Raw genomic sequence first — 485717 nt, 5'->3', positions numbered from 1 at the left:
AAAGACCAGGGGTAAAATCAACTAAGCCCACTGAGACTGTGGGGGGATAGAGAGAAGAGAGGGAAACAAAAGTAACAATATAGCTGAGCCCTAATCCCTGCCGTGGGGCTGCAATGGTTTAATTCCTGCGTCAAGGTGGCAGCAAGCTGTGGCTGTGTTGAGATAAAACACTTGCACTGGCTCCAACTGGTCCTGGCTCTGGCAGGCAGTGGTGGGGCTAAGGTCAAACCCTAGCTGGCCTCCACTTTGGTAAGCCAAAAACAACCAGCCCCTCAAAACCACGTGGATCTGTGCCTGCTTATCTTTGTGATGCTCCTTCGGAGATCCAGCAGTGTTGAATTTCCTTCTGAGTATCTCTCCTCAGCTGATTTTTGTGGAGTTCCTCTGGCATGTGTTACTCAGTCGCCATCTTCCCAGAAGTTCCTGACTTTGATATTTTATAAGAGAGAGTTTTATATAAAGGATAAATGTACATTGAGAACGCATCCCAACCCTGTCCAGTCCAATCCTGAATGCAGGAGGAAAACTGAATCAGTGAGTGTGTAAGCATCCCAGCGCTGGCAGGGCTGCGTCAGTGTAGGTCCATGCGACTTCTCCTCAAGTATGTCTCACAGAAAGTGAGCCTTGCCAGCTGAAGCAGGGAACTAGCTAAGGCAGCTGCGCCCTGGTCTGACCATCAGAGAGCAAGAGACCAGAAAGCTAGGCTCGCCAAGCTATTCATCTCTCCGCCCTTCAATTAATCCCTCAAGTGTTCGTTGGCCAGGTTGGCACAATACACCTAACGATCACAGAGACACATTTATTAAGTCTTAAATAAGACAGAGACAATTCATCCAAGTAGGGGAGACCATTTGCACAAGGCCTCCGTGGTGTCCAAGGCCTTAAAGAAAACTAGCCACTTAAATAGGATGTGGAGTACAAGGGGAACTGTCCCAAAAGCATGATAGGCTGCACATCAACACATCACAGTTGCAGGGGGACCACGGCAGACGCTGTTGTGGGGCAGGAGTAGGACCCGCACATTAACACATTGCAGACGGATCCCGAGTTTACTCGTGTTTTTCGAACCATCTGTTACGACGGATCATGAGATAACTCTCTTTTTGTGAATGATTTGTTTTGTAATAATGTTACTAAGGATTGGTGTGAAATTGATATTCCACCACGTTTGGAAATGTTTAAAGGTCATCCTGAGGCTATTGCATTTCCAGCTCAGTGTGACTCTAGCCTCTTTGACTAGCCAAATGTGTGTTGATGACTTGTTTGAATTGTTTGACAAGGAATTCTGCACTTATGACCAAACCTCAGTGAGATGTAAAACGTCACCTAAATCGTTTAAGTGGTCTCCCGTTACACAAAAAGACATGAAGAGATTCTTAGCCCTAATTCTTCTAATGGGACAAACAAGAAAAGATAGCTGGAAAGATTATTGGTCAAGAGATCCTCTAATAGCTACCCCAATATTTTCGCAGACAATGAGCTGTAATAGATTTGAACAAATATGGACATTCTGGCACTTTAATGATAACACGAAAATGGACAATAACTCTGGAAGACTCTTTAAAATTCAACCTGTGCTGGATTATTTTCTCAATAAATTCAAGACACTTTACAGACCAAAGCAATAGTTGTCATTGGACGAGGGGATGATTCCGTGGAGAGGACGCCTGAGGTTTCAAACATACAACCCAGCAAAGATGACAAAGTCTGATTTACTTGTTAGGATGGTGTGCGAGAGTGACACAGGCTATATCTGCAATGTGGAAATTTATACTGGTAAAGGGAAGAAATTGGAAGAAACTGGTCTCTCAGTTCTTGGCCCTTATCTTGGTAGGTGGCACCATATCTACCCGGATAATTACTATAACAGTACCTCTACTGCTGATTTGCTACTGAAAAGCAAAACTAGAGTCTGTGGTACTATTAGAGTGAACAGAGGTTTACCGCTAACCCTAAAAGCCAAAGCATCAAGAATGAAGAAAGGTGACACAGTTTTCTGTAGAAAAGGTGACATTCTTCTCCTCATATGGAAAGACAAGTGAGATGTCAGAATGAGATCAACAATTCATGACGCTCTGTCTCAACTACAAGAAAGAACAATAGAAACTGTGGAGAGGATGCATTGAAACCTGTGTGTATACATCGATATAATGCCCACATGAAGAAAGTTGATCATGCAGATCAGTACCACTTGTATTATCCTATTCTAAGGAAAACAATGAAATGGACCCAAAAAAGTCATCCTTTATCTCATTAACTGTGGACTTTTCAATTGCTATAGAATTTACAATGCTCTGAATCCAGAGGAAAAAACTGAAGTACAAGCAGTTTCTCCTTTCAGTGGCAAAATACTGGATTACTGACCATGAAAATGAAGGCTCTCCAGAACCAGAGAGACATATGTCCAGCCCAACCCCCAGTAGAGCAGGGAGAGCACCATGTAAAGATCCACCAGGAAGGCTGTCAGGTGCCATGAAGCAGCATGAGCCTGTGTTCATTTCAGTCAATGAAAAAAAGAAGTTTCCTACCAGAGCCTGTAGAGTTTGCGCTGCCCATGGAAAAAGAAGTGAAGCGAAGGTCAGGGACAAGATGGTGCCCCCGGTGCAGGTCTCGCCGCTCATCAAGCTCACCCGCTACTCCGCCCTGTTCCTCGGCGTGGCCTACGGTGCCAAGCGCTACAGTTACCTGAAGCCTCAGGCGGAGGAGGAGAGGAGGATCGCGGCGGCCGAGGAGAAGAAGAAGCAGGATGAGCTGAAGCGCATCGCCAGGGAACTGGCAGAAGCCCAAGATGACAGCATCTTGAAGTGAGCTGCCCGTGGCCGGCGCCCTGAAGCAGCGGTGGACAAATAAAGCATGTGTTGTGGGACCGAAAAAAAAAGAAAAAGAAATGAAACCAGGCATATTTGCAAATTTTGTAAGGTACCGCTTCATAGAGAAAAACGTTATACAAAGTACCATACATTAAAAAAATACTAGGAACCTTTGTTTATATATAGGTCCTATGCTAACTACAATATATGAAATAATTGTAACTGTTTAGAATAAGGTCTCCACAACTAATCAAACCACAGGGCTAGGAGATCAGTTTTTCACAGGGTTTCAGGGATAAGACTTGCACACTGTCTTTGTTTCTCAATGTAGTTGTATAGTGTAGTTGTAGAGTATAGTAACAATAGTAGACTGTATAACAAAGGAACATATCAGCAAATGAACACTGGGGAACAAAGGATGTATTTTTTGTTTGATATACTGTATTTACTTTTACTGGTTTTCAAAGTAATATGGATTATGTTGATTGTTTTTACTAGAAGTTTATAATTTCATGAAGATTATAGTTCATAAAAGTAATAATGTTCCACATACATTGCAAAATATTGTTTCATAATGTGAGACAACGTTTTATATTCAAAAACTGAAAGTTATATATAAATAAATATGATAAAAAGTTGATGAGATGTAGATTCATTTATGGTTTAATGCAAAAAAAAACCCTAACAGTCGCAAAAATACACAGCCACTTGGGTAAGTTGGTAAAAAATATCCTTAATGTGTTAAGCTAGATAGAAGAGTTTACAAGACTGGCTCAGGAGCTCTCGAGCCAAGGAAGTCAGGATATGTCAGGATTATGTGCTCCTAGTATCTGAATTCCCATAAAAAAAACACAGAGCCAAGTGCCCTCCCTGGACCGACTAGGGGAGCTGTAGTTCTACTGGGCAAACACTTTTCACATTGCTGGTCATGGCCAGAAAGAATTCAGTGGGGAAAAAAAATTTTTTTTAAGAATTCAGTGGAGGCTTAAATCATATGGAGATTTGATTCATATGGAGATCGGTGGGTTTAGAGCTTTCGCTGTAATCCAGGCTTTCTGCACATTTAGTGCCCAGAATTTAAGCTCAAATACAGGCTCTGCCTTTCATAACAGAGGCTTTCCTCAAATGCCTGGAACCAAAAAGCCAGACACAAGCATGCACCTTGTCTGAGCAGCCTCCTTAGAGGGGGTTGCCAAAGTTTCAAATACAAATGTTCACTCCATTTCCCTGGGTCAGCGGAACGTGTCCTGTCTGTCATCTGTACCTGGATCCCCAGGGTATTTAAGTTGCCAAGGTTTCAGCGTCTAAGTAGAATGATTTCACTGTACCTCTATGATCCCAAATCCAAAGGGATCCTGAACACTATCCTGCAATTCTACTCGCTTCGCAGAGGCAATATGGTCTATATTTTCTTTTCTCAACCTTTATACCCCTCTCCACTTCCTCTCACCTGGTGACCTTCACCTCATACTTCGTTGAGAAAGCAGCAGCCATCAGATATTCCCACCCTTGCCTGAAGCGTGCCCATTGTACCCACCTTGCCTTCCTTGCTGTTCGGATGAACAAAGAACTTCACCTGTGCCATCCTTTCCACCTCCCCAAGGTGCCGTCTCCTCTGCATTGATGCTTTCTCCTTGCCTACTGGATAACTTCATCAGCATTTGTCTTTTGCTCGTTGAGCGTTGTCAGGAAGGTTGTCCTACAGGGTTGTCCTATAAGCGTTGTCTGTCCTATAAGCTCAGAACATGTGGGAGCTGAGCCGCAGAGAGAGGAACCAGAAACATGCGACCATGAAGCAGCTCCACAAGTCAGCTTTTTATATTTTCCTCTCCAGAGAGAATCAGTCATAGTTATTCCTTTGAGTGCTGTTCTGCAGCCTTGAGGGTTGGAAGGGGAGGGCTGGAGGAATGCCAGAAGTCAGGGAGTCCACCTGTCTTCTTTCACATCTCACACATGCAGGCTGTCCAGGCAGCCCTGATTTCATCCCAAGTCAGCCCGGAGGGAGCAGAGATCAGAGTCATTTCAGACTTGGGGCAGGTACGGTTTGTTCCAAGGCCAGCTGTGGAGGAGCAGCAAAAGCAGAACTCCAAGAGGCCCTCACTTCCTATTTATCCTCCCAAATCAAATTCCTAAGAGATCTTTTTTTCTGTGTTAGCCCTGTCTTGGGGATAGGCCAATAAGTGTATCTTGTTTGGATTGGATCTGTCATTGTATTTATGTTCGTCTCCATTCTTGACTCAGCATGCTTGTCTGGATAGCTGGCGGACCCTGCTTAGGGCCTGACATAAAAAATAAGACCAGTTCTATTTCTGCCAATAGGAGTCTTTAGAGTAAAGCTTAAAACATCATACGTATTTCCTGGGTTCTGCTCGGGAGCTTGCAACAGTCCACCTTCCAGAATGTCAGGGGTGCTATTCGCCTGCTTCCATTGGCAGGAAGCCTGGTGGGACTGGGAGCAAGTGTTGGGCTACTATGCAAAAGTTTGGAGGTACAAACCCACAAGCCATTCTTCAGGAGAAGGATGAGGTTGTCTTCTTCCGTAAGGATTTATAGTCTCAGAGACTCTATATAGGGTCGACTGGGAGTCAGAATTGAGTCAATAGCAATGGGTGGATTATACCCAAACAACATTCCACAAAAAGTGTGTGTCACCTCCTGTCCCCCCTTTGTATTTGGGGGCCTGGGCCCACCCAGGATAGCCTGAATAAATGTATTGTACTCTGTGTGTCTTCAGGCATAGTCTTATTTTCACTATAAATTTTCAAGTTAAAGAATAAAGGTTTCATGCATTGAGCTTCTGAGTCTGCTGGACACAGTTTTAAGCTAGCATATATGGCTGGAGGCACCCTGGTGGTGTAGTGGGTTGTGTGCTGGACTGCTAATGCAAGGGCCAGAGTTTGAAACCACCAACTGCTCCACTGGAGAACGATGAGACTTTCTACTCCTACAGAGAAGGGACAGTCTCAGAAACTCACAGGAGCAGTTCTACCCTGTCCTATAGGGTGACTGAGTCGGAAGCAACTTGATGGCAGTGAGTTCTGGTTCATCTGACTCTGGCCTGAAATACAGGCACACCTTGTTTTACTGCACTTAGCTTTACTGTGATGATTCCTTGATATTGTGCTTTTGCAAATTGAAGGTTTGTGGCAACCCTGCATCCAGCAAATCTACTGGCACCATTTTATCAGCAATATATATCTCTGCCTGTCACACTTGGAAACACAATGTTTCAAACGTATACATAATGCAGTTGCACATTTATTGACTACCGTATAGTGCAAGCATAACTTGTGTGTGCACTGGGAAGCCAAGAATTTCGTGTCGCTCACGCTCTTGTGTTCGCATTTTTGCGGTGGTCTGGAACTGAACCCACAATCTCTTTAAGGTATGCCTGCACAGTGGAGAGGATAGTGCTGAAAGGGAAACAAATGAATAATTGAAGTGGCATGAAGTCTGTCTACAGAGCAGCAGCCACTTAGGGGAAATCAGCACATTACTGGAAGCACTTGCGCAGCCTGAGTTCTTGTGGTTTTAGAAAAAGTGGGGATGAGACAGCAAAGCCAGAGCACCTTAGATGGCCAAGGCCCATGAGCCATATCCAGGCCTCTCCAGACTCCATCACCCCTCACTTTTATCTCTTCAGTCTCCTCCTTCATGTCTCCACCAAAAACACCCACTGCCATTGAGTCAATTCCTACTCAGAGGGACTCTAGGGCAGAGTAGACCTGCTCCTTAGCATTCCTGAGACTAAGTCTTTATGGAGTCAGCCAGCCTCATCTTTCCACCATGGCGCAGCTGGTGGGCTTGAACCACTGACTTTGCAGTTAGTAGCCCAATGCTTTAGTCACTACACCACTAGGACTCCTTCCTATCTCCAGAGGACCCTATTTTGCTAAGCTCCACTAGCCGCCGGTGACTCAGTGCCTTCTTTCTCAAGGTCTTGGCTTGCATGCTGGAGGAGGATGCGTATTGTTGCAGTAAACCTTGCCAGGCTGCTGCCAGGAAAAGCTGGGGAGGAGGGGAGAGAGGAGGAGTTGGTTAATCTAAAAGTCAAGGAGAGTTTGTTTTCAAGAGTTGGCAGCAAAAGGAAAGCAAACCACTGAACTCTCAGGCCTGATTCTCAGAAAAGCAGCTTTCAAAAGCGCTGCTTCTCAGGAAGCCAAGGAGAGGCAGTAGGTGTCGGAGACTGCCTCCTCATCCAGAGTAGGAAGTAAGAGCCCTAGTCCCCTTGGGGTGGTGGAGAGATGGGATTCTTCCCTGGAAGTAAGGGGGTTTTGTCTGGCAAATCTTAGCTTCCCCCCCCCCTCAAAAATGCCGAAATCATCTTTGCAAGATGCAATACTCAGTACTTTTCACTCTGGCTCGGGGCAAGCAGAGAGAATTCTAAACATTTTGAGCCATTGCCTCCATTTCTCAAGGCCTAGAATACACAACAAACCCACCTCGGGAGAAGTACCATCAGAAAGCCCTTTAGAAGCCAGCATGGCAAGCCTTGGTCTCATGTTGTCAGCAGTGACCAGGGTCTGGAGAAGGATATCCTGCTGGACAAAGCAGAGGGTCAGTGAAGAGGAGGCAGGCCCTGGACAAATGGATTGGCACAGTGGCTGCACAAAGGGCTCAAACATCACAATCCTAAGGGTAGGGGGAAGGTGGGGAGAGGAGGGGAGGAAGAGGGAACCGATTGAAATGATCGACACATGACCACACACCCCCTCCAGGGGGATGAACAGAAACCATGGGGGGAGGGAGACAGCGGTCAGGATAAGATATGAAAATATTAATAATCTATCATTTATCAAGGAGTCAATGAGAGTGGAGGGAGGGAAAAAAAGAGGAGCTGATGCAAGGACTCAATAGAAAGTAAATGTCTAGAAAAGAACGATGGGAACGTATGTATGAGAGGTTGAAAACAGAGGACGGGGCTGTGCACTGGCCAGAGGAAGGCTGGGGCAGCACAGAGGTCCCTCCTGTCGGTCCCAGGTCTTTCGGAACCAAGATGAGAAGATGGAGAGAGAGACACAGAACAAAGATAGAGTATAGCCTGGAATATGAAGTTGAGAAAGATTTTATTGAGGCAGGGAAAGAACTACTGGGAGGGAAGGTAGAGCAGAAAAGGATGGGGCATTTTGAGCCCCCGGGCAGGTTCCGAGACTCAACGAGTTAGGACAGGGAAATCGCGTCTGGCAGAGAGGCGGTGGGACACATACAGGGCTTGAGCCAAGGACGGATGTGCTGGTAAGGGGAAGGAAGGCCTTCTGGTGCTGCAGTTGCAGGGTCTGAGTCAGGATGTGGTCTGTGAGTAAATCATCCCAGAACAGAGGGAAGGGGCTATACAGATCCCACCCGGGAGAAATAAGTTCCTTGGAATGCTGGAGGCAGGGACTACACCATCCAGCTCTGGCCTTGGCCGCACAGTCCAGCAGGCTATCTTTCTGGAAAGCTAGGGGAGGTGGCTGCATGGTCCGGACCCGGCCCAAACAATGTAAATATGCTTGATACAATTGATGTATGGATTGTTATGAGTTGTAAGAGCCCCCAATAAAACGATCATTTAATGAAAAAATTTTAAAACATCACAATTGTGAAAATGATCCAGGACCAGGCCTGGATTCCTTCCTTTGTTCTAAGAGTCACTAAGAGAGCGGACTTGACTGCACCTCACAGCAGCAGAGTACATCTTGAAGGAACCAGAGTTCAGTCACGGTGTTCTTTGGTGCTCTCAAGCAGAGTTGGTTTGTCTAAGGAGCTACACGACCCCATCCTGACACCATTCCAACCCGGGGCTGTTGAGGTCAGACTGCCCAGACTCCCATTTCATCAGGTTCATTTTGATGCCAGCTTTTGACTAGAACTATGCCCTTTGATCTCCGGAGCAACTGAAGACCAACACCTACTGATACAAGTAGTCTCTGGTGTGGCGGAAAAGCGGTGTAGCACTATGGGATTGTGTCTCGCGGAACCTGGAGCAGAGCCTGCAATACTCGGGTGTAGTAGGTATGTGTCAGCAGTTTGAAAGCACCAGGCACTCGGGAGAAAGAAGAGGCTTGCTACACCCATGAAAAATCTTTCCTCTGGTGGGGACCCAAAGCCCATCTGTAGGCAATTGGACATCCCCTTACAGAAGGGTAGCAAGGAAGAGACGAGCCAGTCAGGGTGCAGTGTAGCAACGATAAAACATACACCTTTCCTCTAGTTCCTAAATGTTTCCTCCATGCCTCCCACCACCACGATCCGAATCTTACCTTACAAATCTGACTAGACCAGAGGATGTACACTGGTACAGATAGGAACTGGAAACACAGGGAGTCCAGGGCCAATGATCCCCTCAGGTCCAATGGTCAGAGTGGCAATTCCAGGTGGGTGAAGTGAGTGGGGTGGAAAGGGGGAACCCATTACAAGGATCCACATATAACCTCCTTCCTGGGGGTTGGACAACAGAAGTGTGAAGGGAGACATCTGAGAGGGTGAGATATGACAAAATTATAATTTATAAATTACCAAGGGTTCGTGAGGGAGGGGTGAGCAGGAAGAGGAAATGAGCTGATACCAAGGGCTCAAGCAGAAAGCAATTTTTTGAGGATGTACAAATGTGCTTTACACAATGGATATATGTATGTATGGTGATGAGTTATACGAGCCCCCAATGATTTTTTTTAAAAAACCCAGTAACTTCTGAGATAATCTGCTGGGCCAATTAAATTCAAAGCAGAGAGATAAGCTCACAAGGTAATGTTGACAGATTTTTGGAGGGATTTCAAAAGTTTGTGCTCTTAATAAATTTTCCCCAAGCTAGAAGATGATCATGAAGCTTTAAAATTGAAAACTGCACTGGTGAGAAAAAGGCCAGGAAGGTTACACCAAGGAACTGTTTCCCACCATTGACCATGCATTGAGCATTTCATGTGTAATCTGTGCAATTACTTACATATAACTTATCTTTTTACTGACAAAGTGACATTTAGGTGATGGAATCAGATCAGGATTCAGGTAGAAATGACTCACTCCACGTAAGTCTTGTTCTGCATCAAGTGTCCTCATTTTTCGCATTTCACTGAAGACTGGTCTCATGGTCTGGAAACAGGCTACAAACCACCAGTACCTGGGAGTCAATGCCCTCCCTGTACACCAAATACTGTTTTACATGTCTGCACACTGGAGTAAATACTCAAGAAAAAACAAACCCTTTATGAAACTTGAAACTAAGTTTAGGAATTGCAATTGGTGATGGTGAAATGGCAGCTTTCCACAAACCCTAGAACCTCAAAGCATATTAATGTATAATCCAAGTTCTAACAAATAGAATTTGCTTTTGGGATATAGCTCAGCCATAAAATAAAACAGGCTTTAAATAAGTGGAAGACTGAACAAACACCTTACAAGTAACAAAGGTAACACAAGCAATGCCTGTATCATTTGGGTTTAACACAACTGGCAATGTTTTCCCTTTCATTCTCCTTGGTTCTAAGTCAACATTGCATTGATAGCTATGTGCTTGGCAAGGAAAATAGATTTATATTAGTTTTAACTATAACACTATAAACAAAAAAATGCTTAAGGAACCAGACAACAAACTGATGTGATGGTATCTTCTTAATGTAAACCAACTCTTCTCTCACCCCCCCCAATCCTAATGCCATTGAGTCTATTCCAATTTACAATATAGGGTTTCTGAGATGCTTACCCACAGGAGCTCTAGTGGCATTAAGTGGTTCATACTGGTTTGAGAGCAGCATGGTCAACAATTTGAAACCAGCATCAGCTACCTAAGACTGGACTTCCTACTCCCACTCTCAGCAGCCCACAGGATCAATCAGCCTGGACTATGGCAAAGATCCTTACCCAAGCTTTTTTCCTGAGACCAGTGGGTTTGAATCACTGACTTGGCCATTAATAGCCAATGCACCTCTCAGGGTCCCCTTTTCCATCAGGTCTAGGTAACTTTCTTCCACATTAGTTTAAGTTGTTTTAAGTAAAGCTAGGGTCACAAACTTGTTTATTCAGTGTCGAGAAGTTTTATGCCAAGTGGCCAATCAACTTTCAAGTTATCAAAATTGTTTTGCAAAGCATATATACTGACTCGTGTTTCACAACTAGACAGCAAACTTATGCACAAGAGGGCTTCAAAAGTTTATGGAAAACCCGGTGTTCCAATAACACTTTCAAATACCCTTTTAAATCCTATGATCCAATGTACCACATCTTCACTTTTAAGCTATTTAATGATTACCCAGATGTTATGAGGCTTTTAAGTGTAGTTTGAATGAGAACTTACCCAGCTTTACTAATACAACTCATTATTCAGCAGAGCCTGCTAAAAAATGCTGTTTGAGATCAGACACCATTACCTTTGTATTTTACCTCGAATGTCTACTGTATAATCACCTTAATATGCAGTCCCCCGTCTAACTTTGCTTTTTGGCGATTTCCTCCATGCAGAGTAAAAGCATTAACTCACCAGTGTTAAATGTTACCTCCAATGCCCATCTTACCAAATTCAGTTTACACAAGACCATTTTTTAGTAAACCTAGAATAGCAAACACTGCTTGCTTCTTCATATTACACATACCTCTGGGTAATTCTTAACACTATGAAAAAAAATCAAATGACCCGTGGTTTACAATGTTCTCAAAACATTGATTGCTCTTGTAGCCAGGTCATTATTTGTACCCACACATCACTTCATAATTTCATACAACAGACACCAATTATGCTACCATGCAACAAAACCTTTATTAACATTTTGAACATGTTCAGCTATTACTGAAACTGGTTAATTTCTAAACTTATATTGGGGCAACTGGCTATAGTGCAGAGTAATGCCATTATAGGGCACTTGAATGCACACTGAAGAATTAAGAATTAACAGCCACCCCTGAGGCGCAGGACAAGGTGCAGGGTCGACTCTTTCTGGATGTTGTAATCAGAAAGGGTGCGGCCATCTTCCAGCTGCTTGCCAGCAAAGATGAGCCTCTGCTGGTCAGGGGGGATGCCCTCCTTATCCTGGATCTTGGCCTTCACGTTCTCGATGGTATCACTGGGCTCCACCTCCAGGGTGATGGTCTTGCCGGTGAGGGTCTTCACGAAGATCTGCATGCCACCCCTGAGACGAAGGACAAGGTGCAGGGTCGACTCTTTCTGGATATTGTAATCAGAAAGGGTGCGGCCATCTTCCAGCTGCTTGCCTGCAAAGATGAGCCTCTGCTGGTCAGGGGGGATCCCCTCCTTATCCTGGATCTTGGCCTTCACGTTCTCGATGGTATCACTGGGCTCCACCTCCAGGGTGATGGTCTTGCCGGTGAGGGTCTTCACGAAGATCTGCATGCCACCCCTGAGGCGCAGGACAAGGTGCAGGGTCGACTCTTTCTGGATGTTGTAATCAGAAAGGGTGCGGCCATCTTCCAGCTGCTTGCCAGCAAAGATGAGCCTCTGCTGGTCAGGGGGGATGCCCTCCTTATCCTGGATCTTGGCCTTCACATTCTCGATGGTATCGCTGGGCTCCACCTCCAGGGTGATGGTTTTCCCAGTCAGGGTCTTCACGAAGATCTGCATCTTTACCTAGAATTTAAAAGCAATACATAAAAGTTACTTCAGAATCTCTACATTCACGCCTTTTATTGTCTTTATACTCTATACTTCTCCTCCAAGTGCCTTAATATACATCCACCACACTACATAGGCTTTTCTAGTCTAGGCTGAAATTACGGTAGTCATGTTAAACTCTCGTCAGGACTTCCGGTTTTTATTTATCCATTAATAAAAACATTTCAAGGGTCAACATTTCTACTCTAACCTTCCGGATCCTTGGAAAACTATCCCCCCGTCAGAAATTTTCACATCACCAGCCAGGTTGGGAGGAACAAACTAACGACAAAAAGGCCCAAAGAGCCAGATAGAGCCAAATCCTTGTTCAAGTCGGTGATGGGAGGCATTTTCCTCACCGACCCTCAAAACTTAAGGTTCTCTTCAGCCATACATTACCTCTTTTCCATCACCCCCCTCAGAAACAGGCACGAGCCCATCCGTTAGGCATCCGTTAGTCTCCCCCGCGCGCACGCGCGCCGGCCGCCCCCCACACATAAACAAGGCCCGCTCTTCCGGCAAAGCCCGGCGCCGCGTCACCTCACCTTCCCCTCCCCCCACCCGCCCAACGGCCGAGGAGACGTCTCGCCCGCCTGGGTCTCCTCACGACCACCCCCCAATCCTCGAGGCCCGCGCGGGGTGTACCTGTTAGTGGAGTCGGAAAAGAACCGAATCAAACCCAGGAACGCAAAAGCCAACAGCCACTCAGCAGCACCAGTCGCCTCTGAATGCGGCGGGTGGGCGGAGCAGATATTTATACAACGTCTGTGGCAGGACCTATCGCTCCCTACGTAGGCGGTGTCTTCATGCGCCGCTGAAAGTAGTTCGCAGAGCCCCGCCTCCCACGACCCAACGAAGTGCTTCAATTAAAAAACAAATTTCTTGGGGCCGGCAAAAATAGGTCCTAGGAAACCTCCCCCCTTCTTCTAGAGGCGAATTTTTCCTTTATTTTAGAAGAAAAGTATGAAAATTACCAGGCGGATGAATTCGAGTTACAAGGTCCTTCCTCGAAAGCTCTGGAAACTTCCTTGCGTAACGAGCGCTGATTGGTGAAGCGTGGGACTACAAGGCCGGCGCTGATTGGTGGGGACGCGATGGTTTGGTTGTTGCCGGGGTCCCGGCAGGGTTGGTTTAGGGCCGAGGTTGCTTAGTAACTGTGTGCGCGTGCGCCACAGAGGCGCACCGGCTTAAAAGCCGGGGCCTCGGCCCAAAGGAGTTAAGCTGTTTCACTCCAAATTCTCAACGGCCCAAACTGAATTTCCGAACTTTCGGCGGGGCGGGATCGGGATAAACAGGGAGTTTCTACGGGTTTTTTCCCCTGGCTTTGGTTTGGGGTGTCCAGGCTAGCCCGGGTTTCCGGTGAAGCAGCACGTCCATACACATCACTTCCCCATTATTTGTTGTTTTTTTTATCAGCATTGTGGGATTTTAGAATGACTGCCTGCTTGGTGTTACCGACCCTCCTCAAACCCCCGAAGAGCTGTAAATCCAGACATAGTGATGAGATCCTCTGTGGGTTTCCTGCCTTTGATTTGAGGAAACTTCTCATTTTGATGCCCTGGTAGCTAGGTTTCCGTTTGGCTCTGGGCGGTACTTTTTATACGCACGTTGTTGTCCCATTTCCGAGAGAAAACACGCACTTTATGGAGCTGAAACCCCACGTCAGGGCCTGGGAAATAATCTCCAAGCAAGTAATTTATTTCTTTCGCATTAAAATGCTTGTTTTTCATTAGACATTAAAAGTGTGGACGGCTGGTTTCTCTTTAATGGGTGTGCGGGTCGACCAGCAGGGACCGTGAGTAAGATCAGGAATGTTTGGGTCTCAGTGCCACCCAGCCCTGCCTGAGTCATGGCAGAGGCGATGTAAATAAGCCCCGAAAATGGCCCTGATGCCAGCCTTGAGTTCTGTTTCACCTGGAGTCTTAATTCATAGTGTATACAACAGAACTGCCCCCACAGGACACTGTAGGCTGTAATCTTTTGTCAGCAGCAGATCTAAAGAAATAAACATTTTAAGATCGTTTTGGAAACTCGTTAATGGGGCACAGCTTGTTTCTGTAACAAATGCTGTTGGCAAAATTGGATGACCATCAGCAGAAAATTGATCAGAGGATCCCTATCTCATGCCATATAAAAAAAAACTGAAAATGGATAAAAACCTAAAGGATCAAAGAAAAACTAGGGGCCCCAAAACATGGCATAAATGCAATATCAAACAGAACTAAAAACAGAAGCAGCAGAAGATAAACTAGATGACTGAGACATTTTAAAAGTTAGGCCAATTAGACACATTTCACCAAAAGAATAAAAAGAACATAGAACCTAAGAAATGACATAGCGAATAAGGGATTAATCTCTGATTTTATAGAAAATTTCAACAGCTCAACAACAGGATAATTTAAAAGTGGGCAGAAGACATGAACAGATATTTGACCAAAGACATTCATACAATCGACACAGAGGAAGAAATACTGGCAATCATTAAACCAAAAACCTTGTGCTCACCCCCACCCCCCAAAAAACCCTTATGCTGTCGAATTGATTATGACTCATAGCAAACGAGTAAGGACAGAGTAGCAGAAGATTGGGTTCCAAGGTTGTAAATCTTCAGGGAAGCCGCCTGCCTCATCTTGTTCAGGGCAGTGCACAGTCAACCTTTTAGTTAGCAAACCAATACTTAACCCACTGAACCAATCTGGCTCCTGTATTATCCGTTAGAGGGATTCACCATGGTTAATAAATGCTTGTTCAGTGAATGGTAAGCAATTTCTCCCTTTGTTTAACTTAGGGGGGGAAAATCCCTTAACTTTGTGACAGCCTTAGGCACTAAAACAAAGCAAAAACGAAAGCACTGTATTTAATATCGTGGGCAGATGGTTTGGGGCAAAATAGTTCTCTGAAAGAAATAAAGGGGATTGGTTCTTAGATTCAAAGTGATTTTAGCCAAAATGTCTTAGAATATCAAGATAGTATGAGCCCCAATAAAAAGATGTATTAATTTTTTAAAAAAGAACATCAAGATAAAAACAATCCACAATTATTTTCTTGACATTATTGGCTATCTGCAAAACCTGGAGATCACCTATGGTTTGTCACTTCCTTTGTATTTCACATTTCCTATTTAGTCTAACAGCATTAAGATGACAGTTCTTCACGTATTACAAGCAAGTTAGAAACTTTGGTATTGAAGTTCTCTGAGTGTAGAACAAAATCCTACAATGTGTTCATTTTGAACCTCGATTTTTCAGAACTTTGTTCATTTAGAAATAACTTTTAAAATGTTTTCAGAACTTTGTCTTTTTAGAAATAACTATTTTGAAATGTTTTATTAAGAAATATCTTACATACAACAAAATTGGAGACAATCTAATGAATACTATGTACCCACCACCCAAATCTATTAAATCCATTAATTTGGCAACTTAAAAATTTTTTAGTTTTGAAATAATTATAGAGTCACAGCATTGTAAAAATCATACACAGAGGTGTCCTTGTACTCAGTTCCTCCAAAAGCTACTGTACAATATTAAAAAATATTTTTTATTTTTTAGTACATGTGCTGCTGAAGCGAGCACTAAAATAATATTATTGTAAAATGTTAAAGTTAACATTGGTAGAGTCCACAGGCCGGTTTAACTAGATTGAACCAATTTTACATTGTGTGTGTGTGTACTAATTCATAATTTTATAACAAAGATAAATTCTTGTTATCACTACTACACTCAAGATACAGAGCTGTTCCATCACCAAAACAAACTTCTTATGATCACACACATCTGCCTCCTTAACTCAACTGCTGGCAACCACTAATTTGCCCTACATTTCTATGGTTTTGTCATTTTGAGAATGTCATATAAGCAAAATTATGCAGTATGTAACTTTTTTAGATAAACCTTTTTCACTCAGTATCATTCTCTTGGGATTTATCTAAGTTGTCTATAGAAAATTTATTCCTTTTTTTTTAGTTTATTCCTTTTTTATTGCTGAGTATTGTCCTGTGGTAAGGACAATCCACAGTTTGTTTTTCCATTCACCTGGGTTGTTTGCAATATTTTTGGCTATGACAAAGTGATATTCACATGTGTACACTTTTTTGTGTGGAAATTTTAATTTCTCTGTGATACATGCTCGGTATACAATTGCGGGGGAACATGGTGAGTGTAAGATAATACACTGCCACTTACAACCACCACCCCCACCAAAGAGTAGCTGCTGAGGCTGCTTATGCACAACCCGACACCGGGGATTTAGTTACATGGTTTGGAGATTTAGAGTCATGGCTTTGTGGGCCATCCTAAGTTTAATGGTTCTGTTCCACCTCCTAATTCATTGGGTAGTGCCTGGGGTCTTTAAAGCTTGCAAGATCCAAAGCACATTAATTAGTCTCTCTTCTCCCGGAGTAGAAGAAGAAGGATAGTCAGGAACAGGAGGATAAAATGGAGCTCAAAGTCACGAACCATGTCTCTTCTGCTATGAGATCAGAAGAATAGGATGGTGCCCAGCTACTATTACTGAATACTTTGACTATTTGAATATTTGCTTCTGTAGAAGAATCCTGATCAAAGGTGGGGGGGGGGGGCGGGTGTGTGTGTGTGAATGTTGAACAGGATTTCTGATTCTCATGGAATTCAAATTTTCTGAAACCATGGAGGATAGATGAATCTTCCAAACTACTTCCTTAAAAACAATCTTTCACCAAACATGTTTGTTTTCTTAAAACCAAACAATATAATTTAACCTAACGAGTAAAGAAATCTGCCTTAAACATTATGCTCTTTTGTCTATATAGAACCAACTTGACAACGACACGTGGAAAGAAAGTTGTAAGGGCAGTGGGTTCATGTTAATGAGGGAGAGAGAACACAAAATTAGATTGAGAACATCGTTGCCCAACTTCAAAAAGATAAGGGCACTGAAGGATACATGTAGAAACGAGGATTGATTTTATGTTTTTGCTTTGTTTATTCTCAATAACAGCAAAAAAAAATTCTTTTAAAAAGAGAAACTGCATGCCGGAATCCCGCCCAGGAGGAACAACACGGCAGCGCCGTGGAGCCTCGCTTGGCCTCCTGTAACAGGTGGACCGGGGTCCGGTGCGGAGCACCCCTAGTCCGGGGAAACGGGGCGCAGCCGCCCCCTCGCCCTTCGCGCATCGCACGTTCGGGGAGCCTGGTGCTAAACCATTCTTAGACGACCTGCTTCTGGCTTGAGGTTTCGTACGTGGCGGAGCAGCTCCCTCGCTGCGATCTATTGAAAGTCAGCCCTCGACACAAGGATTTGTATTTTATTTGTTAATTTATTAAATTTTTTCAAAATTAAAAAATTTTTAAATAAAAGGAGAAATTGCTTAGGAAGCACCGAGTTTTCTGTTAATAGTGGTGAGATAATGTGGGAAAGGATAGTGGTGGTGGTTTCACACAGCCATGATGAATGTAATCAAATGGTACTAAATTAGCAAGGTGAAAATTGGTGATTTAGCAAAAGTTTTATATATATATATATATATATTTACCACAATAAAAATGATAAATACCTCAAGGAGATATACCTTGAAGAGCACTTTTATTTCTACAAAGAACATGTTTATTGAATGGGAAGGTGGATAAATTCTCACCAAACTCACTGCCATCAAGTTAGTATCAATTCATAGAGACCCTATAGGACACAGTAGAATTGTCCCTGTGGATTTCAAAGACTGTAACTCTTTGTGGGAGTAGAAAGCCCTGTCTTTCTCCTGACGAGAAGGTCGATATTTATTAACTCCAGAACTTTAAACCCTTTTCTAATAGCCAAGAGATAATGTACATTCCCTAACTGTGATTATTTTTAAAATACTAAAATAACTTTAAAAATCATTTACATTCCCCTTGAAAGAAATCAAAATTTAAAAGAGAGACGCAATTGTATCGAGTTTATCAATAACCCTTTAAGAAGCTAAGGAGCATGGCGTTTGAAATCAGGCACACGTACATCAAATGTCACCTGTTTCACACCAGCCTGTGGCTCTGTGTATTTCACTTAACACTTTCAGTATTTATATCAGTAAAGAAACCGGTGAACTAGGTGTCATCCTACCTTGTCAAAAGATGATAAACCTTAAATTTAGGCAAGTTTCTTGGCTCTTGCAGTGGTTTGGATTCTATCCCCTAAAAGATATGTCTAAGGTCATGTAGTGGTTTGAATTCTGTCCCCCCAAAATATGCGCAAGTTCTAACCCTTGGTTCCTGTGGATGTGACCATATTGGAAATAAGGTTTTTGCAGATGTTATGATGTTGAGGATCTCAATATGAGATTGTTCCTGAAACAGAACAGGCCCTAAAGCCAACAAATGCTGTACGCATAAGAAGAGGTACATTTGGCCTACACAGGGAAAGAGGCCATGTGCAAACAGAGGTAGATTGGAGTTATACGGTCACAAGCCAAAGAATACCAGGAGGCACCACATGCTATAAGAGACAAGGAAGACTTTTCCTAAGCCCTTGGGAGAGCATACAGTACTACTGACACCGTGATTTCAGAGCTGTGACCTCCAGAACCTTGAAAGAAATTGTTGCTCCAAGCTGCCATGTTTGTGGTACCGTGTTACAACACCCAGTTGCCATCCCATCAACTCTGACACACCCCATGTGTGTCAGAGTAGGGTTGTCAATGACCAATTTTCCAGAAGTAAATTGTCACGTCTCTTCTCAAGGCACACCTCAGTTGACTCCAAGGGACAACCTTTACGTCAGCAGGCAAACCCATTAGGTGTTGGCACCACTGGTTGGTTACAGCACCCACAAGGAACTTCTGTGTTGAAATGCTATGTTCATTCCTTTGTCTTTGCTTTTGTGCTCTGTTTCCTTTGCTTTTTAAGACTCTGGAAATCATTTTTTTTTGCCTCCATACCTTTTTAGAAATTCCCAAGCCCAGTGGTTCCTCAATGGGGTAGTGAACTGTGCACTGAGCAGCCAATCACAAAATCTGCATTGAAGTTCAAACTCAACAGCCAATCCTCATGTCTCAGAAATCCAAAGTGACAGCTCTACCCTGTCTTATAGGTCACTATGAGTTGGAATCAATTTGGTGGCAGCGAGAGATAATGACCCAATAAACTTAAGTTTCTAGATAAATTTCCAAACCTGATAGAAAGTTATATTCAGTATCCAGAAATGATTAGGCAATCGTTGCTCTTATTTGCTTGAGTAAGTAAATTGATTTCACATCATTTATTTACACTTTAAGGAGTTATTCTTCCTTTCTTTGATTCTCCCTATCCTTAACTACTCAATTTGCTTTTTAAAGGAATTAACATTCTGGGATTTCAATGACCTCTTAAACTTTCATATATCTAATATTTGCTGTAAAGTCTAAGAACAGAAGAGCTAGACAAAAGATGTGAATGGTCTAATAAGTTAATATATTATTTTTGTTGGTTCTGTTGCATTTGAATATGGGTCAGATGTATGTACAATAGACAATGCTGCACAGTCCTGTGCATTCATCACAGTCGACGTTATGTTTGCAGCCATTGTGTCAACCCATCTGGTGATGGTCTTCCTTTTTCTGCTGACCCTCTCCTGAGCATGATGACCTCCTCCAGGGACTGGCCATCCTGATGAAATGTTCCAAGCACATGAGGTAAACTTTGCCACTCTGGCTTTTAAGGAACATTCTGGTTTTACTTCTTCCAAGACAGATTTGTTTGTTCTTCTGACCACACATGGACAATTTCTATTCTTTACTAGCACCATAATTCAAATGCATCACTTCTTCCTTGGTCTGCAGAGGTAAGGAGGGAAAAGAAATAGTTAGTTCTTTGGAGGCTGTAGGAGGGTGACCAGAAAGCTTTTAAGAAATTATTATTTAGAAACCCAGTTACTGGTATGAATAGGACTTTCCAGACAGGAAGGAGCAAGAATGACAATGAGAGGGCAGGGTGGAATAAGGATATAGAAGGTAGTGTTGCATTGTTGGGCGTTAGGGTAGCTCCATGTGAGTCTGTGGTTTGGGAAATAAAGCAAGAGAAACAGGCAAGACTCAACACTCTGCCTGCCATATTAGCCATCTGTAGTTCTTAGGAAATGCAAACTCAAGATCTTTGCACTCAATGTTTCCTTAACCTAGAACTCTGCTCATGGCCACTTCTGACTCATGATTCAAACAGCATAATATCATTGCTTCAGAGAGGCCTTCTCTAACATCTGCCTGTAACTCAATCTCAGCAATCTGGTTATTTCTTAGCATTTATCCAATCAGAATCCCATTGCTTAGTTGGTTGTTTGTGTCTTCAGTAAATTTCATGATAGCACAGGCCATCTATCTGTTTTATCACCATATTCCCACAGTTAGCGACCTGGTGCAGTGCTTAGTACCTTATCCCAAACTAAACAAACCAGTTGTCGTTGAATTGAATCAATTCCACTTTCTGAAGTCTCCACGTGTTTCAGAGTGGAACAACACTCCCTAGGGGTGTCAATGGGTGTAGCTCACCAGGCATTTCTTTTGCAGTGGACTTGAGCCACCACCCTTTTGGGGAGTAGCCGAATGCTAAAGGACCATTATCAGTACTTAGTAAATATTTGTATCATCACTTCAAAAATATTGTCGAGAGAATGATGAGTAATGAAGGAACTGCCTTGCTGTATGAAGGCCCTTAGACTTCATCCTGTAGGTGTGTTGAATGGCAATGATATAATCAGCTACCTATTTTAGAATGATCATTTGGTGATGTCATATTACATGACTAGGAGGTGGATGAACTTAAAGATGAGCAGTTCAGAGATTTATCAGCCGTTGTCCAAGCAGGATATGACGAGTATCAATAAGTAGCCCAAATCAACAAGCATCAACATCCTCAAGGAAAGCAGGAGGAAAGAGCTGATAAAATAGCACCAGAGCATTGTTTGCTTGTATGTATCCTTGCTCCGTTAAAGCTCCAAGATGGCTGACTTAAATATGGATAGTATGGAGGCATAGCTTGGGGACACTGCAAGTTCAGTCCCAGACCACCACAATAAGGCAGCTATCCCGATAAAGCAAGTTACATAGATGTTTTGGTTTCCTAGTACATATAAAAGTTATGTTTACATTGGAAAAATTATTGATATTATCAACACAACTGCCTTATACCCAGGGGGATGATTGACAATGGTTTACTTCTTTGTTTCTCTGGGTTTTTGTTTTTCTGCATTTGTTTGTTGGTTGGTTGGTTGGGTTGTTGCTGCTGCTGCTGTTCTTGGTCTTAGGGGTTTTGTTTTTTGTCATAATACGAGCGCCAAAGTAAACAGATTGAATATGGTGAAAATTGTTTGTATAACTCTTCTTGATATGATTGAATTGTATGACACATGGATGAAGTGCTAATAAAACTGTTTTTACAGAGGACAGCACTGAAGCTGCAGCTCAGGCAGAGGGACATGTCTGATCAGAGCACACGGGAGCAAATGAAGGGGGAGGAAGAGAGAGTGGAGCACATCCTGGCTGACCAAGCCTTGAGAATGATATTCCTGCTCGGAGCAGCCAGTCTACAGAGAGGACCACATGTCTGGCCCCACTATGAGACATGACATCCCTTACTGACCCATAGCCCTACAGGGGACAACACTGGAAACACAGTGTGGTAATTCCTCCCAATCTGACCCCACCACACTGAAGCAAAACACTAAGGGCATACAAAATAACAGCAAGGGGAACAGAACAATGAAGTCCCCAGGGAATACCAAAAACAGACTTTGGTACCAGGGCTTGACACCCCATGAGACTCAATTGGAAAACACTCGTAAAGGCCAACAAACAGTCCTTGAACTTACTACAAGCTTTTCTTTTTTGATGTTGTTGTATTATGGTTGGTTTTCTTTGGTCATTGGCTTTTTGTTGTTTTATTTTATTGCTTAGTTTTGCTCTGTCTTGTTTTTGTGCATGCTATTATCTCAGCAGGTCTGTCTAAATAAGATAGGCTGGATGAACAATCTGGAGGAGAAAACAATGGAACCAACAGTTCTGGGGGACATGGGAGAGGGGGAGGTGGTGGGAAAGGAAGTGGTGTTAATAAACCCAGAGACAAGGGAACAAGTGATCCAAATCGTTGGCGAGGAGGGTGTAGGAGGCCTGGTACTGTGTGATCAAGGGTAATGTAACCGAGAGGAATTACTGAAACTCATATGACAGCTGAACATGATAGCGGGACAATAGGAAAGTAAAAGGAAATAGAGGAAAGACCTAGGAAGCAAAGGACATTTATAGAGGTCTAAATAAAGGCATGTACATATGTAAATTTATTTATATATGAGGATGGGGAAATAGATCTATGTCCATATATTTATAGGTTTAGTATTAAGGTAGCAGATGGACACTGGGCCCTCACTCAAGTACTCCCTCAATGCAAGAACACTTTGTTCTATTAAACTGGCATTCCATGATGCTCACCTTCTCGACACGATTGCTGAAGACAAAGCGAGTGCAAAAGCAAATGTGGTGAAGAAAGCTGATGGTGCCTGGCTATCAAAAGATAGTGTCTGTGGTCTTAAAGACTGGAAGGTAAACTAGCAGCCATCTAGCTCAGAACCAAAAAGCCTACATGGAAGAAGCACACTAGCCTTTGTGCTCACGAGATGTCGAAGGGATCAGGTATCAGGCATCAAAGAACAAAAAATCATATCATTGTGGATGAAGGGGAGTGTGGAGTGAGACCCAAAGCCCATCTGTAGACAACTGGACATCCCCTTATGAAAGGGTCTCAGGGAGGAGATGAGTTAGTCAGGGTGCAGTGTAGCAAGGATGAAACCTTTTAGTTCCTAAATGCTTCCTCCTCACACACACCCCACCTGCACTATCATGATCCCAATCTACCTTACAAATCTGGCTAGACTAGAGGATGTATACTGGTACAGATAAGAACTGGAAACACAGGGAATCCAGGACAGATGATCCCTTCAGGACCAGTGCTGAGAGTCGAGATACCAGGAGGTGGAGTGAGAGTAGGGTAGAAAGGGGTAACTGATTACAAGAATCTATGTATAACCTCCTCCCTGGGGGATGAACAACAGAGAAGTGGGCGAGGGGAGATGTAGGACAGTGTAAGATATGACAAAATAATAATTTATGAATGGTGAAGGGTTCATGAGGGAGAGGGAGCGGGGAGGGAGGGGGAAAATGAGCTGATATTAAGGGCTCAAGTAGAAGGCAAATGTTTTAAGAATGATGATGGCAACAAATGTACAAATGTGCTTAAACAACGGATGTTTGTATGGATTGTGATAAGAGTTGTATGAGCCCCCAGTAAAATGATTTTTTTAAAACCTGAAAAATACTGTTTTTAAAAAGTTATATATACTCTATTGTAGTTTACTAAGGAGAAAGACAAGACTTTCTACTCCTGTAAAGAGTTACTGTCTCCATAACCCACCCACAGGGCAGTTCTAGCATATCCCAGGGAGTCGCTTTGAGTCAGAATTGACTCAATGGCAGTAAATCATAAGGCACCAACATTATGAAAATGTTTGAAATATGAGAATTACCATAATGTGACACAAAGCACTAAGTGACCAAATGCTATTGGAAAAAATAGTACATTTAGATTTGCTTGATGCGAGGTTGCCACAAATCTCCAATCTGTGAAAAATGCAGTATCTGCAAAGTTCAATTAAGCAAAGTACAGCAAAACAAATTTTGCCGATAATAACATTAAGATAAGTGAAAAGCCAAAATGAAGTTAAGCATGAGATTAGCATACAAAATGCTGGCTTTGACGTCTTTCCTTTTGTTAGTGGTGGATATTTTTGTTTTTTTGCCCCAGCCAATGCAAAAAGAGAGAGGCATAATAAGTTAAATGAATCAGAAGTCCACGTGATAAAAAGAAAACCATATGTTATTAATGTTGAGACTAGAGAAAAAATGCACTACAAGAAGTATGTAAAGAAAAGTTTATTTAATGTAACCTAATATGATATTGTCCAGTACATCCCCTTACAGAAGGGTCACAAGGAAGAGATGATCCAGTCAGAGTGCAGTATAGCACCGAGGAAACATACAACTTTCCTCTAGTTCTTTAATGCTTCCTCCCACCACTATCATGATCCCAAATCTACCTTACAAAGCCGGCTAGATCAGAGCATGTCACTGGTACAGATAAGAGCTGGAAACACAGGACAGATGAACCCCTCAGGACCAATAATGAGAGTAGTGATATCAGGAGGGGAAGGGTAAGGTGGGGTACAAAGGGGGAACTGACCACAGATGATCTACATATCACCCCCTCCCAGGGGAATTGACACCAGAAAAGTTGGTGAAGGGAGACACTGGACAGTGTAAGACATGAAAAAATAATAATTTATAAATTATCAAGGGTTCATGAGGGAGGGATGGTAGGGTAAAGAGGGGGAAGAAAATGAACTGATATCAAGGGCTCAAGTAGAAAGAAAATGTTTTTAAAATGATGGTAACAAATGTAAAAATTGCTTGACACACTGGATGCATGTATGTATTGTGATAAGGGCTGTATGAGCCACCAATTAGATTATTAAAATAAATACATAAATAAAATGTAATCACATATATATATTCCAGTACACTATCCCTTACAATATTTGCAATTAAATGCTTGTGTGATTTCTTATAATATATGTTTACATAGAAAACAAAAGCAACAGAATAATAAATCCAATGACTCACTAGAAATTTTCAAATATTAACCATACTTTATATTATTATTTTCCTCTTTCAGTTTTATTTTGCTTTTGTTTTTATTGTTTCTGTTAGGGTTTCCCAGTTTATGAAGCACAAGAAGGAGTGGATGTATAAAGACAATAACTGATGCAATGGTTTATGGTGGCAGGGAAGAGCATTGGGGAGCAATCCATGAATGGATATATACAACTCTTTTTTAAAGCGACTTAACTGAGAGACCCTCCTGCCCTCTCAGCCCACGCTGTGCATGGACCTGGTTGGTGAGATCATGGCCATTCAAGAAACCAAAAATTTTGTCTTCGATGGTTTTCTCTTCTTCTGCTCCACCTTTTTTCTGCCCCCGACCTGAGCCTGTTTCTTGGGGCATTGTGGAGACAGGTGGCATGACCAGACTTAAGTACAGCTGGACATGTCAGGGACTCTGGACCCGAGGCAGGAGGAGTAGGTAGACCCCGGCAAGACTCTATGTCTTTGTGACAGTAGATAGCCTTATCATTCTCCCATGAAGGGAAACACTGATTTTGTGATTGGAGGCCTGATAATAACCCACTACACCACCAAGGCTCCTGTGGTAGTTACATAATCTGGTGTCAATTTGATAGGGGTGGAGTCTGGCCTGTCCATCAAGAGGCCTCTGTGTGGGCATGGCTTTCTCCTGAGAATTCTGGGAATTCCTGCCTTCCTCCTTGGAAGTGGAGGACACATCTCTCTGCTCCCTTCCTGAGAGCTACTCTACTGATAAGATGCACGGCGCTATGCCCTGGGAGCTGCAGAAGACACAGGGACCTACCCTGATGTAACCAGACCTCTGGAGGTGGAGTAACCACGTAGAAACACTTGCCAGCGCTGAGATGCTTACAACGCCACTGGATCCACAAGACTTCCAATCCACTGGCCTGTGATCCTCCTGCATTCAGCATTATTGCATGTGTTTCATGAGTCTGAAGAGGACTTTATAGATTGGTATCCGACATATGGGCTAATATTGGACTTATGAACCTGATCTGGACTGGGATGTTTTCTCAATATTCAATTTATACACACACACACACATATATATATACACATGTATACACATATATATACAACTTAACTATAGAAGAGTGCGATATGTGAATATTATATCAAGAAAACTACCACACAAAAAAAGAAACCAAAGTTGACCAATGGGTACTATGGGTGAAGGAGGAAGGATTTTTGCTTAGGGGCATTGAATTCATGTTAATAGTGGTGGAATAATTTGGAAAAGGGTATCAATAATGGCTGTGCAACACGAAGAGTATAATCAATGGCACTGAACTGTACATGTAGAAGTTGAATTGGAAATGTTTTGTTGTGTTTATTTTGCCACAATTGAAAGAAAAATTACACTAATAACTAAGTACAAGGAAGAAGAAAAGGTTCTAAAATTGATTGTGGTAATGATAGTACAACTCTTCTTGATATGATTGTTTGAACTATTGAATTGTATGTTATGTGTATGAAGTGCTAATAAAACTATTTTATTAAAAATATTAACCACAAAGGAAAAATACATTTGAATTCATAAAACTTAAGTGTTTACTCACATGTTACTTCAAAAGATAATATTAACATAATGAAAGGTAAGGTATATATTGAGAGAAAATATTTGTGAAGCATTTATTGAAAATGTGTAGAATGTGTAGAGAATTTGGAGGCACAGGGAATTCAGGGTGGTTGATACCTTCAGGACCAGGGGTGTGAGGGGCGATACTAGGAGGGTAGAGGGTGAGTGGGTTGGAAAGAGGGAACCGATTACAAGGATCTACGAGTGACCTCCTCCCTGGGGGACGGACAACAGATAAGGGGTGAAGGGAGACGTTGGACAGGACAAGATATGACAAAACAATGATTTATAAATTATCAAAGGCTCATGAGGGAGGGGGGAGCAGGGAGGGAGGGGAAAAAGAGGACCTGATGCAAAGGGCTTAAGTGGAGAGCAAATGCTTTGAAAATGATGAGGGGAAAGAATGTACAGATGTGCTTTATACAATTGATGTATGTGTATGGATTGTGATAAGAGTGGTATGAGGCCCTAATAAAACGTTTTAAAGAAAAAAAGAATGTAGAGAATTTTTATAACTCAACTATGTTGTTGTTGTTGTTGTTGTTGTTGTTGTTAGGTGTCATTGAGTCATTTGCCCCTCATAGTGACACTATGTACAACCGAATGAGACCCTGGCTAGTGCCGTGCAGCCTCACACTCATTGCTGCTTGTGAGCCCATGGTTACAGCCACTGTGTCAATTCGTCTTGTTGGAAGTCTTACTCTTTTTTATTGACCCTCCACTTTACCAAGCACGATGTCCTGCTCCAGAGATTAGTCCCTCCTTATAACATGTCCAAAATACGCGAGATGAAATATCACATCCTCAACCTTCTACGGAACATTCTGGCTGCGCTTTTCCTAGATAGATTGGTTTGTCCTTCTGGCAGTCCGAGGGACTTTACAAAAAATTTATTACGAATTGGGATTTAATACTTATGTAATTCCATAATTCAATCACATCAAGTAGAATTGTACAATTGCTACCACAATCAGTTTTCAGACATCCTTTTTCTTCATGGACTCCTTGACATGGTCTCCCTTTTACTCTCTCTCCCACTATTAACACCCCCACCCCCAAAACCCTTATTCTACTTGCTGTCCCTCTAGGTTAATTCAGGGTTTCATATACCAAAAAATAGAAAAGCATATAACACAGCTTTAAGAGGGTGACCTCCTCCTGAGCCTCTCTGTACACAGTTTCCCAGCCTCATCTTCCTCCTGTCCAGCTGCTGTGGCCTCCAAAGGCACAGCTGGGTGCTCCTTAATTCCATTAATATCACGTGAACGCTCCTGGTCCATCTGCCTGGCACAGGGCCTCCTGTCCTCTAGTGGCCATTGTAGATTCTGCACACAACCAGGAGCTTAATGGCAGAATTCTGTCTGTAGTCTGTCATTTCAAATACAGACAAATCATATCTGAAAAATACAAATGCAAAAAATAATAATACAAATGCACATGAGGGCACAAGTTGTTTACTTCATTATATTTCTATATTATATTGTTTTTATATTTGTGATCCACGTGAGTTTTTATACAGGATAGAAGTTGTTTCGGGTTTTATAGTTAACTGAACACGGAACTGCAACCCACCCCCATGTGGTGACCTGTGAAGGTGGGGGGCGGGGAGAGAGAGAGAGAGAGAGAGAAGAGAGAGAGAGGGAGGGAGAGAGAGAGGGAGGGAGAGAGAGAGAGAGAGAGAGAGAGAGAGAGAGAGAGAGAGAGAGAGAGAGAGAGAGAGAGAGAGAGAGAGAGAGAGAGAGAGAGAGAGAGAGAGAGAGAGAGACGCATACGCGCTGGTCCTGGTTGACCCGATTAGCTGAATGAAGCTCACCTGGCCTAGATTGGGCCAATCCAGGTGTACTGTCCACCTAGGTGTACCGCCCCCCTCCTGGCTCAGAGCTTCAATTGGCTCATGCCCTGTAGCCTTTATCCCATAAAGCTTATCGGCTTCCAACCGCCTGTAGGCAGGGGCCCCTAGGCTTGGAGAGGATCAACCCCTTTTATCTTGCTCCCTACAGAAGAAATACCCGAACAGAGGTGAGGAACCAGCATGGGGAGCCAAGAGCGGGAAATCACAGGAGAGTGAGCGGCTAAAGCCACACGCAGGAGGAATCTCACCCTCGTGAAACGTGTGTGGGAACCAGAAGAGGAGCTGAGGCCTGCATGTGTCCAGCTTTTATCCCCTCCTGTCCCCACTGGCTGGAGAGGCAGGGTTAAGGATACTGGCTGATCTTATTGACTGTGTTTAAGTGCACATGTGTGATGTCAGGCCGCTTGTGCCTAGTCTGTGCGCCCAGATGGGCCTAGGTGACTTGGTCTGACCATGCCCAGTTCTGGACTTTCCCATGGATGTCTAATTAGTGTGCCTGTTTCTTTCCGACCCCCTAATTGAGTCCTGGGCATCTAATTTCTGTTTAGCCCAGGCATTCGGTGGAACAACCGTCCTTTGTCCCTAATCTAGTGACCTGTCAATATTAGCCCCAAACCGGAAGCATTCTGCATGTCCTTTGACAGTAGAAAGAGTAAATAAAATATGATATACAATGGAATACTGCAAAGTACATCTAAATTGGGGTGATGCTTCCTTGCCTGGCCTTATCAGACCGGTACACCTGATGCCTCTGAATAGGGATGCTTCCGTCTGGCTATTTAGCCTAATGGCCTTGCAGCCTCCTTCCTGAGTCAGGACATCCCTACTGATTAAGTTTAAAAGGAATTTTAACTACAAGGAGGGAAGTGTTATATTTTGGATTTTCACAAACCAAATATTTAATTTGTTATATTTCTAATATTTTTACTAACAGCAGATTAACTCTTTCACCCTTTCACCCTTGTCCTGTTTGCTCCAATTGAGCTTAATTAATAACCACCACGAACAGGACAGGTAACTGAGTGAATCAGAGGGCCAGTCCCAGAAGATACTTTCACAGTAACCTGCACTGGATTTCAAGATTTATAAATTGTTATACTCAGTTGTTTTCTTACAAATGTTAACTATAGATAACATACAGGTGGGGGTTCACATAGAAATAAATATGTGGGGTACCATCCCCATAATCGATGGATCTAAGGGGGAGTTGTATAATTGAGGGGTAAATTAAAGAGACATTAGACAAGATAAGGCATGCAAGCTCTCACCTCCGGACTGCATCAAAGAAAGATTATATTTCCAACTGAGGTTTATATACTCTAAAGGTCATGCAAGCCGGCCTAATTACAGGTAAACCATGTGTAACGAAGCAGGCTGCTCTCTAACCTAAAGGTCCCAGAATACACTGGAAGAGTGACCTAACACCAGTGGGGAGTGGGGGCATGGAAGGGGGAGTGGCGGTCTTCACATGTCTGCCTCTATAGTTAAAGCTGACTGACAGATAGCAATCAGCCATGTGCTTGTGAGTTAACTTCTTTTTTTTTAAAGAACAGTTTTATTGGCATATGATTCAAGTACCATATAATTCAGTGGTTTAATCCTATTAAAAAGAGAGGTGCAATCATCACCAAAATCAATTTTAGAACATTTTTTTCTTTCTTGTACCCCTTGGTGTTAGCTTCCTGTTACCTCCAACCTCCTAGCTATAACCCACAGTAATAACAGTAAAAAACGAAAACAGGAAACTCTCAATCCAAAAGAAAGCAGTAGATCATAGAAAGAGCAAATTTGTAAATGGCCCAAAAGGGAAAATGTGTTAAAATGTAACCAAACTATATCACATCACGCTTGGTAAAGTAGGAGGGTAGCAAGAAAAGAGAAAGATCTTAGACAGGATGGGTTGACGCAGTGGCTGCATGGATGGGCTCAGAGGAATAGTGGCGGCGGCGGCAGCAAAGAAACAGGCAGCATTTTGTTCTGTGGGCGAGTCACTATGCATCTACTCGAAGGCACCTAACAAGACCGTATCTGCAGTAATCCACTTTCCAATGTACTCTGCGCTAACTTTAAGGCAGCACTGTAATGGGAGTGTAATAGTTAGCCTAAGTAAAGCCATTTATACGAATCAGATCTTCTGCACCAGTCCTAAAATGCAACCACAGGCCCCCCCCAAAAAACAAAAACCCCAAGAAACAAATAGCCCCTTGTTCTTAAAATCAGCAAAAGACTATCCTGGACCAGGAAATTGTGCAACTGCAAAGTCTGCTTCTGTACCAGCTTACTCAGTTGCGCTGCTTAACAGCAAGTTCTGCTTCTGTACCAGATCGCTTGCACAGCTCAGCAGTTTAATGAAACCTTATAAAAACCCAAGTCTGTAAGCAGGGGGACCGGCGAGCCAAGTATTTTCTTTTTTCTTTCGGGCTGCTGGTCCCTGTGCAAATTCTTCTTCTTTTTTTGTTAATAAACTTTTCTATTTCTTTCAATCTCACGTCTCAGTTGTTCTTGTCCGGCTCATGTACAACAGGAGGATATAGTGAGGAACAATATTGGTATGAAAATGTGATTGGGACTCATCTCCAACTCACAAGGGTGAAGGCCTCCCTCCACCCCAGAAACCCAGCCTGCCAGGCTTCTTATGAATTTCCCACAGAAATTCTAGAGAGGGAAATTTATTACCCATGTGACAAATGCTAGTTAGGCTGGCTGGCTCCCCCAACATATCCAGGGCTACTTCTAAATGTTTGTACCCAGAAGGCCAGAGATTAGTTAGCATATGAAGACACTCTCAGCACTGCTCTTGAGAAACCTAATACAATTGTTAGCCTGAATAGGCTAATTTACATTACAGTGGTTTATGGCTCATAGTTTATGACCCTCAAAGTAGTATGGAAAGTAGTATGCAAACTTTGTCTTTGTAGACTTTGTTATGCTAATTGACCCTGATGCCCCTCAGGACTGTGGTCATAATCCTCCATGCCCAGTGAGTTGTTTCCTCAAGGTGTTTGGTTATGGCCAAGGAGTTTACCTACTTCTGCCTGCTGTTCGCTTTCCTACAATGTTAGCTCTCTCGTGGGAGAAATATACCTTGGTTGTTGGCTTCCCGTGAGAAAGAATTGACGCTGAAGCCTGGTTTGTGATCCAAGTGAGTTTTATAAAGTATAGAAGCAGTTTCAGGTTTTACAAACCACACAGAGTCCACGGCACTATTGCGCAGGATGCGGCATAGCCGCGATGGACTGTGCAGCCCGGCTGCGCTGAACTGTGTAGCATCCGCTGGGAGAGAGTGCCAGAGTAAACTTCTGGCTTTTCAGGGCCTTCCGCTAGGAGGCGTGGTTGATGGTACTGGTTGACCCCATTGCTTAAATCAAATTCACCTGGCCTAGATGGGCCAATCCAGGTGTACCGCCCACGTAGGTGTACCAACCCATTCCTGGGCCGGGAGTTTGAACCTAACAGATATTTAGAGCGCATACAAATATGTACGTAGAAATATCTGCTAAACCTATATATATGATCGTGAGTGTAATCCCTTTTACTTACTCATACCTGTTCATCTTGCCTGTCTGTGGATCCACTTGTAAATTTTTTTTATTTCTGATAATGTAGGATCATGTGTAGTCTATATCATATCTTTATTGTCTGTAACCCTGGTGAACCTCTCCATGTCTTCCATAGGTAGCCGGATAGGGGTTGTTCCTCTGCATGCTTAGGGGGCCCCCTACAGGAAGTTGGAAGCCCTTAAAGTGTAAGGGGCATGTGCCAATTCAGGCCTTGAGCCAGGGGAGCAGTAAATACACGTAGGTGGGTCCCAATCTAAGACAGGTGGGCTTAATCCAGCCAATGGGATCAACCAGCATCATCAACCCCGCCTCCCAGTGGAAGGCCCTAAAAAGGCTGGAATTTCAAGACCACCACCCTCTTTTCCAGCTGTTCTGCTCCCTCTGACCATGGTGTCTGTCTTTCTCTCCCTCCCACCCCCACTTTCAGGCCACCACCTGGGTGTGCAGTGCTTGTGTTCTGTCTACCGTAACATTTGAAACTGCTTCTGTCCTTTAGAAAAACCCACTTGGATCACAAACCAGGCTTCGGTGTGACTTCTTTCTCATGCGAAGCCAAGAATTGAGGCATTTCTCAACTGAGAAATCTAACAGATCCATATTATGAGGTGTTTTGTGAATTCTTCATTATTCTTTAACAGTGCATATGACTCCATTATGTGTGATTTTTCTCTGCCACCGAGTCGATTCTGACTTTAATGGATGGAGCAAAGCTTTCGGATCTTCACTTCGTGATGTGACATGACTCAAAATGAGAAGCAGCAGCTGAAAATATCCATGAACAATCAACATGAAATGTACAAAGTCTGAATCTAGAAAACAACCGAAGTCATCAAAAATAAAATGGAACACAAAAAGATTTATGTCCTAGACATTAACATTAATGAGCTATTATATATGTAATGAGCTGGTATTAGACATTTTGAATTTGACAATCATGTTTATTTTCTAGGAAAAACAAATTCAGGAAAAATGGCATTCTTAGATTTCTTGAGTGGGAAGTACCTTGGTTCTTGGCTTTGCACAATAAAGAATTGACGCCGAAGCCTGGTTTGTGATCTAAGTGGGCTTTTATAAAGGACGTAAAAAATTTCCGGTTTTACAGTCTCAAAAGAGTACACAGTGTTTCGGGAAAGGGAGCCAAAACTGCATAACCACACTGGAGCTCAACACTGAACATGCGCAACCTCGTGGGACTGCTCACCCACACGCGGTGATCTAAGGCCACAGAGACTGCAGCATGGCTGAGCAGGCGCAGAAACAAGTCCAAGGGGAGAGGGCAGAAGGCCAAAGAGCCAAAAGAAAGGGAGGCAGAAGGCCAGCTGTCCCACCGCTAAGGGACTTCGGATTGGGGGGCATGGTCGAAGGTATTGGTTGACCCCATTGACTGAATCAAGCCCACCTGGGCCTAGTTTGGGCCTCCGAGGTGTACCGCCCACCTGGCTTGGGCTTCAATTGGAGCATGCCAAGTCACAGTTTATATGGCTGGCTAAGGCTCGCCTGATTCTCTTCCAACCTTCTTTAAGGGGCCTTGTGCAGGCATGGGGAGGGGCAACCCCTCTGTTCCTGTCTTTTGCTGCCTAACAGCATCACATTCATCATCCAAAGAACATTTCATCAGTGAAATACCTCATAACATGGATGAACTGAGTAGAATTAGTCAATCATAAAAGAACAGATATTGTATGTGTGTTATAAAATTGCAAGAAAAGTTTTTCATAGGAAAAGTAAGCCTCTTTGATGGTTACCAAAGGGGGGAGGGGAAGCGAGGGATGGAAAGTCACTGACTAAAGGGCAGGTAAGTGGTCATTTGGGTGAAAAGAAAGGCAACAGACAGTAAGAGGGATGTTTGCAAACAGGAATGGAAGCAGGGCAAAACATTGGGATGTTTGCAAGAGTTGAAAGCAACAGAGGCATATACTGTTGTACACACAATCCTGCAATAGTGGTGATCTACAAGTAGATGCATGGAGAAACACGCAGACTGAACAGATAAGGGAGAGAGAGTGGTAGGACACCCAAGACTAGATACAGATCTGACAGAGGATATTTGTATATGTATATCTACCTTTGTTGTAAATATATTCATCCATGACTCTGATGGAGCATTCAAGGCACAAAGTTATGAAGACTTGTTAGATGTAACCCTATACTTTGAGGGAATGGGCCCAGGGGCCTGAAAACTCAAGGCCATGGTCTCAGGGGACACCAAGGTGATTCAGCATAACTTGTCTGACAGCCTAAGTTGGTGAGTAGCTGCTGTTGTTATGGGGCCATGGAGTCCGTTGCCACCCATGGCGACCCTATGTACGATGGGATGAAACTGTTCCTTGTCCTTTGCCATCCTCACAATCGTTATGTTTGAGCCTATTGTGCCACTGGAGCAACCCAGCTTGTCCAAGGCCTTCCCCTTTCCACTGTCCCTCTACTGTTCCAAATAGAATGTCCTTCCCCAGGGACTGGTTGCTCCTACAAGATGTCCAAAGTATGTAAAACGAAGTTTCACTGTCCTTGCCTCTAAGGAGCATTCTGGCTCGAACAACTTCTGAGACATCTGTTCATGAGCAGTTCCTGGGGGCTTAAAATTCATGAGTAGCTATAGAAGGGGCAATTACTTCGATAATGATGAAAATTGAGGTATATGGAAGCATTTAGTCCAGTGGACTAGTGGACCACACAAACATCAGCCTTCCCGACCCTGAGCTACCACCACCATCTGCTCTGAAATGATCACATTAAAAGATCCTAGGGCGGGGGAGGAAGGGGCTAAGGGGGAGCTGATATCAGAGAGTTCAAGAAGAAAGACAAATGTTTTGAAACTGATGGTGGCAGCAATTGTACAATTATGTTTGATCTAACTGAATTATGGATTGTTGTAATATCTGTTAGAGCTCCCCCCAAAATTGAAAGGTAGAGCTGGATTAGGGCTAAGTGGGGGTTCATCCATCAAATGCCTACACTAAATGAAAATCAGCTGTCCATGCCACAAGAAAGGGGTTGCAAAGAAACCAGGCACACTAACTAGACCCCTATGGGAAAACACCTAACCACCAGCAATATTACATCACATAGGTGTGCTTAAATTCAGCCAATAAGATTGGCCAATGCCCTCAACCACAGCCTCCCAAGTCAGTGGGGATAGGGCTAAATAGCAGACTTAGAGCAGGTCACCTCTTCTCCCAGGTGCCCACTGCAAGGCAAAGGTGGGGTCCTCCTGTGTGAGCAACTGTGCACCTGCTAAGGGCTCCACTCTTGGCTCTGGGATTTCCTGCTTCTGTCCCGGTGTGTTGGACAGGGTTCTCAAGAGAGACAAGACCAGATTGCTAGTAATTATATATAAATATATTTATAAAGATAGATATATAATACAAGAAATGAACCGTTAAATTATATGCAGATAGATAATACAAGAAATTAACAGTTAAATTATAAAGCAGTGAGACACTAGCAGTCCTTTAAGGCTTGAGAGCCGCAAGTTGCCAGTCCCTTTCTGTATATATATATATATATATATATATATATATATATATATATATATATATATATATATAGGCTATATGTACAGCAAGGCAGGTCACCAACTGTCGTCAACTGTGGGTCCCCAGCTCCAGAGACGAACATTCCAATCGTGTGGGATTAAAGGGACCTCAGTTTACAGCGACACAGTTCACAGGCTAGGCATCCCCCAGGTAGTGTACCCCTTTAAATTGAGGCACAGAACAAGCAAGGCGAGACTCACCGAGCCATTTATCCCTCTGCCCTTCAGGTAATCCTACTTGTGTTTATCGGCCAGGCTGGCACAATAAACTATCGCACCCGGTCTTCTTTTCACATGGTTTTTCGCACTCCCCTGAAGCGGCCATCTTCAGTCTTGGACTCCTGTGGTCCCCACATGGCCTTGAATAGCTTCCAGAGATCACGTGTACTTTTTGAGGCTGTAACACCTGGAACTTCCCTTACCCTCATACAAATTACTTGGGTTTACAAAAGTGCTTCTGCTGAATGAATTCTTTCAGTGTTGAGAAGCAAGAACCAAGGTAAACCACTCCAGAAACCTAACAAAATGATTAATATAAAAAAAGAAGATCTAGAAGAAAAATGTGGAATGAAACCCAAAATCATAAAAGAAAACAGGTTTACTGGTCAGATAGAGAATGGTGGAACTTGCAAGACTATAAGCTTTCATGTCTGGAACTTTGCTCCCCTCCATATTAAATAAGAAACCATTTAAGATCAAAGAGCATGATTGTACAACTCTTCATAATATGATTAAACTTTTGAATTGTCTATGTGCATTAGGTCCCATTTAAAAAAAAATCGGATGTGTGGAGGGGGGAGTGCAATTGGGGGAGATCATGAGACGTTGGAGGAGGGAGGGAGCATTCGAGCTGATTGTGATGATGCATCTCTGTCTCTTTTTACAAGCAGATTAACTATGAAAGTATGCTCTGTGAATATTATACCTCGAAAACTACTACAAAGAAAAAAACAAAACGACTTATGGGTACGATGGGTAGAGGAGGAAGAGTTTTTGCTTCGGGGGTATTGAGTTTATTTTAATGGTGGTGGAACAACTTGGAAACGGACAACAATGATTTACAACATGAAGAGTATAATTATTGGCACAGAATTATACATGTAGGAGTTGTGGAATTGGTGAATGTTTTGTTGTGTATATTTTTGCCACAATTAAAAAAATACACTAATGAGTACAAGGAGAAGAAAATGTTCTAAAATTGATTGTAGTACAGATTGTACAACTCCTTTTGATATGGTTGAATGATATGTGGATGAAGTGCCAATAAAACTGTTAGAAAAACAAAAAAAACTTTTTAAAAAAATCAAAGGGCAATATTCATCAAAGGATAACGTACGGATGGCTAAGAAAGAAGCAGGAGTGGAAACAAGAAATGCCAAAAAAGCAAGATAAGTTATGTTACACTGAGAGGATTGTAATGGATGGACTGAAGCAAAATGTCTGTGAAATGTTGAATATAACACTGATGATCTGCTCTGTAAACCACTTAACTCACAATAACAAGTTGTAAAGAAGAATATCTTAGGATCTATCTTGAAGTGCAATGCTGCGTGATAGGATAATATCTGTCCATCTATTAGCTAAAGATTAGCTAATGCAATTTTCATTCAAATTTACAAACCAACCACTAAAGCCAAAGAGGAAAGCATAGAATTCTACAAGTCTCTTCAATCTGGAATTGATCAAACAAGCAATCAAGAGGCATTGATAAATGATTACTAATTGGAATGTGAAAGTTGGAAACAAAGAAGGATCAGTTGTTAGAAAATATGGAGTTGGTGAGTGATATAAAGATGGAGATCACATGATAAAATTTTGTAAGACCACCAACTTCTATATCAATGGTGATGCTACACGTGGACTTCAGCAGATGGAATGTGCAGGAGTCAAAATGACTACATCTGAGGAAAATGGCCATGGAGAAGCCAGAGTGGACTGTAGAATAGATAATCAATTGCTCAACCGCAAGTTGAGGTTGAAGATGAAGAAAACTAAAACAAGTCCCTGAGAGCCCAAATTTGATCTTGAACATATCCCACGTGGAATTTAGAGGCCAATGCAAGAGTAGATTTGACACACTGAACATTAGTGACCTAAGACCAGACCAGTTGTGGGATAACAAGAAGAACATAAAAGCAAATTGTCATTTAAAAAATGGGAACAATCTGCTCATAATTGAGGGATGTGAATAACTTTGTTATCAGAGTATTCTAAACTTGATATGGCAGATGTAATTAGGTTAAAATTTATACTTGATCATTTGCTCTCCCTTTAACCCCTTTTTAACTTGTTCTGGTTTTTAATATTTACTGCTTTTTTCCAGAATGAAGTTTTTTCTCTGGTTTATTTTAATATTATTGGTCTTTACTTTCATATATATATACACTGTTATTTATTTTTAAAAAACATTTTATTAGGGGCTCATACAACTGTTATCACAATTCATACAGATATATACATCAATTGTATAAAACACATCCATACATTCTTTGCCCTAATCATTTTCAAAGCATTTGCTCTCCACTTAAACCCTTTGCATCAGGTCCTCTTCCCCCCCCTTTCCTCCCTGCTTCCCCCTCCCTCATGAGCCCTTGATAATTTATAGATTGTTATTTTGTCATATCTTGCCCTATCCGGAGTCTCCCTTCACCCCCGTCTCTGCCGTCTGTCTCCCAGGGAGGAGGTCACATGTGGATCCTTGTAATCGGTTCCCCCTTTCCAACCCACTCACCCTCTACTCTCCCAGTATCGCCCCTCACACCCCTGGTCCTGAAGGTATCATCCACTCTGGATTCCCTGTGCCTCCAGCTCCCATATGTACCAGTGTACAACCTCTGCTCTATCCAGTCCTGCAAGGTAGAATTTGGATCATGGTAGTTGGGGGGAAGAAGCATGCAGAATCTGGGGGAAAGCTGTGTTCTTCATCGGTATTACATCGCACCCTGATTGACCCATCTCCTCTCCTAAACCCCTCTGTGAGGGGATCTCCAGTGGCCGACAAATGGGCTTTGGGTCTCTACTCTGCACTTCCCCCTTCATTCACTATGGTATATATATATATATATATATATATATATATATATATATATATATATATATATTTGCATGATGCCTTATACCTGTTCCCTTTGGCACCTCGTGATCGCACCAGCTGGTGTGCTTCTTCCATGTGGGCTTTGTTGCTTCTGAGCTAGATGGCCGCTTGTTCACCTTCAAGCTTTTAAGACCCCAGACACTATCTCTTTTGATAGTCGGGCACCATCAGCTTTCTTCACCACATTTGTTTATGCACCCGTTTGTCTTCGGCGATCGTATCATGGAGGTGTGCAGTCAGTGATATGATTTTTTGTTCTTTGATGCCTGATAACTGATCCCTCGGGACCACGTGATCACACAGGCTGGTGTGTTCTTCCATGTGTGCTTTGTTGCTTCTGAGCTAGATGGCTGCTTGTTTATCTTCATACACTGTTATTTTTGTATGTTTTCCAGTATATGAAATCCAGGATAGACAAATAGAAACAGTAATTGGTGTAATGACTTATTGGGTTGCAGGGGTGAATGGTGTGGGGTAGGAGGGCAATGTGGAATAAATATGAATGCAAGAAGGAAGACGTGTTCAAGAATGGATTGTAGTGATGTTTATAAGACTCTGAATATGAATAAACTATGGAAGTATATGATTTACGAATTATATCTCAATAAAACTTTTTTAAATTAAAAGCTTTTTTAAAGATCATTTTATTGGGGACTCTTACAACTCTTGTTTCAATCCATTCATTGATTACATCATTTATTTCTAGACATTTGGTTTCTATTGAGCCCTTGGTATCAGTTCATTTTTTTCCCTTCCTCTCCTGCCCCATACCCCCTTGGTAGATTACAAATTATTATTATTTTCATATCTTACACCGACTGCTGTCTCCTTCCCCCGTGTTTTCTGTTGTTCTTCCCCCTGGAGATGGGTGTATGGTTATGAGTCCATCACTGCAAATTAAAACTTTTTTTAAAAATGGGAAGGAAAGAAAAGTCCATTGTGGATGTCACAAGAGAAACTAGAGCTTGCATTTAAACATAGGTAGCTAAAACACATGGAAGAAATTATGACATAAAAGAGATAAACAGAAATTTTCAAAAGGTAGTTTGAGAAGACAAAGTATTACAATTAAACATGCACAGATTTGGAATTAGAAAATCAAAAGGGAAGAACATGTGCAGCATATATGAAAAAAGCTGAAAAAACAAAATTTAGTCTTGAGGTTTCTATGGGCAAAAATATTGAATGATGCAAATATTATTTAACATTATCATTCATATGATCTGAAAGCAACATTTTGCTGACGACTATTTGACAACCATTGCAGCAGTCCGTCAACAGGGAGCTTCCAGAACTCCAGTCAGATTGAGAAGAGGACATAGAATCACTGCTGACATCTGATAGACTCTGCCTAATACAGAGACTACCAGGAAGATGTTTCTGTGTGCTTCATGGACTACACAAAAACATCTCCCTGTGTGGATCATAGCAAACTCGGGGTAACATTGCCACGAATGGGAATTCAATAACACTTCACTGTGCTCATTCGGAACCTTTACATGGACCAAGTGGTTCGAACAGAGCAAGGGGATATTGTATGGCTAAAAAAAAATCAGGGGAGGTGCGTGTCGGGGTTGTTTCTTTTTACTATTATTTAATCAATCTGTATGCTGAACAAATAATCTGAGAAGCTAAAGAGGAACAGCGTGTCAGGATTGGAGGAAGACTGTGAGACACGGACACCACAAAGTTCCTTCCTTGCTGAAAGGGAAGCAGACTTGAGACATGAATAGAGATCTAAGATTACGACCTTCCTTCCGTGTGGATTACATCTCTACGCAAAGTAAACTGCAATCCTCACAACACGACCAATTAGCAACCACATGACAAACAGATTTAAAAAAAAGAAGAAAGAAGATATAATCAGGAATTTCATTTTCCTTGGATCCATAATCGATATTCATGGAAACTGTAGTCAAGAAACCAAAAGTTGTGTTGGGCAAGTCTGCTGCAAGAGGCCCCTTGAAAGTGTTAAAAAACAAAGCCGTTACTTTTAGGTATTTTTAATCACTTTGTATGCACGTGGAAGCTAGACAATGAATAATGAAGACCAAAAAAGAATCGAGGCATTTGAAACATGGTGTTGTCAAAGAATATTGAAAGTCCCGTGAACAGCCAAAAGAATAAACAAACATCTCTTGATAGAGATGCAGCCTGAGGGGCAAGGATGGTGAGACTTTGCTTCGCATTCTTTGGACATGTCAGGGGAGACCAGTCCCGGGAGAAGGACATCGTGCTAATAGTAGAAGGTCAGTGAACAAGAGGAAGACCATTAGTGAGATGAAGTCACAAAATGACGCCAACAGAGCAGCAATGAGGAGGGTGCAGGACTGGGCAGTGTTTCATTCTGTTGTACATAAGGTCTCCGTGTTTTAGTGCCAACCCCAGGTTACCTAACAACAACAACAACAATCTGTTCTATTTTACATATGATACTAAAGAGAGCTCCAAGGACTAGTATACAACTAGAAGTAATAATTCTACTCTAATTTGCCTCCACTTAGAAAAAAAACAAATGTCCATCAACAGGAGATAAAACTAATGTAGTCATGTAAGTGAATATTGCATTCCTTCCTTCCAGGGGCATGCAGTTAATTTCAACCCTGTAGGACAGATTAGGAAAGCTCGTTGGCATTCTCAGACTGTGAACCTTTGCACGGGCAGATAACCTCAGCTGTGTCCCAAGACAGCTGGTGGACTTGAACTGCTGTCCCTGAGGTTAGCAGTCCGACATTTAACCCACGACACTAGTAGGGCTCCTGGAATATTACATAGAAATAATTTTTAAAACTATTGATGCATACAAAAGCACGGATCATTCTCAAGATATTATCTTCAGTGAAAAATGGCAGACACAAGAGTAAACTTACTCTTCTCTCAAGAACCAGCAAAATTAATCTATGGTGATAGAAGTCAATATCTGGGATGGAGACTATTGATAGGAAGGGGTATGAGAAACTCTCTCCTGCTAAAAATGTTTTATTCCAGTTGGTGGTCGTCACGTACGCTGCCTGCTGAAGAAGTATGCATTTCACTATGGTGGTGTCGTGGTTAAGTGTTGCTTTGCTAATTGCAAGGGGAAAGATGAATTTTTTACCCTTCTAAAGATTTGGTCTTGGAAACCCACAGGCGCTTTCTACCCTATCTTGTAGGGTAGCTCTGAGAAGGAATTAATTTTATGGCAGTGAGCTTGGTCTGGAGAAATATGCTTCAAAGAGAGAGAGAAGAAATTGAAATGACAAGTCACCTAGAGAATTTCGAGAGAACACTTCATATGAAGCCCTAATGGGTACAGCTAAAGCACACTCAGAGAAAAATCTACGGTCATGAACATGTTGAATAACTTATTAATTTTGTTGTTGGGAATGTAGGCAGAACATACAGTTTAACACTTTCTCCTTCTCAAGTCAGTGGACATTTCATGCAGCCTTTGAGTTATGCGACCATTCCTACCCTCCTCCTTTGAGTGGTTCCTCTCCCGTTAACGTAAACTCACTGCCCTCTAAGGTTCCTGTCGAATATTTCAAGTTGCTTCTCTCAGTTTGATCCTCTACAGGTAGATTGTAAAAGAACATAATGCTTAAGGCAGACATTCCTAACGAGTGAAGCTAAACTAAGGTTTGGTTTTTAAAAAGCTACAGGAGATACTTTTGGTTTAAGATCTAAAGATTATTTTCAGGGCAGTGTTTTCAGCAGTTTATTTGGCTTCTGTGGCTCCAGAAAGTTTGGAGTCCGTAAGAATTGGAAATTGTTCTGCATTTTCCCCTTTGATCAAGATTCTTCTATAAACTCTTTGACCAAAATAGTCAATAATAGTAGTAGGACACCATCTAGTTCTGATCTCATGGCAAAGGAGGCACTTGTTACGGAGGCAATTGGACATACCTCCTATCTTCTCATATTCCTGACTCTCTTACTCTGCTGCTTCAGGTAAATAAAAACCAACTGTTTTCAGACGTTAGGCACTACAGAATGCAGTAGGAGGTAGACCAGAAGTACTAAACTAGTTATTCAGCCAGTTAACTGGGATGTCCCATGATACCCTGACCCTAGACCCTCAAACTAAGAGGTGTTCTGTTGCATTAGCAGCCCGCCAGGTTCGTTTTCTTTTTTGTCTTGGTTGTAAATATACCTATGACACACTTTTGCTAATTCAACTTTTTACAGGTGTACAACTTACTGACAGCCATTATATTAATGGGATGATAGTCCTACCTTTAATCAGTGTGATTTTTCCATGCTCATCAACCAAAACTCCTTAAGCAATACCTCCTCTTTCCCCTCCCTCCGCCCCTTGTAACCACTAATAAACTTTGATCAATAAACATTTGCTTATTCTTTTCTTCTCCTAAAAGCGAGGTCATACACCAAAGAACAAAAACCATCATTGTGTGATCACCTTCCTCACATAAACACTGAAGATGAATGTGTGCATAAGTAAGTGTGGTGAAGAAGGCTGATGGTGTATTGAGAGATACACATGTAATCTCCTCTCTGGGGGATGGGCAACAGGAAAGTGGGTGAGGGGAGACGCCGGGCAGTGTAAGATAAGATAAAATAATAATTTATGAATTATTAAGGGTTCATGAGGGAGTGGGGAGCGGGGAGGGAGGAGGAGGGAAAAAAAGAAAATGAGCTGATTCCAGGAACCCAAGTAGAAGGAGAATTTTGAGAATCATGAGAGCAACGAATGTATAAGGGTGCTTTACTCAATTGATGTATGTATGGATTGTGATTAAGAGTTGTATGAGCCCCAATAAAATGATTTATTATAAAAAAAGCAGGGTCATAAATATACATAATATCATTTATTACACTGAATGCTTTGGTACTCCATTTGTGAATGATTTAGCATGTCTTCAAGCCCATCCTATTGCAGATAGGACTATAATCAATAATTAATATTTTAATATTTCAAAAATACTGAAATCAAAATATGTATTTAAATAAATAAGACAAACAAAAGAGGGGTATGATAAAGCTGAATTTAAAGTAGTAAATAGCAGAAAGGCATCAAATAAAATGTTATTTCTTCCTTTTTTCTTTTTGTTATTTCTCTTAAGATACGAATAAGATAGAAAATTAACAGGTTCAGGGAACAGCTCAATTCCATGATTCTCGCGGTTTTTGCCTGCAAACTTTCAGCAAAACCTTAATGAAGGGGGTTTGGGGAAGGGTTCATTTAACTAAAACAAACGAACCAAAAATATCTTGTTAGCGACTCATATCCTCAAGAAAACGGTTTTGTACCCTAGCAAGAGAGACCAATGTGGAGATCTACGATTTGGGCTGCTGTTTATCCAGCAGGTAGGTAGGTGCATGCATCTGGAAGATGAAGTTCTTCCAAGCCGCCTACTCGGGTGTGGCTGGGAATTCAGGTATGGCCCAGGGCCGCCCAGGTCAGCAAAGGACAGACAGGCTTGGCAGATGGAAGACATCCTGGGGATCCTGGAGCTGAGGCCGGCAGAGCAGGCTCGTTAGGCTCGGGTCCTAAGGGCACGCGCGCAGGTGTCGGGACCGGGCGGGAGAGCGCCACGGCCCGACCCAGGCGACCCAGCGCAGCGCCTTCTGGGCGGGGGCGCGCGCGGGCGGCGGGGGCGCGCGGGCGGCGGGCGCGCGCGCGGGCGGCGCGGCCTGTGCGCGGGGCGGCGGGAGCCATGCGGCGGGCGAGGAGCGGCGTGGCGGCCAAGCCGCACGGGCAGAAGCGGCCCGCAGCCTCGGCGTCCGCTGCCTCGGTCCCCAGCGCCAGCCGCGCCCGGCGCCCCGCAGGCCAGGCCGGCGGCGGGGGAGGTCGGGCGGCCGGGCGACAGCGCGCGACCAAGGGGCAGCCCCGACACTTGTCGCCGCGGGCCCACGAGGCGGGCCCCGAGGAACCGCCGCCGGAGCCGGCCTTGCTCTCGCCGCCGCCGCCGCCGCCGCCGCCGACCCCGGCGACCCCGGCGGCCGCGCTGGACCTGGGCGACCAGAGGGAGCGCTGGGAGACGTTCCAGAAGCGGCAGCGCCTCACCTGTGAGGGCGCCGCCAAGCTCCTGCTGGACACCTTGTGAGTGCGGGGGTCCCGGCCGCGGCGGCCGCCTGGCCCCCGGCTTCCCCTCCGAGCTGTGCTCCCTCACAGCCGGGGCGCGTCCCCCGCCCGCGCCCGGGCTCCGTTCCTAATTCCAACGGCTGCGCGGGGGCCGTGCGCGGCGGGTCGAAAGTGGGGTCCGTCCTGCAGGCTGGGCCGCGGCCCCGGAGCGGGCTGAGGGGAGCGGGCAGCGGGCAGCCCGGGACACCGAGAACCTTCTGGGGAGGCCCGTGGTGCCGCAGACAGTGCCTCTTGGCCTGCAGCCCCAAGGGTGCTGGGTGCTCGGCCTTCCCAGGGCGGGAAACGAAGATCAAATAAATGCCTTTTATCTCCTTTTGATATCAGCACAAGCTTTTTTGTTTTCTTTTGTTTTTCTGGGGTGGAGCAAATCGGAAAGGTAGAGTTTCGAACCCACAGAAAGGAGAGACTCCTTTATTGTCCTGACTCACTCCCTGAAGGGGAGCGGGGGTTGGGGCGAGGTGTATTGATCGGGGAGAGAAAGGTAGTGAAGGTCCGCTTTGGATGTGGGAGAGCGGGTGGGTCCCCCCGGAGGAAGGAGGCCTTTATGTTTCACAGCTGATGATCCAGGGCCTCGGGCGCCACCAGTCGTGCTTCTGAAGATCCGCCACCTGCTTAGACGTCTCCTGGGTTTCAGAAGGTGTCCACGATATTCTTCTCGATTAGCTCTTGACTCGGGCAAAGGCGGCTTTTCCCACATCCCCGAATGTGACAGCATTTGGGTCCCTACCCTGTAGATTAATTGTGCCACACAAGACACCTTAATAATATAACGAAATGTCTGTTATTATATGCATTGAAAAGAGCAGTCAAAACATAGGTGGGGGGAACCCCTCACAATTGCATAACCACCTGAGAATCGACACCTTTACTTTTGAACAAAAATGTTTCATTGCCCTTGTCCAGAAGAAATTCTCTTAAATTGGGATGAGTCTTCTCAGAGATAGAAACATTTGATTTTTCTGTGTGCTTGACTTTTTGCTTCTATCATATTGGAAATTAGGCTGATCATTTTATGTTCATCAGACACCTGCTAGAAAGATCCTCAGAAGTATAAAACTCAAGTTTAAGGTAAAAATTATTTCAAATCTATACAGGGTCCAAAATGAGATTTTAAGATGTTGACATAACAAGATGAGGTATTTCTCATTTGTCATATTGGTATGAATATGCACTCACATATTTTTTAAGTCATAAATCCACTAAATGAGTTTATACATAAAACATCGCACCATATCTTGTTGGGCTGCCTTTGGCAAGGTTAGCACTTTGAACCCATTAGGCGTTCCTTGGAAGAAGAAAAAGGCTTTTTGCTCCTAGAAATCTTTATAGCCTCAGTAACCCAAAGGGGCAGTTGTCTGTTCTGTAGGATCACTGCGAGTCATGAATGACTCGATGGCAGTTTGGTTGGTATACATAATGGGTTTTTAAAAATTATTATTGTATGTGTGCAGTGTACAGTTAATATAAACCCCCAAAACAAAACAACCTACTACCATCAAAATTCACTGCCAGCAAGTCGAGAGTGATTCTGACTCAGAGTGACCCTATAGGACAGGAGAAGTGTCCCCCATGGGTTTCGGAGGCTGCAGAAAACCTCGTATTTCTCCCTTGGTATGGCTGGTGAATTTGGAGTGCTGAATTTGCAGCCAGCAGCCCACGATGGTCAGGACTCCAATATAGTCATACAAGGCTTTGTAAATCTTACAGGGGCAGACAGCCTCATCCTTCTCCCATGGATGGCTCAGGTGCTGGGTTTGAATGCTCACCTTGAGCTCCCAAGGTAGACTTCTGGTTATGATTACATGTCATGTCTATGAAAAATGCTAGAGAGAAATGCAGTAAAATCATAAGAACCCTGGTTCCTTTCTCTGGAGACTTTTTCCTAAACCACCAGGCTCAGCCAGGGACTCTGTCTTACCTTTTCATTACCAGTTTTACCAGGCCTACCCCGGCCACAATTAGTTACCATTTGGGAAGTTTGTGTGGTGGCTAGTCAAGGTTAGTAAGAGCAGGGCTGGTGTGTACTGCCTGGCTCGTAGACACTCTCACTCATTGGACAATGTTTGCAGAGTGGGATTAGGACGCTTCCTCAACAGAACATCTGCCAGATGTTTGCAATGCTTTATTTTGTAGGAGCGAAATTTAAAAAGTAGAAAGCAAAGAGCTCACAGAGGAGGGCATTGAATCTTTTTGAAAATTAACAGTCCTTCCGTAAAAGCAGAAATGCATCTGATTGTCATGCTTTTTTTTTTTTTTAAAAAGCTCTTCCTATCTTGCTTCTTCCAACAATGATAGCGGAGAGAATAGCGAGGATAGCTAGGACTTGAGCTGTGGAACAAAGGCCCTGCTGGTTTCTCAGACGCTTGTCTTTGTGGGTTGTGTTTCATTTAGTGAATACCAGGGCCTGGTGAAGCACACCGGCGGGTGCCACTGTGGAGCAGTTCGCTTTGAGGTCTGGGCCTCGGCCGACTTGCACATCTTTGACTGCAAGTGAGTATTTTCTCCTGCCAACTTGGATTTTGAGTTAAAATGGAATGCCGTGTTACGATAGCATAGCTGAAACAACTTTGGCCTTGAGTTAATAATTGTTGAAGTCAGGTCATGGGCACATAAGGGTTCATTGTTCTTCCTTTTTTGAAAAAGTGGGGGCGGGGAGAGCACTCCAAAGAACCCAGCCTGCTGTGCATGTGCTTGTGTACGGGTGAGTGAGAGCTGATGGGGGGAGGGAGGGAAGGGGGTGAGCTACCTGCTCCAGCTGACACAACAGCGTCCTCGAGGCTTGTGGCTGAGGCTGCTGCTGGGAGGATGGGGGGGGGGGTCTGGCTGAGAACGGGATAAAACGTGGCAGGTAGGAGCTCAGAGTGTGAGAAGGAAGTATGTATCCGGCCTATGTGTTTTCTGTGCTCTCAGCCCTCTCCTTTGTTCCTCAAGATCCGGCAGATGGTGCTGCACCCATCTGTGGAGGGCTTGCCCCTTGGTACCTTCCGTAGAACAAAGACGACAGGTCCTGACTTCTGAAACAGGAGCTGGCGTAGAATTAATTTTTCCACCATAGCCAGTCTGAATTATAGACCTGAATTATATAGGGATTATGAATAAACACCATGAAATTATTCAAATGGAGAAGTGACAACAGATTCTAGTTTGGGGAAAAAGCATCTTGGACTAATTTGTTAAAAGACTCTGAATTAGAATTTGAAAAGAGGAAGCCCCTCTCCAAACCAAACCCACTGCCTTTTGATTCAGTTTGACTCCAACTCATGGTGACCGGTTAGGATAGTCAGTGGTTCCATAATGCTTCCACGGCTTTAACTCTTTCCAGAAACAGACTGCTTCATCTTGATTTTCATGGAGCGCCTGGGAGATTTGAACCACCAACCTTTTTGTTAACAGCCTGATACTTAACTCACTGCGTCACCAGGGTTCCTTGAAAAGAGGAACTTAGCTGTGATTTTGATAACTTGTTCTGCTTGGGGGTAGGCTTTCTAGAGATGAAGAAAGACGTTGAGATTTCTCTGTTCATTTTCGGTGTGGATATCTAAGAGGCACGCGGGAGCCCTCATGGTGTAGTGGTTATGTGTGGACTGTTAGCTGCAAGACCAGCAGTTTGAAACCACCCGCCACTCCAAGGGCAAAAGACAAGGCTTTCCGTTCTCATAAAGAGTTAAAGAGCCTCAGAAACTCACAGGGCAGTTCTCCATTGCCCTTTAGGGTCACTATGAGTCACACTGAATTCAGTGGCAGTGAGTTTGGTTTGGGTTTGGATCTAAGAGGCATGAGAGTAGCAGTGACTGAAATTTGTTTTCGGAGCATCTCGGGTTGGCCTCAAAGTTCCCTCTTCCCTGGTGGGTGCTGAAAGGGCTTTACCTTTTGGGTCACCTGGTTCTTAGAACACACCACGGCTGGGTCTCTTGGGCACAAGAAAATGCAGAAGGCTGTCACTCATGATCTGGGATTGTCTCCGTCTCTTTGTAGCTGCAGCATTTGCAAGAAGAAGCAGAATAGACACTTCATTGTCCCGGCTTCTCGCTTCAAGCTCCTGAAGGTTAGTGTCTCCGGGTTAAAATGTGCAGGTACCTTTGTGAGGCTCCGTGAGCCCTGGATTGCTGCTCTCTGTACAGGGTGGGGACAGGATTGGATGCATTTTTTATATTATCAAAACATTTTAAAAGACAATAAAATCACCCAAATATTATTAACCAAAGGTAACTACTGTTAATATTTTGGTATGTGTATGTATAGATTATTTTCTACACAGATAAATACATTTAAGCATCTAATATATTTTTATTAAAGTAAAAGTTTACCATTCTCCCTATTTTTATAACCTACTTTCATCATTTCCCAATGAAAAAGCACTTAAAATATTTTTTAACTTGAATTTTATTGTTTTGGGGATATTTTTCTAGTTGATCCAAAACTATATATATAGAGAAAAGTCATTCGTCTACTCCTTCAGCCACCTCCCAATCATTTTACATCTGTGTGTTATCATTTCGGTTTCTCTACGCCTCACTCATCAATCTTATTATCTGACTCTCACATTTATGACATTAGTAAAAATCTGTCCAACAGTTATGTACATTAATATTGTGAATGCTGAGGTGTGAGGTGAGAGTAAAACTGCCTACAATGGCTAAGATTTGTTTTTTTTAATTTAGTAAATCATTTTATTGTGGGCTCTTACATATCTTATAACAATCCATACATCCATTATATCAAGCAGACATGTACAATTCTTGGCATCAACAATTTCTAAACATTATCTTTCTTCTTGAGCCCTTTAATATCTTGCACCACCCATTCTATCCCCACACCTACTATCCTGGTATTCATCACCCTTGAGGGGGATTATTATTATTCATGGCTGTCGGTTCCCTCTTTCTCTTCCATCCCTTCTCCTACCCTCCTGGAATCACTACTCCCATTACGGTTTCTGAGGAGAGTTGTCTATTCTGAGTTCCATGTATTGAAAACTCGTGTCTGTGCCACTTTAAGTACACTGGGCTAGTGGGGACTTGTGAGGTAGGACTGAGCTCATAATAGTGGGAGGAGGAAGGATTAAAGAGCTAGAGGAGTGTTATGTGTTTCGTTGGTGATAAACTGACCCCTGAATGTATTTTCTCTTCCGTGCAGCCCCTCTGCGTGGGAATGTCCAGTAATCTACAGCTGGGCTCTGGGTCTCTGACCCCTCTCCATCACTTCCATGAGATTGTTTATTTTTGAACTTTTGATGCCTGTTGCCATTGATGCCTCATGACCACACAGGCTGGAGTGCTTCTTCCTTGTGTGCTTTGTTGTTAACCTGTTAGATGGCTGCTTCTTGGGCTTCAAGCTTTTAAGACCCCAGATGCTATATCTTTTCATCACTGGGGACCATCTGCTTTTTCCCCCACATTTGCTTATGCCCCCAGTTTGTCTTCAGTGGTCGTGTCGGGGCAGTGAGCATTGCCCAGTGCCATATTATTAGAACAAAGTCTTCTTGTGTTGAGGGAAGCCTTACGTGGAACCCTAGAGTCTGTCCACTCCCTCAGTGTATTGCCAGATAAATATATGTACCTAGTATAGTTCCCCTATTTCTATGCTTTAATGTATTTACATATGTACACGTCTATGTTTATACCTCTATAAATGGTTTTGCTTCCTGGTTCTTTATTTCCTTTTACCTTCCTCTTGTGCCACTGTCATGCTCACCCCTCGTTTGCCTCTCAGTAATTCCTCTTGACCAGGTTATGGCTGTTCCAACTCCACCAGGAGCTCTACACTCCCCTTGAATGGCTAAGGTTTTGTGTCAGCTTGCCTGGGCCATGACTCTCAGTAGTGTGACATGTAATTTGGTGGTTTTGTAAAGATGTGATTTGGTATTCTATCATGATGTAACTATCCTCTATGAGCTTTTGTGACCATCCTTAATTTCTCCAGAATGTTGACTTTTTTGTTTGTTAATAACAACCTGGTCTTTGGAACCTGACACTGTTGATAAGTGAGGAATGTTGTTGTTAAGTGCCCTTGAATTGGTTCTGACCCATCGTGACCGAAAGCACAGCAGAATGAAACCCTGCCCGGTCCTGCGCCGTCCTCACATTTGTTCACTGTGCCTGAGCCTGGTTGCCGCACTGTGTCAGTCAATCTTGTTGATGGCCTTTCTCTCTTTTACCGCCCTTCCACTTCACCAAGCATGGCGTCCTTCTCTGGGGACTAGTATCTCCTGACAACACGGCCAAAACATGTAAGACGAAGTCTTGCCATCTGTCCTGGATTCCCTGTGTTTCCAGTTGCTATCTGTACCAATGTACATCCTCTGGTCTAGCCAGATTTGTAAGGTAGAATTAGGATCAGGCTAGTGCGGGGGAGGAAGCATTTAAGAACTAGAGGAAAGGTATATGTTTCATCGTTGCTACCCTTCACCCTGACTGGCTCATCTTCTCCCTACAACCCTTCAGTAACAGGGTGTCCAGTTGGCTACTGATGGACTTTGAGTCTCCACTCTGCACTCACCCACATTTATAATGATATGATTTTTGGTTCCTTGATGCTTGATACCTGATCCCTTCGACACCTCATGGTCAGACAGGCTAGTGTGCTTCTTCCATGTGAGCTTTGATGCTTCTCCGCTAGATGGCAGCTTATTTATCTTCAAGCCATTAAGACCCCAGATGCTATATCTTTTGATAGCCGAGCACTATTAGCTTTCTTCACCACATTTGCTTATGCACCCATTTGTCTTCAGTGATCATATCAGGAAGGTGGGAACCCACTGATATGATTTTTAGTTCTTCAATGTCTGATAACTGGTCCCTTCTACACCTCGTGGTCAGACAGGCTGGTGTGCTTCTTCCATGTGGGCTTTGATGCTTCTTAGCTAGATGGCCACTTGTTTATCTTCAAGTCTTTAAGACCCCAGATGCTATATCTTTTGATAGTCGGGCACCATCAGCTTTCTTCACCACATTTGCTTATGCACACATTTTTCTTCAGTGATTGTGTCTGGAAGGTGTGCATCCTGGAATGCCAATTTGATAGAACAATGTGTTCTTGTATTGAGTAAGTGCTTGAGTGGAGGCCCAATGTCCATCTGCTGCCTTAGTACTAAACCTATAAATATATGCACATAGATCTGTTTCCCCACACTCATATATATTTACATGTGTACATTCCAGTCTTTAGATCTCTGTAAATACCCTTTGTCGCCTAGTTATTTCCTCTATTTCCTTTTATTTTCCTCTTGTCCCACTATCATGCTCAGCCTTCATTTGGGTTTCAGTATTTTTCTCGGTTACCTTGCCCTTGCTGAATCCCTACCAGGCCTCTCACACCCTCCTTGCCACTGATTTTGGATCACTTATTGCTCCCCTATCCGTGGGTTGGTCAGCACCATCTCCTTACCCCCATCTCTCCCTCTCCCATGTCCCCCCAGTACCATTGGTCCCGTCGTTTTCTCCTCCAGACTATTCATCCAGTCTATCCTATCTAAATAGATCTGTAGAGATAATAATGTGCACCAAAAATCAAGCCATCGCAAGATAGGCGATGAGTGAGAGCACAGCAATGACAACAAAAAAGAAAACCAATTACCCATTGAAGAATAAATTAATTAAAAGATAAAAATTTAAGAAGAAAGAAAAACCTGTAAATAGATCAAGGTCTGATTTTTTATCTCTAGGCATGTCCCTCAGTCAGGTCCAATGGGGTACCATGCTTTGGCCCCAGAGTCTGTCCTTTGTACTCCCTCGGGTGCTCGGACTCCCTGCTCTGCTCCCATGGTTGTTCTGCCGCACGCTTTTAGTGGTTTGCCTCAGTGTCACAGGGTCAGTCTCGGCTAGTCCTGACACTGAGTCTCCAGTGTTGTCCCCCTTAGGACCCTGGGCCATCAAGGGATGGCATGTCTGCAGTGACATCAGCCATATTGTCCCCTCTGTCCATTGGCTGTTCAGAGCGGGGCTATCGTCCTCCAGGCCTGATGGGCCAGGATGTGCTCCACTCTTCCTCCCCTTTCTTTTGCTCGCATTTGCTCTCATCAAACATGTTCCTCTCCCCTAGCTGCAGCTTCAGTGCCCCTGAATTTGGTCTGGCTCCTGCCATACCAGCTGGACTTCACCCCTGGAGTGTTTGTATACAGTAGTTTTTTCCCTGTGCCCCTTTTGCACTTACCTTTCTGTTCTCTCTTTTTTATATATATAGAAACTTACCTCAGCGGACTCATGTTATACTTTTCCTTTTGTGCTTGGCTTACTTCACTTAGCATAATTTCCTCCAGTTCTTCCCATGCGGGGATATGCTTCATGCGTTCATCACTGCTTTTTAGCGATGCATAGCACTCCGTTGTATGTATGTACCACAGTTTTTTAATCCACTCGTCAGTTGATGGGAATTTGGGTTTCTTCCAACTCCTTGCTATTGTGAACTGTGCCTTGATGAACATTGGAGCACAGATGTCTGGCCGTGGTTTGTTTCTTGCCTCTTCTGGGTATATGCCCAGTAGGGGGATTGTTGGGTCATATGGTAACTCAAATTCCAAATCTATTCCCATAGTGGCTGTACATACCTACAGATCCACCAGCAGTGGATGAGAGTTTCTATCTCACCACAGCCCCTCCAACACTTGTTGCTTTCTGATTTTTTGAATTAGGCTATCTATTAGGTTGTTAGGTGGTATCTCATAGTTTATGGTAATTTCAATACTCCTCTCCAGCACCACAATTCCAATACATTGCTGCTGGTTTGGTTTTTTAAAATAATTTTATTAGGGGCTCATACAACTCTCATCACCATCCACACAGATCCATTGTGTCAGGCACATTTGTACATTTGTTCCAAACATCAATTTCAAAACATTTTCTTTCTACTTAGTCCCTTGGTATCAGCTCCTCACTTTTTCCCTTCCCTCCTCCACCTTTCCTCCCATATGAACCCTTGATAATATAGACCTTATTATTATTTTGTCATGTTTTACACTGACTGATGTTTCCCTTCACCCACTTTCCTGTTGTCTGTCCCCCGGGGAGTGGGTTATATGTAGGTCCGTGTGGCCGGTTCCCAGCACTGCTGTCTCTGTGGGTGGTTGCATCCGCAGCATATTTCGGCATGAATGTACCTGGGCAGATTCCTATTTTAGGACATCCAGCGAGAGTCCATTTTCCCCAGTGATAAACAACACTGTATTGAACATCTTCGGTAATTGAGAAATGATTTCTTTAGAATCATTTCTCTTAGAAATAAAATCTTTCGGTCAAAGAACACATACTTTAAAAAACAAAAAGACGACTTTGGTAAATGCCATCACTGATGTGTGTCAGGGTGAGGCTTGAATGCCATCCTTGTTACCATGTCTGCCTTGCAGCCTGACAACTGTATCCTTCCAGCAGTCAGTTGGTGTACTTGTCTGTTTCCATATCTGTCTCCACTACGAGACTGTCGGAGCCTCCTAGGGAAGTGTCCCATTTCGATGCCTGACCCAGCTCCCGGAATTGTCGGGCTTGGTACTGAGTACTGAGTGGGCACCCAAGTGAGGGTCTGCAAGGAAGGATGAACTGAATGATGCCTGTGTGAGTCCTGGTATTTCTGAGCTAATCCCACACATTCATTTAATTTACCTCCTCTTTGCACCTTGGCTTTTGGAACATGTCAATTGTGTGGTGTGGGAGGTGAGGTGAGGAGTCTGTTTGGTGAGGGAGTTAGGGAAGGGGGGCAACATACTTACCCATTTTCTTTCTGGTACACACACAGGAAAGCAGTATGCTGTCCTGCCTGCTAGAGGTTGTGGTCCCAGTTCAGCTTTGCTCCTAAGTTCTCAGGACAAATTGTTCATGAAAACATCACCAGGCCAGTCTCCAAACAGATGTTGCATTTCTCCTCCTCACCCCTTCTCCTGGGCCTATCAGCACATATTTCTGGTGTTCTAGAGCATTCTCTTTCTCAGCCCCAGAACATTGAAGGAACAATTTTCTGTTTGCTCGTTAAAAATTAAGCTCAAAACTTTTACTCGTTCAGGAAGTAATTATGGGCCCCTGGGTGACATAGAGGAGCCTGGTGGCGTAAGGCATGTGGTTATGTGTGGGGCTGCTAACTTGAAGGTCTGCGGTTTGAAACCACCAGCTGCTCCATGGGAGAAAGAGAACGCTTACGGCTGCAGCCAAGAGTTACCGTCTCAGAAACCCGCAGGGGAAGTTCCATCCTGTCCTGGAGGGTCGCTCTGCGGTGGCATTGACTTGATGGCAGTGAGTTTGTTTCTTGGGTGCTGTAAACAGTTGACGCATTTGGCTTTTAACTGAATGGCTGGAGGCTTCGAATCCATTCGGAGGTGCCTGGAAAGAAAGCCGTGCTGATCCACTTCTCAAAAATCAGCCATCGGAGAGATACCCTTTGGAGCAGAGTTCTGCTGACACACACCGAAGTTGTCTTGTGTCAGTCTACTGCACAGCAACTGGTTGCTGTTTGGCCGTCACTGTTCCAGGTGCTGAAGTACAGCAGTCAACATGACTGGCAAGGCTGTTTGTGCTCCTGGCACGTACATGCTACCAAGGGGGAAAATAGTTACCTAAATAAGAAAAAAAAAATTCCAAGAGTCTAAGTACTACATGGAGAATCCAAATAACGGCTGTGTGATTGAAAAAAAACTAGCTGGCTGGCTACTTCAGATTGGCCAGGGAAGATCTGTCTGGTGATTCGATCTGAATGATGAAGATGGTCTGGATATGGACAGACTTCAGACAAAGGGAGTGTGCTGGCGAGGGCCAGCGTAAAGAACGCAAGAGCATGAGGTTAGAATGTTTGAGGAGCTAAAACTGGCCCCTGTGGGTGGGTGAGGAAGGCCTGGTAGCGCAGTAGGTTACATGTGAGGCTGCTAACCCAGAGGTAAGTGGTTTGAAGGATGCGGTCATCTGCTTCCTACAGCTTTACAGCCTTGGAAACACTATGGGGCAGTTTTACTCTGTCCTGTAGGGTCCTTATGAGTCGGAATCAACTCCAAGGCAGTGTTTTGTTTTTGTTGGGAGCAGGTGAGAGGAGACTAAGATGGAGTTTCAGAGACAGGCAAGACAAGATCAGGAAATCAGCTTCATTCTACAGAGGGTTGTAAGCAGGGTGGGAACAAGACCCGATTCCACTTTGACTCAGACGACTATGTAGAGATTGTCAGGAGGGAACTGCAGACAGGCTGTTAGAAGGTTGTCATGGTAGACTAGGGACCAGATGATGGGAGCTTGGATTAGGATGGTAGTCATGGAGATGGAAAGAACAGATCATTGGAATAGATCTTAGAGAGCAGTAGTTCTCAAACTTTAGTGTGGTCACTCCCACCACAGGTCACTAGGTCTTACTCCTGGTCCTAGAGGTCATAATTGGGGGTCCAAGTATGTGAATTTCTAACAAAATCTCATAGGTACCCTGGTGGTCCAGTGATGAAGTGCTCAATTGCTAACCAGAAGACTGGGACCTACCAGGCCTTGAACAGTGACATTTGGAGACAGGGAGAGCCAGTGCCTAGGGTGGGCTGTGTTCCATTGAGGCCCCAGGAGGCATGCATTTTCACTGCCTGACACCAAGAGTGCGTGCTGTCTTGCCATGGGTCTAGGAAAGTTGTTCTGTGTGTAGTTGATCTCAGGGAAGTCGTGAGGTGTTACTGGTAAGATTGACTTTTCACCAGACTGTAATAGTCCCTGTCCTCAAAAAGCCCCCTACCTTTTGTGGGAGAGAGATTGTGTTCCTACAGTACTAAAAGGAGGATGACTCTACCCCGTTACGTCTTTAACATGATTTTTTTTTTAATGACATCTTAAGAACTTTAGTAAAAAGTGTATTTGTCTATTTTCCCTCAGGGAACCGAGAGCATGACCACATACACGTTCAACACGCACAAAGCCCAGCACACCTTCTGTAAGAGATGCGGTGTCCAGAGTTTCTACACTCCCCGCTCCAACCCTGGAGGCTATGGTAAGTCCGCCGTGGGCACAGAGAAGCTCTGCAGCTGCTCTGGGTTGCAGATGCTGGTTGGCAGGATACGGACAGACGGGTGGCAAGCCTACCACTTAGCTGGCCATTTCCACATGCATGCTGTGGGTTCCCAAGTTGAGTGAAGACGACTCCTCAGCTGATGGAATGGATGAGGGCCTCTGGTCAAACTTGGCTCTTTGGTAAAGCCGGTGTTGCAGAACAGCCGGTCCTGATTCTTGCTGGTGTTACAGGAGCCACATGTGGCTGTGGGTGATAGAGAAGTGTACAGAGTGTCATCATGAGATGTCGATGGGATCAGGGATCAGGCATCAAAGACCCAGAATAAAAAATCTTGTCAATGTGAAGGAGGGGGAGCACAGAGTGGAGACCCAAAGCCCACCTGTAGACAGTTGGGCATCCCCTTACAAGAAGGGTCACAAGGGAGAGACGAGCCAGTCAGCGTGCAGTATAGCACTGATGAAACACACAACTTTCCATTAGTTCCTTAATGCTTCCCGCCCAACCCCCTCTATCATGACCCCAGTTCTACCATAAAAATCCAGCTAGACCAGAGCCTGTACACTAGTACAGATAAGAGCTCTCTGTGCAAGGAATCCATGACAGATAAACTTCTCAGGATTAATAATGAGAGTAGTGATACTAGGAGGGTAGGGGAAGGGGGTGGGGAATAAGGGGGAACCGATTAATGATCGACATATAACCCCCCCCCCAGATGACAGACAACAGAAAAGTAGGTGAAGGGAGATGTCAGACAGTGTAAGATATGAGAAAATAATAATTTATAAATTATCAAGGGCTCATGAGGGAGGGGGAACAGAGAGGGAGGGGAAAATGAGCTGATACCAAGGGCTCAAGTAGAAAGAAAATGTTTTGAAAATGATAATGGCAGCGTATGTACAAATGTGCTTGACACGATGGATGGATGGATGGATGGATGGATGGATGGATGGATGGATGGATGGATGGATGGATGGATGGATGGTGATAAGAGCTGTAAGAGCCCCCAATAAAATGATTTCTTAAAAAAAGTGTAGAGAACAATGATAGGTTGTAAGCTTGCATTTGAAAAAACAAAGCATGAACAATGCCTAGACAGGTGTTCAGAATTTCTCTGAATTGAGTGGAAAGTAGCTGTTGAGGTTGTTCGAGGAAGCCAGTTCCCCGCATCCTCCAGGGCTGTGGTCCGGGCAGCGTTGACTGGTGGGGAGGGTGTCTCATCACCTTTGCCCTTCGCGGCCCCCTTGCTTTAGCTGCTTGTGTTTCGTCATCTGCCTACCTTGTGGCCCAGGAAAAGATTAGGAAAAAGAATCAAATCCTGTACAAAACAAGGAGGGAGGTAGTTGATTCTTAGAAAGTTATCTGTGTAAACATGGAAATTGTTATTTATCTAACTCACAGCCTGTGAATTCTTCAGACTGCCAGTTAGAGATTGCACTTGCCTTGAACTTGTTATTGTACTCCTCCTACTACCTGCTGCTGCATCACAGCTTGTCCCACCTTGGCTATCCTTGGCTCAAGAAGTCTGGTCTCTATCTGATAGATGACAGGAAGCCAGAGAGCTTAAGTTGTAAGCTGTAGTGCATCGTGGTAGGTAGTTGAAGGGTGATTGTAGTGGGCAGTTTGTCTGCAAGCTCCTACAGCAGCTGGTCTCACTCATACTTGGGCCTCCTGTCTCTGTGCCACCTCTCTCTAGGAATCGCTCCACATTGCCTGGACGAGGGCACTGTGCGGAGCGTGGTCATCGAGGAGTTCAATGGCAGTGACTGGGAGAAAGCCATGAAGGAACACAAAACCATCAAGAACATGTCTAAAGAGTGAGCAGAATTCTGAGTCTCACTTCCTGAAAAGGAGGAACGATTGGGGCTGGCAACTCCACTGTCCCTGCTGCACCTCAGAGGTGCTCGTGAATGTGGCTGACTGAGACTGTGGTTCTGTGGCCGGCAGCCATCTCCATCTCTGCCGTTTGCTCTGGCTCCCAGTTCCTTTAGGCAGCTCTTTGTCCTCCCTTAACCCAAATTTTGATGTAGCCTAGTTGACACCCTCTGTCTCTTCTCAACTTTTGTGTGATCTTTTAGAAATAAATATTTTTAACATCAAACCTCTGTGCACTTTGATTTTGTTTCTGAGGTGAATCAATTCATGATGAGCATCAAGAGGAAACCTCAGGAGGGAGAGAAGACAAATGGACAGTTTAAAAAAATCTCAGATTTTGAGTGATTATAACCCACGTGAGTTGTAAACATAAGGAGCAATCGGAGTTCAGAGGGGAGAAGAAGCCCTGAATAGGGTATAATTTGAGTTAATTTTTTTTTAACTTTTAGTATTTCATTGTATATTTTAATGAAGAACCTACACAGCAAAGCCTATTCCCATTCCGCCATTTTTACTCACCATGTTCAGTGACGGGCTGCCTCTTCCCCTTGTGTCCCTGTGGCTCATTGCTTTACTCCAATTAGGTAGCTTAGGTTCACTTCTCCCCCTGCTCCTCTGTGCAGACGCATTGCCACCGAGGGATTCCCACTCACAGGGACCCTAGAGGGCAGAGCAGAACTGCCACTGTGGGTTTCTGAGACTCTGTTTTTAGGAGAGTAGAAAGCCTTTTCTTCCATAAAGTGCCTGGTGGCTTCAACCTGCGTCTGACCTTGCTGTTAGCACCTCCACGGTATAAGCTCCCAAAAGGAACTGGCCTACTGCCCCTTTTCAGGAAAAAATTACTTTTAATACTCGAGCTACACTCCAGATTCAGTGTAGGTGTCTGCTTCTGAAGCTCCCCTGGATTTTTCCAGCACCCTCCCCTCAGGGGAGTAACTTGTCCATGATTCTCAGACAGATGTTCCTTTACAAAGAGTTCACTACTCAAGGAAGACATCCCTTACTTGTTAAGCGAACTTATTACTTAGTTAACAGGTGACTTCAGAATAACTTTCACAAAACCCGCCTTTCATTACCAAATGCATAATGGTATGCGTGGTAATCTGTTCTTTATTTTCGGATGGCTCATCGATCAGTCATTTGTAGGACAGCCTCTCACTTCAAACTCCTTACCCGGCAGTCAGTTCCAGCTCTCAGGGACCCGGACATGAAGAAGTGAAGAGCAGACAGAGGTGATAAGAATGGTAAATTCCTGGGTTTCGTTGACTTGTTCTGTGTGATCACCACCTTTGCAGAGTCATCAACAGCTGTCAGGCTCAGGTTGGAAGGAACTGGGCAACCCCAGGAAATGGGATTTTCAGACCCAAAGCATCAGGTATTCCTTTTTTTAAAAAAATCATTTTATTGGGGGCTCATACAACTCTTATCACAATCCATCCATACATCAATTGGGTAAAGCACATTTGTACATTTATTGCCCCCATCATTCTCAAAACATTTGCTCTCCACTTAAGCCCTTGGCATCAGCTCCTAATTTTTCCCCCTCCCTCCCCCCACCCCTCCCTTATGAACCCTTGTTAATTTATTACTTTGTCATATCTTACACTCTCTGACGTCTCTCTTCACCTGATTTTCTGTTGTCTGTCCTCCAGGGAAGAGGTTATATGTAGATACCTGTAATCGGTTCCCCCTTTCCACCCCACCTTCCCTCCACCCTCCCAGTATTGCCACTCTTAGAACTGGTCCAGAAGGTATCATCCGTCCTAGATTCTCTGTGTTTCCAGTTCCTTTCTGTACTATTGTACATCCTCTGGTCTAGCCAGATGTGTAAGGTAGAATTGGGAGCATGATAGTAGGGTGGGAGGAAGTTTAGGAACTAGAGGAAAGTTGTATGTTTCATCATTGCTACACTGCACCCTGACTGGTTCTTCTCCCTGATACCTTTCTGTAAGGTGATGTCCAGTTGCCTACAGATGGATCTTGGGTCCCCAATCTGCACTCCCCCTCATTCACAATGATTTTATTTTTTGTTCTTTGATGCCTGATACCTGATGCCTTTGACACCTCGTGATCACACAGGCTGGTGTGCTTCTTCCATATGGGCTTTGTTGCTTCTGAGGTAGATGGCCGCTTGTTTACCTTTAAGCCTTTAAGACCCAGACACTATATCTTTTGATAGCTGGGCACCATCAGCTTTCTTCACCACTTTTGCTTATGCACCCATTGGTCTTCAGCAGTCATATTGGGAAGATGAGCTCACAATGGTATGATTTTTTGTTCTTTGATATCTGATACCTGATCTCTTCAATACCTCATGATCACACAGGATGGTGTGCTTCTCCCATGTAGGCTTTGTTGCTTCTTAGCTAAATGACCACTTTTTTTACCTTCAAGCCTTTAAGACCCCAGATGTTATATCTTTTGATAGCCGGACACCATCAGCTTTCTTCACCACATTTGCTTATGGACCCGCTTTGTCTTCAGCAATCATGTCAGGAAGGTGAGCATCATAGAATGCCAATTTAATAGAACAAAGTATTCTTACATTGAGGGAGTACTTGAGTGGAGACTCAATGTCCATCTGCTATCTTAATACTAAACCTGTGAATATATGCACATAGGGCTATTTCCACATCCTAATATGTAAATATATTTACATATGTTCATTCCTCTATTTAGACCTGTATAAATGCCCTTTACTTCCTAGTTCTTTCTTCTATTTTCTTTTACTTTCCTCTTGTCCCATAACATGCTCAACCTTCATTTGGTTTACAGTAATTCCTATTGGTTACATTACCCTTGGTCATGCCGTACCAGGTCTCCCACACCCTCCTCACCACCGATTTGGATCACTTGTTCCCTTGTCCCTGGTTTGTTAACACCATTACCTTTCCCCCACCTCCCGCTCTCCCGTGTCCCCCTGGACCTGTTGGTCCTATTATTTTCTCCTCCAGATTGTTCATCCAGCCTATCTTATTTAGACAGACCTGTGAAGATAATAACATGCACAAAAACATGACAGCAAAACAAAGCAACAAGAGAAAAACAACACCAACAAGCCAATGACAAAAAACAAAACACAGCAACAGGAAAGAAAAGCTTATAGTTAGTTTGAGGACTGTTTGTTGGCCTCTAGGAGTGTTTTCCAGTGGAGTCTGTTGAGGCGCCAAGCCCTGGCCCCACAGTCTATTTTTGATATTCCCTGGGGATTTGGTTGCTCTGTTCTCCTTGCTGTTCTGTTGCACACCCTTAGTGTTTTGCCTCAGTGTGGTGGGATCAGATCAGGTGTGGTTCTCACACCGAGGCTCCAGTGTTGCCCCCTGTAGAGCTGTGTGTCAGTGAGGGATGTCATGTCTCATAGTTGGGCCGGCTCTATGGTCTTCTCTGTGGATTGGCTGCTCTGGGTGGGAATATCATTGTCAAGGCTTGGTGGGTCAGGATGTGCTCCACTCTCACTTCCTCCCCCTTTATTTGCTCCCATGTGCTCTGATCAGACACGTCCCTCTCCCTGAGCTGCAGCTTCAGGGCTGTCCTCTGAAGTGAATTCTTTTGGGGGGAAGTGGCTACCTTGATACTTCATTTAAGGACTTTCTTTGGAGCTATACCTCACATAGCATCCAGCCTGCCACAACCACAGAGTGCATTTTAGAACATTTCTATCAGCTCAAACCCCTTATCCTTTGTCAGCTCCCTAATCCTCACTCTTTAGCCTTTGCCCCAAGTAACTGTTACTCTCTTTCCTGTCTCTAGCTCTCCAATTCGGAACTAGCAACTGAATGGAATCATTGTGTGTGTGTAGTCTTTTTTTTTTTTAATTTTTTTTTATTTTAACAATTTATTGGGGCTGATACAATTCTTTTCACAGTTCATACATATACATACATCAATTGTATAAAGCACATCTGTACAGTCTTTGCCCTAATCATTTTTTCTCTTTTCTTCTTTTACATTTTATTAGGGACTCAAACAACTCTTACCACAATCCATACATATACATACATCAATTGTATAAAGCACATCCATACATTCCCTGCCCCAATCATTCTCAAGGCATTTGCTCTCCACTTAAGCCCCTTGCATCAGGTCCTCTTTTTTTCCCCCCCCCTCCCTCCCCATTCCCCCCTCCCTCATATGCCCTTGGTAATTTATACATCGTTGTTTTGTCATATCTTGCCCTATCCGGAGTCTCCCTTCCCCCCTTCTCTGCTGTCCCTCTCCCAGGGAAGAGGTCACATGTGGATCCTTGTAATCAGTTCCCCCTTTCCAACCCACTCACCCTCCACTCTCCCAGCATCGTCCCTCACACCCTTGGTCCTGAAGGTATCATCCACCCTGGATTCCCTGTACCTCCAACCCTCATATGTACCAGTGTACAGCCTCTGTCCTATCCAGCCCTGCAAGGTAGAATTCGGATCATGGTAGTTGGGGGGAGGAAGCATCCAGGATCTGGGGGAAAGCTGTGTTCTTCATCGATACTACCTCACACCCTAATTAACCCATCTCCTCTCCTAAACCCCTCTATGAGGGGATCTCCATTGGCCGACACTTGGGCCTTGGGTCTCCACTCTGCACTTCCCCCTTCATTTAATATGATATATATATACATATATACACATACATATATACATATACACATATATACACATCCATACACATGTGTGTGTGTAGTCTTTTGTGATTACTTCTCATGTGTTGTTGTTAGGTGCCATCAAGTAGGCTCCAGCTTAGCAACCCTTTGTTCAACAGCACAAACCACTGCCTGGTCCTGTGTTACCCTCCTAATTGTCATACTTGAAACCATTGTTGCAGGTCCTGAGTCAGCCCACCTCATGGAGGGTCTTCCTTCCCCCCCATCCTCCACTTTATCACGCATCAGGTCCTTTTCCAGGGAAGGGTCTCGCCTCACGACAGGTCCAAAGTTTGTGGAACAAAGTCTCACCATCCTTGATTCTAAGCATTCAAGCGGTTAATTCTTTCAAGACAGATTTGTTTATTCTTCTGGCTTTCCATGGTACTTTCAATAATTACTGCTACCATAATTCATATGTGTGGTAGTTACAAAATTTCGTGTCAATTTGAGGGTAGTAAGAGTGAAGGGGTGGAGTCTAACCTGTTAATCAGGTCACAGCGTGATGCCTCCCTGTGGGCGTGGCCTTCTAATGAGGCTTCTGGGAACTTCCTCATTTCCTCCCTGGAGGCGGGGCACACTCTGTTTCACATTCCTTTGGACAGCCACATGGAGCCACACAGATGGCAGCTGGAGTCTTGGAGATGTACCTGCTGCTACTGGATCTACAAGACTTCACCCACCTGCCTGTGATCTTCCTCCATTCAACATCATTGTGAGTGACTACATGAGTCTGAAGAGGAATTTATGGACTAATATTGGACTTACTGGTTAATATTGGACTTGTGGACTTGATCTGGACTAGACTGGGTAGGATGTTGTCTATTTTTAAAAAATCATTTTGTTGGGGGCTCTTATAGCTCTTTTCACAATCTATCCATCCACTGCGTCAACCACATTTGTACATATGTTGCCATCATCATTTTCAAAACATTTTCTTTCTCCTGGAGTCCTGGAGCTCCTCATTTCCGCCCCTGCCCTAAAGCGCTCTCTCTCCTACCTACACATGAATGTCTCTAGATTTGTTTCTCTAGTCAACCCAGACTAACACCGTGTGTATGAGTTTCCTAGTCTTTCTTTGTCATTGTCCAGCTTTCTCATACATATAGGGCAACTCACAAACCCCTAATCTCGGGTGAGGTGTACCACACCCTTCAAGGTGACACCTTTGTTCTTTAATACTCATGTAGGTCTTTTTTTTTGAACGTTTTATTAGGGGCTCATACAACTCTTAACACAATCCATACATATACATACATCAATTGTATAAAGCACATCCATACATTCTTTGCCCCAATCATTCTCAAAGCATTTGCTCTCCACTTAAGCCCTTTGCATCAGGTCCTCTTTTTTCCCCCCTCCCTCATGTGCCCTTGGTAATTTATACATTGTTATTTATACATTTATACATTGTCATATCTTGCCCTATCCGGAGTCTCCCTTCCCCACCTTCTCTGCCTTCCCTCTTCCAGGGAGGAGGTCACATGTGGATCCTTGTAATCAGTTCCCCTTTTCCAACATGTAGGTCTTTTGCAACAGATTTTCCCAATGCAATATATCATTTAATTTCTTGACTGCTGTTTCTATGAGCACTGTTTGTGTGTGGATCTAAGTGAAATGAAATCTTTGACAATGTCAGTCTTTTCTCCATTGATCATGATTTCTATTGGTCCAATAATGAGGATATTTTCTTCTTTACATTGAGTAGTAATTGATACCGTAGTCTTTGATCTTCATCATTAAGTGTTTCAAGTCTTCTTGGATTTCAGCAAGGCAGGTTATGTCATCTGCATATCACAGGTTGTCAATGAGGCTTCCTTTTCTCCTGATGCCATGTTCTTCATAAAGTGCAGTTTCTCAGAGTATCTGCTCTATCCAATGCCTAAGGAGACTGCAGAAGAACTGATGCATCTGACTTATGGAGCTGACGAAGCATATTGAAAGTATTGTGGAGTTCCAGAAGAAGAAACCAATCTGTCTTGAACGAAGTGCATCCAGAATACTCCTTAGAATCGAGGATGGTGCCTGTACTTTGGACATGTTGTCAGGAGAGACTAGTCCCTGGAAAAGGACATCATGTTTGAAGTAGAGAAAAAGAGGAAGATCTTCCACAAGAAACAAAGGGAGATCCCGTGTGATGGATTAATACAGTAGCTGCAACAATGGGTTCAACAAGGGCAGTCATTGTGAGAATGGCAGTATTCTGTTAGGTTATACGTAGGGTTATGGGGTCAGAGCTGACTTACTGGCCCGTAACAATGTTTGGCTGAAAGTTTTGCCATGGGGTTGAGTTCTGTTTCAGGGAGGGTATCTAAGGGCTATAGTCTCAGGGTTTTGCCATCTATCAGGCCAGTAATACTGGTCTCTTTTATCTTCCATTTGCTTTCCTACCCCTGCTCTGCGTGATTCTCTACCTAGGTGTACTCTTATGGATGATTTGTTGTTACTGTTATTCTAGGACTGTGTGTGCAGTACTATTTACCTTTGTTGCCTTTACTCTAGCCTCCTCCCAGCACCCACCTTTGCCTTCATCATTTTGGTCAACCTCCCTTTTATTATATACTGCCTTTCTCTTCCACCAAGACACTATGTCTCTCCCCTCTACTTGATGTTGTGCCTTAAAGACTGTTTCAGTGTGTAGACCTTTTCATGACTTTTTTTACAGTAGTGGTCTCATACAACATTTGTCCTTTTGTGGGTGAATTATTTCATTCAGCACAAAGTCCTCTAGGTTCACCCAGGTTATGAGTGAATAATCCATGGATTTATCACTGATCTTTAATGTATAGTATTCCTTTGTGTGCATGTACCATACTTTGTTTATCCATTCTTCTGCTGACAGCATTCAGCTCGTATCCATCGTTTCACTATTGTGATGAACATGAACACTGCTGACTCACAGTGATCCTCTATGGGTTTCAGAGGCTGTAACTGTTTATGGGAGTAGAAAACCCAATCTTTCTCCCTCAGTACTACTGGTGGTTTTGAACTACCAACCGTGCAGATGGCAGCCCACTGTGTAACCAGGGCTCCAAGTGGGTGTGCATCTGTGTTCCAATTCATATCTCTCTAGGCCATGTACTTAGTAGGGGAATTGCTGGATCATGAGTTCAGGAAGAACTATGCCACTTTACAGAGATTGTACCATTTTATACTCCCACCAGCAATGTATAAAGGCTTCTGTCTCTACACAATTACCAGCAGTTGTTTTTCTTTTAAACCTTAGTAGGAATTTTACAAGGTAACAGGTAAGTCATCCATCACAGGTCACTGATAGCTGATGTGGGTGCTGGTGCGATCAGATCTTGAATGAGCAGAATGACCTGTTTTCCTGCTTTGATCAGAAGGCTGCTCACAATAATGGAACAAGGCCACACAGTGCTGGCTGAGTTTAACACTTTTGTTTGCTGTTTTTATCTCTTATCTCATTTTTGTTTCTTATCTCACTGCTGTTTGATCTGAGAGATCCTTTTCTTTGAGGTGCTAGCTTCCACTTGAGTTCTGGGGTCTTTGTTGTAGAGGGCCTAGGCAGTGGATTTGTGCAGTCCACCAGCTTAGATCTTTATCCTATGTTATCAACATTGCTAAATGTACAATTTAAAAGCTTAAGTACATAAGTACACTCACAATATTGGTTATCCATCATCACTTTTTTTCTTTTTTTGGCTATCAAGAAATTGACTTGTTTTTTTTAAAAAAATCCAAATGCTGGCTTGTTCAGAAAAAAAATTTAATGGGTTTATTTAAAATTGTTATAACAGTTGAACTGGTAAAACATGTTCACTGAAACATTTTGACTTGCATTAATGCTTTATGTCTTCTATTATATTAAGGGAAAAACTGCCAATACATGAGTTCTGCCCCTTATTTTTCCATTCCCAATAATAAATTTAGGTACTTTTTGACCCCATAGGAAAATAAAATAAAAAACTAATGCTCAGAACTACCAATAACAGGAAGAAGAGTTTTCTGGGGTTTTTTTTAAGAATAAAATGTTTTCCATCATAGTGAAAACATGTTCTTCATATATGTGGCCTGCTAGCTGGATGTCTTCTAGCATAATTGTTACACGTTTGGCATGGGTAGCACACAGGTTGGTGTCTTCAAAAAGGCCAACCAGATGGGCCTCACTTGCCTCCTGCAAAGCACCAATAGCTGCGCTCTGGTTGCACAGCTCGGTTGCGAAGTCCTGAGTTACTTCTCACCAGAGGCTGGAGGGGAAGCTAGGGAATCAGCAGTTGGGTAGACTTCTGGTAACAGAACTGCCACAGGATCTGGTGGGTAACAGTGAGGTTTCTTCACCCTCCAGGAGAGGGCACACTCTTGCGAGCTGCTTTTGTAGCCAGCTGTGTCCTTGGTTTGTGGCAGCCTGCTCTGTCGGAGCCCTGGTATCAACAGCTGGCCCCCTGAGGGCTGGAGCGTCACCACTATTTTGAGAGCTGCTTCATTACCTTACTCTGTGCCCATTAAACAATAACTTACTTCTCTTTGCCCCCAGACTATCAACCTCCATTCTTTCTTTCTGCATGGATTTGCTTTTCCAGCTACTTTGTGTAAGTGGAATTATAAAATATTTGCTCTTTTGCCTCTGGCTTATCCCACTTTGCATAATGTCTTCAAAGTTCATCCATGTTGAAGGGTGTACCAGAGCTTCATTCCTTTCAATGGTTTGAATAATATCTTCTTCTAAATATATATATATATATATGGAACCCCTGGGTGGTGCCAATGAGCTGACTGAAAGGTGGGTGGTTTGAGTCTATCCAGAGGCTGACTAAGAATGTTCTGACGATCTACTCCCAAAAATTCAGCCTCGAAGATCCTGTGAATGAGGAGCAAGCCAGGAGTGACCCTCTGCTAGTTGGGATTCCTGCTCTAGCAAACCCTTTCAAGGATAAGAAAATGTGCATCATCTCATAGTGCAGTGGTTCTCAACCTTCCTAATGCTGCCACCCTTTCATACAGTTCCTCAAGTTGTAGTGACCCCCCAAACGTAAAATTATTTTCATTGCTACTTCATAACTAATTCTTCTACTGTTATGAATCATTATATATATATCTGATATGCAGGCTATATTTTCATTGCTACAATTTGAATATAAAGTATAGTGATTAATCACAAAAACATTATGTAATTACATATTGTGAAATATTTATTTCTAATTATAACTAAATGAAATTTTGTTTTGAAGCATGGTGTAACATGGGTAACAGTCTTAATATAACAACAGTAAACTACATTGCTACATTTTGCGACAGTACGCATAAAAAGCCAATGAAGGTTGAGATAGCTTCTTTCTCACCAGATCAGAAATTCTCAGGGCAGTCTGCACAATGAAAATCATCTTCCTCAACAAGTCTACTTCTTTATTTAGACTTGATAAAAAACAAGCTGGAAAATCCTGTTCACAAAGATATGCTGTTGGAAATGTGTTCGACACAATGGATAGATGTATGGATTGTGATAAGAGTTGTACGAGCCTCCAATAAAATGATTTAAGAAAAACCAAAATAAAAAAAGCTTATGTTGGAAGTGGAAGAAGGCGCAACGCAATCTCAGACAGAACAGGATATGACTGCAAACACTAACTGGCACTGTAGAGAAATCAGTTCTTGCTGCATTGCTGTTAATAAGTTCAATGAACTCTTGTGCTGTCTCAGAAACATCTTCAACTTTGTGAATGGGCTACAGGCAAGTCCAAATGGGGTGTCAGATAGATTTGGAAAGTATGACGAAATTTCGTCTGCAAGCATGTACAAGTGTTCTTTCACAGAAATTATCATCTTAGTCCTTTTGTCTGGTTCAATGTCATGTTTCTCAAAGAAAGCAGATAAGGTAGGCAACATGTAAATTTTATTTTCATCCATTTTTTTTTTTGCCAAAGCTGAAGTTTCACTTGGAATGATTGGATCTTTTCGGACAAATTGAGGCATGTTACATTTGGTCCTTGCAGTGATAAATTTAACTGCAACTTCAAGATGACAAAGATGTCAGCCAAGTAGGCTATTTTCTGCAGTTCACTTTTATGGCTGAAAAGTGCTTTGAACTTTGTTCTTGCTTTCTGATTAAAAAACGTTTTGAGTTCATCACGAAGCTTAAAAACACATTTTAAAACTTTCCTCTCAACAACCATCTCACTTCAGTGTGAAATAGCAGAGCATTATTCAGTGCATCCAACTTGTTGCACAGTTGTGGAAACAGTCAACTGTTTAAAGCGCTCGCCTTTACAAAATCAACAACTTAAGATGCTTTTCCTTACTTCTTGTAACTCTTGTGGCAGCGTCTTCATTGCTAATATTTGCCGATGAATCATACAGTGAGTACCGATGACTTTTGGTGGCTCATTCAGTACCAAACGTTGAAATCCAGATCCACATCCTAGCATAGCTGGAGCACCATCTGTGCAAACACCACACACCTTTTTCCAAGAGAAAAAGGTTTTCAGAAATGCTTTCAGAAATGAACCAACTGTGTCAAATACCTCACGTGTAGTAGTTGTCATTTCAAGAGGTTTGCAAAAAAGACATCTTTAAAGTCGCCATCATTAATACACTTCATGTAAACCAGGAACTGTGAACAGTTTGCAACGTCTATATATTCATCAAGCTGGATGCTAAATATTGGAAGTGGAGCAGATTTAATTTCCTGGATTACCTGATCAAGACTATCTGCAGACATGTCATCTATTCTTCAGACAGTGTCGTTAGATAAGGAAATTGCTCTCAGTTTCGTAACAAATTCGTCTCTGATCATAACTTGAACAATGTCTTTGGCTGCTGGCAACAATAAATCCTCAGCAATGGTGTGAGGTCTCATAGCTCTGGTGATTCTGAGTGCCACTGCCACCAAATATGAGGCTTCAATGGCTGCTATGTTTTGTTTGTGGTACTTGCCACCAGCGTCAAGTCTGGCTTTCTTGAGTCCATTAGTTTTGCTTCTAAAATAGTTGGTATCCTTGCAGGCAAAGCTCGGATGCTTGCTATTTCAGCTTCGTAGATTTGGCTGATAGAACTTCACAGCAAATAGCACATTGTGATTTTTCCAATTCCTGCTGTAATTATTGAGGTAAAACCATACTGTAAAATATCCTCACTATATTTTCTTAACGTTCTTCTCTACACGATCCATCATCATGGGATGGTTTGCTAATGAAAATAATATATAACAATAGCTTTAATAATACAAAAGATGATACATGGCATAGTTAAGTCAATACAGTTCATTAAGGTTTCCTATGATTTACCATTCTGTTGTTTTTTTTACATACCTGTTACTATCACAAGGGGGCAGTATTCACATAAACCACAGCTGAACATAAAAAGACTAACCAGCATCCAGATTATGTTCCCTATTTGCAGTAGTTGATGATTTTACCGTACATGATTTTACATTTACCCAGTAATCATAATTCACAAAGTGTCGTTTTACCTCCAATGTTGCTGCTTTCAACAGAGTAGCTGTTCTCTACACGTGTGACTGGTCCCCATAAGTACAGTATGCTGCCAACTCTGTCACATACACCTGTATTTGTACAGGGTGTATTCGATGGGGTTGGTGTGAGGACGTCATCACGCTGGGTACTCATATGTGGGCATATCTGCATGTGGTGGACCCACCTGGAGATGGATAGAGGAGCAGTGTCCCAGTTCCGAAGACCATCACAAATATGTGTTTTCCAGTGGTCTTATGATGCGACCCCTGTGAAAGGGTCATTTGACCCCCAAAGGGGTCGTGACCCACAGGTTGAGAACCACTGTCATAGTGGATGAGGGAAGTCATTCATCACCTCTTCTCAACCAAGCAGGTTAGTAGTGGCTCCTTGGAGAGATTCACCTTCAGCTTATTTGGTGTAATGACTGCTAATATGGAAAATGCTCTTCCTTCAGAATCATGGACTCTGAAGCCTTTATTCTCCAAACTGCCCCTTCTCTAAAATACTCCCTGCTAATTTGATAGAGGATAGCTGCCTTATTTGGTGTCATCGTGGGTTAGTGTTTGAGGAGATAGTCTTTTTTAAAACACAGGGACATCAAGATACATGCCATTCTACCTGTCAAGTCCTAAATCACTTAAGCACCTGTCCAGATTAAAATGCCAAGAATTACTTAAATACTAGGAAAAAGAAAGAAAGAGCACCCTAAGGGGTAGAGTTCTGCTCTGTTATATGAGGATCGTCATGAACTGGATGGAGTAAACTCAACGGTTTCTGGTTGACATATATACACTATATTGTGATTAGCCATTAGGCTGTTGATGGGCATTTGGGTTGTTTCAACCTTTTGGCTATTGTGAGTGATGCTGTAATGAATATCGGTGTAAAATTACCTGTTGGAGTCCCAGCTTTCAATTTTCTGGTTATGTACTAAACCAGTGGTTCTCAACCTTCCTAATGCTGCAACCCTTTAATACCGTTCCTCTCGTTGTGGTGACACCCAACCATAACATTATTTTCTTTTTTTTTAAATTTTAAACGTCTTATTAGGGGCTCATACAACTCTTATCACAATCCATACATATACATACATCAATTGTATAAAGCACATCCATACATTCCCTGCCCCAATCATTCTCAAAGCATTTGCTCTCCACTTAAGCCCTTTGCATCAGGTCCTCTTTTTTTTATTCCCCTCCCTCCCTGCTCCCCCCTCCCTCATGTGCCCTTGGTAATTTATACATCGTTATTTTGTCATATCTTGCCCTATCCGGAGTCTCCCTCACCCCCCTTCTCTGCCGTCCCTCCCCCAGGGAGGAGGTCACATGTGGATCCTTGTAATCAGTTCCCCCTTTCCAACCCACTCACCCTCCACTCTCCCAGCATCGTCCCTCACACCCTTGGTCCTGAAGGTATCATCCACCCTGGATTCCCTGTGCCTCCAGCTCTCATATGTACCAGTGTACAACCTCTGCCCTATCCAGCCCTGCAAGGTAGAATTCGGATCATGGTAGTTGCGGGGAGGAAGCATCCAGGATCTGGGGGAAAGCTGTGTTCTTCATTGGTACTACCTCGCACCCTGACTGACCCATCTCTTCTCCTAAACCCCTCTATGAAGGGATCTCCAGTGGCCAACACTTGGGCCTTGGGTCTCCACTCTGCACTTCCCCCTTCATTCAATATGGTATATATATATATATACACACACACACACACACAAACATATATACACATATATATATATATTTTTTTGCATGATGCTTTATACCTGGTCCCTTGGGCACCTCGTGATCGCACTGGCTGGTGTGCTTCTTCCATGTGGGCTTTTTTGCTTCTGAACTAGATGGCTGCTTGTTCACCTTCAAGCCTTTAGGACCCCAGACACTATTTCTTTTGATAGCCAGGCACCATCCGCTTTCTTCGCCACATTTGCTTATGCACCCATTTGTCTTCAGCGATCCTATCATGGAGGTGTGCAGCCAATGATATGATGATTTTTTGTTATTTGATGCCTGATAACTGATCCCTTTGGGACCACTTGATCACCCAGGCTGGTGTGTTCTTCCATGTGGGCTTTGTTGCTTCTGAGCTAGATGGCCGCTTGTTTATCTTCAAGCCTCTAAGACCCCAGTCACTATCTCTTTTGATAGCCGGGCACCATCAGCTTTCTTCACCACATTTACTTGTTCACCCACTTTGGCTTCAGCAGTTGTTTCGGGAGAGTGAGCATCATAGAGTGCCAATTTAATAAATGAAATTATTCATGCATTGAGGGAGTGCTTGAGTAGAGGCCCAAGGTCCTTCAGCCACCTTAATATTAAACCTATAAATGTAGACACTTAGATCTATTTCCCCATCCTCATATATATTTGCATGTACATGTCTTTGTCTAGACCTCCATAAACATAACATTATTTTCGTTGCTATTTCATAACTGTTATTTTGCTAGTGTTATGAATCGGGCAACCCCTGTGAAAGGGTCATTTGACCCCCAAAGGGTTTGTGACCCACAGGTTGAGAACCACTGTACTAAGCTATACCATTTTACGGTCCCACCAGCAGTGGATAAAACCAAAAAACCCAACTCACAGCCATGGATAAGGGCTCCTACTTTCGCACACTTCATCAAAACTGTTGTGTTCTGTTTTAGAATTATAGCCATCCCAGTGGGTATCAAGTGATATCTTTTGGTAGTTTTTGATTTGTGTTTCCCTAGTGGTGTTGAGCATCTTTGCATGTGTTTGTTGGCATTTGTTGTCATTCTTTGATGAGATGTCTATTCAAGTCCTTTGCCCATTGAAAATAAAATTGTTCTTCTTGAAAGGGTTCTTTGTATATCCTTGATTAACTTAACTCACTGCATTTGAGTCAATTCCAACTCGTAGTGACCCTATATGACAGGGTAGAACTCTGGTCTTTGCTTTACAGGAACAGAAAATGTTATCCTTCTCCTGCAGAGTGGCTGATGATTTTGAATTGTTGACATTGCAGTTAGCAGCTTCAGTCACCACCAGGACTGCCTATGTCCTGGATAGTAAACCCTTAGCTGACACCATGAGTCAGAACGGACAAGAATTAGTTCTAGTTTGGAACCCACCTGGGTCAGGGACCTTACAAAATCAATAAATGTCTATAATTATATTTCTAACATTTTATAGTTATTAGGTAATATTTTCTACTTTCAAAGTAAATTCTGGTCAAGTAAAATGTCATTAATAAGATGTGCTTCGATTGTATATAATCTGCTTGTCTATTGGTGACAATTCCCGGCCCAGACCTTAATCTTACATGTGGGTGTGGATGGAGATTTGGAAATGACATCTAGTGATCAAAACTGGCACTTGTTCAGTTTAATGACAAGCATTTTGTAATGTTGCAAGGACTCGACACAAGAGGCACCTAAAGCTCTCCAGTGGAGGCAGCCCACTACCATGCTTAGATGAGTGGGCCTTAGGGTCCAACTCCTGTTCAAACCTTGCCTTATCTCCCTTTCTTCTACCCCTGCCTCGTTTTGTGCTGATCCCACTCTTGCAGTTGGCCCTGAGCATTGAGCTGTGCTGCACAGGTTTCCTCATTCCCTCCTAGACTCAGCCGAGAAGGCAAAGCAGCTGCCTGCCATGGGGAATCCCACCTCTGGGGTGTGATGCACATATCTGATGCAGAATCATTGGAGGATCGAAAGATGCCACTTTTCATTGATCTTGCAGGAAAGCAACCCTGCATTTTATACAATTAAACGGTTTAAAAGCTATGACGTTTTGATGTCCATATTTTGATACCAACTCCCCTACATAACAACAACAAAAGCAAATTCATTGACTCGAGTCTGAGTCATGGTTACTCAGTAGACCAGAACAGCATTGTGCCGCTGTGTCTTTGAGGCTGTAAATCTTTATGGGAGTAGAATGCCTCATCTTTCTCCCGTGGAGTGGCTGGTGGGTTTGAATCACTGACCTTGCATGTAAATGACCAAACACATGTAAACCACTCTGCCACTGAGGCTTAAATTTAGTAAGACCTTAAATCCTTCTAAATTTTCACTTTATTGACATGGAATTTCAAATAATGTTTTATGGTGTTTTCCAATCTCTTTCACTTTTTGTAGCTACATATCCTTTCTTTCCCCAACAACCACTTTGGTTTTCTATTTTCCTTAATTATACTTGTCAAGTGTTGGCTTAGTTATATTTTTCAAAGAAAACATCCTTTTAATTATTTTTTGTGTCATTTATCTTTTTTGAAAATAAACCATTTTATTGGGGCTCATACAACTCTTATCACAATCCATACATACATCAATTGAGTAAAGCACCCTTATACATTCGTTGCCCTCATCATTCTCAAAATTCGCCTTCCACTTGGGTTCCTGGAATCAGCTCATTTTCCTTTCCCCCCCCTCCCTCTCCCTTGTCATTTATCTTTTATGTGCATTAAATCTCTTACTTTCTTAATTTGAATCATGCAGTTCAATTACTTTTTAATCTTTTCAAAAAATAAAAGTATATAAAGCTGTAAATTACTTGGATAAAGTCCCACATCATTTTTATTACTTTTTGGCTTATTTGTAATAAATTTTTTATGTCTTCTCTGATCTAGGGACCATAAAAGAGAAACTTTGTTGTTATTACTTGGTTAAACATAGATGTTTTGTTCTTACTGCTGAGAATACACAAATCTGTGTACATAACCACTGGGCCATCAAGCCTCCCCTTAGAATCGATGGACACCAGCCTATTTGGTAGCTTTAAAAAAAAAAATCCAAGCTAGGGAGGACTTGGTGGGGGGAGAGGCAGGAGGCTGCTGTGCTAGGGGGTGATTTAAGCTGAGCTAATAGTAAACATAGGAGCCCTGGTGGCCTAGTGGCTATGCATTGGGTTGTTAGCCATAAGTTCAGCAGTTTGAAGCTCTGTGGGAGAAAGATGAATCTTTCTATTCCCATAAAGAGTTACAGTCTTAGAAACTCACAGAGGGCAGTTTTACCCTGCCCTATGGTGTCTCTATGAATTGGTATTAACTCAGTAGGCATTAGTGAGTCTGTCTTTTATGTGAGATCGTGTATTTTTTTATGTAGGGATCTTTTCTTTTGTGATTTACCCCTTTACTTGCTATTCCGTGTATTAATTTAGCTCCTGCTGAGAAGCATCCTTTTGGTGCGTGTTGTGTATGTGAGTCAGTACCTGAGTTTTTATTCTTGTTTTGTCTTTTCTGCTACATGGCACTTCAGCAGGAGTTGAAATTCCCTTGGAGCCTCCTCAGGTGTATTCTTTGCAGCCGTTAATGGTGTTTGTGTTTTCTAGGGGCTGTCAACACTGCTGGGCAGTGATATAGTGAGTAGGGGTAGGCCACACAGTGACTGCTCTGCTGGGTCCCTTGTGGGCACTGGCAAACCATCTCTCTCTACCAAAGCCAGAGCTGGGCATTTGTAGGTCTCTGATTCTTAGTTCCCCCCATCCCCAACCAGGGGCCTCATCAAACGCCAGACAAGTAGATACAGCCTCAAGGTAGTTGTAGTTGGTTTTTGTTTGGTGAATTTGTTGTTGTTGTGTTTCTTCAAGTATCTATGGAATGATGATCTTACTCCAGGCATCAGGCTTGCTGTACAATTTTGTGGTTACTAACGAGACAAGGGCATTTGGCTGAGGGGACAAGTGCATGCTCCTCTCCCGAGGCTGTTTGAGCCCTGGGGAAAGAGTGTCTACCTGGAAGAAGGACTGTTAATAAACAATCTAGTGAATAAGAAACACTGTAAATCTAGTTGTCAGGAGGCAGAAGTTATATCTATCCTAGATTTCCAACTTCTCCAGGCTTCTGGGCCAGTGATCACTGAGGCCAGCCACTCCCCATCCTTCAGTACTCTTCTCTCCACCCACTACCATCTCTCAGGACTCATGAGCTGTACTTACAGTTACTTGAGAGACAATTCAGAACAAGGTGCAATTGGTCAATCAGGCCAGTTTTCTCCAAGGATTTCCCTTGGGGCCAAAATGTTTCCTGCTTGGTCAGGACCATGGATAGTGTTTTCCAGTCCTAGCAGACCTCTGAACTCTGCATGGGCCTTTCATCCACACCTGGTTCAGCTCACAGCCAATGTAGCAACTTGATCAATTCGCTCAGTTTCTCTCTGCAGTCAAGCTTCCCTGGCTAACGCCTAGCTCAAGGCTAGCAGAGCAGCTTTGGTATCATTCAGTTCCCCTGTGGCTGCATCTCTGCCAACCCAGCTTTTAGCCAGCATCAGTCTCAATCAGGAACTTTCCAAAAGCGTTGAGATCTGGCCTTTTATCAATCGCGATTCTCATCAATTACAAGGTAGGGCATCCCTCATTAGACCAGAGTTCCACCAGTCCTCAATTACTCATGTGATGTCATCAACTCTGGTTTTGCTAATTACCAGACAATGATCAAATTATCGAGTTGTTTACAGATTACCCAGGACATGTCAGTCAACCCAGAAATCCCATGGGCACAACTAACAAACCCTCTGGGGAAACCACCTGTCCCCTTAAGTTCTCTTTCAGGCAAAGGGACAAATCCCCCAAGTTGTTTCTCCCAAAGAACCAAAGCAAAAGGTTGCATGAAGGAACTTACTTCACCACAGGCTGCCTTTTGATCACTTGCACAGAGACATTTATTTTATTCTTTTACAAGTGCTTCCGCACTGCTGTGACCTACCTGGCACAAGAGCATGACTGCAGAGGGGGTGGCAGCCCTCCTTACTCCCCCTCTGCACTGCAGCTCCTTTAGCGACCCTCTGGCACCAAGGAGCACCTAGTTTTGCCCATGCTCTTGCAAGACCTTGGAGTGGAATCTGCAGCAGCAGCTGCACACTCTTCCACAGCTGGCTTGACTTGCTTAGTTGAGATGGGGAGAGGGGTAGTTGGGAGCTGGCCCTTAAGTGGTACCAACCATAATCAGGCACCAGACATTAAGTAAAAATGTAATAAAATAATTTATTTTAAATCTCCCGTGGCAACGACATGGTGACATCAGAGGTCCTCTAGCCTCACAAAAAGGCAATCAAATCAACATTATAAGCATTGGTACAACATTCTCACGAGGTCGAGCTTAGATATTCTCTTTAACTTCTACAAATTGTAATATCAGCTGTCTATTCCATGACACTCTCTACTGGGTTCAATAATTTGTTGAAATTGCCACTTGGAACTCACAGACCACACTCACCGTTCAAGAGCTTACGAAGGCTGCAATGCGGGGCCGGGGACTTGTTCCATCACGACAACGCACCGCCTTTTTTGATGGCAGTAAGAGCTGTCCCATGAGAACTTCATTGGGAAACTTCACCCTAACCACCCCAATGCCCTGACCTTGCCCCTTCAGACTTCTTTGTTGCTCAAATTCAAAGAACATTTCAAAGGAACGCGATCCGAATCCCTCAAGAATGCCCAAAGTGCCATTGTGATGTGGTGTCAATTGAGTAGCACAGGAAACTTCGTGGCAAGGTTGGGTGGAAACACCTGCTGCGGAAATATGCAGGCTTAGAGAGAGGGTATGTCGGGAAACAATAGCTTCACAGTTTTAATATTTTTGTTTCAGAAAGGGTTCTATAATTTCATAGGAATATATTCTGTCTTACCTGTTTGTGTGTGTACGTATGATTTATTTTTTGTATTTGTGTATATTTTGTAAAAGTATGCTAGCAAAACTGTAACACTTTAAAAATGTGGCTATATGTTATTTTAAATTTTTTATTATTAATTGGGAATTAATATATCCAATCATTCCACAGTTCAATCATGTCAAGCAGAGTTGTACAACTGCTACCACAATCAGTTTCCAAGCATTCTTTTTCTTCCTGGACTCCTTGACATCGTCTCCCTTTTACGCCCTACCACCAGTGTGCCCCATCCCCCGAAACACTTATTCTACTTGCTGTCTCTAGGTTCATCAATCCTGGGTTTCACATACTGAGCAACAGAAAAACATACAACACAATTTCAAGAAGGTGACATCCAATGACATAATACATCTGAGATACACCCTACTATGAACAAACAAACAAAACAAAAATACAGAAAATATTGACAAGATCAGGTCCACCATGCCTCAGAGGGGGGATCAGCTGACAAAGTTTTAACTTTTCATGTCATAGCTATGCCTCTGATCTTCTGGCCTCCTCTCTCCAATGCACTCTGTTTAGTGACTACTTACTCCCCTCCCTCAATTGTGGACAGGGGGAGTTCTCCAGGGACTGAGTTTCTATGTAGCTCCACAAATGAATCTTGGGTTCCCACTGTCAACCCTTGCCTTCTGCAAACCGGATTCTCACATTTTAGCCTCTGGTACTTCAGATTATATGATTTACAATCCTTTGGTGACTGATGATGGTGTGCTTCTTCCATGTGGATTTAGTTGACATCTCACCGAGATGGATGCTTCTTTGGAGACAAGCCTTTAAGACCCCAGACACTATTTTATCTGATAGTGGGCACCATCTAATTTCTTTGCCACCTTTTGCTAAAGCACCCGCATTTTCTGTGTTCCCTCCCAGGGGGCAAGTATTAAGCAGGGCCATGATGGAAGAACTAATTGTTCTTAAGTTGGAGCTAGGATTTAGTGTGAGCATAAAACCCATTCCTGGAACTATGTTTTTTTTTTATTATTACTTGGGAGTTAATACCTATGTCATATCATTCCACAGTTCAATCAGTATGTTAATCATTTTGATCATTAGTATGAGGCACCTTAAAAAGCTCAAGGAAAGCGCGAGTTCTGAAAGAGAACTGTGCGTGGATTTAAGAACATTGCACCCAAATAAACTCTGACTTGTCATAACATGTCTGAACAGATATAGCTTGACGTATGAAGAAGGAAAAGGTATCAGTTTGAAAACCGCCCCTATGATGAAAGGAACATGAATTCTGCGGAAGCTGAAGCAAGAGTAAGCGTCACATTTGTTTTATGCTGAAGCATGGGTGGGAGAATGGCTACACCACTGAAGCTTTATGGAAAGTTTTTGGGGACAATACCTCAAAGGAATCAGCAACTTATGAAGGGGGATCACTGTTTCAGCAAGGGATGGGATGATGAAGATGAAGCACACAGTGGTGGACCGTGCATGTCAATTTTCAAGGAAACAATCTTGTTTGCGCCCTAGCTTAAGAAAAGTGTCAATTAACAGCAGAAATAATAACCAACATCAGAGACATCTCAATTGGTCCAGCTTACACAAGTCTGACTGAAAAATTAAAGTAAAACTTGTGCTCTATGGGTGCTAAACTGTTAGCCCAGATCAGCTGCAGCAAGAGCAGAATTATCTACGGAAAATTTTAACACGTGAGATCAAGATCCTACAGCATTTCCTGGAGGAACTGTAACTGGAGGTGAAACATGGCTTTACCAGTAAATCCTGACAACACAGCACAATCAAAGCAATGGCTACCACGAGGAGGCAGTGGTCCTGTGAAAGCAAATGTGGACTGGCCAAGAGCAAAGGTGATGACAGCAGCTTTCTGGGATGATCAAGTAATCCTGCAGGTGAACTTTCCGGTGGGCCAAAGGGCGACAATATTTGCTTATTTTGAGAGTGTTGTGAGAAAGGTGGCCAAAGCTTTAGTAGAAAACACGCAGCAAAGCTTCACCAGAAACAGCTCCTGTTCATTTCTCTCCAAGCAATTTTATGAGAGTCTTGATGGGAAATCAATAGGCATCCACTTTACAGTCCTGATATGGCTCCTTCTGACATCTTTGTATTTCCTAATCTTAAGAGTTTAAAGGAACTCATTTCTCTTCAGTTAATAATGTGAAAAGGACTCACATGGCGAAATGCCCAGGACCCTCATATTGTTAGGAATGGTGTCATTGCTTACAAGTCTCTTGAACTTGAAGCTTATGTTTAGAAATATAATTTACATATTATCCTTTAATTCCATTTCCCATGAACTTTTTGAAGACCTCATATGATTTCCCCCATTTTTCTATTATGAAGGATACTACAGTGATCTTTGTATATGTATTTTTGCATGTTTAAATATTTACTTTAGTGAGTTTTAAAAGCTCTTAATAGATATATTGAGAAACGGTTTCCAGGAAGGGTGGGTCCGTGCCTGGTGATCCCAGGAGCAGGTATGAGTCATCTTGTCTTACTCTAACCCTGTTAGTGGCCATACTTTATGCAAAGAAAACATTTAGAGCTAAGGACACATTTTAAGTGGATAAATAACAATCATTAACATTTTTTATTCTATCTTCAGGATATAATAGCTTTGTCAGTCTCATTTAGCCCATAGGAAGCTTTCTAGATAATTCTTAGCAAAGTGGAGCACATTTGGTGGCTAGAGACAATAAGGAGGTCTCTGACCTGTTGCTATGGAGTAGCGTTTCCCAGAGTGCCCTATTAGTGCTCTGGGGGAGGGGCTTCTGAATGATTTGGGGGAAGGTGCTGCAAAAGTTTACACCGACATTTTATGTTGGATTACGGGCTATCCTGCACAATGTTTTCATTGCCAAGGGGGCACTGAGTCATTTTTTTTTTCCTGAAAAGGGGGAGGTAGGCCACCTATGGCTGAGAAAGGTTAAGCACTTTGCTTAAGCACCTGGCTGTAAATCCACGTGCCTTGTTTAGAGGGCCTGTGCTCCTCATCACTGAAGTTCACTATCCCACCATTTCCCTAGACCAGTGGCTCTCAACCTTCCTAAGGCCGCGACCCTTTCACACAGTTCCTCAAGTTGTGGTGACCCCAACCATACAATTATTTGCATTGCTACTTCATAACTGTACTTTTGCTACTGTTATGAACCGGGCGGTCCCTGTGAAAGGGTTATTCAACTCCCAAAGGGGTCGCGACCCACCGGTTGAGACCCGCTGCCTTAAGCTGTTGAGTAAACTGAGTTAGACCTGAGAGGCCTTTTGTTTGTAGATTCATATTTTAAGGTTCTAGAGTGTTTTTTGTTTGTTTATTTTAAAGTGCCGGGCTTCTCCCTATTTCCTACTTCCCAAAAAGATGAAGTTGGAATTTCTGAATGTAAGCTGCTTGAAGGCAGGCCCATATTATAATAATCTCTTCATAAAAAACAAAACCAACAACAAAACTTCATGAACCAGTGTTCACCAGAGTAGGTGACAATGGTGAGTTGATAGATTATTGCGGTGTTAAAAATAATATAAGTGTTCCCCAGATCCAAGGTTTGATAAATAAACCACATGGATAAATCAAAGAGATTATGGTTAAGACAAATGTGCAACCCTCATCCTCCAGGACCCTGAGAGAAGAAAACTAGATGCCTCTTAACTACCACGACCAACCACTCTGAAAGGGATCACATTAGAACGGTGGTTCCCAACCTGCCTCATGCCACGGCCCTTTCATACAGTTCCTCATGTTGTGGTGACCCCAAGCATAAAATTATTCTCGTTACTACTTCATAACTGTAATTTTGCTACTGTTATGAATAGGGCAATCCCTGTGAAAGGGTCGTTTGACTTCCAAAGGGGTCATGAGCCACAGGTTGAGAACTCCTGCATTCGGAGGTCCTGAGATGACTGGGAGAACATGTGGAATAGAACTCCAAGTCACGAAAGAGAGCAGGGGTGCTAGTCAGACGGGCAGGTGGGACCTCCGAGGCTATGACCCTGAGCACACTTTAGACTTGGAGGTGAACTCAGCCCATGGCTCAATTTTCAGCCAAACAATAATAATTAAAAACAACCAAACCTACAGTCACCAAGTAGATTCTGAATCAAACCCAAACAATAATGAGGTCTATTAGGTGAGCAATAATTTAGAGAGCTATGCACTCCTTAGATGAATGAACCATTTGAGGTCAAACGGTCCTGGTGCTGAAGGAGAGAGCTCAGAAGGCAGGATGGGACAGGAATGAAGGAGAATGGAACTGGGAAGCACAAAGAGGACCCGGGAAAAGTGATAGCACATTGTCAGGATTATAGTCAGTGACATGCAAAATATACATGAACTGTTGAACGGAAAACTAATTTGCTCTGTAAACCTTCACCCACTTCACAATAAAGCATTAAAAACATTATGTGGATGAAGGGTGACAAAGGACCGTGTAAGATTCAAAATAACAATGATAATACATAATTAAGGATTCACAAGGGTGGGAGGGTGAGGAAGGAAAGAGGAAAAGGAGCTGATACTAAGGGCTCCAGTAGAAAGAAGATGTTTTGGAAATGATGATGGCAACATCTATACAAGTGTGTTTGATACAATTGAATTACAGATTGTTATAACATCTGTAAGAGGCCTCAATAAAATAATTAATTTTACAAGAGGAAAAATTATGGTTAACTAATGCAGTGTACACATGGTGTGTGTGGGTGGAGGTCGTGGTGAATGAGCCCTGGCCTCTGCAGATAATGTAACAACCCTAAGTCACAGCTGTACAGTGTTTTCAGACACTTTCTCCATTTATCTATAACCAAAGCTGCTCTTAAGTGACAGGATTGCTATGAGTCTGAAAGGCAGTGGGTTATTAAGTGCTAACAATGTGTCAGGCTCTGTACTAGGTGTCTGACATACATTGGGTCATTATGTAATTTTTCTTTTCACAAGATCTTGACAAGCAAGCAGAGTTGCTATTATTTTTTCCAGAGGTAGTCTGGGCAGTCTGCTGGCCAGTGTAGGTCCCAGTGGATAGGGATTGAACAGAGCAGCCCTCCGGGAAGGCCTGCTAGGCTGTGCTCTCCTGCTACTCTGGGCGATAAAATCAGATCCCCAGGATTCCTTTTCCTCTTTGTGCTTGCATCTCAGATCTCTTCAAGCCTTCAGAAGAAGTGTAGTGAGTTGATTCTCATATACCGGGAGAAGAAAATATAGAGGTGGCGGAACCAGAGGAGCTGGCTGCGGTGGCAGGACATGGCTCTCTAGAGGAATCAAAGAGAAGGACCAGTTAAGGATACTTGTATGAAAACTGGGTCTGTTCCTTTTAATTCATTCGTCATCTTAAATCCTTCCGCTCTCTAGAATCCTTTAAGCTATGGAGTTATCAGTCTTCTTCTGATAACACACGAACCTCCCCAGATTAGCCTTCAAACACTGCTCTCTTTGCCTTGGTCCCAATGCTGGCCTTCTGGTAACAGGAGGTGATGACAGTGGTGGCTGGACCAGGAAACTGGCAGAGCAATTTTCATGTCCTATCTCAATTTTAACAACCCTTAGTTGTTAAATAGTACTTAGTCACCTAAGTACTATTATTATTGTTGCTTAAAAAAAATAAACAGGATGAGGAAACACATGGATTTCAAGCAGTTAGTTGATGGTTTGGCAGGAGAGCTGAGATGTGAATAGAGAGTCATGTTTGGCTCTAGCACCTCCATTCTTAATTGCTGTGCTTTACCACTTCCCATGCCATAAACCGGGACATTTTATGGGAAGCACACTAGAATTGTACTCCCAAAGCCCTCCGAATTAGGTCAGCTGATGAGGCGCAGTCATGGCGGGAAGAGGGAAGAGATAAAGAAGCATAGGCCACAAGGCTTGGCTTCTTCTCTCCACCTAGTGGGGATGTATGACACTTCCTTATTTAGATCTAGTGTAGTTCAGTTTCATTTAGACAAAATAGGTCATATTCACTGGCACAACTAGAGATAACATATGTAAAGAGCTCTTGCCTATATTCTGTAAATACCATAATTAAAACTTCCTCTCGTCTGCAAGCTCACACAAAAAACTCGTGATCACTATAAAAATCTATGTGCTTATCATGGTGCAAGCACACAGTAATAACTAAGCTTTAATGATATAAGGAATTGGTGCAGAAATATTAAATAGAATCCAGTCAAGCAAAAAAATGATACATATTGTTTAAATGGAAAATATAACTTAATTTAAAAAGGAAATTTATTATCAGAAATAAACAAAAAATGGGGTAAGAATTTACAAGATAGTGTTAAATACATAAAGACCATAATAAAAAACAAACTGTTTACTTTTAAAAACCTTGGGGAAAGGGATTGAACCTTGTAGTTCAGACAACTCTTGTATCTACTAGCAGCCGCCGGCAAGTCACGGCATTCCCCAATCAAGCCGCCCACGCCCCTTATTTCTTCAAGCTCTTTAATTTGTTAGTGATTTTTAGCACTCATGCAAGGACCTGGACATTTGTATCAGTTACATATTTAATTCAATCCAGTTCCTTAACAAACTGTATTTCTCTATGCTTCCCCCCAACCAGTTTCCAAGGGAATCACAAAAATATCAAAATTGCGTGTATAGTTTTCTCTTTGAGTTGATTCTGACTCATAGTGGCCCTGTGTGACAGAGTAGACTGCCCCTGTGGGCTTCCAACACTGTAAATCTTTATGGGAGTAGAAACTCTCATCTTTCTCCCATGGAGTGGCTGGTAGATTTGAATTGCTGACCTTGCGGTTAGCAGCCCAAGGTATAACTCACTATACCACCAGGGCTTCATTGCCTTTTACTTAGAATCATTTTATTGGGTGCTCTAACAGCTCTTATAACATTCGATACTTCATTATCTTTATTATTATTATTGAGCTTATCTCAGTATACAGTTCATGGATATAACTCCTACTATATTGTTCCCTGGATCTCCAAGATTTAATAAAGGGAGTTCCTAAAAGAACTTCATGTCCTTTTAAAAAAAATCATTTTATTAGGGGCTCATACAACTCTTATCACAATCCATATATACATCCATTGTGTCAAGCACATCTGTACATTCACTGCCCTTATCATTCTCAAAACATTTGCTTTCCACTTAACCCCTTGGCACCAGCTCATTGTTTCCCCTCCCGCGTGCTCCCCCCTCCCTCATGAACCCTTGATAATTTATAAATTATTATTTTGTCATATCTTGACCTGTACGACGTCTCCCTTCACCCCCTTTTCTATTGTTCATCCCCCAGACAGGAGGTGACATGTAGATCCTTGTAATTGGTTCCCCCTTTCCAACTTACCCTCCCTCTATGCTCCCAGTATTGCCCACTGTGTTTCCATTTCCTATCTGTACCAGTGTACATCCTCTGGTCTAGTCAGACTTGCAAGGTAGAATTCGGATCATGATAGTTAGGGGGGGGGGGGGGAAGAGCATTTAGGAACTAGAGGAAATTTGTATTTTTCATCATTGCTACATCGCACCCTGTCTGGCTCATCTCCTCCCCGAGACCCCTCTGCAAGGGTATCTCCAGTGGCCTACAAATGGGCTTTGGGTCTCCTCTCCACACTCCCCGCCCCCATTCACTATTGTAATATTTTTTGTTCTGCTGATGTCTAATACCTGATCCCTTCGACATCTCATAATCACACAGGCTGGTGTGCTTCTTCCATGTGGACTTTGTTGCTTCTGAGCTAGATGGCCACTTGTTTACCTTCAAGCCTTTAAGACCCCAGACACTATATCTTTTGATAGCCGGGCACCATCAGCTTTCTTCGCCACATTTGCTTATGCACCCATTTGTCTTCAGCGATCTCATCATGGAGGTGACCACACAATGAAATGACTTTTTGTTCTTTGATGCCTAATAACTGATCCCTTTGGCACCTCGTGGTCACACAGGCTGGTGTGCTTCTTCCATGTGGACTTTGTTGCTTCTAAGTTAGATGGCCGCTTGTTTACCTACTTTATTATTTTTTCATTTCATTTTCCACAACAGTTTTCAAAGCCTCCTCATCTTTAATGGGAGCCCCAAAAGAGAATGGAAGGGATTTTTTAAAGGGATATTTGAAGATTTTTCAGAATTGCTGAAAAATGTGGGTCTTCAGTTTGAAAATATTGAGCAGAATAAATATAAACGTACCTACATATGGAGTATATTGTGGAACCCAGACATAGAGAGAGAATTTTAAAAGTTAATATGAAAGACATATTTACATGAGTAAGATTCTACTTAGAAAAGGTGCTCTGGTGGCGTAGTGAGTTACACCTTGGCCTGCTAACTGCAAGGTCAGCAGTATGAAACCATCAGTTGCTCCATGGAAGAAAGATGAGATTTTCTATTTCTATAAAGACTTACAATCATGGAAACCCACAGGGGAAGTTTTACTCTGTCCTATTGGGTCATTATGAGTTCACACTGACCCAAGGGCAGTGAGTTTGAGTTTTTGGTTTGTTTTAAGATTATAATGACAGTATGCTCTCATCAGCAAGAGATGCTACCAAAGGACAAGGAATGATATTACCAAACACGCTGAGAGAAACATAATTTAACAACTGAGCTTCTCTATCCAGCCACACTTACTCAAAAGAGGCTTTTCCAACATTCAAAGGGTGAGTAAATGACTCGCCTTTCATAGGCCCTCACTGAAAGCATTAGTAAAGAATATGCACGAGCAAAATGGAAAGCGAAGCTCAGGTAATGTGGGGGCTGTAAGAAGCAACAAATGGCCAGCCATCCAAGCACAGGTGAGGAATAGCATTCTGAACTACAACAATGAGGACAGGGAAGAGGTTGGCCAGTTTGGCATTAAAGCATGCTAAATTTCTTGTGTTAGGAAGAACAAAGACTGAATAAGTCTATGATTATAATTTTATAATGATAAATGACATAAAGATTTTAGGGATAGCCACATAAATTCTATCTATTTATCTTGCAGGTAGAAAAGGAGAGAAACAGACTAGAAAAAATGTTGAACAATAGAAGGCAGGAAAATGGGGTGGGAGTTGAGGGGAGGAGAATGTTAAATAGAATTCACAAAATAAGTAGAAGTAAGTCCAAATATATCAGTAATTTTAAATAAAAATGAATTATCAACTATACCTATGGTAAGCAAGATTTAAAGAAAAATTCCATAGCACGAGTTAGAGAAAAATTCCAATTACATACTGCTTAAAGACAGCTTAAAATCACAGTAAAAGACTGAAACTAAACTGATAAAAAAGCATAAGCCATACAGATACTAATCAGAAGCAAGTTACTACAACAATGTTAATATTAAAAAAGACTTTAAAGCGAAAACCATTAAGAAAGACATTACAAAAAAAAAAGAAAGACATTACAAGATTATAACAAGAATACTCTCCTTTAGAAGACATAGCAATCTTGAGTTTTATACATTTAAAAAATAAAAAATTGATAATAGACAAATCCAGACCCAGGATGGATTTTAACATATTTGTATCAGAAAATAATAGATAAAAAAGTCCAAAGATTACTAAGGATACACAAATTTTGACCAACTTAAGTACTTAGCTTGACCTACAAAATGATATCTAGAACGCTGGAAGCAATATATTGTAAACACACATTCTTTTTCGGTACTTGCTGGCACCTACAAAAATTGATTATGAACACTAAGAAAATTTCAACAAAAATTTAAAAATCAGTATTACATAAATCATATTCATTGAAAACAAAACAATTAAATTTAAAAACAATGATCAAACTATTTTATATTCACTCATTCTAAAATATACCCTAAAGAACCTCATGGATTAGAGAAGAAACTCAAAATGCAAATTATAAATTGCACATGGAACAGTAGAATCACATATTAAAACTTGTGAGCTACCATGAAAGAGAAATAAATGTGCTTTGAGGGAAATTGTAGCAAACATTTTTTTCTAAATTTGAAAATGAAAATAAAAGTTTGTTGTCAGAAAACAAAAGTAAGCTGTCAAGAAAAATTTTAAAAGAACAAAGTAACCATAAATAAGTTATATGAAACTCAACAGGAGAATAAGTCCATTATTATGTTGTTGTTCCTCTTTTTTTGCTTGGAAATAATATGGATTTACCCCTCCTCCATGTACAGGTTATTTTTTTCAGACACGTCCATACCCACATCAATTAGAGTTTGTAGAAAATAAACTTAACACATATCTTGTCAACAATATATTTCTACCATCTTTAAAAACAATCACCTTTTTATTTTTCCTTGTTAGTAGAAGAATAGCTTCAAGTTTTATATTTTGGATAAAATCAAGAAACAATCCATACATCAATTGTATCAATCACATTTGTGCATACGTTGCCATCACCATTTTCAAAGCATTTTCTTTCTACTTGAATCTTTGGCACACAACATCCTTCTCAGGCCACCCCACAGGACTCGGTGTAGAAACCCTAAGTGAAGTGGCTCTTCTTCATATTCACCTGTAGCCCTTGGGCTTAAGGCTGAACTCCCCTGCGATCTGAAGAAACAAATGACTACCACCCCAGGCTGTGCAAATAGTGGTTGTTGGACTTTGGTTTGGATCTCTTGCTTAGAGGTGTTTGTTGAACGGTGGCCCAAGACCACCCACTTTTAGTAATGTTACAGCCCTCCTTGCTTTACTGTGACATGTATTCATCATCGCATGTCTCTGTTTCACTTTAGAGGCCTCATTATCATTTTGTGATCCCCCTGGGGCAAACGGTAATTCTATTGATAGTGCCATGAATTTACCCAATGGTATAGAATGTAACATACTGTCGAGAAAAGGAATTATGTAAGCATCGGCCAATTACTTGTACACATTGAACTCTTAAGTGACTATTTACATTAATAATGGGGCTTAGTGATGGGGCAAAACTTCCAGTAACATTCATTCACAAAGGCAGAACTATAGAGACAGTTCTACCCTATCCTACCAATGAATTTGAAGTAGAGATATGAAGTAAAGCTATGAAATTCTTATGAAGCTAAAAATTTGAAGTAGAGAACTCTGGATAATCTTGACAAGAATGGGAATTCCAGAACATTTCATTGTGCTTGTACAGAGCTTGTACATGAATCAAGAGGAAGTTGTGTGAATGGAACAAGGGAATATGGCATGGTTTAAAATCGGGAAATGTGTGTGACAGTTGTATCCTCTCACCACACTTATTCATTCTGTATGCTGGGCAAATAATCAGAGAAACTGATTTATATGAAGAAGAATACAGCATCGGGATTGGAGGGCTTATTAACAACCTGTGACATGCAGATGACTCAACCTTGCTGGCTGAAATTGAGGAAGACCTGAAGCACTTGCTCAGGAAGCTCAAGGCTTGAAGCCTTCAGGATGGATTACAACTCAATGTAAAGAAGACCAAAATCCTCACAAGTGGACCAATAGGTAACATCATGATGAATGGAGAAAAGGTAGAGTCGTTAAAGATTTTGTCTTGCTTGGATCCACAGTCAATGCTCATGGAAGCAGAGTCAAGAGATCAAAGGACACATTGCATTGTATAAATCTGCTGGACAAAAGCTCTTTAGAGTGTTGAAAAGCATACATGTTACTTTGAGGTCTAAGGTGCACCTGACTCAAGTCATGGTATTTTCAATCAGCACACATGCATGTGAAAGTTGGACATTAAATACGGAAGAGTGATGAAGAATCCCTGCGTTTGAATGGTGATGCTGGGAAGAGCGGTGAAGGTTGCCATGACTGCTGAAAGGACAAATCTATCTGTTGTGGAAGAAGGACGGATGGTGAGACTTCGTCTTATGTACTTTGGACATGTCAAGAGAGACCAGTCCATGGAGAAGGACATCAATTTTCGTAAAGGAGAGGGGCAGTGAAAACAGAGAAAGGCCTTCAAGGGGGTGGACTGACACCAGGATTGCAACAATGGGATCAAGCATAGGAATGATCGTGAGGATGGCCCAGGACTGGGCAGTGTTTCCTTCTGTTGTGCAAAAGGTCACTATGGGTCAGAACCAATGTAACAGCATAACAACAACAAAGTGCCTCTTAGTAAATATGCTTATAATAGAAAATTCAGAAAATAAAAGCACGCCAAAACAATAAATAAATAAAAATAAATTCAGTACCTCTTGCGTTTCTCAAGGAGCCCTGATGGCACAGTGGCTTTATGCTGGGCGATCCGAAAGGTCACCAGTTTCAAACCACCAGCCATTCCTTGGGAGAAGATGAGCCTTTCCACTCCCATGAAGAGGAACAGTATTGGAAAGTCACAGGGGTAGTTGTACCCTATCCTATGGTACAGGGCTACCATGAGTCGGAATTGAGTTTGGTTTGGATTCGAGTTTCTAATAGAATGACTCTTTCCAGCTTTACTCACAACCACCCTTCTCTCTAGGGTCCGTGTCCAAACGGTCGCGCCGTGAAGACCCCCTGGAGGAGTACTACTCCGTATGCAGGAGGTTGCCAAGAGTTGGCCGGGACACAATCGCAACTAACAACAAAAGCAACACTTCTGGAAACAAATTGGAGCAGTTTCCTCAACTTACCTCCTCCCCAACTATACTAGTACTCATCCACCTGCACCACTGAATGAATCTCTGAGTTTTCTCTAGGAGGCCTCACTAGACCCAGCTATTGATTGGGATGCATGTAGGCTTCTATGGCGAGCCTCCGCTACTCCTTGGAGAAGCCCCCTGGCTGGTCTGAATTCCTCTTAGACTTCAGCTGGTAAATCTCCACATGTAAAAGTGAAATGAAAATGTCCAATAATGATAGATGTATTCCATATTTTTATGGTATAATTATATAACCTACCATACAATAGAACATTAGGCAATTACTAAGATTCTCTTTGTAGAATCCTTAATGTCAATGACATAGGAGAAAATACTCATTATAGATTGCTAACACAGCTTTTAAATAGCAATGACTGTGTAATCCCATTATATCTATTGTTTGGAAACTGATTGTGGTAGCAATTGTACAATACTGTTTGACATGATTAAACTATGGAATGATATATGTATCAACTCCCAATTAATAATAAATTAAAAAACAAAATATATCTATAAAAAACAAAACAAAAATATAAGTATATTTGTATGTATGTATGTTTGAGTAGAAAGCTATAGCCCAATAGGTTAATTAACTACTTCTGAGTATTGGGATTGCATATAACTTTAATTTTCTTTTTGATGTTCATATATTTCCATGTTTTCTATAATGAGTATGTATATTTACTGTTTTTAGCGTGTAAAATTGTTATTGTTAAGTAATTTTATCTGTTGTTGAAAAATACACAGCAGAACAGACAATAACTGATGTATAATTTACATATACTAAAATGCATCCATTTAAAGTATATACTTCAATGGGTTTTTGGTAAATGTATACACATATCATGTAACCACCATTTAGCTCAAAATAACATCTATCAGGAAGGTAGGAGAAAGGAAGAGGGGTGCGGAAACCAACCCAGGGACAAGGGAACAGTGAACTAAAATCAATGGAGAGAAGGGTATAGGATGTAGCAGAGAGGAATTACTAAACCCAAACGAAGGCTGAACATGATGGTGGGACAAGATGAAAGTAAAGGAAATAAAGGAAAGAACCAGGAGGCAAAGGACATTTATAGAGGTCTAAATATAGGCATGTACATATGTAAATACATACATAATGAGAGGGGATTAGAACTATGTACTCATATCTATGTGTTAAGAATTAAGGTTGCAGATGGACATTGGGCCTCAACTCAAGTACTCCCTGAACACAAGAACACTTTGTTCTAACAATCCGGAATTCTGCAATGCTCACCTTCCCAATTATCGCTGAAGACAAAATGGGTGCATACGCAAATGTGGTGAAGAAAGCTGATGGTGCCTGGCTATCAAAAGATATAGCATCTGGGGTTTTAAAGGCTTGAAGATAAACAAGCGGCCATTTAGCAGAGAAGAAACAAAGCCCACATGGAAAAAGCACACCAGCCTGTGTGATCATGAGGTGTCGATGGGATCAGGTATCTAAGACCCAGAATAAAATCATACCCAATGTGAATGTGTGGGGGGGGTGAGGCATGGAGTGGAGACCCAATGCCCATCTATAGACAACTGGGGTCACAAGGAAGAGATGAGCCAGTCAGGGTTCAGTATAGCACCGATGAAACAAACAACTTTCTTCTAGTTCTTTGGTGCTTCCTTCCCCCCCACTGTCATGACCTCAATTCTACCTTACAAATTGAATTAGACGAGAGCATGCACACTGCTACAAATAAGAGCCCGCAGGGAATCCAGGATAGATAAACCCCTCAGGGTCAACAAGGAAAGTAGAGATACCAGGAGGATTAGGGGAGGGTCGGGGGGAAAGAGGGGGTATCAATCACAAGGATTAATCTAGAACCCCCTCCCAGGGGGATGAACAATGGAAAAGTGGATGAGGGGTGATGGAGGATGATGTAAGATATGAAAATAATAATCTATAATTTATTAAGGGTTCATGAGGGAGGGTGGGTGGGGGAAGGAGGGAGGGGGAAGAAATGGGGAGCTGATATCATGAGATCAAGTGGGAAGAGAATGCTTTGAAAATGATGATGGCAACATGTGTACAAATGTGCTTGACACATGGGTGAATGTATGGATTGTGATGAGATGTAAGAGCCACCCCCCACCCCCTATCGTGATCCCAATTCTACCTAACAAATCTGGCTAGACCAGAGGATGTACACTGGTACAGATAGGAACTGGAAACACAGGGAATCCAGGATGGATGATCCCTTCTGGACCAGTGGTGAAGAGTGGTGATACTGGGAGGGTGGAGGGTGGGTGGGTTGGAACGGGGGAACCAATTACAAGGATTTACATATAACCTCCTCCCTGGGGGACGGACAACAGAAAAAATGGGTGAAGGGAGACATCGGACAGTGTAAGATATGACAAAATAATAATTTATAAATTATCAAGGGTTCATAAGGGAGGGGGAAGCAGGGAGGGAGGGGGAAAAATGAGGAGCTGATGCCAGGGGCTTAAGTGGAGCGCAAATGTTTTGAGAATGATGAGGGCAATGAATGTACAAATGTGCTTTACACAATTGATGTATTGTGTATGGATTGTGCTAAAAGTTGTATGAGCCCCTAATAAAATGATTAAAAAAATAACATCTATCATCCCTTTCCAGTCAATCCTGCCAGCCCCAGACAATCACTGAATAATTTTCTGTCATGTTATGTAAAAATTTCCTCTTATAATCTGATGTAAATGGAGTCATACAGGATATTCTCTTTTGTGTCTGCTTTCTTTCACATATACTAATACTTTAGAGATTTATTCCATTTATTGAGTGTATCAGTAATTCATTCTTTTATATTATGGAGTATTTTTGTTTATTTAAAATCAACAGATAACCTTTTACTTTGCCCTTATCCCTACTCAACTCATCATACAACTTCACTATCATCATTTTAAAATTAACATTTAATAGTGTTTTCAGTGAAAATTTACACAACAAATTAGGTTCCCATTACTAATTACTGTACAAATTTTTCAGTGACATTAGTTACCTGTTCCACAATGTATCACCAACCTCGTTAATTCCATCCTGGATATTTTGTGTCTCGCTGTCTGGCTTCCCTGTGTCCTCCCTCTTTGATCTGTGCTTTAGATGAACTGTGGACCATCGCTCTCATATAGATGCTTTTGCAAAGGCGTGCAGTACTTACTGGAAATACCCTTTATAAACCAAACTGCTATGTAGCCAAAATAGTTTTGATTCAAGGTTTGTGGTGCTTCCCAAGGCAATAGTCTTGGGGACTCTTCTAGTCTCAACCAGGCCAGTAAGTGTGGCTATAAGACCTGAGTTCTGTTTAGATTTCTCTTCCTTTCTATCTGGATATATCTGCTTTGTTATGTTAATAGCAGATGAAAATGGAATGTTAATGGTAGCTGGGCACCATATATATTTTTTCTGGTCTCAGGGTAGGTGTTTGTTAGTTTTGTAGACTAGGTTTTTCCGAAGTTGTTGATTGTCTTTCTCTATTACTCCAAATTAGAATAAACTGATCATTGTACCTGAGATAGTGACTCACAAATTTTTAAAACCTTAGACATGACTAACTGAATTAGGATATAGAACCTAAATTTGATTAACTATATTATGCCAATTGACTGAGTTATCCCACAAGATTCTGGTCCTAAGGCTTCAAATCCAGCAAAGCAATTCTGTGAGTGTTTGGTAAAGTCTAAGAAGTGTCCATAACTGTTGTCCATGTGTGTGTGTTTCGATTAATATTAATTAATACGGCTACTTCAGCCATAATCCTGTATGTGACATATAAGAATTCTGGATTTCATTGGCCTGTGGCTCCATTTTGCAGGACAGTATCTGTGAGCAAACAGGGACGGTATGAGGTTGAGCTCTGACTTTAGTGGAGGGTATGAGTCGGTGGTCCTCCACACTCTTTGTTTAATGGTCATCTTAGTTATTATTTTCAATGAACTTAAGAAATTATATACTATCGGTGAGATGAGAAAGAAAGCATTTTTGGAATGGCCTGGGGGAAAGCCTGGCTGAGTAGGATTAGTAGGAAGCCAATGCCTACTGGCAACACCTTGCCAAACGCCCTTGGTCATACAGGCACAAATAAGATACAGTCTAAAGGCGGAGAACAGATTATTACATTTGGGTGAAATCTGACTGTACCATGTAACTTCAACCAGAAAACCTTTCCCTGCATGGGTCTGGTAAGAAGGTGGGTGAAGATACTGAAGGATTTGCCTGTGAGTAATTGTGAACAGGACTGAGTATAAAATGAGCCCACAGAGAGGCTGAGGGTGTGAGCTCCTCACTAACAAGAACCAGGAAGGGATTGTCTCCTCTGGCCTCAACATGTGATTTATCTCCTGCCTGACTTTTGGACTTTGGACTGAACAACACCCACCCATGAAACATTTCTTCAAACTTCCATGAGTTCTGTGGGACACTGTAGCGATTTGCATATAAATAAGCACACATGGAATCCAGGAACAGGTGTGGGAATAGTGATTTCTGATAGGGGAAAGGGGGGGTGCAAGGGGGAACCGATCGCAACGATTGACACATAAGCATACACCCCTCTTCAGTGGGAAGAACAACAGGAAACAGGGGAAGGCAGACAGCGGTCGGCATGAGATATGAAAATAAATAATAATTTATAATCTATCAAGGGGTTACGGGGGGGAGGGAGGGAAAATGAGGAGGTGATACCAAGGGTTCAACAGGAAGTAAATGTCTAGAAAAGAATGAAGGCAACATATGTACAAACATGCCTGATGCAATCGATGTATGCATTGCAACAAGAGGTTTAAGAAACCCCAATAAAATGATCTTTTAATAATAATTTTTAAAGTATATAAACCTCAAGGACAGTGACTGCGCCCCCTGGGAAAAGCCCTTAGTGTCTCTGCTGAGGTGGAGTCTTTTTTTTTTCCCCCAGTGGTAGAGTCTTGAGGAGCCCAGGAATTTGAGGCACAAACCTCAAGTCAGGGTGTGCAGGAATTCACAATCCTTACCTTGGCCTGTGCTACCTCTTTGTTACTAAGCACGAAGAGGACATTCTGGGTCTGAAGCCAAGAGATGGGCAGATCAAGGAGGGAGATGTACTTGCGTACCACATTCACAGTCTGAAGCAGGAGCACAGAACATCCTGGTTGGGGGGAAGGAGAGAAGAGTCGAGTTGCTTCGAGGCAGGTTTTCCCCTGAGTACCTACCCTGCCCGCGTGGCTCAAAGTAGTGGCTATGGAATTGCCAGATGACTCCGTGGAACCAAAACTGCTCTTTTCCCATGATTCTGGCAGGTGGGAGGGTGAAAGGACCATAGAAGACCTGACTAGCGATGCCTTACCTTTATGTCCCCCCAGCAAGAGAAGGTTGGCTGTTAGAGGTTTAGATCTGGCTACTTCAAGGTTTAAGGGAAAGGTGATGGAGACGCAAACGTCGTTTGCTATTGCTTTGTCACTAAAGAACTGACAGACTTGCGAACATCTCTAACTTCTCCAAGTCTTGGCTTTCTCAGGGCCCAGCTGCCTTTCCCCTCACTCACCTCAGGTTCATTCTGATTCTTACACAGGGATAGCAATCACCAGTCTTTTGCAAAAGGGGCAGGTCTTACCTTTAGGTAACTTCCCTTCTGAGTGTAGGGTCCTGGGGGAGCGAAAGAAGAACAAGAATGTAAGTGAGTAAAAATCACCTTATTCCTTTGTGGTGAACATTAACAAGAGTCTTGCAAAGAAATGCTGGGGTGGGGGTGGGGTGGGCAGGGGGATGCAGACAGGGGACTTGACAGCACTTCCTAGTAGGCTTTTCTAGGTAGTTTTTTGGGTTGGTTTTTTTTGCATAAATTACTGTGTACACAGAACTGTGGCTACAGCTGAAGAGGCCAGAGTGAACACTTTGTTCAAGGAGACAAAGAGTGGCCAGAGAGGTCAAGGGGAGGAGGACAAAAGAAGTCAAAGCTGCATTAACGAGGGACGGCAGGGTCAAATGCCATAGAAAGGTCCAAGCCTCACAGGGGTTGAAATAAGCCTAAGGGATCCAGCAGCCATAAGGTCTCTGGCGACTGCAGAGAACAATTTCATTGGACTACCGGGAATTGAAGGAAGACCGCCTAGAGCAGTGGTTCTCAACCTTCCTAATGCCGTGACCCTTTAGTACAGTTAATCATGTGGTAGTGACCCCTAGCCATAAAATTATTTTTGTTGCTACTTCATCACTGTATTTTTGCTACTGTTATGAATCGGGTGACCCTTGTGAAAGGGTCATAGGGTCATTTGACCCCCAAAGGGGTTGCGACCCACAGGTTGAGAACCGCTGGTCTAGCGGGAAAGGAGAAGGGAGGGCAGGGGGGAATAAACGGAACACGATCATCTACCATGAATGTATGCAGTTGAGGAGCGGGGGCCCTTGAGGAGGATTTGAAACAATCTGGAGAAAAGGATAGGTCATCACCATAAGGCATTCTCTGCGACTGGGGGTGGTCCAGGCTGAAGAGGGCATGCTGTTAGAACGAGCTCAGGGAGCTCACAAATGGTGATCAGGCCCAAGAAGGCACAAGGGAAGCAGTAGCTCACGAGACAAACCTTGTCCTCTTCCAATTTCTGCTCAGTTGAATAAGAAGCTTGGTCTGGTACTTAAGATGAGCTCAGAGAGGTGGTCATGGGCACCAGATTGGTCCTGAGCACCAAGTGGAATGGAGCTTCATGGCTTGGAAATAAAATTCCAGCCTTTGAGTTGCCTCTTCCAGGACATGTTCCTCCAAGTCGGGTGGCTGCACTGTTGGCAAGTGCTTCCTCTGGTTCTGTGTATGCTTGCCTTGGTTCTCCTGGCAGAGACTCCTGGGAACTTGCACATGAAGCCTAAGCCACCGTGTACCACCACAAGAGAATATAAGAAGGACCAGATGGCATGTGGGAAGGAAAGGATGAACGTACTTTTTATTGCTTTCCTCAAACTTGTTGTGGGGTTGATTTCGACTCATAGCGACTCTTGGAGTTTACAGCTGAGAAACTTCATGTTATCATCTTATTTCTTTAAAACAACCTGGCAGATTAGGTGTGAATATTCTCACATGACAAAACTAAACTGCAAAGAGCTCATGAGATTTCAGTGTCACACAGTTGACTTACTATTGGAGCAGCAGTCAGGTGCCATTCGGAGTGCTAGGAAAGGAGATGGGACATCAAATTCTAGTTCTGCTTTGTGTCTCAGGAGCTCTGTGCTTCTGGGTAAATCACACTTGATTTCTGACTGCACGTTCACCAAGGACTCTAGGAAGTTCTGAGTTTGAAATCTTCACTTCTCCATGGCATTTGCTGACCTGTTCCTAGTTTCCCAGTTGCGGCTCACAGATGGATTTCAGGTGCTAGGTAAAGCTGCCAATCGCTCTGGGAATGATGGGGAATCATTGCATTTCTGCACAGAGTGAGCTGGAAGAAGCCCATTTTCAAATATGAGGAGGGCAGACTTGGATGAGGCTAAGAAAAATGGAAATATCTATGGGAGTCGGAGGAAAGATAAAGAAGATGCTCAGTGAGAGAAGGGGACTTCGGAGGCTGAGGGCCTAGCAGGGGTCAGGAGAGAGTGGATAGAGGGTGAAAGGGGAAGAGTAGAAGGCAGACACGGAGGGAAGGGAGAAAGGAGGGCACAGAAGTAACTAGTACTGTAGGGATGGCAGTAGGGCCATTTCAAAGTAGCACGGACAATACGTTGAATAGATCTTGGGTATATCAATATATATTATGTACATATGTCCTTCTCCAAAGAAAGACTTGAGACAGTGTATAAAATATATACACACAATAGGAGCGAATAAGGGAGAGAAGATGCAAAGAGGGGTAATTAATTTGCAGAACCTTGTGTTGTTGGGTGCCATTAGGTCAATTTCCAACTCATAGCAACACAACGTGACAGAGTGGCACCGTTCTATAGCGCTTGCTTGGCTGTAAGTCTTACGGAAACAGACAGTCAGGTCTTTCTCCTGTAGAGTTGCTGGATGGGTTCTAACCACCAACTTTTGGTTAGCAGCTGAACCCTTAACTGTTGTGCCGCAAGGACTCCTGGTACATATATGTCCTTGAACATCTTGTATTATAAACCAACGACCACACCAAACCACCCCAGCATCAAGTCAATTCTGATTCAGAGACTCTATCTTGGGTTTCTGAGTCTGTAATCCATACAGGAACAGCTAGTCTCATCTTTCTCTCCCAGAGTAGATGGTGGATTTGAACTGCCAACCTTACAGATAGCAGCCTCATGCCTAACCCACAGTGCCACCGGGGCTCGTAATATGTATGACAAGGGGCTGAAAATTTTCCCTAATCCTATTCTATCCCCAAAACAATGAGGGAAATAACATCAATTGACCCATTTGCAGTTTCCATGGAGTGAAAAAGAGTCTGTGTAAGAGATAAACATTCCCACTAATAAGACTTGAAACTAATTTCTCCCAGAGAGCACATATAGCTAACAACAGCTTTAATAATTCAATATACATTTCATGGGGACCAGACAATCAGCAAGAAAGTGTTTTAGAAACCTCATCCCCTAAGCAGTGGACAGACCTTCTGCCACCTTTCACCCAGAGAATCATACCTCATGGCCACATGAAGAGCAATGTGATTGACATGACCACTTACTCCCCTGGCATCGAAAGTCACCACCTGTAGAGAAATACGGGAGTTTCACTCATGCCTGTCTGAACACTTCCTCCGCGGCTGCTGCTACAAATAAAGAAGGACTTGCCGTTGAGAGGGGAAAGAGCCTCAATATCACACTGACTGTCTTCCTTCCCTTCCGCAAGAGGGTGAACTCTGGATTGACTTCTGAGTCATTCACTAGTGAGCGATTCTCGGTTTGGCGGGCTGTTCAGGGACAGTGTGTTCTTGTTCCAGAGGGGCAGAGTGTGATTCAGCCATGTTACAAACCTGGGTGGAGAATATCTTTGTTGCTAATCTCCTTCGCCACTAGCACATGCAGTTTTCCTGGATGGCTGCTACATGAACTTGGTTCTCATACATGTGCCTGATTTATTCGGTCTCTTTCACAAGCCATACAGTGGGTGCAAAGGCTTCGAGACACAATGACCTCATGTCCCTGGAGTTGAGATCATGGGAAAAGTGTGTTCACTGCTTCTGTTTCCATTTTCTCAGACATATTAGTATTTGTTTGTTAACTCCCAGCCCAGCCTAGATCCCAACATTTCCTTTCTGTACAGATGAATTAAAAAAATCAAAGGGCAGTTTGAATAGTAAAAATGATGATGCTAGTAATCATTGTACTCAAGAAAACGTGCAGCAGTGGTTGGTCAGGGGTGATGGGAAGAGGCAAGCTGACCCTAGGGAAGAAGGGTGATCAGGAAAGGACCTGGGGGTGGGACTAAAATAGGCTAGGCTAGGAAGACAGTCACTGGTCGCCTTTCTGTCTTCAATCACAGCACGTGCTAACTTCATGTAGAGAAAACTGTGCAGCGACGGAGTTCATGCCTACTCCTAGACACCCTGGAGGACACAGCGACCTGGCTCCTTAGACGAGGGTTTCCCAAAGTGGGCAAGACCACCCTCTGGGGGGAGGGCTGCAAAGTCAGAGACCTACACTTTATCCCAGGCTATAGAACTAAAGGTTTTAATTGCCAGGGGGCACTGAGTAACGTTTTTGTTGTTGAAAAGGTCAAATAAATTGGGAACTTATACTGTTCATCTTTACAGGCGCTAGAGCTTCCTCTTTTTCCATGAGCAGCACGTGGGAGTGAACTGCTGACTGCAGGCTTGCTGCCCACATGCTCCTTTCACTGCTCCCATGGGCACCTCTGCACAACCAACAGGGTTGCTGTTGAGTCAGCATCGACTCAATGGCAGTGAGGTTTATTGTTGTTTTTGGTTCCAACTCATGGTGAGCCCCATGTATTAGAAAGAAGAACTTCTCTGTTGGGTTTTCTTGGCTATAGTCTCTACACAGGCTGATCGCCAGGCCTTTCTTCCATGGTGTCACCAATAGAAGCTGTGTTTAGGCATTCCCACTTAGAATGTTGGCCCCAGGAGGCAGCAAGCCCATAATGACTATATTGAATTTAAGGATAAAGGGAATAAAATGTTATGGAAGACCAATTTCAACCTAAGATGAAATAAAAAGGATATGAAAATAGTTCTGAGAATTTAGGCATTAAAAAAATATATTTCCTAGCTCCGTTCACAGTAAGGCCTAGAAAAGTTGACTGATCTAAGAGCAATGAGGATCTTTAGTACTCACAATATGACCATAAAAAAATAATTTCTGTTTTGTATCACTATGTGGAGACAGATATTTCAGTGTGCCCAACTTTTCCCCTTCCCACATGTACAGTGCAACCTTGAAAACCATGACCTTATGTTCATTGAACTGTGCAATAGACATGCCTTCCTACTGTTCAGCATTTTACATGTCTGTACATAGGAGTTTTTATCACCATGGTGAGAGAAAGGAAGAAATGGGCACTAGTTAAGTCCAATTCTGCAAATAAACCTGGCTTAACTTTGATAGACAATATATATACAAATACAAATATATATAATTTTTCACTAGAAGAAACCACAGCTGCTTGGAGAAATGGCTGACTCCAAAATGAGATAAGAAATATTCAAGGATCTACAATATAACCTCCTCCCTGGGGGAATGGACAACAGGAAAGTGGGTGAAGGGAGACATTGGACAGTGTAAGACATGACAAAATAATAATTTATAAATTATCAAGGGTTCATGAGGGAGGGAGAGCAGGGAGGGAGGGGAAAAATGAGGAGCTGATACCAAGGGCTCAAGTAGAAAATAAATGTTTTGAGAATGATGATGGCAACAAATGTACAAATATGCTTGACACAATGGATGTATGTATAGATTGTGGTAAGAGTTGTACGAGATCTCTATAAAATGATTTAAAAAAAAGAAGAACCTTTGACATCTTCTCATGCCTGATAATAGGAAGGAGACTATAAAAATTTACTATAGTAATGTCACAATTACTTAGGAGCCAGCTGTAAAAGGTATCTTCTGGTCAATTATGAAACAACTTGAGTATTCATAAGAATAATAAATGCAGCTGATGAAATATCTCAAACATTGTTGAAATACTACGAAACACCAATAGCAACATAATTTCCTAGCCCTCGTAACTCATCACTGTGAAGGATGACAGAGAATGAAGTCGTCCTTTTGGAAGAATCAGACATTTACTCTTCCTAATACAAACTGCCAACAGCTTGGATTAGTTTAAGGGGAAGTTTCACCTTCTACAATGAGCCTGCTGGCATAGTGGTCAGCAGTTTGAAACCACAGTTGCTCCAGGGAGAAAGATGAGGCGCTTTACCCCTGCAGAGTTGCAGCCTCAAAAACGCATGGAGGCAGTTCGATCCTGGCCTAGAGGGTACTGCTGAGTCAGCGCTAACCCTATGGCAGTTGAGTGTGGCGTTTGGTTCTTGGTTCTCCTTAAGGATAATAGTCCAGCTGATAGACGATGACAGAATTGCTATAACTCTAATGAATTAATGGATTCACCAAAGACTGCTAACATTACAAGAAGACAGAAGGCAAAACACCACAAGCTTGTCAAGAAAAAAATATCAAACAAGTAAATTGCAAGATGGTGAGGGAAAAAAAAAGCTGTGTGCTTGTGTGTTTGGCTGGGAGTGGGGGTAAACAGCGCTATCAACTAATTCTGATAGAAACAAACTGAAGAAAAAGAAAAAAGTCAAACATGTATTATGTAAGAACTGGAAATATGAACTGATTACAAGGATCCACATGTGACCTCCTCCCTGGGAGAGGGACGGCAGAGAAGGGGGGGAAGGGAGACTCTGGATAGGGCAAGATATGACAAAATAACGATGTATAAATTACCAAGGGCACATGAGGGAGGGGAGAGCGGGGAGGGAGGGGAAAAAAAAAGAGGACCTGATGCAAAGGGCTTAAGTGGAGAGCAAATGCTTTGAGAATGATTGGGGCAGGGAATGTGCAGATGTGCTTTATACAATTGATGTATGTATATGTATGGATTGTGATAAGAGTTGTATGAGTCCCTAATAAAATGTTAAAAAAAGAACTGGAACTATGAAACACTGATTATATTAATAAGTTATTAATTTTCTTCGAGATTACAATGTTATAGTTATGTAAAAAGTAAATACTTAAGAAGTATTCACTAATATATATAAATATGAAATATGATGCTTGGGAGTTGTTTCAAAATAATATAAGCAGTAAACAAGCTACACATGTGTTTAGATGAAAATAAGTTAAGCATTATTAAGGCTGAGCAACTGGGACCCAAAGGTTCATTGTATTATTCTCTCTTATTTTGCATATGTTCAAATGCTCCATAAAGTATTTTTAAGAAGGTTAAAGCCTTATCCCCTTTGGATTTTACTCATCTATGCCTAAGGTAGAAGAGTGGGAGACTCTGTCTCCTCTTATCTCTGACACTAATTCATTACATCACCCGGAGTAGGTCACAGAACTTTACTATTAGAAATTATTCCAGTTTTCGGTGTCTTGGTTTCTTCACCAGAGAGATCAGGATAGTAATACCTGCCTTACTACCTGCGTTGCTTTGCTCACTAGATTGAGGTGAAGATAAAATGAAAGTGTTTAAAAACAGTAAAACATTAAATACTAAAATGTCTCAACTCAAAGTTTATTGCCATTCAGGTAAACGCATGATAGTTGGGGCAGGTAGCAACTGTGGCTAGTTTATCACTAAAAGGAATGTTCTAGATTATTCCCTTGTATAATCGATCTAGCACCAGAGCCCGTTCACTCAGAAGGAGGGATAAGAATCAGGATCAGCAAAATGCCGGTATCTGTGAGGTAAAGCTCTAACATACCTCCCCTCTGATGTCACCATTTTAACACTTGCTGAAGGAACCCTGGTGGCTTAGTGGGTTACACCTTGGGCTGCTAATCAACCAGCCAGCAGTTCAAAACCATCAGCTTCTCCAAAGAAGGAAGATGAGGCTTTCTAGTCTCGTAACATTTTTCAGTCTTAGAAACCCCAAAGGGCAGTTCTACTCAGCCCTATAGGGTACTTATCAGTGAGAATAAATTCAATGGCAGTGAGAGCGCTTGCTGTTCCCCACACAGTATCCTCTATTTCTCTGCTTGGCTCCATTCATTCATTACAATGGACACACTGATCTCACATGACGGTTGCTATGGGGTTTATTAGGGAAAGAACATGGTCAGGGGCCCTCGTGTTGTAGTAACACATTAGGCTGCTAACTGCAAGTTCAGCAGTCTGAAACCACCAGCCATTCCACAGTAGAAAGATGGGGCTTTCTATTCCCATAAAGAATTAGAGTCTCAGAAACCCACAAAGGCAGTTGTACCCTGTCCTATATGGTCGCTGTGAACCATTACTGACTAGGTGGGAGTGAGTTTTTTGAATAGGCTACAACTAAGATCAGGACCAACTTTGTCAAGCTCCCAACCAAGAGAGTTTGCAGTTTTCTTGTTTAATTACAACTCAGTTTATGTATTTGTTATTTTGCTCTGCCCTCTGGTCCTTGTCTTGGCCCCTGGGCCTTGCGTCTACTGCTACACCTTCCAAGGCCATTGCCCTATTTGGGCAAATGTTATGAAGCTCTTTTGGCTCTGTTGACAAGTGCCCAGAGGCACTGTGAACTAACTGCCAGCCAGATCCCCTTGGAAACCACTCTTTTCTTTTTAATCATTTTATTGGGGCTCATACAACTCTTATCACAATCCATCCATCCATCCATTGTGACAAGCATATTTGTACATTTGTTGCCATCATCATTCTCAAAACATTTGCTTTCTTCTGTTGTCCACCCCCCAGGGAGGGTGTTATATGTGTGATCGGTTCCACCTTTCTACCCTACCTTCTCTCCAACCTCCTGGTATCGCCACTCTCACCACTGGTCCTGAAGTGATCACTTCCTGGATTCCCTGTGTTTGCAGTTCCTATCTGTACTAGTGTACATCCTCTGGTCTAGCCAGATTTGTAAGATAGAATTGCCATCATGATAGGGGGAAGGAAGCATTTAAGAACTAGAGGAGTTTTATGTTTCATTGTTGCTACACTGCACCCTGACTGGCTTGTCTCCTCCCTATGATCCTTCTGTAAAGGGATGTCCATTTGCCCACTTCCCCTCATTCACAATCATATGACTTTTTGTTCTTTGATGCCTGATACGTGATCCCTTCGACACCTCATGATCTCCCAGGCTGGTGTGCGTCCTCCATGTGGGCAGAAGCCACTCTTGATTGAACCTTGTTCTCTGAGTCACACTGAAACTAAGACTTGTCCCTGGTTAGGATTAGTTCCATAAAATCATTTCATTAGTTCAGACCTTACTTAAAAGGCTGATGGGTAGATCAGTTCTTTGAGCAAGCTGATCTCTGTGTAACACACGTGGCATCCTTTGAGATGCAAGCTTGCTGAGGTAAATTTTTCCACTTAATGTGGACAATACTGAATCACGTGAGGTCCCAACTCCAGCAGCTGTTGCATCAATGGTAACTTGCACTTTTCTTCCACTGGTTTCTGGGTTTCAGCCAGTTTGTTCACGCTTCAAGAATGATGTTCTTTCCTCTCCTGACTCATGTTTGAGGTCTTCTCCACCTTTCTTAAAACACTTGATCCAGCCCCCAGCTGTTGTTTTATGTAGGGACAGCATTCCTGTAAACTTGCTGCAAAGTTTCAATTACTTGGGAAGATGTCCATTTTAAGTTTTGTTATAAATTTAATATTAGCCTGAGTCTCCAAATTGTTTTTTTTCCATGGTACAAAGAGTATCCTTTTGCTTGAAGGTACCTTAGTAGGACTAAAACAAGTATACTAATAAAGAACCTATCTGCAGCCATCCACCGATTACAGAGGCATGTTTGAATATACTCTGGAATAAATACATGCATGAACCCTAGTGGCAATACTTTTTGACTTACTCTTATGTATATGCAAACTCTTTATGAATGCAAGGCACAGCCCAGGTAACAGGACTACAAAGTGATTAATGCCCTCTGGTTACTCATTCTACTGGGTGTTTCTACACACTTTATTTGCAGTAAATTGACCAGTCCCTGCAAGTGTGCAAAATAGACCAATCACACGGCAGTCTGTGACCCACAATTCTTTTTGTCAGAATTAGAATCACAAAGTCAGAAAAGCAATATACACAGAAACTCAGTGTATTGGAACAAGGGGATTCAAGGCCACATGTTGTCAGCTCTATCACTGAAATTCTCAAAGTCTGTTTCTTTCTTAATCTACATCTATTCATAGTCCCCTCTCTTTTTTGGTACCCTGGTGGCACTGTCAAGTAAGGGATGAACTGCTAACTACAAGGTTGATGGTTCAAACCCACCTGCTGCTCTGCAGAAGAAAGTTGAGGCTATCTGATCCTGTAAAGATTTAGTCTCAGAAACTCTTTATAAGGTGGCTCTGAGCTGGAATGGACTTGATGGTAGTGGACTTGTTTTTCTTTTTTGTTGGATTAAGGGGTGAGCTGGATTCTGCTCAGCTCCTCGGACTGCAGACTTGTACATGATAAAAGTGGGGTCTGTAATTCTTCACAGAATTACATATATTTTTTTCCTTTAAGTTGAAAAAATCTGTTCAAAGGAAATCTAATCTAATGAGGCTGGTTTCTCTAAGATAGTGGCTCTCAACTGAAGGTGATTTTGCCCCAGAGAACATTTATCAATGTTTACAGAATTTTTATTTTGATGACTGGTGTGGTGTGTGTGTACACATGCCACACTGGCATCTAATGGGTAGGTAACAGATTGATCTCGCCCAAAATGTCAGTAGAACCACCATTGAGAAATCCTGTTTTGAGGGAGCAGGGAATAGAAGTGTTTGGCTTTATTGCTGTAGTCCTAGTTCACAGAATATAGTGGATATCATATAGTAAATATTCATATATAATAGTTGAATAATAGGCTGAAGTAGGGGTTAGCCTGCCCAGAGAAGACACTACCAAGCTTCTGGGCAGCTTTTTACAGAGGTACATTTTTCTTTTTTTTTTTTCAGAGGTACATTTTTCAAAGCACCTTCTTCCCATGTAGGAACTATTATTTTCCTTTGGCCAAGCTCTGCACTTCTCCTATTCTGGCTACGGTTCTGTATTGGCGCTTTCCCTTTTCTCATCATGCATTTGGCATTTAGGTCTGAAGGAGGAACCTAGGGCCCTCCTCAGAATCCTGAACTACACACGGGATTCTGCCACCTAGTGACTTCTCACCTGCTTTGTATCAATCAATCTCTAATCCCAGGCCTCAGGGGCTGTGTGAAAGTACAGATCAGTGAGTCATTTACCTGCAGGCTATCTTACAGAGAACTCAAAATAAACCCACCTTTAAATTGTTGCCCTTTAGCCTTTTACTTAGATCAATACAGCCGGTGCTGGCCACACGGCATGTTCCTAGACTTTCTTGGGGCACGGCAGCACAGGTGAGTGATTATTCCCACACTACCATGATAACGCGAGCGCTTCCTGATGAAGAGCAAGGTGTGTCAAAAGTAAATTGTTAACAAAGGTGTCTTAAAATGATTTCCCTGTTTACAGAAATTAGTTAATTCAAGGTTATCCTGATGATAAAGGTCATCTGATGCTCTTGAATGAACTTAAGCAGCTCAGCACACAGGAAACATCTCCACCCAGGGAAAGTGACAGTAGATAGTTGCAGCAGTTTTGTGACAAGCACTGTCTTGGGGCCCTGCTCTAGTAAAGAGGGATGTGGTGCAATCCTTGCCCGCATGGAGCTTGTATTACAGGTTGGAAGACAAAGGCTTTAAATGATACAGAGCAACATGTGCCATGTTATCAGTGCAGACCGGAACTACTGCAGGAATTCCAACCAGGGCTGATAGAGTCAGGGAAGGCTTCTTGGAGAAGGGCCACAAATCACTTTTCTGGGACACAAACTTGGGAGAGTCTCCTGATGGCCTGCCAAAATGTCTCTGTACCTCAGGATGTTCAGATCACACAAAGCTTAATATGTTTCTAGGCTAGGAGGATTTGTATTCAAAAAATCATTTTATTGGGGGGCTCTTAAAGCTCAGAACATTCCTTACATCAATTATTTCAGTCATATTTGTACATATGTTGCCATCATCATTTTTCTAAACATTTACTTTCTACTTGAGCCCTTGATATCAGCTTCTCTTTTTTCCCCCCTTCCACCTTCGTGACCCCTTGATAACTTAAAAATTATTATTGTTTTCATGTCTTACACTGACGGTCGTCTCCCTTCACCCACGTTTCTGTTGTTTATCCCTCTGGGGTGGATTATGCATCAATTATTTTGATCAGTTCCCTCTTTCTCCCCTCCTCTCACCTTCTCACTACCCTCCTGGTATCACTATTCTCAATTCTGTTCCCAAGGGGTTTATCTTACCTGGATCCCAGGATCCTGAGTCCTAATCTGTACCAGTGTACATGCTCCTGTCTAGTCAAAACTGAAGGGCAGGTGTGGGGTCATGATAGTGGGGGGTGAAGAAGCCTCAAAGAACCAGAGGAATATTGTTTGTTTCATTGGTGCTATACTGTACCTTGGTTGACTCATCCGTTCCTTGTGACCCTTTTGTGAGGTGATGTCCACAGATGGGTTTGAGGTCTCTGCTCTGCCCCTCATTCTCAACAATATGTTTGTTTGTTTATTCTGGGTCTCCTGGTATCTGTTACCTGATTCCATTGACACCTCATGATAGCAGAGACTGGTGTGCTTCTTCCAGGTGGACTTGTTGCTTCTCTGCTTGATACCTACTTGTTTATCTTCAAGCCTTTAAAACCCCAGACGCTGTATCTTTTGATAGCTGGGCAACATCAGCTTTCCTCACCACATTTTCATATGCACTCTTTATGTCTTTAGCGATCATGTTGGGAGGGTGAGCATCACAGAATGCCAGGTTGTTAGTAAAAAGTGTTCTTGCATTGAAGGAGGGCTTTATCAGAGACCCAAAGTCCATCCACTCCCTCAGTGTATTACCATATAAACATATGTCCCTAAGCCAATGACACTATTTAAAAAAATCTTTCTGAGCCATAGAGTCTTCTTTGTGTTTTATCGGTTTATTAGGGGCTCATACAACTCTTATCACACTCCATACATACATCGATTTGGTAAAGCACATTTGTACACTCACTGCCCTCATCATTCTCAAAACATTTGCTCTCCACCTAAGCCCCTGGCATCAGCTCCTCATTTTTTACCCTCCCTCCCCCCTCTTCCCTCCCTCATGAACCCTTGATAATTTATAAATTATTTTGTCATATCTTTCCCTATCCGATGTCTCTCTTCACCCACATTTCTGCTGTCCATCCCCCAAGGAGAAGGTTATATGTAGATACTTGTAATCGGTTCCCCCTTTCCAACCTACCCTCTCTCCACCCTCCCAGTATCGCCACTCACACCACTGGTCCTGAAGGGATCATCCACCCTTGATTCCCTGTGTTTCCAGTTCCTATCTGTACCAGTGTACATCCTCTGATCTAGCCAGATTTGTAAGGTAGAATTGGGATGATGATAGTGGAGGAGTGGGGAAGCATTTAGGAACTAGAGGAAAGTTGTATGTTTCATCGTTGCTACATCGCACCCTGAATGGCTTGGCTCCACCCCGAGACTCTCCTGTAAGGGGATATTCCAGGGGCCTACTAATGGGCTTTGGGTCTCCATTCTGCTCTCTCCCCATCATTCACAATGATATGATTTTTTGTTCTGATGATGCCTAATACCTGATCCCTTTGACACCTCATGATTACACAGGCTGGTATGCTTCTTCCATGTCTTGTTATTAAAATCTACAATACTCTGCTAGCTTCCAAAAAGAAAAAAAAAAATAATTGCTCACTGAGGAGGTGGGCAAAAGACCCGAACAGAAGTTTCATGGGCAGAAATATGAATGGCCAACAAACATATGAGAAAATGTTCCCAATCTTTAGCCATAGAGAAATGCAAATTAAAACACAAGTGAGGTACCACCTGACACCCTCAAAGATAGCCGAATTAAAAAAAATCAGAAAGCAACAAGTGTTGGAGGGGCAGTAGGGAGACAGGAACTCTCATGCACTGCTGGTGGGCCTGTAAGTATGTACAGCCACTATGGAAATCGACCTGGCGATATCTGAAACAGATGGAAATCAAGTTATCATATGACCCAGCAATCCCCCCCTACTGGGCAAATACCCAGAAGAGGCAAGAAACAAACAAATCTTTGCTCCAATATTCATTGCGGCACAGTTCACAATTGCAAGGAGTTGGAAACAACCCAAATTTCCATCAACTGACGAATGGATTAAAAAGCTGTGTACATATATATAATGGAGTACTACTCATCGCTAAAAAACAGTGATGAACCTATGAAGCACATCACTGCATGGGAAGAACTGGAGGAAATCATGCTAAGTGAAGTAAGCCAAGCACAAAAGGACAAGTACAACGAGTCTGTTGAGGTAAGCTTTAAAAAAAAATGCAAAAGAGGCATGGGGAGAGGCATGGGGGGAAAAAGCTACTGCATACAAACATTCCTTGGGTGAGGACCAGGTAGTATGGCAGGGACCAGACCAAATCCAGGGATACATACGGTAGCCAACTAAAAAGGAGAGGGGGAAAAGAAAAAAAAAAAAAAAGAAAGAAATGGGTAGCGGGAGCACAGGGGACTAATCCATTCAAAGGGAGGGTATTGTTTATATTTCCACAGGGAAAGAGGGACCAGACTTCAACCCAGTGCTCCAAGATGTGAATGCAACATTCCGGCGAGGAGTAGGGAACCAGTGGAGAGTTCTGAGGGGCTGGCCCCAATCCCAAATACTACGTGGACACCTGCCCCTCCCCCAGAAGAATGTATTTCAAAGGACAGCACTGAATATGTTGATCAGAACACAAGGGAGCAGATGAAGGGGGAGGAGGAGAGAGTGGAGCACATTCTGGCCCACCAGGCCTTGAGGATGATGTTCCAAATTAGAGCAGCCAGCACACAGGGAGGATCACATGCCAGTCCCACTATGAAACATGACGTCCCTCACTGACCCAAAGGCCTACAGGGGACAACATCCGAGACACAGTGTGGGAATTGCACCCAATCTGATCCCTCCACACCGAGGCAAAACGCTAAGGGGGTGCAACAGAACAGCAAGGGAACAGAACGGCGAGGTCCCCAGGGAATGCTGAAGGTGGACTCTGGGGCAAGGGCTTGGTGCCCCAACAGAATGGACTGGAAAACACTCCTAAAGGCCAACAAACAGTCCTTGAATTAACTACAAGCTTTTCTTTCTTGTTTTGTTTTGTGTCATTTGTTTATTGTTTTGTTGTATATTGTTGCTTGGTTTTGCTCTGTCTTGTTTTTGTGCATGTTATTATCTCCGCAGGTCTGTCTAAATGAGACAGGCTGGATGAACAATCTGGAGGAGAAAACAACGGGACCGACAGTTTGAGGGGAACATGGGAGAGAGAGAGGTGGAGGGAAAGGTAGTGGTGTTAACAAACCCAGGGACAAGGGAACAACAAGTGATCCAAACTGGTGATGAGAGGGGTGTAGGAAGCCTGGTAGGGCGTGATCAAGGGTAATGTAACCAGGATGAATTACTAAAACCCAAATGAAGACTGAGCATGATAGTGGGACAAGAGGAAAGTAAAAGGAAATAGAGGAAAGAACTAAGAGGCAAAGAGCATTTATAGAGGTCTAAATAAAGGTATGTGCATATGTAAATATATTTATATATGAGGATGGGGAAATGGATCTATGTACATATATTTATAGGTTTAGTATTAAGGTAGCAGATGGACATTGGGCCTCCACTCAAGTACTCCCTCAATGCAAGAATACTTTTTTCTATTAAATTGGTATTCTATGATGCTCACCTTCCTGACACAGTTATCAGACATCAAAGAACGAAAAAATCATATCATTGTGTGCTCACCTCCCTAATATGATCGCTGAAGACAAATGGGTGCATAAACAAATGTGGCAAAGAAAGCTGATGGTGCCTAAATATCAAAAAACAAGCGGCCATCTTAGCTGAGAAGCAACAAAGCCCACATGGAAGAAGCGCACCAGCCTGTGCAATGCCGCCATTTTTATGATTTTATATATTTACATAAGTGCACACCTATGCTTATACCTGTATTCATAGCTTTGCTTCCTTGCTCTTTCCTGTTTCCGCTTACCTTCCTCCTCCCCCACCATCATGCCTGCCTTTCTTTTCTGCCTCTTAATAACTCCTCTCAGCTAGATTGCTGCTGTTCTAACACCACAGGAATCTCTGCGTCCTCCTTGATGTTACTTTTAATTTCCTAGTTATTCCCCTGTCATTGTTTGCTCACTGATCCTTCCTGCACCTCCTCCTTCCTGCAGGTCCCTTCAGAATTGTCAGTCCTGTTGCTTCTCAGGTTTGTTTCCCATGCCTATCTGATATTGGTAGGCAAAACAATAATAACAGAGACAAAAGAAGAATAAAACAAAAGAGTGAATGAAAAGAAAAAACACCCTCAATAAAAATATTAATTAATTAAAAAAAAAGAAACAAAAAAAGACTACCAACTTCCCCCCACCAAAAACCAAGTATACATAATTCCAGGTCTATCCGCTGACCTTTATGACTATCTTCCCACTGGTCCTGGGAGGTTCCAGCAACTGTCCCTCCTAGCCTGAAATCTAGTTTGGGGCCTTCTCATGGGTTTTGTGTCTTTGCTTTGCTCCTGTTGCTGGTCTGTTATGTTCCCTTCTGGGTTTGCCCCACTGCGGGGGTGGTAAAGCCAAACACTCCCCACCGTGTGGTCTCAATATTATCCTCTGACTTAGTAGGACTATTTGTATTTTAATGAGTATTTAAAACAAAAACAGTACCACAGAGTCTTCCCAACCATGAATTCCAGTGTGAACAGCTTGTCTAGGAGGGCTAAAAATTAGGTGATGGAGTTTAATTTGGTGAAAGGGTCCAAGAGGCAGGGAGCCAACCAGAACAAACAAACAAAACAAAACTTTACTAAATGAATGGAGTTTACATGGTGGAGTTTTAGGTATTAATCCTTGAAGGTTTAAAAAAAAACTTTATTGAGAGACAGACAGCTTCTTGGCAGCCTTAAATCCCACCATTGGACAAGATAGGCCTGTAGTTCCTAGCAGAGCTGCAACTGATGAAGCTAGGCATGCCTGCATTTGCAGGTAAAGGCAAATCTTCACTATTGCCCCATAGTTTTCCCCTGGAGAAATGATGCTGTCCTGATTGTGACTAACATTTTCTCACTGTGGTGGGCATGAATATTTTAAAATCATTTTATTCAGGGCTTGTACAGCTCTTTTTAAAAAATCATTTTATTTGGGGTTTGTACAAGTCTCATCACAATCTATACATCCATCCATGTATGTATGTGTCAAGCACAAATGTGTCAAGCACATCTGTACATTTGTTGCTATCATCATTCTCAAAACATTTTCTACTTGAGCCCTTAGTATCAGCTCCTGATTTTTCCCAGCTCTTACAGCTCTTATAACAATCCATACATCGTGTCAAGCTCATTTGTACATATGCTGCCATCATCATCTTTTCCAAAACATTCTCTTTATTTCTACTTGAGGCCTTGGTATCAGCTCCTCATTTTTTTGATCCTTTCCCCACTCTCATGAACCCTTGATAATTTATAAACTATTATAATTTTCCTATTTTATACCATCTGCTGTCTCCCTTCATCCATGTTGCTGTTGTTTGTCACCCTGGGGTGGGGATGTTATACACTGATCATTGCAATGGGTTCCCCTTATTTCCCCCCACCTTCCCCCTACCCTATGGTATCACTACTTCCATTACTGTTCTGGAGGGGTTCATCTGTCCTGCATTCCATGTGTTGAGAGCTCTTATCTGTACTAGTGCACATCCTCTGGTCTAGCCAGATTTGTAATGTAGAATTGCCATCATGATAGTGGTGGAGAAGAAGCATTAAAGAATTAGAGGGAAACAAACAAACAAATAATTAGAAGAAAGTTGTATGTTTCATTGGTGCTATACTGCACCCTGGATGGCTCCTCCCTGCCTTGTGACTCTTCTATTAAGGGATGTCCTATTGTCTCCAGATGGGCTTTGGGTCTCTACTCGACATCGCCTTGTTTGCATTAGTATGATTTTTTTGTTCTGGGTCTTCTGATGCCTGGTAACTGATCCTATTGACACCTCATGATCATATAGGCTGACATGCTTCTTCCACGTGGGCTTTGTTGCTTCCGAGCCCGGTGGCTGCGTTTTTATCTTCAAGCCTTTAAGACCTCAGATGCTGTATCTTTTAATAGGAGGGCACCACCAGCTGTCTTTTCTTTTTCTTTTAAACGTTTAATTAGGGGCTCATACAACTCTTCTCACAATCCATACATACATCAATTGTGTAAAGCACATCTGTACATTCGTTGCCCTCATCATTTTCAAAACATTTGCTCTCCACCTAAGCTCTTGGCATCAGGTCCTCTTTTTTCCCCCCTCCCTCTCCACTCCCCCCTCCCTCATGAGCCCTTGATACTTTATAAATTATTATTTTGCCTTATCTTGTCCTGTCTGACATCTCCCTTCACCGCCTTTTCTGTTGTCTGTCCCCCAGGGAGGAGGTCACATGTAGATTCTTGTAATCGGTTCTCCTTTCCAACCCACTCTCCCTCTACCCTCCCAATATTGCCACTCACACCCCTGGTTTTGAAGGTATCATCCAACCTGGATTCCCTGTGCCTCCAGCTCCTATCTGCACAGTGTACATCCTCTGGTCTAGCCAGACTTGCAAGGTAGAATTTGGATCATGATAGTAGGAGGGAGGGGGGAAGGAAGCATTTAGGTACTAGAGGAAAGCTGTATTGTTCATCGGTGCTATCTGACACCCTGACTAACTCATCTCCTCCCCTAATTCCTCTACAAATGGGCTTTGGGTCTCCACTCTATATTTCCCCCTTCATTCACTATGGTAAGATTCTTTTGTTCTGATGATACCTTATACCTGATCCTTTTGACACCTCGTGATCGCACATGCTGGTGTGCTTCTTCCATGTGGGTTTTGTTGCTTCTGAGCTAGATGGCCACTTGTTTACCTTCAAGCTTTTAAGACCCCGGATGCTATACCTTTTGATAGCCGGGCACCATCAGCTTCCTTCGCCACATTTGCTTATATACCCGTTTGTCCTCAGTGACGTATCATGGAGGTGTGCACCCAATGATATGCTGTTTTGTTCTTTGATGCCTGATAACTGACCCCTTTGGAACCTCGTGATCAGACAGGCTGGTGTGTTCTTCCATGTGAGTTTTGTTGCTTCTGAGCTAAATGGCCGCTTGTTTATCTTCAAGCCTTTAAGACCCCAGACACTGTATATTTTGATAGCTGGGCACCATCAGCTTTCTTCACATTTGTTTATTCACCCGCTTTGTATTCAGCAGTTGTGTTGGGAGGGTGAGCATGATAGAATGCCAATTTAATAGAAGATAGTATTCTTGCATTGAGGGTGTACTTGAGTGGAGGCCCAATGTCTTTCCGCCATCCTAATACTAAACCTATAAATATAGGCACATAGATCTATTTCCCCATCCTCATATATAAGTATATTTGCAATATGTACATGCCTTCATCTAGACCTCTATAAATGACCTTTGCCTCCCAGCTCTTTCCTCTATTCCCCTCGCCATCAGCTTTCTTCACTACATTTGCTTATGGACCCATTTTGTCTTCAGTAATATTATTGGGAGAGTGAGCCTCACAGAATGCCAGGTTATTAGAACAAAGTGTTCTTGTGTTGAGGGAATACTTGAGTAGAGGCCCAATGTCTGTCTGCTACCTTAATACTCAACATACATACATACATATATATACATATACATACACAAACACACAGATCTATGTCACTATTGTTAAATATATATATTTACATGTGTACATGCCTGTATTTATACTCTATAAATGTCTTTGGTCTCCTAGTTCTTTCCTCTATTTCCTTTTACTTTCCTCTCGTCCCACCATCATGTTTGACCTTCATTTAACTTTTAGTAATTCCTCTTGGCTACATTGTACTTGGTCAAACCCCAAGCCTTCTATGTCCTCCTTGCCTTTGATTTTAGATGACTTGTTGTTCCCGTCACCGCTTCCTTTCACCACCTCCCCCTCTCCCATGTCCCCCCAGAGCCCGGGCCCATTGTTTTCTCCTCAGGATTGTTTATCCTGCCTATCTTATATAGATAGACATAAGAAAAAAGCCTATAAATAGTTCCAGGTCTGTTTGTTGAGTCCGAGAAGGTTCTGGTGTTGTCCCCTCTAGTGCTATGGGTCAGTGAGGGGACGTCATGTCTCATGGTGGGTCTGGCCCAATGGTCCTCTTTGTGCACTGGCTGTTCCAAGCAAGAATATCATCCTTGGGGCTTGGTGGGCCAGAATGTGGGACACTCTCTCTCCTTCCCTCTTAGTTTGCTCCTGTGTATTGTGAGCAGACCTACTCCTTGTCCCTCTCCCAAGGCTGTATCTTCAGTGCTGTCCTCTGTAGTGCATTCTTCTGGGGAGGGGGGGGTCCATGTAGCTGGGATAGGGGCCGCAGACCTCTCTGTTGGTTCACTGCCTCATACTGGTACGCAGTGAGCATAAATTTATTCCCAGGTGTTACTTGGAAAGGAAAATGGAGGGTTACAATCCTAGATTTCTCACTTTCCTACTTGGACAAGCTACGGAGCCTCAGGAAACCTCAGTTTCCTCAATGTAAAGCATGTGCTATAACAACATCTAACCCTAAAGTTTAAATGACACTCTCAATGTGAAAAAGCTTGGTAAAGGGAAAAATTCTGTACAAGTGAGAGTCATAATAGAGTCTCCTGGTGACCTGAGCTTTTCGGTGGCAGGACTGAGGTAGAGGAATAAGGAGGGTTAAAGAGGGTATAATTTAGAAAAATCCTGAGCCTATACCTGAACACTGATAAACTAGATATTCAATCTCAAAAGTGATCAGGACAGCCACAGCAAAGGTTGCAGAAACCAACGAGCACACTGGAACGCACACCTTCCTTCCACAGAGGGCGATCCCTTACCAGGTTGATGCCATTAGCTTCTATGTGCCTGAGGAGGATGCTGGCCACATGCTCTGTGTCCCATTGCACTCCTGGGTCATCTGGGAAAGCTCTGAAAAGGAGAAGCACACATGAACACTTTTTATAACCCCCAACAGTTTTATTGTCTTATAATTCACATACCATAGGATTCAAGAGTTCAATCACATCAAGAAGAGTTGTATAATCATCACCACAATCAGTTTTAGGCCATTCCTTCATTCTTGTACGTATCATTATTAGCTCCCCATTTCCTCCTAACCTCCCCTACCATACTTCTAAGGACCCATTAATCCAGTTACTGTCTGCGGCAGTTACATAATTTCCTGTCAACTTGAGTGACGGGTGAGTCTGGCCTGTCAATCAGGTCATAGCCAATGATGTCTATGTGGGCATGGCCTTCTCCTCAGGGTTCTGGCAACTCCTCTCTTCCTCCCTGGAGGCAAGGCACACCCTTTCTCTGCTTTCCAGTCCTAATGACAAGCTATCTGGAGACACACTGATGGCAGCCAGATCCCTGGGAGATGCTTCCACCACCACTGGGGCCACAAGATTTTCTACTCACAGGATTGTGATCTTCCTGCATTCGGCATCATTGTATGTGCTCTGAGTCTGAAGAGGAATCCATGGGCTAATATTGAACTTATGGGCTAATTTGGAACTTATGGACTTGATCTGGACAGGGTTTGGGTGTTTTATTGATACATAATCATGTCTTGATATAAAATTCTCTTTTGCATACATGAGTGTCAATTAATTTGTTTCTCTAGTCAACCCAGACTAACACACTGTCTCTATAGATATACCTACTCTGGATTTTATACACAGGACAAAAACATATTAAAAAACAAACATTAAAAACTAGAACAAATTTAAATGATCATAAGGGAGATCAATTGATAAGGTGTTAAATTTTAGCCTAAGTGCATCTGCAAGAATCTACTTTCCAACCAGACTTTAACCCGGTGCTCCAGATGTGAATACAACATAACGGCATGAAGCAGGGAACCAGTAGAGAGGTCTGAGGGGCTGGCCCCAATCCCAGCTACATGGACAGCTGCCCCTCCCCCCAGAAGAATTTACTTCAGAGGACAGCACTGAAGCTACAACTCAGGGAGAGGGACATGTCTGATGTCATGGGAACAAATGAAGGGGGAGGAAGAGAGAGTGGAGCACATCCTGGCCCAACAAGCCTTAGGATGATATCCCTGTTCAGAGCAGCCAATGCACTGAGAGGACTATATGGTTGGCCCCACTTTGAGACATGACATCCCTCACTGACCCATGGCCCTACAGGGGACAACATTGGAGACAGTGCGGAAATTGCGCCCAATATGACCCCACCACTCTGAGGCAAAATACTAAGGGCATGCAACAGAACAGCAAGGCAAGCAAAGCAAGGAAGTCCCCAGGGAATATAAAAAATAGACTTTGGGGCCTGGGTGTGACACCCCATCATACTCCATCAGAAAACACTCAAGATCAACAAACAGACCCTAAACTATTTACAGGTTTTTCCTTTTTTGTCATTAGTTTTTGTTGTTGTTTTCTTTTGTTGCTTTGTTTTGCTCTGTCTTGTTTTTGTGCATATTATTTTCTCTGTAGGTCTTCTAGATAAGATAAGGGGGATAAATAATCTGGAGGAAAAACCAACAGACCAATGGTTCTGGGGACACATGGTAGAGGGGGAGGTGGAGGAAAGGAAGTGGTGTTAACAGACCCAGGGACAAAGGAACAACAAGTGATCCAAAATCGGCGGCGAGGAGGATTTAAGAGGCTTGGTAGGGCTTGATCAGGGGCAATGTAACCGAGAGGAATTACTGAAACCCAAATGAAGGTTGAGTATGATGGTGGGACAGAAGGAAAATAAAGGGACATAGAAGAAAGAACTAGGAGGCAAAGGGCATTTATAGAGGTCTAAATACAGGCATGTACATGTGTAAATATATTTATATATGATGATTGGGAAATAGATATATGTGCATATATTCATAGGTTTAGTATTAAGGTAGCAGATGGACATTGGGCCTCCACTCAAGTACTCCCTCAACACAAGAGCACTTTGTCCTATTAAACTGGCATTCCATGATGTTCACATTCCCAACACGATCACTGAAGACAAAGTGGGTGCACAAGCAAAACTGATGGTGCCCAGCTATCAAAAGATATAGTGTCTGGAGTCTTAAAGGCTTGAAAACAAACAAGCGGCCATCTAGTTCAGAAGCAACAAAGCCAACATGGAAGAATCACATCAGCCTGTGTGATCATGAGGTGTCGATGGGATCAGGTATCAGGCATCAAAGAACAAAAAATCCTATCATTGTGAATGAGGGGCAGTGCAGAGTGGAGCCCCAAAGCCCATCTGTAGGTAATGGGACACCCCCTTACAGAAGGTCTCAGGGAGGAGACAAACCAGTCAGGGTGTAGTGTAGCAATGATGAAACAAACAACTTTCCTCTAGTTCTTAAATGCTTTCTTCCCCCCAAAATCATGATCCCAATTCTACCTCACAAATCTGGCTAGACCAAAGGATGTACACTGGTACAGATAGGAACTGAAACACAGGGAATCCAGGACAGATGAACCCTTCAGGACTAGTGGGGAGAGTGGCGATACAGGGAGGGTGGAGGAAAGGTGGGGTAGAAAGGGGGAACCGATCACAAGGATTTACCTATAACCCCCTCCCTGGTGGACGGACAACAGAAAAGTGGGTGAAGGGAGACCTCAGACAGTGTAAGACATGAGAAAAATACTAATAATTTATAAATTATCAAGGGTTTGTGAGGTGGGAGGCGAGGAGGGAGGGGAAAAATTAGGAGCTGATACCAAGGGTTCAAGTAGAAAGCAAATGTTTTGAGAATGATGATGGCAACAAATGTACAAATGTACTTGACACAATGGATGGATGCATGGATTATGATAGGAGTTGTATGAGCCACCAATAAAATGATTAAATAGAAGAAGAATCCACTTTCCAGTGACTCTGCATGTTAACAAGGCTGTTCACATTCCTGGTCCATGGTCAGAGGGGATTCACCAGGGGTTTAATCCACATATATTTCCCCTTCACTTTAAAAAAGAAACCGAAAAAGCTTTAAAATGGGTCAAAATGGAGATCAAATTATAATTACATTTTGACCTAACTATATCTGCCATAATCCAGTAATCGATTTTACAATGCTCTCTGATAACAGGGCTTTTCACATCCTCCAGCTATGATTGGAGGGAATTCGCCTGAGGCTTAATTAATGTGCAGACCCTGAAAGTGGATTTTGGGCTTCCACTATCATCCACAGCCTTCTGCAAACCAGGTGTTCACATTCTAAGCTCTGATACTAGTCCCTCTTTTAGATTTGGATTATATTATTGACAATCCTTGGATCACACAGGCTGGTGTGCTTCTTCGATGTGGACTTAGTTGATGCCTTCCTTAGGTGGCTGCTTGCTTGAAAACAAGCCTTTAAGACCCTAGTGGATAATCTTCCTGATAGTTGACATCATCTAGTTTCTTTACCACACTTTGCTATAGCACCCATATCTTCAGTGAGCTCTTCATGAGGGTGAGCATCAAGCTGGGACATGTCATAAGAGTTAATTGTTCTTAGATTGGGATGAACACCTTTTCTAATCACGTTCAAAATTCTCCCTGAGTTCTAGAAGGTCTTTTCCCAGTATGGGGAGGGTGTTCTTACCTTTAAAGTACTTAGATTTCAGATAAAGAGAAAAGATATATAAACATGGAACCACTAGAAATCAATACACAATTCCATAGGGTATACTTGGACAGCTTTGTGGTACACTTGCTGCTGAGGGAGAAGAAACAGATATCAGCATGACAAAGTCATCTACAACTTGGGGGATCTAGATGTATTAACAACTAATTGGATGCAAGGCAGAATGATATTATTGAGCAACTGAAGTATGTCATGCTACTGTGACTGAACAAGGTAAGTGTGTACCTCATTACGAAGGCAGCCTACCCTAAAGAAGATTGATGAAAGAGCCCCCTTGGTCCAGCTCATATTGAATGAACACAGCCTCTGTGCCGGCATGTCCAAGCATCAGCAAGACACCTGCTGTGGCAATGCAGCCGGTGCCTTTGGCATCTAGGATGAGGACACTTGGTATTTGGTCAGGATCCTGATCTTTGATAAGACCTGTACTGTGGCTGAGTATGGGGCATATGTGAAAGAATCCTCCATCCTGGACTGGGTTCAGAAATCATAACAGAACTAATGCAAGGCAGGCAGGAAGACCTTGACTGAGAGCAGATTTTGTTCAGGAAGAGGGCAAACGGGATGGGAGTGGATGGAAGGAAACCTTGTCTGAAGCTGAGGGAAGCCCATTCAGGGCTGCTGAGTTATTTAATTAACAGCTTTCTTTTGGAATGAATGAATAAAACAGTGTTTTACTTGAAAGTATGAAAGTTATTACTAAATTTAACCCCATGGAAATCTCTTTAAGACCCCTTTCTGAGTGCTGGTAAGTGGCATGCTTGCCAAGTTGTTAGCATTGGATCTGATTTGATTTTAGTTAGACAGTTTCCCCACCCCTCACCCCACTCAATTAGGGATGGGGCTACATTACATTGTGGATCTCAGGAGCAAAGGTTTTGCCATCTGCAACATCATGTGTCTCCAGCTGGTCACCCCACCGACTGACCTCTTTCTCCCACTTGCTGAAGGCCTTCTGGTCCCACATCAGCTGGTGTGAAGTCAAGGTTTGTATCAAGGCTCGGTATTGTTCATAGTCTTATAGATTGACACCCACCTTGCTTTCTGCTCATGTTCTGTAGTAACACCAAAAATGCTGCTTGAGAGGACATGGGCTCTCTTTGCTCCCCACTGTGCAGGTTCCTAAAACTTCTCTATGACCAACACTCCCCCTGTCCCCTCCCTCCAAATACCTTGTTACTATCTCATCGATTCCAATTCACAGCAATCCTATAGGACAGAGTAGAACTGTCCCAGGGGGTTTCAGAGGCTGTAATCATTACAGATGCACAATGCCATACCGTTCTCCCACATAGCACCTGGCAGGTTCAAACTGAGCACTTAGCCACTGAGCCACCAGGTCTCCTTCTCTTTAAGGACAGAGACTGTTAGATACCTCAATACTGTAGGCAAGGGAGAGTCATTGTGGTTTTTTGAACAGGAAAACAACCTAGGCCTCAACATGAAATAATACAGCTTCCCTCCCAACCCCTTCCTTTACCAAACTCATAGGTTGCTTTCTTTTTTTTTTTTTCATCCCACTCCCTACAGGATGCTTTCTAAAGAAAGTTTTACACCTTTCAAAGCACTATCAATTATTTAGTTTGTCCCAATTTTTATATCTCCATTAGATTATAACTAACATGCATCCTTATAAATAACTCTTGGTATGTCTCTTGGTGTGTCATGCTCTCTTTTCAGGAGACTGCCAGCCTATGGAGTTCATCTCATTCAACTCTCTCAGCTCATAAATGACACAACTCAAGCTCTGAAAGACTGGCAAAGTCACAACTTGTAAGTAGACTTACTGAATTCAGAAAAAAAAACCAAGTCTTTCTTTCCACGTCATCACTCTACCCTTCAAATCAGTAGTTGGTGTTTTCTGCTAGGAAGCCAGAAAAGGAGGACTGTTGGGTCTGAAGGCAGAACTTCCAAGGTCATTCACAAAGGAAGTCTGTAGGACTTTGCAAAACTGTAAACTCGTCACTGGGTGCAAACAAACTTGACTGCTAGTTGGAAGACTGGAGGTTTAAGTCCACCCAGAAGTACCTGGCAAGGAAAGCCTCGTGCTCTATTTCCAATAATATCAGTCACTGCAAACCCTAAGGAACATGGTAGTATTCTGACACATATGAGGTCCCCATGAGTCTCAGTTTACTTGCAGGCAACTGGTGATTAACATTGAAAGCAGGCAATGTACAAAGGAAGAAATCCCAATTACTACCATATATTATTCATAGAATAAAATAAATGCAAAAGTTGGGATACAAAAATTAAAATGAGCCAGCTTCCCTTCTTCAGAAGGGAAAAGATTGGCATGAGTTTAAATAAACAAATCTCACTAAGAAGGCAATTTGGCAGTTTGTGATTATTCATGCCCTTTTGACTCAGTACTTCTAGAAATTTACTCTAAGGGACTATTGTGGAGTAACCAAAGGCTCAGGCAGACCCATTACTTTCTTTGTAATTACAGTGCAAAGAGGTATACTTGACAGCTTTCCAGTTCTACTGCTCTGCCACCATGGAGCAATTTGTCTGACTTCCGAGTTGTGGTTTATGAAAAATGATAAAGATAATACAGAGTTTTCATAGCATGCTCAAAATAAAAGCAAACAAAACATAGATATATACTGAACTTTTCAATTTTGCCTCTGAAGTGTGAGACTCAGACAATAGAGGAATACAAGTACATTAAAATAAGGACTTTGATCCTTAAAACAAAATAAGTTTGCAAAAGAATTTCTAAATAAGGGGGTTGTGAATATATTCATAGCTTTGCCTATATTCCCCAGAAAGCAGAGCTGAGGAGGAAACCACAAATGTGTCTGAGAGGGAGGGAAGTGGAGAAGAGCCAACACAGGAAAGCCTCACTTATGGGTATTGGCTGCACGATTCTATGGGACTATCTGATACGTTGTATGAACAGAACCTCAAAACTGTTCATCTGTCCAGGAGGAGAAAGAAGAAAGTTCTTATCTACTGACTCATCATCAGTCACCCACAATCCCTCAAAGAGCCACTCTATAGGGTTAACACTCTCCAGTATGTCAGGGTTTATGCACTCTTGGCCACCTTACATTCTGAGCAGAGTAAGCTTGGGGCAGAGAGTAAGAGGTGCAGAGTGGTCCTCAGGGGAAGATCTGCCAGATAGGTCTAGCTTGGGGTTGGTAGGAGTCTGCACAGACCTGGAGGCACAGCAGGAGCTGAACCAAGAGAGTTGTGAGGTGCCCAACCACCAAGGCTGGAATCATAACTGAAAATTATCATTCCTAAGTGCACATCAAGCACTGTGCTAAGTTTCTGGGATATAAACATGAACACAAGTCATAGAAATTGGTTATTATGTTGAAAGTAGGCAATTTACAAAGGAAGAAATGCAAATTGCCAACATATTGGTTCTGCTTCTCAGAATCAAAGAAATGCAAAATTAAAACATGCTGGCTCTGCAGACATGGGCACAGGGAAAGGCATAGGGCCTAGAGTAGCTGAGGGTTGGGATGTTGTAAGATAAGAGTTTCCCAGGGAAGGAGGCAGGAATTCCAGGCATAGTAGCAGTATGGCTTGTTTTAAAAGGATCAAATCTCAAACTCACTCACTGCTTACAACTTAAAGCAATCCCATAAGACAGGGCAAAATTGCCCTTTTGAATTTCTGAGGTGATAACTCTTTACCAGAGTGGACAATGTCATTTCTTCCACGGAGCAACTGGTGGGTTCAAACTGACCTTGTGATTATCAACCTAATGTGTAACCAATTATGTCACCAGTGTTCTTCATGGTTTGTTGAGGGCACAATTAGTCATTGGTTTGAAGTGCATGAAACACCTCATGGAGATGACAGGGCTGAGTTTAGCTTTAAGGACTCTGGGGAGAGAAATATTGGCATTGTGGAGGCTATTTGATACACAGAGGAAGGCAATTCTTGTCAATCTTTTGGTGTAATATATACAATCCTGAGAACCTCTTTCCTGAGTTTATTTGGTAAACAGTGTTAATACTTAAATCAAGCAGCGTCTCTCTATTTGTTAGAGTTCTTACAGAACAATGTATTTTTTCCTACTGGCCATGTATTTTCAAACCTCGACCTTTCCTCTGCATCTCCCCTTCCCCCACTAAAAATTTAGGAGAGATGGGGGAATATGGCCACCCACTAACCAGCACAGGAAGATCTGCTCCGCAACTACTGGAGAAGTCCCACCAGGAGGGACATCCTACACTTACTGAGCATAGTCAAATAAGGGATGAAATTAAGAAATTATTTGAAACAAATGAGAACAATAATACAACATACCCAAACCTTTGAGACATAGCAGAAATAGTTATCAAAGTGCAATTTATAACAATTACAAATATGAAAAAGAGGAGCAATTGAAAACATTAACAAGATAAGAATTTGTTTTTTTGAAATGAAAATTGAAAAACAAAATTGAAAAACCAAGAGAAGGTGCAAATAACTAGAATTAGAGATGCAAAGGGCAAGATGACAACAGATACAAGTGAGAGAATAATAATACATTACTATGAAAGACTACGCTCCAAAAAGTTCGATAATCTAGAAGAGATGGAGAAATACTTATAAATATACCATCTATTCAAATGAATGCAGATCGATGTAAAAATGCAAACAGACCATAACAAAAAAGAAATAGAGAATATCACTGAGAAACTTCCAACCAATAAAAGTCCAGGACCAGATGGCATCACAGGAAAACCCTACTAAGGATTCAAGAAAGATCTATCATCAATTCTAAGTAGACTATTCCAAAATATAAAAAGGGGACACACCAACAAACTTCCAAATTCATTCTATGAATTAAGTATAACCCTGATTCCTAAACCCCACAAAAGACAGAAAACTACAGACCAATATCCCTCATGAACATAGATGCAAAAATTCTCATCAAGATTCTGACCAACAGAATCCAACAACATATTAAAAATATCATCATAACCAAGTGAGATTCATACTTGGGATACAAGCAGGGTTCAACATTTAAACAACAACCAAAGTAATCTTCTACATAAACAAGGCAAAGAATAAGAACTACAGGATCAATATATGCAGAAAACACATTTGAAAATATCTAATACCCATTTCTGATGACAAAGATTCAGTTAAATAAGGACAGAAGGGAAATTCCTCAGCATAATAAAAGTCACACATGAAAATCGAACTATCAACATCATGCTCAGTGGGAAAAACTGAAAACATTTCCCTTGAAAATGAGAAGTAGGCCAGGATGCCCCCTTTCACCAATCTTATTCAACATTGTGTGGGAAGTCTTAGCACCATTAGACAACAGAAAGAAATTAAGGGAGTACAATTGGGCAAAGAATAAGTGAAGCTGAGAGGACGGGAGAAAGGGGAACCAATCGCAGTGATCCACACATACCATACACCGCTCTACAAGGGGAAGAACAACAGAAAACATGGGGGAAGGGAAACAGCGGTCGATGTGAGAGATGAAAAAATAACAATGTACAGTCTATCAGGGGGCTATGAGGGTGGGGAGGAAGGGGAGAGACAGAGCTGATACCAAGGGTTCAACAGAAAATAAATGTCTAGAAACGAATGAGGGCAACATATGTACAAACATGCCTGATTCTATTGATGCATGGATTGTAAAAGAGTTGGACGAGTCCCCAATAAATGATTAAAAAAAGAAGTGAAGCCCTCGCTATTTGCAGATGATATAATTTTATGTATAGCGAACCCCAAGGACTCCACAAAAAGACTGCTGCAAAGAATTGAAGGATTTGGCAAAGTAGCCAGATATAAGTTTAATAAGCAGAAATCAGTCGGATTCCTATATATCAGTGATGGGAGTTCCAAAAAGGATATCAAGAAAACAGTACCATTTATATTAGCGACACAAAAGATAAAGTACCTAGGAATAGACCTAACCAAAGAACAAAAGACCTGTACAAAGAAAACCACAGAACATTATTACAAGAAAACAAAGGAAACCTACACAATTGGAAGATTATCCTATGTTCATGGGTAGGAGACTTAATATTATGAAAATATCAATACTTCTTAAAGTACCATATATACTCCAGCATAAGCTGACCTGACTTTCTGCCGAGGCACCAAATTTTACCACAAAAACTGCATTAAACGTGTTGAAAAACTTGGCTTTTACTCGAGTATATATGGCCATCTATAAATACAATGCAATTCTGATCCAAATTCCAGCTTCATTTTTAAAAAGAAACAGAAAAACTAATTACCAACTTCATATGGAGATGGAAGAGCAAAGAACTCAAAAGTTGGCCTTGTCCTCCCTGACCTCAAATTACCTCCTACTGCACAGCCTGATACTTGGACAATGGCAGAGACATAGACCCACGGAATGGGATAGAGATCTGGAAACAAAGATATCTACCTACAGGTGACTTTTTTTTCTTTTTTTTTTTACAAAAGATCAAAAATATTAAATGGGAAAGGGATAGCTACACTGCTTGAAACAAATAGTGATGGATTTCTTTTTGAAACTGATGGCGGTAGAAATTATACAATTATGCTTGATCTAATTATGGGCTGTTATTATATCTGTAAGAGCTTCTAATAAAATGATTTTTTAAAAATTGGGATTTCTAGCTGCAGAAGAATGAAACAGAACCCATACCTCACCCCATGCACCCAAACCAACTCAAGATGGATTAGAGACCTAAATGTAAACCCCAGAGCTATAAGGATCATCAATGAGTAGATTGGGACACACTCATGCCTACTGCAGAGCCTACTAAATCTAGTAAAGGGAGCACACACAGAGGAAGACAAAATAGATGACTGGGTTGGTTAAAAATAAAACACTTCTGCACATCAAAAGGCTTCACAAAAGAATAAAACGAGAGCCCATGGATTGGGAACATTTTTTTTTCTTAGCAAAGACACAATGGACAAGGGGCTAATTACTAAAATCTGTAGAATTCTGCAACAGTTCAATAGAAAAAAAAATAATTCAATTAAAAGGTGGGCAGAGGACACGAATAGAAAATTCATAAAGAATGGCATTCAAATGGCTACCAAATCAATGAGGAAACGCTCAGGATCACTAGCCATCTGGGGAATGCAATTCAAAACAACTATACAGCCTAATTAAAACAAACAAACAAACAAATAGAGAACAACACACGCTGGAGAGAGGGTTCAGAGATTGGAACTCTTATACACTACTGGTGGTGGAGAACAACATGGCACTACATAAAACAACTGGGAATAGAAATACCCTAAGACCCAGCAATATTCTTGCTAGGCACACAAGGGGATACCCTCTGCACCCCCCCCAAAAAAAAAACCAGAAAAAAGCTCCAATGGGCGGTATTTTCTTTCTTTTTTGGTGGGGGCGAAATTTTCATAGTACAGATGTTTCCTACTAGGCGAGCATTGAGAAACTCACTGAGTTAGTGCACCCAGTTGTATCACCTGGGAAGGTTCTCCCGTCACAGTGAATTTTTTCTTAAAAGCAGTTTTGCTTGAAACTTGTTTTCTGTGATAGCCGATTTAAGAGAATCCCAGGTGGCTGTGAAATTTTGTTTCCTGCTGGGACAAATGCCACAGAAACTGTTGTCATATTGAACCGAGCTTACAAGGACAGCGGTCTGAGAAAAACTCAAGTGTCTAAGTGGTTTTCTCATTTCAAAAAAGGTTCAATGTCTATTGATGACAAATCTAGTTCTCAATGACTGTCAACTTCCTGAAAGGATGAAAATGTCAACAGAATTCGTGCACTTATGCTCGACGGTGGGCCTTTGAAGAGATGGGGAAGTTATCTGGACTAACTTGAAACTCAGTTCAGTGAATTTTAACTGAAGATTTGGGAACGAGAAGGGCCGCTGTGAAATTGGTGCCTTGGGTTCCGACTGACTAGGAAACAAGAGTGTCGAGTGGAAGCATGCCTGCTTAAGAACAACTCTGAAGCAACCCAGACTTTTTCTCCAAGGTGACGAGACATGGTGCTATTCTTACGGCCTTGAAGGTAAACATCAATCAAGCCACTGGAAGATTCCATCGTCACCTCACCCCCCCCAAAACCTGTTAAGTGAAATCAAAGTTTTGCTCACTAACCCCATTTGTATAAATAGTGTCTAGTCACTTAAGAATTTAATTTATACAATTCAACAATTCATGTATTGTAGAATGAAGCCAGCCAATACTTTCATAATTTTTCTTTATCAACAGTGTCTTAAATTCTATACTATTAGCTAAATTAATGACTACCAATATAATTGCCTTATACCTCAAGAGGATGATTTATAATGCTCTATATCATTAAATGATAATGATATCTCCAAAGTGAACTGGAAGCATGTATAAACCATAGACATAAGAATGGATTTGGGGCTTGCACTTAATTCTAGAACAATTAGTTCTTATGACATGGCCCTACTTGACATTCATCCTCATGAAGAGATCACTGAGTGCAACAGCAAACTGTGGTGAAGAAACTAGATGGTGCCCAGATATCAGAAACAATAGCATCTGGGTGTTAAAGGTTTGTCTTCAGACAAGCAGCCATGTAAGGGAGGCATCAACTAAGTCCACATGGAAGAAGCACAGTAGCCTGTGTGATTCAAGGATTGTAAATAATATATTGCAAATCTGAAGGAGTTGGAATGGTACCAAAGCTTAACTTGTGATCAGCTGGTTTGCAGAAAGCTACAGATGACAAGGGAAGCCCAAAATCCATTTGCTTGCTATCAGACAGAGACAATTGTAAAGTCATTTTGGCCGATGTAATTAAAACACAATACCTTATCATTTGCTCTTCCTTTAGACCCATTTTAAAGTTGTTTAAGCGTTAATATTTTTTGCTTTCTTTTTGAGGCTTTTCTATGTTTTGTCTAGTCATTATTGTTGGGTTTTTTTTGCTTGTTTGCTTCCTGTTTGTATTTTGTATGATCATCTGTATATGAAATCTAGGATAGATAAATCTATAATTAGCTAGGGGCATGGCAGGGGAGAATGGGGGAGAAAAGGGGAGCTACAATGATTATAAGGAGAAAATGTTCTGAAATTGAGTGTGGTGATAATCTTCATATAATTAAGTAATTAAATTGTATGGTATGTTAAGTGTATGCCAATAACAATATTTAAAATTTTTCTTATGTTTTCAGTGAAAGTTTACACAAGAGTTTAGGTTCCCCTTGACCAATTTCTACAAAAGTGGTTCAGTGACATTGGTTACATTTTTTACAATGTGGGAACATTCTCATTATTTCCATTTTAGTTGTTCTGTTTTTCCTACACATTCTAATGACTCATGCTAGCTGGCACCTTTTAGAATCCTGTCCAGAGTCAGAAATGCTTCATGGGAACCTCCTGTGAAAGCTGCCAATTCCTTTGGCCACCAGGCTTTGGCAAGGAAAGCTGGTGGGTGAAGGTACTCCTCCCTTCCCCCAGGGCAAAGGCAGACTACACAGTCTTTGCTGCCGGAACTCCACCAGGATTGGGTAATAGCTTACCTCTTTTGAAATCCGAGTGCCACTTTTGCACACTGCACTCTGAACTTTAATACAGAGAAGGCTCACGCTCCCTTATTTGGTCTGGTGGCTTGTGCAGCCCAAGCAGGAAGGTTCAGCCTGCCCAGCCCCCACCCACCTCCAGCACATTTCTAAACTGAAAGACTTCCTTTGTCATCCAAAGCAGGCAAAGGTCAGTAGTTTTAATACTGGGACAAGCAGAGAGGGTGGAAGATTACCTGGGGTCGGTTCTGTTCAGGGGCCTGTGACTATGAATACCGTGGCCCAAAGGGCCAATCTGGGATGTAACTTAAGGGCTCACAGTTCTTGGGAACGAGTTGGTGCGTGGCTGCTGAAGCGCAACGGAAGCCAATAAATTGACTATGAATGAAGGAGGTCTTCGCTGAAGGAAGGTTTGAGATCTGACAAATGAAAGTAAGGCAACTCTGGGAGTGTCTCTGGGTCACTCATGACTCACAGAAAGGAAAAGAAACGAAGGGGGAAGGAATGAGTAGAAGGGAAAAGGAGAATATGATCTAAGATAAAGAAAAAAGCGAGTGTATATGTATATGTGTGTGTATATAAACATATATATATCAATTAAGATTAAGTGTTTGCTCTACAAAGTGCCAGTTCCATAACCAGCTTAAGAGCCCGAATGTCCCAGGTGACACTTGTCTTCCTAGGGCAGCGGTTCTCAACCTGTGGGTCGCGACTCCCTTGGGGGTCGAACAACCCTTTCACAGGGATCGCCCGATTCATAACAGTAGCAAAATTACTGTTATGAGGTAGCAATGAAAATAATGTTATGGTTGGGGGAGGGGGGGTCACCACAACATGAGGAACTGTAATGAAAGGGTGGCGGCATTAGAAGACTGAGAACCACTGCCCTAAGTCTACATAAACCCCTCACCTTAGCCCGAGTTCATTTATTTTATTTTCTCAGAAGGAAATAAAAATTCTGCTCGCTCTTCATTCCCCGACAAAGCAGCTTAGCACTTGCTGGTCTCCAAACCTCATGTCCTTTTCCTATTCGCTCACAAAGAAACTAGTGCCAGAAAAGGGCTGTAAGGTGTCTGAACATATCACAAAAAGTCGCCTAAGCAGAGGATAAAACCAACGGGGGCAGTATTTGAACACTGTTAATATTCTTTTGAAGCAAGAACAAAGGGGCAGTAGCATAACCTTTTGACAAATTTCTGTCTTTTGGTGTCTGAAATTTCTGCCTTGCTGCCAATTTTAAAGAACCAAACTGAGGGTTACTTCAGAGAAGGGGTCATCCTGATTTTGGCATGTTCCTAAAACATCATCATATGTAGAAACAAGACAAGATGGAAAGGTAGAGAGAAGGGATACCGCATGCCCCTGTGTTACCCAGGGCCTCACTCACAGTAAGCCACAGACTTCCTGGTTGCTAAGCACCCGCTGGAATTCTAAAGGCAGCAAGAGAACTCTGGACTCTGGGGAAGCTTTGAAGTGAACATGTCACTTTATCATTTAGATTTCACAGAGCTTTGTGCAAGATGATATAAGGGATACAAATGGGCAGAAAGATGAAACAAGTGTTCAAATAATGAAATCCAGAGGGGGGGGATAGCATTGTAAGAAAGAAGCCTAAATGCTCTGGGTTCAGAGAAGAAAATACAATGTTCTATTGTGTGGATCCCAGATGGTTTCAGAAAGGAATCACTTGTGATAGATTAGGGTGAACAGATCTTCCAATAGGGGCTAACCTGGACCGACGACTGCATCGCTAGCATTAGAAAACAAGAAGTTCCGTTTGGCTGGGGCACAGAGCGTCTGCCATACTATAGAAGACTGATGTATAACGAGGAGTTACTGGGAGATTTCCAGTGAGGAGTGGCCAGATAAGGCATGTTTCAGGTATTCATGCAGTAGCCAAGAGCTATCGCTAAAGTAGAATCAATCATACTTAGCAGCTGATTGGATGGTCTGAACAAGGAAGTAAACGGCACTAAAGTGATCCCAGTTTTAAACACGAATGACCCTATTTTCGCAAAACTGCATCCCTTTAAAGTCAAGTGCTGTCTTGGTTTGCAGAAGGCTATGGATGGCGGTGAAAACCCAAAATCGATTTGCAGAGCCCCTATTTTTAAGTCTCCCCTTAACCTCCGCAGTCCATTGACCAGGGATATGAATAGTCTTGTCTTCAGGTCAGAGCACTGGAAAACCAAACTCACTGCCTTTGAGTCGATGCTGACTCATAGCAACTGTGGGATACAGATAGATTTCTCCCAAGTTGTCTCCCCCAAATATATACCAAACCTAAGACACTGCCTGCTACAAATGGTAAATGGCTCTACACTTGGAGGTCAACGAAAGCAGGCCAGAGGCTCTTCTCCCTAAGGGTTTTCAGCCATCTAAAGAAGTGGTTCTCAATCTGTGGGTCTTGACCGCTTTGGGGGTCGCTTAAGATCAACATAAAACACATAAATATTTCACAATATATAATTACATATTGTTTTGTGATTAATAACTATGCTTTAATTATGTTCAATTTGTAACAATGAAAATACATCCTGGATATCAGATATTTATATTACGATTCATAACAGTAGCAAAATTACAGTTATGAAGTAGCAACGAAAATAATTTTATGGTTGGGGTGTCACCACAACATGAGGAACTATATTAAAGGGTCATGGCATTAGGAAGGTTGAGAACCACTGATCTAAAGCAATCAGACAGTCCAGTCTGTCCCACCCTAAGTAGGACCCGCTCCCTTCTGATAAGGTAGTGGTTTGTTCCCTCGAAGGAGAGGACAAAGTCAAGGTAGCTTGTATTGCCTGTGACACAACCCCTTCCTGTTTCTTATGTGGTCTTCTGTAATCAAGGGGGCTTACATGTCTCCAAAGATATATAAGCCTTGGTTGGAAATAAATCTTTCTCCTGCCCTCCTCTCCTCCTGCATCCCATGTGGACTACCAAGAAGGGCTGAGGTGAGCATGCTAAAATGAAATGTGTCTGCCTCCTTTATTTTACCTCCTCTTCTATCTCTCTTATTCTCTATGACTTTACCATAACCTTTATATATCATAACTGTATGATTATGCTTATCAGACCCATGATAGTGTGAGGGGCTGGTTTCCCCCACTAGCAACCATATAGAAGAGAGTAGAACTACCCATCCCTCTAACTCTTCAAGGGAGTAGAAAGTCCCATGTTTCCACCACGGAGCAGCTGGTAGTTTTCAGACTGTTGACCTTGTGGATTGCAGTTCAATGTATTACCACTGTGCCACCAAGGCTCCTCATGCTACAGATATAGTTAGGTTAAAACTTAACATCTTACCATTTGTTTTCCCTTTTGATCTATTTTAAGCAACTTGCTTTAATTTGTTCTAATAGAAGGTAGAACATACAAAACATGACTCTAGGAAAATTGGAAGTCATTAAAAAAGAAATAGAATGTACAAAGATTGGTACTCTAGGCATTAGTGAACTCTAGGTATTAGGAAAGTGGACGGGGACTAGTCAATGTGAATCTCATAATCATACGGCTATCTATGCTGTGAATGACAACTGTCGGAGAATGGTGTCACATTCATAGCTAAAAAGAAGAGTTCAAGATATATCCTGAAATATAATACTGTCATTAATAAGATAATATTCATTCAGGAAGATCAGTTAAGATAAGTATACTCAAACTTATATACATATCATGAATCTCAAAGATGAAACATTGACATTTTACCAATATCTATATCCTAAAAATGATTAACCATGAAATCACATAGCATTAATAAAAATTGGTGATTGCCAGGAAAGGAAGGGAGGGAGCAGATCTCAACCTGGCACCAAGCCTTGAAGGCAACATATTGGCATGAGGCAGCAAACTAATCGAGAGGTCTGCGCAGCTGGCCCCAATTTCAGCTACGTTGACCCCCTTTCCCAGAAGATTGCTCTATAGAGGACAGCACTAAAGATACAGCCTGGGGAGAGGGGTGGGTCTGACCAGACAACACTGAAGCAAACTAAGAGGAGGAGGAGGAGGAGGAGGAGGAGGAGGAGGAGGAGGAGGAGGAGGAGGAGGAGGAGGAGAAGAGAACAAACCACATCCTGGTCCACCAGGCCCCTAGGACAATATTCCTGCTCCAAGCAGCCAATGCACAGAGAGGACCATAGGGTTGGACCTACCACAAGACACAAGTCCCCTTACTGACCCATAGTGCTATGGAACAGCACTGGAAACACAGTGTGGGCATTGTGCCCTGTCTGACACCCCCCACCAGTACCACCACGGGGCAACACTACGGAGCATAACAGAGCAGCAAGGGGAGCAAAACAACAAAGTTCCTGAGGAATCCTGAAGATAGACTTTGTGGGGCAGGGCTTGGCACCTCATCAGATTCAATCAGAAAACATTCCTAAGGTCAGCAGACAAACCTGGAACTATTTATAGGCTTTTCTCCATTCTTTGTTTTTCATGTGTATGTATAAAAGATAGGCAGGGTAAACAAACCCGAGGTGAAAACAATTGGACCAATGGTTCCAGAGGGACATGGGAGAGGAGGATGTGGGGGAAATGAAGGAGGGAGCCAATAAACCCAGGGACAAGGAAATAACACGTAATCTAAAATCAATGGTGAGGAGGATGCAGAATGCCTGGTGGGGTTTGATTAAGCACAATGTAGCTGAGAGGAATTACTGAGAACCAAACGGAGGTTAAACACTGATAGTGAAACAGGAGGAAAGTAAAAGGAAAGACTAGGAGACAAAAGACATTTATGGAGATATAAGTATAGACACATACACATGTAAATATATTAGTATATAAGATAGGGATATAGGTCTATGTACATATATTTATATGTTAAGTATTAAGGTAGCATATGGACATTGGGCCTCTACTCAAGTACTCCCTCAACACAAGAACACTTTGTTTTAATAATCTGGCATTCTGAGATGCTCAACTTCCCAATAATATTGCTGAAGACAAAATGGTTGCATAAACTAATGTGGCGAAGAAAGCTGATGGTGCCCGGCTATCAAAGATAAAGTGTTTGGGGTCTGAAAGGCTTGAAGATAAAAAAGTAGCCATCTAGCTGAGAAACAATAAAGTCCACATGGAAGAAGCACACCAGCCTGTGTTTCAGGCATCAAAGACCCAGAGCAAAAAAAATCATATCAATGCAAATGAGGGGGAGTGTAGAGTGTCTGGGGTCGTAAAGACTTGATGACAAATAAGCAGCCATTTAGCAGGGAATCAACAAAACGCACATGGAGAAAGCACACCAGCCTGTGTGATCATGAGGTGTCAACAGGCATCAGAAGACCCAAAACAAACAATCAAAATGATGCAACAGAGGCGGGGAGGAGTGGAGACCCAAAGCCCATCTATAAACAATAGGACAGCCCCTCATAGAAGGGTCACAGGAAGGGACAAGTCAGTCAACCGCGGTGCAGTACAGCACCAATGAAACACACAACATTCTTCTAGTTCTGCAATGCTTCCCTCCACCCCACACTATCATGACCTTACAAATCTAGCTAGACTGGAGCATGTACACTGGTACAAATAAGAGCTCTCAACACATGGAATCCAGGACAGATAAACCCCTCAAGTACAGTAATGGGAGTAGTGATAATATGAGGGTAGGGGGAAGGTGGGGAGAGAAAGGGTAGAAAGGGGAACCAATTGCAATGGTTGACTTATAATACCCCCTCCTCACTGAGATGGACAAAAAACAGAAATGTGGGTGAAGGGAGACAGCGGACAGTGTAATATATGAAAATAATGTATAGTTCATCAAGGGGTCAGGAGGGTGGGAAAAAAAGAAGAGCTGATACCAAGGGCTCAAGTAGAAAGAAAATGTTTTGAAAGTGATGATGGCAACATACGTACAAATGTGTTTGATAAAATTGATGTATGGATTGTTATAAAACCTGTAAGAGCCCCAAATAAAATGATTTATATTTAAAAAATCGGTGATTGCCACAACAAAAATCTTGAAAATGAAGAACCAGTAGTTAGAAAATGACCTCAGTCGTAGAAATGATGCCCGATATTGTATGACAGAATTTTGCAAAGACCAACAACTTATTCATTGCAATACCTTTTTATGAACATAAATGGCTGACAATACCTGTAGATCTTGCCAAATGAAATACAAAGGAAACAAATCAATATTCTTTGTAAACAATATAGTCCAAATGCATCAACTTTTCTTCAGTCTTTCTTAGTTAATGTACAACTTTCACATGCATATGAGTTTGTCATGATCCAAATAACCTCAACTCCATAGCCTCAATTCACATGCATATGAGACAATACCTTGTCTTGGTTCAGGCACCAAAGTAATAACCTTGCTTTTCAACACGTTAAATATGTCTTGTGCAGCAGATTTACCTAATGCAATGCATCAATTAATCTTCTCTTGCTTACATGAGCATGGATTGTGGATCCAAGCAAGAGGAAATCCTTCACAACTTCATTTGTTCTTCCATTTATCATGGTCCAATTGGGAGGATTTTTGTTTTCTTTACATGGGGTTGTAATCTATACTGAAGACTACAATCCTTGATCTTTCATCAGAAAGTTCTTCACATTCTTCTCCCATTCAGCAAGCAAGATTGTGGCATCTTTATATTGCAAGTTGTTAATAAGCCTTCCTCCAATCCTGATGCTGCATTTTTCTTCGTACAATACAACATACAGATTGAGTAAGTATGGTAAGAGAAGACAACCCTGATACAAACCTGTCTTGACTTTAAAACATGTAGTATTCCTTTGTTCTGTCCATACAACTGCCTCTTGGTCCATGTATAGGTTCTGTGTAAGTACAATGAAGAGTTCTGGGGTTCCACTCTTCTCAAGGTTATCCATAGTCTAGCCTTTGCATAGTCAAGGAAACTCAAGCAGACATCTTTCTGGTATTCTCTGCTTTCAGCTAAAGTCATCTGACATCAGAAACGTTATCCCTTGCTCCACATCCTCTTCTGAGCCCAGCCTGATCTTCTGGCAGTTCCCTGTCAATGCACTACTGCAACTGTAGTTGGATGATCTTTAGCAAAATTTTACTTGCATGTGATATGTCAATGATATTGTTCTACACTTTGCACATTCTGTTGGGTTACCTTTCTGCGGAGTGGGTCCAAAAATGGATTTCTTCCAGTCAGTTAGCCAAGCAGCTTGGTGAAACATTTGTTAGTATTCTATCAATTCCAGGAACCTTGTATTTAGCTAGTGTTTCAGTGCAGCTTGGACTTCTTCCTTCAACACTATTGGTTCTTGCTCATATGCTACCTCCTGAAATGGTATAGTGTTGACTAGTTCTTTTCTCAACAGAGACTCTGGATTTTTTCCATTTTTAAAATGCTCCCTATGTTATTCAATATTTCGCCCAAGAATTCCATATTGCAACTCAAGGCTTACATTTTTTCCTTGCATTCTTTCAGTGTAGTATTTGCTGACCGTGTTCTTTCTTTTTGGCTTTCTAACTTAAAAGACTTTGCATATTTCATTATAATATTGTACTTTGTCTTCTCAAGCTCCCTTTGAAACTTTCTAACCAGATCTTTGGCGTTTATCATTTCTTCCATTTGCCTTAGCTACTCTGTGATTAAGAGCAAGTTTCAGAGTCTCTTCTGACATCCATTTTTTCTTTTTTTTTTCGAGGTGTCAACAAAGGGGAGCTGCTCTTTATTCCAGAACTAGGCCTTTGACACTGGCTAGCATAGCGTGGTGCTCATCTGGGAGAGGCATGCATGTGTGATGCATTGCTTATTCAAGTGCCCCCCCCCCCCCCAGCTGAGTGGCTTTAAAATGGAGCTATTATCTAAGCACCCTTGGTGCTAACCAAGAATGCCTCAGTTAAAGAAAATGTCAGAAAAGGTTTAAAGACAGAACGCTGAAGATCTACAGAGAAAAGACTAGCAGGAAGAGCAGTCAGCAACTACACTGATACAGAGGGGTTGAGGACTGTCTGTTTTGACTTGCTCTGGATAGTACATAAACACTTATCAGACACCACCAACATGCCAAAGACTAAGGTGGGTGATGAAACTGCACATGTGGAACACAGGACTTTAAAGTTTATAAAAACAACTTTCATAAGCAATATCCTGATGTTTAAATTAATAATGAGCAATATGCAGGATGTGTTCCCCTTTTTAATAAGAATTAGCAGCTATGAGAAGGGGAGTGTAGAGGTCATGGTGAGGCTAATGGCTGGGCAAGAGCAACTAATGGGTAATGACTGGCTGCTAAGGGTACCTGAAGTCAGTGTCTAGAATGACTCAGGGTTTACAACTAATCGGGGGGTTCCTGAGGCAATCCTGACAGACCAGCCGGTGAACTAAGATGAGGCTTAAAAACTGATCCAAGAATTCTGATGTAAGAGGAGGTAAATCTTACTCTAACTCGATAACATTAATAATAATAATAATAATAATAATAAGCACTAATTCATAACTCCAAGTCTGAACCTAACTGTTCTGTGGGCCTGCAAGAACGTTTGGGACAAGGTAAAATGCCCGCAGCCACTCTTCTGAAGCAGCACAAACTTCTAGTTTGGCAGGAATTTCAACTAAGAATGGGATTCCAGGTGACCTCCTTGGCCTGCCAGAGGGGGATGACCTTTACTGGGCACCCTATTTAAATTCATCCCCATGCCCGTCTTCCTTTCCCTTCCCTTTTTTCCTTAATTTTTACTTTACTATTTCTTTTTCTCTATTTTCTCCCTGTCATATTTTATTTCTTTTTCTCTTCCCTTTCTTCTTAAGACACTGATTTCCTTTTTCATATGGTTGTTTGCTTCTTTTCTTTGTAGTCTTTATTTTCTGTTAGTATTGTCTGCTTTTCTTCCTATTGCTTTCTCCCCACCTGTCTTGTCCCACCTGGTGGGAACAATAACCATGCACACATTGCCAGGTAATACTTGTACCACCTGCAGTCAAGGGTTACTATCCACTCCTGTGCTACCTACCCGATCAGTAATGGGGCCAGCACTAGCTAAACCCACCTTCAACTATGGTATATAAACAGTGAAGAGAGAACTGTGCACACATTCCCATACTTTATTGTCTATCATACCTGCCAGGAGGCAGAAAAGTAGTCACAGAGAAAACTGTTCAAGAACAGTTGGAAACAATGCGAATGAGGGTGTCAGAGTAGAGACCCAAAGCCGATCTGTAGACAATTGGACATCCCCTCACAGAAGGGTCACAAGGAAGGGACGAGCCAGTAAGGGCGCAGTATAGCACTGAGAAAACACTTAGCAATCCTCTAATTCTTTCATGCTTCCTCTCCCTGCCCAATCATGATCCCAGTTCTACCTTAAAAATCTGGCTAGACCAGAGCATGTATATAGGTGTAGATAATAGCTATCAACATACAGAATCCAGGACAAATAAACCCCTCAGGTACAGTAATGGGAGCAGCACTACCATGAGGGTAGGGGGAAAGTGGGGGGACAAGAGGAAGAAAGGGGGAACCAATTACAACGATTGACATATAACCCCTACACACACACACACACATACACACACACACACACACACCAGGGGGAGGAACAAAAGAAACATAGGTGAAGGGAGAGAGAGGATGGTGTAAGATATGAAAATAATAATAATTTATAATTTATCAAGGGATCATGAAGGTGGGAGGGTAGAGGAGGGAGAGAAAAAGTGAGGAGCTGTTATCAAGGGCTCAATTAGAAAGAAAATGTTTTGAAAATGATGATGGCAACATATATGAAAATGTGCTTGATAAAATTGATGAATGGATTGTTATAAGAGCTGTAAGACCCCAATAAAATGATTAAAAAAGAATGGAAATAATGAAAATGCTTACACATGGGGGAAAAGTCACCAATGTCACAGAACAGTTTATATAAAAGTTCTTAAATGGCAACCTAATTTGCTTAGTAAGCTTTCACCTAAAACCCAATAATATATTTTTAAAAACCTCCAAAAACAGTTGGATAAAAACTTCTCTAATACCATAAGAGATGCATTCAAGATGAATGATCCCCAACAGGGTAGATCACCATGGAAAATCCCCCAGAAATAATCATAATCAAAATCAAAGGTAAAAAAAAGAATCCTGAGAGCAGCTAATTAAAAAAATTACTTACAAAGGAGAATCAATAAGACTAGCTTCATTTTTCTTTTTTGTTCCATTTCAACACCATATTTTATCTTACTATCTTTATAATAAACCATTTTATTGGGAAGACTAACTTCTGACTTCTCGCAAAAATTATGCAGGAAAGTAGGGAATGGGATGGTGTATATAAAAGTCTGAAAGAAAAAATTACCAAGAATCATATACCTAGTAAAATATTCTCTGAAGTACGATAGTGAAATTGGGACTTTTCAGATCAACAGATATGGAAGGAATTCATAAAAGTTACAGCAATCTTACTAGAAATGCTAAAGGGAGTTCTTCAGAGAAAGAACCAATAAAGACAAACAGCTCTGAGATGAACACACATGACAACACCACCCCTGAGTCAACCTAGATTCAGAAGTATCCAAAGTAAAGGACACCTACAAGACTGAAAATAGGGAATCAGAGCTATCAATTTGTAAAAGAAAACATGTGCAAAGAAAAAGGAGGGAATAGTTTTTATTTTTAAAAAAGAGGGACTAAAATAGTAGTTGCAAACTTTCCAAGTGAAGAGGAAGTCAAGTAGGTCTCAAGATAAAGCAGACTAGTACTCTAAATTTAGGGAAAATAATAAATAATAAGGTAATCTCAAGGAACACTTGTTTAAGCAGAAACTATATCCAGGTATATAGTAGCATCTACAGGGGGCAAAGGTAGGTAAACTTCTTAGCCATACCCAAACACCTTGAGAGACTGAGTCACCGAGTTTAAGGAGTTAGGACCAGAGTTTCTGGGGACATTGAGGTCAACTCATAAAGGCAATGCTCAAAAAAGAAAGACAATGCTCTACATCAGTGTTTCCTCAAGTGGGCAATATCACCCCTGAAGGAACTGTGACAATCCAGGGGCGGCAAAAGCAGACACCTACAGTCTATCCTGGATTATGGGCTATAGTACAAATGTTTTTAATTGTGAAGGGATGCTATTTTTTTTTCTGAAAAGGGCATAGTGTAGGCCAAATAAGTTTGAGAATTTATAATCTCCATCTACTTTGATTATAGTGTTTGTCTTAACATTTTGTGAGCAGCTATCTTAGATACATTACTGGTCTCTTCCCTTCTGGAGCAAACAAGTGTGAAGAAAATAAAAGATTCAAGGAAATAACTAGTCCGATGGATTAATGCAGTATACAAGTCACAGCCTGAGACCAGAAGAACTAGATGATGCCTAGCTGCCACTACAGAACCACTATTGACTGCTGTGTTTGGGAACCATAGTAGAAGGTCCTGGGCAGAATGAGCGACAAAATGTACAGCAAAATCCAAAATCATAAGACAAACTTTTGATAGCGTCTCGGGTCTTAAAGGCTTGCAGGTAAACAAGCGGCCATCTAGCTATAAAGCAACAAAGCCCACATGGAAGAAGCACACCAGCCTGTGTGATCATGAGATGTTGAAGGGATCAGGTATCAGGCATCAAAGAACAAAAAATCATAACACTGTAAATGAGGGGGAGTGCAGAGTGGAGAACCAAAGCCCATCTGTAGGTAACAGGAATTCCCTTACAGAAGGGTCACGGGGAGGAGATGAGTCAGTCAGTATGCAGCGTAGCAACAATGAAACATACAACTTTCCTCTAATTCTTTTTTTTAATCATTTTATTGGGGGCTCATACAATTCTTATCACAATCCATACATACATCCATGTGTCAAGGACATATGTACATTTGTTGCCATCATCATTCTCAAAACATTTGCCTTCTACTTGAGTCCTTAATGTCTGATGCTCATTTTCTCCCTCCCTCCCTCCTCCCCCCTACTTCATGAACCCTTCATCATTAATAAATTATTATTATTTTCTCATATATTACACTGTCTGACGTCTCCCCCCGCCTTCTTCTCTGTTGTCCATCCCCCAGGGAGGAGGCTATACGTAGATTCTTGTAATCAGTTCCCCCTTTCTACCCTACATTCTCTCCACCCTATAGGCATCGCCACTCTCACCACTGGTCCTGGAGGAGTCACCTGTCCTGGATTCCCTGTGTTTCCAGTTGCTATCTGTACCAATGTATATCCTCTGGTCTAGTCAGATTTGTAAGGTAGAATTGGGATCATGCTAGTGGGGGGGGGGTCTTCCTCTAATTCTTTCTTTTTTTAATTTAACAAAACCATTTTATTGGGACTCTTATAACAATCCATATAACATATACATACATCCATTGTGCCCAGCACATTTGTATATATATTGCCATCATCATTTCCAAACATTTTCTTTCTACTTGAGCTCTTGGTATTAGCTCCTCATTCTTTTCCCTCCACCCATCAGCCTTGATAATTTTTAAATTATTATTTTTTCCATGTCTTTTTTTTTCTTTCTCTCTCTCTCTTTTAAAATTTAATAAATCTTTTTATGCGGGCTCATACAACTGTTATCACAATCCATGCATACATCAATTGAGTAAAGCACCCTTATATCTCTAATTCTTAATTGCTTTTTCACCACCACTATCATGATCCCAATTCTACCTTACAAATCCGACTAGACAAAAGGATGTACACTGGTACAGATAGAAACCGGAAACACAGGGAATCCAGGACAGATGATCCCTACAAGACCAGTGGTGAGAGTGGAGATACCGGGAGGGTGGAAGGAAGGTGGGATAGAAAGGGGGAACCGATTACCAGGATCTACATATAACCTCCTCTCTGGCGGATGGACAACAAAACAGTGAGTGAAGGGAGACGTTGAACAGTGTAGGATATGAGAAAATAACAATAATTTATAAATTATCAAGGGTTCATGAGGGAGGGGAGCAGGGAGGGAGGGGGAAAATGAGGAGCTGATGCCAGGGGCTTAAGTGGAGAGCAAATGTTTTGAGAATGATGAGGGCAACGAATGTACAAATGTGCTTGACACAATTGATATATGTGTGGATTGTAACAGGAGTTGTATGAGTCCCTAATAAAATGATTTTTTTAAAAAAAGAGTTGTTTCAGCCTCCAATAAAATAATTTAAAAAAAAGACGGACTTACAGGTCTGATAGGAACCGACGGAATCTGAGGCCCTGACACCTTTCAAATCTATGATTGAACCCATTCCTATAAAATGAATATCAATATCGGTGAGAATGTGCTCCACGGAAGAAAAAGGGTGAACAGAAACTGGGGAGGAGAAGAGTGCTGTCACACTGAGGGGATGACGACTAACACCACAAAACAAAGCCTAAACTGTGGAATGGGAAAATCATGTCCTCTGTAAGCGGCCACCCAAATCACAACAAATGTAAAAGAAGAAAAAATATGTCAGCTGTGTAGTTCTGCTGTAATATTTCCTCAGTGAAGTCCACACATTCCTGATAGTCAGTGGTTTAATTATCAGCAGTGCATAGCTTCTCAGGAAAATTCATGGATATTTCATTGACAGTTCAAAATGACTTTAATGCTTGTATTTATATGTGTAAGAGTACGTATCTATTCTCAAAGTACTTGATATTGCTTGCTCTTTCACATTGTTCCCCAAACTGTACATAAACTAAACATGAAGAGAAAATTAAATAATACAGACACATACCTCATTCAGAGTTAAGAAGGGTTGCTCCATGCTAATGTGAGTTAAACATCAGTTCTAATGCTCTTGGTTTTATTAAGGCTAATCTATTTGTATGAACCTTCTCCTGCGCAACCAGTAGAAAATGCCCAGCCAGGCCCACTTGGTAAGGACTATCTCTAGGAACAGGAACGCCTAGAACTTCCAGTATCCTCTCTTTTTCGGTGTTCGTGGGCTGGCTGACAACAGCAGCCACTGAGCAGCCTATATGTCTGAGCCGGCTGAGCACTGTGAAAATATAACATCTGCTGTAGAACCTCCTCCCAAAGAGGATTTGCACATTCTCAGGTTTCATAGATGATGATGCGTAGTTGAAGACAGATTGTGTAGTTCAACATGATTTCTAGACACTGGATTTAGCTGATGGCAGATAAATGAAACTTCAAGAGACTGAAACTAAGTTGGAATCTCCCTTTTCCAGTCTGAAACTCTTGTGTAAGCTATAAATCCTAGATATACAGATGAAAACTTCCTCTTTTTGCCTGCTTATGCATGAAGGTAGATGATTCTTCGGATTAACGATGACTTCTCACCAGAAGTGATTCTATAGAATCAATCAACTTGCAAATGTGAAAGAGGCAGCAGAGGAAAACAAAATACTTTTTCTTCTTGAGATTGCTAGATTGTAAACTCCATGGAAGCCTAGCCAAAATACAAATTAATATAATATTTGAAGTGAAAAAAACGAGAGAGAGAAAGAAAGTATTAGGATATATTTTAGATTGAGTATCCAAAGTGCCCAGAATGAAAACCTTTTTTAAAATTAAGTGTGGTACTTAATCCACATATCGCACAATTTAATAGTTCAATCAAAAGAGTTGTACATCATTTCAACAATGAATTTTAGAATATTTTATGCCCCCTGCATGGTTAAATAACTTTTAAAATGAGTTGTGTAATTGCCATCAGTTCTAGAGAGTGCTCCCTCCCTTTTCCCACAATGTTTGCTCCCCCAACCTCTTTGCCCTCCCTATCTTCCCCTCCCGCCCCTTTCTCCCTTATAAACCCTTGCTTTAGTTCTTATCTCTGTGCTTCTACTCCTTTTGTGCTTCCCAACTGGAAAACCCAACAGAAACAGTGAAAAACAAAAAAATAAGTGTTAAGGATAAAATAATAATAATACAGAGATAAAAATACAAATAGGGGGTAAGAAAGAAAATACCACTGTAATAGTTAAATAATTTAATGTCAACTTGATAAATAAGTGAGGAATCTAATCTGTCAATCAGGTAACAGCCTGATGATGTCTACTTGTGGGCATGGCCTTTTCAAGAGGATCCTGGGAACTTCCTCTCTCTCTGCCTTAATCTTCCTGTTGATAAGCCACATGGAGACTTGCTGAGACCTGTGAAGAGCACATGTTCTCTGCTTCACCTTCCTGTTGAAGAGCCACACTTGGAGAGCTGGGGGAGCCACGCAGAGACCTGCACCAGCACTGAGATGCTTCCACTACCATTGGATCCACAAGACTTTGCACCCACTGACCTGTGATCTTCCTGTATTTTGCATCATTGCATGTGGCTACAAGAGTTTGGAGAAGGATTTTTGGACTAGTATTAGACTTATGGACTTGATCTGGATTAGGCTGGGATGTTTTTCTTAATATACAATTACTCTTTGATATAAAGTTCTTTCTTATACATATATGAGTGTCTCTGGATTTGTTTCTTTAGTCAATTCAGCTTAACACTGTGAATATTTAAAAAGCCAGGGGAGAAATTCTAGTCAGGGAACAAGGAATAAATACTTGTACCTAGAAGAATCTTGTGGGAATCTGCCAGCAGCGTACCTAGGCTAGATACTCTGCAGATAGGTTTTGGGCTCCCACTGTCCTCCAGAGTGAATCTTTGAGCAACTGTGTGCATATCAAGTTCCACTCTTTTCCTTCCACATCTCCCATTATGTTTAATTTTTAAAAAGTTTTATTGGTCATCAGCCTATCATACAATTCAATAATTCAATCATATCACCATAATGTTTCCAAGTGCAGGTGATTGGGCTGCTGCCCTGTTTTGCCCATCTGTTCTTCTATTGAAAGTGGAGGCCTTCTTCTTACTTAGGACTCCATGAGGTTATGGTAAGATATAAGTGACATGGTAAAGGCTAGGAACTTGATCCTGCTATTCTTTTCTAGTCTCTGGCCATGACCTAGCTCTGAACAAGAAAGGCAACCTAGAACACCAAGTCATGTATTGTTTAATCACCTCAAATGTATATGGAAGATGGACACTACATAAGGAAGAATGAAGAAGAATGGATGCTTTTGGACTACGGTATTGGTGAAGAATATTGACTATTTGATAGACTTGGAAAAGAATGAATAAATCAATAAAAAGAAAAAGGAAGAAAAGACTAAAGTGCACATCAGAAGAGAGCGGGGCTTTGTACTCCCTTAAAGAGTTACAGGGCAGGTTCTACTGTCCTAAAGGGCTGCTACGAGTCAGCATCAATTGGATGACAGTGAGTTTGGTTTTTCGTTATCATCAATAGTGCACACAAGTAAAATTTTGCTGATGATTATTCAATTGGTTGTAATAACATCAACATGAAACTGCCAGAAATTTAAGCTGGATTCAGAAGAGAACACGTAATGAGGGATATCACTGCTGATGTCAGGAGCATGTTGGCTGAAAGCAGAGAATACCAGAACAAAAAAATGTTTGATTGTGTTTTATTGACTGTGCAAAGGCATCCAAGTATGAGGATCATAACAAATGATGGGCAACACTACAAAAGAAGTGAAATTCCACAACACTTAATTGTGTTCACATGAACCTGTACCCAGACCAAGAAGAGGGTGTTGTTAGATTAGAACAGGAGGATTGGCGTGGTTTACGTTCAAGAGAGGCGAACATCAGCGTTGCATCCTTTCCTCACACCTAGTCAATCCATATTCTGAACAAATCATCGGAGAAATTTAATTATATGAAGAAGAATGCGATATCAGGACTACAGGAAGGTTAATTAACAACCTGTGATATGCAGATAACACAGCTTCCCTGGCTGAAAATAAAGAAGACTAGAAGTACTTGCTGAGGAAGATCAAAGACTACAGCCTTCAGTATAGATTACACCTCAATAAAATTCCAAACCAAACCAAACCAAATGTACCAAGTCACCGAGTTGATTCCAACTCATAGCAGTCCTGCAGGATACAGTAGAACTTTTTCTTTCCTTTTTTTTCTTTTTATGGTTTTTGAGCTTATAAATCTTTATGGGAACAGACAGGCTCATCTTTTTCTTGCAGAGTAGCAGATGGTTTTGAACCACTGATCTTGCAGTTAGCAGCTCATCACTTAATCCACTGTGTCACCAGGGCTCCAGGTGTGAATAATACAAAATATCCTGGTGTGAATAATACAAAAGTACTCACAATTGGACCAATAAAAAGCATCATGATAAACCAAGAAAAGATTTGGATCCACAATCGCCATGGAATCACCAGGCAAGGTATGAAATGATGTATTGCATTGGGAAAATCTGCTGCAAAAGACCTCATCAAACTGCTCAAGAACAAAGACATCACTTTGAGGACTAAGGTGCACCTTACCCAAGCTATGATATTTTTAATAGCCTCATATACATGCAAAAGCTGGACAATAGGAGGAAGACAAACAAGAATTAATATTGTTGAATTATGAAAAATATTGATGAGGGGAGTGTGGAGTGGAAACCCAAAGCCCATCTGTAGGCAATTGGACATCCCCTTATGGAACAGTCGCGGGGAGGAGACAAGCCAGTTAGGGTGCAGTGTGGCAATGATGAAACATACAACTTTCCTCTAGATCCTAAATGCTTCCTCCCACCCCACCCCATCATAATCCCAATTCTACCTTACAAATCTGGCTAGACCAGAGGATGTACACTGGTACAGATAGGAATGGGAAACACAGGGAATACAGGACAGACGATCCCTTCAGGACCAGTGGTAGGAGTGGTGATACCGGGAGGATAGAGGGAGGGAGGCATGGAAAGGAGAAACCGATTACCAGGATCTACATATAACCTCCCCCTTGGGGGACAGACAACAGAAAAGTGGGTGAAAAGAGACATCAGACAGTGCAAGATATGACAGAATAATAATTTATAAATTATCAAGGGTTCGTGAGGAAGGTGGGAGCAGGGAAGGAGGGGCAAAATGAGGAGCTGATGCCAGGGGCTTGAGTGGAGAGCAAATATTTTGAGAATGATGAGGGTACTGAATGTACAAATGTGCTTGACACAATTGATGCATGTATGGATTGTGATAAGAATTGTAAGAGCCCCTAATAAAATGATAAAAAAAGAAAAATATTGAACACACCACACACTGCTAGAAGAACAACAACAACAAAAAAATCTCCCTTGGAAGAGGTACAATTGGAATTTTCTTTGAAGTGAGAATGGTGAGGCACACACTTTGGGCATGCTGTCAGGTGGGTCGAGTCCCTGGGGATATCATAGTTGCTCAATTAGCAGAGAGTCAGTGAAAAAGCGGAAGCCCTTCAGTGAGCTGGATCGACTCTGGCTACAACAACAGCCTCCAATACAGGAAAGATTGTGAAAATGGCACCCTTGGGCAGTGTTTCATTCTGTTATATATATATATATATATATATATGGTTGTCATGAGAGGTAATGTACCAAACAATGGCAACAACTATGCCTTAGGACTGGGATTTAAGCAAGTTAACAGTGTCAGATACATAATAAGGATCTAATATATATACCAGCTACTTTTATTATCATTCAGTTGACAACATTTCACTTAAAAGGGGAAAAGGAAGTGGCAACAGAAAGGAAATGGCTTGGAAGAATGAGACTGCTTCATTTCACACTACTTCCTGTCAAACTGTGGGGGAAATTTCCATTTCCCCCAATAGTCATAGCATGTACTTTGAGTCTCTAAATTGCTTGGATTTTCTAGCTATAGGGTTCTTCTCTTGTTTCTTTTACCAGCCTCTCTTTTATTCATCCTCAACTCAGTTCAAATATCCTCTTCTCAAGGGAAAATCCCCCCAAGACCCAGGCTAGCACCTCTCGTGAGGTTCTTCTCTGTACCTTTCCTTGTAAGCAGAGGCATGGCATGCTGGATGTTCATGTCCTCATTGCTTCAGTAGACTCGGAGCTCCTTGAGGGCTGAGCCTGTCTTGCTACCCACTTGAGCCCTTCTCCCTGCCATCAGCACATGCTGGGAGGAGAGCTCAACAGAGCAGAACCTGTCCCAACGGGAAAGTTTGGGACTTCTTTATCACGACTGCTTGTGCATAAACCTTGCGGTACCTCAAGTTGTACCCATTGGGCTGGCTCTCAGTGATGGTCTTGATGCTGAACTTGGCAGTCAAAGGCTAATTATCAAGTTAGAAGCAATATATTTAGGTAATTTTTAAGGGTTGCAGGTCAAAGAACCCATTAAATGACTAGTTAAAAAGCAATTAAATATGAATTGCTGTTTGAATAAAATCAGTGGGCAAATGATGACCTGGGTTTTCACTACCCCTTTAAAAGAAAAGCAAGGGACCGATACTGAGCAATTACACTCCTCAGTTACTACACTAGGCACCTCAGGTTCATTACTTAATTTAGTCAAAATGAGAGGCCTATGAGATGGAGATCACTCCTGATTTGTAGATACAGAGCCATGGTTTCTAACACTGTCAGTACCTAGCACAATTAGTAAGGGTAGAGTCCCAGGTTATATCTTTGAGATAATGAAAGTTATATAGAACAGCACCGAAGAGTTTTGTATAGATACATAATAGCAAACTGTAAACTAAACCATCTGGAGTTCCTTTATCTCGATAGTTTTCCAAACATACACATTAATTTCTCATCAAGATAAGAAGAATCCTCTCTTCCCCAGTTCCCCACAGCTTCCATTCCTCATGGTGAATATTAAGGAGAAGTTGCATAGGGTTGAGAGGATTCCCAACAGGAAATTTCGGACTTTTACTTCAAAAGTATAGTCTATGATACCATAACGGGCCTGCAGAGCAATCCTTGGGTACCAAAGCTTAGAAAAAAAGCTCTTCGTTTGCTGGTTCTGTTAGCTTTAGAGAGTTCTTTTAGAAATTCTTTTTGGTTTATAAAGAATAAAGCATGTCATATTCCTACATCTATCATATTAAATGGAAAAAAATGGTTGTTTTTTTAAAAACCTCACCAATTCTGTAGAGGATAGAGCACTTGGAAAGTGGTCTATGTGAATTATTTTGTGACTGGAATTTGCTAATTTTATACCTTTTTGCATCACCTCCAATCATTCTAAGAATGGAAATTCCAGAACACTTAACCGTGCATACAGACCAAGAGGCTTTTAAAAAAAGTAACGAGGGGCTACGGCATGGTTTAACATTAGGAGAGGTATCCCTCAGTTGTATTCTTTCATCCTACTCATTCAATCTGAATTTCGAGCAAGCAGTCCCAGAAGCTGGACTAGCTGAATAAGAAGGCAGGATGAGGGTTAGAGAAGGCTCGTTAACAACCTGCACTCTGTACAGAACACGACCTTGCTTACTGAAAGTCAAAAGGACTTGAAGTACTTACCGATGAAGACCAAAGACGACAGCCTTCCGTGTGGATTACAAAACAACAGGAAATAAAAATCCTCACAACTGGATCATCAGACAACATCATGGTAAATGGAGAAAAGATGAAAGCTGTCAAGTATTTCATTTTACTTGTATCCACAATCAACACGCATGGCAGCAGCAGTCAAGAAATCAAATGACACGCTACTTTGGGAAAGTCTGTCGCACAGAGCCCTTCAAAGTGCTCCAGAGCAAAGCTGTCCCTGTGAGGATTAAGGTGCACTTGACCCAAGTCACGGTGTGTTTAACTGCCTCATATACAAGGGGCTACCCCCACCCCCCAAAAAGGATTTTTACCCCAAAGTTATGTGTTTACATTTTTTTACAAAACAACCCATCACCTTCAAAGTACTCTCCATTTCACTTATACATTTGTCAAATCTGCGATTCCATTCTTGGAAACATTTTTCACACTCATCTGCTTGGATGGCTGGCAGCACCTCCCTTGTTTTTTTCTTTACCTCTTCTACACTGTCAAATCACCATCTTCTCAAGTCCCTCTTTATTCGCAGAAACAAAAAGAGGTGTCACAGAGCAAGGTCAGGTGAGTAAGGTGCATTGGGCAAGAGAGGCATTCTGGTTTGTTTTTTTGCCAAAAACTGGCGCAATGAGATGGCTGTGTGAGCGGGTGCATTGTTCTGGTGGCAAAACCAGTCTGCCACCCATCAGGCCTTTTTTTGGTCACACACTGCTATGCAATCTTTTCAGAACCTCTCAATAGAAAGCTCAATGAACAGTTACACCTGGTGGAACAAACTCCAAATGTACTACCCCCCTCACATAAAAAAAACAAATGAACATAGTTTTTTTTGAGGGGTACCCCCTCATACATGTGAAAGCAATGAGTTGGGAGGAGAGCAGAAGAATTGATCTAATGCTAGTGAAGAATACTGAAAGTCCCTTGGACTGATAGAAGAAGAAAGAAATCTGTCTGGGGTTAGTATTGCCAGAATCTTCCTTAAACACGGTCTCATGTACTTTGACATGTTATTAGGAGAAAACAGTACCTGGGGAAGGACATGCTTGGTAAAAGGGAGAGTCAAAAAAAGAGAGGAAGATCCTCGATGGGACACACCGACCCAGTGGCTGCAACAACTAAATAACGACAACTGTAAGAATGGTGCCGGGCTGGGCAGTGCTCTGGTCTGTTGCACACAGGATCACCATGAGTCAGAATGGACTCGACAGGCACCTAGAAATAACAGCAGCACCCTTAAAGTAACCCTTAATAACCTTACCTCATACTTTTATTCTTAAAGTAACACTTTATTCCCAACTGTCCAAGAACATTTCCTTTCTGTTACTTCGTATTCATACAGTATCAATTCCATCCCCCCTGGGAGTAGGAGGGATAAAGCATACCACATCTCTGCTGCTAGTTGGCTGGTTTCTCACCAAAGTCTTTACTTTCTTAGAAGAACTAATCTTAGTGTTATATAAATTGACCTGAAATCAATAAACACACATATGCATATATGTATATACACACACACACGACTAAGTATGTCAGTTCATTCACACTGTCATGTGTAAATGGTTAGGCAAATTTTCAAGAAATTTGAAAAATGTGTTTGTGTGACTGAGTTGACTTCTAGCAAGGTCGTCAAGTATTTTCATTGGTTATATAAATTATTATGAGGTATTCCCTGGAATAATGAATGAAATAAGCAAGGGATAGAGTGGACTGAATCCCACTTTCATTGTTAACTGTGTGGGAAGGATCATTATGAATACAATTCCTAGTGTAGAGTGGACCCAGTCGTCATCTTTCCACTTCTCCACCCTCCTCACCCTCATCACAAGTCACTCATGTGGCGCTCTCTCACGTTCCTTCCCTCTCTTTCTCTCTGCCCTCTAGGCCCAGAGCTGGGTCCGAGCTCACACAGTAGAAGGACACCTTCCTTTGGACAGCCAAATCAGCAGAAGCCAGTCCTGCGGGCTCCCACTATCCTGTGGGTTTATTAATTTGCTGGAATGGGTTACAGATTTTCATGGATAGCATACCACATATTTACTACAATTATGTAATAATAATCATAATAATAAACACAAAAAGAGGAGACAGATCGGGTGGGAGGGGTCACGGGCATAGCTTCCATGTCCTAAAGAGGATGCACTGGTGTCTTCCATGCAAAGCCACCATTCAGGAACCTCCTCTGAGTCCAATGGCTCTTATCAGTATCAAGTGGCTATGAGAGATTGCATCATTCCCACTGAGGTTTAGTCAATACTGACGTCCCTCTGGGTCTGGCCAGGTCCCATTTATTAGCCCCAGGTGTTTTGGTGTGAAAGAACCAAGAACTAAGGTAAGTCCATTATCTCACAAATATCATGCAATCTGTAATTGTATGTAAATATATACCTGTAAAGTATAAAAGATAGAGGAGGTTCTATATTAAATATCTAACAATGGTTCTTTCTGAAGAGAGAAATAAGATGTAAGGCAGAAGGAAGCGAGACGTTAATTTTTTTCACTTCTAGAGTAACTCAAGTCATAGTGTTTTCAATCTCCTCATATGCCTGGGAATGATATGAATCTCTCTAGTCCATAAATTAGTCAAGTAAGCTAGAATGTCAGTTTTGAGAAACTAGTTTTCTCTAACCATGATAGTTTTACTAAACCAATAAAAGTAGCCCCACATCATTCTAATTCTAATTCATAAGCAGTTGCAAATTTTCTCACCCATGAACTCTGGTCCATTCCACAAATGACTATGAATTACTTCTCGGAACTCGGCTTGCTGAGGAAACAATCTGAAAGACCCAGCAAATAACCTTTCTTCTTGACAGTAACATTAGCTGTCTGCAGGCTGACAGTTTAGAGAATTTGTTGCTTCAAAGTCAAAACTTTGGTCCTCAGAACAATCTCTGTAAAAGCCGAATTGATTTTGGTTAAGAAAGGTTGCCTTGCTTCTGAGTTTTCTTTACACCCTTATGTAGCTTTCTGATGAGGGGCTGGTGGTCACAATGCATATATTCTAAAGTAATAGTCATTAACCAGGAGAGCTTGGTAAAATGGGAAGTGCTGAAAATTTTTAGATTTATAAGGGTACTTCAAAAAGTTTATGGGAAGCCCAAACACATTTATCACTACTGACCACGCTAAAAGGGATCATATTAAAACAGTGGTTCTCAACCTCCCTTATGCCGCGACCCTTTAATACAACACAGTTCCTCAAGTTGTGGTGACCCCCCCAACCATAAAATTATTTTCGTTGCTACTTCATAACTGTCATTTTGCTTCTGTGATGAATTGGGCGACCCCTATGAGAGGGTCATTCGACCCCCAAACGTGACCCATAGGTTGCGAAACGCTGGATTAGAAGGCCTAGAGTAGAGGGGATAAAAACGTCCAACAAAAGTCAAAATGATAAAAAAGACCAGGCTTCCTGGTCAGCTCGAGTCTGGTGGAAGCCCAGACACCGAGACCCTCAGCTACTCTTCAGGCCTAATGAACAGACGCTCTCCTGCGGCTCAGTTTCTGGCCACAGGGCTTTACGATCAACAACGCCACCACTAAGGAGGCGTGCCCATTGGTAACAGAAGGAGAGCATTTGTAGAAGAACAAAGTCCAGAAGGCAGCAGGGAGAGTTAATAGAGAGGGACAGAAATGAAAAACAAAAGGGATGAAACAAGTGGTATTATATTGTGGGGTCGGCAATCAATGATAGGAAAGAAAATATGCATGAACATGGAAAACTGATTTGCTCTGTAAATTTTCACCCAATATATAACAAAAACTTTTAAAAGGGAGGGGAGTGGGAGTTTGTGGGCAAAATCTATTAGTTTTTACTTCCCATTTTCCAAAACCTTTGTGAAAGTCCGTCCTATTGCTGAGCAGAGCATGCGAATCTCTATTTATAGAAGAGCATTTAACACGTCCTGCTCTGACAGTGAGAAAGGCCTGGAAACCCTAGACTTAGGAGCTTCAGAAAGAAGCATCATTTCACTCCATCAGTTTACATATAAGCAACCAGAAACCCACAGAGGAAAAAGTAATTGTGAAGAATACATAGCTACTATCTTGGACCTGAGTTTTATGACTCTTGGACCAGAGTTCTTGTCATGATACTGTACTGATTTTCTTTTCTCTGATATTCCCCCCACCCCACATCCATCCTTTATCAACTGCTAGTAGTAATCATCTCAAAATACAAATATAGACTTTAGATATAGTGTTAGTGATATTTTTACTTCACTCATCTATATAAAAGGACATTATAAAAACCAAATGAATATTAAAAACATCAACTTTAATGAAACAATAAAATTGCTACAGCTCAAACACACAAACCAGGAAACATATCTAAGACAGTGTACTTTAGACTTTCAACAGGAAATAAAGTTCACACAAAATCAAACATCACTATCCTGAGAAGCATCTAATGATCTCTGATGAATACCATGAGAACTATGGGGACAACAAATGTTCAAAGCGAAGTGTATTTTGAAGGAGAATCGTGTCAATAAACCATCTCTAACCGTCATCAAACCTCGTTCACCAGAAGGGTGCCAAGAAGAGAACAAGAGAATATACTGAAACCAACATGATGGTACATTTGCCATCAGTAGAGAAGAGTGGATGACCCTGTGTTCAAGGCAGCAAGATTCAAAAGCTTTACATGGCTCCAGCTTTACACCTGTGTCCTCCTCTGCCTTTCTGAAAGTATTTTCCTATAGGTGATTAGTCTCACTCACCCAGAAGAACCAACCAACAAGAGAACAAAGCAAGAAAAGAACATTTATCTGCTTTGTTTATCCATTTATGCTCTACGCATGGCAGCTCTAAAAATCAAATTAAAAGGAGAAAAGGAGGAAGAAAGGAAGGAAAGAAGGAAGGATGAAAGGAGACAAGAAGGCAAACAAAAGGTAGATGAAGACAACTCAGCATTTGTTAATGGCGGTTTTTCTACTCTGTAATTAATTGTAAGACATTTTCTTGGGGAAGGAAAATTGGAATGCGTCTCCCTTTTTTTAAAATTGAAAATTTTTGTGAAATTACGTTCGATTACTACTTGTAATCAACTTGATCCCTGAATTTGAAATCATTGAACAATTTGGAATGAAAAACTATAATGTAAGATGATTTTACATTAAATAAGTTCTTTTTTACAACTTAAAAAAAAAAAAGATAACTTCAAAATTCCCTCCACGGTTAAAAAAAAATGTTTTTGGAAGCCTAATAGCTGAAGAAAAGGAATGAGGCTTAGGGAGATATTTAAGGGTTCATTAAATAAAATTTAAACATTCATTAAATAAAAGTTAGCACACCTTGGCAGGAGTGGTGGTTAGTAGGTGCCACTAAGTCATAACAACCTTATGAGCAACACAACAAAAGTTGCTTGTTCTTGTGTTTCACGGAGGAAGTAAGATACAAAATACTGCAGCTATTAAATACAAAGCCAGAAGAATCTGTCCAAAATTTAAAAGAACACTTATACTAAGGGGGAATCATTAGGGAAGTGGCGTTAAGTATATACAGATGTATTCAACAGTCACCACTATCTAGTTTCCTATGCTTTGACTATCCAAACAGAAACTCTAGGACATTTAAACAATACCTTCCCTATTCTCCTTGCCCCTAGCCCTTGGTGATCTTGATTCTATCATCTATCTCTCTGAATTTAGTGATTTGAAACACCTCATATAATTAGAGACATATACTCTATTTCTCACCCCCTCCCACCCCTCTTCTTTTCACATGGCACAATGTCTTCAGACTCATCCATGTTGTAGCATGTAGCAGAACATCATTCGTTTAGAGGCACATAATAGTCCACTGTTCATGTCCCATCTTGTTTATCCATTTATCTGTTGGTGGGTGGGTAATTTTTACTTCCTTTTTGTTTTTAAAATATAAAAGTAATTATTTAAAAAATTCATATGCACAAAAGTCTGACCATTTTGCAGCTGTTTTCAATGTCTTTTCATTAAATGTATATAGTCTATGGAGGTCTAGACAAAGACATGTACATGCAAATATATATAGGAGGATGGGGAAATAGATCTATGTGTCTATATTTATAGGTTAAGTACTAAGGTGGCGGAAGGACCCTGGGCCTCTACTCAAACACTCCCTCAATGCATGAATACTTTCTTTTATTAAATTGGAACTCTATGATGCTCACTCTCCCAACACAACTGCTGGAGCCAAAGTGGGTGAACAAGTAAATGTGGTGAAGAAAGCTGATGGTGCCCGGCTATCAAAAGAGATAGTGACTGGGGTCTTAAAGGCTTGAAGATAAACAAGCGGCCATCTAGCTCAGAAGCAACAAAGTCCACATGGAAGAACACACCAGCCTGTGTGATCGAGGGGTCCTGAAGGGATCAGTTATCAGGCATCAAAGAACAAAAAATCTTATCATTGACTGCACACCTCCATGATAGGATCGCTGAAGACAAATGGGTGCATAAGCAAATGTGGTGAAGAAAGCTGATGATGCCCGGCTATCAAAAGAGATAGTGTCTGGGGTCTTAAAGGCTTGAAGGTGAACAAGCGGCCAACTAGCTCAGAAGCAAAAAAGCCCACATGGAAGAAGCACACCGGCCAGTGCGATCACGAGGTGCCAAGGGACCAGGTATAAGGCATCATGCAAAAAAAAAAAAAAAGACATATGTGTGTATATGTATATATATATGTGTGTGTGTGTATATATATATATATATATATACATATATATATCATATTGAATGAAGGGGGAAGTGCAGAGTGGAGACCCAAGGCCCAAGTGTTGGCCAATGGAGATCCCCTCATAGAGGGGTTTAGGAGAGGAGATGGGTTAATTAGGGTGCGAGGTAGTACCGATGAAGAACACAGCTTTCCCCCAGATCCTGGATGCTTCCTCCTCCCAACTACCATGAATCGAATTCTACCTTGCAGGGCTGGATAGGACAGAGGCTGTACACTGGTACATATGAGGGCTGGAGGCACAGGGAATCCAAGGTGGATGATACCTTCAGGACCAAGGGTGTGAGGGGCGATGCTGGGAGAGTGGGTTGGAAAGGGGGAACTGATTACAAGGATCCACATGTGACCTCCTCCCTGGGAGATGGACGGCAGAGAAGGGGGGTAGGGAGACTCCGGATAGGGCAAGATATGACAAAATAACAATGTATAAATTACCAAGGGCACATGAGGGAGAGGGGAGTGGGGAGGGAGGGGAATAAAAAAAAGAGGACCTGATGCAAGGGGCTTAAGTGGAGAGCAAATGCTTTGAGAATGATTGGGGCAGGGAATGTATGGACGTGCTTTAAACAATTGATGTATGTATATGTATGGATTGTGATAGAGTTGTATGAGACCCTAATAAAATGTAAAAGAAGAAGAGAAAAAAAAGAAAATGATTAGGGCAAAGAATGTACAGATGTGCTTTATACAATTGATGTATGTACATGTATGGACTGTGATAAGAGTTGTATGAGCCCCTAATAAATTGTTTAAAATAATAAAAATAAATGTATATAGTCACATATGAGAATACATTTGGAAATGATATATTTACAAAAATCTAATAAATGCTTACCATTAATGCATGTTCATATTCATTGCCCAAATTAGAAAATATAAAGAACCATCAAGGATAAACTTCATTTTGCTTTTAATATTTTCCTATGAACATTTTCCTGGGTTACTAAATATGCATGGAAAACTTTGATGGCATAGCACTCTACGTTAAAAAAGCAAGGATGTTACTTTGAGGACTAAGGTGCGCCTGATCTAAGCAGTGGTATTTCCATGGATGCAAACGTTGGTCACTGAATAAGCAAGATCAAAGGAAAACTGATGTGTTTGATTTATGTTGCTGGTGAAGAATATTACAAGTACTATGAACTGCCAAAAGAACAAACAAACGTGTCTTGGTAGAAGTAAAGCCGGAATGCTCCTTAGAAGCAAGGGTGGCCAGACTTTGTCTCACTTGAGTTGGACATTTTATTGGGAGAGCTTAGTCCCTGGAAAAGGAGAGGGACAGTGGAAAAGAGGAAGACCCGGGACAAGATGGATTGTTTGAAACAGTAGCTAGAACAATGGGTTCAATCAGAGCAGTAACTGTGAGCATGGCCCAGGTCCAGGTAGAGCATTGTTCTGTTATACAGAGGGTTGCAATGTGTCAGAAACGGACTCGACTCCCATCTAATAACAGCAATAGTATTCTGCACTATGGTTACGTAGTAATAATGCTAGTTATTCAGATTACCAACCAATTCTTTTGTTATTAATAGTGCTGCAATGAATCCTATTTTTTGGTATTTGCAACCTCTTCCAACAAGAAATAGTGACAAGTGCATGTCTGTTGAGACAGTCCTCTTTGCTCTGATGTATCGTCTACGCTGGCCCCCAGTCATGACACGGGAAGGTCTAGCTGCACCTCAAGTCCCAGACGAAGACTTGTGGGTTTTCATAAAATATCATCTGCAAGCTTCACTTCATTTTCCTTCTTTGGTTTATTTTTCTAGGAAAGAGTCTTGCCCTCTGTACTCTTGGACAAGACTGGAACCCTGACTTGTCCTTGCCAACAGGGACTGGAAGTGTGCCCTGAACCACAGCCCAGTTTCTTCTTTGTACATTTGGAGAAAAGGGTCGCAGGAGGTTTTATTTGAATCATTTGCGGTGAGAGGCTGCTTGGTCAGGCCCACTTTGGCAGAAGTGGTTTTCTTGGTTTCTGTAACAGCAGAGAGGCCCTGACTCCTGGGGCTGAGAAGCAGAGGAGGTCTAATTGTTAACAAGACTCCAACAGTTCCACATTCTACTTTGTGTCTTTTCTCTCACTGCATGGTATGCATGGATTTATTGGAAAAATTTCAGGATCTGCTAGTATGCAGGCTCATTTGTGTTTCCTGGAAGGCATTAGATTCTATTCCCCTGTTCAGCTAATATGAGTGTTTGGCTTTTTAATGCCAAACTGATGACAAGCACTGGAAGAAATGATTTTTTTTTATTGTGCCGAGACTTCAGGACTACAGAGTCAATGCTTATAGGATGCAAAATCACTAATTGTAGAAAAATCTTTCTAAACCTAAACACTCATTTGGAACTCTCCAAAAGATAAAAAATAAGCATGTGAAGCAGGGATCCGGCCAGGTTTAGTTAATAAAATAAACTGAAAAAAATTTCATTTACATCTCAGACATTCGTTTATTACATTCTGTTTCTGGGTAATTGAAGGGAAAGCTGAGGAAATGAGTCGGACATCATGCACATCACTGAAGTTCTCAGAGGCCGTATTTATATGTTGGCAACAGGAAGAAAGTTTATGGTATAACTAGAATCATTCAATTAGTCAACAAACATAGAGGTTGGGCATAGAGGAACAGTGGTCTAGAGTACACAACTTGTGTGTATGCTAAATATAATGGGGCAATGAGAACATAAGGACGGTATCTGAGAAAACCTGAGTCAGAAATAGTGCCACAGAATCTAAGAAAACCCTTGAGCTTTGGTTTGATGGCCGAAGAGGACTTAGTGAGACAGACAAAATAAAGAAAAAGTGGGTAATGAGACATGTTAGTGGGAGGGAAGAGCACAAGCAAAGGCATGGTGTATATCAGCACAGCTTAAATATGAGACTGGAGATGCAGAGGGCAGACATAGAGCTGGGTAACAGCAGTCCTATCATTTTTATGTTATGGGGTTAGAGAAGATATGTGCATAAGCATGTGTTGGAAGATAAGGTTGAGCAGGTAGGCAGGGACATAGACAGGCTGTCAGGGTAGTCCCACAGATCCTTTTTACAAAAACAAAGTGTGTGTGTGTGTGTGTGTGTGTGTGTGTGCGGGCGCATATGCGTGCATATGTGTGTGCCAACTGGGAATGGTAGGTCAGTCCAGAGTCAAGTCATAAATGACTTTGAGAGCTTGTAAGTTTGCCAAGCAATAGATCATTGTGTTGCAAAGCACTTTACTAGACCAAGATTATAATTAGTTTTATTCTGTCAAAATCAGGCCTCTATTCAACCCACATCATTTCCAGTCAAAGCACTTAGAAACAGTGTCTTGTCTGTTCCTGATACCCACTAACAACTGAGAGATATGCATTCTATTATCACTTGACTCATTAAATCAGAACCTGTACATGCTAAGGAACTGGGTAAAGTTGCCAAGAGTAGTAATTTAATTGTCTACTGGAAGAGATTAATTATCAGAGAAGGGGTTTACTTTGCTAAGGTTTTTGGCTAAATAGTTCACTAAGGTCAAGCAGCGAAGTTCATTCAGAATCACGGGAAGAGCTGACCATACCCAATGACCATATCTGACCTTTGCTGATTTACCACACTGTCTTTCACGTACAGTAACTAACTGGAGACTTACATTCCTGCAAAAAGGAATGCGTTCCTCCTTCCATTCCTCATTCGTGCCCCACGAGGAAATGCTCAATGTCTGTAGGTGCTCTTCATTCTCACATTCCTATTATGATTTCATAACCTTCCCGAATCTGGCAGTACCAGCAAAAACATGAATATTTTATTTCAATAGTTTGTGAAAATCGTGAAGGTCCTGGTCTTCAAACTGATTGCAGGTGAGGCCACTCCACAGCACGGGAGGCTTCTCTGTTCCAGGAAAGGAGCCCCTGTTGTGCAGGGCTCCTTAGCTCTTCTGCGTTCACTACTGAAAACAGTGGCAGACTAAGAAGGCATTGCAGAGCTAGCCCCTATCCACAGTGAGCAACAGCACGGAGGTGGTGGTCTAGCTGGCTGCTTGGCAATTGGCAGGATGCTCAGGCTCTATCCTGTCCTTTGAGGACTCTCTCTGGTTTTGAAGCCTAGTGCTGTCATCCAGTTAAGAAATGTCTAATATCAGACAATTCTTTTCACTTCTCTGAACTTAGTTTCTCTATACGAAGGTCAATAAAAGATAACATAACCTATCTTGTAGAGTTAACCTAAGAATTAAATGAGATGACTTTTATAAAGATCTTTATCAGGCATAGTATTGGTATAAAATGCAATAAATGAAGGATATGCTCTGAGGCCAGAGTGCCACAATTAAATCCTAGCTCTACCATGAATGAACTGGATGACCTAAGGCAAACTGCTCAACTTTCCAATATGCTTCGATTTCCTTATCTGTCATGTGGGAAAAAAAACAACTAGATTATTTTGAGGATGTTTTCTTTGTACTGATAATAATGTCTTAAGACATATTTACAATTACTACTAGGAGTATGCCTCTGTGGTAGTTAGATGATTTTATGTCATCTAGTCATTCCTGGCTGGAGGTGGAGACAAGCCTGTCAATCGGGTCATAGCCTGATGCTATCTCTTTGGGGGTGTGGCCTCCCCCCTGCCACTTTCTCTTCATCTTCCTGTTTGCTGCCTACCCTGAGAGCTGATACAGTCCTGCCAGGTTTCCACTGACCTTGGATCCACATGACTCTGTACCCAAGAGCCTGTGATCTTCCTGCCGTCTGCATCCTTACATGTGGTTGTGCAAATCTGAAGAGATTTAGGGACTACTATTGGCGTTATGGGCCTGCGTTGGATTGGGCTAGGATGCTTTCTTGATATGAAGTTCTTTCATCTACATGTATGCGTGTCACTGGATCCGTTTCTCTAGTCAACGCTGCCTAACACTTCCTCTTCCCTCCAGTCCTTTCATTAGTACCTTTGACTCATTTGAATAACCTACAGTAAGATGTCAATACTCTCTTTTTTGGATGGTGAGACAACGTGAGCTGGGAGTTACAAATCCAAGATTTCCTTGAATCTTCAAACTAGTTTCTTGTCTTTATTTTAAACAAATTTACTATGCAGCATTTCACCAGTAGAGGACTGTTGATGAAGCAGAATGATCTGCACAGGATATATAAAAAATGTAATAATCCAGAACAGATGATAAAATCTTGATGATCAACTTGACATTACTGGCTTGGCTTATGGTCTCAACTTGTATTTGGGCCTGAAAAAAAGAAAACAATTTGCATTGCTGGACCAAACCCATGCCACAGACACGAGTCTGTGTTTAAATGCAAAGGCCCGAATAGAAGCTTATTAATGTTAATGAGAACATGCTTCAGAAGATATATGCACAGTGTAAAGGAGCAGAATGACTTTCACAAACTGAATTAAAACCATACACCTGTGTTAATCCAGGTAGACTAGGGAAACAAATTCATGGACACTGATATGTGTATAAGAAAAAGGTTTACAACCAAGAGCAACTGAATATTGAGAAAACATCCCAGCCAAGTCCAGATCAAGTTCAAGTCGATGTTAGGCCATATGTCTGATATTAATCTATAAAGTCCTCTTCAGGCTCACAAAACACATGCAATGATGCCCAAAGCCAGAAGATCACGGGCCAGTGGGTTGGAAATCTTGCGGATTCAGTGGTGTTTTAAGCATCTCAGCACTGGCAGGGGTCTCCACGTGGCTTTTCCAGTTCCCAGGGCACAGGGTCGATCAGTGTAGTGGCATGTGTCTTGTCAGTAGAACATCTCTCAGGGAGTGAGCTGAGAGAGAGTGTCTCCTGCCTTCAAGGAGGAAATACAGTGTTTCCCAGAATCCTCAGGAGAAGGCCATGGCCACACAGAGGACTCACTAGCTATATCTTGATTGACAGGCAAGACTCCACCCCTACACTCATAATCCTCAAATTGACAGCAGATTATGTAACTACCAGAACACCTTTACAGATAAGGAAATGAGGACCCTAACAAGTAAGTAAGTAACTGAATTAGATTACACAGGTAGTCACTGATAAAGTTGGGGTTTCAATCCAGGCAGTCTGGCTCTCATTTGGTGCTCTTTAAAGCATTAAATCAGCTGGCATAAAGAGAGAAGTTCTCCCATTTCTCTCCCAATAGTTTACTCTGAACCAAGTAAAATTGAAAATAAAAGTGAATATTTTACTTATCTTTTTGTATAGCATTGAAAGAATTTGAGTTTTTCCCTAATTGGGCACAATACACATCAATTTCCTACAATAAATAGTTCCTAACATGAAAAAGAATGCCTTTCTTAACCAGCAGTCAAATCAGTTGATTGTTGCCTTAGATATTTAGTGGAGTTATAACAGATATATGAGTACTACAAGAGGGTGGTTTTAACAAACAGAAACTTATTATCGGGTATCCAGGAGGTTAGGTATCTGAATGGCTGTTGTAGAAGTCCCTGTCAAACACCAATAAGAAATAATAGAATACTATGGTAACGAACAGGGGCCCTGGTGGTATCGTGGGATACATGAACTGCAGGTCAGCAGTTAGAAACCACCAGCCTCTCTGAGGGTGATGAGGCTTTCAACTGCCGTAACATAACGGAAACGCACAGGGACAGTGCTACTCTGTCTTCGAGATCGCTACGAATCAGCAGGAGTTGGAAACGACTCGATGACAGTGAGGGTTTGTTTTTTAATAGCAGTGAACACTCTGGTGCCCTGACAATGGTCCCTGAATACTAGTCTCTACTCAGAAAACCTAAGGCTTCTTGGAGGAATGGCTGGTTCTAGGACTGCAGTAGGAAAGTGTAGAAGATGGTATGGGAAATACTATTCTCAAAAGCAAGGCAACCATAAATGACAAAGGGGTCATATGAAAAGAATGTATGAATTAACATGAAAAGGTTTTCGCAGGCCAAAGATGAGATGATTTGAACACCAAATAAAATAATGACTCAAATGGAAACACTGAATATAGACAAACATCGAACTTCCTCATGAAATTTTTAAGAAAACTCCACCTACTACTCCAAGAAATAAATGACATGTGGATGACCATTGAAAGTCACTATGGCATCTCTATGAGGAGCCCTAGTGGTGTAGTGGCTATGCACTGAGCTGCGATCCACATGGTTGACAGTTCTAAACCACCACCAGCTCCGTGGGAGAAAGACTGGGCTTTTCCTTCCATCAACAGTTAGTCTGAGAAACCCAATGGGGGGTGACTTTGAATCAGCACTGGCTCTGTGGCAGTGAGATGGCGTCAACAACTAGTGGAGAAAATGGCAACTGGAGGGAGAGAATTATCATTTACCTTGTTTTCTTGGTTCAAATTGTACACCAGGCAAGTAAATAGCAATTTTACTTTAAGATGAAGCATTGAATGTGTGAATTAGAAAGTTGTCATTTTGTAACTTCTAGTTAATTGATTCTGCTAATCATGAAAACATTACATGAAAAGCTAATGGGTATTTTTAAAAAGAAGGAACGTAAAAAAAAAAAAAGAAGGAACAAACATCGGAGAGTGTAAGATATGACAAAATAATAATAATTTCCGAATTCTACCTTGCAGGCCTGGATAGGACAGAGGCTGTACACTGGTACATATGAGGGCTGGAGGTACAGGGAATCCAGGGTGGATGATACCTTCAGGACCAAGGGTGTGAGGGACGATGCTGGGAGAGTGGAGGGTGAGTGGGTTGGAAAGGGGGAACTGATTACAAGGATCCACATGTGACCTCTTCCCTGGGAGAGGGACAGCAGAGAAGGGGGGAAGGGAGACTCCGGATAGGGCAAGATATGACAAAATAACGAGGTATAAATTACCAAGGGCACATGAGGGAGGGGGGAAAAGGGAGGGAGGGGAAAAAAAAAGAGGACTTGATGCAAGGGGCTTAAGTGGAGAGCAAATGCCTTGAGAATGACTGGGGCAGGGAATGTATGGATGTGCTTTATACAATTGATGTATGTATATGTATGGATGGTGATAAGAGTTATATGAGTCCCTAATAAAATGTAAAAAAAGAAAAGAGGAGAAAAAAAGAAAATGATTAGGGCAAAGAATGTACAGATGTGCTTTATACAATTGATGTATGTATATGTATGAACTGTGATAAGAATTGTATGAGCCCCAATAAATTGTTAAAATAAAAAAAAATTTATAAATTATCAAGGGTTCATGAGGGAGGGGAAGTAGGAAGGGAGGGGAAAAATGAGGAGCTGATACCAAGGGCTTACATAAGCGAATGTTTTGAGGATGATGAGGGCAACAAATGTACAAATACACTTGACATACAATGGATGCGTATATGGATTATGATAAGAGTTGTAAGAACCCCCAATAAAATGATTAAAAAGAAGAAGGAAAAAGCCACTGTCCCCTGAATTCACTGGTCAGTCTGAGAACCATGATATGTGACACACCAGATAACGTGTGTCTCCTGCTGGGATGCAATTTGATGTGCGTGGCAGGCACACTCGGTGAGCATTCTTGTTGACCAAGGTCAGACTTCAAATCTAGCCAAGTTTACACTTCATTTCTAGTTTACAAGAAATGTAGAGAGGCGAGATAAACAATCTGGTGGAGAAAAAAACAAGACCGACGGTTGGGGGGACAAAGGGGAAGGGGGATGTGGGGGAAAGGAACTGGTGTTTACAAACCCAGGGTAAAGGGAAGGACAAGTGATCTAAAATCAGTGGCGAGGAGTTGTAATAAGAAGCCTGTTAGGGCTTGATCAAGGGCAATGTAATGAGGGGAATTACTGAAACCCAAATGAAGGCTGAGCGTAACAGTGGGACAAGAGGAGAGTAAAAATAAACAGGAAAGAACTAGGAGGCAAAAGGTATGTAGAGAGGTCTAATTACAGGCATGTACATATGTAAATATATTTATATATGATGATGGGGAAATAGATCTAGGTGATATTTATAGGCTTAGTATTAAGGTAGCAGATGGACATTGGGCCTCCACTCAAGTACTCCCTCAGTGCAGGAACACTTTGTTCTATTAAACTGGTATTCCATGATGCTCACCTCCTGACAATCGCTGAAGACCAATGGGTGCATAAGCAAAAGTGGTGAAGAAAGTTGATGGTGCCTGGCTATCAAAAGACATAGTGTCTAGGGTCTTAAAGGCTTGAAGGTAAAGAAGCGGTCATCTAGCTCAGAAGCAGCAAAGCCCACATGGAAGAAGCACATCAGACTGTGTGATCACAAGGTGTCGAAGGGATCAGGTATCAGGCATCAAAGAACAAAAGATCATATCATTGTGAATGAGGGGGAGTGCAGATTGGGGACCCAAGATTCATCTGTAGGCAACTGGGCATCCTCTTACAGAAAGGCCCCAGGGAGGAGATGAACCAGTCAGGGTGCAGTGTAGCAACAATGAAATATACAACTTTCTTCTAGTTCTTAAATGCTTTCTTCCCCGCCTTTCCCTCCCCCCGCCCCCACACACACTATCATGATGGCAATTCTACCTTACAAATCTGGCTAGACCAGAGGATGTACACTGGTACAGATAGGAACTGGAAACACAGGGAATCCAGGACAGATGACTCCTGCAGGATCAGTGGTGAGAGTGGCGCTACTGGGAGGGTGGAAGGAAGATGGGGTACAAAGAGGGAACCGATCAGAAGGATCTACATATAACCTCTTCCCTGGGGGATGGACAATAGAAAAGTGGGTGAAAGGAGAGGTCAGGCAGTGTAAGATATAACAAAAAAATTATAAATTTTCAAGGATTCATGAGGGAGGGCGGGTGAGGAGGAAAGGGGAAAAATGATGAGCTGATACCAAGGGCTCAAGAAGAAAGCAAATGTTTTGAAAATGATGAGGGCAATAAATGTACAAACGTGCTTGACATAATGGATGCATGTATGGATTGTGATGAGTTGTATGAGCCCCCAATAAAATGATTAAAAAAATTATGAAAAAAAAATTATGTTCGTTGCTACTTCATAACTGCAATTTTGCTACTGCTATCAATTGTCATCTAAGTATCTGATATGCAGGATATGTTTTCATTGTTAAAAATTGAACATAATTAAAGCATAGTGATTAATCACAAAACAATTTAATTATATATTGTCAAATATTTCTTTTTTATTTATTTTTTTATTTTAACAATTTATTGGGACTGATACAATTCTTTTCACAGTTCATACATATACATACATCAATTGTATAAAGCACATCTGTACTCTCAAATATTTCTAATTACAAATAAATGAAATTTTGTCTTGAAGCATGGTGTAGTCTTCAGCAGGGGTGAAGCATGGGTAACAGTCTTCACGCCGAGTACTCATATATGGGCGTATCTGCATGTGGTTGGACCTGCCTGGAGACAGAGGAGGGGTGTCTCCACTCTTAAGACCCTCAGAAATACATATTTTCCGATGGTGTTAGGCGACCCTGTGCAAGGGTTTGAGAATTCCCTATCCCATGAAGCAAGTAAGGCTGAGGGCTTTTGAGCAGGCACTGGCTTTCAAAGCGGGATGCCTCTGGTTACTTAGTTGAGGAAGTTGGGCTTGCTGATCCATGAAAATAGAGCTGAGTCCCTTTGGGCTGAGGTTTACTGCATTGGGGGTGCAACTGGCCACATCATTCATGAAAGAACTTTGTAACTTTGAAACAAGTCCTGTACAACATGTATCCTGAGCATTTCTCACTGGAATTGCAAATTGTTAAAATTTTTAATAAACCCTTTAATCATGATTTGTGTCTAAGTTCTGTGTAGCCATTGCAATGAATATTAGAACCCAGAGAAGCGAAAACAGAGAACATTAATTAGGATAAAACACAGTAGATTAAGCATTGCGCTGTTAGCTGCAAGGCTGGCTGTTCAAAGTCACCAGCTTTTCTGTGGGAGAAAGATAAATTTGTCTGTTCCAGCAAAGATATAGTTTTTGAAACTATAAGGAACAGTTCTACTCTGGAACAGTTCAACCCCTATAGAGTTGCTAAGTGTTGGCAGTAGGTTATAGATGAAAGAACTTAGACAATACCATGAGGAAGCATTCAGAGAAATTCAGAATGAAAAAAAAATTAAAAAAAAAAAGAAATTCAGAATGTTCTAAACTGCAACTACTAGTAAATATTCAGTGGCATATTTGAGAGAGAGGAATTAAATGCAGAATATCAACCAACTACAATGTTTACACCTTGATTTAAACAAAACAACTACAAAAAAGTAACTTTGAATTAAAGGAAAAATGTTCAATTAACTGAGTGTTGGTTAATTACCAAGGAATTAATGGGGCTATATGAAAAAATGTCAATTATCTTTAAAAATATTATTAAGAGTTAATACATATATCATACCATAGTTCAATCACGTTAAGCAGAATTTCAATTATCTTAAGAGAAGCAAATAAATATAAGTTTATAGGGGTAAAGTAACTAGATGACTGGAGTTTCCTTTAGGGACCTTTACATGCACACATATAAATTCATAACAAAGTAAGTGGAAATAGATGGAACAAATATAACAAAGTCCTGTAAACTGTTAAGCTTATGAAATAGACATATGAGAGTTCTTGATGCCATTTCTCTAGAATTTTATGTAGTTTTGAACGTCTTTTATAATTATTTTTTTAAACAATAAAGAAAAAAGGCTATCTTAAGGCACAAAACTTGAACCAAAATTGTCAGTTTATGTAAAAGTAAATGTGAAAGAAACTATTTTAAGTAGACTTAAGTAGATTTCCAGAATAAGATTTTCATGCCTAACTCCATTAGTTTGTTGGGTCTTTTGACTGCACTGTTGTACATTTATTGCTAATGAATTTCTGCACTCTTTAAAGAGAAATTACCTGTTGTCAATAATCTTTACACTGGAGGATGGAATACCCAAAACGTCACAGCTCTGCAAAAGTTCTTTCTTCCGAATGTCTCCTTGATTGTAGTAATTTCCTGAGGATAACGAATACATATTGATAAATGCCTTTAGTGGAAAAGGCATATCTGTTCACTCATACTTATTTAATCTTGTTTCATAAAAGGTTTAAGCTGAACTTGTTATGATTAAAATGTGAAAAAAAAAACATTAAGAATTTCGCCCTGCAAGGTAACCTAGAAAAATTACTGAAACCCAAATGAAGGCTGAGCATGATAGTGGGACAAGAGTAAAGTAAAAGGAAATAGAGGAAAGAACTAGGAGGCAAAGGGCATTTATAGAGGTCCAAAGACTGGAATGTACATATGTAAATATATTTATATGAGTGTAGGGAAACAGATCTATGTGCATATATTTACAGGTTTAGTACTAAGGCAGTAGATGGACATTGGGCCTCCACTCAAGCACTTACTCAATGCAAGAACACTTTGTTCTATTAAATTGGCATTCCAGGATGCACACCTTCTCGACACGATTGCTGAAGAAAATGTGTGCATAAGCAAATGTGGTGAAGAAAACTGATGGTGCCTAGCTATCAAAAGATATAGTGTCTGGGGTCTTAAAGGCTTGAAGATAAACAAGCGGCCATCTAGCTAAGAAGCATCAAAGCTCATATGGCAGAAGCAAACCAGCCTGTCTGACCACAAGGTGCAGAAGGGACCAGTTATCAGACATCAAAGAACTAAAAATCATATCAATGGGTGCCCACCTCCCTGATATGATCAATGAAGACAAACATGTGCATAAGCAAATGTGGTGAAAAAGCTGATAGTGCCCAGCCATCAAAAGATATAGCGTCTGGGGTCTAAAAGGCTCAAAGATAAACAAGTGGCCATCTAGTTCAGAAGCATCAAAGCCCACATGAAAGAAACACACCCACCTGTGTGACCATGAGCTGTTGAAGGGATCAGGTATCAAGTATCAAGGAACAAAAAATCATATCATTGAAAATGTGGGTGAGTACAGAGTGGAGACTCAAAGCCCAATGGTAGCCAACCGGATACCCCTTACTGAAGGGTTGTGGGGAGGAGATGAACCAGGCAGGGTGCAGGGTAGCAACGATAAAACATATAACTTTCCTCTACTTCTTAAATACTTCCTCCCCACCTCCCCACTGTCATGATCCCAATTCTACCTTACAAATCTGGCTAGACCAGAGGATGTACATAGGCACAGATAGCAACTGGAAACCAGGGAATCCAGGACAGATGACTCCTTCAGGACCAGTAGTGAGAGTGATGATGCCTGGAAGGTGGAGAACATGTGGAGTAGAAAGGGGGAACTGATTACAAGAATCTAAGTATAGCCTCCTCCCTGGGGGAGGGACAGTAGAGAAGGCGGGGGGAGACGCTGGACAGTGTAATATGTGACAAAATAATAATTATGAATGATGAAGGGTTCATGAGGTAGGGGGGAGTGGGGAGGGAGGGGGAAAATGAACAGCAGATATTAAGGGCTCAAGTAGAAGGCAAATGTTTTTAGAATGATGGCAATAAATGTACATATGTTCTTGACACAATGGATGTATGTATGGATTGTGATAAGAATTGTACGAGCCCCCAATAAAATGATTAAAAAAAAAAAGAATTTTGCACTGAGTGAGATCCTGTGTCAACCCAGGAACCGCAAGTCTTCTGGCAAGATGAGTGATAAGCCAGATTTATCCCAAGTGGAAAAGTTTGAAAGTCAAAACTGAAGAAATATAATATTGAAGCAAAAAAAATTCTCATCCCTTGAAGGAAGCTATCCAACAGGAGAATGTGTTCAAATATCATAAAATGGGGATGTTCTCCCAGTAGCAAATTTCAACATAGCTTGAGTGTTGTCTTAGTTTTATAGGCTTCATTTCGTATACCTTTGTGTTTTTAGGGATTTTAAGAATCTTCCGAGATCTTCTATACTCTGGCCAAGGGGCAGAGGTAGCCAATGGTCTATCATCTGTGTCTGAAAATTTCCCCTTGGAGTGTACATCTCACAGGGCTGGTGCTATCAGTGATCTGTCAATGTAAGATCTTTGTGTGTGGTTCTGACATCCCGACAAGAAAAGCCACTTTTAACCTTCTCCAAAGGGTACCTTCATTAATCAAAAATCTTCATGAAATTGCATGCTTTTCCTGCTTCTCACAATTTACTTTCATTGCTAATGTGGCAAAATAAATATAATTATTAAAAACAATACATTAGTTACTTAACAACTACGCCAGCCCAATATTTAGAATAAGGCCATTTACAACTCCCCTATATGTACATTTATATGTATCTACATATACACATATACATGGGTTAAAAAAACTATTGCTACTAGGGTTCCATTTCATATATGCATGAGTTTATTCTAAACAATATTCATTTAAATTAATTTTTGTAACCAGTGGATGACTGCAATCAACTTTTCAGTAATATATACACTTGGCTTAGTCTTCTTGGAATGTCTTTAAAAACAAAGAATACTATTTGTATCACATGGGGAAAATTTTTGAAGCCAGTGCACTGCCCCTCACTGAAAGGTCTACAGGTTGAATCTACCAATGGGTCTGCAGAAGAAAAGACCTGGTAATCTGCTCCTGTGAAGATTTCACCCTGGAAGCCCTATGGGCCAATTGTACTCTCTCCTAAAGGATTACTTGAGTTGTAATCTACTTGACACATATTGACTCTATTGTTAGCTTTGAACTAGTTTGAATCCAGATAGAAGACAGTCATTATATTGTACATAAGAAAGGAACTGGCCCTAAAAATTGTCCAAAACACCTTTAATTTGCATTGTCCTCATCACAACTGTTGGAGTTTTCTTTTAAATTGGCTAGAAACAAGTCAATTTTATGATGGATATTGTAGTATTACCTCAAATTCATACATACCACTAACTCCCACTTGACATATCTTTGGTGATAAACAGAGTCAAACATATATTAGCAATCCAATTCCTAGAATCAGAGTTGGGCATATCAATCTGTGACTATGGCTGTTAGAAACCACATAAAATTGAGGGTACTGCCCTTACTGAAGGGTTGCAGGGAGGAGACGAATCAATCAGGGCGCAGGGTAGCAACGATGAAACCTGCAACTTTTCTCTAGTTCTTAAATGTTTCCTCCCCCCACTACTATGATCCCAAGTCTACCTTACAAATCTGGCTGGACCAGAGGATGTACACTGGTACAGATAGCAACTGGAAACACAGGGAATCCAGGACAGGTGCTCCCTTTAGGACCAGTGGGGAGAGTGGCGATACCAGGAGGGTGGAGGAAGGTGGGGTAGAAAGGGGGAAGCGATTACAAGGATCTACATATAACTTCCACCCTGGGGGATGGACAGAAGAAAAGTGGGTGAAGGGAGACGTTTGACAGTGTAAGATATGACAAAATAATAATTTATGAATTATGAAGGGTTCATTGGGGGATGGGGAGGGAGAGGGAAAACGAGGAGCTGATATTAAGCGCTCAAGTAGAAAGCAAATGTTTTGAGAATGAAGAGGGCAACAAATGTACAAATGTGCTTGACACAATGGAAGTATGTATGCATTGTAATAAGAATTATACGAGCCCTCAATAAAATGATATTTTTAAAAATTGAGGTTAGGGAGCTGGTTTTATTGCTTTGTATTTGAAGAATTTAGGACGTTAGGGAACCAAAGTCTTATCTAATACCAATTTCAAAATTTCATGGTTTGCCAAGCATATAGGCAATTCAACAGAAAATATGTCTGAGGTTGTTTGGCAGCTCTTCACTCACACAGTGTAGAACAGTATCCACGAATATTAGAAAATTTACATATTAAAAAATTTTTATAATGTGAATGTTATCTCAGTGGTGCATATATATGTATAATTTTGAGCACACAGACAATAAGGCAAACCGTATTTCTACTAGGGTTCCTGTTCACATACTTAAGAGTTTATTCTAAGCAAAGTATGTTCACACATGTCTCTGTGATCAGTAGTTGGTTGCAGGCAAGTTCACTCAATAATACACTCATTTTACTCTTCTTAGGAAGCTGTTTTTATAAAAGGTCCAACCAAAGCATTGGCTTCTGAGATCTACTGAGCCAGTTAAATTCAAAGCAGAGAGGTCACTGTGGAGGGATGTGTTCTTTGGATTCCAAAAGAGTAATCTTGATGGAGTTCTTCAAAGACACAAGGCCCTCGGAAAACGAGACTGGAGAGAAGGTGGCCAGGAAAGTGGTGCTGGGAATTTTCTCCCCATCACGACAGTGCTCCTGTTCATTCTTCAAGGGTAGCAAGATCTGTCTATGAGAATTTCATTGGGGAACCTTCGCCTATTCACCTCACTAGTCTTACTATTCATCTCACTAGTCTGCTTCAGACTTTTTGTTCCCCAAAGTAAAAATAAAAAGATTAAAAAGGGCTCAATATGGGTTCCTTAAGGTTGCCCAAACAGCTGTTTTGGTGGGCAGGACTTCAAGAATGTAGAATTCCTTGGGTACAGGTCACAGATGGAAACACTACCTTCAGACATGTATAGACATAGATAAAAGATGGATTGAGAAGTAATAGCGTCACCACTTGACACTGTTGTTTAAAACAGATTTCTATGATTTTGTAGTAATATTTTATATTTACACACATATACTTGCACACACGAGGGATCTTCAAGAAGTTCCCAGAAAATGTGTATTATGAAAAAAATATGCCTGGATTTCAATTTTTTTGGTATAAGTAAACTCATGGTAGTTTATGTTATCTTACGAAGAAATAGCTTGAGGCATTAAGAAGAGTAAAACATCAGTTTGAAAGTGCCCTTATTAAGGCAACACGAATTGTGTCAAAATTGAAGCAAAAGGGGGACGGACAGCGGAGAAGTGGGTGAAGGGAGATGTCGGATGGTGTAAGATATGACAAAATAATAATACTTTATAAATTATCAAGGGTTCATGGGGGAGGGGGAAGAGGGGAGGGAAGGGAAAAAATGAGGAGTTGATTGATATCAAGGGCTCAAGTAGAAAGCAAATGTTTTGAGAATGATGATGGCAACATATGTACAAATTTGCTTGACAATTGATGTATGTATGTATGGATTGTGAGATGTATGAGCCCCTAATAAAAAAAAAATGGAAGCAAGAGCAAACATCAAGTTTATGGTGAAGCTTGGGTAGATGAATGGTGAAATCACTGATGCCTTACAAAGATTTTGTGACAATGCTTCAAACCAATCAGCACTTTACAAATGGATAACTTGTTTTAAGAAGTGTTGAGATAATAGGGTAGATGAAGTCCAAAGCAGCAGACAATCCACATCAATTTGCAAGGAAACCATTCATTTTGTTCATACCCTAATTGAAAAGGGCTGCTAATTAAGAGCAGACACAATAATCAACACCATAGACATCTCAATTAGTTCATCTTCTACAATTCTGACTGAAAAAATTAAAGTTATGCAATTTGCTACTTAATGGGTGCTTGAACTGTTTCTCCCAGACCATTTGCAGATAAGAAACAGAGCTTTCAATGGAAATTTTAAACAAGTGGTGTGTTAGTCTCAGTTGACTACAGAAACAAATCCGGAGAGATTCATATGTAAGAGAGAGTTTTATATTCAAGAGTAAGTGTATATTAAGAAAACATCCTGGCCCAGTCCATACCAAATCCACAAGTTCAATATTAGCCCCTAAGTCTGCTATTAGTTCATATGTCTGATACTAGTCCATAAATTCTTCTACAAACTCATGCAGCACATGCAATGATGCCACCATAAGCAGGCCAGTGGGTGAAAAGTCTTGTGGAAGCATCTCAATGCTGGCCTGACTCTCCAAGGCTCGAGGGCTCTGGCTGCCATCAGCATAGCTTCATGTGGCTTGTCAACAGAATGTGAAGCAGAGAGTGTTCCACCTGCAGGGAGGAAGACAGGAATTCCCAGAAGGCCATGTCCATACAGAGGCCTCATTGGTTACGACCTGTGTGTTAGTCAGGGTGCTTTAGAGAAACAAATCCACAGAAACTCATATGTATAAGAGATAGTTTTATATAAAGGGTAAGTGCACATCAAGAAAACATCCCAACCCAGTGCTGCCCAAGCCCACAAGTCCAACATTAGCCCGTATATCCAACACCATCTCACAAAACACACGCAATGATGCTGATCGCAGGAGGAAGGCCCAATCAGCGAGTGTGTAAGCATCTCAGCGCTGGCAGGAGTCTCCACACGGCTGCTCCAGCACCCAGGGCTGCATCTGGTTAACTCCATGCAGCTTCTCCTCGGGATGTCTTGCAGGAAGTGAGCCTTGCCAGCTGAAGCAGGGAACTGGCAGCTGCACCCTGATTTGACCATCATAAAGCAAGAGACCCAAGAACTAGAAAGCGAGGCTCACTGAGCCATTTATCCCATTTATCCCTTCGCCCTTCAATTAACCCCACATGTTTATCAGCCAGGTTGGCAGAATAAACTACCTCAACCTGATTGACAGGCTAGACTCCACCCCTTCACTCACGTAACTGCCACAAGTAGGATCAAGATCCTAAGGCACATGATGAAGACCTGTGAAACACAGCTTTACCCTTATGATCTTGAAGACAAAGCACAATCAAAGCAATAGCTGCCAAGAGGTGGAAGTGGTTCTATGAAAGCATATTTGTACTGGCCAAGGGTAAAGGTCATGGCAGTACTTTCTTATAATGCTCAAGGCATTTTGCATATTGATTTTCTGGAGGGCCAAAAATTTTATCTGCTTAGGAGAGAGTTCATTGGGAAAATCAGTCAAAGCTTTGGCAGAAAAATGCCTGGGAAAGTTTTTTTTTTTTTTATAGGATTTTCTTTATTTTATCTTTGGTTTTTGTTTTTGTTTTAACAATTTATTGGGGCTGATACAATTCTTTTCACAGTTCATACATATACATACATCAATTGTATAAAGCACATCTGTACAGTCTTTGCCCTAATCATTTTTTTGCCTGGGAAAGTTTTATTACAAAGTCCTCTTCCACTTCCACAGTATTCCAAGTCATTTTACTCATCAAACAAGGACAATTTTGTGTTTCAATGGAAAATCATTAGGTCCACTTTATATTCCTGATTTGGCTCCTTCTGAGTCCTATATTAAAGACAGGGCTCTGGTGGTGCAATGGGTTACATGTTGGGCTGCTTAGAAGTTCAGCAATTCAAGCCCATCAGCTGGGCCTTCTGGGAAACCCTAAGATGTTCAACTCTGTTGTGCAGTGTCACTAGGAGTCGTAACCAACTTGATGGCAGTGGGTTTGGTTTTTGGAATCTTCAATTTAAAGGGCACCCATTTTCTTCAGTTAATGTAAAACAGACTGCATTGACATGGTTAAATTCCAAAGACACCCATCCACCCCACACCCCAGTATTTTAGGGATGGACTAAATCGGGGTCCTCAAACTATGGCCTGCAGGCCACATGTTGCCTGCTGAGGACATTTATCCGGCCTGCCGGGTGTTTTTGCCCCATTCTGTTTTTTACTTCAAAATAAAATATGTGCAGTGTGCATAGGAATTTGTTCATAGTTTTTAAAACTATAGCCCGGCCCTGCAACTGGTCTGTGGGACAGTGAACTGGCCCCCTATTAAAAAAGTTAGAGGACCCCTGGACTAAATGTCTGCTTATCACCAATTAAAATTTTGTCTTGAGCTTGATGGAGTTTAAGTCAAGAAATAAAGTTTGTATTTTTGATTCTACTTATTTTTACAAGATGATTTTGACATGTCCTCATGCATATACACAAGCACACACACAAAGGAACTTAAAAATTTTATGGAAAATTTTCAATTTCAACTTCCATGAACTTTTTGAAACCCATAAATATATATACATATATATAAATAATGGGAGTATATGCTCTATTTTTTTGGGGTAACCAATAAGAAACTGTTACCAAAAAATTTTGGAGAATGCAGAAAATAATGGGATGTAGATTCCTGCGATGATTATGATGTGTCAATTTGGCTAGATCAGAATTATGAGTGGTTTGGCCGTTTATGTAGTAATTCGATCACCTATGAGCAATCAATTGAAAGAGTTTCCTCAGGGATGCAGCCTGCATTATGAGAGGGCTTCAAAACATACATTATCTTTTTTTTCATTATCTTTTAATACCATTTAAAATGATATTAAATAATGGAATATCATTTTAAATGATGTTAAATAATTCCATTATCTTTTAATATAATTTTCCATGAAAAATTGTTTTAAATTTTTGATGAAATTTTAAAAAATAAATAATTTTATTGGGGCTCATACAACTCTTATCACAATCCATACATACATCGATTGAGTAAAGCACCTTACACATTCGTTGCCCTTGTCATTCTCAAAATTTCTGATGAAATTTTTGAGGCTTCCTTGTATATAGACAATCGGGCAAAGCTATCTTTCTTTTTGCTCAATTTGGATCCTGCGTCTGGATTCGTTTGACCTCCAGTTCTTTGGACTTGGAATCTGCTGTTATACTTGTTGATCTTTAGTCTCCACACCTTGTGGGCCAGCAGAGTGCGCCTCTCTCCAATCTTTTTACCAGTTCTGATGCCAACTGTCCTCTGTTGGTATCTAAATCTCTATTGGGCTGGGAAATTTGTTACAATGGCCACATAGAGCTCACAGACGGTACTTAAAATTATGGGGTTTATTAGGGAACTAACTGGTTCACAAATGACTTGGATATAGTTCTTTCATCAGGATAGCTTCTTCTAAGCATTTTGTGGCCCCATTGGCCCAGGAATGCTTGGGTTCATGTTATGAAGCTTTTTAGCTCTACCAGTAAGTGCCCAGAGGTATCCCACTCTGCCTCTATGCCTCCTGATGGAAGGCACTCACTTATCTTTCTTGCTCTCTGGGCCAGGAAGCTCACAGCACTGTCTCCTGGTTCTGCTGTCCTTGTTGCTATTATGCCTGTTGCTGCTTTTTTGCTCTCTCTAAAAATCTCTGGTGTTATAATTTTCTGTTACCTTGGCCTAAGAGGTTCCCAATGCAGGGTCCCTGGGTCCAAAGGGTATGCCCCATTCCTGGCTCTTCTTTCTTGTTGGTCATAAAGCCTCCTTTCTGCTTCTGAGATTACTCATTTTAAGCCCATTGGTATAGTAAAACTGACCAGTTCCTTCATTAGGGTTCCAGGCATTTTATTTGCATGGTCTCAACCAATCTTTGTGTGGGAGTGGGAGTTACAAGACCATCTCTAGAAAGGCCATAGAAATTATCCACCACACTTCACTGTACAGTAACAAAAAGTTTGAAATATTGTGACAATTACCACAGTGTGTGTGCATAGGTGAATAGATTTGTTTGAAGCAGAGCAGAAAACCTTTAATTCTGTTTAAAAAACCCCAAAATAACCCACACCATGTGAAGCCAATTAAATGAGGTATGCCTGTAGAGAAAAAGAACTGGAAAGAAACACAACAAGATGGAAGAAGACATTCTTGGCAATTTTAAAAAGCAGCTTTATTGATACATAATTTTACATACCATAAAATCCACCCATTGTGTATGTACAGCTTAAGTACTTAATTTATACAGTTGTGCAATCATCATTGTAATCTAGCATTACGGGGAATTTTTGATTTCTCACTTGGTGCTTTCTGTATTTTAAGAGAAGATTTATTCTTTGAAAATTACTTTCATTGACTATTGGGTGGAGTTGAACTGGGTTACCACTAAAACTACATCTGACTCCTCACCTTAAAGAAAGGTGGTACAATGGGCTACACGTTGGGTTGCTTACCACAAGTTCAGCAATTCAAGCCCATCAGCTGGCCCTCTGTGAAACCCTTAAGGAGTTCTATTCTGTTCTGCACGAGGAGTCGTAACCAACTTGATGGCAGTGGGTTTGATTTTTGGAATCTTCAAAATAATTTAAAGGGCACCCCTTTTTCTTCAGTTAGCAATTTAAAAGAAACTGCATTGACATGGTTAAATTCCCAGGAACACCCTGCCCCACCCAGTCCTTTAGGGATGGGCTAAATGTCTGGTCATCACCAATTAAAAATTTGTCTTGAGCTTGATGGAGTTTAGGTCAAGAAATAAAGTTTGTATTTTTGATTCTATCTTCTCAATTTTCCAAGATGATTTTGACATGTCCTCAAACACACACACACAAAGGAACTTAAAAATTTCAATTCCATTTTCCCATGAATTTTTGGAAGCCCTTTTATGTATACAAATAATGGGACGACATTTTCTTTCTCTTTATATATATTTTAACCAATAAGTAAAGCATTAAGAACCGAGCATACACGATACAGTATCGAGTCTGTTCAGTGTATTGAAAATAGTAAATTGTTATTCTTGGTCCTTCTGCAAATAAAAAGCTCTCATAAATATCGAGTACGGTCTCAGCTTTTAACAAAAACGTCGGTATGGAATGCAACTAATTCTGAGGTGCGCCTCAATCCTTGACCTGCACACCAGCTCTGGTCTCCGGCCTTCGGGACCCTGATTCTCTGCCAGGTACCTACAGAAGGGACCTTATTCACTTCGCTCGCTATCCTCGAAAACCAGTAGGGTGACTTAAGCAGGCTGGCTCCCAAAACGGTTACCGACCAGCCCCTAGCGACCCCACCAGCCCCTCCTACCTGTGGTGAGGCAGAGCAGGAACATCCGGTGCCCCAGGCCGGCCAAGCCCAGCACGGTGGGAGCAAAGAACATGGCTTCGTCGTCTGGGTGCGCGATGACGAGGAGAGTTCGGCCCTTGGCTCTTAGCCGGCCTGTCTGGTCCCCGCTCTTCCTTTCCAAGGAGCTCCATGCCCAAAGAAAGCCGCCTGCCAAGACTGCAGCCGCCGAACACAAGAGGACCACTACGTCCATGCTCGTTACGTGACTGCGCCTGCGCGACAGGGGACTCTTCCCCCCCCCCCTTGGCCCGCACTCCGGCGGGAAAACGGCACCCGGACGAGTTGCGTTCCGCAGTGCCAGCCGTTCCGCCGGCCGGCGCAGGTCGCCGAGAGACCAGCTTTCTCCGGTGGCTGTTCGAGTGGTGCCACACCGAAATCTTCCGACGCTGCATTTATTGGGTTCTCTCCATTTTTCCGCAGCACTTTACGATGTTTTCTTGTTTCCGGCTCAACTTTGTAGCTGAACTGCATGCCGCCCAGTTTTCTACTCTTGTTTGACGAGTGTCTGCCGTTGAGTGAATTCCAATGGGCGACCTTATGTGAGAGTGAAAATACCTCTATGCTCACTTCCATCGAGTCAATACTGACTCCACGCGATCCTGTGGGTCAGGGTAGACCTTGCCCTGGGACTATCCGAGACCGTATTGCGCGTACATACCCTCGTCTTTCCCCCAGCCGAGCAGAAGTGGTGGTTTCAAACTGCAGACCTTGCAGGCGCAGGGCGCCAGGTCTTTTTCCCCACTGACTTCCCTAATGCTTGGCCATTGCATCACCAGAACGCCTTGCAATACAGAAGGGAACCGTTATAACCCCCCACATCTTTTAGTAAGAGTTTCCCCCTTCCTGTAAATACTAATTTCATGGAACCCATTTCTTAGAATCCAGGCCTCTCACGTAATTAATATGGCTAGGCGGACCTTTTAAAAAAAATCCGGACGAACGTATTCCCCAAGTCAGAAACACCAAGTTTGTTTGTCTTTTTAACTTTGGGGCGTGGCAGCTTTTCCAAAGGAAAATATGCTGTGGCGAGGAACTAACTAGATAGTTCACACATGGAGGAAAGGCGGGCGATCCCAGGCTCCACGAGTTATTTCAAATGAAGGAGCGACTGCGTTTCAACTAGGCCTTTCCCTGGGGTCTGGGTGCGGGGCGGCGCCGGAGACCATGGCGGGTAGGCCGGTCAGCAGGCTCCTCGCTTGGCTCCGGAGGTCGCCGCAGGCCCGACGCGCGGCGCGCGGGTCGCCAGGACCGAGGCGAGGCCTGGAGACCCTCCTTTTCCCACGGCCTGGGACGCTCGCGGTGGACGCGCGGGTCAGAGCGCTCCAAGGCAGCCGCCTGGGGCGCCCCGAGGACGGCGTCGTCCCCGCCGGTCTCCGCTCGGAGGGCCCGCCGCAGGTCCGAGGGGAGAGGTGCAGGGACCAGCGCGCCCCGACCTCGGAAGCTCGCCCGATGTGGGAGCCGCGGCGGGCCAGCGGAGGGAGTTGGTCGGCCGCCCCCCCCCCGAAGGAGGCGGGGCCGGGGCGGGGCCGGGGCGGGGCCTCCTGAGCGGCGACCGCCCGGGCGGGGGGTTGAGGGGAGGGAGAGGGCTTGAGTCAAGATGGCGGCCAAGGTGGCGGAACAGCAGCAGCGGCAGCAGCAGCGGCGGCGGCGGTGGTGGCGGCTGGAGTGAGCGGCCGGCCCGGCGGCGCCGAGCGAGCTCCCGGGGGTGAGGACGCGCGCCCAGGCCGCGTCGTGCTCCTCAGGCCGGCGGCGCGCCCCCTCGCACACCCCGTCAGCTCCGGGTGCGTAGGCCCCGGCGCCGGTAGCCGGGCCTCCGTTTCCCGGCTCGCCCAGAGGCTTCCGAGGGCTCGCCGCGCCCCCGCCCTTGGGACGGCTTCTCGGCGGGGCGAGAGGCGCCGCGGTCCCGGCCAGGTGGGGACTCGCCCCGGGCGCGCCGTCTTGGGGGGCCGGCGGGGCGCCCCGGGGAGCTAGGGCTGGGCGGGTGACGGCTTGTGGAGTTTGCAGGAAGAACCGGCTGCGTCCGGGCCGGGTGGCAGAGGGTGCCCCGTGCGTTGGCTGAGGCGCCGCCTGGAAGGCCGACTGGCAAGAGAGGAGGGCTGGGTGTCCCCGGGTGGGGCCTGGGCTTCATCCGAGGTGGCCGTGGTGGCCGTTTGGGGAGTGTGGAGGGATTTGGGAGGGTGACAGCGATGAGACGAGAGCGTGAAGAGCCGATTCGTTTACCTCTGTCATCCGCTCTGGGTCTGAGGGCGAGCGATGGGTAGTGGTGGGGATGGCAAAGATTGAGAGCTCTCTCGCTTTCACTGCTTGTTCCTGGGATCTTAAGGTGTGAAGTCAAGGAGTGCACCCCATTTGAGGCGCTGGGGGGGGGGGACTTGAGAAACTACAATTTGAGGAATCAGTGGTAAAGGAGACTGAATTCTTTGAATTATCTGCTGTAGCTGTGCACGAGTATTAGAAGCTTTACAAGGCGTGGGGATAAGCGATATTTGTTCCAAGTGTTTGCTTAGGATGGGTCCGTTTTCTGTGTTGTTGCATGCCACAGTGTAGCTTCAATGTAGGTAACCGCGGAGACCAGTGGTGTGGGTGGTTTTAATCTTTGGGATTAGTCTATTTATTTGCCCGTATCAGACTTGCTCCCCTCGTTATGTTGGAGTGTACATTCCTTTTGTGCACCCTGGTGTGGCAAAGAAGGGAAGCAGACATGGGCAGTGTGCAAAGAACAACAGGCCTGGGATTTAAAAATGCCTAAAAACATTCATTCATTTGTTTCTTCAGCATACTCTTGAAGAGACAGCTGCAGATACATGTGATTGCCTGGTCGATAATTGAAGAGTTGATGGCATTGTGTAGTTTTAAATATATATATATGCATATACATATTTTGGAAAATTTTTATGTGCCCTTTCATAAGATGATTTACTGGATGGAACTTATATTTCTCTAGACCGAGTAGCAGACCAATTTTAGAATCCTAAGCAGACATAGTAAAGGATTATGAAAGAAGTAACCACACGTTGCTAGTGCAGACAAGAGATACTGTATCTTATTTTCTCATCCTGCTAAAAGATTGAAATGTATAGGGCACAGTTGCTTTACCCTGCTTTAAACATCTGTTAATGAGAAGCAAGGTTGCTATTTATACTATATTACAGAATCTATTTGACAAGGGCTGGCAAACAAATACATGTCTATATGTAAATAGATATATTAGGAGGTAGTTACTTGCAATACCCAAATATACTTTTTTTTATAAATGGCACATTATAATTTAAGCTTCTTCGGAGAGAAAATATTAGAGGATGGGTCCTGTTGTGGAAGATGACCAGACTTTTGTGTTTCAGTTTCCTCATCTATATAACATAGGAAAACAACTGGTCTCTAGGGTTGGTTGGTGTGAGCCTAAAGGGAGCCCGTAGATGTGAATTTACTTTAAACAGTGTGAAAGGTTGTATGTCGGTAAGGTAATAACAGCTCTTGCTGCACACTCCTGTGGTTCTTTGTCTGCACATCTCTCATGGCCCTTACACTTTTATTATAGGTATTTATGTAGCTGTTTTATCTCCTCTTGAGGGCAGGGTGAGTCCATTTTTGATTTTATCTTTATATTTAGGGTACTTAAATTGTTTTTTCCTGTGTATAATACTGACACTGCAAATATTTTTGAGTGAATAAGATTCTAAGTAGAAAAATATGTTTACATTACAACTTATCAGAATGCACCTGCTATTTGATGTGACATCTATTTTTATATAGCTGTTATTCTCTTCTTGGCCTCTGGAGGAACATCTATAATATTTATATTTTTAACTGGATGTCTTATTCGATTTCCTCGTATAATACAACTTACATGTTTCGTGTGTCCTTCTAAAAAAAGATATGAATTCTGAAAATTAATTTGTAGATTTTTACAATTAATTGGGTAAATATTTGTCCCAGGATAAGGCAAGTTTACATCAGTCAAAACATTTTCTCAAAATTTATGAAATGATGACAAGTTTCTTGCCAGTTCTTTCTGTTGTAAGGAGTCTTGGTGATACTGCTGAAACAAGGTGAGCGTTTCAAACTCATTACCTGCTCCCCAGGAGAAAGACGAGGCTGTCTGCTTACGTAGTTTCATAAACCTATGGAGCCAGGTCTACCCTGTCCAATAGGGTTGCTATGATTTGGAACTGTGGTCATGGCTAGATGGTGATGGTGTGGAAGGCAAAGGTCTTTTGATGTAGGTAAATGTCAGACTTGGTTATTCAGGGTTTTTTGTTTAATCGTTTTTTTGGGGGGTTGGCACGCATATACATCTGCTTTGTATTTTGTAACATGTGTCAGTTTAGCTTTAAATTTTGTTGATCCTTGGAAATCATTGAAGCCTCACATACCTAGTTACTTCTGTCCTTTTACTTTTGGAGATTGGATTTTATTTGAATAAAATATAAAGTAAGTTGTAGAGGTTGTTCAGAATTTATTATATACTGACTCATTTGTAGATTAGAAAGCCATATAGTTAAATTCATTCACTTGTGAGGTGCTTTTTATGTTCAGAGTACATTTTTAAGTGCTTTAAAGATAGATGCCGTTGTGGAGCATATTGATTTTTGTGCAGAAATAAATTCCCGGTATTTTTTAGATTGCCTGATGTTTTGTCCTTTTTAGGTTTAAATATGCAAAAATTAAGTTTAGATAGATGTCAAAGACAACTTTTTTGTTTCTTTTCTATCAAGACTCTGGGCTCTTGGAAAACTATGAAAAGCTTCTCTAATATAGTAATAACTACTTATATATGCAGAACATCTGTTTTTATTTTGGTGTTCTGTGGTGGTGGTTTTCCGCTGGCATTTTCACTGTTCTACCATTCTTTCTACCCTAGGAACTTGTGTGGTTAAACTATTACTTGGAGAGTCTTCAGATACAGCCCCTTCCCCGTCCCCCAGTTGCTTTTGAAAATCTAAGGCTGTACAGAACTCGCTGCGTATCCCTTTGGAGTTCTTCAGTTTGCTGTGCCTGTGTGTGCTGCTGTTCATTTTACTTAGTAATGATCTCAAAACACAAATCTAAATTTAGTAAAATAAAATGCTAATGACTTAGAGTTATACAATACAGCCAGAATAAGCCTAAGAAGGCAGGAGGGAGAGACACCCTTTCATGTAGTTTTCACATGCTATCCAGAGGGACCCATCCTTGGAAAAGGATATCATGCTTGGTAGCTTAGTAGAGGGTCAGCAAAAAAGAAGACAACCCTAAGTGAGATGGATTGACATACTGGCTGCACCAATAGGCTCAAATGCAGCAATGAGGTAGGACCTGGCAGTTTCATTTTGTTGTACGTGGGGCCACTGTGTTGGAACAATTAATGACACCTAAAAACAGAATACAGAATGATATAGCTTACTTTACAAGTGGATGAGCCTTGGCTACCTGCCGTGAAAGGAACAATAGTGGTGCAGTGGGTTAAGCACCAGGCTACCAAATTCAAACCCACCAGCCACTCTTTGGGAGACAGATGAGGCTATCTGCTCCCATAAAGTCTTGGAAACCGTAAGGAACAATTTTGCCCTGTCCTACAAGGTTGCTCTGAGTCCGAATTGACTCAATGGGAATGGGTTTGGCTCTTTCTGTTTTCAGAAGTGAATTTATCTGCCTACAGTGTTTCAATTAACCAGTAGCAGAATCCAAGTTTTCTGCCTCATGTGTAGCGTTGATCCCACTACAGCATATCATCCCTGAAGTGGGTCAGGGAGATGGTTGACATTGGGTTAAAACCATTTTTATAGTGATAGTGATAGTAATACTGCTCCATATCTGTCAGTGAAATGGTGGTCACTGGAAAGGACATAGTTTGCTTACTTTTGATTCTGTTTTGAGGAATGTCTTCTTAAACTAAAACGTCTTTAAAACATTTTTAGGAAAAATTTTTAATCATTTTATTGGGGACTCGTACAGCTCTTATCCCAATCCATATATCTATCCATGTGTCAAGCATGTTTGTACATTTGTTGCCATCATCATTCTCAAAACATTTGCTTTCTGCTTGAGCCCGTGGTATCAGCTCCTCATTTTTTTTTCAAACTAAAACATCTTAAAGATTATCTGGACAAAAGTGACTTTTCACAGAATTAAGTATTACAGTGGACATTTCTTTTTAACAGTGACAGGTCAAATTATATACTGGCTGTTGCTTGCCTCACCTAATCTCAAACTTCTTTTTTAATGTACAAAGGAATTTCAATTTTCTTATATACTTGGGTATAAGCTGAGTTTTTCAGCATATTTTTAATGTAGTTTTTTTGGGTAAAATTAGGTGCCTCAGCTAATATTCGGGCCGGCTTATACTCAAGTATATAGGTACAAAAATAGCATAGATATGAACTCTATTCATAATACTATATTGAAAAGGTCCTTTAAAATATTAGTTATCTGTAGATACTGATGCCATAAAATTTATTTTAAAGAAACCTATTATTTTCGGGTTGCTTCTGACTAATGACCATAAAGGACAGACTAGAACTAGAGCCACTCTGTGGAGTACCCAAGATTGTAAATCTTTACGGAAGCCAACTGGCACATCTTCCTCAGGAGTGGATGATGGATTATGACAGCCATTTGGCGCGTCGTTAAGCACTTAACCGCTTCAACACTAGGATTCCTTATTTTAAAGGGAAAGGGTTGTTATTCTCCTTAAAAATTATAGTGAAAAATATGTGGCAAAACAGTTGCCATTTTAACATTTACAATTTATATGTTCGATTCAGATTAAGTTCATTATGTTGTACAACCCTCACCCGCGTCCGTTTCTAGATTCTCCCATTACATTGTAAAAGTCATTGCTTTCCTAACCAAAGGTGCTCTCTGATCTCTTCCCTCCTGTTCTGGTAACTAACCACTCAAAATCCTCGGTCTCTATAGTCTTGCTTATTCTAGACACATAAATGGAATCATACTAATTACTATTTTTTTGTGTGACCGACTTATTTCACTCTATATTATTATCTGTTTATTCATCTTGTAGTGTGTTCTGGAACTTCATTTCTGTTTATGACTAATATTCCATTGTATTTATATGTACGAGGTAGGGTTTTTACAAAAACCTCATGGACAATGGAATTAAAAGATAATTTCTTTGCTAGAGGGTAGACATGTATTAACCTGGGTGAAGGGGAAGACAATATACAAAAAAAAAGGGAGGTAGGTAAAAATGATGGACGCAAGGGTAGATATTGGGAAGAATGTTTTGGCTCCCTCCCCCACAGTCATAATGGATTTTTCCCCTTGACTTTTAATCTGTTAATTTATTATTTATTTATTTTAAACTTGGCACTTTTCACATAAATACTGAGATGTCAGATTTCTTAATCCATTTATCTATTAAAATTATTGTATAAAATTTTTGCCATTTTCACAGTTCAGTGATACTAAATTACATTTATCATGTTGTGTGGTCATCACCATGATCTGTATTTCCAAAGGCTTCTTTATCACCCCAAATAGAAAAAAAAATGTACAGGTGTCCAGCAATAACTGTCTCTTTTATACCTCCCTGAGCTCTTGGTAGCCACTGATACATTTTTCTCTCTGAATTTGCATTTAAGATCATGCAATATTTGTCCTTCTCTGTCTGACTTCGACGTTATTTAGTCTAATGTTTTCTAGGTTTATCCATGTCACAGCATATATTAGAACTTCGTTTATTTTGATGATGGAGTAATGTTCCATTGTGTAGATATACCGTAGTTCATTCATTCATCTGTTGATGGATGCTTGAATTTAGGCTATTATGAATAGTGCTGTAATAAACAATGGTGTGCAAGTGTTAGTGTGAGTCGCTGCTTTGGAGTCTTTGGGGTACGTACCTAGTAGTAGAGATGCTGGGTGATATAGTAATTCTGTTTTCACTTTTTGAGGAACTGTCAAACTTTCCACAGTGGCTGCCTCGTTTTACATTTCAACCAGCAGTGTGAGTTGGTTCCAATTTCTCCACATCCTCATTCATACTTGTTATTTGCTGTTTTTCTGATAATGTAGTGGGTTAAAAGTGATGGTTTTTTATTTGTATGTGACTTTTTGTTGTTGAGTTATGGGACCTCTAGGAGTTCTTTATATAATTTAAAATTAGAAATTTATAATGTAGATTTTATTTTCAATTTCTTGATGAAGTCCCTTGACACCCACAAGTTTTGATGAAATTCAGTTTTTCTACTTTTTTCATTTGTGCTCCTGCTTTGGTGGCATACCTAAAAGGAATGCCTATTTTATGTTGTATTAAGACTTGTATTTTGCTGATAGTATGTCTTTTTGAAGTAGTCTACTGTACCTTATCTTTCAAACTCTATCACATAAATTTTGCCTGTTTTTCAGGCATGTAACCACCTATCACTTTAAGAGATTTCACTCATATTGTCTTTTCTAATGATGAATCTTTTTTTTAAGGATCATTTTATTGGGGCTTTTACAGCATCCATAACAATCTGTATATCAATTGTGTCAAGCATATTTGTACATATATTGCCATCATTTTCTAAACATTCACTTTCTATTTGAGCCTCTGGTATCAGCTCTACTTTTTTCCCTCCCTCCCCATCAGCCTTGTGACCCCTTGATAAATTATAAATTATTTTCATATCTTTTACTGACCATTGTCTTCCTTCACCCATATTTCTTTTGTGGGGGTGGTTCTGTGTCGATCATTGCGATCTGTTCTACCTTTGGCCCCTCACCTTCCCCTAAGATGTATGTTTTTTGTTTCGGAAATTCTTAATGCTTTTTCTGTGCTAATATTACAACATTTTGGTTATTTATGTAAATACCCCTACTGGTGCATAGCCCTTTTTTGAGCTTGACTTTTTGAATTATTTTTTAATCCTCTTCCCTATTCTCAGAATAACATTCTGTACTCAGGAAGTGTGTAGTTGATAGTTGTTAAGAGAACAAAGATCTTGGTTGTTGTTGTAGAAGATAACTGATATACCTACAGCACTTGATGCTGAATAGTTTTGGGGAACTGAAAAACAGTCGAAAGTTCTTAATAACTAAAATGTCTGCAATCAGTGAATTATCACAGTATTTTATTAATAATAATTAAAAAAAAAGATTCTTTCATTTCATTGAAATTTTGGGAGGAAAAGAAGCAGCTTATGGCCTGTGCTCTGTTCTCCTAACTGCATGCTTGCTTAGCAGTAGCCTTCTGCAGTCACCTTCTGTCTCAGGCCTTTCTGAATGTAGCCACCACTAGCCGCCACTGGCTCTGCACAGGGCCCCTTCTAGGTTTCTTGCCATCTTCAGTGTTACGGTCATTGGCTGGCATGGTAGTTATTTTAGGACATTTCCACCTCCTGTCTCTGCTGCTTCTTTCCTTCCCTTTCAAACACTACCACAGTGCAGCTGTTTAATATAAGCAGACTTCTTGCCCACAAACTAGGCAATTTCCATAAGTCACGTAATCCTATTGGATGGTTTTACACATGATTATTTGCATAGCAAATTGACCAATCCCTAAACAGTGTGTAAAACAGGGCCAGGCAGAAAATATAAAACTGTCAAGTTGTTTGCAGAGTACTTCAGGAAATGTCAGTTCACCAACAAACCCTCGGGGGTAGAAAACTACCTGGGAGTTCCAGAGTTCCACCACACTCTTCCCCTTGCTTTTCCAAGGAACTCAGGTCAACAGTTTAGTGGGGGGGAGAGGAATCTCCTAAGTGCCACCCTCCCCCACAAAGAACCAAGGCAAAAGTCCACATAAAAGAGCTTATTTCACCACGTGGGGTACAAGAACGTGAAGACTTTTACCAGTATATCTTTTTCTGTATTAAAAAGAAACAAAAAACAAGATGCCAGATTTTAATTTAATACTTTTGTGCTTTCTTTTTTCCCCTTTCCTTTACCCTTCTAAATATAAAATTTAATTCTTGGTTTCATTGAGAAGTTATTTTTGGTATGAAAAATGAGGTAGAGGGTACCCTTTAGGGTACCTGCATGCATTTGGGGGGAAAGATAGGCCTTTCTTTCCTGTAAAGAATTCGTCTTGGAATCTCACCAGGGCAGGTCTACCCTGCCCTATATGGTCACTGTGAGTTGGCATCAACCCAGTGAGCTTGGTTTTTGGTTTTGTGTGCATGTTTTCTCCCCAAAACCAATTGTGTTAGCACCTTTTAGTGGAGTAATCAATCTTTAGCTCTATTGATTTGAGTTATAATTTTATCACTTACTGTTTGGGAATGTTTCTGATGTGTCTGATATTTTTTTTGCTTGCACAGTATTTCAAAGTCATTACCATTCTCTTTAAATCTTTGTAGTTTTATAATTTTAAGATTGGTAGGGGTATTCACCTGTTCATTGCTCTGTTTTTTTTCTTCCTTCAGACTTTTCCTCAAAATTCAAGTCCATCTTTTCTTCTGCATAAACTTCAAAATCATTTTGTGAATCTCAAAAAGTAAACCTTATTGAAACTAAAAATATCTTGAATGCTCTTTGTGAATTTTGAAATTAGAGGTTAATTTTGGACAAATTGATCTTTGTATGCTCTGTCTTTGTGTTGAAGTGGACTTTTATGTTTCTCAGTAGACTTTTTGTTTAAAACTTCAAGTAAGCACTGTACATTTTCTTGTCGTTTCATTTTTACTCAACCACTTATGGTAGGGAATCAAATGAGGCATTTTTAGTCTAGCAGGGAAGACAAAATATAAACAAATGAATCAAACAGTCTATTGAGAGTAACTGGTGGGAACTTTAAATAGAATCATCAGGAAAGACTTCTGAGGAGATGACAGCAATGCTTAGCTCTTGGGTTTAAAGAGCTAGCCACCTTACAAAAGCCCTGTGGCAAGGAATGGTTTCAAGGCACATGTAGAAACTCAAAGGAAGCACCCATTTCTGGCATCTGGAGAAAAAATAGGAAGAGAGCAAGCTAGATCCAGAAGGGCTTTCTCGGTTTTAGTAAGTTATCTGGATTTTATTTGAAGTGTATACAAAATCTACGTGAAGTTATAGAGGAGTGATATGTTCTGATCTGTGGTTTACAAAGAACATTGTATTTTTTGGGTAGAGAAATGATTGAAATGAGAAATCCAGTTAGGAGGTTGTTGCTACAGTCTAGGGACGAGATGGAAGTGGTGGTGGAGTTAGAGAACATTTGGGTATGTTTTGAAGGAAGTGTAACTAGGATTTAAAGTCAAGTGCATTTTTATTACTTTATATGTACTGTAGAAATAGCATCAGTTCATTACTCTTATTTTGCTAAATAACCTGTAGAGCAGTGGTTCTCAATCTTCCTAATGCTGCGACCCTTTAATACACTTCCTCATGTTGTGACGACCCCCCCCAACCATAAAATTTTTTTAATTGCTGCTTCATAACTGTAATTTTACTACTGTGATGAATCGGGTGACCCCTGTGAAAGGGTCATTTGATCCCCAGAGGGGTTGCGACCCACAGGTTGAGAACCACTGCTGTAGGGGGTCAAGGAGGGAAAGAGCAAAACATGATCATTAAGATACCTCTCTGAGTAAAAAAAAAAAAATTACCTTAGCCTCCCCAAAGCCTTAATTAGAGAGTAATGGAACCAGACTTGTAGGTGAACTCAGGAATGTAAATCTCTTTATTTTTTTCAGTACATAATAAGGACTCCAGAATGGTTAACATTTTTTCTGATCTCAACATTTTTCTTTTTTGTTAGTGGAGAAGAGAACTGGCAAACAGGCATCCCCTATGGTTTTGAAAATATTTGTTTTTGTAGTTGAACAAGTGAGTATTGTTCCATGTAGAGAATTAGTTCAGTGAAACTATACTTCAAAAGTTCTCAATTAAGTTGCTATTTAATATTGCTGGGAAACATCTCCTTTCTCTTCAAGAAACCTAAACCTTTACAGAATATCTGTAAGCACAAGTTAACCAAATGAGTATGTCTTGATTAATGTTTTCCTTTTATTACCATATTTTATGGTAGGTAGGATCGTTTAATTAAAAGGTCTTTAACTCTCATTCATCTTTCTTCTAAGATGTCAAAAGAGGCTACAAATGAAATATCTTGTTAATGGCATTCCCCACAGTGACTACTTTTCTTTAAAAAAAAAAAAAGGTTTCTTTGGTTTATTTTACCAAAGTGGAATGTTTTTTCCACTTTCGTACTTCTCTCTAGTCTTTCAAGACAGTAAGTCAAAAACTGCTCCTTGGGTTTCAGTTTATACATGCTCTGGTTTATCCCCACTGCTTCTAAGTGTGTGCCTACAATGTGTGGGTGGTTCCAGACAAGTTTTCTCAGTTAAACACTTGACTTAGTCTCATTATAGTGCTTCAAAAAGAAGGCCCAATCGAAGCAGTAGCTTCTGAGGGTACATGCTGCCAGTTCAATTCAAGGTCAGTTCAGAGAGGGCAGATTCTAAAGGTGTCACAAACAGGTACACACACAAGTACACAAACAGGATATTTACACTTGCCAACCAATTGCCATTGAACTGATTCCAACTCCTGGGGATCCCATGGGTTTTGGAGTAGAACTGCATGCCACTGTTTCCAAAGTCTGAGTTTTTTCTTTCTTTTTTAAAAAAATCATTTTATTGGGGGCTTGTATAACTATCACAATCCATCCATCTATCCATTGTGTCAAGCACATTTGTGTATTTGTTGCCCTCATCATTCTCAAAACATTTGCTTTCTAATTGAGCCCTTGTTATCAGCTCCTCATTTTCCCCTCCCTTCCCCTCCTCCTTCCCTCACGAACCCTTTATAATTTATAAATTATTATTATTTTGTCATATCTTCACTGTCCGATGTCTCCCTTCACCCACTTTTCTCTTGTCCATCCCCCAGGGAGGGAGTTTTATGTAGATCTTTGTAATCCGTTCCCCCTTTCTACTCCACGTTCCTTCCACCCTCCAGGTATCACCACTAGTCTGAGATTATTTGAATTAGATTTGTCAGGCTTTTCTTCTGAGGCACCTGCAAGTGGATTTGAACCACTTAGCTAAGTGTATATAACCTTTTGAACCACTCAGGGACTATATATGTATGCACACACACATATACATACAGGCACATATGTATGTTATATGCCTCCATTATTCCATCCCATTGAAGGTTTCACTTTTACCTGATCTTCTACCAAACAGTGTCCTTTTTTCCCATTTAAATAATTTTATTGGGGGCTTGTACAGCTCTTACCACAATCCATCCATCCATCTATTGTGTCAAACACATTTGTACATGCGTTGCCATCATCATTTTCAAAACATTTTCTTCCTACTTGAGCCCTTGGTATCAGCTCATTTGTCCCACCGACCCCCCCCCCACGGACCCTTGATAATTTATAAAATATTATTTTTTGTCACCTTTTCTAGCCACTAGTCTTTCATGATCATTATTATGTCCAAAGTAAGTCAAAGTCTATGAGCCAGATGCAGGGTCCAGACCTATCAAAAAGCATGCTAAGTGTCACATATTTGCATGCTCCTACCCAATCATTTGTGGGGGGTAGATGTGTGTGTGTGGGGTCTGGGGGAACTGCTAAAGACTGTCAAACGAAGATCCATACCAAGTAATTTCACTTACTGTAATAAATACCCTTGTTGAAAGAGTTGACTGTACCTGGATGTGTTATTTTTGAACTCTATTCACTTAATATGTCTATTGTACAGTATCAGGCAATTTTGATTACTGTAGCTGTATATTGTGTTTTGAAATCAGAAAGTGTGAATTCTCTAATACCTTCACCCCTTTTCAGAATTAACTTTAGTTATTGGGGCCCCTTTTCCATGTAAATTTGAGGATTGGTTTTCCTATTTTGTAAAGAAAGTTGTAATTTTGATCAGGATCATGTTCAGTTTATATTTCACTTTTATGCTTAGTTATTGTTTTAAGAACAGTTTGACCAATTCCCTTTCTTTCTTAGACTCTGTCCTTATGTCTGAGGGTGAAAGATGAGGCTTTCTATTCCTGTGAAGAGTTACAGTCTTAGAAACTCATAGGGGCAGTTCTACCCCGTCCTATAGGGTCTCTGTAAGTCAGAATTGACTTGATGGCAATGAGTTTATTTTTTGGTCCTTATATGAGACATATTTCTAACCCAGCTGCTCTTATTAAATATGTGGAATTTATGTTTAATATAATTTTCAGCCATGTAGGTTTCAAGTTTCTTCTTTTGGTACATCTAATTTAGTTTATCTTTTGATTTTTATCTTATAGTAAGATACAGATAACTTTTTTTAATTAAATACTTTTATTGGGGTTGCTTACCTCTCATCACAATCCATACATTCAACCATTGTGTCAAGCACATTTGTACATATGATGGCCATCATTTTCAGAACATTTTCTTTCTACTTGAGCCCTTGATATCAGCTCCTCATTCTTCCCTTCTCCCCCACCCTCTCTCATGAACCCTTGATAAGTTATAGATTATTATTTTCATATCTTATATCGTCTTCTGTCGTCCTTGACCCATTTTTCTGTTGTTCATCCCCCTGGGAGGGAGTTATATGTTAATCCTTGTGATCAATTCCTTCTTAACCCCCTACATTCCCCTTAACCTGCTGGTATCTCTATTCTCATTGTTTGTCCTGAGGGGTTTATCTATCCTGGATTCCCTGTGTTGTGGGCTCTTATCTGTAGCAGTGTGCATATTCTGGTCTATCTGATTTGTAACGTAGAATTGAGGTCATGATAGTGGGGGAAAGAAAGCATTAAAGACCTAGAGGAAAGTTGTGTGCTTCATCCGTGCTATATTGCTCCCTGACCTGGCTTGTCTCTTCCTTGTGACCCTTCTGTGAGGGGATGTCCAATTGTCTCCTAATGTGCTTTGGGTGTCTACTCCAAGCCTTCACCCCTCCCCATTCACATTGGGTATGATTTTGTTTTGGGTCTTAGATGCCTTCCCTGATCCCATCGACACCTCATGATCATCCAGGCTCCTGTGCTTCTTCCATGTGGGCTTTGTTGCTTCTCAGCTAGATGGCGGTTTATCTTCAAGTCTTTAAGACCCCAGACGCTATAAACGCTATAACAGATAACTTTTTGCAAGGGATCTTGCTTCCATAACTTTGCCCTAAGTAGGTTCCAATGTAAGTCAAATATGTATTTCTTTTATAAATTTTCAGAATTATTGCTTTTTATTATCAATATCTTTATTTACTTTTATTTTCTAATCTTTAATTTTTTATCAGTATCTTTATAAATCCATTTTTTTCTGGGAACATTGCACCAACATATAAGCATGTATGGAGCAGAGCAGTGACTGCTGGGTAACGACACAATATAAAGAGTTATAAATGCAGCTTTAGGGTCAGGCAGATCTGCATTTATTGGCTGCTTTATCACCCTGAACCTCTGGGTGTCCATTTCCTCGCTTGTCAAATGAAGGTGACAGTACTTGTCTCGGGATTCTTCTGAAGAGTAAGTTGAAAAATGAATGGGGAGTAGTGAGCATGATGTCTGGCAAATATTAAGTACCCTCTCGGGAGAATAGTATTATCATCTGCTAAGTGTTAAGAGGGTGGCAGAGTAGGGAATATCTGAACTCTTCAAAGTCCTGCACACAGTGCACATATTCACCACTGTCAGACTTATGCAGACACTTTGTGTTCCTAGACTCTATTAAGAACAAGAGACTTGAAATAGGTATAATTATGTGCTTTCATGCCACAAAGTTACCCGAGCTTAAATATCCTGTAGGTTACCAAGGACGCACATACACAGGACCTACCCAGATCACCCTGAATGAACATTTAACCGGATTATAAATCCAAATTTTATTTATGTTTAGGGGTTAGAAACATCATGTGTAAACATATATTTTGATATATACTTTAGAAATACAAAAGTTAAAAATCTTACTCATACTTGAAGAAGATTTGGATAATGTTGGCATTTTGTCAGTTTCAGTATATAACACCTTTATGGGAGGCTTTTTTAGCTTTAAATGTTCTATTGGCATAATTCACACATCATACAATTCATTAGTTTAAACATATTAAAACGAGTTGTACAATCATCACCACAATCCATTTTAGAACATTTTCTTCTTAGTTCCTCATTCTCCCCCAACTTTGCCTGCCACAATCCCAAGAAACTATTAATCCAGTTACTTTCTCTATAGCCTATCCTAGATTTCACATAAAAAACCATAAAAATTAATAATAAAACAGGAAATAATAAGATAAAATGGAAAAAACTCCATTGAAAAGATAACAGAAAATGGTAAGAACTAGAACAAATTTAAAATGGGTCAAAAGGGAGAACAAATGATAAGGTATTTAAGTTTTGGGGGGGGGTTGGGTATAAAAATTTATTACACATCCATTAGTAAATGCACACAGATGGGCTAGGACACGATGGTACTGGGTTGAGGACAGTTAGCTCTTTGGAACGTGAACAGGTTTGGATGGCTCAGAGCCTCGTGCCACGCTGATGGGTCAGCGAGATTAGGAGGGCACATGCCGAACACCCAGGGATGTGCCTGCCCTCACTGCCGCCCCTGTCGGATTCAGGCTTCAGAGGACATCACGCCCAGAAGCAAGCAGCTGAAGAATAGAGCGGTCCAGGCTTGTCTCTGCAGAATTGACTGCAACACCATTGTAAGCAACAGCTTTAATTGAATGATTTCCATCAACTCCACATGAAGTTTCTAGCCGTCACAATTCCATAAAGTACAAAATATGAAGTTCCAGGACGTGGAGACCGAAGGAGCCCCAAGGGTGGAAACTTCCGGGTTGCTCCGGGAGCAGGGAATGGGGAAGGTCTTTTTCATTTTTTGTTTTTTTTTAACTGAGCCCCTCATGTCAATGTACAAAAGAATTATTCTGATTGATATTAAAGTGTACTGAAACAAAGTGGACTAAAAAGCAAGTACTGTTCTATATGGGGGGAGGGCGGCCGAGAGACTGAGTCCTTCCAAGCTTGAGGGGGGAAGCTGGTGGAAGCTTCTGTGGCCATGACCCCAGCAGTTGTCACTCGGCTGCTCCATTTTTACTTTTGGTGGTCTCAGGAAGGTTCGGTTTTTCTTCTCTTTCTTCCCCTTTGTGTTTGCTTGGAAATTTCGCCAACTGTCCACTCGGCCATCTCGACTTTCCTCAAAGTTTTTCTGCCACTTCCTTTCTCATTTGGCTTTTTCTTGAGCTTCAATCTCTTCTGCCCTTTGCGTTTCCTTTCATGCATCTCTTTGGCCTCTCTTTCCTTTTAATTTACAGTTCAGCAAAGAGTTTCATGGTCTGTTTATATACTGCTTGTTTAAGCAGCTCAGGGGTCATTGCGTTTCCCTTCCTTCTTCAGTTGCTTTTTTCGCTCTTTCACAGTGTGTTCCAAGTATTCTTTTCTTGCCTGAATTACATCAGGGCCCTCTTCTTTTGTTCCTGATCCAGTAGCAACTTGTAAGCTTTGTCCACAGCTTCAAAAGCCTTTTGTACTCTGTCAGCATCATCTTGGTTTTTGTCAGGATTCACGAATATCGACAACTGCTGAAATCTCTTTTTTATATCTTCATCTTTCACTTCAGGATCTATCTGAAGAACCTCAAATGGGTTCAAATTGAAATAGGAGGAGCCAGGACGGGTCAGTCTTTCAATCTGATTTTTGGATGTTAAAACTGAGTCTCTCTTCTCTTTTTGTTTGACCTCACTCTAAAAGGTCATAAATGCCCCTGCTGCCCACCGGCTAGCTCTCTCCAGAAGCCGACATTTCCCCAGCGTGGCTGTGGCCTCAGTGGTGCCCGCTGCGCTCGATAAGGTGTTAAATTTTAACCTAATTATATCTGTTACTCCACTTACTTTTTAAAAAACATATTTTTTAGGGATTCATACAGCTCTTATCACAATCCATACATACATCAATTGTGTAAAGCACATCTGTACATTCTTTGCACTCATCATTTTCAAAGCATTTGCTCTCCACTTAAGCCCTTTGCATCAGGTCCTGCCTTCCCCCCACCCCCTCCCTGCTCCCCCTACTCGTCTTTTCTGATAGCATGACTGTTCTTCACGTCCCTGGTCAATGGTCAGAGGGGATTAAATGGAGGCTTAAAAGCCAAGTGGGGACCCTGCAAATGGATTTTGGGCTTTCACTGTCATCCACAGCCTACTGCAAATTTGGTCTCAGAATTAAGCTCTAATACCGTTCCTAATCTTGGATTTTATTATTTACCAATTTTTGATCACAGAGGGTGATATGCTTCTTCCATGTGGACTTAGCTGTCACCTCACTTAGATGGCTGCTTGTTTTAAGACAAGCCTTTTAGACCCCAGATAGTATTCTTTCTGAAGGCTGGCACTGTCCAATTTCTTCACCATCATTTGCTGTAGCACCCATATCTTTAGTGAACTCTTCATGAGGACAATTACTGAGCGGGGCACGTCATACTTAGAGTAGGGCTATGTTCTTAGACTAGGGTTGTGATTAAGTGAGAGCTCAAAATCCATTCATGTAGCTATTTATATATGTCTCTGGTTCACTTTAGAGACACCATTAGCCTTTTATTGGGGAACAATAAGGCCCCTGATCAATTGAAAACTCTAAATCTCTGACAATTTTGACAGTGAATCATAAAATTGAGCATGTGAGTTGAATTCCTGAGAATGATAACACCAGCAAATTGCAAGCTGCAACATTTTATGTAGTACATATCACTAATGATACTATGTACAAAAAATGAAACGAATGAAACCAGGTTAGACGGTTGTAAGTGTGGTTCATCATAACCTGAATATATTGTAAGCTGTGGGCTACCTGCACTTGCAATTATTTGATAACTTGACATTGTGAACTTGATAGAATTGCAAACAATACTAACAGGGCCTCAATAGTCCACTACCATTTGGGATTATTATGGGACATTTCTGGAGAGAATTCACCTAAAATTTGTAGTCTGGCAGCTAGAATCCTGGGCTAGGAGGTGTTGTAGAAAGGGCCACTTACTTGGGAACTGTACTGTGCCCAATGCTTCATAGATATCATTTGAGGCAGAATTATTTAGTAACGACTATTCAGATTTTGTAAGTAAATATTTAATAAAGTAGCATTTCCCCTTATAACACTTACCTTAAAATATCCTTAATCCATTGAAAATTGACTTATAAATCTAAAACTATAGATTTTATTTTACAATTTTTACAAAATGTTTCTCAAACTTTTTTTTTTCATGAACAATTTCCACTTTATTTCCTTTCAGATTTGTTTTTCTTCAGCTTCTAATCTTTACATGGGCTTTGGAGGAGGTCGTGAGGCAGCACCTGCAGGTCTAAATTGAGGTGGGGGGGTTCAGTCCTTCCGGGCTTCACATGACCGGTTCCTGACCACCTTGCTGTGGATGGCACAACTCACACAGTTATGCAGCTTCAAGCACAGCATGGGAAGCACGTATGCGTCGAAGACACTTGCTTCGGAAATGTCTCCACTGTGTTTCTTATGACGAACTTCTTAATGGCCTTGTCTTTGGGCACACAGCAGGTGCAGTTTGGGCAGTGAAAGGGCTGCACATGGCCGTGGTCTTTCTTGACTTTTCTTTGTCATTTCGGAAGCGAGGACGTGAGAGACTCTCAAACATTTATAGAAAGAAGGAAAGCAGTTGCTGAGCAGCTGTTGTGTGCCAGGTCCTGTGCTAAAAAGTTATATACAAGTTTTTACTTTATATAGCTACTTGTATTATTTGTGATGTGCTAAAGAACTTTTTAAGTGTAGACGAAGGTACCATTGAGTTTCTGAGGTTGTAAATCTTTATGGAAGTAGATGGCCTTGTTCTCCTGCACGGAGGCTGGTGTGTTTGAACCCCTGCTCTGGTTTGGAGCCTAATGCTTAGCCTGCTGCACCACCAGGGCTTTTCCGTGTGGCTATGCCACACAAAATCCACAAACTCACAATTGTGTTAATTCTGACCTAGAGTGACCGTCCTGTAGGATTCCCACGTCTAAATCTATATGGGATTAGACAGCCTCATCTTTCTCTTGCTATGAAGCTATAGTTATAATTTACTAGAAGTATACCTGGTAATTTAGTTCTTATTAATTTCTTCTCTTTCCTCCCCATTTTAGGTGGTTTCCTAGAAACATGACTGATTGTTGGACTTGAACTCACGTCCCAGTGAGGACTTCTTTACTGATAATGTCAAGTTCAGGTTATCCTCCCAACCAAGGAGCATTCAGCACAGAGCAAAGTCGTTATCCTCCCCACTCTGTCCAGTACACCTTTCCCAGCACTCGTCACCAGCAGGTAAGGAACAAACGCTATGCAAACTGCGTACACATGTGACTTTTTAAAATACATTTGTTGTTCAGAAAACAAATGTGGTTTTATTTATTTATTGTTTATGGTGAGAATTATTCTCAAAGATGGGGAATCAAAAGTTGAGAATTAGTTTTCTGTCTCTTAACTTTATGACAGATTTTAGGGGTTAACCATATCTCTACTTTTAATTATAGGAGTTACTGATATAGACAGATATCAGTTGCTTTGGTTTTCTAGGTTAGTAACCTCTTTATGGTCCCAACTTTTGGTTGAATATTAAGCTTGAGAGCTGATGTTGAGTGATGGCTGGGACAAGGACTTTAACAACTTTGTAGGGGCTTTGATGGTAGGAAGATGGGAAAAGGTTTTATGATTTATTTACCTTGTGAAAATTAATACTTAAGGTCAAATTGTGAGTTCAGAGTGGGGCAGGGATATAAAAGATTTTGAGAAGAAACAAGGGAAGGATGAAATACTCATCTCATCTTTGAAGATATGGGTGCTGTAGCAAATTATGACCAAGAAATTAGATGGTGCCTGGCTATCAGAATATAGTGTTTGGAGCCTTAAAGGCTTGACTTTAACCAAGCAGGCATCTAAATGAGACATCAACTAAGTCCACATAGTATAAGCACACCAGCCTGTGTGATCCAATGATCGTAAATAATAAAAGCAAATCCAATTGAGGGACTGGTATCAGTGCTTAAATTTAGACATCCTGTTTGCAGAAGGCAATGGATGACAGCAGAAGCCCATAATCTGTATGCAGGGTCCACACATGGATTGAGCTTCTGGTGAATCCTTCCTGATCATAGTTGAAGGATATGACCAGCCTTGTTATCTGACAGCATTATCAAGTTGATTATGACACATACAGTTAGGTTCAAATATATTATTTCATTTTATCTCCCTTTTGACCCATTTAAAAGTTGCTTCAGTTAAAAAGAAAAATTCAAGGGGAAATACATGAGAATTAAGTCTTTGGTGAATCCCATCTGACTGCAGATCAGGGATGTAAATAGCCTTGTTCTCATGCAGAATGCATTGGAAAGTGGATTATTACAGATGCAATAGAATTAAAATCTAGCACCTTGTTTTATTTTCCTTTTATCCATTTTAAATGTGTTATAGTTTTTAATATTTTCTGCTTTCTTTTTGGTTGAGTTTTTCTGTTTTACTTTTTCTGGGTATGGGTGGGTGGGTGATAATGTTGTTCTGTAGATGAAATCCAGGAATGGTAAATTTTTGTAGATAATAACTAGATTAATGGTTTCTTGGGGGTATGCAAGGAAGCTGGGGGAAATGGGGAGATAATAATAGTAACAATGAATACAAAGAAGAAAATGTCCGAAAACTGATTGTGGTCATGATTGTACAACTCTTAATATAGAATTATATGCTAATAAAACGGTTAAAGAAAAAGACAAATACTTATCTCAAAGAAAAGATTTTACCAGCAAAATATAATTGAGATACTCCTGGGTTCTAATGAGCATTCTTTTGATGTGTCATAGACCTGTGTATATCCTGAGGCTTCCTTACCTTGTTCTTATCTTATAGACACTCAGTATTTTACCATGAAGTATATTAGCTTAGGAATTGTGTTCTCCTTTGTTGTCTTACAGAGCTTGTGTAGAATTGATAATGTTTTTCGCTCAATGTTTGATAGACTTTATTAGCTGAGCCATTTGTTGCTAGAATTTTCTTTGTGGAAAAAATTTAAATTATGATCTCAACTTCCTCAAGTTATTGTTAACTGTTGTTGAGTTGACCTGGACTCATGCTGACCCCATGCACAATGGGATTGGAGCATTGTGACCTATGTAATTTTTTTGGGAAGTAGGTTGTCAGGCCTTTCTCCCTACTCTATCTTAGCCTGGATACTCCACTGACACCTGCTCAACATCATAGCAACATGCAAGCCTCCACTGACAGATGAATGATGGCAGTGTTTATGACATATTGGCTCAGAATTCAACTTAGATCTCTTACTTGAAAGTCAGGAATTCTAATTAACTGCGTCTCTCACTTGCCATCAAATCGATGCTGGACTCATTGTGACTCTGTGGGTTTCCAGAATGGTGATTCTTTAAGGGAGTAGAAAATCCCGTCTTTCTCCCACAGTAAACTGTTGTTATTATCCTTTTAATGGCTAGTGGTCTATGAAAATTTTGAGCCAGAGTAATGTTGTTGTTCAAAGTATTTATTGTTGTATTTATTTGTTTAATTGCCTGTATGATCTGTTGTGATATCCCCTCTTTTGTTCCTGATATGATAGCATTAAAAAAAACAAACATTATCAGTCTAGCCAATGCTTTAATTTTTTTCCTTCATCTTCACCCCTTTTCTTTTTTGTATGCAACTCATTTTTGCTCTTCATTCTTCTTTTCCTGCTACACGCTGACTTCCGACACTATTTCTTTGTATTTATTCAAGTTTTTTCCCCCGACACACTTTTTTGTGTGCCTTTTTTACAATGGTTTCCTTTGTTTGCCTGAAAATGTTTTTATTTCAGTTTTATATGTGAAGGATATTTTCACTGGATGTAGATAGACTATGTTGACAGTTATTTTTCTCTTAACACTTTAAAATGATTTTATTTCATAGTATTCTGGCTTGCATGTTTTCTGAGTAGAAGTCTATGGTCATTTGTTTCTATATATGTAAACTGTCACTCCCCACCCCCCAAACTGGTTTTCAGGATGTATCTTTGGTGTGCTTTTTGAAAGTATGTTGTCCTAGGCATTCTTAGTTTTGTTTGGAGTTTTCATGAAATTTGGAAAATTCTTTGGACAAAATTTTCTTTAAAAATTTTTTAATTCCTTCGCCCCCCGCTCATTTCTTCCGGGATTCATTTTTTTTTCTCTTTTCAGTACATTAAAAAAAATCATTTTATTGGGGCTTCATACAACTCTTATAACAATCCATACATACATCACTTGTATAAAGCACATTTATACATTTGTTACATTCATCATTCTCAAATCTTGTGGCATTCTAATTAGTCATATTTCATATTATTTCCAAGGCCACTAACCTTCATCATTTTTCTTTTTTTAGTCCATTTGCTTAATTTTGCTATGTACTTATGTTCAGGGATCTTTTTTTTTAATCGTTTTATTAGGGGCTCATACAACCCTAATCACAATCCATACATACACCAATTGTGTAAAGCACATTTGTACATTCATTGCCCTCATCATTTTCAAAACATTTGCTCTCCACTTAAGCCCCTGGCATCAGCTCATTTTTCTCCTCCCTCCCTACTCCCCCCTCCCTCCCTCATGAACCTTTGATAATTTATAAATTATTGTTTTGTCATATCTTGCCCTGTCCGACATCTCCCTTCACCCACTTTTCTGTTGTCCGTCCCCTGGGAGAAGGTCACATGTAGATCCTTGTAATTGGTTCCCTCTTTCCAACCCACTCTTCCTCTACCCTCCCAGTATCTCCACTCACACTACTGGTCCTGAAGGGATCATCTGCCCTGGATTTCCTGTTTTACAGTTCCTATCTGCACCAGTGTACATCCTCTGGTCTAGCCAGACTTACAAGGTAGAATTCGGATCATGATAGTGGGGGTGGGGGTGGTGGGGATGGAGGAAGTGGCCTACAAATGGGCTTTGGGTCTCCACTCTGCATTCCCCCCCTCATTTACTATGGTAATATTTTTTGTTCTGATGATGCCTTATACCTGAGCCTTTCTACACCTTGTGATTGCACAGGCTCATGTGCTTCTTCCGTGTGGGCTTTGGTGCTTCTGAGCTAGATGGCTGTTTGTTTATCTTCAAGCCTTTAAGACCACAGATGCTATATCTTTTGATAACCGGACACCATCAGCTTTCTTTGCCACATTTGCTTAATCACCTATTTGTCTTCAGTGATTCTATCATGGAATTGTACACCCAATGATATGATTTCTTTTTGTTCTTTGATACCTTATAACTGACCCCTTTAGCACCTCGTGATCACACAGGTTGGTGTGTTTCTTCCATGTGGGCTTTGTTGCTTCTGAGCTAGATGGCCACTTGTTTACCTTCAAGTCTTTAAGACCCTAGATGCTATGCTTTTTGATACCCAGGCACCATCAGCTTTCTTTACCACATTTGCTTGTTCACCCACTTTGTCTTCAGCGGTTGAGTCAGGAAGGTGAGCATCATAGAATGCCAATTTGATAGAAGAAAATATTCTTGCGTTGAGGGAATACTTGAGTGGAGGCCCAATGTCTTTCTGCGACCTTAATACTAAACCTATAAATATAGGCACATAGATCTATTTCCCCATTCTCATATGTAAATATATTTGCATATATACATGTCTTTATCTAGACCTCTAGAAATGCTTTTTGCCTCCCAGCTCTTTCCTCTTATTTCCCTTGACTTTCTTCCTGTCCCACTATTATCATGCTCAGTCCCCACCAGGGTTTCAGCAATTGCTCTTTGTAACATTACCCTTGTCATGCTCTACCAGGCCTTCCATACCCTCCTCACTACCAATTTGGATTACTTGTTGTTCTCTTATCCCTGGGTTTATTAACACCACTACCTTTCCCCTCACCTCCGCCTATCCCATGTCCCCTTGGAATTGTTGGTCCCGTTGTTTTCTCCTCCAGATTGTTCATCCAGTCTATCTTATTTAGACAGACCTGTGGAGCTAATAACATGCACAAAAACAAGACAGCACAACCAAGTAACAATATACAACAAGATAACAACAACAAACCACTGACAAAGAACAAAAAAAAATACACAAGAAAGAAAAGCTTGTTGTTAGTTGAAGGATTGTTTGTTGGCCTTTAGTAGTGTTTTGCAGTCCAGTCTGTTAGGGCACCATGCCCTGGCCCCAAAGTCTACCTTCAGCATTCCCTGGGGACCTTGCCGCTCAATTCCCTTGCTGTTCCGCTACACTCCCCTAGTGCTTTGTCTCCGTGTGGTAGTATCTGATCGGGTACAATTTCCACACTGTGTCTCTGGTGCTGTCCTCCATAGGGCCATGGGTCAGTGAGGGGCTTCATGTCTTATAGTGGGGCTGGCCATGTGGTCCTCTCGGTGGTCTGGCTGCTCCAATTGGGGTCATCGTCGTCAAGGCCTGGTGGGCCAGTATGTGCTTCACTCTCTCCTACTCCCTCTTCATCTGCTCTCGTGCTCCAATCAGATATGTCTCTCTCCCGGAGCTGCAGATTTAATGCCTTTGAAATAAGTTCTTCTGGGGGGAGGGGAGGGCATCCACTTAGTATTTGGTACTGGGGCCAGCCTCCCAGACCTCCCCATTGATTCCCTACTCTGCTGGAATGTTGCATTCACACCTTGGGCACTGGGTTGAAGTCTGGTCCTTCTTTCCCTGTGGAAATATAAACAGTACCCTCCCCTTGGTTGGGTTAGCATCTTGTGCCCCCGCTACCTATTTCTTCCTTACTATCATTTTTTTCCCTTTCCCCAGCTCCTCCCCAGTTGTCTACCATGTGCATCCCTGTGTTTGATGTGGTCTCTTGCCATACTACACGGTCCTCACCCCAAGAATGCTTGTGTAAAGTAGCTTTTTCCCTTTGCCTCTTTTGCATTTTACTTTAGCACTTACCTCAGCAGACTCATGTTGTACTTGTCCTTTTGTACCTGACTTACTTCGCTTAGCATGATTTCCTCTAGTTCTTCCCATGCCGCGATGTGCTTCATATGTTCATTACTGCTTTTTAGCAATGCGTAGTACTCCATTGTATGTATATACCACAGTTTTTTAATTCAATCGTCTGTTGATGGAAAATTGGGTTGCTTCCAACTCCTTGCAATTGTGAACTGTGCCACAATGAGCATTGGAGCACAGCTATATGGCCTTGGTTTGTTTCTTGCCTCTTCTGGGTATATGTCCAGTAGGGGGGTTGCTGGGTCGTATGGTAACTCTATTTACATCTGTTTTAGGTATCGCCAGATCGATTTCCATAGTGGTCGTACATACTTACAAGACCACAAGCAGTGGATGAGGGTTCCTGTTTCACCACAGCCCCTCCAACATTTGTTGCTTTCTGATTTTTTTCAATTGGGCTACCTTGGAAGATGGTAGGTGGTACCTCATTGTTGTTTTAATTTGCATTTCTCTTATGGCTAAAGATCAGGAACATTTTCTCATATGTTTACTGGCCATTCGGATTTCTGCCTCTGTGAAACTTCTGTTCAAGTCCTTTGCCCACCTCTCAAGTGGGCAGTTAGTTTTTTTCTTTTTGAAAGCTAGCAGAGTATTGTAGATTTTAGTAAAAAGACCTTTGTCTGTTGTGTCATTGCTAAAGATGTTTTCCCAGTCCATGGACTCTCTTATTACTCTCTTGGTGAATTCTTTTGATGTAAACAGGTGTTTTATCTTCAGTTTATCCCGTTTGTCAATTTGTGCCTCCTCTGTGTTTGTGTCCTTCCCTATTTCTGATAGTCTATGTATTCCCTGTGCCAAAGTTCTCAAGTTGGTCCCAATTCCCTCATTGATGGCCCTAATAGTTTGGGCTTTAGCTTCAAGGTCTGTGATCCACTTTGAGTTTATTCTTGTTCATGGAGTGAGTGAGATATGGGTCTTGCTTTATTTTTCTGCAGGTAAATATTCATTTTTTCCAGCACCACTTGTTGAAGAGGGCATCTGCTTCTCATCCGATATTTTGGGGGCCCTTATCAAAGATGAGTTGTCAGTATGCTGATGATTTTATTTCTGGGTTTCAGTTCTTTTCCATTGGTCTCAGTATCTGTTATTGTACCAATACCATGTGGTTTTGAGAACTGTGGCTATATAGTATGTGCTAAAGTCAGGTAAAGCAAGCTCTTCCACTGTGTCCTTCTTCTTGAGTAATTCTCTGCTAATTTTGGTCTTCCCTCTCCATATGAAGTTGGTAATCAGTTTTTCCATTCTTTGAAGAAAGACGAGGTTAAATGTATCGGGATTGCCTTTGGCAGAACTGACACCTTGATTATATTGAGTCTTCCAATCCACAAGCATGGGATATTTTTCCATTCTTTGAGGTTGCTCTTGGTTTCTTGTAATAGTGTTATGTAGTTTTTCTCCATATAAATCTTTTGTTCTTTTAGTCAAGTATAATCCCTAGATATTTCAATTTGTATTTGGCTATTGTGAATGGTACCACCTCTTTGATCTCCTATTCTGTGGTCTTATCCGATGTGTATAACAGTCCGATGGACTTCCGTTTGTTCATCTTGTATCCTGCCACTCTGCCAAACTCCTCTATTGCTTCCAGTACTCCCCTTGTGGAACTTTTGGGATTTTCCATATATAAAATCATATCATCTAAAAATAACAATAGTTTCACCTCTTCCTTCCCCAGACGAATACCTTTGATGTCTCTTCTTTGCCTTATGCTGTTAGTGAAAACCTTAAATATGATGTTAAATATGAGTGGGTACAAGGGACATCCTTGTCTGGTCCCCTTTTTTCAGTGGGATTGTGTTAGTCTTTTCTCCATTGACTACAACGTTGGCTGTTGGTTTTTCATATATAGCTTGTATTGTCTTGAGGAACTTTCCTTCCATACCTGTCTTCTCAAGGGTCAAACAGGAATTGGTGTTGGATGTTATCGAATGCTTTTTCTGCATCTGTCGATATTATGTGGTTGTTACAGTTTTTCATGTCAACGTGACGAATAATATTAATGGTCTTTCATATGTTGAACCATCCCTGCATCCCTGGTATCAATGCCACTTGTTCATGGTAAATTATTTGTTTTATATACTTTTGTATTCTGTTGGCTAGTATTTTGTTAAGGATTTTTACATTGATGTTCATTAGGGGTTTTGGTCTGTAGTTCTCGATTCTTGTGGCGTCCTTGCCTGGTTTTGGTATCAGAGTTATACTAGCTTCATAGAAGGAGTCTGTGAGTTTTTGTAGGATTGGTGTTAGTTCTTCCCTAAATGTTTGGTAGAATTCTTCATTGAAGCCATCTGGTCCAGGGAATTTTTTTGTTGGTAATCCCTTGATAACCTTGTCTATTTCTTCTGTTGCTATGGGTCTGTTGAGAATCTTGATGTCCACCGAGGATAGCCTAGGGAGGGATTGTTTTTCCAAGAATTTGTCCGTATCTTCCAAATTGTTGAATTCATTGGAGTACAATCCTTCGTAGTACTATGTAACTATCTTTTTGATTTCATTATGGTCTGTTGTAATTTCCCCCCTTTCATCCCTTATTCTTGCTATTGAAATTTGTTCGCTCCATTCTTTGGTTAGGTTGGCCAGTGGTCTATCGATTCTGTTTGTCATTTCAAAGAACCAACTTTTAGCAGTATTAATTTTTTTCCATAGTTTTCTTATTTTCCCTCTCCTGAGTCTCAGCCCTGATTTTTATTATTTCTTTTCTTTTGCTATTAGTAGGATTGTCCTGCTGACTCTGCTCTAGTTGTTGTAAATTTTGTGCCAGCATATCAATCATGAGTCTCTCTTCCTTTCTCAGGTGTGCATGTATTGCTATGAAACTTCCTCTGATGACTGCCATTGCTGTGTCCCATAAGTTTTGGTATGTCGTGTGTTCATTCTCGTTGGTTTCTAGAGATTTCCTAATATCAGCTCTGATCTGCGCCAGTACGCACTCCTTTTGCAGTAGAGAGTTATTCATCCTCCAATTGTTTGCTCTTGTTTTCTTTGTCTTTAGTTGATTTTCACCCTTATGACACAGTGGTCAGAGAGAGGGGTCCGTATGATGTCAGTGTGCTTAACTTTATCTTTGAATATGTGCCATTTGGGCTTGAAGAGAATGTTAATTTATGTTGTATTTGGATGAAAAGCTCTGTAATTATCAGGTCAAATTGTCTAATTGTGGTGTTTAGATCTCTAGCCTCCTTGTTGAATTTCTTTCTTTGTGATCTGTCTTTCTCAGAGAGTGCTGTGTTTAAGTCACCCACTACAATTGTTGAGTCTGTGATTTCTTTTTTAATTTTTTGGAGTGTTTGGTTGATGTATTCAGTGGGTCTCTCATTTGTGGAATATATGTTTACAATCCTTAGTGATTCTTTGTCTACCATTCTCTTGAGCATTATATAGTGCCCCTCTGTATCTCTTTTTATGGTTTGCACTTTGAGGTCAATTTTATCCGAGTTTAGGATTGCAACCCCTGCTTTTTTTGAATTGCTGTTTACTTGGTATGACATTCTCCAGCCTTTGATTCTCAGCCTATTTTTGTCTGTAGCCTTGAGATGTGTCGCCTGTAGGCAGCAGATCGATGGGTTGTGTTTTCTAAGCCACTCGGCTATTTTCTGTATCTTAATTCCTGAGTTTAAGCCATTGATATTCTTGGTTATTATCTCCATCTGCGGACTTTGTGATGTCATCTTATACCTTTTGTGTTGGGAGTTGTCCTACTTTCCTTTCTCATTAGTGTGTTGTGCATATGTGTATGTGTATCGTTCTTGACGTTTTTCCATCCTTAAGCCAATGCTATCTTGGGATCTCTTTTCTCTTTGTTGCCCTCATGGTGAAGTTGTTCTATGTGGCGGTCTCTTATTTAATTTTGGTGAGTGTTGTTCTTCTGCTCATACTGAGTCGGCAAGGATCTTTTGTAGAGCTGGGTTTCTTCTAATGTATTCTTTGAGTTTTTCCTTGTCTGGGAATACTCTTACTTCTCCATCTATCTTGATTGATAATTTGGCTGAGTAGAGTATTCTTGGGTTTGCATTGTTTTCCTTCAATTTTTGGTATATGTTACTCCACTCTCTCCTCTTCTTCATAGTTTCTGCTGATAATTCTGAGCTATTCTTATTTGGGAACCTTTATATGTAATTGCTAGCTGCTCTCATGATTTTCTCTTTTTCCTCAAAGTTGGATAATTTAACTATTATGTGCTTTGGTGACTTCTTGGGATTTAGTGTAGCTGGTGTTCTTTCAGCCTCCTGAATGGTTGCCTGGTTTCCATTCATTAAACTGGGTAAGCTTTCCTCCAAGAGTTATCTCACTCTTGTTGCAGATGACTTCTTTGTTGTGTCTTCCTCTGGTAAGCCAATACTTCTAATGTTGTTCTGCTTCATAGCATCAGACATAACTCTTAGATTTTCTTCAGCTTCTTTGAAGATTTTTGTTCGTGTTTGTTAACGTTTGCTTGTCTGTCCTCCAAGCCACTGATGCAATTCTCTACTTCCTCCAGTCGATTCTCGAGGTCTGTGTTTTTGCTGCTGGTTTTTGTTATATCCTCCCTAAGCTCCTGTATTTCCCTTTGATGTATGGCCTTTTCTCCTGTATCATTTCATCCTTTTTCTGTATTGTTTCCCTCATATCCTGTATGACTCCAAGCAGCTTTCTGAAAATTTCCTTGTGTGTAGCTCAATGTCAGCTTCTTCTATGCATGTCGTTATGTTCGGGACATCATCTGCCATTGCCTTTTGTTTCTTCTGATTTTTCTTTGAGGTCATTGGGGTTGATGGCTGTTTGCGTTGCGTTGTTTTAGAGGAGCCAGGTGCCATTTTCCAGGGAGTCGAAGAGCGCTGGCTCTCTCTGGGAGATTTGTAGGAATGTTTCTTCAAACTGCCTACAGCTAATTTCACTATGGAGTTAATTTACGACTTTATCCTCCTGTGGCTTTTCTCAGGGGAGTGCCCCAGAAGGCTGGTGGTTTGCCTGATTTGGTGTTGTGGAGGTTGGGCAGAAGTTCCTGCAGCAACTTGGAATGTTGACTACTGTTGGCTGAGCTGCCTTATGCCCCAGATACACAGGCAGGAATTACCCAGTAAGAATTTGGGCAGAGTATTCCCTGGAGAGAAAGCATGGCTTTCCCGACCTCAGACTAGCTACACAGGGTAGAGTTCACCTGTCTGTGTCTGGTTGTAGGCATTAATGTCATAGGCTAAGGGAGTGGTCTGGAGGTTAGCAGTGGAGTGTGAGAGAACAGGAAAGACAAAGAGACGGGGGAAAAAAAAGAAGACAGCATAGACTGTTTGGGGCATATAGAGAAGAGGGAAATGAAAGCAACAATGTAGCTGAGCCCTGATCCCTGCCTGCAAGGGTTTAGTTGCTGCCCCAAGGTGGTGCCTGCAAGCTGTGGTTGAGCTGAGGGTAGAAGTCCCTGAGCAGCCTTCCAAGACCGTGGGGGGTCAGAGAGGAGAGATGAAAACAAAAGCAACAATATAGCTGAACCCTGATCCCTGCCCATGGAGCTGCAAGGGTCCAGTCCCTGCCCCTAGGCAGGCTGGGGCAAACTGGCCGTGTTGAGACCCATCCTTCCTACGGGCTCCAAATGGTCCCAGCTCTGGCAGAGACAGTGGTGGGACCAAGGTCAAGCCCCTGCCGGCTTCCACTGAGGTAAGCTCAAAGCCCCCAGCCCCTGAAAACCCCATGGGTCTGTGCCTACTTATCTTTATGATGCTCCTGCTGTGTTTCAGCTGTGTGTGTTAAAGTTCCCTCTAAGCCACTCTCCTGGGCTGGATTCTGTGGAGTCCCTCTGGTATGTGTCCCTCTGTTGCCTTCTTCCTGGAAGTCCCAGAGATCTTTTCTTCTGTAGTTTTCTTTTTTTTAAAATCATTTCATTAGGGGCTAATACAACTCTTATCACAATCCATACATACATCAATTGTGTCAAGCACGTTTGTACATATGTTGCCATCATCATTCTCAAAACATTTGCTTTCTACTTGAGCCCTTAGTATCAGCTCCTCATTTTTCCCCTCCCTACCTGCTCTCCCTTCCCCCATTCTTCTGTAGTTTTCAACTTTTGATTTTACCCAGAGAAATTTTCATTGCCAGCAATTGACATTTTTATTCCCTAAAGTACTGTTCGTTCCCTTTTTAGATCTTGAATGAACTCAGTATATTAATGTTTTATTATAATTCCTGGAAATATGTGCAATACTTATAGCATGTTTTAATTTTATATTTATCCCAATGTTTTAGTAATTTAAAAAATTGCCGTTTTATCTTCATACATTTTTTACTAGAATATGAGCATTGTGATTTTTATACTTTTGTTGTATTCCATTAAAAAGAGATTCCTTCGGATAGGCAATTTTATAACTGTTGAGGGTTGTTTTTTCCGCTTATAGGGCAAATTGTAATCTTTAGGTCTAATTTAGTCCCTACTGTTGTCAGATGCCATTAAGTTGATTTCAACTTGTATCAATCCTATGTGGCAGAGTAGAACTACTTCATGTTGTTGTTGTTAGGTGTCCTTTAGTCGGTTCTGACTCATAACAACCCTATTTGCCAAAAATTGAAATCCTGCCTAGTCTTGAGCTATCCCCGCAATTGTTCTAATGTTAACACCCATTGTTGCAGCCACTGTGTCCGTTTATCATTGAGGCCCTCTTCTTTTTCACTGCCCCTGTGCTTTACCAAGTCTTGACATCCTTTTCCAGGGACTGGTTTCTCCTGATAGCATGTCTAAACTACGTGAGACAAAGTCTTGCCATCCTTTCCTCCAAGGAATGCTCTGGTTGTACTCTAAGACAGATTGGCTTGTCCTTTAAGCAGTTCAATGTTTTAGCAGTTCAATATTTTTTCTCCAGTGCTATTGAATTTTCTTTAGGCTTCCTGATTCAGTACCCAACTTTCACATGCATGTGAAGCAATTGCAAATGCCATAACTTGGGCCAGGTACAGCTCAAAGTAACATACTTGCTTTTCAGCACTCTCAAGAGCCCTTTGTAGTAGATTCCTCCAATGCAACTCTTCTTTTGATCTCTTAATTATTATTATTGATAATTTTCTTGTGGGGGGACACTTCCAAATCTTGTAACAACCCATCATCATTCAATTCTATTAAGCACACTTACTTGTACATATGTTGCCATCAACATCTTCACGGCTGCATCTATCAGCATTGTGCGTGGATCTAAGCTAGATGAAATCCTTGACAACTTTAATCTTTTCACTCTTTGTCACAGTGTTACCTATTGGTCAAGTTGTAAGGGTTTTATTTGAATTACATTTGAGTTGTAATTCCCACTAAAGGCTACAATTCTTGATCTTCATTAGCAAGTGCTTCAAGTCCTCCTCCTTAACTTTCAGCATGCAAGGTTGCGTCAGCTGGGTGTACAAGTTGCTGATAAACCTTGCTCCAATCCTGATGCCACATTAGCCTTCGTATAATCCAGTTTCTCTGAAGATTTGCTCAGCATAAAGATTGAAGAAGTATGGTAAGAGGATACAACCTGATGTACACCTCCCTGATTTTAAACCATTCTGTATTCCCTTGTTCTATCCCACAGGGCTTTCTAATATCTAAAAGAGCATATTACCTGGTCTTTTATTTTGAAGAGTTGCTGGGTTCAAACTGCCGACTTTTCTGTTAGCAGCCAAGCGTTTAATTGTGCCACGATGATACTTGTTGAATACCCTGTATATTCAGTGGCGTCTCTTCACTCTCATTGGAAGAAATATGAATGAGTTCCAGCCCTGTGTGAGTTCTGAGAATTGACCTGTTTTATTGTGCCACCTAATTGTTTTTTCATCAGAAGTTCTTGGTCCAGCCCTGTGACATTTAAATTTTGGAATTGAGCCAAAGGTGTTAGGGAACCCAAATTTGGATTTCACACAAGCTTTCTAAGGATCTCTGGTTGCATAGTGGGTTTAGCATTGGGCTGCTAACCTGAAGAGGGATGTTTCAAAGCAACCAGATGCTTTGTGGATGAAAGATGAAGCTGTCTCCGCTCCTAAAGATACAAAGTCTCAGAAACCCGATAGGGCAGTTCTTTTCTATCCTGTAGGGTGATTATTAGTTGGAATTGAGTTGATGATAATGAGTTTGGTTTGTGTGGCTTGTATAGTTGGCATTTATTCATTCGTTCGTTCGTTCATTCATTTTATTTATTTCCTATTTGGAAGTCCCAGAAATCTACCTGGCCGTACCAGACTTACATGCTTGGTTCTTTAGTTAACTAAGATTGTGCCGCAGTGTTTGGATTCGCTTCCCAGGACTCCGGGATGATAGTTCCTCCGTTGTGGGAGGCCTGGAGTATGGAGACGCTCACTTTATTTCTCTCTGAGATATGGTCTTATTTCTGTCCTGCCTTTTTTCCATTATCTGAAAATAACTCCTTTATTTTCTCAAATAATCTTAAGTGTTTTTTTCAGGAAAGTAAGGGATAGTTTTTCCTGTTACTTGCTGTAAGCTGAAGTACACTGCTATTTATTTTATTTTACTCCTTACACCTGGATTAATTAATTTTTTTCCTGAATACATCTTCAGTCAGATAGGGTCTGTTGTTAACAAATGTGCTGTGTTCTTTTACTTTGAAAAGTTTGTCATCCTAAAACTTGCTCTGACTTCAAAGTTGTATTTCTCTTAGATTGGAATATGTTTTTTCTCTGTTCCCTTTTATTCAGTCTTGCTGATAAAAACTTTTTGTTATGATACCTGCTACTTTGTAGGAAACCTGATATTTATATGTAAAATTTTCTTTAATGTTTTATCTGCATTTTTCCTATCTTAATATTTTGATGCTAGTGTTGATTAATTATATTCTGTTTTTCTTTTTTTAAATCATTTTATTAGGGACTCATACAACTCCTCACAATCCATACATACATTGATTGTGTAAAGCATATTTGTACATTCATTGCCCCCATCATTCTTAAAACATTTGCTCTCCTCTTAAGCCCCTGGCATCAGCTCATTTTTTCCCCTCCTTCCCCACTCCCCACTCCCTCATGAACCCTTGATAATTTATAAATTATTATTATTTTGTCATATCTTACCCTGTCCTACGTCTCCCTTCACCCACTTTTCTGTTGTCCGTTCCCCCAGGGAGGAGGTTATGTATTCTGTTTTTATTTTACACCTTTTCACTCTGAGTACTTGTCTTTTCTCCATTAAAAGTTTTCTATTCTTTCTTAGAATGTAGCATTTTACGTGTGCCTCATGGATGTTAGAACTTTACTGACTCCCCTTTCAACTTTACTTCTGTAGTTTCTGTATCTTTATGCTTTACTTGTTCTGTGAAAATGCCTCAGCTCTTCTTAGCTTTCATTTATCCTTCAGCTTTGTTTTATTCTATTGTTTAGTTTTCAGTGATCAAAGTTACACTTTTAAAATTCTTTTTGAGGCTATTTAAATGTATTATTGAATTCATAAGAATCAACACAAAGTTATTTCTCTGTAATGAAGGTTAAATGCATCTCAGATTTCCACCTTCCTCATGATGCTGTACCACTCTGTCATCTCGGGTACCACGCTTCCTCCCCTTAGCTCTTCTCTCTCTTTTGGACTCTGCTATTTGCTGCAACCAAAGACAGATATCCCAAACTGTATTTACAGCTATGTGGTTTACCAGGGAAGTACAGGCTACAGCTTGGATCAAGGTCAACTCTGAAGCACAACACTCTACAATGCAGGATTAGTGTCAGGAAACACACAGACAAGGTCTGGAAGGAGCCTCCCTTAAGTGAAGAGCACATTCTCCCCTTCAATGTAGGAGAAACTCACTCTTGACTGTGCAAGCAAGCCTCTCAGGACAACCCTTCCTCTCAGTTGTGATCACTGCCCTTTGACGATGTATATCTATGGTAGCTAGGAGTTGGAATCTACTCAGTGGTAATGAGTTTCAGGGGGTTTTATTGGTTTGTTTATACCCTGCTTTGCCTGGGTGTGCCCCTCAGCTATACCACTGTTTTGTTTAACCGTCTTCTATCTATCTTAAGTATTATGGCCCCGACCTATATAACAACACTTTTAGCTCCACCTACACGTCTTCTGTTTGAAAGAACGTGGCCCCACCCCCTCCGTTTCTTTGTCTTTTGCCCCTATCTCAGTGGGATTGGCTCCTTATATGGGCCAAGTGGTTTAGTCCGGTTTCTCTTGATTATCAAGCCACTGTTTGCGTAACTTACCAGTTCACTTGGTCGACTAAATAAATTGACCAATCCCCTTCTGTATTATAAGTGGCTCCATTTGTTTGCCGAATAACTGATGTTCCTGCTTGTAGGGACTGTCTTCTTCCTGGGCAAAAGTAACAAGTTTCTGCAGAGAACTTGGACAACAGTGTCAACTCCTCAGGATTTGGGGGGAAATCTAAGTGGTTTTGTCATCCCTTTCCCACCAAGGCAAAGGCCACATAAAGCAACTCTCTATTACAGTATTGTTAATACTTATTATTATTTTATTCATTTCTAGTTTCAGGGAATCTTTCACTTGTTTTCTTAGATGTATGTTATTTATTTTTGTGGGTAGTTTGGTTATATTTTCAACTTTGTGAGAGTTCTTCTTAGACAATTACTTATGGAGAAGGGCTCCATATTCCCCACCTACTCATAGTTCAGCCTGGACAATTCAATTTTATCAGCGCATGATATTTTTTCTTTTTAGGGAAAGGGAGTTAGATTTTTTTGTCATCTAAATTTTCTTTTGATGTTGAGAATATAATACAGCAAAAATAAAAAATAAAAAAACAACAACAAAAAAAACAACCCCCCACCAGTTCCATAGTCTTCATGTGCAATATAGTGATACTGAGTGCATTCATTGAGTTGTATAACTATTCATACTTTTCTGAGCTGTTTCTCCCTCATTAATATAAACTCATTGTCCTGAAAGGTTCCTAGCTAATCTTTCTAGTTGCTGTTTTCAGTTTGATCCCATGGACATTTTTCTTTTTTAAAAATCATTTTATTAGGGGCTCATACAACTCTTATCACAATCCATACCTCAATTGTGTAAAGCACATTTATACATTCATTGCCCTCATCATTCTGAAAACATTTGCTTTCCACTTAAGCCCCTGGCATCAGCTCCTCATTTTTTCCCCTCCGTCCCCGTTTCCCCCTCCCTCATGGACCCTTGATAATTTACAAATATGTATTTTGTCATATCTTACACTGTCCAACGTCTCCCTTCACCCCCTTTTCAGTTTTCCGTCCCCCAGGGAGGAGGTCACATGTAGATCCTTGGGATTATGATATTGGGGGAGGAGGAAGCATTTAGGAACTAGAGGAAAGTTGTATGTTTGATCGTTGCTACATCAGACCCTGACTGGCTTGTCTCCTCCCTGAGACCCTTCTGTAAGGGGATGTCCAATTGCCTACAAATGGGCTTTGGGTCTCCACTCCACACTCCCCCCTCATTCACAATGATATGATTTTTTGTTCTGCTGATGCCTGGTACCTGATGCCTTCGACACCTTGTGATCGCACAGACTGATGTGCTTCTTCCATGCAGGCTTTGTTGCTTCTGAGCTAGATGACCGCTTGTTTACCTTCAAGCCTTTAAAGACCCCAGATGCTTTATCTATTGATAGCCGGGCAACATCAGCTTTCTTCACCATATTTACTTATTCACCTGCTTTGTCTTCAGCGATTGTGTTAGGAAGGTGAGCATCGTAATAGAATGCCAGTTTAATAGAACAAAGTATTTTTGCATTGAGGGTGTACTTGAGTGGAGGCTCAACATAATACTCATGGCAGATCTGTTTTTACTAGTTAGGCTAAATCATGGTTTGATTTTAAAATGACTTTAGGAAATATTTTTGGTAGGGTTTAGAGATAATTTCAGGGTTTAGAGGGCAGTACTTTCAGGGGTTCATCCAGACATTATGGCTCCAGAAAGTAAGAATTTGAAATCATTTTCTGTATTTCCTTCCACTCTGATCAGGAGTCTTCTGTGGAATCTTTGATCAAAATGTTCAGTAATGGTAGCCAGCCACCATCTAGTTCCTCTGGTCTCATGGCAAAGGAGGTAATTGTTCATGGAGAGAGTCTTACATTCCATCTCCTCCTATTCCTGACTTTCCTTCCTCTGTTACTCCTAGTGAATAGAGGTTAATTTTAAATAGATGGTCACTCACAGCTTTGGGCCCCAGGCACTGTACAACAAACTGGGGAGATAAAAACTCCAAAAGCAGTATTATGCCACTTTACTGAGATGTCCATGAACCTATGTCCCTGAACCTCCAAATCAAGAATAAAATCCTATGAAATACTTGATTATATATAGCCTGAGTAGCTAATCTTATTTTGTAAGTTTGTTGTTATTACAACAATATCAGACAACTTAATAAACAAAACAAAAAAACTTTATTGTGAATTAGCTGAAGGTTTATGGAATAGAGCAGTTTAATAATTCATGCACATTTTGTTTCACGTCATTGACAAATTCCCACAAGATAATATTATGTATCCCATTTTTTTCTCCTTGGTTTTCTTATTTTCAGTCTTCTTTCTTTCCAAACTGTTCTGAACATTGTCCTTGCATAAAAGTTGACCTTCAGATCACAAGTGGTTGATTATTTTTAGGTGTATGTAGCCCCCTAGTGTTAATTATGACCTATTTGTTGTTTAGTTGGTAAGATAGCTTATTGTGCCAGCCTGGCCGATAAACACAAGTGGGATTAATTGAAGGGTGGAGAGATAAGTGGCTGAGTGAGCCCCGCCTTTCTTGTCTCTCGCTCTTTAATCATTGTAACAGTGTGCAGCTGCCTTGCTTGTTCTGTGCCTCAATTTAAAGGGCACACTACCTATGGGACATCAAGTCTGTGGACTGTGTCGCTGTAAGTTGAGGTCCCTTTAAGACCTCTCGAATGAAATTTACATCTCTGCAGCTGAGGACTGACAGTTGGTGACCTGGCTGACTGTTGGTGACCTGCCTTGCTGTTTGCTGCCTGTGCTGGGATAGCCTATCTCTCTTCACCTGGCAACCCTCAAGACTTGAAGGACTGCTAGTGTCTCACAATTCTCTCACGGGAGTGAGTCGCACTGAGCCATTTGTACTGCTTTATAAATTTTAACTGTTCATTTCTTGTATTATATATCTATCTTGTAATTTAATTGTTCATTTCTTGTGTTATATATCTATATAAATATATATATATATATATATAATTATCAGCAACCTAGTTTTATCTCTCTAGAGAACCCTGTCTAACACAGTTGGAAATTTAGCTTTAGGGTTGAGTTCATTTCCAGAGCTGAAGGATGGCTACGTGTCATAGCCATAAGAGGTTGTACCAGTCTCCATTTAAAAAAGAAATATGGAACGCTTCATGAATTTGTGTGTCATCCTTGCGCAGGGGCCATGCTAATCTTCTCTGTGTCATTCCAATTTCAGTGTATGTGCTGCCAAAGCGAGCACTGCACCAGTCACCATTTAAGCAGGAAACCTGTTGTTGTTTTTTTTCATTAATTTTTCAAATGATTTTGAATTTTCTTTTATATTTAATTTCCTTTTGAATTTGAGGGTGTTTTTTTTTTCTCTCACATTTTTCTCTATCGATCCAGGACCTTTTAATGCAATCTCTCTCAGAGAAGTTGGTAGTGATAATCAGGTACTCAAGTTCTTCTGGTCTCGGGGTCATGGAGATTGATGTCCACATGGTCTGTTAGTTCATTGGACTCATTGGTTCTATGTTGTGGCAGTCACCTAATCTGGGTGTCAGCTGAAGGATTAAGAGTGTAGGGGTAGAGTCCAGATTGTCATTCTGGAGGTAGCCAATGAGGCTTTTGTGTGGGCATGGCCTTCTGGGAATTCTGGGAAATCTGGTACTTCTTCCTTGGAGGCAGAAGACACCACTCTCTCTCTGCTATTCCCTGGAAGACATTGCAGAAGACAAGTCACATGGATGTAACTAGACCTTGGAAGCCGGAGAAGCTACAGAGAGACCCCTGCCCACACTGAGGTTCTTTCAGTGCCTCTGGACCCAAAGACTTTCTACACACTGTCTTGCATTTGGCTTCATTACATGTGTTTTGTGAGTCTGAAGAAGACTTTATAGATTGGTATCAGACATATGGGCTAATGTCACACTTATGGTCTTGGCCTGGCCTGGGCTGGGATGTTTTCTCTGTGTTCAATTCCTCTTGTATATAAATCTCTTTCATATACACATATGTGTGTCCATGGATTTGTTTCTCTCGTCCACCCAGACTGACACACATGTGTATTTAAATTATCTTCACTCTTCTTTCTTCCGGACTGGGAGAAATCAGTAGTTGCATCTTAGATGGCCGTTCAAGAGCTTTTAAGATCCTAGGCACTACTCAACAAAGAAGGATGTAGAAGATTGTCTTTGTGAACATTTTATCACGAAATCTTTTGCTAGTTCACGTGTTTAAAGGTGTACAACTAACTTATCGACAGTTACAGTAACCCCTGCACAATTCTAGACTTAATGTGATTTTATTCCCCTCCCTTTTCTTGGTAAACACCGATAAACTTAGGTGTTTCTGCATTTGCCTCTCTATAAGTGCTTTTTCTCTTTTATAGAAAACAATTAAAGCAAATATAGAGAGGCATATGTAGGACAACGCACTACAATATTCGGCCTTTTAAAATTGGGTAATTTCACTCAGCATTTGTTCAAGCGTCATTCATATTATATTATATTATATTTCTTTTACTGAGTTAGCTCACTGTTTGTATGCACCTCATTTTATTCATCCATTTGTTGAGGTCATTTATGATTTTTTTTAAAAACTTACTGTAATGTAACATAAAATCAACCACTATAAACTATGCAGTGGCTTTTAGTATATTTACTGTTATGCAATCATCACAATCTAATTCTAGAACATTTCTGTTACACCTAAAAGAAATCCTATACCGACTACTAGTTAGTTTCACTTTCCTCTCCTCCCTACTCCCAACCCCCTGTAAGCCAGCAATTTACTTTGTGTCTCTGCATTTGTGTCACCTGGACATTTCATATAAATGGAATCATACAGTATGTGGTGGCCTTCTATTTCTGGCTTCTTTTACTTAATGTAATGTGTTTTAGATTCATTGAAATTGTACATGTATCAAGACTTCATTCCTCATTTATGAGTGGGTAATAGTCCATTAAGGAGCCCTGGTGTGCAGTGATTAACACTTGCTCACCGAAAGGTTGGTAGCTTGAAACCTGGTTCCCTTGGCCCTTCATATTCACACATGTTGGTGTGCTGCTTCTATGTGGCTTTGTTGCTTCTAGGCTAGATGGCCGCTTGTTTACTTCCAAGCCTTTAAGTCCCCAGATGCTGTATCTCTCGATAACTGAGCACCATCAACCTTCTTCACACTTACTCATGCACACATTTGTCTTCAGCGTTTATGTGGGGATGGTGATCACACAATGATGGTTTTTGTTCTTTAGTGTCTGCTATCTGATCCCTTCAACACCTCGTGTTCACTTAGGCTTGTGTGCTTCTTCTCTGTGGGCTTTGTTGCTTCCGAGCTAGGTGGCCGCTTGTTTGCCTTCAAGCCTTTAAGACCCCAGAGGCTACATCTTTTTGATAGCCGGGCACCATCAGCTTTCTTCACCACGTTTGCTTATGCACACGTCTGTCAGCGATCATGTCGGGAAGGTGGGTATCATGGAATGACCGTTTAGCTGAGCAAGGTGCTCTTGTATTGAGGGAATGCGCATGAGGAGGCCCAATGTCCACCTGCTACCCTACTACTAAACCTATAAATATATGTACATAGGTCAATTTCCCCTATAATAAATATATTTACATGTGTACATGTCTATGTTTAGACTTCTTTATATGCCCTTTGCCTCCTACTCCTTTCCTCTATGTTCTTATGCTTTCTTCCTGTCCCACTACCATGTTCAGCCTTCATTCTGGTTTCAGTAATTCCTCTTAGTTACCTTGCCCTTGGTCACTCCCTACCAGTCCTCCCATCCACTCCCTCCACTGGTTTTGAACCACTCGTTGTTCCCTTGTCCCTGTGTTGGCCAATACCTCCTCCCTTCCCCTACCTCCCACGCTCTCATGTCCCTCCTGGACCGTTGGTCCCGTTATTTTCTTCTCATATTGTTTGTCCAGCCTATCTTATCTAGGTGGACCTGCAGATATAGTAATATGAGCATAAAAATGCAGATGGCTTTGACAGCATCAAAGTGACACATAAGAACATGGCGTCGACGGCAGCAACACCGACAAACTAACAAACAAAAAAGTCACTAACATACAAAATTTTAAAGAAGAACAAAAAAGAACAAAACGAAACAAAAAGCAAAAAAAAAAAAAATAGCCTGTTAGTCCGAGGTCTGTTTGTTGACCTTTAGAAGTATTTCCAGGACGAGTCTGATGGGGTGCCACGTCTTGGCCTCAAAGTCCATACTTTATACTCCCTCGGTACCTCCTTGCTTTGCTTCCCCCGCCACTCCATTGCACGCGCCCAGTGTTTTGCCTGAGGGTGGTGGGGTTAGCTCATTCGCACATCCCCCACTGTGTCTCAGGTGCTGTCTTGTGTAGGGCTATGGGTCAGTGCAGGATATTTCTATTTTTTGAGTGTAATGAGTTCAGCTGCTATGAATGTTGGTAAGTTTTGGTGTTAGCCTTTTTTCTTGTTCTTGTGGGTTTATCCATAGTTGTAGAGTTGCTGGATTATTTAATAATTCAATGTTTAATGATCTGTTTATAATTGAGATAGTATAATAGATTTATTTGAAAAGAGGTTCTTTTTTTCTTCAAAATTTTATTTAAATCATTTTATTGGGGGCTAGTAAAATTCTTATCACAATCCATAAATACATCCATTGTGGTAAGTACATCTGTTGCCATCATCATTCTCAAAACATTTGCCTTTTACTTGTGCCCTTAATATCGGCTGCTCGAAAAGAGGTTCTTGCAGAAACAAATCTACAAAAGAAAAGCAGAAAAAGAAACATGAAAACACACCCATCTAGTAAGTGGGAAAAGCTATTACTTTTACAGAGCAGTATAGTGCATTGATTGTCTGGAACGTAGAGTCTTCCTTTGTAAACATACATTGGTTTACCTAGGCAGTTTCTGTGACCCCCTTCAGCTTTCCCTTTCAAATTTCAGTTTGGAAAGCTTTTTCCTATTTAATATTAAATATATAAGTTTGAGATTTTACTTATGTGTGTAGTATGTATAGCTTAGGGTTTTTATACTGTTTGAGGAATGAATCAAATGTGAATGACTTGAACTGGAATTTCATTTTAAATTATTTTGATAATAAAATGTTCATCATTATAGTTTTATTTCTTTTTTTAACATTTTATTACGGCCTCATACAACTCTTATCACAATCCATACATATACATACATCAATTGTATAAAGCACTACTGTACATTCTTTGCCCTAATCATTTTCTTTTTATTTTCCTTTTCTTTTTTTACGTTTTATTAGGGGGTCATACAACTCTTATCACAATCCATGCATATACATACATCAATTGTATAAAGCACATCCCTACATTCTTTGCCCTAATCACTCTCAAAGCATTTGCTCTCCACTTAAGCCCTCTGCATCAGGTCCTCATTTTTTTCCCCTCCCTCCCCGCTCCCCCCTCCCTCATGAGCTCTTGATAATCCACAGATTGTTATTTTGTCATATCTTGCCCTATCCGGAGTCTCCCTTCCCCCCCTTCTCTGCCGTCCATCTCCCAGGGAGGAGGTCACATGTGGATCCTTGTAATCAGTTCCCCCTTTTCAACCCACTTACCCTCCACTCTCCCAGCATCGTCCCTCACACCCCTGGTCCTGAAGCTATCGTCCACCCTGGATTCCCTGTGCCTCCAGCTCCCATGTGCACCAGTGTACAACCTCTGCCCTATCCAGTCCTGCAAGGTAGAATTCGGATCATGGTAGTTGGGGGGAGGAAACATCCAGGATCTGGGGGAAAGCTGTGTTCTTCATCGGTACTACATTGCACCCTGACTGACCCATCTCCTCTCCTGAACCCCTCTCTGAGGGGATCTCCAGTGGTCGACACTTGGGCCTCGGGTCTCCACTCTGCACTTCCCCTTTCATTCACTATGGTGTATATATATATATCCATATATATACACACACATACATATATACACATACATACACACATGCATATATATATATATATATTCTTCTTTTTTTTTTTTTTTGCATGATGCCTTATACCTGGTCCCTTTGGCACCTCGTGATCACGCCGGCTGGTGTGATTCTTCCATGTGGGCTTTATTGCTTCTGAGCTAGATGGCCACTTGTTCACCTTCAAGCCTTTAAGACCCCAGACACTATCTCTTTCGATAGCCAGGCACCATCAGCTTTCTTCGCCACATTTGCTTATGCACCCGTTTGTCTTCGGCGATCGTATCATGGAGGTGTGCAGCCAATGATATGATTTTTTTGTTCTTTGATGCCTGATAACTGATCCCTTCAGGACCACTCGATCACACAGGTTGGTGTGTTCTTCCATGTGAGCTTTGTTGCTTCTGAGCTAGATGGCCGCTTGTTTATCTTCAAGCCTTTAAGACCCCAGTCACTATCTCTTTTGATAGCCGGGCACCATCAGCTTTCTTCACCACATTTACTTGTTCACCCGCTTTGGCTTCAGCAGTTGTGTCGGGAGAGTGAGCATCATAGAGTGCAGATTTAGTAAAAGAAGGTATTTATGCATTGAGGGAGTGCTTGAGTAGAGGCCCAAGGTCCTTCCGCCACCTTAATACTAAACCTATAAATATAGACACATAGATCTATTTCCCCATCCTCCTATATATATTTGCATGTACATGTCTTTGTCTAGACCTCCATAAATGCCCCTTGACTCTCAGCTTCTTCCTCCATCTCCCTTGACTTTCCTCCTGCCCACTACCATGCTCCGTCCCTACCTGGGCTAGAGTATACCTCTTCTCTACGCAACCTTACCCTTGATCATTCCCCACCAGGCCTGCCACTCCCCCCTCACTACCATTTTGGGTCCCATGTTTTTCCCTTGTCCCTGTGTTTGTTAACACCACTTCCTTACCCCCTCCCCCTCCCCCACTCCAAGTCCCCCCGGAACTGTCGGTCCCATTGTTTTTCCTCCAGATAGTTCATCCAGCCTGTCCTATTCAGACAGACCTGTGGAGACACTAACATGCACGAAAACAAGATAGAAGAAAACAAAGCAACAGTATACAACCAGAAAACAAGACAACAAAAACAAACCACTGACAAAGAATAAAACAAAACACTTCACAAAAGAAAAGCTTGTAGTTAGTTCAAGGATCGTTTGCTGGCCCTTAGGAGCGTTTTCCAGTCCAGTCTGTTGGGGCACCACGCCCTGGCCCCAAAGTCCACTTTCAGCATTCCCTGGGGACCTTGCCACTCCATTCTCTTGCTGTTCCGCTGCACTCACCCAGTGCTTTGCCTCAGTGTCGTGGGATCAGGTCAGGTGCAATTCCCACACTGTGTCTCCGGTGCTGTCCCCTGTATTGCCCTTAGGAGGAAGAGTTATTTCAATGAAGGACTAAAATCATTAGTGTTTCTTTTTATACCTTGAGACCAATAACTATTGTGTGTATGTGTGGGGGGAGACTTCAAAAGTTCATGGGTAAATCCTTTTATCTTTTAATTCAGTTTCTCCATGACCTTTTTGAAGCCTTCTTGTATCTTGTGCATCTATACTTGCTTTTATTTCATGCTGATATTTTTAATAATCTGTGCTCCTGTTAAATCCAGGAATTTGCCGTCCCTGATTATCGTTCTTCTCATCTTGAAGTTAATCAGGCATCACAACTCTTGCAGCAGCAACAGCAGCAGCAACACCTTCGTAGACGACCTTCATTACTTTCAGAGTTTCACCCAGGTTCGGACAGGTAATCAGGCTTCTTTAATGTTTTCATCTAGGTCTATACCTATAAAGTTTATACATATTGGTGTGTGTGCTTGTTCAGGCAATATATAAGTTGTTTTACTAATCAAGCTAATATTTATAGTATTTTGAACTCTCTTATATTGATATTCTTTCATAGTTATTATAGTAGTTATAACTTAACGTTTGTTCACTATTTTCAGAGGTACTAGTATGTAGTAGAAAGTTCTGTAGACTTAGATTTGCATCCTGCATCTGTGACTTAGACCAGGCTACATAAACCAGTTCTCTCATCTTAGAAGGCATATTAATATCAGTTGGGAGCTTTAAAAAGTTGATGCCCACGTGCCCTCTCAGAGTAATTTAGTCAGTATCTGAAAATGTGCCCAGGTATTAGTATGTAAGCTAACATTTCCAAGATGATTTTCATTTAACTTAACTTGAATTCCTGAAGGTAGGATTTCTCATGAATATGTTCTGATTTGAAAACTTTTAGATAGGAAGGGTGGTAAATGGTTTGCTCGAGTCTCCCTATTATATCGTTCTGCTTTCTCTGTGGCTACAAGAATGGCTGTCACAGCGTGCTGTGTACACAAATGATGACCTAAGTCTTACAAGTCTTTGTGCTAGAATGGGCCATGAGTTATAAGAGGCTGTTGCAACCTAACCACATTTTCCCGTCCTTGCCCCACGACCCTACTCCTTACAGCCTCAGGTAGCATAGACAGCATATAGAAAGCCTTACTCAGTCTTTCTAGTTGCAGCTCAGAGGAGCCAAACACCAGACAAAGTGAGAATGATCTATCTGTTCCATAGTTCACAGCAAAAAGATGGTGTAGACATGACTGCCTAGTGTGTTAGGCTGGGTTGAGTAGAGGAACAAATCCAGTGATGCTCATGTGTGAAAGAAATAACTTTATATCAAGAAGTAATTATATATCACAGAAACGTCCCAGCCCAGTCCAGCTCAAGTCCATAAGTTTGATAATAGTCCTTAAGTCCCTCTTGAGACTTAAACGTACTCACAAGCAATGAAGCTGAATGGAGGAACATCACTGACCAGTGGCTGCAAAGTCTTGTGGATCCAGTGGTGGTGGAGACATCCCCAGGGTTCTGGCAGCTCTCATAGTGGCTCTGCGGCATGAAGACGAAGGCAGAGGGGAGATTCCTAGCTCCTTCCTTATGAGAAGGCCATGCCCACAGGAGTCATCATCAGGCCGTGACCTGATTGACAGGCTAAACTCCACCCCTACAGTTTTATATATCTTCAAGTTGACATGAAAGTATGTAACTACCATACATACAATAACCTAAGTAAGAAGGTATGGAGTGACCTATGAAAAGGAAACATTTTCCTAGAAAGGAAAATGAATGAAAGCCACAATGTGCCAACAATGAAGACCTGTGTGTGTTCAAAAACATAAACCAAGAACCTGCCCTCTAAGTGCTGTACATTACAAAAGTAATGTAGTACTCGTAACAACATGGTGCAACACATGGGTTCAAAGGAAAGGTTGGAGATTCGAGTTGATCCCAAGCCCACCATTATACATTTAGTATATGAAATGGAAAGGAACAAGAGTGATTTAGATATGGCTAAAGGTCAAATCTTTATCTTAAAAGAAAGTCTTGAATCAATCTGAGTGAATGAGAGGGAAAGAACAAACATTAAAGGAATTAGGAAGTTGTTAAATATGGAGGACAAATAAAGGTGATTCAACATTTAAGAACCATATTCCTTAGGTAGAGAACATTGATAAATTAACAAATAATATTCATGAAAAACTTTTTTAATCATGAAAACTTCTTCCTAACAATGAAAGTAGAACTCTAGACTGATATGAATCTATGCACATTTTTATAGGTTTATTATTAAGGTTGCAGATGGACTTTGGGCCTCCACTCAAGTAGTCCCTAAATGTAAGAATCCTTGTCCTATTAAACTGGTATTCCATGATGCTTCCCTTCCCAACATGATCACTGAAGACAAAGTGGGTGCATGAGCAAATGTGGTGAAGAAAGCTGATGGAGCCCAGCTAGCGAAAGATCTAGTGTCAAGGGTTTTAAAGACTTGAAGGTAAACAAGCGGCCATCTAGCTCAGAAGCAACAAAGTCCACAAGGTAGAAGCACACCAGCCTGTGTGATCACGAGGTGCCAAAGGGATCAGTTATCAGGCATCAAAGAACAAAAAATCATATCATGTGCTCACCTCCTTGATATGATCGCTGAAGACAAATGGGTGCATAAGCAAATGTGGTGAAGAAAGCTGATGGTGCCCAGCTATCAAAAGATATAGCATCTGGGGTCTTAAAGGCTTGAAGGTAAACAAGCGGCCATCTAGCTCAGAAGCAACAAAGCCCACATGGAAGAAGCACACCAGCCTGTGTGATCATGAAGTGTCGAAGGGATCAGGTATCAGGCTTCAAAGAACAAAAATGAAATCATTGTGAATGAGGGGAGTGCAGAGTGGAGACCCAAGACCCATCTGTAGGCAGCAAGACATGCCCTTACAGAAGGGTAATGGAGAGGAGATGAGCCAGTCAGGGCGCAGTGTAGCAACGATGAAACATACAACTTTCCTCTAGTTCCTAAATGCTTCCTCCATGCCCCTCTCCCCCAACTATCATGACCCCATGATACACCGTACAGATAGACTTTACAAATCTGGCTAGGCCAGAGTATGTACATATGTGCAGATGGGAACTGGAAACACTGGGAATCCAGGACAGATGACCCCTTCATAACCAGTGTTGAGAGTGGTGATACTGGGAGGGTGGAGCAATGTTTGGATGGAAAAAGGGAACCTATTACAAGGATCTACATATAACCCCTTCCCTGGGGGATGAACAACAAAAAGTGGGTGAAGGGAGACGTCGGATGTGTAAAATGTGACAAAATAATAATAATTTGTAAATTTATCAGGGGCTCATGAGGAAGGGGGGGAACGGGGATGGAGGGGAAAAATAAGCTGATACCAAGGGCTCAAGCAGAAAGCAGATGTTTTGAGAATGATGATGGCAACAAATGTATAAATGTGTTTCACACAATGTATATATGTGTGGATTGTGAAAAGAGTTATCTGAGCATCCAATAACATGATTTAAAAAAGAAGAAAAATCATTATAAGGAGCAAGAAGTTCTGAAGAAAGGCCAAAAATTATGTAGGACACTATCACGAGGAACAACCAATGTCTCACTGAGATTCCAGAACAGGAAGAAACAAAAAGATTCCTTTTGGATGAAAAACGCCACTAATACTTTTTCATGAACCTGAAAGAACATTAACAATACAGACCCTACAAAAGAAAGTCATCATGATATATTGTAGTCAAATTTTTCATTATCAAGGACACAGAATCCTGAGAGCAGGTTGGGATGAAAGAAGAGTTGCCTTCAATTGGAAACCAGTAAGAATAAGCTGGAATTTTCACGGTAAACCATGTGGGCAAAGAATGCAATGGAAGAACATATATGAAACTCTAAAAGAAAAGAATTTCCAACCAAGTTTATTATGTCCAGCAGAATTATCTCGGAAGTATGAGGGAAGCCCAAAATTTATTTATACCCCCCCCCCCCATGGATTAAACTTCCTTTTAATCCCCTTGCACAATTGCCCAAGGATCTGAATATTCTGGTCCTCAGATAAGTTTATTGGAAAGTGGATTACTGCAGATATAGTTAGGTTAACATTTAATACTTGGGTGGAGGGAAGGTGGGGTTGAAGGGGAACCGATTATAAGGATCTACATATAACCTCCCTGGAAGACGGACAACAGAAAAGTGGGTGAAGGGAGACGTTGAGCAGTGTAAGACATGACAAAATAATAATTTATAAATTATCACGGGTTCATGAGGAAGGGGGTAGCTGGGAGGGAGGGTAAAAAATGAGGAGGTAATACCAAGGGCTTAAGTGGAAAGCAAGTATTTTGAGAATCATGAAGGCAATGAATATACAAATGTGCTTGACACAATTGATGTATGTATGGATTGTGATAAGATTTGTATGAACCCCCCATAAAATGATTTTTAAAAATTTAATACCTTATCAGTAGCTTTCTCTTTCAATAGTGTCTTAATTTGTTCTGTTTTCTATTATATTCTGCTTTTATTTGGATTGCTATTATTCTACCATTTATTTTGTTGCCAATTCTTTCTATTGTCTTTCCATTCTGATTCATTTATTTCTTCTCTAACTTAGATTACTTATTTTAATCTGCTGGCTGAAGGTTTATTTTGCTGTCTTATTCAAATTGTAGATGTGTTGATTTTGTTATTATTTTTTGATGAGTCCACTGATTGTTGTAAATGGTCCTTTGAATACTGCTTTATTTGTGTCCCCCCATAGCTTGTGCTGTTGTGTGTTTAACCTCTCATTTGTTTCTAGAAACATTTAAATTTAATTCCTTATCTTCAGTTACCTAGTTGCTTTTTAAAAAATACATTGTACTGGGGGCTTGTACAACTCATCACAATCCATACATACATCGATTGTGTCTAACACATTTGTACATTTGTTGCCATCATCATCCTCAAAACATTTGCTTTCTAATTGAGCCCTTGGTATCAACTCATTTTTCCTCATCCCTCCTTCTCCTCCCTCCCTCATGAACCCTTGATAATTTATAAATTATTATTATTGTGCCATAACTTTCACTGTCCAACGTCTCTCTTTACCCACCCTTACATTGTTGTCCACCCAGTAGTTAGTTTTTAATTAGGGTTTTATTCAATTTTATGCATTTTATTTTTCCTCCTTGATCTTTCTGTTGTTAACTTCCAATTGTATGGCATTGTGCTAGGAGTAGATGGTTAATATCTTGATGTTTTAAAATTTGCGGAGGCATACTTTGTAGTTTGATATATGGTCTATCCTAGAGAGTGTTTCATGTGTACTGGGATAGAATGTATTATACTGTTTTGGGTTAATGTGTTCTGTGAATGTCAAAGAAGTCAGGTTGATTATGTTATTCGGTTTTCTATGTCTTTGTTGAGTTTTTTTTCTAATCTGACTTTCTTTGAGAATGGTTTATTGAAGTCTCCTTTATTGTTGTGTTGCCTCTTTCTCTCTTCAGATCTATTCACTTACTACTGCGCTTGAGTTGATACCAACTCATAGCTACCCTGTAGACCAGGGTAGAACTTCCCCTGTGAGTGTCCAAGCCTGTAACTCTTTACAGGGCCTGAAAGCTTCATCGTCCTTCTGCAGAGCAGGTGGTGGTTTCTAGCTACTGACCTTTGATTAACAGCCCAGCTGGTAACCACTACAATACTATGGCTCCTTGTCAAATCTATTAGAGTTTGGCTAATATAGTTTGATGGTTGTCATTGGGTCTGCACATACTTGTTATGTGTCTTTGTTTAATTTACCTTTCTCTCTCATGTTCTCCTTCTCTCTCTCATGTTGGATTTTTTCCATAAAGTCGACTTCTTGGTGGTGTTGGCTTATATGTAGATCTCAGGTTGACGTTTGCTTTTGTTGTTGACTCTGCCCCGTAGTATATGTTATACGAATGTTCATGTCTTCAATTAGACATCCTTTTGCAGAAGGGTTACAAAGAAGGGATGAGTGAGTCAGCAAGGGTGCAGTATAGCACCGATGAAATAGACAACATTTATCTAGTTCTTTAACGCTTCTTCCTCCCTACTATCATGACCCCAGTTCTACCTTACATTTAAGCTTTTGAATCTCCCTTAAATTATACTTCTTTAAAAAGTCACTGCCATCTAGTTGATTTAGAGTCATTGTGACCCTGTAAGAAAGACAGGGTAGGATGCTTGCCTTTCTCCTGAATGGTGGTTTTAAACAGTTGACCTTGTGGTTAGCAGCCCATTGTGTTGCCACTGTACCACTAGGGCTTTATACTTAGGTTTATATTATTCTGGAGAGTCTGTGTGTGTTTGTTTATGTATTTGTGTTGCAGGTGGACATGTGGGGTGGAAGTAAGGAGTCACTGTGAAAATAAGTGTATTTTAAAAAATTTATTTCAAAGTCCAAGCATGAATATTAACAGATGAGTTGTAGATAAATTTCAAGTGTTTATTTGTATGCATTAGGCCTCAAGAACGGAGAACTGCATATGAACAATTTCACCCAGGCCCGTCCCAGGTGGATCATGATTCATTGGAATCAAAGCGCCCACGATTGGAGCAGGTTTCTGATCCCCATTTTCAGCGTGTCAGTGCTGCCGTCTTACCTTTGGTGCACACACTGCCAGAAGGGTTGAGAGCTTCTGACGCGAAGAAGGTAAATATTTGTTCTCTTACTTGTGGAGTTCCAGGGTTGTTTTTTTAAAATTGTTTTATTAGGGGCTCATACAGCTCTTATCATAATCCATACATACATCAATTGTGTCAAGCACATCTGTACATTCATTGCCTTCATCATTCTCAAAACATTTGCTCAAAAAAAAAAAAAAAAAAAAAAACATTTGCTCTCCACCTAAGCCCCTGGCATCAGGTCCTCATTTTTCCCCTCCCTCCCCGCTACTCCTCCCTCCTGAGCCCTTGGTAATTTATAAATTATTATTTTGTCATATCTTGCCCTGTCCGACATCTCCCTTTACCCACTTTTCTGTTGTCCGTCCCCCAGGGAGGAAGTTACATGTGGATGCTTGTAATCAGTTCCCTCTTTCCAACCCACTCTCCCTCTACCCTCCCAGTATCACCACTCACACCACTGGCCCCGAAGAGATCATCTGCCCTGGATTCCCTGTTTTTCCAGTTCCTATTTGTACCAGTGTACATCCTCTGGTCTAGCCAGACTTGCAAGGTAGAATTCGGATCATGACAGTGGGGCGGGGGAGAAGCATTTAGGGAGTTGTAGGTTTGTAATGTTTATTCAGACACATTCTGTCAATGAGGTTGGTCTATAAAGCTAAGTGCTATGGTATAGTAAAAAAAGTGTTAAAACTAAAAAGCACAGATACAGCTTATTTTTACAAAATTTACTCCATATTTTTATAAAGTAAGTTCTTCTCACTCTTTGGTATATGAGAGTAGTCTGAGGCCTCAAGCATTTGATACTAAGTTGTTGGATTTTAAAGTGTAGCCAGAGATACTCATGTTTCTCTATTAAATTTTAATTAAGGTTTTTAAATTTTTAACTAAGTCACTTAAATTCAGTTGTAGTTTATTAACTTGCTACCTAACTGATAGAAAACACATTTTTCATAGGAAATATATATGTGTGTACATATATATGTATTTTATGTAAATAATATACCTATTTACTTTATAAATATTGAGTAATATATTTTACCTGTGATTTAATTTAGAGATAACTATTTATAATTTTCTGTATCTAGTGTAATTTCAAACAATGTATTAAGACTTTAAGAGTTCTTATAAGATTGACCTTTCCTTCCGTGTGTTTATTAACAATTGTTTTTCTTATTTTGTGATAATTGGTTTTAGAGGTGTATATTATACTGGTATATTTTGCTTTGGTTTTCTTTCTGTGCTTCCCTGTCTTTCTAATTGCTTATTAAGTAGTCCAGGTGTCACTGTTGGGTAAGTGTTGGATTGCTACCCACAAGGCTGGCAGTTAAAGCCTACCAACTGTTGCCCAGGAATAAGCTGAGGCGGTTTGTTTCCGTAAAGGTTTGCAAAGCCCTAAAAAAGATCACTAAGGGTTAGAATTAACTTGATGGAAGTGGGTTTGTTTGTTGTTGGTGGTGGTGATATGTTGCTTATTATTAAATTTTCAAATTATCAATACCTGGTACTATTTAATTTGATTTTGTAAGAGGAGTTTTAGTTTTATAAAACTACCGTGTATACTCGAATATAAGCTGACCCAATATAAGGCGAGGTACCTAATTATTACCTGGGAAACCAGAAAAACTGATTGACTCAAGTATAAGCCTAGGGTGGATAATGCAGAAGCTATTGGTGAGTTTCAATAATCAAAACAAATGAAAATAAAATTACTACTGATTTTTAGACATCAGTGGGGTAATGTATTTAAATATTTATTTTAAATAAAAAACATAAATAAAAGGACATCATTTAACATTAGTAAACCAACACAGTAAGTGAAAAATAGGTTCAACAAAAACAATAAGGGATCAACAATGATACCTTAAGAGTACCATTCCCTGAGCTCAATCAGCAACCAAGCTAAAATGTAAAGAGTTAAAATCCTTCAAAACTGGATTCCTCATCATCATCCGTATCCCAATGCAGAGCTTCAGCTGGTGTGAGGTCATCATAGATGCTCTCCTCACTGAGTTTGCCGTCATCACCATCACTGCTGTCATTTTCTTACAAAGCACAGTCTTCACTGCCATCCATAGCATTACTAATACTACATTTCTGGAAGGCACATCACACCATGTCTTCTGGAATGTCTTCCCATGCATCTTCAACCTACTTTGCTGTTACCGCTAACTCTATGTCAGGCTTCATGAGATTTCCTCCTTTTGCTAGTCGGGCTTGACTAGATGACATCCATTCATGCCACATCCTTCGCATATGGTTTTTAAAAGGCTTACTCAAAGTTACACGTCATAGGATGGCTCTGATTGGTTAGATGTGAGTAAACAAACATTCAAAGCCCTGCAGTGTTAGAGGGTCTCTGAATGAACAGCTGAGAAATGGCAATCACCCGTGAGATAACAATGGTCCATAACAATGGTCATTCCTCCTTTTACCTAGGGTGGTACCACTGACCCTGGAATAAGCCAAACCCCAGTTTTCAGCACATTTTTTGTGCTGAAAAACTCAGCTTATACATGAGTATATACGGTACTTTACTTTGAAGGAAGTTTTAAAAAAATGAACTTATACAAACCCTTCGAACATTAAAATATTAGCTCTTTTACTTTTATGTTATGTTGCAGTATCTTAGTTCAACTTACTTGTTCTTCAGCACAGAAAAGCATAAATATTTTTGTTATCAAAATTTTTTTCCAGTCAAGACTTGCTCTTACGGTTGTATATTTTTGTGGTTATCACCGTTATTTCAGATAAATAAGTTCTTCTATCTTTCCTTTTTATTGAAAATGAGAGATAATATGGCTACCACTTGTTTTAAATAGTTCATCCAAAGGGCTGTGTGTGGGTGCAGAGAAATATAGCATACTGTAAATCTAGAGGAAAGATAAATAAATGTCCATTGTATTGTTCTATTCTGTAAATTTAATATTTTTCAAAATAAACATTGGATGGGTAAAAGCTATTAATTATCTACCCCAAATTAGCTAAGCTTTGGGGAGTTTTCACACCCATCTTACCATGGGAAATACCTGTATTATTCTGTTGGTATATAAGAACTATTCTGCTGAAATTTACCAAAAGAAACAAAGAAAATGCAATGAATTAAATGTCTTCTTACAAGGCTGAGTAAATGACTCGAGATGTGGTTATAGCCATGGACTATTTGAATACAAAGGATCGCAGTAGTTCATTCGTTAGAATATAGTATGTTGAGATTGTTGTTTGGCTGAGTTCCACCTCATTCAATTTTATCTTAAAGCTTTCCTATGTGACATTTTGTTTTGTTGGCTGTCATTTTAATAGGAGCAGATTGCCAAGTTTTTCTCCTGCAGAGATGCGGAGTGCCAGTGCATTTGACCCACTAACCCTTTGTTCAGCAGCTAAGTGCTTAAGCGTTGCACCACCAGGGCTTCTTTTATTACCATCATTGTCATTGAGTTGATCTTGACTCATAGTGACTCTATAGTATAGAGGATAGCTAAATTTCTCTTACATGTAGTGGCTTGCTTTAATTGCTGACTTCTGGTTAGCAGTGCAGTGCTTAAACTATAGCGCCACCAGATCATCCTCTATTTGCATTATAATATAACCTACTACCTTTGATAGATTAGTAAACAGATGTTCAGAACAAGTTAGTGGCTCAGTTACATGCCTTCCAAGTTGGAATGAAAACCTCTATCTCCTAGTTCTTAGTATTGCCTTTTTATTTTCTAAAGTGTAAATCACTTTTTTTTAAAGAAGTAGTGACTTTAAAAGAATTACTCTGCTATGTGTTTTTCCAACCAGCAGTTTTATTGGCCCATAACTTACATATATCATACAGTTCAATAGTTCAATTGTTTATGTCAAGGAGAGTTGTACAGTCATCACCACATCAATTTTAGAGGCCCCCCTCCCATGGTTAAATAACAAACAAAATCACCCTAAGGTGGTAAGGTTAAAAACACAATAATAATACAGACACAAATACAAAAGTAATGTGTAAGAAGGAAAAGATTCCCAACAACATTGAAGAAATCAGAGAAGAAATTTTTGTCATGGAACCAGCAATAGGTACTTGAACCCAGAACAGTTTCAGTTTGTGCCAGTAGGGTGGTCAACTGGCCGAGTTTCGAGTTTGATCCAGCATAATAATCAAGATTACAGTGATCTCTGCCTGATAGTAAGGCTGTTCGAGACTAGTCTATGACTAGATTGGATCTGCCAGTGGCTTAGTCTGACTACTCTTTTGATGGATTTTGGGCTCTTACCATCCCCCTTAGCCCTCCATAAATTGGGTGTTCATAATTTTTGCTCTGATGCTTTTATCCTCACCATACTAGAATTTTTTAATGATCATCTTTGGATCACACAAGCTGTTGTGTTTCTTCCGTGTGTAGTTGACTCCTCGCTTAGATGGCTGCTTGTTAAGACTCCAGATATTATGTGTGTTTTTAATGCTGGTAAATTCAAGTATATTGTTTATAGAGGGATTAGAAAAATTTGTATGAAAGGTTACCTAGATTTTAACTCATTCTTTTAAATAATTATGTTTATTTTTCCTTAAGTGTGTATATTTTAATGTGCTCATATTCTGCAGGTTATTTAATCTAATTTTATTTTTGCTCGAATATATCATGAGTTGCTTTGTGTTTAATATGCATACAACTGCATTTTTAATGCTTATTAAGTATTTGCTATGTCGATATGAGATAATTTACTCAATTGTCACATTTTTAGTTCTCTTGATTTATTATTGTGAACAATGTTGTGATGTATGTTTTTTTAAACTGATTCTTTGTGTACATACTTAATTCTTTCCTTAGAGTAAACTTTATTAGTATCCTTAATTACAGAACAGAGTTAGCATCTTTCGCAGGTGTTCAGTGGATATTTCCAGATGGCCCTGCAAAAGAGTAGATCAATATTTATCTCTCATGTCTGAGTTTCTTTGTCCCATTGCTGTTTTTAAAAATTAATGTTTCAAAAAAATTTGATGAAGTTTATAGAAGATTTTTTTGCTTGTTAGTGGAATTAAAAAATTAATTCATTGGGAATTTATCTTCCTAAATTAAAAAAAATTTCCCCTTCTGTTGTCCATTTTTCTGTTAGTACTTTTTGATTTTATATTGAGGTGTTAGACTGTATACCTTCAAAATTTTTTCCCCATTTATCATTGGCTTTTAATTTTGTTGTTAATGGTTTTGATAAATAAAAGATGATAGTTTTTATTTTAAAATCATTTTATTGGGGGCTCATACAGCTCTTATCACATTCCATACATACATCTATTGAGTCAAGCACATTTTTACATTTGTTATCATCATCCTTTTCAAAACATTTAATTTCTACTTGAGCCCTTTATTATTTGGCTCTCCTTTTTTGTTTTTCATTTTTAGTGCTTCAGACCCTTTTTAAAAAAAATTTGGACCTTTCTGAGCTCAAGAGAACATAAATTTTGATTTTGAAGCTTTTTTTGATTTGCTAGTAATCTCTAAATGTTTTCTGTTATTTGGCTTTGAATTTGATATAAGATTTGAGCTAGGATTATAACTTTTCTTTCTCAAAAATAGCTATCAGCTGTCACAACACAAGCTTGTAACTTAGTGAAGGCACATCTATTTTATTCAACTTCTGTTCTTAGTAGGCACTCAAGTAATCTGTTAATGTTGTTGTTAAATGTTTTAACAAGAAAGAGAACAGTGGAAAATAATGATTTGTCACAGTTGTTCTTGGAGGATCTACCAGTATCAATTGGACAGCATTTTCAAAATCTACTAATTAAAAATATGGCCTTTCCTGCTTTTATACCTGTCTCGTAAGCTCGCTCTGTGTCCCTCTTGCTGCCATCGAGTCGATGTGTGACTCCCAATGACCTTATAGGACAGGGCGGACCTGCCCCTGGGGAGTTCCGAGACTTCCACCCTTGACAGGAGTAGAAAGCCTCATCTTTTTCCTTGATTCATATATCTGTAGGAGGGAAATGATACTAATATAAATGGAAGCCAGTAGTTTGCAAATGATGTCTTCTGCATGTTAATGTTTCAAAGCTTTCAGGAAGAAGTTGTCTCATCAGTAAATGAAGAACCTTATCTATTAAGACCTTAAAACTTAAAATTCTGTGGAAGTGACTTAATTTAGTGTAAGTAGTTGTAGTTGGACATTTAGAGAATGAAACTGTTGTGCTTTTCCAGAGTTAGATTAAAGTTATCAGTAAATCTATGGGTGTTAAACAACCATAAAGACATTTTCTCTCTTTTTTCTTTATTTTTTAAAAGGTTGACTAAGAAGGTTATATCTGAATATGAATAAAGATTTTCTTTTCTCTGGATGACACTTACCACCTTGTATTGCAAACAGATGACTACAAGGATTTTCTTAAGGAGAGAAATAAGAATTACAGATAATAAGGCTGCCAAAGATTAATTGTAAACAGTACAAATGGCAGTAGAGATGTAACTGTATTCATTAGAATTGTTACTGTTTTTGTTTATACTCTTCTTGTAAAGTTGCACAGGTTTTAAGTAATGGCATAATCCTGATTTCCCCGGAAGTCCTGTTAAATTAGTGCTCAGTATTACAGAATATGAGGGTTTTTTAGTTATGTAGATGTGTTTTAGTTGAAATCTTTTTACCATACTCTTTTGGAGACACTGTCCATGAATCTCTTATATGTGTTCTTGGTTCTGAACTACTGATTTTCAATACTTAATCAATATTTAATATATTTTATGGTTCTATAATCCTATGAACCTGTGCTCCTTTTCAGCTTCATATAGCCTAAAGAAAATTTGTATCTTAATCTGCTTTATAGTACTGGCTAGGCCTTTATTTCAGATGGCTCATTAGTAGATTATGTGTGTTTCAGGGATGGTTACTTTTATGGGGAAGGATTTCTTAACTTACCGGTAGTTCTCTGTGGATTTGAAAGAGGAATCGGATGTTACGTTTGACATAAAGAGATGGTTGTATATGCTGCAATGTAGACACATATAACTTTCCCTTTGTTGAAGGAAGGCCTAGAGAGAGACAAAAGTTCCTCTGGACATTTCTGATTTTCTTTTATGTGCCTGTGGTTTGCAAATGTGCCTGGGCCACTTTAGGGATATCATTATCCTTTTATTGAGAAACATTACAAATCACTCCCCTTTCCTGATTTCTGTAACTCAGTTTTGGCCCTGGGAAAGTTCAAACACTCTTGACCACATCCCGCCTTTTAAGTTCAATGGATTGTAGGTTTTATGTATCTGCAGCAATGAAAGGGTTTAAAACATTTTGTGGAAGAAAGGAGTTAAAAGACAATGGAATTTTCTAAGAATATTTGGAAATTGCCTCATATTTCCTAGACTTTTTAAAGCACCATTAAAAGGAAATGACTGAGAAATATTTTTCCACAGCATTCTTACAATAAAGGTTGATCAGATACCTAAATGACTTTACTATGTATAACTTTTAATACTTCCAAATTAATGAATGATATGAATAAACTATAAAAGTGATGTATACATCTGGCTTGAAGTGAATGTGTTTGACAATTGCTATTACAGGGCTACTCTGTGAAGAAATACGTGGTGTCCAGTAGAGGAAAATCAAAGCATCCTAATGCTGCCGTGCTTAAGTGCTCTGCTGCTAACAAAAGAGTTGGCATTTTGGACCCACCCGCTGTTGCGTGGCAGTAAAAGATTCTGTGATCGGTTTCTGTAAAAATCACAGCCACGCGAACTGTACAGAACAGGTCCTGTATGGTTGCTAGGACTTGGGATTCACTCCATGGCACAACCACATAGACAAAACAAATCTATTAATTTAATTATGTTTTAAATTTTGCTTTTTAAATGAAGAGAATCTTGATTCTAACACTTATTAGCAAGGAATAAATTGTTCTTGCTTTTCTTCTCAAGGATCCTGCATTTGGAGGCAAGCATGAAGCTCCATCCTCTCCACTCCCTGGGCAACCATGTGGAGATGATCAAAATGCTTCGCCTTCCAAACTCTCAAAGGAAGAGTTAATACAGAGTATGGATCGTGTGGATCGAGAAATTGCAAAAGTAGAGCAACAGATTCTCAAGTTGAAAAAGAAGCAAGTAAGTTTTACTTTATTGTTTACTACAATCTAAGACTGCATATATTGACTCTCCACATTTTCAAACTTTATGTAAAGGGAAGCATACCATCTTGACTTAAAAATAGTTTTATTGGCATATAATTCATATATCATACAATTCAGTAGTTCAGTTAGATGCTCATCACCACAATAATTTTAGAGCATTTTTCTTCTTTCTTGTATCCCTTGTTGTTAGCTTCCCATTTCTCTTCAACCTTCCCTACCATGTCTCCAAGAAACATTAATCCATTTACTGTCTCTGTAGTTACCTATCCTGGATTTCACACACATAAGAACATTACATCCCCTCAAACCCCCCGGCCCTCCGACAAACCAACCAAACAAAGCTAACTATAATAACAAAGTAAAACCTCAATAGAAAGTAACGTACAAAATATTTAAAAATTGAAAAATTTAATGGGTGAGATGGGAGATCAAATGATAACATGCTAAATATTAACCTAACTGCATCTGTAGTAATTGACTTTACAATGCTCTCTATGTGATTACAAAGTTATTCACATCCCTTGACTATGGTGAGAGGAGATTTTCTGTTTCTGGAGGGTTAATCCATATGTGGAATCTGCGAATGGATTTTGGGCTTCCACTATCATCCATAACCTTCTGCAAACCAGGTTCAGAATTAACCCCTGATACCATTCCCTCCTTTGGGTTTGGGCTTTATTATTGATAATCATTTGGGTCACACAGGCTGGAATACTTCTTCCATGTGGATTTAATGGTTGATCTCTCACTTAGATGGCTGTACAGCATGGCTTTTAATTTTGCTTTTAGGTTTGTTAGTTTCCTTCATTCATTGACTTGCCTGATTATCGGTAGGATAATTTGTTTATCCTTACGATAGCGTGTAATTTGATTTCTCTTTGAGTCAGTTATATTTTATGTTACTTGTATGTTTCCCATTTTGCTTATGTATTTATCTGCAGATGGATACTCTTCTTGTTTATGTTTTTTCACTCTTGTCAGTATTCTGCAATTAACATTGGTGTACAAGATTTGTGTCCCTGCTTTCAAGTCTTTTGGGTATGTGGGTGTATGTAAGAAAGTAGGGTTCTAGTTCATACTTTAATAGGTTTATTCCAAACAAAACATTTATAAACATCTGGTCATTGATGGCTGCAGATAAGTTGACTCAGTAATATGCTTGTGTTAATCTTATTAGTATGCCTTCAAGAAAGGTTCTGTTAAAATAATGACTTTCAACAGGATTTACTGGGCCAGTTAATTCAAGGCATATATGTCATATCAGAAAGTTATGACAACTGGGTTTTTTTTTTATTCCAAAGACATTTTTTTTTTCCTTCCGGCAGCCGCTTTCTCGTAGAACCCTCCAAAGACAGATTCTTTGTAAATTTTTTTCAAGGACCAACTTGAAGGCATGTGATGCAGACATTTTAAAAAGTTGAAAACTGCACTGGTGAGAAAGAGGCCTAGCAAGCAGCACTGAGGCATTTGTTACATCACGACAGTGCACTTTTGTGTTGTTCATGGCAGTGAGGGCTGTTCTGTAAGGATTATGTTGGAAAATCTTACCTCATCCACCTTAGCCTTGCTCTTGCCCTTCCAGACTTCTTTTAGTTCCTCAAACTCAAAGAACATTTTCTTTTTTAAAAAATCATTTTATTGGAGGCTCATAGCAATCCATGCATCCATTGTGTCAAGCACATTCGTACATATGTTACCATCATCCTTTTCAAAACATTTTCTTTTTTACTTGGGCCCTTGTCAAAGATCGTTTTCAAAGGAACATGATTTCAGATGCTTGAGAATACCAAAACTACATTCTGACGAGATGTAAACCAAGAGTGCAGAATTCTCTGGAGAAGGGCTCTCTCTTTCACTACCATTGAGTTGATTCCAACTCAGAGTGAGCCAATAGGATGAAGTAGAACTGCCCTTTGGGAATTATAAGGACTGTGAATCTTAATGGAAATGGAACCAGAAAGCTTAATTTTTCTCCCACAGAGTAACTGGTGGGCTTGAACCACTGAAGGTTAGCATCCCAGCCCAATGTGTAACCAACGGTACCACCAGAACTCCTCTGGTAAAGGTTTCGGGAGAGAATGTGTAGACTTAGATGGGCTATATGTTTAGAAACAATAGCTTCACATTTTGGTATTACTGTTGAATGAAGGTTTCTATGATTCTGTGTAGTAGTACTTTTTGGCTTCCCTCAAATACCTATGGGTGGATTTGCTGTATTTTATGATTGCTTTGTGTTTACCTTTTTGAGTTTGTGTGACTATTTTCCATGTGACTTCCCCACTGTAGATTCATACCAGAAATGGGAAAGGTTTTAGTTTTCAACACCCCTTTCAACATTTATTCTTTGTAGGTGTTTTTTGGGGGGTGTGGGGGAGTGGTTGAGAATAATTGTAGTGGAGTGAAGTGGTGTGTCATTCTAGCTTAGATTTGCCATTTCCCTAATGACTAATCATGTTGAAGATTTTTTTATGTGGCTATAATCCATCTGTTTATCTTCTTTGTAAAATGTTTTTTTTAAAACTTTTTATTAGGGACTCATGCAACTCTTTTTGCATAAGTGTAAAAATGTTTATCCAACTCTTTTGCCCATTTTTAAATTGAGTTTGTCTTTTTTTTAACTTGCACATCTATTTTATTTCCATTAGAGAAATATTATCTCTATAAAATTTTGGTCCACTTTCTTCTTTGTTTCTGCCATTCAACTTGGATACTTTAAATTTTATTCAAGTAAAAGCAGAATCATGGATCTGACACGAGGGTAATACCTCACTGTATTAGTAAGACTTAATTGGATTAGATATGCTCTATTATTTACCCACCGGGGTAGCATCTTTTCTACATATTGTTTCCTGTCACTTTGATTTATCTGAGTAACTGTGTAATGAGTGAACCTTCGTCCACATTTATTATAAATAAATGTGAGTTATAACACCAACAATTAAATTCTTCTGATCTTCAACACATGTTCAACTCACCCCTTACAGAGAATTTCCACACACACAAAATCATCAGATTATTTTGGTCAAGCTTTCACATCAAGCATTGATTACAAAAATTAAGTGCTAATTTTAAGATATTTTGAAAACCCCAGACGCTCCACAACACTGGTCCCATTTATAGTCATGCTGATGAGATTGGTCCTAGGATCACTATGGCTTCAATTTCAACCCGGCCCCTTTGGGCAAAGCAGCAACTTGGTAAACAGCTCGAGCGGGAAAACTACTCTTGAAATACTGCTTATAGATGTCATTGATAGTGGCGAAGTCATTTATGTCAGCCAGCAGCACACTTGTCTTGGCCACATTCGTGAAGTCATATCCTGCAGCTTTCAGGATTTCACCCATTTTTGTAAGAGCCTGCTTGGTTTCTTCTACCCCCCTCCTGGCACAAGCTGTCTGTTTGACGGGTTCAGACCCACCTGTCCCAAAATGTACATGGTCCTGTCGACCAACAGGACTTGACTGTTGGGACCAATGGCCCCTGGGGCTTTGGTGGTGCTGATCACCTTTCTGATTAAGGACGACATGGCAAACCTTTTTGCCCAGCGGAACCTAAAAAGAGCAAGCACCTATGGCAACCTCAGTCCTTCTCTTGGAACTAACTAATCCCTTGTCTTTTTGTTTTTGACTTATAGAAGTATTTTATGTTTTCTACATATTAAACCTTTTCGGATACATTTCCCTAATAATTTCTCTCATCTGTGGCTCATCTGTTTGCTGATAAAGCCTTTTGATGCAAAAAGTTTTTTTGTTAAGATCATTTTATTGGAGGCTCTTACAGCAATATAACAATCCATACATCAATTGTATCAAACATATTTCTACATATGTTGCCATCATTATTTTCGAAACATTTACTTTCTATTTGAACCCTTGGTATCAGCTTATTTTTTAACCCTTCCTCTCCCCCTGCCACCTCATGACCCTGACCGTTGTCTCCCTTCACCCATGATTTTTGTAGTTCATCCCCTTCAGGGGTGTGGTGTGTGGTGTGGTGGGGTGTGTGTGTGTGTGTGTGTGTGTGTGTGTGTGTGTGTGGTGTTATGTGTTGATCATTGTGATCGGTTTCCCCTTCTCTCCCCACCTTCCCCCTACCCTCCTGGTATCGCTACTTCCATTTCTGTTCCTAAGGTATTTATTTGACCTGGATTCTAAGTGTTGTGAGCTCTTACGTGTAGCAGTGTACATGCTCCAGTCTAGCCTGAAGTGAAAGGCAGGACTGTAGTCATTATAGTGAGGGGTGAGGGAGCCTCAAGAAACCAGAGGAATATTGTGTTTCATCAATGCTATTCTGTGCCCTGGTTGACTCATTCCCTTCCTGTGACCCTTCTGTGAGGGATGTCTTATTGTCTACAGATGGGTCTTGAGTCTCTGCTCCCATCCCTCTCTTTGTCAACAATAGATTTTTTTAGTTAGTTAATTAGTTAGTTTGGGGTCTTAGATGCCTGTTACTGGATCCTGTTGACACCTCGTGATCGCACAGGCTGGTGTGCTTCTTCCATGCGGGCTTGTTGCTTCTTTGCTAGATGGCCACTTGTTTAACTTCAAGCCTCTAAGACCCCAGACACTATATCTTTTGATAGTCAGGCACCATCAGTTTTCTTCACCACATTTGCTTGTACATTTATTTTGTCTTGAGCAATTGTGCCAGGAGGGTGAGCATCACAGAATGCCAGGTTGTTAGAACAAAGTGTTCTTGTGTTGAGGGAGGGCTTGAGCAGAGCCCCAAAGTCTGTCCACTACCTCAGTGTATTATGCAAAAAGTTTTACATTAATGAGAACCCATTTATTCCTATTTTTCTTTTCAGAATACATTGTCAAGGACAAATCTTGGCTAAAAAGATATATAAGAAGACTTTTTTTTTTTTATGAGATCGGAGATCAACAATCAGAAGCCAATATGAAAACATAAAAAGATAGGGAATCAAGAATACTAGAAATGGAACAAAAGAAGACTATAAGAGAAAATACTGGCACATTGTGATAAATGTTACTAATGCCACAGAAATCATGAAAAGGGAACCTAACTTACTGTATACGCTTTCACCAAACCCTTAGTAAAGTATTCAAACAGATACCAAGGATTTGAAGCTTTACCATTGTGTTTTCTTCCAGGGCTTTCACTCTACATTTTAGTAAATACTCCATTTTGAGTTAATAATTTTGCAAGTCATGAAGTGTGTATCCAGCTTTATTCTTTTGCATGTATAGATCCAGCTGTCTTAGCATTATTTATTGAACAGACGATCTTTTTTCCCTATTGAATGGATTTAGCATCCTTGTGAAAAACTAGTTCATCATATATATATGTGTATATATATGTATGTGTGTGTGTGTGTATATATATATATATATATATATATATATATATATATATATATATAGAGAGAGAGAGAGAGAGAGAGAGAGAGAGAGAGAGAGAGAGAGAGAGAGAGAGAGTGTTTATTTCTGGACTCAGTTCTGTTCCGTTAACCTAGTTACTAATTATTATAGATCAAGAAGTGTGAGATTTCCTGTGTTCTTTCTGAAGCTTGCCTTGTCTATTTTAGACCTCTTGCAGGTCTTCATGAAATTAAAGATTGATGTATTTTATGGAAAAGGCTAGTGGTAGTTTGATAGGGCTGCATTGCATTGATAGTTGGCCTTAGATAGTATTAACATTATAGCACTATTCAGTCTTTCAATCCATGCCTCCCTTCCCCCAGTACTAATCATGGTTTTCAGTGAACAAATAATTTACCTCCCTGGTTATGTTTATTTGTAGATATTTTACTGTTTTTGATGCTGTTGTGAAAAATGGATTGTTTTCTTAATTTGCTTTTCAGCTTATTGATATGTATAGAAACATGATTTTATGTATTGGTCTTCAACTTTGTAGATTTTTACCAGCTCTATTAACTTTCTTTGAATTTTTTTGCATATAGAAGTGTGAAGAGAGCTATTTTTACTTATTTCTTAGTGGTTATCATGAATATTAAGTTATTGTATAACAGGTATAAGATTTCTATTTATTACAATGAATAAGATAGGGGAAATAGAAAATGGTGGAAGTTAACAATACAGTGCATGTACTTTATGCCAGTGATTTATATCTTAAAAATGTTTAAAGTTGTATATTTCATGTAAGGAATAGTTTATCTGAATAAATGATACATTTTTTAAAAAGCATAGAGAAGAAGCTGTTGGACAGACAGTAGATTACTGATTGCTTATTGCTGGTAGGGATCAGAGCACTGAAGTAGATGGAAGTGTTGAAAATTTTGTAGAATTTACTGTGGTGCTGGTTGCCCATGTACCGTATGTATATATACTAACAACCATCGAATCACACAGTCTAAATGTATGAATTGAATGCCATGTGAATTATATTTTAGTAAAGTGAGTTATTTTCCTTTTAAAGAAATAATTGGATAAAGAAAGCAATGTATCTCAGATTTAAATCTGCAAACTAGACCCTTAACATTCTTAAAAGAAAATATCGGAATGAGGATGTGGGACATAGTTTTTAACTATGAGTTGTTAGGTATGACAACAAAAGCATAAGTAGTAAAATACAAAATACAAGAGGGCTTCAAAAGTGAAATGAAAGATAATATAATTTCTCCATGAATTTTTTAAACACCCCGGTAGATAAATAGGGCCCCATAAAATTATATGTGATATGACATATTATATATATCTTTATTATCAAATAGACATTCACTTGGAACATATCCTTTTGTGATCTTAAATGTAAAGGAAAGACAAGAAAGAGAGGAGAAAGATGCGGGGAGAAAATCCATTCAGATGGGAATCTTAAAATGTCTATAATAATGTTTTTGAAAAATAAAGAGTTCATCTGGTAAGTCCATTGCTCTTCAGGAAGGACCAAGTCAATGTCTTATAAAATAGGAATGCATCCATTTCCCCCCTTTTTTTGCCTCTATTCATGAGAGTTTATTTAGACTTAAACTTCCTTGGTACAGATGTGCTAATCCTGTAAAATAAAATAATGGAATACATACAGGCTTTAGTTTGCCAAATTACTGTTCACCAGTCTTATATTAATTAACACCATGTTTAAAAAATATTATTAGTTGGGAGTTGATACACATATATCATCCATTTCACTCTTAAAGCTGTCCTTCACCATCTGCTCTGGTTAAAGCTCTTTTCTAGTTCCTGCTGAAATCTTGCCTTTTGGGGCTCAGTTAATTTTTACCTGTTTGATAAATAGTGCCCATATAGGAACAAAATAAAGAAGATTAAATGGTTAAAGAGACTGAAAGAAATAAAGGGATAGTGGGCAGAAAACAAGTAAGAGGAGGGATTGGAAGAGATTGAAAGTGTTTCCAGAAGGAAAGCAGGAGCTGTGTCTGTTTCAAAGGCTTATACAGAACAGGCTTCTTGAATAAGGAGCTTGGGTCCCATGCTGCATCATTGATGTGTCTGATTACCTGTGTGATCTGTAGCACCTTCTTCATTTTGCTCATCAGAGAACTTTATCAACAAAGTAAACGTGGGGAGAAATTTTGGGGAGCTATTTATTCACTAAAGAGCAAATACCCAAGTGTTTTATAAACTTTACAACTTAATAAGGAAAAGACAACCCAATTTAAAAATGGGCAGGACTTCAGCAGACATTTCACCAAAGAGGGTATTCAATAGTCAATAAACACTTGAAAAGGTACTCAGTGTCATTAGCCATTTGTTGTTTTTCTTTCTTCTATTTTTAAAAAATCATTTCATTGGGGGCTCTCACAGCTCTTACCGCAATCCCTACATCCATCCATTGTGTCAAGCACATTTGTACATGTGTTGCTATCATCATTTTCTTTACTAGAGCTCTTTATATCAGCTCCTCATTTCCCCCTCTTCCCATGAACACCCCCCCCCAATGTCTTACACCGACCACTGTCTCCCTTTACCCATTTTTCTGTTGTCCATCCCCCTAGGAAGGGGTTATATATAGATAATTGATTTTTTTATTGATGCTTGCCATCAAGTCAGTTTGGATTCATGGTGTCCTGTCTGCACAGAGTAGAATTGCTCCACAGGATTTTCAAGACTCTGTTATGGCCCTTCAGAAACTTATATCAGGCTTGTCTTCTGAAATGCTTCTGGGTGGGTTCAAACATCCAGTCTTTCAACTAGTAGTAGTCTTACAGTTAACCATTTGACCACCCAGGGACTTGATCCAAATAATGAGATAGCCATCTCTCATCAAAATGAGGATGATCATAAAACCAGAAAAAAAACGTCAAATCCCACTGCCTTCAAGGTGATTCCAAATTACAGTGATCCTGTAGGATGGAGCAGAACTGTTTTATAGTTTCTTTAGACTGTAAATCTTTTTGGGAAGCAGAGAGACTGATGAGTTTGAATTGCCATCCTCTTGACCAGCACCCCCAATCCTTAACCCTGTGTGGCTCCAGCGTCAATAGGTATTGGTGAAAATAGTGAAGAATCTGGAACCATCATCCGTTGCTTGTGGAAATATAAAATAGAATAGCTTCTGTGAAAAATAGCATGGTAGTTACTTAAATAGGTGAACATAGAATTTACATACACCCAGCAAACCTCAATTCTAATCCTAGGTATCCACCCTGAGGAAATGAAAACAATAATCATTGTAGTTTTCACAGTAAGCAAAATATGGGAACCACCAAAAAAAATGTTCATTAACAGATGAGTGGGTAACAATGTGGTACATTCATACAATAGGATATTATGCATATAAAGAAATGAAGTCTTTGTAAATATAAATGTTAAAAAAATCACTTTTATACTCAACAACTCAAATATTTTGTCTCAGTGTGTACACTGCAATTCCTTCAGTGCACCACCTTTCATTCTACCTCCTCTCTGTTTCTTGTTTCCATTCCTCCTTTTCTAACCCAATGAAAATGTCCTTGGATAAATGCTGTCCTTTTTTCTTGAATTGGTTTTTTTAAATTTAAAATAAATCATGTTATTGGGGATACTTACAACTCTTATACCAATTCATACAGCAATGGTATCAATCACAATTGTCCATGTGTTGCCATCATCAATTTAAAAACATTTTCTTTCTGCTCCAGCCCTTGATATCAGCTCCTCATTTTTTCCCCTCCTTCCCCCACCTTCCAGATTTGTTTCTTTTTAATCTTTCTATTTTAATAGTCTTTTCCAGGGCAACATAGGTACTAAGAACAAACTGATTTCTTGAGAATTGTAATTTCTTTCCCTATACTAATTTCAGAGATTCTAAAAGAAGATTCCAAAGCAGGCTTGGAAGGGCATCAAGAAGAATTCATTCCCATAAAACTGATCTGACATCTACAACTCTCTTTCTTTTGCTTATACAAACAAGAAGCTGCAATACTCCTTCTTACGTATTTTCAAAGTGCAAATTGTCGTGGATGCATCTGGGAAGATTTTTATCCTTTCATTTGGGTGTGGCTTAATAAGTGTTGTGCCTTTGAATTGATTCCAACTCATGTTGATTCCATGTATTGTAGAGTAGAACTGCTCCACAGGGATTTCTTTGTCATTATTTTTTTTAAGTTACTATTTTTATTGTTGAAAATATACACAGCAAAACATTTACCAATTTCTGCATATACAATTCAGTGACACTGATTACATTCTTCAAATTGTGCAGTCATTCTCACGTTTTAAATGACCTATTCCTACCCCGTTGCATAGATGAGCTGTGACCCCGCCCACACCCCAAGCTTCTTACCTATCCTTTTGAGTTGCCGTTGTTAGTTTGTTCTCAAACAGACAGTTGTTTGGAAGAGCACACAGTACTTTAGGCAACGATTCTTTACTAACTAAGCCAAGCTGTTCTTTGGCTTAAGGAAGAATACAGGTGGTATTTTTGGTTTAAGAATTTAAGCTTAAAGATTATCCTCAAAGAAGTTGTTTGGCCATTTATTCAGCCTCTGGCTCCAGAAAGAATCTGAATTAGAACTCTTTGGATTTCATGAGAAATTGAAATCTGCTCTGTATTTTTCTCCTTTGGATCAAGATTTTTCTGAGGAATCTTTGCTAAAACATTTAGTAATGATTTGACTGTAATTGTAATGGAACTAATTTCAGGCTATTACAGGGTGGGTTATCTACCATGGGTTATCTGTTACCCTTATTATCTAAGGCAGTAAGCATCTTGACAGTTGACTGATAGTGAACTTACGCTGTTTTTATACATGTGGATAAAATAGCATGTACTAGTTGTTAGACACTGACTTGACTCTGCAAAGGCTTTTGACTATGTGAATCATAACAAATTAAGAATAGGCAAAGAATAGGAAGTCCAGAACTCTTAACTGTGGTCATGTAGCGCCTTGACCAAGAGCCATTTATTTGACCAAAACAAGGGGTGACTGTGATTTCAAATCAGGAAATATGTGTGTCAGGGTTATATCCTTTACCATACTCAGTCTATATGCTGAGCAAATAATCTCAGAAGCTGGACAGTCTGAAGAACTACGTAGCATCAGGATTGGAGAACGATTTCATTAATAATTTGCACGATATGCAGATAATACACCTTGCTTATTATAAGAGAACTTGACACATTTAACTGACGAAGATCAAAGAATACAACAGTCAACATATAACTAAAATTCCTCACAACTGGCCCAATAAGCATCAGTGTGATAAGTGGGGGGAAAACTGAAATAGTCAAATGTTTCATTACACTTACGTCCACAATCAATGGCCATGGAAGCAGCAATTAAGGAATCTAACAATGTATATTACACTGGACAGATCTGCTGCACAAGACCTCTATGAAGTTTTAAAATGCAAAGATGCCACTTTGAGGACTAAGGTGCACCTGACCTAAGTCATCTGCAGCTGAAGAATTGATGCATTTGAGTTATGATTTTGGTAAAGAATGTTGAATATATCATGTGCTGACAGAAGAATGACCGCTTTAGAAAATGTACAACCAGTGTGCTGCTTGGAAGTGTGAGGATGGCAAGACTTCATCTCTCATACCTTGGACAGTTATTATGAGGGAGCACCTCTAGTATAAGAACATCGTGCTTGATGTAAAGCAAGAACAACAACAACAACAACAAAACGACACTAGCAGGATGGATTGACATAGTAGCAACAGCCATAAACAAAGAGGGCATAGTTGTGAAGATGGTGCAGCACTGAACAGTGTTTTCTCTGTTGTAATAGGCATCCGTGAGTTGGAACTGACCCAATGGCCCTTAACAACAGCAGGTATTGGGTTTGCTACTGAAAAAAGCAGCCAGCAAAGCAAACAAAATCCTTGCCTTCTTTAAAGTAGCAATAAGTGAGCATTACTGAAAATTTATAGTTGTAATATTTGCCTGTCACAATATTAACGCATGAAAAGGCAGTATTATGATTTTCATTGTATATATGAGCATTTTAGAAACTCATTCAAGATTAAGCTTAAGGAACTAAAAAAGGTCCTTAGATCCTATCACCCTCTGGCTTAAACCTGGATTCACTAATATAGCTAGCCGCCTTGCTTTATAATTCTGTCCACCAGCAATCCATCTTTATGTAGTATTGCTAGTACCTCTTGGATGGAAGAGGGGTGTTACAAATAATTAAGAAGATAGGGCACTGTGCTGATTTAAGCATTAGCCTGCAACCATTGTCTACCATATTTCTATGCTGTAATATAACAAGTTATTTTGATACAAATCTATCTATGAAGTAACACCATCTGTTTAATTCCTTGCATTTTTAGTTTAACAGAATTAGAACATAAATTGGAGTATAGAAAGGGTGTTTTACTGTACATCATATGAAGGCCTTCCAAAGTGGGAAGTTTACATTATCTTCTATTCCATTTTACACGAGCTTTTAGAAGCTCCTCTGTGTGCATACCCGGGGAAGCACTCAGGAGCCCTGGTGGCACAATAGTTCAGTGCACCACTACTGTTTGAAAGGTTGGCTTAGACTCACCCAACAGCTCCTTTGGTGTAAAGACCTGATCTGCTTCTATAGATAAAAGCCAGGAGGTTTCTGGGGCTGTTCTACTCTGTCGTACAGTGTTGCTTTGAGTTGAATTTAATCAGTGGTACACAAAAACACTCATAAATTTGCGTTGTTTAGTTATTAGCAAAAAGAAGCCATATTGGTTTTCTTAGAACCCCTGGTTCATTATATTGTAGTAGATTATTAAGTGGTCAGGCTATGGAAACAGTAAGACATTTCTCAGTGACTTATTTCTGGCGATTAATTATTTGTGGAGGTGACCCGCAGTGCAAGCCTGACCTGACTCTTTCCCTCTTGGTCTCTTAGCAACAGCTTGAGGAAGAAGCAGCTAAACCTCCAGAGCCCGAAAAGCCTGTGTCCCCTCCTCCAGTGGAGCAGAAACACCGCAGTATTGTTCAAATTATTTATGATGAGAATCGGGTAAGCTCATGCCATTTTCTTGTGACTTTTTTGGTCATAAATAGTTTGATTATAAATTAGTTGTATAAAAATCTGAATTTTTGTTTTAATATTCATGAATTTGGTTGTCTGAAGCCTAGTGTTTTTTCCTTACAGATATAAAGAAAGTCAACAGTTATGTTGTAAATCATTAGATCTTTTTATTGGTTATGAGAGTATACTATTATCAGTTAAGTCACTTCTGTTATATCAATAACTGCTAAGATTAGGTAGTACATAATATAAAATAGCCGTTCTCTAGTTTTTTAGTGTATAAGGGTCATTCAACACCAAGTACTGGTAATAAGTTGAGATAGGTAACTGAGTATGGAAATAAACTTTACTATCTTCAGAATTGAAAGCTGGGATTTCAGAGGTACTATGGTTTGAACCACAGAGTCCCGGTGGAGTAGTGGTTTTGCATTGGGCTGCTAACCATAAGGCCATCAGTTCAAAATCACCAGCCAGCTAAGAGTTACAGACTCGGAAAATCACAGGGGAAGTTCTACCCTGCCCCATAAGGTCACTGTGACTCAGAATTGACACAATGGCAGTGTGTTTGGTTTTTTGCTTTTTGGTCATTTGAACCTTTAGTAATAACAGTCTGAGGCCATTTCTGTTTCGGCCGACTTTGTATCTTTAGGTTCATTAAAACAAAATCTTCTTTTAAAGAAAATAAAAACGGAAAACTTTCTGGTTTCATGCCCTTAATATTTAAGAAAGTCTGGCCTTAATTCTTTTAATACTTTGGTATTTTTTAAAAAAACAGACCTTGGTTTATGAACTATTAATTGAAAAGGAAATAAATTATACTTCAATCTAAAGAAAATTTCCAACAGCTGCCTAACATTAAACCTGTAGAATTTGTCTTCCTAGTTACCTCAAGTGTTTGTTTAGATTATGTGACTTATTTTTAGAGATAATTTGAGACATCAAACAGTAAGGCTCTATCAATAGCTCTTTTATAATTTATTTCTATGTTGCTGTTTTAATATAAGTATCACTTGAAACCTTATAATAAAAATGAAAGGTATAGGAAATGATAGTTACAAAAGTTTTCACAATTCTACATGAATTTTTCAAAATAACTTTTATACACTACTGATCATTTTCACAGTGATCTCATTGCTTTATAAGACTCTCAGTCTTGTAATTTAAACTTCTATTAGGCTCTATTACTGGTTTTCATATATCCACAACCAATAAAATATAAATATGCTTTAAGTTCTATGGGAGAGATTAGGTTTGTTAGCTAAAGGTGACCACAAGGCAAAAATTGCTTTCTTTCCTCCCAACCTATTATTTTGTAGTAGTGAACAGATTTATCAGAATCTGTGTATCTTATTATCTATAAACTTTATGGTAGTCCAGATAATAAAGGATGTTGGCTTTAGGAAAGGCAACTGTGAATAATAAATATTTTGAAAAGTGATCTGGGATTTAAAGCTATACCTATATTTATGTGTGTTAATATAGATAATCATCAGATATACCAAGATAAGTCAAAAAGTATTGCTGATAGGATTTCAATTTGTACATACACAGACTTGTTCCAAACAATTGTGTTTAGACATGGTATTGGATGGCTGCAGATACGTTTTCTCAGTAATGCACTTGTCTTAGTCTTGTTAAGCATGCCTCCAAACACACAAAAAATTCCAGTCAAAACAATGACTTTCAAGGGGTCTGCTGGGCTAAGTAATTCAAAACACAGAGACCACTTCATAAGGTTATGGCAAGTGCTTTTGGATTCCCTCGAACTGATCTTGATAGATTTTCTCGATGGGCACAGGACAATCATTTTTGTGTTTTATGAAGGCATTTTAAGAAAACTGGAAAAGTGCATTGGTGGAAAAAAATGTTGATAAGATGGTACTGAAGAATTTTTCCCCCTGACATGACAATGCAGCTTTCTTCCAAAGGATAAAAGTCTGTCCTATAAAACTTTTCATGGGAAACTATCCCTTCCCATCTGACAGCTTTCTTCTTGTTCCTTCACACTTTCTTTTGTTCCTAACACCCTTCATCCCCCAAAAGAGGCCCTTGATTGAGTCCCTGGAGGATAGGAAACTGCTGTTTTAACATGTAAAGCTAGTAGGAGACTTCTTCAGAGAAGAATTAGACCAATGGAAACACTTAAGGTGTTTGTCAAACAATAGCTTCCCATATGGATAGTTTCGTTAAATAAAGGTTTCTATGACTTTGTAGCAATAGTTTTAATCTGTCCTCTAATACTTCAGTGGTAAGTGCCAAGGTCAGGTAAAATTATGGATAATTAACCCTATTTTTTGGGTTAGTTTATAATTAGTCTAATTTACTGAACGGTGAAAACAGTTGACATTAAGTTCAATCCCAGTGGGGGTTAGTGAAGAGTAGAGTTGGTAACAGAGTAGTTGCTTTTCAAAGAGTGTTTCAAAATAAAATACCGACTCTTTTCTTTTGCATTGATTTTCACCTATATTTAATTCAATGATATTTATTAATGTATTCAGTTACTTAACGAGCCTCTGTCTTATGGCCTACTACACAATTCCGGTATTTTGTAGATGCATCATTAAGATGTAAGGACAGAAAACTATGGAACTGTATTTGATTGAAAATTCATAATTTGTGTTTAATTTTCATTTATGCATTTTTTCATTAATTAGTGTAGGGAATGTTTCTTGATACTTGTCAACAAAATGGAAAACTCCTTTCAGACCTTTTGTTCTCATTTTATCATTCAGTGTGTTGGGAACTCCGCCCACCCACCCCACCTCCGCAAAACAAACAAACAAACAAACCCAAACCCCCCAAAGCAATAAATAGCAAATTTGAAATCTGACCTTCTTACAGTGAATATTGTTTATAATTTTTACAATAATTAGAAATCTTTTCTACACATTACTATCATTGCTATTGTTGTATTTGTATAGTCATAGAACTGTATAAAAAGTTCCTAAGATGTTAAGAATTCGCACAGATGAGGTTAGAACATAGGCTTTCTCACTGCTAATTCTCAGTGCTTTTTCTGCCAGATCAGGCTGCCTTTTCAAGGCCTTCATTGCTTCTTTAGCCCTTTTAAAAGACTTCCCTTCTATGTTGGGCACTACAGGGTGGGATAATGATCTCCGTTTCTTACTTCAGGCTAGACTCTGAGGGAATTAAGCAGAATGTGGTATAAGAGACACATATACAGGGCATCTTTTTTTATTTAGAAGGGTAATAGGAAGATTAAAATTGTACAAAAGTGACTATTAATTTTAAAGTTGGCTTCCTTAATGAAATACTGATTTACATCAGATTTTAAATTCAGACTAAGGTTTTCATAGCCCTCTAAATTGAATTCCATAAATATTTGTAAATGCTTTAATTTCAAAATGCTTTATGTACAGTGTAGCAATAAGTTTTCATAAATACCTTATTTGGTCTCTCTCTGTCTCTCTTTGTCTGTCTCTCTTTCTCTCTCATATCCATCCATCATCCCCTCTCTTCACAAAGGAAGAGGGCCTGTGCGGAGAGGAGGGTGGGAAGGGAGGGTGTACGTTTGAATCCTCATCCTCATCTCCCCATCTGTGTTGTGGCAGTGAGTAATAAAACCTACGCGGGACAAAGACAAACAAATACCTTGTTTGTATTTTGACTGGATGAGTTGCAGGTGATAAGACACTAGAAGAAATAAGAGGTTGGTAGTAGAGAGCATACTTACCTATGCCTATAACCTAGGAATTATTGAGTTCTTTCTCTGTACTCCAGTCTTTAAGGTAATTAGCAAAAGCTTTAGTCCTACCTCCTAAATGTTGGTTGGATCAGTTTCTCTTTCGCTCTCTGCCGTCACTGAGGCTCTTGTCTCAGTGTTTTTCTCTTTAAACTGTTTTTATATCTGAGTCCCCAATGTGATTTTCCAAATGAAGATTTTGATGACTTCCTACGAAAGTCCTAACTTCCAAACATTGTACATCCAATTTTTACATATGTATCTATCTGGCCCTTGCCTCATACCGTTGTTATTGGTTTGGTTTTTTTTTCATTTCGCTCTCATGTCTTGCAAAATCAGACTTTGAATGTTCCAATTGAAGTTTTTAAAGTACCTTACCTCCTGCCTGTGTTTTCAGGTGTGCCAGTCTCATTCTTGTGGGTTTAGCATTCTCGTCCTTCAAGCTCCAGCTCAAGCATCATTTTCTCTATGACGTCTCATCCTCCTCTACCAGGAAGGATTATTTTATTATTTTTTATTCTAGCTGGTAGCTAACATATGATATTTTCAGCAAATGTTGGAGGGATTACTTCTATCTATAGACTTAGAGTAAAGGTTATATTATAAAAATATGAAACTTTAAAATTTTTCCCTTTATAAAACTTAGTAGGTTAATCTGTTCTTTGTAATTAAGTCAACATGAAGACACATTGAATAAAACTTTACAAAGCTTAAATGTTAGAACCTGCAATTCTAAGTACCACGTTTCAGAATCAACTCGGGGGGAGGGGTGCTTTTCTCTTTAGGATGCTAGCAAATATTGGCTTGAATCTCATCTTACTCCCTCGATATTATTTGGTTTCTATTCTGTTTAACCCACTGTTCTTGGCATAGACTCTAATCTGTTGTTGGCCCCAGGTCATAGCAACCCTGTGTTTGGAATGACTTAAAACACTTAAAAATTGGTGAATGTAGGGATGGTTTTTGGTTCATGAACCGGAGAGAGAATATCTAGATATTTCCAAATTTTATCTGTTATGATAATGTACTGGAAAGTAATAAATATGAATTTTGTAATCATTATATTTTGGCTTCTTAAGATTAATCGTTACTTTAATAACTGGGGAATAGGGAGGCAGTGTACTGGCATCTAATGGCAGTCTGCTGGCAAGAATACTGTTAAATAGCCTGCGGTGCCCACTGTAGCCCCTTATGACAAAGTGGCACCTCACCTAAAATGATAATAGTAGCAAGGTTTATAAACACTGCCTTGCATCTGTGAATATAAATAGGATTTATTAAGTAAATACACTTGTTTTTATATTTGCAGTGGTTGAATTTTTATTCTTAATGTTTAAAGTTTCTTGGTATGTAGTATTAAGGTATTTTGTGTCTCCTGCACTAATTTACATGGTTCTCTTTTATATAATGGATGCAAAATGAATGTCTGACTGATTATAATTGATGAAATGGATCAGAAGGAGATGTTTACTTATATGTATCTCTTTCTTAACCCTTGGGACATACTAATTAATACCCATTCCCATTCGAGGGTAGGGGAAGTCTGTCACATCAGAACTCCTGGAGAGGTTCCCAAGCGACAAACAATTGAGGTGGGCGTCCTTGTTGCAAGCAGTGAGCTATTGTTACTATTGGGAGTATGCTGAAAGCAAGAGATTTGAGAAAGACCGACACATTCACTAGTTATGTAATCTAATGTGAATACACCTTTAGTATGTGTTGTATTATATTTCATTTGGCCATTAAAAGATTTCCAATAAATAGCACTTTGGTCTAGATCAGGGGTGTCAAATTGGCGGCACGCAGGCCACATGTGGCCCCAGAGATAATTTTTTATGGCCCGCGACGTTCTGAAATAAAATGAAAATAGAAAAAATTGTAATGAAGAAAATAGCGCTTAGGGGAGATCGAAGTACCATACACACAATTCCCTTGTTAACCCTTTAACTACCGAAGACGAGCATACACGTGGCCCAGGGCCTTCCTGGGGGTCTGTGGACGTGTATAAACACGCTGACTTTGTTCCGGCGGCGTTTGGAAGGGATATGTCTGCCACTCTCATGTGTACAGATCCCAATAGTGAAAAGGTTAAAAGGAGCACTCTGGGATGTGCTGTTATGAATCATACCTGGCGGCAGCTCTAGTTAACATTTTTTAGAGGAAAGTCATTACGATTGTACTTCATGTTTGTCAGCTGTCCAACATTATGTGTTTTTTATTAGTTACTTTGTTATATTTTCCGGTCACAACATAAGAGTTAAATGAAAACTAGTAGGAGGAAAGCACTGACAAGTTTTGGGTATAAACGAATAATTTTAGTGTTATAAATACATTAAATAAAATAAATGTCTAAATAAAAGAAATTATATAGTGTTTTAATTAACCTATCCATATTCCTGAATCCTCACTTCAAAATATAAATTTAACAAAATTTGTAAATGTGATGTGGCCCACGTGACTCTTGCCTGTTGCACCAGATGGCCCGTGTTTTAATTGAGTTTGCCCCTGGTCTATATGATTTTATTTTGCAAATGGCATTTGAGAATGGGCTACTTGTGATATTTTAAATTATTTACTTTTCATTAAAGAAATTGTGAGTTAAATTATTTAGACTGTTTGGAGATTTCAGATCTCTACTACCTCTCCCAAATACCACATTCTCCCCAGATTCTTACTATGCTTGCTCTTAAGAACGTACTATTCTTTCATTATCTTCTATCCAAATGGTAGACACTTATTTGGTAAGGAAAGATACGAAAATAGATAGTATTTCAGTCTATCATATAAGAGAAGTATATTTATAAATAAAGATAAGCATTAAATAGGTGCTGCTTTTGCACGTAGGTAATGCAGTTTTTAATTATACAATGCAACACTATCTTTATCTCTAGAAAAAAGCAGAAGAAGCTCATAAAATTTTTGAAGGTCTTGGCCCAAAAGTTGAACTGGTAAGTAAGAAAGTTTACTCTTCATTTCCAGTGTTTTTATTTATTTATTTTTAAGTTTGTTTGCTTTTTCTTGTGATAGATTGGAATGTGATCCATTCATTTTGGGCTGAGAAGGATGTACTTGGGAAATAAATTTGTTACACAATTTAAAATAATGCTACATGAACATGGTTACCTTTTGCAGAAGCATCAAACTGAGTATGCTTTGCTTATGAAACTTCTTAACTACTTTAGGTAGAGGTATAATTAGGATGATTATAGGGTATTATCTTTCTTCTCTTTTGAACTTAAAAATTTATCTATAAATACTATTGTGAGATACAGTGGCTTGCATTCTTACAGGAATGGTGTAATTATGAGAGGAATAGGAATAGGGTGAATCGAGGAAATCCAGATGTCTTGGAGGTTTGGGGGAAAGATAGATATTGTGTAGGTTTAATAGCCCTCCAGCTAGACTTACATTAAAATAGAAAAAATTCATTGTTTCTTTATGTTATAACAACATTTTAAATATAAATATTTTGTTTATTTTATAGCCACTGTATAACCAGCCATCAGATACCAAGGTGTACCATGAGAACATCAAGACGTAAGTATTTATCACCTTGGAGTTCTTCAGTTCAAGACCATATATTCTATAAAGAGATCATTTTTATGTTACCACTGACTTATTATAATATAGTGTAGGTGTTTTAGATTTATGTAATTTGCTGTCGTTTTACTATATGTTATCTTCCTCTGGCTTCTTGGGGGTTGGGAGCTTTGAGATTCCGAGGCCAAAAAATGAAATAAATTATTGCATAACACTAGCTGGTTTTATCATCTGCTAGTAAAAAAGGTGAATACTTAACATTGAAATGGCTTACCTTGAGGCTTGAATTTTTTGCCTCCTGTTTTGTCTTTTTTTCAGTGGAGTACCTGCAAGGCGCATGATGAAGTAAGATAATGAAGCTTTTTCATTTAAGACTAGTGATGACACCGTCCCCCACCAAGCCACATCTGCCATTGCAAAGTAGAAGTGCCACGGATCATTTTATCATTACTCACAGCCCTATTCTAGGGAACTCCCTTCTATGCCTCTTGCTAACGACGGTATTTGTAGACCCTTTGCCATTTGCTGTCCTGCTGCCTTGGAGGTGCTCAGTCACCTCACACGGGTGAGGAGGCGGCTCCCGAAAGCAGTGCTCAGCCTTGCTCAGCCTGGTACCAGGCCTTTATGGATGCAGATTATGGAATAAGGAAATAAATGAAAAGAAAACCTAATTTCTTGATTTGATTTGAAGTAAGAAAGGAAGCTAGATAGGTTTTTTTGTTGTTGTTTTTTAATTATACTTTTAGAGAATTTTAGGTGATTTACTCTTAGTTTGTGACAAAAAATGTTATATTTCTACTTTATATGTTTTGTTAAGTATATCAAAACATTAATACAGTTACTAATGAGCACATTATATATATTTCCTTTAAAAACTTCTTATTGAAAGTGTGTGCAGTAGTTGACTACTTTGCAGAACTGGTGGCAAATAAAATTTGCATGGTAGTATGCATGAAAGACACTGAAATTTGAATAGTTTTAACTTTCCTTTAGTGGTTTGTAATGAAGTCGTATGCTTAATGAATTTTTCTGCGCGATGCTACTTTAATGGTCTTGGCAACCCTTAGAAGTAGGTTGGGCAACATTTGCCTTATTTTGGAAGTGTTTTGCTCTCTTAGCATTTGCAAAAGAGAATTGCAGATAAGCTCTTCTGGGCTACATGATTTCTCTTTTCTTTTAACTGTGCTTCAGTTATGTTTGTATTATGTCCTTTTTCTTCAAAATAAGCTGGAGAACAGCTCTTTGATTTAGTTCATGTTATCTACCTTGCTTACTACAATGCTCAGTGCACTATGAATAACTTCCTCATTTAAATTCCTGGGAAATGTTAAAAATTGTATTTATTGATTGTTACTTGTTTGAATAGCACGTAATTACAGTGAGAGGAAATGGAAAATATAACAATGATCCCATTAAGTGTCACCCTTTGCAATATCATTTCCTCAGCTACATGCATCTGTATGATTCAGTAACTGCTCTTTCACCAACATCATTTGCTTTGTATGAAGTAGCAAATGTATCTATTGATAATTCTTTTCATCTCTTGGCTACTTTTCTTAAATAGCCAGCTCCTGTTAGTCCATGCATATTTGAATGGAGCCAGTGTCACTGTTAGCCCATTGTGGCAGATAATTCAAAAATTATTTCTACTTGTCTTCGCTTTGTATTTATAGTTGAATAATCAGCTTGAAATATTTTCTGGAAATAGGCGGGGTATAAATATCTATATTTGAACCTGCATGTCATTGTGTTTTGAAGGTCATCTTATTTCCGATTTTTAAAATGAAACATAAGCTGTACGAGAAATCTGCCTGTCTTGACACGTTGCCTCCTTAGTTGCCTTGCTTCTTAGAGTGGATTGTATCATGTTTATGACTGAAGAAGATCTTCTGTTTAAAGCAGAAGCCCCTTCTCTTTAAATATGGTGGGACACATTCTCCTCATAAAAGGAGGAGGTCTGCACTTGACCTGAGGGAGGGAGGTAATGTTAAAGCTTTTCCTGCTCAGCCTACCCTTCTTCAGGAGTATACAACAAAGATGTTTGTGTCACTGGAGTTCTTAAGAAGAGTCAGTAACTGTGTAATTATAGTTTGTAAATAATATTTGTCTCGTAATTGGATGTAATAATTGGAAATGAACTATTTGTATAAAAACTTTAGTAGTAGAGGGCTTTTAGTCAGTTCTAATTATCACAAAAGTCTTATTTTACAGGGTGAAAAATTAGACCTAATCTTGATAATATAATTTTTTAGTGATCTTTGCTTGTTTCTCAGTGACTCTGGAAAAAAAAAAGCAATGCATGATTAAATTGTGCTTTTTCTTAATGTCATGCAACCATATTTTTCTCTTCTAGAAACCAGGTGATGAGGAAAAAACTCATTTTATTTTTTAAAAGAAGAAATCATGCAAGAAAACAAAGGGTGAGGTCCTATCCTTGTTAACTGAAATTTTTGCAACTTTCCCATTCATGATCACTTCGGTATCCGCTTTCCATTATTAATAAGAATGGTTCTTGATTCTACTCAAGAGGGAAAAATGCTGATTTTTTTAAAAAGTAACCTAGATGTGACTTAAATGTAAATCTAATTGCAGCAACACTTTACCATCATAATTCACACTTAATATCATTATCAAATTAACCACACTGGTCATCTGTGTGTAACATTTCCATTAGCCTAAATAAAAAGAAAATGGTGAGTAGTTAAAAGCTAAACAGATGTATATTTCATCTCTTAATCCCTAAACACTGGTGGGTAAGTTATGATCTTGCTATTCTTTCTTTGTAGCAACCATGTCAGATAAGGGTCAGCCTTTTCAAATTCAGGTAGTTTTACATAAGACTTTACAGTCCAAAAGTTTTATAATTATAATCTGTAGAAATGAAGTTATAGCAAACACAATACCAGTTTTCTTACTCAAAATGTGTTCTAACTAACTTTGCAGTAATAAGTTAATACATTTGATTTTATAGGTTAATGATGTTTTGTAGATTTGCCTCAAAAATGGACTTTGTACCTTATATTAAATATAATGACCAGTCCTGTAGGTTAAACACAAAGCCCAAGAGTCTATTACTAATATTTGGTGTAAAGTTTCTAATTTTCTAACTTACCAGTCCTTCAGATTTCGTATTAAATTACTAGGATTGAACTTACTTGCCAAAAATAATACAATGGTCACGTAAGAAATTAGGTTATGTTTTCTATCCAGTGATGTTGTAACTGTTGTAATTGTGAAGTTTGTGATCTGATGTTGCAGACATAAGAAAGCAAACTTTTCATCCTGCAGAAAAGTGGTTTTGTCCTTCTCTCTATTAAAGTGTACGTGATTACTTCTTTGTTAAATAAGTATTGATATAGCCGTTTCATTCTGTCTATGTATCATTTTACAGAGGTGAGCAAAATAGCAATGTGGTTCTAATTGTTAGTGAATTTAAGGTTTAACTTGGGACTGATAGGTCAGCAAGCTGTGATAGCATGGTGACAATGTTGTGGGAAAGTACATACAAATAACTGTGAGAGCATCTAAGTTGGGCACCTATGCAAAGAAGACAGATTGAGAAGTTTCACAGGAGTGAAACGAGTACTCTGTGGAAAGTTGAACGAGCAGTGAGAAGCCCTTACGTGAAGGTCTGAGCCAGGCATGGCAACTTGAAAAGTAGCTGGGGCTGGAGTGTGAGGAGAAGTGAGACTGTACAGGAGCCATGCAAGTCTGTGCAGCCCTGGAGGTCACCTAGGGGATTCGTTTAGGTCTTGAGGCCACCTTTTAAGCTTTTAAACTGAAAAAGGATTTTTGTCTGTTGGCTCAGGTTTGTATTTTAAATATTTGCCATTTGTTCACAACAGTAAGAACTAATGGGAGGCATTAAGAATTATGGGGTTTATTCTTTTAATCTAGGTGAGGGATGGTGTTGGCTTGTACGAAAGAAATAGTCGAAATGGAGAGAAGGTGAAGTACACAAAGACAAAGGTACCCTAGTGGCACAATGATTAAGTGCTTGACTCCAAACCAAAAATTGACAGCTTTAAGCCACCAGCTGCTCTATGGGAGAAGGAGGTGCCAGGCTTCTTCCATACAAAATTTCATTCCAAAATATTAGGACAGAGTACGACTGCCTGTAGGGTTTCTAAGTGTATAACCTTTATAGAAGTAGAGTCCCACATCTGTTTCCTGCAGAGCACCTGGTGAGTTCAAATCACAGACAGAGCTTTTGGTTAGCTTGGAGGAGTGCTATATCCACGAAGTCATTGTCACTTTGTAGAAATCTTACGGAAGCAGTCCTCTTCTGCCCTGTAGTGTCACTGTGATTTAGAATCATCTTGACAACAATGACGTGTTTTTGTTTGCTTTGTTTTTGTTTAAGAATAGTTTAAAAGAGTATTAATTAGTAGGGAGTGTGGAAGACTATAGTGGAAAGGACTTTGGAGCACAAAAGGAAGAAACGTTTTAAAGCATTAATATTGTTTCCTTTAAAAGCTCTTCTAAAATTAGTCATAAATACTTTTATAACTAGCTCAACAATACCAAAGTGCATGGAGAAAAAGCCAGTCGTCTTCTTTCTGATGCTGTTTTTCTGAGATGTTCACTGTTATCTCTTTGTTGCGTCCTCTCACATTTTTCTCTCTGCGATGTCAGACATGCATGTGGGTTTTAGACCCGTAATAAAGACTGTTTCTCTTTATAAAAATGAAATCACATTTGTCGTTGATTCCTGATTTCATATATGTCACTAGATTTCCTTTAATTATAAAGTATATTCAGTTTCTGCCCTTTTTGTATTTTTAGAAAGTTTTATTATATAACATACTTAATAGTAAAAAACAAAACAACTAGCAAGCAGTCGAAACCTTCAGCTATAGAGGAAAAGTTAACACCGTGTTAGTCTTCTCTCTGACAGGGAGGAAGGATAGCAGCAGAATGTCATCAGTGCTTGTCTTTGAGCAGTTGGGATTATGAACTATTTATATCTTTCATTTCTAGTTGCCCATTTTTTTTAACTTGCAACTGAGACATATTGTTATCAGGAAAATAAATTGATCAACTACTAGTACTAGTAGTAACTGATAAGTTAGTTGAATAATTTAGTCTCTAATATTAAAAACACAAAAGCCTGCCAAAATGTTACATATATTGTTGATATGTAAGAAAACGATTCCCTTTCTCTTTCTCTCTCAGCTCAAGGACATCCTTGCATTTGTAACTGAGTCATCGACTAAATGTACTTCTGACTTAGCTTTAAGAAGTAGCATTTATCGTAAAAGTTTTAGGTTTGTCAGAATAAAAGAGTTTAGTTTATTTTAATTATTATAAATTTGCTACGGGTATTTAATAGGAACAAAAAATCTGCCAGCGTTATGATCAGCTCATGGAAGCTTGGGAGAAAAAAGTGGACAGAATAGAAAATAATCCTCGGAGGAAAGCTAAAGAAAGCAAAACAAGGGAGTACTATGAAAAGCAGTTTCCAGAAATTCGAAAACAAAGAGAACAGCAAGAGAGATTTCAACGGTAAGTAGCCATGTTTTTCTTTAAATCACACTTTTGTTCTTGCAGTAAATAGAGCCACCAGGATCTGATCATTAAGAAAAGCTCTTAAAGAAATTTTATTTTGACTATAAAACTTGATTATCAGACTTTAGAATGCTATATTTTAGTGAATCATCTTAATTTCTATGGTATTGAATCGTAGTCTGAATGAATGTTTTTTGAAATCATTCATCAATTCTTGAAAACATCCATCCTTTTTTGAAATTATAATCATAAGACAAGATCTAAAGATCTTAAAATTTCCATTTATTATCAACATAACAAATAATAAACTGATCATCGATAAGAAACTTTTTGACACAGATAAGTAATTTCTGATTTATTTTTCCTTTTAGGGGACAGGTTTTTTACAAAGGTTTTTAAACCTAGTGTTTTCTTCATTTATTAGTCATGTAAACATCTTTAATCTCAATTGAGTTTTTGTGAGATGTAATGATTGTATTTCTCCCCCTCCCCCCTTAAAATATCTAATATATTTTTATAATTTTGCTTTCCTATTCTTTGGAAGGCAGACAAAGACTAATATTTGAAACTGAAAGCGAATTGCTAAGTCGTTTTCCAAAGTTTTTCATACATAAATTTACCATATGTAAATGGAACATGTAACCTATAAATTTTAATTTGAGTATTGAAATCAATTTCATTCAAAATTATTACATAAAATGTCACTCAGTAGAATTTTAGACTTTCTTTGGTTAGTCTCCCCCCCTCCAAAAAAAAAAATCCTATCCAGAAAAGTAATCTATTGTTTAGTGTTTTGTAATATGTCTCCTTTTAAAAGGCATGAAATGTATTTGTGATTTCTCCTTCATGCTTAGAGTGGGGCAGAGGGGAGCCGGCCTCTCAGCCACCGTTGCCAGGAGCGAGCACGAGATCTCTGAAATTATTGATGGGCTCTCTGAGCAGGAGGTAAGACAGTTACTTTGTTTCAATCAAAATCATGAATTTCAGGCATTTTAACTTAAGGAGGTAAGGATTGGTTTGTATGTAACTGAGAAAACACTAGCTACTGGAATTTGGGCAATTCCAAACCATGGAAAAGTTTGCATTTTTTTCTCAAAACTATTTTATTGAGAGCTAATGAAGATATCATTCATAGTTCAGTCACATCAAATAGTATTGTACAATTACTACTACAGTCAGTTTCAAAATCACTGAAAGTTTTAAAATAAGGCAGTGACTCAATCATACTGACATTTCACCATAATGGTATTAGCATCAAGATGCAGGGAAAGAAGTTGTTAGAATAAAAATGACACCGTGAGCCACAGCTACTATGGTAGAACTGTAGAGAGGACAGGACCAAGCAATGGATTGAATGTGGGAGTGAAGAAGAGGAGGAATGAAAGTGACTATGGTCAGAGGACTAAGCTAGGGGGAAAACCCTAAAACAATAGTTAATGGGGATTCAAGGATTCTAAAATTGGAGTAGTGGATTTGAACAAAAAGGTTTATCCACAATCTAGCTCTATAATTTATTCAGTGAATACTTTTTAGTTATATAATTGATGGTGTTAGATGCTGTGATATAATATCATCATTAAACGATGTGCTTTTTTTTTTGAAGTGGTTTAATGCCCTATTTAAATTCCTGGCTTAAATTTTGTTCTAAGTAAATTAAATAGCATTTCCTTTGTTTCAGAATAATGAGAAACAAATGCGACAGCTCTCTGTTATCCCACCCATGATGTTTGATGCAGAGCAAAGACGAGTCAAGTTTATCAACATGAATGGACTTATGGAAGACCCAATGAAGGTCTATAAAGATAGGCAGTTTATGAATGTTTGGACTGACCACGAGAAGGAGATCTTTAAAGACAAGTAATTTATATTAATTTTTTTTTCTAATAGAGTATTACTTGTGTTAGGAAAAAAAATGGCATTTACTTAAACTTTTAACTATTTCCACAAAAGTTTGGTCCTATTTTGGCACTTAAATGGCTACTGTAGAAAATAGGGAATATAATTTTAATGTGATCTCATATTGATAGGAGGGAATCCAGGTAACATATAAAATCTAAACTATTGTTTAGTATGGTGAACACTTACTGGTTTAAGGTTTGAAGCTGATCTCTCAGAGTAGTAGTTCCAGGTGTTCATCCAGCCTCAGTGACTACACACAGTATGAAATCCATGAGCATTTGAAATGTTCTGGGTTCCTCCTCCCCCACCCCTCTGATCAGGATTATTCTTTGATCACAGTGTTCAGTAATGGTAGCCATGCACCACCTCATTCTTCCAGTCTAATGATAGAGGAAGCAGTTGTTCCTGGAGGAAATTGACCACACATCTAGTTCTTCTTGCTATTTTGCCTCTTGTTTCAGGTGAATAGAGACCATTTGTTATGCCTTGGATACACATTTATGGCATTTTTAAGACTCCAAGCAGTACATAAGAACTAGGAGGCAGGACAGAAGCACCAAGCACATTATTAGACTAATTAATTGGCATGTCCCAAGAAATCATGCCCTTAAACCTACTACTTCATGTAGTTGAACAGCTTATTGATAGTAATTAAAATAATTGACTCTACCACCATATCCTTAAACATTGTCATTGTAAACTAGAACTCTGTACTCTATGAGCAATAATTCACCTTCCCTCTTCACTTCAATTCAGCATGAACTTCTGTACTCTATATCTATGACAGGCTGACTACCTCAGTACCTGGTGGGTCCCAGGAGTCAATGTCCTTTAGAGATACCCAGTGATTTTGCAGTTCCTTAAGTGTACAAGAATTAATCTTAATAATATTTTTATTCATAAACAGCTTTTTTACATTTCTTTTTATAGTAGTATTTAATAATATATATGTGTTTACCCTCAGGTTTATTCAGCACCCAAAAAACTTTGGACTAATTGCATCCTACTTGGAAAGGAAGGTGAGAAATTACTTGCTTTGAGAATATTTATAAGTTTGAGATGGTTGCTACTTTGTAAGTTGTATTCAGTAATACAAATTAAACGTTTGTTCAGTAGCACAAACAAGACTTTTGCAAAGAACTCTCTAGATACAGAAAAAATTCTCTCTACATTGACATATGGTATTTAAAATTAAGTAGAATAGAAATCCTAAGCATAGAAAACAGAACTCATGAGGGTGGGAGAGGGAGGGAAAAAAGAGGAGCTGATACCCAGGACTCAAGCAGAAAGAAAATGTTTTGACTCAGAAGCAACAAAGCCCACATGGAAGAAGCACACCAGCCTGTGCGATCACGAGGTGTCAAAGGGATCAGGTATAAGGCATCATCAGAAAAAAAAAATCTTATCAAGGCGAATGAAGGGGGAAGTGCAGAGTGGAGACCCACAGCCCATTTGTCGGCCGCTGGAGATCTGCTCGCAGAGGGGTCTAGGGGAGGAGATGAGTAGTCAGGGTGCAATGTAGCACCGATGAAGAATACAGCTTTCCTACAGTTCCTAAGTGCTTCCTTCCCCCCCAACTACCATGAACCGAATTCTACCTTGCAAGTCTGGATAGAGCAGAGGATGTACACTGGTGCAGATAGGAGCTGGAAAGAGGGAATCCATGGTGGATGATACCTTCAGGAACAGGAGTGTGAGTGGCGATACTGGGAGGGTAGAGGGAGAGGGTTGGAAAGAGGGAACCGATTACAAGGATCTGCATGTGACCTCCTCCCTGGGGGACAGACAACAGAAAAAGGAGTGAAGGGAGACGCCAGACAGGGCAAGATAGGACAAAATAATAATTTATAAATTATCGAGGGCGCATGAGGGAGTGGGGAGCAAGGAGGGAGGGGAAAAAAAGGACTTGATGCAAAGGGCTTAAGTGGAGAGCAAATGCTTTGAAAATGATGAGGGCAAAGAATGTACGGATTGTGATAAGAGTTGTATAAGTCCCTAATAAAATGTTTTCAAAAATGTTTTGAAAATGATGATGGCAACGTATGTACACATATGTTTGATACAATTGATGCTTGGATCGTTATAAGAGTTGTAAGAGCCCCCAATAAAATGATCTTTTAATTTAAAAAAATTTAAAATTTTATCTCATTACATCCTCAAACATACTTTTTTCCCCCTTATAGAGTGTTTCTGATTGTGTTTTGTATTACTACTTAACCAAGAAAAATGAAAACTATAAAGCCCTAGTAAGAAGGAATTATGGAAAACGCAGAGGAAGAAACCAGGTGTGTTTCATTACTTTATATAAACTGTTTCAGAGTTGGTTGCTAGTGTGGTAAAATTAATGACAAAAGTTCTATACCCTTCTGACATCTGAATAATATTAATTCATTTTAGTGTTAACAATAATACTACAATTAAATATGACAACCATGAGATCTTGCCAAATATGCCCTTTTGTCTGAAGAAGGGCCAGTTAGGGTAAGCACAAATGCAAAGCGGTAAGTATTGTATCAGGAGTTCTGGTGGCACAGTTGCTAAGTGCTCAGGTGTTAACTGAAAGGTTAGTGATCTGAACCCACCAGCCACTCAGTGGGAGACGGATGTGGCAGTTTACTTCCATAGAGCTTTACAACCTTGGAAACCTCACAGGACAGTTCTGCTCTGTCCTACAGGGTCTTGATGAGTCCGAATCTCCCTGATGGTAAGAGCCTAGTTATTTATTTTAAAACCTTACGTGTCATGTTTAATGTAAAACCTGGGAGACTGTATCTGTTTCAGATATATTTCAGTTTTTAGAATTCAGGTGCATTACTAATTCTTGGATAAAACTTTACCCAAAATAATGTAGTGTAGCTTCTGTTTTCACAATTAAAATCCCGTACTTGAAAAGTAGCTTCCCTCCAAAACAAATGGACAGTTATCACAGATCATTTATGTATCTTAGCTTTGATGCTGTTGTTACATTGCAATCAGTCATTCAAAGACATACTGCAATGTACTTGCATGCATGAGTTGTGAACAGCTTTGTACTGTTTATTGTCTTTCCTAAATCCCCTCCACTCTTGGAACATTACAGGATTTTAGTCCATTTCTTTCCTTCGTAGTCTCCCTGGTCTCTTGATTCCGGTTATTTGACCTTGTTCACTCTTCTTTATAGCCATAGCCTTTTGTTTTTTTCTGGATCATTGTTTCCGCAATACACAACCACCTGACAAAGTCGTATGCTTTTGGAGGTTGAGTAAGCCAAGTGGATCATGGTATGCATTTTCAGCAGGCTAGGAGATGATGACTCAGGGCCTTAATATGATGACTGTGTTTTGAGGAGTAGAGGTTGAGGAAGTGTCAGTAATACAAGTAGACTTTTTAAAAAGATGTATTAGTGAAGGAGATTTGGTAAATTGCATAGTGGTATTGATGAGGATCAGACTGAGGAAAAAAGGGATGCTTATAAATTGATAAAAGGACCCTGCTGGTGTAGTGGGTTATGGGTTGGGCGCTAACAATGAGTTGAGCAGTTGGAACCTACGAGCTGTTTCATGGGAGAAAGATGAGGCTTTCTGTGTCTATAAAGATTTACATACTTGGGTACACTGGTATAGATAGGACCTGGAAGCACAGGGAATCCAGGACGGATGATCCCTTCAGGACCAGTGCTGAGAGTGGCGATACCTGGAGGGTGGAGGGAAGGCTGGGTAGAACGGAGGAACCGATTACAAGGTTCTACATATAACCTCCTCCCTGGGGGATGGACAACAGAAAAGTGGGTGAAGGGAGACGTTGGACAGTGTAAGATATGACAAAATAATAATAATTTATAAATTATCATGAGGGAGGGGAAAGCAGGGAGGGAAGGGAAAAGGATGAGGTGCTGATACTATGCTCAAGTAGAAAGCAAATGTTTTGAAAATGATGGCAGCAAATGTACAAATGTGCTGGACACAATGGATGTATATATGGATTGTGATAAGAGTTGTATGAGCCAGCCCCCTATGAAATGATATTTTAAAAATATTTACATACTTGGAAACCCGAGCGGACAGTTTTACTCTGTCCTATAGGATTCAGAATCAACTAGATGGTACTGAGTTTGTGAATTTGTACATTGATGGGATTACTATTAAAGAGGCAAAGAGCTTAGTGACTGTAGGTCTCTGGAAGGGTTTGCTAACTGAAGAGAGGAGTACATTGAAAATTGGTAGTGTGTTAGGAAACACTAGTCCCCCAAAGAACCAGAGTTTTCCTCTTCTATAGAGAAAATGGAATCAGAGTCCTTTTACCTACTAGCTAGAGATACTTAGAGACTTAAAGACATTTTAAACAAAGATCCATTTACACATTTTTAAGAAGTAGCTCTTTTCTGAATTATAAAATAGTATTTATAACTTGGTTTTCATTTTATTTGTAACAGTTTTATATGTCCCCCTTTTAAGTGTCTCATTCCCATATAAGACAAGGGGATAAATGGTTATTTCTAGCCCTTACTTTTACTAGATTAGCAGCTTGTTGGTTTGTGTTGATAGAACACTCTAGCATGAACCCCTATGTGTCTGTTATATTGAAAAAGTTTATTTTTTCTTCCATATACCGTATATACTTGTGTATAAGCTGAGTTTTTCAACACATTTTTAGTGCAGTTTTTGTGGTAAAATTAGGTGCCTCGACTGATATTCGGGTCAGTTTATACTCGAGTATATAATGTAAGTGCTTTTTTCTCATTTGCTTTTATTAGCAGCACCCTTCTCACTTCCCCAGATGTATTTACAGAACGGAGATTTCCCCCCTGTGCTTCCAAACCCTGACCTGAGCCTTAAATGGCAGCCCCCAAGTAGCCTCAGTTTTTCTTTTGTTTACTCATCCACGTCTAATCCTTCCCACCTTTGCTTTCAAGCAGTTACCTTGAAGATTCCCCTCTAGTTTAATATTTCTCTTGAGAGAGGAGAGAGTTCAAAAATGGATGTAGACACCATAAATGCCATCAGTAAGAGGATAAATCATTGAGACCGTTGAACTGAAGAGCAATACCAGATTTCTATTGCAACAAACTCACTCTTAGTGTGGCTGCTTGTTGAAACTAACTTTTCAGTGGGACAAGGATTTTTGTATTATTCCAGAAAGTGCCTCTAGGGCGTGTTTCCACACTTAATTGGCTTACCACCCCTCTTCAGAAAAATAGTACTTAGTGTCCTCCCTGGCAATTAGAAAAACCTTAGTCCTGTAGTGTAGGTATCTGTTTTTGCACTACACAAACTTTACCCCAATCCCCATCCCCCAATTCTTCCATCATCCCCTGGGGTGAGATTGTCTACTTTGGGCAACATTGCTCTTAGGTATACAGAGGGGAAGGAGGAGAACTTGTCAGTTTCTGAATATAGTTTTTAAGATAAAGCCAACAGAAGTTGCTGATGGATTGATTTGAGCTGAAGTGGATGGGAGGACAGTAATAGAGGTGGCTTGTGTTGGTGTGAATGGTTCTATGATGGATAGCCAGTCCAGGGGCCATAGTAGATCCTGAGTGAAGCTGCTAAAAACTGTGGTCAACGTCCAGAAACACGGGGCTATTTTGACAGAAAGATGAGGCTTTCTACTCCTGCGTAGAGTTAACAATTTCAGAAACTAAAAGGGGCAGTTCTGCTCTGTCCTGTCAGATCACTATGCGTTGGAATCAGCCCAGTGGCAGTGAGTATAGGTAGAACTGAAGCAAGAACAGGCGTTGTTAGATTATCAGGACAAATAGCAGAACTATGCTAAGATTCAGATATTATTAGATATCCAAGTGGAAATGAAATGTGAGCAATTAGATATGAAAGTCTAGAGTTTAGGATTGGAGATATAAAATTTGTTTTTTTAGAAAAATGTTCAGAAAACCTTTCAAAATAAAATTTAGGTTTAAGGTTAGGAATCAAAATATCTATCAACCCCCTCTCGATTGTAACCTGTTGGATATATTCAACTAATTTAACAAGTAGTTTTGCTGTGTTATTATTCAAACAAATCTGAATCAATAGAAATTACTTTAGATAAGCCCAGAGTGACTAGGAAATTGTACAATATAGTACATTCCTGGTGGTGCTGTGGGTTAGCCTTTGAGCTGTTAACCTCATGTTTAGTGGTTCAAATGTACCAGCTCTCATCGGGAGAAAGATGAGGCTATCTGTTCTATGAATAGTTATAATCTTGGAAACCTGATGTCGGGTCACTGTGAGTTAGAATCAACTAAATGGCAATGGGTTTTGGGTATTCCCCAGGCAAGGTAAGACACTTTTTTGGAATAAACACACTGCCAAGTCGAGATCACTTCCTGACTTCATTGAGTTCTACTGAAATCATGGTTGATCTTTTCAATTTTTATTTGGTTTCTCTCTTTGCCCCCTACTACTAACCTCTTAACCAGCAAATGAATTGCAGTGTTGATTGTGTGTACAGTGTTGTGCGCTGACTGTACAAAACGTACAGTGTTGTTTGAGTATTGAGTATATAGTTCTTGATTGAGAGATCTAGAATTTGTGAGGCATGAATTTTAACCAGAAGTGGTTCCTTACTCACATGTCCTAGCTTTCCTCTGGGTTAGGCATCAGACTGCCAACTGGCAGCTTGATGGTTCAAACCACCAGCCTTAGGAGAAAGATGAAGCTAATGTGGTCTGGTAAAGATTTGTACCTTCGGATCATCACTCTGTAAGGTTGCTCTGAGTTGGAATCAACTTGTTGGCTGTGCCTTACTGCTGTGCGGAAGGAGTCCTGATGGCACTGTTGGGGAAGGGTTTGGGCTGCCACCCAAAACTTTTAATTGCTCTGAAAATAATCTTTGACATCACCCACATGATTCCCAGGGGCCCTGGTGTTGCAGTGACTATGTATTTGACAGCAAACTGCAAGGCCAACCGTTTGAAACCATTAGCTATTACGCTGAAGAACAGTGAGGCTTTCTACTCCCATAAAAGTTACTGTCTTGGACACCTACCGAGGCTGTTCTACTCTGCCCTACCAATGTTGCTGTGATTCAGAATTGATTTTATGGTGGTGAGAAACCATTTCTAAACTTTAACTTATTAGCATCTCATGAAGAAAAAATATAAAATTCTCTAGAAATCTTCATTGAAACAGTAAACAATATTGGAAGCCAAAGGCTATTCTGCATTGAGAGCTTTTGGATCTAGAATTAGAAATAACGTCCAAGTATTATTTCCTTTGTAGAAATAAGAATTTTTCCCCTTAGAAAATGCTATACTCTAGGACTGACTCCCTTGTAGTACCTGGTAATTAAAAAAAACCACTTATTGCTTAGAAACTCCATTTTTCATTTCTAAATATTTGGTTATTTCTCATTGGAATACATTTTTGTGTTCACATTTTCTTATATATGGCAGCATTTTTTATAGCTATTTGTTAAATTTATTCATTTCAGTTTTTTGATAACTTCTTTGAAACTGTTTTCTGAATATTTTGACATTTTATCAAGTATAAATGGATATGAAGGTTAAGGGTTCAATTAGATATAGTAGTAATAAATTCCTATGTAAATTTGATTTGCTATACAAATTGTATTTGTCAAAAAATTGTATTTGTCATTTGATCTTGCTATACAAATTTTCTGCTAAAGGTGAGCCCAATCATGGTGAAATACACATACTTTCCTTTAAATTTTTTTTTTAATTTTTACTTTGTTTTAGATGAAAATCACCTTGAACATTTATCATTTATCATTTGACAGGAATTCTTCAGGTTATGAATACCTCTCTATCAGCATGAAACTTTTAATAGTTTATTGACTGTCAAGTGTTGGGCTTAGCGTCATGGAAATCTTGGATATGGAATTTATTAGTTATAATGTATGGACTTCTATTCCGGCTAGCTTGCTGAAAGGTTTAAGATAGATGATCATGGATGGACTTTACATATTTGTCCGAAACAAATTCTGTCCACCTCTTGTTTAAATCAGAGGTTTACTCCTTTAATGATGCTGTATTCTTTACAATAAGTCTTCTTATATTCATATATCATTCAAAAATAAGGATCTTGGATGCTGCTGGTTACACTCCATTAACCTTCATAGCAGCTGTTTTGGAATCAACCCCAGCAACTTCATCAAGTTCTATGTGTCATTCGCAGCCTTTTCTGCAGAAGTGAGAGCTGTTTTTCTTTTTTGGGGGTGTGGGGGAGCTGTTTTTCAAATGATACCTTGCCCCTTGCTTCTCTTTGGCCAGTTTAAGCAAGTAGTGAGGTTGCTTCTTCAGTTGTGAGCAACAGAGCAGGGAAGGAAGAGAAGGCACTTGTTGGCTGGGCTGATAGTAGCTGGGATGTATGGGGTTGCTTATTTTCTTTAAGGCCCTGATTGGCATCAAAAGCAGAAAATTACCAGGGAAACGAAAATACATATGTTGTCCATATCTAGGGGAACAGGAAACAGCTTTTGTTACCTTCAGCTGAGTTAAAATCTCTCTTTTATAGCTAAGTTATAACCCATTTTCTGACTTATCCAGGTCACTTACTGACTTAGATTTTGTTCTTGATATGCCATATTAGAAGTCTTTACTAATCGGACCCTGTATTGCTACCCACCTGGTTAGCAGTCTGCTCCAAGCAGCAGCTCTTGGGGATAATGCTGAGGCTTTCTCCTTCCATAAAGAGGTAAAGTCTCAGAAACCCACACGGGCAGTTCTACCCTGTCTTGGTTGCTATGAGTCAGCATTGACTTGATGGCAGTGAGTTTGGAGTTGGGTTTTTTTTACTGGTGGATAAGGATAGATGGATACTACTGTTGTGGTGCATTGGGGTAATTAGAGTTGAAACAGGTTATTTGGCTGCTATAGTGTGTTAGAGTCAGAGCTGAGTAAAATACCCCCAACTGAGAAGTAGACTTAGTTATGATTGAAAATATTTATTTAGAAATGCTCTTGATTTCTACATTTTTTCCAGTAATAAATACCTAGGTTAAAGTGAAACTGGCAGATTTCCAGACTTAGATATTGACAAAATCAGATAAAAGGAACAAATCAGATTATTGAAATAATTTCGCTAGGTGTCATTGTGGTATACGAGGTACATTTCTTCCTGAAGGATGGTGGGAATTGAATTGGAGCTCTTGATGAGGACAGTGAGCAGGATCAGTGGTAGTGAAACTGGGATGGATCAAGGTGCTTCTAGTTTTAATTTCAAGATCTTGAAGGTGAAGTAGTACCAAATGATGAGTAGGCTACTTGGCTTAGTTGCCATGACCTGAAACTGTTTAAGTATGGAATGATATATTGATTGAGGGATGGCATTATAAAAGTTGGTGCCAGAAGTTTTGAAATCTGAAGATTAAGGTCATGACATAATCTACCATGTGGTAAAGTCATCCATCTGCACTAGAGTGTATTCAAGGGATGAGTTCATAACTCCAGGGGATGGAGGAAATGGCCATGTGTAGATTTTGTGCCCATTTACTAAAAAGGAAATATTTTTGACATCACAAACCAGCAATGCTCTGGAATTAGAAATAGGAATAAAAAGTTCAGATTCTTTCTTCTTTCCTTCATGGAGTCTAAACCTGGAAGGCATAAGTGATTGTGAGATTTCTTTTGGAAAGGCTACCTTTGATGAGAAAAGGGCAGGTTTTAGTTTAGAGGAATAGATACAAAATGTGGGACATATTAAGAATTAAGGGAATTTTACTTAAAACGAGTGCTTCTGTGTTCAGTGAAAAGAACATTTGAGAGGAAGGTAGAAAGAAGAATTATTATGGGGTAAAATTGGCATTAGTATGGATCCAAAAGAAGATAGGGGTTGGAGGGTAAAACATTTTTCAAATAACTAAAATAAAGGAATTTTATTTTTAGTGTATCAAACACATGCAGACACTTTCTATGGTCTAAAACTCTCCTAGGAGCTGTGTATACTTACAGGGTTAAGATCGGTTCCTCGTCTTTGATGAGGTTATAGCATAATAATTCAGATAGACCCTGAAAATTAACCACTACAACGCTGATGAGTACTGTGGGTGTGTGTAGAAGTACATTTTAAAGCACATAGGGTCACAGGGATTGGAGTTGCTCTGTGAAAATCAAGAAAAGTTCTGTAATGGATGTAAAATTCTGACCTGAATTTCAGGATGAAGGTGTTTACCAGGTAATGGAGGGTAGAATGGATGTCCCAGGCAAAGGTGTGAATGTGGTGGGCATGTTTAAGTGAATCCAGAGTAGCGAGGAATGTGGGAAAGGTTAAGATTAGACGGGGGTAAGCACAGCACAAGAAGCAGTCTGTACTGCTAGGTTGAGTTTAATACTGGCTAATGCGTAAAGTCTTGGCTTCTGAATAAAATAAAAACACTCAATACAAAGGCATAAATTAATTTGTTCTTTTACCAGAAGGTTAACAATGCTGGCAAAGGGGACATCAATATGAGAGAGTCCATAATCTGATTACTAAAGTTGTCAGTTTCTTCATTGCTTCCTTCTGGTTTTTGTCCGTGAAGATATTTACACAGTTTTAATTGCAGCTTGGAAGCTTTTGAGTATTTTGTATCTATTCATCTTTCTGCAACCTTAGTATTTTTCCAAATTGCTTTATGAAAATGACCATGACAGTCCACTATTCCAATTAAATGGATGTGTCCCAACCAGAGAGTAAAAGCCTAAAGTGTTTCTTAATCACCTACAATGATGAAGAAATTAGAAACATTAAGTGTATATAGACTAGAAAGTGGTTTGGTAGATTATGGATAACCTGAATACACATCCTCAAAGTTTAAGGTAGACTTGAGTAACAGATTTAATGCAGAGGGCGTGATGTTTGCAAAAAGCAGGCACTAACCTCAGTTTTCACAGGGAAAACTTAACATTTTCGCCTCTATGGTATGTTTATTAGTAGGAGCAGGTGTTTTTGTTTTATTTTTGGTGACAGATTAAGTAATAAATGCAGAAAAATTTTAAAGCATTAAACTATATTTTAATATTTGGCCATCAAATATCTACCAATTATAATTCATTGAAATTGTGACAGATTTTTAGCATCTTTGACACTTGAGCTATTTCGGTTACCTTTGAAATTTTCAAACAATGGTTCATTTTAGCAGCAAATTACCCGACCGCCACAAGAAGAGAAAGTAGAAGAAAAAGAAGAAGATAAAACTGAAAAAACTGAAAAAAAGGAAGAGGAGAAGAAAGATGAAGAAGAAAAAGATGAAAAGGAAGACGCTAAGTAAGTTAAATAGTTGGGAGCACATTAAATATTCTAATTTTTAAATAATTAGATTGGATCTATTAAGTGTGTAACATTTTATATAAGACAAGCATTGACACTTCTCAGACAGAAGATAACAGTTTTCAGAAGCAAAGGATATAATAATCTACATGCTATTGTTAGTGCACATTGTATATCATTTTTGATTTGGAAGATTTCACAGTGCTTGATTTCAGATAGTGTGCTTTAGATAGTGTAAAAATGTTGGTAGACCTTTCTTTTATATAATACTTAGCTTTATCAATTTTATTTATCATAGAAAATTGAATACTGGTTTATATTGTTGCTTTCCTAGCTATAAAAGCAAATTTTGTTCACTATAGAAAATTAAGAAAAGAAAGCTAGATTTAAAGAAAATTAACTTGTCATCCTACTCAGAGACAGTTGCTATTGATGGCTTTTGGGTACATATTGGGACAGGTTGGTAGGCGCTCAGCTGGGCTTATTGTCCCCAACAGAGACCAGCTTTGTTGAGGTATAATTTGCAAATAATAAAACTTACCGATTTCAATTGAACATGTGCTACATTTAGACAACTGTATAAACAAAAACATCACCATGGTTTTGATACAGTATATCTCTATCACTCTAAAAAGTTAAACGGTATTTGTCAATCTCTGTCTTCCAGCACTTCCAACCTCTGCTACCATTACTCAGTTTTACCTCTTAGAATTCCATCTAAAGGAAATCATGTAGTGTATAGTTTGGTTTGGTTACTTTAACTGCTTTTGTTTGGTTACTTTCACTATTTTTGAGATTCGCCCATACTGTTGAATATAGCAATAGTTTTTAATACTTGTACCTTTAGAAAATACTTACAAAGCAATTCAATTTTTTTTTCAATTTAAGTTAAATAATTTATACTCCCATGTGGTCAATTTTTCTGCTCATATGGACTTGTCATAACTTAATTTTACATTTTTTCCCCCTAAAAGTTCTACTTATTTAAAAAACACTTATTTTTTTTACATATGTAGGCTAGGTCTTATGGAGGATGCAAAAGAAAATAGGATATGTTCTAGCCTCAGATAGTTTAGGATCTAGAAGAGAAATCAAGCAAAGTTGAAATTGTATTAAGAATAGCTTTAGAGTAAGAACTAAGCACCAATGAAGTATGTTGGCAGATTAAGAGGAGATAAAGGGGACTTCTGTTTGGATGGTTGTGGGAGAGGATGCAGGAGCTAGGTTTTAATGTGGGTAGGATAGAGGGTACACTATGAATAGATAGCTACTTTGAGAAGGTGCCAGTAGTGGTTCCTTTAGATTGGGTTATATAGTACCTGAGAAAAGAACCGAAAAGTGAATTGAAGGGTTATATTATATAGTAACATGATGAAAAAAATGAATTTTTAGATTTCGTTTTAGGGACTGTGTGGATCTGTTTGGATATAGCTAGGGATTTGAATGGATGGAGTAGTTTATTGCCAAAGTTATCCTGTGAAAATATTCAGATAAGTATAGGTAGGATAGATAGAATATCCATAGAAAAAATTGGGGAGACAATCAATAGTTGTCATAAAAGACTGGGCTTGGCTAATAAGAGAGTGAAGAGGTACAAGGGTAGTAGAAATAGAATTATTGGAGGAAATAATACTGAGGTGAAGTGGCCAAAACTTGGCATGAGATTAACATGTAGGAAATAAAGGAACAAGAGAGTCAAAGATGATGTTGAATTTGCATTCCTAAGTGATTATAAATAAGTTGATATTGTTAATAACAAATTGCTACAGAATGAGGTGAAATAAACAGACTTGTGGGGAGGAGTATAATTTGGATATGTTTTAGTTTGTACTAATGACTAATTTGCTTTTCCAATGGTAAAGACAATCGATTTTAGAGGGTGAGATGGGTCCAAAAATACATATTGGGGAGTCGTCATTAGAATTGATACTGCTGTACGTGGGTAACCTTACAACGCTCTTAGACTAGGATCGATCTTGGGAAATTCTTAAATAGGAAAAGATGCGAGGAGAAAGGCAGTGCCCCGGAGCGACCAACAGTAGCAACTCATGGACAGTATGACGTCCCAAAAGCTAAATCGAGAAGGGTAAGAAAATGAATTTCTGCACTGTGAATGACAGTAGAAAGATTAATGGGGAGAAGATTGAGAAAAGATCATTTGATTTTGTAATTTGGAAGTCATTGGGGATTTTGGACAAAATATCTTTAAAGTAGGCTGGAGAGCAGAAAGAACAAAGACCTGAAGGGAAAGAGTTACATGGTAACTGCAAGGATAATTTGGAAGCTGAGAGGAAATAAATAAATGGGGTGTTTTTTTTTTTGGGGGGGGGCGAAAACTACAACTTGGTAACTAACAGGTCTCTACTGAGAGTAAATAAAATATGGAAATAACATCTTCCATTAAGCAGAGATGGTTGAGTCTTTGACTGTTGCCATCTATCCATTCTTATACAAAAGTGTACATTAAGTACCTTTCTTTTTATATCTGACAACCCTGAGAAGTAGGTAATACAAAGAATGATCTTCCAACATTACGTTTTAGTGTCATTGCTGTCAACAGTAATGGATTTTTCCTAAGTGCCTGGAACAATGAAGTGTAATCCACAGCCAGAAAACTTTTAGCCTTAAAATAGAAAATGTGGATGATGCTTACCATGTAAAGTGCTCAAATATACTCATTCAGTCCTCCCAACAGTCCAGTGAAATATACTATGATTACTCTGGTTTTACAGATAGGAAATCAATGTGACACAGTTTGTCTAGGATCATCACATGGCTACTGAATTGCAGGCTTGGGAATGAAGCAGTCTAGTTTCAGAAATCATCCTAAAATAAAGCTATGCTGATCAATTACACATAATTAGTATCAGAGGTGGCTTAGAATCTTGAGCTTGGATTAATAAAGCAGTATTGTGGATTATTACTACATAAAAACACTTCTTGTAGACGGTTTCCTCCTTTTCATCTAACTTATGCCAACTGTATATACTGATTGAACACAGGCAAAACAATTCAAGACTGCTACATTTTAGTGAACGCCATTGTTTCCAGAGCACCGGTCCTGGGGTCTTTCTGCCGGCATTATTTCTGCACAGAATGTTTGGGTATCCAAGTCAGTAGACTTGAAACTTGTGTGTGAATTTTAAGTTCTATGTGTAAGGCACGCCGTGTGAAAATGTCTTAATTTGAGTTGGTCAGCAAGCTCTTCAAAATTGAGATGTAACCGGATTTTCTTTTTTATTTATTTTTTAAGTAACCAGGCAATTCTATTCCGTTTTTATTTAAAGAATTTTGTTTTTGAAATGCTGTAACCTTCTTGAATGCAAACTTTTTAAAATCACAAAAATATTAATTTATCTCTGTTCCCAGAGAAAATACCAAGGAAAGAGACAAGACTGAAGTTACACCAGAAGAAACTGAGGAGAGGGAGCAGGCCACACCCAGGGGACGAAAGACTGCCAACAGTCAGGGCCGCCGAAAGGGCAGGATCACCAGGTCCATGACAAATGAGGCCGCAGCTGCCAATGCTGCAGCTGCAGCTGCTACTGAAGAGCCTCCACCTCCTCTGCCACCACCACCAGAGCCCAGTGAGTGCAAGAACTTGTGAACAGACCATTTTTATTCAATATTTGGATAGCACAGGAAGGCCTTTGAACATTGATGACTTATATGTAATCCTAAATTTTAAAATTTAATCCTAAATTTAAAGAATTTAAAATTTCTAAATTTTCATATCAAGTCTTTGAAAAAGACTATCACCCACAATATCACTACTCTGGTACAGTTGGTTTTCTTCTAACTTAATCATGATCCTGGTGTTTGTACTACATTGTTCTGATATTTTAACTCAGCCATATGTCATAATAAATATTTTCTAGTTTCTAGATAATCTTCATTTTTGTAATTTAACAGAAGCCCTGCCTGGCCGCACCATGGTTAAAGTGCTTGACCAATAACTGGATGGTCAGCTATTTAAACCCACCACCAGCTGTTCTGTGGGAGAAAAATGTGACAGTCAGCTGTCATAAACATTGACAGCCTTGGAAACCTCATGGGACAGTTCTGCTTTGTCCTGTAGGGTAGCTGTGAATCAGAATCGACTTGAAGGCAATAGGTTTGGTGATGTTTTACATATATATATATATATATAATGTTGCATTTGTTGTTGATGCTTGATTTATTGAGCCACTACCCTATTTCTGAATGGTTATATATACACCTCCCTAGAGTAGTTGGCATTACGAAAATAATACTTTTTCACAGACTTCTTTTTGGTAAATTATTTTTCATAAGGTGGAGGAGATAAAAGGGAGATGATATTAAGGAGTCTAGGAAGGAAAAGTAGGTTTGGAGACTAATTATGGTAGCAATTGTATAATACTGTTTAACATGATTTGAGTTATGGAATGATATAGCATGTGTATTAACTCCCAAGTTAACAGCAAGTTAAAAGGCAAAAAAAAAAAAAAAAAAGACCCAAAACAACCCACACCAAAAAGAAACACAGATCCAGAAATGGCTTTTGGGCTCCTACTAAATCCAAGCTCCAACTTAAGAGAAATTAGTTCTTACAGCATGGCCCTGCTCAATACTCATCCTTAGGAAGGGAACACAAAAGATACAGGTACTGTAGCAAAATGTGACAAAGAATTTAGATGGTGCCTGGCTGTCAGATAAAATAGCATCTGGGGTCTTAAAGGCTTCTCTCCAAACAAGCAGCCATTTAAGTGAGATGTCAACCAAGTCCACATAGAAGAAATATACCATCATCAGTCACTGAAGGATTGGAATCCATAGAATCAGACATCGAAGGAGGGATTCGTATCAGAGCATACATTCTGAGAATGAGGTATGCAGAAGGCAATGGATGCCAGTGGGAGCCTGTTTTAGTCAGAGTAGACTAGAGAAACAAATCCATAGACACTCATATATCTATAAGAAAGAGCTTTGTATACAAGAGCTATTGAACATTGGAGAAAACATCCCAGCCCAGTCCAGATCAAGTCCGTAAGTCCGATATTAGCCTGTATGTCTGATACCAATCTATGAAGTTCTCTTCAGACTCACGAAACACATGCAATGATGCCGAATGCAGGAAGATCACTGGCCAGTGGGTGGAAAGTCTTGTGGATCCAGTGGCAGTGTTAGCATCTCAGCACTGGCAGGGGTTTCCAGGTGGCTTCTCTGGCTCCAGGGTTCTAGCGTAACTCCATGTGTCTTGTCAACAAGAATGAATGTGTGTGTGTCCTGTGTCCAGCAAGTTATTTATCTCCTTAGCACCTCCAAATGAGGTCATCAAGCAGCGACCTGATTTACAGGCTAACCTTCACCCCTTCACTTAAATAGTCTCAAATTGACAATAGATTACGTAACTATCACAGAGCCCAAGATTCATTTGTGGAGCTACATAGGAACTCAGTCCCTCGAAAACTCCCCCTGTCCACAATCGAAGGGTAGGAAAGTGGGCAAGAGGAGTCTAGAATGTATGAGCCCCTAATAAAATGTAAAAAAAGAAAAGAAAAAAAAAAGAGGAGTCTAGAAGATCAGAGGCATAAATCTGACCTGAACAGTTAAAACTTTGTCAGCAGATTCCCCCATACTATGCAGGCTGGAACTGATATGGTTTCCAAAATTTTCTGTATTTTTGGTTTGTCTTGTTTTGTTGGGTTTTTGTTTGTTCATATTAGAGTGTATCTCAGAGCTGTTAGGTCATTGGGGGTCAGCCTCTTGAAGCTGTGTTATATGCTTTTCCATTTTTCAGTGTATGAAACCCAGGATGATAAACCTATAGGGACAGCAAGTAGAATACGGGGTGAGAGATTGTTACAGTAGTGCTAGTGGGGGTTTGGCTTTAAAAGGGAGATGATGTCAAGGAGACAATGTAGAAAAAGAATGGAAACTGTGACAGCAATTGGACATTCTATTTGACATGATTAAAATATGGAATGATGCAATATATGTATTAAGTCCCAACTAATAGCAAAAACATAATTTTTAATATAATTTCTTACTTGAGGGCACACTGAATCCAAGAGTATAAACATTGTTCTTTTTGTTAGATTTTTAAAGGATTGTGCTAGTGAGAGTACTACTATCAGTGGCTTGGTGGTACCAATTTTAATGTAATGCTAAATATGAATAAAGACACGTTCTAAGAATGGCAAGCAAGAACGGTACGGGAGAATTGACTAGACTAGAAAACAGAAAGAGGTCAGGACAAGATCTTTTTGCCTCTTGCTTGAACTATATTTCCTTTACTTACAAAAAAGAGGTACTGACAAAAGTTCTTAAATCGAGGAGCGCACTGTGTAGATTTGTGGTGTAGAAAGATATGTCTGACCGCCATTGTGGAGGCCAAATTGGAGAAGGTAAGGACTAGAGGTAGAGGTCTCATTAAGAATGCAGTGGCTAAAGTGAGGAAGAAATGGATTTAGTAGAGTAGGATTGACTTTCATCAATGAATATGTGATGCTAAATGATTACTTTGAATGACTGGGTAGAAGGTGATACTATCAATAGAGACAAAGAGTATATAAATAATTTATTTCATGTCTGATTTTCTTAATTTTCTTTCCTAAGTAAAGAAAAAGTATTCTGATTATGGTGTTAAGTATCAGGGGATGTACATAGTGCTGTAAGTTAGGAGATAGGATTCGCAGAACAGGAGAAAAATTGTTATCCCTATTCCTTTGACAGTGCAGAAAAGGAGAAGAGAATGCATGGGTAGAGATCGAAGTAGGAAGGTCCTAGGGACTTTCTATTAGATTAAATACATTATAAATTTTGTTTGGTTGCTGAATGAAAGACTTAGTTTTATTTTTCTCCTGGATGACTAGATTCTCTTTCTTTCAGTTTCTGCTGAGCCTGTGGAGACCTCTCGATGGACAGAAGAAGAAATGGAAGTTGCTAAAAAAGGTGAGCGATGGTAGTGTGTGTTTCCTAGGGCCTTTTTCAGGATCACTAAAAAGTTTTGAGATAAAACTCTTTTTCTTCTTCTTTTTTTTAAAGTTTAAAAGTTCTTCCAAAAAGATAAATCATAGTTAGAAGTAAATGGCAACAGTTATTTTTGGAATTGTACAACCAACAAATGCTGCATTGGCAAATGTGTTAACTCTATTTTTTACTGGGTAAAAATAGAGTTATTTTTGATGTTTAATACCTATAATTATGTATACCAGGGCTCCATAAGCTGGACCCATTTTTGAAGAATTTAAGATTCTCTCTACGGTATTAGTTTGAACCCCATTTTATTAGAAAATAGCTGTGATTGTATGTGATTAAAATAGTTTTGGAAGGAGTTTTCATTTTAAGGATGCCTTTCTATTACTTAGAACAGCGGTTCTCAACCTGGGGGTCGCAACCCCTTTGGGGGGTCGAATGACCCTTTCACAGGGGTCGCCCGATAACAGTAACAAAATTACAGTTAAGAAGTAGCAACGAAATAATTTTATGGTTGAGGGGTCACCACCACACGAAGAACTGTATTAAAGGGTTGCGGCATGAGGAAATTTGAGAACCACTGCCTTAAAAGCTACCTTTAATAGAGTCTTAGTAATTTCTCAGTTTGCACTTAGTAAGTCATCTAATAATTAGCCTCTAGGGACTTGTACTATGATTTAGATGCGAGACCGTGAACTCTGTCGACAGGCAAAGATCTGAATCCCATTGTACCACTTTCATAGCTATGTGCCTTTGATCTTACTCTGGAACTTTTATGGGTCTGATATTGTGCTATTGCTTTTTAATGTAGTGTAATTTGAAGTTGAACTATGGTTTTTAATTGGATGAAGAACGGGTAGTTAATTTTCAGACAGATTAGTCAACTCTTGGGGTTAAAGAGCCACCTGGCACTTCTAAAGAGAAGTTACTGTGAATAGGTTGACATTTCAGTGACGTGTTTCAGATTCATGCTTTCTCCTTAACGTGTAACAGTGGTTTTTAAATCACAGATAAGAGTTTTGCCAAAAACAAAGCGATTAAAAAACAATTTAAAGAGAACATCTAGTAAGCCTTAAACAAGACAGAGACACATCACCCAGATGAAGGAGACTATTCGCACAGGGTAGAGTGCCGTCCAAGGTTCTGCAGGGTGCAGAGCTTATGAAGGACATGGCGGGCAAAGGGGACAAAGCAATTTAAGAGTGTTTTTACTTCAAAATACTTTTTGTTTGGAGTTTGCTTACCGAGACTAGTAAATGTTACACTTATATAACTTTTCAAAGTATTCACATTTATTCTCATCTGATCATTAAAACACTGAGGTAAATCAGTATGTATATATTATGGAGAGATCTTTTTTAAAAGAATAACCTACAAATGACTGTCTCATCACCACTCACTCTACATATTTTGTTCTATATCCAGCAGGAGTTGAAAGTGCTCTTTCAATTATCATTATCCAAGGATGACCTATTTGTATCAGCTTTGAACAACTATAAATCATTAAATTTGCATGAAAAATGGCTGCTTTGATATAACTGTATCTAATGTATATATTGTATAGCTCTCTAAATATGTATACATGTACTTCTAAATCCATATTTCTTATCTTTGTTCATATATGTGTTGTGCATATGTATACATACTTCATTAGAGAAGTGTCAGATTGCACATGGTATAACAGGGTTTAAAAATCTTGTTTCTAATTAATTAGTTTTTAAATGGTATTGATTGTATATTGACTGACGATAACTCTTCATTATATAGCATTTGTATCGCTAAGTCTTATATTTTTACTTTATATTAATCATTTATATTGGATTACCTAATTAAATTATAATGTTGATACTATCTCTAAGGATCTAAAAGTACCTGGAAACTCAGTTTACAAGAGTGTTTACTTATTATTATTCTGGCCAATATTGTCCCAGCTCTGTGGCAGATAAAAAGCGAGGATAAGATTGAACCTTCCCATTAATGAATATATTTTAAATTTGATAGAAAAATACAGAGTATGAGACTATTGTATTTTCAGATATTTAAACAAGTGCTTGAAAACATAGGCAAATAGTTGAAAACACTTTCATTGCTATCAGTATAGTGGATACAGTGAGCTAGTTGATTCTTTAATTAATCTGCTGACTATTCAATTAATGTTTTGTCTGTTTTTGAAATGTAGGTCTGGTTGAACATGGGCGAAACTGGGCAGCAATTGCCAAAATGGTGGGAACCAAAAGTGAAGCTCAGTGTAAAAACTTCTATTTTAACTATAAAAGACGACACAATCTTGACGACCTCCTGCAGCAGCATAAACAGAAAGTGAGTATGCTAGAGTGGTGAATCTTCGACTTTCATTTACATAGAGGTTGTTTTTGTTTGAGTTTCAAAGACTGGTTTTAAGAGAAATGTTTTGCTATTTGCTGCTATTGGTTATTGCATTTACCTGTAAAGGGCGTGCTAGATTTTGTGGCAGAGGTTGACTATTGCTCTGTATATTGCCAAAGTTATAAAATTTCTATTTGTAGTAATGAGGATTCAGCACTTTTGAATTACTCTAGAGACTTGAAAATAAGGAGCTCGAGTGCTTCAAGCATTGGGTTACTCACCTCCATGGTTCAAACCCACTAGTTTCTCTGCAGGAGAAAGATGAGGCTGTCTGCTTCCATAAAGATTTCAAAGCCTAGGAAATAGTTTTCCTGGGAATCAACTTGACAGGTGTGAGTGGAGACTTAAGCCTTGAAAATACGTAAGCATTGAAGTATGAGTTGAAAATGTAGATGGATCTCTGTTGATTATCCTGAATTTGTTGATTTGGTAATACGTTTCTATATGAGTAAGCTAGCCAGACGATTTGTGAAAGCGGGTTTGTAGTGTAGTGGGTCTGCGTATCAGCATTTCACGTATGTCGGCTAGGAAAGGTTTGTTTTAGTCTGAATCATAAATAAAATTTAACAACGTTTACTCCTTCAGAGTTCACGAAAACCTCGGGAAGAACGAGATGTGTCTCAGTGTGAAAGTGTCGCTTCCACTGTTTCTGCTCAGGAAGATGAAGATATCGAAGCCTCTAATGAGGAAGAAAACCCGGAGGATAGTGAAGGTACCTCAAACATGAAAATTTTAGTTATGACACCTGCTACCGCAAACATGCAGCTTTCAACTGTGCCATTTCACTGTTCAGAAACCACCTCATCAAGGAACATGTTGGTGCTTTATGGATTAGCACTTTTGACTTAAATACAATGAATTCTTTTCATTCTGTCCAAAAGTGGTAGTTCTGTAGCAACTAACATTATCTAAATGCTACAACCAGGAGATCCTGAGACTGGTAGCCTTAGACAGTGAGTACCACCAGCATCATTAACTAGCCCATGCATATATGCCACTGCCACATTTATTTGCTGAGTTAATATCGACTTCAATTTTAAAATTTTATTGTATTGAGTTAATTTTATATTTCTACAAAGATTTAGATCCCTCCATATGAATGTACCTAATTTCAACTTATATTACTTTTTTTTCCAACTTATTACTTTTAAGTTTCTCTGGATTTATTTCTCTTATAAATGAATTGCTTCTGAAGTGGGGATTTTCATAGTACTTTTAGCGATTTTCATATGTTAAAGGTGTTTCTTTTTTATAAGGGCTATTAGAGATACAAATAATTTTCTTCTTCCTATTTGATTTTTGTTTTGTTTTTTAATTAATCAGAGTTTAAACTTGGTGTCTAATTAGAACTGTTTATGTTTTCTTACGTGGGTTCTAAAGAATTCTCACACCTTCCAAGAGTTTTGGAAATAATAGATTTTTTTGTGTGTGTCTGAGTTTTCTGTGGTTACTATTGTTGTCTTTTAAGCTTTAAAAATTGTCTTGAAATGAGGATTGGCATTGAACAGTAAGTAAAGAGAAGTAAGGTTTTAGTGAAAATGGAGGTCAGTGTTACAAAAGTAAAGAGAATGTTCATCTGGGATAATGTAAGAATGCTTTAAAGTGTGAGACAAAATGGGGCTCCAAAGAAGTCATCCGAAGTGTGTTAATTTTAATGTCTGTATTTGATAGAGACTCTGGCAGCAAGTTGGATTTTGGTATTTGATAACGAATTTTCTCTTTTTTCTTAAAAGATCATTTTACTGGGGGCTCTTACAGCTCTTATAACAATCCATATATCAGTGTATCAAACATATTTGTACATATGTTGCCATCATTATTTTCTAAACATGAACATTCTATTTGAGCCTTTGGCATCAGCTCCTCTTTTTACCCTTCCCTGTCCCTCCTCGTGTCCCTTGATAAATTATAAGTTATTATTTCATCTCTTACACCTACCACTCTCTCTCTTACCCTGTGGTTTCTTAACCCTCCTCTCCCCACCTTTCCCCTAACCTCTTGGTATCTCTACTCCCATTTCTGTTCCTGAGGGGTTTATCTGACCTGGATTCCATGTGTCACTCATGAGCTCTTATGCATGCTCTGGCCTAGCCCGCAGTGAAAGGCAGGATTGGGTTCATGATGGTTTGGGTTGAGGAAGTCTCAAGGAACCGGAGGAATATTGTGTGTTTCATCAGTGCTATACTTCAGTCTGGTTGACTCATCGCTTCTGTGAGGCAATGTCCCATTGTCTACAGATGGCTTTTGAGTCTCTGCTCCGACCCCTTTCATTCTCAACAATGTTTTTTTGTTTATTTGTTTTGGGTCTTCTGATGACTGATAAGCTGATCCCGTTGAAACTTGGTGATCACACAGGCTGGTGTGCTTCTTGCATGTGGTCTTGTTGCTTCTCTGTTAGATGGTCACTTGTTTAACTTCAAGCCTTTAAGACCCCATCTTTTGATAGCCAGGCACCACCAGCTTTCTTTACCACATTTGTTTGTGCACCCATTTTGTCTTCCGTCATCCTGTGAGGAAGGTGAGCATCATAGAATGGCAGGTTGTTAGAACAAAATGTTCTTGTGTTGAGGGAGGGCTTGAGCAGAGCCCCAAAGTCTGTCCACTTCCTCAATGTATTGCCATATAAATATATGTGCCATGTGCCTATGCCAATACCTCTATTTTTATGAATTAATATGGTTACTTAAGTCCATGTCTATGTTTATACCTGTATCCATAGCGTTGCTTCCTAGATCTCTGTTTCTTTTTACCTTCCTCCTTTCCTACCATCACGCTCACCCTACTTCCGCCTCTTAGTAATTCCTCTCAGCTCAATTTGCTATTGCTCCAACACCCCCAGGATCTCTACATCCTCTTCCTTGTTGGTTTTCATTCCCTAATTGTTCCCCTCCCTGACTTTTAAATGTGAATACAGCCCTAGTTTAATTGGCCAATGGGAGCATGAAGGTGACCCCTGAAGGGAGAATCAATCCCTATGTCTCTTCATAAGATAACCTGACTTTAAGAAACTCTTGGGCAATTAAAAGAGTTAAGTAAGAAAGATGGAAAACTTTATCAAAATTTTAATTTGCTCTTGTTCTAAATTGCTCTTAAAGTTTAATTTTTTATTTTAAAGCACTAGATGACATATTTGGTTGGTGCTTGGTGAAGGAGTATGTCCTGGAAATATTTTTAGTCATTTGTGGCTTGAAGAAGATACTTAAAAAGGTGCTTCTGTCAGATGAAGTCATAGTTCCTACCATAGTTCCTGGATTCTGATATGTTGTCAGTTAGCTTTGGATATGAGTCTTTCTGTCTCTGTGTATGAATTAGAAATGAAGGTTGTCAAAATTTTTGTTAATCTTTCAGTACTTGGTAGCTTTTTTTGGTACAACAGTCATTACTCCTATACATATATGAGACCTTATTACTTGTTGAGCTACTCTTCTGTTTTTGAAACAGGAAGTGTCATTTGTACTCTTAAGTTCATCTATATAACTGCCTACCAAGTACTTCCATTTAGATTCCTAAGAGTCTTCTCAAACCGAACATCCCAAGCTAATTTCTCTGCTCCTTGCCAGAGCCATCTACTTGCCTTCAATCATTTTCTTCGTTGGTAAATGGTACTTTGGTAATTCTCTCATAAATCTGTATACTGACTCATGACATGTGTAGTCAGTGTACAGATCTTCTCAGCTTTTTCTCAGAGGTAATACTTAGAATCTAATTGTGTCTTTCTTTCTTCATTGCTGCTATCCTAGATTCAAGGCATATTTATTGTAGTAGTTCATGTTTTATTTCCTTGCTTCTCTTTGATTCATAATGGGTTTTTTTTTACTCATAACATGTTTGGTTGTTGTTTATTTTCCCCCCACAAAAGAACCAAAGTTGACTTAAGTGCTAGTTAAAACTCAGAGGGTTTTCCTCCAGACAGGTTGCAGATATTACCACCTGACTATTCTGTATCAGTTAAGATGACTGTGTGGCTCTTTGCTTTGTTTCTAATTTTGGTGTTTCTATTGGCCACACTTTTAATGTTAAACCAACCTTGCATTTCTGGAATTAATCCTAGTTCTTCTTGATGTATAATTCTTTCAATATGCTGTTGAATTCTCTCTGCTGGTATTTTGTTGAGAATTTTGGCATCTCTATTTCTAACGAAACTGCTCTGGTTTTCTTGCGGTATCTTCGTCTGGTACCAGAGGGATGCTGGCTTCAGAGAAAGAGAGTCTTCTTTTTCTCTGCACATTCACAGGAGTTTGAACAGGATTGAGGTCTCATTTCTTTTTTTTTCATGTTTGATGGAATTTTGTAGTGAAGCCAGCTGGTTCTGGACTGTGTAGGAGACTTGATTACTGGTAGAATCCCTTCACTTGTTATGAAGCCGCCATTTTGCTGGAGAAAGGGTGTTTCTGATACCTTATTTTCTTTCTTTATACTTGAGGTGGGTCAGGTGCAAAGTCGCTGTTTCATTTCTTATGTTGGTTATTTGCTCATCCTTCTTTGTCAGCCTATGAAATTATTAGTTGTTTTTTTTTAACAATTTATTGGGGCTCATACAACTCTTATCACAGTTCATACATATACATACATCAATTGTATAAAGCACATCCGCACATTCCCTGCCGCAATCATTCTCAAAGCATTTGCTCTCCACTTAAGCCCCTTGCATCAGGTCCTCTTTTTTTTTTTTCCATCCCTCCCCTTTCCCCCCTCCCTCATGTGCCCTTGGTAATTTATACATCGTTATTTTGTCATATCTTGCCCTATCGGGAGTCTCCCTTCCCCCCTTCTCTGCTGTCCCTCTCCCAGGGAGGAGGTCACATGTGGATCCCTGTAATCAGTTCCCCCTTTCCAACCCACTCACCCTCCACTCTCCCAGCATCGTCCCTCACACCCTTGGTCCTGAAGGTATCATCCACCCTGGATTCCCTGTACCTCCAGCCCTCATGTGTACCAGTGTGCAGCCAAAATTGTTAGTTTTATTGACTTTTTCCCCCAAGGACCAACTTTGACCTTTTTGATTCTGTGTATTGCTGCTGTGTTTTTTTTCAATTGTTTTTACATCAGTTATTCATTGTCTGTTTCACAATCGTATGTTAGCATTCTGAAGGGTTATATTTTTATTTTCTTGCTGATATATCTTTTGTACCTCAAAAAATACCCTGCACAAAGTGGCCTTGTGATTGCATGTATGTATGTGTGAATGAATTTGTAGGGTTTTTAAAAATATCATGTTGTGTTAAAGATACCTTTTGGTTATTTTGTTATGGAAGCTTTGGTTATATTTTTCTATACAAATGACATTTTTATAGCTTCACCATTTCCTGTTTGCTTAAGATGTTTCTGTATAACTCCTAAAATTATGCAAATCTTGTCATTAAATTATTTTCCGGAAGCTTAAAATATCTTAATTCCATTTCATTATATTTTGTAGAGGGGCACACATTTTTTTCTCAAAACCAGTTTTAACAGAGCCATTATTTTAAAATTTTTTTAAGAATCATTTCATTGGAGGCTCATACAACTCTTAATCACAATCCATACATTCATCCATTGTGTCAAGCACGTCTTCATTTGTTGCCATGTATCAGTTCCTCATTTTTCCCCTCCCTCCCCCACCATCCTTCCTTCACAAACCCTTCCTAATTTCCCATGCCTTTCCCTCTCCCATGTCCCCTCCCCCCAGAACTATTGGTCTGTTGTTTTCTCCTTCAGATTGTTTATCCTGTCTATCTTATCTAGACAGATCTGCAGAGATAATAATATGCACAAAAAACAAGAGAGAGCAAAACAAAGCAACAAGAGAAAACAAAACAACAACAAAAAAGAAAAGCCTATAAACAATTCAAGTTCTGTTTGTTGATTTTTAGGAAATTTTCCAGTCCAGTCTGATGGGTGCCACGCCCTGGCGCCAAAGTGTATTTTTGGTATTCCCTCGGCACTTCCTTGCTCTGCTCCCCTTGCTGTTCTGTTCCATGCCCTTAAGTGTTTTGACTTAGTGTGGTGGGGTCAGATCAGACGCAATTTCCGCACTGTGTCTCTAGCGTTGTCCCCCATACCGCTGTAGGTCAGTGAGGGATGTCGTGTCTCTTAGTGGGGCTGGCCCTGTGGTCCTCTCTGTGCATTGGCTGCTTTGAGCATGAATGTAGTCCTCGGGGCTTGGTGAGCCAGGATGTGCTCCACTCTCTCTTCCTCCCTCTTTATTTGCTCCTGTGTGTTCTGATCAGGCATATCCCTCTCCCTGAGCTATATCTTCAGTGTTGTCCTCTGAAGTGAATTCTCCTTGGGGGAGCAGCTGTCCCTATAGTTGGGATTCGGGCTGACCTCTCAGACTTCTCTATTGGTTCCCTGCGTCATGCCAGCATGTTGCGTTCACATCTTGGAGCACTGGGTTGAAGCTTGGTCCCTCTTTCCCTGTGGAAATATAAATAATACCCTTCCCTTGGGTGAGTTCGTGCCCTGTTCCTCTGCTACCATGCCTTTTTCTGTCCCGTTCCCCCACCACCACCCCCGCACACCCACTCCTTTTTAGTTGACTTCCATATGTATCCCTGGATTTGATCTGGCCCCTGCTATATACTACTTGAACCTCATCCTAGGAATGTTTGTATACAGTAGTTTTTTCCCTATGCCCTTTTGCAATTTTAAGCATACCTCAGTGGACTCATGTACTTTTCCTTTTGTGCTTGGCTTACTTCACTAAGCGTAATTTCCTCCAGTTCTTGCCATGTGGCAGTGTGTTTCATGGGTTCATCACTGCTTTTATGGATGCGTAGTACTGCATTGTACGTATGTACCACAGTTTCTAAATTCATTCATCTATTGATGGCTATTTGGATGATTTCCAACTCCTTGCAATTGTGAACTGTGCTGCGATGAACATTGCAGTACAGATGTCTGTCCGTCCTTTGTTTCTTGCCTCTTCTGGATATATGTACAAGTAGGGGGCTTGCTGGGTCATATGGTCGCTCAATTTCCATCTGTTTTAGATATTGCCAAATCGATTTCCATAGTGGCTGTACATACCTACAGGTCCACCAGCAGTGGATGAGAGTTCCTGTCTCACCACAGCCCCTCCAACACTTGTTACTTTCTGATTTTTTCAATAGAGCTACCTTTGAGGGTGTTAGGTGGTTTCTCATTGTTGTTTTAATGTGCATTTCTCTTATGGCTATAGATCAGGAACATCTTCTCATATGTTTGTTGGCCATTCAGATTTCTGCCCTTGTGAAACTTCTGTTCGGGTCCTTTTGCCCACCTCCTCAGTGGGCATTTAGATATTTTTCTTATTGTAAGCTTGCAAAATATTGTAGATTTTAGTAAAAAGGCCTTTGTCTGATGTGTCATTGCTAAAGATGTTTTCCCAGTTGGTGGGCTCTCTTATTACTCTCTTGGTGAATTCTTTTGAAGTATGCTGGTGACTTATCTTCAGTATATCTCACTTGTCTATTTGTGACTCCTCTGTATTTGTATCCTTCCCTATTTCCAATAGCCTACTTATTCCCCGTACCAGGGTTCTCAGGTTTATCCCCAAACCCCCACTGATGGCCCTAATAGTTTGGGGGTTTTACCTCGAGGTCTGTGATCCATCTTGACTTTATTCTTGTGCATGGAATGAGATAAGGGTGTTACTTCATTTTTCTGCAGGTAGATATCCATTTTATCCAGCACCACTTGTTGAAGAGGGCATCTGTTTCCCATTGGATATTTTTTGGCCATTATCAAAGATTTTATTTCTGGGTTTTCAATTCTTTTCCATTGGTCTCAGTATCTGTGATTATTACCAATAGCATGCGGTTTGGACCACTGGCTGTATAATACATGCTAAAGTCAGGTAAAGCAAGCCCTCCCACAGACACATTATTTTAAAGAGTTTTATTTTTACCTGATAATTTTAAAACTCCACCTTTGATAAAGTATTCATTGCTCATTCACTTGAAGAGTGGATGCTGCTCATTGCATCATTGATTCATTTTGTCTATCACTATTTCAATTCCCAATGTATTCCCATGATGTGACTTTAGAGTTACGTATGTACATCTAAGAGTGTACGTGAAACTTCCCCTACTCTATTGCCTTGCTTAGGTTTCTTAGAAACTTACTCTTCTATGTGAACTATAAAATTGGCTTACTGAATTTAATTTTTTAATGACAACCTATTAGGATTCTTTTTAGAAGTGTATTAACTATATGTATTAACTTGCAAACACCAAACTCACAACCATCAATTCAGTGTTGACTCATAGCAACCCCCTGTGAGTTTCAAAGACTAACTGTTCACAGGAGTAGAAAGCCCTGTCTTTCTTCAGTGGAGCTGCTGCTGGTTTTGAATTGCCAATCACGCAGATCTCAGCAAAGTACATAACCACTACACCACCAGACTTCAATGTATACACTTAGGAGAGACTTTAAGTTGTATGCTTTCTCAGTCTATTTTAAGAAAATCTTTAATTTGGAAGGAATGTATTACTGCAGTGAATTTTTCTCTATTGTTGGTAGTGATAGGTGCCATTGAGTCAGTTTTAGCTCACTGGAATGTCAGTCACATAACAGGGTAAATTGACCCTTTACTATTTTCATGGCTTGATTCTTTATGGAAATTGCTTCCCTAAAGTGAGTCTCAAGGTGAGTCTGAATGGGTACCCCTTTAGGTCAACAGCTGATTGTTTAACTTCTTCGTGGTAAAATAATAGCCCAAGGATCCAATAATACATTAAAGGTTAAGTTTAAGGTGCATTTCATAAGCACGCCTTCACTTTGTAGTTCTTTCATTCACTTTATAACACTGTGTGCAGACACATAATAAGCATAATACATATGATCCTTGTCTTTATGGCATTTATGGCTTAATGGAACAAATTATTATTTCTTAAAATAGACAGAGAAAACTTTACATCAGATATATGTGAGTAAATGTAAAATTGTAACAGTAACCTGAGCAGGTGCCATAAACTATAATAATAAAATTTCACTTTGGTAAAGAAGTCATAATCACTGCCATTGAGTTGATACTGACTCATAGTGGCCCTATAGGACAGGGTAGAACTGCCCCTATGAATTTCTGAGATTGTAACTCTTTATGGGAATAGAAAGTCCCATCTTTCTCCTGAGGGGCGACTGGTGGGTTTGAATTGCTGGCATTGCAGTTAGCAGCCTGTGTTAGATAGGGTTCTCTAGAAAGACAAAACCAGTTAAATTATAAAGCAGTGAGACACTAAACAGTCATTTAAATCTTGAGAGCCGCCAGGCCCATTTCTATAGAGAGAGCTGGACTATATATACACCCAGGCAGCAAACAGCAAGACAGGTCACCAACTGTCAGTCCCCAGCTCCAGAGATGAACATTCCAATCGTGTGGGCTTAAAGGGACCTTTACTTACAGCGACACAGCCCACAGGCTAGTCGTCCCACAGGTAGTGTACCCTTTAAATTGAGGCACAAAACAAGGCAGCCGCACGCTGGTCCAGTGATTAAAGAGCGAGAGACAAGCAGGGCGAGGCTCACCAAGCCATTTATCTCTTCACCCTTCAATTAATCCTACTTGTGTTTATCGGCCAGACTGGCACAATAAACTATCGCAATCCACCCCTTGCCAACCTGGCACCTGTACGCAATTCTTTAGCTATATATACTTTTGTAATTTCCAGACATTAATGAAATTATACTTATCATCAATCATCTATCATACATATAAATGAAAACACTGAGTCAAATTGTATCTGACATATCGTATCGGAACAAAGGAAATATATGCAATAATCACATAAAAAGAAAATACACTGACAATTACAAACCTCATTTTTGCAATTGATCACGTGGTCGTAATTGATAGGTACAACTACCTTCTACTACCCATTCTGTATTACCTTTGCCTTCAGCAAGCACCTCAGCTGGCCGTGGTTTTTTTGCCTGGTGTGGTGACCCAGACCTTCATTCCTGGGGGGTCTGGGTCATTATGTGTCTTGTCAAGATTGGGTTGCTGTAATTTAGCATTTACTTTAATCACAGGGCATGGTAGCACTAAGAGTCGGCCTATGGGATCTCCTGCATTCCAGACATATTCTTCTTTACCTCCATTATGTAGCACCAATACAATTTCTCCTTGGTAATCAGGATCAATCACACCACTCAGTACAGTGACACCCTTCCTGACCTGTTGATCCAAAGGCTTGAGAAGCCCAAAGTGAGCAGGGGGCATTCTCAGCTGCCAGTTCAGTGGAATCTGTGCTGTGTTTCCAGGTGAGAGAGTTCCTTCCTTCGGGACCAGGACCTCCAGGCCTGAGGAACACAGGGTTGCTGGGACAGGATGCAAAAATGCTGCAGGGGGATCACTAGGAGTAATAGTGAGTGGTGCCACTCCAGCTTCCACCCCTTGGTTCCTGGACCCATGAATTCTGGCTATTGGAGGCACAGCACCATATATTGGCCGCTGGTTTAGAGCGTATACAGCTTCCTGGAGAACATTGCCCCAGCCCCGCAAGTTGTTGCCACCTAGTTGGCGCCGTAATTGTGTCTTAAGGAGCCCATTCCATCGTTCTATCAATCCGGCAGCTTCAGGATGATGAGACACATAATATGACCAGTGGATTCCATGGGAATGGGCCCATTGCCGCACTGTTTTTGCTGTGTAGTGAGTTCCTTGATCTGAAGCAATGCTACATGGGATGCCATGCCAGTGGATGAGGCATTCTGTAAGTCCACGAATGGTAGTTTTGGCAGAAGCATCATCGCATACAGGGAAGGCAAATTCATATTCAGAGTAGGTGTCTATTCCAGTAAGAATAAAATGCTGCACTCTCCATGATGGAAGTGGTCCTATGTAATCAACCTGCCACCACGTTGCTGGTTGCTCTCCCCGAGGAATGGTCCCATATCTTGGACTTAATGTTGGTTTCTGCTGCTGGCAGATGGGGCACTCAGCAGTGGCAGTGGCCAAGTCAGCCTTGGTGAGTGGAAGTCCATGTTGCTGTGCCCACGCATAACCTCCATCTCTGCCACCATATCCACTTTGTTCATGTGCCCATTGGGCGATAACAGGAGTAGCAGAGGAAAGAGGAGGACCAGTCTCCACAGCGAGTGTCATCTTATCCACTTGATTATTAAAGTCCTCCTCTTCAGAGGTAATCCTTTGGTGAGCGTTCACGTGAGATCCAATTAACTGTACTATCGCACAGCCCAACACATAACCACTACTTCTCCAAGGCTCCTAAGGAAGTCAGAAGGTTCTATTTTTAATTCAAATCATGTTTGAGCTGATGTACAAAGAAAATTAGGTGGAAGGACCTTTCAGCAAGAAAGAATAGTATGTACAAAGTCTGGGTAACAAGATGAATGGGACAGTCCCCCAAATGGACATTGAGTCTCTCTATTCAAGTACTTTCTCAACACAAGATCACTTTGTTCTCATAACTCGGCCTTCTGTGATGTTGACCTTTCCGACACAAAGACAAATGGGTGCATAAGCAAATGTGACGAAAGCTGATGGTGTCCTGCTATCAAAAGATCTAGCGTCTGTGGTCTTAAAGGCTTGAAGATAAACAAGCAGCCATCTAGCTGAGAAGCAACAAAGCCCGCATGGAAGAAATACACCAGCCTGTGTGATCATGAGGTATCTATGGGATCAGGTATGAGGCATCAAAGACCCAGAACAAAAAAAATCATATCAATGTGAATGAGGGCTAGCGCATCCCTGGGGGATGGAAAACAGAAAAATGGGTGAAGGGAGGCAGTGGTTTAAGACATGAGTAAAATACATATATAAATTATCAAGGCTTCATGGGGGCAGGGGGGTTTATCTGATACCAAGAGCTTAAGTAGAAAAAGAAATTTTGAAAATGATGATGGCAACAAATGTACAAATGTGCTTGACACACTGGATGGATGGAGTGTGATAAGAGCTGTACAAGCCCCTATAAAATGATACAAACAGCAAAGGCTCGTTTGACGAGCACAGAACTCCGGACCAGAGGTCAAGTTTGGAGCTGTTTTTGGACTAGTGTGGTGGCTGTCAAGCTGAGTAGAGCAGATTGCTTCAAGAGATCTTCTTAGGAGAAAATGTGTGCAACTTTCTGAGGCATGAATGGAGATACGTGATGGATGGTGTAACGGACACCACCCAGGTGTCTGGTTTGTTACAGGATAGGAAACCTTAGAAAGAATATGGTTTGGGCATCTTGATAACAAGTCCTGCGTAGCACTGTGGAGAGTGTGAGTCTTTTTAGCTATCTTGGTAAGAACGTCAACGCATTAAAAGTACATTTATTGAAAGGTAGAATGTTGGGAAAGACCTGTGTTCCAGCATCAAAATAAAAATCTCTCGTAATGTAAGGGTTTCTGTGTAAGGTGGTCGCTTCCAGACACATAGAGCCACTGAGCTCTTGACAGGTGGCTGTGCTGCGCACGTGAGATTTGGTGCAAATACAAAATACGCACCAGCGGTTAGGGGATTTTGTATCAAAATAATAAAATGTCACATATCTAATGGCTACTTTTAAAATATTGAATACATGTTGAAATGGGGCATTTGTGGTTCAGAGTTAAAATTATTACCAAATCCAGATTTGAATCCCTGCCAGTTCATTTCATGCACAACCACCATGTCTGTGGAGATATGCATGCACAATGCCATGATACTGAGTAGATTTCAGCAGAGCTAAGATAGATTAGGAAGAAAGCCCTAATTCTCAGTCAGTGAGAACTCTGTGGGCCCCAATCATTCAACCTCCATCAGATCATGGGGATGAACTAGCGACCGTTTCATGTCATCATAAACAACATGCTGAAATGATTTAATTCTTAGGGTATACATGCAGTCAATCGTCATTTATTGTGAATTTTGTGTTTACAGATTCATATACTCACTAAAATTTATTTGTGACCCCCACAGACAATATTTACAGTCTTTTTATGCTCATCTATGGGCATGTGTATGGTGAAAAACTTGAATTGCTTAATATGATTGTTTCCAGCTGAAGTTGAACAAAGCTGGTTAAAAATAAGTTAATGCAGTGTTTGTGGTGATTTTTTTAAATAAATCTTTTTATTGGGGCTCATACAACTCTTAATCACAATCCATACATACATCAATTGAGTAAAGCACCCTTATACATTCGTTGCCCTCGTCATTCTCAAAATTCGCCTTCCACTTGGGTTCGTGGAATCAGCTCGTTTTCCTTCTCCCCCCCTCCCTCCCATGTTTATGGTGATTTTATGGAATAATGAGAAATATGCTGTTAAAATAAATCTTACTGTCTCTTTTTACCTTTTAATGTGGCCACCAAAAAATTTAAAACTAGATGTAGCCCATATTTTCATATTGAATAGTGCCTTTTTAGGTTTTCAGTTGGTTAAGAAAGAAATACATAGGAACCATCTATTAAAAATACAAAGGGGTACCCCTGACCCCCCCCCCCAAACCCCACTGGAATTCCTCCCTCCTTCCACCCAAAGCTATGTACTTAATTTTTTTTGACCAAACAACCTATCCACCTTCAAAATACTCTCCATTACACTTATAAATTTGTCAAATCTGTAATTCCATTCTTGGAACCATTTTCCAAACTCATTTGTTTGGATGGCTTATAGCACCTCCCTTTTTTTTTTCCTTCCCTTCTTTTACTTCATCAAAGCAGTGCCCTTTCATGTTCCTCTTTATTTGTGGAAACAAAAAGAAATTGCATGCCGGAAGGTCAGATGACTAAGGTGCATGGGACAAGAGAGGCATGTTGTTTTTTTGACTAAAACTGGCACACTGAGATGGCTGCGTGAGCAGGTGCATTGTCATGGTGGCAAAACCAGTCCCCCGCCTGCCGCCTTTTTGTCACACACTGTTAAGCAAACTTTTCAGAACCTCTAAATAGAAAGCTTGAGTAACAGTTTGACCTGGTGGAGTGAACTTCAAATGCATTATGCATAAGTCAATATTTTCATCTGTTTGGGAAGTTAATGGATGTCCAGAACACGGTTTGTCACCAATCGACATTTCACCTTTTTTGAAACGAGGAAACCACTTACACACTTGAATTTTTCCATAGTGCTGTCTTTGTAAGTTAAGTTCAACATCACAACAGTTTCTGCAGTACTTTTCCCAAGCAGGAAACTAAATTTCACAGCCGCACACTGTTCTCTTAAATCGGCATCACAGAAAATGAGGTTGGAGCAAAACTGCTTTTATAAAAAAATTCAGTGGACCAGAGGAACCTTCCCATGCGATGTCACTTGGTGCACTAACTCAGAATGAGTTGCTTGCCTAGCAGGGAAAATACGTACTATGAAAGCTCCACTCCACCCAGCACAGTTCCGTTTCTTTTGTTTCCTTTTGGTACCACCACGCACATCAAAATGTTGTTGTTTATGGGAATTTTTAAATCTCTTTTCAAGTTTCATATAAATTCATTTTTATGCTACAACATCATAGAAATCTTTATTTTAAAAATATGTAAAAGGTTAAAATATTCATTTCTTCGTATATCCTCCAGCTAGGATTATACACTTTTTAAAAATCATTTTATCGAGAACTTACAGCTCCTTATAGCATTCCATACATAAATTGTATCTAGCATATTTGTACATATGTTGGCCATCATCATTTTCAAAATATTTTCTATTTGAGCTCCTCTTTTCCCCCTTCCTCCCCTACCTTTCCACTCTTGGGAATCCATGATCAATTATATATTGTTATTATTTTGTATCTTACACTGTCCGTTGTCTCCTTTCAACCACATTTCTGTCATTCGTCCCCTTTGGTGGTGGGAGCTATATATCCAACCTTGTGATGGGCTCCTCCTTTCCCCCCCTTCTCCCTTCCTGAACACCCCCCCCCATGATAATGCTACTCCCACTATTGTTCCTGAGAGGTTTATCTCTCGTGAATTTCTTCATGTGTCAAGAGCTCTTATCTGTACCGACGTGTGTTCCATGGTCTAACCAGATTTGTAAAGTAGAACTGCGTCATAGTAGTGGAGGGCAGGGGTGGGGGAGGAAGCATTCAGGAACTAGAGGAGTGGTGTGTGATTTGTCTGTGCTATGCTACACCTTGGTCGAATCATCCCTTCCTTACAATCCTTCCTTCTGTGGGGAGATATTGGGCCTCCACTCCAACCCCACTTGTTCACATGAATATAGTTGCTTGTTTTGCATTTTTTGATACCTGATACCTGATTCCCCTTGACACCTCATAATCACACAGACTGGTGTGTTTTTTCCTGGTGGGCTTATTTGCTTCCCTGTTAGATGGCTTCTTGGTTAACTTCAAACCTTTAAGACCCCAGACAATGTATCTTTTGATAACCGGGTGCCATCTGCTCTCTCCACTACATTTGCTTATGCCCTCATGTAAATTCATTTTAGGTATTAAAAAAATTTACACTTGATTTCAGTCTATCAAGCAATTTTCATCTTTAATTTTTTATACTGTATAAAATTTTAGCTTTGCATTGGCTATAATGCTTTACCAAGCCCATCAAAGGAATAGAACCCATGCTAAACGATCATTTTTAAACATGGCCTCTGTCACCACCTAATGATTAGATTTTTATGCTGTGTCATTATCTTTAAGGTGCTGAAAATAGTTCTGATACAGAAAGTGCTCCTTCTCCTTCACCAGTTGAAACTGTCAAACCGGGTGAAGACAGCACCGAGAATGGCACTCCACGCGGAAACCCTGAGCCTGTGGTGGAGCTACAGCCCAACTCTGAAACGGCACCTGGTACATCTCCCTCTTCAGCAGTCCCAAGTACAAAGCATGCTGAAAATGGAAGTGCAGAGAACCAAGCAAGTGATGGCAGAAGTGTTGAAACAGCAGAACCCATGGACATGGATCATCAGGAGTGTAGTACTGAAGGGAATTCTGCTCTTGATCTCCCTGGAACTACCAAAGCAGAGTCTATGGGTGATGAAATGAGGGTACTGGAAAACAGCACAATTAAAGTTGAAGGTGATACCAAAGAAAGAGAGCTAGAGAGAGCCAGTGCAAAGACTGAGCCCAGAGAAGAAGATATGCTTGTGGCGCCACAAATCCGACCTGAGCCCCAGTCAGACAATGATTCCAGTGCCACCTGCAGTGCTGATGAGGATGTGGATGGAGAGCCGGAAAGACAGAGGTAAGTCCAGCTCCTCACAGGCTCCCCCTCCTTGTTGTGGTTGACTATCACAGGATGGTACTCACTGCAGGGATTCTGGCTCATAGCAACTCCATAGGTCAGTGTAGAACTGACCTGGTGTTTTTCTAAGGCTGTAGATCTTTACAGGAGCAGAAGCCGCATATTTCTCATTCTGATCGGCTGGTGGGTTTATACTGCTGACCACAAATAGTAACTCATGCCACCAACCAGACTTACAAATTACGCCTATAGAATACTGGCAAATTAAAGGTAATTGATATGATCTTAATACTGGGTTATGAAGGAAAAAATTGAGTTATGTTGCTTTTCATCTGTTTAAATAACCAAGCCAGATTATATGACCATTATTTTTTAATGCAACGTTACAAATTTCTTTCATATATGACTTATAAGTGTGATGAGACTTCAAAAAGTTCATGGGAAAAGTCCATGATCTCTTAATTCCATTTTTTCCATGAACATTTAACACACTCCCTACCCCCCATATAATAGCATTAAAAAAAAGGATTTTTCCACCAATATATGTGTGAAACAAGCCTGGTAGTGGAAGCAGTGTGATGATGAAGATGGAGGTAAGCATGGGCCAGAAATAGTGTTTGCTCTGAAACATAAAGACTTCAAAACAAGGCCTATTTATGCCTGTGTCATAGATGTGAGAAAACACTGACACAGAATCATGTCAATTATTCTGAAAATACTTCTTAAAGCGTAATTTACATTCACACTAATAGTAAAAATAATGACCACATTTTTTGTATCAGTGAAAGTTTTAGATTGTTCATGTTTGTAATGAAAAATCAGGTCTAAAATAATGTAAAGAGTACATCACATCTTTATGGTTTCTATAAGAAGATATATATGAGGTTAAGTCAAAAAGTATTGCAACTAGGGCTCCAGTTTATTCCAAACATGCACTGTTTTATTCCAAACAAAAACATTTAAACATATTTCTGTGAGTAATGGTTGGCTGCATACAGATTCCCTCAGTTATATACTTGGCTCATCTCTTTGGCCTCACATTTTGAATTTTTTTGTTGACATAAACAAAAAGGGTGTCTGTGGCAGCACTTTAATTTTCCCCCAGATTAAAAAAAAATAATTTATTGGGTGCTTGTACAGCTCTTATCACAATCCATACATCCATCTATTGTGTCCAGCACATTTGTACATTTGTTGCCATCAACATTTTCAGAACATTTTCTTTCTACTTGAACTCTTAGCTTCACATTTTCCCCCTCCCTACCGCATGAATCCTTGATTATTTATAAATTATTATTTTTCATGTTTTACACTGACCAGTGTCTCTCTTCACCCACTTTTCTATTGTCCATCCCCCTGGAAGGGGTTAATAGGTAGATCATTGTGATCAATTTCCCCCTTCTTTTCCCCCACCTTCCCCTTACCGTCCTGGTATGGCTACTCAATATTGGCCTTAGCGGTTTATTTGTCCTGAATTCCCTGTGTTTCCAGCTCTTATCTGTACCCGTGTACATGCTCTGTTCCCCCAGCTTTTTATTGTTAGGTAGGCGTTTACATATCAAATACTTGTTTTTGCATTTAATAACTTAAATAATTTTCCATACCTTCTTATTGCTTGTCCTGTCGGTACCCTTGGTTCCTCACTCTTTTAAAACCTATCTCCCCCTTGTAGTGTCATGTCTCCCCTTCCCCTCGTGTGTACCTGTTTCCCCTCTCTTCGGTTGCTTTCCCTCCTACCCAGGTAACTATCCAAGTCTGTTTCCACTCATGTATTATATGTCCTTTTGTTTGACTAACTTACATAGCCTCAATCTTTCAAATGCATACATGCCACGGATTTGTCATTGTGCTTCATAGTTTCGTTATTATTCTTTTATGATGTGTGTATACCAAAATTTATCCATTCTTCCACTGACGGGTATTGAAGTTTATTTGTTATTTTGTTATTGTGAATACTGCTGCAAAGGACGTGGGTGTGCACGTATCTCTATGCCTGTTGTTTATTTCTGTAGGGCATTTGCCAAGTAGCATTGTTGCTGGGTCAGTGATACTTGTAGCAGCAGCTGGGTGAGCCGTCGCCATACTGCTGTCCACAGTGGTTGTGCTGTTTCACAGTCCCAACAGCAGTGTATAGAGTTTCCAATCTTTGGCACCACCCACCCCCAACATTTTTTGTTTTCTATATAGCAAACTTTTTGACTTACCCTTGTGTATTTATAGGAATAGTTACCACTTATATTTAATTTCCTGTGTTTTTCTTTACCTTAAAAGAAGTGGAATCATAAGAAAATGTTGGATTTGTGCAAATTCAAGACATGAATTTGAGTATAACATGATTTAATCAGAAGCCCAAATAAGCTAGCACTTTTTCGCTCCCCTCCTTTCTTTTTTTAGCAAGAAAGAAGCAAAATTGTCAGCCCAGAGACAGCTAATTTCTATTCAGAGTTCATCTTTCTTATTGTTTCCTAATATCGTTGCCTTCTGTCCCAAGTTCTGTCTATCTCTTACATACTGTAGATTTGGTGCTCTTATGATAATGAGCATTGCAGTGTTGAGTTCTCACATGGAACAGTAAATGCTTCCATTTTCATCAATACTTATTTAAATAAAACTTCTGCTTTACCACAAAATCCAACCATCTGGATAAATCTTTTTTACTCCTGATCTTACAGTAGTCTAGATTTTATGTGAATGATCCCCGACTTTAATGATAATAAACACAAATGAGTTTAAGCTATATATTCTCCTTTTAAAGCATTCTATTTTTTTAAATGATCATTTTATTGGAGGCTCGTACAACTTTTACAACAATCCATATATCAATTGTATCAAGCACATCTGTACATATGTTGCCATCATTATTTTCTAAACGTTTTAAGCATTTTTTAAATGAAACATCTCATCCAAAGTAAACCAGTGTTATGTATGCCTATGGGCTTTAGTAATTGTGTTTATAAATAAAGAAAACAGCATGGTAGTAGTAATCTTAAAGATGAGCATTTCAGAAATGAACATGACAGTCGTACACTCTAAAGATAATGTTACTTGAAGTTTATATTGCTTTTAAACATTTTGAAAATAACCTCTTTGATTGTCTATACTTAATATCTTTCTAAACCTAGGTTTTACTGCTGTTTGTTTATTGTATAGTTTCTCATTTTCTTATGAATTTATGTTAAAAATGTTGACCTTTCTCCGAATGACGATGACAACCTTCAGAAATGTGAGCAAGGTTGTAAGGCATACTAGTATATCTGGCTGCACCAAGTTCATATATTGGGTGTCCAGACTCAAGTGTAAACATTTTTGACAAGTGATACGGTGGAGGAACTGAAGATTGCATGTCTTATGTTACACCAAAGGAACAGCTGCTAAGAGTTCAACACTTGCTGCTATGTGGAAATATTGGCTCCATGGTGCCAACATTTTCTGTTAGAAACCAGAGGTCTAGAATTTTGTAGGAACCCCCAGATTTTAAAAGGTAATGGCTTACTCAGATGTTTGAAAGATACTCATCATCCTGGCAAAACATACTGTAATCATCCTGTAACAGTAGATGAGCAGTTTGTAATATGTGTTAGTATGTTCGTGGTAAATTAAAAACCCAATATCTCGTAATAGCTTTTGTTCAGACAATTAGTATTTATGGATAAATGATTAAATACAGGTAAATTTCAACCTATAACCTAAAACCAGATTGTATATAAGGTAATGGTTCTGTTTTTCTGCATCTATGAGATTTCCATTTTAGACCCCCCCTTTTTCTTTCTCTTCTAATATCTTGTAAAGGTTAATGTGATATATATGTGTGTGCACCTATGTACACATTAACTTAAAGCTAATTATGGTGGTATATGCTTAACAACTTCAATAGGAATATATTAATTACTTTGTTGCTCATTGCAGAATGTTTGCCATAGAATCAAAGCCTTCATTGTTAAACCCCACTGGATCTATACTGGCTTCATCGCCAATAAAACCAAATCCCTTGGACCTGCAGCAGCTTCAACATCGAGCTGCTGTTATCCCACCAATGGTAAGTATTCAATGTGAGCATGAAGAGTACAGATAAAAAACAAAGACGCCCCTAATAAAACGATTAACTAAAAAGCAAAGACCTTTGGTGACTCATTTCTCACCTTCAATTGGTATCTTACTGTATGTAGTTCAGATTATAAGGTGGAAAATCATTCTAGATTGTTTCTGCTTGGCTTTTTCTTGTACATGAACTTATTTTTTTTTTGTCCATGAACTTCTTGAAGCTTTGTGATTGTGTGTGTGTGTTGGGGGGGGGCGGGGTGCTGGTGGTGGCAGTGGTCTTTGCCATGCCTGGTATCCATGGGGATTGGTCTCAAGATCCCACAGATATTCATGGAAGGTCAAGCCTTTATGTGAAATGGCAGATTGTTTACATGTAACCTATGTACATACTTCTGTATCCTCTAAATCATCTCTAGATTGGTTATAATGCCTAATATAACTATTAAGTCAATAATGCTTTCTGTTCCCTCTTAGCCAGTGAGGGATTGTTTAATTATTGAGTTGTTTGTAGGGTTCATTTTTTCACCCCACACTATTTTTGATCTGCAGTTGGCTGCATCTGTGGATTCAGAAACTGTTAACTGTGAGAGCTGACTATGTTTCTGTGTTGGGCTGGGGTTATGGAATATGAGGCCAAATGGAGGAGAGAAATGGAAAAATTGTAAAAATGAGTCTGTGGAAAAACTCATTTACATAACCAAAGTTAGTTAATGTAGTTAGTCTATTGAGTTTTCAGATTGTCGTAATTGGATTGATTATCATTATTAATTTTGTGTAAAGATATCAATAATTTCTGCTTTGTTCATGACTACATAGTTATAAAACAGTAGTTAATAGCTATATAATTAGATTTTAAATTCTTAAAATGAATTTGAGATTATGACTAACCAGTTCATAATAGCAAATCGAGATTTATTTCATTTTTATCAGAATATTTTCTAAAAGTTTGGCTCATTTTTGATACTCAGTTGCAATCTTGAGTACTGCTTTTATACTGTTATGTTTTAGGTCTTGCTTTGTTTAGGAGGATAAAGATATATTTCCAGTCTCATGTGGTAATTAGTAAAATTTGAAAAATATGTGCTTATGGCATACAAAATAATCATTAAGTAAATTTTCAATGATTGATTTATGCAGGCAGACATTTACTGTCTGCCCAGCGAAGACAACGTTGTGAATATCTGTCTTCTTAAAGTTCGTGTAATGAGACATATCAAAAATGATAATAAAATTTAAAATGTGATTTTCTAGTAGAGAAGTAAAAACTAAAGTTCTATGGATGCTTCAGAGAAGGGAGAACTTTCTTCTTAATGGGAAACTAAGAAGAGTGTACACAGGAAGTAACCTTTGGTTGGACCAAATTGGTTTTTTTCTGGTAAAAGAAGTAAATGCCATGTTTTACATATAAGTCAAAGTATAGTTTCAAATAAAACAAACAAGATTTAACCAGTGTGGAGTTAGGATCAATGAAAAAGCCAACTTTATGGAACATGTTCTAAAGAATAATCTTTATATGCTTGTCACAATTATTTTGTATACATGAAGTATGAATTGTCTTAGTTCCTGCTTACTTATGTAATAACTTCTAAATAGCTTTAATTCTTTCCTTGAGCTAGGAGAGAGAAATATACTTGTAACCCATGTGGTACTTACTAAGTACTTTGAAGGAAATGAAGGTGCTTCGGTGAGAAGGAGAATGGCAGGCACGACACCACATTACGTGGGATGGTCAGGAAGGGCCATCTATTCAAGGAAGTCCTAAAGAACAGAAGCAGATTGCTTATGGAAGGGGAGGAGACTGCGTAGTCAAGGACGATCAGCAAGTTTCTGCTTTAAACCCTGGGGGCTACATTTTCTAAGAGAAGCATTGGAGGAAATAAATGATTGTAGAAAGTTAAAAGTCGTGCTTTGAATATTAGTTTTGAGATTCTTTGATATACCTACATGGAACTGTTATATGTGAGTATGAAACCTGGAGGAAAAGTCTTAGAAATGGCAATGTGTGGGTCATTAAGGTAGAGACCACATTAAATCCACAACATGGCTGTCATTGGCTGCTTAGAGGACATAGAAAGAAGGGGTAAGACCTAGGGCTGCAAGAAACTTGACCATTGTTAGCTAGATTAGGAAAGCAGCGTTTCAAGTTGGAATTTGATTTATTTTATTAAAACTGCTGATAAGTGGTAAAGGAAATGACTGACATTTTAAGATGCATTTTTGAAGATTAATACTTTGATATAAATTGGAGAAAATTACTTTACCCATACTTGCAGCAGTAGCAATGACTACTTCGGTCATTGGCATACTTAGGATTTTTTCCCTCTCTTGTAGGTTTCCTGTACCCCATGTAATATACCAATTGGAACCCCAGTGAGTGGCTATGCTCTATACCAGCGGCATATTAAAGCCATGCATGAGTCGGCGCTTCTAGAGGAACAGCGGCAGAGGCAAGAACAGATAGATTTGGAATGCAGAAGTTCTACAAGCCCATGTGGCACATCCAAGAGTCCAAACAGAGAGTGGGAAGGTATGTAGAGAGAGAGATCATCCCAAGGAAAGTTTCTTAAGAAAAACAAAGCTAGAGTCCTGTTTTTGTCTTTTGTAAATTATTGAGATAAATCAATTGATCTGCCGCTCAAAAGTATAGTCTCTTAAATTGATCACATTTAAGCTATTAAGGAATGCAATATTATTGAATACTAAAGGGTTGCAATACATATTAGAATTCTTCTTAGTATGATTTTTTTCTGGCCGTCATCTTTCTGCCAGAAGGGTTTATAAAATGCATGCTTTATGCACACAGTGAGTGAAGATTGCTTTCCTTATTTAAATCAAGCACAATATTCAGATGCTCTGATATGATGAGACAACATTGTGTAGTGGATATTACTAATCAGACTGTGACTCATCTCCTGGCTCTGTGGCTGTAGGCAACCTCTTAACCTTTCTGAACATTAGGTTCCTCATCAGTAAGATAGGAATATTTATATGTAATTAAAAGCTCACTGTGCAGAGTTGCAAACCAAAAAAAAAAGAAAAGAAACTATCATATGATACATGGTTCAGCACAGAATAGGTAAAATAAAATACTTCCTATTATTATGGTGTCACTGTTATTAAGTAATAGATTTGAGTTAATACACATTTTAGTGTTTTGTTTTAAAAGGATTCTATTTTTCAATTTTAATAAATCCTGACGTGGTTAAGAAATGGCACATGGGTTCTGTATAATAGGGAGCTTATGAACTAACTGTATGAGATGATATGCTGAGAATGTAATTGCTAATGTCTTCTATGGTTATGATTTAGTTTTTTATAATGATTTAGAAGACACCTTTAGGTAGTTCCAGGTGGCACTCTGCTATTATCAAAAGTTTACTAGTTGGAACCATCCTGGAGGTACCTTGGAACATAGAACTGTTGCTCTGCCTTTAAAATGTCAAAAGTTCTTCAAACCACTGTGAGTCTCAATTGATTTGATGGCAACAGTAACAACAATATTAGCTTTGGAATGTCATACATATCAAAGGCTATGTAATTATGATACTGTGACTGTGGTACTTAACTGATTTTGCTTATCCCCTTTCCCGTGCCCAAATGACACAAAAAGTGGGTTAATAGTTACAGAGAACATAGAACCTTGTATATTCGAGTTCAAGACTAACCTATTAGCATTTTAAGCATGAATCTTTTGCTAGTAAAAGTGTGGTAGAGCAAGGCTGGGTTCATGATAGGTGCTCAGTAAATATTTGTTGAATGATGACAAACAAGGATACCTTTTGGGCTTTTAGAATATTATATCTAAGAATTCAGTAATTAACACAATCTATATACAGTAATTAGATGCTAAGAAATTAATTAAATGAGTGACATCATGAAAATATCAGGTTTCACTGTGAGTGAGAAAAGCACTCAGCTTTTGAGCATTGCAATTATGAGAAACTGTCAAAAAATTATATGATAATTATATGAAAAGTCAGGATCTATTCATTATAAGAATGATTTTGAAAAAAATGTATAGAGGAAGTACAGCTAAGACAAAATCACATCAAATGATATCATTTGTTGAAGTCTTAACAAGTGTAACAATACTCAGTAATATATATGCCATTATTAAAAAGCCATAATATTTATCCTGGAGGTCATATTGTTGTTTTAGAACCCAAGTATCTTTTCTTCATATGCTTTTTCAAATGGGTTTCATTTTTGAGCTCGAGTGACTGAACCAGGTTCAGCCCAAAGTTCTGAGCCTCTAAGCTGTGATTATTTATTGCTGTGTGATCTGTCACAGTAAGTAATCTATGTGGTTTAGATCTAAGTGGTATCATAATTTTTAAAACCAAACTGCAATTATATTAATAAGATACTAAGAATTTACAATTTGGTTCAAGGTGACTACAAAGTGAGGCTGTTTACATTTTATTCCAGCATGAGATTTTATTTTAGCTAATATACCTAGTATGTTCATCCAGTAGTTTATGTAACAGAGCTCTCCTGAGTTGATAGCTCTCCATCCCACTGTGTTCAGTATATTGGATAATCTTCTAAGTAACCTTCAGGTATTTGCAGTTAAATTGCTTGTGTCTAGAATGGGAAGAAAATGTTTTAAATACAACATCATAGACTAGTACACAGAATGTTATAGTAAGAATGACGTATACCAAACCCATTTCTGCTGTGTCAGTTTCAGACAGAGCAGTGCCCTCACAGTTTCTCAGTTCCCTATGAAAGCAGACTGCTGTATCTTTCTCCTACGGAGTCGTTAGTGGGTTTGAAACACTAACCTTTTTTTTGACTTGTAGTTAAACACTTTAACCAGTGCGACACTAGGGCCCCTATACACGAGGAGCTTCAAGCAACTCACAGGAAAATTCCTCCATTAACCTTTTAGTTCTGTTTTCCCATCCCCTTTGTGAGCCCGAACGCAGCAGTTAGCCCTCCTGGATTCGGGCAGTGGTGCTGGTTCCCCTTCAGAACCTCACTTAGAAAGCCGCGGGCAGCACCTGCTGGCCAGGAGTGCGGTTGCATTCATCTTCTCATGTGAGTGGAGCACATAACTGCGGTAGCGTACTGGATCTCCACCTGCTGGAAAAAGAACTTTTAGAGAATGATTCTTTCGTTTTCCAGTAACAGTGCTTTGACACTAACTTAGATAGGTATAGAGAGCATTAAAATTCCAGTGCAGTTTAACAAACCCTATGCAATTAAAATAAGAATTGAGTATCTCTGTGTAGTTGAATTTTGCCTGTGGTGGGTGTCCTCCGTTTTGTTCCTTTGGTAATTTCTCTGACTGGTTGGTGACTTAATTTGCTGTGTTTTGAAACATCTGAATTTACATTGTGTGTGTATATGTGAGACAAAATGAATTTTTCTACATAATAAACTTATTGGAAATGACAAAATAATTGGGCACTTAGTTACAGTCACATGATAAATTTTCTAGAAAGGAACTTTTAAAAGTTGATTTATTTCAGAAATATGGTTCAGTATTAGGGTATTAAATAATTGAATTATTTGTAAGAATATGTCAAAGAAAGAAAAAGCATACCATCATCATAATAGATAACTTAACGGCATCTGAAAAGTCATACCCAGTCCACCAGGGAGATGTGTTGCACTACCCTGTAGAGCTCTGGCTCTTACCGTGACATGCACACACACACACACACACACACACACACACACACAAATTCCACACCCCACCCCTGTAGCCTGTTACAAACACTCACCATTTTTAAATCCCTGATACTGTGACTTTGGTGGGAAAAGTAGGCGTGATTTTTTTCTGAGCCTTAGTTTTCTCTAAATTTGGATTAATAATCTCATTGGTTTGTGAAGAATTAATGTAATGCACAGTGACTACTGTACAACAAAACTAAATACTACAACTTTACAACTGAAGAACTTTCATGCCTTACAATGAGGAGTTCCCACATGAAGGAACTCACGTTTACAGTACAATGTTAGAGACCTTCCCTTGATTATAGTTATCAGGATGATGCACCCTTTTAAAATACAGAAACAACAAAGAAAAGAAATAAAGTCTAGCTATCTGAAGAGATTTGTTATCAGAGCTGAAAAGAAAGTTCATTAAATGTCTCAGAAACAAAGTTATATGCAAAAACCTGTTCCCCTCATAAATACCTGTGCTGGGTGGTGGTGGCTGTGTAATGTTGGTGGTTCAGACCTAGTGAGTGCTTCCATAGGAGAAAGACCCAGCAATATGCTTTCCTAAAGGCTGCAGACAAGAAAACCTGAAGGGGGCAGTTCTGCCCTGTCACGCAATGCTGCCAACGTCCAAAAATGGACTCGGTGGCTTTAACAGAAACAAAAGTTGGTTTTCCTAACAATAAAGCATAAAATACCCAGGAGAAACTTTTAACAATATTAAAGGTCATTATGTATAAAATTAGGTTCCTCAGTTGGAAAATTCTTTATTATAAGATGTCAATTCTCTTATATTTGCTAATAATTTTAATGTGAGTACAATGAAAATCCCAATGACACTTTGTTTTAAAAGAAAGTGTTGAATAAAGTGACTATCTTTTGAAATTTATCTAGAAGAATAAATGTTTAAAACTGAGAATAGAAAACATAAAAGAATTAAAATGAATGTGAATTTGGTCTTGTAGATGTTTAAAATGGCCCAAATCTCTTAAGTAATTAGAGTCACGCATGATTTTTACACTTTTCTGTTTATACTTTTTTCATATTCTAAAATCCCTACAATGTGTCTGTTTTATTTAAAAGAGAAATTCTCTATATATAATGTGTGTGATTTTTTGTTGTTTGTTTTTTTAAACCTAAATATAACTACACCTTTGGCATTCCCCTTAATTGGCATGCCAATTAATTAGAATATCTTTACACTTTCCTTAGAAGTAGTTTAAATGTTAATTCATGTTAGCATTACTTTAGCAATATTCATAGTTTTGTAAGTTTATGGAGGTTTTGTGGATTAATTTCTTCTTAAAGGCTTTCTTTTTTTTGTTACTTTTATTTCTGGTAGACAGTAGGCTTGAGCATGCTCCTTAGAAGAGACTTGACGTTATTGGAACTCTGACCACTGATTCAGGCCATACTTGCATTCATAGAGTTGCTTGGTAATCTGATGCTTGCCTGTTATGATTTTGTTGCATGTGAAAATACTTGCTTCGTTTTATAATTGGAAAGAGAAGTTCTTTGTCCTTTAAAGAGGAAAACATGCCAGTTTCATTTTTGAGGATTTTCTTAGGTGATAGTGATGGTTCATAAATTTTAAAAATTAGTGGATTTTCTCCCCATAAAAATTTTAAATCTGGATTTTAATATAGAGACGGATCTGCCCCTGTATGGTGTGGGCTTGGTCCTGTCACACTTACTACTTCATTTGGGGTTCTTCCCTTATTTTGACAACTTTAACTTTCTTAGGACAATCAGTCGCCTATATGCCTTATGCTGAGGTCAGACGTGCTCTAGAACAGGAAGCACAGAGGCACAGTACTGCAGCAAGGCCAGCCTCACCGTGCAGGCTCTCTCCAAGAGAAGCCAGTAAAGCCGCTCCACAGCTTGGCATGAGTGCAGCCTGCTATAGTGTCCCGCCAGGTAAATATTCTTCCTCTGCACGGTGGCTGCTGGCCATCCACCTGCAGATGTCAGCACTGGGTTTTTTAAACTCATAAATGAACTACTCTTTCAGGACATGTCCTTCCTGTTTCAAAATGACTTTGTTCTCTGCATACCATCATCAGTTGTACTCAGTTGAGATTCAACGGGAAATTTGCATTCACACATTTTTATTGTGACATTGACTGACTTTTCTATTAATAGTACTTGTACTCTGTGGAAATCTTGAGATCCCAACCCAGGCTTCTCAGAGATTCAAGTGTTCTATGAGAGCCAGAATCAGTAAATATTTGTCAAGTTATACAAGATATAAATAAAGAAGCTTTAAGTGATGTCTGTATATTCTACAAAGTAATAATATCAGTGCCACTTTTCTGCACCTCCATTGTAAGGTCCAAAGTGATGATGGAGAAGACTAAGAAATTATTTGATATTGAAGTTTGCGGATAGTAAGCAGAATTCATTTGAAATGAACATCGGCTTAAAAGCTCTGATTTGATAGGGGGTTAATTATTTCATTCTCACAATACCATTTGTGACTTAAATATGTGATATAAGTATGCAAGTGAAATTTAAAATAGAAACTTTCATCCTTGGTTTCATCTTGCATTTATATTTGTGATTTAAAAGTTTTAGGCATGACTAAAGTAGGCAGAATGTTATAAGCAGGAAATTGACGTTTTAAATAATCTAATTTTCCCTTTAAAAGTCCTTCAGTCTGCTCCACATCAAGTGATTACTAATCTTCCTGAAGGGGTTCGGCTTCCAACAACTCGACCAACCAGGCCGCCTCCTCCTCTCATCCCATCATCCAAGACCACAGTGGCTTCAGAAAAACCGTCTTTTATAATGGGAGGCTCCATTTCACAGGTAAGAGACTTTCTTCTGTTCACCCTAGGTTTTCTGATGATTGCTTTCATAAAACTTTCCCCTGTTCCTTATTTGTCTTAGTTTAATAATAATTAATAATCTGTACAAACATGAATGTTCTAGAAACAGTGGGCAGAAAATACAGCAGTCACTGTACTTTATACCTGTATTGGATCTTTGTGAAAGTTATGTGCTCAGATTGAGTGGCCAAGCCACTCCAGCTGGGTTAAGTTACAGTATAGATAAGCCTTAAAGCTAGTAGTAGTATAATTTCAAATAACATTTTCAATTATTAGGATATTTACTGACCATTATAAACACTCTAAATAGCAAATTGTGTTGATTGGTATACAGGGAAGCCCTATTTAGCCTGGCTTTGGCCAACTGGTAACTCTGTTTTTCTCTTCTAGCTGTATTATTTAAATTTATTGAGATATGGTCTCATCTTAGCAGTTAGTTTTGATGAATGTGTACTCCCAGTGTACATCTATCAAGTTATAGACCATCACTTCAGAAAGATGGACATGCTCCTTTCCAAGAAATCTCCCTTCCCATAGTTTGAAGTATCTGCTGTTCTACTTTGTTATTGTAGATTAATTTCACCTTTTCTAGAATTTCACATACTAGAATCATACTTTGTGGTTATGCTCTTTTTGTCTTGCTTAATTGAACATATTGATTTTGAGGGTTTGTCCAGGCTTTTGTATAATCAATGGTCTCTTTTTATTGCTGAATAATAATTCAGTGTTGAATATACCAGTGTGTTTATCCATTTTTCTGTTTCTACAAGCCTGAGTTGTTTCAAGACTTTACTGCTGCGAGTAGAGTTGCTCTGACCACTCTTGTCCACGAGTCTTTGTGGACAATGTTTCCTTTTCTTCGCACAGAACTGTTCTTTTGGCTTTCTTTCCCTGTTAGGGAGCACACAGCCTCATCCTCCTCCCTCGGGCTACTTGTGGGTTGAAATGGCCAGTCGTGTTGTACTTAGTGACTGAATTAGGTACCCACTCCACCACCGCTACCAGTGCTCTTTGTTGTGTTGAACAGAAGTGTTTAATTTGTTGAAGTTTCTATATCTGACCTCCTCCTCCTTCCCTTCCATGACTAGTTCTTTTTCTCTAAGAAAGTCTTTACCGCTTCTGAGGTTGTGAATATTTGTTTTCTTCTACCTTCATGTAATCTTTGCTTTTATATGTAGGTCTTTGACTATCTCAAATTAGTTTTTATATATAGTATGAAGTAGGGATCAATATTCATTTTTCCATAGGTGTTTCATTTCCAGCAGTATTGCCATATTGGTAGCAAAACCTTTTTCTTTCTTCCATTCATTGTGTTAGTGTCTGTCAAAATTATTTTGTATATGTTGGTATCTACTTTTGCATTCTTTTATATTGATAATAACATATTTTTACACAAATAATTGGTTCCTGTAGTTAGTTTGCCAACCATGCCCTCTCCAAATGAGGTGTTTTTGTAAGCATGTTATGCTCATTTTTTGACATATAAGTTAGCAGAGCATGATTACAAAAACGCCTCCCTGGAGGAGTGTGGTTAGGGAACATATGTAGAAGGCACATGTTATTTTCATAGATGTTTGTCCTTTTGTCAGCATCACGGTCTTACCATCTCTCTCTGTTAAGTATTGCAATCTTGTGGAGTAATGCTCCAGGATTTTGCTTTTTGGAGATTGCTTTGGCTATTCTGTCTTTTGCATTTTCATGTAAATTTTATAAATCAGTTTGTCAATTTATACAAAAATTTCTGAAATTTTGAGTGATGTGAATCTATAAATCACTTTTGTTTAGGAATGGATACCTTAACAATACCAAGTCTTAATTTGTGGACATTTATATTTTTCCATTTATTTGTCTTTAATTTTTCCAGCAGTGTGTTATAGTTTCCATTATAGAAGTATTAGAAATCTTTTATTAGATTTATTTCTGGGACTTGATATTTCTAGTGTATTCCAATCTATATATGCCATTTGCAAATAAAGACAGTTTTACGTCTTTTTGAATCTTGTGTCTTTTATTTATTTTTCTAATTACAACTGATCTGTTAGTGCAATGTGGGATAGTAGTAATGAATACAAATATCCTAGTCTTAATGCTGATCGTAGGAGAAAGTTAGTCACTGTTTCACTATTTATGATCAATATGCTTTTCCTAGAGCAGCGGTTCTCAACCTGTGAGTTGCGACCCCTTTGGGGGTCGAATGATTCTTTCTCCTGATTCATAACAACAAAATTAAAATTATGAAGTAGCAACGAAAATCATTTTCTGGTTGGGGAATCAACACAGCATGAGGAACTGTATGAAAGGGTTGCGGCATTAGGAAGGTTGAGAACCACTGTTATAGATGTTCTTTATTTTTTTAAAAAACATTTTATTAGGGGCTCATACAACTCTTATCACAATCCATACATATACATACATCAGTTGTATAAAGCGCATCTGTACATTCTTTGCCCTCATCATTTTATTTTCTGTATTTTTTAACTCCAGAATTTCTAACTGTTTTTATTAAATATTTAATAGGAGGTTTCTATTCATTGAGGCAGCATTTTCAGATATTTCTTTATTCCTAAGACATATGTCCTTTATTTCTTTGCATATATTTAAAATAACTAATTTTATTTAAAGTATTTGATTGGTAAGTCCAGTGTCTAGTATCTTCAGAGATAGTTTCTGGCCGCCACATTTTTTTCTTTTCCTGGATCTGAGTCATAAGGTTTTATTTCTTTTCATGTCTTGGAATTTGGGGTTGAAAAGTGAATATTTAATATAATGTGGCAAATCAGATCCCCTTCCACCCCCCCAAGTTTGTTGCTTTTGCTATTTTTGTTGTTGCTTGTATGTTCATGGTTTTTGTTTTTAAACTAATTCAGTAAACTCTGTTGTGTGTGATGACTGTAGTGTTTGCAGTTGACTAATTGGTCAGTTAAAGGTTTATAGATAGAGTTCTGTAGACACTTGGAACCAATAAGGAGCTTAGTCTTTTTGGAGGAGCATGCCTTCAGCACTTAACCAGGCAGTAGACATTTATGATCTAGTTTTCATTTTGTACTTGCACAGAGGTCAAGGTCAGCCAGAGGTGAAGACTTCCCTACTTCCTTCCTGATTATATCCGTAGCCCTTTACATACCCATAAATGTGTGGGAGCCTTTTAATGCCCCCATTGGCATAGACAGCAGTTCAAACCCATGCAAGAAAGATGTGGCAGTCTGCTCCTATATACACAATCTCAGAAACCCAAACGAGTCAACTCTGCCCTATCCTATAGGGTCACTGTGAATTAGAATAAACTGCAAGGCATAGAGTTTGTTTTTTTTGGTAACTATCTCTTCCTCAGCTTTTTCTTTTTAAGCCAAGAGACTAATCATTTACTTCTAATTATGGCCACCCCTCCTCCTCCACCCCCAAAAAAGTTTTTTGCATTGTTAGGTTTAATAAAGATAATCTTGTAAATAATGTCTCCCACCAACAGACAGATCAAATAATGATTTTTATTTGGAAATTAGGCATTTTAAAGACTTGCACCTCCATTGACTGCCAGGCTACTGGTTCACACATGACAGCAGACTGTTGTGTTTTAGGTCTGTTGTTGAGTTAGATGGGACCTGGAAGTTCTAGAGCTCTGGAAAAACTGATTCTTTCAAAAAAAAACAAAAACTGATTCTTTCTTTCTTCTTTTAAGGGCCAGTCTTTTGTTGCTTTTATAGTTTTGGGAGGTTTTTTGCCACTTTCACTGCTGTTACTCTGCCTTAACTGTGTATGTTAAAGTATATATTAAGCGAAGTTGGTCCTTGTAGCCATGTTTAGTTATCTAATTCAGACATATTACATTTCAGAAGACATTCTACTTCTCTTAATGTTGTTTTGTTTTGTTTTTAATTCAAGCAACCTATGATGAGAATTTTCTTGCTTTACAGATACTGTTGTTTTATTTTTGAAGGAGAGCAATGGGTGTTACCTGTTTCAGAAACAGATTTCTGTAAACAAGATTAGCTTTTTAATTCACCTTGTGAAAAGACAATGTTTAATTAGTGCTTCAAAATTAATTTTAGGGGACCCCTGGCACTTACTTAACCTCTCACAACCAGGCTTCCTACAGTCAAGAAGCAGCTAAGCCTTCAGTGGGGTCTATTTCTCTCGGGCTGCCTCGGCAACAGGAGTCTTCCAAATCAGGTCAGTGATCCACTACCACTACGTGTCCGCATTTGTAGCATTGCCTTCAGTGATTCAGTGCTTGATAACTGCCTGTTTGCTTCTCTGGTCCGTAGCTGCTGTGCCCTACATCAAGCAAGAAGAATTTTCCCCCCGCAGCCAGAATTCACAACCAGAGGGTTTATTGGTCAGGGCTCAGCATGAAGGTGTGGTCAGAGGTAAAATATACTATTTGGCAAAAATGATACATTTTCACTTTTAGATTTTTTCAAGTAAGTCCCTAATAAGTTTTGATAAGTTTTTAAGGTAGATCTTTAAATTCTAAATATAAGTTTCTTTCCATACAGAAGTGTTTTCAAAACTTTGAAATTCCATATTTTTGTAGTCCTTTTAAATGAGTAGAATAATATTTTAGTATATTTCAATAAAACAAAAAAAATTTCTGATGTTCTCTTTACCTCTCTCAAAGGGCCTTTTTTGGGGAGGCGGGGCAGGCTCAGAGAGTGTAATTTGTTCATTTTCTTTTCATTCAGGTACCACTAGCGCCATACAAGATGGAAGTATAACTCGAGGAACCCCGGCCAGTAAAATCTCAGTGGAAGCCATCCCCTCTCTGCGGGGCTCTATCACTCAGGTAGTGGTGGTCATTTCTCATACACTAAACATGAACCAATTAGAAATCTCTAAAGCTTTGACTGTCCCAGCAATATAATTTTGTCCCTAATTCTGGGTTATGTGATTGGTTCACAGTAATAATAAGTACCAGATCCAAAACTAGCTACAGAAAATATTAATGTAGTTATTTGATCACGTGCTATGCCATTTAAACTAGGGCTCATTTGGAAAGGTCCCTTATTTACAAATTGGCAGAAATAAATTGATTGATCCAGTTCTCACTATGTTCCTGACACGACTTGTACCACATGTTTAACTTAAATCAAAATAGTGAAGAAAATCATTATGAATTATTTGCTTGCTTTTGTGCCTTTTGGAAAGGAAGGTCTGTAACCTCATTATATGTGAGGGATTTTCTAAAACATTCATGGAAAATGGATTAAAAGGTAAGGGAATTTTCTATAAACATTTTGAAGCACTCTTGTAGATTCTCTTGTTAGAATCTGATACTAAACTAAGAAATATTGATAATATTGACAGAAACACAAAAACTATCTTCTTCCAATTAGGGCCTAAGTAAATAACCAATTTTTATTTATATTAATAAGATATATTTTCCCCCCGCAGGTGTTAATTTTAGTGTGAAATGAAAAACTGCTCACCTTCTATTTCTGTATGCCAGGAGGAGTAAAAATCTATTTGGGAAAATTGTTGTAAACAGAGTCCCCTTCTTTTGCACCTAGTCTTTGTTATGAGTTTTCTATTCTATTGATATTCCTTACCTTCTTTCACTACCATCCTCAAATTGTGATTCTCCAGGTAGTAACAGCTGTATCACCCAAGAAGTTGCTAAAATATGTAAAATTTCAGATCCCACGGGCTTTCTAATTCTAAAACCCTGGGGGTGGGGCTCAGCAGTCTGTAGTTTTTCCATTGGATTTGATATCTTTGAAACCCCCCTCACCCTTTATTTGTTTATTTTTAAAATCCTTTTATTGGGGGCTCTTATAACATTCCATACACCAGGTGTACCTTGCTGACCTAAGAGCTTGTTATAATAATAGAGAAAGTTTAATTCCTACCTGCTATCTATTGATCAGCTTTAATAAAGTTCCCAGTCAGATGTGGATTTACAGAGTATATGGCATGTACTAATCTAGAAAGTTACAAACTGACTTCTCAAATACCTATTTCCAAATTAGATCAGTTTACTTTTCACTGATAACAATTTTCAGAAAAAGCCAACACTTGAATATAGACAGATGGAAAATCACTGTTTCAGCGTGTCCTAATGCATTATATTTATCTTCTTGTGTGTAGATGACTAAGAAGTTGGTCTAATGAGGCTGGGCTTTCTTTGCCCATTTTTAGATCCGTATGTCAACATGGCATGAGCACAGTTACAGTGAGTGTTAAGCATTCAGATGTTTAGCACCATGTTAGCTTAAGGACTGTGGTTTCAGATTATGTGTGTTAGGGGCGGGTCCCCAGAGTGCATTATCACAGGGCCAGTCTCTGGGCCTTCATCTCCCATTTCAACATGAGCAGCTCACTTTCAGAAGCTGTTGTACATAAATAGGTTTAATAATATTCCTTCAAAGGAAGGGTTCCTGCTTGGAGAAGAGGGAACAGAACCATGGTCATTAGTAACTCAGAAGACTACTGGCCGTGGCAGCTGGGTGATGTGTCACAATTTGAGTCAGTGTCCCGAGCAAGAGGCATCCTTAGATTTTCTTTTTCTCCTCTATTGATGGCCAAAGGTCTAACTGAGAGACACTTCTTTCCTTCTCATCACACTACGAGAGAAGGTTGTGCTAGTTTATATTTAAAACTTTATCATGTTTTGTTTTTATTTAAAACTATATGAAGGTTTTATTTGCATGATTTTAGATATTTTCTTTTTAGTTTATTTTCTTTTTAAAAGTAGTTTTATTGACATAATTCCCATGTCAATAATATCATAATATATCATAATAGCTCAATCATATAAAAAAGAGTTGTATAATCATTACTACAATCAGCTCCAGACCATTTTCTTCCTCCTTTGACTCATTGCTACTAAATTCCCATTTCACTGCAGCCTCCCATCCCTGACTCCTGTAAGCTACTGTTGCAGTCACTGTCTGTATAGACACGCCCATCCTGGTCTCATACACTGCAAAACATAAGAAAAACTAAGGGGGGAACCAACAACTATAACAAAATAAACCTCAGCTAATTTGTTTTCCGAGTGTTGAATTAACTTTAATAAGAACTTCTCCTTTAAAATGTGAAGCAAAGCTGATTTAGCTAACATATCTATCACCATTTCAAGATGTTTTATGTGACAGAGTTCAATGACAGAGGTATAGGATTTATTTATGTATTTTTAAGCCTAGTATCTGATTTCTTCTCATGTACTGAGACTCTCTTCTTTGAAGGTATGGATTTATCTGGTGGTTCTCAGTGTATTAGGTTAAATTCTCTGAAGTCTTTCCATTTCCTCTAAGCTTGAGTGACTTCTCCGGTGCTTGCGTTTCATTTGATGGCAGGGTACTCCTGCTCTGTCCCAGGCTGGCATGCCAAGTGAAGCCTTGGTAAAGGGATCCATCACTAGAATGCCTATTGAAGAGAGCAGCCCTGAGAAAGGCAGAGAGGAAGCTGCGTCTAAAGGCCATGTTATTTATGAAGGCAAAAGTGGACACATTTTATCATATGATAGTAAGTACTGCATGTATATCTTCTCTAAAACATAGATTCCAGTTCTCCCACATACTTGCGTTGGAGGGTGTGGACTTAAACCTTTCCTGAGCCCAGATACCGTCTCTGTAAAACCAGGTACACAAAGTACCTGATGCAAAGTGCATACTGATTTTCATGTTTCCTTTTGTCCTTTTTGTTTTAACACTTCTAGCATCTTTTAAGCAGACTTTATAAATAAAATGGAGTTAATGATATTACATGGCTCATGAAATTTCTGTGAAAATTAACTGACATGGTTAGTGCAGGTTAATATAGTGTGGAGCCCATAACATGACTACTCTACCGGTCAGTTGGGTTTAGGAAGAACCTCTTTGTTGAACTAAAGCACTTTAAAGGGCTTCAAATTTTATGAATTAAAATGAGGGAGTGGATAAAAAATAAAATCTTGGAAAGAATATTGGACTTAAATTTTTCTTCAGCAAATCTATTTTAATATATGTCTTTATGAAGCATCTTATATATGTTAAGTAATATTTTCCAGTAACATTTTTTTATAAGAATGGTTTAGGCATTAGTACGACCTAGTGTGAGAAGGCATTAGTATAGCCAAGCTACTCTGCAGGAGAAAGACAGGACTTTCTACTGCCACAAAGCGTTACAGGCTCAAAAGAAAGAAAGAAAAGCAGCCTAAGACTCTCACAGGGGCAATTCTACCCAGTCCTGTAGGATCACTATGAGTCAACTCATTGTCAGTGAGTTGTTGTTTTGCCTATCTGAACCTTAAGTGTTAGGTTTTCCTTTCCACCATTCTCATAGCATGTTAAATATTTAGTTTTATAGTCCTTATTGTACTATATAGTAATTGGCTATTGAGTTCCCAGACCAAACAAAACCCTCAAACAAATTAGCCACCATCTTAGGCCAATTCTGACTCATAGTGACTCTATAGAGCAGGGAAACCCCTGTGGATTTGTTTCACCTCTGCAAAGCTACTGGTTATTTCACACTGCTGATCTTGAGGTGAGCAGTCTAGTTCGTAACCTTATGCCACCAGGTTTTTTATCCTCTAGTATTAGGTAACTTCACTGAAGGCAGCATCTACTGACTTTGCGACTCTTACCTGCAAGGGTAAGCAGGAAGTACTCACTACATATATTCAAGTGAATGAAAGCAGTGCTGTGCCTATTGTGTCCTCAGATGTGTACTGTAGATTTTAAAAGAATGTTATTTTAACAAAATAGACTGACATTAACATTATTATATAATATAGCTTTGTGCTTTCCTTGAGCTGTTCTTGTTTCTATATTCTACAGATATTAAGAATGCTCGAGAAGGAACTAGGAGTCCAAGGACAGCTCATGAAATCAGTTTAAAGCGAAGCTATGACTCTGTGGAAGGGCCTATAAAACAAGGAATGGCAATGAGGGAATCTCCTGTGTCAGCTCCTTTAGAAGGTAAAATGTTCTTTCTAGAACACTATTCAGATAACTTTAAATTTGCATCTTAGTTTACATTGATGAATTGAGTTGAATTCAACCTCTGTGGCATTTAGACATGAAATGCATATAAACATAGTATATGATATCTAAATTTGTATTTCTTTTTTATTTAAGTTTTATTAGGGGCTCATACAACTCTTATCCATACATACATCATTTGTATAAAGCACATTTGTACATTCTTTGCCCTCATCATTCTCAAAACATTTGCTCTCCACTTAAGCCCCTGTTATTAGCTCCTCATTTTTTCCCTCCCTCCCTGCTCCCCCTCCTTCATGAACCCTTGACAATTTATAAATTATCATTTTGTTATATCTTGCCCTGTCCAACGTCTCCCTTCGCCCACTTTTCTGTTGTCCGTCCCCCAGGGAGGAGGTCACATGTACATCCTTGTAATCAGTTCCCACTTTCCAACCCACTCTCCCTCCACCGTCCCAACATCGCTACTCTCGGCACTGGTCCTGAAGGAATCCATCCGCCCTGGATTCCCTGTGTTTCCAGTTCCTATCTGTACCAGTGTACATTCTCTGGTCTAGCCAGATTTGTAAGGTAAAATTGGGATCATGATAGTGGAGGGAGGAAGCATTTAGGAACTAGAGGAGAGTTGCATGTTTCATTGTTGCTACACTGCACCTTGACTGGCTCATCATCTCCCCATGACCCTTCTGTAAGGGTATGTCCAGTTGCCTACAGATGGGTCTTGGGTCCCCAATCTGCATCACCCCTCATTCACAATGATTTAATTTTTTGTTCTTTGATGCCTGATACCTGATCCCTTAGACACCTCATGATCACACAGGCTGGTGTGCTTCTTCCATGTGGGCTTTGTTGCTTCTCCGCTAGATGGCCGCTTGTTTACCTTCAAGCCTTTAAGAACCTAGACCCTATTTTTTTTTAAGTTTATTATATTAGAATTCAAATTTTATTATTAGAAATAATATTTTTATTTATTTTATTTTTAAAATATTTTTATTTTTTTAACATTTTATTAGGGGCTCATACAACTCTTATCACAATCCATACATATACATACATCAATTGTATAAAGCACATCCGTACATTCTTTACCCTAAAATCATTTTCAAAGCATTTGCTCTCCATGTAAGCCCTTTGCATCAGGTCCTCCTTTTTGTTTTCCCCTCCCTCCCCGCTCCCCCCGCCCTCATGACCCTATTTCTTTTGATAGCGGGCACCATCAGCTTTCTTCATCATTTTTACTTTCCACCCACTTTGTCTTCAGCCATCGTATCAGGGAGGTGAGCACACAACAACATGATTTTTTGTTCTTTGATGCCTGATAACTGATCCCTTTGACACCTCGTGATCACCCAGACTAATGTGCTTCGTCCATGTGGGCTTAGTTACTTCTCAACTAGATGGCCGCTTGTTTGGCTTCAAGCCATTAAGACTCTAGAAGCTGTATCTTTTGATAATGGGGCACCATCAGCTTTCTTCACATTTGCTTACGCACCCATTTGTTTTCAGCGATCATGTTGGGAAGGTGAGCATCATGGAATGCCAGTTTAATAGAACAAAGTGTTCTTGCATTGAGGGAGTAATTGAGTGGAGTAGGGAACCAGTGGAAAGGTCTGAGGGGCCGGCCCTACTCCCAACTACATGCATAGCTGGCCCTGCCACCAGAAGAGTTTATTTCAAAGGACAGCACTGAAGCTGCAGCTCTGGGAGAGGGACATATGTGATGGGAGCACACGGTATAAAGGAGGAGGAAGAGAGAGTGGAACATGTCCTGGCCCACCTAGCCTTGACAACAATATTCCCGCTCAGATCAACCAATCCACAGAGAAGACCATATGGCCAGCCCCACTATGAGACACGACACCTCTCAATGACACATAGTCCTACAAGGGACAACACTGGAGATACAGTATGGGAATTGTACTCGTTCTGATCCCTCCACACCGAGGCAAAACACTAAGGGCGCGCAACAGAACAGCAAGGGGAACAGAGCAACGAAGTCCCCAGGGAATACCAAAAATAGACTTTGAGGCCAGGGCTTGGTATCCCATCAGACTAGACTGGAAAACACTCCTAAAGATCAACAAACAGTCCTTGAACTAACTACAGGCTTTTATTTTTTGTTGTTGTTTTGTGTGTGTGTCTGGCTTTTTGTTGTTTCATTTTCTTTTGTTGCTTTGCTTTGCTGCCTTGTTTTTGTGCGTGTTATTATCTCCGCAGGTCTGTCTAAATAAGATAGGCTGGAGGAGAAAACAACGGGACCAACAGTTCCAGGGAAGATAGGAGAGGGGAAGGTGGGGGGAAAAGGAAGTGGTGTTAACAAGCCCAGGGACAAGGGAAAAACAAGTGATCCAAATCGGTGGTGAGGAGGGTTTGGTAGGGCTTGATCAAGGGTAATGTAACTGAGAAGAATTAGTGAAACCCAAAAGAAGGCTGAGCATGATAGTGGGACAAGAGGAAAATAAAAGGAAATAGAGGAAAGAGGTAGGAGGCAAAGGGTATTTATAGAGGTCTAAATAAAGGCATGTACATATGTAAATATATATATGAGGATGGGGAAATAGATCTATGTGCATATATTTATAAGTTTAGTATTAAGTAAATTTGTATTTCTACTAATGTAAAGTTATATTTAGATCTAAACTATAAATCAAGTGTCACATGACAGCCGTGGAAAGTAAACATAAAACATAATTGGTTTTATTACAAATTACTGTTGGAGTGCTCATTTTGAAAGCTCATTATTTTTAGAGTATGCATATTTAAGTGAGTGTAAAATTCAGAAAACTTTTTATTGTGAGGCAGATAAATGGTGCAGAAGAAAGAGCAAAGGCATGTTTTTTTTACTCCTTTGTGAATTAAAAGCTTGTACCTTCTTTGCAAGAGGATTAAAGGTAGTTCCTCAGATGTGTGCTTTGGTGCTGATCAGATGATACACATTCAGCAAATTACAGCTATTTTTGTTGTTGTTGTTAATGATGACTCATGTGCCTTAAGTCATAACCTGCCCCAACGGTTTAATTTTAATCTCAATGAAATAATGAATGTAGAGCAAGGACTTCTTCTCAAAAGTCCTATGATGGATATTCTATTTAAAAACAAGAATACATTTTTAAAAACTAACTTCCTATTTCTTCAGGATAAATGTGTTTATTCTCTACCTTTGGTTCAGATTTATAGACTATAATGTTAAAGCTCTTAAATGGTTGTTTGTAGCTCATGTATTTTAGCTCTTTTAACGCTGTCAAAATTTCATACTCTTCCGTTTCTGACCTCTCTTTAACGACAGCATTTATAAGGAACATTCGGGTTTTAGATTTTGTGTTGAGAATGTCTCTCTTTCCTTTTTGACTTGTTTTCCTGATATTTTCTTTTTATAGTTTATATCCTTTTGATCTTTGTTCATCTTCATAGCCATTTTCTATTTAGACAAACGTTTTTAAAGGTGTGTATAATGCCATGTTGTGTACCTCCTACTTTGTTTTCCATGGTTTTCTTCTGTGACTATTTTCACAAATTTACTTTCCCAGTAGAAAAAGTACTTCAAAAATACACACACTTTAGAAGGAGAAAAGTTTAGGGATCAGAGTAGGAGGTAGCATGCTTGTCTGGTTGAGACTAGATGAACCCCTGAAACTCTTATCCTGAGAGAGAATCTTCAAACCTCAGACCCTAAACCACAACTAGCCACTGAAGTTGTCATTGAGCCAGGAAACAAGTTTGGCCTATTCAGTGACATACGCCTGCCTTAAGCATTGTGCTCTTTAATGAATTGTCTATATGAATATAATCAGTGTCACTAGATTATGCAAGCAGAAATGAAATGATTTATCTTTTGCTGCATATAGTTTCACTAAAATAATAATAAAAGAAAATGCTAGGAGAAATAAGGCAGATAAAAAACATATATAGAAGTCTTGGTGGCATAATGGTTACACAAAAGTCTGCTAACTGCAAGGTTGCCAGTTCCAACCCTTCAGCTACTCAGCTGGAGAGAGATATGACTCTTTGCTCTTATAAAGAATAACAGACTCAAACAAACAAACAAATGAACGAAAATAGCAGACTGGGAAAGCCAGAGGGGCAGTTCTTTACCCTATGAGTTGGAATCAACTCGATGACAGTGGGTTTGGCTTTTTTTGGATGAAGGCAGTATTAAGTATATCAAAGCTGACAGAAATATTATGTACATATGGATTGCTTTCTTATTTCAAAAGGGTTGATATGCCGAGCATTGCCTCGTGGGAGCCCTCATTCCGATCTCAAGGAGAGGACTGTGCTGTCTGGCTCCATCATGCAAGGTAACTTTTCTGTTCATTTGGATGATTTGATCATCGTTACCTTATTGGCAGAGTAGTTAGAGATTAGTTTGAAATTCTTAAAGCCTGGAAATAGTAACTGCTTTTGACTTGAAATATTAACTGTTGGACTCTTGATTATATTTTTACTGTCTCTTAGCTACATTGTTTATTGGAAGATGATTGTGGCCTGATATTTTAATATATGGTTGTCTTCATGATCTGAAAGCCATTGATTGTGATGAATAAACCACCTTACAAAATATAATGACTGAGGAATACTATTTGACGATCTCAAAAAGAAAAGTGATGAAGGACTGCCAGATGCCAACATATTATTTTTAATTAATATATTTCTGGTTTCTCTCTCAAGGCACACCAAGAGCAACAACAGAAAGCTTTGAAGATGGCCTTAAATATCCCAAGCAGATTAAGAGGGAGAGCCCTCCCATACGAGCATTTGAAGGTGCAATTACCAAAGGAAAACCGTATGATGGGATTACCACCATCAAAGAAATGGGGCGTTCCATTCATGAGATTCCACGGCAAGATATTCTAACTCAGGACAGCAGAAAGACTCCGGAAGTGACCCAGAGCACACGGCCAATAATTGAGGGTTCCATCTCCCAGGTAACTAGTTTGTGGACCCCTTTTTTGGTTTTAGCAACTCCATTTCAGTCTGGGATGTATATGCAGCCTTTTGGAAAGTGTGACATAATTATAAAGTGTTCTTATGATGCCTTAGTTTTTCTTGATTCTGTAATGTGGAGTATAAAATGTGGTTAAGTATGCAACTTGGATCAGTGGACTTTCAGATTTAAACAGCCATACATGCAATACAGACCACTACACCAAAGTGTAGCCATCATGAGCCAAGAAGACACCTGAGATGGAAAACGTCTGGATGGCTTGGTCTGCCTCTGATGTATGTTTCTCTCCCTCTAGGGAACTCCAATAAAGTTTGACAGCAGCTCAGGTCAACCTGCCATCAAACACAATGTCAAATCCTTAATCACAGGACCTGGCAAACTCCCCCGTGGAATGCCTCCACTGGAAATTGTGCCTGAGAGCATAAAAGCGACAGAGCGGGGAAAATATGAGGATGTGAAAGCAGGCGAGCCAGTGCGTTCCCGGCACACGTCGGTGGTAAGCTCCGGCCCTTCCGTTCTTAGGTCAACACTTCATGACGCTCCCAAAGCACAACTGAGCCCGGGCATTTATGATGACACCAGTGCCCGAAGGACACCCGTGAGTTATCCAAACACCATGTCAAGAGGTTCACCCATGATGAGTAGAACCGCCGATGGTATGTTCATTTTCTTGCTTTGTCTGCTCACTTGTATTGAATTTTTTTCTTCTGTAAACTCAGATAAAAGAATCCCATTGCCTTCAAACTTATTCCAAGTCTGCAGATATTTACAGAATCAGACTATCCTTTTTTCTCTCATAGAGCAGCTCGTGGGTTTGAACCTCTCACCTTTTTATTAGCAGCCCAAGGCTTAACTTTCTGCACTCACAGTTGTGATAGGAAGTTGTTCCACTCATCAAGTTGGCTCCGACTTATAGTCAGTCACCCCATGCACAAAAGAACTAAACATTGCTCGGTTGTGGGCCGTGTTCACAATACCTGTTGGAGCTCATTGTTGCAGCCCTTGCATTAGTATCACATTAATCATTTTAAATTATCATAAGATCTTCAGGCTGTGCTTCATGCTTGAACTATGCAAGGATACATATGAAGAAAACGAATAATTTTAGGTAAAATATCTCATATTTAAATCAAGTGTTAACTATAATGGAGTACAGATATGCTTTAGAATGACCATGGTGATTTTCAGCTAATAAAACAAGATCTTAGCCTCTTTTGACAGCTGTTTCTTTAGTGGTCTCGTAGTTCAAAGTTTAGACTCTAAAGCTAAACTGCTTGGGCTTGAATGAGTTATCTATGCTTACTCATGCTTCCTGAACTTGGACTAGTTATATAACTTTTTTGGTGCCATAGGTTCCTAAGCTATAAAGTGGTAATGTAATATTAAAACCAGTTGTCATCACGTTGATTCTGACTTACAGTGCTTATAGGGCTCCTTACGCTGTAAATCTTTACAGGAACAGAGATCCTCAGCTTTCTATATTTAGGATCTACCTAGTGTTTAGTATCTAGGAAGGCCTAAATAAATCTGCATGATGTTATTGTTATCATATAACATAATACTTCTGCGTGGTTTATGCTGCTGGCAGTTACACCCGTCATGTAAGAGGCGTTAATTTTTACCCGGTCCATGGAACAATCTGAGTTCTTTATAGATGTATCCACTTAACCATTTTTATTGTATTGCAATACATATATATTGAGAACTTATGGGCTGTTCGTGGCATGGGTTATAAAAGTGACAAGATTTTTGGGGAAATTGGGGGAGAGGAATAGATCAGAGGAAGGATAAAAATGAAATACATGATCAATCCAGCCCCTTTGGCTCCAGTGGTTTAAGGAGAAGAACTATCCTGCAGAGTGGAAGGGCAGTCAATATCATAGAAAATCGGCTTGGCAGATGTAATGAAACAACATGAAACTCAAAAAGTAGATGAGTTTTGATTGTGGTAAATTTGATATTATCAAAATATTAATTAAGTCCTTACAACAATTATGGTGTGAATGTATGGTATATCACTGATTTATACACTATAAGGTGATAAAATGGTTAATTACTGTTATGTATATTTTAATTTAAAATATTAATAAGGTATTGATCAGTAATTGTTTAGATATGATAAGCATCAGCAGAATAGTTTTACTACTATGAGTGTCATTGTTTAGAAAAGGACTTGGCAGGGGGAAGTTTGGCATTAGGGAAGTGATGAGAAGACCATTGAGGAATTAGAGGCAAGCACAAAGGAAAGGAAATATTAGTGTAACTTCATGACTTATACACAGCAAGATAATGGGTAGTACAACTAACCAGAGAAAATTAAGAGTTGCTACATATGAGACGAAAACACTTGAGCACAGATGAAAAAGTGCCAATAGTCCAAAGGGTAGCGGTTCTCTAACTCTCAAAAGCTATTTTTAGTCCTCGCGTTTGCATATTTTGCAAGCTCGAATGGTAAATGTTTGGTGGAAAAGACTAAACTATCATATCAATATCTGAGTGCTTGAGAAGTGGACAGATGTTATACCTCGCACACTTACTTAAAAATGTGTGATATTGGCTCTTTTTTTCCAGTTACAATTTCTTCTAGCAAGTCTACCAATCATGAAAGAAAAACTACACTTACCCCCACCCAAAGGGAAAGTGTACCAGCCAAGTCTCCAGTTCCTGGGGTGGACCCTGTGGTGAGCCACAGCCCATTTGATCCCCATCCCAGGGGAAGCACAGCAGGAGAGGTCTATCGGAGCCATCTGCCCACTCACCTGGACCCGGCAATGCCATTCCACAGGGCTCTGGATCCTGGTACGCGCAGTGTGTGGACCATTTATGGCAACAAAGTAGGGTTTTTGGAAACTTTCTGCCAAAGCGTGCAGCATGCAGGAATTTGCATATATCATTAATATGCAGCTCAGCGAATTTTCACAAACAACATTGCCATGTTACCAGCACTTAATTCAAGAAACAAAATGTTAATAGTAACCTATATTTGGAAATGTCTCTTATCTGACAGTATTAGTTAAGCTGATGAAAAAGTTAACTTGAAGAATTGTTTTTAGAGAATACAGGCATATTTCAAGCATTTTAATGTTTAGTATTACTATTTATTTACCAGTAGATAGTTAAATGAATTACTTAAGAACAAGGTTTTCTTCAGAATGTAGGTCCAATGATTAAACATCATCTTTGCCTTAGTATAAACTATAGTTATAAGGCATTAAATATGTTCAGGCTTATTTTTAATCAGTGGACCAAAATTATACCTATACTTTAAATTGGATTCTAGGCATAGTAAACTAATTTTTCATTGGCAGAGGGGCACTAATTTTTTTCTGCAAGGGGGTGATCAGTCAAATAAATTTGGGAGCCTATTATATAGACTAATTATTATCACTACCAGCAATGTGAAGTTAAAAATGTTTTCTTTGTCACATTTATTTCCATTTGGTTTTATTAATTGATAAGTGCTGGCAAAAAATCATGAATGTTTCAGATGAAAATCTATGAAAATTTCATGGTAAAGATTGAAGGTGAAATTATTTTTATGATTTTTTTTAAGCTGTTGCTCCACTGGTAAAAAATGCTAATAACCGTATTTTGTTCAGTTTCTCCTTCCTCCTTTCCACTGTACCTCAGACATTAAAATTTACATAGTCGGGTTGCGGATAGGCCATGGTCTAAAATTAATTATACCTCAATCCCTACTCTTCCTTGCCTTTCTCAGTCCCCATGCTAAATGAATGTACACATAAGCGCTGTAGATGGGGTCTTCTCATCTCTTTTGAAGGGTAACATTTAGCAGATGAATTTCATGTGTCCTAACCTAAATGTCATTTTCTCATTCTCTGAATCAGCAGCTGCTGCTTACCTGTTTCAGAGACAGCTCTCACCAACTCCAGGCTACCCAAGTCAGTATCAGCTTTATGCCATGGAGAACACAAGACAGACAATCTTAAATGATTACATTACCTCACAGCAGATGCAAGTTAACTTGCGCCCAGATGTAGCCAGGGGACTCTCCCCAAGGGAGCAGCAATTGGGTCTTCCTTACCCAGCAACAAGAGGTGTGTCTTTATAGATCATGGATTCCATAGGATTTACTATGTGTCCCTTGTGTTTCTCAGGCATTATATTTAAGTTGAGTGAATGTTGGAAAGAAATAAAAGGTCATTTCATTCTCTATAACATTTATTTTTTAAAACAAGTAATAGTGTTTTGAGATTGAGCATTTGGGCAAAGTATGCCAGGCATTTGAAATAATTGTTCTTACCAGTTTGCTGTCTCTTTAATCTGTCTATACATTTAAATAACTAGTATGGGGCACAGTATTTAATATCCTTCTCTAAATATAAAGATCTTGCAAAGTAATGATGATCTTAACATTTTTGTGTATATTGTATGTAAATCAATATTTGCATGTTATAGAGATAAGACAAAACCAAAACACTAATTATAATTCTGTGTTTTTAGAATAACACGTAAATTTAACGTATTTTTATTATATATGTCTTTTGAATAGGAATCATTGACCTGACGAATATGCCTCCAACAATTTTAGTGCCTCATCCAGGAGGAACAAGTACTCCTCCCATGGACAGAATCACCTATATTCCTGGTACACAGATTACGTTCCCTCCAAGACCATACAACTCTGCTTCAATGTCTCCAGGTAAGAGTGCGTTCACAAATGTCTGTGATATGACCAGTAATTGCAACATAGTCTCTAAGGTCTATTAGTTAGTTTGTCCCCTAAAGGCTGTTCCCATTAAGTTGCTGATTTTACCTGAGCATTTAGTAATCATTCCTATGTACCATCTGCCACTAAATCCCCTAGAAATATTTTAAAAGTGTAGGTTATGTTCCAGTTGTCGTTATCTATCCACTTGTCATAGATCCCAAGTTTGGAGCTTCTTGAAAATTTTTAGTCTCAAGAATGCAAAACCCCAAGTGATCCAAATTGGTGGTAAGGTGGGTGTGGGAGACCTGGTAGGGCATGATCAAGAGTAATATAACAAAGAGGAATTGCTGAAACCCTGGTGGGGACAGAGCATGATAGTGGGACAGGAGGGAAAGTCAAGGGAAATAGGAAAAGAACTGGGAGGCACAGGGCATTTATAGAGGAAAGACATGTGCATGAGGATGGGGAAATAGATCTGTGTGCATATATTTATAGGTTTAGTATTACGGTAGCAGGACATTGGACCTCCACTCAAGTACTCCCTCAATGCAAGAGTACTTTTTTCTATTAAGTTGGCATTCTATGATGCTCACCTTCCCGACATGATCACTGAAGACAAAGCAGGTGCATAAACAAATGTGAAGAAAGCTGATGGCGCCTGTCTATCAAAAGATATAGTGTCTGGGGTCTTAAAAGCTTGAAGGTAAACAAGTGGCCATCTAGCTCAGAAGCAACAAAGCCCACATGGAAGAAGCACACCAGCCTGTGTGATCGAGTGGTCCCGAAGGGATCAGTTACCAGGCATCAAAGAACAAAAAATCATATCATTGTGTGCTCACCTCCATGATAGACAAATGGGTACATAAGCAAATGTGGCGAAAAAAGCTGATGGTGCCTGTCTACCAAAAGTTATAGCGTCTGGGGTCTTAAAGGTTTGAAGGTAAACAAGCGGCCATCTAGCTCAGAAGCAAAAAAGCCCACATGGGAAAAGCACACCAGCCTGTGCGATCATGAGTGTCAAAGGGATCAGGTATCAGGCACCATCAGAACAAAAAATTTTACCATAGTTAATGAGAGGGGGCATGCGGAGTGGAGACCCAAAGCTCATTTGTAGGCCACTGGAGATCCCCTTGCTGAGGGGTCTCAGGGAGGAGACGAGCCAGTCAGGGTACAATGTAGCAACAATGAAACATATAACTTTCCTCTAGTTCCTAAATGCTTCCTCCCCCCTCCACTATCATGATCCAAATTCTACTTTGCAAATCTGGCCAGACCAGAGGTTGTACACTGGTACAAATAGGAACTGGAAACACAGGGAATCCAGGGCAGATGATACCTTCAGGACCAGTGGTGAGAGTGGCGATACTGGGAGGGAGAGCGGGTTGGAAAGAGGGAAGCGATTACAAGGATCTAGATGTGACCTCCTCCCTGGGAGACAGACAACAGAAAAGTGGGTGAGGGGAGACATCGGACAGGGCAAGATATGACAAAATAATAATTTATAATTTATCAAGGGTTCATGAGGGAGTGGGGAGTGGGGAGGGAGGGGAAAAATGAGGACCTGATGTCAGGGGCTTAAGTGGAGACAAATGTTTTGAGAATGATGAGGTCAATGAATGTACAAATGTGCTTTACACAATTGATGTATGCATGGATTGTGATAAGAGTTGTATGAGCCCCTAATAAAATGATTAAAAAAAAGAATGTAAAAACCTGAAAATTTTTAGTCTCTAAAAAATGTAAAACCTGATAGATTGATGCTGTTGTCTTTAAGATACAGATTTGTGTGTTTTGTAGGTCACCCAACACACCTTGCAGCAGCTGCAAGTGCTGAACGAGAGCGTGAACGAGAGCGAGAGAAGGAGAGGGAGAGGGAGCGAGAGCGAGAACGAATTGCTGCAGTTTCTTCAGACCTCTACCTTCGGTCAGGTTAGAGAAATGGCTTTATTCTTGTATTCTAGAAATATTTCTTAGTATTCTTGTATGAATGGCTATTGTGCTGAGTGTGTGAGCTGTGTGTCAAGCCAGAGTCAGGCCTCAGCACACAGACCATGTATGGTACAACAGTCTACTCACAGGCAGTCTTAACACTTGCAGATAACTCCTACATCAACATTTTTAAGCTCTGCTTCTCTCCTGTCAGATTTCTATATATGATTATTTGAACATGGTAAAAAGTTTGATTTATTTGGAAGAAGCAATTAAAAAGGCCAAAAAGAGATTGCCAAAGGGCGGGATGTGGGAAAGGTTGTAAGTCATCCTTGGAGGTAGAGATGTTACAGGGAGCAGAGGTAATAATGGTCAGTCAGGTGGAGGTTGACTTGGGGGCTCAGAGCAAAACAGTAATCACAGTCTCATAGATAAATCCTTTGAAATCGGTGTGGATGACAGTATATAACAGGAACCCCAAAACTCATTTCACTGTGGCCTCAATAGTATCATTATACATAACCCATTATTTGTAATAAAAACCACCAAGCATCAGATCATAGTAAATGCGCTAATGAATTGTGAGGTTGCACCACTGTATGGTTTACATTGTCGATTCTATGAGTGGGCTTCAAAAAACTCATGGAAAGTGGAATTAAAAGAGTAGAAGTTTTTGAAGCAGCCTTATATAAAAACATGAATAATTGACTTCATTAATAGAAATAGAATGCAAGATATATAACTTGGGTAGGAAATAGACATAAAAAGTGTTTGTAATTCCACCAATCAGCAAAATGCAAATTTCAAACAAAACTATTTTTCTCCATCGGATTTTTAGGAAGGTTGGTAAATATTTTGTGTTGAACTCTCTGAAGAAACATTGGCTCATAGTTCGTCAATGCAGTGTGCATTGACATAGCAGTTAAAATACAAATCATCCCATTTGATCTGGCCTTCTCGTATTACATCTTCCAGAACTCATACTGCAGAAGCCGATGTGTGTTCACAACGGAGAAAATCATGGAAAGAGTGGCTTAGGTGGTACTAGCTATGACAACAGGGGTGCACGCTGAGACTGTCAGGATCAAGGGCAAACGAGACAACTGTAGTGAGGATGCCAGAGTAACTACAGGGACATGAAGCAGTCTCAGATCTATGTAGCAACAGTATGTTTTTTTCATTGTGCTATTTAGAAAGCTGTATCCAATTTGACTTTGGAAATCACAAACACACCAGAGTTTGAGAGTAAATCTGAGAGGTGCACTTCCTTAATTTGTATTATTACTTAATTGTTGTTACTTTTTGTTTTTCTCAGGCATCGATTGAAACTTGCCACAAAAATTAAGATGATAATAAATGCTAAATAACTTGAAACAAAAACATCAGTTAACATCCATGAGCATCACTGCCAGCTTCTTCCTTATGGTTGTCTTTCCTCTTGGCCCCCCCCCCACCCCCACAGGCTCAGAACAGCCTGGCAGGCCTGGTAGCCATGGCTATGTTCGCTCTCCTTCCCCCTCCGTAAGGACTCAGGAGACCATGCTACAACAGAGACCCAGCGTTTTCCAGGGAACCAATGGAACCAGTGTGATCACACCTTTGGATCCAACTGCTCAGCTACGAATCATGTACGTCACTTGTACAATTGTTGACAAAAGATATTTACACATACTCTTACACATACTTTGTGATTTGCAATAGTCTATACCTAGTAATGATTTTCTGTTAACTTTTTTCTTTGTAGTATATCATTCCATTTCCCCAACCTCTATTCACCCCCACGCCCACCCACTGCACCCTGGCCCCAGTGAATTGTTTCCCCTTCACAGAGTTGTGATGTGGTTTTATTTGACAGGCCACTGCCGGCTGGAGGTCCTTCAATAAGCCAAGGCCTGCCAGCCTCCCGTTACAACACTGCTGCAGACGCCTTAGCTGCTCTTGTGGATGCTGCAGCTTCTGCTCCCCAGATGGATGTTTCCAAAACAAAAGAGAGTAAGCATGAAGCTGCCAGGTTAGAAGAACCTTTGAGAAGCAGGTCAGCAACAGTTAGTGAGCAACAGCAGCTAGAGCAGAAAAGCCTGGAGGTGGAGAAGAGACCTGTCCAGTGTCTGTACACCACGTCAGCCTTTCCGAGTGGCAAGCCCCAGCCTCACTCTTCAGTAGTTTATTCTGAGGCTGGGAAAGATAAAGGGCCTCCTCCAAAATCCAGATACGAGGAAGAGCTAAGGACCCGAGGGAAGACTACCATTACCGCAGCTAACTTCATAGACGTGATCATCACCCGGCAGATTGCCTCGGACAAGGATGCAAGGGAACGTGGCTCTCAGAGTTCAGACTCTTCCAGTAGCTGTATGTATCTCAATCTGAGTTTTGCAATGTGATATCTGAGTAAAGAATTACTTTATTCTTTAGGTAAAGCAGAACTGTGTGGTACTAATAAACCAAATGCCTGTTAATATAGTTAATAAAAAGGGTTTTATGGGTAACCAATGCAAAAATGTCTCTATAATATTTTTATGAACACTTACATAGCAGAATTTCCTGAGTATTACACTATCTGTTTTTCATGAAGAAACTAGCCCTTGAGAATCAAAATTGGAATATTTCCAGTCACCTGAAAAGTTATAGATATATTATCAAGTCCTCTGATACTGAGGAAACTTTTTCTAATGTGGCCCTAAACTTCAAAGCTTTTCATCATATTTAATATATATATATATATATATATATATATTAAGTAAGGCTACTTTGATATTGGTAATTGGCATTTACATTGCATCCTTCTTGTAAGATGGATTTTTATCAAATGTGGCTCGTCATTATGAAATTACTCTGCAAATTTATAAAAATTCACAAATCTGCAGTAAGCTGTTTGCAGAGTTACTTTTAATTTCTTTTAAAAATCTATTATAGGCAAGAATAACCAGGCAGTTGAATAAATTATCGTATATACTCAAGTCTAAGCTGACCCAAATATTAGCCAAGGCACCTAATTTTACCATACAAACTGCATTTAAAATGTGCTGGAAAACTCGGCTTGTACACGTGTATATATGGTATCTGCTAATACTTCAATGTAATCAGTCTTCTCTAGAAACTGAGTCAAATTAAACGGCAGGGGGAGTTTTCTCAAGTACCAGAATGCAATGTGCAGTTCTTTTTACCCCCAAACTTCCTCCCACTTACCTAATAACGATAGCTTCTTGTCAACATCATCCCAGTGTTGATGTGTTTTGGCCAAAAGGACCAGTTTGGCAGTATGTTGTAAAGAAAGAATGCTTTTTAACCTTGTATTAAGGAAGTTTACACAGATGTATCTACAGAAAAAAACATTCTCTGAGGGAGATATGTACTAGCAAATAGGCCTTATTAAATCAAGTCACCAATATGCATAGTACTCGAACTTGTCCATGGCTTATTGAATCTTGTAACACTCAATTCCTAAGTTACCCACTGATGGTTGTCAGGTGCCACCAAGTTCATTTTCAATTTAGAGGGACCCTGTGTGACAGTAGAATTGCCCAGAGTTTATGTTGAGATTTTGACGAGCATAGATTCTCCAACCTCTCTCCCTTCAAGCCTCTGAACTGCTTGCTGTCTTTTCAGATGTCAGCCAAGCACTTACCCTTTGCACCACTGGAGTTAATCGCTGGATGTAAAACTTGTTTCTATCTCAATCCAAACCTTGTTCTAAGAATTTGACTTTCAGACGGCTGGCTTCTTTTCTGGGTTTTTATTGTTTCTGGGTGTGGCTGTCTTTTCATCATAGGTTGAATTACTTTTATAGTGCACTGGCCACTTAGTTAGCCAGGTCCTCTCTTTGAGTCTGATTTTTCAGTTTGACTCTTTAGAGTCTCTCTCAAATAGTGAAGCCCACAGCTTATCTTCCAGAATAGTGTGCACAGAATTCCGGATCTGGTTTTCTGCTGACCATATGTTCATTAAGCAGCAGAAGAGTAGGTGGTTGCCTAGCAGTGGAATTTATAACTCCTGTGTCTGTGTCCAGCCAAGGTCACGTGTGTCCTTTATGATTCTGGACATTATTCTTATTCAGTGTAGTTTGTAGTTGCAAGGAACAATCTAAAGATGACGCGTTCCTGAGCCGAGGGTGGCATCAGCCTCTCTCCCTTCTCAGTGTTTAGGCCATGGAAGAGTACTGTGAAAAGCTGCCTGTGTCCCTTTATTATATGGCAAGTTTCTCTGAGACCTGTACTTAGAGGGGGCCTACATGACTATTCTGTTAAACTTTCCCTGATTGGTTGGCAACCTGGGTTGGTTGCCATCCTCCTCTTTGTGAAAGGGAGTGAGCTTGGTTTCCTTCTCCGCCATTTATGTTTACTTTCACAATGTAACACAGTGATTACAAATTTGGAGAAATTTTTACTGACTATTCCAGTTGAGAAAATCAATTATACAGTGTTCTGTAGTTTTAAAATTATCGTGGTAATGAATCAGCTTTATAGTCTCAATATTTTTTAAGGGCCAGTTGTCCCATAGAAATGGAAATTATTGGAATCCACTAACTGTTGAAGTCTATAGGCCTTCGTTTGTTTAGCCTTTCCCGATGAATGTTTCCCAGTGGTTTTCTATTTCAGCTCCCATGAGAACATCAGAAGAATCTGTTCTCTGTTCTTCTTTAGTTGTGTGTTATTGGTTTTTATTTAGAGGTCTTAGAACACACAAAATTTTGAGAAACTGCTGCCAATGGGATCACCGAAGAATATTTATGCTCCTTGAACACTAGTTCATTGAGCTTGTTCATCATGAATCAGGAGAGCAGGGAGTAAAAATTAACTATGCTAGCAGGTTTGAAGAATTTGCTCTTTGGAACTTTTCATAGGATATATTTTAAAATAATATTTTTTTTCTTAAAGTATCTTCTCACCGGTATGAAGCACCTAGTGATGCCATTGAAGTCATAAGTCCTGCTAATTCACCAGCACCACCCCAGGAAAAGCTACAGACCTATCAAGCAGAGGTTGTTAAGACAAATCATGTAGAAAGTATGTATTTTTTTAGCCTCTAGTGTGCATATATTCATATTTCCATTTACCATTTGTCCATATCTGTCCAGATTTTCTTAGAAAGAACCTTTTTTGGTGGTTTTGTTGTATGATAATTTTATATATGCCTGTTTCAAGAAGTACTTAAATTGTGTCCATTGAAAATTATTTTTAAACGTTTATTACTCTTTTTAATATTTTAATGAGAGAAGATAACCGATAGTCATTTTTTCCCATTTCTGATTTCTTAATAGTTTAATCCTCTGATTTCTGTCAATGAATATTTTTTTCCTCCAAAGTTAGGCTATACAAATCTGTTTAGAATTATGTACCACATCCATTTAGTTTATTTATTTTTTGGCAATAAACTTAAAAGGAGAGTGTTACCCTAGAATGAAAATCTTCCATTTTCTGCTAGGTGATCCTGCCAGACAGTATGAAGGACCATTACATCACTACCGACCACAGCAGGAATCGCCCTCTCCCCAACAGCAGCTGCCCCCTTCTTCCCAGGGAGAGGGGGTAGGGCAAGTGCCCAGGACCCACCGACTAATCACTCTTGCCGATCACATCTGTGTAAGCTTACCATTATTCTTATTTTGATCTTGCAGACAATACATTTATATAAAAAGAAATTACAATAACTGCGTGCATTTTTTTATGCTACTTTACCCCCACCTTCCTTTGGCAAGTAAGCTTAATAAGCTTAACCATTTCCTCCTTCTTTATTCACAGCAAATTATCACACAAGATTTGACTAGAAATCAAGTTTCCTCACAGACGCCACAGCAGCCTCCCACGTCTACATTCCAGAATTCACCATCTGCTTTGGTGTCGACACCTGTGAGGACTAAACCGTCAAGTCGCTACAGCCCAGATTCTCAGTCTCAGTCTGTCCATCATCAAAGACCAGGTCCAAGGGTCTCTCCAGAAAATCTTGTGGACAAATCCAGGGGAAGGTATAGTCTTTATAAGCAATTTCCAACTAGTAAAAAAATTTTACTCTATAAAATAGGACATTCATTTCTCACCCTTCAATTTATTTGCCTTGATTCCCTGGAAAATGTAAACAAGGGTTTTTCCTTTTCTTGGAATGTCTACTACCTAGACAATCAGTATTATGTCTTTTTAATATATCATCAAAAAAATGTTCCAAAGTTGATTTTTAATATTCTACTAGGTTTGCAAAGACAAATAGGAAGAATGTGCCATTTGGGGGTAGTTTAAGAATACTTTAGTGGTTCTTTAGAAAGATAAAGATGTTTTTCTCTCCATGGTTTCTACTGGACCAGCAACACATGTTGGGGAAGGGGGATTCGTATTAAATAATGGAAAGTGAGGCCAAGATAGGTATAAAGAGAAGAAACACATTTTGTGTTTCAGAGAGTTTATCTGGTGAATTAACTGGTCAATCTACCTAATGTTGTGTGTGTGCGTGTTTGTGTGTACAGAAAGGCAGAGGAATAGGGTTTTTGATTCAAGATAGTAGACTCAACATTATTCTTTGTTGCCATTAAGTCAGTTCTACTTGTGGTGACTCTTTTAAGTGTAGCAGGGTAAAAACTGCTATCACACCTTTGACAAAAGAGTGCTAAAACCATGCTCAAACCACCTATTGCCTTTGAGTTGATTTTGACTCACAGCAACTCTCACAGACAGCTTAGAGCTGCCCCATAACGCTCCCAAGGCTGTGATATTAACAGAAATAGAAAGCCACATCTTCGCCCATGAAAGCGGGTTCAAATCACTGACTTTTGGTCTACAACTGACTGCTTTAAGCACTGCACCGTGGGGGCTCCTTGACAAAGTAATTAGCACATGTTAAACTGGAGTAAAGAGACACGAGAATTGGTTTCTATAATAATAAAAGCACTATTGGGTTATCAATAATTCAAAGACTGGCAAATAGAGGCATATAGTGGATGGACAAGCCACAGTAGGTGAAGATATTGCTAGGAGCATGAAGAGAAAAATGTGTAGCAGAGGCTACCTACCACTTTTTAAAAAAAATCATTTTATTGGGGGTTACAACTCTCGTTACAATCCATACATCAATTGTATCCGACATATTCGTACATATATTCCATCATTCTTTTCTAGACATTTACTTTCTCTTGAGCCCTTGGGATCAGCTTCTCTTCCCACCCACCCCACCCCCAACTCTCGTAACCCAGATAGATTGTAAATTATTTTCAAGTCTCACACCAACTGCTGTCTCCCTTCCCCTCTGGTTTCTGTTGTTCTTCCCTGTCTGGGGGTCCCCCCTTCCTCCCCACATCTCCCCTACCCCCTGCCTTTTGGGTATCTCTATTCCCATTCCTGTTCCTGGGTACCATGTGTTGAGAGTTTTATCTCTTGCCTATCCCTATGTACATGCTCCCGTCTAGTCTCGATTGGGAGGCAGCACTGAGGTCGTGATAGCAGGGTGGGGGGTTGGTGAGGAGGCCTCCAGGGAGCAGAGGTATGTTGCGTGACCTATTAGTGCTCTACTGCACCCTGATTGACTCACCCCCTCTCTGGGACCCCTCTGTGGGGGGATGTCCCATTGTCCATAGATGGGCTTTGGGTCTCCGCTCCAACCCTCTCCATTCTCACCAATGCATTTTTGTTGGTTTGCTGTTTGTTGTGAATCTTCTGATGCCCATTGACCAGTCTCGATGACACCTCACGATTGCACTGGCTGGCGTGCTTATTGCTTCATCGTTGGATGGCCACTTATTAACTTCAAGCCTTTAAGACTCCAGACATTCTAACTTTTAATAGCCGGGCACCTCTGTCTTCACCACATCTGCTTATGCACCCACTTTGTCTTCAGCAAGCGTGTGTGTGTGTGTGTGTGTGTGTGTGTGTGTGTGTAGTGAGCATCACAGAATGCCAATTTGTTTGAACAAAGTGTTTCTTATATTGAGGTTAGGTATGAGCTGAGGCCCAAGACCATCTGCAGCTTCTGTGTATTGCCTTATAAATATATGTACATAGGGCAATACCACTATTGTTATGGATTAATGTATTTGCATAAGTGCACACCTCTGTTAATCTCCCTATCTATGCCTTTGCTTCCTAGAGCTTGCCTGTTTCCTTTTGTGCCCTCCTGCCCCACCATCACTTTCCCCCTACCACTTTCTTAATATGCTAAGAGCAGAAAGAAATAAGAATGACATTTAAGAAGCTGGATGATCTCTTTTTAAAACTTTGTTGATGTACTCAAACATATACAAAAGTAGAGTAGTGTAATCAATCTCCATGCAACCATCCCCCAGCTTCAGTAATCGAGCCAAGTGGTTTTCATTTCTGTCCTCTTCACAAACTGAATTACTTTGTAACAAACCCCAGGTAGAATTAATGAAGAAGCTGAATGATTTTTAAAGATGAAACTAAGTTTCTTCTTTTAACCACAACAACCCAAACAAACAAAAAGTATTGAAGCAGGAACCTAGCAAAGCCATGAGCCATTCCTGTTTGCTTATCTATGCAAAGTAACATGCAGCACAACATTGGGCAGTTACAGCATTTCAGAAATGAAGATCCCGCGGACCTTTTCACTGATAATTTTTACGTATTTGCATTTGAATGAGGAGTGCTGCATTTCTTTTATTAGTCTTAGTCATATTACTTAGTTTTATGGTTCCACTGTTGTAAAATAACATTGACTGATTTCTAATATAGAATCAAAAGAGGTATTTCTGTAGAACAGGATGCGTATACTGTAAATCATGTGAGAATGGCTGAGAGGTATTGGAGAGAGGACAGGGAAGAGAGGTAGAAGAAAGGTATATGAGCTTATTTCTTCACATTTTAGAAAAAATTATGGACGTGTCAGGGGAAGCCAGCCCCTAACACATCATTACAGGTCCTGTAGGCGCAATTGTACAGCGATAATAAGTAAAGATCATAGTAAATTTATAGAGAGCATAAGAGATAGAAGTATTGAAATAAATGGAGTCAGACATGATTCATAGTAGCATGCTCACCTCAGCTCCGCCTGATGGTCCACGTGGAGGGGGAAAGAGCGAAATTTAATGCTAGCTCAGGCTTTTTATCTTCTCTGGGGACATGCAAGCCCTCTAATTACAGGTGAGGACATACATCACAGGAAGGGGCGGTGCTATAAGTAATACAGTCATGAGAGGGGGTGGTCTAGGGGCATACATTGCCATAGGAAGAGGAGGGATTGGGGGTATACATGTGACAAGATGGGCGGATCCTAGGTTTAGGATGGAGGCTTAACTTTGACCTGCTCTCTGGATCTCCTTAGAAACCATTATCAGTAGGGTGTAAACCCCACCTACTGGAACCAAATAGATGTCTGCAGGTGTCCATTGTCTTTAACAGCAGGGAGTGGGGCCCACTGCAGCCTGGCAACTGATGTCCCTCAGGGAGGATGCCTGTGAGCATCTGACCTCCCCCACATGGAAGGTTAATGCATTGTTATTATTTACAGTCAAGGTAGTCAGACCAAAGTTTAGAGTGGACAGAAACATGGTGTCAGGCATTTTATGCATGCAGAGCCTGCAGGTTTACACCCCACATTACTAAGTGGCAGCAGCAGTAGGGGTTCTGTCCTGAGGATGAGCTTGTGCTTTGGTCAAGATTTTCATCCCATCCTTGGCCAGTGTTTACAGGTGAACCCTGGGGAGATGGGGATAGTTACGGCATACTTTTGAGCCATAACTTAACAGGTAAAGGACTTGATTGAATAAGAATCTGAGACCTAAGAAGTTCTAATCAAGCAAATCATTTTAGGCTCTAATCACACCATCTGAAGGCTGGTGGGTGCTGCAATTTAAAGTTCTTCCTCTGGATACCTTGGCTGGTAAAGATGTGAAAAAATAAGCAAAAAAATCGTAGTAACTGTAGCATGTTAAGAACCACTTGTGATTTTTTTTTTTTTTTTGGCTACCTACTTAGGTATAGAGGAGCCTTGGTGGCATAGTGGGTTGTGTATTAGACTGCTAACCAGAAGGCCAGCTGTTCGAAACTGCCAGCTGCTTCTCCAGAGAAAGATAAGGCTTTCTACTCCTGTAAAGATTTAGTCTCAGTACAGAGGCAGTTCTACTTTGTTCTAAAGGGTCACTATGAATCAGAATTGACTCAGTGGTAGTGAGTTGGGGGGGGGTTGTGTTTGAACTAGGTGTAGTGAATGCTTATCTAAGCCCCTAGATGAACCCTTGAAGTATATAATCTTTGATGTGTTAAAATTTTAGGCCTGGAAAATCCCCAGAGAGGAGTCATGTCTCTTCAGAGACCTACGAGCCCATCTCCCCACCCCAGGTTCCAGTTGTGCATGAGAAACAGGACAGTATGCTGCTCTTGTCTCAGAGAGGAGCTGAGCCTGCAGAGCAGAGGTGAGGCGAGGTGGCACACATCCTATGATGCCTCTCCTTCGTGAATATGTCTGTTACCGTCCTGATATTTTCCTTACATCAGTACCTTTTTCATTACTCTTTTTCCATCCAGACAGGGCTCTTAGGATCATTTAGTCCGCTTCCCTAATGATCTAATGCCAGGGCTTTTTGTTGTATTTCTCCCCCCTTTCCCTAATTTTAATGAGAAAATTGTAGTAGTTAAATAGGTCTACAGAAAAATACTTACTTTTAACTTGTAAATTATTTTTCATTTTTGAAATCTTTTCTCTGAGTGGTAAGCCACCAATTGATCCAACAGTTCAGTGCTAATCAATGTATCCAGCCTTGTGGTCTACATATGGAAGTAACCTGTTCCAAGTTTTTTTTTCTTAATTAAAAGATCATTTTTTGAGGGCTCTTACAGTCCATACATCAGTCGCATCAAGCATATTTGTACATAAGTTGGCCTTCATTTTCTAAACATTTACTTGCTATCTGAGCCCTTGGTATCAGCTCCTCTTTTTTTTTTCCTTCCTCTCCCTCTAAATTCTTATATATCTCATTTTTCCTATTCGTATCCATCACCACAACCCTATGGATTATTATATTTGACCCCCTTCAGCCCATCTCTGTATTTCTACTAGAGAGAACCCATAAAGGGCCAAGTGCTGAGATGGCTGTCTAGTTCTCACATTGGGTTCATACTACTCATCCACCTTTATTTTCTCCCAGTTCACACCTGTATTTCACTTTCCATATCGAGTTGTTTATTGTTCCCCAGATTCCTTAAAGTCTCTGTCCAAGCTGCTTCCTTGATTGGAACAGCCTCCTCTGATGCGCTGACAAGGAAATATATGGTAGTGAGAGTCCAGTTGTAATCAAAGGTCCTTTTAACTTATATTTATTTATTTTTATTTTAAATCATTTTATTAGAGGTTCATGTAACTCTTGTCACAGATGTTGCCCTTCTTAAAGAACACTTAAATGTATTATTATATTCAGAGGCCACCAAATAAATGCTGCTATCTCTCAAAGAAATGAAAGAAGAAAATCCATTTTTTAATCATTTTATTAGGGGCTCATACAACTCTTATCACAATACATACATCAACTGTGTCAAGTACATTTGTACATTCATTGCCCTCATCATTTGCTCTCCAGAAAATCCATTTTTAGAGAGTAATGATGTTAAATTCAATTTTACATTTACGTGTATTCTCGTTTGTGAATTCTATGAACACAGGCCTTAAAATCGTTTTTTTTCCTATTTTATCTTTCTTGATATACAGTAGGTGCGCTCATGTTTGAATGACTAATCCACATAATCAGATTAGGTGTACAGTAACCCTCCATATCATCTGTCATCATCACCTCTGGCTCTTGTGAGACTAAGGTGGGCCTTAGTTATTAGGGAAAATTTGTTTTTAAAAATGTGTTAGTGTAGAAAGCTGCCGATCAAATATGAAATGCTTCATATTCAATTCTGCTCACCTGTTAGGCACTTTTTACATTTTAGCCATTCTGTTCATATCCAAATGATGATTGCTTAGTTATGACCTTGCCCTATTTTATAAGCATTCCATATAATTCTGATAGCAAGGCAGTTCTGGGTTCATAAGGTAACTATAAATGTAGCAATGCTTAGGCTGTTAACGCAGAGAGCATCATAAGCTTTTGTAGATTTTTCTTTACTATTCATTTGCTGCTTATTTATTCCATATTACACATCACTGTTTTGGATTATCTCGATTCTAGCCCTAGAATGATTTGATTCTTGACTGTAATCACAAATTATGTACTAACTGGTTTGTGGCTACCTATGGTTCTGTACAGTTGTAGGAATAAGCACATGATAGGGAAGCAGTAATTTTCTAAGTACACTATGTGTTTTGTTATCATTGCGAGAAATGTCCCCAAGGCTAGGAGTACACGATGCTAATAGACATAACTGTTTCTAACAGGAATGATTCCCGCTCACCAGCAAGTATAAGCTACTTGCCTTCATTCTTCACCAAGCTTGAAAACACTTCACCCATGGTGAAATCAAAGAAGCAGGAAATTTTTCGTAAGTTGAACTCCTCTGGTGGAGGTGACTCTGATATGGGTAAGTGGGATTTCTTTCATGAACTCCAAGACAAACATGCATGAATAATGATAGGTGCAATAGTCCCTGGGTTTGAAGGCAAGGGTGTTTATCCAACCACAGTTGACCCTTCTTTAAATGTCTGCTGGCTTGATGATTTCTTTGGAGCTTGAATTCCCTAATGCTGAAGCTACACATTTTATTTTTGAAAATGCTAGGTTTTGTACATGTGAGACAGAGTTCACTCTCCTAGGTTTTTTCAATCCACCTGTCTTAGTTTTATCCATTTGGGCCATCTTAAAGCCTTTCTTTTTCATATCTCGTAAGAAAACAGTAAGAGTCATCTTCATGACTTCTTATTGCTAGAAACACCCCATTTCATGAATTACCATGTTTGGTTCTCAGTATCTCTACCATCTAAATTGTCTACACTAAAAGCATTTTTATTTAGTTTAGATTTTAATTGGTTTTGGGTGGTGTGGGGTAATCATTTTTCTATCCTGAATTCATCATTAAGGTAAGCTTTATGTCACCCACATGGGACTGTTTAGCTATTGTGTACTTGGTAAGAATACAAATATCATGGTTGCTTCGGGGAGCTTTGCTTTTAAGCCACAGATTTTTCACATTTACTAAACCCTTTACTGAATTTTTACATTTACTAGACCCAAGTCAAAGGACCAGGCAATCTGTGCTCATTCCATTTCCACCCACTCTCTCTACTCTACCAGCATTTAGCTAGATCTCAGCTCAGCATCAAATTTGTTAGACCCATTTCTAAAACAAAAGTATTATCAATAGATGCAGCCACTTCTGTAACACGGTGTGCCAGGCAACACACACGCACGCACGCATGCACGCACACGTTACTTAATTCACAAAACAGGCCATGTATTATCTCATTTGTAAATGTTGGAAGCTAAGACTAAAGATGTTTAATAAATGGCCCAAGTTATGGGTTGGTTGGCGCTCAAACCGGGATATTATAAGGATCAGGCTTCTAGCAGTTCTGTACTGATAGTTAGGTCATTGGTAAATAAATTGGATAAACCTCTATGGCATTAGAAGTTTTCCTATGGATCAATGTGCGTTAATCAGAACTTTCCTCATCCTGTTGTGCAGTGCATCACCTACTATTTCCACAGTCAAATGTACTCATTTTTTCCACAAGTATATCCAGTAATACAGAGGAATTTTAGAGGGCGTGGGGTGTATGCTTTGCTGATGATATCTTTGCATACCAGTTTAACACTTTGAAATTAATAAACATTAAAAATCAGAGAGGAAAAAAGGATTTCCTGTTGTTTGCTGTTTGTAACTCTATCTGGCTCTTAACTTCCTAGGTTCTCTTAACAGAGTGCAAGTCAGTTAAAAAGAAAACTATTTTAGAATGGTGACCAGAATCACCATCCATCTTTTTTCCTTTAAATCATCAATCTTAAAAACAACTTTTATTTCAATAATAATATATTTTTCGGCCTCCAGACTCTACTTTGTTTGTTAGTATAGGTCCTCACAGGTCCAACAAAAATTTTCAAGGTCTTTCATAACCCTAAGATATATTTCCAAGTACCGAGGAATACAGGATTTAGAACAGCCAAGGAAGAATTGCTTCCCTTGTTTGTGTTTTCCACTCCTTTAGTCTGTTTTTCTTGTTCAGTGGAAGGAAGTCCATGACTGGCAAATGCTTGCCAGTGAGCTCAAAAAGTCTTTTTCCCTCTTGCCAAAGGTTAACCTTGTCTTTAGGCAGTAACTCCCTCGTTCACTGATTCAACACTCACTTATTGAACAGGGTACTAGATGCTTTCAATGTATAATCAAACCAATACCTTTAACAGAAGGCAAAATTTATTAATGTCTAAAGACAAATACTGACAAGATGTCCTTAGTCTGAGATTTTAAAAATACATATATATTACTGTAAGAAATCTATTCGACTGTGGAAGGTCTCAATTTATATTAGTGAATGCGTGGGCTAAAGGGACCCCAAGGCACATTCTATCCTCAACTGGGAGTGGAACTGAAGCCATCAGAAACCAAGAGAGCTTCACTTCAAGGGAATACCTCCCCTTTCAGTACTGCCCAAAGACACCAATACTACCTTCTTAAGGAAAAGATGCTTGCAAACTTGATCCGCTCTCCGTGCATGCAGCCTTTGGCAGTAGTAAACTACACTTCCTTATTCCTTACGCGTCTTTCTCCTCTTGTTACAGTTTTTTTATCTGCTTAATCATCAGTCATTTCTTCTGTCACCATAAAAGTTCAGTCTTTTTTCTGTTATGCATGATAATCTGAGTCTACTCTAGGGTTTTAAATTGTCGCCTTCATGCCAAAAACTCCGGATAAAAATTCCAATTCTCTCATCAGTTAATCTGTTCTAATTTTAAAATCCCCTTTTGACTTGAATGTTTTACTAACACCTTAAATATCTAAAATGGAACTCACGTTCCACCTGCCCACAAAGCCATCTATCTGCTCCTTGGTAAAGGACAGCACGGTTCATTTTTATGGCAGTTCCTCTCCCTCACTTTTCACATCTTCTCAGAGCATGGTCTTTCCTTCGTTTTTGAAACAAACACCACGTTCTCTTATAACTACTTACCCGCCTACATTAAACCACGGCTACATAAACATTCATGTGTGTCACAAGCACCTGATGTGCTAACTGCGGGACACTAGGAATCTAGGAACTTCTAGTTTCCTGAGCTTTACAGGTGATTCTGATCACTACAGCCATACTGATCAGTAAGCTTCCCAGTGAAGCAAGGAATGCATCTTAGTATTGCACCAGACTGTTGTCTTTTAAGTATACTATATGGAATTGCCTTAATCTGACAGTTTTTGCTAACTGGACGGTAATTTTACTTTTAACTGAATTGGCGCGATAAATATTGGTAAAATGACTATTAGCTGAAAAACCAAACCCAATGACAGAGTCAAATCTAACAGAGTAGATCTACCCCATAGGGTTTGTTTGCAAGACTGTAATCTTTATGGAAACCAACTTGCCACATCTTTCTCTGGCCCAGTGGCTGGTGCGTTAAACCACCGTCCTATCCCATAGCAGCCAAGTGCTTAACTATTGTGCCACATAGGCTCCTCTTTTGTATGCTAATTCCCAGGACATGTTTATCAGTTTTAGAGTCCTGGTGGCATAGTAGGATTGGGATCCTCAAGGTTGGCAGTTTGAAACCACCAATTATTCTGAGGGGGAAAGGACTATGTACTCCCCTAATAATCTCAAAAACAGTGGCAGTTCTATCCTGACCTATACGGTTGCTATGAGTCGCCATCAACTTGATGATAGTGACTTTGGTTTTTTGATTTATCACTTTGTTATTTCAGGTTTCATTTAAGTATCATGAGTGGTCTGGCCCACAAGTTTAAGACACTATCATCCATACACATTATTTCAGTTTTTCCTGGAGAATACAGTCTTTGTCTCCTCTCTGTAGTTTCTTTCCAACCTCCCTGTTCAAAAAATGTCTCACTCATTTTCCCCCACTCATTAACTGTCTGTATTTTTTCTTTCAAATTCTAAGCATCAAGTTGGAAGAAGCAATGAAAACACTACCTGTCCTTATACTCCTTCCATTTCTTGTATAATTTGATAAAGTGGTTCCGTTCTTTTACTGGTGATGCCACTAAGAACTTCAGACTGTAGTTGGCAGAAATGAAAAGAATCAACAGTGTCTAGAATCAGCGGAGTCCAGGGGATAGCCCAGAAATGTGGAAGAGCTTCCAATTAACTAGTTATTTTTATACTACTCACTGGCAAAACACTAATCATAAGTGTCTTTCCTCTTGATCTAACCTCAGGTCCTCTCAAACCTGCTCCTACGTGTACAGAATAAGTAATCTTAAGACCTCAGTTCTGAAGGCATGCTTTGTTTCTATTTGTGTTTCTCAGTACAAAGTTTATTTTCTTCCTCTAGATTATATAGTACTAGTATTTTGAATTTCCTAGTTTTCCCACTTTTTAGTTTCCTTTTTGAAAACATACTTCCTTTAAAAAATGAGATTATATTTCATTGTGGTTTTGGTGGAAGTTTACACAGCAAATTAGGCTTATGTTTAACTATTTCTATGCCTACTGTTCAATGACACCAGTGACATTATTGACAATGTGTCACCGTTCTCATGCATTCTTGTTCCATTTCCATTAATCTGACTTCCTTGGTGTGTGCCCCTCTGCAGCCCTTGCCTGCTTCTCTTTGTTTGATGGTAAATGGTCACCATTTGGTCTCATATACTTTTAAATGAAGCATAACACTTTGCCTTTCTCATCACCAAAAATAACATGTGTCTAGTGATTCCTCCTCCCTGTCATTGCTGGCAACCAATAGTGGTGGATGCTGTTGTCTTTGTATGCCTATTCATCTTATTATAAAAGTGCAGTCAGAAAGTATTTCTCCTTTTGTGATTGGCATATTTTAGTCAGTATAATGTCTTCTCAGTTCATCCACATTATATTTTGATAATGCATTCTGCATAGCTACATAGTATTCCATTATATTTATGTACCATGTTTGGTTTATCTGTTCATCTATTGATGGGCAATTAAGATGTTTCCATCTTTTCTGTTATCATACTGTTTCCTTTTTTTAAAAAAATCATTTTATTGGGGGCTCATAAAATCCATACATACATCCATTGTGTCAAGCACATTTGCTTTCCACTTGAGCCCGTCAGCTCACTTTTCCCCTCCCTCCCCAGCCCTCTCTTATAAACCCTTGATAATTTATAAATTATTATTTTGTATTCTCTTACACTGTCCAACGTCTCCCCTCACCCACTTCTCTGCAGTCCGTCCCCCAGAGAGGAGGTTATATGTAGATCCTTGTAATCGGTTCCCCCTTTCTACTCCACCTTTCCTCCACCCTCCCGGTATCGCCACTGTCACCACTGGTCCTGAAGGGATCATCTGTCCTGGATTCCCTGTGTTTCTAGTTCCCATCCGGACAAGTGTACATCCTCTGGTCTGGCCAGACTTTTAAGGTAGAATTTGCCATCATGACAGTAAGTGAGAAGGAAGCATTTAAGAACTAGAGGAAAATTACATGTTTCATCATTGCTACAATGCACCCTGGCTTGTCTCCTCCCCTCGACCCTTCTGTGAGGGGATGTCCAATTGCATACAGATGGGCTTTTGGTCTCCACTCCGCACAAACCCCCTCATTCAGAATGATAGGATTTTGTGTTCTGGGCTTTTGATGCCTGTTAACTGATCCCTTCGGCACCTCGTGATCACACAGGCTGGTGTGCTTCTTCCATGTGGGCTTTGTTGCTTCTCAGCTAGATGGCCGCTTGTGTAAACCTTTAAGACTCCAGGTGCTATATCTTTTGATAGCTGGGCACCATCAGCTTTCTTCACATTTGCTTATGTACCCGCTTTGTCTTCATCGATTGTGTCAGGAAGGTGAGCATCATGGAATGCCAGTTTAATAGAACAAAGTGTTCTTGCATTGAGGGAGTACTTGAGTGGAGGCCCAGTGTCCATCTGCTACCTTAAAACTAAACCTATAAATATATGCACGTAGATCTATTTCCCCATCATATGTAAATATATTTACATGTGTACATACCTGTATTTAGACCTCTATAAATGCCCTTTGCCTCCTAGTTCCTTCCTCTATTTCCTTTTATTTTCCTCTCTTGTCCCACTGTCATGCTCAGCCTTCTTTTGGGTTTCAGTAATTCCTCTTGGTTACATTGCCCTTGATCAAGCCTGTTAATACTGTTTCAAATGAACACCTTTATGTATCTATTTGTGTTTGCTATTAGTGCTAAGCTACATGAAAGACTTTTAAAAGTTTGTGGAAAATGGAATTAAAAGATAATGGAATTTTTAAAAGTTTCATTGACATATAATTTACATGTAATACAATTCAATGGTTTAAACGTTTTTCAAAGTTGTGCACTCATCACCATAATCAATTTTAGAACATCTTCTTCATCCTTATATTCATTAGCTCCCCATTCCTCCATCACCTCCACTGTTATAATCCAAAGAAACAATTAATCCAACAATTGTCATTATATTTTCTTGAACTTTTAAAGTCTCCTTGTATACTACTCCTTGTAGTAAGACTACTGAATCATGTTTCTATTTATAGCTTTTTGAAGAAAAACCATTGTTTTCCATAATGTTTATACCATTTGCAATTATACCAGCAGTGGATAAGTCTAGTTTCAGTCTCCCTACAACTTCACCAGCATTTTGTTTGATTATTACCAACTTTTTAGGTGTGTGATAGTTATGACTTGTATCTCTAATGATTAGGAACACCTTTTCTTTTCTTTTTTTTTTTTTGAGGGAGATTTCCATCTTAATCTTTTTTTAAATTTTTTTTTCATTTTTTTACATTTTATTAGGGACTCATACAACTCTTATCACAATCCATACATATACATACATCAATTGTATAAAGCACATCCATACATTCCCTGCCCCAATCATTCTCAAAGCATTTGCTCTCCACTTAAGCCCCTTGCATCAGGTCCTCTTTTTTTTTTTCCCCTCCCTCCCCTAGGAGCAACTTTTCATGGAGTTGTTGGCCACCTAAATGTCCTCTTTAGTGAAACGTCTGTTTGTGTCTCTACTCACTTTTTAATTGGATTGTCTTCTTGCCATTGTCAGTTTTCTGTATAATTTAGAGATTAGACTTTTATTCAGTGTGCTGTTCTTAAAGATTTCCCCACAGTTGATAGAATTTCATTTTGCTCTTGCAGTCTCTGTTTTAACTTTAAAGGTCCAGGCCATCTAATGTGCAGTTGTTTGATTATCCTTACGTTAGTTCCCATGGATGCTAAGGGCTTTGTTTGACCATATAGGTTTGGGATCCATTTTGAGTGAAATTCTGCCTATCATGTTAGGTATGGATCCTCTGTCATTTTCTTGTACATGCATACCCAGTTTTTCTAATACTATTTGTTGAAGCGTTTCTTCCCCCATTGAACAGACTTTGACCAGTTGTTAACTGTCAGCTGCCAGTATAGATTTACCTGGGTTGGATTTACTTTGAGTTTGTCAATTTTATTCCATTGTTTCATGTGTCTATCCTTGAACCACATCCATTACCTGTCTGTACAGGTGTATTTTGATTATTGTGGCTATATCGTAGCTTCCATTTTATCTTAAGGGATAAAAATAATATTCAAATCATGGAAAATAAAAAGGTAGGTTTTATTGTAGCATTTTTTTTTACTATTTTTTGGTGTATATGATCATTATCTTGCAATTAACTGTATTGTTTGTTTAAATACAGCAGCTGCTCAGCCAGGAACTGAGATCTTTAATCTGCCAGCAGTTACTACCTCAGGTAATAGTCATAATGCCTTTTAAAAATCAATATGAAATAGGTATAAAGTATTCTATCCAACAGTTGAGTACTGATTTCGTATCGAGACTGTTCCAGTAGATAAATTAAGTATTATATCTGCCTTTAAATAACTGAGAATTTAGTAATGGAAGAAGTAGTCAGAAATAAAATGGCTTTAGATTCAATATTTACTGAATAAAAAATGAGCAAATAGAATCAAAAGAACAGTGTAGAAACTAGGTAACTGAAAAAGACAAGGAAACCTAATTGAGTAGGTTTAATACAGGTAAACAATTGATTCAGTGAGAAAGAAAAATCTCACAGAAGTAGTCTATGTGGATTCTCAATAGTGTTGCAGACTACTTATGCGGGAGGATTTCAAGTGGGTTGAAAGAGCTGTAGGGAGCCTTCATTTTTTTTCTGTTTCCTGATAAACAAGTGTAAATGCATTTGGTTTCTCAGGCTCGGTAAGTTCTAGAGGGCATTCTTTTGCCGATCCTGCTGGTAATCTCGGACTAGAGGACATTATCAGGAAAGCTCTCATGGGAAGCTTTGATAACAAAGTGGATGATCATGGAGTTGTCATGCCCCAGCCTGTGGGGGTAGTACCTGGTAATAACACCTCAGTTGTGTCCAGTGGAGAGACACGGAGAGAGGAACGGGACCCATCACCTAATTCAGGTAAATTTTTCTTTTTGTGAGTGCTGTTCTATTGCTTTTCCTAAGAAAAGGCCTATTTATTCACAAATACTGATGCAGAAATTGTCTTTGTGTTGTCACATTTGTGGGTTTTAGGTACTTTATAAAGTAATTTACTCGAGATCTAATTAAATCTTGCGTGTAAAATATTTGTTTTTGTTTAGTGTTTATTTTCCTCCTCTTCAGCGAGATTTTATTATAGTTAGGGATAAGATTACACTTTTTTAAAATTAACTTTTAAGTAAAATCAATGAACTCTCCTCTTTCTGAAAGACGTGCACTGCCTTCCCCTTTCTGCTTTCACCTTCCATTGTTAATGATTGACCTTACAAAGTGTGTCTGTTGTGCAATTACAATTTTATCGTGGTTTTATTGTGGCATCTCTTCTAAGGTTTGCTTTTTTTCAAAAAAATTTTTAGGGGTTAGGGGAGGGGGGAAATGAGGAACTAATACCAAGGACTCAATAGAAAGTAAGTGTCTAGAAATGAACAAAGGCAACATATGTACAAAGACCTGATGCAATCAATGTATGGATTGTAACGAGTTGTAAAATGTTTTAAAAATTTTTTAAGGAAGTCATATTAATCATTTTATTGGGGGTTCTTACAAATCTAAGAAATTACAAGAGCTTGTCCATGTCTACCAATTCCTTCTTGTTTTTTTATATATATATTTGAAGAGACAAGCCCAGCTTACTCTTTTCTCAAATCATTCTGTAGGCTACTTCCTTTTTTATCCTTTCTCCCTCTGGCATCCATAGTCCTACACGAAATATGGCCAGGTTTTTCCTCCCTTTTTTGTGTGATAGTGGCTCTATCTGACTGAAGATTCCTTTAGTTCAATAAATCAACCATCACAGTGTGTTGGTATTGAGTAGTCCATCAGATAATCCTGATATGGGAGGAAAACGAGCTTTGCATTTGAAGCTGATTTCCGCCTTCCTATAAATGTTCTCTTGAAATACTGTTTCTCTTGCTGGGCTCTATCTTCTATCACACTTGCCTGTCTGTTGTACTGTAGTAGCTAGCATGTTGCCGTGATGTTAGAAGCTATGCCACCTATATTTCAAATTCCAGCAAGGTCACCCCTACTAGAGTTTTCAGTGACACTGTCAGAGTAAAGGAGACTAGAAAGAAGGAAGAGGTAGTCCACTTCTGGAAATTCCTAAAGTAAAAAATCAAAAACCGTTTAATGCCATTGAGGCAGTTCCAACTCATGGCAACTATAGGACAGAGTAAAATTACTCCTTTGGATCTCTAAGACTTGAAATCTTTGGAGGAGCCTCATCTTGCTCCCACAGAATGGTAGATTCCAAGAGTTGATCTTTTGGGTTCAGCTCAGTGTGTAACCCACACCTCTAGGACTTCTTAAACCCACTGCCATCATGTAGTTTGACTCATAGTGGTCCTACAAAGGTTTCCAAGATGAAGCAGATTGCTTCATCCGACAGCACCTTAGGTTACCAGTCCAGTACATATCAACAGCACCACTTGGTCTCCTGAGAATAGTCTGATAACATTGCCAAGAGATGAGGCTCTCCAGTTGGAAGGCACTCAAACGCGACTGAAGAGAGTTGCTTCCTCAAAGTAGTCGACCTTAATGGCATTGATCGAGCGCAGTGTTCAGGGCTTTTATTTGCTGAGGGGGCATTACTCAGAATGGGAGGCAGTAGCTGTGCAAATGTTTTTACCGTATATACTCATGTACAAGCTGAGTTTTTCAGCACATTTTAAAAAAATCATCTTACTGGGGGCTCATACAACTCTTATCACAATCCAGGCATACATCCATTGTCAATCACATTTGCACATTTGTTGCCCTCATCATTTTCAGCACATTTTAAATAATTTTTGTGGTAAAATTAGGTGTGTTGGCTGATACTCGGGTCAGCTTATACTTGAGTATATACACAGTAATAATCAGAATATGGAATGTATGAAGTATGACTAGAAATTTTGGAAATCATCAAAAATGAATACAATAAGATCAATATTGTAGACAGTGGTCAGTTGACCGGGACTGGTAATTGGCCATTTTGAATTAGATAATCATAGGCTACTATACCAAAAATGGCAAATTGGAGTAGAATGGTGTTGGCTTCATCATTCACAACCTGTCCTGAAGGAGCCTTGTGGTGTAGTGATTACGCATTGGGCCTAACTGTAAGGTCAGCACTTTGGAACGACAGGAGAAAGGTGAGGCACTTTACCTCACGTCAAGACTTACAACCTTGAAAACCAGCAGGAGTTCCACTCTGTCCTACAGGGTCACTATGAGTTAAGTTATCCTAAAGTAATATCCATATACCTTACAAGGAAAACCAATTAATACAACTAGTATTCAAATTTGTAATATAACCACTAATACCCAAAATAAGAAAATAGAAGATTTTCAGCAACTTCTTTGGTCTAAAATCGACCAAACAAGGCAATCGAGATTCATTGAGCATTACTAGTTTGAAATGCAAATGTTACAAACAGAGGAATTAGCAGTTGGACACTGTGGCCTTGGTGATAGAAGAATGAACTCGAATCACATGATAGAATTTTGCAAGACATATTTGGACTTATTTCAGATTTCTTTTTTTTTTTTCAGTAACATAAGTGACAGCTATGGGGTGGGATTTCAAGGCTCATTGACATATTTTAATTTCTACTTTAACCAAACATTTTAAGTCCCCTCAAAAATGTGTACCTCAATATATAACGGGTTAAAGATTCAGGACGGTGGGGGAGGAAGGGGGGGGGGGGAAGAGAAGCTGATACCAAGGGCTCAAATAGCAAATATAAGAGCTATAAGTGGCCCCAATAAAATGGTTTTGGTTTTTTTTTAATGTGGGCCTCACCAGAGAGTGTACACAAGAATCAAATTAACTACATCTGTGGGAAGAGATGGTGGAGATGCTCGTTACCAGTTGGAATAAGACAAGGGACCAATGGCATGAAAGAGTTGAAACTGAAGAAAATTAAAACAAGAGCCAAAACATAACCTTCAATCATATCTGAATTTAGAGGCCATCTCAAGAATAGATTTTGATGTAGTCACTGACTACCAGATGAGCTGTGAGGTGATACTGAAGATAACATACATGAAGAACATAAAAGATCATTTAAAAGAAAAGACCAAGCAGCTGTCAGAAGAGATTCAGGCTTGCTCTGGAATGTATAATAGTAAAAGTGAAAGGAAGAAATGATTAAGAGCTTATCAGTAGATTTCAAAGTTGCTCACGAAGCGAGGTAAAGTGCAAAAATGCAAAGACGTGGAGTTAAAAAACCAAAAGGGAAGTAATGTGTTCAGTATTTCACAAGCTGAAAAGAACTGAAGAAAACAATTATAATATTCAGGGGTTCTTTTGGCTAAATATTAAACAATTCAGGAAACATTAACTGTATCAAAAAGAATTGTTTGACATGCAACCATTGTAAATGATTAGCATATAATCAATAACAGTTGGTACTGAGGGAAGAAAGTCCACACTGCACTGAGGCATTAGGGAAAACAGGTATCAGGAATTGATGGAACGCCAAATGTACTGATGTATCTCAGGAAATGTTCATTCATCTATGCCCCAGAAATTGTAAGACAGCTACCTGGCAACCAATTGGAAGAGATTCATTCATGTTCATTTCAAGGAAATGAGTTCCAACAAAATGTGGAAATTATCAACCAAAATCATGTAAAATTTGATGAAGATAATTAAAAAATGGTTGCAGCAGTACACAAACAGGAACTGACAAATTCAGGCGGGATTCAGAAGACGATTTGGGGATGAAACTTATCATTGGTGATTTTGGCTGTTAGAGAATACCAAAAAGATGTTTACCTGTGTTTTATTGACTGTTGCTAGGCATTGTATTGTGTGGATCAAAACAAAATTCTGGATAACATTGAGAAGACTGGGAATTCAAGGACATGGTAATTGTACTCATCCAAAACCTATATTTAGCCCAATAGGCAATTGTTTGATTAAAACAAGAGGATACTGTAGTTTAAAAAGCAAGAAAGGTGTTTTTGTCACGCTAACATCCATTCACTGTACTTGATTCAATGAGTAAATATGCTTTGCACATACGTAGAACATGATACAATCTTGGCTGCTTGAAGCAATTATTGATAAAAATCGAAGACTGCTGACTTAAATTTGGCTAACACCTCAATTCTGACCCATAGCTACCCAATAGGACACAGAACTGCCCCTTGGGTTTCCAAGGTTGTACATCATTATGGGAACAGACGCTTCATCTGTCTTGCATGGAGCAGCTAGTAGGTTGGAACTGCTGGGACTTGAATGAGCAGCCTAGGCTGCTATACCACCAGGGCTACTTTAAAGAAAACAAAAATCCCTAACATCTAAACTATAATAAGCAACAACGTGATAAATGTGAAAGAGATGCAAGTTTTCACACATTTCATTGTACGTGGAAATCAGACTTGTATTGGATTTGGGAAATTGCTGCAAACGACTTTCTTTAAAGTATTAAAAAGCAAAAATGTCACTTGAACACCTGACCCGAGGCATGATATTGTTAATCATCTCTGTGTGTGTGAAAGCTGGGTGAGTTATTAGTAATTATTTTGAATTATTGCCAAAAATATCAAGCCATAGAGTACCAGAAAAACAGATTTATCCTGAAAGTTTGCACAGCAATGCTTCTTTTTTTTTTCTTTAATTTTTTTAGCAATACTTTCTAAAGCTGATCTGGTGAGATTTTATCTCGTGTATTTTGGACATGTCATCCTGGGGGAATGAGTCTCTGGAGAACATTATGCTTGGCAGAGAAGAGGTTTTGAGAATAAAAGATGCTCAATGATAGAGATTCACAGAGGCTAATACAGTGGGCTCAACGTAGAAGAGATTTGTCAGGATGGCATAGAAGCATGCTTTGCTTTGTTTTATTGTATTTAGGGCTGTTATCACTGGGTACTACTGACCACAGTAACCAGTACAGCAGTACTAACAGCAATTCTAGCCTTTAATCTATTGTATCTTTTATATTTAATTACTTAAGTCATCTTGATTGTCTTTGTTACTCCATAATATAAAGGACTTGAGTTTTCTTCTTTTTATTTCTAGCTTGAGGGCCTGAAGTTGCTTTCTATCCATTTTATTGTGTTCCTGAATGAGTTTTGCATAGGGTAAAATTGTTCGACTAAGCTCTAGTCTCTTAGAAAAATTCAGTGTATTGTTCTGGAACTCAAAAATGTACTCTGGTGAGGCAGTAGGTTAAGCATTGGGCAACTAACCAGAAGATTGGAGGTACTAATCCACTAACTACTCCATGGGGAAAATGTTTCTGCAAAGATGTGGAGCCTCAGACTGTAGAAGTAGTTCCGTATCCAACACAATCTACTCAATGGCAATGAGTCTGAGTTTGTTCCAGAGCCCAATCAGGTTATCCCAATCATTTGAGCTTCTACTGAGTTCACCAACTAAACAGTCTTGAGAAACGTGGCCACCGAGCTAATAAGGTTCTGCTGAGGGCCTATAGTGGCATAAAAAGGCTTCTTTTTCAGTTTTTTGGTTTAATACCTTGGTACATTATTTCTTCATGTAGTGAACTAAATACTTGTAAGTGTGCATCCCTATAGATTTGGGGGAGGGGAGAGTAAGGTAGGAGACCTGATGGGGCAGTGGTTATAGCACTCAGTGGTGACTCACCAAAAAGTTGGTGGCTCCAACCAGGGTTTTTATCTTGTTTGAACCAGGGCTTCAAACTGGTTCAGTAATGTTTATCATAGCAAAACTGGAATACACCTGAATTTGTAAATTGTGGGTGCCACCAGAAGGGAAAAAATTACAAGTAAAGGTATAGGATTGCCTACTTTGAAGAGTTAGTAAACCAATGCAGGAGACTGGGTTTTGCCAGGACTCAGGAGAGTAACCTACATTAATTACAAACATTTTGGTGGACTGGGGCTATCTTTGAGAAGGGCACCTGTTCCACAATGCCGTGTTTCTTCCAAGGAGATTACGTTTTCCAGTAGGATACTGACCCATCGTCTACTGCCAGACCACCTTAAATAGGCCTGATAAAACCTGGCCCTGTTTCAGTTAGTCAGCCTTAAGTGAATGAGACCATATTCTAAGCCCTGGTTCAAACTTACCAGCCACTCTGTAAGAGAAAGATATATGAAGATTGATAGTTTGGGAAACTATGAGACAGTTTTGCTGAGGGCTAAGTACTCCTACAAGCACAATGGTTTTAATCATTTGGCTACTAACTAAAAAGGTTGATGGTTCAAACTCACCCATGGCTCTAGTAGGAGCTCTTAGCCCTCAAACAACAGGGAAAAAAAACTGGTGATTTGTTTTCATGAGTTTGTACAGCCTAGGAACACCTACAGGGCAGTTCCACTGACCTGCGTGCTCACTGCCAGACAGCACACAGCAGGAGTGAGAATGTAAGGTTTTTGTCATATTGACTTACTCCTCAGCATACCTCCTGTACAGCCAGCCAAGAAAGAAACTTTGATGTTGCAGAAATTCAGTTAGTTGGTTTCCACACATTTATGTTTGTGACATGAAGATACACCCCTTTTTCTGTTTTGGCTCTTGCGAGTGAAATTCTGGCTTTCCTTTAAATAGAATTTGTCTCCTTGGGTCCTAGGTTCTGGACTTTACTTACTAATTAACGTTATCATTCATTAATGCTTTTGTAGCTTTTAAGTTTAAGAATTTAAATGTGAGGGAGGCTTCAAAAAATTGTGGAAAATGGTATTTAAATATATTTTTCCACGAATTTCTTGAAACTCCTTTGTATTATATATCAATAGTTTAATTTTACTTTTAGGAGGAGGAGTTTGCAAACCAAAGTTGATCACCAAGTCAAACAACAGGAAATCTAAATCTCCTATCCCTGGGCAAGGCTACTTAGGAACAGAGCGGCCATCTTCAGTGTCCTCTGTACATTCAGAAGGGGAATATCATCGACAGACACCAGGCTGGGCCTGGGAAGATAGGCCCTCCTCTACAGGTGAGAAACTTGACTTAACTGGCAAAAGATGAGGCTTAAAACAATTTCTATCAGTACTTACATGGTTATTTCATGGAAAACTGTCTCCATTACTGAATCATTAGATAGATTTCACTTACCAACACAGAACATGAATGTATATCATCTAAAATTTTCAAGAGTGCTAAATTTGATGACCTCAAATAAAGGAAGATCTAAGACAAGTATCAACCACCCTTCTGCTATATGCTGGCAGCCAACATGTGCTATTTTTAAAACGAGTCTATAGTTACATTTCTTTTCACAAACTACTCTGTTGTAAAGTGCCACTCTCAAGCGACTTTGTTAGTCTTTCATATACTGTTTATCAGCCGAGTCACCTAATTTTACCACAAAAACTGCACCAAAAGTGCAGAAAAACTCAGCTTACACACGAGTATATACGATAAACATTTTTAGAGAAGGTTCTTAAAGAAATGTTAAGCAATTTAAAGTAAAGAGTGGGGGGGGGCGGGGCAGACAGATCTTAATCCATGTCTTTCTCTAGCTTCACCACTTACATACCAACCACAGAAAGTTGTTAATGTTTTCTATTGTTTGTTTATTTATATGTTTCTGGTCCTGGCATTTAAAAACGTGAGAGAACAGACTTGGCTTTCCTTTGTTTTTAAAATAAAAATACATGTTATTTGTTATGAGTTTTTAGGCCATCTTTTTGTTAGGGGTTAAATATATCTATAAATGTCTCCTCCCTTTTCAGTATTACTTTTTTTAAAATCAAGATTTCATATTACATATGAAGTGATTGGTTGTATACTATGTCAAAAATTTCTAGTTGAGGATGATGATTGCTTCTTCAGTGACTCTAGAAATTATTAGACCATTCGTGAGATTAATTACCTGATGAAATGGTAGGTGTTAGGTTTTTTCATTTTCTATCACCAAAGTAACACATTTCTTCAGGGAGACAGTAAGAGATTCTAAAAGTTGGTGTGTATCCCACTTGTACATCCCAGTGAGCTTCAGCAGAACGACATGCTGCCCTCCAACTGTTTAAATTCCTAGGTATATGTCGCCCTTGTTCTGGGAACTGTTTTCCTGTCATACTCTTTAAAGAGCCAAAAAGTTGTTGGTCTAACCAGACTGTACAATGAGGCTTTAGAAAGCTTGCAGAAAAATGGAATTGAAGCTGAAAAATGTCCATAAACTTTTTGAAACCTGCTTGTATTTCAATTAGTTCTTGGTACCCCGTACTAAGGTTCTCCTTGGAAACACTTTCCTACTAACAAGTCAGGACTTGCTATTTTCAGCTCTGTTAAGACTCACCCTGTCTTACTTGTCTCACAGATTAGCTAGAATCTAAGTGGTGAAATCTTGGCCCTTCTGCATTAGGTTCATTTTACTCTTATTGTCACATTACCACTTTGGTAGGATAGTTCTGTCTGTCTCAACAACTATGCTCCAGACAGTGAAATTTTTTTTCTTTTGTCAGGCTCAACTCAGTTTCCTTATAACCCTTTGACTATGCGGATGCTCAGCAACACACCTCCATCATCAACTGCATGTGCTCCTTCTGTAAACCAAGCAGCTACTCACCAACAGAACAGGATCTGGGAAAGAGAGCCTGCCCCACTGCTCTCAGCACAATATGAGACACTGTCGGACAGCGATGACTGAACTGTACGGAGAATGATAACACGGGAAGGGAGCTCTAGTTTTGGTTGTGCCCAGTTTTGACTTGTGCCCAGAGACTTTCCAGGAGAGCCAGGGCTACAGTTGATGAAGAAGTGATGGAACTTTATTTGGAGAGCCATGTGGGGGTGGGGGTGGGGTTGCCTTTGAAATGGGCAGTTCAGTGGATTATAATAATAGTGGAGGGTTGAAATGTTGAAGATAAATATGTAGAGTTTTTAAAAAGTGGACAATTCCTATTCTTACATCTGTTTGTAAAGAGAACCATAATGTCTTTAAATCATTTTTCTGTAAATAGATTGCCTTTTTTGCAGTGTTTCCCCTTGCTGTAGTATCTGATGTACTTATGTTTCAGTCAGCGCATCAACTTTGGGGGTAAATTTTTAAAATCTTTTTTGTCTATCTTTTTAACCTTGCCTTCTAAACAACCTCATACAGCCCAGATATCTGATGTAGGCTGTCTCGGGCATTGTACTTTTATCGGATTTTATGTCCTCTAAATTCAGTTTCCCAGTGATGTTTAAAATCTGTGAACTGTTTAAATTTTTAACACAGACCCTTGTCACAAAAGGTGTACATTAATATACTAGGGTCAAAGGGTAGGAGAAACAATACAATTCTTCCATCTTGTAAATTTCCAGTTCAGGCTTTAATATATAAATATTTTTTTTAACTGATGAAAATGTTAGTGCATGGGTATGTTATAGCTCAGTTTTACAGTTTTAAAGGCTTAATGGATGCATACCTCACTGTTATGCACACTGGTAATTTAACCATGCCCTCAATACTCCTTTCTCCTGCATTTGCTGCAGCCCATGAAAGCTTTTGTTTAGAAATAAATTTGACTACCCTGTCCATAGCTACAGTAGATTATTTGTGATTTAAGGCTCTTTATTATGTCTCAGGGTGCAGTGGGAAAGCAAAACATTTTTCTTTAGTTTGATATATTTAATCGGTTGATTTTAAAAGTGAAGACTACATTTTAAATGTCACCCTTTCTGCATGTCAGCATTTATTATCACTTATTCCTTGTGGGCAAGAATTTATTGTTAGATAGTTTCATTCCATTGACTCACTAGGTGCATATAATTTAAAAGATTGAATTTTAAATTAATGTATTTGAAGGTTGGTGTTATTCTTCATTAAGAATTCTTTCGGATATCTTTTTCCCATATCATTGAAACATATCAAATTATCCTTCCCTAGATACTAATGGTTTTGGGAGAATGCCACTGATTAGAAAGGAGAGAAATAAAGATCTTTCAGGAGGCAAAAAATGTAACGCCTAATGGCATTTAAAGTATCCTCTTAGAAAGCAGTCCTTGTATGAGCAGCTTGCTGAGTGCCTGTCTGACAATAACTGCTTGATAGGCATTCTCAAAAACTCATTGATCGACCTTGTAAATAGTGATGTTTATCCCTACTTTATGGGTGAGCAAATAGGCTCGTTACTTCTCCCACATAATTAGTAACTGACAAGATAGGCATAAGCTCTTATTTTTCTGAAAGTAAAGCCTTTACTCCAGTAACTGTGCTGCCCCTTGGTATTTGAGGTCCTCAAAATAAACTTTAGATCAGGCATGGGAATCAAAGTTCCTACTACCTGGAACATTGGCATCACTATATTAGCAATATATGTACAAACATACATGAAATTTTAATATAGATAAAAAAACGGTGACTGAATGAATGTTCTACCTCTTCAAAGTTTTGCTTAATTTTTTCTTAAGGTGTTAAGAATTTTTCTCTAGCCTTGAGAACCATACAAAGATTCCAAGTCTGAACAGTTTTTGAGAACATTTTAGACCAGACCCTAACTTACTTGTTTTGCAGTTCGACTCGAGGGACCCCTGGGGGAGCTGCTGTTAGTTCCTCCCTCCACTCCCACCACAGTGCATGTGTGTCACTTCACCTGGAGAGAGTGGGGAGGTAAAACCCAGAATCATTTCTTAGTTTAAAATAGTAAAAAGACACAATGTTTATATGCTTACCTGTGGAACAAACTACACAGAGAAGGGTGGAGATCCACTTCATAATGATCTAAGTGCAAAGCAGGGCACTACGAGTGACTGATGACTTGTCGATACTAGCAGTAACCAAGGAAGGCATGGTGTTCTTCACGGGCTACTAGTTCAGTATTCTAAAGCTACACATTAGCATTCCAGATTGAGGTCTTCCTGATCATGTACATAGTTTCAGTTTACAGCCAAAGTTTTATGATTGGAAATTTTATGTTTTAACTTTGGAATGTCAAGTGAATATATTTAAAAAATAGATATACCATGAGTACTCCCGCAATAATACAGTTCAAAAATTTAAACCATATTCTCTTTGTAACTGTTCTGGATTTAAATCACTCCGTAAAAGAGATCAGATTTCCTGTTGCTTTACTATCTTGCTGTACAACAGTACAAATGAACTGTAGTGACACTCCTTATGAAGAAATGATCTTTCTGAAAACTCTAGTTTTCCCAGCACCAGGACCATGAGCTGAATCATTGTGGAGGACCAAAATTATTAAATAAAGAGTGAAAAATCTTTCAATAATCCCAGCAAAGCAGCTGCAATTGTGAAAAGGTAAAAATTCATTCTTGTTGCATGTGAGTTGACATTAATTAAAAACAAACAAACAAGCCTAAAGACTGGGTTGCACTTAAACTCACCCTGGTTTATATTTTAGTTTCAAACACGAGTAAGACCTCAGTACTTCTAGTCCCTTATTTTGTGTGAGAAATTCACAGATTATACAAAGGATCTTTTAAAAGTTCATGGAGAAATTCCATTATCTTTTAAATCTACTTTCTCCAAGCTTTTTGACGCCCCCTATGGATGAAAGGAGTCTTCCATTATGGGGAAACTAATAAAAAGTATCAGTCTTATCATTGTACCCCCACCCCCACCCGTGTCCTTTGGTGGTACCTAGAAAAATGGTCGTTTCCCCTAGGCAAAGGACTATTGCCAAGGCTGACAGGATGTGTTCTCTTACTGATGGACTCGGAGACCGAATGCTATGTCGAAGCAGCTTTATTCACACTGTTCATGTGGGCGCCACAGAGTGAATCTCATGCTTCACTTGAAAGAGGAGGAGAATAGGATCCCAAATCAAAAGCCAGGACTAGAATCTAGGTCGGTGCTTCATCTGTCAACCCACCAGTGCACATCAAAACTACGGGGCCATCTTAGATACTACCTTTGTCGGGCTCTCGCCTGTGCTTGCAGCCTGGCGTGCCTATATTCAAAGAGCTCCCCAGAGAATTCTGCTGAGATCTAGTTGACAAATGAAGTTGAATGTTCACATAACACTGACAAGCAAGAGATTAACCACTCTTTTTTTTATGGTTGCATATAACAAGATACATAGAAAAACAGATCACTTTTATTTATGATCAAATAGGTGCTATATAGTACCTAGTTCAGAATTTAATACTTCATAATGAATACTGTTGTCAAATTAAGGATACCGCTTTTCTTCTTCATGCATGGAAGTCCCACAGTAAGTGGGGCTTCATGAAATAAATTATAAAGAAGAACCGCTCACTATAATCAGCCTTTTCCACGAGAGAGGGAGCTCCTCCTGACAGATAGTGACAGGAAAGGGCAGCAAATGAAAGTGTATGGTAGAGATGCCAGACGATTACCACACACTTCCCTGCTCAAAGAGGAAACAAGGTACATCTAAATCTAAAGTTCTATTGGATCAACAGAGCTGGCACCTAGCCATGCATCACAGCTGAAAGCATCACTTGACATATGTTAAAATCAGAGCTGAGAAGGGAAAGTTACCTTTTCTAAAAGTAGTGGTATATGCAAGGTGTCTTTCCTCAACTTGAATATCAAGGACAAGGATCTAAGTCACTGCTTGGGTACCAATCAGAATGGAATAATTACTATTCCTCAGGGTTACTTAGAAGTTATTCCTACAATAAAAATTAATTTAGAGCTAGATAAAATTAAATCAAAGGTCTACTTTTTTCTTGACAGCTCAGCCAACACTTCTCTGATGTGCTGTATGGACACCTCATCCTTCTTCAGCTCTGCTTGCTTCAGTGCTTCCTGGTAGATCTCTTTGGCTTGCGGATATCTTTCTAAAGTAACCCAGGAGAGAAGGGAGAACAGGAAGAAAATAAGTTTAAATTGGTATAAATCTGATGTATTGTGTGCTTATCCCCCATTTTACAAAACAATATAATGGCTTAGAAAGCCTGTAACTTGGACCAGGTTCTAGAGCTCCAACCAGAGCTCCAGCTCAGTGAATGCTGGAGGAATTCTTAATTAAGCCCTTTTTAGTATACCATGGAGCCTCACTTGATTAGGCAAGGAGTTTAGTAATGGTGTTAGGTGTGATAAAAACTTGTCATTCTCCAATTCCAAACTTGCCATCGGGTTGATTCCAACTCATCGTGATCCTATAGGACAGCTAGATAGAACTGCCGCAGGGGCCTTCTGGAGGCTCTTTCATGAGAGTAGGAAATTTCATCCTTCCCTGGATGGTGGTTTCAGCCCAAGGGCATAGTATGCTGATGTTCATAACAATGTCCACCAAACTCTGGTATTCCCTATCTTACATGTTCATAAACATTGTAAGTTAAACTGTAAATGTGAATTATTGCCTATGTCCTACCTGAACACCATTTCATAGTTGTAAATACAGTCACCATCCTCCCTTGAAAACAAACGAAGTTTCCAAAGCTACCTACCCCTGTGCATCAGAATTGCAGCTAGATTACTGAGTACCATGTGCAACTCAGGGTGCTTTGTCTGTCTTGCCAGCTCTGATGCCCTCTGCACATAAGTGAAGGCTTCCTCAAAGTGGCCTTGTGCATCCAGAGTCGTAGCCAGGTCATTCATCAGCACAATGGTCTAAATACAAAGAAACAGAGTCAGCTGCTGCTTTCAAAATACACTTCTACAGATTGAATATTTGACTCTTGATGCACTGACTGTACACTTCAGATGTTATCCCACCTTGCCTTCCTCCAAAGTCAAAAGATAGCAGCCTTTAAGAAACTATGATGTTACTATTCGTACTGTGGACATTGGTTCAACCCTCAAATAATACAAATTTTTTTTTTTGCTTTTATAAATTTTTTGTTATTTTATACAAATCTTGATATTAGGGAACAAAATTTGTTAAACTAAAAATAGTAGCAAATATGCCATTCAACAATCTTGAGAAATAACCCCCGTGGCTTCATTCTCTCTAGAGCCACAGTCTCAAGAAGATATATTTACTTAAGAAAGATTTTTCATGAAGAGTTTCTTAAATGTTAATACTAAAAGGATCCAGCTTCCATTCTTTCTTCTGCGGTAAAGCCGAGCTTTAAGTCTCCTGATTGTAGCTAGTCATTGGTGATTTGAATTCCATGTTTGCCTCAATGATATTCTAAGAGGACTTTGAATAAGCCCAAAGTTCCTTTCCTAGAGATACATAACTCAATATCCCTCTTCTAAAACTATTACTTATTCTGCCCTGTGACAGACTGAGTTAGTGGTGTGTCCTATTTGGGGAGCACCAAGCATTCTTAGTCAAAGTGATCTATCTATCCCTTGCCCTATAAGAATTGAAAAGAGAGACATTAAGAGTTCACATACACTGATCTCAATTCAATGTGTTTAGTGTTCTCACAGAAATCTTTACATTGATGTGTTCAAATTCAGCAGTATATCAGTGTTATTAATTTGTTAATCCCACCCCCACCCTCTACCTCCCACCCCCATACACGTTTTAACTGTGGGATGAGGAGGAAGGACAAGGCTCTTCATCTTTAGAAGATTCTTTAAAAAAAAAAAAAAAAGAAGATTCTTACATATCAGCAGTTTGACCAGATTTATGTTTGAGAAAAGTTGTTCAATTGTGTAAACCATGGAAATATTCTAGGTAGACCCAGTAATTGACCAGAAATCCTAAATCCATTTTGCGAAAGGAAGGGGGTCACAATGCTGTGGAGAGTTAAGAAAATGAACTACAGCCTCAGGAAGAGGCTACTGCTGGAACCATTTGCTCCTAATCTATTCCCAATCAGTGTGGAGTTTCATGCCCCCATATATGTATTGTGAAGCCTTTGCTAGGCAGTCCCATGGTTTCCTCCCTTACCTGTGGGTGTGTTTCTCCTTGTATTTCTTCAGAAATCTTCAAAGCTCTCTCGTACATCTTTTGTGCCTGTGATGGCTGCTTGGTGAACAGAAGGTAGCGAGCGTAGGAGTCTAAGCACATGCCTAGGAGGAGGTGGGTGTTGGCTTTCTTTTCCTCTAAGAAGAAAAACAGTAAAGCGGGACTATAAAGAGTATTATATAGGACGCACAGCAGATAAGTAGCTAACCCATCCTTATCATTGTTCTTGTTACTAAGGCTAACAAAATATTTTAATATGTGCCCACTAAATGTCTCATGTTGGTTAAAGGCAATTTATATAAACTAACACCCAATGAAGATTATATATTCCAGACCAACAGGAGTTTTGAATTTTCCCCCAGCATTTTAAGTAAGCGTAAGAGCTGGCATTTCAATCAAAATGTCGAGTACTTTTTGTTTGAAACTAATCATACTTAGCAGAAACAAATAAAAATAAAATCACAAATGAGTAAGTTAACAGAAAGTCTAGGGCTAATTTGAAAAAATTTAAACTGTAAAAAACAAAAAGCCAGAAAATATTCAAGAATTCTAAAATGGAAAGTCAATATATATTTAAAATAATCCATTTATTCTTTCAAATGAAGGTTGCAATGATAAGCAACGCTTGACACAGTCCCAAACTTGATTTGGCCTACCACCACCTTTTCAGGGAAAAAACTCATCAATTCCAGGGAATAAAAAACTTTTGGACTATAGACCATAATCCAAAATAAAATGTAGGTATCTGCTTTTGCAGCATCCCTGGATTGACCCCCATGACACCCCCCACACCCCCGACAGTATTTGCCTTAATTTGGGACACAGTACAGAATTGACTAGTCAGTAGAGTCTACTGCCAGAAGGAAAAATTCAAAACACATGGTGCCACATACAAGGAATTTGAGAACACAGATCTAAAAGCACAGTAACCAAAATCAACTTTCACAAAACTTCTGAAAAGACAATGTAAATAACATTGAAATAGTAATAAACTACACGGAAATTTTTTTTTCACTATCAGGAAATTTTATATGAAACTCATGAAGGACTATGATGAAGGACTATACATAGAGGTTATATTAAATGGTCCTATATAACAAGAATTACATATTAGACATTCAACTGAAGATGCTCATTTGGTTACATACTAGCAAAGCACCCATTCAGACCTAAATATCATTATGTATCATCAGTTTCTGAAAATTTACAAATGGTATACAGAATTTAAAGATTTATATACACAACGGGTACAAAAAAAAACAACAAAATGGGAATTTTTTTCCCCAAAGCTGTGTATTTAAAAATTTTTTTTACAAAACAACCTTATCACCTTCAAAGTACTCTCCATTACACTTAATACATTTACCAAATTAGCGATTCCATTCTTGGAAACATTTTTCAAACTCATCTATTTGACAATACAACCCCTTCCTCAATTTTTTTCTTCACCTCTTCTAAGTCATCAAATCGCTTTCATGTCTCTCTGCATTTGTGCGGAAACAAAAAGAAGTCCCACGGAGAGAGGTCAGGTGCATGGGGCAAGAGCAGCATGCCCTGTTTTCGCCCAAAACTAGCATACTGAGATGATGGCTGCGTGAGCAGGTGCAGTGTCGTGGTGGCAAAACCAATCCCCCGTCTACCACAAATCAGGCCTTTTTGGTCACACACTAATATGTAATATTTTCAGAACCTGTAAATAGAAAGCTTAATTAACAGTGTGACCTGGTGGAACAAACTCCAAGTGCACTATCCCCCTCACATTAGAGTTTTTGTTTGCTTTTTGGGCAGTACCCCCTTGTATATTTAAATACATGACCAATTCTTGGAGATGTCAAAGTAGCTAGAAGATGTGAATAATTTGGGGATGAAAATGGAAAACTTCTCAAAAATAAATCTAAAGTTTATTTCTACATAATTATATAGAAAAGGGTAAATAATTTTAGATTGTAATTTAATTATATTTAAAAATACTTATTGCCTTATAAGTTAGTTGCAGATTTATAATGACATTTTTAATTTTTCTGACAAAATCCTAAATTTATAAATATAATCAATGTATGATGGTATCAACTACCACATGTAACTACCATATTAAAAAGAAATATTGAAACAGTAAGCACCTAACCAGAAGCACTCTGTCTAAATGGCTGAGCAAGGACAAAAACTGAAGAAGCGATGTAATTATAACAGCAGTATGAGATGAATGGAGGTTATATGTTATATAATAAAAGGAACAGTTAAAGTAGAAACAGGACAAATCTTTGTTCAAATACAAATCAAGGTCCTTATTATGTTTAAAAGTTAGATGGGTTGAAGAAATAGTTTGAGTAAACACAGATCTTCTCAAGTTCATTTTCACTTACAATATTTAAAGATAAGGATAATATTAATAATTTACCAAAATACAGCAAAAACATAGTGGCTGGTTATTCTAGTAACTACAGCTAAAATAAAACAAAAAAAACCCTGAATCTTATTTCTAAGATTTATACTATTTATCTTTTTAAAAAAGCATGCTGTTTTACATTTTACAACTATGAGTGAGGGGCTATGTCAAGAGTATAACATAAAAAATAAAATTAAGTGGAAGAAAAGTCAACTGGGAAATTATTACCTCAGTAATCAGTAATGGAAATTAATCTAGAACTAAAAGATCTAAAATAAGTAAATAATATTTAATAAAAATCTAAAATAAAAGAAAACCCCTTTTAAAAAGCATAATTAAATTTAAAATTTTTTAATTAGCATTAATTTAAAAAACATTACATTTCATTGCATAAAAAAACAAAATAATATGCAGCACGTTTTGACCACAATAACATAAAAACAAATATTTTTTGTAAACCAAGCTTCTCCAAGAATAAATTGGACAAAGAAAGCTTTAAAATAATTATTAAAAACATATAAATAAAATAATTTAAAAGATTATATAACAAATTCTTTAGCATATTGCCAAAAGAAAAGTTTGTAGCTTTATGTATGTGTATATATATATATATATATTTTTAAGAGTTGTTTCTAAGTAATCAAAATTTTAAACAGTATTTTAAAAATATTTTTAAACCAAAGGAGGTGTACTGGTTACCCACTGTGCTGCAATCGGAAAAGTCAGGAGCCCAAAACCACCAGCCTCTCCATGGAGAAAGATGGAGCTTTCTACTCCAATAAAGGATTCAGGAATGACCAAGAATTCTCCCAGGACCCACAGCCCTTCCTCTTCCCCTCATGTTTGCCCTTCTGAAGTTAAAATGGTAGAGTAGGTAGTGGGCCCAGGCCAAACAATGAGGCCGGACCAAGGGTGGGTGGCCCAAAAAGAGTGCTCAGTTTTAGCTGCATGTGCTTAAAACTGCAGAGTAATGCTGAACGTAAAGATTTAGATGTGGATTCTCAGATCATTGAGCACATCCAAGTGAGGTTCAGGAGTAAAGTAAGCTTACAATAAAATTAAAGTAGGGGAAAAAATGGAATTAGTCTCGGAAACTCATGAGGGCATTAGTTCTACCTAGTTCTACAGCATCACTGTGAGTCAGCAGACTCAATGGCAGTAAGTTTAGTTTGGGGGATTCCCCCACCCCCGTTTATTATATGACAAGAAAGTTTAAATACAGACATATACCTCATAGATATTATTGGTTCAGTTTTAGACTTCAGTATAAAGCAAGTATAATTTAAAATTTCCTAGTGCATATAGGAACTACGGTAGTTATTAAAATGTACAATAGCATTATGAAAACGTTTGGAACCTGTGACACAAAGATAGGAAGTAAGCACATACTGTTGGAAAAATGGCACACACAAGGCTGCCACAGCTTTCCCTTTGTAAAAAATGCGTTATCTGAAGCACAATCAAGGTGTGGTGGTGACAACTGTGTGGAAGGAATTAAAGCGACCGTTAAAATTGTCGTTTACTTTATTCTTCCTGGCAAACAGTTAACATCAAAGAAGTATTACATTGGGTAAATGTGCTGCAAAAGACCTCTCTAACTTTTCAAAAGATTTCACTTTGACAAAGAAGATGCCGTTTTGATGAATAAGGTGCTCTTGACTTAAGCCATGGTCTTTTAATTGCTTCATATGCATGTGAAAGCAGAACAGTAAGAAGCCAGAAGAAGTGATACATTTGAATTGTGTTAGTAAAAAACAGTGTCATAGATTATCAGGAAGAATGAACAAATTTGCCTTAGCAAAAATACAACCAGAATACTTCAGAGAAGCAAGTTGGTCAGACATGGATTCATTTACTTTAATTATGCCATGAGAGTGGACCAATTGCTAGAATAGGGACATGTGGTTGGTAGCTGGTCAGTAAAATAGAAGGACTGACATATTAGCCATAACAATGAACTAAACATACTAATGATCATGAGTATGGTACAGGGCAGGGCAACATTTTATTCTACTATACATACAAAGAGGCTTCAAAAAAATCAGCCCATGAAGCAAACAAGACATTTACAGGAATTTTCACTCAAAATATTAGCAGATGGAGAAGTGATTCAGGAACACAATCTCTAGGAATACAGAAACGACTATATATGTAATACCTGCAGCTTCAACAAGTTCATGGAAAACATTTTTGAAGCCCCCTCATGTCAATATTATTAAATTAGGGTTACAAAATGCACGCATATGCACAAGGTTATTTGTAGGGTTATGTTAATACATGTTTGTACGTGCTGCACATAAACATATCCAGATGCAACACATACAAATATACACATTATGGATCAAATTGAAACATTGTCAGCTATGATAAATCCCTTGTGTTGGAAGGCATTCAAAATATGACTGAGGAAGAACTACATTCTCAAGGTAGAGTCAACCATTCATGACATGGATGAAGGAAAGCCTGCGGGACCTTCATTTGATGACTCAAAAAGAGAAGCTGCAAACATGAGCAAATAAGAAGCTGGATTATATGAAGAATGTGGAATCAGGATTAGAGGAAGGTTTATTAACAACCTGCAATATGCAGATAACACAACCTTGCTCAAAACGTGGAAGCACTTGATGAAGATTAAAGATTGCAGCCTTAAGTATGGATTTCAATTAACTGTTAAAACAAAATTCTCACAACTGAAAGGTAAAAGAGGATATCAGATAATACTTTGAGATAAATGGAAACACAAACACAGCTGCTGCAGTAGTTACAGAAAAGATCTAAAATCAAGGACCTAATTTCTTACCTTAAGATACTAGAAAAAGGAAAGAAAACTAATGTCAAACCAAGCAGGAGGGAATAATAATATTAGAGTAAAAATAAATTAAATCGAAAAATAAGAACTATTAAGAAAAATAAAATGTTAGTTCTTTGGAAAGCGCAACAAAATCAACAAAAAACCAAAGGGAAACTACAAGTTAAAGATGTTTAATAAATGCTAGTAAACACAAAAGAGCTAAACCATTAGAGAATATTCCACATTCCAGCAAGCTCTTGCATAGAGACTTAATGAGTACTAGACACAGTCCCAGAGCATTTAATTCATGTGAAAGCTTTATTGATGAGAAAACAGACGTAATCTGTCCATAATCAAACTACTACTAAGTGGCAGAGCCAGAGACAACCACAATTCCTGACTTCAAACACTCATCAAACCAAAATATTATACTACCAAAAATACTTTTTGAGTTTAAAATATGAAATGAAACCTTCAAGGAGAGGAATAATGAATAAATGGAAGAAAATGTGTTACTAATTTAAAAAGAGAAAGTCCATAAAGGAAAAAGATGAAATTAAGGATTGCGTTCTGTAGATCTTCCTCTAGCTTTCAAGAACAGCTCCCCCCTGTGCTGTGGCCCAAACCTCTTCTAGAACAGAAGACAGAGAACGCTTTCAATTCATTGTAAGACATTAACTCAACCCTGTAACAAATAAGCCCAAAAGATAAATTATAGGTCACATGTAAGTTAGTGAATGCAGAAGTTATAGATCTGACCATTAAATACCATCCAGCATTATAATAAGTAACCTATAAGAAGCAAGTGTGCTGTAGATCTGTAATTTAAAAAAAAACTATTCCCACAATTTGGTACCAAAGCAAGTTATTGATATCCAGGTTGTATCATATACTTTCTTTTTGCTTGTTTTGTTTCCCACATGGCCATGGATAGAAAGACATCATTCTACTACAGGTAGAAAAACAAAAAACAAAAAGAAACATTGTAAATAATAATACAATTTACCACAGACCTAACCTGAGTTACACATTTGTCTCATCAAAGCACAGGATACATTCACCCACCACCAAAGTTTACAAAAGAACTAAAGTCCATGATTTTGTTATCTCTGCATCTGGGTCAAAGTGATTCTTTTGATATGGGCTTATGAAATATGGTAAGTCCTCTTCCCAAAACACAACACACACAAATGGGACAAGAACAAGATAATTGCATTAATTACTTATATTATGAAAGGCAAAGTATGAGAAGCATATAGTTTTTACATTCCAAAATCTTGATAGCGTTCTTAAATCAAGTCCTGGCCATCTATCCCACCAACACTATCAAAACTCACTGCCTTGGCATCATTCTGCCTCAGAGCAACCATGAGAAAATGGCATTTTGGGAATCCACAAGGGACTCAAATCTTGTTTGGTTTAACTATTAGATTTCGGGAACAATAAAGTATGAAGGGGCAAGATCAGGACGGTAGGGTTAATGGGAGAAGAGTTTTCAACTAAATAAATAGGCAGGTGTATTGCCCTAATGAGGAAAAAAACAATTCCACAGTACAACTTTCCTGGCTCACCAATGCAATTTTCAGTTCTTAGAAAGTCTTCACAGGAGGAGGGGGGAGAAAGGGGGAAACCATCACAAGGTTGGACACAGAGCACGCCCACCCCCAAAGGAGGGAAAAACAGACATGTGGGTAAAGGGAGACAATGGAAATAACTAACAATATATAATTGATCAAGGATTCCCGAAGGTGGGAGAGTGAGGAAGAAAGGGGGGGAGGGGGGGAAGATGAGCTTTTATCAAGGGCTCAAGTAGAAAATGTTTGGGAATGATGATGGCAACATATGTACAAATATGCTTGATACAATCGATATATGGAATGCTGTAAGAACTGTAAGAGCCCCCAGTAAAAATATTTAAATTCTTCATAATAAACCCTCATGATCATCATATGTCCTTTAAGAAAATCTATCAACACTATCCCCATTAGAATCCTAAAAACAGTAGCCATAACCTGAGATGACCCCTCAGCCTCTAACTGGCCCAGCAGAAGCCATTGTTTTAATTGGACTTTTTTTATTTGGAGGTACCTTAACTAGATTCAGACAAATATTTTGCTAAGAAAGCTATAGTTTATAGTCATGTACTGATTAATGAGACATATTTAAACATGTTTTATTTGGAATACTGCCATGAATGTATTAACTGGAACCCCAGTAGCAATAGTGGTAATTTTTTCTTAGTCACATGTATCCATCCATGAAAAATACACATATCATAAAATTTGAATCTGAAAAGGATGACACTATTCTTGTCAGTTGTGGAAATAATTTCCCTTGTGAAAGGTTCTGGATCATCTAAATTTACCCCTGAGGATAGAGATGGCATTTCTAATCTAATTTTTAGTGTAAAAAACAATTTTTTAGCATTTCTTTCCTCTTCAAAATTCATTAAGTCCTGATCTGTCAGTTCTCCTTCCACACTGGAAATATATCAAATTCTAAGATCAGCATTCTTGATGGACAATTTTTCCACTAATCTATTCTACCATATTATCCTAATCAAACGTTTGGAGCATGTTCACATTTTTTTTCCATATCCCTTACATGGATATTGCCATAACTCAGTCCCCAGATACACTGAATGTTCCGGAACTACTACAGCTTCCAGAACTGCATGTTATCCTGTCTCCATCTGTTGCTACCATTGCCCAGTCAGACGTACCCAATGTTGTACAAAGGTCCACATTAGAAGGAACAAGCACAAGTATCTTTATTTAGAGATACCATGTTCCTACAACTAGAAACTCTCAAAGATTCCACACACACAAAAACCCCAACAAAACCATTCATCAATGTTGTAGGACGCAAGAGCAACAAACAAAAGCCAGTTGGGTTCCTATACACAAAAAAGAACAACTCTGAATAGAAAATCAAGAAAGCAATGCCATTCCACTACTGTTAGGTACTGTTGTCAGTTCTGATTCATAGGGAACAAAATGTAGCCTCTAAGCCATTTTCACAAAAGTTGCTATATTTGAACACATTGTTGTGGCCACACTATCAGTCCCTCTTATTGAGGGTCTTTTTTTTTTGCTAACCGTTTTTTAACATTTTATTAGGGGCTCGTACAACTCCTATCACAATCCATACATATACATACATCAATTGTATAAAGCACATCTGTACATTCCCTGCCCTAATCATTTTCAAAGCATTTGCTCTCCACTTAAGCCCTTTGCATCAAGTCCTCTTTTTCCCCTCCCTCCCTCCCTGCTCCCCCTCCCTCATGAGCCCTTGATAATTTATAGATTATTATTTTGTCATATCCTGCCCTATCCAGCGTCTCCCTTCACCCCCTTTTCTGTTGTCCGTCCCCCAGGGAGGAGAGGTCACATGTAGATCCTTGTAATCGGTTCCCCTTTCTAACCCACTCACCCTCTACCCTCCCAGTATCGCCCCTCACACCCCTGGTTCTGAAGGTATCATCCGCCCTGGATTCCCTGTGCCTCCAGCTCCTATCTGAATCAGTGTACAACCTCTACTCTATCCAGTCTTGCAAGGTAGAATTCGGATCATGGTAGTGAGGAGGGGGCGGGGGTTGGGGAGTAGAAGCATATAGGAACTGGAGGAAAGCTGTATTCTTCATCTGTAAGGTAACACCCTGGTTGACTCATCTCCTCCTCTAGACCCCTCTATGAGGGGATCTCAGGTGGCCGACAAATGGGCTTTGGGTCTCCACTCTGCACTTCCTCCTTCATTCACTATGGTAAGTTTTTTTTGGGTTTTTTTTATGATGCCTTATCCCTGATCCCTTTGACACCTCGTGATCGCACAGGCTGGTGTGCTTCTTCCATGTGGGCTTTGTTGCTTCTGAGCTAGATGACCGCTTGTTTACCTTCAAGCCTTTAAGACCCCAGACACTATCTCTTTTGCTAACAATTTTTAATAGCCCCTAACAAGAAAAAATACCTAATAAAAAAACTAACCAGGGAAGTATGACATATAATGAAAATTATAAGAAACTGAAAGAGAATCACATAAGTTTAAGTGGAAGGACATCCATGCTCATGAATTCAAAGGCTTCATACTGTGTCAATAATACTTGAAATAATCTATAGATCTAAGGTAGTCCTAGCACAAACACCAAAAAAAATCTGTACGGAAATGGGGAAACTAAGCATCAACTTTACATGAAAGTGGCCCCCAAAAAGAAAATACATTATTGAAGAACAACAAACAGGAGGCCTACCTCACATTCCCAATCAAAAACTTACTGTATAACCATGATAATCAAGACTACCGGGTACTGGTTCAGTGTCTCAGAGCAGTTGAAAAGAACTGAGAACTCAGAAATAAATCAATCCATTGATGGGGAACTGATTTTTGACAAGGGGTCAAAGTCTATTCAGTAGGAGGAAAAAGGGTCGCTTTAGCAAGTAATACTGGTTAAATCAGCTATCTACGTACAGAAAAATTAAACCAAAAATGGACCCAAACTGCACCACATCTAAACATTCAAAATGAAACAAAGATTTAAATGCTAAAGCTAAAATTACAATGGTCTTGGAAAACAAAAAATTATGTGGCCTATTTTTTTTTGCGGGCTAATTTTTAAGATATATATCAAACAGAACTGTTACTGCACAAATAGCTGAATTCAGATTAACTGAGACCTCATAATAATTATTTATGCTCATCAAAAAAGTATAATCACTAATAAAAAAAATGTTCAGGTATGACATCTGTTAAGTAGAGAGGTCTGAGGGGCTGGCCCCAATCCCAACTACATGGACAGCCGCCCTTTCCCGCAGAAGAATTTACTTCAGAGGACAGCACTGAAGATGCAGCTCAGGGAGAGGGACATGTCTGATCAATGCACATGGGAGCAAATGAAGGGGGAAGAAGAGAGAGTGAAGCAAATCCTGGCCCACCAAACCCTGAGGACTATTTCTCTGCTCAGAGCAGCCAATACACAGAGGACCATATGACCAGCCCCACTATGAGACACAACATCCTTCACTGACCAATAGTCCTATAGGGGACAACACTGGAGACAGTGTGGGAATTGCACCCAATCTTGACCCCTCCACACCAAGGCAAAACACTAAGGGCGTGCAACAGAACAGCAAGGGGAACAGAGCAAGGAAGTACCCAGGGAATACTAAAAAATAGACTTTGGGGGCCAGGGCATGACACCCCATAGAATCCACCGGAAAACACTCCTAAAGGTCAACAAACAGGCCTTGGAACTATTTACAGGCTTTTACTTTTTATGTCATTGGCTTTTTTGTTTGTATTATTATCTCTGCAGATCTATCTAGATAAGGTAGGCAAAGATACACAATATGGAGGGGAAAACAACTGGACTGATGGTTGGGGAGGTGGAGAGGGACATGGGAGAAAGGGAGGTGGGGGGATGAAAATAGTGTTAAACCCAGGGACAAGGGAACAAGTGATCCAAAATCGGTGGCAAGGAGGGTGTAAGAAGCCTGGTAGGGCTTGATCAAGGGCAATGTAACTGACAGGAATTACTGAAACCCAAATGAAGACTGAGCATGATAGTGGGACAAGAGGAAAGTAAAAGGAAATAGAAAGAAAGAACTAGGAGGCAAAGGACACTATAGAGGTCCAAATACAGGCATATACGTATGTAAATATACTTATATATGATGATGGAGAAAAAGCTCTATGTGCCTATATTTATAGGTTTAGTATTAAGATAGCAGATGGACATTGGGCCCCTACTCAAGCACTCCCTCAATGCAAGAATACTTTGTTCTATTAAACTGGCATTTCATGATGCTCACTTTCAGGACAAGATTGCTAAAGACAATATGGGTACATAAGCAAATGTGGCGAAGAAAGCTGATGGTGCCCAGCTGTCAAAAGTTATAGCAACTGGGGTCTTAAAAGATTAAAGGTAAACTAGCAGCCATCTAGCTGAGAAGCAACAAAGCAAACATGGAAGAAGCACACCAGCCTGTGTGATCACGAGGTGTAAATGGAATCAGGTATGAGTCATCAAAGAACAAAAAATCATATCATTGTGAATGACAGAGGGTGCGTAGTGGGGACCCAAAGCCTATCTGTAGGCAACTGGACATCCCCTTACAGAATATTTGTGGGGAAGAGATGAGCCAGTCGGGGCAGTGTAACAAAGATGAAACATACAACTTTCTTTTAGTTCTTAAATGCTTCCCCCCTCACCCCCACTATCATGATCCCAATTCTACCTTACAAATCTGGCTAGACCAGAGGATGTACACTGGTACAGGCAGGAACTGGAAACACATGGAATGCAGAACAGATGATCCCTTCAGGACCAGTGCTGAGAGTGGCGATACCGGGAGGGTAGAGGGAAGGTGGGGTAGAAAGGGGGTACTGATTACAAGGATCTACATATAACCCACTCCCTGGGGGACGGACAACAGAAAAGTGGGTGAAGGGAGATGTTGGACAGTGTAAGATATGACAAAATAATGATTTATAAATTATCAAGGGTTCATGAGGAGGGAAGGGTGGGGGAAGGAGGGAAATGAGCTGATACCCAGGGCTCAAATAGAAAGCAAATGTTTTGAGAATGATGATGGCAACAAATGTACAAATGTGCTTGATACAATGGATGGATGGATGGATGGATGGATGGATGGATGGACCGTGTTAAAACTTGTACCAGCCTCCAATAAAATGATTCTTTTTAAAAAGATTCTAATTTCCAAATACACAGATAGATATGCTTGTGTAGATGTATGTTCTACAACTCAACAAAGAGACAACCCAGTTTTTTAAATGGGTAAAGGACATAAGCAGACACTTCACAAAGAAAGACAATCAAGCAGGCAATAAGCACAGGAAAACAAACTCTGCCATCGAGTCCATGCTAACTCATAGTGACCATACAGGACAAGGTAGAACAGGCATGTCCCTGAGTTTCTAAGACTGTAACTTTTTATAGGAGTAGAAAATCTCACCTTCCCCCGACCTTGTGGCTAGCAGCTCAATGGGTAAACCCACTACACCACCAGGGCACCTTGAAACACCACCTCATCCCTGATAAAATGGCATGATAAAATCAAATGCTGAAAAGATGTGGGGAAACTGGAGGCTTTATTCCTGACTGGTAAAATGTAAACTGACATAACCATTAAGGAAAACAATCACAAGTAGAGCTACCTAACTTTATGATTAAACAATTCCACTCCTTGGTATATACTCTAAAGATCTAATAGAAGAGAAATGAATAGAACAGGCTTTGGGACAAGGTAGGGACCTGAGGCCAATTCTCTCCTGCTCCATTGAACTCCCACATGCACCTTTGGAAGTCTGCCTGAACCATCATAAGAAACATGACCACAAAATAGCAATTAATCTTTGTTGCCTAAGTACCACAAACACAGAATGGAGGTGTCCCAAAATCCAGATTATGAAGTTGGATCATACCAAAGTTGGAAAAACCTGAGATATTCCTGAGTATCTGAACATTTTAATTAGTGATGTGCTTCTTTCTTTTAGCAATGGAATATTGTTATATAGATCTTTGGAAGCTACTCAACATACCAGAAAAGAAAGTCAAAGTAAAAAAAATTTTTTAATTTAATTAAATAAAAGAAAGCCAAATAAAGGCGTCGGAGATCAATTCTTTCATGAAAACGTATACGTCGTGACCTGAAAACAGTTCTTCAGGATGTTGGTGGCAAGAGAGTGCATGAAAGAAATGATCTGGGAGAAAATGGTTTGAAAATGAAGGATATATGTATGTATCATGATAAGAGCTATATGAGCCTCCAATAAAATGATTTTTAAAATAAATGAATGAATGAATGATCTGGGCTATGCCAAAGATGCTGATCGAGGAATGTACATCTTTTGTGGGAACACTTCAGTATCTGGCCCCAGTGCTTTTTAATAAGCCTTGTACAGTCACTGTTGATTGGCGTTTTGAGACCATGGGGTTTGACTGTATTGCCAGATAAAGACCAACTATATCACTGCATAAAATATGGGTTGAAGCAGTGCATGATTAATCTGGGAAAAGAACACAGCAGGCTCTTTCAGGAGCAAAGAGCAGCAATATTGAGTCGCCTTAGACATAATGCTGAATGACAAAAACGAAAAATACTTTCAACATCTCAGCAACTGAAAACTAATTGGATTTTTTTCCTCCAAAAAAAGTATTCGGCTTGCCTTAGATATCTGACTTAAGGGATGTCCTCAGGGAAAAAAAAACTAAAAGCATGATAGAGGCCACCCACTACACAGGTGTCACTGGCTATCTGGAGGATCAGCTCACGTCCCTGCACCTTGAAATTGGGAGCTATGTAAGAGCCCCTAAGGAAGATGTCAGAAAGACTTGATGGAATCTCTGAGGCTGCATACCATCAACGAAAGCACAGACCTCCAGATCATTCCTATAGTGAACGCACAGACAGGGAATGTCACTGTGCAGTCAGGACTGGGTTTCTCAAATACCGTTTTGATCACCTGAGCAAGTTGTTGGGCTGGAAGCAGATTACTGATCTACTCCCCAATGTCGAAGTAGCCTGTAGTAACATCAAAGAAGCTGACAATACACAGTCATAGTTATGCAGAAAGAAATATGGCATCTCTTAAAATTGCCTATACACGTCTGGTCCCTTGTAAAATCTAGAAGGTATAATAACCCTCAGGCATCAACATGACTGCCCACTGACATCAGGAGAACATGAACATTTGCTGGCACATATAGTTTTAACTCAAGATTTTAGCACAAATGGGCCCTAATGAAAAGATCACTGAAGAAATGGGTGCTATTGCAAAGTGTGGCAAAGAAACTAGATGTTGCCTGGCTACTAGAAAAAATAGCATCTGGGGTCATAAAGTCTTGTCTTTGAAAAAGCACCCATCTTGAGTGAGGTGCCAGCTGGATCTACACAGAAGCAGCAAACCAGCCTCTGTGATCCAAGGATTGTGAATGATAAAATACAAACTGAAGGAGGGAATGGTGAAAGCCTAATTTGTGAACCCGTGGTTTGCAGAAAGCTATGGATGACAGTGGAAGCCAAAACCCATTCACAGGGCCCACACTAGTAAAGCCTCTGGTCAATGCCCTGTGACCAGAGCCCAGGGATGTGAATAGCCTTGTTGTTAGCAGTGTTTATGTTTTGTTTTCTGCGTATGAAATCCAGGATGGGTAGAGCTAGAGACAGTGGTTGCACTCATGGTTTCTTGGTGGGTACAGTAGGGGAAACTGGCTGAAATGAGGAGCTAATAACAATGCGTACAAGAAAGAAGTGTTCTAAAATTATGGAGATGATTGTACAACTCTTTTAATATGATTGATCCTACTGAATTATGCTATGCAAAAAAACAAAAACTAGCATAAATGAAAAAAGGAAATGTGAACTGTGTCAGCCATTTAAGCATTATCTTGTGTGGTCAGGGCGGTAGTATGATGAATCTTACCTTGCCATTTGTTCACTGCCCTAATCCTAAGGAAGTGGTCTCTGCATGTGTTGCAGTTAGTGCAACTATACTTCAGACACCAGTCAATGGAAGAAATCTATGTAATCAGAAATTACTTTCGATTTCACAAGGTTTTGATTTTGAGTGATTTTAATCTTTGAACAGATAAGATTTCATAGAAAGCCATTATACTTGTTGAAATCACTACAGCTACTTAGGAGCATCACGGTGAGCAATTGTCTTCAAACTTGGTATAAACGTTACTTATTTTAAAATGGTTTTTAAAGTTTTAATTTTGGAGATGTATAGAGAAGAAATCCTCAACAAGCATTTTAAGTAAAAGTTGTTGCCTGTGTTTCAGGGCAATAGACTCAACTCACACTGCCACTGAGTCGATTCTGGTGTGACTGTCTCTGGGTTTCTGAGAATATGAATCTTTACTGAAAAACGCCTCTTCTTTCTCCTGTGGAGCTGCTAGTAGTTTTCAACTGCTGATGGTTGATTTAGTTAGCAATCTCATACGTAACCCAGGCAAGACTTTTCCTAAGTAAAATTGGACTTCTTGGAGCATAAACCCCACCTCCTTGCATTACATTCAACAAACGCTCCTCCTGGTGTCATAAGGAATTGGCTCACTTCCATTTCAATGTTACTATACATTGGCACTGTCCTTTTCCTATACAATTGTCTTATAAATCTTGTTTAGTAGTGTATTGTGTATGTTTGTAAATGTACATTTAAAATTAAAGAAGATCCCTGTTAATTTATAATGTATTTAAAAGCTAATCCATTTGCATTTGTAAAAAAAATGGATAGTTTGTGTAAAGGATCATGAGTTATTATACAAATTTATACTTATTTATCTATGATTCAAAAGTCCACAAAACTCTGAAAACTCGAAAGGAAACTGGTACATGCTCAAAAAGAAAAGGAACAAAATTAAGCTATAAACAACTTTTTTAAAGTTGTTACAGGGAGTACTTTAGAGGCAACAAAATCGACTGCTTCATCCTTACATCTCACTGGTACCTGGCGTGCTGGTGTGAAACAATTGCCTGAAAGAATATCAAGTCTGAACATTCCCTATATGTTAGAGCAAACTAAAATTTAGAGATTTAGTTATATATCATATTCTGTTCCAAGTATAATTCTTCATGCTATTTTCTCCATGAGGATGAAATGCAAAAATATTCATCCGTTTCCCCATCAATGGAAGAATGAATTGTGCTACATACATACATACAATAGAATACTACATACATAATGTTAAAGAATAATGATAAATCCATGAAACATCTCATAACACGTATGAACCCGGAGGATATCATGGGTGAAATAAGTCCATCATAGAAGGGCAAATACTATTGTGAAAAGTCAAGAAAAGGTTTTTCACACTAAAAGAAACATTTATTGATGGCTACCAAGTGTGAAAGGGAAGAGAGGGTAAGTTACTGGCTAGACTAGAGCTGGGAAAAGGGTAGACACATGCTAACTTAACTGAAGGAGAAGGCAATAGATAATAAAAGGAAGGTTGGTAACAAATGGTGGGGGTGGGGTAAGGCACTGGGAGGAGCTAAAGGCAACAGAAGTAAATATTTTATACAAAATCCTGCAATGTTAGAGGTGCATACAGATACACATGGTGAACAAGTGTAACGGGAGAGTGGGAGTACAGGTTCAACAAAGGGTATTTGGCACATGGAGATTTGCCTTTACTACAAATTACAGTGGACCACACAGGGGTCAAAGTTATGAAAACTTAGAGATAACCAAACACCTTAAGGGAATGAGTCGCTGAACCCAAGGTCTCAGGGGATGCCTACGCAATTGATAAAACAATCCATAAAGACAATGCTGTAGACATTCTACTTGGCTTAAACACTTGTGAGCTGTCTTTTAAGGTGCAACTATTGGTCTCTCCTGTATGGAGGAAAGAGTGATAATCAAAGATTCATGGACATAACTAGTCCAATGGACTAATGAACCACACAAACATCAGTCCCCACACCCTACGATCAGAAGAATTAGCTACCATCACCAACTGCTCTGTTTTGGTCTTGGATCGAAGGTCCTGGATAGAGGGGGAGAAAGATGTAGAACAGAACTCAAAGCCATAAAAAAAAAAAAAACAGGTTTAATGATCACATAGACTAGTGGAACCAAGGCTCTTGCCCTTAATCACTCTTTAGGTCAGGAAACATACTTGTCTCCACAGCTCAATTTTCAGCCAAACAATACACAGGTCTGTAAGGGGAGCACCAACACTAAGAAAGTATGCACTTAGAATATCAACCGCCTGAGAACAAATGGCAGCACTTATCTAGGGACAAAGCTCAGCTGGGTAAGGAAAAGAGTCAGAAAGTACAGCAAGGAATCAGGCAAGTGTGACACCTTGTAGAACTTTTAATCATTGACATGACTCAAAATGTATATGAACTGCTGAATGGAAAAATTGCTCTCTGTAAACCTCCCCAAAATTCACAAAAACTTAAAATGAAAATTTTTTTCAATAAAAACATTAGTGTTTTCTTCTTTATTGGGGTATTATCTGGGACCAAAAAGTAATTAGTATTTAGACTAGAGGCTGAACTGAGAGACTAAGAGAAAGTCCTTCCCTTTCTGCTGTCCAGAATTTGTAGTCCATTAAAATGCAACAGATAAAATATAAACATGTCAGCAATAAGTTCTTTAAAAATTGGTGGTTATTTCTTAAAAATCTCATTCCACACTCTGCTGAGACTTTAAAAATAGCCATTATTTTCCAAAATGGGCAACCATCACTCCCTCAATTCAAACACATTTCCCTTTCCTCATAATGCAGCACTGAGCAAAGGTAAAATGCAAAAGGCAGGCTTTCCTACCTGACAGAATGTCTTCTGCTAGTTCATCTTCTCTTTCCATTTTCCCCTCTAAAGTTGAAATGCAGAATTCGTAGCCAGCATGAGCAAATTCCTGTCTGTAAAGCAAAAATCAGCAATTGGCCATTCACTTTTTCACCAACTCCTTCCAACTTTTTTTCAGCTTGAGAATTTCAACTTATCACATTATCAGTTTTAAAAGAAAGTGTAAGATAGGAAGGGGAACTTTTTTGAGATCTCTATTTTGTGTCAATGTGCTATTTCTCAGTATTTTTTTAAAGTCATCCATTCAATGTCACTTGTGATATAAAAAGATAGTATTATTGACATTACCAGTAGTCTTCACCATCTCCCACAGAGTCTCTCGAATCAATTCTTCTGGTTATAAAGGTTTCACGCATTCAAATGTGAAATCTTTCACTAAAGATTCCTACTAGTGAATTTGGATTTGACACTTTTATACTTCTACCAAGTTGTAAGAAAGTCCGATGAAAGTTTATTGAAATAGAGCTCCTATTTCAATAAGTAGGCATTCTCCTATTTCAATAAATAGGTGTTTCTAGTAGGCATTTCGCTTAATTTTGTAGCCCTGGACCCTTAGCCCACTGGAGAGGACACCAAAGCTTTGGACAGAGCCAGTGCCAGCTGCTGGTTTCTCTACAAAGGTACATAGGAACATAGCAATTCCCTTCTCACCCAGAGGTCAGCCTTGCTCCTGTCCCAGCAGTCTTTTTTACTAGAAGTGGCTCTACCAAGCTAACTTCTCATCTAATGCTCTGTCAAGGGAGGACTGATGACCTCGTTGTTCTACTCTGCTCTTAGGAGAAGAGAGACTTCCCCTTCCTCCCACAAATCAGAGTCTGGCAGGAAGAACCCTATCCAGGCAGGATATGAAGCACCAGGCTGCTCAGGAGATATACCTCATCAGTGCAAGTTGTCGATAAACAACTCCCCTCCTATCATCAGTCTTTCTAAGCCTCACGTCTGTTTATATCTTTTCTTAGGTCTTAGGTCTCTCCACAACATAAACACTTGGGGAGAACAAAGAACAACTTCAGAGTAAAAGAGCCCAGGGGAACGTAGGGAGTGGGTTGTGTGTTGGGCTGCTAAACGCAAGGTTGGAAACCACCGGCCACTCCATAGGAGAAAGGTAAGGTTTTCTACTCCATTCAGAACTTCATCTCAGAAACCTACAGGGACAGTGCTCATCTGTCCTATAGGACCACTACTAGTTAGAAGCAACAGAATGGCAGGGAGCTTTCACCTCTACAGAAGTGTGAATGTCAAAAATAAATTTTCAATGTGAGTATCTTATTCTCCAGTGTTCTTAGCTTTGTGTCTTTTTTATATACAATAGTGCAGTCACGTCAAGAAGAGCTATACAATAATCACCACAATCAGTTTTAGAGGATTTTCTTCATTCTTAGTAGCTCCCCATTTCTCCGCCCCCCTCCCCTGCCAGACCTCCAAGGAACCATGAATCCAGTTACTGTCGCTACAGATTTACCTATCTTGGATTTCACATATAGGAAAACATTAACAAACTAACAAAACTACCAAGAATAACGAAGTAAAACAAAAACCTCAATTACAAGAAAATATTAAAAATTAGCACAAATTCAAATGGATCATAATGGAGATCAAATGATAAGGTGCAAAATTTTACCCTAACTGCATCTGCAACCATCTTTCCCCCAAAGCATCCTGTATGTGAGCTTTGCGTGTCTTCTCCTAGGAATCCATTCTCTTCAACAGCTAGTCTTGTTTTTATTCTTCCATGGAAGGCTTGATTCTTGCCACAGAATTCCCTGGTGGTGAACCAAGGTCAAAGCTCTTCAAAAGACTTAAACTCATGAGGGCAACGGATGTATAAGGGTGCTTTACTCGATTGATGTGTGTATGGATTGTGATAAGAGATGTATGAGCCCCAATAAAATGATTTATTTTAATTAAAAAAAAGACTTAAAAGCCTTCAGATGGTCTAGTGTATCAGGTGCCCCATCAAAATGCAGAACTGAGCAGTCATGGCTGGGATGAAGAACTGGTGAGTAGGACAGCAGGGACCATGATCAGGGACCTGGATCAAGGCACTGTGCCCCCCAATGTTCTTCTAATCACTGGGCAGAACCTCTACAGCAATTCAAAGTCTAAGGAAAAGTTAGTCAGTCTTGGTTCTCCCCATAAACTCACTCCAAAATACACTTTTGTTAGAGCTCTCTGCGTATACTCACAGTGGTTCTCAACCTTCCTCATGCCGCAACCCTTTAATATAGTTCCTCATGTTATGATGACCCCAACCATAAAATTATTTTCGTTGCTACCTCACAACTATAATTTTGCTACTGTTATGAACATTTGACCCCCAAAGGGGCTGTGACCCACAGGTTAAGAACTGCTTCTAGTCTAGCAGCTTTTTCTTTGAACTCAAAGAGAATGAAAGGCATCAGTGTTCCTGGTTTGGGGACACATGGAATTGTTTTCTAAAGCTTTCAGGTTTGGCTGGGAGACTTTTTTCTTCTTTATAAGAATCTAGACTCATCAAATATTTTTAAACTAGCACTATCTCCTGTCCTACTTAACTAAAGATCTTCACTCCACTCCCAGATCACCCTTCTTAAGGCTTAGCCTCCTGACTTCGCTACATTTTAAAAGCATTGCTCACACAATAACCAAAAGCCCCCCTCCCAAAAAAAAGAGGGGGGCCATTTTGTGGTGATAACTGCTGATGCTAATACTAGTTACACATAACCAATCACTGTGTAAGTTCTTTGATTTGGGGGTTTAAGGGCTGTGGTCTCATGAAACATTCCAGTCAATTGGTATAATAGTCTCAAAATTCCTAAAGAGAATGTTCTACATCTCAGTACAGTGTACTGTCTAGGATTTTAAAGGCTTACAAGCAGGCATTTAAGATATATTGATTATTTGTTGATATGGAAAAAGAAACCCCAAAAAAAAGAAACCCGACAATCAGAAAAGACACTGGACTCCTCCCTCCTCTACTAGAAAGCTAAGCTAAAGTTCTCTGTAACTGCCCAGTTCAAGCGTAACACTTGCCACAATGCAGTGAGAAGCACAAGGGCTGTGTACCTCACTTAGCAGGCCAGTGGAAAAGAAACCAAACAAATAATTCATTGCCTCTGAGTTGATTCAGACTCAGAGGAACCCTGTAGCGCAGCATACAGCTGCCCCCATGGGGTTCCGAAGGCTATAAACTGTTACAGGAGACGGGCTAATCTTAATCCTTCTCTTGTGGAATAGCTGGTCAACTCAAATCGCTGTCCTTTGGTTAGCAACCCAATGCTTAACCCACCGCACCACCTGAGTTCCTTCTACCAGAAATAGCAGGGGCAAAACTAGAAAAAGCTCAAGATTTCAAAGTTGAGGAATAGAACACTGTAAGTATGACATCCACGTTTTCTGTCTAGTTAAATATCTGAAGATTATATAGCATTCAGGGTCTAAGTTTTTCTGTCCACCTCACTCCTCCCTGGCTGCTGCCACACCTCGATGTTGACTACACGTACCTATTTTGAGCAGCATAGATACTGGCCAGCTTTAAGGAGATCTCAACGATTGCATTGTCTTCCTGTTGAAAGAAAGAGAAATGAGGGAAATTCATGACAAGCAGCATGTCCAGTCCAAATATTAATCAACTTTTAAACCAAATTTGATCACAAAGCGCTAGTTTTGTGGGGGGCTGTTTAAATAGGAATTTATCAACTATAATCCCTCAACTCATCGTTTTTTTGGTTTTGTTTGGTTCTTGAAATTGTGAAAGATTGGCAATTTTTATAAAGGTCCTGGGGGGGAAGAATGGGAGAATCGACCTTCTTGTGGGGAAGGAAGCCAAGACACATTTTATTTTTGTTTGTTTATTTTGTTTCAGGAGGTTCAGGAACACACATTTTAAAAATTACTTGAGCTAGATAATGTCCTTACCTGCTTCATGCCCCCTCCAAGCAGATAACTCATTGTTGCTTTAAAAAGTTTTTCTGCCTAAAAGCGAAAGAAAAAACGTTTCCTTTAACTTGGATTCTAAATACACATACACTACTCACCCATTCACAGAAAGGAACCCTTGTGATATGGAGAGCAATACATTAGGACTACCCCTTTCACCCATTCTCTGTGTACTTTAAACCACTCGGTAGTAAATCGAAACCACCCTCAGAGGTTAGTTTCTCTCCGAAACCCACCCTGAAAGAAACTGTCCCCTCATACTCACTCTTCTTCACATTTTTGTACTTCTAGTATCCCCTCCATTTTTAGCTGGTCAGCCTCCTTTGCAGTTAAGTGTAACCAAACGACAAGGTTTTGGCCAACAGATACACACAGAAGAAATGCAAGCAAATTTAAAGCAATAATCTGTAAGAAAGCTGCATGTCCTCTCTTCCTTTTCTCCTGCCCTGCAGATGAGGACATAACCTTAGAGAAGCAATCTGGGCTTCTAGATCACTTCACGAAGCAGAAATGACTACCTGACTTTATCTTCAGTCCACCTGTAGACTGTTGAATCAAAGAGAAATCTACTGCTATCTTGAATCATATTTTAAAAGAAGAGGCTTTCTGCTCCTATAAAGATTTATAGCCTCAGAGACCCTACACCTAGAGAGTTCTTTACTGCCTTTTAGGGTCGATAATGAGTTGGAATCAACTCAATGGCAATGAGTTTGGTTTCCTTGAGCTCTGTTAAAGAGATTTAGTCTGTCCTTTTACTAATATGGTTCCCTTGAGATTAGTTCTTCCCAAATACAAGATTCAACAAAGTTACTTACATTTTCAAGTTCACCACGTATAAATGCTAAGTTGGCCATCTGAAAAACAAGTTACAAATTATCTTTCAATTTAGAGCACTGGGTCTCTATGTATTTAAACGTCTTTGACTAAAGACTCCTTCTGCTTTTACCCTCCAAAAGCAAAAAGAGTTAAGAGAGAAAAGCAGGTCACAAATTAATCTAGAATAGCAACTGTGAGAATTAGATACTTATTTGTTGATAAACCAAATCTAGGTCCATACATCGCTGAAGATGAAGTAATGCTAATACAAAGGAACTTAAAAAGTTTGTGGAAAAATGAAAGGTTATAAATTTTAAATATAATTTTTATATAAGATTAATTTCTCAATGTAAGCTCCAACAAGCCAAGGCACTTTTATAAATGAAACCAACAATTTAGTTCTTCCCTAACATGGCCTTTTGTGCAAGATTAGCTAAAGTAAAATGAGTGCCTTTTAAAGACTTTTTTTAATGATTAGGAAGCAAAAAAAAGTCAGTAGTCAAAGCAGGACTGTAAGGTAAATGCCTAATGGTTTCCCATCAAAACTCTCACAAAATTAAGACTGGACTACTTCTTAGTACCACTGCTTTAGATTGTACTTTATCTTCAAGATCATACTGATTAAAGCTATGTTTCCTCTCGTTACAATTCTTCTCAGAATGCTTCAGGATTTTTATCTCAGTTATTTAAAGTTTCTATTGAAACTCTACTCTTGTCTGCAGCTAATCTGAGTACAAACAACCTTTTGACTCCCATGAAATAGAAAGTTGGCTCAACTTTAATTTTTCAGTCAGAATCGTATAAGCTGATCCAATTGAGACGTTAATGGTACTAGCTATTATTTCTTCCGTTAATCTGTTAAAGGTCCTAGATTGTTTTCTCAGAAATGGATGTGAATGGTCAGGTGATCACCTGCTGCATTTCAGCACTGTCTTGTTCTTTCTTAAAATGAGTTATCCATTTATAAACTGCCAATTGGGGGCATGGTCTCATCATTCTTCCACTCAAATGTCACCTTAAATTCATTCTTGTATCAATTATAGCAGAATTCATGTTGCATTGATCCCTCCTCCCCCCATAATATGCATTTCCCATTAAATTCTTAAATACCTCTCGTTTCATTTTAGTCTGGAACTGAAACTTAAAAGTGAAACTTCAAGGTAACAAAAGTCAAAACTAAAAGAAATTTTAGTTTAAAAATTATCTGCAAGATATTCTGAAGGTCAGGAATATACGTCAGGGGCAATAGCACACATTCTCTTGCACCTACCCTTCATTATGAATGGCTCAGACTAGTTAGAATACTCACCAAGTCATAGGTGTACGTGATGGCCTTATTGTTTCTGCTCTGGTGGGCAAGACGGAGAGCGTCATGCAAAATTAGCTCAGCTTCTTCTGGCTCATCTTTCATGATACTCAACTGAAAAGAAAGGGCAAAGGAAAAAAAATAGAACATGAAATACAAAGAAAGTGGATGTATATGCTACTAAAAAGTTGATTATAGCTGTATCATTCATTCCGAAACATAGAGGGAAACCACTCAATTACCAAATATTTATTGATATCCTGCAGATGACAACTTATGACTACAGGGGTGACAGGGAGATCACCATCCCTTGAAGTTCAATATAGTCATATGACAAAGTTTTGATCAACAGCTGTAGAAAGAATGTGAGCCAGTTTCAAATCATATTTTCTATGGAAATTGCTTGCCTTCCATCTCCTCTTTCTCCCTTCCTACAGGCTAGAGGTGAGCATGTAGGACAAGTATAATTATAATTAATGATAAGAACTATGAAGGAAAACAAAGAAAAAGTATAATAAAGGGTGTCTCCTCTAAGTGGGAAAGTCAGGAAAGACTCCCATGAAGTGGAGATAAACTGAGTTAGGAAAGAAAATAGCCAATCAAATAAAGAAGATGGGGTGGGGGGATGGGGAGAATGCCAACTTTTGCCAACCAAAGTGTAGGGAACGAATGAAGATCATACAGACTGAAGAGACTGGCTCTACCCCCCCCCAAAAAAAGGGGGGGAGTAGGTATAGCAGATATCAAGGAATTTGGATTTTATCATAAATGCAGTGGAAATATTAAAAAATTTTATACAAAGGGGGATATACTATGTAATTTACATTTTTTAAATTACTCTGGCTGCTGTAGGAAGAAGATATTATAGAGGGCAAGATGGTGGGCCAGATACCAATAGTGGTAGGAAAAAAAAGTTTGAAATATTCTCCTCCTGTAAATAGTTAACAGTCTAGAAAATCCACAGGAGCAGGTCTACCCTGTCATAAAGGGTCACTGGCAATGAGTCAGAAATGACTCACTGGCAATGAATTTGGTTGTTTTGGTAAAAGATCACATGGTTTATGAGGTTCTGATGCTAAGACACAGTCGTAAACAGAGGATGGCAGAGGACAGGGTTGGGGAGGCATGTAGGAGTTTGGTTGTATGAGAGGCATGTACGAGAGAGGTCATGGAAGTAGCACATCAAAATCACTGTTGGGGCAATTCTGATTAACAGCGACCCTTAGGGCAGAGTAGAACTGCTACTTCGGGTTTCTGAGATTGTAACTCGTTATGGGAGAACAAAGCCTCGTCTTCAGCCTCTGGATTCTCTAGCCGCCAGACTCAGAAGGTCTGGAACTGAAAATTGGAACGCTTTTGGCATGGAGACGGGGTTTAGCCACACGGAAGGGAGGATAACCTCAAGAAGAGAGAAAAGCTTGTGAGAAAGACAACGTAAAGTGTGTTTTCTGGACTACCCTGTAAGAAGCCCTTAGGCCCGTGTGTCGCTCCAAGACATTCCCGCAGAGGAGCCCTGCGGGTGGCGGCCGGCCCATCTGCACCTGAGACCGCAGCGTAACGCAGGCTCGCAGGTGACTTGGCTGAATGAATTCCAGCACCTTGATGACCCAGCTAATTCTGAGGCCGGTTTACTGGGCGAGCCTCTGAAGTGGAGAGCGCATCGCGGCCACAAGGTCGCCGGACCTCAGCTCGCCGCGCCGCCTCGGGAGGTGCCTCACCTTGGCTCGCTTCAGCAGCTGGATGATTTCGGCCTCAGCCTCCTCAGCCGCGTCCCCGGCAGCTGCCGGCTGCACCTCCTCCTCGGCCGCCGCGGGCCTGGAGAACCAGGCGAGCGCTAAAGGAAGGGGCTCAGGTCACCGCGCCCGGCCCGCGCCCGCGCCCGACCCCCGCCCGACCGCCCCGGCGCCCGACCGGCCCGCGCCCCTCACCTGCCACCAGAGGCAGCAGGCCCGGGCTGCGGCCGTGCCGCGCGACCCGCGAGCAGCTCACGGCCGCCTCGGGCCCCAGACCTCCTCCGGGCCTCAGAAGCTGGCGCGCGGCGCAGGGCCGGCCCCGGCGCCCCCAGACCCACAGGTGTCCGCACAGGCCGAAGCCCCGGCTCAGACGCCGGGACATGTCTGGCCGCGTCCTCAGCGCACTGAAACCCGGCGAACGCGAGGACGCCCCGCCCCCGGCGCCGAGTGCTCCCGGGGGGCGTCCTTCACACCCGTGTGCGCGGTGACGCACGGCTACGTCACTTCTAGTCCCGCCCCCGGTGGGCGGGGGAAGAGAAGCTCCGCCCGACGGCGATCCCAGGTGCTGCTGCCAGAAGGCATTTCTGAGGAGGGCGCAGCCCGCGGTGCCATGGCGGTCACGTTGCCGACCGTCGCGGAGGAACTCTTGAGCGAGATGGCCGCGGCGGTGCGAGAGAGCGCGCGAAGTACGGCAGGAGGGCGTGCCTGGGCGGGGCGCGCCGGGGAGGGCGTGCCTGGGCGGGGCGCGCCGGGGCTGGAGACGCCAGGCCCGCAGGCCCGGGTCTGCAGGCGCTGGGTGCTGGGTGCTGGGTGCTGGGCTCTGGGCTCCGCCCTTGGGCTCTGCGTACCTTCCTCCCTCAGGTTCCCGTTGGTCCTTCCGCAGCGAGCTCAGCTGTAAGGAAGCTCCAGGGCCCAATCCAGCAGGTGGATTTAGTTTTTTCCTTGGACTCATCAGACCTGCCGCTTAGTTTTCTCAGATAAATTCTGCTGCCTTCAAAAGTTAATACTCTGATGCACTTTTGTCCAGAAAGGCAATATTTCTGTACCGCAGCCCGATGTGTGCACAATGCCAAAAACATGTACCAACCCTGAGCCATAAGGAGTCCTGGTGGCTTATTGGGTTACTCTTTGGGTTGCTAACCAGCAGTTCAAAACCACTAGCCGGCCCTCAGGAGAAAGATGAGACTTTCCACTCCTGTAGTAAAGAAGTGAGTCCACAGGGGCAGTTCTACTCTGCCTTATAGGGTTGCCATGAGCCCACATCGACCCCATGGTGGTGAGTTAAAGATTTATGGGAGTCCTGGTGGTGGTGTAGGGGTTACTTGTTGGACTGCGATCAGAAAGCTCAGCTGTTCGAAACTACCAGCCAGCTCCGCAGAAGGAAGATGGGGCATTCTATTCTCATAAACAGAGTCTCGGAAACTCACAGGGAGGGGCAAGGTATTTGGAACTTTGGTGGCGCCTATGAGTCGGAATCACCTGGACCGCAGCCGGCCATGGGAAATACTGAGCACTCAACTAAATATGATTATAAAAGTTCCCTTTTTTCTGCCAGTAGAGGACGCTCTGTGACTATACTTATTGAAATCACCGACACAATGAGTTCTAATCAAAATGCTTCAACCAATTAGATCTAATCTTCTAAAGTAAAATCAGTCGTTTGATAAATATTCCTACAGTGTAGTCAGACCTCACGATTCAATTCACCTGGGTGGTTTTTGTTTTCAAAGTACAGTATTGCACTTTGAAAGGGTTCCTCTTAACATTTTTTTTTTAAGTTGAGGAAAGTAAGCCAGCTACTGTGTTCTCATTTGGCCAGTCATGTTCGGAACTATTTGGCCAGTCATGTTCGGATTACAGAAAAATGGGAGCAAGCTACTGTGCAGTCAGCTCAAATAGTGTTTCTGAGGCTCTAAGACTGGGTGAAGGAGCCCTGGTGGCATAGTGGGTGCGTGGGGTTGCTCACCAGCGAGGTCATCAGCCACCTCACAGGGAAAAGAGGAGGCTTTCTAAGCCTGTAAAGAGTTACAGTCTTGGAAACCCACGGGGGCAATTGTACCCTGGCTTTACAGGGTCACCTTGAGTCAGAATTGATGTGCTAACAGTGAGTTAAAATATTTGATGACTTTGAGAGTGAGTGGGGTGCTATTCAAACATTTGTATTTGAAGGAGCTAATGCCTATACTGCAACTGTCTGGAGGGGACCCAATAGGTCCCCTGATATTCAGGCTAGGGAATAGGGGCCCCTACCATTCATTGACATTTATGTTCACAGGAGAGTTTTCTGCTATTTCAAAATTTTTGTTTTGGATAAATAACCATGCACCATTCTTCTCTGTAGCGTTCAGTGCTTTTTTTTTTTTTTTTTTTGAGTTACAGGTTTTTTGCTAATTTTTTTTAGTTCAAGATTCCAACCAAGTTTATACCTGAATGTAAAATACAGTCCTGAGCCATGTGCCAGGACTCAGATGAAAACAACAAACTTGCTGTAGAGTTGATTCAACTCACACAGACTCGCTAGGACAGGGCAGGGCTGATCCTCAGAGTTTTGAAACTCTATTTTTCACACAAGCAGATGGCCTCACCTCTCTCCCTAGGAGTGTCTGATGGGTTTGAACAACTGACCAGGAGTTAGCATTTCAGTGCTCTACCCACCGCAGCACTAGGTCTCCGTTGCTGTCATGTCAGCTTCAATTCATACTGACATCTTGGAGCCGCATATAGAGTTTTCCATGCTGATTTTTTGGAAATAGTTTCCCAGGCCTTTCTTCAGATAGTCTCCAGCCTTCAGCCTTTCGTTTTCAGTTAGCAACCAAGTAAGGTAACCACTGGTACCACTGTCCTATTGTCTTGTTCTGTGTGGTCATTTGCTATTTGAGAAAACAGCTTGGGAGGTTTTCCCCTAAACCCTGCAAAGGTAGGGCAGCAACTTGAGAGGGCTGGGGCCTCCCGGGTTGATTTCTACCCACAGAGGGTTTGTTGTTTTTACCTAATGCAGGGGCCGGCAAACTTTTGAGATGGAAGAGGCAAGACCTCTCCCTCATACCAATTTAAAAATTATTCAAGAGCCAGAAATATATTTTTACAAAGAAGGAACAATCATCATAAATAAAAGTATGATAGTCCGTTTGCATCAGGGCTTAAGTGGAGAGCAAATGCTTTGAGAATGATTGGGGCAGGGAATGTGCGGATGTGCTTTATACAATTGATGTATGTATATGAATGGATTGTGATAAGAGTTGTATGAGCCCCTAATAAAATGTAAAAAAAGAAAAGGAAAAAAAAAAAGAAAATGATTAGGGCAAAGAATGTACAGATGTGCTTTATACAATTGATGTAAGTATATGTATGGATTGTGATAAGAGTTGTATGAGCCCCTAATAAAATGTTTTAAAAAAAAAAGACTTGCAAAAAAAAAGTTTGATAGTCCATATTTTAATTTTTACTTCAGAGCCTTATGTGCATATGGAAGGAACCACATGGCTCCCCAGCCACAAATTTGCCCACCCCTGGCCTATGGTTGGTTAACATTTCATTGGTAAACAAACCATTTAATACTGTTTCTTGTCTTGGTAATTAACAAGTCCTGCATTGATGGACATGGGTAATTAGTGTTAGTTGAATTCTCTAGTAAAGGAGGGCTGGCCTTAAAATTGATGGTAACTGGCTGGAAAGCAGAGAGGCTGGGAGAGAGAGCTCTCCTGGTCGAGAGCTGACTGGAAAAGAAGCCGAATCACATGGAAGTTAAGTTATCCTGACGCTGCCACACTGGCTCTGAGCTGGACTTCGCAGCAGAGCTGGCAGAGGCCAGCTAAGAATGCTGAGTAGCATACGACACTGGCTTTGTGCTCAACTCCTAGAGACTCCAGTGTTCCGAAGCCCCACCTCAGCTAAGCTTAGATTCCATGACTCAGGTGTTTTATCAGTGTCTTTTTCCCGAGGAAGTCTGTCCTGGAGCTTGGGACTTGCTCCAGCATTGCCTGGCTGATATGGCTGTCTCCTGAGATCACCCTTCCCCGTGATCCTGGGAAGTCCCTTGACTTATATTGAGCCTTAAGTTTACTGCTCCTCAGATGATCCCTTTATTATTATTATTGAACATTTTATCAGGAACTCTTACAGCTCTTACAACAATCCATACATCATTTGTACCAAACACATTTGTACATATGTTGCCATCATCATTTTCTTCTTTTTAATTATTTTATTGGGGGCTCATACAAGTCTTATCACAATCCATGCATACATCCAATGTGTCAAGCACATTTGTACATTTGTTGCCATCATCCTTTTCAAAACATTTTCTTTCTGCTTGAGCCCTTGGTATCAGCTCCTCTTTTTTTCCCACCCTCATGGATACCTGATAAATTATAATTATTTTCTTATCTTACACCATCTGCTGTTCCTTTTTGTTCATTTACTCCCATATTCTTTTTTTGAATTGTTTTATTAGGGGCTCATACAACTTTTATCACAATCCATACATACATCAATTTTGTAAAGCACATCTATATATTCATTGCCCTCATCATTCTCAAAACATTTGCTCTCCACTAAAGCCCTTGGCATCAGGTCCTCATTTTTCCCTTCCCTCCCCACTCCTCCCTCCCTCATGAGCCCTTGATAATTTATAAATTATTATTTTGTCATATCTTGCCCTGTCCGACGTCTCCCTTCACCCACTTTTCTGCTGTCCGTCCCCCAGGGAGGAGGTCACATGTATATCTTTGTCATCGTTTCCCTCTTTCCAACCCACTCACCCTCTACCCTCCAGGTATCGCCACTCACACTCCTGGCCCTGAAGGTATCATCCGCCCTGGATTTCCTGTGTTTCTAGTTCCTATCTGTACCAGTGTACATCCTCTGGTCTAGCCAGACTTGCAAGGTAGAATTGGGATCATGATAGTGGGGGAGGGGGGCAGCATTTAGGAACTAGAGGAAAGTTATATTTTTCATCGGTGCTATATCGCACTGTGACTGGCCCGTCTCCTCCCCTAGGCCCCTCTGTAAGGGGATGTCCAGTGGCTGACAAATGGCTTTGGGTCTCCATTCTGCACTCCCCCCACCCCCCTCATTCACTATGGTAAGGTTTTTTTGTTCTGATGATGTCTTATACCTGATCCCTTCGACGCCTGGTGATCGCACAGGCTGGTGTGCTGCTTCCATGTGGGCTTTGTTGCTTTTCACTCTCATATTCTATGGAACAGCTATTCCAGTAGCTTCCTGATAAAAAGGTAAACATTTACTTTTTTGAGACTTTGCATGTCTGAAAAAGCTCTTTCTGAATTGACTGGTTAGCTATTGAATTATGTGTTGGAAATACTTCTTCAGGCACCTGAAAACATTGTTTTACTACCATTCAGCTTCTAATGTTGCTTTTGAAAAATCTGAAGCCTCCCTAGCTCCTGATTTTTGTTTGCGACTTCTCTCTTCTCCGGGGGTCTGAATGATCTCTTTGGATGCAGTACTGTGAATCTTCATGACAGTGATCTTGAGGGTGAAGTTTGGTTGTTTGGGTTTTTGTTCTCTTCCCTTTGTAGACCCTTTCATGCTAGTTACTTATGTGCTTCAGTTTAAAAAAAAATATTCTTGACTTGTTTCATTGATTAATTTCCCCCTGCTTTTGTTGTTATTTCTGGCATCCCTGCTATTCAACTGATTGTCCTGATATACTTAATTTCCCTTCCAAATTTCACCTTTTGTTTTCTCTACTTCCTATGAAATTTCAATTTTTTTCTTCCAAATTTTCATAGAGCTTTCCTTTATATTTTTAATTTACAACTCCTTTTTCTGAAGATTCTTTTTTATTGCATTTTGTGTATACTTTATAATTGCTTTCACACCTGAAGTATTTATAAACCAAACCAAACCCATTGTTGTTGAGTCAATTCCAACTTATAGCAATCCTATCTAGGGTTTCCAAGACTGTAAATCTTCATAACTGGAGGGTTTGACCCACCAACCTTGCAGTTAGTGTTCCAACACTTAACACCACTGGGCTCCTTAAAGTAGTAACAAAACCAAAAACAAATTCAATGCCGGTGGGCTAATTCTGACTCGTAGGGACCCTTTGGGACAGAATGGAACTGCTCCTTTGGGTTTCCAAGGCTGTCAATCTTGACAGGAACAGAACGGGATTTTTTCCTAGAGTGAAGTATAAATGGAAGTAAGAAATGTCTTTTCTCAGCTGTATTCCCTTGGATTGGTTTTCTTTGGTTTGGTTTAGTTCCTGTTTCTTTCAGTGTCTGGCAACCCTTGGTTGTTTGGTCATATTTAAGATTGGAAAACAAAATTTTATTAGAAGCATTGAGAAGCTTGATGAGACGTACAGACTGTGAACAGAGCCCTGGTGGTGCAGTAGATAAAGCGCTCAGCTTGCTAACGTAAATGGTTCCAGCTCCCCAGGGAAAACATATCGGCCTGCTATGTCAAAAATGACAGCGTTGGAAACCCACAGGGGCAGTTCTACTCTGTCCATAGGGTCACTGTGAGTCGGAGCCAACTCCATCGTGGTGGATACAGACTGTGAACTTCACGCTAGTTAGCCATTCCAATGCCATGCTGCTTGGACTGGCCAGCATTTCTAGGGAGGCTCTCGTGGTCTCCTGCCTATAGGGCCTAAGGCCCGATTACCTGAGTTGCGGAAGCCACTTTGGGAAAGATGGCAAAAGATCTTGTTTTCAAAGTACTGCTCTTAACTTCAACTGTCTGTAACTTTCAACTTTCCCGCAGTCCAGATACCCTACATTTTAATCTCTAGAAAATCAACCTAGTCTTTTGTCAGAGTGAGAAAAGACAGGCAAGGAAGGGAGCTGGTGTTCTGCTTCTCAGAACTTACTTTTAAAGAGTCTTCCTTGTTTTAACCTCCCTGCTCCATCTCCCGTTCCTAGATATTGAATGCCACCAATTTCTGAGGGTTTTAAAATTTTGTTTGCTTTTAATCAGGAGAGGTGAGTCGTTTGTTTGTTTTTTCCCCTGGAGTATAAAGCAAGTTGGTTCTTGGCTCATCTCACAGCTAGCTTAGGATGCAGCTTGCTCAGATCCGGTAAAGTATTTTCTTCTCGCAGCTTCTAGTATATCTTAGCTCTTGCTTTTTCTCCTCTTCTTATCCTTGGTAGTTTTGGTCTTTAAAAAAAAAAACCTTTTTTATTTTCAGTGGCATTTTGGGAAGGAGTAAAATTAGATGTGTAGGTTTAACCTCACCATCTCACACAGACGTCTTCCTGGTTACAGTCTTTTTATGATTGTTATGGTTTAACATGATTAACTTTTTTTTTCTATTTCTGTTTTGCAGTTCCTGATGAGCATCTCTTATCGTAAGTTATATCATGTTGTGTTTGGGATTTCTTGGCCATCAATAGGTTTCAGAACCAAATCCTTTCAACATCACCTCTTAATTTAAAAACAAAAACCTTACCAAACCCGTTGTTGAGTTGGTTCTGACTCATAGCAATCTATGGACAACAAAATGAAACATTACTAGGCCCTACACCTCACAATTATGTTTGAGCTCATGGTTTCCAGCCACTTATTAAACTAAAAACAATATTTTCTTGACTCAAGTGAAGTGACCGAGGCTTCCCCATATTGTCCTATTCACCATTCATGTTTAATATTCTAGAAGTTGTAGCTGATCCACGCGAACACATGAAAAAAGAAATGAGAAGTCTACCTCTCTGTGAGGAAAGACAATTAGTATTTTCAGATGGAATAACTGTTTATATTTTTTTAAATCAACAAAATACAGTTAAAAGGCCAGTTTAAAGAAGGCAGACATGTAAAGTGATTTTCTGTCATACGACAGTGAGGATCCCTGGTGCCCAGTAGACTATACAGTGAGCAAGGTCAACTATTATCTTTTTTCCAAATTAAAATTAGGGTTTGGTTTTGTTTTTTAAGTTGTGAGTCTAGTGATCTTTTGGATCAAGCTAGTGAAGTGAATGTGTGAGTCAGGGTATCTAATCTGAAGCATTTCTGTTTTCCAGGCTCAAGTTTATCTTCGGCGCATCAGCCATCCCAGCCTTGGACCTCGTTGATCGACAGTCCATCACCTTAATCTCATCTCCCAGTGGGAGGCACGTATATCAGGTAGACATCTAGAGGTGGCCATGTCCTTCACAGAAACTCCTCAGAACATAGTAGGTTTTCATGAATCTCTGTGGAAGCCAGTGACCAACTTTAAGTGTTTCTCGAGCTGTGGAACGTATCTGACCCAATTCCGTCAGATTAACATATTAATAATTAAAATAAAATAAATGTGATCCAGATTTACCCAGTAGCATTATGTAAAGTCAGAAATGATGTGAAGTGGCTCATTCCTAGGTCTATTAAAGTTAGCCAACTTTTGCTTTTCCATTGTATGAGACTATGATGTTTTTCCACATAAATTATTGACAGCTTCTCATTATCTCTTACAAGCAAGAGCTAGAATGCATTTTGTGGCCCGTTAGGCTGCTCAGATTATCTATTAATGATGTAATTTGGTAGTTATATAATGGTGCAATCTGGCAATTGTATAGTGATATAATCAACACTGGGATGTGATAGGATGTAATTATTTTCCATTTGTGATAGCTTGTAAGTCCTGGCCTGTGTGTTAATGAGATGTAATTAGGTAAATGCTAATGAGAATTAATTATTATGTTAATGCAGTAGTATTAACAGGCTGCAAATAGCCTTACTCTGGTCATAGACTTGATTCATTTTTTTTTGTTACTCCTTTAAGAGTATTTTCCAGTCCAGTCTGTTGGGGCCCCACGCCCTGGCCCCAAAGTCCACCTTCAGCATTCCCTGGGGACCTTGCCACTCCATTCCCTTGCTGTTCCGCTGCACTCCTCCAGTGCTTTGCCTCGGTGTGGTGGGATCAGGTCAGGCACAATTCCCCACACTATGTCTCTGGTGCTGTCCCCCACAGTGTCATGGGTCAGTGAAGGACGTCATATCTCATAGTGGGACTGGCCACGTGGTCCTCTCTGTGGACTGGCTGCTCTAATTGGGGTCATCGTGATCTGATTCATTTTAAGGGAAGTTATCCTGGGGTATAGACTTCATCACTTTTTATTTTACATGGAATAAAGAGAAAGTAGCTTCAGTACCACCAAAAAAAAAAAGAGAGAGAGAGAGAGCCACGAGCAGATTATGTCCGTTCGACCTTGGTTCCCTGAGTTGAAAACCTTGTAGACCCAAAAGAAGATTGATGACAAGACATAGAGGTGTCTAAGGAACTGTGGGGCCCAGAGATATTGAAAGGACCTTCCTCTAGAGAAGAGAGAAAGCGTTCACCTAAAGCTAGCACCCTGAATATGATCTACTAGCTTCCTGAACTATGAGAGAATAGATGTCTGTCTGTTAAAGCCAGCCGCAGTGGTACTTCTGTCACAACAGCACTACATAACTCGGAGAAAGGGCATTGGACAGCTTGCTGTAATGCAAATAAGGCTTTTGGCACTTGTGTGGACGTGGGACCAGGCAAATAAGGTAATATGGAAGCCTGTCAGGAGGATTGGGGATTAGGCTTTAAAATGAATCATCCCAGAGGTGAAAGGGGCCACCTGACTACTACCAAGAAAGGAGTCCTGGGAGCAGAGTGCATCTTTTGAACCCGAGAGTCCTGCACTGAGAACCCCCTAGGCCCATGGGACAGCAGAGGCCGAGAAACAGCAGCAGCAGAGGTGGCACAGAGAGAATGGGCTTCCTGTCCCAAGGGGAAAGAGTTGGGCACCTTTGGCTAAGGCTTACTGGTGTGGGGCGATGCTAAAAAGCATTGTAACACCCCAGCAGAGCCAAGGCTGAGCCACCCTGAGCAGGCTGAGGATCCAAGGGCCACAGAGAGAGCCCTGCCTAAGAAGAGACTATGTCTTTCCTGGTTGTGGATTGTAACCTGCTGTTTCCTTAATGAACTCCATGATCAAATGATCTGTGAGTTCTGTGTGGTGATTACAGCAGAGTGCCGTGGCAGTGCGGCAGCATTGGTAAAAGGGTGGTAAGAAGGAGGTAGACAAGGGAGCTTTAAAGTTTGTGGGTTAACACTCCATGATCTTTTGCTTCCTTGGTCCATGAACTTTTAAAGATGTTCACTTCATAGGAATCAGCCTTGGGCTATTGATCTTGGTTCTCTGTCCTCCTTGTGAGGTTAAAGAAAGTCAGATGCCTCCACCATACTATTTTTACAGGTCTCCAGAATTTTATATCTCTCTTGATCGGAGGGGGGGAGGGAGCCATCTGCTTTTGTATCTAATGCAGGCTTTCCTGAAGACCAGGAAGGAGAGATTTCAGAGAATGAAATCAGGCGTCATCAAACTACGGCCCGCGGGCCACATGCGGCCCGCTGAGGACATTTATCCAGCCCGCCGGGTGTTTTTGCCCTGTTTGTTTTTTTATTTCAAAATAAGATATGTTCAGTGTGCATAGAAATTTGTTCATAGTTGTTTTTTTAACTATAGTCCGGACCTCCAGTGGGTCTGAGGGACAGTGAACTGACCCCCTGTTTAAAAAGTTTGAGGACCCCTGATCTAGATATACCTACTTGGATCTTAAATGTTGTCAATGAACTCTTAAGAGAGCCTGTCAATTCTTAAAGAGAGAATAATTTGAGCAAAGACATCTTGGATAAATAGGCCCTTTGCTTAGTAAAGGAGCCCTGGTGGCGTAGTGGTTATCCTTGAGCAGCTAACTGCAAAGTCAGCCGTTTGAAACCAGCTGGAGCTCTGTGGGAGAAAGATGAGGCTCTCTCCTCCATAAACAGTTACAGTCTTGGAAACCCAGAGGCTATGCTGACTTATGAGTCTGCTCTAAGTTTGGTTTGGTGTCTACGTTGTTGGGTGCCCTTGAGTCGGTTCCAGTGTACAGTGGCCCTCTGCCCAACAGAACAGGACACCGCTCGGTCCTGCCCCATCCTCACAATCAGTCTTATGTTTGGGCCCATTGTTGAAGACCCCATGTCAGTCCATCTAGTATAGAGCCTCCTCTTTTTCGATGCCCCTCTAGTTTACCAAGTACGAAGGCTTCTCCAGGGAGCAAAACCTTATTTTAATTAAATATGGCTATTGAAATCTGATATACCCTCAAATTGACCTGGCGATTTTATTGGTTAGTAACTAGTTAGCATTTGTCTTAATTCTGGGCCTTTATGAGATGATACAGTTGAATCAGACACTGTCTTGGCAGGGCAGTTATCTTTCTGTAAGTTATCCTAATACTTTTACTGCCCTGTAGGTGTAATGTATACCTCTTCTCAAAGCATTCTGTTGCCGTCACCTGACTTGCCTTTTATACTTTTTTGGCGCACTCAGGAAGAGAATGCACTAGCCAGGAGAGGCTAAGTTATGCAATGGTTGCAACAATAACCCCAAATCTCAAAGGCGTGCAAAGTGTCTTATACACCCTACATGTGTATCACAAGTCTACTGCACTGCTCCGCAACACCTTCATTCTGAGACCCCCAGGGACGGCGCAGCTCATGTGGGACACTGAGGAGTCCACGGCAGAGAGGTGGTGGTACACACCAGGGGATAATATTCTGCTTGGCTACTTACCTGTTACTGACTAAATGTGGCTGTAAAATCAGCCTGTATGTAACAGGCCAAGAATGTATACTCCTCTTGCAGAAAGAGGCACTGAACACAGGGCACAGGAATACTTTCCCACCGTGAAGGGGCCTAAGAAGTTTGGCAGGGTCATAAAACCAAAACCTTGACTGGCCAATCATCGTGGTTTACCTTCCATAGAACCTGACTGAAACTACAGCCAACTTCCTGCGAGTGAGGTTCGTACAAGTTCGGTCATGAGCCTGCGTATCCTCTTTCCTGCATGTTTCTCTTTTTAAAGCTTTCTCCTTCTGGGGAGAAACATTCCAGACGACGAGTGGGAGAATTACAAGCGATTCCTGTAAGAGGAGTTCATTTTGCCATTGAAGGGTAAAAGAACTGAATTGGATGATCCCTAAGGTCAATTTCCAGTTCCACACATTTCTCAGATCTTTGCCTGATTGCTGGGTTCACTAGATATCCAATACCGGATAAGGGGTGGGGGAAAAGTAGATTCAAAGTTTATCAGCTCTTTGCAGTATTTACTGTCTCAGGCAGTTAAACGTGTTTTGAGTTGTCACCAGCATTTGAAAGGATCAGGCAAGAAAGGACTGGGGACACAATAATAAAGAGCCAGCAAACCATTCAAGCCTGTGTAGAATTCTAGAGACTTCGATGCCTGCTAAAGCTTAAATCTAGATAGACAAGACCTAAAGGGAGAAGAAATCTAAAGTTTTATTCATTGTAATAATTGGACTACCAAAAATTATTCATGTCACTGCTGCATGTTGGTGGCTTTTCCTCCAGGATTAAGTAAAAATGGCTGCATTCAATGCTCTCCTTTTAGTTGATGTTTTCTAGACGGTGTGGGGAAATCCTCCATTGATGCGCAATGGTATAAGAGGTGATCTGTCTACATGTCCACCTCAAGATAGAAAAACCACAAGATGTAGTTTTGACTACCTACCTAATTTGGAGCCCCAGTGGCACTATCAGGCAAACGTTGCACTGCCAACTGCAAAGGTGGAGGTTCAAACCCACCAGCTGCTGCTCAACAGAAGGATGAGGCGATCTTCCGTAAAGATTTATAGCCTCAGAAATCAACTTGATGGCGGTGGGTTGGTTTTTCTTATAATAGTTCCATTGTCAATCTTACACAATCCAATATAGCCGTTCACGTACAATTCTATTCAGTCCCCTCAAGAGGGGTTATGCAATCATCGATGCTGTCAGCTTCCGTGGGCTTTTAAACTGTAATTGAGGCAGAAATCTTTAAGGAACAGGAGGCATCTCCCCCCTGCCCCCCCTCAATAATTGGCCATTTCTGGTCTAGCAGCCTGCAAGGAATTTTGCTGACTGAGTATAAATACAGTGCAGGCAAGGCAGGATCATGTAAATTGCCGGACACATCACAAACAAGCAGAACACAATAATATGTTGGTTCTTCTCTGGTTGAAGCCTTACCTGTTGCTTAACTGTTAGGGAATAAGGGAAAGAAAGGAGTGCTCCCAGTGATTTAAGAAAAGAAGCCATGGCTCTTTGAATTGACCATCTTAGAGCCTGAACCTCGTGCGGAGGTCCTGGGGCGTACTGCTCAAAGGGAGTTCAGTGTCGAGAGTCCTCCGAGTGCTTCTATTTCCTCTGGAAACTAATAATTTCACACTCCCAGTTTGGAAATTAACTCTAAGAATCACCCACGCACAGCTGTTGAGGGGATTCCGACTCATGGCGACCCTTCAGGAGTGGCTGGTGACTATGCAGTCCGCAGCGCAGTGCCTAACATGGACCAGCGGGATCCCTAGCAGAGAAGCCCCCTCCCTAGAAGAAGGGGAAAAAAGATTTTGACAGCTTGCTCACAAAAGACTTAAGCGATTTCTCCCACACCCACTAGTCCAACACACTATATATTTCTCTATAGCCCAAACCCCACGACTGTCCAGTCCATCTGACCTCAGGTCATTCCCTATAACTCTCCTTTTGGCTCCTTCAGACTACCCCCACGGCTGCTGTCCTTGGACTGGGCCTCTGAACGAAGCACCCTACAAAGCGGGTCCTCCTTCCATCCTGCAGGATGGGCAGGCAGATCCCGACTCCTCCCCTGACACCTCCATTTGGAGCAGCTGAGGCACTGCTTTTGCAGCGTTCTTTGCTGCATTTTCTTCCCTTTCACCCACCGTTCAAAAGCCCACACCCACTTGCTGCGTCTCCAGATCCTGTTTTCCTGTTCACCCTGCCCGATTTGATGTTTTCCTTTAGAAACGGACAGACGGGCTGTGAAACACCAAAGCTTAAACACTGCAATAAGGGAGGGAAAAAAGAGGAGCTGATACCAGGCTCAATAAAAAGTAGATGTTTAGTAAATAATGATGGCAACAAATATGCTTGGTATAATTGATGTACGGATTGTTATGAGAGCTGTAAGAGCCTCCAATAAAATGATCTTTTAATGGAAAAAATACTGCAGTCAAGTATGGATGTGAGAAACAGTCCTCTCCACTTCAGTTTTTATGAGTATAGGCAGCCCATGGAGGGACCCTGTGAATCCCAAGTACAGAGAAAACGTGGCCCATGTGGATGTCACTTGCCTGAAACGGCTTACATCCATTATCTGATTTCATCAAGTACAGAGCACCGAGAGATAAGCGCCCCACATCAGGAAGCTGAGTTTTCCAATCTGTATAAAATTTCACTGCAGTCCTTCCCGGTGCAATTTGAAGACAACTCGGAGACATCAGAGAGAGAGAAAAGGGAAGAAGTGGTTTTCCGCCACATTCTTTGCAGTCTGACCTTGTCTAACCTTCTCTTTCTAGGTACTTGGAAGTGCTGGTAAAACATACACATGCTTGGCCTCTTGTCATTACTGTCCGTGTCCTGCATTTGCCTTCTCGGTGCTACGGAAGAACGACAGCCTGCTGGTGAGGACAGGAACGGCTCTTTCTGCTGCCGCTGAATTAGAAACTGTTAGCCCCTCTTGTGGTTTGAGGGTTGATACAAAAATGGGAATTTAAGTGCATGCCAAAACAAATAGTAGTTTGTTGCCCTTGGCTTTAGCTGGTCATCTCTTCTGGACTTGCCTTCCTAAAATGCAAGGTCATTTTGTGAACTCTGTTAATTTCCTGCCTTTTTCATTTAGATAGTCATAGATGAATCTTTGGGAAGGACAACAGGGAAATCCAGGAAGTTGGCGTTAGGGAATGAAGTGACCCGGTCAGATGGATGAGCTGAGTTGCTGTCATAATCGCCCGACCCTTTGGTGGGGGCAGGGGAGCACGATGATGCATCCTGATGTTTCTGCCAATTTCCTAGGAGTGCAAATGGAGAAGGCACCTGAGAACAGCAGCTTTGTTACGTCCTGTCCAAGTTACAGTCTCTGCCCCGTTCTCCCCTTCCTTAAAGGAATGTCTTAAAAGTAGAAAACATTTGGGGAAGTGGGTGAGGAATGGGGTGTTCTGTCATACAAGAGGCTACACGCACACCCAGATTTATTCAGAATCTACGCTCCCTCCTGCAGTAGCCTCGTCTCCCGAGGGGGGTGTGCAGGCCACATATGAGAGCTTTGCTGCCACTCCAGAAGAAGTACTATGGTTAAGCGTGAGCGCTGCATTCTGAGCACACCGTTGAAATGGGGGTAATTGTCCTCGCAGGGTAGCTGGCAAGTTAGAAAATCTATGAAAAGTATGCAGCACAGTGCCTCAAAGACTGTTCATCATTAACAGCTTTCTGAGGCACGGAAAACAAAAGCCCAATTTTAGACAAAAATTGATTGAGTCTGGCTTGGTTTTCACCTTTGCCGGCTGGACCTAAACTATGTCCGAGAGCAGCAGAGTAAGCTCTTCTCCGCCCTCTCTGCCCGTTAGAGGGATGACATTGAGCTCGTCTTTCTTATCTGCGGCTTCCAGGCAGTGAGTTGAAGACCCATAATGTGTCCCCATTTGCTCCCACTAGATATAATGGTCATCCCTGCTAATTGTCTTTAATAGGTTTGTCTGTTTTGTATTCCAGTGTAAGCATCTCTTGGCAGTTTATCTTAGTCAAATAATGGGGACCTGTCAGCAGTTAAGCGTCTCTGACAACCAGTTGACTGAAATATTATTGACTGAGGAGGAACAAGAGCATAAAGGTATAAATTGAGCATCATTATATTTCAAAACAGAATTCCCATGAAGTAACATTTTAAATTGTCATGGTTCACCTGGAAGAGAAATGAAACAAATCTTTTAGAAGCTTCTTGCTGCTGTGACTTCTGAATTTTTTTCCTCCTGCCCTTTAGGAGCTGTGTTTTAGAACCCATTGTAAATGGCTAAAAGGCCTATGCAAGAGTTCTCATGAAGATTCCAACCAGTCTCTCAGCCTCTTTGATAAAGAGATTTCCCTGGATGGAAGCAAGCATTTTATACTCAAATAAAGCCTAATAGCATGTTGTGTCCACAGCTGGTTAGATTCTTAAGTGATTGGATTACTCATGGATTTTTTTTCAAGGTTGGACTAGTAGACTAGAATAAATAAGGTGAAGCTTGGAAAAAGTGTTAGTTCTTTTCCTTGAGACGATAAAATCATTCTGTAGCAATCAAAGGTCAGCATACAGAGATAAAAAACTACATAGCGGTAAGAGTAAAAAAAAACTTAGGAGTTATCGTTTCAGTAATCTTCAAGTCTCTGTGGTGATGGTATCAGACAGTTTAAGTTGTGACCTTGAGTGTTACAACTCACAGTGACCCTGTGTTCTACACTTTCCTGACAATCATTCCTGTGTTTGATCCCATTGTGATAGTGCCAGTCCAGCTCACTGAGCACACCTCCATGATACAGTCACTGCGGACAAACGGGTGCATAAGCAAATGTGGCGAAGAAAGCTGATGGTACCCGGCTATCAAAAGAGATAGTGTCTGGGGTCCTAAAGACTTGAAAGGTAAACAAGCGGCCATCTAGCTCAGAAGCAACAAAGCCCACATGGAAGAAGCACACCAGCTTGTGTGATCACAAGGTGTCGAAGGGATCAGGTATAAGGCATCATCAGAAAAAAAATCTTACCATAGTGAATGAAGGAGGAAGTGCAGAGTGGAAACCCAAAGCCCATTTGTCGGCCACTGGAGATCCCCTTGCAGAGGGGTCTAGGGGAGGAGATGACTCAGGCAGAGTTCGATGTAGCACCGATGAAGAATACAGCTTTCCTCCAGTTCCTAAATGCTTCCTCCCCGCCCCACTACCATGATCTGAATTTTACCTTGCAAGTCTGGATAGGGCAGAGGATGTACACTGGTGCAGATAGGAGCTGGAGGCACAGGGAATCCAGGGTGGATGATACCTTCAGGACCAGGGATGTGAAGGACGATGCTGGGAGAGTGGAGGGTGAGTGGGTTGGAAAGAGGGAATCAATTACAAGGATCTACATGTGACCTCCTCCCTGGGGGACGGACAACAGAAAAAGGGGTGAAGGGAGATGTCGAACAGGGCAAGATATGACAAAATAATAATTTATACATTATCGAGGGCTCCTAAGGGGGGGGGGAAGACGACTTGATGCAAAGGGCTTAAGTGGAGAGCAAATGCTTTGAAAATGATGAGGGCAAAGAATATACAGATGTGCTTTATACAATTGATGTATGTATGGATTGTGATAAGAGTTGTATGAGTCCCTAATAAAATGTTTAAAAAAATTTTTTAAAACAAAACTGAAAACTGCATTGGTAGGAAAAAGTCCAGAAAGGTTTGCCAAGAAACTCCCCTACCACCTGTTACAACACCCTTGCCTGTTGTAGCAAGAACATGTCCTTGGGAAATCATAGCCCACCCCCACCCGACAGTCCTAATCTTCTTCAGGCTTCTTTTTTGTTTTCAATAAATCATTTTACTGGGGGCTCTTACAGCACTTATATCAATTAGTTATATCAAGCTCATTGGTACATATGTTGCCATCATCCTTTTCAAAACATTTTCTACTTGAGCCCTTGGTATCAGCTTTTTTTTCCCTCCCTCCCCGACCCTCTCACCCCTCATGGCCCCCTTGATAAATTACCTATTTTCATATGTTATACTGTTCTCTACCTCCCTTCACGCACGTTTCTGTTTGCACCCCCCCCTTGGGGGAAGGGAGGGGTTTATATATCGATCATTGTCATCTGTCGCCCTTCTCTCCCTACCTTCCCCCTACCCTCATGGTCTTGCTGCTCCCATTCTGTTCCTGAGGGGTTTATCTGCCCTGGATTCGGACTTATCTGCACCAGTGTACATGCTCCAGTCTAGCCGGGTTTTAAGGTAGAACTAGGGTCACGATAGAAATAAAGGAGTGCTATGTGTTTCGTCAGTCAAGTTTTTTTTTTTGTTCCCAAAATGCAAAGGCTATTGAAAGGACACACTTTGAATCCTTTGAGGATGACAAAACTGATGTCTTGATGTGGAATTTTACGTGTGTAGATGTACATGTATTATATGTACATCTATGTGACTTTATGCCCATCTATTCAAACATATGAATAGATAATAAAGGACACGAAGGACACAGTTACAGATACTTCTTAGACACAGCCAAAGTCCTCACAGGATTGGATTTCTGAGCTTGAAGACCCTAGTTCTGTGGAATGGCTCAGAAGAATTCAGAAAGCAGTTTCTCCATCTAGTTTGGGGTGTAGTGTGTGGAGTCTTAAATGCCTGCATGCCGCCATATAAAATACAACTACTGGTCTCTACTTAATCTGGAGTAAAAGGAAATGAAGGAAACCCAAGAACCAGAGAAGGAATTACTGTACATACTCATGTGTAAGCCAAGTTTTCAGCACATTTTTAACGCAGTTTTTGTGGTAAAATTAGGTGTCTCAGCTGATATTCAGGTTAGCTTATAATCGAGTATATACGATAATCTGCTGGACAAATCATCTACATAAGCCACCACTTCATCTATCTTGAAGCCAGAATAACTCAATGGGACCTAGCTACCACTACAGATCATTCTAATCAGGACCACAACAGAGGGACCAATAGGATGTGGGACAGAATTATGGGACTGGTTGGGACTAGACGAGTCACCCAGGCTGTTGTCCTGAGCTACTCTTCAACTCTTGAACTGAAACCAATCTTGTAGCTAACAAAAAGGCTTTAAAAAGAAGGAATATTACCCAGAAATCCCATGTTCCTTTTAAAATAAAATCACCTATGAGACGAAATGGTCAATAATCACAATAAAACAGATGAGAATGTGAGGAGGAGGGAAACTAGATGAACAGAAATAAAACAACCAGAATAGAATTAATGAGAATGCTCACAAGGAAGACTATAACCAATGGTATTGAACAACTTAGGTAAAAATTATTTAATGGAAACCACCTGAAAATGATAACAAATGTAAAAATAGATGACTTTTACAGTCTGGAAGCCCCCAACCCTTAAGGTGGTAGCAAGTGTATGTTTTCACAAAGCCCAAGGCCACGGATGTTGCAGTGTTGTGTGGTTGGCAGCGCGCTTTGTTACTCTGAGGCGTGGAAAATAAAATCCATCACACTTTTCTACTACTTTAGAGATTTGGGGTTTGGTATAAACGTAGTCTTCAGGGTAAAGTACAAGGGTAAATGCAATTCTGAATGATAAGTCAATCCACCTGGGCTCTTTTTTATAAAGTTTTCTCATTTTCACATAAAATACACAAAGTTATATCATTTTACTTGGTAAAATATTCACACTTTTTGAGTCCTAGAAACTTGGACAAATGAAGTTGGGAGAAAGGGAAAATGGAGTCTGGCAGGAGGAATCCTGTTTCTCTAGTTTTCTGTATGTGAAAAGAGATTAACAATTGTTATCTGAAGATGGTCCAAAAGAACTTCAGAGAGTAGCATTTCTCTGAATGTAGCAGTTTCTTGGTGGAAGAAACAGATTTTCATGATTGCCTCCTAGAAACAGTGTACCTTTCTAGTATATCCAACTTTTATTTTTCCATTGCCTCTAAACTACAAAGATTTGCATTAAAAGAGTTCACAGTGTTTCACAGTAAAATGGTTTCAGTCATGTCCTCCTAGGAAAGGACATTAAAAAAAAAAAAACACATCTGTGTTTTACAATCCATTCACATGTCAGTATCATCCACCTGGTAAGAGCAGCCAAATAGAACCATAAATGCCACAAGATCTTTTGGTCAACACGTGGAAGCCTGCTAACAACATGAATGCAGTAGCTAGGTGTGTGTTGACTGGGAAAGTACTGAGAGAGGCAGTCCATATGCTAGAGTCGTAGCTATCTTTCACAATGAGCATCAGCCCGGCATGCCATGTCCCTCTGATTACTGTGAATTTCCACAGCCTAGGCCACGGGCCAAAGCCAAGGGCCAACTGTGCCCCCTCCTACCCATTCCCATTCTTGAGGGCATTTGTCTGACAGAGAAGATACCGGGAGATGATTTTGTGGAACGTGTAACGGAAGTCGCGGTTCCGGTAGGCATAGACGATGGGATTGACAACCGAGTTGGCATGTGATAGGAGGATGGCCATGTTCATTGCCCACTTGGGCTTATCTTTAGCTCGAGCTGGCTGGAAGAGAGTGACACAGTTGATAGCATGTACTGGTAGCCAACACAGAGCAAAGATCCCCACGATCATGGCCAGCGACTTGGCTGCATGGATCTCCCTTTGAAGTGTGGTCCTCGAATGGTCCACCAGCTCCGTGCGCTGCAGCTGCTGGCAGGCCACCAGGAAGATCTTGATGTAGATCACCAGCATGATGAGCAGGGGGGGCAGCACACAGCCAAAGAAATTGAAATAAACCATGTAGCTCATGGGAACGACGTTCTCAAAGAGGCACTTGACAAGGCAGCAGCTTTCGTTCACGGTCCCGTCCCAGGACTCTGTGCAGTTGTTGGTGGCACTGTCCATGCTGTTCCATCCCAAGAATGGGGTCAGTCCAATGCCAAAGGCAAGGACCCAGAGGACGGCAATGACTCCTCTTGCGCGGGTCCCCGTGACCAGACTCTTATACCTGTTCAAAAGAACATCACCCGTTATGATCAGTTTACAGTACTCTGCGATCAGAGCCCAAACCCCACATCTGTTTTTGTGCCTCGACCCTTGGCAACCTGTAACATTTATCCTCAGAGAGCACGTACCTTCACCTGCAGTACTAAAGGGACAATCATGATGTGAGCAGCTTTTTCTTTTAATCGTTTTATTAGGGGCTCATACAACTTGTATCACAATCCATACATACACCAATTGTGTAAAGCACATTTGTACATTCACTGCCCTCATCATTCTCAAAACATTTGCTCTCCACTAAAGCCCCCGACATCAGGTCCTCGTTTTTCATCTCCCTCCCCACTTACCCCTCCCTCATGAGCCCTTGATAATTTATAAATTATTTTTGTCATATCTTGCCCTGTCCGACATCTCCCTTCACATGTTTTTCTGTTGTCCGTCCCCCAGGGAGGAGGTCACATGTAGATCCTTGTAATCGGTTCCCTCTTTCCAACCCACTCTCCCTCCACCATCCCAGTATCGCCCCTCCCACGCTGGTCCTGAAGGGATCATCCGCCCTGAGTTCCCTTTGTTTCCAGTTCCTGTCTGCACCAGGGTACACATGACGTGAGTCGCTTTGCTTTACAAAGTTCAACAAGATTTTCATTCTTAATAGCCGCTTCTGTTTGGTGATGGAAATCCTGGTCCACAAGGAGCAGTGGGGAAGTTGTAGCAGAAAGTCCTAACTACATAGCTACTGATCTTAGAATCTAAGTCTTCTGCAGACATGATTCTAGGTGGTGAAGACAGGTGCATTTGTGAACATAACCTAGCTGCTCTCTGTTTTTAGCAGGAGACAGATAATAAACATAGTTTAACAAAACTTATCGAATGTTAAGAGGAGACAAGTTTGGTATGAACAAGATAGGAAAAGAAAAGGACTCTAGTTTTGAAGGGGTTGTGGGGGGAGGTGGCAGATGAGGGGTCTCATTGATAAGGTAACATCTGAACACAAGTCCAAAGGAAATAAGACCTGGGACCCCTGGAGTTAGGCAGCATTTCCTGGTGGCTCTATCCCCTAACACCTCTGAACTGCTGGAGAAAAAGATGGTGGAGAAGGGCCAACAGCAGAGTTGGAAAATAACCTAGCAAAAATTACACAGTACTTTCCCAGTAATTTTTAACCAATTAAAACTTTATTAAAATCTTTACAAATTACCTTTAGACCCTTTGCTATAAAAACACATGTTGACAAGCATTCAATCTAAAATATTAAAGAAGTGAAACAAAATCTTTCTGTAATCTCTAGGGGGAGGGAACAATTGGGAAATAATTAAGTACATTAAGATTTGTCTCTAATTAGTGTCAAATTTCCTTTGCCTGAAGGACAAAGCCCACTCTGTTCTGCAAGCCAACCCCCACCCCACCCCCCCACAGAGCCGAGCAGGCCTGCAGCCCACTGAATACAAAGCCTGTCACTCTCCAGGCTCATGCTTCCAACACCTGACAAAACATTTCTTCCTCGTGCAAGTCACCACCTCCTTTCCTGATCCCCATCTCAGCCAGAGAAGCCTACTCCCATTCTCCGTGTCCCTCTTCCCCACAGAGCCCCCTGATCTGCTTATATGTGTTTCTCCCCCTCTAGAGTGACCTCCCTAAGAACTGTGTGGACCTGCTTCTCTTTCTGTCAGCATCTCCAGGGCCTGCCCCGCGGCTGGCTCATAGGTTTATATTAGAATATGGCCATTGTGAAAGTTTGCCTTATCCGTGTGATGTGACCTATCAAACAGCTTCAAAGCGAGGTTCGGCTGAATGGGAATAATGTTGCTGCCTGGCCAAGCAGGAGGGCTGGTACTGTTTTCTGAGGATGTTGACTGAGCTCTGACCTCATCACTTACAGTGACCTCTGTTCTTTTCAACTCCCAATTAGGGCAGCTGTCATCAGCAGGCAAATCAATTGTGTGACTGTACTCCAGAGGAACATTGGGGCTTCGATGACAACTGGAGCTTTCTTGGCCAATGAATGTACTTATTTCCAAGCCCCTTCTGATCCCTTCACATCTGGAAATGTAAAAGCAGTACTTAAAAAAAAGAAATGCTTGGCTATGGTAAAGTGAAATTGTTTGGTATGATTCTCTATTCAGAGTTTTATAGTACCTACCCAGTTGTTGGGAGCATGTAGATGTGGTACAGAGGTGCCTACGACTCAGGAAATGGGCGCTTGTCATTCTGTGTATGAGCGCATCGCTAAAGCGGGATCAGGAATCCTGGAGATCATCAAGAACAAAGAGCCGAAAGCAGAGCAACAGTGTGATCCCTGCCTGAAGTGGTGCAGGCACCAGAGGTTGCAGCACCAACACCACGAGACACAGCAGCGGGCTTCCCAGCCCACAGAACAGGTCACGCTGAGTGCCTTTGAGCAGGAGCCGGCTTGCAGAATGGGGTGATCAAGGAGCTGTGTAACACTTGCTGCAGGAAGGTAGGTAGAGACCAAGGGGCTGCTTGGCTGAGAGAATGAAGACCAGGTAAGCATGGCTGAGGCAAGGCTCTGCAGACAAATGGATTATATCCATGTTTCCTAATCCTCATTTGTAACCTATTAGCATTCCTAATAAACCTCCATAACCCTGATTATTATTTGTAAGTGCTGTGTAGCCACTGCAATAATTATTGAACCCTGAAAAAAGTAAGAACAAGGGAAAAGATTACACTTCACTGTATTATGAGGTAGTAATTCAATTAACATCCTCAGCAAATTGTACTGGCCCTCTCTCTACCTGTTGGTGTCGGAAGAGAAGGGTGTAGTCATGTCCGAGCTCTGCCTTCTAGAAATTATCCTTGTGCAAATGTGGAACTGAATCCTCCTTTTCCTGGTATAGCTAGAGAAGGTCTGACGTGGCTCCCACACCATTTCTTCCTTGGCTGTTGCCTCATGAGAGATGGGAAGGATACGAGTCACTCTTGTGGGGTCCCCAGGCAGCCTCCTAAAAGCCACGCTTTAGAGCCACGAGCTCTTAGGTCTCTGAGATAGCCCCGTCCGTACACCGTCTTGGTTGTTCATAGGACTGACCTGTATCCTGGCAGATGAATACAGCCCAGCCCTGCAGGATGCATGCCGTTTGGGGGTAAACGAATATGGCGCTTCCACGCTCTTCAGTTTGGGTCAGAGGTACAAATGTGGGGGTGTTCTAATCTAGCCGATAACACATAAAACGAAGTTGGCTTGGGGGGATTTCCAGAAAAGATTTTACTTTGCATAAAAGGCGAGAGATGCACAAGGAGAGCCCTTCTCCACGCCACTTATCACCTGGTTTTGATATTCTCAAGAGAGTCTGTAAGTCCAGCACAGCAGTGGCCGCCATCTTGTGACCATAAGGGACAAGCCTGAAGACAAAGCTAATATGGAAAATGGCAATGAAGGAGCGAGCCCAGGCTCCTGATGGCACCGTTGAGCCCCCAGACCAACCCTAAGGACCACGGGAGATCATTAAACGTCTGGATTACTTCTTTCACTAATGAGCAACAGTTATAAAATCTGGATTACAAGAGACTACAAGAACCGAAGACCTGAAACTGCGTTTGCATTCCCAGCTGTGACCCTTGCACTACCTCGTGGCGCCTCTAATGTCAAAGCTTGGTTTTCTTCTAAAGCAGTATTGGATGCAGAGCTCCCTGCACATGGACAGGACACAGGGGGGCTTCCCAGTCAAGTTAAAAACAACACTGGAATCCACTCACATCTGAACGTCTCAAAAATCCTGCACAAGTGGAAAATGACTGTGATGCCAAAGTGGAAGGAGCGGCAGCTGATTCCATCAAGGGAGCAGTTCGTCAGTTTTCCCGTCCCCCCTTCTCATAGCCTCTTTTCCCGGCGGTTCATGTTCTTCCCTTGTACCGGCTTTCCTGCTAAGCCCTGGAAATGATTGCTGCTCTCGTGGAACTCGGGGGGCCTCAAGGTGGTGGGAGTAGTGCGTGGGCTCTGCTGCTAATGGAAAGGCTGAGGTTTGAGTCCACCAACAGAGACTCAAGGGGGAACTAGCTGGTCTGCTTAGGAAAAATCAACCATAGAAAAGCCTATGGACTTGGGAAGGAGACAGCCAGTCAGGGTGCGACGTAGCAACGAAACATACAATTTTCTTCTAGGTCCTAAATGCTCCCCCACTATCATGATCCCAATTCTACCTTACAAATCTGGCTAGACCAGAGCATGTACACTGGTACAGATAGGAACTGGAAACACAGGGAATCCAGGGTGGATGATCCCTTCAGGACCAGTGGTGAGAGTGGCGATACTGGGGGCGGGGGGTGGAGGGAAAATGGGTTGGAAAGGGGGAACCGATTACAAGGATCTACATATAACCTCCTCCCTGGGGAATGGACAACAGTAAAGTGGGTGAAGGGAGACGTCAGACAGTGCAAGATATGACAAAATAATAATTTATAAATTATCAAGGGTTCACGAGGGAGGGGGGAGCGGGGAGGGAGGGGGAAAATGAGGAGCTGATGCCAGGGGCTTAGGTAGAGAGCAAATGTTTTGAGAATGATGAGGGCAATGAATGCATAAATGTGCTTGACACAATTGATGTATGTGTGGATTGTGATAAGAGCTGTATGAGCCCCTAATAAAGCGATTAAAATTAAAAAAAAGAAAAGCCTACAGAGCACTATTCTACTCTGATACACATGAGGTGGCCATGAGTCAGAACCGACTGAACTGTCGCACTGAAACCAATCCGAGAGACAGGAAACAAGTAAACACTCAAATACATCATTACAAACTGGGTACTTTTGGCAATACCAAAATGAATAGGCTGTGTCACACAGTGAAGACAGAGGGAGACCTCCTAGAACACAGTAGCAGAGAAGGCTGCTCTCAAGCAGAAACTAAAGTTGCGGAGTTAAACTGCTGAAAAGTGCCAGAAGAACAAGAGCGTGCCTGGACGCCACGACTGACCATTCTGACCAGCTGGCACTACATGCATCCGGTTAAAATGGGACAAAAAGGTGGAACAGGGCCTCAAATTCTTTTTTAAAATCTCAATTTACTGGGCTGTTGGAAACTGGCAAACTCCCCTAGACTACTGCCCTGAGATACTATTTAAGCCTGAACCAAGACTAACCCTTCCGATCACCTTTTAGCTAAATAACAAAAGTCTGTATCACCCATATGAGCATGGCTTTTCTTTTAAAAGTCATCTGAGACTAAACAGTTAATGACTCAGTTGAAACAAAGATGAGAAGGGAAGCTAGATGAATGAAAATGGAGCAACCGGAATAGAAATAATAATGTCACACATTAGGAAGAACATAACCCGTGCCTCAACAATGTATAGAAAATGCACACAATTTTTAAAGGGCAAACATTGAAATGGAGAGACGGGTAGAACAGCAGGTGTTACAGCTTTCAGCTAGGGACCGGTTGGCAACAGTGGGGTAGTGGGCGGCGTCGGGGTGGGGGTGAGAGCTGTCTGGAAAGGAGTATCATAAAGAATCAAGATAAGGGGCTCCAGCCAAGGCCAGCCGTGAGCCCCAGGGTGTAAGGGCAATAAGGGTGCAGGGAAAGGGACATTCAGAGAAGGAGTTGAGAACATCAGGGTTTGTGGACCTGGGTGATCGTGGTCCCAAAGAGCACAGTGTGTGATGGGTGGGTTCGCGCCGGGGCGATACGCAACATTACGGGGTTGAAAATCAACTGCGTTCTGTACTGAGGACCTGAAATACGCCACTCAATCTGAAATCGTCAACCCGTCTCCATGTTCATCGTTAATATGCCAATGTACTCGAAACTTTGAAGTTTAAACATGAGTTCATCATCCTTTTCTCTCTTAAACAGGATCTCTTTCCTAATTTCCCCCAAGTGTTAGAAACAAATGCCTACAAACTCCGCACCCCAGCCCCCTCCTCACCTCCCCCCCGACACAGACATCAACAGCACAGAGCTTCCGTCATCTACACACGTCCTCTCTGGAAGGCAGAATGCCAAGCACCACGTACATCTCTTCCAAACCATTGCTCACGCGGTCAGTCACTACCCTCAGCTGACAGGTAAGGAAACTGAGACTCAGACAGACTGAGGGCTTTGTCCGCTGCTTCCAGATTGCAGTCAAAGCATAAACCAAATCTAGTCTGACTCTTAGGAATCAGGCTGTCTCACAAGCTCCAACCCCTGCTCTGCCCCCACCCCTGCCTGGTCACCCAGCCATGGGCCTGCCATGGGTGCAGCCAGCCCAGGTCTGCTGTATTATTTTCTTTGCCCTGAGCTGCTGAAGCTTACTGGTCCAGGTCAGCTACATGTGAACTGAGGACTTGAAGGAAGGGGTCTCTGGGCCCCTCCTGGTACTGTTCAAGAAGGGCAGCGAGGAGAAACGTGCTCGCTCTTTGTTCTGTGGAAGGACACAACCAGGGGCCATCGACATGGCCACCACGGGGAGGTTTGGGCTCAAAGACATGCGCTTGCAGCTGCGGTGCTCCAGCCCCATCGGGGCAGAACACTGTCTCCACAGGAAGATTAGCCTGTGCTCTGGAGCGGCCAGGCAGTGTGTGACGGTCAGTGACTACACAGAAGGCAAGGTCCTGGGCAGAGTGACCCCTGAGGTCGCCAACATCTTAGGAAATCTTTTGGGACCTCACACCATGGCCTCCCATTTCCCCTTTTGGCCTGTGCCTCGGTCATCCCCCCAACATCTTCCCGGCCGCCTCTCCTTTGCTTGCTCATTCCATGTCTGCTTCTTTGGCAGCTGTAGCTCGCAGAGCATCCTTAAGTCTGTCTGCTTTGTCTCTCCCGAAGCATGTCAGTCAATGGGCTCTGTGGGGAGGGTTTTGGCACAGCAGCGAGGACAAGAAACAGGACATCTTCCCCAATGCCAGAGAAGTAGCTGGCCATCTAGAAATGAAGTGAGAGAACACAGGCACCTTTATTACTCCAAACTAGGCAAGAACCAGTCCAGCCTGTGCCCGCTATCCAAAGGAGTTGTTCTGGGAAAGGCTGCGCCCCACTGCTGGGTATGGAGGGGTGCTCATTAGCTAAGGAACAACATCACATGGAGGGAGTCAACAAAAGTAAACAGTGTGGACCTGAAGTCACACAACAAAAGGGGGAAGGCGGGAATGGAGGGAATTGCCAAGAGCTGCAATAACAAGAGGCAGCCTGTTCCTGGGGCAGTCCCCTCCTCCCATGGCTTCCGTACCCTTGGCCCAAGCCAGGGCACTGTCTCAGCCTTAGAAACCAGTCCCCAGCACTTAGGGCACTCTGCAGGTTGGCACATCCCCCAAAGCAGTGCCACTTGGCATTCAGTTGGGCAGCCCAACCAGCGGCTGGAAAGAGCGTGACTGCACATCCCCAAAGTGGGCAGAATAGGGCTTCTCGGAGAATCGAGGCCGACACCCTGCTGCTGTTGAGGCGCTTGTCCAGCAACCTTGGACATGTACAAAAGTACTTCATTAACTTCAAATCACCAAGTAAACACAATGGAATCCTATCGCCGTCGCTGGAGATTTTGTTGATGATTTATTCAGAATCTTGTTTATGTCCTGCCTCACTCACAAGTTGCTTGCCTTGGGAGCCTCTGCAAGTCTGGCTCTTTCTGTTAGAAAGCAACATAGGCATTCTTAGAAAACTCTCATTCTCTAAAAATAAGGTGAAGAAAAGACCCTGCCAAACCTATGTATTTTTCAAGCAGAGCACTGAAAAAACAACTTGGACTATGCAAGCTAGCAGCAGCTCAGTGTGGCTCGAGGCTGCCACGGTGGTTACTAACTATGCACACAAAAAGCAGAATGGGCTGGCCCCACTATGAGAAATGATGCCCCTCAGTGACTAAGGGCGATACAGGGGACAGCACCGGAGACACAGTGTGGGAATTGCACCTGACCTGATCCCACCACACCGAGGCAAAGCACTGGGGGAGTGCAGCGGAACAGCAAGGGAATGGAGTGGCAAGGTCCCCAGGGAATGCTGAAAGTGGACTTTGGGGCCAGGGCGTGGTGCCCAACAGACTGGACTGGAAAACGCTCCTAAGGGCCAGCAAACGATCCCTGAACTAACTACAAGCTTTTCTCTTGTGAAGTGTTTTGTTTTGTTCTTTGTCAGTGGTTTGTCTTTGTTGTTTTGTTGTCTGGTTGTATACTGTTGCTTTGTTTTCCTCTGTCTTGTTTTCGTGCATGTTAGTGTCTCCACAGGTCTGTCTGAATAGGACAGGCTGGATGAACTATCTGGAGGAAAAACAACGGGATCGACAGTTCCAGGGGGACTTGGGGTGGGGAAGGGGGAGGGGGGTAAGGAAGTGGTGTTAACAAACACAGGGACAAGGGAACAACATGGGACCCAAAATGGTAGAGAGGGGGGAGTGGCAGGCCTGGTGGGAAATGATCAAGGGTAAGGTTGCTTAGAGAAGAGTTATACTCTAGCCCAGGTGGCGACGAAGCATGGTAGTGGGCAGGAGGAAAGTCAAGGGAGATGGAGGAAAGAGCTAGGAGTCAAAGGGCATTTATGGAGGTCTAGACAAAGACATGTACATGCAAATATATATAGGAGGATGGGGAAATAGATCTATGTGTCTATATTTATAGGTTAAGTATTAAGGTGGTGGAAGGACCTTGGGCCTCTACTCAAACACTCCCTCAATGCATGAATATTTTCTTTTATTAAATTGGAACTCTATGATGCTCACTCTCCCGACACAACTGCTGGAGCCAAAGTGGGTGAACAAGTAAATGTGGTGAAGAAAGCTGATGGTGCCTGGCTATCAAAAGAGATAGTGACTGGGGTCTTAAAGGCTTGAAGATAAACAAGCGGCCATCTAGCTCAGAAGCAACAAAGTCCACATGGAAGAACACACCAGCCTGTGTGATCGAGTGGTCCTGAAGGGATCAGTTATCAGGCATCAAAGAACAAAAAATCATATCATTGACTGCACACCTCCATGACAGGATCGCTGAAGACAAATGGGTGCATAAGCAAATGTGGTGAAGAAAGCTGATAGTGCCCGGCTATCAAAAGAGATAGTGTCTGGGGTCTTAAAGGCTTGAAGGTGAACAAGCGGCCATCTAGCTCAGAAGCAAAAAAGCCCACATGGAAGAAACACAGCAGCCTGTGCGTTAACGAGGTGCCAAAGGGACCAGGTATAAGGCATCATGCAAAAAAAAAAAAGATATATGTGTGTATATGTATGTGTATATATACCATATTGAATGAAGGGGGAAGTGCAGAGTGGAGACCCAAGGCCCAAGTGTCGGCTAATGGAGATCCCCTCATAGAGGGGTTTAGGAGAGGAGATGGGTTAATTAGGGTGCGAGGTAGTACCGACGAAGAGCACAGCTTTCCTCCAGATCCTGGATGCTTCCTCCCCACAACTACCATGATCCGAATACTACCTTGCAGGGCTGGATAGGGCAGAAGCTGTACACTGGTACATATGAGGGCTGGAGGCACAGGGAATCCAGGGTGGATGATACCTTCAGGACCAAGGGTGTGAGGGACGAGGCTGGGAGAGTGGAGGGTGAGTGGGTTGGAAAGGGGGAACTGATTACAAGGATCCACATGTGACCTCCTCCCTGGGAGAGGGACGGCAGAGAAGGGGGGGAAGGGAGACTCCGGATACTGCAAGATATGACAAAATAACGATGTATAAATTACCAAGGGCACATGAGGGAGGGGGGAGCGGTGAGGGAGGGGAAAAAAAAGTGGACCTGATGCAAAGGGCTTAAGTGGAGAGCAAATGCTTTGAGAATGATTGGGGCAGGGAATGTATGGATGTGCTTTATACAATTGATGTATGTATATGTGTGGATTGTGATAAGAGTTGTATGAGTCCCTAATAAAATGTAAAAAAAGAAAAGAAAAAAAATTAACTAAAAAAAAAAGCAGAATGGGTCCCGGGTAAAGTTTCACTGGAGCAAGGCTGGTGGGCGCCCAGCCAGTGCAGATGAAGAACGGTTCTGTGGCAGTGGGCGGTTCTAAAGGCAGGCACAGAAGGCAGCGTAGCTTGACATAGCCAAGGCCCCACAGGCGGAGGGCGCCACTTTCTGAGGAAGGGGCGCTGTTTGCATTCCCTCCATGTACAGCCAGGAGCTCCGGCTGCATAGCGCTTGGTGTTTGCTGCTTTTCCTATTCTATCCCCACAATCCCCGCTCCCTCCATCTGCACAGGAAAGCTCACAAACGAACCGAAGCCATACCTGTCTACATTACCAATGCATGGGAACTCACTGACATTACAGAAATTCACAGTGAGCACAGTAGCTTGTACTGAACTAATGCATCAGCTACCACTTAACCAATTGTCATACGGTGGTGGCTTGCCTATTGCTCTGGTGATGGAAGCCACGCCACCAGATCAAATGCCCACAGCATTACACACAGTGGGCAGGTTTCAGTGGAGCTAGACTAAGCCAGTCTAGAAAGATGAAAGAAGTGGCTCACTCCTGACCAATTAGCTACTTAAAACCTTCTGAGTAGCAGTGGAACACTGATGCATTTATTCCCTGAAGACAAACCTCTCAGGTTGCACAAAATACAACCTAGGAAGAGCTACCTCCTCAACACAGAGTCAACCTCAATAACATGGAGACAGTGAAGCTTTCGGGACCTTAACTTGTTGGTAAGGCACAAGTCAAAATGAGAAGAAAGAGCGGCAGGCATCCACTAATAATGGGCATGTAGAATGTACAAAGCATGAATCTAGGAAAAGTCACTCACTGCCATCCACTTGATTCCAACTCAAAGCAACACTATAGGATGGGGTGCGACTGCTGCTGTGAGTTTCCAAAATTGTAACTCTATGGGAGCTAAAGCCTCATCTCTGTCCCGCCGAGTAGGGTTTCAAACTGCTGACCTTGCGGTTATCAAACCAACAAGTAATGACTGCGCCAACAGGTCCCCACTAGGAAAATTGAAAGTCATCAAAAATTAAGTCAAACACATAAAGATCAATATTCTAGGTATTAGTGAGCTGAAATGGACTAATATTGGCATTCTGAGTCAGACCACGATATGGTATATTATGCCAGGAATAACACGTTCCAGAAGACCGGCACCACATGCATTGTCAAAAACAGCATTTCAAGACTTGAACTATAATACTATCTGTGATAGTGTCTATGTCCCTACAAAGAAGACTACTTAATACTACTATTATTTAGATGTTTGCATCAACCTGTAAAGCCAATGATGAAGAAACTAAAGAATTCTACCAACTTCATCAGTCCAAGATTGATCAAATATGCAATTAAGGTATATTGATAGTTACTGGTGATTTGAACATGAAAGTTGGAAAAAACTAGGACGAACTGGTAGTTGGAAAATATGGTCTTGATAGAATCAGTACTGGAGATTGCATGATAGAAATTTGCAAGACCAATAATTTCTTCACTGCAAATGCCTTTTTTAAACAACACAAAGGGCATCTGTCCATGTGCACCTTACCAGATGGTATACAGAGGAATCAAATTGACAGCATCTGGGGGAAGAGATGCTGGAGAAACTCCATCTCATCATTCACATCAAGGCCAGGGGCCTGCTAAGGAAGAGAAAATCAATTGCTCATATGCAGGTTCAGGCTGAAGCTGAGGAAAATGATTTTTTTTTTAAAAAAGGGCCATGACAATCAAAATACAACGGACTATATCCCACCTGATTTTAGGGATCATCTAGGGAACAGATTAGACACACTGAACACTGATGACAGACGATCAGATGAGTTGTAGGATGTCATCAAAACATCATCTATTGAGGGGCCGGCCCCATTACCAACTAAATAGACAGCACCAGTCTCCCCCCAAGAAGAATTTGCTTCAGAGGACACATACAGGAGCCAATGAGGGGGCATAGGGGGGAAAAAAAAGAAAAAAAGTAATGCACATCCTAGTTCACCAAACCCTGAGGACAGTGTTCCTGCTCAGAAGCAATGCACAGAGATGACCACAGGGCCGGCCCCACCATGGGACACGGTGTTCCTTATTGATCCATAGCACCAATGGGGACAACATTAGAGACACACAGTGGGAATTGTGCCTGCCATGAGCTCACCACACCGAAGCCAGCCCCTGGGAGCAGCAGCAGAGCAGCTGGGGAAGCAGAGCAATGAAGTCCCCAGGGATAGAGGCAGTGCCAGGGCATGGCCCCCCATCAGACTCGACTGGAAAGCACCTGTGAAGGACAACAAACAGACCCTGAAATATTCATATGTTTATGTGTGTATGTGTGTGTGTTGTTGTTGTAGCTATTGTTTTACTTTCTGTTGGTGCTTCGTGGTACTCAATCTTGTGATGGTACATAGCATGTCTACCTGGAAGGGATAGGTGGAGCAAGCAGGCCAGAAGAGAGAACAGCAGGAAGACAGTTCCGGGGGGACATGGAGGCAGGGGTGGTGGGGGAAAAGAAGAGGATGTTAAGCCCAGGGACAAGGGAATAACAAGTCATCCAAAATCAGTCTCAAGGAGGGTGTGGGAGGTCTGACAGGGCTGGATCAAGGGCAATGTAACTAAGAAGAATTCCTAAAACCCTAATGAAGGCAGAACATGACAGTGGGACAAGAGGAAAGTACAAAGAAACAGAGGAAAGAACTAGGAGGCAAAGGGTAGTCAGAGATTTAAATACAGACATACAAAGATGTAAATATATTTATATACGACGAGGGGGAAATAGATATATGTACATATATTTATAGGTTTAGTATTAAGGAAACAGATGGACAGTGGGTCCCTGCTCAAGTACTCCTTCAACACAAGAACACTTTGTTCTAACAATTTGGCAGTCTGAGATGCTCACCTGCCTGGCACAATCGCTGATGACAATGGGTGCACAGGCAAATGTGGTGAAGAAAGCTGATGGTGCCCAGCTACCAAAAGACATAGCACCTGAAGTCTTAAAGACCTGAAGATAAACAAGCAGCTATCTAGCTGAGAGACAACAAAACCCACATGAAAGAAGCACACTGGCCTGTCCCGACTAGATCACTGAGGACAAAGTGGGTGCATAAGCAAAAGTTGCGAACAAAGTTTATAGTGCCCGGCTATCAAATGATATAGCATCAGGGGTCTTAAAGGCTTAAAGACAATCAGACGGCTATCTAACTAAGAAACAACAAAGCCCACAAGGAAGAAGCACACCAGCCTACCCCAATGGGAACGCTGAAGACAAAGTGGGTGCAAGGGCAAGTGCGGTGAAGAAAGCTGATGGTGCCCAGTTGTCAAAATATATAGAATCTGGGGTCCCATAGGCTGGAAGATAAACAAGGGGCCATCTAACTGAAAAACAACAAAGTCCACATGGAAAATGCACACCAGCCTGTGAGATGACAAGGCATCGAAGGGATCAGGTATCAGGCATCAAAGACCAAAAAAAAAAAAAAAAAATCATAGCATTGTGAATGAGGGGGAATGCAGAGTGGGGACCCAGGGCCCATCTAGGGGAAATTGGACATCCCCTTGCAGAAGGGTTGTGGGGAGGTGACGAACCAGTCAGACTGTAGTGTAGCAGCAATGAAACATACAATGTTCCTCAGGTTCTTGAATGCTTCCTCCCCCCCAACTATCATGATCCCAATTCTACCTTGCATAACTGGCTGGACCAGAAGATGTACACTGGCACAGATAGGAACTGGAAATATGGGGAATCCAGGACAGATGAGCCCCTCAGGAACAGAGGTAAGAGTGGCGATATCTGGAAGGTGGAGGAAGGGGGAGGGAGAAACGGGAAACAGATGACAAGGTCTACATGTAACCACCTCCCTGGAGGTCGGACAGCGGAGAACTGGGTGAGGGAGACGTCAGATGGTGTAAGATATGATAAAAGAATAATTGTGATATGATAAAAAATAATTTATAAATTATCAAGGGTTTGGGGGAGAGGGGACGGAAGGAAAAATGAGGAGCTGATGCCAGGGGCTCAGGTGGAGAGTGGGTGTTTTGAGAATGATGATGGCAACATATGTACAAATTGTTGGACACAAATGATGTATGAACGGATTTTAAAAAGAGTTGCATGAGCCCCTTATAAAATGAATTTAAAAAACTAAACAAGGATATAATTCACATTCTACATGCATCATTCAATATTTTGCTGTAATTAAAAAAATAAGAATAAAAAAGAACATCATATATAAAAAATATTTTTAATCTTTAAAACAACAAGAGAAAGAAAAGACCAAAGTGGAAGGCAGAAGAGATTCTGATACTTGTTCTTGAACATAGAGCAGCTTGAGTAAATGGATAAAATGGATAAAACAATTAAAAGAGCTGAACAGAAAATTCTAAAGGGTAACTGGAGGAGAAAAAGTATTGTAAGGAACGCTGCAAAGACCTGGTGTTATGAAACCAAAAAGGAAGAACACCTGCAGCGTTCCTGAAGTTGAAAGAACTGAAGAAAAAACTCAAGCCTTGCATTACAATATTAAGCTTCAAAATAGTGAATGATGCAGAAAGCATTAAAAGAAGATGGAAGAAATGCACAGTATTGTACCAGAAAGAACTGTTGAACATTCAACTGAAGGCTTTGGTAGAAAATAAGAGTCTGAGAATTGATGGAATACCAATTTAAGCATCTCAACAAATGGAGGCAGCATGGAAATGCACACTTGTCTCTGCTAAGAAATCTGGAGAACAGCTACCTGGCCAACAGATTGGGAGAAATTTATATTTGTTCCCCTTAAAAAAAAAGGAAAGACAACCCAACAGAATGTGGAACTTATAACATTACCAGTAATATCACGTGCGTGTACAATTTTGTTGAAGATCATTCAAAACTGGTTCCAGTGGAACATCGGCAGGGAGCTGCAGAAACGCAGGCTGACTTCAGAAGAGGGCATGGGTATCACTTCTGATGTCAGACGGATCGTGGCTAAAAGAAGAAAATACTAGAAAGATGTTTGCTTATGTTTTACTGATTATGCAAAGTCCTTCCACTATGTGGATCATAACAAACTATGGATAACATTGTGAAGAACGGGAATTCCAGAACACTTCGTTGTGCTCCTGCAGAACCTATACACAGCCCAAGAGGCAATCATCTGAACAGAACAAGCAGATCCTCTGTGCTTTAAAATCAGGAAAGGTATGTGTCAGGGAGTATCCTCTCATCACACTTAATCAATCTGTATGCCGAGCAAATAATCCAAGAAGCTGGACTGCATGAGTAACTTCGGGATTACAGGGAGACTCATTAACAACCACAATATACAGGTGACAGAACCTTGCTTGCTGAAAGTGAAGAGGACCCGAAGCACTTATTGATGAAGATCAAAGACTATATAGCCTTCCAGCATGGATTAAACCTCAATAACAACAATTCACAACTGGACCAATAAACAACACCGTGACAATGGAGAATAGGTTACAGTTGTCAAGGATTTCATCTTGCTTGGATGCACAGTCAATGCTCTGGGAAGCATTGATCAAGAAATCAGATGATGAATTGCACTGGGGAATTTTGCTGTACAAGACCACTTTAGAGTGCTACTGAGCAAGTATGTCACTTTGAGGTTTAAGCTGTGCCTGACTCAAGCCATGGTATTTTCTATTGCTTCATACGCATGTGAAAACTGAACAATGAATAAGGAAGACTGAAGGAAAACTGATTCCTTCGGATTAGATATTAGTGATGAACACTGAAAGTACCCTGGACTGCTAGCAGAACAAACACATCTGGGGAAGGAAACACAGCAAATGCTCCTTAAAGGTGAGGCTGGCCCGAGCCTGCGTGATCACGGGGTGCCGAAGGGATCAGTTATCAGGAATCAAAGAACAAAAATCATATCATTGTGTGCTCACCTCCCCCATACGATCGCTGAAGACAAATGGGTGCATAAGCAAATGTGGCGAAAAAAGCTGATGGTGCCTGGCTAAGGTAAACAAGCAGCTATCTAGCTCAGAGCAACAAAGCCCACATGGAAGAAGCACACCAGCCTGTGTGATCACGAGGTGTTGAAGGGATCAGATATCAGGGATCCTCAGAACAAAAAATCATATCATTGTGAATGAGGGGGAGTGTGGAGTGGAGACCGAAAGCCCATCTGTAGGCAATTGCACATCCCTTACGGAAGAGTCATGGGGAGGAGACAAGCCAGTCTGGGTGCAGTGTAGCAACGATGAAACATACAACTTTCCTCTAGTTCTTAAATGCTTCCTCCGCCTCTCCACTATCATGATCCCAATTCTACCTTACAAATCTGGCTAGACCAGAGGATGTACACTGGTACAGACAGGAACTGGAAACAGAGAATCGAGGACAGATGATCCCTTCAGGTTCAGTGGTGAGAGTGGTGATATCGGAAGAGTAGAGGGAAGGTGGGGTGGAAAGGGGGATCTACATGTGACCTCCTCCCTGGGGGACGGACAACAGAAACATGGGTGAGGGGAGACATCAGACAGTGTAAGACATGACAAAATAATAATTTATAAATTATCAAGTGTTCATGAGGGAGTAGGGAGGGAGAGGGAAAAAATGAGGAGCTGAAGCCAGGGGCCTAAGTGGAGAGCAAATGTTTTGAGAATGATGAGGGCAATGAAGGTACAGATGTGCTTTACACAATTGATGTATGTACAGATTGTGATAAGAGTTGTATGAGCCCCTAATAAAATGATTTTTTTTTAAAGTGAGGCTGGCCTGTGTCAAGTACTTTGGACATGTTATCAGGAGGGACCAGCCCCTGGGAAAGGACATCCTGCTAGTAAAGGAAAGGCTCCGCAGAAAAGAAGAGGCCCCTTAATAAAATGGATTGACACCGTGGTTTAAACAGGAACTCAAGCCTAACAACAACGTGCGGAGAGTGCAGAGAAGGCAGTGCTTCCTTCCGTTGCACACAGGTTGTCAGAAGCCAGAACCCACTCGACGGCACCTAACTAACCACACCATCCATTTCAGGTGGAACGGACCATAACATATTAAGTGGCATTTCCAAGAGTCCATACTAATACTAAGCTCTTCTTAACAAAACAATACCAATTCAGAAAGGTGAAAGAAACGAGAGAAAAAGAAACCCTTCAGTCACAATGGAGAGCCATGGCAGACCTGACACAACCTTACCCCGGATCTGCCGTAACAGACAAGCCATGGCAAAGCTGATGTGGTACGCCATTTCATGTACTAGCCGTCGATATCAGTCGTAACAGTGTCAACTGTAAATAGCCAAGTGTTGAACCTGAATGAATCTGCCATAGGAAATAACCAAACCCAACTTGAGGGACATGCTGTGAACAAATAGCCCGAACTCTTCAAAATGCTAACCTCCCGAAAGATACTCTCTCTTTCTCTCTCTCTCTACACACACACCCTACGGATCACGATCGTGAGAGCCTCATTGACTTCTGGGCTGGGCACAGGACTGGGCAGCGTTTCATCCTGTTGTGCACGGGATCTCCCTAGGTCCCGGGAAACTTGCGGCAGCTAGCCACAAGGGACTTCACCAAATGTAATCGTGATCTTTCATTGGATCCTGGATTTAAAAACCAAATAACAAACAAAACTACGTAGGTATTGAGATGATCAGGGACATTGAACTACTATATGAATCCCAAACCTCCTCGCTGTCAAAACTTGTGTGTGTATAAGAGAAAAAAATGTAGCACAAAGGTATGGAAAAATAGTAACTTATGAACATAACTGAAGTGTAGAAGGGAATTTCTGGTACTAATGTGGCAACTACATAGAATGTTGTGAAAAAAAAAAACAGAAACACTACTTCAGAATGACTCATTCTTTCTGAAACACGGGCAGCATCCATCCAGTAACTGTTTTAAAAGTTCCTGCTATTAATAAAGAACACTAGGTGACTCTATATGTATATGTAAACATACAAAGGTTCCTCATGATGCAGTGGTTAAGGGCTTGGCTGCTAGCCAAAAGGTCAACAGTTCAAACCCACTAGCAGTTCTGAGGAAGAAAGATGTTGACAGTCTGTTTCCATAAAGATTTACAGCTTCAAAAACCTTAAGGAGCCATGCTACAGCAGTGCTTCTCAACTTGTGGGTCGCGACCCCTTTGAGGGCCAAACGACCCTTTCACAGGGGTTGCCCGATTCATACAGTAGCAAAATTACTGTTATGAAGTAGCAGCGAAAATAATTTTATGGGGGGAGGGGTCACCACAGCATGAGGAACTGTATTAAAGGGTCATGGTGTCGGGAAGGTTGAGAACCACTGCCCTGTAGGGTCACCACAAGTCACAATCAATTCAACAGGGGGTGGGCTGTGGATTGAATTGTGCCCCCACCACAATGTATTATAAATCCCAACTCCTATATCTGTGGCTATAATCCCACTTGTTATGCTAATGATACCATATTAGAATAGGATGTGTCTTACATAAATCTCCTTTAAGGGAGGGTATTGTTTATATCTCCACAGGGAAAGTGGGACCAGACTTCAACCCAGTGTCGCAAGGTGTGAATGCAATATCCCGGTGTGGAGGAGGGAACTGGTGGAGAGGTCTGGGAGGCTGGCCCCAGCACCATAAATTAAGTGGATTCCTGCCCCTCCCCCGAAAAGAATTTGTTCCAAAGGACGACATTGACTCTGCAGCTCCGGGAGATGAACATATCTGATCAGAGCACACGGGAGAATATGAAGGGGCAGGAGGAGAGAGTGAGGAGAGAGTGGAGCACAGCCTGGCCCACCAGGCCGTGATGATGATGTTCCTGAGTAGAGCAGCCAGTCCACAGAGAGAACAACATGGCTGGCCCCACTATGAGACATGATGCCCCTCAGTGACTAAGGGCGATACAGGGGACAGCACCGGAGACACAGTGTGGGAATTGCACCTGACCTGATCCCACCACACCGAGGCAAAGCACTGGGGGAGTGCAGCAGAACAGCAAGGGAATGGAGTGGCAAGGTCCCCAGGGAATGCTGAAAGTGGACTTTGGGGCCAGGGCGTGGTGCCCCAACAGACTGGACTGGAAAACGATCCTAAGGGCCAGTAAATGATCCCTGAACTAACTACAAGCTTTTCTCTTGTGAAGTGTTCTGTTTTGTTCTTTGTCAGTGGTTTGTTTTTGTTGTTTTGTTGTCTGGTTTTATACTGTTGCTTTGTTTTCCTCTGTCTAGTTTTCGTGCATGTTAGTGACTCCACAGGTCTGTCTGAATAGGACAGGCTGGATGAACTATCTGGAGGAAAAACAACGGGACCGACAGTTCTGGGGGGACTTGGGGTGGGGGGGTAGGGGGGGTAAGGAAGTGGTGTTAACAAACCCAGGGACAAGGGAAAAACATGGGACCCCAAATGGTAGAGAAGGGGGAGTGACAGGCCTGGTGGGAAATGATCAAGGGTAAGGTTGCTTAGAGAAGAGGTATACTCTAGCCCAGGTGGCGATGAAGCATGGTAGTAGGGCAGGAGGAAAGTCAAGGGAGATGGAGGAAAGAGCTAGGAGTCAAAGGGCATTCATGGAGGTCTAGACAAAGACATGTACATGCAAATATATATAGGAGGATGGGGAAATAGATCTATGTGTCTATATTTATAGGTTAAGTATTAAGGTGGCGGAAGGACCTTGGGCCTCTACTCAAACACTCCCTCAATGCATGAATACCTTCTTTTATTAAATTGGAACTCTATGATGCTCACTCTCCCGACACAACTGCTGGAGCCAAAGTGGGTGAACAAGTAAATGTGGTGAAGAAAGCTGATGGTGTCCGGCTATCAAAAGAGATAGTGACTGGGGTCTTAAAGGCTTGAAGATAAACAAGCGGCCATCTAGCTCAGAAGCAACAAAGTCCACATGGAAGAACACACCAGCCTGTGTGATCGAGTGGTCCCAAAGGGATCAGTTACCAGGCATCAAAGAACAAAAAATCATATCATTGGCTGCACACCTCCATGATACGATCGCCGAAGAAAAACGGTGCATAAGCAAATGTGGTGAAGAAAGCTGATGGTGCCGGCTATCTAAAGAGATAGTGTCTGGGGTCTTAAAGGCTTGAAGGTGAACAAGCGGCCATCTAGCTCAGAAGCAAACAAGCCCACATGGAAGAAGCACACCGGCCAGTGCGATCACGAGGTGCCCAAGGGACCAGGTATAAGGCATCATGCAAAAAAAAAAAAAGATATAAGTGTGTATGTATGTGTATATATGTGTATATGTATATATGTATGTATATATATGTATATATATATATCATATTAAATGAAGGGGGAAGTGCAGAGTGGAGATCCAAGGCCCAAGTGTCGACCAATGGAGATCCCCTCATAGAGGGGTTTAGGAGAGGAGATGGGTTAATTAGGGTGTGAGGTAGTATCGATGAAGAACACAGCTATCCCCCAGATCCTGGATGCTTCCTCCCCCCAACTACCAAGATCCGAATTCTACCTTGCAGGGCTGGATAGGACAGAGGCTGTACACTGGTGCATATGAGGGTTGGAGGTACAGGGAATCCAGGGTGGATGATACCTCCAGGACCAAGGGTGTGAGGGACGATGCTGAGAGAGTGGAGGGTGAGTGGGTTGGAAGGGGGGAACTGATTACAAGGATCCACATGTGACCTCTTCCCTGGGAGAGGGACAGCAGAGAAGGGGGGAAGGGAGACTCCGGATAGGGCAAGATATGACAAAATAACGATGTATAAATTACCAAGGGCATATGGGGGAGGGGGGAATGAGGAGGGAGGGGGGGGAAAGAGGACCTGATGCAAGGGGCTTGAGTGGAGAGCAAATGCCTTGAGAATGATTGGGGCAGGGAATGTATGGATGTGCTTTATACAATTGATGTATGTATATGTATGGATTGTGGTAAGAGTTGTATGAGTCCCTAATAAAATGTAAAAGAAGAAAAGAGAAAAAAATGATTAGGGCAAGGACTGTGCGGATGTGCTTTATACAATTGATGTATGTATATGCATGAACTGTGAAAAGAATTGTATGAGCCCCAATAAATTGTTAAAATAAAAAAAAATCACTTACAATTGAAAAAAAAAGATACAAAAACTTTTAAACAAGCAGGCAAACAAGCAGAGATGGGAAAGATAGAGACCTTACCACATGAAGTCACCAAGGAGCCAAGGATTCGAAGCTGAGAGACAAGGACCTTTCCCCAGAGCCAACAGAAAGGAAGACCCTCTCTCAAGAGATGGTACCCTGCTTTCAGACTTCTAGTCTCTCAAACTGTGAGAAAAATAAATATGTTTGTTAAAGACATCCACTTGTGTTATTCCTACTACAGCAGTACAAAATAACTAAGATAAGCATGATCCAAAGGGATTCATTTCAGGAATAGCAACGCTGGCTCAACACTGGAAAATAGTCCATAGAATATACCAATTAATAGAGCAAAGGAGACAAACTACATAATCAACTCAATTTGTGTAGAAAAGGCATTTGATGACATCTGGCAGCCTTTCTTGATAAAAATTCTTGACAAGACAGGAATAAAAAGAAAGTTCCTTGGGTCATCTATGAAAAGCCAACAGCCAACATGATACTCAATGGCAAACTTTCCCCCTTGAAAACAGAAACTAGACACGTGCAAAAAGGCCGTGGAGGCAGCATCTGATGTCCTCTGATTACACTAAAGGGAAGGAAAATCAGATTCAACGACCATTCAAGGCCGATTTCTATCAAGGGGAGGTGAGATATGCCTCTCCCTCCAACCTTCTTACCAAGTCTGATGCCAGCTGTCCTTGACTTCTTTTCTGGATTTGATAATACATTGCAACAGCCCCACAGAACTTACAGACCATGTTCAGGATTGTGTGGTTTACTGGGCAAGATAATAGGTTAAAACATCAAAATACGGCCCTTTGGTCAGGAGCACCTTTTTGCAGCTATGCCTGCATATCTCTCAGTCAAACGGCCTCTTGGCCTCTGTCCAGCTTGGGCAATGTTACAGAGCTCCCTTAGCATTGCTGATTATTGTCTCAGGGTAGACCACACCACTCTAAATCCTCGCTCAGTTCTAGTTCCCTAAATCAGCAAGCTCTGCAAACTTAGTGCCTGGCGGGTATCCTCCTCCTGAAGTTGGCCTCCTGCCTGAAGGCACAGCTTTCATAGTTCCACGGATCTGGAAGTTCACCACTCTGTCATGCCCTTGGTGTTACTGCATCTTTCAGTCACCACTTCCCCAGTGTCACAGTCCTGTCTCTTGGATCAGGGAGGCTCAACATGCAGGGATCTCCAAGTCCAAAGGATGTCTTCCACTCTTGTCTCTTCTTCCTTGATGATGCTGAGATCCCCATTCCCCCTTCTGAGATGGCTCATTTTCTAGTCAGTGAGTTGGCAAAAATGATCACTCCCCATGTCAAAGTTCCAAGATTTTCACTCACCGCTGAATCATACAATCTTATCAGCGTCTTTTCCCACCTTCTCTTGCTCAGACCCATGAAGAAATAAGGAGGACATACAGCCATTCGTCATGATCCCACCCAGCTGTTCGGTGGGAATTACAATGACTAAGGCTAGACGATCCATATCAAATAAACCACTGCTCCATAATCTGGAAGGCCAGTGTCACCACTCCTATCTAGTAGTGTGCTGAAAGTCCTAGCCAGAGCAATAAGGCAAGAGAAACAAAGAAAAGGTGGCCAAACTGGAAATGAAAGGGTAAAGTATCCCTATTTGCAGATGACATAATCCTTTATAGAAAACAAACAAACAAACAAGAATAGAGGAATTTAGCAAAATTGCAGGAAACAAAGTCAACACAGCAATGAATTGGGTTTCTAGACACCAGCCTGGAGAAATCTGAAAAGGAAATTATGAAACAACTTCAATTTCAATAGCATTCAATAGAATAAAATACCTCGGAATAAATTTAACCAGGATCTGAAAATTGTAAAGCACTAAAAAAATAAAATAAAATTGTAAAGCACTGCTGAAAGTCTCTAAAGAAAACCTAACTAGATGATGGACAGATGTTCCAAGCTCACAAAAAAAACACAATTTTATCAAAATTTAACATTCTAGCATTCTTTACAGAAATGGAAAAACGAATCTTCAATTTTATACAGAAAGGCAAGAGAAATTGAATAGTCAAGGCAGTTTTGAGGAACAAAATAGCTGTCCCCGCCCTTCCTGGTTTGAGAAACCAATTACACAACTACAGTAATCAAGACAGCGGGCACTTGTTTCATGACAGATAAAATGTGGTACACACATACAATGGGATACGACTAAGCAATAACGAAACATGAATTCCTAAAACATCTTGGAACATGGATGAACCTATAAGGTGTTAAGTTGCACAAAAATAAATCATTACCATAGAACAAACATTGTATATTATCACTTTGAGAAATGACATGAACAACTAAATATATAAAAACTAATGTTCATAGTGGTTCCCAGGGATGGGGTCTTGGGGGAGTGGAGATGGGAATTCACTTTTTAAATGATAGGAACGTGTCGTTTTGGACAATGGGAAAGGTACCATCAAGTAAGGGTGAAATGTTCACAGCTTAACACAGGTAAATTATGTTACTAAGGAATACACACACACACACACACACACACACACACAGCCAGATCGTAGGTCTATCAGTAGCCAGTCACTGGGCAAGGTCCCGGGGAGAAGGAGGGGACTGGATTGTAACGTTGGTAACGCCGGACACCAGCGGGACACCATTGATAAAACTCATATCCTGGCGACAGACAGCCACACGGCAGCCAAAAACTGTCCACCCTAGCTTGTCGTGCATTCTTTCCAAAAATCGGGACTTTTTAAAATGCCGTGGGACGCGGGACAAATTGTTAAAGATCGGGACTGTCCCGCCAAAAGCAGGTTAAGCCCCACGCTCGTGGACTGAGAGGCCTCCCGAGTAGAGAGACAGAAACAGAGAACAAGGAGAAAGGGGGACAGGCTGAGCCTGGAGGAGAACATCCGCCCCAGACCAGATAGGGCACATGAAAGATTTCAGAGTTTACCCTAAGGCACTTAATATCACTCAGGTTTTCATTTGAGAAGAGTCGTAGCTTTTTGATGAATGGGCATCCACGTTTGCCCAGGTGGGCATCTTAGAACAGACTAGAAGTGGAGAAGGGGCCAAAGAGAAGTGGTTGGAAGGAAGGAAGTTTAAGACGTCCTTAAATTCCTTAAGTCCTAATGAGAGAGCCTGGTTACTGGTGAGGACTAGGGGCAGACAGAGAAGTATCGGGGTTCTGGCCTGAGGAGTGGGTAGGCTTTGGTTCTCTTTATCCTCATAAAGGTCATCCCCAGCGATATCAGGGATGGATGGAGATATCGAGAAGCATCCAAGTGGACAGGCTGAGTAGGTAGGTGGCTCTCCTGAAGAGAGAAACAGGCTGGAACTGAGCATGCAGGTGCAGAGTGCAAGGACTGGATGAACGACAGGCTGAGAGAGGAAAGGGGGCTGGAGGCAGATAATGGTCCTTTTGGAGAAGGATGTGACTGCAAGAGAAACTGGGAAATAACAGTCAAATGTTACACATACATACAATAGAATATTACTTGGCCCAATAGAATATTACTTGGCCATGGATAAACATGAAATTCTGACCCATGCTACAACATGGGTGAAGCTCAAAATCATGTTGCATGTACTAAAGTCAGACAGCAGAGGGCAAATATCATTTGATATCACTCATACAAAACTTCTAGACTAGCCAAGTGCAGAGAGACCAAAGTTGTTTGGTTACCTGGGGCTGGAGGGAGAGGAGGGCAGGGGGGTCAGTGTGCCTGAAGCGCTGGGTTCTGCGGACAGCGACGGGAGCTGTGGGATGAACACTAGTGACGGCGGCACACTAAGGTCACTGTAATAGCTGTCACTAAGTTGGACACATGAGGAATGTTAAATTGGCAAATGTGCTGCATATACTTTCACAACAAAAATTCTTTTTTTAAAAAGGCAGGAGTGTTCAAATAAGCTATGAAAATCAAGCTGTCATATCCAGAAAGCTGCTTTGAGAGATCTGCGGTCGGTAGGGCTGGAGCAAGATGGGGTGTAAACCAAATAAAGTGGTTAGGGAGGTGGGAGGGAGCTGAGTACATTTAAATGATGGCAGAAGGGGACCTAAGGATGCAGGGATTGCAGGTAGGAGGGAGGGCATGGAGAAACAGTGCTGAGCTTCCACAACACAGTAAGACTGGGTCTACAGCCAGGAGGAAGGCCTGACCCACCTCAAATGCTGAGCTTTAGACTCAGTCACCTGCTGTAGGCACCGTGAACACAGCCTATCCAATGTATCACAAAAGCCCTCTCTCTTCCTGACGACATCATTAGCCAGCTGCCTAGAAACCGGGGAACTACCCTGGACTCTTGCCTTTCCCCTCTCCAAAGCCTCTTGCCTCGTGTCATCAAGTGCCATTGGACCCATCCCCACAAACCCGTATCTTCTAGTTACAGGCACGTCACACTCACTAGTCACTACGGATCCTCTCCTTGTGCTGACTAGACACTGAGACCTTGTGCCCATCGGTTTCACTCGGTCTAGCCCTGATCTGCCCTATTTTTGAGCCTTGTTCACTGATGCAGTTCCCACCTCTGCTTCTCCAGAGATCCTCGTGTCTTAGATGGTTGTGCAGCCCCTCTGACTCTGCTCCAGACGCTTCCGGGCCTCCTCGATGACACCACACTTCAAACTTCCGGGGTCTACGAGTTCAGATCTGTCATGCCACCAACATCTCAAGATTCTACCTCTGTTGCCCCTACCTCCCTCTGACCAAGCTCTCTTCTCTTACCTGGGTAACAACTGCCTACCCTGCAAGCCATTGCCCCGGCTATCTACCACCAGAATGACCATTTTAAAATGCAAATCTACCCACACCAACCTCTTTATTAAAATCCAATTTAAAGACACATCAAAGTGAATCAGTGAATAGTCAGCAAACCAGACCCTTTGGGTGAAGCGTCTAGGAAACAGAAGGAAGACAGGATCATCAAGATGCATGAAGCCCCAAATCAGAAGTGGGCGTGGCGAGGCCCTCAGAAGCTCTAGGCAGGGGCTGGGGGAGGAGGGCAGGAGGGGTCAGTGAGCATGAAGCGCTGGGTTCTGCGGATAGCTATGGGAGATGTGGGAAGAACATTGGTGATTGTGGCTCGTCAATGAGCTGTGGAGACTGAATGATGAATGGAAAACCTGTCTGTGGACCAGCTTTGTGGGATATCCCCCAGAACCCAGTTACTGTGCCCCACCCCCCCACCCCGCCATGGAACCTTAGCGTCCATCCACCCTTCCACCTCCCCAGCCCAGGTGGTGGATGAAAGAAAGATTTTTGGTGATGGTAATTTTTTTTCTTAAAAGTACAAATATAAATGCAAAAGCAATTTTTAATAGGAGTGGGACAAAACACATGAGCAGAAGTAAGGCGAAAGACGGGCAACATGAGGGAATTCCCCCTGCATAAAATGAAAACTATTAGAAAATGAGAAGGGAAAGTTTGAGAAGCAAAAGCTCATCTAGGAAGCATCTGTCTGAGAATAAACCCAGAAGAGAATAGAAAAATAGAGAAAAAAGAAATGACCCAGAATCAAGACTTTTAATTTAATTTTTAAATTTAAAATCTAAAGGCATGTCTTCAGATTTAAACCTCGGGGTGCCATGCCCAGTTCAAACAACAAAGGAAAAGACGATCTTTAGACGCAACCTCGTGACATTTTAGAACAAACAAAAACAAGCCTGAAAGCAAGAGTGCGATGATAGAAACCACACAACACAGCACGTACGTGCACAGCCCGCTGAGAAGGCACATCTGGACAGCCAGCTGCGAGAGCGACTGAGAAAGGCTGGGTGTTGCTCAGTGACTTAGTTCCAGTTTACCTTCTTAGCAGTCAGTTTCAGCTCACTTGCCACAAGCACAAATCACTCTTCTTAATGTGAAGTTTTTTATTAGGTATGCAGTGTCCTAAATATTCTGGAAGGGATAGCTGGGCCCATGTGTATCCTCCTTTCTCTTGATGGTTAGCAGGGAGTACGGACAACTAAAGGCTGCTGTAGGATCAGCTGAACAAAAGAAAGCCTAACAAAGGTGACAATGAAGGAGGGCAGGGGAAGGGCTTGTGAAGCTACAATCCTTAAGCATCTCCGTAGCATAAGGCTGTCAACAGATCGACTGGAGAAGGCAGCACAAAACCCAGTGCCAGCGATGAGAGAGCCGTGCAGACGGAGTCTGGGGAAGGAAAGAGATTCATTCGCTTTTCCTTCTGTGTCCTTTTGGACAGTTTGAATTATTACTTCTGTGCAAATAGATTGGTTTCTAGCGCAAAAAAATCCCTTCCTGGGCTTACCAAACAAAACCCAAACTCCCTTAAAAAGCTCCACCCAGGCCTTCCTTGATCTGCCCTCTCTCCATCAGCCTCTCCAGTTTCCGCCCTGGCCCTCCTCACTCTCAGATCCCCTGGGCTCCTGTCAGACCCCATGATTGCTCTCACTTTCCCCTCAGCTCCTGTGCCCTTAGCTCAAAATTCATCCCACACACGAAACTCACACATAAGCCCTCTAGAAAAAGCACACCCCCTCAGCCAGGCTTAATGTCCTCAGAACCGTGTGACAGCCGAACCTCAACCTCCAAAGAAGGCACGCTGTGCCATGTACGTTCCTGCTGCCAGTCTGTGTCTCCAGCCTGTTGGCTGTCTCTGGTAGCCACAGACACAGAGTGTCACATTTCCTGAGGAGCTGTACAGTAAAGCATGGTTTACTTTTGTAGCCTGCCCTGCGATCGGTGAATTCACGTGGCAGAGATTGGTCAACACACTAGGCATATGCAGTGACTGGAGCCTACTACGCAAATGAAATGTGTGGCATCAACCCAGAGGGGATGGGTCAGTCTGTGGTCCTGATGTGAGAGCCAGTCTCCCACCGAACTCTCACTCACTGTCATCAAGTCAATTTTGACTCCTCGCAACCCTGGAAGGACAGGGTAGAACTGTCCCTGTGGGTGTCCAGTACTTTCGCTCTTTCCAGGAGTAGGAAGGCTGATCTTGCTCTCAAAGAACAGCTAGTGCTTTTGAACTTTGCGGTTGGCTTCCCAATGGTTACCCGCTATGGCCCCGGGGCTCCATCAGTTAGACCCAGAGAAGTTTGCAAACAGAAGCAGAGAGAAGCAGAGCGAAGGAGCGAGAGCAAGGAACCTCTGAAAGATACGGATTACGTATTGTAACTGAGCACACCAGGAGGCCCGAGAGGGGGCAGTCAGTGATGGCAGGAAGCTGCTCCTAGGAATACTGCACTGGATACAAGCTGTCCGTTAACAGTGGAGAGGCTGATGACAGTGCTGAAGGTAGTGAGGCCTGTCCTGTAAACATGTTTATATTAATAAGGCCAAGAGAAAGTCTGTCCTAAGATGGACGAAAGGGCATGTCTCCAGGGGGCTGAGAAAACTCCTGTCTTCTGGGGGCCAGGAGGAGGCTATCCTGAAGGGGCAGAGGTGGCCTTTATGGCTGAGAAGAGTGACACATGGCAGAGAGAAGTCTACTTGTCTACTGAGGCACTGAGAGCATTCCTGCACTGAAGACGGGAGGGATAGACTCTCCTCTAGGGGAGACTTTCAGCCTCTGCCCCCACGCTCCTTGGTCCTGGTCCTGAGCTGCAGTCTGCTGCAGCCTTGGTAAACCACTGAACTGTAAGTCATGGCCCTGCGTGACTGCGGGGTGGCCACAGCAATGGAGCCAGGAGAGAGGTGGGCAGAGAGCTAGTCCCAGAAGGGGTAGGAAGGTTGGCAAGTGAGGATCTGTCTGACCGTCTGCTCACAGGAATGAGCTTGTGCTGATGGTGATTCTCATTGCCCCCCCCCCAAAGTTAAGGCAAGTCCTGTGCCACTCCCACCATTTTCTAGTTCTGCAGTACTAAACATCCCAGCGTCACGGGCATGTGTCCTCACAATTTGTTCCTCCAGGTCACACTTTGGCGCTGAAGCCCCACTGTGACCAGAGATGGCTGTCTTCAGTGGCAGATCGAAAGGGTGAGTGAGGTACAGAGACCGGGTCCCAGGGACTACTTGCTCCCTCAGGGGAGTGGCAGGACATCAGGCCAGGGAGAGACATCAAGCCCCACATACACTTTTAGAAAAAGGGATAAAGACGGCCTGTTTTGTAAAACATGATTAAGTCTCTGCATTCTCCAGACAGGCACCGCCAACCAACACTTTAAGAGTGCAGTGAAAACAGCCTCGTGGAAACAGAGGCACGAACTAGGAAGCAAAAGGCATTTATAGAGGTCTAAACATAGGCATGCACATATGCAAATATATTACTCTATAATGATAGGGACATAGGTCTATGTACATATGTATATAGGTTAATGATTAAGGTAGCAGACGGACATTGGGCCTCTACTCAGGTCCTCCCTTAACACAAGAACATCTGTTTAATAACCTGGCATTCTGTGATGCTCACCTTGCCCGACACGATCACTGAAGACAAAATGGGTGCATGAGCTAATGTGGTGAAGAAAGCTGATGATGCCTGGCTACTACAAGACACAGCGTCTGGGGTCTTAAAGTTAAACAAGTGGCCATCTAGGAGGGAAACACAACAAAGCCCACATGAAAGAAGCACACCAACCTGTGTGGTCATGAGTTGTTGATGGGATCAGGCATCAGTCATCAGAAGATTCAAAACCACCATTTTGAGGTGAACAGTGGGGGTCAGAATGGAGAGCCAAAGCCCATCTGTAGACAGTTGGACATCCCCTCACAGAAGGGTCACAAGGAAGGGATGAGCCATCTAGGGTACAGTATAGCACCGATGAAACACACACATTCCTCTAGTTTAGCAGTTCTCAACCTGTGAGTTGCATTGCAGCCCCTTTGGGGGTCAGGCGACCCTTTCACAGGGGTCGCCTAAGACCATTGAAAAACACACATTTCTGATGATCTTAGGAACTGAGATATCGCTCCTCTATCCGCCTGCAGACGAGTCTACTCACATGCAGATATGCCCACATAGGAGTACCCAGTGTGAAGACTGTTACCCACGCTACCCCATGCTTCGAGACAAAAGTTCATTTATTTGTCATTATAAATAAATATTTCACAATATATTATTACATACTGTTTTTTGTGATTAATCACTATGCTGTGTTTTAATTATGTTCCATGTGTAACAATGAAAATACATCCTGCATATCAGATATTTACCTTACGATTAATAACAATAGCAAAATTACAGTTATGAAATAGCAACAAAAATAATTTTGTGGGTGGGGGATCGCCAAAACATGAGGAACTGTAGGAAAGGGCCGAGACACTAGGAAGGTTGAAACCAGTGCTCTAGTTCTTTAATGCTTTCCCCCCACCCCCCATTATCATGACCCCAGTTCTTCATTACAAACCTGGCTAGACCAGAGCATGTACACTGGTACAGACAAGAGCTCTCAACACACAGTAGCTAAGACAGATAAACCTCTCAGGGCCTATAATGAGAGTAGCGATACCATAAGGGTAGCGGGAAGGTGGGAGAAGAAGGGAGAGAAAGGGGGAATGAATCACAATTATCAACATCCAACACACACCCCACCCCAGGGGGACAAACAACAGAAATGTGGGTGAAGGGAGACAGCGGGATTGTGTAAAATATGAAAATTTATAAATTATCAAGGGTTCACAAGGGTGGAGGGTGGAGAGGGAGGGGAAAAAGAGGAGCTGATACCAAGGACTCAAGTAGAAAGAAAGTGTTTTAGAAATGATGGCAACATATGTACAAATGTGCTTGGTATAATTGATGTATGGATTGTTGTAAGGGCTTGAAGAGCCTCAAATAAAATGATTAAAAAAAATTTTTAAAAAGGAAACAGCCCCATGGTATGTACAGAAGTGTCCTGTGAAGTGGCTCTCCAGCCACAGGCCCGGGGCAGGGCCAAAGGGTGGACTGAGCAGGTAGGTCCTGGTCCCCTCCTTCCCCACACTTCCAGGGCAGGTCCCATACTCCCTGAGTGTTCCTCTCATGCTGTGGGAGACTCCCCAGAGAGGGGGTGGGACCTTCAGGGACCCTCCTGGTTCTGGTCTCAAGCAGAACTTGAAGGTCCAACTGACCAGAGCAGACCTCAGTCTCTGCTGGAGCACATGGCCAGCACACACTCCTGGGCCAGGCCGCAGGTTCCAATTAGCAGTGATAAACATGAGCGTTGACAAGAGCAACAAACAGACGGCTGAGTTTAAGGTCATTCCTCTAACTAGGGGGGAGGGCACTAGAGTGCAGAAGGGAGTTGAGAGATGTCCTAAGTCCCGAAGGGCAAGTAACGATGAGTCCTTCCTCCCAAGACTCAGGGCATGTTCTCCTCAGACCTGAGAGCCACGCTGACTCAAAACCAAAAGCCCAGCGCTGACTCAAAGCAGCCCTATCTAGGACAGGGTAGGCCCGCCCCTGTGAGCTTCTGAGACGAACTCTTCACCTGTCTTCCTCCCACGGAGTTGCAAACCGCTGGCCTTGCCCCTAGCTAGTAGTTCACACGTGACCACGAAGCCACCGGGGCTCCTCCAGGAGGTAACAAAGGGGCTCCAAGCTTGCTGTGTGAAGCGGTGTCTGAAGCCAGTGCCTCTCTGGGTCGGGCCCTAGCCCAGAGCACCCCCGCCCGCCCCGCCTCAGCCCGCAGTGCTAGTGCTTCTGAGGACACGTCCTTTCACAGCATTCCTGGGGCACCTTGGGGCCCTGCCGCTCCTTGCTCTCCCACAGGATATGACAGAACTTTGTAGAAGATGCCTTCCCCTTCTTTTCCCCATTAAACTCTATTGGACCACCTTTGCATCTGGCCTCATTTCACCAGGTGTCTGCCCTGAACCCTGAACCTGCCATCCTGGGCCCTCCCTGCCCAACATCTTGATTTGCAACGTCCCCTGGGATGAGTTGGCTCATCATAGTGGGGGGCCTGCGGGACAGGCATGTGCCCAGAGAGAAAGGCGTAGTCGCGGCTGCCAGGGGCTGGGGAAGGATGAAGGAGTGGAATCAGGTGTTTGGGATGATGAAAAACTTCGGAACTGGTTAGTGGTGATGGGTACACACCATGGTACTTGTGACTGTCACGGATTGAGCTTTTCAAATAAAGTGACACATTTTTCCACATATACATTTTACCACAATATAGTTTTTTAATTGGAGCTCCTACCTCAGGCTAGGCGCCATGGTTGGAAAAAGAATTTGAATGTGAATACTTTGTCACGAAAACTACTTAACAAGAAAAGAAAGAAAGAAACAGAAACCAGACTTGACCAGCGGTTACCACGGGGTGGGGGGTGGTGGTGGGGGAGGAATTAGAGTCGTTGTGTAGGGACACAGAGCTTCCGTGAATAGTGGCGGCGTCACTTGGCAAAGGATGTCGGCAATGGCTGGGCAGCAAGGAGGGTATAATCAGTGGCACTGAATTATGCATGTAGAAGTTGTTGACTCAGAGACTGGTTTGTTGTGTACACTTTTGCCACGATTAAAGACGACTAAGAAGTTGGGTCCGTGTGGCTAAGCGGCGTGATCAGGGGAAGGGTTCCAGTCAGGAGCTCGAAGCCAGGGTAAGACGTTGGATGGTTGTCCTCTGGTTCCCAAGGGTTGGGAAAAGGAAAGCCTTGACCATGTGAATCCACAAGTGGCTGCAACAATGGGCTCAACCCTACAACTGAGCGGGTGGTGCAGGAGTGGGCGGAGTCTCCTTCTGGTTGACACCGGGTCCCCAGGAGTTGGAACCTTCTTGACGGCACCTAACCATGCTAGGTGCCAGCGGAGGGGCACGATCGGATCGACGCCTGTTTCAAACCGTTCTCCCTGGCAGCTGCAGTTAAGACCATTCATTACAGGGGAGCAGGAAGAAGGTGGGGGCTGCCCCTTGGTTCATCATGATGGTCTGGCAGAGAGCACAATGAGGTCCTGGAAGTGACTGCTAGGTGCAGCCAAAAGAAAGGCGCTGACAGGAACAATTTCCGTGGCATAGTGCTGACAACAGGAGAGGGGACAGTGAGACTGGATGGCTTGTTGGAGACGTTTACTGTGGATGAGAGTAAGGGGGTGCACCAGGGGTGGAGGGGGATGTGGGAGCAAGGGATGCAGTCAAGATTATTGCTCTATTGATGCATGGATGACTTTCCTGTGGCTACTGTCACCAGTGATCAGAAGTTGGTAGCATAAAACAACCGAAAATTGTCCTTCCAGAGGCCTGGAGACCAGAAGCCTAAAATCAAGGTTCTAGGGGAGAAGGCTCCCCAGGCCTTTTCTAGATCTTGAGGGTTCCCAGCTTCATTGGCTTGTGGCCACATCACCTCACTCTCCGCCTCGGCCTTCACGCTGCCATTCCCTCTATCTTCTCAGACTATATGTGACTGCATGCTGGGCCCACATGCAATCGATAAATCAGGATAGATCCTCCTCTCAAGATCCATATAAGGTCATATTTGCAGGTGAAAGGAGAACCAGGGACAAGCCTGTGGGCAGAGACCTGTTCGCATTCATGGTGTCCACACCCCATCATGGCCCGCCCCCATCTCGATAACCGAGAAACCTGTGCCCCAAGTTCTGCTGTGTGTGCTTTGGCCTCTCTTTCCTCCCACGTTACTCACTCCCCATTCCCGATGGCACCACAAGAACCTGGGCCTTCTAAGCAGGGCCAACCTCTGTCTGCACAGGTGTCAGAAACTGTGTGTGACCCCAAACTAGACAAAGCGGGGGACAGACGATATTCTGAAGGGAAGAGCAGCCCCTCTCCTTTTTTCACGTCTGGCCCAAGATGGCATTTTTTGTGACCAAATGGGCCCCTTTCTCTTCTCCACCGTAATCTTCCTCAAGTTAGCCAAGAACACTTTGGTAACGTTGTGGCAGGTGGAGGCTATGGCCAGGTGTGTGGCATGCATGTCACAGTTGACAGGCTGGCCACCCACCCAGAGTCTTGGGGGACAAACGCCCTCCACACCCAGATGGAACTGTGGGCATGTCGAAGGTAAATGCCCAGATAAAAGATGTGCCTAAGCAGTGCTTCTGGCCCTCACTCCCTGGTTAATGGTTGACTTTATGAGGGGAGACACCTCCTTAGCAGAAGCCAGCTAGGAACTTCTGGAGTGCCATCTGAGCACTGGCCACTTGGAGTTGCATGACCCTGAGGAGGGACTTGGAACCAAGTTTGAGGTGTGAGCTCCTAGCACTGACCCACACCCATAAATAGGGGAAAAGGCTCCAATGGTCAAATTTTGGCGGGGCCAGAATTCACAGGTTAGAAAGATAGATACGAGCCTCCGCTCCCCACCCAGAGTCTGACTCAGTAGGTGGGGCCCAGTGATCTTCAATTTAGCCGGCTCACAGGTGGCACTTACTCTCCCAAAGCAGGAACTGCTGGACCCACTCAAGGAAGAAATCCCACTCTAGGCACCTGCTTCCAGGAGGGCTTAGGGAAACCACACACCCCCAAGTACATCTTTCCAAGTCCTATGGGTGGGGACTGGCAGTGGGTACACACCAGGAGCTCACACCTTCCCAGGAAAGGAGTCTGAAGTTATATCTTTTCCTCTTGTAATCTTAACCTCTTGCGCTTTGGGCATGGCCAGGAGGGCAGGATCAGGGGAAGCCTTCTGGTAATTCCCTCCCTGTGTCCCCATTGGGCCCTCCTTCCCTTAGCAAATACAAAGTGGAAGCTGGGGGCCTGTGATTCACATTTCTTTCCCCTGAATACACCCACACATCCACCCAGGGTTTCAAAACCCCACCCACTACCAACCGGGAAAAGAACTAGCAGATGTAAACTTGTGATGAACTTCCTTAAAGTTTGCACAGGGAACCGGCCACTACGTCCCGGGTGAGCTGGATTTGTGTCAGTGGCAAGTCCAAGTTCTCCGTGGATGGCAGTTCAGGCCAGGGACCTGTGACTGCTCTGCTGTGCTGGAAAAGCCCCAGGAGGCCATCAAGTAATGCGTATGAGAACCAAAAGCCAGGGGGAAAACTCGCTGCCACAGAGCTGATTCCAACTCATAGTGACCCTATTGGGCAGAGTTTCTGAGATTTTACATCTTTGTAGGAATAGGCAGCCTCATCTTTCTACTGTGGAGCAACTCGTGGGTTTGAACCACTGACCTTGCCGCTCAATGTATAGTCCACTATACCACCAGGGCAGAACAGGAACCCACAAATAAGAGAAAGAGAGAGTGCCCTGCAGTTTCAAGCCTTGAAATCTGACACACACACACACACACACACACACACACACGCACACACACACACCCCTACAGCTCTGTCACACCTAATTGGTTAGGAATACCAGTAATCAGAAGCTCAGGGCAATACCATGTGGAACAACCCAGGTGCCAAGATCAGGCTTAATGCCCAGCCAAGAAGGAGGCTCCTGATCCCACTCGGACCAGACTCAATATGTCATTCCAATAAAAGGGCTTCTGAGAGCATTCTCCCACTCAATTCCCACAAACATATTTCCTTTACAACCACCGTTTACTACACGCAGGACCCTCTGCCAGAAATAGCAGCACGCTTTCTACCATTTCCCCAAACACTGGTGTCCCACACAGCGCTGCAAGAGTCTGTGGCATGGTGGGAATTCGGTGCCAGCTGATTCTCATTTCAAATGCACCATCCTGAACAAGGTTCCATTCTCTCTGAGCCACCACCACCCCAACCCCTTCCCCAACTCATCGCCAAGAAGCAGTGTGTACCCTCTGGAGTGATTACAAGCATTAACGAATTTAAGTTTACTATAAACTGCCTGGCAGAGCTGGCACTCACTAAATGAGTTCCTTCCTTGCCCTCTTACTCCTATCACTCTAAGGTGCCCTGGTGGTTAAGCACTCAGCGACTAACCTAATGGTTGGAGGTTCAAATACACCCAGTCACACCTGGCAATTTGCTCCCTTAAAGTTTACAGTCAAGGAAACAGTTACCACCTGTGACTCTGTTTCCCTGTCAGTTTCAAATTTCACATTCTCTCAACTCAAAAATTGTCTCAGGGACCCAGGTCCCAAAGATAGTAAATAACTTTCCAAGAGCCCTGAGGTTCCCTGACACCCACCTTCTAAATGCAATTCCTCAGCTAAGCCTGGTGCTCTGCTGGCTGCGGAAGAAAGTGGGGGTGGGAAGCTGCTCGAGGGCCACTTCCCAACCTGCTGCGACTCCGCAGGGGCAGCATCCCAGCCCCGCCCTGGCACGATAGGGTTACCTCTTGTTCAGAGGACAAACAGTTACACAACAGGGCTGTGGCCCTCGAGCTGGCGGCCTCTTTGGAGAACCAGTTTGCACTTTTTAACTCTTAAAATCACGCCGAGGGGATGAGTCGCCATTAAACACGCAGGGACAAAAGTCTGCCACATTTCCCAGTTCACCAGCTTCTTCCCCTGCCTCGTTCTGACCTGTTCTACCGCTGACTCAGAAGGTGAGGGTCCCAGGCACCTTCCTGGCAGGGGCGGAGAGGTGGAGAGACAATCTCCAAATTTGCAGTTTCGGAGTAGGGCCAGGCAGCCACCCTCTAGCGGGGTTGCACTTTCCCGGGCTTTTCTTCCGAGCCTCGATGGGAGCCCCGGAGAGCACACTCCCCGGAGCTCCTAGAGTTGATCTGTCTGTGCTGACCTCTGGAAAGGGACGCGCGTCCCCCAGTGCGCCCAGGGGTCGCAGAGGCCATCAGGGTCCGGTCTGGGATTGCAGCCCCGGCGCACATACCTCTGCTGGTGGCCGGCGCCTCCCCGGCTGAGAAGAGCTCCGCGGCTCCGCGCGCCCCAGCGGGGGCGGTCCCCCCAGCCCCCAGGGCAGGAGCCTGCACCTGCGAAAGGAGGGCCTTGGGGGGGCTCCGACAGAGCTCCGGGGTCCCGGCCGCCGCGCGTCTCACCTGAGCGGGACACAGATGGCCAGGTACCTGTCGACGGCCACGGCCAGGAGGCTAAAGATGGAGCTCTGCGTGAGCACGAGCACGAAGCAGGCGAGGAAGAGGCAGCTGTGGAAGTCGGTGCAGAAGCCCAAGCTGATGGTGATGGCAAAGGGGATGGCGAAGAGCCCCACGGCCACGTCGGCCGCCGCCAGAGACACCAGGAAGTAGTTGGTGGGCGTCTGCAGCGCGCTCGAGGTGCCCACCGCGGCGCACACCAGCACGTTGCCCGCCACCGACAGCACGGCGATGACCAGCTCCAGCACCACGTACAGCACATCCTGCGCCTCCAGCTGCATGGCCGGGGCCGCGCGTCGCCTACCGGGGCCGCGCCGGGCGCGGGGCAGCCGCGTGGGCCCCGCCGGGCATGGCCTGAGCCCCGCACCACGCGTCAGCCAGCCGCTCACTGCCCGCCGGGCGCTCCGGCTCGCAGGGGGCGGGGCTAATGGCGGGGGCGGGGCCAGTGGTAGGGGCAGGGCCAACTACAGGGGCGGGGCCCGGGTAGGGCGGGGTCCAGCCGTCCCAGCTCCGCCGCGGAGACACCCCTTGGCCTTCCACGGAGGTCCGAGGTCCGCGCAGGCGCGGGACCACGCCCCGGGGGCACCGGGGCGCGCGCGGAGGCTCACCTGGTGGTGAGTGCGTAACGGAGACTCGTCCCAGAACTTTCCCTCCTCAGTCGAGCTGCGCGGTGTGGCCCGAGCCTTCGCACTGCGTCCGGCGTGGGCCACCCCTGGAGTGGACCGAGCTCTGTCCTCGGGCGTCCCCGGTCCCTGGTGCCCACGAAGAGGCTCCCCCTGGAATCGTGGATAGCCACCCCGAGGGGCCCCCTCCTCCAAAGCCTCTCCAACAGTGCATGAGTTCACTTGCAAAGGACAGGACTCCACAGGGCACTGCCTGGGACCTCACCTTCCCCCATCTTCAACCACCAAGGTCCCTCTGGGATACTTCGCCACACCACCCTATCCCCCTCAAAGCCACTTGGTCCTCTTCTCACATCGCTGGCTACTCCTCCCAAGTTCTGCCACCTCCCTAAAATGCCAAAGGTGTCTTGGGAACTCAGACACCTCATGCACACAAGCGTCACTCACTCACTCACTCACTCACTCACTCACTCACTCACTCACTCACCCACTCACTCACTCACTCACTCCCTGACTCTCGCAAGCACGCAGGCAAGCACCCACTAACGCAGGCATACCCTCACTGACTCACGCACGCATTCCCGTTTGTACTCACTCACGCACACACTCAAACATGCAGTCCCTAGCTCAACTAACTGCCATCCAGTTGTTTCTGACTAGTAGTCCCTGTGGGTGTCCAAAACGGACTCTTTACAGAAGTAGAAGGTTATGGTGGCTTCGAACTGAGGACCACTCAATTAGCACCAGTCATGTTCCCATAGTTCAAATTTTTGTTACCCCGCAGATGATAAACTGGAGCCTCAGACAAATCAAGTAGCATGTCCAAGAGCACTTCCCTGGAGGAGGGAAAGCAAAAGAATGAGAGGAGGCTTTTGCAGGATGGGCAGGATTTGGCAATGTGGAGATAGGAGGTAGGGAGCTGTGCTGGGCAGAGGTGGGACCGGCATGGGCTAGTTCAGAGAGAGCCACGGCAAGAAGGTAGAGGAAGAAAGGCAGTGGGCTCAGGATAGCTGTGCCAACTGGCATGGAGTGTTGGGTGTTCAGCTGGAGGTCCTTGGGCACCAGCCCTGGAGGTTATTGAGCGGGGTGATGATGTCATCAGAGCTCTGCCTGGCAGTAATGAATGGAGAATGATGGAGAGTTGGCAGAGAAGAAGAGGCAGTGGGAAGGAGGCCAGCTGGTTGCTTGCAGTGCTTCCCGCACACACTGCCTCCTCTGGGCACTGAGCTCAGCTCCAGCGTTTCTTGTGACTGGAAACTTCCTTGCACCTTTCCAGAGTCCAACTTTGGAGACCCCATGCTGTAGTGGGACACACTGGGCTGCTAACCATAAGGTTAGCAGTTTGACACCGCCAACTACTTCGTGAAACTAAGATTTACGGCTGTTGGACCCTGCCCTAGAGGGCTGCTATGACTCAGAATTAACTCCATGGCCGTGAATTTTGAAGCCCAACTTCCTTCCAGAGACTTACCATGAACTATCAAGGCGAGAATGACACCACTACCTCTCACGTCTGCGGAGTTCCATATAAATGGTGTCCACAGTGAGGACCCCTGGCGATGTGATGGTTACATGTTGGCCTGTGACCCCTATGGTTGGCAGTTTGAAAGCCTCAGCATCTCCACGGGAGAAGGACTGGGCTTTCTACTCCCATACACAGTCTTGGAAGCCCACAGGAAGTCAGCATTGACTGGATGGCAGTGTTTGGGGTTGTTTTTATTTGGGGGGGGGTGTCCACAGTTGGACACCCACTAGTGGAACTCCATCTTTCTCCTTCCTCTCCCCATGCTGCTCCCATGGAGCACTGTGCCTCCTGACTCACATAGCCACCCTTCTCTCTCCACGAAGTTTAGGTTAAATGAATTGAATTATCCAGACTTCATGAGCCCATAGTTTAGAACTCTCTGTGGGATTTAAACATGACTAATTGGGTCCACGGGGGTGGCAGTAGCAAGCACAGGTAATTACTTTACAAGACATCGGTAGCTCAGTGATAGAATTCTTCCCTTCGTGCAAGAAACCCAGTTCTTGTCAGTGCATCTCATGTGCACTCAGTGCATCCTTCTGTCAGTGGTAGTTTGTGTATTGCTAGGATGCTTCCAAACAGTCTGGGTGGTGCAGTGGGTTAAGCATCGATCTCATAAATGCAGGGTCAGCAATTCAAACTCACCAACCACTCTACAGTAGAAAGGTGAGGCTGTCTGTCTGCTCCCCAAAAGATATACAGTCTTGGAAACCATGTGGAGCAGTTCTACTCTGCGCTACAGGGGCCCTATGAGTCAGGATTAACTCAAGGGCAGTGAGTTATGTTGCTTCCAGATAAAGACAGACTCAGAAGAAAGGTCTGGTGATCTCCTTTTGAAAAATCAGCCACTGAAAACCCTGTGGCTCACAACAGTTCCATCCCCAATCATAGAGATGGCATAAGATTAGGCAGCATTTAGTCCTACTGTGCACAGAGCCCCCATGAGTTGTGGCCGACTCAATGGCAGCTAACAACTAACTCATTGTTCAGGAAACATAAAGAGGAAGGAGATGCTGAGGCTTTCAAACTGCCAACCATAGGGGTCACAGGCCAACATGTAGGGGGGCATGGGGTTTCATCTTGAAAACAATAGAGATTCAATAAACAGAGCACAGGTCTCAATACTAGAGATCCCAGTTTGACTTCTAACTCTAATGTTGACCTTCAAACTCAAAACTGAACTCATTGCCATTGAGTCTGCCCAAACTCATGGCAATCCTATAGGACAGAATAGAACTGCCCCCTGTGGGTTTGCAAGACTATACATCTTTAAGCTAACAGAAATCCTTATCTTTCTCCACATATCAGCTGGTAGTTTCCAACTGCTGATCTTGTGGTTAGCAGTTCAGTGTATAATCGTCTAAGTCACAGTTTCCGTGTGGACTATGCACATTTGCTTTACAGAGTCAGGATAGCATGGGCAGGAAGACCTATCTGCGACACACCCACCTACAGGATCCAGACTGCTTAAAAAATATTACAGGGATGGGAACATTTGGATAAATTAAGACCAGAGTTGTTGCAAGTCCAAGTGGATATTTAACTGTTAAAAGTGGAAGGGTATATTTTGTGAAACCATTGGCCTTTTGTGGAGTTCTTCCAGGCTCTGGACCCCATCCTTCCATCTCCTATTCCTGCCTCATCTTGTCTGAACTACCAGATCAAAATCCAGGTGGCATTCAGGTAGATTCAGTATAGGTGCAACCTTTGAGCGATAACTACCAGCCTCAGTTCATACTTCTATTGTGCTATATTTAGTAGTTTTTAATCTTAAACCATGTCTAAACAATTCAAGAAAAGGATGAAATTATGTCTCAATAAGCAGAAAATATGAACAATGAGATATTATTATAAAAAAGAACCTAATAGAAATTCTGTAGTTGAAAAGTATATCTGCTCATCAGTAGATTAGAGCAGGCAGAAGAAGTGAAGATAAGCCAATTAAGAATATTCTAACTACAAATAGGAGCATAAGCAAATGTGCTGAAGAAAGCTGATGGTGGCTGGCTATCAAAAGATACAGTGTCTGGGTCTTAAAGGCTTGAAGGTAAATAAGTGGCCATCTAGCTCAGAAGCAACAAAACCCACATGGAAGAAGCACACCAGCCTGTGGGATCACGAGGTGTCAAAGGGATGAAGTATCAGACATCAAAGAACAAAAAATCCTTGTGAATGAGGGGGAATGCAGATTGGGGACCCAAGACCTATCTATAGGCAACTGGACATCCTCTTACAGAAGGGCCGCGGGGAGGAGATGAGACAGTCAGGGTGCAATGTAGCATGGATGAAACATACAACTTTCCTCTAGTTCCTAAATGCTTCCTCCCACTCCCCCCACCCCCCGCCCCCCACACAATCATGATGGCAATTCTACCTTACAAGTCTGGCTAGACCAGAGGATGTACACTGGGTACAGATAGGAACTGGAAACACAGGGAATCCAAGACAGATGATCCCTTCAGGACCAGTGGTGAGAGTGGCGATACTGGGAGGGTGGAGGGAAGGTGGGGTGGAAAGGGGGAATCAATCACAAGGATCTACATATAACATCCTCCCTGGGGGATGGACAACAAAAACGTGGGTGAAGGGAGACGTCGGACAGTGTAAGATATGACAAAATAATAACTTATAAATTATCAAGGGTTCATGGAGGGGCAAGTAGGGAGGGGAGGAAATGAGCTGATGCCAGGGGCTCAAGTGGAGAGCAAATATTTTCAGAATGTTGAGGGCAATGAATGTACAAGTATCCTTTACACAATTGATGTATGTATGAATTGTGATAAGAGTTATATGAGCCCCCAATAAAATGATTTTTTGGGGGGAATTATTTAATTTTATTGAGGGCTCTTAACAGCTCTTATCACAATCTGTACATATATCCATTGTGTCAAATACATCTGTACATATGTTGTCATCATCTTTTCCAAAACATTTTCTTTTTACTTGAGTCCCTGGCATCAGTTCCTCATTTTTTCCCATGCCTCCCCAATGTCCCCTTGATAATTTATAACTTCTACTTTTTTTTAAATCTTTTTATTGGAGCTCATAAGGCTCTTATCACAATCTTTACATACATCAATTGAGCAAAGCACCCTTATACATTCGTAGCACTCGTCACTCTCATAATTCACCTTCCACTTGGGTTCCTGGAATCAGCTCGGTTTCCCTTTTTTTCCCCCCATCCCCCTCCCTCCCCGATCCCACCCCTGGTCCCTTGATAGTTTATAAATAATTATTATATCTTATCTTACACTCCCCGGCGTCTCCCCTCACCCGCCTCCCCCTTGCCAATCTCCCAGAGAGGAGGTTACACATAGATCTCCGAGATCGGTTCTCCCTTTCTACATGCCCTTCCCTCCTGGTGTCGCTACTCCCACCGCTGGTGTTGAAGGGTTCGTCTGTCCTAGATTCCCTGTGCCTCCAGATCCCCACTGCACCGCTGTACATCCTCTGGTACAACCAGGTCCGCAAGGCAAGGTAGGATTGGGGTCATGATGATTGGGAGGGGAGGAAGCGTTCAGGAACTAGAGGAAGGTTTTGAGTTTCATTGTTGTTACACTGAACCCTGAGTGGCCCATCTCCTCCTCACTACCCCTCTGGAAGGGGTGTTCAGCTCTCTACAGGTGGGAATTGGGTCCCCATCATGCACTCCCCCTCTTTCACAGTGATGTGATTCTCACCACCACCCCACCTTTGATGTTGGAGACCTGGTCTCCTCTGTCCTTCATGGTCACCTATGTTGGTGTGCTGCTTCCGTGTGGGCTCGGTTGCTTCTGGGCTAGATGGCCGCTTGTTTGCTTTCAAGCCTTTAAGTCCCCAGACGCTATATCTCTCAGTAGCCGGGCACCATCCGCCTTCTTCACCACACTTGTTTATGCACACTTTCGTCTTCAGCCATTATGTGAGGAAGGTGATCACACAATGATTGTTTTTGTTCCTTTGTATCTGCTACATGGTCCATTCAACACCTTGTATTCGCTTAGGCCGTGTGCTTCTTCTCTGTGGGCTTTGTTGCTTCTGAGCTAGATGGCCGCTTATTTGCCTTCAAGCCTTTAAGACCCCAGACGCTATATCTTTTTTTGATAGCCGGGCACCATCAGCTTTCTTCACCACATTTGCTTACACACACGGCTGTCTTCAGGGATCATGTCGGGAAGATGGGTATCCTGCAATGGCTGCTTAGCAGGGCGAGGTGCTATTGTATTGGGGTAAAATGATTTTTAAAAGAATATTCTAACTAGGACTATAAGAGAAAAAAAGAAAGTCTGAGGAGGAAAAATAAAACGGTTATCCAAGAAGAATTCTATACCCCAGCAAAATTATTCTACTCAGCTGTAAAGAAAAACGAAGTCCTGGTACATACTAGAACATGTATGATCCCTGAAAACATGATGCTGAGTGCTGTAAATCAACCTCAAAAGGACACAAGTAGGATAATCTTACTTATATGAATTACTTAGTATGAACAAATGTATAAACATCAAAGTTTGATACTAGTTAAAGGCAAGGAAGAGAGAGTCATTGTTTGGAAGGCAGTGAGCCTTTGTTAATGATAGAAAGTTTGGCAATGGATATTGGTAATGGTTGCACAACATGATTGATGTAATTCGTACAGCTGAATTATACATGTGAAAATGTTTTCTTGGCACACGTTGTGCTATACATATTGACAATAATAAAAAAGAATGAAGGAGAAATTAAAACACTCCCCAATAAAAAAAGCTAAGGGAGTTCAGTGTGCACTAGGAGGCCTGTCTGGAAGGAATGCTAAGGGGAATCTTTCAGGCTGAAACAAAATGATATTAGACAGTAACTCAAAGCTATAGGAAGAAATTACACCAGTAAAAGCAAGTATAAAAATTGTAGTTGGGGGCTGGAACTCCTCTTTTTTCCCACTGTATTTAAAAGACAAGTGAATAAGATGTTTATCATTCTATGTGAATAGGCACATAATACAGGAAAATGGAATCTGTGACAATATCAATATAAACAGCAAGAGATCGTGATAAATAGGAACAGAATTTGTGCGTTCTATGGAAGCGACATTGGTGTTAATCTAAACTAGATCCTTGTAAGTTTAGGAGTTCTGATGACGTCGTGTATTACATTTTGGGCTGCCACCCCACAAGCTGCTCTGTAAGAGAAAGATAAGACTTTCTGTTACCATAAAAATTTAGTGTTGGAAACCCACACGGGCAGTTCTGTCCTGACCTATAGGGTCGCTGTGAGTAGCAATAGATGCTGACAGTGAGTTTTTTGGCTTGTTATAAATTCTAGAGGTTAATTGTAATCTTCAAGGTAACTTTTAGGAAAATTATTAAAATATGTATACCAAAAGGGGAATGAGAAAGGAGCCCAAATGGTTTGTTACATCAACAACAACAACAACAACAAAATCAATTAAATGCAAAATAATGTAGTAATGAAGGAAATGGGATCACAAAGGATGCAAGCCACTCTTAGGCTACAGTCAGATAAAGAAAATAACAGGCCAGTATCCCTTACGCATATTTAGTAAAAAAAATCAATAAAATGCTAGCAAACAGGATCTAATAGCATGCTAAAATTATTGTACCCCATAATCAAGTTGTATTCTTATGAGCTAGATGTTAAACATAACTTCATGGTTCAATCTTTTTACCACCCTCCTTGTAGCACTCTCTACTCTTCTGGGCTCAGCAGTTCATGGCAATGACCAAACAGAACACACATGTTTAGAGCTAAGGGGGTCTTTAAGGAAGCCACAGAGTACGAGCTGGTACCAGCATCAACAAGGTACAAAGAAGGAGCAAGAATGTAGCCTGAAAGGTTCCCCAAGTGGAGAGCACATCCTTCCCTGCTACACTTACAGGATAGCTCTCTCTGTTCCTCTGCTTGGCCATGCAAGAAAGCAAACCTTTCTTCTGCTGTGCATGCCATTTCACCCCGCACCTCACAGGACAGACTTCCTCTGGAACATGCATACCTCCTGCCATGAAAGCATCTCAGCCTTCCGCCTCCTTGCTAACTGACCCAACTCAAGGCCATTGTAGCAGCTTTGTTAGCTCTCTCAACCTCATTTCCACAGTCACCACCAACTCTGTCAGAGGGGCCCTTCCAGGCCTCTTCACTAAGTTCGGTTTTATAACCCTTCCACTTTTAGGAAGGTCCTCACATCTTCTCTTTGCTTCTGTCTTCTTGCTTGTCTTGCCTTTTCTCCTTTCTGTATGGGGTTGGCTGCATATACAAGGGAGTTTCAAAACAATTGATGGAAAACTGAATTCAAACATAATGGAACTTTGCCATTGTCAAAGCAGACCTCCTTGTCAATCTTAAAATGAGGCTCTCCCAGCAGGCCCACCACCTGGCTAATTCTCATGATGGATTGTAATCACTTCATTGCATATTCTAGATCTACTTTATTTGCATCTTCCAGAGTAAAATGAATAATCCCTGCAAGGTGCATAAAATATATCAATCTTAGGTTACAGCCCAGGCAAAGTAGAAAGAATCAAACCTTCCTTGTTTATAGCTTACCCAGGAAATATCACCCAACCTGTTCAGAAGTAGCAGACTCCCTAGAAGAGAAAACAAGAGCAAAGGTAACTCCTCAGAACTTAGGGCGAAATTTCTCAAGCCATTATTAATAAGTAACCGAATCAATAAGTCACATAAAGGAACACTTTTTATAAATCATTTTATTAGGGGATCATACAACACTTATCACAATCCGTACATACATCAATTGTATAAAGCACATTCATTGCCCTCATCATTCTCAAAACATTTGCTCTCCACTTAAGCCCTTTGCATCAGTTCCTCATTTTTCCCCCTCCCTCCCCGCTCCCCCGTCCCTCATGAGCCCTTGATAATTTATAAATTATTATTTGGCCATATCTTGCTCTGTCTGACGTCTCTCCTCACCCACTTTTCGGTTGTCCCTCCCCCAGGGAGGAGGTTATATGTAGATCCTTGTAATCGGTTCCCTCTTTCCAACCCACTCTCCCTCTACCCTCCCGGTATCGCCACTCACACTGCTGGTCCTGAAGGGATCATCCGCCCTGGATTCCCTGTGAAAGGAACCCTTTTTACTCACCTACTGAGCATGCTCCAGACTTCCCGCCCTACCCTACCCACCCCCAGCCATAGGTGTTCCAAAAGCCCAGCACATCAACATGTGAGCATCATGATCGAGGGGGCAATAAGAGCTGAGCACCTGGTAGACATCTCCCTTGGTGATCTTTTTCTTCCTAAGTTCTCAGCACAGGAGGAGGAGCTAGACCTGCAGGTTTGCCTTCCTGTGTCTTAGGCTGACTCCCCTGAGGTATCTCCTCTCTGCTCCATTGCAGAATGTTTCTCATCTCTGGGGCCCAGTTTCCTTATCGCCATGATGGTTGTCCTACTGCTGAATCCTGTTTTGAGTGTCAAAAATGGAATACTCTCTCTTTGAATTTCTGCGATAGGAAACCTAGTCCTCCCTCTATCTATCCTCCACCCTACTGGCTGACCAGAAAGGTAAAAATATAGAAATGCAAAAGAGAACAATCTAGCCATCATTTTCCAACTATGACCCCAGCATATGTGATAAAATGGAAGCAGTTGTGGGTCAATGGTGAAATCTGCACCTTGCACACAGAAGCCCCATGTTCATTTCCTGGCCAGTGTACTTTATGCATAGTTACTGCCTTTCTGTCCGTGGAGGCTTGCATGTTGCTGTGATGCTTAAGAGGTCTCACTGGAGCTTCTAGACTGCGGTGGACTAGAGAGAATGGCCTGCTGATTTACTTGCTAAAATCAGCCAGTGAAAATCCTATGGATGCCTGGTAGGGCGTGATCAAGTGAAACGTAGCTAAGAAGAATTAATAAAAGTAGAATGAAGGTTGAACATGATAGTGGGACAAGAGGAAAGTAAAAGGGAATAGAGGAAAGAGCTAGGAGGGAAAGGACATTTATAAAGGTATAAATACAGGCATGTACATATGTAAATATATTTATATATAATGAAAGGGAAATAGATCTATGTTTATATGTTAAGTATTAAGGTAGCAGGAGGACATTGGGCCTCTACTCAAGTACTCCCTCAATGCAAGAACACTTTGTTCTATTAACCTGGCATTCGGTGATACTCACCTTCCAGACACGATCGCTGAAGTCAAAATGGGTGAATAAGCAAATATGGTGAATAAAGCTGATGGTGCCTGGCTATCAAACGATCTATCGTCTGAGGTTTTAAAGGCCTGAAGATCAACAAGTGGCCATCTAGCTGAGAAGCAACAAAGTCCACATGGAAGAAGCACACCAGCCTGTGTGATCATGAGGTGTGGATGGGATCAGGTATCAGGAATCAAAGACCCAGAACAAACAATAATATCAATGCAAATGAGGAGGAGAGCAGACTGGAGACCTAAAGCCCATCTGTAGACAATGGGACATCCCTTCACAGAAGGGTCACAAGGAAGAGATGAGCGAGTCAGGTTGCAGTATAGCACCAATGAAAACATACAACTTTTCTCTGTTCTTTAATGGTTCCTCCTCCCCCATCCCAATTACATGGCCCCAATTCTACCTTACAAATCTGGCTAGACCAGAACATGTACACTGTTACAGATAAGAACTTGAAACACAGGGAGTCTAGGACAGATAAACCCCTCAGGACCAATAATGAGAGTAGAGATATCAGGAGGGTAGGGAGAAGGCGGGGGGAGAAACGGAGAACTGATCACAATGACCGATGTATAACACTCCCCCCACAGGACAAACAGCATAAAAGTGGATGACGTGGTCAGTGTAGGACATGAAAAAAGACTTTTATAAATTATCAAGGGTTCATGAGGGAGGGAGGGTGGGGAAGGGAGGGAAAAAATGAGGGGCTGATACCAAGGGCTCAAATAGAAAATGTTTCGAAAATGATGATGGCAACATATGTACAAATGTGCTTGACACAATGGATGGATGGATGGATTGTGATAAGAGCTGTAAGAACCTCCAATAAAATGTTTAAAGAGAAAATTCTACGGATCACAATGATTTGATGTGCCACCAGTAATGAGGATCTGGCAGTGTTTCCTTTCATGGTGCTTGGAGTTACCATGAGTTTTGGGGTTAAATCCATAATAGCTAACAACAGTAGCAAACATTTGATAAAATATTTATATCATTACACTTTTAGTATCATAGGCGGTGGTGGGGGCTGCCACAGAGCCAGGCCTTAATTCATGAAAACATTTGAACCTCATCTTTCCTCTGCAAAGTTTGTTCAATTTCCCATCAAATGCTCAAGCTGTGAGACCACTGTCATCAAGGCCCTGCCTCTGGGGATTTCTACAGTTCCTTCATTTGGAGTGATTCATCTATTTCTGTAATGAGTGTGAGGACTCAGGTGGAAAATGTCATCTTCCCTAGTGTGTTTTGCAGGACACATCTGCTCAGGAGGCTAGAGGAGCTATGTGGACATTTTAGAATTCAATAATCATCCATCATTAGAGTTATTTATTCTACATTTTAGAACTCGACTTCATTGTTTCCATGAGACCCGTGGAACATTACCTCAGACCAAGTGCTTAGAATTGTTACTTCCAAGAATTAGGAGCAAGAAGAACATATAATGAGAGGGTATAGAACTATGTACCCATATCTATATGTTAAGAATTAAGGGTGCAGATGGACATTGGGCTTCCACTCAAGTACTCCCTCAACACAAGAACGCTTTGTTCTAACAATCCTCAATTCTGTGATGATCACCTTCCTGACACAATCGCTGAAGACAAAATGGGTACATAAGCAAATGTGGTGCAAAGGCTGAAAAACATAGCATCTGGGGTCCTAAAGGCTTGAAGGTAAACTAGAGGCCATGTAGCTGAGAAGCAACAAAGCCCACATGGAAGAAGCACACCAGCCTGTGTGATCACAAGGTGTAAAATGGATCAGGTATCAGACATCTAAGATCCAAAATAAAATCATACCCAAGGTGAATGAGAAGGGACATGGAGTGGAGACCCAATGCTCATCTGTAGACAACTGGACATCCCCTCACAGAGGGGGGTCACAGGGAAGAGATGAGCCAGTCAGGGTGCAGTGTAGCACCGATGAAACACACAACTTTCCTCTGGCTTTTTGGTGCTTCCTTCACCACACTATCATGACCTCAATTCTACTTACAAGTCGGATTAGACCAAAGCATGGACACTGTTACAGATAAGAGTCCGTAACACAGGGAATCCAGGATAGAAAAACCCCTCAGAACCAACTAGAAGAGTAGAGATAAATACCAGGAGGATTAGGGGAGGGAAGGGGAGAGAGGGGAAATCGATCACAAGGATCAATCTAGGACCCCCTCCCAGAAGGATGAATTATGGAAAAGTGGGTGAAGGCTGACAGAGGGCAATATAAGATATGGCAAAAACAATCTATAACTTATCAAGGGTTCATGAGGGAGGCAGGTGGGGGAGGGAAGGGGAAGAAATGGGGGGCTGATATCAGAGGCTCAAGTGGGAAGAGAATGCTTTGAAAATGATGATGGCGGCATATGTGCAAGTGTGCTTGACCCAGTGGAGGAATGCGTGAATTATGATAAGAGATGTAAGAGCCCCCAATAGAAGTATTTTAAAAAAGAATAATTGTAACAAGCTCTGCTCTTTGGCTCCACGCCGGTAAAGAGGGGTCTCTTTCTTTGTATGTAACATAACCCCAGTTTTAATCAGCAGGTTTCATCACCCCTAATCCTACCACCTTCCACAGTTCAGAGTTCCAGTCCCCACAGCATTAGCAAGTGTCAGATAATCAGTTTCTAAACATACCTGAGTAATTTTGGACTCTATTCTAATTCACAAATCTTATCTCTCGCTCCTCTCTTCTCTCTCCTCTCTCCCTGTGTGGATACTATGATACTATCCTTTGCAAAAAGTACTGCTGCTTTCTGCTTTGCTTTTATATTGGGCAAGGCACACCCTCTATTATTTTTCTTATTCAAACGCTTCTCAGCTGTATCCTTGCTGGTGAAAGTAGAATAACTCACTCAGTTCCAAATAAGCAAGGCCAGGTGGGCCCGTGGTGAACGTACTCAGGTGAGTAATATGAAGTGTAGCAGACATGAAGAAAGCAGGCCAATTTAATGATAGTTTTTGAGATTTGGCATTTGAGACTGAGGTCAGGGGAAAAAAAACAAAACAACAACAACAACATCGTGTTGGTGCCTGCTGTTTTTGAGCATGTGGGCTGTTTGCTGAGCCCTGAGCTTAACTAAGTGCCCATAGCACCCTGCTCCACCCAATGCAAATCACTAGCCCTGGGAATTCAAATGTCTCCATGTGGTATCTGGGTATGGCAAATAAGTAAGCAAAAGGTCTCCCCGTGAGCCCCAGAGAGCAGGCTCACATGGCCACCCAAGGAAGTGCTCCCCACCTCTAGCTCAGGGCCAGGGCCCCTAGCAAAGCAGTGGGGTCCACAGTCGATTCTAACGGAACACTGTAATCGTTCACTAACTATGTGGTCGCATGGTCATAGAGTAGCCTCAGTGTCCCCAAGCTGACCTACAAAACAGGATGGGAGGGCAGGAGCACACAGCTGGCCATCTCCAAAGGGGGAAAATCCCAATGGCCCGGGCAACCCCCTCCTCGCTAGCTAAAGAACAAAGTGTTCAGGGAGTGTCATCCTCCATGTTACAGCGCACCTGCTCATCTTGGGATCCTCCATCACTCCTGAGCTTACCTGGGGGTCTAGTCACCTGATTACTCAAAAAAGTATGCATCAGCATCACTGTCCACTTTTAGGCTGATTCTGTCTCATGTTCTAGCCTGCTCTGATCCACCTTTGACCTAAAACATTCTACTTTCTGACCCCTCCTTATCTATGGGGGACTCAGGGGCCTTTATAAAACCTTCTGAATCCTCATGACCTCTCCTACACGTTCCTTCATCTTCTTTTTGTAATGGAAACAGTGCCCTCCTCTGAGGACCCCAGATCCCCTGCAGCTCTTGGGCCTGGGAGCTGCTTTGTCCTACCCCCTGAGGCCCTGGAGATAACAGAGGAAGACGCTTTATTTTTCCAGAACACATCTCTCTCCTCCCACTAGTAACCAACCAGTCTCTCTGAACAGCACGCCTCAAACTAGATCGCCCTGGGCTCTCTCTTCCCACCTCAGGGGAGGGAGGTGTTTAGCCCTCGTGTGAGCAAGACTGCAACCATTCGTATTCGAGCCAGCCATGTTTCAGTAAAGCTAAGAGATTTATAGGTCTATTATGCTTCAACCATTTCCCAAGGGGTCAAACAAAGGTTGTGAAATGTTAATTACTATTTGAATCCTGCTTGAGGCTGAATTGACCCCCCTTCATTTTCTCAATTATTGGATAAGATAGCTAAGCAGCAGCCCTCTGGAAAGTGGAGCCTTGGTGGTGTAGTGGTTACACGTCAGGCTGCGATCTACATGGTCTACATTTCGAAACCACCAGCCCCTCTTCAGGAGGAACACTGGGCTTTCCACTCCTGTCAGCAGTGACAGTCTCAGGATCACATAGTGTGGCTATGAGTCAGCACTGACTCCATGGCAGTGGCTTTTTTAAATCGGGAAAGTAGATGTCAAGATAATGAAGTATAGAATTATTTTTGTTCATTGTGCTATATGACTTATTGTGATCTGTCATGTAGTAAAAAAAATTCCAGTGTAAAAAAAAATTCCAGTGCACATGGAATCCAGGAACAGGAATGGGAGTAGTGATATCAGAAGGATAGGGAGAAGGTGGGGAGAAGAGGGGAGGAGGGGAAACTGATCGCTGTTATCTACACATAGGCCCTCGGGGGGAAGAACAACAGAAACCTTGGGGGAACGGAGACAGCAGTCAGTGTAATATATGAAAATATTAATAATTTATAATTTATCAAGGGTCACTAAGGGGGAGGGGGAGAGGGAGAGAGGGGGAAAAGAGGAGCTGATACCAAGGGCTCAAATAGAAAGTAAATGTTTAGAAAATGATGATGGCAACGTATGTACAAGTATACCTGATACAATTGATGTATGGATTGTTATAAGAGCTGTAAGAGCTCCCAATAAAAGATCCTTTAATAAAAACTTGCAGTCCATACACTTATAATATGTGATTAATATTATTAGAGTAATTAGTATAAATGTTTCCTGAGTACTCAAATTAGATTGAGCAACGTAAGCAGCCTTCTGTTATTGGAAGATGCTCTGTGACCAGCTTCCTAACTGATAAATGTCATTCCCTTTCTCTGCTCCACTGGAGTGGTTATGAATTAGGCTCAGTTATTCAGCGCACAGACCCAAGATTTGGGATAACTCCTGGGAGTCTCCACCGCTGGCTCTTCTGGCGCTTCAGCTTCTACACACTGAAGGGCCCCATAGCTCAACTCTACATATTTCTTGCTGGGCTTCTGCGTTCTTCAGTTGACTCAACTTGTGCACCCGGATTTCAAAAGTCATCTTCTGCATGCCAGCAAGTGGCACTACAGCCCACCCAAAGGCTCAGTGCAAACTTGGCACCGTTGACTCTCTTTCTCTCAGTCTCCACAGCCAATTCAAGTATCTTTTGGATTACCTGAGATCTAGTCTGAATTCTGGGCACCTCTCATCTTTCTGTTGAAGAGAAAAAAAAAATCAATGAGTTAATTAGAGTTAATACAGTTGATTAAAGGAGAAAGTGTTCAAGCAGGGAGCACCCAAAATGAAACGGGTGAAGGGGTTGAGTTTACACAGGTAAGAAATTTGCCTTTTGCTTTGATGGGTTAATCCTAGTGAATTTTCCCTTTGTTTGGTGTACTGAATGCTCAGCTGATGTGTCTTGATGGGATGAGTGTTGCAAACTCATGCTAGTTGATGTCAACAAGTAGCACTTGCTTAGGAGTTCATTCTGTTTCTGGAAAATGGCCTTATGACTCATTTTTGTTTGCTTCTTGTCCCAGGAAAGCTATATTAACTTGTCTTTATAAAAATAAGGTTTTCTTCATATATTCCATTGCTGACACTGCCTTTCTTGCTATTCCCAGCCCCCAGCACAGCATGTTGCTGCCAGAGGGTCTTTGGATGTTCCCCAGTTCCCAAGCACCTCCCAAGATTTTGACATGGTTGTTCCTCATAGCTTTCAGACATCTGTTTAAACGTTGTCACTGAATTAATAAGGGGTTCTCTGCCTCCATGTTATAGATTAGATTGCATCTTCCAAAATAATGTATTGAAATCCTAACTCCCATACCTGTAAAGATGACGATGTTTGGGAAGTTTGTTATGTTACTGAAGTCATGGCATTGTAGGGTGGGTCCTAAACCTAATCACTTTTAAGTTACTGAAAGAGCAAAATTGACCCAGAGACACTCAAGGTGAACAGGAAGACAGAAGACTGAGGCAGATGTATCCATGAGCCTAGGAACCTAAGGATTGCATGCAGCTACTAGATGTTGAAAAAGGCAAGAAAGGACCTCCTCCTAGAGCCATGCCTTGAATTTGAACCTCTAGCTTTCAGGATTGTGAGAAAACAAATTTCCGTTCTTTCAGATTGTATTATTTTTTTAGGGTAGCACAAGGTAAGTAACACATCACTCCACTAGAACAGCACCAGCTCTCTCGAGGCACTTGTAATGCTCTCACATTGCTCTGGTTTCTCTCTGGCGTGAACATTGTCTTTACCTTCATCTGTTTCTTGTCAGCCTCCCTTACAGGAATGTAAATTTCTAAAGGACAGGAGCTGAAGTCTGCCTTGATCACTATTATATCTCCAGCACATATCACCATGCCTGGCACAAAACAGCCACTCTCGTGTTAATGTCTTAATAAATACTTAAAATTTATTACTATTTGTCTAATAAATATTAGGGTTACTCAGAAATGCTAGGCTGAAAACATTAAAGTAAATACAACAGACACTGGGTTATTGGCTTTTCAGAGTTAAATGTAACTATTTCAAATGATAACATTGTGTCAGTAGTTAGGGGTTGTGTTGGTCTGGGTTGACTAGAGAAACAAATCCAGAGACACTCCTCTGTGTGTGTGTGTGTGTGTGTGTGTAAGAGCTTTATATGAAAGAGCAACTGTATATTGAGAAAACATCCCAGCCCTATCCAGAGCAAGCCCATATGTCTGATATTAGTCCATATGTTTGATGCCAATCTATGAATTCCTCTTCATTCTCATGCAACACATACAATGACACTGAATGCAGGAAGATGACAGGGCAGTGGGTGAAAAGTCTTGTGGATCCAGTGGTGGTGTAAGCATCCCAGTGCTGGTGTGGGTCTCCACGTGGCTCCTCCAGCTCCAGGGCTCTGGTTCCATCAGCGTAGCTCCATGTGGCTTGTCAGCAGGAAGAGGAAGGGGAGGGAGGGAGAGGGAGAGAGAGAGAGAGAGAGAGAGAGAGAGAGAATCTATCCACCAGTGAGCTAATTATCTCCTTAGAGCCTACCAATGAGGTCATTAAGCTGAGACTTGATTGACAGGCTAGACGCTACCCGTTTCTCAAATTGAGAGATTATATAACTGCCATGGGGGGGGGGGGCGGGAATTGCTTTGGATCAAAAATAAGAAATCCCCCTCCCTGCCCGCCGTGCCTTCCTCCCCAGCCTGTCTGGATTTTGTGGAGTCACAATGAACTAACTCAGGATAATTATATGAAAATCTTAATTTTTTTTTTAAATGGAAGACATGACAAAATAGTTGTATCACAGTACCTACCTACGCTGCGAAGAGAAATGTGGGTGCTGGCAGGTTTAACCACCCTTTGAGATACAGCTATGTTTGACAGGAGTGAAGAGTTTAATTCTGGCTTAGAGCTTAAATTCTGGGCGCCCTGGATTGCAGAAGGCTGTGGGTGACAGTGACAGCCCAAAGTCCATTTGCAGAGTCCCATAGGAGTCGGCATTGACTGGATGCCAAGAGTCTGAGTTTGATGTAGATTGAGCCACCATCAAATTCCTTCGGCTCATTAACCATGGATGTGGATAATCTTGCCCTAAGGCAGAGTACATTGGAAAGTGAGTAACTTCTACCCTTGACAGCCAGCCCAGGAAGGGGTAATTCTTAGGAATTTACCTGGGTGTGCCCTTGATTTACAGGACTGGGTCCCACCCTGATTGCCTTATTCAGAAGGCCTTGGATCAATTTTGTAAGATCTTCTGACTAACAATGGAGGTGTCCTAAGCATGGTCCCACCTTATAATTGTGATGCGTTGATCTGACAGGAATCATGCTTTTGTGTATCTCAACACTCCCTTGAATACCCTTTTGACATTGTGCTCATGGCCTTCCTTCTCTGGATGATGCGCCTCTTGTCTTTGTCCCTTTTAAGACAATAAATGTTCTCCTTAAATAATATTTGAGATGGGTACCCTAAAACAAATCTTAAGAAAATAACAATCGATGATGTTTTTAATTGATAGAATTAATCTACAGTGGTGTAAGAATGTTATTGTAAGCATGGGGGTACATACTAAAAGGAAATTGAACCATTGTGGGGTAAGCTGGGGCAACGACTGCTTTTTTTGCATAACCCTTAAATACCAATTGATTTTTAAATTATAAGCTTGTCTTACAATAAAAGGTAATTTTGCTCATTATATCCATGTATGTATATATATAAATATGTATCCCACACGTACACCAGGATAGATCCCAAATGCATCGGAGATTTAGAATGACGAAAGCTCTAGAAGAAAACACTGAAGCACTCTTGCAATTTGGGAATGAAGAAGGCCTTCCTAGCTCTGACTTAAAGCAAAGGAAAGATTATAAATGAGAGACTCCTGCAGGACAAAAGCCAATCAACAAATCTGCAAAGAAGAAGACAAGCAACCGCCCCCCCCCCTCCCGGGGAAATAGTTTCATTCATATTGCAGAAACATTCTCTCTAATACGCATCTCCAAAAGCGAACTCTCAAAATCCAGACTGGAAACAAGCTCTGTGTTCCTTCCGCATGGTGGGGTATGAGTCCCATTTGTGCCCTCAGTGTAATTAACAATAGCACCCCTTTTTCATTTCCAAAAGCATTCCTATGACAGATAATACGGCCACGTGACTAGCGGAGGCTAGATCATCTATCGATCGTACTGTGGTGGCTTGTGTGTTATGCCACGGTATTTCACATACCAACAGGGTCGGCCAGGGTGGACAAGTTTCAGTGGAGCTTCCAGACGAAAACAGACTAGGGAGGTGGGCCTAGTGAGCCACCAGAAACCACAGGAATAGCAGGTGAACATTGCCTGACATGGACAGGGACTCAAAGCACAACTGGGTAAGAGCTGCCTTTGCAAAGTTGGGTTGATGTTAATGACATGGATGGAGCAAAGGTTTGGGGACCTTTGTTTGCTGATGTGATGTGACTCAAAATGAAAAGCAGCTGCAGCAAGCGTGCATTAATAGCTAGAATAGTGGAGGTGTAATATATGACTTTAGGAAAACTGGAGTTCCCCAAATGACATGGAATGCATAAATATCAATAGTCTACTGGACTAAAATGGACTGGTATTAGTCATTTTAAATCAGACAATCATATGGTCTACAATGCTGGGGATGACAAATTGAAGTGGAATCGTGTCACATTTCTGGCTAAGAACATTTCAAGATCTAACCTTAAGTACATGAAGTTGATAAGACTACAAGGAAAATCAGTTCATAGCGACTATTATTCAAACTTATGTCCCAACCACTAATGCCAAAGATAAAGGAATTGAAAATTTTAAACAATGTCTGTAGTCTAAAATCAACCAAACATGCAATTAAAGTTCATTGATAATTACTGGCGATTGGAATGTAAAAATTGAGAACAAAGAAGAAGGATTAACAGTTGCAAAATATAGTGTTGGTGAAAGAAATGATGCGCCGGGGATCACATGATATAATTTTGCAAGTCCCACACTTATTGTTGGAAATACCTCTTTTTTCACTCAAATGAATGGAAGCTATTCACGTGGATCTCACCAGATGAAATGCATAGGAATCAACTACACTCTGTCTATGGAAAGCAATGATAGAGAAGTTGAATATCATCAGTCAGAACAAGTTCAGAATAAAGATGAAGAAAGTGAAAACAACTCTGCAAGTCAAAATATGACCTTGACTCTATCCCACCTGAATTCAGAGACATTTCAGGAATAGCTTGTACACAGTGAGCACTAAAGTCAGAGGAGCTGTGGGACGGCATCAAGGACATGATACGTGAAAAAAGGAAAGGTCATCCAAGAGGCGAAAACGCAAGAAAAGACCAAAATGGCCCTAAAACTAGCTCGCTCTGGATTCTAGATCAGTGCTTCTCAACCTTCCTAATGCCGCGACCCTTTCACACAGTTCCTCATGTGTATTGACCCCCCAACCATACAATTATTTTCGTTGCTACTTCATAACTGTCATTTTGCTACTGTAATGAATCGGGCAACCCCTGTGAAAGGGTCATTCGGCTCCCAAAGGGGTCGCGCCCCACAGGTTGAGAACCGCAGTCATAGTGTTAGGCAGCTTAGCTTAGGGAATTGGGAAGTCCATTTACGCATGCCCAGGAGAGCCAGCAAAGGACAAAGTTGGATTTTCCCGCAGGTGGGTGGAGATGGGCGTTACACCTGGAGCAGCCCACCTGGGCCAGGTGACTGCAATTCAGCCAATGGGATTGACCAGGGGTCGTTCACCACGCCTCCCCCGGGAATCCTTAAGAAGGCAGGAACCCAGAGGGAGAGGGGCTTGCTTGGGCTGTCTGGTCATCTTCGTGGGAGGAGAGAGATCCTTGCGTGTCCCGGAGCAGTCTCTGCCAGGCCGCATGGTCAAAGGAATCCTATGGGTGCCGCGTAAAACCTGAAACTTCTTTTAACTCTCATTAAATTCACTTGGATCACAAGCTCGGCTTCCGCGTGAAATCTTTCTCGCGCGGAGCCAAGGACCGAGGCTGAACTCTAGTCCAGGAGAGAGAGACCTAACAATAGGGAAGCGAAAGGAAGAAATGATGAAGTAAATGAATTGAACCCATGATCTTAAAGGGTGGCTGGAGAGGACTAAGTAAAATATTACAGTAAAACATGCAAAGATTCGGCATTAGTAACCCAAAAGGGACGAATGTGCTTGGTATTTCTCAAACTGAAAGAACCAAAGAAAAAAGTCAAGCCTTGAGTTGCAATACCGACGAATTCTAAGGTCAAAACGTTGAACAACATAGTGAGCATCAAAATGTGGAAGCACTATACTGATCACTATTCCAAAAAGAATCATTTCACGAGCTGGCATATGAACAAGAACCTATGTTATTAACAGAAGAAGTCTGATCCACTGAAGATATAAGCAATAAATAAGGCTCTTGGATGGAAGGAATAGCTAGTGAAATGCTTCAACAAGTGGGTGTAGCATTGAAGGTGCTGACTCATCTATGCCAAGAAATTTGGAAGACAGTCACTGGCCAACCCACTGGAAGAGATCCACATTCATGCCCCTTCCTGAGAAAAGTGATCCAGCTGAAAGCAGAAATTATCAAACAATCGTTAATCTCATATCCAAGTAAAATTTTTGCTAAAGATAATTTAAAAATGGTTGCATCAGTACATCAGTATGAACTAACTGCCAGGATTCTTGCTGAGTTCCGAGAAGGATGTGGAATGAGGGATAGATATGATTGCTGATATCAGATGGACCAATTGAAAGCAGAAAACGCCAAAGAGATGTTTATCAGTATTTTGTTGGCATACAAAAGCATTTGACTGTGTGTATCATAACGAGTTATGGATAACATTACAAAGGATAGGATTTTCCAAATGCTGAATTGTGCTCATGTAGAATTTGTACATGGGCAAGAGCCCTTTGTTTAAACACAAGAGGTGTGTGTGTTGAGATTGTGTTCTTTTACCATACGCACTCAGTGTGTACACTGAGCAAACAATCCAAGAAGCTGGGCTTTATAAAGAACACAGGATCTAGGAGAGGAGACGGGTCAGTCAGGGTGCGAGGTAGTCCGACGAAGAACACAGCTTTCCCTCAGATCCTGCATGCTTCCTCCCCCCAACTACCATGATCCGAATTCTACCTTGCAGGGCTGGATAGGGCAGAGGTTGTACCCTGGTGCATATGGGAGCTGGAGGCACAGGGAATCCAGGGTGGATGACACCTTCAGGACCAAGGGTGTGAGGGGCGATGCTGGGAGAGTGGAGGGTGAGTGTGTTGGAAAGGGGGAACTGATTAACAGGATCCACATGTGACCTCCTCCCTGGGAGATGAACATCAGAGAAGGGGGGAAAGGGAGACTCCGGATAGGGCAAGATATGACAAAATAACAATCTGTGGATTATCAAGGGCTCATGAGGGCAGAGGGAGGGGTGAGGGAGGGGGGAAAAAAGATGACCTGATGCAGAGGGCTTAAGTGGAGAGCAAATGCTTTGAGAGTGATCAGGGCAAAGAACGTACGGATGTGCTTTATACAATTGATGTATGTATATGTGTGGATTGAGATAAGAGTTGTATGAGCCCCTAATAAAATGTAAAAAAAGAAAGAAAATGATTAGGGCAAAGAATGTACAGATGTGCTTTATACAATTGATGTATGTATATGTATGGATTGTGATAAGAGTTGTATGAGCCCCTAATAAAATGTTTAAAAAAACAACAACAAAAAAAGAACACAGCATCATGATCGGAACCTGTGTGATATGCAACGGCACAGACTTGCTTCCTGAAAGTTAAAGAACTTGAAGCACTTACTAGTGAAAACCAGAGACTACAGTCTTTAGCATGGATTACAACTCAACATAAAAGAAACAAAAATTCTCAAAACTGGATCAAGAAGAAACAGCATAACAAATGGAGAACAGATTGAAGCTGTAAAGGATTTTATTTTACTTGAATCAGTAATCAATGCCCGTGGAAGCATCAGTCAAGAGAGCAAACAATATATTTGGAAAATCCACTGTAGAAAACCTCTCTAAAGTGTTCAATAGCAAAGATAGCACTTTGAAGACTAAGATATACCTGACCTAAGCCATAGGGTTTTCAATATGCACGAGAAAGCTGAATCATGAATAAGGAAGACCTAAGAAAAACATCTCTTAGTTATAGTGCTGGAGAAGAATATCAGATATACCGTGGACTACCAGAAGAAGAAACAAAGCTGTTTTGCAAGTACAGCCAGAATATTCCTTAGAATTCAGGATAAAATGTTTTCAGAAGAGTCCAGTCTCTGGAGATGGACATCGTGCTTGCTCAAAGTAGAGGATCCGTGGAATAGAGGTAAACCTTCAATGAGATGTATTGCAACAATAGAGTCTAATGATTGAGAATATCTTATTAGTTGGAATGGAGCCCTGATAGCATAGTAATTATGCTGTGGGCTGCCAACCAAAAGGTTGGCAGTTTGAAACCAGCAGCCGCTCTGTAGGAGAAATTGGGGTTTTCGACTAGCATAAACAAATTGCAATCTTGGAAACCCACAGGGGCCGTTCGACACTGTCCTGTAGCATCATTGTGAGTTGGAATCAGTTTGATATCAGTGAGTGAGTTAATAACAGATCACTTATGTTGCACGCACACAATGCAATGCTATTCAGCAGGAAAAAAGGAATGAGAATGCGCTCTACGTGTTAATAGGGTCACGTCTCCAAGGTCACGTCTCCAAGGTCACGTCTCCAAGGTCACGTCTCCAAGGTCACGTCTCCAAGGTCACGTCTCCATGCTAAGTGAAAAGAAGCAAAATAGAGGGTGCAGGACAATGTATATACCATGCTTGCTTTTGAGTTAAATGGAGTGGAGAGGCTGTAATAACTTTCACAGTTGCTTAAACGTGCATCAGAAACTCTGGAAAGATACACAAAACATTGCCATTAGTATTTAATATGGAAGGGTGTGGGCAGATGAAGTGGAAGGGAGACCTTTCACAGTATGTGGTTGTTGTTAGCTGCCCTGGAGTTGGCCTGACTCGTGTCTCTGTCTGGTCAAAGGAAGGAAATGCTACCCAGTCTTGTGCCATTCCCTTGGTGGTTGTCTTGGATTGGACTCTTGGATATCACTGGGTTTTGACTGATAGTTTTTCGGAAAAAGATCATTAGCCTTTCCTTCTAGTCTGTCTTAGTCTGGAAGCTTCCCTGAAACATGTTCAGCATCATAGCAAGTCACTACTGACAAATGGCGGCACACATGACAGGCATTGGCTGGGAATGGACCCCTGTTCTCACGGGTGGATAGTGAGAATCCCACCACTGAGCCTCTCCTTCCCCTTTCTCTGTATATCTTTTCATAATAATCTACTTTACTTAAAAAGAGATTCATTGGCATATAATTCATATCATACAATTCAATAGTTGAATCACATCAAGAATTGTACAATCATCACCATGTTTTAGAATATTGTGTATTTTATTGAGATGAAATTTAACATAGTACGAAATTGCGAACACTTTAAAAACCAGTAGCACTTCTTTCTATTTCCAAAGTTGTATAGCCACTACCTCTATCTAGTTCTAGAACATTTTTCATGGCTCCAAAATAAAGCCCTGGACCCCTTAACTCAGCTGTTTCTCTGTATTCCTTCTTTCCCAGTAACCACCAGTCTGCATCCGTCCCTATGAATTTGTTTATTATGGACATGTTATTTAATATATGAACTTTTGTGTCAGGCTTATTTTCAGTTGGCATGTTTTTGAGGTTCATCCACATAGTATGAATATCTCATCCGTTTTAAGTCTCAATAACGTTCCATCATATGTACATTGCCCAGCCTGTCTATCCAGTCATCTGTTGACGGACATAGGAACTGTTTGCGTCTTGGCTATTGCAATCAACGCGGCCGTGAACATGAGTGTACTTGTATTTGTTTGAGTTCCTGTTTCCAGTTCTTTTGGTTAGATTCAGAGGTATTGTTGGGTCACACGGTAATTCAGTGGCTGAGTCATTTTGTGTTCTTACCAGCTGATTCCAATTCTCCTGTGATCTTTCCAACTCTTGTTATTTTCTGTTTTCTTATGATTTAATTTACGATTGCCATCCTAATGGATGGGAAGTGGTAGCTCATTGTGGTTTTGATTTATGTTTCCTTAATTACTAATATTATTGACTATCTTTTCATGTGCTTCATGGCCACCAGTATACCTTTTTTTTTGCCAAATGACTCTGTTCTCTGTCCGCTTTTTGCTCGTTTGTCTTTTTGTTGTTGGGTTATAAGCCTTTTGGATTCCAGAACTTTATCAAATGATTTGCAAACATCTCATCCCATCCTGTAGGGTGTCTTCCCACTTTCTTGACAAAATGTACTTTGACACAAGTTTTAAATGCTGGTGAGAAGTTTTCAATTTTGAGCCAAGTGAAAATAAAGATTTCAACCCATCCAAATAATTAAACATTAAGGTGGAAAAGTATGTAAATTCTCACCGACAGCGAGTCGGCGATACAATACCGAGTCTTCCTTTCCTTTCAGTGTGACAATTCCAAGTTCCTGGCAGCCTCACTTAAATGACCTCACTTAAGCATTTTTTCAACCTCCTTTACAGGTGAGCGGTGGCCAGCAACTGAGTTCTGCCCAAACAAATATAAGTGAAAGTGTTCTGTTCTGTCACTTGGAATGCAGTTTTGACGGTTAGAACTCTGGCAATCATACTAGAAGGATAAATGCTATTTCCTCAGGAAATCATGGCTACATTGAAACATGCCTTACTCTCTGGGAATCTTGTCAGACCAGCATACCAACCCTGGGCTTTATACCTCTGAACGTGTGTGTGTGTGTGTGCGTGCGTGTGAAATATGTAAGTTTATTACATTGTTTAGCCACTGTATTTTAGGTCTGGCAAAAATTGGCCTTTGCTGTATAATACTTGTCTTCAAACAAGCAGCCCTCTAAATAAGTCATCAACCAAGTCCACATGGAAGAAACAAACCAAACTGTGTGATTCGATTACAAATAATAAAATGCGAATTAAGGAGGGAATGGTATCAGAGCTTAAATTGTGAAAACCAGTTTTCGGAGGTTCTGGATGGCTGTGGAAGCCCATAATCCTTATGCAGGGTCCACACTTGGGTGGCATCTTCAGTGACTCCCCTTTAGCCCGAGTGGAGGCATGTGAATGACCTTGTTGACACAGGGCATTGTAAAGTCAACTGTGGAAGATGTAGTTAGGTTGAAATGTGATATCTTGTCATTTGATTTCCCTTTGACCCGTTTTAAAGTTGCTACCAGTAAAAAAAATATTAAGGGAAATACATGTAGATTAAGCCTTTGGTGAATCCCCTATGACTATGGACCAGGGATGCCAGGGGACTGGCTGTCGTGCAGTGTGTTTTAGGGTGGATTGTTGCAGATGCAGTTGGGTTAAAGTTTTGCACCTTCTCATTTTTTGTTATTTTTCTCTTTTGACCCATTTAAATTTTGTTCTAGTTTTTAATAATCTCTGCTTTCTCTTCTATTGAGTTTTTTTTCTGTTTTGCTTAAAAAAAAAAGTTCCTGTATATGAAATCCAGGATGGATGGATCTGTGGGGACAGTAACTGGATTGATGGTTACTTGGGGGTGTGGCTAGGGAGGTTTGGAGAGGAGCGAGCTGGTAAGGAGAATGAGGGTATTCTGGGATTGATTATGCGGACGGTTACTCAGCTCTTCTCAGAATGGTTGAGCTACTGAATTATGCAGTTTGTGAATTGTGTGCTGATGGAACTACTGGGGGAAAATAAGAAAAAGAAGAAAGTCCTGGCAGTCCGCTTCTATCAGCTTATAGCATTAAAACCCTACAGAACCAAAAGGAAAACGAGCTGATTCCAGGAACCCAAGTGAAAGGCGAAATTTGAGATGACGAGGGCAACGAATGTATAAGGATGCTTTACTCAATTGATGTATGTATGGATTGTGATAAGAGTAGTATGAGCCCCAATAAAAAGATTTATTAAATTAGAAAAAAAAACAACCCTACAGACCAATTCAACTTGGTAACCCATGGGCTCTGCCTGAGTAAGAATCAGCTCAGGATAATTTGCGGGCGTTTTTCTTTTGAATTATTTGCAGTGTTTGCTAATCCTGATATTCAAGTGCACCAATACAATAGCAAGAGGACATTGATGTGTTTGTCCTTTTTGGTGCGTGATGATAGGAGATGTCGATTTGCTCTCTATTTTTTTGGTCTCTCCTGTGCTAAAGATATATCTCAATAACAATGGCTATAAGATAATGATCACACAATTATACCGTCTACAGTTTCTGATTTTGCGCAAGGACAATTTCCGTTTCAAAGGAGACAGTGATTGCTTTTTCTTATTTTTAATTTTTAAAATTTTATTGGGGGCTCTTACATCTCATCACAATCCATACTTATATCCATTGTGTCAAACACATCTGTATGTATGTTGTCATCTCCTACTTGACCCCCTGGAATAAAGCTCTCTAGACTCCCCACCCTCCCAAACAGGGCCTTGTGCAGTAACAGGACCTCCGCACCATCGCAGCCGGAGCAAGGGTGGAATCCTGGGCGGGAGTGCTCCCCAGCAGAGGTGAGCTCATCTATTACTTTACATTGTAACCTGGACCGAGAAGATGGTTGATGCCAGGCTCTATTTGTCTGGAGGATGTCAAATCACCCAGACTGTCTGCTTCCTTCAGGAAGACAGGTTTCCACTGTCAACAGAAACCCTCCATAGCCCCGGGACAATGATATTTTCTGTGGGCTCTGGTCTGACTCAACCAGGGAAGACTGAAATGTCAGCACATGTTCTTGGAACCAAATGCTGCTTTCCCATATCACCATCGACAAACAATTCCAGGGAGCAACTAGGCCAAAGACAGGCTGAAAGGGGCTCAGAAATAGCCCATGAAACTCCACTAGCTTCAACTCGCTGCCCAGTTCCAAAACCAGTTTAATGCTTTAAGTCTCTGCTAGAGTAGAACCCCTCTCTAGGCACCAAATTCTGCCAGAGCAATCTGGTGCTGCTGTTACAAAAACATCACAAATGGATGGTTTCAACACCAGAAATGTATTCTCTCATAGTTTAGGAGGCTATAAATAGACGTTTAGGGTGTTGACTCCAGGGGATAGCCTTCTCGTTAGCTCTGGAGGACGGTCCTTATCTCTTCAGTTTCTGCTTCCTTGGAGATCTCCATGTGGCTTGACATCAGCCTTCTATTTCTGCTTGCTTGCTTGCTTCTGTAATCTCTTTGATATGTCAAAAGAGATTGACTCAGGATACACCACAATCCTGCTTCCTTAACATGACATGCCCCAGTTCTCATTAACATAACAATTGTCCTTGTTGACAAACATAGCCTATTCACAAATAGTATTATAACTCTAGACAGAAGTTAGGATTTTGAACACATCACAAACTGGAGGTTAATTACATCACATCACAAACGGGAAGACACAATCCTGAGAATCATGGCCTATCCAAGCTGACACACATTTTGGGGTCACAAAATTCAATCTATGACAGGGGCCAATTGCCAAGGGATATGGGTAACTTTGGGAAGTTAAAACAGGTAAGTTATAGATTGTCCTTTAGCATCTCCAGAAAAGAATGGCATCCTTGTGACACCTTGATTTTTAGCCCAATGAGCCTCCCATCAGACTTCTAATCCGGGGAATGTAAAATAATAAAGTTTTGATGTTACTAAGGTTGGCGTAATTTATTTAGTAGCAATAGCAAACTATTCAATGACCAATAGTCTTGTTAGGAGTGGAGCTATGGTAGTTCCATAATCTGTTGTCAATTTGAGACTGAAGAGTGAAGGAGTGGAGTTTAGCCTGTCAATCAGGTCACAGCTAGATGACCTCATTTGGAGGTGCTAAGGAGATAAATAGCTTGCTGGAGGCAGGACACAGACTCACTCCCTGGAAAACATTCCTTCTGACATGACATCTGGAGCTATGCTAGAGCCCTGGAAACTGGGGGAGCCACGTGGAGACCGCTGCCAGCGCTGAGAGGCTTCTATCGCCACTGGATCCACAAGACTTCCATCCACTGCCCTATGATCTTCCTGTATTCGGCGTCATTGCATGGCTGCATGAGTCTGAAGAGGAATTTATGGACTGGCATTGACATATGGGGTAATATTTTACTTATGGACTTGATCTAGACTGGGCTGGGATGTTTCCCCAATACTCACTTACCCTTGTATATAAAATTCTCTCTTACACACATATGAGCGTCTAAGAATTTTGCTTTATTGGTCTACCCAGACTAACACAAGAGCATATAGGGAGGATGCTTGACTTTAGTCTTAAGGGGACTACAAAGTAAGTGTTTACTTGGGCCTTTAATGACCTCAACCTTGAGGAGAGTTGCTTCTTTCTAAGAAAGTAGGACTTAAAGTCAGTATATAAGCTGGAGATTTATACTTTTGAAAACTCCTTAACTAGTTAGCATCTTAATAAGCCCAACACAGACAAGCGCTCCTCCAGGGAGGGCCTGATCAAGATGAAGCAGTTGACGTGTACTCAGGTCTGTCACTGTAGCACACAGAAACAAGCAAACTACCATTTTAAACACTGAAGCCACACAGTGAGTAACTCCCAGGGACTGGACGATGGACACTACTTGCCAATGGTTCGTTTCGGACTCGTGGTAGTCCCACGCATGCTGGAGTTGTTAGGTACCATCAAGTTGGTTCTGACCCAAAGGGATCTTATGCATAATAGACTGAAACACAGCCCAGTCCTGCGCCATCCTCACAATTGTTCCTATGCTTGGGCCCCTTGTTGCAGCCTTGTTGTGTCCATGCATCTCATTGAGAGCCTTCCTCTTCTTCAGTGCCCTTCTACTTTACCAAGCATGGTGTCCTTCTCCAGGGCCTGGTCTTTCCTGCCAGAGTACAACTGTTCTATTGGGGGGTGAGAAGTCAATTGCCTGGCTTGTCTTTCAAGGTAGCTCTGGGTGGATTCAAACTATCAACCTTTCATTTAGCAGATGAGAGTTCAATCATGTTCCTCTATCCAAGGACTGAGGAAGGCAACATATGCACGTTTGCTAATGTTTCTTACTCATGGGCCCATGAGCCTTGACTAGTATGGCAGATGGTAAGTGCCATTTATTTATTGCTTTTAAACCTTATTTTGTCCTCCTTCCTAGGCAGTAGAGTGTGTGGGAGTTAAAGGTGAGTTAAATGCTCCCTAAGTACAACATGGGGCCTGGGTCCCTGGAGAGCCTGCTTCCTGATTGCCCTGGATGGCCCTGTGACTGGTAAGCTCTGAGGGACCCCGTGAAAGCCTCCTGTCCCCAAAGCCTGAGGTTCTATCACAGTCCTGCCCTCACTGCCTCCTTCCTCCTTGGTGACCAGGGTCACCCTCCAGGAGGATGTGCTTCTGCAGGTTGGACATTCTAAGCTGTGGGCCAGCCTTCCAAGGCCATGCGCCACAGTAAGGGAGCATTATGACAACTTTCCTCATGTTCTCGTTTCGGGTTTTCTTCTGATTATTATTGTTTAAAGAAATGAGGGCAATGATACAGTTTTAGGAGTGATATAAATAGCAAGCCAGGGCTTCTTCGGCCAACCCTGCCAGATGTCCAGGCCAAATCTCTTTATGTCTAAATTTTCAGTCTAGTGAAAATCCCATGGAAGTTTTAGTAGGGCAAGTGAGTTAAATTCGGTCCAATGAGTGCTTGGGAGGCGGACAGATTCTGCTTTGAAAACATGCTGTGTTCCTTTTAACTCACGACAAAAGAAGCGATGTCTGAAAGGAAGAAGGGAAATGGTGAAGGTCTGTACAGTGCGCAGGTTTCAAGTTTTGCCCCGGGGTTCTCTTGAATTTGTAATTCTGGGGTTTTTTACCATCCAGTTGGAAAATGCTGGAAACAGCTGTTCACAACACTGACCATAGCAAACTGGGCGGGTGCTGAGATGAATGAGGAAATCCAAGCAGGAATGAGAGTTAGTGGTAGCTGGGTGTTTCCACCAATGAATAATAACAACAATATTTTAACTAGTTCACTCAAGGTTGAGACATTCTGAGGGCATAAATAGGTGGCCTTGCCTTCCAGGAACTTGGAATGAAGTATAACATGATACCTAAGGATCAAGAACATTAAGAGAAGGGAGAGCCTGCTGGGCGTGAAGGGGCAAGCATGTCCATTGACGGTGGAGCCCTGACACGTCAGCGTCCAAACGGGGCACTCGCCACCTGGCAGCAGGCGCCAAAGGAGTCCCTTACGGAATGCCTCTTTATACGGGGAGTGTTGCACTGCCATAAACGTGTGAGCAAAACCAGGCTCAGCGTCAGCAGGGAAGATGGCTAAAGCTCCAGTGTTATTAAGGGGCAGTTTCAAACCCAGACACATCTAACTCGAAAACCTGTGTGCTAAGTCACAGAACGTCGGCAGGTGATACTTGGTTTGGGCCAGGCTTCAGGTCTGAGACATCGTTGCATGATGCTGATGGTTAGGCACTCAGCTCTTAGCCAAGAGGTGGGAGGTTCGAGTCTACCCAGAGGTGCTTGGGAAGGAAGGCATGGTGATTTGCTTTAAAAAAAAAAATCAGCCAGTAAAAACCATACGGACACTGATACATGGGGGGTGGCCGTCAATGTGAGTCCACTTAATGGCACTGGGTGTGGGCCAGGCCCAGTGCATGGGACCTGTCCTGATTGGTCTCAAACAGTGGCACACGATGAATGAGAGCTTGTTCACAAATGCAGTGACACCCACATCCTTAAATGCACATGCGAGTATACATGTGTGTGTGTGTGCACGTGTCTCTCTGTGTGCCAGAAATGGAGGAAAGTAAGCAGCTATGAACCGACACAACTCGGTAACTCCCGGACAAAGCTCTTCCCAACATTTGACCAATGTGGGTGGTGGCCGCTGGCCTCACTTGGTCTCCCTGACCGGAAGTTGCCATTCTGAGCAGTGCATATTCCAGAATGTACATCCTCCTTCCTCCTCTCCCATGAGCTGCTGGTCACCACCTGACAAGGCCTGTGAGTCAGCGTGTCCAGGAGACTCTGGTCTTCAGCGAAGCTGTGATCCTCTCGTAAACACCGCCACCCAGGCTACGGTTTGAAAGGCCCCAGGCAGCATCTGATCTCAAGCTTGAACACGGAGCTCAATGGTCTGTGGGTTGAGCAACATCTCCCGGGCATACCTGCAGCTCTGCGTGGCACCAAGGAC

General features: G+C 41.0%; 7 protein-coding genes, 1 non-coding gene and 3 pseudogenes across 28 annotated transcripts; 5 read left to right on the top strand and 6 right to left on the bottom strand.

Moving 5' to 3' along the window:
• Positions 1-2577: 2577 nt before the first annotated feature.
• LOC142458121 (ATP synthase F(0) complex subunit e, mitochondrial pseudogene) lies at positions 2578-2847 on the top strand (annotated as a pseudogene).
• Positions 2848-11522: 8675 nt separating this feature from the next.
• Positions 11523-13127, bottom strand: UBB (ubiquitin B). The gene is made up of 2 exons (XM_075561040.1): positions 13036-13127; positions 11523-12366 (listed from the first exon to the last, which is right to left on the bottom strand). The coding sequence occupies exon 2, from the start codon at positions 12358-12360 to the stop codon at positions 11671-11673; it is 690 nt and encodes a 229-aa protein (XP_075417155.1). The 5' UTR covers positions 12361-12366; positions 13036-13127; the 3' UTR covers positions 11523-11670.
• Positions 13128-44334: 31207 nt separating this feature from the next.
• On the top strand, positions 44335-58786 carry CENPV (centromere protein V). Its single transcript, XM_075559164.1, has 5 exons — positions 44335-44729; positions 47163-47261; positions 48747-48816; positions 56588-56702; positions 58417-58786. The coding sequence occupies exons 1-5, from the start codon at positions 44344-44346 to the stop codon at positions 58539-58541; spliced, it is 795 nt and encodes a 264-aa protein (XP_075415279.1). The 5' UTR covers positions 44335-44343; the 3' UTR covers positions 58542-58786.
• An 18796-nt stretch (positions 58787-77582) lies between these two features.
• PIGL (phosphatidylinositol glycan anchor biosynthesis class L) lies at positions 77583-180527 on the bottom strand. 3 transcript variants are annotated; one of them, XM_075561037.1, is made up of 7 exons: positions 179275-179559; positions 168653-168752; positions 116747-116837; positions 99321-99388; positions 96340-96371; positions 95741-95874; positions 77583-83493 (listed from the first exon to the last, which is right to left on the bottom strand). In XM_075561037.1, exons 1-7 carry the CDS (start codon positions 179504-179506, stop codon positions 83395-83397), a joined length of 756 nt encoding a protein of 251 aa, XP_075417152.1. In that variant the 5' UTR covers positions 179507-179559; the 3' UTR covers positions 77583-83394. The 3 variants fall into 3 exon arrangements, with proteins under 3 accessions (XP_075417152.1, XP_075417151.1, XP_075417153.1); XM_075561036.1 differs by lacking the exon at positions 168653-168752 and having other exon boundaries at positions 179275-180443; XM_075561038.1 differs by lacking the exons at positions 95741-95874; positions 96340-96371; positions 99321-99388; positions 168653-168752 and having other exon boundaries at positions 179275-180527.
• Positions 180528-180894: 367 nt separating this feature from the next.
• Positions 180895-365834, top strand: NCOR1 (nuclear receptor corepressor 1). 17 transcript variants are annotated; one of them, XM_075561013.1, is made up of 49 exons: positions 180895-181224; positions 182852-182889; positions 199308-199485; positions 224818-224954; positions 231006-231195; positions 239048-239230; positions 251511-251624; positions 258231-258287; positions 258824-258876; positions 259198-259224; positions 261233-261299; positions 264212-264384; positions 265242-265332; positions 266066-266244; positions 267251-267305; positions 268470-268571; positions 277339-277466; positions 280839-281056; positions 284322-284384; positions 286588-286727; positions 287379-287505; positions 302332-302875; positions 306782-306911; positions 309248-309443; positions 314327-314500; positions 315231-315391; positions 319458-319578; positions 319674-319775; positions 320091-320191; positions 322704-322872; positions 324168-324308; positions 328547-328630; positions 329001-329257; positions 329573-329933; positions 331849-332076; positions 333126-333335; positions 333791-333940; positions 335747-335878; positions 337341-337506; positions 337734-338227; positions 340753-340881; positions 341300-341457; positions 341617-341840; positions 346086-346226; positions 348188-348330; positions 355578-355631; positions 356094-356312; positions 363122-363304; positions 364776-365834. In XM_075561013.1, exons 3-49 carry the CDS (start codon positions 199378-199380, stop codon positions 364958-364960), a joined length of 7569 nt encoding a protein of 2522 aa, XP_075417128.1. In that variant the 5' UTR covers positions 180895-181224; positions 182852-182889; positions 199308-199377; the 3' UTR covers positions 364961-365834. The 17 variants fall into 17 exon arrangements, with proteins under 17 accessions (XP_075417128.1, XP_075417129.1, XP_075417132.1 ...); XM_075561014.1 differs by lacking the exon at positions 182852-182889 and having other exon boundaries at positions 180895-181094; XM_075561017.1 differs by lacking the exon at positions 182852-182889 and having other exon boundaries at positions 277342-277466.
• Positions 218415-218521, bottom strand: LOC142460384 (U6 spliceosomal RNA). The gene has a single exon (XR_012786596.1). It is a non-coding gene; the product is annotated as a U6 spliceosomal RNA (small nuclear RNA).
• On the bottom strand, positions 242377-242782 carry LOC142458118 (2-iminobutanoate/2-iminopropanoate deaminase pseudogene; annotated as a pseudogene).
• A 2147-nt stretch (positions 365835-367981) lies between the features above and the next one.
• Positions 367982-397061, bottom strand: TTC19 (tetratricopeptide repeat domain 19). Of its 2 annotated transcripts, none has more exons than XM_075561031.1 (10): positions 396577-397061; positions 396367-396482; positions 394652-394762; positions 393342-393380; positions 392506-392562; positions 392091-392152; positions 388567-388661; positions 371070-371224; positions 369673-369835; positions 367982-369060 (listed from the first exon to the last, which is right to left on the bottom strand). In XM_075561031.1, the coding sequence occupies exons 1-10, from the start codon at positions 396761-396763 to the stop codon at positions 368939-368941; spliced, it is 1107 nt and encodes a 368-aa protein (XP_075417146.1). In that variant the 5' UTR covers positions 396764-397061; the 3' UTR covers positions 367982-368938. The 2 variants fall into 2 exon arrangements, with proteins under 2 accessions (XP_075417146.1, XP_075417147.1); XM_075561032.1 differs by having other exon boundaries at positions 396367-396463; positions 396577-396592.
• On the top strand, positions 374422-384942 carry LOC142460209 (inhibitor of nuclear factor kappa-B kinase subunit alpha pseudogene; annotated as a pseudogene).
• ZSWIM7 (zinc finger SWIM-type containing 7) lies at positions 396904-419153 on the top strand. Of its 2 annotated transcripts, none has more exons than XM_075561033.1 (6): positions 396904-397067; positions 403676-403697; positions 404367-404469; positions 410717-410821; positions 411909-412026; positions 418770-419153. In XM_075561033.1, exons 1-6 carry the CDS (start codon positions 396992-396994, stop codon positions 418802-418804), a joined length of 459 nt encoding a protein of 152 aa, XP_075417148.1. In that variant the 5' UTR covers positions 396904-396991; the 3' UTR covers positions 418805-419153. The 2 variants fall into 2 exon arrangements, with proteins under 2 accessions (XP_075417148.1, XP_075417149.1); XM_075561034.1 differs by lacking the exon at positions 418770-419153 and adding an exon at positions 412177-412409 and having other exon boundaries at positions 396907-397067.
• Positions 415083-453935, bottom strand: ADORA2B (adenosine A2b receptor). Its single transcript, XM_075561035.1, has 2 exons — positions 453506-453935; positions 415083-416864 (listed from the first exon to the last, which is right to left on the bottom strand). The coding sequence occupies exons 1-2, from the start codon at positions 453838-453840 to the stop codon at positions 416234-416236; spliced, it is 966 nt and encodes a 321-aa protein (XP_075417150.1). The 5' UTR covers positions 453841-453935; the 3' UTR covers positions 415083-416233.
• Positions 453936-485717: the final 31782 nt, after the last annotated feature.

This window comes from Tenrec ecaudatus, chromosome 10 (genome assembly GCF_050624435.1).
Source record: "Tenrec ecaudatus isolate mTenEca1 chromosome 10, mTenEca1.hap1, whole genome shotgun sequence".
In the NCBI taxonomy this organism is placed as follows: Eukaryota; Metazoa; Chordata; class Mammalia; order Afrosoricida; family Tenrecidae; genus Tenrec; species Tenrec ecaudatus.
Note: the sequence above shows the minus strand (reverse complement) of the source record. Positions and strands in the feature narration are given on the sequence as shown.

Excerpts from the sequence above, each read along its gene's own strand:
- UBB (XM_075561040.1), bottom strand. The coding sequence starts at position 12,360 with ATGCAGATCTTCGTGAAGACCCTGACTGGGAAAACCATCACCCTGGAG.
- CENPV (XM_075559164.1), top strand. The coding sequence starts at position 44,344 with ATGCGGCGGGCGAGGAGCGGCGTGGCGGCCAAGCCGCACGGGCAGAAG. Across the intron at positions 48,817-56,587 it reads CTCGCTTCAAGCTCCTGAAG|GGAACCGAGAGCATGACCAC; the intron begins GTTAGTGTCTCC and ends ATTTTCCCTCAG. Across the intron at positions 56,703-58,416 it reads CTCCAACCCTGGAGGCTATG|GAATCGCTCCACATTGCCTG; the intron begins GTAAGTCCGCCG and ends ACCTCTCTCTAG.
- PIGL (XM_075561036.1), bottom strand. The coding sequence starts at position 179,705 with ATGCAGCGTCGGAAGATTTCGGTGTGGCACCACTCGAACAGCCACCGG. Across the intron at positions 99,389-116,746 it reads AAGCTAATGGCATCAACCTG|GTGGTGACTTTCGATGCCAG; the intron begins GTAAGGGATCGC and ends ATTTCTCTACAG. Across the intron at positions 96,372-99,320 it reads GCTCTTCATGTGGCCATGAG|GACCCTACACTCAGAAGGGA; the intron begins GTATGATTCTCT and ends TCGCTCCCCCAG.
- NCOR1 (XM_075561014.1), top strand. The coding sequence starts at position 199,378 with ATGTCAAGTTCAGGTTATCCTCCCAACCAAGGAGCATTCAGCACAGAG. Across the intron at positions 267,306-268,469 it reads CATCCTACTTGGAAAGGAAG|AGTGTTTCTGATTGTGTTTT; the intron begins GTGAGAAATTAC and ends TCCCCCTTATAG. Across the intron at positions 341,458-341,616 it reads CTCTTGCCGATCACATCTGT|CAAATTATCACACAAGATTT; the intron begins GTAAGCTTACCA and ends CTTTATTCACAG.
- TTC19 (XM_075561031.1), bottom strand. The coding sequence starts at position 396,763 with ATGTCCCGGCGTCTGAGCCGGGGCTTCGGCCTGTGCGGACACCTGTGG. Across the intron at positions 371,225-388,566 it reads AGCAGAAGACATTCTGTCAG|AGGAAAAGAAAGCCAACACC; the intron begins GTAGGAAAGCCT and ends TTTTCTTCTTAG. Across the intron at positions 369,061-369,672 it reads TGCAATTCTGATGCACAGGG|AAAGATATCCGCAAGCCAAA; the intron begins GTAGGTAGCTTT and ends GGGTTACTTTAG.
- ZSWIM7 (XM_075561033.1), top strand. The coding sequence starts at position 396,992 with ATGGCGGTCACGTTGCCGACCGTCGCGGAGGAACTCTTGAGCGAGATG. Across the intron at positions 397,068-403,675 it reads GGTGCGAGAGAGCGCGCGAA|TTCCTGATGAGCATCTCTTA; the intron begins GTACGGCAGGAG and ends TCTGTTTTGCAG. Across the intron at positions 412,027-418,769 it reads GGAGGAACAAGAGCATAAAG|GGCAGCTGTCATCAGCAGGC; the intron begins GTATAAATTGAG and ends ACTCCCAATTAG.
- ADORA2B (XM_075561035.1), bottom strand. The coding sequence starts at position 453,840 with ATGCAGCTGGAGGCGCAGGATGTGCTGTACGTGGTGCTGGAGCTGGTC. Across the intron at positions 416,865-453,505 it reads GCCATCTGTGTCCCGCTCAG|GTATAAGAGTCTGGTCACGG; the intron begins GTGAGACGCGCG and ends TCTTTTGAACAG.